The 576,716-nt window shown below is 35.5% G+C and overlaps 1 protein-coding gene across 2 annotated transcripts; it reads left to right on the top strand.

Moving 5' to 3' along the window:
• The first annotated feature begins 105,472 nt into the window (after positions 1-105,472).
• On the top strand, positions 105,473-555,347 carry LOC150104812 (uncharacterized). 2 transcript variants are annotated; one of them, XM_090395369.1, is made up of 21 exons: positions 105,473-105,828; positions 209,167-209,257; positions 247,111-247,734; positions 275,987-276,028; positions 290,194-290,232; positions 297,448-297,531; positions 305,429-305,456; positions 313,803-313,851; positions 356,897-356,942; positions 382,878-382,921; positions 386,353-386,500; positions 403,834-404,057; positions 420,407-422,239; positions 443,307-443,709; positions 471,611-471,777; positions 486,450-486,513; positions 498,407-498,543; positions 509,481-509,552; positions 531,703-531,796; positions 546,908-547,343; positions 552,353-555,347. In XM_090395369.1, the coding sequence occupies exons 1-21, from the start codon at positions 105,806-105,808 to the stop codon at positions 552,463-552,465; spliced, it is 4,761 nt and encodes a 1,586-aa protein (XP_090251495.1). In that variant the 5' UTR covers positions 105,473-105,805; the 3' UTR covers positions 552,466-555,347. The 2 variants fall into 2 exon arrangements, with proteins under 2 accessions (XP_090251495.1, XP_090251496.1); XM_090395370.1 differs by lacking the exon at positions 275,987-276,028.
• The last annotated feature ends 21,369 nt before the right edge of the window (positions 555,348-576,716 follow it).

Genomic DNA, 576,716 nt, shown 5'->3' with positions numbered 1-576,716 from the left:
CAAGAAGGCTACAGATCTCTTTCTCCAATATTAGTATTCGTATATAGTAGGCGAAGTCGGCTTAAAATAAGATAATCCCGAAAACCCCCTGCTCTACAAACCAAAATGGCACTTTTTCAAGCCACTTTAGGCCTCTTCTTCGAATAAACAGGATACACAGTTTTAATATAAAATGGATGCATTTTGTAATAATCATTTTGCAATATATGCAATTATCATTGTAATATACTCAGATGATATCAATGAAATAACAACAAAAAATCCTTTGTACTTAAAAGCTGTTCTGCTTTGAAATGTGCTGTCTCTCCGCAAATGTTTTTACAGCCAATAGGTATAAAAATGTTAGTAACCAGTAAAAGTAAGTTTCATTTGCTTTCTTCTCATTCTTCTGGACATCGTCTTTTCCGGTTTTCTTTAACTATCAGCACACAGAGAGTGTAAAGCTGATAAAAGCAGTTACATACTCATTACCAACCTTGCATTTCCGAAACACATATCTACTAAAACTGTAGATAAACATAGCCTTCAGTTTTTCGGTAGAACTGTGTAGGAAACAGAATGGACTAAATGAGGCAGGTGTCGAGTAACATGCAGAAGTGGGAAGTACAACGACAGTGAAGGATATCAAAACCCCTCGAGGTATTTAACGATATGGTGAAAAGTGTTGCTGAAAAGAGGCAGTTCCAAAGTTAAAAAAAAAAAAGTAAAATAAAAACAAATATTGTGATTCACTTTCTATCACAATGAGCTCTATAGAAGAAGATAAGTAGCAAACTAAAATCGACTTCGGAGTTAGAAAGTTTTTATAGTGAATGTATTTCAGTATTACATCTCCATTAAGCAAACGGAGATGCACCACTGAAAAGTTTCACCTGAAAGAATAAGAATAAAGGTTTCGAATTGAAGTTAGAGAGAGGGAGAGAGAGAGAGAGAGAGAAAATGAGCATTATTCACACAAATATGTTAGCTAAGAAATTAAATTTCTACGCAAATTTATGGCATTTATCGCAAATTCTGAAAGTGCAACAAGGAAAGTAAGCAGGTAGGTGTCCAAAACAATTCACAGGAAAAAAAGTGAAAGACAATTTCACGGAAGCTTAGCAGGTCCGAAACATAACCCAATCAAGTGTGAAGCAACTTATTAAAAACGATTCGTGATAAAGTCATTTCACAGGCAAACGCCAATTTTGAGGTCTATTTAATTGAGTAATGTCAAATACAAAATTACAGGAAGAGCACTTTCAATGCATTTTTTTTTTTTTTTTTTTGCGGTTTGCATTAAATTCAAATATTTCCATATATATACAGTATATATATATATATATATATATATATATATATTGAGCTACTTGTATATATATACTGTATATATATATTTCCATATATATACAGTGTATATATATATATATATATATATATATATATATATATATATATATATATATATATATATATATATATATATATATATATATTGAGCTACTTGTATATATATACTGTATATATATATTATTGAAATTAGCATTTACTCGGGATTTAGTTAAATTTATTTTTATAAATGTATATATATATATATATACTGAGCTACTTGTATATATATACTGTATATATATATTATTGAAATTAGGATTTACTCGGGATGTAGTTAAATTTATTTTTATAAATGTGTATATATATATATACTGAGCTACTTTATATATATATATATATATATATATATATACTGAGCTACAAGTAGCTCGGATATGAATATAGTTCACGCGCAAACTTTGTTTTGATTACTTGGGAAAAGAATTAAAAACAAGTATAAAATTTCCTGCTATCTTTAATGTATTTTAAAAAACCCAAGGTAAAAAACTTTCTAAATCTTTCTCTCATCCAGAGATTTTTATTAAGAAGGTCACCTTTCGTCTACTTGTATATGAGATATATATATATGACTTCTGCATTACTTCAACCTTGGTATCTCTCCCGGGTCTGGCTCCTACTGAAGAGACCTCAATAAAGGTCGAAATCGGTCTGGGTAGTGGCCCTTCCCATTATACATTGCATTATATACATGCCTGAAAGAGAGGGGGGTTGCTTTGCATTATGGGATACATTTAAGGCAAGTGATATAAAGTCATTAGCCTCTATATACAAGTAGCTCAGACGTGAATATATTTCAAGCGCAAAACTTTGCTTTGCTACTTGGGAAAAAGGATTAAAACCAAGTATAAAATATCTTGCTATCTTTAACATATATATATATATATATATATATATATATATATATATATATATATATACATTTCAAAAAATAGATTTAATGACTCCAAGACCGAGATAACATATAAAGATTTTAATGATAAATACTACTAGTTTCGGCATATAGCAGCCTTCTTCAGGTATTTATAAAGGAAAGGAATACTAATAAACATTGAATTATTTAAATAAACAAACTGGAAATTACAGGTACAAATTGCCTCACATAATCGATACATAAAAACGTTGTATTTTTCAAGTTGTTCCAACTGGCGTGCCATTGTTTGTTGCAATTGTGCGTGCAAGTTCACGTGAACGCCAATATTGAATAACTGCAGCATGGCTATCTGGGATGTTATAACTTAAATTATTATTTAAGTGGACCGGGTTCAGTAGGATTTCCCGTGATTCTACGATTTTTCTTTCAAACTCATCTTCACAGCGTGAAGATGAGTTTGAAAGAAATACAATAATTTCGTAATACAATTCTATCCATTATGTTGAGTGCGATGCAGTATACATTTCATTGTTTTTTCATTGTATTCATTCATTGTGTTCTTTATTCATTGTATTCGATACTGGTTTAAATTTCGAATTTTATTGTTAATTATGTAGGAATCTTGGCATCTCTTGATCGCATAAAATTCATTTCGGCCAAGCTTTTATAGAGACTAGATATATTTTTTCTTTTAATGTTGATGCAGATAATGCAGAGCCATAATTCTGCAGTGGAATAATCTTTTTTTGACATAATGCTGGTGCATTATGTCAATTGCGTTTGTTCTTCTGGTTGGTTTTCCTGTTTTAAAGAATGAATAACCGCTACGTTGAGTGAATAGCTGAAAAGATTCAGGTGGACTATGAATTGGGCAAAGTTCTCACGAAGCTTTCCATGGGACTTTTAATTTCCTACTGGAAATAAGGGTTATTATTATTATTATTATTATGTGACACCTTCAGGGAGTCCAAAGAATCATCGAGGGAGAGTGTGCCAACAGCATCGAACGATTGCACCCCTTCCAACTACTAACCTCGCTCAAACTTGCTTAACTTTTTGCTGAGCCATTAGTAGAAGAGCAGTAGTATAGCTAGAGCTTTTGCCGCCCGGGACGATCCCTGAGTTTGCCGCCCCTCTCAATACACACCAAAAATACTACAAAAAGTCAAAACGACGTATAGGGAAATAAATTAAAACACTTTAAATTGAAGGAAAACTTTGGTTTCAATATTATAAAATGTTATTTCTCTTGCTTTTCTGTTAGCCAAATCGTCGACATTGGCGATGTCTATTTCATAGTAATAGTAATGTAGGTAATTTTTAATTTTATTTAGAAAAACTCCTCTTACAACTAGCAACACTTATAGCAATTGTGAGGAAAACTCGCAGTGTTACAATATTTGGAAATGAGTTCTCGAGACTATATTTTAGAATTAACTGCAAAAGTTCAAAAAGGCTCAAAGTGCCGCCCGGGGAGGACCGCCTCCCCCCCCCCTCTAGCTACGCCTCTGTAGCAGAGGCTCTGCCAAGCTTATTATTATATTTCTATATGCTTTCGGAAATTCATGTTATTTTTCACACAAATATTCTATTAAAATTTTTATTTTTGTTTCCAGCGAACATGCCATTACCACGTACCATTACCAAACTATAAAAGCCAAAGAATAAAAACATATCTGAACCTATTTATGCAGAATTACATAAAACTAGACTGTAAAGACACCTTGTTTTCTTTTAGAGTACGCTGGCTTTGATTCTGGAAAAATTAATGCATTCAAGATATATTATGTATTTAAGATACCAAGTGATTTTATATGAACTTGGGTTTTAATCCTGTTTCCCAAGAAAGCAAACAAGAAAGTCAAGTTTACGCCTGCAAGTCTAAGGCAACTAATCCCTAGGGTAGTGCCAGTCGAGGCAACTCGTGGTAAAGGTGGATAAAGATCTGATCACTATTCTTAGTATTTTCCCTCTAATGTAAAGCACATCCCCTTCGGAGATGTATGATGCGAAACATTAAAGGCAATGGTCACTACCCATACCGGTTTCGACCTTCGTTGAGGTCTCGTCAGTGGGAGCCAGACCTGAAATTACTTCACTCTTAGCATTTCACGAGACCTCAACAAAGGTCGAAACCGGTATGGGTAGTGACCATTGCCTTTAATGTTTAGCATCATACATCTCCGCAAGGAGATGTGCTTTACATTAGAGGAAAAATACTAAGAATGGTGATCAGAGCTTTATCCACCTTTACCACGAGTTGCCTCGACTGGCACTACCTTAGGGATCAGTTGCCTTAGACTTGCAGTACTTGCAGGCGCAAACTTGACTTTCTTGTTTGCTTTCTTGGGAAACAGGATTAAAAACCAAGTTCATATAAAATCACTTGGTATCTTGAATACATACATACATATATATATATACACACCCACGACTAAATGTGTACGATAAGTTTACATTTCGTGGATAGGTTTCACATAAAAAAATAGAATAACTCATAGCAAACATAAATCAAATAATGTACGATTTCACAGCAAAAAAAATGTTCCATAGTCGTTAAGAGAAATCACAGAAGTGAGAGTAACACTAAACACCAGTGTACCTTCCATCCCGCTATTGACCCAACTTGATGATTATGATAATGTGACAGGATTAAAAATCAAGTGGAGTAATACATAGGTCTCCCAATGTCTGGATGCCTATTAGTATATTTTATTTTCTCTAAGCATGGATCTTAAAACAAATTTACAGTTCTGTAAGTTTGTTCTAAAAATTTTGATAATTTTTATATTATTTTATATTTTGAATCTCTAGCCGAAATTGAGATTTCTTTTCTTGGGATTACTCTGACCTGAAATGTCTCTTGACATAAAATTAGGTTCTTTATTTATTTATTTCACAAATCAGACAACTTAGTGAATACTGTTCTCACATTTGGATCAGTGCTCTAAGAACTCTCTGAAAATACTTGATTTGGTAGAGAAGAGAGCAATTAAGTTTATTAATGACCCATCTCTTATTAATCCACACTCTCATACACTCACACGTATGTGCATTTTGCGGATTAATTTTCTACAAATATTTCCATAGATACTGTTCATCAGAATTGGAATTAATAATTTCACCGTTAAATAATTTCTATTTATCAGTGCAGCAACTATTTGCCATCTCTTTCACAATTCAACTCCAAACTCACAGAACAAATTTTTCTTCCTTTTCATTTTCCTTCTAATGTTCTCTTTTGGAACAGTCCTCCTCTTAAGTATTTCCGAAAGATCCTATGCAAACATTTTTTTTTATTCGCCTTTCAGTCCATCCATTTTACGAATATACTATACAAGATGAACATCCTGTCAACTATAGAATTATCTTAAAACACACACACACACACACACACACACACACACACACACACACACACACACACACACACACACACACACACACACACACACACACACACACACACACACACACACACCATGATCGAATTCCTGGCTAATATTAGGTTTGTCCAAAAAAGTTTGTCCTCGGACTCTAATTGATTCTCGACGGGTCTGAATTTTTAGTGGAAGAAAAGAAAAGTTGTGAGAAGAGAAGAATGATGAATTGAATTTTTGAGACCTAAATAAGAGGAGGCGATTGTAATAAGGAATGAGATGAGATCGAAGAATATTGTTTCCAATAAAAGCGGTACGTAGCTCTTTTGCAGTGTGCACATGGTAAGCAATATTAAACGATATTTACACTCATGGGAGTCCTATAATAGATTTTTTGTTTTAAAACCCGCATAGTGCATGTAAATAACCTTGGCTAAAAACTTCGATATTCTTACTAAATTCTAGTCAGGATTCTCTAATAGAGTGAATCAAGAATTTTACCAAACAAACGAAAGACACCTCAGTGAAATATAAAACAAACGTAAATACAAACCCAGTAAATCGTTCTCTGGAGTTAGACAAATTAATGAGGTCTGGAAATGTCATTTATAGAAACAGGATGCATTCTTTTTTTACATATGTTAAAAACTTAATTTATGAATTCGGAATTCCAGGCAAAATGTAAACGAAACGCTTATTGAACAAATGACAGATACAGCGGCAGATGCAATCTTTGCATTTCCCCTCTTCAAGGGTTTTCCAAAAATACGAAACTCAAGAGTCACGAGCTTTGTCAGGGAAGACGGGGACAGATGCACCGCCAGCTTTCTCACCGCAATGGACTGTTAGATAAATGCAAAGAAAGAAAGAAAGAATGTTCAAGCTGCGCTGAGTAAAAGGACATGGGATCAGAAATATAAAGTGAAAAACCACTTTACCCGACGGTACGGTATGTTTAGTGATATAAATAGTATAAAATATTATGAAATAAACAGCATAATATCTAAAAGTACATGCCTAAATATTTCTGACTAGGATATCCTAACATCTGTAACATTTACTTCATTACTAGTTTCAGATTCTTATTATTAATTATTCTAATTATTCTTATTGATTTCAGTAACTTCTTCCAAAGTGGTCTTTAGGTGAAAGGGGTGTAATTGAACGACGCTTTTGAACTACATGTACTACTTTTCTTCTTATAAAAACAGTCCTAACTGCATCGCGATATTCCTTCTGTATATATAAATTGCCACTTTTGTTTCAAACACTTGTTTTGCTAAGCTTTCAATTTCAAGATTATCACTTGATAGTAACACTGCTTACACACCTTACACATTCTAAAATTGCAATACTATAAAATTAGTTACTTTCTATTTATCTTCATTGAAATATAGTTTTACCATGGATACAATTTTTTCTCTTCTAGTTGTTGTAAGACCTGCAAATATTTGATCCGCGATTTCATTTCCATCTCAATTCTGACATCTATATTTTAAAATTTATTTGAACACTATTCGGTACACCCCTTGTTGGTCTTTTTAGCTAATTTCACACTGATTCCGCATACATTTATTGAAGGAGATTCCTTACTCGCATCCGGGAGTTACTTATTCTATTATCTGGTTGGAAAGACCTTAGTTTCGAAGCACATCTAGGACGCGAAGAACCGTTTTCAGGACTTTTCAACTGAAGTCAGCCAATCTCGTATGGAGGTGACAAAATGTTCTGTGGTTTTACTCCATTTCCCAAGTAAGCAAACAGACAAACAAGTCAAGTTTGTGCCTGCACGTATTGGAAGTCTTTTATACCAAAGGTAGGTAAAATACTTACTACACACGCACACACACACACACACACACACACACACACACACACACACACACACACACACACACACACACACACACACACATACATATATATATATATATATAGAAAGTATTTTACCTTGGGTATAATAAATGTTAAGAATACCAAGCAATTTTTTAAACCTGGTTTTACTCCATTTCCCAAGTAAGCAAACAGACAAATAAGTCAAGTTTGCGCCTGGAAGTGATGCAAGTCTAGCTGATCCTACAGGTAGTGCAAGACCAAGGCAACTCGTGGTAAAGGTGGTATGAGCTCTGATCACTAACCTTTATATTTACCTTTAATGCCAAAACACATCTCCAAGAAGGAGATGCATGATGTTTTGTATTAAAGGCAAGAGGCCACTACCCAGACCGGTTTCGACCTTTATTGAGGTCTCATCAGTGGGAGCTAGGCTAGAAATACCAAGATTTAGTAATACAGAGCTCATGCACTACCTGTAGGATCAGCTAGACTTGCATCACTTGCAGGCGCAAACTTGACTTATTTGTCTGTTTGCTTACTTGGGAAATGGAGTAAAACCAGGTTTAAAAAATTGCTTGGTATTCTTAACATTTATTATACCCAAGGTAAAATACTTTCTACATTTATATCTCCTCCAGATATTTTTATTTAATAAGGTTAAAACACCTTATGGCAACTTGTTCTGATAAAATACTTATGAGCTCTGTATTACTAAATCTTGGTATTTCTAGCCTAGCTCCCACTGATGAGAGCTCAATAAAGGTCGAAACCGGTCTGGGTAGTGGCCCCTTGCCTTTAATACAAAACATCATGCATCTCCTTCTTGGAGATGTGTTTTGGCATTAAGGGTAAATATAAAGATTAGTGATCAGAGCTCATGCCACCTTTACCACGAGTTGCCTGTCTTGCACTACCTGTAGGATCAGCTAGACTTGCATCACTTGCAGGCGCAAACTTGACTTATATTTGTCTGTTTGCTTACTTGGGAAATGGAGTAAAACCAGGTTTAAAAAATTGCTTGGTATTCTTAACATATATTGATATATAATATATAATATATAATAAGGAAGTTCAAAAGGTACAATTTAAAGAACTTTCAGTATGCTTTCTTCTTTTCCATGATTTCCTCTAACTTCTTGAATTTACCATGAAGTTCTGGTAAATTCAAGACTGGTTTTTTCCATCCTTACAAACAACTTCACCACATGCCTCTGTAGCTGAATTAATCAATGTTTTCTTCATAGCCCACTAATGGCAAATACTTGTTGGATTTCTGCTCAGGACATGGACTGGTTATTGCTAATACAACGTTCCAGCATAAAAATGTGCACAAATTCACATGGAGAGAAGAGGCAAGGAATAAGAAAAATCTCATTGACTATGTCTTAACATATATATATATAAATTTATATATATATATATATATTTGTCTGTTTGCTTACTTGGGAAATGGAGTAAAACCAGGTTTAAAAAATTGCTTATATTTAAAAATTTTATAAATTAAAGCATAAGACTAATCACCTTCTCCTAACATTGTGCTTACGAAAGTCAGTCTGGACGGTTCGTTGATTGGATCTCACTGACCATAAGTACAGTGGGTTATTATTATTATTTTTTCTATATTTAATTTATCGTCTTTACCAAAATGCATCTAAATCTGTAACCTATTCTTATAGGTTTTCCCTACTGAGAATGCATTTAATGATATTCTCTGTTTCCCTGCTTTTTCCCCCCCAGCAGTCTTCATCGTTTTATTTTCTGGTTTTGTACCCCAATTATTAGCAAGTCATTAGTCATCCCATTCAATTTAAATAATGTTAAACATCTATTTGGATTTTCTTAAAGAGAATGACATTATCTTTATAGATAAACAATATTCATTATTTTGACCTAAGGTTTAGGTCACGATTGCGTAAAATCTAAACTTTCTTTAATGTGGTCTAAATATTTGAAAAAAAATCGATTAGTTGTTTGTTTAGATTGCACCAAAAATAAATTACGCTATGATGTTTCTGTATCTCTTAACTGCCTCAGTTCTCTCTGGACAACCTTCCTGTTTTTTGGGGATAAAACCCAAGTTACAATGAGAAAAAATTCACTTTCTACCCCCCCCCCCTTGAGACCGGTTAACTCGTCTTCGATTGAAAAGTCCCTTATAAAGGGCTCCTTGTGTGCTAAACAGGAGGTCTTTCCAAATGAACGGCAGATGTCGCGTTGCCCTAGCGACTACCCTACCGACGCAACTTGAGAATGGTATAAAAGTCCTTGTGTTCTTTTTCTTTTTAATGTAAATCCCATTAAGAAAAAAACCTCTAGCACATTAATACAATAGATAAGCTAAGCGTTAGATAATATGGAAACTTTAATCTAGTGATAAACCATGGCACCTTATCGAACCACTTCAAACCTCCCATAAGCCAAGTGGTGGGCTCATAACAGAAGGTGAAAATCATATGTTACTGCTCGAATTAGGAATTATTAGATAATTTTTACGTAATTTTAAATCCCACATATTTATTCAAGTAGATACTGCTATTTTTCAATGATTAGCACGATTGATTATTAAGTAGTACTTTTTATATTATTAATAGTGTTGTAAGATAATGATTTTTTATTTCTAAAATGATGGATATTTTTAATCTACATGCTAAGTTTTGATAATTAACGTACAGACTTCATCATCAAAAAAAGATTTAAAATTTAAAATATTAAACTATTCAAAACTATTTTCAAAAATATTTAAACCATTTTTGCACGTTGCACTAGATGCAACCACATGCAAAATAACAATTTTTCCAAATTAATTCCCTAAGCAACGGCAGCTAAAACACGTCTAATATTGAAAGAAATATTCAGTATTATAAGAACCATCAGATACGATATCAAGAACAAGTGACCTTTTTGTTTTCTCTTAATTCATAAGGAGTTGTTTTCTCAAAGAGCGACAAGTTATCCCTAGAAGTTACATATGAGAATTTTATAAAAATAATAATAAATAAAGAGATTTTAATCTAGTCTTTAATCTTTACACAAGAACATACAAAGTGCAATGCGGTATTTGGTAGAGCACAATCCAAAATATTAAGAAAGTTCTGGTGACATGTCTCAGTTTTCAATTTGAAACAAAACAACAGCAAAAATAAATAACAATGTGATTTCTTAATATTTTTTTCAAAATCCGGTTATTAGGTAACGGTTAGATGAATGGGTGTGGCGAATTTGCTTAAGGCATTATCCTCCTGTCAGCTCCTTTAATCAAATCTCACAGCAGCAGAAATGTCTTGTTGTTTGCTAATCTTGTCTAAGTTTTCTTTTTGCAATGTTTCTCTTGTACATATGCTGTGTGTTTGCGTAACATAAAGAAAGAGACAGAGAAAGACCAGCAAAAATTAAATATTTATGGCATATGCTGTGAATCAGTGCTAGTTAACCATAGACACACACACACACGGTTCTAACGTACTCGTTCAGATCTAATAGAATGACTACTAACCTTTATAAATGACGTATTAGCACAGTGTATAAAGTGTATATGTATATAGTTGAGGGATAAAAAGAACCTGCAAACATGGAGCACGACTGTGCAAAAAAAAAAAAAAAAAAAAAACCTTGGCAGGCGTGGATTCTTAAAAGTTGTCTGAATTCTACTGTTATATGTAAACCTGTTATTAAGCCTTAAAGCAAATAATTATTTCACTATATATCATTGTCTAATAAACTTTATTTTAAAATAAATTTTTAAATAAAGTTTATAATATAAAGTGAAATAATTATTCTTCTTAAGGCTTGATAACAGATCCTGAGATATCAGCAGCTGGAGTTCAGACAGCTTTTAAAAAATAACACTCAGCAATCGGATGTTATCCTAACATAACAAGCCTACAGATAGATAACACTCAGCCATCGGATGTTATCCTAAGTAACATAACAAGCCTACATCAACCGCATGCAAAAAGAAGAAAAAAAAAAAAGAAAAGATAAAAGAAGAAATAACAATTCCGATATATATATATATATATATATATATATAAATGAAACTTTTTCGAGAAGAAAAATCTCTCGGGCGCTTTTATCGCCAGCGTATTCATTTGTTAATAAAAGCATGCCATGTATGAATGAATAGTCTAGTAGTAATTATCCTACTTGAGCGATTAATTTAAAAAGCAGATAATTAATTAATGATCTATAAATCAAATAGTTACAGAGCTTATGTGAAAGAGGATAAAGCGAAGGAGATACTACAATTTACTATAGGTAATAATAATGGTCTCTAAATGTCATTTCAAAGGTAATGTGTGAAAGTTTTATCTTGGGAGAGAAGAAAAGTTTGTACAGATACTCTATGTGAATGTTTAAGTAAAACCCCCAAAATAATCGTATATAATTATGGCTCTTAACTTTACTAATACATAAACTGTTCCAAATTATTTGTGCGTGCTTCGTACTCAAAGACCATTAGTGACATAGCGTTGTTTACCATTTAGTTGCAAGCAGCATATTAAAGGAGGATTTGGTTCGATTGTGAAATACCGCAATACGTCATTAGAGATAGATCGGAAATCATGCGTCTGTAATTTCTGAAAAAGACACGGAATCAGTCAATATAATGACATATTGGGTCAAGGACTAATGACATCACATTTGATGTGTATAATCCTCCATTCACTGCACTATATTCATTCAAGTGTTTTGTAAGTCTGGAATGGAGAGTGTAATGATTGCCTCGTGTTTCAGTTCCCGTCCAATTTACATCATTATCATCCTGGCATCAAAATATGTCACGATAAGATGAACGCGATGTGTAACGAACATTATCGTAAAAACATTATTTAAAATGTTTGAAAAGATTTCTTGACTGATAAAATACATATTTGCAACAACAAATATCTCGTGACGTGTTTCGAAAATTCTTACTTTTATTCTTCCTTTCTTACTTAAATAATAAGCGCAATAACAGTTACATATTATGTAACATAACGGCAAATACTAAAATAATAAATTAGTTAATAGAGTCTTCGTTTTTTTGACTCTTAAAATTGTGACCTAGTTTAGTGCTCGCTCACTATCACTGGACTGTATACAGATATGGCTTTATATTATCATCTCTTTAATATCGTTTGGTCACAGTAAATTGACCAGCTAGGACGTTTATTCATTTCTCATATATATTAAGTTGCTTCACTGTATGATTTCTTAGACGTTCACTAATTGAAATCCAGCGACTTAAACAAGAATATTAAGAATAATAACTTAAGAATATATTCTTTAGTGAATCAGTAATGAGACAACTTAGACGACCGTGAAGCGTCAATATCTTATGATATTAGATGGGGTTTTCTTGACTGGATTGTCTCGGTCTAAAAAAGAAAGGGAAAAAAAGGTACACGTGTCCTTCAATATATTGGAATCCAGGCCTTTCGCAACAAGTGGTGTGTTTCTCCGACTTCGCTATGGAGGTGTCTACAATTCATTGAAATTTCAAATAACTATTTTAAATCGACGATTTTTCATTCTACAACCATCAGAATGTTAAAATTTAAAAATAAAGTAATTTAATTTGTTTTTTTGTCTTTGTAAGATAAAATTCGCAGTCAATTTCTTAGTAATGTGATGGATTTAGATAGTGAAGGAAGGGGGAAAGGTTAGTTTTATATGTGAAAGTCAAAATTCCCCTTCACGGCATATATCTTAGATTCCACACAGATTCAGTAGTTTAGCTGCACATTTCTTCAGATCAAAGTTCCTGCATCTTTAGATTTTATTGTCAAACTTAATGACAGGCTTTCTAAATAGAATATAAATAAAAATAATCCGATGCCGCTTTATTCTCCAAAGCGAAGGCACTTTTATCAACAAGGGTGTGTATTCTCACGACTAGCTAGATGCGATGTTCCTAACCTTGGCTAGCATTAATTAGACATACTCGTGCGAGTTCTGCCATCAATGCTGCTGGGTTATAAACGGGAGTTGCTTCTAGGAGACAAGAACGCCATTTGCCTGTTGGTTAAGAAACCTAGAAAAGGTGTTTCTCTAGTCGGTGATTGGAATATAACCCATGACGGTCTTTCTTTTGTAGAACTAGCTCCATGAAAATTACCCCAATTACGCATACTGGTAACTTCCTTTTCTCTCTCATCTCTGATGAATTTTTCAATTGCATTAATAAGCAACTGAAGGTGATTTTTTCATGACCAATCTAAGATATAATGGGATCAAAACCCGTTTCAGTACACTAACTGAAAAAGATATATCTATATCTATCTATCTATCTATCTATCTATCTATCTATCTATCTATCTATCTATCTATCTATCTATCTATCTCAGAACCTCTAAAATCTATATCGAAACTCTCATCAGAGATATACCTACTTCACAATCAATTTCCGAGTGGTGGTCACTTTTTAAATCCAAAGTTAAGGTATTCACCCAAAAATATAGTCACCGAAGAAATTTGAACAAGCATTCAGCCCTTAAAAATTTGCAACAACAACAGCAATTGCATCATCCAGAATCTGAGGAATACCAGTCCCTAGAAGCCACCATACGCTCACACCTAGAGCACTCTGCAAGAGGAGCACTAATAAGAGCACGACGCAAACATATTAACTTCGCAGATGCCCCTACAAAGTATTTCTTTTCACTAGAAAAACGCCAACAAGAGTGCACCACTATATCTGCTATTAAAACAGATAATGGAAACATCATAGAAAATCATGACGAAATCCTCTTATATACCTTGCAGTACTACAAAAATTTGTACCAAGCCAACCCAACATCTATGGAGGCCACGAATAAAATTCTCTCCGATGTGAAAAGACTCTCACCAACAACAAGGAGTAACACAGAACTCCCTATCACGTTACACGATCTGAAAACTGCCTGCACCTCCTTACCTAAAGATAAATCTCCTGGCATAGACGGGCTCACCACTGAATTTTATCAGTCCTTCTGGGAACAGCTTGGACCTATCCTCTACAGAGTATTTGTCGAAGCGAATACCAATGGCTTTCCACTCAATATGACAACATCAGTTATCAAACTCATTCCAAAGAAAGGAGACGCGACGAAACTAGGAAACTGGAGACCCATCTCTATCACAAACACCGACTGCAAAATTATATCCAAAGCCATTGCCAACAAACTTAAACCCGCTCTGAGCGAAATAATAAATAGGCATCAGAGCTATTCCATCCCTGGAAGATCTATCCACGAAAACTTACATCTCATAAGGGATCTCATAAGCATAGCGAACAACAACAGTGAAACAATGGGTCTTGTAACACTAGACCAAGAAAAAGCTTTCGACCGCGTTGAACACCTTTACCTCTTCAACTGCTTGAAAGCATTTGGCTTTGGCTCAGGCATCATTCACTCTATTAAAATGTTGTATGCCAAGGCACAGTTTTGCATGAAAATAAACAACAGGCTTACCATAACTGCACCATACAGCAGAGGTATTAAACAAGGCTGTCCACTCTCCGGTCCTCTTTACACAATTGCCATCGAACCCTTTCTGTGTAGACTCAGCATGCTGCTCAAAGCATGCCGCCCTAAACTTCCCTACCAAACCATAACCCTGACAGCATATGCTGATGATGTTACAATCATAGCCCGCAAAGAAGAGGACTTTCATAACATACAAATGGCATACCAACAATATCAGGCAGCCTCAGGAGCCAAACTAAACACACATAAAACCATAGGACTGTGGTGTGGCAAATGGAAAAACCGAACCGATTCCCCAATGTCTGGTACCTGGTCCACAGAGGGAAACAAATACCTGGGGATTTACCTAGGAAACACACCCTCTTATGTGGATAAGAACTGGGAAACACTAAACAAGCGTTTCAAGCAAGTTCTAGGAAAGTGGGCAGCAATACGAGCCTCTGCCTCCACAAGAGGGAGAACAATAATCGTTAACCAAATAGCCACCAGTGTCCTTTGGCATACACTAAAGATCCTTACGCCACCAGTTCCATTCATCAAACAAATAAAGTCAACCATATATCGATTCATATGGAATAAAACAAACTGGCTTTCCTACTCCCAGCTATGTACTTCTCTCAAAGATGGAGGACAAAAGTTGGTCTCCATTGACAACAGGATAACAACGTTCCGCGCTCGATTTCTCATAAATGCCCTACAACAGGAAATATCACACAAGTGCACCACTGAGTATATTTTCACTTCTGCCACTAGAGGTCTCTCTCTCTCCACCACCTTAAGAATGACAACAGCTCAAGTGCCTGTAAGTTTAACAAACTTCTACAAAGACGCCCTTCGACGATGGAAGAAGCTAAACCTCCAGCACACAGTGAAGACAGCATCCCTACCTGAAATCCTCATGGAACCCATCTTTCACAACACGATGGTAAGAAGCCCGATCACTCAGAAAGAATTTTTCTTTCCTCCATGGAGCTGGCGAAACGTGAGGATCTTGGGTGACATTCTTTCTCCAAGCCTCACCTGGCGCTTTCCAAATTCGCTCGAAAACCTGGAATATGGGAATGAGTCTGAGCAGATAGACACCGTAAAGGCCGCTTTTCAAGCCGTTATGCCTGATAGCATAACAGAAGTGGGGCTTACTCCTCCAAACTCAGAAGTTTTGGCGCCTATCTTTCTGATAAAAACCAATAACTCATGGGAGAAACTTACACCCAGCAACACCAACAAGATCTACAGCACCCTAACACAACAGTCAAACCAAAGCACTTTGATGGAAAATCCTGCATCATCTGATCAAACACTATTTCAATGGGATCTACCATATCGCACAAGAGCCATCAAACCTGACGCAGATATTCAGTGGAGAATGTGGCATAATATATTACCTACTCCTACTATATTACGAAAATTTAACTCAAACGTCTCAGATAACTGCCTCTTCTGCTACCAATTAGGAACGGTCCGGCATGTCTACTTGGAATGCCCAGTCAACACTAAATTAATCAGTTTGACTCGGGAAATGGCAGCTCTTACCTGTGGTAATCTTCATACAGAAGAGGAATATTTCAATCTCGTCCATGTGGAGCCAAATAACCATTCATTCTGCAATTACCTTTTCATCACCGCAAAAGCGGTAATATACAACTTCTACCTCAGACATACAAGACCAGACAGCACAGCAACTTCACAGAGAGAGGCAACTGACCAACTCACTGCAGCCTTCCAACAAAAGGTGAGATGTCGGATCCTACACGAACATCACTACCATAGGCAAAACAACACCTTAGATCTTTTCCACCAAGAATGGAATCCACGGAATCAACTCCTGGCTGAGCAGGGCGACTGCATTATAATCCAATTTCCAGCATAGAAGTGACACCTTTACCCCCCCCCCCCCAAAAAAAAAGAAAGGGGGAAGAAAGAAGGATTGTTGTGCTTAACAGTGCGAAAGTTAATCAGCTGGCACTCTCATGTTAATAGATAATATTGTGCAATAGTAACTTCTATGTTCTTCCACATTTATGTTCTTATGTTAAAACAAGATCTTATGTTATCATGTTAAAATAACTCTTAATGGCTTTAATTTATTTAAAAAAAAAAAATGTAATTAGCCTTATAAGTGACTTCGATGTAACATACCTCAACAAGAGTATGTAACCTCTCTGTCTGACTGCAGAGAACCAAAAACCGGTTAATCCTGTAAATAAGATTATGTTTACAATAAAAAAAAAAAAAAAAAAAAAAATATCTCAGAACCTCTAAAATCTATATCGAAACTCTCATCAGAGATATACCTACTTCACAATCAATTTCCGAGTGGTGGTCACTTTTTAAATCCAAAGTTAAGGTATTCACCCAAAAATATAGTCACCGAAGAAATTTGAACAAGCATTCAGCCCTTAAAAATTTGCAACAACAACAGCAATTGCATCATCCAGAATCTGAGGAATACCAGTCCCTAGAAGCCACCATACGCTCACACCTAGAGCACTCTGCAAGAGGAGCACTAATAAGAGCACGACGCAAACATATTAACTTCGCAGATGCCCCTACAAAGTATTTCTTTTCACTAGAAAAACGCCAACAAGAGTGCACCACTATATCTGCTATTAAAACAGATAATGGAAACATCATAGAAAATCATGACGAAATCCTCTTATATACCTTGCAGTACTACAAAAATTTGTACCAAGCCAACCCAACATCTATGGAGGCCACGAATAAAATTCTCTCCGATGTGAAAAGACTCTCACCAACAACAAGGAGTAACACAGAACTCCCTATCACGTTACACGATCTGAAAACTGCCTGCACCTCCTTACCTAAAGATAAATCTCCTGGCATAGACGGGCTCACCACTGAATTTTATCAGTCCTTCTGGGAACAGCTTGGACCTATCCTCTACAGAGTATTTGTCGAAGCGAATACCAATGGCTTTCCACTCAATATGACAACATCAGTTATCAAACTCATTCCAAAGAAAGGAGACGCGACGAAACTAGGAAACTGGAGACCCATCTCTATCACAAACACCGACTGCAAAATTATATCCAAAGCCATTGCCAACAAACTTAAACCCGCTCTGAGCGAAATAATAAATAGGCATCAGAGCTATTCCATCCCTGGAAGATCTATCCACGAAAACTTACATCTCATAAGGGATCTCATAAGCATAGCGAACAACAACAGTGAAACAATGGGTCTTGTAACACTAGACCAAGAAAAAGCTTTCGACCGCGTTGAACACCTTTACCTCTTCAACTGCTTGAAAGCATTTGGCTTTGGCTCAGGCATCATTCACTCTATTAAAATGTTGTATGCCAAGGCACAGTTCTGCATGAAAATAAACAACAGGCTTACCATAACTGCACCATACAGCAGAGGTATTAAACAAGGCTGTACACTCTCCGGTCCTCTTTACACAATTGCCATCGAACCCTTTCTGTGTAGACTCAGCATGCTGCTCAAAGCATGCCGCCCTAAACTTCCCTACCAACCCATAACCCTGACAGCATATGCTGATGATGTTACAATCATAGCCCGCAAAGAAGAGGACTTTCATAACATACAAATGGCATACCAACAATATCAGGCAGCCTCAGGAGCCAAACTAAACACACATAAAACCATAGGACTGTGGTGTGGCAAATGGAAAAACCGAACCGATTCCCCAATGTCTGGTACCTGGTCCACAGAGGGAAACAAATACCTGGGGATTTACCTAGGAAACACACCCTCTTATGTGGATAAGAACTGGGAAACACTAAACAAGCGTTTCAAGCAAGTTCTAGGAAAGTGGGCAGCAATACGAGCCTCTGCCTCCACAAGAGGGAGAACAATAATCGTTAACCAAATAGCCACCAGTGTCCTTTGGCATACACTAAAGATCCTTACGCCACCAGTTCCATTCATCAAACAAATAAAGTCAACCATATATCGATTCATATGGAATAAAACAAACTGGCTTTCCTACTCCCAGCTATGTACTTCTCTCAAAGATGGAGGACAAAAGTTGGTCTCCATTGACAACAGGATAACAACGTTCCGCGCTCGATTTCTCATAAATGCCCTACAACAGGAAATATCACACAAGTGCACCACTGAGTATATTTTCACTTCTGCCACTAGAGGTCTCTCTCTCTCCACCACCTTAAGAATGACAACAGCTCAAGTGCCTGTAAATTTAACAAACTTCTACAAAGACGCCCTTCGACGATGGAAGAAGCTAAACCTCCAGCACACAGTGAAGACAGCATCCCTACCTGAAATCCTCATGGAACCCATCTTTCACAACACGATGGTAAGAAGCCCGATCACTCAGAAAGAATTTTTCTTTCCTCCATGGAGCTGGCGAAACGTGAGGATCTTGGGTGACATTCTTTCTCCAAGCCTCACCTGGCGCTTTCCAAATTCGCTCGAAAACCTGGAATATGGGAATGAGTCTGAGCAGATAGACACCGTAAAGGCCGCTTTTCAAGCCGCTATGCCTGATAGCATAACAGAAGTGGGGCTTATTCCTCCAAACTCAGAAGTTTTGGCGCCTATCTTTCTGATAAAAACCAATAACTCATGGGAGAAACTTACACCCAGCAACACCAACAAGATCTACAGCACCCTAACACAACAGTCAAACCAAAGCACTTTGATGGAAAATCCTGCATCATCTGATCAAACACTATTTCAATGGGATCTACCATATCGCACAAGAGCCATCAAACCTGACGCAGATATTCAGTGGAGAATGTGGCATAATATATTACCTACTCCTACTATATTACGAAAATTTAACTCAAACGTCTCAGATAACTGCCTCTTCTGCTACCAATTAGGAACGGTCCGGCATGTCTACTTGGAATGCCCAGTCAACACTAAATTAATCAGTTTGACTCGGGAAACGGCAGCTCTTACCTGTGGTAATCTTCATACAGAAGAGGAATATTTCAATCTCGTCCATGTGGAGCCAAATAACCATTCATTCTGCAATTACCTTTTCATCACCGCAAAAGCGGTAATATACAACTTCTACCTCAGACATACAAGACCAGACAGCACAGCAACTTCACAGAGAGGCAACTGACCAACTCACTGCAGCCTTCCAACAAAAGGTGAGATGTCGGATCCTACACGAACATCACCACCATAGGCAAAACAACACCTTAGATCTTTTCCACCAAGAATGGAATCCACGGAATCAACTCCTGGCTGAGCAGGGCGACTGCATTATAATCCACTTTCCAGCATAGAAGTGACACCTTTACCCCCCCAAAAAAAAAGAAAGGGGGAAGAAAGAAGGATTGTTGTGCTTAACAGTGCAAAAGTTAATCAGCTGGCACTCTCATGTTAATAGATAGTATTGTGCAATAGTAATTTCTATGTTCTTCCACATTTATGTTCTTATGTTAAAACAAGATCTTATGTTATCATGTTAAAATAACTCTTAATGGCTTTAATTTATTTAAAAAAAAAAAAAAAAATGTAATTAGCCTTATAAGTGACTTCGATGTAACATACCTCAACAAGAGTATGAGCATGTAACCTCTCTGTCTGACTGCAGAGAAAACCAAAAACCGGTTAATCCTGTATATAAGATTGTTATGTTTACAATAAAAAAAAAAAAAAAAAAATCTATCTATCTATCTATCTATCTATCTCTCTCTCTCTCTCTATATATATATATATATATATATTGATAAACTGTTTTAGTTAATAAATGGGGGGTTAATATAAAAAACACATTAAAAAATGAAATTTTTCATTTTATTTCACCTTTTTATTTTATTATAATTTAAAACAGAGGAAGAGTGTAAATTAGTCGGAGGTGGAGATCCTGAGATATTTCCTGATCGAAGATCATTGGTCTTGAGATCACGAAAGGGTCGAAAAGAATACTAATTGGTTTTTCCCGGAAAGAGAGGAGCCTCACATTGAGTGAATGAAGGGAAGGAATGAATAAAGAAATAGATGCTAGAATGAACTGAAAAAAGAAAGCCATGGGATAATTGTTCGTTTTCCGCATATTAGAATGAGAAATTGTAACCACAGTGAATGTCTTACAGTAATGGAGGCTGACCTTTGTGAATTCCGCTTGAAGAGCACAGCTTTCTTTAAATCCACGTTTGGAATGCTATTATATTATATTATCCTTCAATATACTATCAACTAATACGAAAAATCAATAAAACAAACGAGATTGTTAAGATGGTGCAGGATAGACGCTCGTACCTTATCGTCGAGTACATCGTGTAGCTTATATACGTTTTTATAGTAGTAAATAATGTTCTATCTACATTAATTTATAGTTAACAATGAAGCGTACATTCAGTCATTTATAATAAAAGCTATAAATTTTTATCCTTAAATGAGAATATCTGAGATATCGGTGAAAACGAAATATTTAGATATTCTACCCAATATTTCATGAAGAATTAATCCCCCCCCCCACTTTCTCTTCATCTTCTATGAAAGCTTCAAGTGTAGCATCATACACATACCGGTCACTGAATTATAAACCTTTATGCAGATATACGTAAATCACTTACGCAGCATGTATGCAAAATAATTGGTCATGTGCGTCACCACATGTTCAAGGCAACTATTTAAGAATGCTACTGGTCAATAATCGTCAATAGTGTTGATCACAATATTCCCCATCACAATGGGGAAAAACAAAACATCGTTCGAAGCGATAGAGAGCTTATCGTGGGTACCCGTCTGGCTGGAGCTACGATTTTGGAAACAGCAAAGTTAGCTGTTTTCTCAAAAGGTGAGATATCTCGGGTGTAATCAGTAGGAAAATAATTCACATTGTTTGTTAAGAGGCATAAGTGTGGTTCTAAATCAGTCTGTCAGGAACGAGATCGCTGTCGTCTGAGAAAGCTTGTACGGACAAACTTCCTATGTGCAGCAATTGCCCGAAGCATTTAATAAAGGCTGTTCCTGATCCATATCTCATCGAACGGATTGATCGTTGTTGTTGTCGCCGCAGTCGCTAGTTTGACCATTGGCTAATGGAGACTGATTTTGATGTGAACGGACGTATCATTTTAAACTGAGCCTGATTAGTTTGTTTACAAGGTTTTTCACGAAACGCGCAATGCACTGGCGCAGACACAGTTTGTTTCCTACTGTCTTCCCACCCCCTTGCGTGAAACTTTCAAGAGGTCTAATAGCCGGCAGGCCCCACCCGCAATGAGGACCAGTGGTGGATTTATGGTTTTATTTAGGGAGGTAGGATTTCAATCTGTGGCCAAGTGATTTCGTGACACTCCTTTTCCCTATCATATGACAGCTAGTTGTATTTTATTGCTGGTGGAACCTAAGAGTGTCTACGAGATTTGCTAGTGGACCCTCAAAAGTCCACAGGATTATCTTTAACCTGCTCGGGACACCTGAGCAATCTCTACTCTTTCTCCATCTGTGCTTTAACACATTTCTAAATTATTGTCATGGCAAAACTTCTTATGAAGCCAAATTCGAGGAAGTATACATGGAATTCCTCAGACTAGGAAAGCTGCTGAGTGATAATTGGCCAGGAAAAGTCAAGCTCTTTCACACATCCCCCCCCACACACACACACAGCAGTCACAGAGGACAATATGGATGACATAAGTGAAGAGCCCATAACTCTGACGCAATCAGATTTTGCACACTCCCCAAGTATGGAAGATGCTACATCCCAAGACAGCAATTATCATACCTTGGAAACAGATACAGAGTTCCAAATGGTCAAAAAGAAGAGGCAAATCTCCACCAATGTGGAAGAACCCAAAACAACAGGGATAGACACACTCAATGGTCCTAAAGAAAAGGTACCACCAGTCATATTAAGAGATAAAGAAAAATGGATCCCTGTCTCATCAGCCCTCAGAGAACAAAACATCTCATTCTCATAGGCCAAAAACTCAGGTGAGGGAGTTAAAACACAACCCACTACTGTCATGGATTACAGATAGATGACCAGATTTATGGACAATGCTAACGTCCCATATCACACCTTCACTTTACCCAGCGAAAAGAACCTGAAGGTTCTTTTCGCTGGGTAAAGAATCTACGTGGGATAGCTGAAGGTATCACTCCTGAAGATGTGAGCACTGATCTCTCCAGACAGGGCCTGTCCCCAGTAAAAGTGAGCAGGATGCTCAGATCTGATAAAAGTCCAATGCCTTTGGTGCTGGTGGAAATAAGCAACACACAAAAGCAGATCTATGAACTGACAGTAGTATGCGGACTCAAGATTTCAAATGAGCCTCTTAGGAAAAGAGCATCTGCAAATCGGTGTCATAGATGCCAAATGTTTGGACATCCCCAAAAATTATGTAAGGCAGCCTTCAGGTGCTTGAAGTGCGGCGAGGGACACCAGACCATCACATGCACCAAGCCACGCACAACTCCAGCATGCTGTGCAAACTGCAGAGGACCTCACCCCGGCCAACTACAAGGGAAGACTTTCCAATCCAAAAAATCGAGGATCAACAAAAGTCAACCTTGCTCCTTCAAATAACAACGTTTTAAGCAACCAAACAGATCGTCCTCCAGTCCGAAACACCTCGCCTTCAACCTCACAGGAAGGAACAACCATGACCAAAACATATGCTGAGGCTGCAAGAACTAAGCCTCCTACATCTCTCGAGCTAGAAAGCTCCAACATAACATCTGTTTTAACAGCCTCACTTGCCACCATGCTGCAGGAATTCAGCAAGACATGCCCCTCAGCATCTTCCAGAGATTTCAGCAAGGCACTCGAAACATTATAACAGCCACCTGTCATGAGTAATAAATTCAAACCAAAAGCTCCTAAGATAATCACATGGAATGCAAATGGATTGATGAACAAGGTTTTGGAACTTCAAGAATCTGCAACTCGTCTCAGTGCTGATATCATCTTGATTGGTGAAACACACCTAAGACCAGCTAATAACCCAAAAATCCGTGGATACATTATGTACAGAAACGACAGAATTGGCACAAGAGGTGGAGGCACAGCCATATATATTAAGAGTTATTTGAATTATAATACAATAGACAAGCCCCAAACAGTAAACCTGGAGGTGACCGGTGTGGATGTACATATCTGCAATGCTGGGAGTCTCAAGATCTATGCTGCTTATAACCCTCCGAGCATTCCTCTGCTGTCAACAGATCTGGACTCCATACTTGGTCCAAATGACTCCATAATAATAGCAGGAGATCTCAACTCAAAACACGCAGCTTGGTACAGCTCATCAACTAACACCAAAGGTCACACACTTTTCAACTTTGCAATACTCAACTCTGTTGTTGTGGCCGTCCCTACTGAGCCCACCCACTTCAGCCCTTCAGGTAGCTCGGATGTACTAGACATTGTTATCTTTAAAAATTTAAGATACCAATTCAAATTGGAATCAGTCAACGAATTATCTTCTGACCACAGTCCCATAGTGCTTAATCTAGGTTCATCAGATCAATTCTCTCCTCTGTACACATTCATGCCATGGGACAAGTTAGCCAAGGTTCTTCCCGATCATATTGGTCCGGTGCACGATATCAGTAAAAAGGAAGAGATTGACACAACTTAACCATACAAATTCAGAAAGCAATAGAATCAGTAAGACAATCCACTGTCTTCCACCCAACCAACCGTATCCCTGAAGAAATCATGGAGCTAATCAGAGCAAAAAATAGAGCCAGAAAGAGATACCACAATACCAGAGCCCCACAAGATAAAACAGTAGTGAACAATCTAAACAGGCAGGTCCGGGAAGCTCTTCAAAAACACAGAAACCATTAATGGGAAACCAAATTGGCTAACATCAATACTGAAGATCATTCTGTATGGAAATTCTTAAGAGCAATCCGCACCAAAAAGCAACTCTTACCCCCTATACAAACCAAGAAAGGGACAGCTCACAAAGATGAAGAGAAAGCCGAAGCACTAGTAGATAACCTAGAATCTCAGTGCAATCCATCTTATACAAATCTAAATATCAACCTTATGTACAAGATTCATTGTCATGTTAGGACAACCTTAAGACAGAACACTGTTAACTCTGAACATATCACTCCTACAAATCCGGCAGAAATGATAAATATCATCTCCCATCTAAACAGTAAAAAAGCTCCAGGACCGGACGTCATAACTAGCAGAACAGTAAAACTACTTCCAAGAAAGGCCATAGTCCATCTCGTCAACATTACAAATGCCATCTTTAGATTCCAGCATTTCCCTACTACATGGAAAACAGCCACCATCATACCATTGAAGAAGCCAGGAAAAAATCCTCACCTTACAGACCCATTAGCCTATTGTCCAGCCTCGGAAAGATGACAGAGAAAGTGATCCTCTCAAGATTCCAAGCAGAAATAGATAAGTTAGGAATTTTGACTAATGAACAGTTCGGCTTACGTAAGGCCTATAGTACAGCTCAACAAGTGCACCGGCTGGTAGAATTCCTTACTAAAAGTTTTAACTGGAAACTCAATACAGCTGCCATCTTCATCGACGCAGAGAAGGCGTTTGACAAAGTATGGCATCAAAGGCCTTCTCTACAAACTAATAAAATTTAACTTGCCACTCAAGTTAATAAAAATAATACATTCTTACCTGAAAGACAGATATATGCAGGTCAGGGTCGGCGAAACGGTTTCGACCAGACGCAGGATCTCGGCAGGCGTACCTCAGGGATCTCTTCTGGCACCGCTCTTGTTCTCAATCTATGTAGCGGACATCCCTCTGAACCCAAGAACAACATTCACTGCATTATATGTAGATGATACTGCACTGATGGCAAGATCACTGTGCCCAAAACTGGCAACTAAAAGACTCCAAACCAGCATACACATTTTAGAAAAGTGGATGGCAGACTGGAGAATCCAAGTTAACCCCCAGAAAATCTCAGCTATATTGTTTACTAGAAAGAAAATCCATACCATGGAGGATATTTATTTATTGGGAGTAAAGATTCCATGGCAGACTGAAGTTAAATATCTTGGAGTGATTCGTGATAGTAAACTCCTATTCAGCAAACATATTAGTTACATTACCTCAAAGATATCCAAAGTCTTAGCACAGCTCTACCCTATGATCAACAGACAAAGTAAACTGGACACGCAAACAAAATTAACAATTTACAAGATGGTAATTCGACCGGTCATCACTTACGCATCCCCAGCGTGGAGCCACACCGCGAATTCAAACATTCTAAAACTTCAAAGATTACAGAATAAATGCCTGAGGATGATTCTAGATGCCCCTTGGTTTATAAGAAACACCCAGATCCATAGAGAAGTCAATATTCCTTATATCTCTTCCCTTCTCCTAAATCTAGCTGAGAAATTCTTTACCAAGACAAATAACCATCCAAACCCGTTAATCAAGGAAGCCTCGGAATATAATGAAGCAGAAAATTACAAATATAAAAGACCAAAATCTATCTTAAGTTCAGCCGACCACAGCAAATTCACTGCCCTCAATGGCGAGCATATAGCTCACAAACACTCCATTCAAAGTTCTTTCATTACAAGACAAAGGGGGAATATGAAAAGCAATTTTGCTTCACCCATCTAGTCAGAAATGTTAATGTTAAAGTTATCTCACCGAACTATTCGCAGGTAACTGAAGAGGATCAGTATTGGCAGTTGCTAACTTGGTATTAAATAAAAGTTTCTAATTCAGTGGCTGGTGTGTGTGTACAAACGTATTCAATATATAAGAGTGTAATAAGCACCTGTGTAAACAAGGGCAGAGTCTTTCGCAGGCAGATCATAGCACAGCCGTCTAGAAGACAACTTGGGATCCTACTGATAACGGCTTTCCAAATTGGTAAAGCTTTTTCCCTACCCAACATACACACCTATGCAGGGCATGCATACCCAAGAAAAAATTCAGTTTAACCTTGTACAGCCCTTTATCTTCATTAATCACTCCAAGGAACAGGGACCACACACAAAATCTTAAACATTTCCACGCCAGCATTAATCAAGGATGTAAATCTAATTCTGCAAAAAGCATGAAATTTTACACCTACAGTTGTGTGCATTTTTCCACGAACGACGAATGAACTCTCCATGGTATTAAACATGCGAAAGAACAGGCTGTCCAGTCCATTTTCTCTTCAGGCATTTGATCTACAATTTGCAATAAGAAGTAGAAAGAGAGAAATCCTGACAATAAATAACATTTTGTAAGACGATCTGCATCTGGTTGATGTGAATTTCATCACAAATAAAAACCACGTTTTTTTTTCTCACTAAACAAGGATGTTATCTCTTCGACTTTATACAATTATGATGATGCCTTCAAAACAACTAAATCTGTATAGCTAAGAATAAAATCCACTCCTGATTAAGTATGCGAAATTAGTAATTAATTACATCCGCAATTAACTACGAATCTAGGTTATTAGCTACAAAGCTTTCAGAGAGTAAGATCACATGTTTTTCTTATACTAACTGAATTATCTTGACAGAACCAAACATTGTCCTCAGTTTATGTAGCGAGTAATATGTACTTCAATTTCAGAAAACGACATTACAATTAAAGGTACATTGAATTTTAAAATAGTTACTGCGATTAATTCTGCAAAATGCAATAACAGAAACGCTAAACAGTCGCGTAGCAGAAATTATTCTTGAGGACAAGTAAGCACACACACATACATTTTTGCCCGGGGGGGGGGAGAAGGAGTTCAGGTGCAGTCAGCCTTTCAGTGCGTGCGCCTATGACACTAACATTACACTTAATTTGTAATGTTTTCATTTTTATGATCTTAGTTTCACTTCATTACTTGAGATGCTGAAAGAACTATCCTAGAATTCAAAAACTAAGTACTAAATGAACTACATGGTTATCTAACTAACGTCATTTATGATAGGGGGGGAACTGTTAAGAAACTTCTTTCTACGAACTTCCGGTTTTCTCTCTCTCTCTGTATGTCGTCCCCTGACTGTGAAGCTTTTTATACTGTTACGCTCTTGTTTATCCAGCAGCTGTCCTACTAACGCAGTGGCATACTTTCAGACGGATAGCTAGATGACGTAGATGGGCTAGCAAGTAACGGATTACACTACAAAGCACGCTTCGCTTCTTAGCTGTACAGGTAGAGTGGGTTACTGGGTTGGATAGGCCAGGCCAGGTTCCGGGAGACAGCTTTGTTACTGACGCAGCTTGCTAGCGTCTGCACAAGGGATATTGCACGTGTGTGCCGGTTTAAAAATAAAAATAAAAAAAAAAAACTGAGGTTCAGAACAATTTTTCCACTAAGTTTAACGGAAGTTGCATGGCTAGAGAGCATCCCTTTCCTAACCCCTTTCTTATTTCACTGATTTTGATAGCGAACACTAATTTATTTTAAAGATAAAATTTTTTCTCTATTCAGGAAGCTGTAATTGACAAAATATACTACATTCTAATATATCATAACTCATCTGTTTTCTTGCCACTCAAAGTAATGCTGTAATCACCTTTTGAAGATCTAAAAAAAATCTTGTAGCACCAAAAAAAAAAAAAAAACATATGATCCAGAAATCATCCATTCTGAGTGCTGAAGGTTTTCGTTGCTCCCGAAAGTCGCAGGGACCTTCGTATGACCTTTCGTGTCTAGTCTCACTTGCAATGCATGAGAGAACCCAGTTGACCTTAATCTGCTCGTAGCACAGTCTAAAACTTTCTGGGGCAACCTTTGCTCAGGCCACACTTGTTTATGTCCTGAGGTGCATACGTTGTTTGAATCAAACGTGAAAATTCAAGCAGTTCTCTGTAACTGATAGTGTGAGTGAATGAGAAATAAAATATAGGACTTTGAACATGCCAATGGGTATAGTTTGAAATAACTGGGAAAATAACAAATAGTCCAGGAGATTTGCATTAATTTATGTTATAAAACAAGAAAAACATCATCTGTGCAAATAACAATTTGCATATTACATAAATGTTTAATGTAACTGCAAAATGTAAGCATTTTCATTTAAGGGCTTATTGAAGCGGTTATTGAGTGAGTCTTTCACTTGGAGTAAAAAAAAAAAAATCAAGTTAGCTGTTTTTTTCAGTTATAGGGAAATAATTAGAGAATCAAAGTTATCTGAAAAAATAAAAATAAAATAATAAAAATAAATTACTGCGATTCTATGGTTCTTTTTGTCAACCATACGTTCATCGTCTTCAAATTCACAAAGCCTTGAAGAAGAGCAATATTCGTTTTGAAATCAAAGGGGATTGATTTTTTAAAAATCAAATTGGCCCAGTCAGGTGCTCATATAAGTTTATTAGTGTCCGAAGCAATACTAAATTAGATAACATAATTAGCAAACCAGACACGATTATATTACTTCACATCCATCCATAAAAAAATATATTCTTCAACCACGTGACAATTATAAGTTCTTGTTAATAGTAATCATTGAGACTATTAAGATTATATGATTTCACAGATTTCATTTATGCCATAAAATTCCTTCCCCAATTCAAAATGCACCACACACATGCTGCAAATGGAAATCGTTCTTGTACCAGGCATTCTTGTTATGAACTTGAAACACAAACTACCAAGTAACAGACAGGTGAAAAATTTGTCACCAATTCATTTGTTTTCACAAATGTAGCCGGCGCTAGGCTTTGGAATCTTTCTTTCTTTCTTTTTCTCTCTCTCTCTCTCTCTCTTTTTTTTTTTTTAAATGTGGCTCCAGCCCACGAAAGGTTTATTTGTAAACCTACAGTAAATGCGTACGATTGGTCTGCTAAGAATACTTTTCCCTTTTTATTGATTTTATGTATTTATTATTATTATTTTTTTGTATATTTAATTTTCTTTTTTACATAGTCCAGAAACCTGCTCTAGAAACCAATCATGGAACTTTTCCAAGTTACTTCAGGCCTCCGATAAGGGGTCCTCTCCTCTAATATTTTGACATATTTGTATTCTGTTGGTGCAATATTTTTCAGTATCAGTATAACTTAATAAGTAATTTAATTAGTACTGTACGCCCACAGATGCGAGACCCTTCGACAATTCTGTCAGAAGGAGAATCCATTTCGATATTAGGGCGCATATTTACAAAAAAAAAAAAAAGAAAGAAAGAAAGAAAAGGGAAAAAAATAGCATGAATTTGCGTTATGCAAAACTTAAACTTACGGCTCAAACTAAATATCGGTGGTCCATTTATTAATTTCAAATGCGTAATGATTGTTTCGAAGATCATGACGCATCGTCCACCGTTATAAAGCTTATACAATCTAAGAGCATTGAATACAAAAATTGAAAAAAAAAAAATCGAAACAGATAGACACTTTACCCTTAAAAGATGGTGGACAATCCTCTGAGCCTAATGTAAGACATCGAACCTGGCAAAGTGTATATAAGCAATGCATATTAAAGTATTAAAGTAAATTTACTGCATCCTCCATTCCACAGGGGCCAAATGCAGTGGTGGACTTTGACTATCACCTAAATTCACCAATGTAATGACAGATTTAAGATTTTGGAAAGTACACTGTTTTTTTTTTTGTTATTGCTCAATTTCAAATATAGTATGCTATTGTTATTATTATATGTCACCTTCACGGAGTCCGAATTCGTCGAGAGAGGCCAGTCTACGCTACAAAACAATACACGATATCCATTGTCCACATTACATAATTCACCGTCTTCAATTTTTACAACCGTCCACTACATAATATTTTCTAGTATTTGCTTGTTTTGAGGACCAAAAAATCAAGTTTTCAGAAGTGGAAATAAAGCCAACTCATGTCTTTTCCAATCGAACAGCCGATGCCCTCTTCTTTTTGAAATTACACCTCTTTATTATATATTATAATAATTTAAAATTATCATATTAGATGAAGCTAATAAAGTTTTTAGATATAATTTTTTAAAGTAAACATATGAAGTTTTTCATAACATGGCTTTTTTAGCATTACCTACGTAGGAATTACCCTTTCACGGTCCGACCACAAATTCACAAAGTGGTATATATATATTCATCAAAGCTTGATTTGCTTCCTCAGTCTTAAGAAAAGGCTAGTTATATTCCACTAATTCGAGCCCTACCCAAGGGCCTATGAATTGTGGAAATACTTTCTGAAAATGAAAGCTGTGTCGAACAAAGCGGCCTTTTGCAGCTGCCCAATTTTTAATCTATCTAACGCGAGTGCTTCTAGATGTTTTTTCAATGTTTTAGGGATGGCGCCTAAAGCACCTATTATTATAGGAACAACTTTCGTTTTCCTTTGCCAGATTCGTTCAACTTCGATTTGCAAATCGCAATATTTTGTAATTTTTTCATTTCCTTTGTCGTCAATCCGACTATCTCCTGGTACTGATATTTCGATAAACTTAACACCCTTGTTTTCACTTTTTTCAACCATGTGATATCAGGTGTATTACATTCCAAGCTTTTGGCAGTCTGGATTTTGAAATCCCAGAGTATTTTAGCTTTTTCATTTTCAACCACTTTCTGGTGAACTTTAAAGTGCTTTTTGTTGCAAAGCAAGAAGGAAAACTTACAAATATGTAAAAAAAAAGTTTTATATAGCAAATATCTTAACAATAGACATAGTAAAAAAATGCAATATATATGACACCCACACCCACACCCACACACACACACACACACGCGCGCGCGCGAGACTGCAGAATCTATAGCAAATAAATGGCATGTGTAGGCAAAGAGAAAAGCAATCTGTTGATTTTCTTTTTGAAGAGTCAGAGGTTTTAGTGTTTGTGGATTACTTCATGGGAAAGCCGTTCCAGACAATAGAGTTCGATGTAACGAAAGCAAGTAGCACGTTTAATGAGATAACAATTCAACTGTAAATGGACGTAGGGTAATTGCTGTTCATGTTAATGTAGGTTTAGCAGAAATGAGAGAATAAAGAATGTCGGTTCTGTTGAACAGCGTCCATGGAAATATCTACAGAAAAGATAATGCGGAAAGTGACCGGCTGTGAAACAGTGGCAGAAAAGAGAGAATCTCTGAACTGCTCTCTGAATAACGTGAATAATTTTTAAAGAGAATTTTGACGCTTCCCCCATCCCATATGAGAACAGTATTATTCCTAGGTTGAGCGAATTTGGAATTTACAGAGTTAGTACTCATATTTGTAAATTTAGGCACACAAAAACACACGTGTTAAACAGATTATTTTATTAATTACTAATAAAATAAAACTTGACGTTTCGACCCCTGTATCGAGGTCATCATCGGAAGAATACAAGTGTATAAGGAACCAAGCTACATGCTCATGCCCTGTATACCGGTAAACTAAATCTACGTAGTTAATTAATCCTTTTCCCTAGCCTGACCTCTAGTGATTAAAAAAATAAATAAATAATAAAAAATAATAAATAAATAAAATATTTTAAAAAAAACAAAAAATAAAAAAATAAATACAACTACAATAAACTGCTAAAGTCCTCATGTATTAATATTCTTCTGGATAGTTCTGATTGTTATAATATGATTTCTTTCAATTGCTGTTGAATGTTACAAACACTTCACCAGGTTGTCTTCTTGTAGTGGGAGTTTTCTATGGCTAGTTTAGGTTGCTATACAGGTTGTAGATGGGTCCTCCACATTCTTGAAATGGTTAGGCCATCATTTTTGTTGAGATTTGGGTTGTGTTTGAGCATTTCACATGGCACTTTAAATTTTCTCTCAAACCAGGTTTTGGTGCGGTGTAGGGACTTGGTATTTTTCCAATCAATTCCATGGTATGTTTGGAGTGCGTGGTCAGAAAGGCCGTGTTTTCCAATATGGAGGTATTTATTTGTGTCGTTTGTGTTCGTCTTGTCTGACTGGGATTAGTTCGCCCTGTTTCCCCTATGTATGGTATGTTACATGTGCACTGTATTTTGTATACCCCTGGGTGGGCTAGGTGTGGAAGAGGATCTTTAGAAGAACTGAGTAGGTGTCTTAACTTATTTGGGGGTTTAAAGGTGGTTTTAAACCGGCCTTTCTGACCACGCACTCCAAACATACCACAGAATTGAGTGGAAAAATACCAAGTCCCTACACCGCACCAAAACCTGGTTTGAGAGAAAATTTAAAGAGTCATGTGAAATGACTCTTTAAATTTTCACAACACAACCCAAATCTCAACAAAAATGATGGCCTAACCATTTCAAGAATGTGGAGGACCCATCTACAACCTGTATAGCAACCTAAACTAGCCATAGAAAAATCCCACTACAAGAAGACAACCCGGTGAAGTGTTTGTAACATTCAACAGCAATTGAAAGAAATCATATTATAACAATCAGAACTATTCAGAAGAATATTAATACATGAGGACTTTAGCAGTTTATTGTAGTTGTATTTATTTATTTATTTATTTTATTATTTTTTTTTTAATCACTAGAGGTCAGGTTACAAGGGAAAAGGTTTAATTAACTACGTAGATTTAGTTTACCGGTATACAGGGCATGAGCATGTAGCTTGGTTCCTTATACACTTGTATTCTTCCGATGATGACCTCGATACAGGGGTCGAAACGTCAAGTTTTATTTTATTAGTTATTAATAAAATAATCTGTTCAACACGTGGTTTTTGTGTCCCTAAATTTACAAATATGAGTGCTCATCCGTGTAACCTTAAAAGAAAGAGTTAGTAGTTAGATAGATGCGAAGAATGCTAAAATTTTTGAAAGCCAAGGATGCTATAAAAAAGTGATTTGTTTATGTCAAGATAGGTTGAAGATAAGTCTCAGAAGGTTGTCTCAGAAGAGGGATATGGTCCTGACTGTTGAGTTGAGCGTTATCAAAAGTAACAGGAAAAAAACCAAGACTGTTTTTATTGGGGGGGGGATGTGTTTTGAAAGTACTGTTGGCGGGAGTAGATATCAATGCTTAGCGCTCTGGTTGCAGAAGACCTTGAAGCTTGAAATATTTGAGCACTGTTCACATGACAAGGTTTGTCATGTGAACAGCAAAACTATGGATAAGGTTTGAGGTCAGCGAGGGATATGAGGTGAAATAATAGATTTCTAGGCAACACCTGTATTAGCAGGAAAATCTGAAGACAGCGAAGGGAACACCCTGCACCATATGCAAGACAATCTCGTGAAAAGTTACTCACTATTAATAATAATGGTAACAAATTCTTGTAGATTAAACAACATTTTGTGTAGATGATAAAGTACTGTAGATTAAAAGCGAATGGTTTGTTCGGACGATTAGATAGCATATTCGTTTCGCCAACCAATAAGCTGTGGGTTCGAACTGCACTACAAGCAAGGATGTCTGTGAATATCTTTAGGTGGGATAATACGAATTTCATCGCCTCTATCTACTATACAGCTTACTGGATACCTGAAATGGCATGTTTAGGCTCTAAAGCAAGGTTTCGGATTATGTGAAATAAATAAATAAATACACAAAAGAACAACAACAACAAAAACCGCGGTCCACTCATCCAAGTCAAACAGGATGTGACATTTGATTCTTTAATACTAATATTCAGATTCATACAAATAGTGATCGTTATTTACATAACATTTAAATAAAACTCCAAAAGTCACAAATTCAATACAGTATTCAGTTTTAAGCAGAACAGAAAGATTTACTCATAGTTATTACTAATGAAACTTTTAGTTCATACTTCGAGCCTTGAATTAATGTGAAAACGTAAATTCAGGTTTAGAACTGTAATTGGGAATCAAAATCCAACAGCTAAACCAGAGCAGGATTTAAGGTTGTTGTGACCCCTAAGCTATAACTTTTAAGATGCCCCTCTCTCTCTCTCTCTCTCTGCTGAGTAAATTTTAGTTTTTATAGCTTCTCGGCATGATGTGAGGTCCTAAGCAGTAACTTGTTGAGCTTATGCGTAAATCCGACCACGAACTGTTAAATTTTAATGGAATTTCCGACAGAAAACATATCATAAGGAACTGCTGCAATTAGCTATTTTTTTTTTATGCAAATTTTGTTAGTTTTTAAGAAATATAGCTGGCGTAATATATAAGCTCGTATCTAAATCAACTTTATATTTTTCTGTAGTTTCCCTTCTTAGCTTTGTAAATTTTACACAAGAATATATCTAAATTATTATTGTGTATTTATTTATTTTATTTTACTTTATTTTATTTTTTGAGATTCCTAGCTGAGCATGCATAAAATTTAGATATAAATTAAGCGGACTATTCATAAAAAATAACATATTCGTACAGATTGACATAAATGTGAGAGTCATATCGATCAAAGATTAGAGGTCTCTGAACCGGAAGGTGTCAACCTTCTAGTTGAGTGACTTTTAAATTCTGCTTATGCCTGCTGGAATTCAGCCAAAATCAGCATTTTAAAGAACTACATTTTTTTGGTAAAAGGTTATTCTGAAGTAATTTGCCATTTCAAGCTTGCTACAATACGGCTTAACCACACCAAAACTGACTCTCTCTCTCTCTCTCTCTCTCTCTCTCTCACACACACACACACACACACACACACACACACACACACACACACACACACACACACACACACACACACACACACACACACACACACACACACACCAGATCTCGTAAGATGAGATGAAACAAAGTTTTTTTATTTTCTTAACTTTAGAACTAAACTGTTATTTTTCTTTATTCATGCTCACCATGCAAAGGTTGTTGAAAGTATATTAATTCTATCGGACCAAAGACAGACTCTTAATCTGAAGAATAAAAAGTTTTATGCTCCCCCCTTTCAAGATCTTCATTAAGCCAGATGATAATATTTTACGCCTTAATAAATTTCCAAAGTTGGAAAGTTTTACAAAGGCATTGGCATAGCCTTTGTTTTATTCGCAGGTTCAAATCCTTGCGATATGGCCACAGAAGTTAACATATCTTATTTTAAAAAAAAATATGTCATACATATTAATACTGCACATTTCTTTTTCTATTATCAACGAAGTTCTCTGGTTTATGCTCATTATAATTTACAGTACATTCTTTCTCTTATTTATGCATAAGAGAGGGATGATTATTGTTTTAAATATCGATTTATTCATAAGCTGAAGTAGTCATGTTACTGCAAGCCTTGTGAATTCAAGTTGTTGTTGTTGTTGTTATTATTATTATTATTATTATACAAACACCTCCTGGAGTCAAGACTCGTCGAGGGAGACAATAGTAAGATGCATTCGAACGGAGATAATGTTTATCATACATCATCTTAAATTGGTTCAATGTTTGCGCACTAATTATCTCATTTGGCAATAAATTCCACTCACCAACCATTCTCCATGTAAAAAAGTCATACCGCCTCTCTTAGGCACCACACCTTTATACAACTTCTAAGAATGACCTTTGTCTCTATCTCTTCCCTCCTTCAACCCTTTGAAAAATATCCTGGGTATCTATTTGATAAGCACCCTTTCACAATTTATATGTCTTAATCAAATCGTCCCTCTTCCACCTATTGACTAGCGGCTGTAATTTACATTCTCTCTCAACCTGTCTTCATAGTATTCCACAATCCCGATATTGCTTTTATTATTCGCCTCTGAACTTTCTCCAGGGCTTACCTCTCACCTAGGAACGCAGGTGACCAAATTGACGCCCACTGGACATCTGGACTACTTGTCAGTGTTCTTCTTAGTATATTGGCATTTCTTTGTGCTGTTTTTATCATTTTTGCAATATGTCCCTTGAACTTCAATTCTCTATCCACCAATATCCCAAGTTTCCTCCACCTCCTGTAATACGTCTCCAATATGAAACGCAGCTGTACTTTTTTGAGATCCAAACAAAAAAACAAAACCTCACATTTACTGGTGTTAAATTGACATCCCCACTTGTCTTCCCACATAGCCACTTTATTCAAATCGCTCTGAAGCACCAGTATATTTGCATCATTCCTAAGTTCCTAAAACAACAACAAAATATTTTGGTACATCAGTCGTGAAAATATTTCATGGAAAATTCTTAGAAACTTTACGGACACATTCAGTTTCGGCTAATTTTTACTGAGGTCTCGCAACCATGGTCGATGATGTATTTCTTTGCAATTTACAGGAAAATAAAAAGTTTTGGGCTAATTTAAATGCAAAAATACTGTCCCTTATATTCGTAATATAAATTTATGCAATTAGCGATGAATTAGCATATAATATGTACATCATAGTTTAATCCTTACCTAAGATATAATCAACCGAGTAATGGCAGTGTTTGCTTGTCAAGAGTTTTAAAGAAATTTCAAGAGTTTTGTCATAAAACAGGTATCCCGGGAATACGCATTTAGGCATATTACGCCCCCCCCCGGGGGAGAAGGCGTAATCTATTGAGAAATAACATTTCAGTTGTATTGAAAACCCAAGGTTGTAATGTTGTTTTGTTGACCAAACCCTGTGTTGTTAAGAGAAACCTAAGTTCACTATTTAACGAGCAACCTTGAGAGCCCCACTGTTCATTAATTGGCAGAACAAAAAATTTCAAGAGTTTTGTCATAAAACAGGTATCCCGGGAATACGCATTTAGGCATATTACGCCCCCCCCCCAGGGGAGAAGGAGTAATCTATTGAGAAATAACATTTCAGTTGTATTGAAAATCCAAGGTTGTAATGTTGTTTTGTTCACCAAACCCTGTGTTGTTAAGAGAAACCAAAGTTCGCTATTTACGAGCAACCTTGAGAGCCCCACTGTTCATTAATTGGCAGAACAAATCAGCTTATCCGTTACTTCGCAAGAATGACGCCCTGCCTGCACTTGTTCAAAGGACAATGCTGTTGGGACATAATTACCAGCTCACTCATTAACGTATTAGCTATTGATTTCATGTAGTCACTTGTTTTTATTTCTAAACCTTGGCTGCAATATAATAAACAGTGATCGACAAACTGGAAAAATGAGAATCATTTCAGTGTTTCAAAGTGCGTTGTAATATGACTACAACAACAAAATGAATGCATCATTAACAACCGAATAAAGAAATTCCGTTACCAGATTTCGCGGAAACTTTTTTTTTTCATTTTTTTTGCCCATCTACTTCCCTTCGGCTAAACATCTTTCACTTAAGCTGTATCATTGTTGCACATTCCATGGATGACTGTATCAAACTTATCTAGAATTACCTAGAATTTGCCAATGGCATAACCGCTGCTGTTTCTCATTATGTTTCTCATATTGAAACAAACCCACTAAGTTTCGGTTATTCATATCACTATGTGAGAAATAGTACAGATCCATCCAAGTTCATCAAATCCATCGAAAAGAACAGAAAATAGAAAATGGAAATCCATCGAAAAGATGCCCCATAACAGGGGCATCTTTGTATGCCCCTGTCATGGGGCATACAAAAATGAACTGATGCAAAATAATACTGATTACGTAAATAGTAGATCCAAACCCTCGATAAAAGTATTACCAAGACTAGTTTTGTTTAAAGCTTCGCATTAATGCACTAACAGTTTCATTTAAATGAAGCCAACGTGCCTACATTGATACAATTCATCCTCCCTCACTGCCTTTTGTCAGATTCACACACACTGGAATTGCAGGGAGTGTTTCTGCAACGAATACATTACTTTTTTTTCTTCTTATTTTCCGCTACTCATTTACAAAATGTTTTGCCTTTGCATTTAGCAAATTACGTATTAGTAGTGGTTTCAGCGGCATTTTCTCTTTCTCGATGAATTTTTATTTCCCCTGTTTTCATCGGCCTTTCATTCTTTTTTAAATTCTAGTATTTCACCTACCCTTTTCAATTTATGATACTCCTTCCGCCTTTTCCTTAAATTTTGAAACTTCTAACTGCTCTGAGGTCTGGATGAGATCTGAGGTATATTTTCAGTTTCAAATCATCATCTCATCATCATCAGCACGCCATACAGGAATTTCGAAGTCTTCGAAATAATATACAAGACCAAAGTTTCTGGAAAGTAACTCAAAACTATCCAAATTTATTACATTTTCCTCCAAAATGTAATCAATTTGGTTTCGAAATATTCCAAAGAGATAACAGAGAAGAAAAAAAAACTGACGAAACCAAACTAATTTGAACTAACCGAAGTAAGTCACGGTAGTAACCCAAACCAAATACAGAGCACTGTATCTAAACTACTCTTATGACAGGAATCATTTGGACTGAAACCTAGTGTAAGTCCAGTTCTAAATCGAATTTTTATCGATCTGCCACTTTTAGATATTGAAAATGACAGACTGTCAAATTTGATTATTACTGAAAGAGCAAGAGTGCTTAGAAAATCTCAAAAGTGTTTCTCTTCTTCTTCTCCTCCTCCTTTACAGACACTTTTACACGTTTCACCGTTCAAATGATTTCGACAGAATTTAGATTTTTTTTTTTTTTTTTTTACATTTCTAACGTCTGAAAAATTCAGCTTAATTAGACAAAAATGAAGGCAGGAGACTGCGAAAAGAAGTTGTCTCGGTCTGTGGAACAAGACACTCTCCTTCACAACTCACATCATTCAACCGATTTCGATAATTTATTCGGCGACTGTTGTTACTCATCTAAAAAATATGTGATAGCCCATAAAAAACATCTGATATATTTAAAAAAAAAACGTGAGCCAATCGGTACTGAAAAAGCAGGAGAGCGGACTGCAATTTAGAAGTAGCTACTTAGCTGACATCACTGTTTTAATAGAGCCTCCGTAGGTCAGTCAGTATAGACGAAGCCCTCTGGTCCGAAAAACCTCGGTTCGATTCCCATCCGTGACGTGAGGAACCTTTGTCTGGTTTCTTTCGAAAGGTGAGTTATCCGGTCTCATACGGAGGTAGGGTTTTTTTCACCCGGAAACTCGGGTTTTTCGGCCCCCAGAACAGGCAAACTGGTCCCGTGAACACATACAGATTACAGTCATGCTTAAGATCCAGCCATAGGCCTGATTCGTCAGCTGCCGATTCCGAGCCCGGATAAAATTAAGGAGATTGAGATGGTCCCATACCTCCCCGCAAAAGGGGCTCACGGCAGTTGTATCATCATACGAAATAATAAAAATAAAAATTGTTTTAATTGTTGAGAATGTAAATCCTCCTCCGAAACTGAAGTAATACTATAACTCGAGCAATAAAGCCACTGATGAAAATATCAGTAAAATAGCTGCGTACAAATTGCAGTCATTAACCAGCCCGTTTTTCCCACAACAGACTCTGAGGGGTTTTCTTGACTCTTCCACACATGAACTGTTGCAAACCCATAACACCACAGTGCCATGTGTGGACAAGTGGTCAAGGAGAAAGAGGTAGTCTATTGATATGTTTCTTAAAGAGCTGGGAAAATCAGTATGGGAAAAACTTTTCCAACAAAGAATAGAAGTACACAATACCGGTAAATGAATTAGAAACTTTTATTTTACATGTAGGCAGGCATGCGACCAGGGGCGACTCGTGCATAGGCACTGCGGACCTGCGGCACCCCAAATTTTTCTCGATATATAAATATATTAATTAATTTATTTATATTTGCTTGTAATATTTAATTTTATCATCAGCAATCCTATACAATTCTCTTATTTTGTATAAAAAATAATAAAAATCCATCTTGTAGCACTTAGGAGAGCGAAGGAAGCTAGCAGCATTTTACCACAGTGTCATATTGCTACGCGCGCAAGCATATGCACGTCATAGTGAAATACGAGCTAGCGTAATGCGGTATTGTCCGTCGCGCAGTTCCATTGTTGTTTATATGCAGTTTGCGCCAGTAGTAGTGTTTGTAGTGCTTATCGTGTTTACTTCATCTCTTTAAATATTTGGACATTACAATTAAAGACATAACATTTGCTATAGTTTTTATTTTAGAACATTATTGGGGTTATTGACAATTATGACCTCAGCATTTTTAAGAAATTTTGAATTAGTTTGCGCCAGTAGTAGTGTTTGTAGTGCTTATCGTGTTTACTTCATCTCTTTAAATATTTGGACATTACAATTAAAGACATAACATTTGCTATAGTTTTTATTTTAGAACATTATTGGGGTTATTGACAATTATGACCTCAGAATTTTTAAGAAATTTTGAATTATACCAAACTGTATAATTTTATCGATAATAAACAATATTTTTTCGTGTTTAATTTTTTTAAAAATTTTTACCATAATTTTGATATTTTATCCAAACACGTATACACTGTACTTACAGTGTGCTTGTATATTTCGAAAGTTGTAGCACCCACACGATTTCAAGCCACGAGCCGCCACTGCATGCGACTGCCAATACCGATCCTCTTTAATTCTCTGCGTAGAGTTCGGTGTGATATGGGGTCGGAAACAGCCTTCATTAAATGCTTCGGTTAGTTACTGCAGAAGGGAAGTTTTGTTCCTAAGACTGTCTTAGGACCACAATTACGCCTTGTAGACAAGCAATGTGTGTTATTTTTATTTTCAAAATCGTTCTTACTCAATTTCAAAATCGTGGTTCCAGCCACGATTTTGAAAACATGGGCACCCACAATAAGCCCTTTATCGAACTCCGAAAGATTCTTTGTTTTACCCTTTGTGATCAACACTGTTGACGATCACTGACCAGCAGCATTCTTAATAGTACATACGATGCGTAAGTGACGTTTACGTACATTTGCATATAGGTTTCTAATTCAGTGGCCGGTACTCGTATGTATAGATGGAAGAAAGATGACGAGATGTCATCATCTCTAGTTCTAAGTGGAAGAAAGTATAGGGATGGCAGTGGCCAATTTGGCAGAGCAGTGCTCATGAAAGTAACTATAAAAAAGACAGGAAAAACTATGATTACTAGAAGAGTAAGATGACTGTTAGGGATAAATTTATAACATATCTTTACTTATATTTATTCGACATGCAGAAAGAGAGATCCTATGGATAAAGTGACTGAAGGGAGTCTTTTAGAGAAGGGTTATCTATTAAGCGGATTACCCTTTTCTGAATATCATCAAGAATTTAATTTAATTTAATAAGATATAGTACATGTGTTTATGTAAAATTCTTCTTCTTCTTCTCTCCCATCCTCAAGACGGGTTGAGTCTCACATAGATGCCTTACACAAGAGGTCTTCAACGCATGACCCGCCGAGCTCTTTGCCGCGCCCGCCGGCATTTTGAAAAAATAACTACTTAACATTAAAACGATTAAATAAAAAATAATTTCAATGAAGCCCGCGGCCACTAGGCTATACTGCGGTATTTAGAATTGTAAGATGCTTTCCAGATTCACAGGGAAAGCTGTGCATTTTATACTTTACATAAAATCCTATAAAAATAAATATTAAATAGACATGCTTTTCAGCCATCTACCAGCGCCAAGCGGTACTTTAAGTACTAGTACTATAACGTCGCAGGTAGATGGCTGAAGCAGTAGTTCGTTCGAGTGCTGCGCTGTCTAGTGCCTTCCAGATACATCTCGAAGGTTCTCGATACTTCTTATTTTCATATAAATGCAAGAGGATCTCATCCACAGTCAGTCAGTCAGTCGTGAACAGTGTGATATTCGTGTATAAGCGCATGCAGGGTCGTGGTGCCAGCCATAGCCTATTGTGGTTTTATATTGCCAGACTTTTTTTCATTAGTGTGAGATATATTCAGTGGATGATAACCGTTACACGGCCATTTTGGATCATTTTTTGGGTTCACCTTCCATTACTATGGCGTCTACGAGTAAAAAGCATAAATCAAGTGATTCTTGTCTAGTTTTTAATGAACAGTGGACCAATTTGCACTTTTTTGTGCCGATCGACGATAAGCCAGTGTGTTTAATTTGTCGTGAGTCAGTATCAGTACCAAAAGAATACAATATAAAATGACACTATGAGACAAAGCATGCGTCCAATTTCGATCACCTTCAAGGGCGGCTTCGTGTGGACAAAGTGAACCGTCTCCAAATTGATTTAAAATGTCAGCAGAGTACGTTTAAAAGGCAGAGGGAAGAGAGCGAAGCGTGCGTCAAAGTAAGTATGTAATAGCTGAAAAAATTGCTAAAACAATCAAAAGCCTTCTTGGAAGGCGAGTTCGCGAAAGAGTATCTCATCGCTGTTGGGAAAATTCGGTGCCCAAATAATAAGGAAGTGTTTAAAAAACCCACCGAGTTTGTCTGGGGTAACTGTAGTAGTACAACGTGTCGAAAAATTGCCAATGACATTGAAGGAACTTTAAAAAAACGTTCGTCCGAATTTACGTCTTATTCACTTGCTTTAGATGAGAGTACAGATGTGAAGGATACAGCACAACTGGCTATCTCTGTCCGTGACATTGATCACTAATTCACTGTGACAGAAGAACTGCTAGCGCTCGTAGATATGAAGGGAACTACGAAATTCACTGATATTCTTGAAGTCTCCAAGAAAACGCTCCAGCATTTCTACCTTAGCTTAACCAACCTCGAGAATGTGGTAACTGATGGTGCCCCTTCTTCTTCTTTCCGTGTGATGGTACAATGTCCGTGAGTCTCCTTTACGGGGAGGCATGGCACCATCACAGTCCCCCTCCCCCAAATTTTATCCGGGCTCCAGAACCGGTAAAGGCTGACGAATCAGGCCTATGGCTGGGTCAGTATTCATGACTGTAATCCGTGTGTGTTCACGGGACTGGTTTGCCTGCTTGTGGGATGAAAAAACCCCAGATAAACTGGCGGAAAAAACCCTGCTGTCCACGTCCAAGACAGGGTTAACTTGACTATGGCTGAGGATGATCCTTTAAGCTCCTCGAGTCGTCTACGGGAATCGAACCTAGCACATTCCATTCCGAGGCATATGGTTGCGAAGTGCAAAGCCACTAGGCTAACCGCGCGGACATGGTGCCCCTGCTATGGTGGGTAAGAACGAAGGATTTGTTGCGCTGCTAGAAAGAACAGGAACTAGAAGGAAAAGATTTCGTCCATTACCACTGTTTAATCCTCCAGGAGAATTTGTGCGCGAAAACTATTGGTTTTGAGAATGTCATGAACGTTGTTGTGACTGTCGTCAACATTATTATGGCAAGAGGATTGAATCATCGTCAATTCGAAGAGTTTTTGATCCAAGAGTGCGAAGCGGATCACGGCGATGTGGTTTATTATAGCGATGTGCGTTGGTTGAACAGAGGGAAGGTTCTTAAAAGAGTCTTTGACTTAAGGAGCGAAATACAGCAGTTCATGCAAACCAAAGGGAGGCCGATTGCGGAATTTAACGATCCGAAGTGGATGACAGACTTCGCCTTTGTGACCGACATCTCGTTGCATATGAATGACTTAAATACGTGGCTACAATCCAAAGATCAACTGATGCACACAATCTGTTTGATCACATCAAAGCTTTTGTGGCCAAGCTCAAATTTGGGAGGCACAACTCGCAAAAAAAGACTTAACTCATTTTCAGCTTCTCGCTGAGTCCAACTGTTCGTCTCTTGATGAATACGTTACAAAATTAGCCGTGTTGCGAAGTGAGCTCGAAGAGAGATTTAATGATTTTCGTAACCAACAGTCTTCTTTAGATTTATTTTCAATGCCATTCAGTGTCAATGCTGCCGAAATGCAGGCTAAGTACAAATGGAGCTGCTAAGTACAAATGGAGCCAAAACAACTCTTCCTTGAGAGAAAAATTATTCAATGTGCCCTTGCTTACATTTTACAAAGACTATATTTCTGAGGACGCATTCCCTAATCTTCGCCGGCATGCTTTGAAGATGTGCACTTTTTTTTAGGAAGCACTTACTTATGTGAGCAGTTCTCTGCAGAATGAAGCATGTGATGTCCAAGACAAGAACTCAGATTACGGACCAACATCTCGAGAATACTCCGCGTATAGCGACTTCGAATTGATGCCAACATCGACAAGCTGGTCAAGGAAAAACATTACCAAGTTGCCCATTGACCTTGTAAAAAATGAATATTTTCTTCATTAAATTATCTTTTTTCAAGTATTGGTTGTATTTACTTACCATGAACTCGACTCCTACCTACGCTCTTAAAGCTGAGTTTGTTTATTTTGATAGGATTTTATGTAAAGTATTAAATGCACAGCATTCCTTGTGAATCTGGAAAGCATCTTACAATTCTAAATACCGCAGTATAGCTTAGTGGTCCGCGGGCTCCATTGAAATTTTTAATGCTGCCCGCACTGTCTGAAAGGTTGAAGACCCCTGCCTTACACCGTTTTCCGTCCAAAGCAAGCTCTTACATATACCAAAAGATTTGAAAGTCCAGTTCAGTTCTAAGGCCTAAAGCTTAATTTAAGGTTAAAGCTTAAATTAAGCTTTAAGACCATGTTAATCTTGGTCTTTTCCTCTTGTATCCTCCAGAGTGCGCTCAAATGTGACCAAACAAACGAAGTTGATGTTTTTTAACTATGTTAAGAATTGTTGAGTTAGAGATATCTTGCAGCACTTGTGCGTTAATTTTATGTTCTGTCCAATGAGTTCTGTTGATTTTCCTGAAGCATTTTTTTTTTCAAAATGCCAACAGTTCTCTGCTTCTTTTTTTCTAAATAAAATAGCGATATTTTGCGGAAATACTCCCGTTCCATTTTATTTCTCGCCAAATATTAAGTAACGAGGTTATATTTTTTATTAAATGTTTACTTCAAACATGATATGCAGCAAAATCTATATAAAAACAGTACCATATGTGAACAAGTAGTTAAGGAAAAAAAGAAGGAAACTATTGATGTGTTTCTAGAATAACTAGAGCTCCGTCCTTAGAGACAACAATATGAGGATGTTCCAGAGAACAGCGGAAGAAAGCATTAAAGATGATGGGGGTGTGGTCTACTGTTGAACTGTTGTATTCTACTGTTGTATTCAGGTGACCTGAATACCCTATTTCAGATAATTACGCTAAAATTACGCTGGTGCACCAAAATTCTCGCTAAAATTAAGCATTTTAGCGAGATTTTTGGTGCACCAGCTCGAATATGAAAGAAGTATTCTATAGTATTAAATATTGTAGGAATTGTATAGGTGAGAAGAAGCGCTGTCTTAAACAGAAGAGGACATCAAGGGTTTATTATTATTAGTTATTATTTTTGGAGAATGAATAGAATATGCATGTAATGGTTTGTTCCACGAAATTCTACAGGTGAAAGTCAGCCTGAGAAGAGCAATCTGATCTTCTTAGATGATGTGGGTATTATGAAAAGTAAGGGGGGGGGAGATAAAAAGTGAAGTAAGATATGAATTTTCTTACGTGAAATAAGACAGCACTACGTTTGGATAATATTAAAGTTACTCTTCTTCTTCTTCGCGTTATTCCCGCTTCCTATGCAGGGTCCGCGTGTTACTTAAATGCGACTACTTGTTAGTACTACTCCCAACCGACCCGTCGCCTGGTCTGCGGCTGGGAGGGATATATATTTTTGACTGCAAAGGTGTATGTTCACGGGGCCGGTTTGCGGGATGAAAAACGCCAGATAAACTGGCGGAAAAAACCCTACTGACCGCGCCCAAGACCGGCTAACTTGGTTATGCCTGAGGAAGATCCTCAAATTCCTCACGTCTACAACGGGAATCGAACCTAGGCCATTCCTTCCCCAGGCATATGGTTGCGAAGCGCAAAGCCACTAGGCTAACCGCGCGGTGGATAATATTAAAGTCACTAGTTGTCTTTAATCCCCTTGAAGAATGGCAAGGCGATCAGTGTTTAAAACGCTGATGGCAAATTATTAAATATAATCCATATTGTGATCCTAATGAACTAGCTTCCCACCGGGTAGCGAAGAATTTGACCACCGATGACATTCTTCTTAATTTTTGGACAAAGAGAAGAGGGGGAAAGGGATGAAGTGATTTCTATCTCCCCTTTTTTTGGGGGGGGGGATGTGGATTCTGATAGAAGCTTACTTTCATGCTGATGGGTAATTGCCAAACTCTTACTACAAAACTTACACAGACGATACATAATGGGCTTTAATAATGCCATCTGGATCAAGAAACTTGAAAGAACAGAGGAGGCGGTCACGGAGCTGTTCTTGGTAAAGTGGGAGGTGTTTTGCCTTGGTCGTCTATACAAGTTTGACATCAGGAGACAGTCTTATCTTTGGGTGATGGTAATACCACATGGATATGAAAGAGGTGAGCGCCTGAAAGAACAGACTTGGGTTCCTCATTGTTTTCAAACTGCAACAAAAGGAACTATGGTTATGAGGCGTGAGCACAGTTTCGCCGACTGTTTAGGCTGTTTTGCAGAGGCGGGGAGGAACTTCTGGGAGAAATATAATGGTAAAAATTGCATCCAATAGACTTGGTGAGGGAGAGGGATACCAGTTTGAGTGAAAAAATTGAAGCTGCCAAGGAAGATGAGGCGCTGTTTGGCCAGTTAGGTTACAGAAAATCAAGCTTCAGAGATTATCAATTAATAGGTTAGAGTGATAATCAGAAGTTGGAAAGTGATAACAATAACAAATGAATGCAACTATGCGGCAAGGAAATTTTGAGCAAGATTAAAAAGAAAGGATTCAATATTTGGCATTCTCTGACACGGAATGTCGCATTCGACGAATACACATATACAGCCTTTTATGAAAAGAATCATGGAAAGTATAGTTTGAGATGAACTGTAGCGGCGGGGCTGTCGAGTTGAGGTTCTGTGAGAAAAAATAACAGGTCTGGTTTATATGCGTATCTATGGTGATACACATCGTCTATATTTTTGTGTTAAGACCACCGATGTTGTTGAAATAGATGTAGAATTATTCTTTTCTAATGGATTTTTTTTTATGACTTGATGTAATATTCCCATAAGAATTTTGATATATATATTTTTTAATATTTTTATACTGATTTTTTTCAGCTATTATTTTGTTGGAGATTCTATTAATCTTCACTGTTACCAGACTTTTTTATGGTGTCTTTCATAATTAGTGAATTACTGAGCAGGAGAATATAGTGTGCGTGGAGGATGAATGAAAGTATGAATGTAAACATGCATACCCAGTCTTTTGTCCATGTATGTCCTCGACAGTACTCCCCCCCCCCCCCCCAATATCTAGCGGCCTACTTGTGAATCTGCCTTCCTGCTGAACCTTGAAAGAGGTGCGGCTCCCTACAGGCATACCCTTGAAGGTTGTCACCCACAATGCATGTAAAAAGAAGAGGAGGAGGAGGACTTGAACTATGCTCTGCAGATCAAACATGGAAACCACAACTTCGGGCATTCAATAAGCAAAGTGGTACACCAAGGAGTAAATGGCAACTATACTGGATATAAGGTACAGGCGGCATTATCGCAAAATTGAAAGGTATGTTTTTAAGGGGATAATACTTGACTGAATGCAGAAATATTGCAAGATTATTTGGTTTCTCTTAGCTTTAAAACTTAACTCTAGTTAATTAATGAAGTGTGATCCCTTCAATATCATCTCCGTACTAACAAATGCTTAGACTGAAGGAACGGTGGCCGTCTGCTCTGAAATAAGATAAATTCCAGGAGGAAGATAGAAAAGGTTCTCTTAAAATCATTCATTCGCAGTAGGTAGTCTTTTTGCTTCAAATATCATTATAGCTAAATGATGGAGCCATAATAATAAATGTAGAAACTTCCCAATAGTATTCGAATATGACTTAAAGGTTATTGCTGGATAATTAGCTACCTTGGCAACTGTTTTCTCCAGTAATGTATTTAAAAATTCAGTTATTTAGCATATAAATTGGCTAGGATAACGAATTATTGGTAAACAAGTTTGGCTTAAAGTTATTCATTCTCCACAAAAAAACATGAAAAATAATGTCATTTATTTCCTTAATAAAGGTTTACTTTAAAATATTTTCTCTGGAGCGAAGTCGGAAGAACACAAGTCCTATGATCGGTACGATTGGGTTTAAATCCCAATCGTTTCAATTATAGTGTTTCCAATCACACGAATACCCGTTGATATGTTAGACGCGAGGAACACTCGACGGATATTGCGGTTAAAGGAGAGTAGGCTGGTTTCGTGTGGAACTGGCAAGTTTTCTCCCTCCTGAGAAACTAGTGTTCCACTCCCTCCCCATCCGTAAAATGGATAAATCGGGCTAAGACTACACGCAACTGAAAGAAATCAGCCGAAGCATAGGCAGTTTTATTCCTGTAGTAAGCTCTCAGACTTAATATTATTGAGCACTTATTCTTAAATATATTAAGTTAATATATTTAAAAGATATGCATTGTCATTTAATTTTAACTAGACATACTAATCTGCATCTTAATAAACTCGTGCTATATTTAAAAGACATTTATTTATTTTTGTCTTTCTTTTGTTACAGTTTATAGGAAACTGACTTATTTCTTCAAAAATTAAACACAGAGGGATATTATTAAATGACTTATTATCGGATCATTTACCATAAGCTAAATCTCGAATATAAAATATTACAATTACAGCGTTGGAATATTTTCATGTTTAAAGATAAATCTCAGCCTTTCTATATAAACAGACCAAGAACTGGAACAGCTAAGTTGTACTGAATGAAACAAAACTAAACAAAAAAATGATTATGTACATTAATGTATTGTTCTAGCTAAAAACGGCAAATTCCACAGGAATTAGCCATTTTTTTTTTTTTGCTTTAAGAGTAATTAGGGTGTCCTTATAACTAATTTTCTTTCTGAGAATGTGGTGCAATCTCCATTCATTGGGCTTGACACAGTAAAAAATAAACAAACAAATAAATAAAAATAAAATATTTCTCATTTCGCAAACCAAATGAAGCAGTATTTAGAGCTTCTTTTTTATATAACATGACAAAACAGTCTGTCTTGTCATCCTCACTACATTTATTTAACTTGCAGGTGCATGGCGTATATAACATGTATTCAAGGTATCGGCAAACAATTTCAGATAGATTCTAGAAATCATTCTATAAATAGTAAGAAAAAAAATTTCACCTTTTCAATAATAAGTACATATATGCTTGAGAAGAGGATAAAATAAGAGTTGTGAACTGTAGTAATTGTGGCATATGAGCAAAAAAAAAAACATAAGCAAGGATGTGAAGCTACTGTATCTAGATCACATTTGTTACCTGCACTAGGTACGTCAAATGCTACTACCACTTAAATTACATTCACCCAACTTTTTTTTTTTTTTCTGGGCCGCGAGTCACCCATTATTATGTATCAAATCAAACTGCAGCAACACAAACCAAATTTTTTTCTATTAAATAATTAAATACTAAAAATAGCTGTATTACTTTACATTCATAGTTTGTTTACACTGTAAACAAACTATGCATTTTTTTTAATTCATAGTTTGTATTTCTTCATAATGCGATAAACTGACGCCCAGTGAAGTAGGGCGATTTTATTATTTTCCGTGAAATACGGAATATTTTCCTTCCTTAACATCAGCACAGATTTTGTACAGATTTAGTCAAGATATAAAGATGTCACTAGTGTTGAATCGTGTTTTTTTTTTTTTTTCGTCTGCGTAGAAAGGATTTGCTTTGCGTCATCTGCTGTGTAAATGGAAATGTTTCAAGGAGACTTCGCTGCTTAATTAGCAGAAATATTAATGAAAATTGTTTGCACTGCATGTTTAAGTGTTTACAAATATATTATTAGAGAAAAATAAGAACCTATCAAATAAAAAATATGGTTTCTAGACTCCAGCTCGACTGTCGTTAACCAAACTTTTTTTTATTTTTTTTAATCTACTTATCTACCGATAAGCAATATCACAAAATAAAATCCGCTTTTATTATTTTATATTTGTACATGGAAAATTTAATAAATAGCATAGCCCATACACTGAAAGACTCCACAGGAATTATAAGAATACAAAAGAAATAAATTACAATATTATATTATTCTATTTCCAAACATTAAAACAATTTACAATGCTTCGATATTTCGCTAACTGCTTTTATATTTTAATATTTTACTTACCTCAAGACTATTAAGCATTAGAATGCATTTCAAAGAAATTCAAATGAGCCACAATTCATGAGTTTGTTCAGGAAAAACTGTACTAATTAGAATTTAAAGCAATTACTAACATAGATATACACGGCATTTAGGCAATTTGGAACCGTTTCTTTTCATTCGGTTAATTCTGCCTGGTTTACATTGTACTGTATTTGTAGTCTTCCGCTCTTATCGCGTTTTTTTTTTTTTTGTTTGTTTGTTTAGTTGCGACTGATGTTTTGTTTGTATTACAACTCACTTATATGAAATAATAAAAAGAGAATAAAATCACGTAGTATCGACTTCAAAGCACCCGACAATATCATCCCCTATTATGAAAACAGCCCATGGCGGACTGCTATTTAAAACCAGTCGAAATTGGTCGATTGAGTGCAGGCCATTCACGTATTAAAAAAACAGTATGGGATTTCGAAATAACGCAAATATTTTGCACTTCTCAGGGATAAGCAAAAGCTTTTTAATAATCTAAATCACATCTTCATACTGTTTTATAAATGCGTTTATTTTAAATAGCGTTAATTAACCTCACTCTTTTAAGAGTGCATGTACTATTTTTCTCTAACAAACTTGTACTATTTATTTTTTATTTTATTTTCATTTTTCTGGAAATATACTTTTTTTTACACTGAAAATATTTAGAATAGAAAAATGTAAATAAAAGTCTAAAATTTACAAATCTTCCCGCTAGAGAATTTAACCATTTCTAACATAATTATTATTTCTAATGAGAGTATATATGAACGTGCTTAAATCTATTATAAATTTAAGAATATACTTCTAAAATTAATCTAGGAAAATAAATTCATTGTGCTTATCATCTAACAATTTGGTTTATTTGGGTGGGGAAGTCCCAGCTTAACTGAGCTAGCTTGGTAGCTCTCTATGCTTCATAGTAAAAAAGTGATTTACTTTAATTAATGGAATTTTAATTAAAAATTTAGTTTTAGCCTCCTAAAAACTCAATGGACTGATGGCACTAATTTATTTTTACTTCCTTTCTATGATTTTCTTTTCCCTCACACACACACACACACACAGGGACGCTGCGTAAATAAATAGCATTATTCAATTTTATATTTTGAAATTTGTCCATATCATTCCTCTTGAAACTATTACTTATTCAAGAAGATTCTTTTTTATTATTAAATATTAAATATGCTTAAATAAATCATCTTATATTATCATTTAGAATAATACAAGACTGTTCTTCTCAATACCAACCTCACCTCTTTCCCGTTGATGTTTCATATATTGATGGTGGTTACTTTCAATTCTTTTGTGGTTGTTCCAGCAGTTGACTTGACGTTATTTGCCCTGGTTGGCTGGAAAACAACGTGAGCTTTGTTTTAACCAGGAGGCGCTCCAGTTCTACCGTCAAAGTGCATATAGATAAAACTTATTATGTTGTATCATTGTAAGTTTTTATCAGTACACAGTATAATTTGGTTGGAGAAGTTCCAAATGGCTAGTCTATCCTCATTTACTTATTATTCAAATATACACTTACTAATGAGACGCACTCACGGAAAATGAAGACTCAACATTAAATTAGAAGGTCTTAATTAAATAGGATATGACCATATGGTGGTTATTTTATTTATTTTATTTTTTGTTTTTATTTTTGCATCCCTAGTCAACAAAAACAGTGGGCAGAAAAGACCTGGGCTCGAATCTCGTTAAGGACGCAAAGAACGTTTATAATGGCTTTTCTCTGAAGATGGATTAACCGACCTCGTATGCAGCGGCGGAGTTTTCCACGAAAAACTCGGATTTTTTCATTCCTTTAAACAGGTAAATAGGCCAGAAGAGCACACGCTTAACAAACAATACACAAGCCTGAGTAGTAGTAGTAATAGTAGTCACTTCGTCCTTAATTTCAAACAAAACCACAACACGCACACACACACACACATGGGAGCAATTTAAAATTATAGGTGATATGTCCGGATTCCTTTTTTAACTTAAAAAGTGAAATTCTTATTCTATTCAGCATTTGTTTTCTACTCACCCTGCCATGTTCACCCATTTGCTATTTTATGTCATTCTTTTAAACCTCTGATTTTTCAAAGAAATTTTATGATATGAATGAATTTTATAGAGCCTTAGTAGCTCAGTCGGTATAGACGAAGCCCTTTGGCCGGAAAGGCCTGGGTTCGATTCCTGTCTATCTACGACCTGAGGAACCTTTATCTGGTCTCTTTCGACTAAATGTGAGTTACAGATCTCATAAGGAGGTAAAGGGTTTTTTCTCCCGGAAACTCGAGTTTTTCGTCCCCCAGAAAAGACACACCGGCCCCGTGAACACACGCATCTACAGACATCACTTTATCTTCGAGTACGGTTGCAGTTACAAGAACACATACCTCGATACCGTAATAGGTAAAAGAGGGGAGGATTAAGAAAGAAAGAAATGAATTTTATTCTTTCTTTTAGATTATCAAGAATCACTCTTAAGCAAAATACTATAATAAGGCGCTGTCGCTGACTATTCTTCTTACAAGCAAACTGAGGGGAATGCTATAATTAACAAAACATGATGTACTTGCCCCATTAGCGTTACTTACTTCGAATGTAATTCCAAACACTTATTCATTAGCGTTACAGTTCTCCATGCCTTAATTCCGATTCTAAGTTGAATATTATCAGTTTGCCAACGATATTCGAGGAAGGTGCCCAACAGGATACAACTGTCAAGTTTGAGATGTTAACTTCAATAGGGAAAACCCACAATGCGTCTTTTTTGTTGTTGCTCTCTCTCTCTCTCTCTCTCTCTCTTACTTCGCAGACACCTCTACAGGTTTATTTTATTACCAACGAATTTTACCATATTTAGAATACAGTTGTTTCTTAGGTTGTTTATATTTTCCTGAAAATTTTAACAAAATTGGATAAAAATGGAGGGTAGAATTGAATCGAGTGCATCGTTCAACCAATTTCAACAATCTATTCCTTAAATGCTTTACCTAGTTCATCTAAAAAATAAATCACATCTCAAAAAAACACATCTCATATGAAAAAAAAAAAAAGCAAGCCGAGTTCTGAAAAAGCATTGTAATTTAGAGCAGCTTCTTGGCTGACATTGTTATTTTAATTTTTGGAAATGTGAATCCCCCCCCCCCCCTCTGAAATCCAAACAGTGCTGTTAATATATGTTTATATTAATACACATTAACAACACAACTATAATAAACCCTCTTCTGGAAATTCGACAGCAAGCGATCGTGTTAAACCGGTAGAATGGAAGGATATAGAACCTAAGAGCAATCTAGAATCAAAATCAAAATATAAATAAACATTTTATTTTCATTTTAGTTATTTATAGGCATTTAAAAAATGCACACCTGCAAATGATTAAGCAATACCAGTTTCATTTATTCAAGTTTCAAGGATTCAAACCTTGAATTAATAAAAACCGTCTATATTCAATATTAATATTTATTTCTACTTATCTACTGTAACACTTTTTAAAAGTGAGTGTTTTTGACCTTATTCATATAATTAGCGATGCTATCTTGATTTCATTAATGAAATTATCATTTTAAGATAATTTATTATCTGTTGGTGTATGCTACATCGCAAACTATACAGTAACACAGCACATAGGAGACAAGTTCTAGAAAATTTTATGGCCTTAGGATTTATACCATTTTTATTTTTAATGTGGATTCTACTTGTTGATTCGAACCTTCAGGCTGTTGCAGCTAAGTATGAACGCCATCCACTTGATTACCTAAAAAAAAAAAAAAAGTCGAAGTAATGAATTTAGGTATAGTGCATACACAACTCCACCAAATTTCAGAAGTGTGAATTTGCAAGTTAAAACATTACGATACGAGAAAGCAATTCGTCCTAAAAATTATTTCACACATATTTACTAAATATCTACAAACTTTGTATGCTAAATGAATGTCTTACAAAACTTTTTTAAGGCCAGTTTGGATTTGTTTACTGAAGAAGGTTTTCTAAGTCTAACGTAAAATTTTCAAATAGCTAACTGCTATATATATGTGTGTGTGTGTGTGTGTGTGTGTGTGTGTGTGTGTGTGTGTGTGTGTGATTAATTTTTTAACTTGGGGATACTGTATATTAGGGTTACCAAGTAATTTTATAAGCTTGGTTATTTAACTCCTAATCCCAAGTATGCAAACAATTAAGTTTGCGCCTGAAACATAGTTCAAGTCTAAAGATGGTAAACCAAAGCAACTCATTGTAAAGGTGGGTAAAGTTCCGATCACTATTCTTAGTATTTAATGAGATGTGCTCTACATTATGGGAAAATACTAAGAATAGTGATCGGAGCTTTACCCATCTTTACAATGAGTTGCTCTGGTGTTGTACCATCTTTAGACTTGAACTTTGTTTCAGGCGCAAACTTAATTGTTTGCATACTTGGGGTTAGGAGTTAAATAACCAAGCTTATAAAATTACTTGGTAACCCTAATATATATATATATATCACTCCCCCCACCTCTCTCAGTTCTTCGAGGGAGAAAAGAAATTTATCCCTGTGAACATCAATATAAGATTCTTTTATGACTGACGAACCGCTATATTTGAATAACACGACTACTAAAATTTCAGGTATTCTCCTTCACTGTTTCCTCATACCATGTGGAAACTTCTGTTAAGAGAGCGAAGGTGAACACTAAATCTTTAAATGAAAGTGTTACGAGGATCAAAACTGCAATAAACCTTAAATGTACACATTTAAATGTGAACCTTCTCTCCCAATAACGAAACAGACCTAACAGGTCCTTTTTGTTGAAATACACTTTCAAAATCAAAATAAAGGTAAATATTCAAAACAAAAATAAGGAAATGGTGGAGATGCCAAATGTTTTTATATCAATAAGCCACCGAGTAATGTTCTAGTTTTTTTGGTTTTTAAAGATCAACATTGGAATTTTAGATCTTAAATTCTTAAAATTAACTTTTACAGCTCATGATAATAGAGTAGACTTACACGTTATAATATAATTGTGCAACGTATTAGTTTTATAGCCTTTTTAATTATATATATATATATATATATATATATTGAGTGATCACCCAACAGTGAGCGACCTGAGTGATAATTTAACTCAGCGGTGGCTCTGCTCAGTGACAGACTCCCTTACCACTCCCTTGCAGGCTCCCTTGTATATAATATATATACAAGTAGAACCACTCATATTCCAGGAAAAGCATCAGCCAAAGAAGCCCTAATACAGGCCAACTCAACGGATCCAAATCCCTGGATGCTCGAAAGCTCCCTAAGGCAAACCTTAAGGGAGCAAAAACTCTGCTCCCCTGGAATCAAACCACCAACCGGTTTCGACCTTTATTGAGGTCTCATCAGTGAGAGCCAGACCCGGGAGAAAGATACCAAGCTTGAAGTAATGTAGAAGTTATATATATATATATATATATATATATATATATATATACAAATTGACCTTATAATAAAAATCTCTAGATGATGCAGCAGAAAGTTTTTACCCTGGGTGTATTGTACGTTAAAGATACAAAGAAATTTTATACTTGGTTTTAATGGATTAAAACCAAGTATAAAATTTCTTGGTATCTTGGATAAAAATCCTTATCATCTAGCCAAAATATACTCCCTTTTCAGATTTCGATTATCCAAGAAGTAATTCTGAGACTACCCATTTAATGATGAATACTACTGTTGTCCGTTATTGTTATTTCAATCATTTACTTGGACTGTGTTGAGAAGCAAGCACCGTATAATGAAAACAATGTAATATTCCCATGCACCAACTCTTGTTCTCCAGGCCAAATGTTTCTGCAAGAAATTATATGCTTTTCATTTTTGAATGTAGATAGTGATGATTACATGTCCATTATTTTCTCCTACAATTTTTTTGAAATTTTATAAAAAATAAAAATAAATAAATCCTCTAAATAAATAAAGCAGCTTTTTTAATGTGCAATGATCCGTTATTTTCTTCTATAATTTTATTTTATTTTATTTTTGAAAATTTATAAAAAATAAAAATAAATAAATAAATCCTCTAAAACTCATACTGTAAAGCTCATAACGTCTTAACTTTCGAAAATCGCAAGAAACAATGAACTCATCTACCGGTGATGACTAAAGGTGGAAATCGGCTTGATAACTTCCTGAAGAAAGCATAGACAGTTGCTATCAACTCATATTCCATAACGTTTTAACTACAACTCTGAATCATGAGATTAAAAACCCGAGTTTCCATGAAGGGGAAAAACCCTAGGTGTCTGCATTTTTAAAAACTATTAAAATCATACCTGAAGAATAAATATATAAATCAGTAGTGATTTTTTAATGTGCAAAGACAATTAATATAGTTATTTTTTACCCAAGGAATGTCACATTTAATAAATTTACTTGCCAAAAATTTGTTTCTCATATTACATATCGGTTTGCGTCAAAGGATAGCAGTAATAGTCACATTATGGCTGACATACTGCTGATTTTTTACAATGCTGTGGTAGTTCCTGTCGAACTGTGGTCTTGGAATTAATTTTCCTCCAGTTATTCTAGTTTTCTTCTTCCAAATATAAAGCTTCCCTGTGTGCCTCGTTGGTTAGGGTATCTGCTCGCCAACAAACAGGCTGCCGGTTGCAATCCCACACATGTTTGCGACTGTCTTTATATGGGAGATGAATTTCATCACTGGTATGAGACCATTTCTTCATTCTCCTCCCCCTTATTGGCGACCTAAAGTAATTTAAAAAAGTTCCATGTTTCGTTGCTAGAACAATTTCCGGAATGTATAAAAATAAAACACACACACACAGGTGTGTGTGTGTGTGTGTGTGTGTGTGTGTGTGTGTGTGTGTGTGTGTGTGTGTGTGTGTGTGTGTGTGTGTGTGTGTGTGTGTGTGTGTGTGTGTGTGTGTGATGAAAAAAACATTTATGGAGCTTCACGCTTACTTTATTACACGAGGAGTTCAGAACATTGCTATCGATGACCTGAATCTTACGCTGGAAAATAATGATAACAAAGTTATATTTTTTCATCTTATTTTATGATTTCCTAATAATAAAACATAACAGCTAATCTGTTTGTGTAGAGACCGCAATTTCCCCATATTTGCAACCGAAGGCGATTTAGCCGGAAGTGACAGCAATTTTTTTTTCACAGATAACTCGAAAACTTCGGTTTTTCATCCAGCTAGAGATAACCTGAATCTGAAAGAGAAGACTTTAATTTATCCTCAGGTGGGGAGAGAGAGGAATGTTTAAGTAGGACCTGAATTCGGACTATGAGTTTCGGAAACCTGGAGTAGAAGAAAAATTGGGGGTGGGAGTTCCCAATTGTCCCATCTCTGACTCAAGTGATGTTTCAGCTATTGAACAATTTCAATTTTGCAAACTTTTCTTTGTCATATTAGTTGTAAGGAGAAAAAAAATAACGATGTTTAAAATTTTTTCTTCTGTAAATATTTGTTGATATTTGCCAAGAGTTCATGCAGGAATATGAAATGTACATATTGGCAGAAGACACACATGGAGAAAAGCAAGTTTGTGCATTTGTAATTTTTGACACCAGAGTCCAGGAGCGAAAACCTGTGGTCTTTTTACATATTTTCTTAACAAGCACGCTGAGATGCAATTTTTATAAAAAATAAAAATAAAATAATTTTATTTTATTGTAGTTTTATATGTATTTATTTTATGTATTTATTATATTTATTTCATGTTTATTTTAAATACCAAAACATTTGCTTATGTTACTTATGATAAGAATGCAATCGCATTTTTAAAATTGCGCATTTCTTTTGATTTCCGATTCGAAAAAAAAAAAAACTGGATTCGAATGTTCTTCGCGTACTTCTTACAGGATATTCGAACCAGTTTTTTGATAAGAAGATGACGTCATTGTGTGTGACGTCATGAGATTGAAATGTTTTGAATTTCCATGGGGACATATGTGTCAGTGACGTCACCTTCTTTGTTTTGTTCGCGTATGGAATTATGGGTAATGGCAGAGATAAGGATTCGTGTTGTGATTGGTGGTGCAATTCTGACAAGATCACGATCAAGATAAGATAAGGAATCGTGACGTGGGTGTGTGTTGTTATGAGATGTAGATAAGTGACGTCATTTGTTAGTTGTAAATAAGGGACGTTATTGTTTTGAATGGAAAGGAAGATATATTAGTGTATAAGGAATCGTGTCTTGATTGGTGGGACACTTCTGACAAGATCAAGATCAAGATAAGATAAGGAATCATGCCATGAATGTTTGTTGTTATAGAGTTTGGAATGTTTGGAATTTCGCTGGGGCCCTCGTCTGTCAGGGACATCATGTGGTGTGTTTGGTTTACTTATTGTATTGTGGGTGTTATTTAGAGATCAGAATCGTGACGTTATGTGTTTGGAAATTTCTGGGGAACATATGTTTCTCTCTCTCTCTCTCTCTCTGTGATATCACATGGTGTTTTGGTTTGGCTATGGAATTTTGGGTGATGTTTTTGAGATAAGATATCTTGGAATTTTTCCCAGGGCGACACACAACCGACATTGTGGTCATGTTTTGTGCTTGGTTGTCTATAGATGGGTGTACTAATTTTCCAATACATTTTGGGGTATTTCTTTCCTGTTAAAGGGTGGGAATTCTTAGAGAAAGTAGCCATGGCGGCACTGGTTGGAGCTTTTCTGAATAATGTTATTATATGCTATATGTAGAGCCTGTGTAGCTCGGTGGATGTGGCGTTTGCACACCACCGCACTTGGCCGCACGAAGGAAGTCTTGGTTTCGAGTCTAGTCGGCGACTAGAGGAAATTTTTCTAAGCCTTTTTTCGACCGGTTCCCGAGTTAGTCGATCTCTGGCACGGGCAAGCAGGTTTTTCCTCCCGGAAACTCGGGTTTTTCGTCCTGTAAACTCAAGAAAATCGACCGTAGAACCCACATTATTTCAGACATTAAATATATTGTGTTAGGGTTAGGCACCACGAGATGGCGGCACATTTGAGCCGTCTCTCTTCACTGCGTACAGCTTAATTAGTGATAGCCTTGGGCCATCTGTCTCTGATTGGGTACCAGTGGAGATTGAACTGCCCACTCAGTCTCCAAAAGTTAGATAGGGCTAAATGGCCTCGCCTACTCCCGTATATACGGGAATAAAAAGGCGTTAGCTGATTTTTTTTTTTTTTTTTTATGCTATATGTCACTCAAACAGACATTTTTTTCTTCTATAGATGGTTGTACTAATTTTCCAATAAATTTGGGGTATTTCTTTCCTGATAGAGTGTGGGAATTCTTAGAGTAAGTCGTGAAGTTTCGAGAGAAACAACGGGAGCTACATCTGGCATTTATTGATCTGGAGAAAGCATAATAGAGTGCCAAGGCAAGAAGTCTGGAGGTGTCTGAGGGAGAAGAAGGTTCTGTAGAAATATGTCAGGTTGGTGCAGGAGATATACAGAAAGACAAGTGTTTGGACCTGTCTTTTGGGACAGACAGAAAGTTTTCAAGTAACAGTTGGCTTGCATCACGGGTCAGCATTAAGTCCATTTCTGTTTAACATTGTGATGGAGGTGGTAACGGAGGAGGTGAGAGAAGATGCGCCTTGTACAATGTTGTATGCAGATGACATCTTGCTGTGTGCAGATTCAAGAGAAGAAGCGGGAACTAAACTGGAAAGATGGAGAAAAGTACTGGAAGAGAGAGGTATGAGACTGAGCAGAAGTAAGACAGAGTATATGTGTTGCACAGTGGGCGGCAGCCAGGAGACAGACCTGGAGCTTGAAGGAAATGTCATCAGGAAGGTGAGAGGCTTTAGACACTTAGGTTCAACAGTGGAAGAAGAAGATGGAGGAGCTGAAAAGGAAGTGGATGCAGCATACAAGTGGGTTGGAGGAACTGGAGGGAGATGGCTGGAGTGTTATGCAATAAGAGGGTGCCGATCAATCTGAAAAGCAAAATCTATAGGACAGTAGTGAGGCCAGCTATGACGTATGCTATAGAAACTGTGGCCCTGAGGAAAAATAACATCAGCAGGATGGAAATAGCAAAGATGAGAATGCTTAGGTGGATATGCAGTGTGACCAGAAAGAATCGACTGAGAAATGACTGTGTGAGGGGGAACAGTGAAAGTTACGAACTTAGGAGCGAAGATACAGGAGGCAAGGTTGAGATGGTTTGGTCATGTGATGAGGAGGGAGGACGAATATGTGGGAATAAGGGTCATGCAGATGGATGTGCAAGGAAGGAGGAAGTGTGGGTGGCTAAAGAAGAGATGGAGGGAGCTAGTAGAAGAGGACTTGAGGATGAAGAACTTGGATGTGGTGACAGCCCAAGACAGGAGGATGTGGAGGAGACTCATCATCAACAGTGATCCCACTTAAGTGTGAGAAGCTGCAGAAGAAGAAGAAGATTCAGAAAATACAATTTGTTAATAATATTACAGTTAAATAAAAGGTAACATAGAAATTAACAAACTATATATTACAGAGCTAACATTCATTTGAAATAATAAGAAATAACTATTTATTTGTTGTGCTGGCAAAAGAAATTTCTAAAAGAAAATGCTATGGCGAGTTCAAAACCTTGTTTGTCACATATCTGTTACTTAAAATTAGTAATGCTAAAGAAAAAAATTAAATAAATAAATTTCAGTTGCAGAAATAGGTTAAGAGCACAAGGAATCGCAGGTAAAATTAATAGTCAATATTGGTTTTAAAAAAAATAAATGTAAGCATTAATTTACTACAGCAATAATTTCCCACAGGAATGAAGAATGAATAATTTTAGGATATGTGTCATCACAATCATGTGAATGCTAATCACTTAGTCATATGTAAGTATTTGAGAAACATCCAAACTTGGGAAAATGATACCTTTTGAACAATACTGCAATTTATGGATATGACTCATGTCATCTTCATGAAAAGACCCCTTTGAAGAAAACCGCGATTTTTAGTAACCACTCGCTGGGATATTATTCATGACGATAACATAGCATGATCCTATGGGCTGAAATCTAAAGGAAGAAGTACTCAACTATTGCAGGTTACAGTATTTACAGAAATTTCGTTCTTTCTGGTTTTTGTGTTTGTGTTGTGGTGTGGATATAAAATTCAACTATTTTGGAATATTCGCATTTAGAAGAGCCATTCTGGAAAGATAGTAAGTAATTTAAATTATCATTAGAATTTCTAGAATACATACAAAAGGTTTTGTAATCCATTTAACTGTGCGTTTATTTTAATTTATTTTAAAATGCTGTAGAAACACCAGCATATGATTAAATTATTCAGAAAATCTCGAAACACAGCCGCCACTAGACTCTACTCTACTCTAAGAATTCCCCCTTTAACAGGAAAGAAATACCCCAATTGTATTTGTCGAATTGTAATAATCGAAACACAGCTGCCATCACGACTTACTCTAAGAATTTCCACACTTTAACAGGAAAGAAATACCCAAATGTATTGGAAAATTAGTACGGCCATCTATAGAAGAAAAAATTGTATGTTTGAGTAATATTAGCATATAATTACATTATTCAGAAAAGCTCGAAACAGTGTCGCCATCATGACTTTTCTCTAAGAATTCCACCCGTTAACAGGAAAGAAATACCCCAAAATGTATTGGAAAATTAGTACACCCATCTATAGACAACCAAATACAAAACATGATGACAATGTTGGATGTGTGTCACCCTGGGAAAATTCCAATCTTATCTCAAAAACATCGCCCACAATTCCATTGCCAAACCAAAACACCATGTGATATCACAGAGAGACATATGTTCCCCAGAAATTTCCAAACACATAACATTACGATTCTGATCTCTAAAAATCACCCACATAGCAATAAGTAAACCAAACACACCACGTGATGTCCCTGACAGACGTGGGCCCCCAGCGAAATTCCAAACATTCCAAACTCTATAACAACAAACATTCACGGCACGATTCCTTATCTTATCTTAATCTTGATCTTGTCAGAAGTGTCCCACCAATCAAGACACGATTCCTTATACACTAATATATCTTCCTTTCCATTCAAAACAATAACGTCCCTTATTTACAACTAACAAATGACGTCACTTATCTACATCTCATAACAACACACACCCACGTCACGATTCCTTATCTTATCTTGATCGTGATCTTGTCAGAATTGCACCAATCACAACACGAATCCTTATCTCTACCATCACCCATAATTCCATACGCGAACAAAACAAAGAAGGTGACGTCACTGACACATATGCCCCCAGGGAAATTCAAAACATTCCAATCTCATGACGTCATGCCCACAAAAACGTCATCTTATTATCTACCAAACACGTCACGATTCCTTATTTTATCTTGATCTTGATCTTGTTCAAAGTGCCTCCCCTACTACTGGTCTCACACGGGAATGACAAGATTTTTCGTCCGGCAAAAAAAAAAAAAAATTTTTTTAATTAAAAAAAAATAGACAAATTGGCCATATAAACACACACAATTTCCCATAGCAGACAAAGCAAGTTGGATTTTCATAAGTAGTATTGGATTTCTAAGATGCCAAGTTAAGTGGACGTGATAGGCCATTGAGCCACGAAAAGGAAAGATGAGACAGGATAGACATTCTTAAAGTCCAGTAGAATACAAAAAAAAAAAAGAATGAACTATTATCATCCAAAGGCAGCATTGTATTGTTTCGTTTTCGTAATGCAAAGTTTTATTAAATTTACTGCTGAAATTATTTGTGTGTGTGTGTGTGTGTGTGTGTGTGTGTGTGTGTGTGTGTGTGTGTGTGTGTGTGTGTGTGTGTGTGTGTGTGTGTGTGTGTGTGTGTGTGTGTGTGTGTGTGTGTAAATTCCTGAGTCATTAGTCTTGTTTAATTTATGAGCTGTCTGTAACTATAAAAGTTCTCACTTTCTCATCTTTCCGTGCTCCCTCAAAGAAATAGAAACGGAATCATCATCCCTATTCCTCTCTATAGAGTCTCCTTAGCTAAGTTGGTTTCGATGGAGTCCTGTAGTTGAAAAGATTTGGGTTTGAATCATGTCTATGACACGACCTTTATTAGGGTTTTTCAATCAAAAGATGAGTTAGCGCTTCGGTCTTGTTCTATAATCACCATTTCCTAGTAAAGCAGCGTTACTCTACCAACCAATCTTTAGAATGACGCACCCGAAAAGAAGATTTGGGTGCGGGAAATCCGCTACAGATATTCAAGTTTCACATCTAAGTAACAACTGAGCGAATTATAGATTTATATATTCATATCTGATTTTTTCAAAACCTTGCTTCTTCTTCTTCCTTTACGTATTAGGCCTAGTGGCCCGTTACGATTCGAAACCGGAAATCCCACGTAATAGGCCGGTCAATCTTTATTCCCTGAGTGTCCTATGTCTGTAGATGCGTGTGTTCACGGAGCCGGTTTTCCCCAAACCCTTCCTTGTCCAGTTTTATTATAGCATGGTTTTTCTAACTTAACTAATGGTGTCTATCTTCTTAGTTCTTCTTTCGTTTTTTATCAAAAAATATAGTCCTCATCCATTCTACTAATAAGACACATGCTTTCAAGTTTTTGAATTTGATTACACGTTATTGCAGGTTCTTTAGATAGTTGATATGACTCATGGTTGTATCTGATCCTCCAGCAATTATTCGCTTGACCAAATATTTTTCTAAGGCTTTTACTTTCAAAAATTGAAATCAGCTACAGATATCTAGGTTTCACATCTAGGTAACAACTGAGCGAATTATAGATTTATATATTCGTATTTGATTTTTTTTCAGCGAATATCTTGTGACCTGAACACAAAACAACACAGAGTAAAAGCCTGATTCTCCATCTTTATTCGATTCTACACTTTTATTATTATTCTAATTTCGATTCTAACTTCTATTATCTCGCCTGGATAGCTTTTTTTTTTATTTTATAGCTCCCAATTTTCAATTTTATACCACGTGAATGATTCGATTTTGTGGTAATCATTATTTGATATTTTATGAACTCGAATTGCTATCTCGTGGGAAAAATTATCAAATTCTAAGCATGCTTCTTCTTCCGATTTCGGCTCAGTTCTTGACATGTTGTTAATGTCAAGTAGTTTCCATGTGTATATAAACGCAATCTGGCCAATTATTGACTAGAGTACCTTAAATATTTCTTGTTAAACTTCGGATAATTCATTCCAGATCTAAATTAAAAAGACACTGGCGATGGAACCTTTTCCTATTTTAATTCTTGAGTTTTCCTGGAAATATGATACATCACTAATCTATAGATTAGCGATGTATTATATTCTGCAATTTCTCTATAGAATATATTCTGCAAATCTGTCTGCTTTACAGATTCTACAGTGGAGAACTATCGGTTCTATACAACCGGTCATGGTTTACCAATTCATTTTAGTTGCAGAAGTTAAATACATTGATTTCAGTTAAAAGCTAGCATCCCCCACCAGTAGCGCACTCAGGATTTAATCTTGGGGGGGGAGGAGAAGTTGAGTAGACGATTTGAGAATACACACTACGCATTGCATATGCGTAGTATATGACTGAGCATCTGCAGTGATCGCCAATACATGATACCCGTGATATCCTCTGTCCCGGCTCGGGCAAATGAAGTAGCGCCCGAGCACTACTTCATTCGCTTTGTATTCACGGCGGGCAGGATTTCCGAGTGCTGTAGGGTATTCCCACCTTTTGTGATCGCTAATTCATAAGTAGCATAGAAATAGAAGACACAACATAAATAAAAAAAATAAAAAAATTTTAATTAGGAAAATATTTTTGGAAATTTTTCTAGTGTTTTTTCCTTTTTCTTTCTTTTTTTTTTTTTTGGGAGGGGGAGGAGGAAGAGGGCTCCTTGGCCCCTTCTCTGGGTGCGCCAATGTCGCCCCACTCCCAAGATAGCTTTTATTCGCGTCCCATTTCAATTAGTCTCTAGGCAAATATATTGTATGCATTGTTTCTTTCTCTTTTTTTTTTTTTTGTTATTGTTATTGCTAGAACCAGGACCATTAACGCCCCTAGGCAAGCACTATTTTGTCACTAAATTCAAGAAAATATGTAATAATATAAAAACACGTTTTTTTTTAATAGTTGAGATACAATTTTGCCGGTTTTTGCATTCAAACTTGCCGCTCTTAGGCATTGCTTTAGCTGCTTAGTGGGTTACGACAGCCCTGATTTTGAAACACATTATTCATCAAACCAATATTTTATCTTTCATTTATTTTCATATCCATACAAAATCTCTTACCAAAGATAATTTTTGTTTAATAATCAAAATTCTACTATAAGATAAAAATATCTCATGTTTTTGATACGTCATTTTTGATTACTTTTACCTATTTTGTATTGGTATTCATGTTTGTTATAGATTTCCTTTTATGGTTTTCGTTTCGTATCGCAAATAATACGATTTGAACACATAACAATGTTAGATCGCCAACACACTGAAGACAGAAACTAAGCAAAAAATCAGCAAGAAATTCATTGTTCTAAAGACTAGAAATAAAATGAATGAATGAACAAAAGAAAAAAAAATTCGACGAGTTTGAAGTTGAAATACAAATACGTGGTATTCGAAAAGCTTAAAGCAGTTGACAGTCAGATGATAAAATAATAATGATAAATAAATAAATTTATGCTAGGAAACGAACAAATATACCTCTATTCTATACAGCTATCCGTAGACCTACTTAATTTTTATTTTATTTATTTCGCATGGTGATTCAACGGCCGTGAGCCCCTATTACGGGGAGGTACGGCACCACCTCAATCCCCCTATTTTTATCCTGACATGGGAGACCAGCATAGCTGACAATTCAGACCTATGGCTGGAGGGATCGTCCTAGGTATTCCTGACTGTATCCGTGTGTGTTCACGGGGCCAGTTTGCCTGTTTGCGGGATGAAAAACCCTACATGAACTGAGGGAAAAACCCTGCTGTTCGCGCCCAAGACCGGCTAACTTGGCTATGGCTGAGAAGATCCTTAAGCTCCTCGCGTCGTCGACGGGAATCGAACCTAGGGCACTCCTTCCCAAGGCATATAGTTGCGAAGCGCAAAGCCACTAGGCTAACCGCGCAGACACCCACTTAACGACAATAAAGGAATTGACCGAACTCACACTGGCATTCCCATAAAACTTTACACGGCTTACAAATAAAGAAACAAAAAACCTAGTTAAAGAACGTCAATTATCAACACCGACAGTTCACAGAAAATTGAATTTTCCATACAAGTTTTACTTAAAACGAGGTTACAATATGAGATTTGATGGATAGACTGTTCATTTTAGTTTTCCATAGTTAGTTTGTTATGAAACTGTTTTTAGTATGAAGGTTTACGCGGTGAGAGTAACAAGGGGACCACATTAACTCAAACATGCAATTTTGAGAAAACAAAACATACAGTTTTTTTTTTTTTCCTTTTTTCCCCAGCGATATTTGTGTAAGATTCTATAACGTCGGTCAAATTGCTATCCCACGATATTAGTTATTTTTTATGACAGGTTCATCTATGAAAGTTAGTAAACCTGTAGCAGATTAGTACCGTAGGTAAGGTGAGGAAATAGACATTTGAGAATCCTACTCTAATGAGGGAATAATTTTTCACACGTTATGGTGGGATTCGAAACCACACCCTTGTTAAGGTTAAAAGGCTGGGAGAAACTCATGTTAGAGGTTTAATGGAGAGAAACAACACTAGGAAAGGATTAAAAATGACAGTTAGAAAAATCTCTTGCCCCCTTACTGGTCATACCACATCATACATTTAAAAAACTCTTCTCATTTGAAACGTTCTATTGAAAATGAAATTGTTAATGATACTGATATCCTACTGAGATTTGACATAACCTCATTGTCCACCAACATTCCCTTAAATGACACCTTATTGCATTTTTTAAAAAAGTGTTTCTCCTTGATATCATTGACCTCTTTTTCTTTGCTATCTATTTCGGTGATTTCTCTTGGAAGAATAATATTTATAAACAGATAAAGGGTATGAGGTCTCCCCCTCTCGGTCCCCCCTGCCAATTTTTTTATGGAAGAATTTGAAAAACATGCTCTTGACTCAACCCCTTTTAAACCTTCTATCTGGTTGCGATATGTAGATGATGTGTTTCTATTTGGTCTCATGGCCGACATACATTGCTCTTTCCTCTGTCACCTTAATAGTCTTTGCCCTAGAATTCAATTTACAATTGAAAAGGAAAAGTAATAATAGTCTAGCTTTTCTAGACACCTTGGTCATCTGCCTACCTAATGGTAACCTGTCCGTTTCAGTATACAGGAAATCCATTCACACAGGAAGATGCATTCACAAACTTTTCCATCATCCCCCCCCCTTCAACAATATGGCGTCATTAAAACACTGACCCATAGAGTCTGTAACATTTGTTCCAATGAGACCTCTCTTGCAGCAGAAACTCAATCATATAAACCACACTTTTTTTTCCTAATGGCTACATTTCCCACAGTATCAAAAAATAATCAATCCTAATCCACGATCTTCTCTTCAGAAAGATTTAGTAATGCTGACACCATCCTCTATGTTCGAGAGACATCAGAAAAAATATCCAGAATCTTAAAGAAATAAATCTTTGTACTACTTTCATACGTTAGTTTTTTGTTACTTTCAAACTCCACGTCCAACTAGCTACTCTTATTCGCTCCATTAAAGTGTATATAGTGTTTCTTGTTCCTGCAAGTCAGCCTAAGTAGTAGGGGTGGCACTAGTGACAAGATTAAGATCAAGATAAGATAAGGAATCGTGACGTGATTGGTTGATGACGTCATGGGTATGGAATGTTTGGAATTTCCCTGTGAGCATATCAATGGCTTCAGTTCTTATGTTTTGGTTCGCGTATGGAATTGTGGGTGATGGTAGAGATAAGGATTCGTGTTGTGATTGGTGGTGCACTAGTGACAAGATCAAGATCAAGATAAGATAAGGAATCGTGACGTGAATGTTTGTTGTTATAGAGTTTGGAATGTTTGGAATTTCGCTGGGGCCCTCGTCTGTCGGGAACATCACGTGGTGTGTTTGGTGATATTTAGAGATAAGAATCGTAACAATGCTTTGATCTCTCTAATCTCAGAAATTCCTTCTTCTCCCATTTCACTTAATGACGTCACTGAATGACGAAGCTACCGAATAAAAAAGATTGTCCACACCTTTGCTCTCTTCCAAACACACGATCACCTATCCTACCTATAAATTTTATTCTTAATATATTTAATATTCTCTCTCTCTCTCTCTCTCTCTCTCTCTCTCTCTCTCTCTCTCTCTGTATTTCATTATTCTCTTCTTTCCCTTCTCCACAATCTCAATTTCGCCACACTCACTTTCAATATTCCTAATAGCTTCACAACAACTACTGAATCCAAAATGAGATAGTTCTTTAAATATCCGTAGCAGACTTTGGACTCCTCAGTTTGATTTAGAAGTCACATTCTGTCACGATGACTACTGCTAAGGACAGAAAAGGTTTTTCTCTTCGTTCTCTTCTTTGTTTAGTGCACCAACACGTCTAAAGTAATGATTCATGTTCTTAATGCACTCTGTTATCAAAGAAGACTGATCAGTCAAGATAACTAACAGAAATCCCAGGTCACCTAAGGCTCAAAATCGATTTCTGAGTCAAACTCAATATACAGTCGATTCGTTTTCAAGTGATGGTGAGGTCAGAAAAGTCTTTCTTACATCTTACACTTGAGTCATTGATGTTTTTCACATCAAAAACCCTGTCTATTGTTCAGAAAAGTTTATCAAGTGACAGTTGTTATGTACATTTGGCATTTTTTCATTGTCTCTAAAGTCATTTCGTTTTTGAACATCAAAAATATCTTCATGGCCACAAGAGCATCATCATCATCATCAACAACAACAACAACAACAACAACAACAACAATAATAATAATAATAATAATAATAATAATAATAAATGCGTTTAAATTATCACTTAATCTAAAAGTGGCTGAATATTTATACTTAAGCATGTACAGTATATATATATATATATATATATATATATATATATATATATATATATATACTGTACATGCTTAAGTATAAATATATATATATATATATATATATATATATATATATATATACACATTCTCCATTAACTTTATTAGAACAACTTTTTATCGAACTGAGCATTGACGACACAGTTCCTTAAGCTGCCCCTCCCCTATCTTAAAAAATCCGGATCTTCTAACATTATATCTGAGCGGATATATACTCACTTGCGGTTATAATTCCACCTTGAGCATTTTGAAAATGTTTAAAAGTTTATTTTGATATCGAAAAATTGTGAACAATAAATTATATTAGTGTTGACACAATATCGTGTTGTACATGTTACTTATCACTTTTGTATTGTGTTACTATCACTGTACAGCTGACAGTCCTGTCAACGAAATAGATAAATCCATGTATGTTTAATCTGCATCGTTTTGCGTTAGTTAGAATAAAATATTATACTGAAAAAAAAAAAAATAAAAAAAAAATAAAATAATAAAATGCAGAAATTTATGCATAAAAATACATCTTTTAACTGGCATATTATTTTTATTATCTATATTGGAAACTATGATTTCTTTCGCGTTATTTGGCATCATCCGGGACCTAATCTACGCAATAATTCTCGTAAAGAGGGAGAAGGAAGGGGGGGGGAAGCGAAAAACTAAAGTCCAGCTTAGCTCTAATCTTAGGCATATCTCTTAAGGGATTTTCTTTTAAAGCAGTGATAGGAAATAAATAAAGCTAAACCAGCCATGCTTATTGCGGAAATTGCTATTTCCGCAATAAGCACTTGAAATTGGTGGAAGGCTTGCCATGTTTAATTATAGATCAAACATAGTCCCCAACCGTAATACAGATATGAGTAATCGTTTGTTTAAATTTCTCGTTCTAGTTCAATATTTTTGTAAGTACACTGTGTAAATCTGCTTTGAGAACGTTCCAGCCTGACAAAAATCATATGTTCCCTCCCCCACCCCCACCCCCCGAAAAAAATAAAAGTACGTAGCCCTGTAAGTTAACTTTTTCTGATTCTTAGGAACAATGCCGAATCTCTGGGCACTAGATTCCCAGTACCTTAATAGGCGTCAAAATGTAAAAGTTCACCAAATTACTTACTGATCATCGATTGTTGACTTGGGAAACATTTCGATCAACAATCGATAAAAAAGAAGTAGAGAAGAAGAATAAAGCAATCTTGAACCAAAAGGTAGAGGGTCAATATATCTCTTGTTTTATGGACGTCATTTAGACAGATGGACAGGTATAAATTCCAAGCAGATCATAAAAGTTTCGCTTAATAGCCTTAATCACTAAAGTTAATAATCAGTCACTGAATGTTTTAAACAGATATCTAATGTTCTACTAAACTTTTAAAGTGGTCTAAAGTTCTGTGATATAGTACGCCCACAGATTCGAGACCCTTCGACACTTCTGCGCATGTCACAAAAAGGAGAATCCATTCCGATAATAGGATAATCAATCCGTCTTCTGGGATGAGTTGTTTATTATTACACGTCGGAAAATTAACTTCTCTTTTATAATCATTGTAGTTAACTATGTTGCTTGTATAACAGTTGGAAAATTTCATCTATAAAGCACGTGATTTCGCGTGTTGGCGACCAATTCATACGTCCTTCATTTCTTTCTTTCTTCCTTTCAGCATGAATCGACTATTCTTGGCACCAAGCCAAGCGAAGCTCTACAAAGTGTGGGCATACTATAATAGGAACTATTGTCCCTCTCTCGGTAAATCAAAGAAAAATAATATTCAAATTTGCAATTAAATAACAAAATAAAATTTTATTTATATGTATCTAGCTATATCTATATGTATCTATCTCTTTGGATTATAATACGAATTGAAAATTCGAAAAAATAAATCACTATTAACAATTGGAGTAAAAAAAAACAAGAAATGTTAAAATTTGTGGCGAATGTAAAGTGTGAATTTCCCCATTGTCATAGCAGATCCCTGAAGTCTCACCATTTGGGGTTTCAGCTAAAATGACTTATCCAGTCTCGTAAAGCGGTGGCAATTTTTTTCTTTTTATTCATGGCCGCAAAGACTATGATGCCAAAACAACCAAACTCACCCGTCTTCAATAAACAGGTCACTAAATTATTATTATTATTATTATTTATTATTATCGATCTGGTCACTAAGTTGTAATAAATTATCCATCTAAAGTTTCACCTACCAGTTGTTTTAAACATGGTCGCTAAGATACTATACACTTGTTCATAAATAAAAATAAGCCATTAAGTTGCTTATAACCGAAATGTTGTAAGATAGAAAAGTTTCTATAGAATATAATAAAGAATACAAAGTAATAACTACATTAAGGGGGATTGGTATTTAATGACATTTGGTCTTTAGAATATTCATTAAAATTTCTGCAGGCATAAAAACCAAGTAAAGAAATGATTGTATTTAATCATAAAAAGCCACATTTTTAATTGCATCCTTTTATAGTGACATCGCCTTTTACGACAATAACTGACCCCGAAAGCTTTTTTTTTTTTTTTAAATAGAAGTGTTGGCGATAATAACCATCTTTTTAATTGTGTGATTTTCTTTTCTTGACTACTTGTATAATAAACTATAACACTTTTTATGAATGTTAATCAAGTGAGTTTTAATTTTTCGTCCTACTAATTTCACCGATTTTTGCTATCGGCATCTTCAGGGATACAATTGGTAAGCGATATGAAGGTAACAGACTAGGTTTTAACTGACAGTTCTAATTCATACAAAATTAGTATTGTGCAAGACAATGCGCGTGTCTCGGGAACATGATTTATTTGTTACCAGGCATAATGTAATTGGCGTGAAAGTTCATTTCTTTGATGTTTAGTGATCTAATTAAAGTTTTCCAAATTTCCGGTAGGATTAGACCTTGATTCTTATTTAGGTTCCCTGTTGAACGGGCGACTATAGCAGCTTCCTTGAAGGTTCTGGAATGGTAGTTCTCTTCTATATAGGGCATATGACTCTTATCCCACTCAATAAGATGGTTGGTAGAGGCAAAGTGGGAAGAAAGGCCTAAAATATCTTGTCTGTTGTTTCTAACATTTGGAAAATTTGGAAAACTTTAATTAGATCACTAAACATCAAAGCAATGAACTTTCACGCCAATTACATTATGCCTGGTAACAAATAAATCATGTGCCCGAGACATGCGCATTGTCTCGCACAATACTAATTTTGTATGAATTAGAACTGTCAGTTAAAACCTAGTCTGCTACCTTCATATCGCTTACCAATTGTATCCCTGAAGATGCCGATAGCAAAAATCGGTGAACCTAGTAGGACGAAAAATTAAAACTCACTTGACTAACATTCATAATAAGTGTTATAGTTTATCATCTTTTTAATTGTTCAACAACAAATAAACAGATAAAGAAATTTAGATTGTCGTGAAGTACTGAGCTGTAGTTTAGCATCAGAATGAAAAAAAAAAAAAAAAAGAAAGGAAAGAAAGTAAGAAAAATTGAATTTAGAAATCCAGTACCAGAACACATTTTAAAAACCATAAAATATTTTAAAATTATTTATTTATTATTATTTGTTAAAATATTGCTGAATTCAAAGAGTCATTATACACTACTAAGTATAATAGCGTGGATATTATTGTTATTAAAGGAACAAATTGGTTTCATTTGTTTAAGGACGGATGTGACGTCATCGCCCATGTTTCCAAGAAAACAACAGGTTCTCCTTGTATATTATTATTATTATTAATCCTATTATGGGACATCTTCAAGGAGTTCAAGCACACGCTATAATCATATAGAATAAAATATTATGTGTATCTTCAATAAATGATGATACAGCAGAATAGGTGATATATGATATTTTCAAACTAAATGTTAGCAAAATTAATAACATTGAAAAAATACATTTTCGTGTGTTAAACTGATTTGAAATGAAGGGGAAAAAATTGAAAGACAATTTCTTCAGAAGTCATCAAGGTCATGTAATACGTTTTTATATATATTAAATGATATATAACGAACTGCTTAATATAAGTATGAATGTAGAGCAAAACTGCGCTAATAAACTCTTTTAAATTATATAACTAAAAGGTGCTCAAGAATTTTTGGAAGATCGCTTATTCTAGTAGTTTTCAAAGTTTATATAGGGCAGCGCTACATAAACATTATATTCATAAATGAACATTTTAAGACTAAAATTTTAGACAGATACAGAAAGAAGGCTAATGCATAAAAATTAATACCTCACGTATTTCTAATAATACAACTGTAGTGCCATAAATGTAACCAAATTACATTTGTGATAATAATAATAAACACGAATATTTGATATGATGTGTAGGCTTGCTTTTAGTGCAAAGTTTCTCAAATGTAATGGAATTGAAAATGTTATTTCTTCTAGTCCTCTAGACAGAAATTTACGCTCTACTAGTGGGGGAAATAAGTGCTTCAGCGATCTCATATGCTCTATTCTTTGGTCATTACGAATAAAACAGCAGTTTCCAAACTGTGAAGCAATCCTGTCTTTGTAATTCAGTGTTTCCTTTTTCACGAAAGTCTGCTCATTGCCAAGAGGAAATCAACTGACGTGTATCTAAATTTATTCGTTATAAATAGAGATAGTATAAGAAATCGATGAAATTTATCCACTTCTAAGAATTTGCTAAATATTATCAAACAATCGTGTTTTTTTTTTTTTTTTTTTTTTTTTGTGACCAGCATTGTTTTGAGTTTTCCTCTTTGCTCTTACTCAACACTTAACGAGCATGGAAACTTCAAATACGTGTTTACTACAATCCTTGACGTATTGTCTTTTGGGGTAAGTTGGAAGAGACAGATTTTTTTTTTTTTGATACTTTCTAAAATATTAAAATGTTATTATCTTCAAACATTCTACAAATTCGTATATAAATTAATTATATATTTTTTTGTGAAAACAAAATTAAGATTAGTGGGATGCTGCGCTATAATGGTTATACAGGTCCTAAATATTACGAGACCTGATTCAAAACATCTGGAACAGAATGAAGGGAGAAACTGCTAACAGTATCGAAGTAGCAATGCAGGATATTTGGCTCTATATCCCTGCGTCACCTATTGGGAAAAAGGTGGCAATTTAACTCCGTTGTAAGTGATCTCAAATGTAAGAATATTTTCCCTTGGGGGGGGGGGGGGGGCATTGTAAAATGGATGTATTGAAGAAGCAACATATTTGCATCGAGTTGAAAGTTATAAAGTGAGCATGAAAACTTACAATAAGCATTCCGACAAACAACATTAACAGATCGCTGACATCGAAGCGATGTTCCAGTCAGAATAAGTCGGATAAAATGTAAAGACAATGTCGATTTCTTTGTTTCGCATAGGGATTTCGATGCATCACAAATTTCTTCCCCAAGGCCAACTATGAATTACACTGTCTATAGAACCAGTCTCGACCTCCTTGGAGAAACAGTTCCTTGCAAACAATCCCAGAAATTATTTTCCTCAACTCTACATCGAGTATTACAGAACGAGACGAAGAAAGTTCAATTTTATTAATTAATAAATTTGATTAGAATATAAATTTAAAATAAGTACGCAGAGCTAGCAAGAAAATGGATCCAATCCTTGTTCTATAGAATTTATATGAGATTGACGAAAGGAATTTATTTTATGACCTGAAGAGCAACTAGGGGTGAATTTTCTTTCTTACAGGTCAGTCAATAACGATTCAGAATATATTTTAAAATATTTCTGAGTGGTAATATAAACTGGATAGTAGACTTTTCAAGTGAAAGTGGTCGGTAGAATTTATATATACATTTAGGACCACTGGTAAGTTAAGCTGAGTTGATAGAAATCATGTACAAACACTAGCAAATCACCAATTTTTTTTTTTTTTTGTCCCCTCAAAAAAAAAAAAAAAAAAAAAAAATATATATATATATATATATATATATATATTCATCCCGAAATATGAGACTGAAAGTAAGACTGAACCCCCCCCCATCAGATTTTTAAGTTATTCTCTCATAACTTTGCTACAATTGTTTTTGAATAACTGAAAAAAAAAAAAAATCTTTTTTTTTTCCAAGTCGTACTAATTTAAAATTCTACTTGTAGTGTAAATTTTTGAATTTTTTGGACGTTTTGCAAATCATAAGTTCATTTCAGTCATTTTTTTTAAAAAATATTTTAACTTGAAGGAATTTTTTAGGAGTTTATCTGCCCATGAGAGGTGTCATGTAATAATAATAATTATTATTGTTATAATTATATGTTTACACATCCACACTATATTAAGCTAATGTGTTCATTATGCTATTATATATACCATTTCTGTTTGTTAGTTGCGTGTGTTTTCTGGCAGATTGGCTTGCAATACAAAACTGTAATTCTTGTTCGGAAAAGAATTGATGAACAGTAAGCATGACCTAAGTGAGATGCAACGTTTTTAAAGGGTTCAAATAACTGAACAATATCAGCATGACCCACATTGTTCTGCTACAGAAGACGTAAACAGTCAAGTACAACTAAAACTGTATAAAAACACCGAAATTTCAATAGTGGATGACAGCAACTCTTCCTTAACTGGAATGTTTGCGTTAACCTGAGGGGGGGGGGGGAACTGTACATTCCGGACAATCTTTCATGCTTATCGGTATAATGATTTTGCGCACAAATCGGTGCAGTAGTATATCTATCTCACCAACTTTTTAAATTTCGTGGCATGTCTCCTGAGGTGGTAAATTCTCCTAAGGAATAAAACAAGCAGTGAAAAAAGAAAAAAAAAACATCATTTCAATACCTAATAACTGGTAGTAATTTTGTATCGCTTGATTTGATTAGCGACATGCTTAATTATATAAAAATGTAATGCATTCATTATTATTATCATTATTATTATTATCGTTGTTGTTGTTTTATGTTAAATAGTAATAAATAAATAATAAATAAATATCGTTAAATTAAATCAGTAATAAATATTATTGTGCATGTAATTCTTCTAAAGTCTTTTTAAACTGTCCTTCTCTGCTTAAACATATTTCACTCATTATTTATGAATTTATTGTTTACTTGTTAGTAATGGAGTTTTGGCCATATATGCCATCAAGGAATCACTTATTACCCATAACGAGTGATCCCATAAATGCATTTTTTCTTTTCATTATTACATTTACGGAATGCAGACGACACAGTTAAAACGTTTAGTGTTAAGCATACTTTTCAGGTGACCGTATTTTAGTGCTTGTTTTTCCACGACACAAATAGCAGTTGCTTTGTTGCTTAAATAGTGAAGTGCTTTTATTCTTGATTTTTTTTTTTTTTAAAGGTCAGTGAGTTTAACTGTTTACTTGACACAATCAAGTGCAATGTTGCAGAGTTTCAAGGTCTCAATTGCTTTTAATTAATTAGTTATTTGTGCGTTTAAATTAAATAAGATAAAAAAATACACTTCACAATCGCCTTCATACACCATGAATATTAATCAAATAGTACACAAGTACACGGACTAGTAAAAATAAAAAAAAAACTATTTAATTTTTTTTTTTGGAAGAAGGATTTTTTTAAAATTAATTAACTGAATGAACTGAAGTTTTTAAGCCTTTTTTTACCTTAATAACTAATATACAATGGCAAGACAATAAAACTAGAATTTCTCTATCCTGCAGACCCATACTAGATTTATTTAGGAAATCAAAACCGGCAAAAAGCATATTTATAAAAAAGAAATAAATAAGACAAAAGCCGCAGCTATTATAAATAATAGACATCTTGTCGAAACGTTGAATTGTGCAAGCGTACAGAAGATAAAAAATTGTAATGTAACAATAAACTGAAGTTTCCGTATATTAGCTTATTTTATTTTATATATTTTCCCCTCCATAATTATATGCTTATAAATTAGCATCTGGATACGAATGACAGTTTTCTATGCCTAGTCACTTGCCTCATAACTCGGTGGGATTTTAAACATATTTTTAACTTATATTAATTATAAATAGAAAAAAAAAAGAATGAGAAATATGTATGTGCAGTGGTTAGTTTCTCTGTTCGAGAGAGGGAAAAACAATCAATTGGTAACTCCAAAATTCGTCACCATTGTGAACAACCAACTTGATATTAGGTGAAAATTCCAACGGGAAAGCTTCTGTGTCGAACAGTGATCTAATTTCAAAATCTTTGCAAACTAAATGCCAAGGGGGGGGGAATTATAGCTTGTTATTAATGAAAACGAAGAGGTATGTTGCAATTAATATTTTTCCATTTTATAATTCAATCATCTCTTATTTCTTTTGTAATCAGCAAAAAAATTCACAAATCCACATTGGTTCTAACATGCTTTATTAGCTATGTTAGCCTACTGGAAGTATATCCAGTGTTTTCCGAGGGGGGGGGGGGGCACCGACTGGGTGGTGAGACATGGGTTTTACCCACTAAGTTATTAATAAATTTGGGACAACATGCCTTCAAGCAATACTAGGATATTCTTGAAGAAAACAACAAAAACCCCTCAGAAACAATTTTAAAAAAATCAGCTGTAATGGTCAGGACACCTGCTTAGACATATACCTTCACCTACGTTCAGCACTCTTGCTCTCTGTCTACAAGCAAAATCATGGACACAGAGGAAGAGGAAGACCAAGAAAACAGTTTTGGCGATACATAAGTAAACTTCTTTTTGTTAGATGAGACTCATGAACTATCTATTTGACATTTATCATTTAGCACAAAACAGAGCAACTTGACTCAATTTTATTTAATAGGCTTTATGAGTTTCATGACTTTATAAGCTAATAGACTCCATGAATTTTTTGTTATGTGAATATTTCTGAATATACACTGTTTAGAAAGAAGTCAACGGACACCATAGTGTGAGGAACAAACAGTCATGGCGCTCACCTTAATAAGATGTAGGACCTCCTTTGGATGCAATGACTGTAGCCAGGGCCGCGCCATTCCGAGGGTGCAAACATTGATATTTTATTTATTGTAGTAAATGCTACATGCAATTTCTTTTAGTTATTTTTTTAAGGGGCGGCCGATAAAGGTTTGCACCCGAGCGGCAAATACCCTTGGCGAGCTCCTGACTGCAGCAATTCTATGGGACATACTTTCCTCAGTTTAATGTAACATATAATGAAGTCCTGGACTGTTGTGGGGGCGACGTCCCTTGACCACACCCTACGCTCCAATTCATCCCACAGATGTTCAGCAGGATTGAGATCAGCACTCCGTGGAGGCCAGTCAAGTGTGGTAACGTTCACGTCAACAAACCACGTAGCTACAGCAGCTGCCTTATGACACGGTGCATTGTCTTGCTGAACGAGACAATGGTCAGTTCCGTAGAAAAACCACAAAATAGGACGCATTGTATTCTTCCAGATGTTGGAGTTCAATGTTCGTGACACCACAAACAGAGGTCCTAGGCCAAAAACTAGGAAAAATAGGACCATACCATAACACTGCCACCTCCGAATTTCATAGTTGGAGTTACGCACACTGGTAAGAGACGTTCACCCAGCATCTGCCACACTTACACCTGCTCATCATTCGTCACTCCATAACACAGCTTTCCAAGCTTCCACATTCCACCATACATGCTCTTTGCGCCACTGAAGACAACGCTGCATGTTGGTTCGGGTAATGTCGGACTTGCATATTGCAGTCGTACCATGGAAACTCATGTTATGAGCCTCACAATGAGTATAATGCGTATAATTTATCAAATTCAAATGTGAGAAATTATACGCATTCATAACATTTAAGAAATATGCGCTCACAAAAGTATATGCAGTAGATTTACCGTGGATTATTATTATTATTAAACCCAGTAGGTATTTTGAGAAATATTAATAAGCAAATTACAATAAATTATTATTCCTTATTTTGATTGTAAAAGATGTTCAGACATGTCAAATTAACATAATTTGGAGTGGAAAGGATATAGGAAATATGGTAGCCAAAATCACAACCAAACGTTCTTAAATTAACAATAATGAAAACATTTTAAAAATGATTAATTGTCCACATCCGAATTTCTCAAAAGGAGGAAGAATACTTCTGAAAGCACTTGCGAGAGATAAATAGTAAAAATCTGCTGCATTTACAGGCCTTGAGGCCCAATCTGGTTAGTCTTATACCTAAATGAAAAATCTAAGTTTCCGGGAAAGAAACCCTACTATCTCTGTATGTGACCAGATAACTCATATTCAATGAGAAGTCTTGCTTGATTAAGGTCCTTTCCATCCTAAAACGGGATTCGATCGAAGCCAAATTTGGTAAAATTTCCCGAAACAGACTGAGCTACGGAGGCTCCTGTTTCTGAAGCGATTCTTGAGAAAATATAAGTAATGATAACGAATGTTACTTTTTTTCTTCTGTTATTAAATCTACACAATAAAATATAGTTTTTTTTTGTTCGATTTTGTAGATGAATGTAATGTTTTGCTTACATGTTGCTATGGCAACAGTGCGAGTAGATTCTGATTGCGTATATCAATCAGGCAGGTGAGAGGTATATTATGTATCTGAAAAAAAAAAAAATCATGAAGTAGGCGATAATTAAACGAGGTATACAGGAGCCGAAATTCTGTTTTGTATATATATAAAAAAAATTCTTTATTATGAGTATACACAAACCACGCAGTATGTGGTTTTCTCTAAAACATTTTGCTTGTTTACTGAATGCACACAGTAAAATTTTGTTTATTGTATGCATCCGATAAATTTATTGGCTGCGGAAATTTCAGCTTAATTTCTTTTGCATAAATTGGTTCAAGGATATAATATTACAGATGAATTAATCATTCACTGAATTAGTCAATGAGATGAACATTTCATTCACTTGATTGTTTAATTTCAAAAGAGTACGTCATCGATGTGACTAATAATAGTCACGTATTGTAGCATTCACGAGAAGCATATTTATATATGCTTCCAGTGAATGGTGATGAAATAGAAGGCGTAATAATTTTAGAAAATACACATACAGAATTTGTACTTTGTTATAACACAATTTTAGAGAAATAACATGACAATGTTTGCGATCGACCTTGGTTATAGCCAAGATACCTTTCCATATTTTACCCGAAAAACTCCTGGTCTTGAGCTTTAATCTCCGGTTTTCGTGATTCCTGCTAATATCTCATGCCGAGATCTTTTCATTCTTCAAACTTTCTGCAGCAAAACTTAATTTTTTGCTCTTTTTGCGAGTGAGATCTATGAATTATATTAATTACTTTCTATAACTAATTTTATGCGTATTTAAATAAATGAAGGATTTCCGAAAAAATAACACATATTTGTTAAGTTATGAACGAACAATGGCCTGTACTCTATGATAGTAACAATTTGCAGTCAATTAACAATCAAGCTTCATACGTGGAACTCTTTTTGATTTTAGTAAAATATAAGATTAATTTGTATACATGAATTTCTGTGATGTAATATATCATTTCTACTTTTTTTTAGACTGGAAAATGTGAAATTTCATGCAACATATTAGATTATTTTGAAATTATTAATCACTATTTTATTTCTTGTTTTTTTGCCGTTTTTTTATTATTTAAATAATGCATATTGATAAAAAAATTACTTCTTATAACATTTTTACCGAAATTTATGGTCAAAACAATCCTAATGATATCGGATCGTCTGTGGTGTCCATTAGAATCAGTTATAAGTGAAGTTTGTTTTTCTTAGGCATTTAAATTTTAAAATAAAATTAATATAAACAGTTAAAATAACATTCATTTCACCGGCTTATGCTGTCGGCTTCATCAGGGTACAATCAGGAAAGCAAAGAAAACGAAAATGACAAGCTAAACGTTAACTGGCAAATATTTTGCCAGTTAAGCCGGCGAAAACTAGTTGGTAATTAAAATAGTTATTCACCTACACTTGACCAATATGTAAATAATAGTTTATTAACATTCATTTCACTTTTAGTATGTATATTCTTCTTGTGTGCATTTGTTCAATGCATTCAAATAAATAAATATATATGAATAATATGGTTAAAATAAATCAATCAATAAAATAAAATAAAAGTATCAATATGCGAAAACACCACTCCTGAAAAGTAACAGAAGTGACTACGCCGTGAGATGCCTGCAATAAGGCCTTCTTAATTGAAGATGAGTTATTCAGTCTCATCATACAAGTGCTGTAGATGAATCAAATCGATCCCTTCCTCAAAAAAAAAAAAAAAAAAACTTTCTTACTAATCGCACACGAAGTTGTCAAACAGCAGATTATGTTACTTACAACAACAACAAAAAAAAAGGATCAAGGTTTGTGAGTGTTAATATCAATTAGTTTATATAATTTTATAGAAATTAAATTTTTATAAAAGTTTACTCATTTTTAGAAAATGAATAACAAGAAAAGAAAAATCCTCTAAAGTATTTTATTCTCTAAAGGGAATAAGAGAAAATCTTTTAGCCCTAACTTTTTTTAGAAATTGGTAGGTAGCTTGTCTCAACTCTTACTCGTGACCGATAGTTGAGTTCGTGGCAACCAATGATTTTGAAGACTTCAGAGAAAGATTGAGCCAGACAAGTGTTGCCATGTCGTGATCCTAAACACTAATTGGTATATTATGGTCTGAATGTGTAGGTTCTACCGTTGATTTTCCTGAGCTGTGTGTAGGGGGAGGGGGTTAAAACCAGGAGAAAACCTTATGTGTCTACCAAAAGATCTACCAATTTGGAAACTAGCTGAAAACAGACATACAAAAAGGTTCTCTATGACAACTGGAACTGAAATTGTAATAAGCTTTAGTTTGACGGTCTGCAACCATTAACATTGCAAATGTAATATATATATTACATTTGCATAGAATATAAATTATATTTGACAACACCAGATTGCACAGCAAACATTTGTGAAGTATTTAACACGCGTGGTGTCGGAGTGTAAAGATTTTAACCGGAGTGCCAAACTCCACAACTGTGTTCCTATTCTGCAAGTATGTCTGATTTTTTCTCTTCCATCGTTTCAATTTAGAGTGCAGTGGAATGTCGGGAAAAATTATATAACTTTAATCACTCGCCAGTTATCATTTGAATTTTAATGGAATATCAATGTACTTGAAATAACAAATATGATTTAATTTGATACATGTGTGCCTATGTAACTTGTGATTCATCAATATAAAGCAGTACTGAGATCATGACACTACAATGATATGGCATATTTTCAAAAAAAAAAAAAAAAAGATTTTCTAGCTGAATGAGAAAGATAGCATATCTTACTGATATCATAAACTAATATAAATGCCATTAATTCATTGTGTTTTTCATTACGTTTTAATCTCTGTGTAAATTATTGTTATATTATAGTGCACATTGTTGCATTCTAGCAATTAACTATGATAGAGACGCCAATCAGTGGAAAGTGAAAGTAATAAATGCTTTCTTTGGCCGAAAAACAAAGGACAAACGAGAATGAGTGGCCATTGAAATTTTTAGTTTTGCAGAAATTCTTAGATCCCTTGACGAGCTTATCCATATTCCCCTTTTCGCTTCTGTCACAAGATGTCACAAAGAAACCCTCCTGACTTTACAGATTATGCTATATATAAAAAAATTAATAAATAAACGATATTTTAATGTAACTGCACATTTTTTTTTACTTTCAAATATTTTGATGAATTTATTTTTATAACCCTTACAATTACATATAATTAATTAATGCTATTTGCGCGCGCACGCACACACACACACACACACACACACACACACACACACACACACACACACACACACACACACACACACACAAAAGATATTTCGAAATTATAAATCAATTAGTTGAAATTTAGTCATATTCATATTTTTATAAAAGTGTTTTTATTAATTGCTTTTTAATAGACTTTATTTTTAATTAAGTATTTATAAACTGTTTTTATTAAAGAGTTTTTAAACTGATTTTCATTAAACATCTTAAATGTTTAAAAGCGCTCCTTTTTTAAACTGAAAATTCGTACAAGTGTTGAATCGTGTTGTGATTAAGCCTAATTTGCTATCTAGATGTAATCATTAACAGCTGAATATAAATCATTACTATCTACAGTATCTTTGAATGTAATTATTAACAGTTACAAATAGGCTTAATGAATGTATTTGTTTCACGTTGTTAGTTATGATAACAAGCTATGGAAATGTGAACACAGTTGTATTTAAAATGGAGCAATCATCAGCCTAATATGACAGCTTATACGATCGGCTGTTTTCCAGTGAAGCGCTTATCGATGGCTTTTGCATGGGAAGGATTAAGTTAAAAAAATCATAAAATCAGTGCTGTTAGCATATAATCCATTTTTTCCAAGTTTATTTCTAGAAAATCCGTGTAATTATCCTAGTATAATTATGAACGGTATAGGATATGTGGATTTAAAAGTGGTTAAAGATTTTATGCATCGTGGTGAAGTCAGTGCATCCCATAATCAGTTGTCAGAATTTTTGAAAATTGCTAAAACTCTAAAGGCGAAAGCCTTGCAAAACTGTTTAATGGAAACTGGCAGGATGGCAACGATGATCAAATTTCGTCACATGTAAAGCAACCCGATTCACCAGATGTTAACGAAGTCGTTAGCAATTGGCTGAAGATACTAGTGAAGTAAGACAAATGGTTTCCTTATCTTCGTAACTTCAAAATGCTGATATTCCGCCTTTGCATGAATCATCGGTATATGATGCACTTGCTACTTCATTGGATGCTGGAAATTTTCAGGTGAAGTCCTCAAAGTCGAGATGTGTTATGCAAACATTGTTGCCCGGGGGAACTTCTTAGGGGGGGGGTAGTTGGAAGAAAAAGAAAAGTTATCAGGCCATTCACATATTCTAATATCACTTCCTTTAGCCATTCTGGAAAGAGAAAGATTGCACCAGTCATCTGTTAGACCAATTTTGATAGTGCTGATTTGGAGAATTCATAAGCTTTTGTCAAAGATTTGGAGTCGTGTGCTTCTCTCCTCACTACCTGACTTTCTCTTGGTATTTTGTGCTGGAAACTTGCATGACAACAATTGTAGTTTCACCAGGAAGGGAGGAAAGGTAACAGAAAAAAGAAAATTTAATAAAAAGCAACAGCACCCCTCTAAATCCAGTGATTCAGCTTTGTATTATGGTAAGAAGAGAACAAGTAATTTCAGGAAATAACTTGAAGGAAAGAAACATCAGAGAGACTGAACCCACTGTCTTAAATATGGAAAAACCAAGAGTGTTGACAATAACTAATAAGGAAAGCAACGAGTTTGGTCAGACAAATGTTTTGCATGGTAGCAGGAGGTAACATTAGGGGTTCAAAGGATTTCAGTGGGCGTGAACAAATTTATTTAATGGACTGAATGATACTACATTTCTGTTTTTTTCCTTCACCAGTACTCAGAGATAGTATTCAAAAGCAGGGTCAGTTATAAGTGAAGGGAGAAGTGAAGTGAAGCTATAAATGTTGTATTTGTTTGATGAATGCCTCTGGATTTAAAAAAAAATGAACGAATGAATTTAAAAGAATGAACGTGAGAACTGTGCTGTATCGAGATGGTGTAAGACTGACCAAGGAAAAAGTTATAGCGGAACTTTTCAATGATCATTTTGTTAAGGTTTGAAAATAATATTGTTCTAAGAAATTGATAAAGAAATTGATGTAGTTCTAAGAAATCGGGCGGTAAGGAATTAATACCTGAATCCGATGAGGAGAAATGAGGTGGAAGTCTAAGTTTTTAAGTAATCTTGATGAGAATAAAGAGGTTAGACTGGGCCGTTTTTGCATTTCTGGAGTGGTTGTTAAGGTTTAGGAGAGATTGGTTATGAAAAGGATACAAGACTATGATAAGGAAAATGTTCTGTCTGGAAATCAACATGGGTTTATTAAGGGGAGGTATTATTTACTCACATTTTATAATTAGGTGATTACAGTTGTGCATAGGGATGATTCATATACTGTGATATTTCTGGGTTTTTCAGAGGCATTTGATATCATAATCAATTGGTGTATAAGTTAGCAGAGAATTTTGAATAATCGGTTAGTAAACTGGCTCTCTGGGGACTAGTGGTGTTCAATCTATTTGTTAGCGATATTGTGAGTAATCTTTGCAAGCCGATATTCAACTATTAGCAAATAATGCAAAGTTGGGCAAAACTATTAGGCATGTTGAATAGATTGACTATGTAGGCAGACAAGTGACAGTTGACAATTTAACACTAGTAAATGCAAGATTGTGCGCCTTGGGACTCGAAATTGTAACTCTGCGTATCACAATGGAGGTGTTGTATGACATGAAGTGGAGGAAGAGGGGAATGTTGCAAGACAAATGGGGAACCTTAGTTTCTTTGGTATTGATTGGGATGGATGTTCGATTCGTAGTAGACTTTTTTTAGCACACGAATACTAATATTAAGGGATCTTATAGAATGTAGAATACTTGAAGAATTGAAAAAAAAGGCAAACCCACCAACAGAAGAACACATGAAGGTTAACATAATAAACTGGCCTCGTTGCCTTAGCTGTTTCTTCTTCTTCTTCTTCTTCTTCTCTTCAAGGATTAGGCATTTGCCTATTCCGGCTTCACTGGTCTTTCCATCTTGTTGCCTGTCTTCATCTCTCTCTTTCCTTTTGAAGCTGTTTCTTCCATAATTCAAAACAACCAACTACTGGCAGAGAAGAAAGTGGAAGAATTATGGAAGCCAATTCAGCAGAATAGTGCCTATGAAAAGACCCATAATAAAGACACAAAACAGCAACTCCTCTTTGAGAAAGTGAATGAAGTGAGTCTGTAAGAGAGGAATCAAGTGTTAATCGTACCTCTCTTTTCTGAATAGTATCAAGCATTTTTAAGGAGATTTTTTGCACCTTAAATACGAGAACAGTGTGCTAAAGTTGGGCGGATTGGGGATTTCTATAATATTATCAGTTGTATAGGAGAGAAGCTGCATCTAGAACTGAAAAATACGATATTTTTGTAGGAAGCTGATGTGATGGTGCCAGGAAAGAGAACATGTGTAAGTCAGCACGGAAAGATAAATCCGATGTTATCTAGAGATTTAGGTAGTAGCATACGTAAGTGACATGGAAAGAGATTCTTGCTAGAAATAATACAATATTGTGTTAAGGCACACAGAGGCAACCTCGTGAACGACATAGGATAATCATGTGTCGTTCACAAGGTTGTCCTCCCTCACCTTACTGGAAAACGTAAGTTCAGTGACAAAGACAAGATTTTCCATTTTATGGAAAATCTTGAAGATCAAAATGTTTGACTTCTAGAAGATTTGCCAAACAAACAAGTGAAATGGGGTGCACTGCCATCAGCAAATATGAATAGGATTTGAGGTTAGAGAGAGAGAGAGAGAGAAAGTAATTTATTTACAGAAAGAAGGGTATACGTGATAGTGCGTAGCCCTTGGGTGCTCTGGCTTTGCTTAAGAACGCCCAATGAGAGAAAGTCATTTCTTATGATATGCAGCGAATGACCACAGAGGAAACTGGTGATCGGCAAAGGGTGACAGGAAACAATGAGTTGGTAATTTGATGTTTCAGATGCTGCAGAAATGTTAAGAGTGACCACACGAATCTCTCCAAAGTTGGATAATTACAAAACAGCCATAAGGCAGAAACAAATCGTTTGTGAAATATCAGTTAGAAGGAGTCTGTTCAAAGGGGAAGCCACTTACAAAAATTATCCTCTCCTGGAAAGCAAGAATATTTAGCGAGGTTTTTGTTACGTCTTTCCCAAATGTGAGAAGAGTTTTAAGTTTGGATGTATTCGAGAGTTATAGAGATAATCGGTGTACCCCAAAAAATAATTTACCGTAGATTGCGGAAGCTATGCGTATGGTGTGTTATATGCCAGAGAGGTTAGAAATAAATGCCATCCCAAGAAGAGCGATATGTTCTTGCGGATTTAGGCATTATTGAAAGTAACGAAGGAGATGGTATGATCTTTTCATGGAAGAAAGACATAAAGATCAATGTTCAAGGTATTTTGTGGAAGATCTTAAAGCTTGTCATGATTGAACTCTACAAGTTTTACCACAGTGTTTCTCAACGTTTTTTGGATCATGCCCCATCTCAAAGTCTCAAAGATTTTGATGCCCCCTCTAGCATAATGGTCAGCCAAGTTCTGAAAAAGTATAATATTAATATGTGCATGTACATTTTTAATTGCCCCCCTCCCCTGTGGGGCGTACGCTCCACGTTGAGAAACACTGTTTTACCACAAGAGGAGGAGGGCTTGAGTGCACTCTCATCATAAAAATTACTGATAGAATTTGAGGTTAATGAAAGAAGTTCATTTGAGGCAAGTACGCGAAAGAACAAGCGCTAGGACCTACTACCTTGCTAAGGAGATCTGAAGAGATGAAACCATCGTCTACTATGATATTTAAGAGACAGTCAGAGCGGAACTGACAACAAAATTGCAGAGGATGATAGTTTGCTGAGTAGGGCTACATGTGCGACCAGATCAAATGTCCCAGAGATACACTCATATTATTAAGGAGTCTGGACATTTTGTCCATTTACTCTCTAATTTTTTTTTTTTTTTTTTTTTGTCAGGAGTTTGCATATGAATCTTGTTGAAAGATGCTTAATTGATGAGTCAGAAGGCAATTAAATGACATGATTATGGCTCGTTGGATTAACACCAAGGCAAACTAGTCCATAATGCATTCGTGTTTTCTCAAAAAAAAAAAAAAAACAGTTTTACCAGAGAAAAGTTTTACTAACTGCAGCTCAGCTGAGATGATTTGAATCAGTTTTGGATGATAAAGTCTAGAAACATCTTCTTAAGTTCTTTATGAAATTCGATACAATCAAGAATTATGTCTTTCAGTTTGTGTAATGTAGACTAAGACGAATGAAAAGTTTCTTCTTTTCAAGTATGATAACAGAATGGACGGTGACTGGAGGCAGCCAGTGTTCTAAGAATTTTAGAAGAAAGTGGTAGAATTAGCGATTTCAAACTGTTTGATAGCAATCTGTATAAGAAGGAATGTCCCCAGTTGCTTTTTTTTTTTCCCCTGAAAAGAATCGGCGATTTTTAAGGAGGTTTTGAAAGATTATGCTAGATGTGGGATTTCGGCAGAATTGATTTGGGAATTGTACGTGGTGAACAGTAAGTCGGAATCAAAATAATCTTGGAAACGAAAGAAGAGATCTGAGTTTTTTTATTCTTCTTTTTCTAAATGATTGGCTATTGATGTGATAGGTCCGTGAAAATAAAGGTTAACTTTTATTCCATAAGAAAAGTCCGTTGTTATCCAGAAATTTGTGCATCATAAACTGAAGGAAAAAAATAATCGAAAGGAATTACTTTGACAAAAAATTAGATAGATTAAACTTAACAGGATATACAGATCAACATACTCTTTAGTGTATTTGTTAATCATCGATGCTCTTTAATAGCATAAAGCCTAATAGATATCCCAAACGTACTATTTGTTTATAGAGTACTTCATCAAATAAGAAAATGTGTATTCTACTGTCATCAGCAAAAGTGTGAATGGGAATTGCACGCCATTCTAATACGAAAGGAGAGAACTCAGATATTCTGGCATTAGCAAAGATTTGAGTTGTTTAATCTACAATAGTGTCCACAATTGTAGATTGAATAACAAGATAGGCAGCTGCTACGATTTGCAAAAGGAGTACGAGGCAGATGTTTACTTGTACAGCATGGTGTCAAATCCACTCAAATGGCTTTGAATCACCAAGAGAGGAACTGTTTATTATTATTATTTTTGTGAATGACATAAAACAAGCCTTTGTAGTCGTTAGCAATCGTTATTGACGATCATTAATTAAAAGGGAGGTTTCACCGTTTTTGTAAAAAAAAAAAAAGTAACTATTGTTAGGTCAGTTATAACTTTACGGTCAGATTACCTTAAGTACACTTTATTATTATTATCATGCATCGCCTTTAGAATATCTGTTGATAAACTATTTCATTTCTAAAACAAACATTTCAGTAATGTGACAAGAGACAGAATCAAAAAAAAAGTCCAAACACGGAGTGAAAATTAAGAACACATTTATCTCTCACAAAAGATTATAGAATTGCGCCATCTTAATGGGATGGAAGCTGTTCTCCAATTTTTGCGAGGTTTTGTATATCAACCATGTGGCTAAAAACGGTTATGAGGATATCAAAAAATAATGTGAACAGAAATGAAAAAAGTAGGTCATGTTAGCAATAACGCCTGACCTCCTTCCTGTTTTCATGGTTTATTGCAGAACTTCACCAGTAACTATGTGACTCTTACATACCGTTAACTAGAATCGAGGAACTGCGATTTGCAGCAAATCATTCTCTGTTTATTCCTTCTTTTAACTATTCAAAGATTCTTCCAGCACAGTAGCGTTGTCTCTGTTCACTTTTATGGTTGTACTGAAGCTGTACCAGTGCCACCATAAGTTGTAGTGTCAGTGCTTTTAGTTTTAGTTTTAATTTAACTTTTCTATTTCTTGAGGCTTCTGGTTACTTCATTTTACTCTTCTCTTGGTTTTCGCAGGGCTGTTACTGATTATTTAAGCGGGGAGTATTGAATATTGTCATTCAGTTTTCAAAGGAATTTATTATTTTTTAATGTCGATTATATCGAAAGATTAAGCCTGTATCACCATTTATTACCGTGGAAGTGGTTAAGGGTTAAATAATCCTTCATTTTTTAAAAATTATAACTTTTAAGAAATCTTATATCGATATTTTTAAAATAAATAACTGTAAACAGTCAACATTAAGTACATGAATCGAAGTGTGTTCAAAATGAAAATTGCCAATAAATATTGAAGTAACTGTCAATAAGTATAATAACTTATATTCAAGCTATGATGAAAGTTAGCTGAACGTGAATCAGTCCAAAACTGCCTAACTGCTGGTTAGAAAACAGAATAAATCTTCCAATAATATTTCTTCTAACTCTCAGGTGTCTCTGAGAGATGAAATATAGTTACTTGTCTCTTCATTGGGAAGCTTTTTTCTTCTTCTTCTGAATCAGTTGTGAAAGAAGTTGAAAATATATATCACACTTAGAACCATAAAGATATATCCATTATTATAAAAACAAACAAGAACAAGCATGTTTAACAAATGTTACGCAAGTGAAATATATGCAGTTAATGAACAGGCAGATATTTGAAAAAGGTCATATGCTTAAAATTGAGTTTACTGCAGAGATTGTCTCATATTTTGAGAAAGTGTTACAAAAAAGGATGATTCCAAAAAATCAAACCTAAAAACGAACGTTACAAACATTGCTACAAATGTTTTCAAAAAGTATAGCTAAACAATATGTTAAAAAACTGTATAATTAAAGATTCCGAAGTATGCATTATAAATGAGCTGGAAGAACTGCTCTTCTGATAGTTTACTTGTGTTGTAAAGACTTGCTGAAGATGTTACCCTATGCACGCGTTTATTGATTTAATGCATCTGCAGCAATTTAAACACCAACACCTTTACAAAACAAATTATTAATGCATTTTTGTAATCAGGATATACATACGTATTAGCTGTCTGACGAGGTGTTTGTTGGAAAATATTCTGATTTGCTGACAGACATTGTGATTAATACCCTTTCAGAAGTCAGTTACTTCGAATAATTTTTTGGAGAAATCCGAACGAGCAACATAGGATTTTCATAACACATGCGCAACATGGAAAGACCGCGAAGTAGCTTTTGAACTGCAGATAAGTTAGACATCTCATACGGCGGATGGAGGGGGTTAGATTAGTTTTTCCCTCCAACAAAACAAACAAACCAGTAAGAAGAATATACGCAAATGATTGATATAATACACCACCATCATAGCCTTGTTTCAGCCGTATTTCCAAGCAACCACGAGCAATGCATTTCGCAAAAGATTGGTTTCGTGTTACGTTTCTTTGCAATTCAGCTTTAAGTGGAACTTCAGGTAGCTAATATTCACATAATAATAATTTTTCTATTGTTCCAAACCTACTAGAATAATCATGAAGGTGATGTAGCATTCTACTAGTGTGATGACATATCTAAACTTGGTTTCTTAAACACTTTTCAAATACTGAGGACATTGTAAGTTGGTGACCTAGTAACAAGATCTAAATGTTTGATGGATTCATGACAGCATAAACGATAAGTTTATAGACGTAATAACTATCACGCAGTAATGTAGGAAAAACAGCTAATCGAAAACAATTAATGGAAACGAAGTTCGCCGAATGACAATCTATCGAAAAACCAATCATGAAATAAATATTTAATAATAATTGAAAATACAATTCAATGAAAAGCAATCATTCCAAATACTTCACAGAAAAAGAAATTCATGAAAATACTTTTAGAAAAAATGCAATTCATCAAAATATCTCATAGAAAAAAAAGAAGAAAAAAAGTTGTGCAGGCAAAAATTCATCAATTTAAATATCTATAAATAAATAAAATACATCTACTGATACCTTTTATTCTCCAAAAGCAGTAGACAAGGCCATTTTAACCCAGTCTAACTTTTGAAGACTGAGGGGTAGTCAATCTCCACCCTTAGCTAATTAGAGATAGCTGGACCAAACTATCAATGATTTTAAGTGGCATTCAGTAAACAGAGTATATGGCATAACTGCCGCCATTTATAAATTCGAATATAAAAATATTAAATTAATAAATTTAATTTAATTTATTAATTTATCTCATCTGCTAACGCCTTTTATCTGACTATAGGGAGTAGGCGAGACCGTTTTATCCAGGTCTAACTTCAACACCGACCATGAAAAGGTTTGGAGAACCAAACCTTTCCAGGGCATTTGATAGGATCTGGCATAGAGGACTTCTTAGCAAAATGCCACCCTATGATCTTATTAACTGGGTGTCGTATTCTCTCAGGTTGGATTTCACTATTAATGCAAGTGTTCGTCAGAGCGCTGTTATTGCACCCATTCCTCATATACGAGTCAGTGAGAAAAGCTCGTACATACGAACTTTTCCTATCGACCTCAAACCTTGTCTATAGTTTTGCTGATAATAGCACTCTTCATTCCTCCTATTCATCACATAAATTTTGCAGTGCTCAAGCGTCAAGATCTATAACCAGGGCACTAAACTCTGATTTCCATGTAGTAGCATAGCTAAGTTTTTGGGCCCTTGGAAAACGCACTTTCTTTAGTGTGGCAATTTCGATGAGTAGAGCAGTAAACTATCCTGTCACTAGCGCCTTTCTGACACTGGCACCTTTGGCAACTGCCGGAATGCCATAATGTACTTACGCGGCTGTCGCCATGCCATCTTTGAATGAGGTGATGACAACAATCACCTTCAATGCTTTTTTATTAACACAAATTTTCTTTCTTTTTTCTTCTCGCAAAAAAGAGCTTCGCTCTTCTCTGCTTATCTCTGTTAATGGTCATCTCAAAATGCAAGACCAGATTTCTTTCTCTGTTTTCAAAGGCTGATGCTTCTTACTCCTAGCCCTGACACAAACACATTACCTTATAGCATCGCCATCTTCCGAAAAACTTGGCATGCTTTTATCGCTCAAGAAGTTACTGGCTCTAACTGTATACAAACACCAAATACTCTGAACCTTGGAATCCTGCTCTCACATTTGTGTATGTTTATCAAAAGCCTCTGTAAAAGTTCGTTATCGTGTCCAGAAGAGGGTAGTTCAAATAACTGACGACTCATCTCCTTTCTTGCAGACTCTCTCTCCAGCCACTATCTCACAGACGGTTAATAGCTGCATTATGTCTTTCCTATAGATACACTGGTTTCCAAAACATTAGAACCAACGATATTTCTGAATATTACAACCGTAAATTCAGACGATCAGCTTGTGGCAATTTGTATAACTGAGATTTCAAGTAGAAAGCGGGTACACATTTGAAATTTCAAATCGTGCTCAAAGGGTTACATGGTAGCACTCAACAGGATAAAAGGCAAAAGGTTGAGCTAAGCGAACTGTGTTTGAAGCAAGCTCTTTTCGTGAAGGAATAAGTTGCAAACTTGGATATCTTGTAAGGTCCCAAAGGCATTATCTAGATGATTTCTCTCGGAAAAGAATTTTTGTAGAGCTTGAAGAAGACCACAGAATTACTGATATTGCTAGAGAGTTTGGAATCTAAAATCTCACGTAGCATTGTATCCAGGCTCTGCATACAACATCTGGAATGTGTTTCATATGTTGTAATCTGTCTTCAAGGAGTATGAAGACAGATTTTTGATTATAACGCAAAACGTAATCGACAACGCACCACGGCAGGTTAGCTTGCAAGCAGGGCCGACGCTACCATTTAGGCAAACTAGGCAACCGCCTGGGGTGCAAAACTTCAAGCTATGCTTTATTCATACTTTACTAAAATATCAAAATTAAATAGTGATATATGATTTAGGTATCAATTCTTTTTACTTATCCCTCACATATCACACTATTTTGCTATTTAACTCTTGGTTCTTTTTTGTTCCTTACCTAAATAATTTGAACTTACCGCTATTTAAAATTCAGTTAAGATAAATATTTTAAAACGTTAACATTTTAAAATATTAAATTTCGGTATTTTATAACTTTTTTTTTTGTAAATGAATTATAACAGAGAATTTTCAAATTAATTAAGAAAGAAAATAAAAAAGCCCTATTAATTTACCTATTAATTTAACCTGAAAGACAATTTTATTTTGTTTAATGTCAATTAGAAACATTTTAGTTTATGAAATAAGGGACGCACTTGTGAAATAAGGGGAGCACCTGTAAACTTTGCCTAGGGCGCAAAATAACCTGGCACCGACAGTGCTTGCAAGTCGGCTCCACTCAAGCACAGGTACACGGATATCTCGACAAACTGTGGCAAGACATCTGCGACAAGTTGGCCTATACGTCCGAAGGCATCCCCTTTATCCCACAGTTCATCGTAGAGCACGTTTTCAGTGATACTGTAAAAATTGGGCAAGACACCATTGGCTTAATGCAGTCTTTAAAGATGATAGTCGTTTTAGTCTTTTTTCCGATTCTAGATGACACTTGATTTAACGTGAAAGTGGTACTGCTAACCATCACGAGATTGTTTTGGAAAGGGATAGATACGACGGTACTAAGGTCATGGTGTGGAGAAGCATTATGCTTAATGGACGCACATAACTACAAGTGCTGGAAAAAGGGACTATGACTGATGAGCGATATTGCAACAAGTTCTTCAATGTCATGTTCGATTGTTCCGGACATGGCGTCGAAGAATATGACGGCGAAGAATTTATTTTTATGGATAACAATGCCACACCACATTGTACACGAAGCAGTGGAGATACTTCTGGAGACCGAGGATATTAATCGAATCGAGCGGACTGCACACTCCCCAAATCTCAACCCCACACAACACGTTCGGGACGCAATAGGGTCCCGATGCTCGAAATTATCCTCCAGAAAAGAAACAAAGACTTATCCTTGCTCTGAAGGAGGAGTGGGCCACTTTGCCTGACTCACTTGGTGTTAAGCATGGTACGACTTTGTGAGAGCTTCATTGCAGTTCAAGGTGGACATATGCCATACTGAAATGTCTATCCGATAGTTTCCTCTAAGCACTGTACTTTAATTCCTTAACTACGTCCTTAGGATATTTGTGGCTTTTGTCAAAAATGTTACAAATAACCCTTTTTTTTTGCGTGTGTAATATAAATATTACAGGGAATGGAAGAAATCAGTTTATATACCTTCATTGAAGAAAGGCCATGCAAGAGAGTGCGAAAATTGCAGAACTATAGTATTGATTTCTCATGCAAGTAAAGCCTTACTTAAGATCATTCAGAAAAGACTGGAACCATTCATGAAGAGAGAAATGTCAGATGAACAGGCAGGATTTCGAAAAGGCAGAGGAACAAGAGATCAGATCACCAATGTGAGATGGATAATAGAAAGAGCGCAAGAATATCAAAAGAATGTCTACATTTGTTTCCTTGACTATAGTAAGACCATGTGAAACTGTGGAATCTGTTAAGAACAATGGGAGTACCAGAGCATTTCATTATCCTTCTGAGGAATCTTTATTATGAATAAGAAGCTGCTGTCCGAACAGATCTTGAAGAAACTGAATCTTTTGCAATAGGTAAAGAGGTGCGACAAGGATGTCTTTTATCTCCATACCTGTTTAACTTGTACAGCGAATACATTTTAAGAATGGCAGGGCTGGAGGAGTCTTCAGTTGGAATTAAAATTGTATGGAAGAAATATTAATAATTTGAGGTATGTAGATGATACCACCTTGCTAGCAGAATACAAAGAAGATTTGGAAGAACTTATTATAAAAGTTAAAGAAGAAAGTGCTAAATATGGCCTTAAACTTAACCTAAAAAGATAAAAGTTATGGCAACATGTGAACTTAATGATTTTGAAGTATATGGGGAAAAAATGGAAGTAGTTAACAATTTTGTGCTCCTAGGATCCCGAATTGATAAAGATGGGTATTATACTGAAGAAGTTAGAAGAAGATTACTAGGAAAGGAAGCAATGACTTAAGCAAGATCTTTAAGGATAAAGATATTAGCCTCGCAACAAAAATCAGAATAGTGAAAGCAACGGTGTTCCCTATGGTACTGTATGGACGTGAAAGTTGGACCCTGAGAAAGAGTGAAAGAAGGAAGCTAGATGCATTTGAATTATGAGTTTGGAGATGCTTACTAAGAATACCATTGACTGCAAAGTAAACCAATAAATCAGTGATAGATAGAATAAAGCCGGATTGCTCCCTTGAAGCTATGATCATCAAGCAATTCTTGGTTGATGAAAACCAAGAATTAGATGGATGGATGAAGTTAAAGAAACAACTGGAATGCGACTAGAAATTCTGAAAGATATGGCCAGGGACAATTCTGAATGGAGAGCGTATGTTCATAGAATCACCAGGAGTCGAAAACGACTCGATGGAACATAACAACAAAAATATAAATATTATTTATTAGTATTCTGGCAATGAATTTATGTCCACATTTGGTCGTAGTCAGGAAAATTTTTTCATATACAGGTAAAATATAGTTTGTCCTTAACTTCTGAACACCAGTGTATTTCCCATGGGTCTGTTCAGGCTGGCATTCACTACCGTTTCTATTAGATTAACAATACAAAGAGTATGTTAAAGATACCAAGCAATTTTTAAAGCTAGGTTTATAATCCTTTTTCCCAAGTAAGCAAACAGACAAGTAAGTCAAGTTTGCGGCTGCACTTAGTGCAACACTAGGCAACTCGTTGTAAAGGTGGAGTAAGATCGGATCACTTTTCTTAGAATTTTCCCCTAATGCAAAGCACATTTCCTTGCAGAGATGTATGATGCTATGCATTAAGGTAATGGTCACTACCCAGTTATAAACCTAGCTTAAAAAATTGCTTGGAATCTTTAACATAATATATACCCAAGGTAAAAAACTTTCTAAATATAAAGAGTAATTGCTGCCAAGCATCTGTTTACAGTTGAATTGCTTGCCTACCGAATCAATAATACAGAAAGAGCAAATGCCAAAAGAATGCTGAAAGAGTCTAATCTATCCAATATACAAAAAGAATAACAGAAGAGGAAATGCTATTAATGACATACATACAGTTAAACAATTGTTAGTACAGTGCCATCAATGTGATACACGACTTGTAATCTGTTTATTCCAAAATGCATAACTTTACATTTCTCGACATTAAACTGATACCCATTAAGTCTTATGACGCACGAAACTTGTATTTTTTAATTGTTTATTTTTAATAAACTCTTTATATTAATATGTGGTCTCAATACCGAAAACTACCTACAGAACTGCTTAACCACAGAAACCTACGTTTACAAATTATTAGAGAAATTTTGGAAATTTGATATAAATATTCATCTGACTTTGTTAATTTTTAACAAGCACATGACAGCAAAATTATGATATTGTGATAGACTTTGGAATATACTAGAAATTTAGTAAGACTTACAAGATCAACAGTGTAACATTCAGAAGCACAGGTTAAAATACAAAATAATTTAACAGATTATTCCAGTAATTCAAAGATTAAAACAAAGAGACAGTCTAGCACCAATACTTTTTAACTTAGTTCTGGAATATTATACGTGCACTGCAAGTAGATAATAAACTTTGGAGGATCAGGTATACAACCATTAATTATATCAACGCTATAAAACCTACAATATTTAATATAATCAAATTCAAAAAGTTGCATCGGGCAGGACATGCTTTCGGATGGAAAATGGCGCTCTTCCTAAGATTATTAAATAATAATTTTTTTGGTAAAAGATCCAAGGAAAACCAAGAACAGATGGATAAATGCCATTAGTTAAAATAACAACATCATATTGCAATGTCCAAATTGGAGAAGTAAAGTTTTGGACAAACAAGGTTGTAGGCGACAAATCCAGGAGGTGAGGGCTCGATTTGGATGTAGAGCCATAGCAAGAAGAAGAAATCAGAAATCAGACGCATCAGTGATACCGGCTATGAATGAAAATCACTTCATCAGAATACTATGATTCAGTGTCATACTTTTGGGTGTGCAACTGCCGAAAAAAAATCCCAAAACCTGACTATTTTGTGTGTGTGTGTGTGTGTGTGTGCGCGCGCGTTGCAGATCCGAAAGAAAAGTCTATTACACAAAACAGAGGGAGTTGGGAAGGAAAGGGGAAATAGAAGAATGTTCGGGATATTTAATGTTAGACTGTATACATTTAGGATATTGAAATCTACTCATGTTTTAAGAGGCTCAGTGGAAATTGGAGGAATAATAATAATAATCATAATAATAATAATTATTATTAACATTTGACCTCCATGGAGTCAGGGACTCATCACGGAGGTACTCACTGTTGCATACAATGCTCATCCAACCGCGTCTTAAACTGATTCAATGTGTCCACATCCACAACACACTCAGGCAATGCATTCCACTCATCAACCACCCTACATGCAAAGAACCTGCTTCTCGCTCCTTTGCTCATACCCTCCTTATACAGTTTCCAGCAATGACCTCTTGTTCTACTCCCCTCTCCCATTCTATGAAAAATCTCTTACATGTCTACCTGATAACAATAATGGATGTCGGTTTTGGTGAAACGTCGTCTATAGAAGTCAAATGAGTAGGAGTAATGGTGTATAGTGTTCATCAAGAAAGCTATCCATAAAGTTACATGTCAGTGACAGAAGGTCATTAAGGAAGTGAATAGGATGATAGATAGACGAAGAGGGTAAGTGACTTTATCACCAATGTAGGACTGCCCTGAAGCACTTCTACATTGATATCACCTACTTCCTTTGAGAATTGAAAATTGGATTAGGTGCTTTGTAGTTTTTTTTTAAAATAACGATAATATATAATAACAAATTCTGCTTATAGCTCTAAGATCCCTAATAAATCTCCATATGAGCGAACTTTTCGACAAAACTGTGGTTATTTTTATTTGAGTTCTTGTAAAAGAAAAAGTCTGATGGTGGAAGATCGAAATCACAGGTAATTAAACAGTTAGGACTAGAATCATGCTGCCTACTCAGGGGAATAAAAATGCGTTAATTCATCCTTACTTATAATAAAGCTGAGCAGATATGTATGTATCCCTCCAAATGCTACCTTAATTAAACTTTGATTTAAACCTTGACAGAAGGTCATTGAGAAAGAGGATAGAGTGACAGATTTTACAAAGTGATCAAATGGCGTGTCGAAAATGTTTCTTTCAGCTGAACGGTTTAATATCTTTTCCATCTCTCATATTGCGAGGGAAAAGGTCCAAGAGCTGACACCTGTAAAAAACCAATCAGGCTTAAAATGTTATTAGTTTTTTTGAGTTGTATTCAGACTCCCGAAGTAGTGGGTGAGTTTAATACCGTTTATCGGATTTTTGTATGAAACGAATTCTAAAATACTGAGAAGATAATTTTATAGGATGACCAAGATGTAACTGCAGAGCAAATCTTTGATTTGACGTTCTCCTCTGTAAGTGTGCATTAGTTATCAAAGGACCTTGCATCAGTAGATCAGTCAAATTCGTAGGGCCCGGCAATTCAATCGACCATACATTTCCACCTTTCATTGGTATATAAATTCATCAAACAGAAGCAAGATCAGTTGAGATCGAATTATTTTATTTGTGCATGAATGAGAATGTATAAGTATCAAACATATTATATCTGAAAATAAGATTGTATACTAGTGTAACTCCACGGATTTACACATTTGTCATGATAGGGTATAAAGAACGATTGCATGCTAAATGATTACAGTTCTGTACTATACAGTTTAGAGTTAACTGACTGCCAGCGACATTTATCATAGGATGACGCGCAGTTAGATTCATTTGAAATCAACTATAGCCGACGAAAAGTTGTTATACATTCATTCATTCCTATCGTCGTGCATCAGTGGATTCTCTCAAGAAGGAGATCATGATGTCCAAAGCTATAGAGTGTGTGTGTGTGTACCAGGACATTATATATCGAACTCCACAGCTTCGATTTCCATGAAAAGGTCATTGTAAACGAGCCAAACATCGTCCTAAACAATACCCGTGTTCGATGGTAGTGTTAAGCTCGTCTTTATTAGACAATAGATGGTGGAAAAGCTGTAGTATAAAGGAGTGCATCACGATACACTTTTCTAATCAGAAGGCTTTTTTAATATCGTGAATGCTTGAAGAATGTTTTTTTATCACATTGCATAATTCTATCTATTAAATGTAGTGGCAGTAGTGTCATGGTATTGCGATAATTCGTTTGGTTTGAACTCTTATCATAGTTCCTGGAAATGCATTTATATTCTAGCTGTTTATGTGTTACTTGGTTGTAGCTGTTCTATAAAAACGATCCAGTTGATTATCAACGTAATAATTCACTGTCGTACTGCATGACGACATGGCGTAAAGAGAAATGGTGCGATGAAGGGGAGTAAAGGAGCCATCGACCGACACTCTTTGGGAAGAGTTAAAATGCCGATTGAGAGCGAGAAACACACTCAGCTTTACTACAGGAACCTATTGCCATTTTGCCAAAGGAATAAGTCAACGTATGTCTATTTATTAATATTTGAGGAAAAATCTACTCAGGAAAGTGTCGTCTAATAAGCGCGACCAAAGATGGAATCGATGTATTGAGATTTCTAAAAAGAAAGGTTTGTGAAACACTTAACTATTCGTATAAGTTTTGCCACACTGTAGAGATGAACATACATCAAAAGTTGTGTGTCCTGGACGCGACTCAACTATGAAATGAAGAATCAGTGGGCGAAAGATTAAGTCAATGAGAACTGACATTTGTTGCCCCACCCATGAAATATCTGGAAAGACAATTATTTTGTTATACGCTAGGTATTTTAACAAAATACTCAATGACAATCAAGCACTTCGACATTTCTACACACTAGTCCAACTCATGGTTCAGTTTTTGCATTCGCAACTGAGTGTCTCTGTAGCCTTGTAGTATGATTTCCATAAATGCTAGACCACCAGAAGAATGATCATTATAGATTCCATTCTAGTGAGAGACTAGACGAACTTCTTTTAGCTCTTTATTCGGCTAGTTTTTTCGAGTTATTCGATCTTAGGTGGAGGGAGGTGGGATTTTTTCTCCAAGAAACTCAAGGTTTTCAGGCTGGTAAATCAGAAAGTTTGACCATAGGACTCATGCATTTACAGACAGTTATACTATTTAAGGTTAGGAACACTAGATTTGAGTACATTTGTGCGTACTCAAATCGTACACACAAATCGTCGACAGCTATGAAATCAACTATCAGTGAAAACGAAGGGTGGCACCCACTACCTACTGATTTTCAACGGGCCTAAAAACGTACTGGCATAAACAGCGTATTAACTTTGTAGGGATCATAGAATTTAGGGCCAGAGATGCTTTTTAACTGGCTAGGCTCATATTTAAAACGCATATTTTAATAATTATTTTACAGCATGATTTAAAAGTCTTGTAAAACTTCTTTAGTGAAGCAAGCGACACATACAGAAATATGCAATTGAGGGAGGATTGAGATTTTTATGTACCTTGAAGTAAAAAATAAACTCAATTATGGCTACCATAAGAAATATGTCTATAATGAACGAGAAAAGAACTACAAACCCGATATATTAATTAGGCTGCTGCGTTTCGAATTTACTAATTGAGCTATTTATATCGATTTCAGCATGCAGATCTCCTAGAAAAAATGAAGATAAAGGAAAAAGTTTCATACCTACCAATGATTTATAGACTTACAGCCGAAGAGAGTATATAGCATACTGCTGGTATCTCGTGATACTAAGCCTAATTACGATATTATTGTTTGAAATAGCGTGAGTTCTGTGGTCGATTTTCCTGGGTTGCTGAATCAAAACTCGATACCCTGGAGGAAGAGAAATATTACTATTTATCTGCCCTAAAGATTGACTTAATGCGAAAATAAGAAGTTTCTCTCTGCTATGAATTGGACCCTATGTTACTTTCTTCTAGAGGTCTAATGTTATAGAAGCATTGCCAAAGGCAACTTGAAACAAATCAATACCATTCATTATCTATCTATTTTTCTTACTTCATTACCACTAAAACCAATGAAGAAATTCGCTATTTCAGCTTCTCTGAAAGAAAAAAAAGAAAAAAAAAACTATCACTGTCTCTTCATCTGAAGAACTGGATGTGCACACACACACACACACACACACACACACACACACACACACACACACACACACACACACACACACACACACACACACACACACACACACACACACACACACACACACACACACACACACACACACACACACACACACACACACACACACACACACACACACAAATTTTGTCAGTCTAATACTCTATACAAGGAGGCAAAGTTTTTTAGGTGTTTCATTCCGCACAAGCCCTAATATTTAGCTTGCTTCGGAGGTAATTCCAAACAACCAAACCGACGAAAAAAGTATGAACTCTCAATGATATATAATTTCATCATTTTGAATTTAGTTTGACTTCGGTGAATAATTATTTAATTCGAAATAAATAAGCATAAATAAGCTTCTCAGCAATTTGCTTCTCGTGTCATTTGTGATGTCTGGCAATATAATTTGAATTATTTTTATGTATAGTTTTCTTCATGTGCTAGTTATTTATATCTGAATATCAGTTTAGGGATGCTGTTCAAAGGTAATAAGATTTCCACAGTACAGGTTTTGTTTTAGTTCTAAATTTAAAACTACTGACTGGAAGGAGCTGGTAAACCTAATCCGTCTATTAATTTATTATATTGTTTGAATTCAAGGACTGCTGTTTATCCAATTCAGTGACTGCTACAAGTATTCAGAGTCGTCTTGTTAGTCTGTTTAAATTATCGCTAATGATTGGTGGTGATAGACTCAATCCTATATACCAACCAGGATCCTCTCTTGTAGTGCAGCTAATTATTTTAGTTGATCGCGATTGTAGCTCTCTTTTGAACATCCAACTGATGTTTAAAAGAAGTCATAGGAAGGCTGTGCACATGCAAATTTTGTAGCCTACAGAGGATTCAGTAATTCACTGTAAAATACTTTTGATCTTGTATTTCAAATGAGTACGTGGAAATACTTAACAGCATTTTGTGGGGGAGGGGAGGAAATTTAATTGGATGTCATCTGAGGAAAATATCTGTATGTTCTCCTGCTCAGCTAATGAGCAATCTCTGGTCTACAGCTAATGAGATGTTAAAAAAATGGAGGAGAAAATTCACAGGTGAACTGAGCTCCATATACATCAATCAAAAGCCGAGATTCCTTAAGAAGAATGATTATTCTTCTTAAGGATAATCATTCGCTGTCATACTCTGAAAAATTTCGTCCTTGGATTTGCGAGTACTCACTAGCAGTCTCATAAGTGTTTCCCTGACACGTAGTAAGGTTACAAGCTTTTGTTACATTAATGAATGCACATTGCTGATTATGGACCAAGATGTACGGAACGTGAGTAATGTCTAGGCGCAACAAGTCAAGTTATGCGCTCTTCCATTCTAATGGACGTGATTGGATATGATGGATGCCTGTAGCATTTTTTTTTTTTTAGCTGGATATATTGTCCCAAAGGTGAAGTCTGAGGTATAAGAATGTAGAAGAGATTAGGTCTACTGATTGTATAGTACTTCTAGTCATGATTGCAAATTTTTGACAGTCATATGTATCTTACAGTGTGGCAATTTTATGATACATTTTATAATTTTCTACTTTTTTTTTAAACTATTACTCTTTCCGTACGATGGCCATTCATGTTGCAAAACAATGATTGCAAAAATGTGACGTGGAGAATAATAAAGTATTGCAGTAGCTAGCACAAAGCCTACACCAGAATTCAACAAAACATTTGCGGAATAAACTCTGAAATGTTAATTTACAGCACGATCAAGATAGCTCTCTTCATTAGTGGAACTTACTAATCACAATGTTGACAACCTTCTATTAGAACTTAGAAGTTTTCAACGACACCTTTTTTGGTGTCGTTATATAACGCTATAACGCCAGAGGAGAAAATGTTATCAATTCCTATCTCACTGATAGAAATTAATAACTATTCTGTTAAAAGTTATCAGGCTTCTTATAGGACAGTTTAATTAGTATATAAGTAGACATTGTGTGCTGGATGTTTGATTTTGAAAATGCATGATTAATGATCTTTCCATCAATGACGTGATATTTAGATAGCGTAACATAAGCTATAAAATGGTATTTTTGGGATTTTTCTAGTTTTGTTGCGAGTTCCCTTTCATAGAACAAAATTTGGTATGCCAAAGTCCTGGTTTAAAGTTCTGTTATGAATAAAAATGAAGTTACAGAAACCAATTATTATATGCTGTGTTCTAAATTAGAACATAACGTAATGCAAACGTCATATTTTATTGTTACGCTTATTTTATAATGTGCAAAAACCTTGTCTTCAGAAATGATTTCATAAATGTTTTTTACAGAATTTTCGAGGGAAAAGAATTTCCTCTCAAATCATTCTTCACGTTGCTAGAGCTAAACTAGTCACTACTGTTATCATATGTAATTCCATACTGCATAAGCGAAATAGGCAGTTGTTTACAGCGCCAAATCTCGTTTCTTATGAAAAACTGGGGCATGTAACCTGTTTTCTATGAAAAAGCGTATATTTTTAAATAGTTTAATCTAATATAATAATTCTGAATTATTATAGATGTATAATGAAATTAATTAATATATTTTATTTAATATTGTGTAAATAATGTATAATTCTTTATTTGTACATGAAAAAAAAAACCAAACTTCAAATTGAACTTTTTGATTTTAACAGTCATTCCCATTACCAACTTTTAAGTTTCTCAAAAAAAAGTTCATGAATAACTGCAGGATTCTTACTTTTGATAAAGGAAGACAGATTACTTGTGCAATAAAAAAAAAAGTATTCGGATCCTTTTTTTCTCGCATTTAATTTAAAAAAACAAGTTCTAAATCCGCATGAATAATAAATTAAGCAGTTGAAACATCGTTTGAATTTTCCTTCTGTTTTGCCTTATTACATAAAAAGCAGAAAAATGATACGATGTACTCATTTCACTTTAATCGCGCTTGTTCCAGAACTGATTGTTTCTGCAGCAGAACGAAAAGTGCCAGTAATAATCCTATAACGTTATGTTATGTTATACCGCTCGCGTGGGAAACATATTCTTTTCCCCAGTTTGCCAAATATGAATAGTTGATAACTTCGCCCAAATTTGCGAAGAAAAAGTTTTAGAGTTGTACCTACTGTTTCAGCTTCGTCTCTGCACACTTTGACCTGCACTCAGGTGGCATATCATTGCGGATTGATACAACGGCTTCGAGGCTACGTAATTGTAAACAGAAGTTTCGTATCCAATGAAAAGCAGTTCCATATCTTGCTCTTGAAGAACCGTGTATTTTGGAAAAAAAAAGTTTCTGAGGAATTTTGACTGGATTACCCAAATTTCTTCCAAGTTCTGTGTGTGTGTTACTAAAGAATTTATTGTGTTTTAGTGTTTATGATCACGATGTGAAATTATGTGAAATGTGTTTGTTAACGCAAGAAAAGTAGCGTTGATTTAACACCAACAAGCTGATACCCTCGATAGCCATAACATCGTCTTTTCTAGTTTGTACTGCTGTGGATTTTAGGCTTAACTGCGCTGTGAAACAGGGGTTTAGTTATGGTAATGCTGCTTATAGGAGAGATTTTAAATTGGCAGATGGCTTGATGGCCACTAGATGAGTGTGGCAATATGTCTTCTTACACTACGGGCAGGTGAGTAAAATTATAACTATGAGATTCAGAAAGCTTGAATGAGAGCTGTTCTTTGGTATATCAGAATTGCTTTCGACTTCAGTTTCATATAGCCTTCACCTGAATACCGAGCCATTTAATATGCTGATATAACTATACTAATTGAACACACCACATAAAAACTAATTTTATTTCATATTTCACTGAATTTACTTAATCATCAGAAAATTGCTATATTAATTGGAAAATGAGAAAGCTATAAACACTGATTTGCATACGAATACCGAAGTTTATGTCAAGTTTTTTCACTTTTCTTCGATGATAGTTAAGTCTGAGCAACTTAGTGAATATGTGTGTTTAAGTAATTTTTTTAATCCAACAAAACTTCGAAAGCATATGGATAACTAAAAATGCTATGTGTAATTTTATTGACCTACTGATTTACATAACACATAATTAAAATACTGATCTTCATTACTGTAGCTAATTGTTGTATAGAAATCTCCAATCTGGTTGATACACACTCATGGCTGCTATTTATTGTGGAAATACTGAAAACTTCATTCTTGATAAATAAGTAAAAACGAAGCCTTCGTAGTATACCACTGCAGTTTTCATGAAGTTAAGTATACAGTTCACATGAAAATCATCAGTTATGATGATTTTATAAATGTGTCTGAAGTTTCAACATATCACTTCTCTTATGTCAATCATCCACTCCATTCTGCCTGAATTTTAGGTACCATAATAAGTTCATCAAAACAAAACAAGAACAAAAAAACATACTTCATAAATATATTCAGACTGCTTGTTATGGAATTTTTACAACTTACCCTGTGTGATTTTTCCATTGTCTTTTAACTTCTGTAGAAATTAAAAATTATTATCTTGCATCATCATGTATACTTATTGCTGTCATAGTATGTAGAGAAAGTAGAAATTAATTCTTAATGCTTTAATTGCTGTATATATATATATATATGTATATATATATATATATATATATATATATATATATATGTTAAAAATACCAAGCAATTTTACACCTGGTTTTACTCCATTTCTCAAGTAAGCAAACAGACAAACAAGTCAAGTATTTTTAACATTTATTATACCCAAGGTAAAATACTTTCTATATATATATATGTGTGTATATATATATATATATATCTCCAGTAAGCTAATCCTTCATGTTTAATAAAGCACACCCTTTCAATCTGTATGGCAAATCAGTTTAAACACCAACATTGTAATTATTTATAAACTTGAATATAGGTAATTAGATTTCTTCCTTAATTGCTTATAATCATAGTTACTTAAAAATCAATCCTGTGGAGATAAAATAGTGTTTAGGATTTTTTTTGTTGTTGTTTGTTTCTTTAAATAGCTAAATAAATTAATAGAAAACAGGCCAAATCTTTAAAAGAAGATATTTTTATTATTATTATGTGACACCTCCAAGAAGTCCAAAGATTCATCCAGGGAGGGTACCTACTCTACAGCTCTTTGTCTCCACCACTCAAATCCACTAATTACAGCAAACTGCATCATCTATGGGTAAATTTTTCATACTGTAATGTTATATCTGAACCTGCACAACATGATGTCGACATTATTTAATATTTTATTTTATTTTTTATTATTTATAGCTCCTAATAGGTCATTTCTTGTAGAAATCTAAAAGCAATGTCATTGAGCTGAAAATATTGAAGGAAGTGGTGTTGGGAGAGCAGAGGTAGGGTCTGAAATGCATCCTGTAACACATTACTCAAACATACTCAGTTTAGTTCAAAATATGGTAAATTAACATATAATTTATACAAAAAAAACTGTAATCTTTTCATTATTAATTTGTATTCATTTTGGCTCTTTTGTCTCCAACTTCTATCGAATTGGAGATACGGTACATTGAATACCCAGGATTAGATGGCAGATCCACTGCTTCTAAACCTGTGAGCCCTTGCTCTTGCCATAGACATTTAACATCCATTTTTGTTAAATAAATACAGTAATTTCTCAATTATTTGACCTTCACTGAACCAACCCCTCCTGCATGGATGAGTGTGTCACCTGATTTCTGATATGATATAGCACCATTCATGTACATTCAGTTAGCTGACCCTTCAATTTTCTGACAGCAAATTGATTTCCTGCTTTATTTAGATAATTAAGGTATTATGGTATACGTTGAGAGCAATCAAGTACCTACAATTCTGAAATTTAAGTAATTTTCAGTATTTTTGGATGATCAGTTGCAGTCAGTAATTGGGAAGAATTTAATTCCATTATTCAGCATTATTATTACACTGACACTTCTGTGGAGTTCATGACTCCACAGAACATGGGAAGTCCGGTTTACACACATCAGCATTTTACATGTATGCATAATATCTAAAATAACAGTAACAACTTTCCAGGAGGATATATGCCTAATCCATACAATCCCTTTCATTACTCATTCACTGATGTTGCATTTGCTGCTCTTCCCACTAACGTATTCCATTTGCTGACCACCCTCCATTAACAAAATATTCTCCTTCTCACTCTGATATTGACCAAACTTTTATTCATGTTCCATGATCTTTAATTCCCCTTTCTCACTTTGTATTGAAAAATCTGCCATATAAAACCTGCTCACCAACTTATTCATCTCTGTTATATCCCTATGCTTATCTTTTAGCTGGTTTCATATGGAGGTGGTAGAGTTTTCCTTTCCAGAAACTTAAGTGTGTGTCATTCCATAAAATAGGCAAACGGGCTAGATGAACATTCACAATTTACAGATGTACTAGTATCTTTTTGGTTTGGCTGTTAATTCCAAACATCTGCCTGTCTGCACATTCTGCAACTTATACTCCCTTAATTTCTATTCATAGTTGACATTTTAGTCTTGACTTCTTAGCTGCTTATCTTGGAATCCATTCCACTGTTCTTTCATCCCCCTTAAACTGTAGACCAAATATATTTAGAATGATAGAATTAAGATTTTGGCATGATTTACATGACATGAGGAAGATTTTATTTAGAATAGCAATCTTAACAGTAACTGTTATTTTATTTATTTGTTTATATAGATCTCATTCCAAAAAACTTGAATGGAGATCCTTTTTATATTCCCATGATTTTTCAACTGTTTTGTCTTAAAGTGAAGATATGAATCCTGACAACCCCTGTTTGGCCTGCACCCAGCTTGTTGTTCTTCTGATTTTCCTTCTGCAATTTTTCTTAACCTCTTCTCAAGTATACTTGCATACATCTTACCAGGAACATTCAGTAGAGAAATTCTTCTGTAATTCTCATATTTAGTTTTATTTCCTTTTTTTTTTTTTTTGCATGGATAGTATGAGAAATCTACTCTAGTCGTATGACACAAGCCTTCTAAAATATATGAGAAATCTACTCTAGTCCTATGACCCAAGCCTTCTAAATTATATAGTGTAGCCACTGTAAGACTTTTATACCTCCATATTTGAGCATTTTTAATTTTTTTTTTTTTTGGTCAAATATCATCTACCTCAGCTGCCTTTCCACATTTCAGGCTTTTAATAGTTTTTTCTTCTTCAAGTATTTATACCTATTCCTGTTGAGTGTTTTCTATCACTGTTGTCATCACAGCATGTTTCATTTAGCACTCTTTCAAATTAATCCTTTCAGACATCTATAACATCTTTATCTTTAATTTTCATGTCACATTTAGTATCTTTGATTTCTTTTATAGTATTTTTCTTCATTTCTTAGCTTTTTCAGTAGCTACCAGAACATTTTACCACCTTCCTGATTTATTTTCTGTGTGTTCATGGGTGTCTTCCCATGACTTCTGTTAAGCAAGTTTTACACAATGTCTCACTTTCTTACATTTTTCTCTGTATTCTCTCAGAGCTCAAGATGACTTGCCAGAACTTGCAATACACTTTCTTCTTTTTCTTCACTGCCCCTTTAACTTTCTGAGTCTATCATGGAGTTATGAGTTTTCTGTCCTTGCAGACAACCTCACCACATACTTTCATCTGAATCATTTAATGTTTTCTTCAAGGTTTGCCACTCCAAAGTTTGGTTATTGTTTTCAAATGCTGTCATTTTTTCTTGAATAATGTTTGTGTACTTGAGTCTACAGTTCATCTCTGAAAGCTGTAAAACTTTGATTCATTTTAAAACTTTCTTACACCCTCTTCTTTTCTATATGATATTCATTTTTATCCTGCTCAAAAGTAATTGTTGATCACTTCCAATTTTAAATCCTGTATATATTCTTGTTTATTGAACCAGTAGGGAAACATTGCTATCAACAATAACATATTCAGTGAGACTTTTCTTATATTTTCTCTCAATGTGAATTTTTGCACATTATTATGTTGGAACATGGTGTTAGTAGTAACTAGTCTATGCCCTGAACAGAAATCTGGGAAATGAGGCACTTACCATTGTTATTAGTTTTGTCTTTTTCTCCAATTTTCCTAAAATATTTCTACATCATAATTTTCCTACTCTGCTGTTCAGATTTCCAATGGCTACCTTTTCTTTTTCATTGTGTCATTTGGTTTCTGTAATGCCTTGAAAAATTCCTGAGCTATTTCTTTCTTAAGTAGAACCTTCTGTGGGACTATAGGCACAAATAAGTCTCATTGTCCAGTTCCCTATTCTGGTGGATGAGACCACTAAAGGACATGGGTGGTCTCACATTGACCAATGATATTCACTACCACCTAAAGATATTTATTCACAAAGCATTCATATCCATGTGGGATTTGAGCCTGCAGTTTTTGGAGAGCAGATACGTTAGGCACTTGGCTGGCCAGGTTGGCATAGAAGGTATGTTCCAGTCGAGTTAATTAAATACTAATTTTTATAGTAGTAATTTCCATTAACGAATGACAGCTGTAGCTATTGATGTAAATCAAAAATATGGCCAGTAGTAAAGAATGATTCATCAACCTTTCTGTTAAGTAGTACATTTTCAGGGTTACCAGAAGTAATAGTTCATTCAGAGAATCCACATTTAAGCAGAAAAATTTTATCAGCAAAGCATGATATATATGCTGTGTGGCTTTGTTTAGACACACAACAAAACAGAGGAGTTAATGTGAATGGACAGCAAAAAAGAATCAGCTAACGCCTTTTTATTCCCGTATAGGGAGTAGGCGAGGCTGTTTTAGCCCCATGTAACTTTTGGAGAATGAGTGGGCAGTTCAATCTCCACTGGTACCCAATCAGAGATAACTGGCCCAGGGCTATCACTAATTAAGTGGCATGTAGTGAAGAGATGTTGAAAGTTTATTTTTCACTTGGTTAGAGTATAATAAATTTAGTTTAATCTTTTATCCAAGTGTGAGCAAACAAAGTTTGTGCCTGAAAGTATCTTCAGGACTGGGGTAAGGTGGTACAACACCAGGCAACTTGTTGCAAAGGTGGAGCAACCTAACATCACTCCTATCTCAGTATCTCCCATAATGCAAAACACATCTCCTTGCAGATATGTATAATGATTTTCACATTACAACAAATAATTAAGAAAGAACGGGAATGTGACAAGGATCTGTATTTAAGTTTTGTAGATCTGGAAAAGACATATAACATGGTGTCCAGGGAAAAGCTTTTCAAAACATTACAATTATATGGGATAAATGAATATTAAGCAGAACAATACATAGGCTATATTTAAGTTGTAAGTTTATAGCAAAAACGGTTTGATGTAAATTCACTTGTAAGACAATAATGCACATTAAAATATCAAGTCTAATGCCACATTATTAAAGAAAGTGGCATTAGACTTGATCTTAGAATTGGAGATGTCAAGCTTAGGTCTTTGCTTTATGCAGATGATGTTGTACTTCTAAATAACTAGTGCAAATCTCCAGAATTCTCTAATTAAACTGAATAACAACTGTAACAAATTTGGCATCAAATTCAGCAATAAAAAGACCAAAACTATAAAAATAGGCAGAAACATAAAAAACTTCAGCTGCATTCTAAATGGAGAACCTGTAAAAGAAGTAAAATATTTCAGCTATTTAGGCCCAGTTTTTAGTGAAGATGGTATAGTAAGGGAGCCAGTGGAATAAATATGGAATAAGAGAGAAATTAGCCAAAAGACTAAACTAGCTGTGTGTGTGTGTGTGTGTACACACACAGAAGACGGTGTTCAAACCAGTTTTAAGTTATGGATCTGAAAGGTGGATTAGAAATAAAGTACTCGATCAAAGACTAAAGATCATAGATATGAGAGTTTTTGAGAAAAATTAGGGAAGTGAACAGATGTCATCAATTGCAGGATCACATTAAAAATGAAGATATCAGAAGAGAACTTTACATTGTTAGCATTTTTGATTCAGTTTTGTTAGGTTTTGATTCAGTCAGAATCAAAATTATATTAAAAATGAAGATATCAGAAGAGAACTTTACGTTGTTAGCATTCAAGAATGTGTAAGCAGGGCTAATCCTAGCTGGTATGGTCAGTTAAACAAAGTGGGAGAAGAAAATTGCCAAAATAGGTGTTTGATGGCAGGAAAAAGAACTAGAGGAAGACCAAGGTCTAGGTTTTGATTCAGTCAGAAGTGCCTTAGAAGCACAAAATGTTAGATATGACAATATTGCAGTGCTGACAAGTAATAGACTGATTTGGAGGAAAATTGTAGATAGGAGATTATTAATAATGTAAACTTAATCATATAGTGCTGTCATAGTAGCCTGAATAACCCTATCCCCTCAAGGAGTAGGGGTATTCAGGCTACTGAATAATCCCCTCGAGGATACATATAGGGAAGTTGATGATGATTTGTTTAACTTAATAATCAATCATTTTAAAATTCAATTTTTCAAATAACTCTGGCATTTCTTTTGTGCATCTCTCTCTCTCTCTCTCTCTCTCTATATATATATATATATATATACATACACATACATACATACACACCAGGGACAAATGTTGGTCTTGAAATTCACGCTTGCTCTTATTATCATTCAGGGAGTGAGAGGTGTGATTGAAGTCTGATTAGCGAAATAATGAATTACTGACCATTTAAAACTATAGATTTAGAAATTTGTGTACATTTAATCATACAAATACAACATTTATTTTACAAATGATATTCTATCTTTTTCAATTTAGCTACTTGAATACAAATTCTACCGTACTGTTTTTCTTTATGAACTGGTCAATAATATCGTCATAAAAAGTTTGTGTGACTTAAATTTCCCAAGCAGCACTCACACTTGTAAAGGCTGGCTGAAGCTCACTGGCTAGAGCTACTTTGACTGCGTATGGCCTATGTTTAAGATGACGTGAAGGGAGCGGAAATGGTTATGCGTGTGCATGAAATCACAGTGCTGCAGTGAGGACCTGTAAGCTCCCGCAACCGAGCAAGCCAAGGTAGCTTTGACTAGACGAGCAAGCATCGGCCTTCGATACACAATGCAAACCTCAATTATTGCCGCGCAAGCTTAAGACATCTTCTGCCTAAAAATAAAAGCCTAAATGGAATGCTTATAAATGCATGCATTTATTAACAAATAAATATTACTTCTTTCTCAAGTAATGAGCTTGCACAGCAAGCATGGAGAATTTGCCTCTGATATACACAGTAGAATCTGTTTATTGTGATTGCAGATAATATTATCAATTGGCTATTGTTATCAAAATCAGTTGGTTCCAAAACACACCATTTAAAATTAATTAAAAATAATCTAAGTTCTGGTTATTGTTATCAAAATTCTCGAATGTTTAGCCTTTTGCATTTCAGAATTCTAAGAAATAAGGATTAATTAGGAGACAATTTGACAAAGAACATATGTCAAAATCTGATTTTTTTTTGTTAATCTTCCGTAAATCTTAAATCTTCCAGGCAAATGCAGGTATGTAATCTTAAAATCTTCCAGGGTATAAATAGTCTAATCGTGATTTTTCGAGTTTATTTTTGTGCTCTCTTTAAAAGTAAATTTGACTTTAAGTGCTCGTTAAAACAGCCCTTAGCATTATGACAGAAGGAAGAAAAAACCTAAAGATTTATCTTTTCAAGATAAGCAAAGAATTTTGGAATGCTTTGATAAGTTGTCCAAAATGAGTCGGCATAGTGCAGCTGTACATTTAAAAATTTCACGACCACTCTTGTGTAAGATCTTAAAAAACAGATTGAACATTGAAACTTCAGCTCTTACTAATGAGAACATGGATTGGAAGAGAGCCCAATCTGGTAAGGATACTAAAGTTGAATCAGCATTAAAAATTTGGTTTAGTAATGTTCGTGAAAAGAATGGGTCTTTGACACATCAAAAAGCAGAATTGCAAGAACAATGAGCAAAAAAAATTTCACTGCAACTGATGGATGGTTAAACAGGTGGAAAAAGCAAGAGAATATTGTGTACATGCGTATTCATAGTGAAGAAAAAAGTGGTGCTTTTTTATCAGCTGATGTGTGGATTATGACCAAGCAGCCAAAAATTATTGCTGAATATTCCCCCGAGGATATTTACAATGCAGACGAAACAGGATTCTATTTTTGTGCAATGTATGAGCATACTTGTTTAAAAATGAAATTATTAAAGGATTTAAATCTTCAAAGAGCGAGTGACAGTTCTTTGTTGTGCTAATATGAAAGGTGAGAAACGAGAGCTCCTAGTGATTGGAAAAGTAAAAATCCTCGCTGTTTTAAAGGTGTCAAATGTTTGCCTGTTGACTACTGTTCTAATCCAAATGCTTGGATGACTAATGACATTTTCAACAATTGGTTAGTTAAGTGGGATCTTAAATTAAAGCAAAAAATTGTCTTGTTAGTAGACAACTGCACTGCACACACACAAACAATTTATCGTTAAAGAACATCAAAGTAATCTTCTTTCCTTTGAACACTACATTGTTAATTCAAACCATGTGACCAAGGTATCATATGAGCTTTTAAAGCTTATTATTGCGGGGAAGTTTGTGCAAGAATTGTAGCTGAACTTGATTATATAAAAGACCAATCTGATGCAAGTGCAATTGCAAAGATTTCCCTTCTTGATGCATTTGGTAGCAATACCATGGAAGCAAGTCTCAGAGAAGACTATTAAAAACTGCTTCCAAAAAGGTGGACTTTTTAAGACAAACTCTGCAGCTCCTAAAGAATTTGAATTCTTACAAATGAAATTTTTGATAAAACTCCAGATGGTATGTCAAAAGAAGAATTTGACAATTGGTTGGATATTGATAACGTTGAAGTGGTGGCTACAATGGTCGTGTTGGAAATATGTCAAGCTGCTTCCGATGAGAACTTTAAACTAATAGAAGAAAGTGAACCTAAGCATAGAAGAACAAATTTTAGAAGCTCCTCCAACCAATGCCCAGATGCAAGAAGCTCTACAAATACTTTGTCGTGGTGTGCAACATAGAGCGATAAACTTTGAAAGGCATTATGAGTATGAGCAGTTTATTCATGAACTACTATATTCAAAGACATGACAGACAACACTAGATGAGTTTTTAAAATTAATTTTGTTTTTGCTTGTTAAAAAGTTGTTTTTATAACAGTAAATTAAATTAAATAATGTTCATAACAATAAATTGAAATAAATGATGTAATTTTTTATATCCTTTGCTTAATCAGCTGGTTATTGTTATCAAAAAGCGAATGCACCAAAGTGATCACAATAAGTGGCATCTACTGTGGTGTGTGTGTGTGTATACACACACACACACACACACACAACAGCTTTGTTTCTTAACATGATATTGATTAGAAATCCTCAGATAGAAAATAGGTTACTTTCAATATTTTGTGCAAGTGTCATTTAAATTATATGAATCAACTACATTGTTTGTATTTCAACATACTTTTAAATAGATAATACCATAAAGAATAGTTTTATTTGGAAAGAAAAAAAAATAAAATAAAGGAAGGTTTTGGCATAGCAGGGCTCAGCGCCGTTCAACCTTTATATCAGTGATATTGTATTGGATTACAGAGAGATATTGTTTGCAGATGATGTGAAGCTAGGGAGGATTATTAGTAATAGTACCAACAATGTAACTCTTAATGAGGATTTGAATAAGCCTGAAGGGTTGGGAGATATATCAGTTTAATGCAACAAAATGTAAGGTTTTAAAATTTTGATTCCACGCAGCAGGCTACGCACTTTACTGGAGAAGGAGGAGGAACCAAGGGATGATGGTTGATCAAAATTTGAAGTTCAGGAGACATATTAAATGAAGACAACCCAGAGGAGTGATAGATTACTGAGATGTAACTAATAGAGTAAAGAGGATGGTGGGTCTATTGTATTTAAACTCCCGATCAGGTTACATCTGAATTACTGTATTCAGAATTTGAGATGGATGCAGTGTGAAGAGGATACAAAGGCAGATAACAAATGATATCAAGATTTCAGAATGTTGATAATGAGTACAGACTGATAGCATGTAATTTATAGAGTTTAGTGGATAAAAGATGAAGGGATGATATGACAGAGATTTAAGCTGATGAGAGGTATTTACTTGGATTGACTCTGGGGCAGATTTTTCAGGGGAAGGCTTCCTTAGAAGATTTGGAAGGAATTGGTTAGCAAGAAGTTGAGAAATAGCTTTTATGGGCAATTACCACCCTTTCTGAGAAAGCATTCCCAGAGATGGTGGTAATAGTGCAAACAGTGAATGAGTTTAAGGAATGGTGCGACAGGCTTTTGTTGTCTTAGGTGAACTTTCCAGAACGAGTCTATTATTATTATTATCATGGCACCTCCATGAAGTCAGAAGACTTGGTGTGAGAGATCCACACTATATTCACACAATACATATTATACCTCTCTGTGAACAAACTCATTCACTGTCAGACCACTCACAACTGCCTTTGGCGATCCATTCCAGTCATTCACCACTCTCCAAGCAAAAATTCTAGTCCTCACACCCTTATTAAATACTTTTACACAACTTCCAGAGAATGACCCCGATTCCTTCCCTACTTATCATGTATTGAAAATTTCTTTTATATCAATTTTGTAGAACCTCTTTAGTAACTTATAAATTTCGATCACGTTTCCTCTTTTTTGTCTGTCAGTTAAAACTTTGCAACCCCCCCTCCCCCACACACATTAAATCTATCCTTATGGGAAGCATTTCACACACTTGTCGCCATCTTGGTCATTCATCTCTGGGTTTTCTCTCTCTACACCGCCTCCTCATCCTTAAGAAAGCCAGGTGACCAAATCTATGTACAGTAGTCAAGATGCTACCATATCATAGCCTTATATGTTTGCCCAGATAATCTACTTGAAACTGCCTTCCCATCAATATTTATCTTCATGGTTGGTATTGAATACTATCGCTACTCCTTCCTTTCCTTGATCATTATTGCTTGAAAATAACATGCTGTGCTTATTATTTAGTAAGATCCCACCTGTTTTTTTCACAGTCCCTGACCATTTCCCATGTTTTATTAACATTCCTCCCTTGTAGCTTCTTATGGCATATAGTAATGCCAATTATGTCCACGTGGTCCTTTTCCAATTCTTCTGCAAGTTAGATTTCCTTTCCATTAATACTCCTTATATCGATGGTTTCTAATTTCAGTTCTTCTGACGTTGAGTTTATTTTTCTTCTAGATATTGAATTGGAGCTTGCTCCAGTAGCTGACTTTTCACTGTTCACCCTGGTTCCTTGACGAAAACAGCGGGGACCTTGTTTAACCATGCGACGTTCTAGCAGGCATGAAATCTCATCATGTTGTACCATCATATGCATTTGTGGTTTAAGCAAATAGAGAGTACAATTTGGTCGGCTAAGTCCCAAATTGCCAGCCCATCCCAGCAGATACCTACTAACAGGATGCACCATGTGAAGGTGAGGATTGGACATTAGGTCAGAACTCCAGTCAATTCTCTGCATTCTTGAAAGGTGATGTGAAGGTCTCCTCCCAGTTATTTGGCTTTGACCCTTAAGCTGTTCACTATCATATTCCTGTTCACCCTTTCCTGAATTTTACCTTTAACCAACTATTCCAATACCTTAAACAAATTACTTGGTCTGTAATTTGCTACTTTTGCCTTGGAAACTTCTTTATGTAATGGAACTGTTTATCTCCTTTCCACTTTTTCAGAAATTGCAATAGCTGAGACTTAAATAGCTTAGTCAGAGGCAACTGCTAGTTCTGTTGCACATTCTTGCTATGCATGGGCCAACATGCTGTCCATTCCAACTGTTATATTCACATTGATATTTCTCAATATACTGAGCACCTTCAGTTTGTCTATCTCAATTCTCACATTAGAAACTGCACTATCCTTGCATAATAAACATTTACAAAACGATTGGCTAATATTTCAGCTATATGTTTTTCTGTCACTTTTTTACCATCAGTGCTTATTAAAGTTATCCTTCCATAATCATTCTTCCTCTTACTTAAATTAAGGGGATATTAAATCCCACATAGTTTTAAAACCGAATAAGAAACTCAAAGATTAGAATCAGAGAGTTTCTTGCCGAATATAGTAAACTATAAAGTATCGGCGACACTAGCGTTAGCCAATGCAAGTGATCCTAGTACGTAGTACAATATCGGACGACTCGTTGCAAAGGTGGGGGAAGTTCAGATCGCTATTCTTAGGTATTTTCCATAATGTAAAAACACATTTCCTAGGAAATACATTTTCCTAGGAAATGTACTCGTTGCAAAGGTGGGGGAAGTTCAGATCGCTATTCTTAGGTATTTTCCATAATGTAAAAACACATTTCCTAGGAAATGTATGCTGTTATTACATTATGGAGGGAGGTCACTACCCAGACCGGTTTCAGCCTTTTTTGAGGCTTCATCAGTGTGAGTAGCTAGACCTAATACCAAAGTGTATAGCGAAAAGAACTTATGTACTCTGCGAACGAGTTTTCCAAACAGGTGCAACCATTAAGTTACTTAAGTATAAAGAGCTAATAAGCTTCATTTCGGCAATGAAAACATTACTTAAATTAAGGGGATATTAAATCCCACATAGTTTTAAAACCGAATAAGAAACTCAAAGATTAGAATCAGAGTTTCTTACCGAATATAGTAATCTATATAGTATCGGCGACACCTTAAAAAAGGCTGAAACCGTTCTGGGTAGTGACCTCCCTCCATAATGTAATAACAGCATACATTTCCTAGGAAATGTGTTTTTACAGTATGGAAAATACCTAAGAATAGCGATCTGAACTTCCCCCACCTTTGCAACGAGTCGTCCGATATTGTACTACGTACTAGGATCACTTGCATTGGCTAACGCTAGTGTCGCCGATACTTTATAGTTTACTATATTCGGCAAGAAACTCTCTGATTCTAATCTTTGAGTTTCTTATTCAGTTTTAAAACTATGTGGGATTTAATATCCCCTTAATTTAAGTAATGTTTTCATTGCCGAAATGAAGCTTATTAGCTCTTTATACTTAAGTAACTTAATGGTTGCACCTGTTTGGAAAACTTGTTCGCAGAGTACAAAGTATATAAGTTCTTTTTGCTATACACTTTGGTATTAGGTCTAGCTACTCACTGATGAAGCCTCAAAAAAGGCTGAAACCGGTCTGGGTAGTGACCTCCCTTCCATAATGTAATAACAGCATACATTTCCTAGGAAATGTGTTTTTACATTATGGAAAAAACCTAAGAATAGCGATCTGAACTTTCCCACCTTTGCAACGAGTCGTCCGATATTGTACTACGTACTAGGATCACTTGCATTGGCTAACGCTAGTGTCGCCGATACTTTATAGTTTACTATATTCGGCAAGAAACCCTCTGATTCTAATCTTTGAGTTTCTTATTCGGTTTTAAAATTATGTGGGATTTAATATCCCCTTAATTTAAGTAATGTTTTCATTGCCGAAATGAAGCTTATTAGCTCTTTATTCTTCCTCTTGTTTGCTACAGAAAAAAAAACTTTAGGGATGGCTCCTATTTTCATTTCTTCTGATGTTGGGTTTATTTTTCTTCTAATGCCTTTCATAATCTTATTTAGCCCTCCTTACCCTACTAGTCACACTTCATGCCTACATTTTATATTGCTCATGAGATATGCCAATCACTTTTTCCCTTTAGTGTTTTCTTTTGTTGCAATTCTTGCTTATGATGCTATGTATCCATTTAACTTTAACTTGGTTAATTCTCCTGACTCCAGGTATGCAGTCTGATACTGCTTCCCTCAAACAATCCCTGACCATTTCCCATGTTTTATTGACATTCCTCCCTTGTAGCTTCTTATGGCATGGCACAGCTCCAAGCTAACTCCTAAGTTTGTCATATCACCAGCTTTGTAGTTCCAATGTATTCACACTTAAGTGAGAATTCCACATATTTAGCAACCTTGGTTATGGATATATCTTCTGATGCTATTTATCAGATCCAGTATTCTCAAACCCTGGGTCTCCTCCATCCCAAACTTTTTTGTATTATATTTTTATAATATAGATATGGCAGCACAGTTATAAAATCTGAGGGGGGATGGCTATATGCTTTGTGTTTGGACTTTGTAAGTGTGTAGATGGGAAAGAAAAAAGTGCCCATCTGAGCCAAACACACTGCAGATGTAAGTATACAAAAAAAGACAGGAGGTAACTTGTTACATCTTTACAATAATGCCAAGAGTATCCAGAACAAAAGGGATTGGGTTGCTTGGTGAATATGCTGCGCTAAGATTTTGTTGGCATCATTGAAAATTGAAACTTGTTTCTGCATCTCACTCTGGAATCGAGTGTGAAGGGTATAATAGTCTGGTTAGGCAGAAATTTATGTAAGCAATAATAGTAATAATGTTCCATGTAGAAGCAAGTTTGAGGCTGTCTGGTGCAGATACTAATAGTTGAAATATATGTGCTGCTACAGGCTTGGTGGTTCAGTTACTGGGGATGATGAAATCCATTGCTAAACTGGTACTAAACAAGTAATCATTATGAGTGATTTAAATTATATGAACATTGATTGGGTAGCAGAGAAACTCATATAAGAATAAAGGAGAAGTTATTGGACTGTTGCAAGACAACTTGCTCAAGCAACATGTTAAAAAAGTGAAAGAGTGTTAGATTTGATCATAACTGAGACCCTCTTCTGCTGCTAAGGATGTGCTGTTTTGTCACCAGTTGGTGACAGTGATTATGTCTTGCTGACCTGGGAAGTAGCAGAGTATGTTTATGTTCCAATTGGGAAAGGTAGTTCAGTTTTGATGATATCAAAATTGAACTACCAGAATGGAAATTATGACAAACTCAGGAAAATGCTGTATTCAATCTCATGGTATCAGTTACTGAATGAGAAGAATATCAGCATTGCATGGGGAAAGCACTGAAAAAATGCTTAAGTGATGCAGTATCTAAATATATCCCTAGAGTTTGAAGAATAAATAGAGTAGGAGTGAAATGGATGTTCAGTTCATCCTTATTAGGCAAGAAGACATTTCTTGCTTGATAAGGCTTCAATCTTTTTCTGAAGAGGTTCTTCAGAAAAAGATATGGAAGGAATACCGTGTGTGTAAGGATAACAGCAGTTAAAAATTGTAAGATGCAGGTCAGAAGTGTTACAAGTATTAATAGAGTATGAAAAGAAATTGGCTCTGCAGGCTACCCAAAAGAATTTTATCATTAAGCTGCAATGGTGATCAGGCTTTTTTTTTATTTATTTTATTTGTGTGGGATTCCCCCATTCCTCGACTGCCCCTTATGTTATTTTTGATTGTAGCAGCGTGTGTTCACGCTGGTTTACCTGTTCTGAGGGACAAAAAACCCGAGTATCCGGGAGAAAAAAACCCTTTCCTTCATACGAGACTGGCTAACTCACCTTTAATCGAAAGAGACCAGATAATGGATCCTCACGTCATGGACGGGAATCGAACCCAGGTCTTTCCGACCAAAGTGCTTTGTCTATACTAACTGAGCTATGGAGGTTCTGCATCAATCAGGCTTCTGATAATACTTTTGTATCATAAACCTATGTGATTGTTTAGATATTATTATTATTGCACAGGTATCTACATGTAGACCCAAACTATCAACACAATATCTATCATGCCTTTCCTTGACACCATTAACAGACAAAGCACTTACAACTGAGTAAAACCTGGGAACCCATTCCATTCATTTACTACTATAAATGAAAAATCTAGTCCTCACGTCCTTGCTAACCATACTCTTATCCTATTTCCAGGGATGATGTTCTGCTCTCTCTCTCTCTAGCAAAAGTGCTGTAACATATCCCTTGTATCGATCCTATAAAATCCTTTAAATAACTTGAGTGTTTTTATCATACTCCCCCAACCCTCCCTTTTATTTTTGCCTATCAACCAAATTTTGCAATCCACAACCCCTCAATCTGTTCTCATAGGGAGCATTCCATAGGCCACTCACCATATTTTTTACTTGCCTCTGGATCTTCTCCACCACTTCCTCATTCTCAAGAAACCCAGGTGGCCAGACCTGAGCACAGTAATTCAGATGTGGGTGTATTAAGACTTTATACAAAGGAATGATAACCCCCTTATCTCTGCTTGTTGGTGTGCTCTTCAATAACCAAGTAATCCTGTGAGCTACTTTAGCAATATGCCTTCTGAACTTCAACTCTCTATCTACTACTACTACCCCCAAATCTCTAGCTTTATTTTCCTGGAGCATAGTTCCCTCAATGTGATACACAGCTTGTAATCTTTGTATTCCAAAACGCATGACTTTACACTTTTCTGCATATTGCAGCCTGTATAATAGAGTTCCATGTGGACTGCTGGATTTTGCAAAGGCATTTGACAGGATAATAGGATGACAGCTGAGTTGGATAAAGGGAGTAGCTACAACAATGATAGCTCAAGTTAGATTACTAATGCATGACCTACCCTTCACAAAGCTCGCCACCCCTCATAGAGTATCATATTCTTATCCACCCATTCTTGAATTCTTTTTTTTTTTTTTGACCAACTTTTATCACCATTCCTGAGACTGATTGGTCTTAATTTGCTACCACAGACTTAGATCCTCCTTTATGCAAAGGAATTATTTTGCCCTTCCACTCTCTTGGGACATTGCCAGAGCTGAGACTTAAACAGCTCAGTCAAAGGCATCGCTAGTTACCCAGCACATTCTCTTAAAATGAGCCAATATCCCATCCTATCCTATAGCTGTATTTGCATTCAGATTCCGCAATATCCTAAGTATCTCCAGTTCATCGACCTCTGTTCTCACATCAGTTCCTGTTGCCTCTGTCATAACATCTTTACTTGGATGATATACCTTTGCAAAATGATCACTCAGTAGCTCAACAATTTCATTTGTGTGTGTTACCTCTCTACCATCTGCACACATTAAAGTTATCTTTCCATAATCAATCTTCCTCTTACTTACCACATAACAAAAAAAAAAAAAAAGGATTTCCTTTTACCTGTTTCGCTAATTTCTTCTTATGATCTGATTTTGTCTTTCTCACCATTTTGGTCACCTTTTTTGCCTGATCCTTGTACTGTTCATGAATTAGCTGGTCCCTTTCTCCTTATATACTCTCCACAACATTTGTTTTGTTTTTTTTCTTGCTCATGCTTAATGATACTGCTCATCCATGTAATGTCTCACTGATTTACCCTCCTGATCTTAGGTATAGTGTGATATTGCTTCCTCCAGATATCCTTTGACTATCACTCATGCACTGTGAACATCCTTTCCTTGTAGAACCTTATGCCATCTCACACAGCTTCAAGCTACCTCCTAAGTATCATAATCACCTGCCTTATAGGTCCACATATACCCTTTGTTAATTGGAATTTACACATTTTGCTACCTCCCAGGTCAAGACCACATGATAATATGTGCTCACTTTAAGATCTGTCAGCCTAGTATATGTAGCAAGGCACAGTACCACTACATTGAATGAGATAGAGGTGCATGAGAAGTAGGTTCATTAGATGTATAATTTGGATAAGAATTGAGTAACAGGGACAGATGGGATATTAGCATGTATGCTAAGGGAATGTTCAGCTGAACTGGTTAAGCCCTTGACCTGATTGTATAATTTGGGTCTAAGCTCAGGAAAGATTCCACACGAATGCAAAGAATGGAATGTCCGATAATTCTTGTACAGGACTATCATACATAAGTTTTTTCATTATCCTTGTACAAAGGTGGTGCAACAGCTGGTGTCTCGAACTACAAACCTGTCAGCACTATTGGAGTGGTGGTGTTAGTTTTAGAAAAGTAGGTATGAACTCATATACAGAAATAGATTGACAAGTTATACTTTGCTAGGAACAACATGGGTCTACTAAAAGGAGGTCATATCTGACCAATTTGCTCATATGCTTTATAATAATGTTACAGCTGAGTTAGATGAAGGGAATGGATACATTATAATACTGTTAGACTATGCCAAGGCATTTAATAGGATACCACACGAAAGACTGTTGAATAAATTGGAGGATATGAGATTGGAATATAAACTGTTGACTTGGATAAGTGGGTGGGTGAAGGATAGGTATCTGAAAGTGGTATATGGAGATGCAGATCTGCCAGATTTAAAGTGACCAGTGAGGTACTGTTAGGATCAGCCATTGAAGCATTGATTGTCCAATTCTTTGCCAACATGCAAAGACAGATAAGACAATTAGGGATGCTACTGATATGCAGCACCTACAGAATGATTTGAATAGGCTGAAACTATGGGCAAGTGTTAATGGATATCAGTTCACTGTTAAGTAAATGAAATATGATTTGGCATGGTGAGATTTTCAGCAGCATATTATATTGTTGGAATCATGCTTGGAAAAAAACTGATAAGGAAGTTGAAGCTGATAGTAGAGGATAATTGTGATGTTGAAACTAACATAGATATGCGAGGAGGAGGAAGTAATTTTGCCTCTTTACAAGGCCTTGATATGACCACATCTACATCTGGATTACTATGCACAAAAAAAAAGATTTGGTCTCCTTTTTCCAAGGGGATAAAGTAGCTGTGGAAAGAGTGAAAAGAAGAGTTACCCTTCTTTCTTCTCTGTTATGAGGACAGATTGAGAGTATGTGGACTACAGTCACTGATGAACAGGAAAAAAAGCAGTGATAAAACAGAGGCCTAACAGACTGAAAGTGTGTTATGGGATATCAGCTGATGAAATTTTTTGGTATGTGGAAGGTGTGGAGAGGATAAGGGATATATGTGGAAATTGTGTATATGAAGGGATGAGAGTGAGATTTTTCTCTCACAGAGCAAATGAGTATGTGGAATAGTTGTTCTTGATAGTGGCAAGTGCAAATGAGTTTACAGTATGACATCCCTCGATGAGTACTTGAATTCCTGGATGTCTCTAATAATAATCATGACTGACACATGTACAGAAAAATAGAATTTATTTAATTCCAGTATTTTGATCATTTATTAGACATATATTCATAAGAATACAGTAATTTTATTACTGCAAATATTTCGCCCAGAAACTAACTAATCATCCTTAGTGCATCAGCATAATCGCAAGATGAAATTACAACAAAGAATGTTAATCTAATTTATTACTATCATGTTACTATCTTGGTTACCATCCATGGAAGATAAACAGTCCCCCCCCCCATGTTTACCTAGTGTGAATGCCTTCACTCGCATTTTGGACAAACAGGCCATTCTGTTGAAAAACGACTACAAGAACACCAAGCTTATATTAACAACAATAAATCTGGACCTTGCTCAACATGGAATGGACGCTGAACACGATATCCTATGGTCTAGTACCTGCCTTTTACATCAGTCCAGGTTTAGGTTTGAGCATTTATTTAAAGAGAGTGCTGAAGCACTTCTAAACCTCTCCAAAATTGTGGTGACTGTGTGTCTCTATTGCCAAGATTTGGGAGTCTCATTCTCATAAATGGCAAGCAATAATGTCCCGCCTCCATATTAATTATTATTATTTTTTTTAAATTTATTTAAATTAAGGGGATATTAAATCCCACATTGTTTTAAAACCGAATAAGAAAATCAAAGAGTTTCATGCCGAATATAGTAACTATAAAAGTATCAGCGACTACTAGTGTAAGCTAAAGTACATAGTACAAACTAGGGCAACTCGTAGCAAAGGTGTGGAAAGTTCTGATCGCTATTCTTAGTATTTCTCATGATGTAAAACCCATCTCCTAGGAGATGTACGATGTTATACATTATGGTGGGAGGTCGCTACCCAGATCGGTTTAGATTTTTATTGAGATCTCATCAGTGAGTAGCTAGACCAAGTATAATACTAAGGGTATAGCGAAAAGAATTTATATACTCTGCTATAGGAGTTGTCAAAAAGGTGCACCCATAAATTATTTAATGGGAGGTCACTACCTGTCTGGGTAGTGACCTCCCACCATAATGTATAACATCATACATCTCCTAGAAGATGGGTTTTACATTATGAGAAATACTAAGAATAGCGATCAGAACTTTTCCCAGCTTTGCTACGAGTTGCCCTAGTTTGTACTACGTACTTGAACTACGTGCTTTAGCTTATGGTAGTAGTCGCCGATACTTTTATAGTTAGTATATTCTGCATGAAACTCTTTGATTCCGATCTTTGAGTTTCTTATTCGGTTTTAAAACAACATGGGATTTAATATCCCCTTAATTTAAATAATGTTTACATCACCGAAATGAAGCCTACTGGCTCTTTATTTTAAATAAAATTATTTTTTAATTTAATATAATGCTGTGTCATTTCATTATGTAATTAAATTTTATTTTACTTAAACCACTTTATTTTAAATTTGCACCTTAAGCGTAATCTTGTTGTAACCATCCAGGTGATGCACTTTAAGCGTAATCTTGTTGTAACCATCCAGGTGACATCTGGAACGTGGCTCGGCTCTGAATATGTCTAATAAATGTTCTAATGGCACAAGTTCAATTAAAAATTTGTTTAATTTCAATATATTTCATACTATGTTACAAGGGCATCATTGGGAAGAGAACAGAAGATTAGTTAACAATGTTTAAAACATGAATTACAAGACATGAGTCATGTAGCATGCACTTGCTTTTGACAGAGCGACAGCTGAGTTAACAGGAAAAGCACAGAGTTATGAGGATGGTCTGAAAAGTTCTCGGCCTCGACCTTAGATGGCAACACTGTCGGCAAGATCTTTTTTTTCCTAAGTTAGTACATATGTGATAAGCATCCATGTGAAATTGCAAGTCATTCTATCAAGTACTTTGTTTTATACAGCTGTCTGAAGCAAAAGGGTTGTCTGTATCTTTTGAAATGGATAAAATTGAGTATCGTGCAATCATAAAATTCTTTAACGTCAAAAGAAATTCATTCCAAGTTCATAAAAGTTTATGGGCACTCTTCTCCTTCATTTTCAACAATTAAGAAATGGGCTGCTGAGTTTAAACATGGCTGTACCAGCCTTGAAGATGATCCATGTGAAGGACGTCCAAAAAGTGTAACAACACCAGAAATCATTGGTCAAGTGCACGATATAGTATTGGATGACTGGCGAGTCAAAGTGCATGAAATCGCTGAGACTATAGGCATTTCAAAAGAATGTGTAGGATATATTTTGCATCAAGAATTGCATATGAAAAGACTTTGTGCAAGATGGGTGCCGCGCTTGCTCACAGCAGATCGAAAATACACTCTCATGAAAATCTCTGACCAGTGCTTGGAACATTCAGCGCCAAAGAAGACAAAGTTGGTTCCATCAGCAGGAAAAGTCATGGCATTGGTGTTTTGGGATCTAAAGGCATTTTGTTTATTAATTATCTTGAAAAGGGTAAAACAATAACCAGGGAATATTATTCCGATCTTTTAACCAGACTAGATGAAAAAATTCGTGAGAAAACACCCAGTTTGCAGAAGAAAAAAATCATCTTTCATCAGGACAATGCACCTGCTCACAAAGGTGTTTTGGCAATGGAAAAATTATAGGATCTGCACTATGAATTGTTGGAACATCCACCCTATTCCCCAGATTTGGCTCTCTCTGATTTCTATCTCTTCCCAAAATAAAATTCTTCCTCACTGGTCAGTTTTTTTTTTTTTTTTTTTTTTTTTTTTTTTTTTTTTTTTTCAAATCAAGAGGTGATTGCAGCTGTAGAGGGATATTTTTCAGATCTTACTGAGAACCACTACAGAGATGGTATAATGGCAATTAATGTATATGTATGAATAAATGTATTAGTCTTAAGGGAGATTATGTTGAAAAATACAAATGATTTTGAAATTATTAATTCGTTTTTTCATTGTTAGGCCGAGAACTTTTCAGACCTTTCTCTCATATGAGGGTGGTTAGTTTAGCTTTTTTAATTCATGTACAAGATTTTATATACATATATATCTGTGTGTGTGTGTGTACACTAGCCCTCCCCCGAGTTTTGGGCTGGTAAGGTGGTAAGACAATAAGCGTGATATAAATACATTTGAAATTTCGGCTTATCTTTTTATATATCGAGAGTGTGTATATATATATAGCCAGCAAAGGTTGGTTGATTGGTGGAGCCTCTGCTACTAACGGATCACAAAAAGTTAAGCAAGTTTGAGCATAATTAGTAGTTGGAAGGGGTAAATCGTTCGATGCTGTTGGCACACTCTCCCTGGATGAGTCTTTGGACTCCCTGGAGGTGTCACATAATAATAATAATAACACACACATATATATATATTTTTTTTTTTTTTGTCTAAAATTATAAGCAGTTAATTGCACTTCCTAAGATTCCATAGAACTCTTTGTTAAGCATCTATGGCATAGTAAATAAGGCCAAATGTATTGCATACCATGCAAAGTACTTACAAGGGATGCATGATGTGTTTACATTACTAATTTCCAATGGATAATTTTTTCTTCCCAATTAGTTTCAGAATTCCAGTATTGTCAGATGTTTTGGTCTTCTAAAGGTACTTCAAATTGCATCAGTTTGCCTGGATCGTTTTCCTGCTGTCCTCTCATCAAACACTTTTTGCTAGCCTTGCTTTTCATGTTCTGTTTAAGTGACCATACCACTTTAGATTATCTCTGCTCACATTATTCTTGGATGCTAACAATATCAAATTCCTTTCTGATATCTTCATTTTTAACATGATTCTGTCATTCATGCCATCTGTTCACTCTCCTAATTTTTCTCAGCACTGTCATATTTATGGTTTCAATTCATAACAATGTGTCATGGTATAAACAACACCAGAGGAAAATAATTAGTTTATTGAACTTGGAAGGCATATAAAGAGAGGTGAACAACAGAACACTTGCATGAGAAATAGACAGCTCAGCCTAGGAAGATGACTAGTATAGTTAGGAGAAGAATAATTAGAAAATAAGAGACCCTGTGCTACAATCCAATCTTTTTGCTGTGTGCCCAGTAGTAGGAAAAATGATTATGGGTGGATGACCTGGCTGGATGGCGACAGTAGTTGGGTGAACAAGGCAGATGACATATTAGAAGCCCCCCCCCCTCTCTTTCTTCCTCCTCCTTATCCCTCTAGGAATGAAGCAGGCTCTATTCTTAGAAGAATAAGGAGAAGCAAAAGATATTGAGCACTCAAGATGTAACTAAGGTAATAGGACTAGTTGGGATTTTCACCATCTGCTTTAAAGAAATATGCTAAGGAACTGGCTGTTTAATTCAAGTTTTGCAATGGGCTAGTTCCTGTGGAGCAGGAGGAGGGTAAGTTAGTGCCATCTCATAAGGGCATGGTAGAATGGAGGTATTAAACTATAGACCAGTTTGTATATACTTCTGTGATTAAGAATTTGGAAAAATTGTTCATAATTCATAAGAATTTGATTTGTCGGATTGATTGATAATGGATTTCTTAGGAACACACTTATTTTATTAATTTGACTGCATTTTATAATAGAGTAAAAAGAGCAGTAAATGAGGGTAAGGCACACACTACCATTTTTTTGGATTTTGCAGAGGCATTTGATATGTAGCCACATGACAAATTGGTATTTAAGTTGCAACACATGGGTTGGGATAACAAGTTTATTCAGCAGTGGGCAGAAAATGGCTGATTATTCTTTCAGGGTGTTTGCTGACTTACCTTCCAAGAATTTTGGATATGCAGTCTTCTTTTCCAGGACTGCTGTTTAAATTTTTGAAGCTATCATGAAATGCTGATTTTTGTGCAAATACCCAACATGTCTCTCTGGCTGAATCAGAATTTTTTTTTTTAAATACCTCTGAGTCTCTAATGTTTGGGGCTTCTTTTCAGACTAATTTTTTTCTTGAAAAATATTTGTATATTTGAATTTCTAGAGTTTTTTCCAATTATATAAATTTATTGTTTCAGCTTTCTTAGAATTTTGAATTGCTGTCATTCTCAGAAGTCCCTTCAGTTTTCTTAGTCGTTCTTGGTTGTTGTTTAGCACTCGCATTTTAAAGAGCTATTGTACTCAATGGCATCATCTTCTCTCTCCCTTATTTTTAGATATGTATTGGCCAAGGGTTTTTTGTGTATTACATTATTATATTCATAAATATGTGTGTGTGTGATGTGGGAAAAACACTAGTTTCTATTGAAGGGGAAGGTTGCTCGTTGGGGGATAACTTAGCCTGCAGAGTTAGGTCTCTAAAATCCTCTTCTCATAGACAGTTTAAACTTAAATCTTTTCCAGAAAGTGATGTATAGCAAAACTGCTTGTCTACTAAAGTATTACACTGTAGCATATGTTTAGCAAAAGAATATAGATTTGGAATTGAAATATATTACATTTAATTTTGATTGCACCTAGATCATACATTTCATTTTACTGTTTTTCTTCCTTAAAATTTTAAGGCAGAAAAAACAGTAATCTCAAGGTGCAACTGAGACCATACACTAAGACCGAAACTTTTCTCTTTCAATTAAAAAAAAAAAAAGATTTTCGTGCCATTTAACTGCTCATCAGAAGTTTTCATGGAAGTGAATACACAATTCAGGTGCCTGAAAGCACTTTCAGCAAGTGGGAGTTCTTTCAGTTTAAGAACAATTGCCATATAACATACCAATACACAGAAAAAGCTTTAGAATTCTGTTTAATTTTGTGATCTTGAAAGATGTAGCTAAAAGTAGTTGTTCTAAAAAATTACACTATTATATCACTTTCAAGTTTCATATTATACACTAATTCCATAGCTCATGTCTTTAAAACATGAATTATTGCATACTCATACTTATTAATATCAGTTATTTAAATACTTTCAAATACTACTCAGCTCAAAACAAAAATTGTTTTATAGCTGAAATACCTTGGCTTAAAGTGTTCATTGAATAAATAGTTCTGTTGTCTTTTACAGCAATCGCCATGTATTATTCTTGCATAACTTTGTTTTTTGCTGGATGTATGATGAAAGAACTTTTTAAGATTTATTCTGGCTTGTGTAGCCTATCTCTTAATTTTTTTTTTTTTTTTTTTTTTTTTTCCTCATATAGCTGTTCACCACCCTTCTTGTACTTGTCCCATAACTTATTTTAAATTGCATAATTTACTTCAAACTTTTCTACCTATTTTTGCATCTCTTATCTGCTTAACTTCTATCCTGTTTAACTTTCTGATATGTAATGCAGTCACATTGCTATTTTCAGGTGTTAATTGCATAAAGTATCATTAAAAAGAAGGATATTAGGAGTTTACATTTTTAGCCTTCAGGAATATGCTAATCTTAGGTGTTATGATCACTTATAAAGAGTAGCAGAAGAAAGGTTAGCAAAATAGATGCTTTGCCATGATGATAAGAAACAAGTTCCAAAGGAGGACCAAAGTGCCTTAGGGGAGAGAAATATAAGATCTAATAATACTGGAGTATTGACAGATAACAGATTAATTTGTAGGAAAATTGTTGATGGGATCTTAGTAATGGCATAACTTTTTTTCATGTATTATCATAATATCTTGTATACCCCCCCTAAGGATACATGTCAGGAATTTGATGATGACAAACTTTAATTTACCAATAGCTAGTCAGTCCATGTGAAAGTTCAACATACTGAAAGTGGCTTAACACAAGAACTTCAACCTCGTTCTCCTCCTGTAGGATGAGAACACTTACTGAAGTACCAAACAAATGCAAACAAATAACAAAATCTAAAATTGACCTTCAAAGGACTAAATGAAGAAAATTTGTTTTCTCGTCCTATGCAAAGTCAATAAGCATAACCATTGCTCATCTGTACTTCCACCTCTTTTGCCCAGATGGCACTGCTTCAAAACATCCAAAGATAAAGCTGACCTTCTGGCATTATTCATAAATTATCAAGGGAAATCATCTCCTGCTATACCAAAAATGCATCACATGCCTTCATCTTCTACAGATATCAGATGAATCTTAAATAACCTAGATACCAAAAAAAAAAAATACTCTGGTATTGATGGTATCTCTCCAATTATACTCATATTGTTGCACTCCAGAACACTTGAACCCAACACCTCTTCCTCTTATATCATCCCTATGCTTTTTTGACTTGGCATCTATTTGAGTGTTTTTTGTGACTCCTGCTCATGAAAGATTGTAATCCTGTGAGTGGGCTGAGAATTTGTTCTATTTTTTTTATTTTTTATTAAATTAAAGTTTTTGTTTTTTATAATTTTATTGATTTTTTACATAGTCTAGAAATCCCACTCTAGGGTCCCAACATTGAACTTTTTTTTCCCAAGCCACTTGAAGCCTCTAGTAAGCAGTGTGGTCTCACACCATATGATAAAATTCATCTCTCACCTAAAGAAAATCAGAAACATTCATGCCTACAGTGAGATTCAAACCCAGAGCCTGTCGATTGGAGGGGAGATAAGATACTGACTACTCGGCCATCCAGCCTGGCTAAATGAGCTGAATTCAAGCAAGCTTATATTCAGCCCATTCCACAAAAGAGAGAGAGAGTGTGTAACTACTAATCCATTGCACTCACCTCTCTCCTTTCCGAAGTAATGAGAACGTCATCAACAATTAACTTTTTCAGTGTCTTGAGATCCACCAGTTATTCATTGATTGTTAGTATGGATTCTGACACCCTAGAACAGTAGAACAGATCAGGTCTGTCACCTACTTCTGGATACATGTTAAAGAATAGTTTAGAGAAACCTGTACACTTGCTCTTGACATTTCCATAGAATTTGATCAAGTAGCATCGAGGCTTGAACAAATTACCATCTTTTGATTTGCTTTCTCTCTAATTGGATACCAATTTTCTCTGTGGTTAATCACTGCTCATTATGGTCAATAGTTATCTTTGAACTTTCCCATCCAGTATTTGTTTAGCATTGTAATGTTCAGGCACAGCAAATCTTGCTGTAGGATTGGAAACTCAACCGTCTGATCCATAACTTAGAATCGGTTTGAACAATGTCTTGTATATGCTAGTTTGGTGTTTTGGCTAATTTCTCTTATTCCATATAAATGTATTCAGCTGGCTCCCCACCATACCAACTTTGCTTATTCTGTTCTGTTTCCAAAGTTAATTTGCCATCTTCACTAACAACTGTGCTGCCTAAATACCTAAATATTTCACTTGTTCTCTAGGTTCTCCATTGAGAATGCACCTAAAGTTTTCTATGGTCTTGCCTATTTCAGTAATTTTGGTCTTTTTATTGCCAATTTTCATGCCAGATTTGTAACAGCTGGCATGAAAATTGGTGGGCTGGAAAATTCTGATAAACACCTAGAACAAAAATGATATTAAAGCAACTGATATAACCACAAGAAAGAACATACTATTAGTAGAGTTGTGAAGATAACTTATGTTCTTATATTCTTATATCATCATATGTTCTTTCTTGTGGTTATATCAATTGCTTTAATATCATTTTTGTTCTGGGTGTTTATCAGAACTTTCCAACTCCCCTCGTGTGTGTGAGAGAGAGAGAGAGTTTAAAAATTACTGCTGTAACTCTTCCACTATCATTTTTTTAAAATTCATCAATAATTTTGTCACTAAGACAAGTGACAAATACATATTAGTTTTTAAAATATATACGAGGGTGGACTGGAAAATTCTGATCAATGCCTATAACAAAAAATTATATTAAAGCAATTGATATAACCACAAGAAAGAACATATGAGAATATAAGAAGAACATAAGTTACCCTCACAACTCTACTACTACTAGTATGTTCTTTCTTTAATATTGCTTTAATATCATTTTTGTTCTAGGTCTTGATCAGAAATTTTCAGCCCACCCTCATATATATTTTAAAAACTAATATGTATTTGTCACTTGTCTTAGTGACAAAATTATAGATGAATTTAAAAAAAGTGATAGTGAAAGAGTTACAACAGTAATTTTTAAACTTTTTAGCATGAATGCATTCTGAACCAGAGTAAAAAATCCTGTGCAGTTTTTTTCATAAAAAAAAAAAAAGTATAAAGGATTTTTCAACAGAAGTGAAGATAACCACTGATGTGGATGCCGAGTTTTTCAAAGTGCAAAACAGGCAAATTAGCCAGAAAACCTAATTAGACACAAGGTGCTAGTCTTGTAGCTTTAGTTGCTTTAGCATAATTCCAAACATCATCCTGAGCTATAATCTTCGGTGACCATTTAATAATTTTCAGCATGTAATTCCTAAACTTCAATTCACTGTCCATTTAATATATTTGTTTCAGCCATTTCCAATTTATAAGCTCCTGTGTTTACTTTTTATTAGTGCTTTTGATTAAGTTTTCACTAGCTTGTCAGCAGTTTTGAATGGTTCTCATCAGAGACCAGGCCAGAATTTTTTCAATATTGTAGTAATTAATCCTATATTGGTAAGTCATATTTTGCATAAATGGATTCTCAGATGGTGTGGGTCTACTTACGCAATCCCAATTCCATCAGATTTCCTAAGATATTTAATTATCCTGTGCTGGTTTTCTCTTCACCAGTAATTCCTTTAAACAGGTTCAATGCATCAACTGAATAAGTTCCTGTATAGAAATAGATCCCTTGGATAACAAATGTTATTACTAACATGGCATATATTTGTCAAGCTTCCATTGTCAGTTAATATTCACTTTCTTAATTCAACTTTATCGTATCTTAAGAGGTAATTAAATTCACATTCATAACAATTTCACCAACTTAATCAGATTTCTGAATCACATCTAATCTAGTCTGTAGTCTACAACTAGATCTTTCATACTCATACTAGCATTCTTCTGGAAATAAAATTAGTTCACTACTAATTTTAGCACCAACAAATTTTCATAATCATAATACTATCAGATCTCCAATAGAAATATCTGTTACAACCTATTCTTCCCATGAACAACCATACTGCACCTTGTTGGACTGCCAGTTCATAAGGAACATCAACTCACTTGGTTGTTGAAAAATACTTTGACGAGCAGAGACAAGCAAGTTATTGTACCTCTGTACCGAGCCTTGATAAGGCCTCATCTCGACTACTGTGCCCAGATTTGGTCACCTAGGTTTCTTCTTGATGGGGAGGAGGTGGTGAGGGACCAAGATGATAGCAGGTCTATGGAATGAACCTTATGAGAGCAGGTAGAAGATTTGTGGGTTTCAGAAATTAGTTGATAGGCAGAAAAGGGGAGATTTGATTGAGACATTCAAATTGCTAAAGGGTTTCTATAGGATTAATTCAGAGAATATTTTTGAGATCAGGACTGGTGGTGGGAGAACTAGGGGACACCTATGGAAGCTGGGCAAGAGTATGGTTAGCAAGGGTGTTGGAGCTGGGTTCTTTGCTTTTAGAGTGGTAAATGAGTGGAATAAGCTGCCAGAGTCTGTTGTGGGTGCTATGACGGTGAGTGAGTTCAAGGCAAGGTATGATAGATACTATGAGAATGTCGTATAGTTGTGTGGACATGATGTTTAGGGCCCCCCTCGAGGAGTCTAAGGACTTTGGAGTCGCCCGTAATAATAATAATATGTTTTGCTAGTGAGTATGCAACAGCCTTTACTTTGTAATCTATGTGCTTCTTTTAAATCTTCATTGTCTTTAATGTAAATTCATGCATCATACAAATCATTCAATTGATATATAGTTGACCTTATTGCTAATTCCTTTTCATCTGAAATCTTTTAGTATTAAATTTGGTCAATATGTTTGTAATATGCCATCATTCAGAAATTTGGGGATGCTCTTAGTTCAAAAAAGGAAGAAATACCGTTGTTGTCTGACTTTGTGTATTACTTCAGTTTATAAGGTATTTATTATTATTTTTTTTTAAGTGCCTCCGTAGTGCAATTGGAAGAACAGTGGAACATTGCGCTCTTTGATTGGAAAAGACCTGGGTTCGATTTTCGTCATGACGAGGGGAATCCTTATATGGGCTTTTCAATTGAAGGTAAGTTAGCCGATCATATGCAGGTACTGTCCGACAACAAATGCGAAACCCTTGGCTGGCAATGTGCCAAGAAGAGTCGCAATTCATGTCAAGAGGAGAAAGGAATGAGGTGATGTACAAATTCGTAACCAACACTCGAAATCACATGCTTTATACGTAAAAATTTCCAACTGTTGTACAAGCAGAATAGTTACCACTTTAAAAACTAGAATTAAAAACATAGAAGAAAAGCTAATTATCCGACGTATAATAATAAACACTCATTCCACGAAACTCATTGATTACCCTATTATCGGAATGGATTCGCCTTCTTCTGCCATGCACAGAAGTCGAGGGATTTCGCATCTGTGATTGCAGAGTAGCAGGATTTTTTCTCCCAAAACTCGGTTTTTTCATTCTGCGTACAGACAAATCGGCCTACATAACACATGCAATTTATAGACAAAAATACTGTTGTTGGTGATGGTTGGTAGTGTCATAGTAGGAGAATTAAGTCTAGCGAAGTAGAGTAGATTGCCCACTCACAATGAGTCCTTAGACCCCCCCCCCTGGAGGTGTCACTTAATAATAATAATCTATTTGTTGGTACAATAAAAATTATGTAACTGCTGGTTGGCCAAGTGGTTAGCGTATCCACCAAATTCGAACCTGCAGGTTTGAATCCCGCCGTGGGCATGGATGTTTGTGATTGTCTTTAAAATACTAGTGGTGGTGGACAGTAGATAGTGCGTTGGTGTAGATGATGATGATAGTTGTGGATGGAGAGCTGTAGAGTAGGTGCCCTCCCTCGATGAACTCTTGGACTCCCTGGAGATGTCATGTAATAATAATATATACTAGAAAAGAGTACATAATCCAGCAGCAGAACTGATTCTAAATTACTTTTACCTTCATCATTTATGACTAAATTTAAAGAATATGATGTGCATGGAACATAAAATACTTATGAATATTTAGTTTAAAAGTAATATCTATGATCATCTCCCCCACAATGCATTTGGTTTTGTCTAACTCTGAGCATGCATAATCATCTAGCCGTAATGGAGGTCAGTCGATACATCTCATTCTCGATTTACTACATGCATTGAAACCAAATCGACGAATAGGGTGGTTAATCCTTATTTTCACAGTGTCCTACGGCTGTATATTGCGTGTGTTCGTTTGGCCTGGACGAAAAGCCCGATTTTTAGAGAGCAAATCCAACACCATTACCACCGTATAAAACCGGCTAACTCACCATTTGATGAAAAGACCTGATAAAGGTTCCTCACGTCATAGATGGGATTGTTTAAAGCTTTAGTAGATTTTTAAATAACTGTAGAATAGATCCACAGTCTATTCAAGAATCTAAAGGAAGTTTTAAATAAGATATGTCTCTTTACATGTATCGGAGCCTCCGTAATTCAGTTGCTCTAGACAAGCCCTCTGGTTGGAAAGATCTGGGTTCAAATCCCATCTATGATGTGAGGAACCTTTATCATGTCTTTTCATCAAATGGTGAGAGCTGATTTTGTACGGTGGGGGGGGGGTGCTCTCCGAAAATCGGTTTTTTGTCCCGGCTGCTGAACACAGGCAATATTCAATAGAATAGACCTACAGATAACTGTTGGTAACATTTTGCAACAAAAACAGCATATGCTATCACTTTTTACAAAATAAACCAGCCAATTCAGATCAACTAACTCTTCGTTTTCTTAACGCATTTGTGTGGGAGCACCAGACAATTGTCGCTAATATTTGTCATTGGAAAAAATAATGTCTAAACTGGCATTAGACTGGAACAAGCCACTTGTCCTAACATCTATCATAGACAAAGGACTTGAAGTGACTCTTAACTAATTGATCATAATATAATATATATATATCCATTCTTCTTCTGCAGCTTCTCCCACTTAAGTGGGGTCACTGTTAATGATGAGTCTCCTTCCTGTCTTGGGCTGTCACCACATCCAAGTTCTTCATCCTCAAGTCCTCTTCTACCAGCTCCCTCCATCTCTCCTTTGGCCGCCCACACTTCCGTCTTCCTTGCACATCCATCTGCATGACCCTTCTTCCCACATGTTCGTCCTTCCTACTCATCACATGACCAAACCATCTCAACCTTGCCTCCTGTATTTTCGCTCCTAAGTTCGTAACTTTCACTGTTCCCCTCACATAGTCATTTCTCAGACGATCCTTTCTGGTCACACCGCACATCCACCTAAGCATTCTCATCTCCGCTACTTCCATCCTGCTGATGTTATTTTTCCTCAGGGCCACAGTTTCTATAGCATATGTCATAGCTGGCCTCACTACTGTCCTATAGATTTTGCCCTTCAGATTGATCGGCACCCTCTTATCGCATAACACTCCAGCCATCTCCCTCCAACCCGCTTGTATCCTGCATCCCACTTCCTTCTCAGCTCCTCCATCTTCCACTATTGAACCTATCTAAAGTCTCTCACCTTCCTGATGACATTTCCTTCCAGCTCCAGATCTGTCTCCTGTCTGCCGCCCACTGTGCAACAAATATACTCTGTCTTACTTATGCTCAGTCTCATACCTCTCTCTTCCAGTACTTTTCTCCATCTTTCCAGTTTAGTTCCCGCTTCTTCTCTTGAATCTGCACACAGCAAGATGTCATCTGCATACAACATTGTACAAGGCGCATCTTCTCTCACCTCCTCTGTTACCACCTCCACAATATTAAACAGAAACGGACTTAATGCTGACCCTTGATGCAAGCCAACTGTTACTTGAAAACTTTGTCTCTCCCAGACACTTCCGAACACTTGTCTTCACATTTCTGTACACTTCCCGCAACAACCTGACATATTGCTCCGGCACCTTCTCCCTCAGACACCTCCAGACTTCTTGCCTTGGCACTCTATCGTATGCTTTCTCCAGCTCAATAAATGCCAGATGTAGCTCCCTTTGTTTCTCTCGATACTTTTCCATCATCTGCCGTAACCCAAAGATAGCATCTGTTGTTGATCTACCAGGCATGAAGCCAAATTGTTCCTTTGCAATCTCCATCTCCTTCCTCAATCTACCATCAAGAACCCTTTCTAGGATTTTCATTGTGTGGGACATCAACTTTATTCCTGTGTAATTTTTACAGTCTTGTGCATTCCCTTTACCCTTGTAGATGGGGACAAGAGAGTACTCTCCCTCCATTCCTCCGGTATATTTTCCTGTTGGCAAACTTTCATGAACAGGTCCCACAGCAGGTCAATTCCCTCTCCCACCAGTGCCTTCCATGCCTCCACTGGAATTCTGTCGGGGCCCACCGATTTTCCATTCCTCATCCTCTTCATGGCCTCCGTCACTTCCACTCTACTGATGTTCTGCACCATCTCTGTGAGTCCTTGCATTTTCCTCATTCAAAAGTCCCTCAAAGTATATTTTCCATCTGTTTCTTATGTCCACATCTCTCCATAATACTCTTCCTTCAGCGTCTTTGATCTGCCTCACATGTAAGATGTCCTTTGTTGCTTTATTTCTACATTTTTCTAGTTGGTAAATTTTTCTCTGTCCTTCCTTTGTTTCTAATTGATCATACAGATCTTGATATGCCATGGGCTTCGCCTGTGCCACAACTCTCTTGGCTTCTTGCTTTCTCTCTGTACGCCTCTCTGTCCTCTTCCACTCTTGACTCATCCCGCTTCTGCTTTGCCTTCCTCTTAGCTGTCACTGCCACTTGTACATTATTATTCCATCACCAACCCTCCTTCTGCTCTCTAATCTTTCCGGATGTCTCACCAAGCACCTCGATTGCACAGCTCAGGATTACTTTTGAATTATGTTTCCACCAATCTTCTACACTTTTCAGTCCATCTGAAAACCTCTCTAACACCCTCTCCCTAAAACGATTCCTCACATTCTCCTCTTTTAAGCAAAACCACTTAATTGTCTTCATCCCATGGCATCCAGAGGTTCTTATCTTCAATCTTATTTTAAAGTGTGCGCACAGCAGTCGGTGTTGCTGTGCTACTTGATCTGTTGGAATTACGTTACAATTTGTCACAACCTTAAGATGTTTTCTTCTACTCAAAATGTAGTCAATTTGTGAACTGTTGTTACCACTCCTAAATGTTATCAAATGTTCTTCCCTCTTGTAGAAAAACGAGTTCACAATCGCCAGATCAAACGCTACTGCAAAGTCCACAACCCTCTCTCCTTCCTGTTCATCATTCCCACTCCGTGGCCACCATGCACCCTTTCACATTCTCTATTCTGTCTTCCTATGTGTCCGTTCAAGTCTCCTCTGACAATCACCATCTAATTTTCTTCCAATTTCCTCATTTCTTCATCTAACATGTTACAGAACTCATCTTTCGCCTCTGCTGTAGAACCGACTTGCGGGGTACATACACATAATACGACCACCCGCTCTTCTCCAAGACCCAATTTCATTCGCATGATTCTGTCGTTCTTTCTACCCACTTCCAGTACTTCACCCTTCATTCTGCCACACACCACAATTCCTACACCATTTCTTCCCTTGTTATTCACTCCAGAGTAGAATAATTTATATCCATCTCCCAGTTCCTCTGCCTTCCACCTTGTCTCCTGCACACATAAAATGTCCAACTTCCTCTTCCTCATCATGTCTGCCACCTCTCTTCCCCTTTCAGTCATGCTTCCAACATTCAGTGTTCCCACTTGCAACATCCACTCCACCTGTTGGGCTCTCTTCTTTAACCGCACCTGCCCTTGATGTGGCAGCCACGCCCTAGCCCTTATATCATTTTCTCTTTGACTCATATCATAGTTTGAGCTGGCATTGAAGTTTTCTGACCGGATGCCCTTCCTGACATCAACCCTCGCATTTATCCGGGCTTGGGACCAGCACCTATTGAGGCTAGCGTGCCTCCTTCCGTGGCTGCATAAGACGAAATTATATATATATATCCATTCATAGGCAGAAATATGAGTCTGAAATATTTTCATCTTCTAATAATTCTGAATGTTCATGTTGAGCAGAAGTTTCCACTCCCTTTGCAGTGCGTGAGATTTCTTTTCGCATCTATTTTCTGCAGGTGTAGCGATTCAGTATTTCCATCACACACACACACACGCACATATATACACACCTACAGGGTGTCCCTGAATTCATGGTCCAAACGTGAGGGGATGGTAGTACACACCGAAACCAATATTTTTTATAGAATATGCAGTTGCAAACGCAATGAGAAGTCGGAAATGAAGGACGGACAGACACGGTTTCCAGAGTGATATTTATTGGACATCATTACAACAAATGCTCAAACATCCGCCCACCAACACTGATACACATGGCACAATGGTGGAGTAGTGATTGCCGTACCTGCTCATAAACACCAGCCTTGGCATGCACATCACCGGCTGCGACGGACAGTCAGGCTACCAGATCCTCCGCAGACTGCACGGGCATCTCGTACACGACACTCTTCAAATGTCCCCATAGAAAGAAATCGAGACAAGAAAGATTGGGCAATCTGGGGGAACATGGGATGGGACCACTGCGCCCAATCCATTGGTTCCCAAATGTGGCATTAAGATGCTGACGCACTTCCATGCTGAAATGGGCGGGTGCCCCATCGTGCTGGAACCACATACGGGTGCGGATGGCGACTTGAACTTCCTGAAGCAATTCCGACAAAACCTGTTGCAGAAAAGTACGGTACGTTCGCCCATCGAGGCGGTCCGGCAGTAGGTGGGGTCCATTTAAGTAGCCATGCATGATTCCCCCACAGACAACGACGGTTGTTAGTTCGACTCTGGACGTGTACCATGGGGGTTCTGGGCCGCCCACAAATGTGCATTATGGACATTGACTATGCCTTCACGTGAGGAAGTTGATTCATCCGTAAAGAACACATGAGCGGGGGAAATCGGGCTGTATGACACTTTGCTGCAGGAACCACTGGGCAAAATCCATGTGCAAGGGATAATCAACAGCTGTCAATGTCAGCACTCTCTCTGCAAGTGATAGGGCCGTTCTTCATGCAGTACTCGCCAGACACTGTTCCGATGCACACCCAGGTTCCGGGCAATAGATCGCGTGCTTGTACCTAGGTTATCTGTCCACATGCACAAGATGTCCTCGCTCATAGCTGGCGTTCTGACCATCCGTGATCATCCGGCATTATGTAGACTGACGTGGAAGGTACCTACCTCACACAGCTGATGGTGCAGTCGCGCAAACATTTTATGATCGGGCACATGGCGCATAGGATATCGCTCACGGTAAAGTCGTTGCATCTCTACAATTGCCCTCGGCTACGCCATACATCAGGTGCATATCAGCTTTCTTTTTCGGCCAAACCCCAGCATGAGAATGCTGGGGTTTGGCCGATCCAGCACTTTTAATCCGTGCCGCCTCTTCTGCACTCCCTACCGGCACCGGGCTGTGTTTGCTGCCGCATATTCTATGGTGAATATTGGTGGTTTCGGTGTGTACTACCATCCCCTCACGTTTGGGCCATGAATTCAGGGACACCCTGTATATATAATAAAAAAAATAAAAACTGGCTAATCACGCTGTTTTAGCTTCACGTAATTTTTATATGCTGCACCAAATAGTCGTTTACGTGGATTCATTTCTTTATTTTCCGTATTTTTTTTTAATTGATACTGTAATAAAATTCATATTAATATTTTAATGCTAGTAATAAAACGATTAAACTTTCATTTCTATTGCCAGCAATGTAAAACGCACAGAAATATTACACTCATGAGATAGGTATTCAGCAAAGGAATATCTTGAACGTCATTTGTATTGTTGATTATAGTGCATTTATTATTGTTTTGTTTGTGGATTTTTGTCTTTTAGTTGCAAATGGATCTCGGCAGATAATAAATGCCATATTAAATTATATTGTATCCTCATTGTTTGCATGTGTTTGTTATCGTGCAAAAACTGAGTATTTGGCATTAGCGAACAAATAAAACAGCTATCCGAATTTACCAGTGTCTGTGTTATAGTGATTGTTTTATTAATCAGTCTAAATGTTTAAAATAAGAAATAAAACATAATAAAAGAAAATATATCCAGTTAGAAAATTTTCAATATATCCGATTAAATTTTTAAGGGTGTCAGTTTTTGGCTCCCTCCAAATTTGCTGCCCTTAGGTATTGCCTTAGTTTGGGTTACGTAACCCATCGGCTAAATGGGTTACGACGATTTTTTCCTGTCGACGACTTATAAATATGTTAAGAAATTGCCAAATGAAATGCCTTTTATAGAGGAAAAAATCTAATTTTTACCAAATTTATACACCTTAGTAAAAATGTAGGAATTCACCGTATACTTGCGCCATAAGATGCTCATTTTGGAAATTCTTCCCTATTACTGATAATATTCAAAACTCCGCCAAGGCATGCAGCCTTTTCAGTATATTAGTGCACATTGCGCTGCTTATGTCGAATGCATGAAGATTGATATACAAATATCGAAACTTTTGGTTGCTTTAGCTTAGTAATAAAATATTAATCTTGTATGCAATGTGTCTTCTAAATATATATATAAAGAAACAAGCAATTTGAATATCTTTATAGGCTAAAAATGCTTGTTTTTCTGTGCTTCCTTAACGTTTATTTAATATTTTAATTTGTATTAAAATTCAAGAATCGTTTTGATAGGGTTGTTATTTAGCTGAAAATTCACGATATTGTTTTACTCTGATTGAAGGGATGAATAATCTCCCTCCTTACCATTAAAAAGTAATGGGGCACATAGCTAATTTAGCTTTCATTCGGTAGATCGCTATCAAGTAAATAAATAAAAGTATAGGATGTGTTCTTACAGAACTGCTATTATTTTTAAGCGCCGAGTTTCTATTTCACAAATTTTGGTCATCTTAACTATTAATTGCCAGGTTCAATTTTTCAGGAATAGCCATGTACCATTAGATTGGTTAATCGCTTGAATATCTGTGATGCATTCTTGTATAGTGACATTCATTATCACAAGTTGTACCGTAGACATATTTTTGTTTTACTTAATGTCATAAAAATGGAAATGCTGAAACTTAAAAATAAAGTGATTCGATAACTTCTGAATATGTTAAGAAATCACCGAGCTAAATACTTTTATAGGCAAAAACAAAAGTCTAATTTACTTGTATACTTTAGTTATCATAAAGATGAAATCTCATTATATTCTATCCAGCTAGAGGGGCTATTATTATTGCCCATTTAGAATTGTTTTGTCAATAAAAATATTCCACTTGTGATGTAGGGAGGATAAAGTCCATCATCGAATCCTTATATTCTTTAATACAGTGTTTCTCAGAGTGTGGTACGCGTACCCCCCCCCCCGGAGGTACTCGAAAGGTCGTTAGGGGGTACGTGGCAATTTTCGGCCATGCATAATTAAAGGAGTCATTATATTTTTCAACAAACAGTGCAATTAGAGACAACCGGGATAAAAATGGCACTAAAACTAATGAATCACATCCCCTCTCCAACAGAAACTGCTGTATAGACCAAGCAAAACCATATGTTGCCGGTGGAACATATGGTTTTGCTTGACACCACCTCCGTCGTTAACGTGTTAACGACGGGGGTGGTGTCAAGCAAAAAAAAATATATCTGAAACACGTTCACTAAGAAATATATAGTGAATGTGTTTCAGATATTATGGAATTCGGTTGAAGGGAATTAGCATTTCAACTCAACTGTTGAAATACTAATTTGTCTTTGGTTCGCGCGATCTTTTGTTAATACCGCACCAATCACATGCAGTTCTTCGCTGCTCTGACGTATCTCAAGTCTTGTAAATTACTGGTAATTTTTGCTTGAAATAATGGGAAAGAAGATGATGCTATTTGGGTAGATGACTTTGACGATGCACACAAAGAAACTGTTCTCGATACCAAAAGTAGTGATAGCAGCGAGTAGGAGCTTATTCGTAAGTCGCACCATTTTCAGTTTTTTTCTGAAAACTTTAGTTTCCGAAAATTCCGCACGTATCTCGCAACACGATTTTTTAGCTTTAATTTTGGGAAAAAAGTTATATTCCAGTAAATACAGTATTTTTTTTAGCTTTCAAATTCTTACGTATGGATCATTGGTTAAAGATTGGATTTATAAAACCCCCAAAAGAGAGCAATATAGGAAATACAAGTAGCTGTAAGCAACAAGAAAACGTTGGTATTGCATTTGGATCAAATGAAATTGATGAGTGTGTCGTCTGACATCTCTAGAAAACCAAAATTTAAAAATAAATCATATTTTTTGTTTACATGAACATATAAATTCAAATAAAATAGATATTTAATTTTAATTAATATTTTTAATTAATTAATGAATTTATTTTTAATTAATTAGGGGTACTTTGTAATAATGAAAATTTAAGAAGGGGGGATACGTTATATCTGAAGTTTGAGAAACACTGCTTTAATACAACAGTTTGATATTGTTCAGAGTTGAATTTCAATTGCCAATATGTCCGTCGTTTTGCTAGAATTGTTCTGCGTGTACATCCTAAATACTAAATTTTATTAAATTCTATCCAGTCAAAGAAATATTGGCTGGATATATAATTTCGGAACGTTTTGCGCCTCCCTCATATTGGCCTAGGTGGGGAAGTGAACCATGTAGACATATTTTAGTGTGCATTCTAAATATTAAATTTTGTCTAGCCAGAATGAAGTTATTGCAGTGTATAATTTCGACTCGTTTGATTTCAGTTAAAACGAAAATTGACACAGTTCAAAAAAATTTTTTTGTAAAGATTGCAGATACCTAATTCAATAAAATCCGCCCACAGGAGTAACTTGTTTTTCGCTGACGGACGCATCTGTAATGATGTGTTTACATTTCTAGGACCCAAAAAAAATTCAGTAATAATGAATGCTATGTTTGCGATCTTAAACCAAAACAGCTGGTTAGCATTTGGTTTATTAATATATATGAATATGTGTTTGGATTGCTAATTCGAAGCACGTATTCATATTCTTTTTATTCATAAAAGGAAGCTTCGAATGTTACCATTCCGATGGCCCCATATGAATCTGTGCCCTATAGATAATAAGCAGTTTAATTCAAACCGCCAAGGGATGCTAGTATTGCATTTATGACTGCTCAAATAAATCTAAACTTGCCTTTATTTAGAATCAAAGGTGCTTCAAGGCAAAACGTTGTCTGGAGGTGCAGAAACGTTTATTCACGGCTTTCTCGAATTCATATATTTTCTCCGTTATGGAAGCTACAATTGGATGCACGCTTCTGTTGGATTCTAAGCCACTTTGAGATTAAGAGAACAAGGTTGCAGCTAAGTCAGCCCTCAAGCTTCCACTATTTGCCTGTCCCATACACGGATTACCAGCAGATCATCAGACAAACTTTTATCCCAGTAGAAGTCGTCATGGAATAGAAAGAGACCAATAATAAGCTCCATCAAATCAAGCCTGAAATCAAATTGTGACAGTCTAGTCTACGCAGGGACCGTAAAGAGGAAGTTGTTCTTCGGCTCCACATAGGTCATAGTCATCTTACACACTTCTTCCTACTGTGAGGGGTGATGACATTCTTATGTGTGAATTGTCTGACACCGGACTAACCATCATTCATCTTTTAATTGACTGGCCTCGTTTCGTCACCGAGCACATTTACTATTTTAAGTCACATCCATAATCTGTCGGAGCACTATACACTCAGGCAGATTTTTTTTTTTTTTCAAGCGTCACCTCCGTTTTTAAATTTTTATAGAGTATCATGAGTGTATATCATCTTATCGGTTACGTACATATTAGTTTTAGTGTATACTGCATATGCTTTTAATACCTTTTTTATGAATTTTTCTACTTTTTACATTTGTTTCCACACACTTTTTACGGATTTTTATATCTATTTATTATTATTACATAACACCTCCAGGGAGTCCAAGACTCATCGAGGGAGGGTACTCTACAACTCTCCGGCTCAACCACAAATACCTTCATCATCTACCACTCCACTAGTATTTTCACAGACAATCACAAACATTCATGCCTAGACGGGATTCGAACCCGCAGCCTTCTGCCTGGAGAGCGGATACGCTAACCATTCGGCCAACCAGGCCGGCATATGTCGTTTATTTATTGTGTACTGCCATAGCATGACCATAGGCTGTCCTTGCGCCATCAAGCCTAAAACAAACAAAATTAAATCAATAACCAACGTTATTGATTTAATGTAATAATTAATTGATGATTCTTGTCCACAATTACTCATCATTGGCGGTCTCTTGCGAACGAAGTTGATTACGCCGACGTGATTTATACGTCCTTCCATTGTGGTATGTCGTGTTTATTCATCTCTTCTCAGTCTCTGTGGTGCGCCATATTTCAAAATGCTCAGATCCAGCCATAATCTTTCTTTATTTTGACCGTTCAACAGGAGCTGGAGCATCCTAGTTGTTTTGCAGAAAGGGATCATTTATCACATCTTAAGTTAGCTATTCCCTGATTTTAGGAATTAACTTTCATACTTGAAGCTAGAAAACACCAAAAGTAAAAATAAAAAAAAATAAAAAAAATATAACAAAAACCCTGATCTCCACCGATTGTTCCGTTTCCGAACAAACAGTAGAGTGAATGGGAGATGAGGTATCCTGTTTGTATTTTATTTTATTTTTTTTTCCACTTGTCTTCTCACGTAACTAAATGACATAGTCGTCCACTCTGATTTAATCCAAAAACAAATAATTCGTAACTTAGAAAATTCGCAATCCTTGTTTGTTTTCCTCATTAGTGTACTCGGGGGGGGGGGTCCTGAAATATCTCAGCTGAGCTCTGTTCTCGTTTTGGAAAATGATGGCTAATAAAATAGTTTCTCGTAAATAACTTTCTTCTGTCTATTCTCCGGTAAAACATTCATAATGCCTTTGGATGCTTTCAGGAACATCTTAATCATTTTCTATCTCCATAAATTGCATTTAAAAGCTGTGTATTTAAGTTATCATCATAGTTTATGCTTCCAACGGCTGGGCGTAGGCAAACGCGAATACCCAGTTATATGGACATACAAATCCAACAGAATAAGATGCCCATGATTAATATCAGAGTCTACCAAGTCTATTAATATCTGCCAACCTTGTTGGGCAAGTGGACAGCACTTCCAATGTCTGACCAAATAAGTTGTGGATTCGAACCCCATTGCATTCATGGATGTTTGTGAATATCTTAGCTGGAAGATGAATCACATCACACAAGGTACTAATGTACGATGGGTTTTTACCATCTTTCGTGGGTGCTGTTCACATTAAAAAGGTGCGTGTTTTTAGCCGAATTGTATGTTAGCTATGAAAAACCATGATAGGTTTTTATGAGATTGCTAACTCACCATCAGTTGAAAAGTTTAAAAACTAGCCATAGGAACAGTCTTTGTAGACCTAATTGCAGCATATGATGCCATAAACCATCTCACACTCAGAAATAAAATATACAGAATAACTAGAACCTATCGCCTTGTCCTCCTGATCCAGTCACTCTTGGAAAAACAGACTTTTTTGTGGAGACCTGGGGGGGGGGGGTAAGAAGAGCCGCTGACATCCCCCCCAGGGAAGTATATTATCACCATTACTTTTCAACATCTAAGTCAATGATCTCCCCATCTTTCCAGGAACTAGAAATTTTATCTATGCTGATGACCTTACCATAGCTACTCAATCAAAAAATTTCAAGTCCATTGAAACTACTCTGACTTGCTTTAAATAGTCTGACTACATATTATAGCAGTAATCAATTAAAACCAAATCCCTTGAAAACCCAGACTGGCCTTTTCCACCTTAACAATAAGAAAGCTACAGATTTCTTGGGTAGGCTCTAGTATAGAATATTCCTGGAACCCAGTCTACCTCGATGTGACTCTCGATCCCACTCTTTCATATAAAACACACACATAGAAAAAACAAAGGCAAAGTGAATGCAAGAAACAATGTACTAAGAAAGCTTACCTCCTCCAAATGGGGTGCAGACCCTAGCACACTGAGATCTTCTGCCTTGACCTTTTGCTATTCTTCTGCTGAATATGCCTGCCTGCTATGGTCCAGATCCTGCCATACTGAAAAACTTGACCCAGCACTGAATGAAAGCCCGCTTATTTACAGGATGCCTGAAACCAACACCACTAAGAGACCTGTATACTTTGGCTGGTATTGCGCCCCCCCCCCCCCTTTCAATTCGAAGATCTGCATTCTCAGCTGACGAAAGAAGCAGACAAGGTAATGATGAACGCCAACCACTGTTCAAGACCACAGTGCCCCAAAAACTAAGATCCCGATATAGCTTCCTACCAACTGTTGAACTACCTAAAAATCTCCCGGAATAAGACTTCAACAATGGCTTGCACTATACCTTGAGAATAATACCGGTATTCCAACAGCCGAACATCTTCCACATGGTGCCCACTTGGACTGGAATACTTGGAAAAGCCTCAACATACTTTGAATGACAGGATGCTGCAAACAAAACCTCATCAAATGGGGCTACCTTACTGAACCAAATAATTGTGAGTGTGGAACAACCTACTCCATGAACACCTCTTTCTTGTTCCCTTCTTCAATCACCTTGCACAAGAGGACCTTATATCCTGCACAGAAATAGCAGTTGACTTATTTTACTTATTATTTCCTGTATAATTCACCTACCAAATTTAAGCTGTTTTCATTTGTGATGTATCCTAATTTGTTGTAAATAATGTTGTACCACTTGTGTTTGGATACGAAATAAAAAGTTGGAAAGTTATTTTCCTCGCGTTATCAACGGAATTCCAACGCCGGTTTTTCAGTCCAAGGGCGAATGAGCTAGGGTACCCTGGAATTTTAAAATGCATATTACTGTTTACTTCTTTCTCTTAGTTATAATGTATGGTACGATTTTGATTTAAATTCTTAATGACTCCAAATATTACAGAGGAACAAAGTGCAGTAACTGTTTAACACTTTAAACTGCTAGTGCTGAATTGTTGGGTGCAGCATGTTCACTCATCCATGGTACTAATGTTCTGTAGGGTGAAAAATCCTTTGTGAAGCTGATATAAAAAAAAAAAAAAATGCTACCATGTTTATTTTTTCTGAACCTTACAAGAAAGTTGCAGAACGTATAGCACATTAGCGTCTAGCTTAGGAACACTATAAAAAACATAAAAAAGTAATAAAATTTCCAAATACCCTAAGTCCGCACCCCCTTTTCTGGTGTGTAGTCCGAATTTTAAGATCATGTTACGCCACTGTCATTAACTTAACTAGGATTCTTTTTTCCCTATTCCACAACTGTTTTCTTCGCCTTCGCCTTGTTTTACCTTTGATTGGAAAGACTGGGGGTGGGTTCGAATTCCTCGATGAGAATGACTTTTGTAATTTCATCTGAAGGGTGAGGTAGCCGGTTTGAATCTTAGGCTTTTCTTTCCGCCTGGCCAGAAGAACGGACGTAGAACAGACAGTACTGGTCTCGTGGTCTTAGTTGCTTTGGCGTTATTCCAAGCTGCTACCTTCCCAGAGAATTTGGTAACGCTTTCATTTGGTGTGATAAGCTCTTGTTGGCCTTCCGATTTCTCCGCATGGTGATTATCCCACCACTATGTAGATTTTGTTGCTTGAGCCACACAAGATGCCTTGTTACATCACCCGTCTCTCAACACTCGTCATAGAAAAAAGTCAATACTCCAGCTATTGCTGTTAATCGTTACCAAATTGTTTAGGTATATAAGTATTTTACTTATAACGGTTTTCGTTTTAATTGATATATAAAGGTAACCAAATTTCCACCATGTGGTCTTTTTTTTTTTTTTAAACTACTGTACCTATTTCGTTTCCCTTCGCAATGATAGTTTTACTGACAGTTGTCTTATATGACAAATCCCTACAGAATCCACATGTCTGATTTTTTAATACTTTTCGATATTATTTTCAAACAGTACGCTATTAACAGTAGTATTCAGCACAGCTGTAGAATATTCTGAAATGACATTCTGTGCTCCTTTCCTCATTTTGGTGTACTAATCTTCCAGTTAAAAGGTTCATTATCAATTTTGTAGATCTTTCTTACACATACTGCTGGCTGCCATTATGCCCACATATGTTCATCTGATTTGAAGAGTATATATATCATAAATTGCCACTTGTACACCACAGCAGTGGCGCACCCATAGGGCGGAAGTGCACCCCCCCGAAAGATGTCATGTCTTCTATTTCTATACTACTTATGAATTAGCGATTATTGCAGATGCTCAGTCATAGGCCGTATGCGATGAGTAGTGTGTATTCTCAAATTGTCTACTGAACTCGCCCCCCCTCCTCCCCCAAGATTAAATCCGGAGTGAGCTACGGCACCACAGATTTCCGGTGATCCAGATATGGTGAACTCTCCTCTACCCAAGTTGTGAAACTAAGGAAATATTATTTGGAGTATGTTTGACGTGTAAGCAGTAGCCGCCCTCCAGTCGAATCCATTCGGTATTCAATGGAATAGTGAATGTTGTGGCGAAAACCTGTATACTGTTGGTTGTGACAACCCACTGGAACATGATGGGAGGAATATGTAATTCACTACAATACTCTGTCCGTTTCTAGAGAATAAACGTGTGTGAACTTCAGGCCTCCGCTAATTATGCAACGTGTTTTCTTACATCGGGCATGAAAATCATCTGTCATCAACAAAAGTCCATGCAGCAATTTTCCTGTTTCTTGGAGAGCTTCCGTAGCTCAGTCGGTTTCAGAGATGCTTTTTGACTGGAAAGTACTAAGGTTTTTCCTCCCTGAAATTCGGGTTTTTGATCCCGCAAAGCAGACAAACCGGCTAATTAGAACACACGTAATTAACATACACAGTGGGCCTCATAGCTTGAGTTGCTTTAGCCGTAAATCCAAATAAACCAACCAAGCCTGTTTCTTGGATTGTGGCAGCTTATGAAATACCTCGCTTTTAGTTATTTCTAATATTGAGTATAGTAGGGCTTGTGAAGTAGAGATTTTTTGATTCCGGTGAGGTAAATGAGTGGATATTTCCACTGCTTTTTTTGTAAAACTCTCTGTAAAATTGGAAATTAAAACGATAATAATAAAACTGAAAAAATTATTTGGCGATATTTTTACTTCAGAGTAAGATAATATTTTTGGAATAAGAATAGCAAATAAAGAGTATATAACGCAGTCTATTAAGCATAAGTTTATTGTACGAGGGGGATCTGGAAAGTTCTGATAAACACCGTGAACAAAAAATGATATTAAAGCAAGTGATATAACCACAAGAAAGAACATATCTTAAAACCCTTCAACCATGTTTCATCAAATTGTAATAATTTGTTCCTTTTCTTTTAGGATATATAAGAAGACATAAAATGAATTGTTGTTCTAGGTGTTTATCAGAACCCCCCCCCCCCCTTCGTACAAGTATATAAAAATAAAACGATAATTTTTTAATAAAAGTTTTATATACATGTAGCAATTATATTAACAATAGACGTAGTGAAAATGTAAACTTCATTAAATAACTAAGCTTATTTGCATCGTAGGTAAAGGTGCAAAAAATTACTGAACTTAACAATGGTGCCAATACGCAGTGCCATTGGTATCTCAAAAAAAAGCACAGGTTATTTCCTAGAAATTGTTATAAATTCCGAGAATCTCAAATGAACTGCATGTATCCTCTTTTACATTGTGACTTTATTTTTTAGAGTTCATTTAATAGGAGTATGTTGGGATAAGTATTGCGAAATACTGTTTTTTTTATATTATTAATATGCAGTATTAGGGTGCCCCAGGAGCAATCTGCCACTTTTCGGGATTGATTCTTTGAGTGATTTTAACAAAAAGAAATAACTTAATTAAACCAACACAGATTCAATTCCACCACCATAATGCCGTATGCAATACAGTTAATTTAAAATCAATCTCTTCTTATTTTATTTGAAACTATGGATACGGTTATATTCGTATCCGGTTAGGGTAGTATGTAAGGCTTTTCGTTACCTTGAACTGTGGACTGACTGAATATCAGCCATCATTTTACATCGGTTATTGTTAGGTTTCCTCACCTATGACTTTTATCGAGATACCCTTTTGTTGGAAAGACTGGTTCAAATCCCGCATAGGATGCAAAGAATCTTTATAAGAGCTTTTTAATTGAAGGTAAGTTCTCATACGGAGGTAGGTTTTCATCCCGCAGAACACCGGTAATTAAGGCATAATACGCTGGCCTCGTAGCCTTAGTAGTTTAGGCCGTAATTCCCAAATAATAACAATCGGCAACTTTAAATCGTGATGAAAAATTATTTCTAGTATTATTCTTGAATCAAGGCTGTTATATTATTAAGCTTGGTATGCAAAATATATACTTAAGTTATTTTTACGTGCTAGTGACCCACTAAGTGAGCTGTTTTCTCTCTTCTCATATGATATGATATTCTGTTTGATATCCAGTGTTTATTGGCAATGACTCCAAGCCGAATATTGTAACCAATTCACTGAACTATTATTATAAGAATCATAACTGCTAAAATGTTACTTGCTTGCTCTAATTCCATTCCAAATTTAATATTGTTTCATCACTTTCATTCGACAGAGCTATTCAACAGTTTATCGATTTCAAATGTGGCATTTAGCCACATTTGAAATAGTTAAATTCATTTAATAATAATAAAATAGTATTGAAAATAGCAGAATAAAAACGACGACCAAAAGAGCGTCCTTTTTCTTGTCCTCGCACACTTTACAAATCTCTCATTTCAACAGATTTATGCCATAGCTGTCGAAAAGCCCAAAACAAGCAAGTGGCATTATAGAAGAGTGTTCAAACCAGTTTACTTTATGGTTCTGAAAGTGGTTAGAAATGAAACAGTCGATCAAACATTGGAGACCACCACAAATGACAAGACTGAGATATAGGTGGGTGGATGCAGGTAGGAGCACTTTGAAGATTGACATGTATGAGCTGATCAGATGATAACAATTTGACAAATAATAGGCCATTATGTTAATTCGAAACTACTTAGATATTGCGTTGGATTATCATGTCTAGTATATCCCTTGGGATACACCAAATAATGATGATATTGGGAAGCTATCCCCCCTGTTTGCTCAGAATCAAAAAGTAAAGATTTCCTTAACAGATTGTATGCATCTAGCTGAGTTTTAAACATAATTTTTAACATTTTTCTGTTATTGGTTCGAAAAAAGATTAAAGATAATATCACAGGAAAAAAATGAAGACTAAGAAATCTGCCTACCCATTATTTCAGTAAAGCCTTTTCATTTTTTCGAGTCTCGATTAGGAGACATACCAGACTAGGAATAAGTGCTACCATTCCGTTCTGTCAGATTCGGTGGAATTTAAACGTCAAGTTTAAAAAAAAATAATAATAATAATAATCTCGTTAGTCCCTTTTGAATGAAACAACAAGCTATTGACTTTTAAAAGCGCAAAGTAGAAAGTTCAAAGGCGATAGGTAGAACTATCCGAATTTCATATGAGACACATATAGATTAAATAAATCAGCGATAATATAAAAAAACAAAGCTGACATTTGACACAAGCACACACACATGTTTGTCACCAATAACAAGATTGTCTTTTCGAATGTTTGCACAAGATTCTCGCCCTTCAAATGTGAATGTGCGATGTTCCCGTGTAGAAAATTCGCATTGTGTGATGAACGTATTAGGGAAATAGGTACTTAGGCGACACTTGCAGAGAATAGTCATGCCTAAGGTTACTTTCAGAGCAGTTTGGCCAACCATAATAGTCTCGACCACTAAAGATTTATATATACTGAGTTTACTTCGTTTACGCGCCCCACGCTAGAGAAATAAGCATAATAAATTTTGGGATCAACAGATCTATGGATATGTCCAGCTTTTACTTCTAATAATTTTGACTCATTCAGCCTTATATAAAAACATTGAAAAAAGGAATTGCAGTGATTGTAAATATATAAATAAAAAATAAAATAAAGTTTTTATTTTGTAGAATTCATAAATTTTTTTTAAAATGTTTTCTTTGCTCCTGAAACTCATCTTAGAAATTATTGCACTTGATTTTTGAATCACTGTCGTTCTCGATTTTGTAATTTAAATGGTAAAACTTCCATTTGAAACGTAAAATTAAATATCAAAATTCATCTCAAATTTGCTTTTAAGAAAATTAGGATTACATATAACCAAACTTTTTTTTTTTTTTTTTTTTACGGAATCTTAAAAACGATTGTTTACATTTTCTCATTTGAATAGCATCTTTAGGATTTTATAAAGTTGCGATCCGGATTTTCACATCTTTCGCCCCCCCCCCCCGTTAAGACTGCCTGATTTTGCCATTCCATCTGATTACTTATGTGTCCTTTTTATATAACTTTTAGGAATTTAAAACTGTTTAAAAAAATATAATGGTTTTATGTGCAGACTCCATCTCAGAGAATGCTTAACCTGAATTTCTTCCTTTTTGATTTCTCTTTTCCCATTTCGACTATTTCATAAAACGTTGCTATTTAAGTTTACATTGAAACAATAAGACCATGAAACAACCGGTTAGTTTCCTCTTTTTTGGAGGGGGAATGAAGAATCAAATCAAGCATACATTAGCTAATGCTTGATTCGATTTCATTCCCCTCTTTGAGCAGTTATTACAAAATAGATTTTATTTTTGTAGGTAATAAAATTGTAGTGAATTTATGAATTCTACAAAATAAAAACTTATTTTTTATTTACTTTTGCCCGCATTTATCATCACCACAATTTCATTTTTCTGTTTTTATGCAAGACTGAATGAGTCAAACTTATAAGTAAAAGATATAGATTTTATTTTTATAATATAAGGATTTCTCTCTCAGAGACTGATTTACAATAATAGTCTACTGTATACACGAGTATTCAGTGGTGAGGCAAAGTATTCAGAAAATTCATATGAATTCACTTCTCAACTGTTACTGATATATAGGTATTTGAATCACAGTTTGACCTGACTGAAACAAACATAATTATGTATTGAGAAAAGACTACATGCTTCAGTTGAGTTTAATAAATGTTCAAAATTGCCGCCCTTAGTCAGAATTGATATAACGACTTTTTTTTGAAGGGTAAGTTAGCTGCTGTTATACGGATATGGCACGAGTTTTTCTCCTGGAAAAACGGTTTTGTAAATGAAAAGCACACCCTGTTTCTTATCACAAAACAGGCAAAAATGGCGCAAGAATTTAACAGACATAATATACTGGTTCCATAAGCTCTTAGTTGCTTGGACCGTAATTTCAGTCGCCCTCAGCTTGAGTATACATTTTGACTCATTCAACCCTGGCGCTTGTTTCACTGTAAACTTAAATAACAACGTTTTATGAAATAGTCGAAATGGGAAAAGAGAAATCAAAAAGGAAGAAATTCAGGTTAAGCATTCTCTGAGAACTGCGGCATCATTAACGAATATAGAAACGAAAAAATTTGCTGAGTTAACTTCTTGAGTTTGTTACAATTTAAAATATCATCTCACTAAATAGAAATTGGAAATTTAGCCAGCTGAGATTTGCTTGCCCATCCACCAGCCAGAAAAAAAAAAAAAAAAAGAAACTGGTCAAGATAGTGAGAGATGTTTCAAATGAAATGTAGGGAAACCTGTTATGCTACTACATCATGTTTGCAGGGGAAAATTTTCCAAGAATGTGGGCACTTGATAGTGCAAAATTCCAGTATAAGTGTTAATGTCGCAGGAATGTGGATCATCCATATGATCCATGTTCCTACGATAGTGTGTTATCAACGGTGTGTACTATACACGTTTACAGAAAGAATTTTGAAAATTACTTTGTATCATATGGATTTTCCTTAAATGGGAACTTCTAATATGGACTACCACCATACCAAATGTAGTGGTATGCATGTATGTTTTGGGAGACGAGACGAAAATGTATCAATCCAGTGCAGAATTTCAAAGGCCTACCCAGGTTGAAAGTATTGAATTTGCTAAATATGCGGATGTAATCCTTGATTGTATAATGTATTCCTTTCTATCATGCTTGGAACAGTAAAGCGAGTCAAATAACACGAATTTTTTTTTCCATTCACATGGAATGTGAACATTTATTAGCGTAATAAGTTTATTACGAACTGTTATAACGCTATATATCAGAAATCATACAGATTTGGTCGCCGGGTTTTTATGGCGACGAGGATATGTTGGAAAGGGTACAGAGAAGATTCACAAAGGTAGTCAGTGGTCTCTGGAATGTGGAGTACAAGGACAGATTGAGGGAATGTAAGTTGCAGAGCCTCGTGAATAGGCGGAAGAGGGGGGGGGGTATGATTGAGACATAATAACTGGTCAAGGGTTGCTATCAGGTAGATATGGAAAAGATTTTTCATAGAATTGGAGAGGGAAGTAGAACCAAGAGGCCATTGTTGGAAACTGTATAGGGAGGGTATGAGTAGAGGAGTGAGAAGCAAGTTCTTTGCATGGAGGGTTGTTGGTGAGTGGAATGCATTGCGTGAATTTGTTGTGGATGTGGACACATTGAATCAGTTTAAGACGAGGTTGGATGAGCATTGTACAATAGTGAGTACCTTCCACGATGAGTCTCTGACTCCATGGAGTTCAGGTGTTGATAATAATAATAGTAGCTGGCAGTAGCTGGAACAATAGTCACTACAATTTCATTATTATTTTATAATTTATTATTATTTATATATACCTCAATTGTGCAGTAGAACAAGAGTACGTATTAATAATTGTAGTGAAACATAATTGAAGAAACTGATTTAACTTTCCGATAACTTTTGCTTACTTCAAGAGGTGAAGTGAGCAAAATATATGATTACGCTTTCAACTGCAAGATTGTTATTTCGAATTACGATCGAAACAACTAAAGCGTCGAAGGGCAGTGTATTATGTCTGTAAATTTCGGCACTTATGGCATGTTTTGCAGGATCAATAACTATGAGAGGAAATAACTGGTTGGAAAACTATGCTACCAGTACGAGACCGGCTAACTCCCTTTCAAAAGACGTTGGTTCTTCGCGGTCTGGATGGGATTCGAAACGCGAAGAAAAAGTGCATTGTTTATGTACAGGCACTGTTGTAACATAAATGCTGTATCTTAAGAAAAATTGGTACCTTTTTTAAGTGTCATCCCACCTACATACGGGACCTGAGTACTCACTCATGGAGTGTCGAAAACGGACACACACTTAATTCATCTTCCCTTTAAGGTGGCCAACTTTAGAAATTCACAAGCTGAAACATTTTATTTTGTTCTCCAATATACTGTATGTATATAGCTTATACCTTTTCATCTTATACACTTTTTTACGATAGTCGTGACGAGAATCTTTCGTGAGTAACAAGGATACAAGGTTAACAATCTGAAAAAAAAAAAATAATAATGCCGCTTAATATATGATAGTATATTTTCCACTTTCAAAATCTTATTCAGTTTTTCCTTAAAATTAGAAAATATGAAATATATGAAAATAAGAAAAAAAAAAGATGACAATGAGAAACATTTTCTTCTTAAAATGAGAAATTATTAGAAAATTATAATAAAAATACTAAACGTGGGTGGTGGTGGTGGTTGTCTCTTCAGCTTGATTTCATTGGAATTGTCATTCAGTTATTCTAAAAGTCCCACCCACAGTTATTTCCTTTATCGTTTCTTTTAGCATGTGTAGTATTTAACTAATAAAATGCTTGTCTATATATAGTTCACCTTTTTGCTGATAAACAATACTATAAATATAATTACAGTTCTGTTACATTCTAATAAAGAACGATTTAAGTATAACTAAGAACGTGTGATCGTCACTCACTCGTACCTTCACGAGGACCATCTATCTATTACTGATATATAACAACCAAAATCAGTTACAACAAGAGCTCAAACCAGAAATTAATTCTTTAATCACAACTTATTACACGTTCTACTTGACAAACATTTTCCTTAAATGTTTTAAATTCTAATGCCTTGTTCTTGTAATCCGGAAATTTAACAGATGTTCTGGGATGCTGAGGCAAAGCATAAGAATTCTGGGTAAGCTGGGACAGTTGACTGCGCACCTGCCTTCACTTTATGTAAACTTGAAAACAGACATGGCGACATCTCTGGAATCCATCACTTCAACAGAAGTGATGGATTCCACGAATAATAAGCTTAACTCCTGTATGTTTCATCATTCGTAACACTATTGTACTACCAAAGTAACACACACAAGTTTCCATAAATTAAGCAACAAAGAGAAAAATCAACGGTGTTCAAAAACTGTATGATGAATTTTTATGTAATTCGGTGAAAAGCAGTATATATGAAATGTGAAAGAAACATCCACAAAAATTATAAATATTTTAATTCGGTAACAGAGTACATGGAGACGATGGTCAAAAATAAGAGGTCAAAATGAGATTGTCAAAGCGCCTCATTAGGGAATGTAGTCATCCTCACAGCAATATACACAGCGGTGTTTCATATCGTTTATAATGGTGTCCAGTAGCTCAGTTGGTAATACAACCATTGCTCCTGCAAGGCTCTCCTAATTCCTTCAGATTTTTTTTTTGGGGGGGGGGGAGGAAGGAATTGAAAGTAGCAACACGTCTATCTCGAGCATTGCAGACATGCTGAATACGATTAAGTATGCAAAAAAAAAAAAAAAAAACCAGCCCATACTTGCGATAGTCTCTTCTTGAAAATATTGGTCCACGATGAGGATGAGTATTATCGTCTTGTAAGATGTCTCCCATATCGCACCCGCATACAGACGAACATGGTGGTTCAGGACCTCGTCTCTATAAGTTGCAGCATTCATGGTACTTCTAGGAAGCACTTGCAGGTCGGTGCGTCCACCCAACGAAATGCCTTCCCAAACCATCACCCTACCTCCACCGTAAGTGTCCCTTTTGCGGATATTACAGGGATGATAACATGTCCCTGGTTCTCTGCACATAAGATTACGCTTAGTATCGCTTTGTAGAGCACATCAGGGTCTATAAAAACGTACCGACTCCCATTGGTCTTGGATCCAGTTGACGTGGAGCGTGGTCCGTTCCAAGTGTTCTCTTCTTTGGGGATGGGGAGGCCTCCTAGCATACAGGTCTTCCAGAAGCCTTCTGCATAGAGTGGAAGGAGATACCAATGTTCCTGTAACCGACGCGAGGTCGGATCGTAGCTAATTTAGGATAGCACTCCTGTTTCGGCGTGCGGATAATCGGTCACCCACTGCAGTTGTAGCCTCTGATCTTACTTCACTCTATCTCCAGGATCTGTTTGTGACTGTTGGAATAGTTCCACAGGTGAACCAAGGAGTGGCTCACATACAACCATCTGGCTACACTTTTCTACCCATAAACATTACATCACATTCGCGTTAATAACACAGGAGCGCAGTCACAAATACACCTTTGAGCCGTTTAAACAGACGGGCAAAGGCGCAGCGTGTCAAATTCTTAGAGTTCCAGTGGTTTTAAAAGGCCCAGAAAGCGATGCAGGGTGTGCGCCGAGACAGTAGCACCCAGAACTTGTGACTGTGATTAGTTATTGTATGAAGCAATCCAGTTGAACATTGTCATTTGTCATGAGTTGCTGTTTTTGTTTTCTGAGTTTCATCTGTTTTAGGTGAGTGAAGTATGAACTGACGTGTTTATGGCACCTATATAGACAAGTTTATTAATATATATTTATAATTTCTATAAATAATTTATAACTTTTTTTGCCCATATTTATAATGGGAAACAGTATTGACGATGTACTGAATATCCCGTTTTCTGCCAGTGCTTTCGCGGATTGTATGATCATAGTCGAATGCCGTGGGAACCTGTGTATAATACGTAAGTAAAACGAGTTATTTCAGCCTTTCTTTGGTTCAATCTGGAAAAATAATAATTTCCCAAGTGATTACTTTTTCCCCCGATTTTTGTGCGTATTATATGGCTATATTTAAAAATCATATCAAAATTAAAATTATCCGTGCCTCACTTTAGTATTTGCCAATAATAATCTAATCTCACCACGAAACGTAAACATTTTGTGCTTCTCGCATAAACGGCGCGTATGAAGCATAGCTATTGTTCATTTGACCTTTATGCTTTCTATATTTAAAATTATATTAATTGATAAATTAAAGTATTCAAAGTTATCCTACAATTAATTGCATTGGACTAATTAAGATGAGCGATCATGCGTTATGCACTCTTAAAACTTTCATACATTAATAAAAATGCAATCATACGGTCGAATTGACGTGAATTTTGTAGCGCGGTATATATATTTAATCTAGCCACAAATACTGTTACAACTTGAACATCGCATAAACTTTTAATCTATCAGTAAATCATTTACAGCTTTCAGCATATACACTCCACATGTATAACGTGCGCATAGCAGCACCCACTGTTCGAAATGCGCCTTTTGCCTTCACGCACGCCTGAAGTTTCTGAAGCCGCACAGTATCCACTACTCACTCCAAATCTTCCTTCAAGCTGGCTATGCTGGGATGGCGTTTCTTGCAGGCTACTTAAACTCCGACCACAATTTGAAGTCCAACGGATTCAGATCGAGACTTCCAGGCGGCCAATCAGATGATGATGATGTGGTTCGGCACATTCGCCTCCAACCACTGTTGTGTGTTCCTCGCCTTGTGTACAGGGACTGAGTCCTGTTGGAAGGCCCACTGCCTACTGTGAAACAGGGGCCGTACTGCAGGTTCCAGCACGGTGTCTTGATACACTTTGGCGGAGGTTTTGACTCCTTTCTCGTAGAAATGCAACTTGGATATCCCCGATACGTTTCTCTCCCCCCCCCCACACACACTAAACCATCACTGAAGCGGAGTGATTACCTCTGAATCTTGGGTTCTATGGCAGTGCTTCCCAAACTTCTGGATGTCAGGCCCCCCTTTGCAAAAATGAAAATATTTCACGCCCCCCCCCCCTCGAAAAAAATCGTAATAGAGAGATATATTATTATAATATTTATTGTATTTATATGTATTTATATTCAATACAAAACATACACAGCGAATATTGCAAAAATCAAATGCATATATTACATTTTTTGCCTCTTACCGTTTGGTTCTGAAGACGATGCGGGCTGTTCTGGTAAAATATGAAATACTGTCCTTTTTTTGAGTCTGTTTCTGCTTCTGATTATTCGCGGGAATTCTTTTTATTTTTTTATCAGCCACTTATCCATCTCAGGATTAAATATTTTAACGTAGAATAGATCAAATAATATCACCACTTACCGATACTCGCACACCACAGACTGATAACATGAAATTAGTGAATATTACCTGAATAAGGGAATCCCCGGACCAGGAACATTTTTCTCTTTTGTGACTTTTCTCCTTTTAAGGTAATTAAGCCTAACGCGAAACAGACAGCAAAGGCAGGTTATTAAGACGTGCATATGATTGGTGCGGTATTAACAAAAGATTGCGCAACCGAAAGATAAAAGCATAGCTGACAATCGAGTTGAAATGCTAACTCTTTTCAACCGAATTCCATATGTGAAACTGCCATAACATTCATTATATATATATATATATATATATATATATCACACACATCTAATTAATAACAATAGTTTTTAGTTAGATACTGTGTTTGCCCATGCAATATATGGTTTTGTTTCAGTCCATACTTTCTGTATAAGGGGACATGTGATTCATTAATTAGTGTGTTTTTATCCCAGTTGTTTCTAATTGCACTATTTGTTGAGAAATATATTACAGACTCCTGTACCTTATTCACTGGCATAATAAAAGTACTTGTTTTTATTGCCTATGCAGTATAGTGGCTGTTAGGGAGGGGTGTTGTTTACCACTGCAAGCGAGTTACTATCTCCCCACATGAACTTTTTTAAGCTTTTTTTCATGTGTGAAGTATATGCGAAACTTTTATTGGTAACAGAAAACTAGCTCGGATGACAGTGATAATATAAAACGAGTTTTGATATGTATAACGAACGCACGCGTGATGAAAGGGAGAGGAAGATTTGGAGCTTCCCTGGAGAGCATTCGAAGTAAATACAATTAACCACTGCTTTGAAATGAGACATATGAATAAGCAATATTTACTAATATTCATTAAGCGCCGAAATACGCAGGAAGCAAAGTTTGTGAACCAACACCAATGTGTGAATTTTTCCTTTAAAATATAAAATATAACAAAAAATAATAATAAAAATTAAATACGTTTCTTTTAAAATAAAAAAATCTACTTAGTCTTAAAACATTTAAAATTTGTTTTCATTATTTCACGGCCCCCCCTCAACAAAACCCACGGCCCACAGTTTGGGAAGCGCTGTTCTATGGCACGTGCTGTGCGACCATCCAGGGCATATACCCGATCGTTTTTGGCGATTCAGTGATGAAAATCTTCTCATCTGTGAAGAGGACATCTGTGTCTGTTTACTTACCACCGAAGAAGTGCCTTTGATTTTATCACCCGCATAAGTTGTGGTGTTAGGAAGTGTCCAGTAGAACGACGATAGGCTCTCATCCCCAGGTCATCAGTTAGTACACGTGACATCGTTCTATGCGAAAGTTCATCTCTCGCGACATCCCTTTCTGCTTTCTCACAGAGGCGTGCTTTCACAGACTTCACAAACTGTTGCGTCCTAACGCAGCGTGGTCAAACTGTTCTTTGGCTGTCAGATACGTCTTCTGTATCGTTATAACGGTTAATAGTCTGATACACAAACATCCTACTGATCCGGAGTGTTTGTAGTGTATCGAAAATAACGTGGCCACATTCCAACCTTTTGAAGTGCTATTGCAGCTACAGGGTTCTCACAATCTCTCCACTACATGCTAACCCGTACAGACAGACAACTTTCTCTACTGATAAATATGCGAATGTTGGCTGTGCACAGCGCCACTAACCGAACTGGACTCGCGTTGGGGATGTACGGAAGTTGTAACAGTATTTATTGGAAGACTGTGTGTCTTTTGACTCCATGGAGGGTTGATAATAATCACACGAAAAGAGGAATACAAAAAAAATATACTTGCAAGAGAACAACTGCTATAAATTAAGTTGCAAACGGATTGCTGATAATCATTTGAAGGCGTTCTTGATGCCATAGTATTGTTGAGCAAGTTCACGCGGGCATATCTCGCGTACGCCAAAGTTGGATAGCTGAGGTTAGTATTAAGGTGGACTGCATTGAGGACAATTTCTGTTGATTCAGTAATTCTTCTCTCCAGCTCATCATAGCATCTAAAAATGTTTTCTGATTTGTTCTAGATCACTGGATGAATGACAATCATCCTCGTTAGGGCGAGCAGAATTAAGAACGTGATTAGATAGTGCGCTGGCTCTAGTTCTGCCGTATGTAATGTCTCTCACATGTTCCTCCATACACAACTCAATGGATTTCTCCATCTGACCAAAGTAAGGCACATTCCAATTACACCAGAGACGATAAGCTCCTGGATTCTTTAGGCTTTATGTTTCAGTTTAGGTGTACTGAGTAAGGAAAGGAGTTTGGTTCGAGGAGCAAAAAACGCGCGGATTTTAAAATTCTTGAGAATTTTAGCTAATTTTGGTGAAACGGAACTGATATATACGGTAGAAATCTAAAACCTTTTGCATCATCTATCTTAAATACGGTAAGCAGGTGGATTAAATCGCAACTTATTAATAATCTCTTTGCCAAATAACCATTCTTTTGAAAGGTTGTAAGAAGAAACTTTTGGTGATCTCTCCCTTTTCATTGAGGAAGAAGCAAGCAAGCATGTTTACCCATGTAGAAATGATGCCAAGATTTTGCGATGGATAATAATGAGATTGTTCATGAAGTTATCTATTGGTATGTGTGAGTTTTCTGTAAATAGAGATCTTCAGTTTTTCTGACAGACAAATAAGTTTGACATCCAGCAACAGGAGAGAACCGTCTCCAATCTATTGTAAAAGATGTTTGGATTCTGCTCGATAGTTATCAAAAGTAAAGCATTAGTTCTTAATGAAGAAAATAACAATTTTACAGTGCCTTCTCCATTTCAGTGTTCCACAAGGCCTGCAACCTTTTACTATCCAGGGAGAGAACATCAAAACATTTCCCTCCCCCTAGCCTCTACCTCATTGATCTGTAACCTTTTGTTTGTGGGATTGATATAGACGCCACGTTTGTGTGGACATAGTGGCAGATGACCATCATGTACGTAAAAGCAATTTATTATGCCTAAATTTAATAATAGACCTGCTATATTTAAGCAGAACGCCTTGGAGAATTGTATATTTTGCACGTCTCCGACGAATTTTCCGCATACAGGAAACGGTTTCCGCTATATGATATGCACTTACCATTGTTTTTATTTTATTTATTTTTTAAAAGATACTTTTCTTTTTGTAATTAATATTTTCATATATTCCATTTGCTATGTATGTTTTTTTCCTCTATACGCAGCGTTTTTCAGGTCACCTGTTTGAAGGCTTTTATTCCTTTTTATTCATTGCTTTTTTTTTTTTTTTTTTTGTTAGGATCTCGACTTCCGTGTAATATTTACTATGCACATCTATAGCTAGTATAACCTGTTTAGCGACTCACATGCTTGTTTTCTAAATTCCATGTATATCAACATGTAGAGCACGCGATCTATGTAAGTGAAAGTTGGTTTTCTTGCAAGACTGCATGAAAGTGTCACTGAAGGCATCTCATGCTGTTCTTGGTCAGTGCTAAATCTATTCTTGGAAACTATAGGTTTCGTTATGAACTGGAATTTGCCATGCAATTTGGGAAAACTCATAATTTTTAATATTCGAATATTTTATAATGAAGTTTAAGGGTACTCAAATTTCATTATAAAATTATTTACCTGTTATTGCTTTGTAATTTTATTTACACTGTTTAATAATACTTCAAATTTTATTTGTGTTAACTCTTCCATGTGTATGGACTTTGCAACTTAATCCTTATTCCGTTCTCATTCAGAGGACAGGCATTGAAGTCCCTTTTTGAGCATTTTATTTTTCTCTTCGGAAAAGTTAGTCTACAGACCAATTATATTTCAAGATTAAGTCATTTCTTTTCTTTTCTTTTCTTTTTTTTTTTTTGTGAAAATTTAAAACAGAAACGTGAAATAAATGATAAGGATCAGAAACGTTATTCTAATCTCAGCCTGGAAAAGATGTTATCTAAAATATGTGAGTAGTATGATAATTTGAAAGAATAAACCTATCAGAGTAGAAAAAATAATACGAGGAGTAAGTTTTAAGAAATGCAAGATAATTTAGTTAGTCATTGATTCCACAGTAATAATTAGCCAAACAAGTGAGTATTGATGAAATCAGTATAAATAGAAACAAACTTCTAATTCGCTAATTGTATATAAATTAGTTGTTAGATGATAATCGCTGCAAAAAGTCAGACGTACGTTTTGCAGAAAGTCGTCTTCAGTTACGATGTCATAAATAAAATAACTGCAAGATTCAGTGCGAGCAGTTTGGTAGGGTAATGAAACAGTTATCGAAAATAGTTTATTGTATGACAAAAACTGTTTTTTGCTTAGTATAATATGCAAACTTCAACGTGCACTCGAGGATGAGGCGATATTTGCTAGTCAGTCAGTAAGACCTAGATTGGAATCGTCTAGATCGCCAGAAAGAATTTTTCAGTTGAAGAACGGGTTAGCCTTTTTCTCAAACGAACGTGGAAGAGTAACCCCCCCCCCTCCTTTTTTTTAGGAAAAACCGCCAGAGAACATGACAGGTATGCTGCTGGCCTTAGTTGTTTCATAATTCCAACCAACCAAACTAAATTTACTAAATTAGACTTCGATAACAGACTTGTAACATCACTATCAGCAAAAAATCTTCCTATTCATTATTTTAGATCGCTTCGTGACATTAGTACTTACCCTACATAGCGCATTCGGGAGAATGATACATGTCTTTTATAGAGGTTCAATCTCATCATGGACGTCTAGAAAGTCTATTCTCTTTAAATATATATTAAAGAAATGCTATTTGATATTTAATAGGCCTCAATATGCGTTGAATTAGTTTTCTGTTTTTCGGAAAGTACTTTCATCCCTTCTTCCCCTACTTAATCAAACGACTGTAGGACTAATTATGAACAACACAACTCAGCTTTTTCCATACCTTTACCTAGTTTTTAGGTGCGTTATCATTAACTTTCAACGGATGATGTATAAAATTAAACAAAAACTTTTAATAAAGCTAATATTTCTTAGTGTAATATTGGTATCAACTTCGGAACAGTGTTGAAAATGTCAAGAAACAGCATTTCTAGGCACACATATATAAATTAGGCTGAAATATGTGAAGCGTTCTTACAAATACTGTATGTGCGTGTTCATGCGAAAGAGTGCGCCATGGTCCGCTAATGCCGATATTCCATGAGGACGGTACATCAGGTATATAACTGACGAGCCCTTAAAATCAAATGCAATAAAATCACAAAGAATTCAGAACTGTTTTCTCATATTTGTTTAAGACGAGTATTGCCAGATGACTATGAGGGTGGTCTGAAATGTTCTCGGCCTAACGAATTTATAATTTCAAAATTATTTTTATTTTTCAACATAATCTCCCTTAAGACTAATACATTTATTTCAGTGATGCTCAGCGCCATTATCCCATTCCTATAGTGGTTCTCAGTAAGATCTGAAAAATACCCCTCTACAACTGCAATCACCTCTTGATTCGAAGAAAAATGCTGACCAGCGAGGAAGAGTTTTAGTTTTGGGAAGAGATAGAAGTCAGAGGGAGCCAAATTTGGGGAATAGGGTGGATGTTCCAACAATTCATAGTGCAGATCCCTTAATTCTCCCATTGCCAAAACACATTTGTGGGCATTGTCCTGATGAAAGATGATTTTTTTCTTCTGAAACCGGGTATTTTTTCACCAATTTTTTCGTCTAGTCTGGTTAAAAGATCGGAATAATATTCCCCGGTTATTGTTTTACCCCTTTCAAGATAATTAATAAACAAAATGCTTTTCGCATCTCAAAACACCGATGCTATGACCTTTCCTGCTGATTGAACCGACTTTGTCTTCTTTGGCGCTGAACAACCCGCTTCTGTCCACTGTTTTGACTGTTGTTTGGATTCTGGCGTGTAATGGTGAATACAAGTCTCATCGTAGTAATAAATCGACGCACAAAATCAGTTTTATTCTTGTTAAAACGCTCCAAGCATTGTTCAGAGATTTTCATGAGAGTGCGTTTTCGATCTGCTGTGAGCAAGCGCGGCACCCATCTTGCGCGAAGCTTTTTCATTTGCAATTCTTCGTGCAAAATATATCCTACACGTTCTTTTGAAATGCTTATAGTCTGAGCAATTTCACGCACTTTGACTCGCTGCTCATCCAATACCATATCCTGCACTTGATCAATGATTTCTGGTGTTACACTTTTTGGACGTCCTTCACGTGGATCATCTTCAAGGCTGGTACGGCCACGTTTGAACTCGGCAGCCCATTTCTTAATTGTCGAAAACGAAGGTGAAGAGTGCTCATAAACTTTTATGAACTTCGAATGAATTTCTTTTGGCGTTAAACCCTCTTTTAGAAAGAATTTTATAACCGCACGATACCCAATTTTATCCATTTTCAAGGCATACAGATAACACTTTTACTTCAGACAGCTGTATGAAACAAACTACTTGATAGAAAGACTTGCAATTTCACATGGATGCTTATGACAACTTAGGGGAAAAAAAATCTTGCCGATAGTATTTCCATCTATGGCCGAGAACTTTTCAGACCACTCGTAATTTTTTTTTTTTTTTTTTTTGTTACATTGCTGTCTCTTGTGGACTCGATGTTCACTCTCGTATCTCATAGTTTTGTGAGTGAAGTCTGTGCTAGAAGAAGTGATGCTGACGCAAATTCTTTCCACACAGAAGTAGTCAGACAAATGACAAACATCCATGTCAATTATGGATTCTAACCAACAGTACACTACCCACTCGGCTAACTAGGCCAGCAGAAAGTTAGTCAAAGAGTCGTTAAGTCTTTTCTCACGAAAAGTGAATAGTAAATATTTTTTATTTATTTATTTACTTATTTTTTTTAACATAGTCGCCTTCCTGCGATTAGTATATTAAAACATAAAATTACAAAATTTTATGTTTTTATCTGATTTCGGGATTGCAGCTTTAGATTTTTACAGTAGCATTTTTTTGTTTTTTGTTTTTGTTCATCTCATATATGAAAGGTTGAACAATCGATGAAAAATAAATATCCATGACAGCGGGAATTTAATGCCCATAGTCTGGAAAGCAGGGACTTCATTCAACCAGCTAAGTGGCCCACCCGTTTGCTCTGTGGTTAGAGAGGTCGAATCCCGTACGGAATGGATTGTATCTTTATAAGGGCTTTTTCTCTTAAGTGAGGAGCCGGCAGTTCTCTTATGGAAGTAGTTTTTCTACCTCCATAAGAAAACATATGCATTTGACAGACACACACAATATGCTGGCCGTAGTTATTACTTCGTAATTCCAGCTATTTAATATATATATACAGAAGGAAAGGAAGAATGGTATAAAGAGGAGATAGACAAAGGAACGTTATCAGGTTCCTATACTGGAAAATCATGACGAGAAAAGCACTGGATTTTCAGTACTATCTCGGTCCAACTATTGTGCAAACTCTCCAACCCACTTTCCTTAAAAAGAATATGCGCCCCATCCTCTCCAGCCGAAACATCATCGAAACTGCGATCATTACTGTCATTTTGACAAATTGCGACATTGTATTAAATTTTTCTAACTAGTGATAACGTGTTAATAGAAATAATGTTAGCCCCCTTCTTATAGGAAATAGAATTACCTGAAAAGTTAAAATATGGCTGCTTTCCATAGAATGTTAAGAAATTCACATATCAGTTTAATGAAAGTATTATTACTTTCAAATCGCTTATTACAGATTGTAATGATGCGCTTATATTAGAATTAGCCGGCCCACGAGCCATAAAAATGGATGTCTAATTTCAGAGGAAATTCCAAATCGTCCAGGATTTATATATTTAGTATTATTTTATCATTCCCACAATATGCCAAGATTAGTCATTTCGAGAAGAGAGATCCGATCTTGATGTTCAATCGTTAAGTAAAGACTTTTTTTTTTGCGAAAAGTAAGACGAAACTGTTTTAGAAACATTGAAGGTGACTAGGTTGTTATCTGTTGGTTGTAAACTGACATATGACTTGGACTGTAAAAAAGAAAAAGATCAGGATTGCAAAGGGAAGAACAAATCTGAAGGCCATGGATAACATCTGGAAAAGTAAAGTGATCAGCCTGCAAACAAAACTAAGAGTATTGGAAACATGCATCTTCAGCGGTGTACTGTACGGATCTGAAACGTGGGTAATAAATAAGGAATCAAGAAAAAGAATTTTTTCATTTGAAAGAACTTGTTACAGGAAGATTCTAAGAATAGGATGGGTACAGAAAATCACCAATGAAGAGCTCTATCAGAAGATACAACCAAAACAGAATCTAATGCAGAAGATTATAAAACGGAAGCTGCAATTATTTGGACACATCTGTAGAATGAGTGAGGACCGGAAGATAAACACATTTATGTTTGGTATTTTGGATGGTTTAAACAGAAGAGGTAGACCATACAGAGAATGGATAGACGATATAAAAGACTGGCGTGGAATGGGTGTACAAAAACTGCGACACTGTGCACTGGACAAAGAAAGGTGGAAGAAGATAGTGAAACAGGCATCAGACATCAACGGGCAGTGAGCCCATGATGATGAGGTTGTTATCACCTCCATTGAAGGATAGTGTGGAGATCAGTGTTTAGGACGCTTATAGTAGATCTTGAAGCTTGAGCATTGCAAGGTTTGTCGTATTAGTAGGATGACTGTAGAGTTTTCTTTCATCAACAAAACTGTGAATACGGCTTGAAGTCAGTGAGAGTGGTTCTGTTGTTTTGTAATAACACAGACCTTAGCACCACTTCCATTGATAGGAAAATTTGAAGGGAGAATTCCTTCCACCATTACACGTAAATAAACGACACGAGAAAATTATAACTACAATAGACCTCTACGGACATATCTAGGGGAAGTCACATATCACTCACATCACCTATCATAGCCTCTCTTGAATTCATTTACTCTCTCTGCACTTGCCTACTCCAAAAGCAAGCCATTCCAATCACAAACCTCTGAGAGAAAAATCTAGCCCCCCCCCCATCATCCTCTCCTCGCCCTCCAGAAAATGAAATAATTTCATCTTATATTATATGATGACTCCAGAAGTTTGTAAGTCTCTAATCAACTCATCCCTCTTTCTCCTCTTTGCTAGTTTCTGCAGTTCACAAATTCTCAGATATTGGGATTGTGAAATTTAGATATTATCTACATTCCACAGTCCAAATATCATTTTTAACACTCCTTTGAAACCTATCAGCTTTATATCTGATCTGCGCAAAATAGTCCAGAGATGAGATCGTATCTAGGCCTTATAAAGAGAAAATGATCTCCTTATCCTTATATGTCAATGTTCGGTGGCAATTATTCGTAACCTTTGCTGTATTGCCCCGGAACTTCAACTTCCTATATACTAAAACTCAAAGATTTCCAGCCTAATCTCCCAGTGTAATATGCCATTTAATATCTCATCATTTCCGTGCATAACTTATTACCATTGAACTGATAGCCATTTTCACATAGTCACAGCTCCAGCCTATTCAAATTATTTTTCAAGTGCTGCATGTCAGTACATTCCTGACTACTCTTGCTATATTTGCATCATCCTCAAATAGCTGTATATCTCTTGTCAAATGGTTCCGTTGGGATGCTTCGTTGGTCTTACAGCTTTATATCTCCATACACCACTTTTTGATAATCTGTCAGTCAGCCATCCTGTTATGCAACCTAATTGTTCATCATTCAGTCTCATATCCTCCACTTTATTTAACAGCCTTACCTGCTCTATGCTATCCAATCTCCTTATCTAACTCAACCGTAACGTTATTATAAAATGTTAGCTACTTAGACTTGACCTCTTGGTAAATGCATGCTGTTTATTGCAAGGCATAGATTCTTTGTCAGCCCATTTCTGTATGTGAGCTCTTACCAACTTTTTCAATATCTTCACCACCACTCTACAGATTGGCCAGTTTAGTTTGACATCACCCTCATGCAATGGGATTATCATACATACTTTCTACTCCTGTGGAATTCTTTCTGTTATGAGTTGAAATTATGCGCCAAGGTCAAAGGCATAGACAGTTCAGCTGAATAGTCTTTTAGTATCTGTGCTGATATCCAATCGGTACTTATTTTCGAATCCAGTAGCTCTTGTACCTCCTCTTCACATACCGGAGTTTTTTTTTTTTTTTTTTCATCCATTGTACAGGTAGAATTAACTTTTAGCATAATGGGCACTCATTATTTAAGCAATCTTTTCCGCGATCGACCATTTGTATTCAATAGTTATTCGTTCACATTTTTATTGTTATTATTATTATTATTTTTTTTTTTTTAACTTGCAGCATGATGATAGAATTCTTTTGGGTTGTGTTTAGCTTGCTGATCCATCTTTTTTTTTTTCCCTTTCCATACAATTTGTAATTCTTTTGCCATGCGCCTTATAATTTTCATGATTGACATTATCCTTGCCTACACGGTAATCCTTCTGCATTCTCTTCTTAAGAATTTCTTACTTAATAAGATCGCACAACCATTTTACTCCTACTATATTTGCTCTCAACTCTAGGAACACGTTCAACTTTCAGATATACTGCATCATTGATGCTTTTTTTTTACTACTTCCTATGTACTGCCAATTTCCCATCTAGCAACCGATACCGTGGAATCGAACATGGATTCTCCTCAGCTGGTCATCATTTCCACTTTGTAGATCAGCATGTAGGAACTTCCTCGGTCAGTATGACAATCAATATCACCAACTCGACTAAGAACGGTCGCATCTTTACAAGTAACTGAACCCCCCCCCCTCTCTCCCTTCAGAATCCATAATGTTTTTTTTTTTGAACTCGAGCTCTTCTTTCACATACTACTTAAGCAAGTCATCTTGCAAAAGCTCAATACATTCGCCTTCATTCTTCTAATGAGATTTCATCATCATTGGCTCAACAGCCCTGTATGGGCCCTGGCCTTCTTCAGAAACTTCTGCCAGCCTTCCTTATTTAATGTCAAACTCCTCCAATTTTTGACTCCTAAAAGCTTAATATCTTGTATCACTCCATCTTCCCATCTTAATTTAGGTCTTCTAATTTTTCTTTTTCCTTCCGGCTTAGCATTAAACATCTTCTTAACTATTCTATTGCTATCTATGCGTGTAATGTGTCCAGACCAACTTAATCTATTTATTTTTATGTACTTAATAATGTCTGGCTCATTAAATAATCTGTATAGTTCATGTTTATATCTTTTCCTTCACACACCATTCTCTTGTACTGCTCCAAAAATATATCTGAGAACTTCTTTCAAACAGACCTAGAAATCTTTCATCTGCCCTAATGAGATTCCACTACTATATAATAATTGTTCGCAAAATTAAACCATCAATGGTTAGTATCTGTTAGGTTTATTTGGTGATTCATTTCATCGTCACCAGTAACTGATCCACTAGGTTCTCAACATTCCACCATATATTTGATCGTATTAGACTCGCATCAAATATCTTCAAACGCACTATTACATGAGAAAATTGTTACTAATATTACAATCATACTCTCTACCCTAACTAGACTCAAGTCATATCATTAGCATCACTCCCCTCCATCCCTATTTTGCCTGTCCTTCCTAAAAATACTGTACCCTTTACTCGATTTTTTTTTTTTTTTAAATCATAAAATTACCATGTTACATTTGTATTAAAATACACTTTCCATTATGGAGTAATGCACGGTGTGGAGTTATCTTTGGTGCATATTATTTTATTTCCTTTCGCAGTGTTTTAATCGCACCCTATGAACGTAACTTTGAACTGGTCATCTTGCTTTTTGTTTATTAAGCAGCAGTTGTTAAGTAACACCTCAATATGCCGAACGTTTCGTAACGTGTCGGTTTATATTATGAGAACTCGTTTACCGTTGAGGTAAGTTGACGTTCATAGTTGCGTTTCGTAATAGCAAATCTTGTAATACTGACACTATTTATTATTACAACAATTGAACCCGATGGCTTTTTATTTGTTATGCATTATAGTTATATATTATTATTATTAATCCAAATTGTTTTTGACAATAAAAGCGGGGGTGGGGGGGGAATCGCTGATCATGCTACCTTAAACCTAAGACTGGTTTGACAACAAAAATCAGTCTTAAACAAACCCACACAAGCTGCCGTGTTTGTAGTTAGGCTTTTTACCATTTTTATGTGATTCCCACCCACGAAAAGATGAAAAAACCGTTGTACGTTTTAGTACCTTCATTAGTTAAAAGTTACATAATCAATAAAGATCTAGATGAACATCCTTGCCACAGTCCTGTTGTGATAGGAATGTTCGTAAATGTCATTACCTGGCAGATAAATTTCATAGTTACGAGGCCACCACCATCCTACTTATTATAAGTTTGAAATGGTTTGAAAAGTCTGGTCTTTAAAACAGAATAACTGGATTATCTAAACCTTACCCACTGTAGCAACTTATGCACTCTGACATTTACAACCTTTGAGTAGGAGTCACATGAAAAAAAAAAAAATCGTTTTTTATATACACATGCAAACATGATGTATACTTTTGTCGCGGAGCCATCCCATTGAAACCAAAATTACTTAAATATTATTAGAGATATTAAACACCAAATTTCGTTAAACTACATCTGTCCAATGAAGAATTATATATATCATATCTGAAGTCATTTTGCCAATAAAATTGATTTGACTAAAATCCAGATTTGAACCACTCTGATATATTGTACATCGTAAATCCAAAATATTCGGTTTAATCCCGCCAGAGTGGAAATATTGTAATATAATCCGATGCCTTCTTCCCTTTGTGTGCCTGCATATCCAATTGAAACTAAGAAATTGTGAATTTTTTGTAAGTATTCCAAATACCACATTTTAATAAGAATTCGTTTCAGCCAGAGTGCTGCGATAATACTCACTATCAGTAAGGACAAGGGACCTAATGGGTTCTTAGGTATTTTACTAAACATATTTAAAAAAAAAAAAAAAAAAGTCGTCGTCAGGTCGGTATCGTATGGATAGCTTGCAGTTAGTCCCAGAAGTACTGCACAAATGTATTACTTTTATGATTAGTATTTTCATAATACTAATGATAATTATTATGCAATATTATAGATTTGTTTCCATTTACTATATTTTCACATCTTCATTATCTACGAAATACAAATAAAGGGATGACAGAAAATGCATAAAGCCTCCTTAGAAAAGTTCATTATTATATCATGACATCCTCGTAGGCCCCAGGATTTATCGCAGGCATTTTCTAAGTAAATATTTTCCTTTAACTTTAACTGTTTTCTGAAACTATTCGAAGACTTCTTCCGAAATCAAAGTTAAGAATTAATATTAGCAGACGAATCCATTTTGAAATATGATTGGTTTAGAAATTAACGTTTTTCATCACATATCATTCAAGTATAATTATTTGGTTTACTAATTTGTACGACTGTGCTAATATTTTCCAAATATAAACAAAAAAACTTTATTAATTAATAAAACAATTAAGGAAATAAGCATAGATAGACGGTCATAAAAATGCGTTTCATAATCGCAATTCTTGTATAGGGATTTCATTCATTCTTCACCACGATTTATTTTGCCTTATTTGATATTAAAATGAACCAATTCTAGCAAGGAAAAAAAAAAAAAAAAAAAAAAAAGGCAAATCGTTTTGGTTTCTCCGTATCGCAGTTGGAGTAACAACGAGACATTGCGCCCTTCGATTGGACAAGCCGGACATAATTTCAAACAACAAAATCTTGATCTGTTAAAACACGGTGCAGCAACTATTCCATACTCCTTCACAATTTTGACTTCAAATTCAGGACTAGTTTTCATCTTCATTCATTCCTTGTGCAGCTGTCTTTGGAACAGTCTCTTCTCTTATGTATTACAATCTATAGTTATTCAGATTTCCCGTGTTAAGTTTCTTCTTAATTCGGGCATTCATAACTCATTCGGTAATGATGGTCTTTGACCGGAAAGACCTAGATTCGAATCCCATCTAAGACACGAAGAACGTTTATAAGGGCTGTTGAACTAAAGGTGACTTCGACGAAAAGAACACACAATTAACAGACAGAACATTGGTCTCGTGTATGGCCTTAGCTGTTTCCTCAAGTAATTGAAAACAACCAAATTTTTTCGAATTTCTGTCTGTTCATGGTATTAATGCACTGCAAGTTGATCACCCTCTTGTTGTATGTGATTACATTAAAAAAAAATCATTCATTTCTAGAATGAACCAACCACGAACTTGTAGGCTCTTCACTCGTGATCATCACTTCTTGCCTACTTGCAGTGAGAATAAGCTTCAGTTTATTTCTGTACAGCATGCATACAAGGCTTGTTAAAAAAAAAAAAAAAAGACCGAACTTTTGCTATGAAGACTTTATTGTTCATTTTAAGCACTGTCCCCTTCAAAGTGCCCCCCCCCCCCTCTACTGGCGATACACCGTCCCCAACGTTTCTTCCATTGTTGGAATGCTTCCTGGAACGCACTTTTGTGATGGCGCGCGCAGTTCCTTATCGTATTTTCAACATCATAGCCATAAACCCACGTCTCATCTCCTATTATGATGTTAAGAAAGTTTTCATTACCATTCATTGGCAAGCAGTTCCTGACTGATTTCAACACGGTTCTCTTTCTGATCGTCAGTAAACAAACGCGGCTCGAAATTTTGCACTGACGCGACCCATCTGAAGTTTTTCAGTCAAAATTTGACGGCAGGATCCTATGCAGATGCCCACTTCGTCAGCAACTTCTCGGACAGTTTAAACGACGATTTTCACGAATCACAGCACGAACTCTCTCGACATGGTCGTCGTCTGTTGATTTGGAAGGTCGCCCAGGCCTGGGATCTTCACCGACTGACATCCTACCCTTTTTAAAACGCTTAAACCACTCATTGCACTGCGTTCGGCTCATACAGTCGTCCCCGTATGCTTGATTAGGCAATTGAAATGTCTCTAAAATTTTTACCAAGTTTCCAGCAAAATTTCACACACACACACGTTGTTCTTCAAGCGCTTTCATTGTCACTTTGTCACTAATCCTACAGCTTTGTGTACGTGCTCACTTCAGCGGATATAACCCGACGACTAATGCTCATAGCAGAACGAGGAAAATGGCAGTTTGTTGTCAAAACCTGCCACTAAGTGTCTCAGTAGCCGCGGCGCGTTCTCTGTGCCGGTTGGCGCGCTATTAAAAAAGTTCAGTCTTTTACATCATCTCTGTAAAACATCTGTTGCCGGAAGTGTTGTTATCCTCATAGTATACCAGCATCTCCATAACGCTGTGGATAGGATGATAGTCACCATTTGTTTTTGTTTTTTATATAAGTTTATGATATAATATGATAGTAGTGGTTTATGATATAAGAAACATGTATCTTCTTTTCTCTTCCATCATCTATGTGGATGATGATGAGGCCGAATGATCTTTCCACTTCTGTCTGTCTGTCCCTGGAGAGTCCGAACAATTCTGTCCAGTTTGGTGTCGCTTGTTGTGATTTGGTTTTCAGGTCTCCTGTTATTTTGTCTATCCATCTAAATCTGGGCCGTCCTTTGGATCTTTTACCTTCCATCGTTGTATTCAGGGCTTTAGATGGTAGTCTATCTGTTCCCATTCTGGTCACATGGCCAAACCATCGCAGTCTTCTTTCTTGGATTTTGTCTATTGTTATTTTTGTTTTTAGTCGTTTCCTTATGTCTTCGTTTCTTAGTCGATCCAGCAGAGATACTCCAAGTAATCTTCTTAGCCAACCCATTTCAGTAACTAATAATTTTTTCTCTTCAGCCTTTTTGAGATTCCAGCATTCACTTCCATAGAGGAGTATTGGGAGGACCATTGTTTCATAGATTCTTACTTTTGTTACTTGTTTGATGTCTCTTGACTTCCATATTTTATTAAGTCGTCCAAAAGTTTGGGATGCTTGACTGATTCATCTGTTTATATCTTTTATAATTTCACCATTGTACTCAATAACTCCTCCAAAGTAGTTGAAGTTTTCTACCTGCTCTAGATTCTTACTATCAATTTCAATTTTCAGATCGATGCTTCTTTTTCCTATTTGCATAATTTTTGTTTTGTCTATATTTATGTTTAATCCAGATTTTATGCACTCCTCCTTTATTTTATCTCTGTAGATTTTCTTCTATGTTTGCAAGTAATGCATTGTCGTCTGCAAATTTTAAATTTGTCACATTTCCCCCGTATATTTTGATTCCAGAGTCTTCATTGTTTAAGGCCTTATTGGTTGCTTCTTCCAGTGTAAGATTGAGCAGGTCTGGTGACAGATTGCATCCCTGTCTTACTCAGCTCTCTGTGTGTGGAACCAGTTGGTTAAGGTATCCTCCATTCGTACTACACTTTCAGATTTCTCATAGATTCTTTATTATTCTTATGGTTTTGTTGGGAATTTCAAATTCTTCCATAGTTTTCCATAGTTCTCTTCTACGGATCGAATCAAATGCCTGACGAAAGTCTATGAAATTTATGTAGCAACTTTGGTTGTACTCTAGTGTCTTTTCTATTAGCTGTCTTAAGGTGAATAGTTGATCAATTGTGCTTCGTCTAGCCGGCTTGTTCTTCTCCTAGTGCCGGTTCTATATATGGCTTAATTTGTTTTTGGAGTACTTTCGTAAAAACCTTACTTGGAATACTGAGGAGGCTAATGCCTCTAATTATTGCATTCTGTTTTATCTCCTTTTTTGTATATAGGAGTTATGACTGATTTGGTCCAATCAGTAGGCACTGCTTCGATTTTGTAGATCCTTTCAAATAATGTTTTTAATGGTTCCAAAAGTTGTTCCTTTCCTACTTTTAAGAATTCTGCATGTATTTGATCAATGCCAGGTGCTTTCCTAGTTTTGAGTTTTTCTATGCTGTGTGCTATTATTTCTTTGGTAAAGATATTTGTTTGCTCTTCCATTTCAGTGGCCGGAATCGTAATATCCTGGGAGCTGTTTTTATTATATAAATCTTTTAAGTATTCTTCCCATCTGGCCATTCTTTTTGTTTTACTTTCAATTAGTTGTCCTTTGTTTTTGATCATTATAATTTTTGTTGTCCAGAAACATGTATAAGGTCTCTTATCATAAGACTTTTTTTTTTTTTTTCAACCAAAGCACGTTATCCCACCAACACTATGGAGATAATGATAATCAACGAGGATAAGAACACACTGTGATGTTTATAGACGCTGTTTAGAAATAAACTGAGGATCAAGCTGTAGCAGACGAGACGTGATGATCCGCTTGAAGAAGCCTTCAAGTTTGTAGGTGCATATTCTAGCACTGAGTAATTTTTTTTATCGTAGGTGAATATAGACGTCCTTATAGGAAGACTTTTTTCTCCCTCCAATTTTTCTTCGCAAATGCTGAAGACTGGTATGCGAATGCTTGCAAATAAACTGCAGGAAAGCATTTATTGGTTATAATGGAATTTAGTGGATTGTTGCAGTGACTTTTGCTATGAGTCCTGGAACTTTGTGGTAGGGTCAAGCAACAATAATGATATATAAGTATCTGTTTCTCCACTATTTTCTACAATAACAGATAAATATTGCACATATGTACAGATGAAACTAAGAACTATAAACAGTGCTAAATATTACAGATCGTGCACAAGAATGAGATTATTAGTTACCTCTTAGATCCGAGCCATAATCGATGACCATTGTATGATTATTATTCTTTTGACTTTATCCCTCTCACATCCTTCCGTAACTAGTGAACATTACCATGTGACCACTAATTGAAGTTGTGCTGATCATTAGTTTATCAGCAGGCCATATGTTTGCCGTTTTTCTTGTGTTAATGTAGTATTTGAATCGTCAGCTTGTCACCGAAAAATTTATTTATTTTTTGTAATATCCCAACTTTCTTCTTCCTGTATTAATTCTAAATGAAACTAATCTTTGTCTGAATTAACTTAGACAAATTCTCACTGAAAATAATTAATACTGGAGTAATGAATAAAACAGGATATTGAATTCAGTCTTCCTCACTAAACCGTTTTTATCCAGTTTTTTTTTTTTTTTTCCCAAGAAAAGATGAATTAAAGAACGATAAATTCGATTTAAACTGGTAAAATATCTAATACTTCATTATGAAATACACAGTATTTTTCCCCACTCTTAATTTATTATTTTTTTGTTTATTTATTAAAAAAGCATGTCTATAAGACTATGCATTTCAAGGTGAGTCCTAGGACTCATTGTACTAGGCCAGTTCTATCTCATACAATATCTTATTTAGACGAACAAGACAAATCTTCTACTATTCCACAAACCACTTTCAGTATTCCTCCTCCGATCTTTCGACAGCAGGACATTAGAAAAATACCCAGTGGTGGTTATACTAATTAGTACTCTGGTCCAGATGATATTTTCCTTTCAGTGTTGTACTGAGAGCTTATGCCCTGAATTAAAACCCATCCTGTATCACCTTTACAAACTGTTTTGACTCATCCGGCATCTGTCCAACAGTATTGAAGCAAGGTTTTATCCAGCTTCTTCCCAGAAACGGAGATAAGTCAGCCATCAAACTTGTCGTCCCGTTGCCCTCACCTCAGTATTTTCAAAAGTGATGGTCATCAACACCAGCATCTTCACTACCTGGAGACCTGTTGATTATTTGGTAAGTTTTCTAGCCTTCTCACTAACCCACTTTGGCCACAGGCAATGGAAAGATCTGGAGAATCTCGCGGTCGTTCTTGATATTTCCAAGACATTTGATCGGGTATGGCACTGTTGCCTTTTTCTAAGCTGCTATCTTATGGTCCCCCTCCCACCATTTATGAGTGGATTGCCAGCTTCCTCTCTTGTCGTTCACTGAGTGTTATTGCAGTTTCTTCCCATTTATCTGATTTTTATGGCAGTGCTGGAGCGCCCAAGGCTCTCTGCTTTCACATACACTTGTAGTGCCATCCATTGCCTTTAAAGACTAATCCTCTAGCCATTCTCAAGTGGAGTGAGAATGGCTAGGAGCATGCTATCGACACTAAAATAGTTTATTGGAACAAGATAAGAGTCATTCATGGAAGAGTTGTCCTAACTTAGCAGATCCCATGGTCTACGTTTATCCCCTTTGTGGGAGATAGTACTTTTTAAATCTGCTAATCTGTCCTTGGAGGCGATGATCACTAAACAGAAGTTGATGTACTTTGGTCATATGCAAGCTGGTGAATCATTGGACAAAGCAGTTATGTTGGGGAAGATTGAGGGAATGAGAAGAAGAGGAAGACCACAAAGGAGTTGGGTGGACAACATAAAAGAACTTACCAACTTGAAATCACGATTACTGAAAGAAGGACAAGAGGCTGAGCGAAATGGAGAGCCTTTGTTCACAGGATTACCAAGAGTCGAAAACGACTGGATAGCACATAACAACAACAATCTGTCCTAACTTTATTTTGTATATATCTTATTTATTTATTATTTTTTTTAAGTTAGGAAATTATTGACCTTGTTTGATTATCTTATACATTAACTACTCAGGAGGCACTTTTTAGAATGTCTGTTATTATTTCATTGCCGGTGTGTGATCCTGTATTGACAATGCCTATGATATTTAGGTAAAAATTTTACATTAACGAAGTTTTTTACGTTTGTTTTCCTCCATTTTTATATTTCTTATGATTATGCCAACTCACAGTATTTCATTATTGAAACAAATGAGAATATATCTCATCAGAGATTAGTTAGGCTACTAGTGTAGTTAGAGGTTTCCTATATCTGTAAGCTATGTCTTTTTTGTAAGTGAACTCTCGATCGGTGAGTTTCCGAAGAGAAGTAGCATTTCTAAACAGTTGTCAGGTCAGTAACCCTTAATCAAGATTAATGACAAATATATACTTGCTCTTGAGTAGAGTTCATGCCTTTTTAAGTAATCCTCCGCCGAATGCGGCTCATTCCGATGGTTTGTATTTTTGTATGCTCTCGATCACTTTCGAAACTTGAAAATTTCAAAAATCAGACATCGTTTGCGTACTTCGCTATAAAATAGCAATATGCATCTATCATCCTTTCGTGTAATCGTTCCTGATGTGAAGATGTCGGGATTCGATGACTCATCGCGGTCTATCCACAAAATCTATCATTAATCTATCTGTTAATGGATTCAAGGAAATTGAACCCATTAGCAGACAAAGCACTCACAACTGACTCTGGCAACCCATTCCACAACTTTCTAAGCAAAAAATCTAGTCTTCACACCCCTACTAACCACTCCTTTATTCAACTTCTAGTGATGACCTCTTGTTCTTGATCCCCCTAGCGAAGTGCTGAAACATTTCCCCTACATCCATCGTATAAACGCTTTAAGCAACTTAAATGTTTCTATCATATACCCTCTTTTTTTTCCCCTATCATCAAACTTCTACAATGCACACACTTTCAATCTATTCTCATAGGGAACATTCCACAGGTCACTCACCGTCATGGTCACCCCCCCCCTCTGAATCCTCTCCACTGCTTCCTCATCCTGAAGAAATTCAGGGGACTAGACTTGAGCAGAGTAATCCAGGTGTAGGCGTATCAAGGCCTTATAAAGAGGAATAACAACTTCCGTATTTTTACTTGTTAATGTGTTCTTCAATACCCAAGTAATCTTATGGGCTACCTTAGCAATATGTTCTCTAAACTTCAACTCTGTCTACTACCATCCCCAAATCTTTGGCTTCATCGATTTCCTGGAGTACAGTTCCCTCAATATGATACACAGCTTTCAGTCTATTTATCCAAAATGCATAACTTTTAAGGGGATAATAAATCCCTCATTATTTTACAGCCGGATACATTAGCCGGCGGGATTTATTATCCCGTTAACTTAATTTATGCCACCCAAAAAAAATAGCCTCTTGACTCTTTATCGTATGCATAACTTTACTTTTAATTTTACGGAAATTTGGCCTGCTTTCGTTTAGGAGTGCCCCTTTTTTTTAATGTCACTGGCTTTTTACTGAAGAATTTTTAGGGCAGAGACAAATATATGCAGAATAATAGAGGAAGAAAATTCGCACATGCTCTTTTTTTTTTTGGATGTTGTTGGGTCTTCTTTCTGCAATGTGCATACTTCTGTTGTTAGGGTGTTAAAAGGAAGGGGGCTTTGGAAAAAGTGGGGGCGGGTTTGAGGTAATGTGGGAGAATTAATTTGAAAGAACCCGGGTTTTTTATATAATATATATACATATATTATTTTTTAAGGGCGCTTTTTTTGGAGGGGGGAAGAGACGAAAGAAGGGACTGAAAATAGAAATTGTTTATTTTGAGGAAGGTTTATGAGAAAAGAGGCTGGGGAGAGGGTTAACGGGGTACGAGCCGTTTCGACCGTGTGTCGTCCTCGGAACTCATGGGGGAAGACTTCGAAGAGTTCCGAGGGCGACACAGGGTCGAAACGGCTCGTACCCCGTTAACCCCTCCCCACACACACTTTTCCCAAACTCCCTTCCTTTTAACACCCTAACAACAGAAGTATACACATCGCAGAAAGAAGACCCAACAGCATCCAAAAAAAAAAAAGAAAAGAAAAAAAGCATGTGCGAATCTTCTTCCTCTATTATTCTGCATATATTTGTCTCTAAAATACACCTATAATACCCTAAAAATTCTTGAGTAAAAAGCCAATGACATTAAAAAAAAAAGGGCACTCCTAAACGAAAGCAGGAAAAATAGCCGTTAAAATAATAGTTTTTAAGAGGGGATAACATGGGAATTTTCCCAGAAATAACACCTATAGCATAACTTTACATTTCTCGAGATTAAACTGATACCCATCAGCTTTTGCGCATACTGATAGCCTATTTAAATGGTAATGCATCGCCTTGATTTACTATTACTCTACCTAATTTCGCATCATCAGCAAACAGTTGAATTATTTCCTTTCAAGTTATTTCCTATATCATTTATGTACAAATTAAACAGTATTGGTCCCTGCACTGAACCTTGTGGCACACCACTAGTCGCCTGTTTTCGCCTCGATTCTTCCCCCTCCATATAACATTTTTTTGACATCTCTCCAGTAGCTACTTTCTCTCTTTCTCTCTCTTATCCATTTAACAGGTGTCATATCCATCCCCATTTGTTCTGATTTGCGTAACAGAGTTCCGTGTGGTATTCTGTCAAATGCCTTTGTCAAAAAATCCAGCAAAATCATTGTATAGCCATTTCCTTTATCCAAGTCAGCTGTTACTCTTATAAAAAGTTAGTAAATTACTAAGGCATGACCAACCCTTCACAAAGCCATGTTGATCCTCATACAGTATCATATTTTTATCTACCCATTCTTGAATTCTCTTTTTTACCACCACGTCTGAAATACTGATTGGTCTATAATTTTCTACTGCAGTCTTAGAACCTCCTTTATGCATGGGGATTATTTTTCTCACTTTCCACTCCCTTGAGGAATTCTACCAGAGCTGAGACTTAAATTAAAGGGCCTAGTCAGAGGCATTGCCAGTTCTCTTGCGCATTCTCGCAAAACCCTAGCTGATATCCCACGGCTGTATTTACATTGAGATTTTGCAATATCCTAAGAACTTCCAATTCATCCACCTCTGTTCTGACATTAGTGTCTGTCACATATAAAGCGGTAACCTCACTAGGAATATATATGCTTAAAGTGGTCACTCGGTAACTCAACTATTTTATCCGCTTCCGTCTCCTCGTGACCGTCATCACTCATTAAGGTTAATCTTCCATAGTCATTCTTCCTGTTACTTGCCACATAACGAAAGAACTCTTTGGGATTTCTTTTGGCTTGCTTGGCTAGATTCTTCTCATAATCTGATTTGCTATGCTGGTCACTTTCTTGCCTGAGCCTTGTACTTTCATAATGAAAGTTATGGTTGAAGGAAGAGAAGCAATCAGAAATAGTTTTAAATAATAAACCAAGAAAACAAGCTAATAATAAGTATCGCTGCAATATTAGATAATATATTGAAGAAATTGATCCAGAACACACAATACATTTACCAAAATTATTGGAAATATTTTTAAACCTAATATAATTCTTAGAGTCCATCCATCAGTGGCTTTTACAGGCACTAATAATAATTATAATTCTTAGACTAAGAATATTTAATGTTTTAATTATAACTATATTATATGGAAGTGACAAGTTCAATGTTTACAGCGGAAAGAATTGACTAACAAAGAAATAAATTATAACATCAGCCGAAATGGGTGGGCGGAATTCTCTAATTATTTTCTTATTATTATTTCTTATTCTGTGTTTTGAATTAATACCATCAAATAAATTGACTTGAACTCCCAATACATAAGCCTTTCTACTCGTTCGAGCAGAGTGCATTAAACTAGACAAGAAATAAAATAGAAAAGATTTATTTCTTGTTATTGAAGCAAAGAGCTTCAATAACAAATAAATTTACGAACTAAAGTGTGATTGGATAATATAAAATGTGAATGAAATGTCTCCCAAAAATTGAAGTATAAATGAAAAGAAATAGAGGACGATTCTGAAAAGGGAGGTGTTAGAGAGACTTGACCAGGCCACAAGGTTAATGAAAAAGAAACGATGACAACTTAATTGTTGCAAGTTGGCATAAGATGAACGCGTCGGGTGGAACAGAAACCGCGAGAAAGCGCTTTTAGTACATCAGTAAACAGTAAAATAAAGAACTATTCATTCTACCAATTTTACTAATATTCATTTATCTTAAATTATATTTACAATTAATTTTAAAACCTCAATAAAAATGACTTTAAAGAGCCGTTAAGTAATTATGACAAATTAAGCTTCTAACAATGTATTGGCATAAGAAAATCCCTTGTAATAATATTCCCGGAAACTTTGTTTTTCCGCATACAGGCAAATTCCTCATGAGGACATAACATGATTTACAGACAATTGGTAGTGGGTGGTGGAATGCGTTGTGTGTGTGTGTGTGTGTGTTGATGGTTGTGGTAGTAGTGGTGTGTGTGTGTGTGTGTGTGTGTGTGTGTGTGTGTGTGTGTGTGTGTGTGTGTGTATGTATTTGGAGAATCAGTAGGGGAGACAGAGTTATCACGATGAGTTCTTGGGCACCCTGGAGGTATCACGTAGTAATATGTCATATCATATTGTAAGGCTGTTAATAATACATGTGAAATAGTTAAGTTTGAGGAAAGCAGTTATCAGACTGCATATGCCAGGAGGATAAATGGATTAATAGCATCATTAAGTAGGAGCTTCAAAAGAAGAAATGTTGTGTAGGGAATATAAGGTGAAATGCGTCAAAGGAGTACAAACTCCATTACGCATTTCGTATATTAGCATACAGTATTATGAATCTCATTGCGAATACAAGCATGGGATTAGAAGAGATATCGGTCTGTGTGTTACGATATTGTACAGGATAATTGGTGTACTGTCTTTGACCAGGCTGTTTAAGTCCCAACAATGGCGAGATCCCAAGAAAGTGAAATAGGGTAAAATAGTCCCATTACATATCAGAGGTTCCAAACAGAGGTAGCAAATTGTAGACTTGTTACTATTTCAGGAATGGCGGTGAAGGCCAGAATTCAGGAATGTTTACCCATTCCTACACTTTTTTTTAAACTTCAAAAGCTTTTGACATCGTAGTGCACGGTAATCTGTTAAGTAAATTAGAGCACATGGAAAAAGAGAAGACAAGCCACCAGTAATGAACCACAAGGTTCTGTACTTGGTTTATTGCTGTTTCATTGTACATTATATTGGAGATGATTTGAAGGGTAATGTCCGTTTGACTGTTGATGATGCTTAGTTGGTAAGGGTAACAGTAAATAAAAGTGATATAGAGAGCCTGCAGATGACTTGAATAAACTGATATTTTGGACAAAGGACGAAGATTTACAGTTAGTGTGAAAAGCACAAAACTATGCGCTTCGGAGATTGAAAATAATTGCAAGTTATATAATATATTGATAGAAGTTCATGAGACCGTTGATTTAGGAGTCATAATGGACAAGAATGTACAGTTCAGATGCCATATTGCAAACGTGGGCAGAATAACAAGTTCGTCACTTGGATATTGAGAACCACTGACTAGTAGGGTTGTTTGGAAGTGTTTTTGTTTTTCCCAAATTTAAAACCAAATTTGAAAAGCCCCATAACTCTTCTCGAGTGAGATGTGATTCAACCCCCAGGTCTTTCCAACCAAAGGACGAAGTAGCTCAGTGGTTTGTATGAAGTCCGTTGATTCCTACTGAGCTGTCTAGGCTTCGATACAGGCACGCTATTATCTTGCTTTATAAGCTTTGACACATCCATTCTGGATTGCCGTGCTCGGATTTGGTCGCTTGGGTTTCTTGGGAAATTAGGGTTGGAGAGGATTCAGAGTTTTGTAATCGAAATGGTATCATGCCTATAGAGTGCTTCATATAATGATAAGTTAAGGTGTGTGAGTTACAAAAATTGATTGATAAACGGGGGATAGGGAATATGAGCTAAACGTGTAAGTTGTTTAAGGGATTTTATAGAATTGATGAGGCGAAATGTTTCATACATGACGAGAGGGGGAGGGGAAAATAAGATATCACCATTTAAATGTGTAGTTAGCAGGAAAACTAGAACTATTCCAGATTTTTTGTCTGTGAATGATGGTAAACGAATGGAATCAATTTACTGGGGACGCCAGTGGCGCACCCAGAAGGGACGGGGGGGGACAAGCTCTCCCCAAAGAAAAAGAAAAAAAAAAAACACTAGAAAATTTTCCAAAAATATTTTCCTAATTAAAATTAATTTTTTTATTTATTTATGTTATGTCGTGTCTTCTATTTCTATACTACTTATGAATTAGATCATTGCAGATGCTCAGTCATAGGCTGCATGCGATGCGTAATGTGTATTCTCAAATCGTCTACTCAACCCCCCCCCCCCTCCCCAAAATTAAATCTTGAGTGCGCTACTGGGGGACGCTGTAAGTGCTTTGTTAGTGAATACGTTTAAAAAGGTATTAGGTGAATAATCGTTAGGTGGGCTTTTCGCGACGTCTCTGTACCATGGAAACCCCGTTCATTGCGCATGGTCACCGAACATAAGTCACCGAAAAACGAAATGTTCACGTTCCATAAAAGTACGGATAATGTGGTCGCCCTTCACACACGTATATAGTACTGTAGTTTGGACCGCGCTGAACTTCGGTGATGATAATATATACTGTTTGCTGACAGAATTTTCTTTCGCCTGTGGTATATAATGATTTTTTTGCAAAAGTATTATTTAACTATGCGATGACATATTCCAAGAACACTTGATACTAACTTATCAATAAATCTGCCTTTTTGGTAAGGGTAATAGTACCCCCCCCCCCCACACACACTTTCCTCCAAGGGTGTAAAACAACATAAAAATTCACCAATGAGACGTAGTCTAACTGCGGAAGAGCCTCCATCTCCCACGTTACTATGAAAACTGTGCATTTACTGGCCCTGACTGTAAGGACAATGACCTAGGCCTAGATCGGCGAGCTTGTTTCTCAGGCATGATATCGTCGCCACGAGTGATGATGACATACTTAGAGTGAAATTGCTTGCAGAGGAGGTCACCGAACCAGGAAAAATGTTTAAGCTTTCTGTACCTCTATCTCCACATTTGTTTTCTGTTGTCTCTTGAAATACCTCAAGGTGAAAGCACATTAATTCTGACACAGAGTTGTATGTTCAAAAAAAAAAAAAAAGTGTTACTTATTACACTCCAATTCCAGAATCGGAACATTTGGCGTTTATTTCATTTGTTATATGCGTTGAAAGGTTTGCTCATATTAGTCTCTAATTTGAATGATATTCCATATAATTACCACATTATTAACAAGCAGAAAGAAATACTTTTCTAGAAGTACATTACTTTATACTTTTAGTAAATGCAAAAATACCGTAAGCATTAGATTAATGAACTACTACTGCAACCATGTCTCTCTTGTTGTTGTTGTTGGGCTTTAGACCCCATCCATTTTCAGATAAGTATCTTTGTAACGTCAATAATTACATATAATAGTTTTTTGAACAAAAATATTTTTATGATTTTAAAAATGCGATTTCTATGTGAAAAATTTATTATTTTAATTGCCTGATTTTTAATTTCTTTGTGATATACCATATATAAATTCTCCCCCTTCCTCAACGCAAGAGTGTGACATTACAATGATTCCTAATTACTTTTAGTTTGCTTATACTGACTATACCTCCGTAATTTTCTTTTTTTTTGGGGGGGGGGGGTCCACTTTAGATTTTGAAGATTTTCTCTCTCTCCTACTACTACTATCAAAGTGATGCAACAATTCCAGTATTTCAACAAAAATTGTAACTGAATGAATGGATGGATGGAACTGGTAGCAATTTATAATGATGATCACACACACCTGTCATTAAGAATTGGAAATTAAAAATGTGAGATAACATGCCAAAGCAAAATTGCGATTGTACATGTAAACAAGTACATATTAGTCTATCTCAGTGGTGGCGAACCTTTTTATGTCCGCGTGCCAAAAGTTTACAAATCGAGTTGTTGATGTGCCGGGCACGTCAGCAACTAATTAATACAACAATAATTAATTAATTAACATTAATTAATACAAAATTAATTGCAGAATTTTATTGAGACAAGTTTAAAAATCAATAGAATTTCATAATAATGAACACATAATTTGAAATGCACATTGTCGTATACAAATCATTATCAACCTATTTTCAATTTATTAATTTATCAATATCAATTTATTAATGAGATTTTTGCAGTTGTACATTAGATGCCAAATGCTTTATATCAGGTTCATATTTTATCACTGTTAGTAATACACACGCCGAATGAGATTCATCAGTCATTCTATTTCTTAAACTGTCTTGTATAAAATTCATTTCGAAAAATAATGACTCACAAGCATATGCAGAGGAGAAAATTGATAATATAGCCATTGCTAGTTTTTTTAAACAACAAAAGGTTTCAGGAATGGCATTTCAGGTTTTCAATATTTCCTCTTCTGTATTCTTTTTAATTGCGCACAATAATCGATCATTTTCCATTATTTCCAAGTCATTTCTCAAATCGACAAACTTTTGTTTCCATATAAAACTAGATTGAAAATCGATTAATTGCGTTTCTATATCTTCCAAATTCAGCCACTCGAAAATCTCTTGAAGAAAATTCGTTGATTATCGACTGAATAACTGTAGAAAACACTATTTAAATTAAGGGGATGTTAAATTCCACATTGTTTTAAAGCGGAATAAGAAACTCAAAGATAGGAATCAAAACAGTTTCACGCCGAATATATCAAACTATAAAAGTTTCGGCGGATTATAGCGTACGCTAAAGCACGTAGTTCAACACCAGGAGGATAAAGTTCTGATAATAGTGATCAGAAATATACCCTCCTCTGCTACGAGTTGCCCTAGTGTTGAGCTACGTGCTTTAGCGTACGCTATAATCCGCCGAAACTTGCAGCGCCGAATTGAAGCCTATTGGCTCTTTATATTTATGTAGAAAACTCTTTTGTGAATTTAACTTGATCTGTTTTTCATGGGATTCTAGATCTGCAAAGAATTTTTTTGTATTTGGAAAATATCGGAAGGTATTGGAAATAACATCACGATTAAAAATTGGTAATTTAGCTTCGAATGCGTTGATTAAATCAAACATGACAATAATTGTCTTGTTAACACCTTGCAGTTTAGCATTTAATTCATTTAAATGTAAACACAAATCAGTAAAAAACATTAATTTCGAAAGCCATTCGACGTTCATTAACTGATTGTATTTTTCAATGATTTTCTCAATATGTAAAAAAAAAAAAAAAGTCTGATTTCATCTAAACACTCAACAAATCTTTGAAGAACTTTCCCCCGACTTAACCATCGGACGTTGTTGTACATAAGTAAACCATTGTACACTGACTTTACCTCACTTAATAATTCTATAAATTTTCGTTTATTTAAAGCGTGTGCCGATATAAAATTGACCAATTTTGTTACATTACTCATAATATCTTCCAGTGGCTTGAAACTAGCCTTTGCACATAAAACCTGCCGATGTATAATACAATGAAAACCCAGAACTGAATGTCCAATATATTTGGTAAATAAATTGACGAATCCATTTTTCTCTCCAGTCATACTGCGAGCACCATCAGTAGTTACTGATACAATTTTGGAAGGATCTATATCTCTTTCAGCAAGTGCATTTACAACTGCGTTGCAAATATCTATTCCTTTTGTTGTTGTTGCTAATGATGTTAAACTTGTCACTACTTCTTTGATGTTATTCCCAACATAATAACGAATAAAAATTGCTAAACGAGCTGATCCAGTTATGTCAGTACTCTCATCAAGACAAAGAGAATTTAAACCAGAAGATTTTATATCTGTTTTTTGCTGATGAGTTATATTTTTAGCCATTTCTATGATTCTATCTTTCACTGTGTTTTTAGCCAAAGGCATATCTTTTATTCTTTGAATAATTTTTTCCTTGTTTTCAAAATCTTCAAAGAGAACTGGTGCACATTTTAACCATGCTTCTTTTATATATACCTCATCACTAAAAGGTTTCCTGTGTTTAGCAATTACATTTGAGGCAAAAAAAAAAAAAAAATAGCAGCAGTTATATTTGAATGACTGCCGATAAATTTCATTAGAGTTATTGACTGGATATTCCTATTTTTAATTGCCCGAACAATAAATTCTTTCTATTCGTCCTTGCTTTTCTCAAGGAGCGATTTATGGTTTGTCTCATAATGCCGCTTTACTGACGACGTTCTGCACACAACTGTCCCGGAATATAAAATGCATATTGCTTTATTGTCTTTATTAATCATGACATACTCTTCAGTCCACCAGCTTTGGAACTCTCTGCTGCTTGACTGTGATAATTTTGGTTTTTTATTTTCGCCAGCCATGTTCGGTAGAACTGTAACAAAAGAATTCACAACTTAAATCAAATGCATTTTTTATAGTTTCAAAAAAATCAACATTTTATTATATGCCTAAATTAAATTAGGCATATAGTAGCAAAAACAAAACAGTGCACATACGCAACAATAATGCAACTGCCGCTGCTTATTTCTGCCTACTGGTGGATGCGCGGTGCGAAATGTATAATGAATGCACGTGCGATTAGAAAATGGAAAAGTCAGGGAATCCTAAGGATCAGTCGTTCTCAATTCTTTTTCTATCGACTGTATTTTTATTTATTCTTACTGTATTAGAGGGCTCAGTCCCAACAAACTTGCTTGTAAATACCGTTCCCATTTTTTTTAAAGTTCATACATTAAACTAACATAAGTATTAATATTATATAAATTAAGTGGATATTAAATCCAACATTATTTCAAAGCCGACTACAGTAACTATAGAATTTTCGTGGGAAATTTGGCGAGGTTATCAATCACAGAACTAATGCTACAATGTTGTAGTTTCCTCAGGCCAGCATCATTAAATTAACTTCTGGTAAGTTTCATTGACATATCCCATTGTGATCACCAAAAATTTATAATATTATTCAGTATTAAAATTGATTATTGTATTATTGAATTGATTTTAATGATGTAATGATGTTGGTTTGAAAAAAAAAAAAAAAAAACGGTAGTCAGAAAAATATTTATGCATTGTAACTCACCATAGAAGTCAGTAGAGCAAGGCAAGCAGCAGAAGAATGTCCACTTGTTGGTGTGCGCTTACCGTCGAATATAACTTGCCCTCGCATATAACTACCACCCCTGATTTCGCTTTACAAAAAAAGACATTAAAAGGTTTTGCATATATACCTCCCACACAAAACACAACACACCCTCCCCAACAGCCATTATATACTGTAGATGCAAGAAAAAAAAATAGTTTTATTGTATCCCTGAATAAGGTACAGAGGCTTTTGCAGTCTGTGTAATATATTTCTCAACAAATAGTGCAATTAGAGACAGCTGGAATAAAAACGGTGCCTAACTAATGAATCACATGTCCCCTCTCACAGAAACTACGCTGTATAGGCAAGCAAAACCATATGTTGCACCTGAAACACAGTATCTAACTAAAACTATTGTCAAATTTTTCAATTGCATGAAATAAGTGTTTGTTTGATTGCATTTGAAATTCTCGATGTCATTATGACAGATCACAGAGGCTAACTTCAAACAAAATTCTACCACGAATTGAAACATGCCACATAATGCTGTGTGAGTTCCCCTTCCAGCTCAAACGCAAACAAGGCAATAAAAACCAATCATGGGTTGAAACTTTGTGTGAGTTGAGCCCGCCAGTAATGAGAAGTTCTGTCTCTGTCGGAATGATAAACGACACCCCGTCGTGAATGTCTTAAAACTAAGAAATATATACTGAATGTTGTTATGACAGTTGCAGATGTTATTGAATTCGGTTGAAGAGAATTAGCATTTCAACTCAAAAATTGTCGGTTCTATTTGTCTTTGGGTCGCGTGATCTTTTGTTAATACCACACCAATCAAATTCATGTCTACATAGCTGCTCTCTCCTGTAAATCAAACTTTAACTTGTATGTATTGTAACAATTAAAAAAAAAGGCTGAATAATTTATAAGTGAAAAGGATATCACATGTAAATCGTTGACGTGCCAGCAAAATTCTCGGGCATGCCACCTCCGGCCATAGGTTCGCCACCACTGGTCTATCTTATATATGCCCCACATGTATGCATGCTATATATGTAGGTGTGTTTGCATGGGGGTATGCAGTGGCAGTAATTCATGGCATTTTTGTTATTCTCTAATAAACCACCTCATGCATCTGGTTTCATGAGGTGGTTTATCAGAGAATAACAAAAATCCAGAAATTAATTGCAAGACCACTATTTCTTTACCTTACATAGATGACCATCACTACAGATAACACATCTTTTAAGAACAGTTAACATCTGAACAACCTTTAAACTAGCCCACATCTTGCAAAACTTCCTACATTCACCTATTTACATTTCATTTATAAAAGTATTCTGAGGTATATAGGATCCCATATTCTTGTGGCAAGCTTTACAGATGGGAAGAAGTTTCAAATTCCATAAGAAAGAGCACATGGAACATAAAAGGAAAGAAAACGTGGATTGGCAGTCTGTTTCCATGCCATACTTACAAGACAACCGCTTTGGTAGAATATTTAAGACATCTTTGGAAGTGATTCGTTCACATGGCACTTTGAACAGAAACCAGGGCTGTTTACTTAATGACACCTAGAAATCTCTTATTCGTTTGTGTAACATACAAAACATCTTTGTTTTGCCAATAACTACCTATGGATTATGCAACAGCATACTCACATGTGTGTGTGCATGCACACACACACAGTTCATGTTGTATCCAATGACATGCATGATTAACTAGTATGTCATCAGTTGCTTTCATTAAAAAAAAAAAAAAAAAGACAGTTAAGTGATTGGACCTTTTTTGTATAATAAATTTAATTTAATCCTTTATTCAAGTGTAAGCAAACAAAGTTTGTGCCTGAATTATCTTCAGGACTGAGCCAACTCATGGTAAAGGTAGACCAAGCTCTCATCACTCCTTGTCTCAGTATCTCCCATAATTCAAAGCACCGCTCCTTGCGGACATATGTAATGCCATGCATTAACCAAAGGGCCACTACCCAGACCAGTTTCGACCTTTATTGAGGTCTCATCAGTGGGAGCCAGACCCAGAAGAGGTAATACTAAGGCAGAAGCAATGGAGAAATCATATTTACCTATATGAGTTGCCAAAAGGTGTACCACCTTATTATTAAATTACTCTGGATTTAGAGAAAGATGTTGGAAGTTTTTTCCACTTGATTAGACTATAATAAATTTAGTTTAATCCTTTATCCAAGTGTAAGCAAACAAAGTTTGCACCTGAAGTATCTTCAGGACCGAGGCAACTTGTGGTAAAGGTGGACCAAGCTGTCATCACTCCTTGTCTCAGTATCTCCCATAATGCAAAGTACATCTCCTTGCAGCATGTATAATGCTATTCATTAAGGGAAGGACCACTACCCAGGCCGATTTCAACCTTTATTGAGGTCTGATCAGTGGGAGCCAGACCCAGAAGTGGTGATACTAAGGCAGAAGCAATGGAGAAGTCATATTTACCTATACGAGTTGCCTTTTTTGTATGTTCTCTGTTGCCTCTCCTGAAGATGCTGTCAGCTAATTGGACAGCAAATACATGTTGAAGTTCATCTACTTTCTGTAACAGATCTATGAGCCTTGCCCCCCCCACCATGACATTTCTAATTGCAGTACTGTAAACATCCTGTCACATATCTTAATAGAGCTACCTGCAGTCTGCCAAACTATTTTGTCTAAGCATTTTTATATTTTTAAGATCATATTAGGCTACTTAGGAACAAATACTACACTGTTCTTATTCAAGAGATTAGATGAGAACAATACTATAAAAGTCATTAATAAAATTTTAAATTTTGCCATATCATTAAAATTATTTGTTACTCAATGAAATTTTCAAGATATAATTCATTCTATAACTTTTTTTTTGTATTCCACAGAAAATATCTAATTTAGTTTTTGTATACAGTCCTTTTCTAAATGGATTATGACACCAAAGTTTTGATTTTGGAAATATGGTCACTAAATATGCCATATTAATATATTCTGATGGATCGTTTTCTTCACTTCCAGATTTTGAGTTTTATGCAGGGACATTTTAACCTATTTGAGATCTATTTGGATCTTCTTCATTGGTCATGTAGAAAGCTTCATTATCAAAATAAAATACTTTAGTTTAGTGTGGTAAAAAAAAAAAAAAAATAGGAAATATGTATTTCATTTCTTCTAAATATATAAAGTAATCACCAAGTGAAAAGCCTTCATAGACTAAAAATATTTCTAATTTACTATCATACACCTTGATAGTAAATATTGAGGTTTGCCATATACTTTGAACACAAGAATGCTGAAAAATGTATCTTTTAGTTTTTGCTAAAAGTTTTTATTAGAGTTCTGCCTACTCAGTAATGAGTATCCAGATCAACCTGAAATGGTCATGTGATTAGTGTAAGCATCCAATACATGCGCACACACAGACACACGCACACCAAAAGGAGAGGTAATATGCAGATCATGTTTAGTTTTCATGCAGTATGCACTACCTTCAGTTTGAGAATGACAATACTTCTCATTCATTAAAATAAAGCAATTGTTTGGTATAATAACTTATATTTTACTTCTGAATTTATAGAGAAATCACTAATAAAAAGAAATCAATAATGTATACTCATGTTTATAGAAACAACATCACCTTACATAAATACCATTTTTAGTAGTTAAACAGTAATTTTCATTGGTTTACATAGATATTTCATTGTATTGTATCATCTATCATTCCCACTGGTTTCTGTATAATGTACTAGTTACTGCTATTGTGTCAAAGTTGTTTATGCTATAAACAGACAGCAAGAGCTAGTTTTTATATTTTAATGCTGAGATCGTTATGACTAGTTACATGCAGTTAACATCTTGAAGAAAAAGTGTGATTCAAGCTTTGAATAGAGAAGGCTATTCTCTCATGAAATAGCTAAAAGGGTGTCCTGTAGTCAATCTAGTGTGATATGGCTGCTGTCAAAAGTAAAGGAAACCGCATCTGCTGAAAGGAAGGAGACAGGAAGAAAGCCACTGTCTGCACCATGCCAAGATCAAGTTCTAAAGCGACTCTGCCTAAAAAAATCACCATGCATCATCCAGAGAAATAAAACAGGACTGGGAAGAAGAAGAACAACAACAACAACAAAACAGGAGTTGTAGCAAGCTCTGTAACTATCAGGAGAAGACTCATTTGACAGGGACTGATAGCCAGGTGCTCTAAATTTTTCTGATGAGAAAAAGTTTAAACTGCATGGCAGAGAGTTTGAAAATGATCAGGGGAAAAATTCATCTTTGTCTGTCAACAGTCCAATTCTCATCCATTCAGATGATCTGGGGCTGTATGTCATATCATGGTGTTGGTTACTTGCATTTCACAAAAGGTTCAGTGAATGCACAGGTGTACCAGAAAATTTTAGAACAATTGCTGCCTGCTATCAGAGACCACTTTACCTTAATGACAAACCACATTTTTCAGGATGACTGCACCTTGAACAAAAAGTGTAATGCTGTTATAACCCTGAAATGTACCATATGAATTGAGTTCAGTACTTAAAAAAAGCTTTAGTTTTTGTTGAAGTTTAATAAATGGCTCAATGAACACTGAATTCAGCAACTACCATGGCTAGGAAACAGCCCAGATCTCATTCCCATTGAGAATTTGTGGTACCATTATGGAGACTGAAATACACATGAAGCCAAAAACACACTTCGGGAGCTCTAAGAAGCCACTATAAAGGTATGGAACCATGAATTGACAGTTGCATCCATCAGGAAATTGATTTTGTCAATGCCCTGCTGATGCCAAGTTGTAATGAAGGCAAGAGGACCCACAAAGTACTAAACAGCAAAAAGTGAATTTTTAGCTTTGAATGTTAGTAAAATTGTGTAGTTGAACTAAATTTTGATACCATATTTGTTTTTCTAATGAAAATATCACTGTCTACTCCATTTTCGAAATATTTGCAAATTTGTTGTCATTTCCTAATGATGTCACATCTTGTACTAAAAAGAGTCAAATGTTAATCAAAAATAAAAAATTTATATTACCTTCTTCGTTATTTGTGACAGTTGTTGTGTTATTATCCCATTTCAAATAGGCATTCAAATTTAATTATCAAAAAAAAAAAACATGGTTTCTATAAACATGAGTGTATTTTCCTTTTCCATACTGTTTCAAGTTCAGTTTGATATGTGCTTCCTTTCTGGCATGAATTCAAACTGTTCTGTTGGAAATGAATTTTCCAGTTGCTATATTGTTAGAGCCTGTTGTGCTCCTGCCTTTTGTAAGTTCCTTTAGAAAATGGCAATGAGACATTGCCGAAATATCGGAAATATCTATTAAAGTATTATTTAATTTATATTCGGATCTATGTTGTTTCAATTCCCTAAGTTATTTAGAAATAATACTCTGTCCAGCTACACATTATCTGTTCAGCCATCAACTGTCACCTATTATAATGTCAGCCTGGTTGAATAATGCTTCCACTCTTCAAACCTACTGTTTGAAGAGTGGAAGCAGTTCGAAGAACAACCCCCACTGCAGGTATCATCTGTGCCCATAGTTGGATTTGAAGCCTGTGTGGGATCACCACCTATTTATTGATGGTACGAAGCAACTTGAAACAGTTGCATGTTTAGTCTCTAGAACAGGGTTTTCAGATTATATAACCTATAGCTCACACACACAATACTGATGTATGATAGGTTTATAGCTTTTCATGGATGATATTCATTTTAAATTAAACTTGCCAAAAAAATTATATTCTTGTTTAATCCAAGTATAAGCAAAGTTTTCACATGAAATATCTTCACAACTAGGCTACTGGTATATAGAGACTAACAACTTCACAAACTATAACCAAGTGAAACAAGCTTCTACCCCAGTCGCTAATCTAGATAATTTTAATAATAAGGTGATACACCTTTTCACTACTAGTATATGGGAAATATATGATTTCTGCATTATTTCAGCCTTGGTATCTCTTCTGGATAGTGGCCTTTCCCACAATGCATAGCATTATACATATCCAAAAGGCTGTGTGCTTTGCATTATGGGATACTAAGGCAGTTAATGTCATGTCATTAGCCTCTATATACAAGTAGCTTAATCATGAACATTCAGACAAACTTTGTTTGCTTACACTTGGATAATGGATTTAATCAAGAATATAATTGCATGAACTGTAAAGTGATGTTTGCAAATCATAGCAAAGGTAGCTAAAGTCACTAGTATGATTAATTTTTTTTGACTTACTTAAAAATTTGCAAATCATAGCAAAGGTAGCTAAAGTCACTAGTATAATTAATTTTTTTTTTACTTAAAAATTATTTCTGTGTATTACATTTTTCTCACATTGTATGCTATTGCCATGTGAAATTTCTCCCATGGCGACTGTTTAAACATTTCCTCCTCAGTCTTATGCTCCTTCTGCCTGCTTTTTCACAATGATGAAATCACAGCAGCCATAATGCCTCTTCTATATTATTCTATACGTGGAGAAAATGTAAAATTAATGCTACAAATCTTAATTATGTTAGTAGCCATTTCTAAACAAATAAGATATATCTGTGACTAAAATCCTCTTTTCTTCTGTTACAGAGATATGGAATAGATACAACAAAAAACTTGATATTATACAGCTATTTTATTATTTAGTCCCAAACAGTCCAAGATACCATGTGACTAATTATATTGCAAGCATGCATATCTCTTTTTACTTTGTCTCACACAGTGGTGGCTTGGTTTTTTTCATACCACAAAACAAGCAATCTTGCTAGAAGAACAGATCTAATTAATAGATATAGCATGCTGTCCTTGTAGCCTTAGCTGTTTTGGCATAATTCATAACAATGATCCTGTTTTATAAAATGGATATCGACATACTGCTTCTCCAATTCATCCAGTGCTGTTTTTTTTTAAAAAAAAGAAAGAAAGGAATTGCATTTCACATTTTGCATGTCCATGACCTCCTCACCTACTGTCTTCCACTTGGATAGGAGGTTATTGATTTGGATTTCTACAGGGGTATATTATCTGGTCCAAAAATCCTTCCATTTAATCCTTTTTAAGAGATTCAATACTTCTTAAAATGTGGCATTCTTCTATCCTAGTGGCATTTCTTCATTTGATTTTTTGTTTTCTTATTCATCTTTTGTTTCTCATCACTCCATATTCTTGCAAAGTAAACCTTTCCACATCCTGTCATTTGTTATAGCATGTTTAATGATCATCTCTGTTTAATATGGATGATTGCCCAGATTTGGTCACCTCGGTTCCTTCTTGATGGGGAGGAGGTGGAGAGGATCCAGAGGCGAGTGACTAAGATGATAGCAGGTCTATGGAATGAACCATATGAGAACAGGTTGAAGATTTGTGGGTTGCAGAAACTAGTTGATAGGCGGAAAAGGGGAGATATGATTGAGACATTCAAATTGCTAAAAGGATTCTATAGGATTAATTCAGATGATATTTTTGAGATCAGGACTGGTGGTGGGAGAACTAGGGGACACCCATGGAAGCTGGGCAAGAGCGTGGTTAGCAGGGGTGTTAGAGCTGGGTTCTTTACTTTTAGAGTGGTAAATGAGTGGAATAAGCTGCCAGAGTCTGTTGTGGGTGCTATGACAGTGAGCGAGTTCAAGGCAAGGTATGATAGATACTGTGAGAATGTTGAACAGTTGTGTGAACATGATGTTTAGGGCCTCCCTCGATGAGTCTAAGGACTCCTGGAGTAGCCCGTAGTAGTAGTAGTAGTAATAATAATTTTTCATTGCCTTTCTGCTTTTTTGTAGTTTTTGAATAACTCTGACTTGTGTTCAATTCTTCAAAATCTTGTTTTACATCTTATCTATTATCATTCCCTTCCCCCCCCCCCCCCTCTGGTTATTTTGCACTACTTATACACCAATTTTTACTTGCATCATAACATTAAAAAATGGATTATGTCACTGGCATACATCCATTATTTTACAAATTATTGCAGTATTGTAAAAGTAGAGCCTCAAGTATCTGTTACATTGTTTTATAAGATGAACTTTTCAGTGTGATCCAATCACTTCAGCAGACTGTTTAAAATACTTTTTCATGGTAATTATTCACTATGAAAAATAGAGATGCTGTTCCAATTTGTTCATGATCTTCACTGGTTGCATGAGATATAGTGAGACATGTTTGCCTCTTCAGATTTCTGATTATCAGCCAGTTTGTTCTGTAAATACCAGAATGTGTTTTAAGCAGATGGAGATCTTTTCGAGATTATAATGATAACTGAAGTTTTAAAATTGGTTTTGAAGGTTACTTTTATGTTTTTTTGAAGTATTTTTGTAACGTGGTGAGAAGCAGCTCCAGTTAATGGAATTGCAGCAGTACCCATTTGTGTTAGAGGAATGTGTGCGTGTGTGTGTGTGTGTGTGTGTGGTGGTGGTGGGGAATCATTCCCAGTATATTCTGCAAAGAGTATTTTTTGTAAGTGTTTTGTTATTGCAAAATGTTGTGTTAAAGCTGTTATATGAGGAGATTGAGCTCTGATTTTTCTTTGATATCTTCTAATAACATAAGCACTCTTATAATTAGTATAAGGAAACATATAAACAACAGTAAAATCTCATCAGTGTGAAGAACAACAACATTAGAAATTTGAATATGACAGACTATAAAAAATTGCACTAGCTGTGGAATCATTTGCAGTCACATGTATGCTAGGTTTAAAACACCGTCGAGATCTTTTAGGAATGGTTAAACCATCATCATGCTGATTGAGTTTTGGGCAATGTAATAGGACCTCAGTGCTTTCTTTGAATGAATATTTATATCAATGGTGTTGCATGCCCATTTTGGTTGGGTGTGTGCTGTTGTGGCTTATGCAACCTGCACTACAAAATGCACGTCATTTGCACCATATGATTGCATTTTTATTGATATATGAAAGTTTTTAGAGTGTACAGCATATTGGTACTCATCTTAATTGGTCTAATGAAATTAATTGTAGGATAACTTTGAATACTTTAATTTATCAATTAATTGTAACCAAGGCTGTGCAGAGTGGGGACAATGTGTTTGCTTTAAGATACTGTATATTAGAAAAACAATAATGAAGGAAAATGCTATATTTAGTTGGTATATTTGAATTACTCAAAGGTGTGTAAAATTTGGAAGAGGAGAACATGGCTTATCTTCTTCGGCCACAATATTGTTTCCTTCTTGTAGAGAGGTTTATACGCTGGTTAAACATGATAACCAATAATTAAGGAATTGACAGCGTACACTAGAAATATAAATTAAATAAAACTTGAATACATACTTTCTGATATTTCGGCAAACGTCACGTTGCCATCTTCTTGGGAACTTAATACAAAGACACGTGCACGCAAGTACTACATAACAACAAATGAGAACCGAAGCTAGGAAGCTAACGTTTTCCTAAAGTCCTGATGGTGCCCCCTGGCAGGCTATATTGGTAGTTCTTGGCCTTTGGGCTGAAATTCTTCTGATAAATGTTTCCCAAATTTGGGGCAGTCTCATGCATCCAAATTTGTTGAGGTTTGGCATGTTCCTAAGGGCCGAGGCTGATTCCATGAATAGTCTTTCATATTTGAACTTGCTGCGGTGTATTACTGTGGCTTTCTTCCATCTTATTCTGTGGCGAGTATCCATAGCATGGTCTGCAAGCCCAGAGTGGCTGTACTGGTGAAATCAGATGTAATCCTTGTGTTCTGAGATTCTGATATTTGCTGTCCTGCCTGTTTGGCCAAAGTAGGACAATTTACAGCTGCAAGGGACTTGATACACACCAGGTAGGTCTAGGGGGAAGTGGTTGGTCTTTAGTGGAGCGGATAAGGGATGCCAATTTTCTATATGGTCTGTAACAAGCAGTCAAGTCATGTTTTTTTTAAGATTTTGTTGAGTTTTTCCAAGGTGCCTCGGATGTAGAGAATGGTGATGGGATGGATTTAGAGTAATCTTTTTTGTGAAAGGGAGGGGAGAGGTGGATTGTGGATAACTGGTTTAAGTATTTTTTTGGATTCTTTTGGAGGGATAGCCATTGGCTGAGAAAGTGTCACGGATGTGATTTAGTTCAGTGGTTAGGGCTTGATCATTTGAACAGATTATTTTTGCTCTGTTGAATAGTGTCTTAATAACTCCATATTGTTGTGGGGGGGGTGATGGGATTGTTGGTGAATGTATCTACCTGTATGGGTGGGTTTTCTATAAACTGAGAAAACCAAGGCTCCATCAGGTTGGCGGGTGACTAGTGTGTCTAGGAAGGGGAGGTTATTGTTTTCCTCTTTTTCCGGGGTGAACTTGATTCTAGGGTGTTGGTTGTTTGTGTGTTAGGAAGGAGAGGAGTGAATCCGGGCCATGTGGCCAAATAGCAAACACATCATCAACGTAACGAAGCCATATGGTAGGTTTTTGTGGGGGCTGAGTTTAAGGCTTTCTCTTCAAAAGTCTCCATAAAGAAGTTGGCCAAGGGTGGGGAAAGTGGTGAACCCATGGCTGTCCCCTCTATCTGTTTGTAGAATTTTTCCTGCCAAACGAATAGCCTGAGTTTATTGTAAACTGAAATAGGGCTGAGATATCAGGAGGAAATTTAGCTTGGATTAGCGCTAAGGTTTCTCTGGGGGGGCATTCATGAATAAGGAGGAGACGTCAAAACTGACCATTATGTCATTATGTTGGAGTGTAAGGTTTTCTATACTGGCTTTTGAAGTGGGCTGAGTTTTTTATGTGTGATGTTGTGTTGCCCGTATAGTGTGAGAGCACTTTGGCTAAATGCTTGGCTAGTTTGTAAGTGGGGGAATCAATGCCATCCACTATGGGACATAATGGCACATTTTCTTTATGCATTCTTGGGAGCCCATATATGCGGGGGGGGGGGGTCTAGAGTTATATGGTTTTAGTCTGTTGGTAATCTCCACAGGCCAAGAAGTGACCTTCTTAAGGAGCCTATGGAATTTTCTAATTTGAGAGTTGGTGTGATTGTATTCAATAGGGAGGTAAGTGGCTCAATCTAATAGTAAAGCCTTAAGCTTACCTGTGTAGTCATTAAGATTGAGTACCACAGTGGCGTTCCCCTTATCCGCTTTGGTGATAACTATTTCTTTGTTTTTCTTCAATTCTTGTAATACTGTAAATATGGGCAAAAAAGTTATAAATTTATCAAAAATTATATATTAAAAACTTGTCTATATTATATATAAAAACTTACTACCACGTCAGTTCACATTTCATGCATGCAAAACAGATTAAACTCGGAAAATGAAAACAGCAGCTCATGACAAATGACAACATTCAATTGGATTGGTTTACACAATAACTAATCACAGTCTCTAGGTGCTGTTGTCTCAGAACTCACCCTGCTTGCCTTCTGCAGTTTAAAACTACTAGAACGCTAAGAGTTTGACTTGCTGTGGCATCTATACATCTTTTCAAAGGGCTCAAAGGTATATGTATAACCATTGCATCACATTTGCGTTAATAGCACACCTGGGCTATTAACGCAAATGTGATGCAATGTTTATGCATCGAAAAGTGTCCTCTTCATGAAGCATTAGTATATTGTGTTTACTTTTAGGAATCACATGAAGTCTGGAAACAATTGGGGAGTCTTTAATGGAAATAAATTCAAAAATATAATATCGATGATATTGCTATTTGGCGGATGAGCACCACACACCTAGCAACACCCAGAATATTAGCCCCTGATATATAATTGGTGGTATATATGAATACATACTACCATGCAACTTTGTTTCCTTCAGGCTACCCAAATATTCTACTCCTTCTGTTGTCTACCAACAGTTCTTTCATTCTAGTGGGATCTTCTCAGATCCTGCTAGAATGTGTATAATGTCACTGCTGAGCTGCATTCTATGGAGCTTGCCTTAAAATACATAAAATTGCAACACTATTGGATGCCAAGCCACATTGGGATTAAGGGAAATGAGGCTGCAGACATTGCAACTATGTCAGCTTGTTTCTCAAGCTTTCACCATCTGCCTATCCACTACACTAATTACAGGCAGATAATTAGATGAACTTATTTCAGTGAGAGTCATCATGGAATGGAGACCATCAACATAAATCAAGCCTGAAATTAAATTGCGGCAGTCTTTTCTATGAGGAAGTTGTTCTTGCTTGGCTTTGCATAGATTATAGTAATCTTATGCATCCCTTCCTGTTGAGGATTGATGACATGCCTATGTGTGAGTTCTGTGGTCCCAGACTACTCATCATTCACGTTTTAATCTACTGCCTTCATATGACTATTTTAGTCATAACTATAAACTGTTTGAGGCTCTATATGCTCAGAAATATCTTATTAGATTCATCAGCTGTTATTTTCATTTTTAAATTGTTACAGAATATTAATACTTATCACCTTATATAGACTATGTACATATTGTACATTAGTTTTATTAATTGAAATTTGTATATTCATAAGTTATAGCACCTGTTTTTTTATTCATGTTTATATATTTCTTTACACTTGATTTTGTACACCTTTTTACATTTGCTTTTTTATATACATGTTTTTATACTGTTTATGCCATTGTTTTTTGTTTACTATGTATTTATTACCTTGTGTACTGCTGTGACATATATTGAACTAAACTATTAAACCAAAATAAATCAAACTACCTAATTTTGGTGTCTATTTCCATATTTCATTTGTCATCTTCACTAAATGTTGTGCCTAAATAATAGCTGAAATGTTTCACTTATTCTATATCATTAAAAACATCAACTAAACTGAATTCTCATTCAGTTTAGTTGATGTTTTTAATGTTCTCCTATTTTCATAGTTCTTTGTCTTTTTATTGCTATTTTCATAACAAATTTAGTACCACAGTTATTCAATTTAGTTAGGGAATTCTGAGGACTTGTATTGGATTTATTTAGGAGTATAACATCATCTACATAAAGAGCTTGGTTGAATATCTCCAATTCTGATATCAGGCCCAATGTCAATGTCTTGCATAATATGATTCATATAGATTATGAATAACAGTGTGTGTGGGGGTAATCTGCATCCATGTCGTAAACCTGATTTAGCATCAAACTATCTTCCAATATCTCTTTCAATTTTAACTGCTGACTTATTATTCAAATATAGGTCATGTATTACTTAATAGAATGTACCATTTAAACTACATAATTTTGTAGTGTTTTGAACAGCTCCCCCCCCATTGAGTCAAGTATTTTTTAGGAAATTTCTAGGGGAACCTTAAAAAATAAATAAACAAAGAAGATTCTCCATTGATTGATAGGCTGAATCGACACTGACAATTATTTATCATTTGAGAGGCTTCTGGGTAGTGTAGAAGATGAGTGTTAATGTTTTTTTTTTTTTTAATTACTTTAGGAAGAACTGAAGTGTGTGAAACTGGTTGTAGATTGCAAAGATTTGATTCCCTACCTAGAAATGGGTTGAACATGGACTAATTTTTTGAGGATAGATCTCAGTGGTATAGGAGAGAATAAAAAGGCAACAGCAGAACAGTAATGAATACTGAAGTACAAACTCAGTACAGTCAGAGAAATGTCATCAGGAATAGGAGACTTTTGGTATCCAGTTTTTGACAAGATTTTTTAAACATTTTTTTGACAATATTTTTCTTTAATTCTATGCACTTTCCTGTATTCTTACTTTTTCTTTAAAGAAAAAGTAAGAATACAGGAAATTTCTTCTCTGGGTAATGCTGCAATGGAATCTTCCATGTGCAAAAGAGGTGCAGATTGGACAAAAGTTAACATCAATAGCTTTGACAAAGATCTGATAGCATGATTGCCATTTGAACTTGATGCACGTTTCTTTCTTTTAACCACTTCAAAATTTGTTTTGAATTTGTCAGTAGTGGCTTGGGTAAAATCAGAAAAAGAAAATGGAGATTTCGATTAAAGCCAGTTATGATATGCTCGATTCTTCACTTGTATGGCCTTGGCATCTTTCTCGGAGAACCAAGACTTTAAGGGACAAAATCGAAAGTAGGATATGTTTCCATACCAATAAGACTTCCTTTAATGATATGCTTATTGCATATATTTGGATCAGAAAACCGAAAACAGTAATCTAACCAAGGAAATAAAGCATAGAAATCACACACATATCATCTACTTGGCATTCTTATAATGCCAAGTAGATGATGAAAGTTATTTAAATATGATATTGTCTTAGTTACTCATCTCTGGTCCTTCTCCACTGTTTCCACATCACAATGAAAACTAGGTGACGACAACAGTCCAACTGTGGTCTGACCAGTGCTTTATACAATGGCACAACCATGTCCTTATCTCTACATGTCAGCGTACACCTTATCATAGTGGCAACACAATGTGCAGCCTTGCAGTATATCCTCTAAACTTCGGCCTATCAACTATCACCTCCAGATCTTAAACTCATTCACTTCCTGCAGTACAGCCCCATCAATATAGATATACAGCCTTATATCTCTGCACTCCAAAATGCAACACCTTGCACTTATTAATATTAAAACTACAATCCCACTCATTTTGTCTAAGCTAAAATTGGATTCAAATCTTCCTGAAGGAAATTAACATCAGCAGTGCTCCTTATAATTCTCCCCAACTTATTACATTTTTTTATATCTGATACTCATATGGGCTTTTTGAATCGAAATGGCAAACAGGTTTAAAAATTATAACAAGTCATGTGACTCACATTTTTCTGTAATTTAAGTTTTTTTTTTTAACTACTAATATCCGCAGTCACATTTCTTAAAATATCTTGCCAGTATTTGTTAAAAACATTGCAGTTCTTAAATTTTTGAGTGATTGCCGTCATGTAAATTCTCCATTTTTATCTTGTTATCACTAATAAATACTAAGTATACAGTACCATATCCAAATGGCTGATCAGAAACAGTATGCTAACCCAATACTTCCCATCATGTGGTGGTGGTGTTGCCATTCTACGTAAGAGCATAAGATGTATTTATGTGTGGATGGGGGGGGTGTACTCAATTTAGGATCATAAACATATATTTGACATGAAAATAAATAATTTTTATAAAATGTACTATACTTTTCTATAAGAATTTTGAGTGTTTGTTATTAACATTCTGCATATAGGAATTTTGATGTGTGTTTGTTATTAACATTTTGCATATACCAGTTTACTAACCCAAGATTTGATCTATGATTGGAGAAATTTTAAAAAATCCGCCAGGAAACAAAATGCAACATCTTTAATGTCAGTCTATTCTTGAAAATGAAAATATATTCTGTATGTCTCAAAAAAGATGAACGATAACTGTAGATGACAGTACTGTATCAAAACATGTAGAATGATTGGAATTAATAATAATTCTGTTTTTAAACTTCCCAAGAAATTATATTCTTGTTTATTCCTTTATCCAGGTGTAAGCAAATAAAGTTTGAACAGGAAATAAAGTATCTTCATGACTAGGCTACATGATATAGAGGCTGTTGACTTCACATGAATATCTAGGTCTGGATCCTAGCAACAAGACCTCAAAGGTCAACACTGGGCTTTAAAAATGCATATACACATCCCAAAGGAAATTTGCTTTGCATTACAGATCCTAAGGCGATTGATGTGAAGTCAATAATTGCCTTAGTATCCTTAATGCAAAGGCAGTTGATATGAAGTCAACAGCCTCTATATATAAGTAGCATAGTTGGAAGTTTATTTTGCACTTGGTTAGACTATAATAAATTTAGTTTAATCCTTTATCCAAGTGTGAGCAAACAAAGTTTGCACCTGAAAATATCTTCAGGACTGTAGCAAGGTGGTGCAACTGTTGGCAACTCGGAACAAAAGTGGATCAAGATCTCGCCACTCCTTGTCTCAGTATCTCGGTTGGCACCGGTTGGCAACTCATATAGGTAAATATGACCTCTCTATTGCTTCTGCCTTAGTGTCACCACCTCTGGGTCTGCCTCCCACTGATGAGACCTTAATAAAGGTTGAAACCGGTCTGGGTAGTGGTCCTTCCCTCAATGCATAGCATTATACATGTCTACAAGGACATGTGCTTTGCATGGTTGGAGATACTGAGACAAGGAGTGATGAGAGCTTGGTCCACCTTTGCTCTGAGTTGCCAACAGTTGCACCACCTTGCTACAGTCCTCAAGAAATTTTCAGGTGCAAACTTTGTTTGCTCACACTTGGATAGAGGATTAAACTAAATTTATTAAAGTAGCATAGTTGTTAAAATACGTCATGTGTGACTTTTGTTTGCTTACACTTGGGTAAAGGATAAACAAGGATGTTATTTTTTGGCAAGTATAATTTACTTTGTAACCAAGTAAAAAAAGTTATACATTTTAAAAATGCATTTTGAATAAAAATAATAAACTCAAGAATTTTGTGGTAAATTTTGCTGACTACACTGATGGTGTTTTGCTGTATGATATTAGTGCTCTCGTGTTAAATAAAGCTGATATAGTTCTTATATATTATTAATCATATGCATTTTGCTTTGCATTTATTTTCAGTTTACATAGCTAATTTACAGAAGATAACTAAAATTAATGGTGGTTCAATTTTATTATTATTTTTTAGTGTTGATGTTCTTCGGGAGCGGGAAAGACAAGCACGTGCGCGTGCACCACGAGAGCCATCTCCTCAGCCTATTTTTGGTGAACCTAAAAAGGTTAGTAAAACTAGATTTAAAAATATTACCTTTTAAAAAGAAAGTGTACATGGAGTAAATAACTATTTCTTATTCTTATTTATTTAGTTCATTTCCCTATTTACAAATTGTAAATTGTAAATAAACTATGATGATTATTATTTTTAACTGCTAACTCTGAAATTTGTTATTGAATAACTCAGTGTCACTGCTTTCATCTCTCCTCCATTGTTCTGCCTTAGTTATAGGTTTTTGTGATGAAGTTATCTAAAAGCAGCTTTATAAATTTTTTCAGCATTTTCTTATAAATTTATATTTGAAAAATTAAAACAAAAATAGAAAAATATAATCAGTTGCAAATGTGAAACTTCTGATTTCTTCATTTTTACAGAATAGTTTTCAATTAACAAACATAGCCAAACTTCAGCTTTACCACAAAAATGGTCTTTTCACAAAAAAGTATCTCAACTCATCTATCCTTATCTTCGGTAACATACAAATCACCAGACAAGATCAGATCTTTCCTTGAACTGATATTTATCTCCAGTCTCTTCTAGTATAAACACATCATATCAATAGCACCCTCTGCATGGATCAAGTGCAGAGGAAGCTATTCTGTAGAAATCCCAAATCTGTGCATTCTTAGAATACTGTTCTCATGTTTGGAGTGATGCACCTAAAACCTCCTTAAAAATTCTTAATACTTTCCAGAGGAGAGGATCAAGTTGATAAAGGATCCATTCCTCACTGACTCACTTCAACCACTATTTCATAAACACACTTCAGCTGTGTATTTTTTTCTATAGGCACTTCCACGAGTACTGCTCCACTGAACTGGCCTCCATCTGTGTGTTAAGGCTTAAGTACTGGGAAGACATCATGTTGGAGGTTTAATGGAGTATTGACAGCACTAGGAAACACTAAGAAATTTTTCCTAGTTCTGTTAACACTACCCCATTAAACCTCCAACATGATGTGCACTCCCCACACTTTCTGCTAAATCTTTTAAAACACAAGCAGCAGCTGCCCAACACCCCCTTTCATTTCAGCTAACTATATATGCACTGAAGTTGCATATATAGTTAGCTGAAATGAAAGCTTCTTCTGTTATTTCATCTACCACTGTTCTCTGGGTATTCATCTTTTCCCTTATCAAGCATTCTGAAAAATATAATTTCTTCTTTCTTGCAAACTTCTTTCTTTCCTAACCCTGCTTGCACTTTATGTAAGTAGGGCTGGGAAAGAAGACTATTTAAGCATAGTCTGCCAGTTCCAACTTGATGTTATGATGGTATTGAATGTATTTCTTATGTTTTCTTTGAGGTGGGTGTCATATGTTATGAATTAAGCCATAAAAGTAACTGCCAAATATATAAGTTTATCTACATGTTAACATTATATGTCTTTGGACTGACTGCAAAGTTGTGATGCTCAAAACTCAATGTATACACTGCTCAAAACAGTTAGGGGATATTTTAGTTTCTTTCAGATAATTATAAATTTTTGCAAGTAATTATAACTATTGGGTACTTTATACATAAATATTTCTTATTTATCAATAGGATGTAATTGATGAGACATTGTTTAAATAATCGATATTTATTACAAATTTAACAAATTGAACACTTTAGCATGAAATATTTTAACAAGAATATCCCCTAATTGTTTTGAGTAGTGTGTGTGTGTGTGTGTGTGTGTGTGTGTGTGTGTGTGTGTGTTTATAAGCCCCCCCCCCTCCAATTTGATTTATTAATTCATTCTTGAGCATTCTAAATTCTCTCTCTTTTTTTTTTTTTTTTTTTTAAATATTAGCCACCAATTATTTTTTTTAGTGAATGGAAGTATGGAAGTTAAATTTCTGATATTCCCAAATGAAACTTTGAATAGTCTTGAACAGTGGTTTTCAACCTTTTTTGAATCCCAGAACTCTTGTGACTCATGACCTTCTTAAAAAATTTACAGCACCCACCTCTTATCGAATTGTTATAGCTTACTTATTAAAATTTGTTAGTGCTGCTGTAATGCACAGAGGTGAATAGTGAAAAATTGCAGCAGTATCATATTGGGGAAATTGTTTGACAGTGTATGCCCAAAAATAGTTTAATGATAAGCCATATATTTTGTTTGTAAACTTCATTCATTTCTTAAATTATTAAACTCTTCATCTTGCAGATTGAAATTATCTTTACAAATCAATGTCTTTACATATAATATATTTAAGGGGTACTGATAGCTGTATAACTGAGAGGAGACCTCCACATAGCCTTTAAAGAATGCAGAGAACCGACCAGGGCTTCTGACCTAATGTCCAATCCTCAACTTCTTGTGGTGCACCCTGTTTGGTATCTACCTGGATATTGAACAAAAGAGGATGGGCTGGCAATTTGGGATTTAGCCAATCAAATTGTATTCTTATTGGCTTAAACTGCAATATAAAATGATGGCACAACATGACAGAATTTCATGTCGGCTGAGGTGTTGCCTAGTTAAACAAGACCTCTCGTTGTTTTCATCAGGGAACCAGGGCGAACAGCAAAAAGTCAGCTGCTGGGACAAATCCTAAAACACACCCAACTCAACATCACCAGAGTTCAAGATCGGTACTCTCAACATAAGAAGCCTGAATGGCAAAGAAATGGAGCTAGCTGAGGAATTGGATAAGTACCAGATCGACATAATACGGGTGACTGAAACAAAAAAGACAAACTGGTGAGATCTTTCTGAGAAATAAATACAAAATGTTATATTCAGGCAATGACAATCAAGGAAAAGAAGGAGTAGCGATAGTATTCAACATTAAATATGAGACTAATCTTGAATGGTAGGCAATTTCAAGTAGAGTGATTTGGACAAATATCAGAATGGGGAACTGGACAATGAGACTTATTGTCCAGTTCCCCTATTCTGTTTTCTTAGCAGAACCTTCTGTCCCATAGAAGGTTCTGCTAAGGTAGAAGTGGAGGAATTTTTTGAAGTTTTTAGAGAAATCAACTGACACAATGAAAACTATAAGTTTCAGTAAGGAAATACCATTAGTAGACATATTACTTACTATTATAATAATGGAATTAACTCACGTAAAATACTCTTTATTGGTAGAATTTTTGCCTGAGTATCACAGGCATCATCAGTACAAGTACAAAAGCTAATTAAACAATAACTGATATATTCACAAAGTGCCACCTAAGTAGCTAAAGTAAGATAACTAAAAATGTCCTTAAATTTCCTAAATTTATTTTTTGGAAAAAAAAAAAAAAAAAAAAAACATTTTATATATATGTGTGTATACAATTACAAAAGTTAGGAAACATTTCCTGATTTATAGAGTATTATCTTCCACAACAGGGAAAGATGTAGATCATCGGATCTGTTTAGTTAGGGGAATGAAGTAACGCTTCACATCTTTCTTTGTAAAGCTGTTCCACGAGGAACTGACTTTTGTCTTTTTCCAATGAACTCTATGTCTAGTGTTGATGGCTTGCTCTGCAAGTCCAGACTGTTCAGGTTCAAAGTACTGAATGTATGACTTGTGTTCTTCTACCTGGATAAGAGCAGATCTCCCTCTTGTTGTTGTCTTGTCCTTTAAAGAGTTTTAGATATTTCTATGTGCTCCTTGAACTGCTTTGGCTATGTCCAAAGCAGTTCAAGGAGCACATATATATGCCCCTTATAGCTCACTTTGGTGGTGAGCTATAAGGGGTGGTGGGCTTGCGAAGAGCCCTTTGTTAAATTTTTGTCAAATTTGCGAGCCTCTTGTTCTTCTTGTTTACTTTTTTTTTTTTTTCAAAAAAAAATTTTTTTTTTTTTTTGAAAAATCTCAAATAAAAAAAATAAACTCAAAAGAAATGGTACTTTTGAACCATTTCTTTTGATTCTTTTTTTGTCCAGAGTTTGGTAAGGTTTAGATTTTATGGAAGTATTTGGAGGTAAAGGACTCGAAAATAGAGGTTCTTTGTTTATGTGAGCGTTTAGTTGATCAAGACCTATTTCCTTCCTGATAGTGTCATCATCATCATCAAATTCCTGCCATGTACCCTCAAGGGGTGTACAGGATATGACAGTACTACATGAAAAAATTACATCATTACTAACTTCCTATCTACAATTTTCCTCCAAATCAGTCTGTTACTTGTCAAAACTCCAGCATTATCAGATCTTATATTTCTATCATCTAAGGCACTTTGTACCGTATCAATCCACCTATATCTTTGTCTTCCTCTGGGTCGTTTCTCTGCCAACCTGGCAGAGAACACTTGTTTTGCTAATCTTTCCTCGCCCATTCAGTTTAAGTGACCATACCACCTGAGATTAGCTCTGCTAATGCATTCCTGGATGCTGACAATGTCAAGTTCTTTCCTAATATCCTTGTTTTTAATATGTATTACCATTGATGACATCTGTTCACGCCTCTTATCTTTCTCAGGACTCTCATATCTGCGGTCTCTAGTCTTTGGTCAAGTGTTTTACTTCTGACTCAGATCCATAAGTTAAAACTGGTTTGAACACTGTCTTGTATACAGCTAATTTAGTGTTCTGACTAATTTCTTTCTTATTCCATATGAATTTATTCAATTGACTTCCCACGATACCAGCTTTGCTGATTCTGTTGTCTATTTCTATATTTAGTTTACCATCTTCAGTAAAAATTCTGCCTAAGTAGCTGAAATGTTTTACTTGTTCCACAGGTTCTCCATTCACAACACAGTTGACATTTTCAATGATTCTGCCTATTTTCATTGTCTTTGTCTTTTTATTGCTGACCTTCATACCATATCTATTACAACAGCTATTCAATTTAGTCAGAGAATCTTGCAGACTTGTAGCAGATTTATTTAGAAGTATAACATCATCCGCATAAAGCAAAGAGCTGACATTAACATCTCCAATTTTGATATCAGGCTTAATACCACATTCCTTCATAATGTGATCCATATAGATAATGAATAACAGAGGGGATAATGTACATCCTTGTCTCACACCAGATTTAACATTAAACCATCTTCCTGTACTTCCTTCAATTCTAACTGCTGACTCACAACTCAAATAAAGACTAAGTATTGCTTGATATAATGCCCCATTGACACCATATAACTGCAGTGTATTGAATAGCTTCTCTCTTGGCACCTTGTCATATGCCTTTTCCAAATCGACAAAACTTAAATACAGATCTTTGTTATATTCCCATGCTTTCTCGACTATTTGTCGTAACGTGAAGATCTGAACTTGACAGCCTCTATGTGGCCTGAATCCAGCTTGTTCTTCACCAAGCTTTTCTTCCACAATTCTTCTCAACCGTTTCTCAAGTATACTTGCATAGATCTTGCCAGGAACACTCAGTAGGGAAATACCTCTGTAATTCTCACATTCAGTTTTATTTCCCTTTTTATATATGGGTACTATGAGCTCTACTCCAATCATCGGGAATTCGTCCCTCTGTCCAGGCTTTCTGAACTATGCAGTGCAGCCACTGTAAGACTCTTATACCACCATACTTCAGCATTTCTGGTCGAATATCATCTACTCCTGCTGCCTTTCCACATTTCAAGCCTTTGATGGCTTTTTCTACTTCAAGTATGGATATGTATTCCTGACTGCATGCCTGGTCAGTGTTTTTTATCACTGTGCTGTCATCACTGCTTGTTTCATTTAGCAGTTTTTCAAAGTAATTACTCCATACTTCAAGAATATCTTTTTCTCCTATTTTCATTTCACCTTTATCATCTCTAATTCCTTTTACAGCACTCTTTCCTCCATTCCTAAGCTTCTTCAACAACCTCCAGAATATTTTGCCACCTTCTTGATATTTATTTTCTATATTCTTGCCAAAGTCCTCCCATGACTTTTGTTTAGCTAGTTTTACACACTGTTTAGCTTTCTTACATTTGTCTCTGTATTCTGTAAGAGTAAAAGCTAACTTATTTGGCAGGAACTTTTGATATGCTTTCTTCCTTTCCTTCACTGCCTCTTTAACTTCCTGTGTCCACCAGGGAGTTCTGATTTTTTTATCCTTGCACACAACCTCACCACATGCCTCTCTGGCAGAATCAATCAATGTTTCCTTCAGAGTTTGCCACTGAATCTCCAAGGTTTGATTCCTGTTCTCAAACTCTTTCATTTTCTTTTCAATAATATTTCTGTATTTTAGTCTACGGTTCACATCTGAGAGCTGCTCAACTTTTATTCGCTTTAAAACTTTCTTACATGTTATTCTTTTCAATATGAAATTCAATTTTATCCTGCTCAAGACTAAATAGTGATCACTTCCAATTTCAAATCCTCTGTACACTCTGGTGTCCTGCACCAGGGAGAAAACATCACTATCAACAATAACATAGTCAACGAGACTTTTCTTATTCCTAGCCTCTTCTCTCCATGTGAATTTGTGCACATTTTTCTGTTGGAACATGGTGTTAGTAATAACCAGTCCATGTCCTGAGCAGAAATCCAACAGATATTTGCCATTATTATTAGCTTTGCTCTTTTCTCCAAATTTTCCCAAAATATTTTTGTATGTCTCACAATCATTTCCTACTCTGCTATTTAGATCCCCAACAAGAACCAACTTTTCCTTTTTCATTGTGTCAGTTGCTTTTTCTAAAGCGTCAAAAAATTCCTCCGCTTCTACCTTAGTAGAACCTTCTGTGGGACCATAGGCACAAATAAGTCTCATTGTCCAGTTCCCCATTCTCATATTTGCCCACATTACTCTACTTCTGTGAAGTATGCATTTTTGATTCTAATGTTCATAAGTTTTTAGGGAAATATGATCACTTTGGTAGCTTCTAATATTATTTATGAATTTTATGGTGGCAAATTTTCATCTGTCCTTCAGCAGGACGAGCCCACATTCCTGTAGGGCTCTGACGTTGTTAGTGGATGAGACTGCACCAATGATAATCTTGGATGCTTTTGCTTGTATTTTGTCTAATTTTTCCTTTACCGATGAGGCCGAAGGTAACCAGATAGGTGCTGCATATTCCATTATTGGCCTTATTAGTGTAATGTAATTTTTTTGATGGGTCGAAAGGCAACACAAATATTTAATGGTTTTAACACTTTAGCTAATGCTTGCACATAGGGGATAGGCATATGCATTATTTCTTCTGTATTTGAAGAGGATGCTGAAACACGACTACTCATGCTTTTTTTATGAAGGAATTCTTATAATCATTGGATAGGAAGGAGGAATTAATATATTGTAATTTTTTCTGTAATAGTTCTTCTGAATAACAAAAGGAGTGGGCTCTATGAACCAGTGTTTTTATAGTACCTGCCTTTTGAGTGGGATTCAGCATGGATGTAATGGCCTGTATGAGTCTCGTTCCTATAGACTATGAATTGTAGGTTACTGTCTGGTTGGCAAAGAATTAAGAGATCTAGAAAGACTAACTGCTTATTTACTTCTACTTCTTGGGCGAACTGGATCCATAATATCCGATTTGGATATTATGATTAGTTTAGATGTTGTTTCTCTATTTACGAATGTTCCGTTAGCAGACAGCATTGAATTACTTCACCAAGAATTTTCTCCAGGCATAGTCAAATTATTTGAATTTGTAATAAAGTCCAGTTATTTTTTCTTCAAAAACCTGTTATACCAACAAATCAAAGGAACAGCAGTGGATAATTCTATATCTCCTGCTATTGCCAACTACTTCATGGAGCACTTCGAACAACGTATTTTTGACAACATTTCACCCAGACCTAACCTTTGGTTCAGATATGTGGATGACATTTTTGCCATATGGAAGAGTACTTCGGAAGAATTACAACAGTTTCTCTCAAAAATAAATGCACTTCATCCAAGGATCCAGTTCACCCTAAAAGTAGAAGTAAATAAGCAGTTAGCCTCTCTAGATCTCTTAATTCTTCGCCAACCAGATGTTAACCTACAATTCACAATCTATAGGAACGAGACTCATAACAGCCATTACATCCATGCTAAATCACATCACCATCCCAGTCAAAAGGCAGGTACTATAAAAAACACTGGTTCATAGAGCACACTCCTTTTGTTCTTCAGAAGAACTATTACAGAAAGAATTATAATATATTAATTCCTCCTTCCTATCCAATGGTTATAAGAATTCCTTCATAAAAAGAGCATGAGTAGTCGTGTTTCAGCATCCTCTTCAAATACAGAAGAAATGACACGTATACCTATCCCTTATGTGCAAGGCATTTGGGAACACATAGCTAAAGTGTTAAAACCTCTAAATATTTGCGTTGCCTTTCAACCCATCAAAAAAATCTCTATATTTCTCACGTCTCCAAAGGACAAGCTCCCACATCTCAGCTATCCAGGTGTCTACCAAATTCCTTGCTCTTGTGGGTTATCATATTTCGGACAAACAGGAAGATCTGCTCTTATCTGGTTAGAAGAACACAAGTCGTATATTCAGTACCTTGAACCTGAACAGTCTGGACTTGCAGAGCATGCCATCAACACTAGATATACAGTTTATTGAAAAAAGACAAAAGTCATTCACAAAAGCCAGTTCCTCATAGAACAGCTTTACAAAGAAAGATGTGAGGCGTTACTTCACTCCCCCTTACCTAAACAGATCCGATGGTCTACGTCTTTCCCCTTTGTGGGAGATAGTACTCTATAAATCAGCAAATCTTTCCTAACTTTTGTGATTGTATGCAGATATATATATATATATATAATGTTTTTTATTTCAAAATAAATTTAGAAAATTTAATGACCATATTTAGTTATCTTTCTCTCTTTCTTTTTTACTTAGATGGTGCTTTTGTGAATATATCAGTTATTGTTTAATTAGCCTTTATACTTGTACTGATGATGCCTGTGATCTCAGACAAAAATTCTACTAATAAAGAATATTTTACAAGTTAATTCCGTTATTATTAATAGTAAGTAACAATGAAAAATGAAAAATTAGTCCTTTTTGGGGATCTAAATAGCAGAGTAGGTATAGTTCGCCCACCGATTAGAGATCCTTCGACACTTCTGCGCACCTCAGAAAAAGAAGAATCCATTCCGATAATGGGGTAATCAGTCCGTATTGTGGGATGAGTTGTTTATTATTACCGGTCGGAAAATTAACTTCTCTTTTATGATTATTGTAGTTAACTATGTTGTTTGTATAACAGTTGGAAAATTTTACCTATAAAGCACGTGATTTCACGTGTTGGCGACCAATTCGGACATCCTTCATTTCTTTCTCCCCTTCAGCATGACTCAACTATTCTTGGAAAGATGCGATGCAGGGACCTACGAACGGTGGGCGAACTATAATGATTGTCAGATGTACAAAAATATTTTGGGAAAATTTGGAAAGAGCAAAGCTAATAATAATAATGGCAAATACCTTTTGGATTTCTGCTCAGGACATGGACAGGTTATTACTAACATCATAATCCAACATAAAAATGTGCACAAATTCACATGGAGAGAAGAGGCAAGGAATAAGAAAAGTCTCATTGACTATGTTATTGTTGATAGTGATGTTTTCTCCCTGGTGCAGGACACTAGAGTGTACAGAGGATTTGAAATTGGAAGTGATCACCATTTAGTCTCGAGCAGGATAAAATTAAATTTCATATTGAAAAGAAGAACATGTAAGAAAATTTTAAAGCGAATAAAAGTTGAGCAGCTCTCAGATGTGAACTGTAGACTAAAATACACAAACATTATTAAAGTAAAAATGAAAGAGTTTGAGAACAGGAACCAAACCTTGGAGATTCTGTGACAAGCCTTTGAAGAAAATTGATTGATTCAGCCAGAGAGGCATGCAGTGAAGTTGTCTTCAAGGGTAGAAAAATCAGACCTTCATGGTAGACACAGGAAGTTAAAGAGGCAGTAAACGAAAAGAAGAAAGCATATCAAAAGTTCCTGGAAAATAAGTCAGCTTGTGCTCTCAGAGAATACAGAGACAATTGTAAGAAAGCTAAACAAAAGTCATGGGAAGAATTTGGTAAGAACATAGAAAATAAATATCAATAAGGTGGCACGGTATGCTGACAGTTGTTGAAGAAGTTCAGAAATGCATGAAAGAATGCTGTAAAAGGAATTAGAGGTGATAAAGGTGATATGAAAACTGGAGAAAAAAGATATCCTTGAAGTATGGAGTAATTACTTTGAAAAATTGCTAAATGGAACCTAGCAGCGATGACAGCACAATGGTAAAAAACACTGACAAGGCATGCAGTCAGGAATACATATCCATTCTTGAAGTAGAAAAAGCCATCAAAAGCCTGAAATGTGGAAAGGCAGCTGGAGTAGATGATATTCGACCAGAAATAGTCAAGTATGGAGGTATAAAAGTTTTACAGTGGCTGCACATCATAGTTCAGAAGGCCTGGACAGAGGGACAAATTCCAGATGATTGGAGTAGAGCTCTCATAGTACCCATATATATATAAAAAAAGGGAAATAAAACTGAATGTGAGAATTACAGAGGTATTTCTCTACTGATTGTTCCTGGTAAGATATATGCAAGTATACTTGAGAAACGGTTTGGGAAGAATTGTGGAAGAAAAGCTTGGTGAAGAACAAGCTGGATTCAGGCCAAATAGAGGTCAGGATCAGATTTTCACTTTACAACAAATAGTTGAGAAATCATGGGAATATAACAAAGATCTGTATTTAAGTTTTGTAGATCTGGAAAAGGCATATGACAAGGTGCCAAGAGAGAAACTATTCAAAATGCTACAGTAGTACGGTGTCAGTGGGGCATTATATCAATCAATATTTAGTCTTTATTTGAGTTATAAGTCAGCAGTTAGAACTGAAGGAAGTACATGAAGATGGTTTAATGCTAAATCTGGTATCAGACGAGGATGTACATTATCCCCTCTTTTATTCATTATCTATTTGGATCACATTGTGAAGGAAAGTGGTATTAAACCTGATATCAAAATTGGAGATGTTTATGTCAGCTCTTTGCTTTATGCTTCTGAATAAATCCAGTACAAGTCTGCAAGATTGAATTGAATTGAACTAAATTAAATAACTGTTGTAATAGATATGGTATGAAGGTCAGGAATAACAAGACAATGAAAATAGGCAGAAGCATAAAACCAGTTAACCACGCAATCCCTTTCATAACAAAGATTACACTAAATCCATCACCATTCCCTATATCCGGGGCACCTGTGAAAATCTTAAAAATATGACCTGATTTCTTGTTACAATCCGTATAAGAAATTGGCATCCCTTATTCACTCCACCAAAGACCAGCCACTTCCCCTAGACCTACTTGGAATATACCAGGTCCCTTGCAACTGTAAACTGTCATACTATGGCCAAACAGGCAGGACAGCAAATATCAGGATATCGGAATCCAAAGACTACATCCGTTTCACCAATACGGCCACTGTGAGCTGTTAGACCATGCTCTGGATACCTGCCACAGAATACACTGGAAGAAAGCCACATTACTACAACCCAACAAATTTAAATACGAAAGATTGTTCATGGAGTCAGCCTCAGCTCTAAAAAAACTTTCCCAACCTCAACAAATTTGGGTGCATGAGACTGTCCCAAATTTGGGAAGGTTGCATCATGAGAATCCAATATAGCCCCATAAGGGACACCTTGAGGACTCTAGGAACAATGTTAGTTTTTCTCTCTTCTGCCTCATTTGTTCTTTGTAGTGCCTGCATGCATGTGTCATAGTTTTATGTTCCCATGAAGATGGCGATGTGGCATTGCCGAAATACAGGAAGTATTTATTAAAGTTGCTTTTAATTAATATTCCAGTATATGTTGTAATTTCCTGAAATAATTTAATTAGTTTTATGATTTGTGTTTTGAATGTAGTTACTGATCTTCTGTTTTCTCCCTGATGATGTTCATATTACATGGTTGAAATATATTGGAGATTTTTCATAAATTCTATATTTTTTCTACATGTAGTAGCTATTTAAATTTTTAAAAATATATGTCTGGTACCCAAAGTTCCTTTAAAACATTTGACTTCTACTTATGGTTATAGTGAATGTGTTGAACTAGCCTAATCTGCATTTATTTCTAAATGTATTAGGTGAAAACATTAAAATATTATATTATTATTACATTATAAATCTTACAGTGCTTAGTGAGTGCATTCTTTCCACATGTCTAAGGCTAAAATAAATTGATTTTATACCAAAGCTTTTTAACAGGAATTCCAAGAGATGTTGCTAGGGGGTTCTGCAAGAGATTGTGGTTGAGAGAAAAAATCAAACCTCATATAAATAATATATAAATAAAAATATAATATTTTCTATGTAGGTGTTCCTGAGACCTGAAAATTATATCAAGGGTTCCTACATGGTAAAAAGATTGTGAAAGGCCGCTTTAAATAGTTATAAATCATTATTACCTATTAATAAGGGAGTTTCTAAGACTGCAATAGCAAATTTATAGACTAATCAGTATCTCAGGCATGGTAGTAAAAGTACTGGAATAATTGTTCACAAAGAGAATTCAAGAATGGGTGGATAAAAACATAATACTGTATGAGGAGCAATATGGCTTTGTGAAGGGGTAGTTCACTTTTTATAATAGAATGACAACTGAGTTAAATAAAGGGGATGGTTACACAATGATTCTGCTTGATTGTGCAATGGCATTTGACAGAATGCTACATGGAACTCTATTATGCAAATTAAAACAAATGAGGATGGATATGACACTTGTTATAATGATACGAGATTGACTGATGATTAGATGCCAAAAAGTGGTATATGGAAGAGCAGAATCTAGGAGAATGCAAGAGACTAGTTGTGTGTTGCAAGGTTCAATGCTAGAGCCATTACTGTTTCATTTGTACACAAATGATATAGGAAATAACCTGTAAGGAAATATTCAGTTTTTTGGTGATGATGTGAAATTAGGTAGAGTATTAGTTAATCAGGGTGATGTTGGAGAGCTTGTAGGATGATTTAAATAGGCTGTCAGTATGGGAAAAAGATAATGGGTGTCAGTTTAATCTGGAGAAATGTAAAGTTATGCATTTTGAGATAAATAGATTGCAAGCTGTGTATCACATTGAGGGAAACTGTACTCCAGGAAATTGATGAGGCTAGAGATTTGGGGATGGTAGTAGTAGACATAGTTGAAGTTTAGAGGACATATTGCTCAGATAGCTCATAAGATTACTTATCTATTGAAAAACACAGTAACAAGTAGAGATAAGGAAGTTCTCTTGGGGATTATGAAACATTGGAGAAGATTCAGAGGTGTGACCAAGATAGTGAGTGGTCTGTGTAATGTTCCCTGTGAAGTAGATTGAGGGTGTGTGTGGATTGCAGAAGTTGGTTGACAAGAGAAAAAGAGGGGGTATGATATAATCATTTAATTTGCTTAAAGGGGTTTTGTAGGATTGATGTAGTGGAAATGTTTCAGTACTTGGGTAGAGAAGCCAGAACAAGAGTTCATCCCTGGAAGTTGAATAAAGGTGTGGTTAGTAGGGGTGTGAGGACTAGATTTTTTGCTTGGAGAGTGTGAATAAGTGAAACGGGTTGTTAGAGTTGGTTGTGAGTGCTTTGTCTGTTAATGGGTTCAAGGAAAGGTATGATAAATTGCGTGAATAGTTTGGGTCTCCCTCGATGAGTTTTTGAAATTCCATGAAGGTGCCCATACAATAATAATAATAGTCTTTATGGAGTCCTGATTTATTGCAGGAGATAAACCTAATTTTTCATCTTAATTTTTTAGAGGTAGGTTTTGCACAGAAAGAAGTTTAGCCTTTCTTCCAATGCCTTTTTGGCATAGTTGGAATAAGAACAATGACTGTGATTGAATACTGTTAATGATATGAAGGCCTTTTTTTGACATTTTCAATTTCTTGTAGCTGAGTGATCCACTCTCAGATGGCATTGGAAGGACACCCCCCCCCCTCCTCCCTTCAGTCTACTCTTGTGCAGACATTATGATTTCCCTATGGCTTTAATACTAAGTAACCCTACTACTGCTACTACCCATTCCATCATATATATGCTGTTGAGAAGCAGCAATTTCTTATTTATTATTGTATGGGCAACTCCAAAGACTCATCATGGGGAAACTGAAACTATTCACACCATCTGTCATACCTCTTCTTGAACTCATTAACAGACAAGCACTAATAATCGACTTTGGCAATCCATTCCATTCATTCACAATTCTCGAAGCAAAAAATTGAGTCTTCACACCCCCCTCTAACCACACTTTTACTCAACTTTCATGGATGAACCTCTTGTTTTTCCCCTCTAGCCAAGTGCTGAAACATTTTCTCTGTATTAATCCTATAAAACCCTTTAAATAACTTAAATGTTTTTATCATATCCCCTCTTTTTCACCTGTCAACCAACTGCTGCCCAGAAACTCTCAATCTATCATCATAGGGAGCATTCCTTGATCCACTCACCTCTAGATATACTCTTCTACTGCCTTATCCACCCCAAGAAACTCAGGTGACCAGACCTGAGTACAGTAATCCAAATTGTGAATGTATCAAGGCCTTACAAGGAGGAATAATAACTTCCTTATTTCTACTTCTTCAGTAGCCAAGTAATCCTATGAGCTAACTTGACCACCCTAGCAATATGTCTTCTAAACTTCAACTATCTACTACCACTCCCTAATCCCTAGTTTTATCTATTTCTTAGAGTGCAGTTATAGCAATGTGATATACAGCTTGTAATCTATTTATCCCAAAATGCATAATTACAATTCTCCATATTAAACTGATACCCATTATCTTTTGCCCATACCGACAGCTTCTTTAAATCATCCTGCAAGCTCTCCACATTGCTTTAACTGTTGCTCTTCCCAATTTTGCATCATCAGCATACAACTGAATATTTCCCTTCAGATTACTTCCTTTATCATTTATGTACAAATTAAACAATAATTGGCATGGCACTAAACCTTGCACCACACGACTAGTCACCTGCATTCTCCTGGATTATGCTCCTCCATGTACCACTTTTCGGTATCTATCTATCAGCCACCCTTTTATCCATATTATCAGTGTCATATCTATTCCTGTTTTTTCTGTAATTTGCATAACAGAGTTGCACATGGTATTGTGGAACCGGATTTTGCAAAAGCAAAATCCAGCATAATCATCGTGTAATCATTCCCTTTATCCAACTCAGTTGTCACTCTATTACTAAGGTACGACTGATCCTTCACAAAGCCATGTTTCCTCTCATTGACCGGCTTTTCCAGTACTTTACTACCACTCCTGAGATACTGATTGGTCTATAATTTGCTACTGTGGTCTTAGATCTCCCTTAATGTAAAGATTTATTTTGTCCTCTTTCCACTTACTTGGAACTCAGCCAGATCTGAGACTTAAAGAGTTTAGTCAGGGACATTGTTAGTTCCCTTTTTCCTTCTCATAAAATGCAAGTGGCAGTATTTACATTGAAATTCTATATTATACTAAGCATCTTTAATTCATCCACCTCTGTTCCCACACCTGTCCCTGTCACATATGTCACTGCAGTAATCTCCCTCGGATGATATATCCTTGCAAAGTGGTCACTCAGTAGTTTAGATATTTTGTCTGCTTCTGTCACTTCACTGCTATCAGCACTTATTATGATTATTCTTCCATGTACCGAAGGAACTCATTGGGATTTCCTTTAGCTTGCTCGGCTAGTTTCTTCTCATAATCTGATTTTGTCTTCCTTACCATACTGGTAACTTTTCTTGCCTGACTGTTGTACTGTTCGTGAGCTTGCTGGTCACCTTTCTTACTGACTCTTGTACTGTTCATGTGCTTGCTGGTCATCTTTTTTTAAATTTTTTTGTCATAATCACTTCTCTTGTAATTCCACATATAGCTCTTCTTGACAGAATATTCCTCATGCTTTACAGCATTCCAAGTCAAGACTGTATGATGACTCTCCCCGATCAGAGACAGCATAACCATCTTGGTTATGGATAGCTCTTCTCCTATAACCAGATCTAATACTCTTCTACCGCAAGTTCTCCCCCCCCCATCACATGCTGCCTCAGGTAATTATCTCTTAGTAGGTGTATTAATTATATTTCCTTCCTGTCATGTGATCTTTCTTCCTTCCAATCTCCATAATTAAAGTCTCCTATAATAATTTATCGACCTGCACTTGTACTAATTTGTTGATGCATGTCTTCCTGATCATCCCTGGAACCCCTTGGCCTCTAGCAATATTAAGATTTTGTGAATTTTTAGGGGACTTTCTATGATTTTCCCTTTAGGTTTATGTTTTAATATTCTGTTTGGTAGCTTATTTGGTGATATTCTATTCATATGTTGAATCTGTTTGTTTCTATAATTATCTATTGTTTGTAAAGTTGATTCTTGTTGTAATTCTTGTAAAATTTCTGCTTTTTTTTTTTTTTACCTAGTTAAAACATTGTATCTTGCTGTTTTAAAGATTTCATTTCTGCTGATTTCTGCTTTTATTCTTTGTTCATCTATTTTTTTCAAGATCCATGTTTGACTTCCATATAATATAACAGACTAAAATATTGAATATTCTTAATATGTAAATCTTTGTACTATATTTGGTTTAAAGTTATCATTAATCATGCCAATAATTTTGGTGAATTTGTTAATTTTATGTTTTAGATCTTTGTCTTCAGTGTACATTATATTATAGACAAGATAATTGAAATGAGTCCACGCGGTTAGCCTAGTGGCTATGCGCTTCGCACCCATATGCCTGGGGAAGGAGTGTCCTAGGTTCGATTCCCGTCGGTGACGTGAGGAGCTGAAGGATCTTCCTCAGCCATAGCCAAGTTAGCCAGTCTTGGGCTTGGACAGCAGGGTTTTTTCCCCAGTTTATTCTGGGGTTTTTCATCCCGCAAAGCAGGCAAACTGGCCTTGAGAACTCAACACTACAGCCCATAGGATACACCGGGGCATAAGGCTGACCACCTTATCCTGTAAACGGAGTGAGGGCCGATGATCAATGGACCCTCGACACCGCAAGGTAAAAGAGGGTATAAGGAAGATGAGATGATGAGATAATTGAAATGATTAACTTGTTCAACTGGTTTGTTATTCAGAACACTTTTACTTCTTATTGTTCCCTTCCTTTAAATGGCATAACTTTTGTTTTTTCAGAAATTATTTTTATTCCATAAGAGAGTATCTTTTCTCACTGCATGTCCTCATTATATCCTTCCATGATCATGATTAAACTTATGAAGACTCTTACAAATGATGAGAGCAACACTGCAACAAAAATTAATCCCATCAAAAAAGTCACATCACATCACAATATACATGCCAGAATCTCTTCACTAAAAACTGACTTTAATATCCACTTTACTAACATCCATGGCATTAACACAAACCTAAATGATGTTCACCATCCACTTGCAGTTTTCCAGACAGGCATCTTATTCCAGGTAGAATCCAGATTGCAACTACATCTCTTAATGTCTACATCCCATGCCCAAACTACACACTTCATGATTCTTTTTGCCACAAATTGGTACTTGTGCCTTTGTGAAATTTGACATAGTTTTCCAGGGAATGGCTAATTTAGAATCCATGGCATTTGACCTTCCAGAGCTCAAGGTTTCCTTTAACCATTTAGTAACATTCATTTGTTGCATTTATCAGTCTCTAAACATTGATAACCATTTAGACCTCTTCACATTCCTTTCCATGAAACTTGACTATTTGCAACTCAGCTATTGAAATAGTGAGGTCATCTTCTTGGGTGACTTCGACATCCACATTTCCAACTGGCTTTTCTATTCCAACACCAATGACTAAACTGGACAAGAAGCAAAAGTCCTTGCTATTAGTGACAACCTAACACAAATCATACATCTGCTCACTCAAATTCCTAACCCACTTTCACTTTCTAAATACTCTGGGTTTCTTTTTGTCTGGTTTTCCTTTCAGATACACTGTAAAGGTCACCTCTCCTCTCCAGCTTGAACCACAATTTGTATGTCTCCTCTCTTACAGAATGCCCCTCCTGCAACCACTCCAAACATCACATCCTCTGGCACTACAAAGAAGTCAATTGGGATGACTTCAAGAATTTCTTTTCCTCCATTCCTTGGTCTAACTGTTGTTTCTGCTCATCTGATCCTAACACCTGCTGCAAATGAGTTATAGAAATTATTTTCTCTGACATGAAGCTCTTCATCCCCAATTCATCCCATGATCCTCATCCGCTTTCCATTTTTTGATATACTTTCAGCTGAAAGTATATCAAAGCAATTGAAGAAAAAAAGCTTTCTGCATGTTGTTCGCTTCAAGAACTTCAGCATCATACTCTACCTATACCAAAGCATGCAATATATGCAAGTCAGTCATTAGCAGATCCAAATCTGATTTCATGAAGGCCAACAGCAAAAAAAGTAGCTTCCACTCCAAATGGAAGCTGTGCCTTCTGGTCTCCCTCGCTAAAGCCATTGGATGCAACTTCTACTCTCCTGCACTTCCACCTCTCTCTCATCCTGATGGCACCAATGTCACTTCACCCAAAGATAAAACTGACATCAATCTTTTCCTCAAAATCTACTATACTGGAATCCAAGCATTATATTCTCCTGTAATTTTTTGAATAAAAGACATCATGAACTACTAAACTTGCATAAATAAGTGTTCTGGTCCTGATGGCATTTCTTCAGTTGTTCTCAAACATTATGCTCCAGAGTTAACACCCATTCTGCATAGTCTCTACAATCTGTTATACATATCTGGTAGTCATCCCAATGCATGAAAGCAATTTCATATCCATCCTATTCCAAAAAAAGGTTGATAAAGTCTACAGTCAAACTGCCAACCAATTGCCATCACTTCAATCCTCTCCAAAATAACGGAGAAAGTCATCAATGCTCAACTCCTCCACTACTTAGAGGCCCATCAATTAACCAGGCGATTACCAGTATGGATTTCTCATTTTAGATCCACAGTTGACCTTGTGGCTTACATCACCAACAACTGGACATGTACCATGGAATGGTTCGAAGAAACCTTTGCTATTGTCCTTGTCATATTTCCAAAGCTTTTGACTGTGTGTGTGTGTTGGGGGGGGGGGGGGGCATTGTGGCTTGCATTCTGTGGTCTTCCTGCCACTGTCTGTAATTGGGTATTCAGCTTTCTCTTTGGGCATTCTCCTTGAGTTATAGTAGATGGCTTCCTCTCTTCAAGTTTCACCATCAATGCTGGAGGGGCTTGACGGCTCTGTCCTTTCATCTACTCTTTCTCCTGTTCATAAATGACCTACTTACAATCGCCACTAATCTTATCCACAGTTTTGCAGATGATATTATTCTCCATTCATCCTACTTACTTGACAAGCTGTGCATTATTCTTACATTCCAGGCTGCAAGATAATCTTCAACCAGTGCCTTAAACATTGATCTCATACTATTCCTCAGTGGGGTGAAGACAACCTTGTAATGTTCAATGCCACCAAAGCACTCTCTTGCCTTTTCTTTTGCAAAAGAGATCTCAGCTCACCTACTCTTACACTTAGTAATACACAAATCACCACAGAAGATCAGATATCTCTTCTTGGATTAACGCTTACCTTAAGTCTCTCCTGGCATTACACATCACATCAATAGCCTTCTCAGCATTCAAAAAAATAGATAGGCATTCAAGAGTTTGCATCCAGTTTTTCACATTTTCTCCTTGCAATAATTTTATTTTAAATACACTTTCTGGTGGTTTTTTTTTTATTTTCATCTTCAGCCTTCTTGTGAAGGTATTGATAAGTGCCTCTCTAGCGCAATTGAAAGAACAACAGTACACTGCGCCCTTCGATTAGAAAAGGCCTGAGTTCGATTCTCGCTATGACGAGGAATCTTTGTATGGGCTTTTTGTTGAAGGTGAGGTAGCAGGATTTTTTTCTCCTGGGAACTTTGGTTTTTCATCCTGCATACAGACAAATTGTCATTAAGAATACTATAGAGGAAAAAAATACTAGTGGTGGTAGTGGGAAGTAGATGCTATTGGTGTAGATGATGATGATGTAGTGGCAGTTCAGTGTGGTTGGTGGAGATGGAGAGTTGTAGAAGTAGGTGCCCTCCCTCAATGAGTCTTTGGACTCCTTGGAGGTATGTAATAATAATAATATGTTTTCAATAACTGCATAATGATCTGTATCTAAATATAAGGCTCTGTAACTTTGGCTTCTGTTATTTGGTTTGTTATTATTATTTTTTAAATTTCTTATTATGTAATGAATTATAGATTTAAGTCCCCATGCTTGCAATGCATATTTGTCCTTCTTTATGACTAAAAGGAATGTTATTTAAAAAAAAAAAAAAAAAAAAAAAAACAGGGAATAGGGTTGAGTCAATTAATCTTAGCCCATTCTTATTTTGATGTGGTTTCCCATTATTTTCCATACAGCTTTTTATTAGTTTATTACCTATTCTTGCATTTAGTTTGTCTAATATAAATATGTAGTTGTTTTTGTTTGTGCTATTAATTATTTGCTAAAGTTGTGAAATTCCTCTGATTCTTCTTTATTTTCTTCAGGGACATAAACAAATATTGTCCTGTTTCCTCTGTATTTTTAATCATGCTTCTATTCCTTCATTCCAGTATTTGATAGCTAATTATTTTACAATCTTTAAATCATTAATATGGTTTATGCTTTTGTTCTTTCAGATTTCTTTACTCCACTGTTGAGAATTGCAAAATTTCATAATGAACATCGTTAAGTAGTCAAAGTTAAACAGAGAGAAATAAAATCTGTCTATAATAGCTAAGCATGTGATCTAATTTGGTAGATGTTACATTTGGGGAGCTAGGCCTCACATGCAATTAAAGCTTAGGTCATCAATAGTTAGGTGTGTGTGTGTGTGTGTGTGTGTGTGTGTGTGTGTGTGTGTGTGTGTGTGTGTGTGTGTGTGTGTGTGTCGATTAATATAGTTAGGTATTCCTATTTAAACTTCTTTGTGGAGCAGAGCTCCATAGCTCTCTTGATAAATCCCTACATATAACAGTGCATCCAAATTGTCTTCAAGAGCATGCAGTAAGGAAGATGATGCAAAAGATTCTCAGTGCACAGAAGTCTTGCTCTTTCCTCTGAAGCACTTTGAATCTAAGAAATACAAACTCTAACCTTCATCTAGAGAAGTAGTTGGTGGGGGGTAGACATTTCTAATTATTATTTTTGAGTCATTGTCATAAACGTAATGGTGAATGGCTTGCTTCAGTTAGTTGTGAGCGTTTTTTTGTATGAGTTCAAGACAACTTATAATAGCTATTGTGTAAATAATGATTAGTGGGCACCACCAATGACAAGCCTTTGATTCCATGGAGATGCCTAAGAAAATAATAACTATCAGAGAAAATATGAAGTTAATGAAATTTGGTATGTTGTAAAAAGAGCTTCTGTGGAACATACTCAGTAGTGCAGCAGATTAAGATTTTGAGGTACTAACAGTGAGATATTTGACATTTGGATCTTTTCAGTTATTCTTTTTGTAGACCGAGAACCTAGCCATCCAGTTGTCCAAGCATGAGAAAGTGAACTGAACATAGCTGTTAGCTTCCATTTTTGATGTAAGGATCTCCACCAGTGGAATTGATCTTATCTACAGATTGCATTTCTGATTTGAAAAAATTCCAAATAGCAAAAATATAGTGTCAATGTGATACATCCATACTAAAGACCATAGCCATTCTTTACCTGTTTGCATTTATATAATCCAGCTTTGATAAAAATTTCAAATAGTTTTAATGTGCGGAGGAAAATCTTTTCTGGTAATTGGAATGGAATATTTGTAAAGAGATAGAATGTCAAAACCAATAAGGATATTGGAAGAAAAGTAAAGATTAGCTGTCAGCATAATTTTCTTGTGTATATCCTCATGGAGTGTACCAAATATTAGCTACATTTAATATTCATTAACTATATTCTAAGTAATACTTTTTTTTCTTCAAATTGGTATATTGTTTGTAGGTTCTCTAGTTTCTTCATTTCTTAAATTTCAATCTTTTAATATAATCCAAGTATCTTTGTTTTCCATTGGATTTTTTTCTTGGTATTTTTGCATCAAACACTTGTAACATTTTGATTAAGTGATCATATTGTAGCAGATTAGCTCTGCCTACACATTTTTGAATATTTAAGTTCTTTTCTGATATCTTTATTTTTAATATGAGCTTGCTTTTGATGCTATCTGTTTACTCCTCTGTTTTCCTGAAAAGAGAGGAAACTGTTGCATGTTCTCACCAATCCTTGATGAACTATTTTCTTTTTAACTCATTTTTGTGATTTATGTACTAAAATTGTTAGAATACTGTTTTGTATAATGCTAGCTTGGCTTAATTTATTGATTTATTGCTTGATTTCATCCCTATTCCAAATAAATTTATTTACTGACTTTCCACTTAGCCTTGCTCATTTTAATTTCTTTTCATATGTAATTTACTATCTTTATTCTCAGTAGTCAAGCTTCGAGATAGGTTAGCCTCAGTGTTTAATGAAGATGGTAAATTACATATGGAAACAGAAGGGCAGTGTTTTCTAGTTTACTGCCTGGTATTAGCCTTTTTATCACTGATTTTCAACTAAATTGGTTGCAGCAATTATTTAATTAGATTAAAAACTTCTAAAGACTTGCAGCAGATTTATTTAAGAGGATCACATAATTCATGTAGAGGAAAGAACATCTCTTATTTTAATGTTAGGTTTAATACCACTTTCCTTAAGGTCATTGTGATTCAGCATACCATATTTACTCAAATATAATTTGCCATCACATATATCTTGCACCCCTGATTTTACTTTATGAAAAAAAAAGAAATTAAAAAGTTTTTTTGCATTTACCTTGCACACATTCATGAAGAGGAAAAGTGTTTTCCTTTGCCCAGTGACATCCCTTTGCCAAAAAAATGCCAAAAGATTTTGAGGATAAAGTAATGGATTTTCATTGCTATATGATTCAACTTAGAAAAAAGAAAACTATATGTTATCACAAATAGCCAATGCTGATCAAACACTTCTCAATTCTGACATGCTGCACCAAACAACAATAACAGAAAAAGGTGGAAAAAGTGGAAGTGAAAAACAGCGATGCACCATCATGCTCCCAATTACTGCAGATGGCAGAAAGTTGCCTCTTTATGTAATATTCAAAAGAGAAACAATGCTGAAGGGGAAATTCTCCCTGGAATTCATGTAAGAGTTCAAGAAAAAGGGTGGATGGGCACTACAGTAGTTCAAGATTTGATTAGAGCAGTTCGGGACAAACGGCCAGGGACCTCCTCCTTGGATAGTTCCTGCAGACATTTAGGACCTGAAATAGTAAAACAACTTTCAGATGTGAAGACCAATGTGGCCATTATTCCTGGTGGTCTTACACCTTGTCTACGGGCCCTTTTGATGTATTGGCGAACAAACCATTCAAGACCTATGTACGAGAATTCTACATGCAGTGGATGTCACCCGGTGGCTGACCTTACTCTGGCGTGGAAGAGGCCATCGTTAGAACTGTTATGCAGCTGGATTTTGAGAGCTTAGGACATGATTTTGCCAAGAGTTTTTCAAAAACCTCAATCTCAAATGCCCTGGATGAGAGCGATGGATGATGACTCACTCTATTTAGATAGATGACCTTGACAATACAATCACTCATATAATGGAAGTAGCTATACTGATAGTAAATAGGAGATTCTTGGTAAGTTATACCCATTTTCATTTTTTTTTTTTTAAATCATGGTGATCTTATGATTCCAAAATGATAAAAGAATCAGCAATAATGAAACTGTTTGTCTTAATTTTTAAGTACAGAAGCATTGTCACTAAAGATTGAAATATATTATGTGATGGTTAGCGGCTGGGCTGATCTCATAAATAACATTGATAATTAAAATTTAAAGGCATTAATTTTATAAATAATGTGAGCAGTTATAAATTATGATGAATGCTAAGAATTTAATTATAAATGCCAATTTAATTTTTTCCTGAAAAACTTTTCCGAAAATCTCCACATATATTTTGCATCTTGATTTTTTAACTTTAAATTTAGGGGGGAAAAGTCTGAGTTATATTAAAGTAAATACAGTATAATCCTGCCTGATTTAAACCCCCCCCCCCCGTTCCCTTGTCACTTTATCACGTACATTTTTGGAGATGGCGTTAACAACCAAGCATAAATGCTGTGATGTTTTGGATGTTTATCATAATGTTTATATTTGATATTAGCAATCCCTGCTTGGTCTGAATTTAGCACTTCTGTAAATCTTTTCTGTAACACAACACTAAGCTTAAAAAGGAAATTCCTAAATAATTCTCACATTCTGTTTTATTTCCATTTTTATTCATTGGTACGATGAGAGTTCTACTTCAATCTTCTTACTTTCGGCTTTTTAGCTAAGACTTTTGGATCATGCATGTAGTCACTGCAAAACTTCTTTTCAGATCAAATATCATCTGTTTCAGCTACCTTTTCACATTTCATGTTATGGCATTTTCTACCTAAAAATTATGCTTAGAATATAGCAGTACTCTAAGCTGTAAGTAAATCTAAACTAAATGTACAGTCCAGCACTGATGTATGTAGATTTTGCAACCTTACTCCCATGCACACTCGTTACGAATTTTTATATCATTTGTTACTTCATCTAATAATTTTTTCAAAGTAACTACTCCAGACATCAAGAATATATTGTTATCCAATTATCTTTAGGTTTCATATCTCTTTTTATGACCTTTGATTCCTTTTTGTATGCTTTCCTCCATTTTTTAAGGTTTTGTAATAGCTTCTAAAACATTTTTGCTATCTTTATATTTTTTTTGCTTTATATTTGAAAAATCTTCCCACTTTGTTTATAGCTATTATATACTGTAATATTTCAGTATAGTTTGTAGTATTCTTCTTCATCATCATCAAATTCCTGATATGTATCCTCAGGGGGATGTACAAGTTAATTAGGATAGTACTACATGAAAATTTACACTGTTACTGACTTTGGATAAACAGTTTTCCTCCTATTATCTGTCAGGACTCCAATTTTATCAGTCCATCTTGGTCTTTTTTCCTGCCAACATGGCAAAGAACACTTGTTTTAGGAAGTTTATTTTGCACTTGGTTAGACAACCGCGCGGTTAGCCTAGTGGCTTTGCGCTTCGCAACCATATGCTTGGGGAAGGAGTGTCCCAGGTTCGATTCCCGTTGTAGACGTGAGGAATTTGAGGATCTTCCTCAGGCATAGCCAAGTTAGCCGGTCTTGGGCGCGGTCAGTAGGGTTTTTTCCGCCAGTTTATCTGGTGTTTTTCATCCCGCAAACAGGCAAACCGGCCCCATGAACATACGCCTCTACAGTCAAAAATATATCCCCCAGCGGCAGACCAGGCGACGGGTCGGTTGGGAGTAGTACTAACAAGAAGTCGCATCTAAAGTAACACGCGGACCCTGCATGGGAAGCGGGAATAACGCGTAGTAGAAGAAGAAAGAAGATTTTGCACTTGGTTAGACTATAATAAATTTAGTTTAATCCTTTATCCAAGTGTAAGCAAACAAAGTTTGCACCTGAACATATCTCCAGGACTGAGGTATGGTGGTACATCCTTTGGCAAACTTGTAGCAAAGGTGGATCAAACTATCATCACTCCTTGTCTTAGTATCTCCTACAATGCAAAGCACATCTCCTTACAGACATGTCTACTGCTATGCATTAAGGGAAGGGCCACTACCCAGACCGGTTTCGACCTTTATTGAGGTCTCATCAGTGGGAGGCAGACCCAGAGTGGTGAAACTAAGGCAGAAGCAATGGAGAGATCATATTGCCTATGCCAGTTGCCTACCTATGTACCACCTTACAGCAATCTCTCGATTAGTGCGCTTAATGCGTTCTTTAAAACAGGTGCATTAATCGAATACAATAACCTATGGGAAAATGTATAATTCGTTCCTCAAATTTCTTTTTTGAACCTTAATTTTTTTAATAAAAGAATTAAGATATGTCTCGGAGCTTCGTTAAAGGAAAACCATGAAACTGAAAGACAATAAAACATTCAGAATATAAATTTAATGATTCTGCTTCTTAACAAAGAATTGAGCTAACGTAGTTTGGCAGGCATTCTGTTTCTTTTTTCCATACAACCAATGGTATGGCCCTATTGCCTCTTCTACTCTTCTGCGAATTTTACTGCTTCTCTCTTCATCTGGGTCAGCCTCTAAGCATTGCTGCTTAAAAACTTTGATTGTACAAAAAATATTTTCAAATTATTTCTGTGAAATCTCTTTTGGCTGACTATCAGTGGTTAAATTTTCTTCATATTCTTTGGGATCTTCCAGCTATGCATCTAAATTTAGCAGGTCGGAATCATTCAATTCTTCAGAATGAGATTTAATTAACTCTTGGATGTTATCATTGAAGGATGTACGAATTGGTCGCCAACATGCAAAATCACATGCTTTATAGATAAAATTTCCCAACTGTTATACGAGCAAAATAGTTACCACTTTAAAAACTACAATGATCATAAAAGAGAAGTTAATTTTCAAACGTGTAATAATAAACAACTCATCCCAGAAGACAGATTGATTACCCTATTATCGGAATGGATTATCCTTTTTGTGACATGTACAGAAGTGTCAAAAGGTCTTGAATCTGTGGGCATACTATAGCAGATGACATAAATTTTTGCAGTAAAAATTTGGAACATAGTGTACATGGAAGTAATGTAGTATGCTATTAAAAATAACTTTGTAAAATGTTTTAAATCAGTAACAAAATTATTTCATTCTGGTGAGCGATTTTTTAAAATAGTTAGCCATAAAAATGTATAGATAGAAAATTTTTAAAATCTGTAACAATTATTTTTAAGATGTATGTAGGCATACTAATCAAATTTTCGGTATCGAAAAAAAATGACGCACTAATCGAGGATTACTGTATTATTAAATTACTCTGGATTTAGAGAAAGATGTTGGAAGTTTATTTTGCACTTGGTTAGACTATAATAAATTTAGTTTAATCCTTTATCCAAGTGTAAACAAACAAAGTTTGCGCCTGAAAACCCTCGAGGACTGAGGTAAGGTGGTACATCCCTTGGCAAACACATAGCAAAGGTGGATCAAACTCTCATCACTCCTTGTCTCAGTATCTCCCACAATCCAAAGCACATCTCCTTGCAGACATTTATTCTGCTATGCATTAAGGGAAGGGCCACTACCCAGACCGGTTTCAACCTCTATATATACACAGGTTGGCAACTCATATAGGTAAATATGACCTCTCCAGTGCTTCTGCCTTAGTATCACCACTATGGGTCTGCCTCCCACTGACAAGACATCAATAAAGGTCGAAACCGGTTTGGGTAGTGGCCCTTCCTTAATGCATAGCTGTATACATGTCTGCAAGGAGATGTGCTTTGCATTGTGGGAGATACTGAGACATGGAGTGAAGAGAACTTGATCCACCTTTGCTACGAGTTTGCCAAGGGATGTACCACTTTACCTCAGTCCTGGAGATATTTTCTGGTGCAAACTTGGTGCTTACACTTGGATAAAGAATTAAACTAAATTTATTAAACACTTGTTTTACTAATCTTTCCTTTCTCATTCTATTTAAGTGACCATACCACCTGAGATTAGCTCCACCAACACATTCCTAAATGCTGACTATGGCAAGTTCTTCCCCAATATCTTAATTTTTAATTTGACACTGCCATTGATGCCATCTGTTAATTCCACTAATCTTCCTCAGCACTCTGGTATAAGCGGTCTCCGGTGTTTGATCAAGTGTTTTATTTCTAATTCACCTCTCGGATCCATAAGTTCAGATTGGTTTGAACACTGTCTTGCATATAACTAATTTAATGTTTTGACTCATTTCTTTCTTATTCCATATAAATTTATTCAGCTGACTTCCTACCATAGCAACTTTGCTAAATCTGTTAGCTATTTCCATATTAAATTTGCCATCTTCACTAAAAATTGCACTTAAATAGCTGAAATGTTTTATTTGTTCTACAGATTCACCATTCAGGATACAGTTGAGTTCAATGTTTTTGCCTATTTTCATTGTCTTTTTATTGCTGATTTTCATACCAAATTTGAATTGAATTGAATAACAACAGTTATTCAGTTTAGTCAGGGAATTGCAGACTTCAGCTGGATTTATTCAGAAATATAACATCATCTTCATAAAGTAAAGAGCTAAGATTATTTTGATATCAGATTTAATACAACTTTCCTTCATAATGTGATCCATATAGATGATGAATAAGAGTGGAGATCATGTGCACCCTTGTTGCACACCTGATTTAACATCAAACCATCTTCCTGTACATCCTTCAATTCTAACTGCTGACTTACAGCTTAATTAGAGATTGTGTATTGCTCGATATAATGTTCCATTTACATCATATAATTATAGCATTTATTTTGAAGAACTTTTTCCAGATTTAAAAAAAAAAAAACCTTAGATACAAATTCTTATATTCCCAAAATTACTCAATGATTTGTCTTAAAGTGGAAATCTGATCCTGACAGCCTCTATTTGGCCTGAATCCAGCGTGTTCTTTACCAAGCTTCCTTTTCCATAACTGTTCTTAACTTTAATCAAGTATATTTGTATATATTTTATAGGAACACTTAGTAGGGAAATACCTCTATAATTCTCGCATTGTTTTATTTCCCCTTTTCATAGATGGACATTATGAGAGCTCTGCTCCAATCATCCAGAATTCGACTCTCTGGTCAGGCCTTCTGAATTATGCAATTCAGCCTCTGTACAACTTTTATATCTCCATATTTGGCCTGGTTGGTCGAGTGGATAGTGTATACGCTCTCCAGCCAAAAGACTGTGGGTTCAAATCCTGCCTTGGGCATGGATGTTTGTGATTGTCTGTGGAAATACCAGTGGTGGCCGGCGGTAGATGCCGTTGGTGTAGTCGAGGTTAGTTGGTGATTGAATGGTGGAGACGGAGTTGTAGAGCAGGTGCCCTACAGGTGCCTCCCTCAATGAGTCCTTGGACTCCTTGGAGGTGTCAAATAATAATAATATTTGAACATTTTTGGTCGAATTTCATCAAATATTCTTTCAGTAGTGTTTAAATAATGGTGGCAGTCACAGCTCAGTTTGTCAATGATTTATCACCAAGTCCACCTCCATTTAAGGACTACATTTTACACAGCATACTATGGGATTTTGTGTTATGAAGTACTTGTGGCATGTATGCATCCTTGTAGTTAAAAATGTGGCAAGTGAGAAATTGGGAAGTGCATGTATGTGGAAAATGTAGAAAATTGGAAGAAATTTGTGATTTAGAAATTAGCATAATGAACCTTAACAGCATTACATCAAAAACAGGTGAATACTGACCGAGAGAATTGAGTAGCATGATCGAGGGTGAGGAAAACAAGTGGGATGTAGATAAAAAAAATAAAAGTAGGAAGTGTAGTAGGTTTGATACATTGTGAAATTTTAGAAAATGGTGTTAATGGGGAGGATGAATGTCAAGCAAGAGTAGGTAGCGTGCAGAGAGAGAGAGATGCAATGAGAGAAGTGGAATGTATCTGTAACGAGTTGAGAAGCTTGAAAGATGAGATTAGGCAACTGGAAACGATGAATGCGAAGTGAACCAGAATAGAAGTGAAGGAGAGTTATTAGAATGATAGAAGGAGAGAGAATAGGAGAACCAGTAAATGAGAGGGAATGGGAGAAAAGTGAGACAGTGCTGGAATTAGGGATGGAGAGATGACAGGTAAGTGAGGGGGACAAGGAAAGAAGGTTTTGGAGGGGGAGGGAGGGATGCAGGTGAGGAAGGAAGAAACAGAGTGGTAAGAGGTGTGATGTATTGAGACTCAATGATCCGGGTGTACAAGACAGAATGCCAGAGGAATGTTTGTCTGAAAGAACAAACTATAGAAATTAAGTGAGGTGAAGGGTCAATGAGATGATTGTGATGATGGGCACAAATAACTTCAGAGGCAGTGTGAATAGAGTGGCAAGAGATGTGATGTTCATGCTTGAGGTTGCACAGAAGGACTGAGAGAGGGAAGATAGTGTATGTGTTGCCAGGTATGATAATGCAGAGCTGCAGAGAAGAGCATCAATAATGAATAGTATAATAGCCAGAAAGTGTTGAAAAAGTGGCTTGGATTATGTAGATGCTATTTGAGGACATAAAGGAATTGTATGTGAGAGAAGGCTTGCATTTGAATGAGGAAGGATGTAGACAGCTGGAAAGAATGCTCCCTGAATAAGTCAAGATGTCAATGCAAGGAAACTAGAATTATCAGGGTGGATGGATGGTGGCAGTGATTCTTTTGGGAATAGTCACTTGGAAAACATAAGGTAATGCTGAATCCAGCAGAGTCTGGAAATGCTATAATTATATGATGTAAATGGAACATTATATCGAACAATACACAGTCTCTATTTAAGCTGTAAGTCAGCAGTTAGAATTGAAGGATGTACAGGAAGATGGTTTGATGTTAAATCAGGTGTGCAACAAGGGTGCACATGATTTCCACTCTTATTTGTCATCTATATGGATCACATTATGAAGGAAAGTTGTATTAAATCTGATATCAAAATTGGCAATGTTAATCTTAGCTTGATGATTCTTTATACTAATGCTAGAAGTTTCCGGAATAAAGGAGATGAATTGATGGTGCTAATAGCATCATTCTGTTCAAAGATTATTGGGATCTCCGAGACATGATTGATGGAAGATGATATACTGACAGGAATAGAAGTAGCAGGATATAGCATTTTTTGACAGGATAAAAAGGGAAAACTTCCTATTCTATCAAAAGGATAAGAAGTTTGTACTGCTTATGATAAATAATGACTTGTATATCCTCTCAGAGAGGAGGATTTGGAACACGATGGCACTAATGGTGTTGAAAGCTTATGGTGTGAGGCAGAGGTGTGTAGGACAAGATATTTTTTAGTGGGTTATTTTATAAGCCTGGGAGCATAGATGTTGAAGAGCAGGAGATGTTTCAGCTGTTGAGCTTGGTGAGTGCAAAAAAAGTGATTGTTATGGGAGATTTTAACTATAGCAGTATAAACTGGGAAGAGTAAACTGCATGTAGTAATAAAGGAATGGAATTTCTGGTATTCTTGTGGGACAAATGTCTTAGACAACATGTAGTAGAAGGAACACAAGGTTCGAGAGTTTTAGGTTTGGTCATAGCATCAGAAGATCTAATTATAACAGATGACATCCCCCCCCCCCATTGGAGAGAGTGACCACATAGTTTTGGCTTGGAAGATGAATAGACATGCAGGAGTATCAAAGAAAAGGGAACATATGTGGAATTATAAGGCAGGTGATTATAATAGTCTTAGATATCAACTTGGGGTAGTTCCATGGATGGCAGAATTGGAAGGCCAGGATATCATTAGTGCTTGAGAAATTGTGAAGGAATATTTGTTAGCAGCAATAGTATGCTGTATTTCATGAGTGAAGAAGAGGATACAATTTGGTGCAAAATGGATGACATACAATATCAAAAGGAAACTGCAGGTACAAAGGAAGTTATGGAAGAAATATAAGGAGAGGGGTGTAGAGCATATGCTTAAAGAATATAAGGCATATAATGCAATAATAAGAATATAATGCAAGAAGAAGAATATGACTGAGGCCAGGAGAGTGACCAGTATGGTAAGGAAATATGAGAAGAGATTGACCCTGATGAGATCCAAAGAAAATCCTAAGGAATTCTTTAGTTATGTGGCCATTAGGAGGACAAATGATTGTGGAAGAATGATATTGTTTGATAAAAATGGGAGTAGAGATTGATGCAAAGGACATAGTGAGTGGAGTTCAATGAACACTTTATCGAAGTATTTCATCCTGGTAAGTTAGTTTAAAAACTAGGGGGATGGGGTAGGTTTGAGGTTTAGAAGTGCAATAAGAGAGTGTGTGTTTCAAATATTGAGTACTCTGGATGCCAGTTACAATGGATGTCAATCTGGATTTCACCACGGGTTTTGAGAAAATATGCTAAAGAACTGACAGTTCCATTGACCTGGCTTTTCAGTGAAAGTCTAGCCATGGGAAAAATGCCCAAGAAGTGGAATGGTAAGATAGGGTGGTAGCAGACTGGAAGGGTCAAACTATAGACTGGTTTGTATTTCATCAGTAGTTGTTAAGATTTTGGAGAAATTAGTGAGGGATCATTTAAAGCTTGGGTAGGAAAAAGAGAACGCAATTTGGTGGAATGTGGACGACAAACAATATCAAATGGGAACTGCAGGTAAAAAAGAGATTATGGAAGAGATATAAGGAGAGGGGTGAAGAACAGATACATGAAGAATATAAGACTCAGGCCAGGAAAGTGACTAGTATGGTAAGGAAGGCAAAACTGGAATATGAGAAGAGTTTGGCCCTGAGATCCAAAGAAAATTCTAAGGAATTCTTTCATTATGTGGTCAGTGGGAAATGATTGTGGAAGAATGACATTGGATAAAAATGGGAATAGAGTGACTGATGCGAAGGACATAGTGGATGTACAATGAATACTTTATTGGGGTATTTCATCCTGGAGAAGTAAGTTTTAATACTACAGGGTATTAATGCAAGCCTGGCTGGCCAAGTGTTTATCTTATCCACTCTCCAGCCAAAAGGCTGCGGGTTCAAATCCCACCGTGGGCATGGATGTTTGTGATTGTCTGTGGAAATACTAGTGGTGGTCGGCAGTAGATGGCATTGGTGTAATTGCAGTCATTTGGTGGATTGAGTGGCAGAGACAGAGTTGTGTAGTGGATGCTCTCGATGAGTCTTTGGACTCCCTGGAGGTGTCTAATAATATAATAATAATAAGTTTTAATACTGAATTTGAGGTTTAGAAGTGCAAGAAGTGAGTATGTTTTAATTACTGAGTGCTCTGGATAACAATAAAGCTGGATGAGATTCACTTTGGATTTTGAGACTAAAGAACTGACAGATTTGTTGACCTGGCTTTTCAATTTCCTGGTGTTCCATATGTACTGGCTTTATGCTGATGTATTTATAATATATTATTTTGTTTTGTCTTTTTTTATATTTAATCTGAAACCTTCTGCATTCACTTCATTGATCACTTGAACTTCAACAAATAAAGAACGTCATTTGTTGCAGTTCTTCCACAGAGTTTCCTAAAAGAACAGTAGCATCAGCAAATCATAGATGATTTAGTTCTTTCCCATTTACTATAATTTGTCAATTTTTCCAATTGAGATTTTTAAAAATTTCTTCTAGAGTTGCTGTAATTAAGATAAAATGGCATCTCCATGTCTAATTCCCTGTTTTATAAGAAATTTTATATTTGTACCTGCTTATAATTTATAGATGTGGTTGAATTTATATATATATATATATAAATCAGCTAACCCCTTTTTATTCCCGTATACAGGGAGTAGGCGAGGCCATTTAGCCCTATCTAACTTTTGGAGACTGAGTGGGCAGTTCAGTCTCCACTGGTACCAATCAGAGATAGATGGCCCAAGGCTATCACTAATTAAGCGGTACTCAGTGAAGAGAGACGGCTCAAATGTGCCGCCATCTCGTGGTCCTTAACCCTAACACAATATATTTAATGTCTGAAATAATGTGGGTTCTACGGTCGATTTTCTTGAGTTTCCGGGAGGAAAAACCTGCTTGCCCGTGCCAGAGATCGACTAACTCGGGAACCGGTCGAAAAAAGGCTTAGAAAAATTTCCTCTAGTCGCCGACTAGACTCGAAACCAAGTCTTCCTTCGTGCGACCAAGCGACGTGGTTGGCAAATGCCACATCCACTGAGCTACACAGGCTCCGTATATATATATTACTAAGTATATCGATTAGTTTTTTTTTTTTCAGTTATTTGATTTTTTAGGTCTTCTAAAATAGCTAATGTTGAGATTGAATCAATTGCCCTTTCAAAATCAATAAATGCCAGACCTAATGGTTTTTGGTATTCATTTTTTTCCCCGATGATTTATCTTATTACATACGTGTATATGATCAACAGTGCTGTAGTTTTTTTTTTTTCTGAATCCTTTTCATTCTGGAGATTGGCAAAAATCTGTTGCTAATGATTTTTGTAAAAATTTTACAATTTTTTTTTTAAATAATTTACACAATATTTTTTGAAAGGTGACTGACACTGCAGTAATTTTTAATATCTTCTCTGTCTCCTTTTTTTAAAAACTATAATAAGATACCATTATTCCAACTCTTTGGTATTCTCTTCTATCTTAGGCAAGATGTATAAATTTAATTTAACATGGTCATGAGCCATGTTAAATTTAACATGGCTCACCACCTGCTTTCAGAACTTTTGTCAGTAACTCTTCCTTCACCTTGTATCTTTCCACTGCTCGTGCTACTCATTACATACTGAACTTCTTTGCTTAAAACATCAGCATATTTTTTTCTCTTCTATTCTAGAGTATTACATTTTTGTTTTCATATTGGGTTAAGTCTTGGGAATCATCATATTAGACACAGAAGGATTCTGTTCTTATGATGTCTTCTTTATCTTTAATTAGTACCCTGTTTTCAACTTTAAGGACTTAATTTATTATTATTGTTTTTTTTGTAGATAACTTTTCTCCTTTTAGACTCATATGCTTTTCTATTATAATTCAGATTTTTTTGGGGTTTGAAGTTTCAAATTTCTTGTGTCATCCTTTTCCTATTGTTTTACACAGCTCCATGAATTATATTATACTTCTCTCATCTAGATTTCTTCATTCTTTTCTTTGTGAGAAGGTTTAGGGATTTTTCAGATAATTATATTTTCTTTCATCCTTCTTTTGGTTAATTCCACCAATATCTGTGGCACTATTTAATGGGGTATCAGTTATTATTTGCTAGTTTTTATCCAAGTCTTCATTCATATCAATATTATAAAACTTTTCTTCTTCTTCTGTTTCTTTCTGGAAGAACTCTGTTTTTCTCCAAATTTGGTAAATTAATACTCTTTTACTTTCAATCAGTTACCATCTTTTGTTGATAACAGTTTTTGATTTCGGTGGCATGTTATCTGTGTATATTTTAGTTGCTTACTGATCTTTCCTTCTCTGAACATACTAATTCTATTTTTTTCCCCCTTTATTTTGTTGATTTTATAATATTTTGGGTTGCTCATCATTCTCAGTCACTTAACATCATATCGTATTTACTTCAATATAACTCTCCCTCGCGTATAACTCGCATCCCTGATTTTACTTTATGGAAAAAGGAATTAAAAGTTTTGCATATACATCGCACACGAAAAAAGTTTAAACACATTCACGTCAGGGCAATAGTAACTCGCTTGCCATGGTAAACAACGTCTTCCCCAACAGCCACTAATTGCAGACACAAGAAAAACAAGTAGTTTTATTGTATCACTGAATAAGGTACAGAGGCATTTGCAGTCTGTGTAATATATTTGTCAACAAATAGTGCAATTAGAGACATCTGGGATAAAAATGGTACTAACTAATGAATCACATGTCCCCCTCCCACAGAAACTATGCTTCATAGACTCAAGCAAAACCGTTTGTTGTACCGCCAAGCACAGTATCTAATAAAAACTATTGTCCAAATTGGAAAATGTTGGAACATTTTTCCAAATTTTCAGTTACATGAAATAAGTGTTTGTTCAGTTGCATTTGAAATTTTCGATGTCATTAAGACAGATCACAAAAGCAAACTTCAAATAAAATTCTACCAGATAATTGAAACTAATGTGCCATGTAATGTGTGTGAGTCTGCCTGCCAGAAGCAGCATGCAAACAAGCAACAATAAAATTAAACCAAATGATTGAAACTTTGTGTCAGTTGAGCCTGCCCACGCGATGCAGAAGTAGTACACAAACAGTAATGAGAAGTCCTGTCAGAACGATAAATGGATAAAACACCATCCCAACGTGAAGGTGTTAAAACTAAGAAATATATAGCAAATATTGTTGTGGCATTTTCAGATATTTTGGAATTCGGTTGAAGAGAATCAGCATTTCAACTCAGCAATTGTCAGCTTTCCTTTGTTATTGAGTCACACGATCTTTTGTTAATACTGCACCAATCATATGCACGTCTTCATAGCTGTTCTATCTTTACCAGCCTACTATTGCTGTCTGTTTTGCACTCCTGCTTTAACTTTTCATTAGTCATTTGTGAAGGATTGTTCGTTATGTATCTCAAGTCTTGTAAATTACTAGTAATTTTTGCTTGAAATAATTGGAAAGAAAATGGCACTATTTGGGTAGATGACTTTCACAATGCACACAAGGAAACCGCTCTCAAGGCCGGAAGTAGCGATAGTGAATAGGAGATTCTTGGTAAGTCATACTCATTTTCAGTTTTTTTCCTGAAAACTTTAGTTTCCAAAAATCTCCACATATATCTCTCATCTCTCACCATGATTTTTTAACTTTAATTTTTTTGGGGGAAAAAGTGCATAAATATGGTATGATAAATATTTCTTCATCATTAGTGTTCTGTCTCTTGAGAGGCCTAATGGTATATCTCAGCAAATTCTCTTCCTTCTATTTCCTCTGTCTTTTGCTTCCTCTTTCATTTCTTGATATCCTCTTGTGCCCATTATATCATCAAACATCATTAGTCGTCTCCTTCCTCTTGGTCGCTTTCCTTCAATTTTCCATCTATCATTCTTTTCAGTAGGCTGTCTCCTCTTAATACATGTCCTATCCAGTTATGCTTTGTCTTATGGTCTTTAGTAAATTCCTTTCTTCTTCACCTTTTTGCAATACTTCTTCATTGGTAATTTTTTTTCATTCCACTTTATGTTCTCCATAACCACATTTTAAATGCCTCCAATTTTAGCTTCTTTCTTCCCAATTGTCCATGTTTCTGACTGATATAAGGTCATACTCCAAATGTAACAGTTCATATGTAACATTTTTTTCATGATGACTGGAGGGAGGGAGAAAGAGCTCCCGAAAAGTTACAAATGCTTTTAGCTTGATTAGAGAGTCATAAATATAAAGATACTTTCCTATCCATATTAAGAAATATTCCTCACAGAACTCTTCCACTTAGTCCTTGATTGTCATTTTTTTTCTTCACCTGTCCAATTTTTTTATATTGTCTGTCCATTTTATTCTGGGTCTGCATCTTTTACAAGTTCCTGGAATAAATCCTTCAAGAACTTGCATTGGTAGACCATTTGATCTACTGATATGACCAAGCCACATAAGTTGTTTCCTTCAAATCTTAGTTATGATGTTATCTCTTGGACCGACAGAAAAACTGATTCTGGATCTTACTTCAAAATGTGTGATGCGATTAGTGTATGCTATCTTTAGGAGTCATCTATAGCATCGCTTTTCATCTTCTTTTAGGTGGGTCCAGGTTTCACTTTTGTATAGAAGTACTGAATGAACTAGTGTGTCAATAAGGCATAATCTGTTTGTAATTGTAAGCTTGTCATCTGTCCATAGTGGCTTTAGTTTTTGGATCGCTGTTGTTTTTGCAATTTTTGTTCTAACATCCTATCTTGATCTTCCATTTTTATTAAAGATATTGCCTAGTTATTTAAACTGATCAATTTCTTTTATGGATCAATTAGTATTTTTTCAGTTTCTTCTACAGCACTTGCTTCTTGGTCAGAAGCACAGATATTTGTCATTGTTTTGATTTTTGGATACTTGTATGGTTAAGCTTTGTTTTTTAAGAGTATAAGCTAATTTTGTGGTGATTTCTCTGAAGATGTGATTTGTTTTCTGCTAGAAGATTAATATCATCAGCAAACTTGAGATAGTTTATTCTTCTTCCTCCTAGCATCACTCTAATATCACAGTTCCCCAGGGTTTCATTTACAACATATTCAAGGAAGCAATTAAATAACATTGTTGATTGCCTTTTTGCTTACAGTTAATTCAACATATGTATTTCAAGTTGGATGTGGATAGCTGTCTCAAGATTTAAACTAAATATTTTCTAATTAAAATGCAAAATCTCAATTAAAACTCTCTCTCTCTCACACACTTTTTTAATTAATTATTATTTTTTTTTTCAGGTTTACCCTCCTTTGGAAGATGAGACCACCCGTCGTATAAAGAGTGCACTTGGAGACTTCACTGAAGTCCAGCAGTATCTAATCAATGATCCCAAACACTTAATAGGGATATCATCACGCTCAGTACCCGGTGCTGTTGTGTCTAGTCGGCCTACCACAGGAAATAGTGATCATGCAAGGCATTCTACCCAGCGATCATCAATGGGCACCCATCCGTTGTCTTGTGATAGCATTAAGAAACCAGTTATTCTCAATGGCCAACACAAAAGTGCCACAGGAGGCCATACAGTTGGCAGTCGAACGTTATCCTCCACAAAACCCAGTGACAGCAAATCCATTAGGCAAAGGGTTGAACATCCACCCAAGTCAAATTGTAGAACTCGTCCACCACCTCATCAAGATGGTTCATCTCAGCCAGAAAAAGAACACATCTCTTCCACATCTAGTTCAGATAGTCTGCCTCATCATGTCAGCAATCATAATTCCTCATTTCTTTCTAGTGGTGTGTCATCTAATAAGAGTTCTCCATTAACTCAACGAAATGGAATGTTACTTAATGGAGCTGTTCGTCAAAACAGGAAGAGTGGAAAACAGAATATACAGAAGCTTGATATTCCTGAGCCGGTTAGTGCCTTTCATTGTATGAATTTAATTTTGAACATAATGATTGTTACTTTAGTTCTTACCATTACATTTTATATGTATTATATTTTTATATTCTTGAATTTTACAGATTGTAACTTGTGCATTCATAAAAATAATGATTGTGAACAAAAAAAAAAAAAAAAAAAAAGCAACAATTCATTATAAATATCTTTACAGACAGAAATACCTTTATAGACATGATTTTTTACGACAAAATTTCCAGTATTGCTTATCTGTACACATAAGCTAGACCCTCAATTTCCTGTTAGATACTTTCAAGGAATTGGGATATTGTGATGGTACTACATTATTAAGAAGCTAGCAAAAGTTTTTGTGCGTGTTACATCCAGTCTCCTAATACCCAATGTTCTTGACCACTAGTAACAGCCATACTTGAGGTGCAGTAGATCATGACTGCTGTTTTTTTTTATGGCTGTTTATAAAATTATTAATCACATATATCTATTTTTTATTTTTAATAGGTATTTCACAAAAACCATCCTAGTATGAGTTTTAAAAAAAGGGAAAGGTCAAGGTTTACATTCCAGTAACCAGAACATATCATATATTACTAATAAATACTGTATATTTCTCACTCTGAATAAGTTAACTTGTTCACTCATTCACAGTAATCCTTTTTTTTTAAAAAAATTATGATACAACTTTATTGCAGTGTGTGTGCTGTTTCAGAATGAAATAGTGATATCTATAGCTCTGTCATTACACATGGTCTATATTGTTATGTAGGGCAAAAAGATACAGCTTTAGAGTAATCTGTACACCATCAATAGCATGTGAGGAACTCATTGGCTTGAAAAAGGTTTTATTGTAGGATGCTATATTAGTATTCTGCCTGCTCATGACATTGGTGAAAGTCTGCATCATCCAGAATTCATTGTAGGTGATGCTATTAATAATTAAAAATGTGAGGATGCTATATCAGCTGAGAAATGCACAGGAAGACTCGTGACACTAACATCAAGAGGACAAAGATGCTAGGATAAACTGTACAGAATTTCTATAATGTGGAAATGATCGACTAGCAGTTTGATAAAGAGTCTTAAGTATTCAGGTTAGTAGGGACCACCTTATTTCAGAGTGCATTATCCCATGTATAAAGTCTGTAGTAGAGGTGTGATGGTCTTGAACTTTTTTCCTGGTATGGACTTGGTTTTCGGTGTTGTGATCGGAATGATGAAAGCCAACAGGTATGCAATACCACTGGGAATTGTAGTGTGCTATGTCATATTACAGGTACTATTTGTGACATAGTTTGAGAAAAATGACATGTAAAAAAGTTGACTAGCCTAATCAGAGTCAGGATTTTAACCCTTTTGCAATCTGGTGGCATGCTGAAGAAAGATAACTAACTCAAAATACCTAATCTATGTTATCACAATCTGATGGAGAATATGCTTAGAAGAGGTGAAAAGTGTGAACGTGGTAAATGGAGGATTCAGAGTTACTAAAGTTTGTATAGTTTGGGTTGCTCTTAAACATGTTGCTGTCCCAATATTTATGTACACTGCACGGAAAGAAGTCAACAGACCCCCCCCCCCCCCATGGGCAAGGTGTATCGTGCCATCTGTTTGACAAATTGAGCCATCCCAGGTCAACACTGTGATACCCTACTGAGATGGAAGTGCAGGAAGTTAGCTACAAGTACTACTCACAGTGGATGACTCACCACTCATAACCATAAGGTGCTACAAAGGATAATATGTAAAAACCACTATTCATTGATTAATATAGAATTCAGAGTTCTGGGTCGACTGGAATATGAATCCGCACCAAACATTCAGAACTGAGGCTCACAAAAGGTTTCCATGATAGGACCTCAATATGCAAGCCCCACACTACCCATGATTTGTGGAATGACAAATCATGCTAATGCCCTCTATAGAGCAGATGAATGGGTGTGGCAGATGCCAGTGAACGTTTCTTACCAGAGTGCATAACCCCAACTATGAAATTTTAGAAGTGGCAATGTGATGATATGGTCCTTTTTTTTTTCTTTTTTTTTTTGGTGTGGCTTTGGACCTATGTTTGTGGCCACGAACATTGAACTCTGAGAGGTATCTGAACATTCTGAACAATGTGATGCTTCCTACTTTGTGGTATTTCTATGGAACTGACCATTGTCTCTTTAAGCAAGACAATGCACCGTGTAATAAGGCTGCTGCTGTAACTGTGTGGTTTGTTGGACTTGAACATCACCACACTTGAGATTGGTCTTCACAGAGCACTGATTTCAGCCCTATTGAACATCTGTGGGATGAACTGGAGCATCAGGTGAGGTCAAGGGTGTCTAACCCCCCCCCCCCCCCCCACAACAGTCCAGGGCCTCATTACATGCCTGCAGTAAGAATGATCCAAAATTCCCATTGATTGCTATTGTATGCTTGTGGAAAGTGTGCCATGTAGAATTGCTACGGTCATCGCAGCGAAAGGACCCCTTTCGCTGCGATGTTTTTCCACTATGGTGTCTGTTGGCTTCTTTCCAAGCAGTGTATATTGTAGTATACTGATAATTGCCTGTGGTGAAATTCATTCACCACAGGCAATTATCAGAGACACCTGACAAGTGAATTTTTATCGTAGTTCTAAATGCATTCAGAATATATTATCTTTGCATAATTTACACACACATGTATGTTTTTTTTTGTTGTTGTTTTTTTTTTACATCTCATTCACTGAAGTTATCTGATCACGGGCATTTGCCAATGAATTCATTAAATGATTAAAGAAATTTTATTTCTGACCAGGAGATATCATCTTATGCAATTATTATTATTGCTACTCAACACCTCCAATGAGTCAAGGACTCATCACAGGAGGGCACTCTACTCTACTCTGCTACACACATCTCACTGTGTATACTATTACTCAATTCTCCAAATACACACAATGGCAATACTGTCATCAATGCTATCTACTGCTCACCACCACCACCATGTCTATAAATTGCATGTGCTATCATGGCCAATTTACTTGTACATGGGATGAAAAACCTGAGTTTCTGTGACAAAAAACCATGCTACCACCATATGACATCAGTTAACTCACCTTCAATTGAAAAAGCCCATATAAATATTCCTCTCCTCGCAACAAGAATTGAGCCCAGGTCTTTTCCGATCGAAGGGCATCATGTTCCTCTGTTCTAGCAGTTGTGCTGTTGAGGCACTTATGAAGGAATTAACTTCTTATGAGTTATTCATTTAACCAATACCAAAGTGATACATCAGTTCTCTAATGTTATTAAGCAAGAAAAAAAATTAACAAGTTAAACAAATCGAAGAGTTCAGTAGAATTAAATTTCTAGATGCCTCTACAGATATTTCAAATGAGGGTGAACTTGTTCATTATTTGAGATACGTAGATAAAAATTGGAAATTGAAAAGGCATTTATTACTGTAATTCCTCTGCAAGCTGGAGGATATTTTGGTACATTAGAGAGTGAAATAAGTTATTCTTGCATTAGCCCATAATGCATAATACACTCCCTTTCAGGCCAGGAAACAAAATCTACACATGAAGTACAGTGTTTCCTTGCTATTCACAGGGAATATGTTCCAAGTCTTATCACAAATTATTGATGCCCCTCCCTGGTTACTTCCCTTCTTAGAAAAACATTTTTTTACAGTAAATATACAACTAGTAAATATCCAACTGTCAGTGTTCAGTTGAAGTTCAGTGGCTCATTTCTTCCACACCTTTTCTTAAAGGATATCTTCCTTCTTAAAAATGCTAATAAAATAAAAATAAGATATTTAAAATAAAGAGCCAATAGGCTTCATTTCAGCGATGTAAACATTATTTAAATTAAGGGGATATTAAATCCCACGTTGTTTTAAAACCGAATAAGAAACTCAAAGATCGGAATCAAAGAGTTTCATACCGAATATAGTAACTATAAAAGTATCGGCGACTACTAGCGTAAGCTAAAGCACGTAGTACAAACTAGGGCAACTCGTAGCAAAGGTGGAGAAAGTTCTGATCGCTATTCTTAGTATTTTCCATAATGTAAAACCCATCTCCTAGGAGATGTATGATGTTATACATTATGGTGGGAGGTCACTACCTAGACTGGTTTCGATCTTTATTGAGATTTCATCAGTGAGTAGCTAGACCAAAATAATACTAAGGGTATAGTGAAACGAACTTATATACTCTGCTATACGAGTTGTCAAAAAGGTGCACCCATAAATTATTTAAAATAAAGAGCCAATAGGCTTCATCTCGACGATGTAAACATTATTTAAATTAAGGGGATGTTAAATCCCACATTGTTTTAAAACCAAATAAGAAACTCAAAGATCGGAATCTTGGACTACGTGCTTTAGCTTATGCTAGTAGTCGCCGATAGTTTTACAGTTACTATATTCGGCATGAAATTCGTTGATTCCGATCTTTGAGTTTCTTATTCGGTTTTAAAAAACAATGTGGGATTTAATATCCCCTTAATTTAAATAAAAATAAGAGAAACCGATAAAATGATTTATTATTAAAAATGAAATTGAAACAGTATTAAAAACTTGTATATCTTTATTAGAATTCACCAAATAGATAGAAAGAATTGGAAAAAAAAGTAGCAGCCTTCTTACAAACAAAAATCCCAAAGCTATTGGCATTCAGTAAGGTGGGTGTCTAATTGAGTGGGGCATTGACTGCACTTGTTAACAAGTACTCTGCAGTGGTAATGCATCTTTCTTTCTCAGCTTAATCCATTAATTTTTGTAGAAATAAACATGGTAATGAAAGCTGATTGTCAAAATTCTTTTTACTCATTCTCATTATTTTATACATTTTATAGAAAGAAAATTAATTTAGAATATAAAGAATTTTATAGAATATTTTCAGTGTTCAGTGTAGAAAATATTAGTCATTGACACTCATCATTTTAATATTCATTTATTCAGAAAATGTGACCTGATAATGATACTCAAAACTTCTTAAAATGTGTGTATTAACTGATATAAAGCACTTTATTTTCAGACAAAATAGGAGACTGATTAAAATTAATCATTTTTTGCAGAGAGATTTTTACCAATCATTTACAAATAACATGAAGCTGGTATTTGGATTAAATTCAAAAAAATCATAATTTGAAGTACATGGGGGGAAAAAAGTTATAGTTTTTTTCATGGACACTGCATTTGACACCTGTGAGTCTTAGAAATTCATTCCATTTTTGAACAAGCATATCATCACACTGTCACTTCCAAATTTCATAGTTTTAGAAAACCAGATTTTGAACGTAGTTCATGTATTAAATATTACACCTGTTTAATATTTAATACATGCCATGGCATATATTATCCATGACATCCACCTTAATAAGATGTAGGACCTACTTTAGCTGCAATAACTGCAGCAATCCTATGGGGCATTTTGAACTCAATGGGAATTTTGAACCATTCTTCCTGTAGGCATATAATGATCTTGGACTCTTGTGGGGGCAGATGTCCCTTGACACCTTACCTGATGCATCAGTTCATCCCACAGATGTTCAGTAGGATTGAGATCAGGACTCTGGAGACCAGCCAAGTGTGGTGACATCCATATCCACGAACCATGCAGTTACAGCAGTGGCAGCAGCCTTAGACACAGTGCATTTTCTTGCTGAAAGAGACAGTGGTCATTTCCATAAAAATACTACAAATTAGGAAGCATTGCATTGTCTAGAATGTTCAGATACCTCTCGGAGTTCAGTGATTGTGGCACCACAAACAGAGGACTGAATTTACACTAACAAAAATAGGACCATATCATCACACTTCCAAATTTCATAGTTTGGGTTATGCACTTTGGTAAGAGACATTCATTGGGCATTTGCCGCACTACACCCATTCATCTGCTCAATAGAGGATGTAGCATGATTCACCACTTCATAATACATCTTTTCAAGCTTTTATGAACCACTGTACACGCCCTTTGCACAACTGAAGACGATGCTGTATATTGATTCGGGTAATGTGGGGCTTGCATATTGAGGTCTTTTGGTAACTCATGTTGTAAGCCTCATTTCTGAATGTTTTTGTGTAGATTCATATTCCAGTCAATGCTTGCATTCAACATGTCGGCCAACGAATGGAGGATTTTACACATTATCATTCATAGCACTCTATAGTCATGTTCAGTGAGTGTGGTGGGTCATCTACTGCAGGTAGCACTTGCAATTCCCTGCACTTCCATCTCAGTATGGTATCACTGATTGCTGATCTGGGATCACCCAATTTGTCAAGAATTTACTGAACAGATAGGTTTGCTGAAAGTTTATTTTTCACTTGGTTAGATTATAATAAATTTAGTTTAATCCTTTATCCAAGTGTGAGCAAACAAAGTTTGCGCCTGAAAGGATCTTCAGGACTGGGGTAAGGTAGTACAACGCTGGGCAACTCATTGCAAAGGTGGAGCAAGGTTACATCACTCCTATCTCAGTATCTCCCATAATGCAAAACACATCTCCTTGCAGATATGTATAATAAAGTTCGAAACTAGTCTGGGTAGTGGCCCTTCTCTTAATGCATAATATTATACATATCCGCAAGGAGATGTGTTTTGCATTATGGGAGGTACTGAGATAGGAGTGATGTAAGCTTGCTCCACCTTTGCAACGAGTTGCCTTATGTTGTTACTACCTTACCCCAGTCCTGAAGATACTTTCAGGCGCAAACTTTGTTTGCTCACACTAGGATAAAGGATTAAACTAAATTTATTATAAATAGGTTTGCAACATGGCATCCTATCACAGTGCCTCTTTTAAACTCCTTCAATTCCCTTCACTCAGCCATTCTACCCAGACAAAGTTGCATTGACTTGGAATCATCATCATATTCCTCCAATTTATATTTGCTATGAACACCTACCTTGTTACACGGCATGATGCACCTTGGTCATGGTATTGTCTATTGACTTCTTTACAAGCAGTGTATATGTAAACTTAAAAACTTTCACATTATAAACTTTCTTTCTTGTTTCATTCCCCCCCCCCCCCATACCCATGAAAGGTTGTATACCTATAGTACTGAAATGAAATACAAAAGGTTGTATACCATTAGTACTGAAATGAGCTAAGGGCTTTTTTTATTTTTTTTTATATTTTTATTCATTTATTACATAATGTGGAAATGCTGCTCTATAGACTATACATGGACTTTTTCAAGCCCCTTCAGGCATCCAGTAAGTAGGGTGGTTTTACACCAGGCAGTGAAATTTGTCTTTTGTCTGAAAGCATTCAGAAACATCCATGCATATAGCAGGATTTGAATCCATGACTTGTTTCTTGGAGAGCAGAGATGCTATCACTTCATCCAACCAGGCCAATTAAAAATATAAATATAAATTTTCTGTCGCGTTGTACCATTATTTTATGTTGTAACACATCCAGGAATCTCAGGTGGTATGGTCACTTAAACAGAATGGGAGAGGAAAGATTAGCAAAACACGTGTTCTCTGGCAGGTTGGCAGGAAAAAGACCCAGAGGAAGACCAAGATATATAGGTAGATTGATATATTGATATGGTAAAAAGTGCCTTAGAAGATAGAAATATAAGATTTGATAATTTTAAAGTTCTTGACAGGTAACAGATTAATTTGGAGGAAAATTGTAGATAGGAAGATAGTAATGATGCGAGTTTTTCATGTAGTACTATCATATCCTGTACAACCCTTGAGGATACATGTCAGGAATTTGATGATGATATAAATTTTCTTTCTTTCTTTATAAATGTATTCACTTTACTGGCCAGCTGATTAAATTGCTTATTCCATTTCCTATTTCCATATTATTTGCACTCTTCATTAAATAGATTGTTACTTATTGTGTTGAGAATGCAGTTGATGTTTCAGCTTGTTTTCGTAGTTTTTTTTTTTTTTTTTTGTATTTTATTTTGATTTCTAATGATCTCTATATAGTGATTGCTAATAGATTAAGTGACCCACTTTATATATTTGGTCCATTAAATAACTACATTTCCATATAAAAATGTCAATTTAAACTGAGAATCTAGAATAAGTATTTAATTCATAATATTGAGTTGAGTACAGCTGCCTCATAAGCATATCTTCCTTAATTCAAAAAAGGAAATATCACCTAAATCACTAGGTAACAGATAAATTTTCATCTCTTATTGTAGTTACCATAGTCGGTCTGATTGGCCAGGTGGTTAGCGTATTCGCTCTCCAGCTAAAAGGCTGCGCATTCATATCCTGCCATGGGCATGGATGTTTGTGATTGTATATGAAAATACTAGTGGTTGTGGTCAGTGGTAGATGCCGTTGGTATAGATGACGAAAGTAGTTGTAGTTGGTGGTAGAGATGGAGAATTGTGGAGTAGGTGTTCTCCCTCGATGAGTCTTTGGACTCCCTGGAGGTGTCATGTAATAATAATAATAATAATAATAATAATAATAATAATAATAATAATAATCTCCAGTGTTGGCTTCTAGTTCTTATCCCCCCCTTCCTCCCCACAAACACAAAGTGGAGGTGTATTTGTGAGCCCAATATTTAAGTAAGGGGCCAGTATCATTTCTGTATGAAGGCACAGCAGTGAAGTGTTTCTGCAAGCCAGCTCTTTTAGATAATATGGAATGTTATCTGATAGTAATGTAGTAGCAAGTCTAGTGAATATCCTGCTGCACTTGCTTTGCCAGATTATGCTTAGAGGGAGTCTCAGTTTAGCAACATGTAGGTACACTGTTGAGGGCTATGCATTTATAGGAGATACTCTAATATTGCTTATCTGTTGTGTAATTAACTCAGCAATATCAACAACCATGAAAGAGTCCATTAAAGAAATGCTGTACACTACCAATCCAAAAATGCTGTGTGTAAAATGCAAAATACCACAAAAAGCCAAAGAAAATACTTTCACATCCACTTCACCAACATTCATTGCCTCAACATAAACATTAATGATATGCACCACCAGTTACGTGCATCAAATTCTGTTATTCTCACAGAACCTCCAATGGTACCTCAACATATACTTCTCCACCTCAGCCATCCAAAATACATTCTGTTTGAGTCCTTCCATAATGAAGGAGATTGCATGTGCATTAGCCAGATCCCACGTTCAGTGGCAGATTACGAATCCCCCAGAATCTCCTCATGATCTGCTTTTCTTGCTCATAAAAAATCATAATTTCTTTGCTATACTTTGTGGCTTTCATTTGCTTGAAGCAACTGAAAGCAATAAAGCTACAGTTTTTCTGATGAAAAATCCTCATTAGTCTGGATAGCAATATATAACTTTTTTAAATAACGAAACCTGTGGTGCGATCATAATTAAAAGAAACACGTATTAACCACAGTGAAATTTATTTAATTGTAAATATTTCATCCTAAGTATCTTTAGACATCAGTACAGTAGTTTAAAACAATAATAGGAATAACATACAATTAGGGCGCATGATTACAATAGAATCTCATTAAACGTGTGTAACGTGTTACAGAAGTTTAAAAAAAAAAAAAAATTATTTAACACAATCTTCGCTGCGGTTTAAGTTTGGTCTGTGTAGTAGGGCTTCAGAACTTTCTTTGTATAAACGTTTAAAGATCTATGTAAAAGTTTAGACTTTTTCCAATGGATCCTATGGTTTAGATTTTCAATTCCGTGTTGAGAGAGGCCATATTTCTGCAGTTTAAGAAGACGAATGTGGTCTTGATGTTCCAAGATGCATTTCTGAACAGACCTACCTGTTTGTCCAAAGTAAGACAATTTGCATGAGCATGGAATCTCATAAACGCCAGGCAACATCAAAGGTGAGAGTTTGTCCTTAGGAGAAGGTAACAAGTTGTAAATTTGGTTGATAGGTTTGTAATTAGTGGCAAAATTGTATTTCTTCATAATTTTAGAAAGACGTTTGGAGATGCCTTTGACGTAAGGTATGGGAATCCTATGGACTTCTTCCTGTCTGGTTTGATGTGTGGAGAAGTGACTGATACAATTTTGCCACTAATTACAAACCTATCAACCAAATTTACAACTTGTTACCTTCTTGTAAGGACAAACTCTCACCTTTGATGTTGCCTGGTGTTTATGAGATTCCATGCTCATGCAAACTGTCTTACTTTGGACAGACAGGTAGGTCTGTTCAGAAACGCATCTTGGAACATCAAGACCACATTTGTCTTTTTAAATCGCAGAAATCTGGCCTCTCTCAACACAGAATTGAAAATCCAAACCATAGGATCCATTGGGAAAAGTCTAAACTTTTACATGGATCTTTATATAAACATGAACATTTATACAAAGAAAGTTCTGAAGCCCTACTACACAGACCAAACTTAAACCGCAACGACATTCTTACTATTCCTAAAGTATGGGAAATTGTCATACAAAATTGTGTTAAATAATTTTTATTTATTTATTTATTTTTTAACTTCTGTAACACATTATGCACGTTTAATGATTCTATTGTAATCATGTGCCCTAACTGTATGTTATTCCTATTATTGTTTTAAACGATTGTACTGATGATGCCCTAAGATACTTAGGATGAAATATTTACAATTAAGTAATTTTCACTATTGTTAATACGTGTGTTTCTTTTAATTTTAAGCATTATATAAGTCCAGGTGCTATTTTTCTATTTGTGCTCAAAATTTGGTCTCCAGAATTAACACTTGTTCTACATCAAGATAAAACTCAAACTCTTATCCCATTGCCATCAAACCATTATCCTGTTGTGTATATTTCAATTCTCTTGAAAATAATGGAGGAAGTTATCAACAGCAAATCTCTTTGCTACTTTGAGGCCACTAATTAATCAGTGATCAATCACCAGTATGGATTCTACATTCTCATCGACTGCAGATTTTGTAGCTGGTCTGTTATGTTTGAGAGTTTTGGATGTGGTAATAGCATCAAAAGATCTACCTATAACTATGCTAGCAACTCTACCTCCAATCGGGGAAAATGACTATGGAGTCTTGTCCTGGGAGTTTGCTCAACCTATAGAATTTTTAGTCAGGAAAGAGTTTATGTGAAACTACAAAGCTGTCAATTATGACAAATTGAGAAGGTAACTTGGAGAAGTGCCATGGCATAAGAAGCTACATGGAATGAATGTCATTAGTGCATGGGAAGTGGTCAGGGATTGTTTGAGTGAGGTGGTATTAGACTGCACACCCAGGGTCAGGAGAATAAGCCAAGTAGGAATAAAGTGGATGAGTGGCAGTATAAAGCAGAGCTGCAAAAAAAAGAAAGCATTGTGGAAGGAATATAAACAAAATGGTGATCAGCATGCTCATGAGCAATATAAAGAACAAGCAAGAAGGGTAACACGTATGGTAAGGAAGACTTAATCAGATTTTGAGAGAAAATTAGCTAAGCAGGACAAACTAAATCCAAAAGAGTTTTTTCACTATATAGCAAGTAAGAGAAAAAATGATTATGGAAAGATAACTTTACTCATTGCTGATGGTAGGAAAGTGACAGAAGCAGAAGAAATAGTTCCGTTACTAAGTGTCATATTGCAAGTGTATATCATCTGTTTTTGCTGATGAGTGGTGACTTTGCAGTTATTGATGTGGCAGAGACTGATTTGAGAATTGAGATGGATAAACTTGAGGTACTCAGTATATTGAAAAATATCAATGTGAATATAGCATTGAACCCGGATATGTCAGCTTGTGTGCTACAAGAATGTGCAAGGGAACTTGCAGTGCCTCTGATGAAGTTTAATTTAAGTCTCAGCTTTGGCAACATTCCAAGAGAGTGAAAATAGGGTAAGATAGTTCCATTACATAAAGAAAGGTGGCTCCAAGACAGAAGTAGCAAATTACAGATCAATTAGTATATCTGGAGTGCTCGTTCAAGTATTGGAAAAGTTGGTTAAAAGTAAAATTCAGGAGTGGATGGTTAGGAATATGATATTCTGTATGGGACAGCATGGCTTTGTAAAAGAGTGGTCCTGCCTCAATAATTTATATGCATTTTATAATAGGATGACAGCTGGGGTGGATAAAGGAAATAGTTACATTATGATACTGCTGCTAGACTTTGCAAAGGCATTTGACAGAATGCCACATGGAAAATTATTACGTAAGTTGGAGCAAATCAGAAGGGATATGAGACTTGGCATAGATTGGGACATGGCTGATAGACAGACATCAGAGGGTGGTGGTCTGGAATCAAGGCAAATGAGGGTGAATAGTGAAGTGCCGTAGGGCTCTGTACTAGGATCACTATTCTTTAATTTGTATGTTAATGATATAGCAGATGATTTGAGGGTGGATATTCAGTTGTTTGCTGATGATGCAAAACTGAGCAGGGCAATAGTTGATAAAAGTGATATATGCTGAGTCAGCTTTGCATTAGGACACCCCCCCCTCCAATTTACATATTCGGCACAATAATGAAACAATATGCGATATCTGCGTCATGTGCGGCTACCATAAATGGACACACCTATCCTCTTTACATAATCAGTAAACATTTGCCAATAATTGGGAAACATGGTGATGTAAGCCAATTTGACTGTGTGCGGATAGTTGGGGCCTGTACAGGTGCTAGTATTTCGGAAACAGCCGCACTTGTTGGTTGCTCCCATACCACTATATCAAGGGTGTACCAGGACTAGATTAACCATGAACAGACATCCAGCAGAAGGATTCACATTGGTCAGCCACACGTGGTTGATCCTAGAGGTGAGTGTTGGATGTCACAACTGGTATCTCAGCAACAACATGCAACATTCACACAACTCACCCACCAGTACAACAGCAGGGCAGTTTAACCCATTTCCACATGCACCATACGTTGCTTCGCCTGGGTTTCCACAGCCAGAGACCAAGGCTACAAATGATAATGGGCCAGGCATCAAACACCTCGCATGGGCCAAGTAACATCAGCAATAGATCCTCGACAGATGGAAGAAGGTTATCTGGAGTGATGAGTCCCATTTCTTGCTGCACTATGCTGATATCTGGGTTTGCATTTGGCATAAACATCATGAAGCCCTATCCCCTCGTTGCACAGTTGGGGTTCAACAGACCAATGGAAGTGGGAGCTTTTTTGGTGAGTGCTACAGGGACCTGTTAGCCGACCATCTCCATCCATATATGCAGGAGGTCTACCTTGACCACAGTGCTATCTTTCAACAGGACAGCACACTTTGTCATCAGGTTTGTACAACACTGAGTGGTTGGAGGAACACAACAACAAATTCGCTACATTGCCTTGGCCACCAAATTTCCCTGACTGTAATCCCATTGAACATGTGTGTGGAATATGCTAGAACAGGGTGATAACTGCTGATCCTCCTCCTCCATGGAACGAGTGCGAACTGACGGAGTTGATGCAGTGGACATGAGTCGAGTTATGCATGGAGGATATTCGACACCTTGTGGAATCTCATCCTAGGCATCTACGAGCTGTGATTGCGCACACACACACACACACACAGAGAGAGAGAGAGAGAGAGAGAGAGAGGTGGACCCATGCATTATTAGGTGGGTGTGTTCCTAATGCAAAGCTAACTGAGTTTAGATAACTTGCAGGATGAATGAAATAAATTGGCAGTGTGGGCAAAGGACAAAGGTTGTCAATTTAATGTTGTAAAATATAAAGTAATGCAATTCGGGATGAAAAGATTACATGCTCTTTATCATATTGATGGTACTAATTTACATGAAATATGAGGATAAGGATTTGAAATTCAGAAGTCATATTGGTAGAATTTGCAAAATTGCTCAAAAGGTTATTTTGATGTTGAAGAACACATTGACAAGTAAAGATAAAGAGGTTATTACCCCTCTTCTATGATTCGGCCACATGTTGACTACCGTGCATAGATTGGCCAGCTGTGTTTCTTGAGGATCAAGAGGTAGTGGAGACAAGTGACCAAACTCATGACAGGTCTGGAATGTTCCCTATGAGGATAGATTGAAAGTGTGGGTTGCAGAGTGTAGCTGATAGGTAGAGGAGATATAATAGAAATATAATAGAATAGGATTCTATAAGATTTCCAAAAATAAAAAATAAAAATATATAAAAAAAATCAACTAACGCCTTTTAATTCCTGTATATGGGGAGTAGGCGAGGCTATTTAGCCCTATCTAACTATCTAAAAAAAAAATATATATATATATATATATATATATATCCAATACATGGGGAGTAGGGGAGGAAAACAAGGGATCATGCTTGGAAATTGTCAAAAAGTATAGTTAGTAATGGTGTATGGACTAGGTTCTTTACTTAGAGTAGTGAATGAGTGGAACTTACACTCATTCACTACTCTCTAAGTGAATTTGTGATTGCCCAAACAATTAATAAGTTATGGAGATTATGTTAGATATTTTATTAATGGATAATGTGCATCTTTTGTGATTAGTCTTTTGACTCCATGGATCACCTGTATAAATAATAATAATATATACCATGGAAAGGTTTGGTGAAACTCATTTGGCCACTCTTGACATTTCCCAGATGATTTGATCAGGTCCCGCAAAATGGTCTCCTTACCAAGCTCCTGTCTTATAGTCTGCCTTTCACCCTTTACAGTTGGATCACTAGTTTCCTACCTGATCATTTATAGTTTTTCATGGTGGATGAAAAAGACCCTTTGCCTTAGACAGATCATAGAAAAATATAAAGAATTCAGACTCCCTCTGGTAATGTGTTTCTTAGACTACTCTAAAGCTTTTGACTGTGTTGAGCATGTGAAACTGTGGGAAGTAATGAAAAGAATGGGTTTTCCTCAACACACTATCAGGTTGATAGCCAACTTGTATAAGGAGCAAGAAGCCACAGTAAGAACAGGTGTTGGATTGACTGACTTCAAGTTGGAAAAGGAGTTAGGCAAGGATGTTTACTTTCTCCTCACTTGTTTAGTATATATGCAGAGGACATCATGCGTAAAGCATTGGATGAGCTCAAGACAGGAATTACGATAGGAGGTAGATTGATCAGTAATCGGAGGTACGCTGACGATACAGTACTCCTTTGTAATGACATGGAAGAACTAGGACTAATTCTTGACAAAGTTAACAAGATCAGTAATAACAGAGGACTTCAACTCAATTCTAGCAAGACAAAGATCATGGTTCTCAAAGGAAAAACAAACAGAGAAGCTCTTGAGAAACAAATGTATCTTAATGGAGAAAGAATTGAGGAAGTCAGCAAGTTTGAGTACCTGGGATCCATTATTAATGTGAAGAATTGCTGTTCAGAAGATGTCAGAAAAAGGTTAGGAATGGCTAAAACAATAGTCAGAGACCTGTCTAAAATCTGGAAGGATGGATCTATCTCCATGGGAACAAAGTTGAGGATTTTGGATGCAGTTGTTTTTCCAACAGCAACTTATGGATGCGAGACTTGGAACCTAAAAAAGTCAGATAAGAAACGGATATCTGCTTTTGAGATGTGGTGTTACAGAAGGCTGTTGAGGATATCATACACTGAAAGGCGTACAAATGAATGGGTGTTAGAAAAGATTAGTAGAACTTTAAGGCTCCTTCAGGATATTGACAGAAGAAAATTAAAATATTTTGGACACATAGAAAGGATGGAAGGAGGACTTCTCAGAACAGTAATAGAAGGTAAAGTTCCTGGAAAAAGAGGCAGGGGTAGGCCATCAATGAGATGGATGGCGTGTGTGGAGTGACTGATCTTCAGAGAGTTGAGGCTGCCAGAAGGGCAAACAACAGGACTACATGGCGAGGCCTAGTGTGGAACATCATCGAGCATCGGAGTGACCATACGGCATCTGTAGATGCCCAGTGAACACAGACAGACAAACATGGTGGATGAGTCCGTCATATTTCTTGTACATTGCCAAAGTATTCCAGAATTCTGTACTTTCTCCCATTCTTCAATATTATTATTATTAGTATTATTAGACACCTCCAGGGAGTCCAAAGACTCATCGAGGGAGGGCACCTACTCTACAACGCTCCGTCTCCATCAACCTCAACTACCTTCAACTACACCAACACCATCTACCGCTGATCACACCACTGTTTTCACAGACAATCACAAACATCCATGAACATGACGGATTCGAACCCACAGCCTTTTGGAGAGAGAGAGCGAGTACGCTAGCCACTCGGCCAACCAGGCCAGCAATATATAATCAATATATAATCAATTTCTTCAATATACAAGCAACCATTTCTCAGCCTAAAATTCTATTCATAACTCAGTTGACATGCCTCTTCTTCATTGAAGTGATCTTGTAATGCTGAAATATTTATCTTTGCGTTCTGCCATAACCAGTGCCTTAAACTCTTAATTCCTTTCCATTCTCTATTGCGACGAGGACAGTATAGTGAAATTTTATGCTGTGCTGCTGATACACTGTCCTGTTATTTCTCATAATAATGGTCTCGCTTTACTTTTGATATACTACTCAGATCTTCAGGAAAGATTACTCTTTTGGGTTGACTTGTATCTCTGACCTTTCCTTTCACAAACACATCCTCTTCAATCTTCAAAAAAAAAAAAAAAAAAAAAAAAGGTAGTATCCTTTTTCCATTTAAAGCACTATTTATAACATATACTACTCCTAATACTATATAAATCCCATATCTGCTTAACCTTAGAATACTGTTCTCACATTTGACGTAGTGCAAAAAACAAACAAAGAAAAAATATCTCTGTGGGATATCCAGAAAGATGCAGTCTGCATCTTAATAATGATCCCTCTCATATAGTTCTTGCAATCAGTTTCTCATAATCACTCTGCATTATTTATTTTTCCTGTAGGTATTTGTTGCTACTCCACTGACCACTCACACCCAGGGATGTGCAATATACAGCCTCTCCTTGTCAAGTCAACCCTACCTTCCAACTGTGTGGCCTGTTTCCATAAAAGGGATTCTGGCATTCGAAGTGAGCATCCCCCCCACCCACCCTGCAAAAGGATACCTTTGTAGTGAAGAATTTATGGAGACACAACACATGTTAGTAATAATTATTTTACTTAACATTATGCAAGTAACAATTGCATCAGGAGACTTCCTGATCAACTGGTGCATAATCCTGCTGCACTTAGTCTTCCAGGTTGTGTCTGGAGAGGGAGTCCGAGTAGTAATATGTGGGGGACACTGGTGAGGAAATGTTGGAGGAAATGCCAACTAGACACTGTGTGTTCTTCATTGCCTGGTGAAATACCACTGCCCAGCTTATTGGAGGTCTGAACAAACGGCATGTTTATTCTCCAGAACAGATCCCAGTTTTGACCCTCCCTTCTCTGTACTGTTTAAACGATACCATTCAATGCCACGACAAACATATTTAAAGACCCATAACCTCCTCCATTTTGAGGGTACATTAGTGCACTGACTTGCAGGCCAGCTGCAAGTTAGTGCACGGGCCCAAACCTGTGCACTAACTTGCAGCTGTACTTAGTGTTCTAGGTTGTGCCTGGAGAGGGTGTCCGATTAGTAGTATGTGGGGAGCACTGTCAAGGCCAGGTCATGTTACAGAGACTGGTTTCTCTCTGTATGAAAGTCATGTCCGAGATTCTGTCTCTCATTTCATGTCCCCACTATATTTTTACAGCCTAATTAAACTTATGAAGGCTCCTGGAAACAATGACAGTAACACTCCCTCATAAACCAATCTCAAAAAACTTGCATCACAGACACAACCCACAAACCAAGACAGAATCTCTTCACTAAAAACAAACTTTCACATCCATTTTACTAACATCCATGGCATTAAAACAAACTTAAATAACATTCACCCACTTGCCGTCTTCAAGACCAGACATTCTATTCCTGACAGAAATCCTAATCCTAATTGCAACTACATCTGCTGTCCACATTCCATGCCCAAACTACACACTTCATGATTCTTTTCACCAGAAGTGTGGCACCTGTGCTCTTATGAAATCTAACATTGCCTGTCAGAGAATAGCTAATTTAGAATCCTCTGCCTTTGACATTCTCTGGCTCAAGGTTTCCTTGCCCCATTTAGTAAAATTCATTTTTTGCATTTACCGGTCTCCAAATACTGATAACCGTTCTAACATCTTCACATTCCTTTCCATGAAACTCGACCATACAATCTAGCTATCCAAATAGTGAAGTCAGCTTTCTGGGCAACCTTAACATTCACAGTTTCAACTGGCTCTCTTATTCCAATACCACTGACCAAACTAGACAAGAAGCAGAAGTCTTTGTCATAAGTAATGACCTAACACAAATTGTACATCTACGTACTCGAATTCCTGATAACCCGCTTCACTCTCCAAATATTCTGGATCTCTTTTTCATCAGTTCTCCTTCCAAATATACTGTATAGGTCACCTCTCCTCTGGGAAACTGACCACAATCTTGTACAAGTCTCCTCCTTCATAGAACACCCTCCCTGCCTCCCTCAACCACTCCCAATTTCTTGTCCTCTGGTACCAAAGGAGCCAACTGGGATGACCCCGGGAATTTTTTCCACTCCTTTTGTCTGATTATTGTTTCCACTCATCTGACCCTAACCCCTATTGTGAACGAGTTACAGAAATTATTCTCGCTGGCATGTGAAGACCTTCACCCCCCACTTCAAGGAATAATCGTCATCTTCTTTCGAAACCCTGGTTCAAGCAAAAGTCTACCAAAGTATTCACAGAAAAAAAAATTAGCTTACTGCAAGTGGCTCACTTCAAGAACTCCAGCTTCATACTCTGCCTCCACCAAAGCATGCAACATAAATTGTTTCCTACCATACAGGAATCCAGGCACCGCATGCCTCCTTTAGTTTTTAGGCAAAAAGAAATCAGGAAACTACTTAAGAAACTTGGATACTAAAAAGTGTCCTGGTCCTGATGGCATCTCTCCAATCATTCTCAAATATTGTGCTCCTGAATTAACACCCATCGTGTATTGTCTCTACAATCTGCTATACATATCTGGTACTTATCTCAATGCATGGAAGCAATTTCATATCTATTCTATTCCTAAAAGGGGTGATAGAAGTCAACCATCAAACTATCAACCAAAATTGCCATTACCTCAATCATCTTCAAAATAATGGAGAAAATCATTAATAGCCAACTCCTCCACTACTTAGAGGCCCACCAATTAATCAGTAACCACTAGTATGGATTCTGCCATTTGAGATCCACATCTTACCAGATAGTTTACATCACCCACCACTGGACACATGCCACGGAAAGATTCTGAGAAACTTGTGCTGTTGCCATTGATATTTCCAAAGCTTTCTACTGTGTGTGTGACATTGTATACTGCTTAACAAATTGCCATCTTTTGGTCTCCTTGCCACCCTCTGTAATTGAGTAGCCATCTTTCTCCTCAGTCATTCTGTGTGAGCCATGGTAGATGGCTCTCTCTCTCTTCGAGGTTCACCATCAAAGCTGGAGTGTCTCAAGGCCTTGTCTTATCATCTACTCTCTTTCTCTTGTTCATAAATGACATGCTTGTAATCACTGTTAACCCTGTTCACAGTTTTGCTGACGATAGTACTCTCTCTCCTCATTCAACAAACCATGCAGTACTCTGCTATTCCAGGCTACAAAATTTTCTACAACTAGTGCCTTAAACATTAATCTTCAGGCTATCCTTTGAAAGGGCGAGAACAACCTTGTCATGTTCAATGCCACCAAAACACAGTATTGCCTTTTCCCTCGTAACAGAGATCTCAGCTCATGTACCCTTACTCTCAGTAAGACACAAATCACCAGATAAGATCAGAGGTCTCTGCTTGGACTAACATTTACCTCCATTCTCTCCTGGCATAAACACATCACATCAGTAGCCTCCTCACCATCCAAGAAACTAGGCATTCTCTTTCATTCAAAAGGCTATTTTACACCCAACCAACTCCTAACTATATACAAATCCCAAATCTGCCCATGCTTAGAATACTGCTCACATTTGTTGGGGGGGGGGTGCACCTAAAAATGTTAAAATCCTTGATAAAGTCCAGAGGCAAGCAATTAGGCTCATTGATGATCCCTCTCTTACAGATTTACTTCAATCTGTATCTCACTGACACTGTTTCAGCACTGTGTCTGTTCTACAAGTACTTTCATGGTCATTGCTCCAGTGAATTGGCAACTATCATTCCTTCATTTTTCTGTTGCACCTGTTAATCCAAGAGCAAAAGCTGCCCAGCATCCCTTTACTGTGCAATTGCAAACATACCAAACCTGCTTCTCCTCTTCCTCTTTTATTCCTTCCACCTCTGTTTTCTGGAACAGCCTTCCTCATGAAGTATTCCCAAACAATTATAACTTACAACTTTTCATAAAAACCATCAATAAACCTTACTTAAATTAAGGGGGTATTAAATCCCACATTGTTTTAAAACCGAATAAGAAACTCAAAGATTGGAATCAGAGAGTTTCATGCTGAATATAGTATAATAAAAGTTTCGGCAATTACTAGCGTGGGCTAATGCAAGTAGTCATAGTACAATGAATGAAACTCTCTGATTCCAATCTTTGAGTTTCTTATTTGGTTTTAAAACAATGTGGGATTTAATATCCCCTTAATTTAAATAATGTTTATATCGCCGAAATGAAGCTTATTGGCTCTTTATATTTAAGCATCAATAAACCTCTGTCTTAGTCCTCATCTGTACCACACACAGCACTGATGTTGCTTATAGGTCTCATGACCTCTCATTCATGGGATCAATATATATATATATAAAAAATAAAAACATAAAACACAGCAGCTGCTGGCTAACATTATATATATACTAACCAGCCTCTCATCCTACTCTTTTATTCCATCTGCTTCAGTTCCTCTGGAACAGCCTTTGTTTGTAATTGTCCCTATTGCTTTCCCCAATGTCATGATGTTTTTGAACTTTTTGATTTCCCTTTATTACATCTTCATTTCTACAGTAACACTTTTCTCAATAGCTAAATCTTCTTCCTATTAAATTTGTTTATTATCTCTGAATGCCTGCCAGCCATTCTTTAACTTTATTTCATCAAATATTTGGTTTCCAGTCTACCCATCCTAATAGTTAAGTCCTTGAAGATTTTAACGTTCATGATTCCAACTTACCAACCCTTTTCAACTGAACAGATCCAGCAGGTAAAGATGCCCAAGTGTCACCAGTGATCTCACAATCTTCAGAACTCTTAATATCATTCTCATTCCTTCTATTCATCAGTAATGCTGTTTGTCCTCTGGGCAATTCAGACAACAGCTTAATGTTGATTTCCTCTCTCATAGAGTAGCACTTATACATCTACTCTCTCATCCTCATGTTGCCTGACATTTATGAATGCTAAGTGGGAATGATCTTTGTGATTTATGCCTCATTTTTTGGTTGGATTGTTGTTTCTTGTCTTCCAATCCAAACATGCAGAATGTATCACAAAAGTAATTCTTATAGGTATGAAAACATTCATTACCCATTTCATTTAAATCTCTGATTACTTATCTATACCTTGATTCTCCAGGAAGGGTGCCAGATGTTTGAGAGAATAATCAAGCATATTGTAACTAGCTTTATGTATTTTGTTTATATATATATAACGAAAATATTAGGAGTTAACATTTTTCAGTAACCTGAAAGTGCCAGAAAGGGGAATATTGGTAAATAAAGAGATGACATCAAAGAAACTCACTGTGATATCATTATCATCACAGAAAACTAAATTTTGAATTAAATATTTGAAATGAATGGAATTTTTTTATATAAGATGAAGTATGGCCAGTAAGTGAGGTTAAAGATTTAACTAACTGTTTGGATAGTTTAAAGGAGAGAGGGGTGGGGGATCAGTGACATCTATTATAGGATGGAGAGGGTTATCGAATTTATGAATTTTAGGTAAACCATATATGGGGGAGGGAATAAAAGGCTTGAGTTTTTTTAACTACTTTAGGAAGCCAAGATGTGACATTTTCCAGAAGTCTTTGTAATGTTTTTTTCTTGGAATTTGTGGGGTCATAATCTAGCAGTTTATAAGTGGTGCAGTTTCAGGGTGATATTTTCATTTTCTGATTATAATCATGGGTGTTGAGGAATAGTAGCATTATCCTTGTCAGCTGTAGTAAATATTATGTTTTTATCTTTATGTAATTTATGGAGAAAATAGAGCTGGCTGCTGGAGAGATTTCTTTTAGGTGGTAATGCTTGCAAAAGGTTGTTAACTGCGTTGAGCCTGATGTTGGCAATATATTTGGAGGCAAGTTCTAAATGTCGCACTCTAAATGCAAGATGAGATCTAAAGTAGGAACTGGATGAGTTACTGCTGCAAAGTTGTGGATGAGGCTAAAGATACTAATTGACTGTTTTGTGAAGTCTTTTTGGCAAAAGGTTCTCAACTTGAAGAGGCTGCATCTGAGAAAAAAAAAGGTCTCCAAAGGTTGTTATATTTTACAATATGTTTATCCCTTATTTTTTGCAATTCTTTACTAGCAGATTTATCTGAGTTGTCTCTGAGAGTGCTATACAGTAGCAAACAGATTAATCCAAATAAGCCGAATTTTCATCAAGGTTTTGCTTCTTTTTTTTTTTTTTTTTTCACTTCACAATAATTTTGCTTTCGGTTTATTATTTTGGTTAAGTGCTGTGTGTTTTAACTGTCTCTATGATTTTATTAATAGTGTTGTGCATTTTTATAGTGTAAACAAGTTAATATTTGTAGTATTTTATTCATTTTGTGTAGCTATAAAATGGATACAGCTCCAAGAAAGTGTTCATCAATATGTACTCTTTCTCAGCACACATCCATGACTCAAAGACAAATTTCCAATGAGTGTAGTGTTGGTTTGGGTACTGTTAATGCAATTTTAAAGAGGTTTAGGAAGACAGTTACCTTTTCTCCTGACAGATAAGGAAAATGTGGGTGAAAAAGGAAAATTACACTTAAGATCATTTACTAGTTAGGAGAAGCAAAATGAATCCAAGATTATCTGCTGTAGACTTGGAGACTTGGCAGCTAGTGGGATTAATATTTCTGACATGACAGTCATTTGAAGATCATTGGAAGCAGGGAGGGGTCTGTACACAGACCAAAAAAAAGAAACAACTGTTGACGAAGGCTATGCAGAAAAAGAGGCTCTAGTAGGTAATAGTGTACAAAGATTGGACTGTTGAGAAGTGGAAGGTCATATTCTGAGATGAGCCATTTCTTTGTGCAAGGAGAGCGAGTACCCTATGTTTTCAAATCAGCAGTTGAGAAGACTTTCCCTGTCCACCTTCAAGTTCCTAAACATCCAGCTAAAAAGTTGTTTTGGGGTTGTTTTACAGATGACGTTCAAGGATCACTTGTGCCTGTTGATAGTATGATTGACCAATACATAAAAATATTGGAGAAAAGCGTGGTCCCACAGATCCAGAAAGACAAAGAATTCATCTTCCAGCAGGATCTCGCTCCATGCCACACTTCAAAAAAAGTGAAAGGGTTCCTCAAAAATCACAACATCCAATTGCTTCAGTGGCCAGGTAAACTCTCCTGACATTAATCCAATAGAAAATTTGTGGTCATAGTGAAAAAGAGACTTGGGAAATTAAATTGATATAACAGTATGGTTTCGTGATGGGAAAAATAAGAAAAATGTGTTCTATGTTGGTAGAGTCAATGCGAATTAATGAACTTATTAGGAACAATGGAGCATATATAAATTATTAGGTAAAGTTGGAGTTTAAGTTTTGTATTAATTTCTTGCAAAATTAAAATTTTTCTTAAAAATGTTAGTGTTCGGATTAATTTGTTCGTTACTGTACACACACACACGCACGTATGTGTAGAGCTGTGCATATTTGCTGACCTGGTTGACCAGGTGGATAGAACTGCACCCTCTGATAAGTAAGCTTGGGTCTAAATCTCAGTATGGAACAGATGCTTGTGAAATTCTTTAAGTGGTAGATTGCTTCTTCACCTGATATGATACTACCACTAACTCATTTATTAATACAATGCTTGGTTTGGCTTCTAAATTTCAATGTTTAATGCAGGATTCCTGGATTATTTAGCCATTAGCCTTTCCACAGTAGTAAATGTGTTGTTAGGTATCAACTATTTGCCAGTGGGATTGAGATTTAAAAATGTAAACTTATTAAAAAAAAGTGACTTATTTTCTGCTGGCATGAGGGTTAACCTGCTTGGTCAAGTTGTTACATACATGCTCTCCAACTAACATGCTGTGAATTTGAGTCCTGCTATGGACATGGATAGTTATTGTCTTTAAGTGGGAAATGGATTTCATTATCTGGTATGAGACCAGCTTTATCTCAAGAAGCATAACTTTTACAGATGCACAGCATTCCTTACAGGCGGTGTCTAGATCTATAGAAGCATTCAGTGCTCTCTCTAATCCAACATGTCCTCTCTTTGTTATAGACGCTACAAATTGTATGCTTTTGTTGGATTCCAAACCACTTTGAGATTAAAGGAAACGAGGCTGCAGATACAGTAGATAGTTCAGCTTGTTTCTGAAGTTTCCTCCATCTGCCTATACTGTTCACTGATTATAAGCAGATCATAAGACAGAAACTTTTATCCCAGCGACAGTCATCATGGAATAGAGAGACTACTCATAAGCCACATGGAATAGGAACAAAGCCTGAAATTAAATTGTGGCAATCCAGTCTTCAGGGTTCTTAAAGAGGAAGTTCTTGTTTGGCTCTGCATTGGTCATAGTAATTTCTCTCACTCACTCTCTTACACACACACACACACACACACACACACACACACACACACACACACACACACACACACACACACACACACACACACACACACACACACACACCTGCCTTTCTATTCAGAGGTGGTGACATGACTGTCAGTGAATTCTGTGGTACACTGAAGTAGCCATCAGTAATATTTTAATTAATTACCCTCATTTCATCAATGAGCTTAGTCACTATTTTGGTGATGTAGTCACCATATTGATAATCATTCTGAGCCCTATACACTCAAGCAGATTTTATCAGACTTATGAAGTGTCTGATTTGTTTTTAAACTTTTACAGAGAATCAGTATTTTTCACTGTATATAGACCATTTATATTATTTTTATTTATACAATGTTTTTGTATGTAGACTTTTAATACCTGGTTATTTCTATGCATTGTTTTAAAAACTTTCTTGCACTTGTTTTCCATGTAACTTTTTACACCTACTTTTTATACATCTTTTTTTTCCACTTGTGTCTGTATACAGAAACAAGTGAAAATTTTTTTATACATTTTTATCTATACATGTTAATGCTTTTTGTTTATCAGGTTATTTTTACTTTTTAACTGCTTTGATCTTTACTATCACAGTATGATCACAGTTGCATTTGATAAGCCTTCCCCTACACAACTCACGTCAACCTACAAAACATCAACCACCACCACCCTCAACTCAGATCTCCAAACCATGATACAGTGAGGTTCGGATAACCTCATAAATTTCAGTGCCAATAAAACTCAGTTCTGTACTATTTCCCATAAAAAAGAACCATTTTTTTCCCAGTATCCTTTTTGACGATACCCAAATTTCCAGACAGTTTGAGATCTCGCTTCTTGGAATCACCCTCACATCAAACCTCTCCTGGCATAAACATATCACAACCATTGCATCCTCAGCCTCAAAAAAACTAGGATTCCCGGCTATTGAATACTGCTCCCACATATGGGGTGGGACCCCCAAAAAGCTCTCTCAAAATGCTCGATTCAATACAGAGGAGAGCAATTAGACTTATCAATGATCCATCCCTTACCAACTCTCTCTCTCCCCACTTTAACACAGACATATGGTCTCTGCAGTATGTATATTCTACAAATATTTCCATGGCAAATGCTTATCTGAAATAACATCAATAATCCCTCTGCCCAGTACTAAGCTCATTGAAACACATGCAGCTACTGCACAACATCCCTTCACAGTACACCCAGAAACAAACAGAACAAGTTTCTTTTCTTCTTCCTTCATCCCTGCAACTACCGCACTGTGGAACAGTTTCCTAAGGAATACAATTTAAAGTCATTCAAATCAAATATAAACAAATTCCTCCTTTCCCAACCCACTTCCCATACACAGTACTAATGTGCTATAGGTTGAACAACCAACCTCCTGTGTATGGGCTCAACATTAAAAAAAAAAAAAGTTCAAAAGATATATTTCGGTGATTACACCATATTTTTTATTATTCAGTTATACAAAATACTGAAATGATAGTTCCGACAAGTTTCGTAAATCATAGGATTTACATCTTCAGGGGGTAAATAGCATAACTTAAAGTTTAAACAAAGAGAATTAATAAATACAAATCATAACTGTCTGGCTATTCATAAACTCAAATAACAGAATGCAGATATAAAACGTTATTGACGTTGAACAATACTGGACGATGTCACGTGTTTTTTGTTCTCGTTCATACAGTCCGAGCTCAGATTGAGGGAGATTTTTTATTAGGGCTGACCACACTTGATAGAGAATTAAACCTTGATTTTTATTGCGTTGGGTTGGGTTTTTTAGCATATTAGCAGCTTCTTTAAATTTTCTTATATAACTGTTGTTTTCTGTGTATGGCATCGTCGTTTTTTGCCAGAGTACACATGTCCAGTGGAAGTGGTATGGAAAGCAAGACCCGTTTTTTGTTTTCTTTTGTATTGTATGTCTTTTTGGTGTTCAGCCATGCGTATTTCCAAAAAAAAAAAAGTTGTTCTTGCACCATATAACCCTAAGCAAACAATTTAGGGTTTGTTTGTTTAGGGTTATATCGTGGTTATATTCAAACCAGATAGTTTGAAACATCTGTCATGGCAGTGAAACCATATGTGAAACTCTAATGGAAGATGATTGTATGGGCTTCTGGCCAAACTCCATCATTTAAGCAATACAATACCTAGGCATTGCTGATGCCAAAGGTTGTACTCGCATAGCTTGCTTTCACTTTTTGAAACTTTCAGCATATTTGGTCGGAGGGGGGGGGATTTAATATTCTTAATTGAAATACTACATTCTGCTGATATTTCAGCAGAGTGCTAAAACTGTTTCAACTACACAGTGAAGTTGATACAGTTGTGAAACACCAGTAAAATTTACTCTTGAATGAACTGGTTATGGTTGCTTTGCAATATTTGATATAAGACTTCTGCTCTGGTCTTGCACTGGACACTGAAATTAGGTTAGAGCTTTGAATTGGTATAAAGAAATATACCATGGTTTAATTTTTCATTACTCTTCTGATTTTAACATCATTTAACTGTTAAGTTAAGGGGATAATAAATCCCTCATTATTTCAAAGCCGAATAAGAAACTCGAAGATCAAAATCTAAGCGTTTCATGCTGAAGAATGTTCGGCGAGCCCAAGCGTAAGTCAACACCTGGTAGTACAACACTAGGGCAACTCGGAGGGGATTTATTATCCCCTTAACTTAATTTACGTTGCCAAAAAGAATAGCCTCTTGACTCTATTGTAGTAATAATATATGGGTACACCTTTCTGGCAATTCGTAAAGTATGTAAGTTCTGTTCACTCAAACCTTGGTATTATCTAGGTCTACCTACTCATTGATGAGACTTCAATAAAGGTCGAAACAGGTCTGGGAGTGACCTCTCATAATGTAAAACAGTAATACATCTCCTAGGAGCTGCGTTTTACGTTATGAGAAAATATTAAGGACAGTGATCGAAACTTGCTCCACCTTTGCTCCAAGTTGCCCTAGTGTTGTACTGTCAGGTGTTGACTTACGCTTGGACTAGCCGAACGTTCTTCAGAATGAAACTCTTAGATTTCGATCTTTGCGTTTCTTATTCGGCTTTGAATAATGAGGGATTTATTATCCCCTTAACTTAATTTACGTTGCCGAAAAAAATAGCCTCTTGGCTCTTTATCATTTAACTGTATATTACAATCTCCTGTACATTGTGATCAGTTTCTATGTAATTTATTTACTTCTGTATTGGTTCATACATGGGGACCACCTACCTCTGTAATGCACCTATGAAGACTAATCAGCACTAATATTTTAGGTTGGAAAGACCCAAAAAGCTGAAGATCAGTTATATGGAGATGGCAGGACTCAGAAACTCATGTTTTTCTCTCAGCAAAACAGTCAAAAAGCAAGAAAATGCATGCAACCAATGGACTGTTGGCTTTATAGCTGGTGTATTCAGTCTATAAGTCCATTAGTTACAAAATTGCTTTAATTCCAAACATTAGCAATACCTTTAACATATGTTTTGACAGAGACTAATGGATATTTCATTGTATTCAGATTTAGAACCATTTGGCATTTTATCAGAAACAACAGAGGGCTGTTAATAATTATTTTTCTGATATCATATCTTTTGTCTAGGTGGATTCGGAAGCCAGCTCGGCCATGGGGCACACATTGCAGGTAATTTCTTAAGAACTTAATATTATGAATCTTGAAAATATCAGAATTTGAAAATTTTTCATGGCTGAGTTATTACTTCTGTATTGGTTTATACATTGGTTCGTACAAGAATTAAATGCCATTATTCTCATGTTGAGTATGCTGCTGCAAGATGTCTACTATAATTTTTGGTGATTATCATCAGAGCATTTGAGTTTCAATAATATGTAGGGTTGATGTAATTGAACTTTTAGCATATTATTCAACATCAGCTAACTAGTTTAATGACTAAAAGAATTACTTTGATATCCAGAAGAAAGGCCATTATAGGTTTTTCATTGATTCGAATCGAACTATATGAACTGCTCCATCTTCTTTTAGCTGGTTTCTGAGTTAGTCGGTCTTTGGAGCAGGCAAGTAAGGTCTACTCCTGAAAACTGTGGTTTTTAACCCCCATTCAGAAAAATCAACTTAGAATTCACTATTTCCCAGTTATATACCATTTAGGGTTTGGAATATGGGATGGCTGCTACACTTTCACACCTAAAATCTTCAATTAGTATGAACTTAACTACCAGTGATGAATAAGAGTAATGTGTGATGAATTTCCAAAAATGAGTTAGGACTAAAGAATTTCCTGTATTCCCTTTGAAGAATAAATGGCATTATTTATTTTATTTATTTTTTCTAAATTTCATATGTATCCAGTGGACTTAGGTTTGAAACAGGTTTGTTTCCAAAAATAGTTTATTTGATTTGAAAACAAAGAGAAGAAACACTGAAACTTGTATTATTTGGTTAGTAGTTCCTAATGTGGTTCTAAGCACTGAATATAGGAACCGTTAGGATTTTGATGGCAAAAAGTCCCTTATATACTTGTGCGCATGCGCGTGCACGCACACACACACACACACACACACACACACACACACACACACACACACACACACGCATGCACAGGTTGTAATTATTACACTTCAAGACGTGATCAGTAACAAAAATGATTATTGCATTTGAAACAGCCATTTTTGCTACTCACACCTTCATTTTATATAGAGTTTTGTTTTCAAGGTTTGTTAGCTTATTGTAACACAATAGGTTAAAGAAGTAAACACTTTATTATAAATATTTTGCCTCTATTTACTAAGACATTGTTAAGAATAATGTAATCTCATATGCACACAAAGCAGAAATGAGTTAAAGCAGGAAATATTCACATTCATATATATGCATGTCTTCTACCTTCACTGCACCTAGAGGATGCCTTCAGACTGATATTAGGGCATCAGCTTGAATATTTTGTGCTCTTAGTCATTTGTCAATTTTGTTTGCATTTGATATCACATTATCAGCACCATTGTAACTGACTCATTTTAACTAAGGCAGTACATAGGAACAACATTTGGAGGGCAGCAAAATTGTATTTCACCCATAATATGAACACACATTATGAACACATGTTACACATTTTCTTGAATTTAGGGACAGCAAAATAATTCTTTCCAGTTGAAGTGTCTGAGATGTAGAAATGTTTTACTAGGCAAGGTAACCAGCTTTATGCAAAACCCCCAACCTGGAGGACCAGGGTATCTTGTTTAGTGTGGCCTGTGCCTCTCGACCTATCCAACTAGGGAGGCCCTACCAGTAGCTTAGCTACTACTGGCATAGCTCTTGAAGTCACTTATGCAGCAAGCTTCCTTCCCACATCAAGGTGGAGATACCATTAAGGAGGCTAAGGTTATATTTATATTTAAGAATGCAGACAGAGATGATTGTGGAAATTACAGAGGAATAAGTTTATTAAATACAGGTTACAAAATTTATAGTAAAATCTTGAATAAAAGACTTCAAAATATTGCAAACAATCTGTTCTCAGAAGAACAAAATGGTTTCAGACATGGAAGATCATGTACAGACAGTATTTATGTGTTAAAACAAATTATTGAAAAAAGACGAGAATTGAATTTAGAGACTCATATGACCTTATAGATTACAAGAAAGCTTTTGGTAAAATACACAGAGAAAAAGTATTTAATATAATGCAAAATTATTGAAAGGATATCCATTACATTTAATACAAGCTATATACAAAATTTATATAAAAATACAAAAATACAGTTAGTAATAAATTAACAGAAGAGATTGAAATAAATCAGGGTGTCAGATAGGGATGTAGCTTATCTCCAATACTATTCAATATATATATTGATCAGATTATTAAAAAATGGAAAATAACAATAAAACAAGGTATCCAGTTAACCAGAAAAACTGTTATTAATACAATGCTGTATGCAGATAATCAGATTAGGAGATAAGATAAGATAACCAGGAGATAAGTGTGTTAGGTGCCTCCATAGTGCTGGAAGAACAGCAGAACATTGCACCCTTTGATTGGAAATGACCTGGGTTCAATTCTCGTTATGACCAGAAGAATCCTTATATGGGCTTTTTCAGTTGAAGGTGAGTTAGCCAATCTCATATGGAGATATCAGGGTTTTTCTCCCAGAAACTTGGGTTTTTTGTCCTGCATACAGTCAAATCAGCCTTGAGCCACACACTTTATACACAAAAAATACTTTTGTTGGTGATGATGGGGAGTAGATAGTATTGATGGTAGTAGTAGTAGTGTCACAGTAGGAGAATTTAGTAGAGGAGAGGATGAGATGTATTTAGCTAAGTAGAGTAGAGTGGACTCCCTGGAGGTGTCATGTAATAATAATAATAATAGATTATATTACAAGACAATGAAGATTCAGGCACTAACAATCAAGGAAAAGGAGTAGCAGCCATAGTATTCAACACTGAATACGAGGCTAATCTTCTTAAATGGCAGGCAGTCTCAAGTAGAGGGATGTGACAAATATGAGAATGGGGATCTGGACAATGAGACTTATTTGTGTCTATGGTCTCACAGAAGGTTCTACTAAGGTAGAAGTGGAGGAATTTTTTAATGCTTTAGAGAAAGCAACTGACACAATGAAAAATGAAAAGTTGGTCCTTGTTGGGGATCTAAATAGCAGAGTAGGAAATGATTGTGAGACATACAAAAATATTTTGGGAAAATTTGGAGAAAAGAGCAAAGCTAATAATAATAATGGCAAATACCTGTTGGATTTCTGCTCAGGACATGGACTGGTTATTACTAACACCATGTTCCAACATAAAAATGTGCAAAAATTCACATGGAGAGAAGAGGCAAGGAATAAGAAAAGTCTCATTAACTATATTATTTTTGATAGTGATGTTTTCTCCCTGGTGCAGGACACCAGAGTGTACAGAGGATTTGAAATTGAAGCAATCACTATTTAGTATTGAGCAGGATAAAATTGAATTTCATATTGAAAAGAATAACATGTAAGAAAGATTTAAAGCGAATAAAAGTTGAGCAGCTCTCAGATGTGAACTGTAGACTAAAATACAGAAAGATTATTGAAGAAAAAATGAAAGAGTTTTTGAGAACAGGACCAAAACTTGGAGATTCTGTGGAAAGCCATGAAGAAAACACTGACTGACTCAGCCAGAGAGGCATGTGGTGAGGTTGTCTGCAAGGATAGAAAAATCAACTCTCCATGGTGGACACAGGAAGTTAAAGAGGCAGTGAACAAAAAGAAGAAAGCATTTCAAAAGTTCCTGGCAAATAAGTCAGCTTGTGCTCTTAGAGAATACAGACCTCCAGACAATCTTCCTGAGATTGTCTGGAGGTTGTCGAAGAAGCTTACAAATGAAGAATGAGTGCTGTAAAAGGAGTTAGAGATGATAAAGGTGACATGAAAACGGGAGTAAAAGATATCCTTCAAGTATGGAGTAATTACTTCGAAAAATTGCTAAATGAAACAAGCAGTGATAGCACAGTGGTAAAAAAAACACACAACAGGCATACAGTGAGGAATACATATCCATACTTGAAGTTGAAAATGCCATCAAAGGCTTGAAATGTGGAAAGGCAGTAGGACTAGATAATATTCAACCAGAAATGCTTACGTATGGTGGTATAAAAGTTTTACAGTTGCTGCACTGCATAGTTCAGAAAACCTGGACAGAGGGACGAATTTCCGATGATTAGAGTAGAGCTCTCATAGTACCCATATATAAAAAGGGAAATAAAACTGAATGCCAGAATTACAGAGGTATTTCCTTACTGAGTGTTCCTGACAAGATTTATGTAAATATATTTGAGAAACGGTTGGGAAGAATTGTGGAAGAAAAGCTTGGTGAAGAACAAGTGCTGGATTCAGACCAAATAAGAGGCTGTCAGGATTAGATCTTCACTTTACGACAAATAGTTGAGAAAGCATGGGAATATAACAAAGATCTGTATTTAAGTTTTGTCGATCTGGAAAAGGCATATGACAAGGTGCCAAGAGAGAAGCCATTCAATACACTACAGTTATATGGTGTCAATGGGGTATTATATCAAGCAATACTTAGTCTTTATTTGAGTTGTAAGTGAGCATTTAGAATTGAAGGAAGTACAGGAAGGTGGTTTAATGTTAAATCTGGTGTGAGACAAGGATGTACATTATCCCTTTATTCAGGAGATGTTAATCTTAGTTCTTTGCTTTATGCGGACGATGCTATACTTCTAAATAAATCTGCTACAAGTCTGCAAGATTCTCTGACTAAATCGAATAACTGTTGTAATAGATATGGTATGAAGGTCAGGAATAAAAAGACAAAGACAATGAAAATAGGTAGAATTTTTGAAAATGTCAACTGTGTTGTGAACGGAGAACCTGTGGAACAAGTAAAACATTTCAGCTACTTAGGTATGATTTTTACTGAAGATGGTAAATTAAATATGGAAATAGACACCAGAATCAACAAAGCTTGAATGGTAGGAAGTCAATTGAATAAATTCATATGGAATAAGAGAGAAATTAGTCAGAACACTAAATTAGCTGTATACAAGACAGTGTTCAAACCAGTTTTAACTTATATCTGAGAGCTGGGTCAGAAGTAAAACACTTGACTAAAGACTAGAGACCGCAGATATGAGAGTCCTGAGAAAGATTATAGGTGTGAACAGATGGCATCAATGGCAGTATCATATTAAAAATGAGGATATTAGGAAAGAACTTGACATCGTCAGTATCTAGGAAGGCGTTAGCAAAGCTAATCTGAGGTGGTATGGTCACTTAAATAGAATGGGCGAGGAAAGATTAGCAAAACAAGTGATCTCTGCCAGGTTGGCAGGAAAACGACTGCCCAGATATAGGTGTATTGATACTGTACAAAGTGCCTTGGACGATAGAAATATAAGATCTGATAATGTTGGAGTCTTGACGAGTAACAGACTGTTTTGGAGGAAAATTGTAGATAGGAAGTTAGTAATGATGTAAATTTTTCATGTAGTACTATCATATCCTGTACACCCCTTGAGGGTGCATGGCAGGAATTTGATGATGATGACCTTCAAAAATCAATTTATGAATTAAGCAAAATAAGCCAACAATACAATTAAAAATTTCACAAAAGAAAAAAGTCACGGCATTTGGAGGTCGAGATCATATTAGATCAAAAATAGTTATAGAAAATAAAATAATAGCGCAGATGGCACAGCTTAATTATTTAGGCTGCATAATAACGTATCTAAAAGATAAAAATATAGATTAAAAAATTTCAGAAAATCTGTGGAAGAATTAAAAGGACACTGACTAAAAAAAAAAAGAAACTCAACTAAAACTTTACAAAGTAATGGCCATCCCACTCTATTATATGGTTCAGAAACATGGAATGTTAAAAAGAAAGATGAAAACAAAATACGAACTGCTAAGATGAGATTTTTAACAGCAGTTAAAGAATGCACAAAATTGGACCATATAAGAAATGAAGACATCAGAGAAGAACTAGATATTTGTGACGTAAATGAAAAGATCAAGGAATATAGAGAGAAATGGAAAGAACGTCTATTTAGGGTGGAAAGATATCGGCTACCAATATCAAAAAGGTGGATAGATATAGATCAAAGGGAGAGGGGGAGAGAGAGAGAGGAAGGGCAGCTGCAATATGGGAAGACCAGTGAATAAAAAAAATAATTTTTTTTTATTTCTCATTACAGTTGGGCTATTTTAATGGCAGAATTAGGTCAAATAAAATGATGTCCCTATTCAGAAATTCAAGTACATTCTGAAAGAGATGGTAGTCCCATTAAGCTTTTTTTTAATTTTTTTTTTATAATAGTGTTATATGTGGAATTCAGAGGTCATTATAATTATAATTAATCCACCATTAAAGTAGTTTTATTTTTAGATTATTATTGTTTCCTTTATATTAATTTTCTTTGAACACTAAATTACTTTTAAATTACGACCAGTGAGTTTTGTTTAGTTTTCTAAAACAATTCATTTTGAATTCTTAAATATTGTTCCTATTGGTGGTCCATTTTCTTCATTATATACATAAATAACAATTAGCTAATCCTATCCATAATTTTGTCAATGATAGATATGAGTTTGAGGAATTTCCATTCCTTGAGTTAACAGGAAAAGCACTGAGTTACAAGGATGGTCTGAAAAGTTCTCAGCCTTGACCTTAGATGGCAACACTATCGGCAAGATTTTTTTTTTTTTCCTAAGTTAGTACATCTGTCATAAGCATTCGTGTGAAATTGCAAGTCATTCTATCAAGTAGTTTGTTTTATACAGCTGTTTGAAGCAAAAGTGTTGTCTGTATCCCTTGAAATGGATAAAATTGAGTATGGTGTGGTTATAAAGTTCTTTGTAAAAGAAGGTTTAACAGCAAAAGAAATTCATTCAAAGTTCATAAAAGTTTATGGGCACTCTTCTCCTTTGTTTTTGATAATTAAGAAATGGGCTACCGAGTTTAAACGTGGCCGTACCAGTCTTGAAGATGATCCACGTGAAGGACGTCCACTGGATGACTGGCGAGTCAAAGTGCGTGAAATTGCTGAGACTATTGGCATTTCAAAACAATGGGTCGGATATATTTTGCATGAAGAATTGCAAATGAAAAAAAAAGCTTTGTACAAGATGGTTGCTGTGCTTGCTCACAACAGATCAAAAAGTTACTAGCATGAAAATCTCTAACCAGTGCTTGGAGCATTTTAACAAGAATAAAACTGATTTTGTGCATTGATTTATTACTATGGATGAGACGTGGATTCAACATTATACTCCAGAATCCAAACTGCAGTCAAAACAGTAGACAGAAGCCGGTTGTTCAGTGCCAACCCAACCTCATACTTGGATTAATGTGGTGTGCACCAAATATCTCTTAAATTTTTTGATGCTGTCCAAAAAGAGGGAAAATCAGTTAATGAATTATACCTCTTTCATACAGACAACCCAGCCACTGTCTTAGTTTCCTTATTTAAAAATATTAGAAGAGATTCTTGATTGGTGATAGGAGCAAACTCTCATTTGTCAAAATGAAGTTCTGAAACTTTTGACTGTCTGAGAAATATATCAGTATTGACAGTATTTTCATTTACATATACATGAAAATCATTATTTTCTTTGCAAAATTTATTGAGTCTAATTATAGCAGTAAACTAAATAATGAAGCTAGTACTGCAGGCATAATTCTCAAAACAAAACCAAGTGCACCCCTCATATGAAATATCTTTAGTCCAACAGCAAAAGTCTCACTAATAATAAAACATGTTTATAACATTTCATTAATGATGATGATTAACAATAATCATCATCAAAGATTTTGGCCTATTATGACTAACTGTTGGAAGTTTTTTCCACTTGGTTAGACTATAATAAATTTAGTTTAATCCTTTATCCAAGTGTAAGCAAACAAAGTGTGCTCCTGAAGATATTTCAGGTGCAAATGCTTGAATAAAGGATTAAACTAAATTTATTATGACTAACTGTATTTATATTTCTTTCTTTATGCTCTCTATGATTGTTATATGGAAATAGACAACAGAATCAACAAAGCTGGTATGGTAGGAAGTCAATTGAATAAATTCATATGGAATAAGAGAGAAATTAGTGGGAACACTAAATTAGCTGTATACAAGACAGTGTTCAAACCAGTTTTAACTTATGGATCAGATGGCATGAATAGCAATATCATATTAAAAACGAGAATATTAGGAAAGAACTTGACATCGTCAGCATCTAGGAATGTGTTAGCAGAGCTAATCTCATGTGGTATGGTCACTTAAACAGAATGGGCAAAGAAAGATTAGCAAAACAAGTGTTCTCTGCCAGGTTGGCAGAAAAATGACCCAGAGGAAGACCCAGATATAGGTGGATTGATACTGTACAATGTGCTTTAGACGATAGAAATATAGGATCTGATAATGTTGGAGTCTTGACAAGTAACAGACTGATTTGGAGGAAAATTGTAGATAGGAAGTTAGTAATGATGTAAATTTTTCATATAGTACTATCATATCCTGTGCAACCCTTGAGGGTACATGGCAGGAATTTGACGATGATGATTGTTTCCTGTTTAATTCTTTCATTATATCTTCATTTATTTTATGATCAAATAGAATATATTTTAATAAATTTAGTTTAATCCTTTATCCAAAAAATGAGCCTGTGTAGCTCAGTGGATGTGGCGTTTGCATACCACAGCGATTGGCCGCACGAAGGAAGACTTGGTTTCGAGTCTAGTCGGTCACTAGAGGAAATTTTTCTAAGCCTTTTTTTCGACCGGTTCCCGAGTTAGTCGATCTCTGGCACGGGCAAGCGGGTTTTTCGTCCCATAAACCAAGAAAATTGACCGTAGAACCCACATTATTTCAGACATTAAATATATTGTGTTAGGGTTAGGGACCACGAGATGGCGGCACATTTGAGCCGTCTCTCTTCACTGTGTACTGCTTAATTAGTGATAGCCTTGGGCCATCTATCTCTGATTGGTACTAGTGGAGATTGAACTGCCCACTCTCAGTCTCCAAAAGTTAGAAAGGGTTAAATGGCCTCGCCTACTCCCCGTATATGGGAATAAAAAGGTGTTAGCTGATTTTTTTTTTTTTTTTCCCTTTATCCAAGTGTAAGCAAACAAAGTTTGTGCCTGAAGTAAAGGTTGAAGCCGGTCTGGGTAGTGGTCCTTCCCTTAATGCATAGCAATATGCATGTCTACAAGGAGATGTGGTTTGCATTATGGAAGATACTAAGACAAGGATTGATGAGAGCTTGGTCCACTTTTACTACGAGTTGCCTCAGTCCTGAAGATACTTCAGGCGCAAACTTTGTTTGCTTACACTTGGATAAAGGATTAAACTAAATTTATTATACTCTAACCAAGTGGGAAAAAACTTCCAACATCTTTCTCTAAATCCAGAGTATATTTTGCTGTTTTCCTCATATTTTTCATTTCAGCTCTATTAATCTTTGCTTTTGTTGTTGTTTTGTTTTATTATTCAGATTTCAGCTTTGGTTAGGCTAGTGTATTATAAACTTATGGTCGAGTTTGCTTTTGCACCAGGTTAAGTTTGAGCACAGAATTTATTATGCATGTTATTTGTAGGTATTTTGTAATTTTCATATTTATCCTTTTTATTTTCATGTGAAATGATGCCTTCTAAATATGTGAAAGAATTAACTTGCTCTAAAATTTTTTATTTATTACTATTTTACTTCTAATTGGATCTCGACCTTTAAAAGCCATTGTTTTTAATTTGCTGTGGAGATTGCAATCCTGAGACTCTTCAGATATTTCATTTAGATTGAGAATATTTTCTGAAGATTATCTTCAGAATCCGTAATTACCATCTGATCATCAGCTAACAGGAGAGTGTTTAAATTCATATCAGAGGTTGCCGGCCTGGTTGACCAAGTGGTTAGCATATCCACTCTCCAGTCAAAAGGCTGCGGGTTCGAATCCTGCAATGGGCATGGATGTTTGTGATTGTCTGTGAAAATACTAGTGGTGGTAGTGGGTAGTAGATGGCATTGGTGCAGATGAGGTGGTTCATTGGTGGATTTGAGTGGTGGAGACAGAGTTGTAGAGTAGGTTCCTCTGATGAGTCCTTGGACTCCTTGGAGGTGTCACGTAATAATAATAATAATATATAATTTAATAATTTGGTGGGTTTTTTATTCCATTTTATTATTTCATTTAAAATGAGCATTAACCTTGTCTTACTCCTTGGTTTATTTCTCCCCAGGATGATGTAGTTCAGAGTTTAATTTAATAATAATATGAATCAAAGCTTTACTGTGTCCATTTGTGATACGAACAATTTTCTTTCTCTCACTCTCACACACATTTTGTATATTTCTCTGTGCATTGATATTATTCAGTTATGCCATTAAAGATTTTATGATTGATGTTATTAATTTTTTGAGCGTTTTGTAAAATTGTTGCATCAATTTCATTTTATATTAGAAGTTAAAATATAAATAAGGCTGAAATGGAACTTTCAGATATTTTATTCTCTCTCTCTTCTCCCCCTAATAATTTTGTATTCTGCAATTTATAATCTGATACTGTATAAATTATTAGGGTAAATATTAATCATTAAAAAGTAATCAAAAATCTGTTTAAATGAGTTTTTTTGGAAACCTCACTTCTATTTTATTTTAATAAACAAAAATCTTTTTATTATTATTATTACCTGACACTTCCAGGGAGTCCAAAGACTCATCAAGGGAGGGCTCCTACTCTACAACTCTGTCTCCACCACTCAACCACCAATGACCAGCAACTACACCACCGCCATCTACTGCTCACCACCACCGCTACTAGCATTTTCACAGACAATCATAAACATCCATGCTCACGGTGTGATTCGTGGGAATGCAGTACCAAAGGCTCGTGCTCTTTGGTACTGCATGCTTTTTAAATATATCCTACATATTAACTTGCTGCCCAGTTGATGTGAATTACATTTGATGGACAGGATATTAGGAGCTTTGGTCAGTTATTTTTTATAGAAATGAAAACTAGGTAGAATTCTTTTTTATTAAACAGTTGGATTGATTATTGACAGAATTGTTTGATGAGAACATGAGGAAATGACGCAATTTTTTCAGTGTTTGGGTGGAGACTGGATTTAAGAGCATTAGAAAGAATTTTGAGTTTTTATAAGGTGTCTGAATCTCCAGAATACCCTCTTTAAAGGACTTTTTCAGTCAGTAGACCTAATTCCTTTGAGATCATTAGTGTTCTTAATAGACTACTAAGTGACAGGCTCCTCCAGTTTGAAAAATGGAGATGTAAGATGATTTTTTAGTATCATAGTGAGGTTGAGGCCTGTATTAAGTGCACTGATTGTTTCTTCGACAATGATTTTGAGTAGGTATTACATCAGTCTGCAGCTGTAGTTGGGCATTGTAGTTGCCTCATTTGCTTTCTTGGTCAGTAATTTGATTTAAACCATTAAATATATGTATTAAGTGGTTTAATGAACAGAGTGGATAAATGAAACATATGAATGAGGTGTCTGTTTACAAAATTAGAAAAATTTTGTCATTTTATATAGAGCTAAATTGAGAGATAAAACAATGGTTCATGGATTTTGCAAATAGTGTATTAATAATTAAATCTTAATTGCCAAGCTTATGTTTGTTTAAAGAGTGATCATTTGCAGTGCAAATTCTGGAGAGTTAGTCACTATTATCAGCAAGAACATTCTAGTATACATCCTTTGACTGCATAAAGCTAGTATGCCTAGATTAATGCACACTACTTTAGCGCATTAATGTTTCTGTATACAGCAGTAGTCTCACTCCTTTGATAATATCATGTGTAAATTAACAAAATGCAGATTTTCAAGAATGGATATTACTTGTTTGTTATACCCATATCTAGTTCGATCACAGATGAGAGAATATATGTATTTTCTTGTTTCAGTAAGAAAATACCGTAATTAGGCATATTACTTAAAATTGAAATTAAAATTCCATGAAAAGTCTTTCAAATTTGAACTTGCTATGGTGTATTATTGTGGCTTTCTTCCACTGTATTCAGTGGGATGTATCCAGAGCATGGTCTGCAAGGCCAGAGTGGCTATGCTGGTGAAAACGGCTGTAGTCCTTGTTTTCTGAAATTCTGATATTTGCTATCCTGCCTGTTTGGCCAAAGTAGGACAGCTTACAGCTGCAAGAGACCTGGTATACACCAGGCAGGTCCAGGGGAAGTGGTTGGTCTTTAGTGGAGCGGATAGGGGATGCCAATTTTCTATATGGTCTGTAACAAGAGGTCAAGTCATGTTTTTTTAAGATTTTGGTAATTTTTTCCAAGATGCCTTGGATGTACGGAATGGTGATGGATTTGGAATAATCCTTGTTGTGAAGGGCTCCCTCCCCTTACTGGTTTCAATATTTTTTGAATTTTTTTTGGAGGGGGGGGAGCCATTGGCTGAGAAAGTGTTGAGGATGTGATTTAGTTCATTAGTTAGGGCATTGTCATTTGAACAGATTAGTTTTAGCCCTGTTGTGTAGTGTCTTAATAACTCCATATTGTTGTGAGGGGGGGGGGGGGAGTTATTGTTGGTGAATGTACCTGCCTGTATGGGTGGGTTTTCTATAAACAGATAAAACGAAGGTTCCATCAGGTTGGCAGGTGACTAGTGTGTCTAGGAAAGGGAGGCTGTTGTTGTTTTCCTCTTTTTCCAGGGTGAACTTGATTCTGGGGGGGGTGTTGGTTGTTTAAGTGTGTTAAGAGAGAGAGGAGTGTATCAGAGCCATGTGGCCAAATAGTGAACACATCATCAATGTAGCAAAGCCATATGGTTGGTTTTTGTGGGGCAGAGTTTAAGGCTTTCTCTTCAAAAGTCTCCATAAAGAAGTTGGCCAAGGGTGGGGAGAGTGGTGAACCCATGGCTGTCCCCTCTATTTGTTTCTAGAATTTTCCCTGCCAAATGAAATAGTCTGAGTTCATTGTGAACTGAAATAGGGCTGAGATATCGGGAGGAAATTTAGCTTGGATTAGCTCTATGGTTTCCTTGAGTCGTACATTTGTGAATAAGGAGGGGATGTCAGAACTGACCATTATGTCAGTATGTTGGAGTGTAAGGTTTTTCTGTGCTGGCTTTGAAGTGGGCTGAGTTTTTTATGTGTGATGGTGTGTTGCCAGTATAGTGTGTGAGCGCTTTGACCAAATGTTTGCCTAATTTGTATGTGGGAGAAATCAATGTCATCCACTATAGGACGTAATGGCATATTATCTTTATGTATTTTTGGGAGTCCATGTAAATGGGGGAGGGGGGGATAGAGTTAAATGGTTTTAATTTGTTAATAACTTCTGCAGGCCAAGAAGTGACCTTCTTAAGGAGCCTATGGAGTTTTCTAATTTGTGTGTTGGTGGGATTGTATTCAATGGGCAGGTAAGTAGCCCGATCTAATAATAGAGCATTAAGCTTACCTGTGTAGTCCGTATGGTTGAGTACTATGGTGGCGTTTCCCTTATCTGCTTTGGTGATTACTATTTCTTTGTTTTTCTTCATTTCCTGCAGAGCTTTATATTTCTTATTAGATATGTTGGTTTTTGGTAGTCTTGCTTTGGTGAGAACATAAGCTACATCCAGTCTAATATTGTTAGTGATGTGGTTCGGAAGGTGGCAGATCCCGCGTTCAATCTGGATCATTATATCCTCGACCGTTATTTTTCTGGGAGCCATGGTGAAGTTGTGGCCACATTAAAGAGTGATGAGTGCTGCAGGCTTCAAAGTAACTGAAGACAGGTTGACTAATTTAATTTATATTCTAGTGTACGTTGTGAATTCCTTAAGTTAATTAATAATCATGTATAATCAACGTATAAGCCTTTCTATGAGAATTAAAATTATAATAACAATTAACTCACATAAAATATTATTTATTAATAGAATTTTTGCCTGAGTATCACAGGCATCTTCAGTACAGCTGTACTGAAGATGCCTGTGAAGATTAAGTTTCTTGACTTATTTAAAAATAAAAAATAAAAATAAAAATTTTTAGATATAGATACAATTAATTATTATATATGTATATGTTTTTTTTTTTTAAAATAAGTTAGGAAACTTTAATGACACCTGTTTAGTTATCTTACATGAGCTACTTAGGTTGTGCCCTTTGGAATTGTCAGTTATTGTTTTAGTTAGGCTTTTTACATGTACTGAAGATGCCTGTGATACTCAGGCGAAAATTCTAGTAATAAATAATATTTTACATGAGTTAATTCCGTTATTATAATTTTAAATAATATATATTCTTTGTGTGTGTGTGTATGTATGTATGTATATATATATATATATATAGTTTTATTTTTTTATATAGATGTCAGAAGTCAACTCAATATTAGAAAATATATTAAGGGTAAGTTCTTTGCATTTATAAGAATAAAAGTATTGCTTTAATTTTTTTAAATTATAACTATGTTTATTTTTAATAATGTCTTTTTTATATATTTATTAAAATGTTACTGAAAAAAAAATTGTTTTCCCCCACATTCGCTTTACTAGCATTTATAGTATAGACACTAACCTAACTGATGTGCATTATCACCGACAGGCGTCCACACCTGATTCTCTTTCTTTGATCAAACCCTAAATCCTTGCCACACAACCACGCAGTCTATCTCAACTATTCCAACTAGACCTTATATGATTCCTTCTGCCACAAGGATGGTAGAAGGAATCATACATGCTTTTATGCAATCCAGTATTCCTTACCAGAGGATGCCTAATCTTAAATCTTTCCTTTTTGACCTCCATGGCTTAAGATTGTCGTGCTTTATTATGTATCATTAATCTGTCTCATTACCATTTCCTCCCAATCTGAAAATCTTTTTAACCTACTTTTCTTATCCTTGAAGCTTGATATCCTACAATCCAAGTTCTCTAACAGTGCAGTCATCTTCTTTTCTTTTTTTTTCTTTTTTCATTTATTTTTCTGGCTTCCATTTTTCCAGTTTCATTGACCTAGCTGGAAGAGAAGCATGGATATTTGCTGATAGCAGTTATTGTTCATCTACCAGACAATCCTTCTCCACTCACTCAATACTGTGGATCTCTTCTTAACCAGTGCTCCTTCCAGGTACACTGAAGTGACTGCTCCTCTTGGTAATTTGGATCACATTTGCAACCAAATGTTTTGTAGCGCCCAAGTATACTATAACTTGGCATCATTGTAATGTACTTTGGCACTACAGGAAAACCTTGCTTAATGCGAATATGATATGCACTAAAATCAGTTAGCTTGATTGAGTGAAATGATACTATTTCCCACTTTAAGTGAGTGATTAATCAGTTAGCACAATTTTTTAATGTTAATATAAATTTTACGTTACGTGGAATTTTTGTTACCAATCTGCAGCATGCGGAAAAGCTGGAAGTCATTAAGAGACATGAAAGTGGCACTAGTAATACAATGATTGTGTGAGACCTAGGATTCACCAAGTCTACTGTTTGAACTATATTAAATAAGAACAAGGAAAAGTTGCTACTGCTTCTTTAAGCATATAGAACACCCGAAATAGAAGCCATTTAATGATCGAGATGGAGCATCTTCTATCACTCTGGATGGAGGATTATAACCAAAACAGAATACCCCTTAGTATAAGCAATATTCAGGCAAAACTCTCAATATTGTTACCACGTTGAAAGAGACCAAATTTCAAGAGGAATGTGAAAGCTTTACGCCGAGTTTAGGATGATTTGATCGTTTTAAATATCGAACTGGACTGTGTAACGTAAGAATAACTGGGGAATCTGCTAGTGTTGATAAAGATTCTGCAGCCAAGTTTACTGAAGAATTGCAAAGCATAATTCAGAAGGGTGAGTATGATGATCGGCAAATATTCAACGTCCACGAAATTGGTCTCTTTTGGAAGCGTATGCCAACAAAAACTTTAGCTAAAACTGAAGCATCTCAACCAGGATTCAGAATATTCTAAAGATCATCTTACGCTTTCATTAGGAGGCAATGCAGAAGGGAACTTTAAACTCAAGCCTATGTTAGTTTATCATGTGCACAATTGGAAAAGAACTTGGATCTAATGAACTGGATAATGAAGATGTGAGAAACTTGCTCGATTCCCATTCAGAACAGTTAAGCAAGAATGATCTCCTTCAACTAGAAGAACAGCGTGCATATGAAGAAGAAGATAAGGAGTGCAAACAAGAAGAGAATGTTACGACTAAGAAGCTAACTGCAAAAGAACTTGAGCTAGATTTCAATCACATTGAGTATGCTAAGGAAATTTTGTTTGATGCCGATCCTGATATGGAACGAAGCTCGTAGTCCACTGAATTCTTGCTAAAGTGGTTGCTAGCTATTGCAAATTGCAATAAGATCAAAAAGTCAAGTACGATTCAAACATCTTTATTTAATTTTTTTGTAAAAAAAGTAGCTCAATCAAATGTTTGGACATTAAATAAAAATTTAAGCAATTGATTTTTATTAACTTTGATGATTTTAATCCTCTAATATAGCTTATACTGTACCCTAACTGATGGATGATTTATAATTATTCCTATTGTTTATTATATTCACTTAACATGCATTAATTGATAGATTGATTAATCGCATTAAGCAAGATTTTCCTGTACAACAGTGCAAAGTGAGAGGATCTCGGAGAGTTTTTTTTTTTACTCCTCCTCCTTTCCATGGTCTGCCTGTTTCATTCTCCAGATACAAATACTTTCTGTGATTTTACAAAGTTATCCATGTTTGAATGAAGGCCTTCATTCCCCACTCTGTTCAATATTCCCATTTTATATCAAAGCCATGATTTTCCAAAAATGTGCCTGGATGGTCCAAGAAAAGAAAATAGCTTATTGTAAGTGGCTTAAGGCCAAAATTCTAACTTCATTTACAGTCTACTAAAGCATGCAACATTTAGATATAGCAGATCTTCTGGTATCATTTTTCTCAGCCAACTCCAGAATAGCTGACCAAGTCAAATCACTTTCTTCTTTACCGGGAATACTGCATCATATGCCTCCTGTGACTTTCTGTCAGGGAGACATCAGAAGAGTCCTGAAGAACCTGGATACCGGAAAATGCTTCTGGTCCTGATGGAATCATCATTGTATTCAAGAGATGTGCTCCTGAATGCCCACCTGAACTAAAATGCTATTTATCATCTGTACAACATATTATACTCAGCAGTCTTCCACTCTACAGCATTAAAGCAAGTTCATATGCAACCAATTCCATAAAAAGGCAATAAGTATCACCTTCAAACTGTTAACCTGTTGTTCTCATCCAACCTTGGAATACTTTCTCACATTATGTGGTGGTGCATCTAAAATCGTACTATACTGTTCAGAACATAGTGGTTTGGTTGATTGCTATTGTCTCACAGATTGTTGGCTTCCACTTTGGTTTCATCTTCAGATATTTCTGTGGGCATTGCTCAGCAGTACTAGCATCCAGTATGTGTCCTTTCCCCTTCCTCCATTTCTGCAAAGCCAAGAGCAATACGAGGAGCAGCTGCCTGATATCCTTTACAATTGAACTGCTGACTCACCACACTGTTTCAGTTCTGTGAAAGCTTTCTCTGTGAAACATTCCCATCCCTCCTACACACTACAACCTACAGTTCTATGAAAGGTATATCAACCATTATTGGAATAATTTTTATTGCCCCCACTCATGGGACTACCCGGGGTAATTTTCATGATATCATGAATGAATGTGAATTAAAAGAAGGTCTTTGGAGGCATGTATGTGTTTATGGTGATAATTAAATATTAGAAATTGAGGATTGTGATTTAAGCAATTAATTTTTTTCTGTTATGATAGTAAGAAAAAAAAACAGGATTTGTTCTTCTGTTTCATTATGCAAAATACTGAAAAAAAAAAAAATTTTTTTTTTAAACATGAAAATTGTCAAAAGCAGTGAATTATCTAATTTTTAAATTAATTTGATAATCCATTAAAAATAACCATAGTTATTAAAAGTTGATAATTTTATGTATAAAATTTATCAAATGTACATATCAGCAATAAGTCAATAAATTATTATTTACTTATAATTTTGTGTTCTGATATATGCCATCAAAAATAAAACCACAAATATCAAATATACAGTTTGCAATTTGGAATATGCTGTGCATGTGTACAATGATCATTTAATACTTGTTTCTGAACTATTTTTATGCAATAAACTTTTATTAGAGATCCATGTCTTCAGTAATGGATCTCTAATACAAGTTTATTGCATAAAAATAGTTCAGAAACAGGTCATTCATTGATCATTACCACATTATAAAATATTCCTGTTAGCATTAGGATTGTTGATATGTCCTAACTTGTTAACTAAACTAATAATTGTTCGCAAATAATATTCAGGAAATTTTGGTCACCATTAATTTTTTTCCTCTCTCTATGCAGCAAATTATATAACTTGCAGCCATCAGATAACTTGTCACTTTTATTTACTTTCCAACTGACTTGCCTATTGGGCTCTGCCAGTAGCAGCCCAATAGGCAAGTCACATAGCCAGGGTTGTTTGTTCAAATGACAGAGCCCTTGAAAACTCGCACCTTCGCGAGACTTCTTTTAGCCAATGGCTACAACCTCTACAAAATAGATGTGTATATCTTCTGGGTCTGGCTCCCACTGATGAGACCTCAATAAAGGTCAAAACTCTGGGTAGTGGCCCTTCCTATAATGCATAGCATTATACACACCCAAAAGGATATGTGGTTTGCATTATGTGATACTAAGACTATTAATGTGAAGTCATTAGTCTTTATATACTAGTCATGAAGATACTTCGTGTGCAAACTTTGTTTGCTTATACTTGGATAAAGGATTGAATAAGAATATAATTTCTTGGCATCTTTAATTTAATTTATAATCAAGAGAAACAATTATCAACAAGAAGACAGTATGTTGTGTATTATGGGGACACTAGAGCAACTTCATGTCAACTCAGCTGCATCTGTATTTCAGTGGACTAGTGAAGATATTTCATCTGCAAAGTTTTATTTGCTCACACTCTTGTTCTTTTTTCTTGACCACTTTTTCACACATGAAACTGACGTGCTGTAGGTTGTAATCATATGGAAGATTGATACATTTAAAAATAAAAATAAAATAAAAATAAAAAAAAAGTAAAAAATAAGGATGAACAAGAATATAATTTCTTGCTAAGTACAGTTTTTACTAAATTAATAAAGGTGGTATTAGCGTAACTGCATATAGGAGTAACTCTTTACTGTTGTGGATATGATGTGGGTATTTACATGTTCTAACTAGGTGGTGGGGGGGAGGTATACTCTGCATGATTACATCAAAGCATTGGGGGGGAAAAAAGAAGAAGAAACCTAAGCAAATGATTTCGTGGTTTCAACATATCACAGAAATATATCGACAAAAGTAATATCTTTTGCTCCTTGAAATAGCCAGTTCAACACAATACATTTAATGTTTTTTGTGGTGGTGGTGGTGGTGGGGACATTGGCTGAATTAACATTAATATTTTAAATTAACCACACAAAGAGAAACCTCTGTTCAATATATGTAATGGTGACTAAAATTATTAATAGTACCGGGTGGCCATAAAATAACTTTCCCTCTTTGGAGGCATCTGTAGCTAAAACCAATAAAGGGAATGAGACCAAATTTTATATTGAGACTTTCGAAGGCATGGGGAGATGATTTCCGCAAAAAAAGAAATAAAGGATTTAGTACCAAAAGTTGCCAATAGGGGAAATTTTGGTGCTGGCAGAGCTGAAAACAAGCATATAATTACATTAAAGGTAGATAAAATGGAATAATAACATTTCGACAATATAAGTGACAGCCACATCACTCATTCCAACTGGATATGTAACGCATTACAATGATAATAAGAATAATTAAACTAAAACAACTTGTGAGAGACACAGAAGTTAATGTAGTGATTGAACTCACAGAAAATAATGTTTTATTCATCAGAATCAGTGTCCCCTGGACCACATACACGATTTTCACTGTGCTGACCTTTCTTGTGTACGACAAATTGCATCCAGTGTGCGACATGCTCTACAGCTGAGCATAAGGAGTCGGATTGGATGTTCATAACAGCCTGTTTTATGTTCTCTTTCAAGACATGCAGGTTGGGAATGCCACCAACATACACAATGGATTTCAAATACCCCTACAGCCAAAAGTCACATGGAGTGATGTCCGGGGATTGAGGCGGCCATGCCATCGGAAAGAACTGACTGATAACCCTCTCATTACTGAAATGCTGGCGTAAAAGGCGCTGTACTGAACACTCAATGTGTGGCCGTGCTTCATCCTGCATAAAAATTATGGAGTCCAAACATTGTCTTTGCTGCAATGCAGGAATGACAAAATTTTCCAGCATTCGTCGATAAATCTCTCCATTAATGGAGCAGGTTACAGGACCTGTAGGGGTAATATACTCAAAAATGTATGGTCCTATTATGAAATTGACTTCACAGCCGATTTCATAATAGGACCATACATTTTTGAGCATATACACACGGTTACTTTTGGAGAATGCAGTGGTACTTGCTGGATCACTTGGGGATGTTCAGATGCCCAAATTCTGCAGTTGTGAATGTTGACCAACCCATTTAGATAAAAATGAGCCTCATCACCCCACAATATTTTCCAAGGCCAGTCATTGTCAAACTCCATTTGGGCAAGAAGCGTTAGTGCGAAGGTCATGCGCTTATCATAATCTGCGGTAGTTGGTGCTTGCACATGACTGAACTTATATGGATAGAAGTGAAGCATTTTCCATAAGATTTTCCAGACTGTACCATAAGCCATATCAAGTTGGCTCGAGCTGTGGCACGAGCGCTTGGACCAGTACTGGTCCCTGTGTCATCGAACACCGCAGTAGCAACGTCTGTTACTGTCTCTTCTTGCACTGCTTTCCATCCTCTGCTGGGTCTTAACTCCTAATGATCCAGTTTCTTCAAACTTCTTAATCATAGCTCTCAGTGCTACAGCTGACATAGGACCTGTACGCAGGTTATGAAGCTTTCTAAATTCTCTAAAGGGTGCTGCAGCATTGCACTGTTTAAGGTAAAATAACTTAACAAGTAAAGCATGCTGAGGCAAGGTAGGACACATATTGAGCACAATTCATCAGTCATTCGAATAACTGCCTGAACATTCCCAATCCCTTTTTAAGTGGAATTGGTGGCGCTGCTGTCATGTATGCACAGTAAAATTTGCATAATCCTTTTTACCTGCATTTACTGCAGATATCTGACTGCTTTCGGCTCCTCCAGCACCAAAATTTCCCCTATCGGATACTTTTGGTACTATATCTTTTTTTTGCGGAATTCATCTCCCCATGCCTTCGAAAGTCTCAATATAAAATGTGGTCTCATTCTGTGTTAGTTTTAGCTACAGATACCTCCAAAGAGGGAAAGTTAATTTATGGCCACCCTGAAGTAATAATAACTATCAGCTCTGGCAGAAAGCATCTCTTGAAATTAGTTTTTTGGATTTATCAAATACAAGGTAACAAAAAACTATTTTCAGAGAGTTTTCAATTAATAAATTATGATATTCATGAATGCATATACATTTTGGCAAATTTTTTACTTGTTCTAGGAGATGAAACAGTCAGTTCCACCTCGTCTCACTGCCATTGAGACGCCAAAATCTGAGGAAACAGAACACCCGTTTTCTTTTATGGTGAGTTTATATTCAGTATCTTCTGATTGTTTTCTCTTTTGATGAGCATTACATGGATTTTTTTCTCAACAAAAGTTTGCATTAAAATAACAATAATAACAGATGTGCAGCATTAATTGAAAAAAATGTGAAATGGGCAATTATATTTGGAATTCTAATTCTTTGAAACAGATGTTTCTAAATACTTTTGTTAGGTTAACCAGATGTTTAACTCCCCTTCCCATGGATCCAGTGTTGATTAGAATGTGATCAGGTTGTTAGTATATAAAAACTAGGTTAAAAAAATGAGTAAGTGTACTGTACAGTGCATTTTTATTTTAAATTTACATTGAAAATACTTATTTTGAAGAGAGGGAGAGAAAGAGAGAGAACCTTAGTCTTCATCTTGATAGCAAAACCAAACATCAGTTTGTCTAACTTGGTTGATGAGAAGTAGGGATACAATGATCTTTCAGTTATCATAGGATAATTGATGGTCATAAGATAGACCTTGGGAAATTAGTCAGCAATTCTAAATTTCACATGATATTGTAAAATTTGAAAATCCTGTGTAATCAAAGAGCAACAGCTTGTCCATTTTATAAAATGCATAATGTTTCAGATAGGCTATATACATAATTATCATATACACATAAGAAGGTTAAAATGTTGTGTACAGAAAAAAGAAGTGCAGTATACAAAGTAAACATAAGCAAGAACATGATCCTCTGCTGATAGGCAGTGCATAATATGTATTGTCATTTTTAGTTTCAATTTTTAAGTAGCATAGATTTTTAAGTTTCTGTAGAAATTCTAAATTGCTACATAGCATAAAAATTTATTGTCAGAATAAGAGGCCAGGGGATTGGCTTGTGTGTGTAATGACAATAAAACTGTACAATTGAAAAAGAGGTGAAAACAGACGAGGAATCTATTTGTGTTGTTGAATATTTAGGATTGTATATTTTGGAGAAAAATGATATACGGGGAGGACTGTTCCAAAGAACAGAGGTAGATGGAATGAATGAAGAGGATGAAAGTTGGTTTGATATATTTGAAGCTGTACTCTCTATGATGTTGACCAGCAGCTGTTCTTACATGTTTAGAGGAAAACAAAGAAATTTTATCAGTTAAGAAAATATCTATAAAAAAGACAATGCAGAAAAGAGCATCTAAAAAAATAAAGAGGCAGTCTCTGTGAGGAGAGATCATCAAGCAAATTGTCCTCTTCTGCATATAATCACACATTCTTAGAGAGGTTTTGAATGTATAACCTAAATGGGAGAATGTATTCTAAGGTCAGGTTGACTTGGGATTTATAAAATATTAGGAGAGAATTAGTGTTCTGAATAAAAAAGAATATAGTGTTTTGGAGGCTGAGGAGTCTATCAGTATCTTTAAAGGTACCTGTGGCATGACTATAAACAACAAATTACACAATAACCAGTAATTAACTTTAATGAAATGAAAGTACAGATATTTTGTACTGAAAATAACAGTACATGCAGCAGTCAGTGGTTTACCAATTAAAAATTATTGCTGCATGCTAGAAATTAATATTACTAAATAATATTATTAAAAATAAGTCGGCAATGTAAAAAGGGCCTTGCAACTTTTTTGAAAAGACATTCATATTTAAACCAACTTCTATGGAGAAGACGAGCTTCATCACAATGGATACTGTGTTTAGTATCAATACCATGTTGTGTCAAACCAGACTTTTGAGGTTTCATGTATTCAATATAATATTGATGTTCATTAATTTTTTTTTCACAGAACAGCCTATCTGCCCAAAGTATGTTAGATTACATTCACAAGGTATCTGATAAATGTTAGCTAATGATAGAGGAGAAAGTTTGTCTTTTTATGTACCAGTCGGTTCAAAGATACCAGAAATAAGGGATTGTAACCCTTTGAAGAATCTTGAGGTGTTGGAACATACGTCAAATATCTGCAGGATTTGATTAAAGTTGTAACCATTAAATTCCATTAAAGTTTTGATAGTGAGAAGTTCTTGATGGGGAGGAGCACACCTATGTGCTCTGTTAATTAACGACTTGATAACACCAATTTTTTGAGAGGTATGTTGAGCAGACTTTTGATGGATGTATCTGCTAGTAAAGGTAGGTTTTCGATAAACACCGGTTGATAAATTACCGGAAGCTGTGCACGTAAGAAGGACGTCCAAGAATGGTAAATTACTGGTCTTTTTTTCACATGGTGAATTGATTGGATGAAGGCTATCGATCTGTTGTAGGAAAGTGGTAAGTTCATTTCCAGAATGAGGCCAAACGGCAAAGACATCATCAACATAACGAAACCAGCGAGAAGGTTGGGGATGAATAGATGAGAACAAGCAATCTCATAAATCGCCCCTTCCCAAACTGTTGGCTGCGGCCCCCTTGGAAGGGGGCATGAAATAATGGAAACAAATTGAAAATGTTTTAAGACTAAGTAGTTTTTTTGTCTTAAAAGAAACGTATTTAATTTTTATTATTTATTTTTTGTTATTTTTTATATTTTAATGGGAAAAAAAATCACATTGGTGCAGGTTCACAAATTTTGCTTCCTGCATATTTCAGCGCTTAATGAATATTAGTAAATATATGCCTATTCATATAAGTTTCATTTCAAAGCAGAAATCTAAGAATTGCAGTTTCAAATATTTCACCTGATATTGATTTTTGGTTAGCAGTAGTGAAACACATCCATCACATTAAATTGTTATTAAACTTCTTTTATGTTTTTAATTCTTTCTTTATTACTAATCGTTTTACATTTCATGTGCTTGTACTGCAAATGTACAATAGCAATATATCTATCTATATAAAAATATGAGAGAATGTGCCATGTCAAATGTGTATCTAAGATGCTAAAAATGTAATATTTGCATTTGATTTTTGCAGTATTCGCTGTGTTTGTATTGAATATAAATACAATCAATATTATAATAATATATGTCTATATTACGATTTTTTTTCGAGAGAAGCCATGAAATATTTTAGTTTTTCCAAAGAGGGCCCTGACATCCAGAAGTTTGGGAAGCACTGTTCTATATGGTTCAAAAAATAGTTTGCCAAAGGTGGAGACAGAGGGCTACCCATGGCAGTGCTTTAAACTTGTCTATAGATCTTGTTTTTCCAGCTGAAATATTCAATTCTATAACAAATTCAAAAATCCTCACAATATCAGGAGGGTAATTATCATATAGTAAATTAGCAGTGTCAGATAACGGAATGTTGGTAAAGAGAGAAACAATATCAAAGCTGACTAATAATTCATCCGACTCTTGTATTTGAATATCCTTGATTTTCTCAAGAAAATGTGTGGAATTCTTGATGAATGATCTGGATTGTCTAGTATGGGCAGTTAATAAACTTGACCAAAATTTAGCAATTCTATAGGTGGGAGAGTCAATACAATTCACAATTAGTCTTACTGGATAATCTTCTTTATGAATTTTTGGGAAACCATATAAACGAGTTCTAAAATGAGTGTGCAACTTGTCCAAAGTATTTTGATCCTAACTAACAACTTCATCAAGCAGCTTATTTAATTGTTTAATTTGTTTTTGTAGCATTATAACTAATTTCTTGATAGGTGGAGGTATCCTGTAGAAGGCAGTCTATCTTCCTCTCATAGTCTGCCTTATCCATTACCACTACAGCTTTCCCTTTATCTGCTTTTGGAATAGATATATTGTTCTTTTGTCTTAATGAAAACAGTGCACGGGTTTCAGCACTAGATAAATTATATGGAGGTAATTTGCTTTGAAAGAGTAAAGCAACAACTCCAAAGCCTAGTTTATTAACATCTTCCCTTGAAAGTCCCAACACATTGTGTTCGATGTTATGCAAAAAATTAAGATACAGGATGCATTTACAAACCAAAGCAAAATCATAGCCTTTAGCCAATACGCTAGTTTCAGCATCAGACAGTAGGCATCCAGAAATATTCACAATCCATTTATTAGAGTTTGAGCCTGTCAATATGTGTTTTTTCTTTGTGTTTGTGTACCATAGTAGACCAGAGGTAAAAAGTCAAAAGGAGAAAATTGATCTTTATCGGTGATCAGAATTATCAAAAGTAAGAGAGAATGTGAAACAAGATCTTACTTGTTTCTAGATGAAATAAGCTTGTGTTTAGTTAGTATTTCAAATTCACTAGAGTTTCAGTTTCAGAGGCATTGATTAATGTTGAATCATTTGAGCATTACAAGTGGAATGGAACGCACTGTCATCAGCAAAACCCATAGTTTGAGGTTAGTGAGAGAATGTCATTAATGTGTAGAAGGAAGAATGTGGATTTTCACCCTTATAGACCCATTAGATACCCCAGCTTTGATATAGAAATATGCTGAGAGAAAATCATCCACTATGGCATGCAGTAAACAACTAGAGATGATGCTGGACAATCCATTCAAATAGCAGGAAAGAGACCATAAATGGTAGCTTGTTGTTGCCAGACTTGGTCAAATACCTTCAGAAATATCAAGAGCAGCCATGTGAATTTCTCTAAACTTTTTTGCCATGGCTTGTTTAGAATTGAATAAAATTTGGTTTTTATGTGAATCCTGCCCACCAATGGTTGTAAACCTATAGCATGTTTGTATAATTTAGTGATTTTGGTTGGCTGAGGATTAGATAATCTGGAAAATAGGCTCTAGAGACCAAGCATGTAACTTTTTCAAGCTACTTCATGTTTCCACTAAGTGGGTTGGTAGTTTACAGTTTGCTATGAAATTTCTTCTATCACTTAAAGAAATCCAGTGATTCTAAAGATGCCAAGGATTACTATTCAAAAGATATGTTGTTTCAGTTAGATTATTTGAAAGGCAACATTATGTAAAACGGAATTATGTCATGATTTTGTTGTGAAAATGAATGTCATATGAGAATGGTATAAAATTCAATTTTTTTTCCCACTAGGTCAGATAGTAAATAATACTTAATTTTTTTTTTATCCATATTTTGTCCTGTATGAAAATAAAAGTTTGTGAGTGAAGTATCTTCTAACTTCTGTCTAACTACTTGCATAATGAGACAGCTTCACTACTCTTACACCCACAGGATAATAAAATAATAGCCCACATTTTGCTACTGAAATTTTAGTCATATTTCTCATATTTTGCATATGAGAAATTAGACTTCCTTTATTGAGTTTGCACCAACATCTCCATGGATCTCACTTCCCACTGATGTGACTTCAGTGAGCAAAATTGAAACTGATTGGCGAAGTGACTCTTTTCATAATAATGCAGTATACACATTCTAGGATGTATGCTTTTCCTTATTGGATATATAATATAATTTAGTGAAGGTTGTTGCTCTTGTTATGCAAATAGCCAGTTGTGATAATACTTCTGGTGTAAACTTTTAGTTTGCTTATGTTAGGGATAAAATATGGATTTAAACAGAATGTAATTTCTCATCATATATTATAAGTCTGTTTGTTTACTTGGGTCATACCACAGCAGGAGAGTAATTTGCCACTTGGATAACTGAAAATACAGTTACATAGTACTGCACTAGTCATTTGACAAACTAACCTATTCAAACTGAATATAATCAGTAGTACAGTGATCTCACATAATTGTGAGATCACTGTACTACTGATTATATTCTGATATACAAATGACTGCCTGGTTGGCCAAGTGGCTGATGTATCCATTCTCTAACTAATAGGCTGTGGGTTCTAATCCTGCTCTGGGCGTGGATATATGTGTTTGTCTTTAGATGATAGATAAATTTCATCGCCTCCTCCTCCCTGCTTACTGGACCAGAAGAGGCTAAAAACGTTCTGTGCTTGGTCTCTAGAGCAGGACTTCTGAGCTATGTTAGAATGATAAAATAAAAATAAAAATGATAAATAAATAAAAATAAATTATAAAAAAAAATAAAATTCTTAGCCTGCCCATGGTGCAGGTATACTAGATATTTACAACCGTTTGTGGACAGGAAATGCATTTTTAACTGAAATCACAAAGTGAGTGCATAAAATTAATTTAATACACTCAGCCCTCGACTTATGACCACTTGTATTTACAACAGTCATTCCATTAACACAATCACTGAATACTACCTCACTCCCTCAACCCACTGACCAAGATGTTATTGCTGTCTTAAAGACATTATTTAAGAAATACTTTTGCTCAGAGACTGTTGCTTTTAATGAGTGGAATAAAGTCCACAGAGATTTTTGGATGGAATATAATATTTTGCAGATTCCACTTAAAGTGACGTAGAGTGTATGATTGGTGTTTGGAAGAAGAAGAATGCTGAAAATGTATGCTCATACATTCATAGGATTCAACAAAGGCGTTGAAGATTGGTGACAAGATAGTGATACTACCTAAGAGTTGTGGTTGAAATAAAGATGCAGAGCATATGTTGGAAGATGTGAAAGAAGAGAACTCTCAAATGAAAACCTCATAGAGCTAGAATCACAAAATAAAAAGAAGAAAGAAAAAGCAGAAGAACAAGAAAATTAAGTTGAAGTTGCAAAAAAGTTTGTGATTAAAAAAACTGACTGAGGCATTTGAATCTATTAATAAGGCAATTTGGTTGTTTGAGGAATTGGATCCTGACATGGAGAGATTTAGCAAAGTAGCAGAATGATGCAAGCTGCACTTGCTTGCACAGAAAAAATTATCCAGAATTGAAAAGGAAACATGTACAGACTAAGTTGGATGTAATGTACGAATTTTCTAATGGCTATTCCTGCTGCCACCTTACCCTTGAAAAAAATCTGATGTACCCATTCTCCAACTAACAGGCTGTGGGTTCTAATTCTGCTCTGGACATATATATATATAAACACACAGCTTATACCTTCCACAAGTTATGCAACTGGTGAATCATCCTCAGAATGCTTTGTTGCTGTTCCTGAATTTAAAGAATTTGCTGTTAATGACCTAGCCTACTTATCTCTTCTGATGTATTGCCCAATTAATAAATCAACAGCTTTGAAGAATTACTTTTGTCCATGTGTTTTGAGCTAATTATATTTTTCTTTTAAGTGCACAGAAGCACTGGGCACTCATGTTTCATTATTTATTACAATACAGTGCTATATGCAGAAATTTTATGTTATAATTTGTGCATTGTATTATTTCACTATTAACAAAAAAAGTAAAATTAGTTAAATATAACAAAACAGATCTATTTTAGCATTCAGACATGTTAATTGTTAACATATCTATGGTTCCTGTAGTGATTTCCAACTTACAGCCTTTTCATCTTATGACGAAATCATCCAAGTGAAATCCTGTCATAAGTTGAGGACTGACTGTATTTGTTTAAATCACAGGATACAAAACTGGATGTTAAACTAGATTTTTATGACTAGCATTATCAACACCAGAAATACACTGACACACTAACAGCCAAAACTGTGGAGCATGATCAGCTTCTTTGGAAGGGTGACTTTGCTTTTTGTCTTAAAGTAAGATGAAGAAGTATTAATATTAGACTTAGTTTTTACATTTCTCTAAGCACAAATATAATTGGCCAGGCATGAAATTATTTGCAGTGCTTTTCATGTAAAAATTGACGTTTCTGCTTTTGACATTTTTTTGAAATTTTATCAGTTCAAGATGTCCTAGTGCAAACTGTCACTCCTATGTGTTTGGTATTAGTCCTCAGATATGAATATGCACTCAACTATATCATGAGTAAATTAATGATTTATAGAGAAGTTATGGTATATATACTGATTATAGAAGGGTTCAATGCTAAAACTTCTCTCTCAAATCCTTTATTTTTTTGTTATAGGTTATCATAGAAATAATGATGAAACTTAGTTTGCATTTATGAACAGCTAAACGGAATTTTTCTTTTATGTTTTAATCTTGAGAAATCATATTAAGTTTATCATGAACATTTAGATTGTAATAAATGCTTTATTCCTCCTTTAATAGGATCCATCTACCTGTCAAGATAATGAAAGTAAGTAATTATTTGTCTCAACTAATTATCATTTCAACGAATTTACTTTTATGAAGATTGTTTAACACGATAATGCGTCTTCATTTTCTTGGATAATTGTTTAATCTGCAGCAAATGAGTGTGATATTTCACATTATCATCATAGGCACTAAACTAGCAAACGAGTAAGACTCTCTTCCGAAATGGATTTACTGGTGAGTTCAGAAATGGTTGATTAAAATATCATGTGAGAGTAATTGATATTTCTTATTTGGAAGACATCTGTGACTTCTCTTAATGTGGCAATGCCTGCCCTACAACAAACACACAGCTTGACTAGAGAATTCTCATTTTGCTATAGTTTTTTTTCTACAATTCCTGCCATTGAAATGGCTAACAAAAAAGATAAATATTCTTAGTCATTAAAGTATTCTTGGATTATGCTTAGTTTGATACCTTTCTGTTGACCCTCACCTATGGCAAGCAAGCCTAATGCAGTTTTCTCTCCTCAACCTATTGATTGATGGGTAGCATACATTGTTGGTAATGGTCTTCTGTTTTGTTTGACTGTTTGATAACTTCATCCATTTTTGATGAAGTTACCAAACTCATGTATTGGATTCTTGGTCTCCCTTTACCAAGTCTTCATTATTCATTCAAATTTATAGCCCAATCTGAGTGTCTTAATCCTATAGTAGGTATCCTATTGTGTTATTTCTCCTTTTTTCTAATGTATGTAGTATTTCTCTTTTTTCTTCTGCCTTTCTTAATACCTCGCTATTTGTCCTTTCTGTCCATGCAATGTTTAGCATTCTGCACCAACATCACTCTCAAATGCCATAAGTCTTGATTTGTCTCTTTTTTTGAAGAGCCCATGTCCCTGATCTGTAGTGGGCCACACTCAAGACAAAGCTGTGCTCCTCTGTTCTCGGTGAATACTCTTTGATGTTAATAGTGTTCTTTTCTTGTTAAATGTCTTTTTGCATGTACTATTATTATTATTATTATTAAGAGGAAGAATAAAAAGCATCTCAGGTAGGTAATTTCTTTTACTTGCATTAATCTTTTCCATTCTAGTTGGATATTTATAATTTGCACTCCATTCCTGGAACATTTCATTACTTTTATATTTTTTTTTCATTGATTTTCTTTCATCTTTAATTTGAAGTTCATTCATCTCTGTAAGTGATTCTCAGTTCTCTTTCATTTTCTGCTTTTAATAGTATGTCATCTGCAAATCTTATTGTACTATGAAACCTATCATTGATCTTTATTCCACTGTTGATTTTTTTCCTGGAATTCATTCCTAGTCTCTTAAATATAAATATTAAAAAGTAGTGGTGAGAGCCCACATCCTTGTCTGACACCCTTTTGTATTTTATCTTCTTTTCCTTGTTTTCGTGTGATTTGATTTTTATATAATTGATAAATTAGTCTTCTGTCATTGTAATATATCTTCAGATATTTGAGGGCTTTGAATATTATATTCCAGTCAATGTTGTCAAAAGCCATTTCTATATAAGGAGATGCTTCGAGATTTTATAACAGTGAACTAACAATTGATGACAAATCTTAACAGAGCATTTGCTTTGAATGTTTGGCCATACAAAATGCACTCATAGTCTTAAGATTCTAATTAGAATTATCTACTGCCATATTGAAAGAAAAATAGAAGAAAATCTACCTGGGGGAACAAGAGAAGCTGTATTAACTCTCCAAATAATCATATAAAAAGCACTTAGAAAGTAAACACCACCATACTCATAGCATTCATTGATGTATCAATGAATGCTATGAGTATTTCAGCATACGCTTCCCAGCTGTCATACTTGTTCTTGAATTCATTTACACTACTTGCACACACACGCACCACTCTGTGAGAGAAAAATCTAGCTGTCACACCCTTCTTGATGGCATTCATTACTCAACTTCCAAGGAAGCCCTCACATCCTTTCCCAACTCTCCATAAAATTAAAAATTCCTTCTACTGATATCCTGTATGATCCTTTCAGAAGGTTTGTAAGTCATATCACTCCTCTTTCTCCTGTTTGGTAGTGTCTGCAGTCAACAAATTCTCAGCCTGTCTTCATAATCAGTATTCCACATACTGATATCATTTTTAACATACTCCTTTGTGCTCTCTTCACTGAATCAGAATCACCATGGAAACCAGGAGACCAGACCTGCATACATTAATCCAAATGAGGTCTTATCAAGGCCTTCTAAAGTGGCAAAATGACTTCCTTAGCTTTACATTTCAAGGTTCATTTCAGCATTGCAATTATCCTCAGTTATATTTGCAATCTTTGCTACGTGACCCCTGAACTTCAACTTCCTATTTACTAAAACTCCAAGATCTCTAGCCTGTCTAACTTCTTGTATAATCCCACTAATATAATATGACATTGGATATGTAATCACACTGCAGTGCATGACTTTACATTTACTAACATTAAACTGATAGCCATTTTCACATGCCCACAATTCCAGCCTATTCATATCATTCTGCAAGTACTGCAGATCCTGATTCCCCTACCAATCATCGTCATCATCAGCAAATAGTGTATATTGCCTGTGATATCCTTTCCAATGTCATTAATGTACAGATTGAATAACAGTGGACCAAAGACTGATCCTCGTGGTATCCCCCCCTTGAGGGTATATATCAGGAATTTGATGATGATGATCCCATATTCTCTAATTTCTGCAGCAAAATTTAAAAATGTAATGGTGCATCCATTAAATTGTCTAACTCAATGGTAACATTGTTATAAAATGTGAGCAAGTTGCTCAAACATGACTTTCTCTTAGTAAACCCATGCTGTTCATTGCAAAGTAGATCTTCTGTCAACCCATTTCTGAATGCAAGCCCTAACCAACTTTTCCAAAATCTTGATATCTTTCACAAAATCAATATAATATGCCATTGGAAATCTCATCGCGTCAAAGTGTGTAACTTTACACTTACTAACATTGAATTGACAGCCATTATCGAGCCTATCCAAATCATTCTGGATATGCTGGATATCCATAACACCCCTGATTGCCCTGCCTCCCTTTGTATTACTTAAACAATCAGCAAACAATCGAACATCAGTGATCTAAGGTACACCAATGGTCACCTAAAATCTGACAGATTCACACTAACCATATGCCTCTTTTTGGTATCTATTTGTCAACCATCCACTTATCCAAGTCAATTTATATTCCAATCTCATATTCTCCAGTTTATGTAATTACCTTTCATGTGGTATCCTAACAAATGCGTTGTCAAAATCTAATAGTATTATAGTGTATCCATCCATTCTCTTTATTCAACTCATCATAACATAGTTATAAAATATGAGCAAATTACTAAAATATGATTTCCCTTTAGTAAATACATGCTATTCCTTGCAGAGTATAGCTTGTCTGTCAACTTATTTCTGTATGCTAGTGCTTACCAACTTATTTAAAATCGTTCACCAACCCTTCAGATATACTGATATATGGGTAGTTAGACAAATCAGCTTATTCACCTTTGTACAGTGGTGGTGAAAAAAAACTGATGGATTCTCCCTTATGTAGTAGCACTACTTTATCTTCTTTCCACTCTTCTAGGGCAGTTCCTGTTGCAGAATTTGTTGGGTGGTCACTTGTTTATTTCAAATGTGGCTTGAATTATTGTGAAGTAATACCTTTTAAATTATAATTGTTTGTTGTGCCTTTTATCGAAAAAATAAACAAATTTTAGTTTTATTCATTTCTTCCTTCCTTTCTCTGAAAGCAAGTTTATAAGTACATTGAAGCTGTACATTGAAGAACTTTGTCTGTTGAGTTGGCAACTGTTGTCTGTTTCATGACATTTACAAAAAAAGTATGCAGCAAAAGCAATCTGAAAAGCAGAATACTGCAGATGAGCTTCTCCGATCCCACAATATCCCACTCAGTGTGTGTGGGTCTGTGGAGTAATTACTGTCTAAAAAGATCATGGTTATCATTATTTTCTCTCGATTATTTTCTTCATTTCACAAATGTCTTGGGCTATCTATACTTCCATACTGTTTTCAGTGGCCTGAACACTTAGATTACTGCATCAAGTAAAAAGGGAACTACTTCAAAGATGGTGTGGGGGTGGAATTTCAGGTCAATGCTGTTATCTTAGAGGAGAGAACACAATTCAGATTTGTTCTGAATTAGGTATATAATTTACGAGATGGCATCAAAAAGTTTCAAGACTAGTTTTGTAATATATGGCAGCATAAGGCTTCACGCGCAGTCACAGGGAGCACCGACCTTCATAAGTCAATGTGCCAAAAGACATCATCCTATGTACATCGGGAGCTGTGCAACTGGTGCTATTCTGACCACGTGCGTTACCATGTTTGCGATTTCATCGTGGACAGCAAGTTAGAACAAAGAGTGAACGTGAAATTCTGCATGAAACTGGGCAAATCTGCCACAGAGGCAAGTTTATGGCGATACTGCAATGAGTTATTCGAGTGGCATGTGCACTTCAAGAGCGGAAAACCATCACTGGAAGACAACGAGAGATCAGGAAGACCTTCAACGAGCTCAACCTTCAAAAATGTCGAAACCATTCGGCAACTTGTGCATGAGGATCATCGGAGAACACTCCACAACATTGCTGCCATTGTCGGTGTGTCATACAGAACAGGCCAGGCAATCCTCACGTCTGATTTGAACATGTGCTGTATTGCTGCCAAGTTTGTCCACAGGCTGCTGACTCAGGAGCAGAAGAAACACTGTGTCGAAGTCTGCCAAGAACTCCCTCAGCGTGCTGTGGATGACCTGTTCTTCATGTCAAGTATCATTACTGGCGACAAAACTTAGGTGTATGGGTACGACCCCGAGACGAAGCAGCAGTCTTCATAGTGGAAGAGCCAATCATCTCCACAACCAGAAAAGGCGAGGCAGGTCCACAGCTCGACAAGTACATGCTCATCATCTTTTTCGACATTCGCGGCATTGTGCTTCGAGAATTCGTCCCCAGGGGCCAGACCGTCAATAGCGAGTTCTACTGCCAGGTTTTAAGGAGTCTGAGGGAGAACATTCGGCAAAAGCGACCGGATCTGTGGTGCACAAAAAACTGGATGCTCCACGACAACAATGCACCCTATTGCCGGAAACAACATGATCTCACTTCTGCACCCACCTTACTCACCAGATTTGGCTCCTGCAGACTTCGCCCTCTTCCCGAAGATGAAGATCCAGCTCAAAGGTTGCAATTTTGACACCGTTGCGGAGATCCAGCACGAATCGCAGAAGGTGCTTGAAATGCTTCGAAAAGAAGACTTCCAGGACACATTCCAGAAGTGGCAGGAATGCTGGGAGCGCTGTATTGCTATGCAAGGGGACTATTTGAAGGTGATAGTGTGTAAACGTAGATAAATAAAGTAATTTCTCGTAAACAGAGCTAGTCTCGAAACCTTTTGATACCACCTCGTAGTCCGCTCTAATCCTCCTGCTGCATCACCTGTACTGTCCATTTGCTGCATTTTTCATAATACTTCTAATTTTCAGGCTTAGTTGTATTTTATCCAAAAGCACAACTTTTATAAAAATTTGGAATTCGAAGTGCACACATTCTTTGTAATAAAGTTGCCATTGAGAAAGTTATTCTATGAATGACTAAAAACAAAATTTTGTGTCTTAGATTGTTTTTTTGCCCTTACGTAGGTCATACAGGTAGATAATGTCATTGTTTTTTAAACTTTTGTAAAGCAGACCATAGGCACAAACATAGACAGATGGAGATGGATAAATGTAAATCTTTGGGGGTCTGGAAAGTTCTGATAAACATCTAGAACAAAGATTAATTAATTTTGTCTTTTTTTTATCCTAAAGAAAAAGAACAAATGATTGCAATTTGATGAAACATGGGGTTTAAGAGTTTTGTTCTTTCTTCTGGTTATATCAGTTGCTTTAATATCATTTTTGTTCTAGGTGTTTCTCAGAACTTTCCAGACCCCATGTACGTGAGATGTCTTTTTAGTTTTTGTATTTATCTATCATTGCCTTACAAGATTGTGTCACTCAGAAATATTTGAACTACAAACATATAGACCTCAACTAATTTCAGATAACATATGATATTATCTGAAAGAGCACTAGAGGTCTGGAAACGTCACCAATGTCTGAACTTAATAGGTTAATAACCACTGAGATATGCGGGAAGGTTTGTTGGGACTAGGTAAAACTTGCTTACAAATTGATATGAAGCCACTTCTAATGTTGTTTTAAAGCAAGACTGGAACCAAAAAAAAAAAAAAAAAATCTGCACAACACATTCTCTATTTAAAAATGGGAAAAAAAACTATTAAAATTTTTTTATTAAAAAAATACATTTGAATGACTGATGTGAGTTTGCAAGAAATATTAATTTTTAAAGAATTATATTTAAAAAAATAAAAATAAACTAATCAGGATTTTTTTTTTTTTTTTTTTTTTTTTTTTTTTTTTCATATTATTATTATTATCTGAGATCAGGGAGTCAAAGACTTATGAAGGGAAGCTATACATCACCCAAACCAGCTATCATACCTTCCCTTAAACTCACTCACACTAGATGCATTCACAATTTCAACAAGTAAACTATTACACTCGCCCACTACTCTGAGAAAAAAAAAAAAAAAAAAAAAAATCTGGCTCTTATCCCTTTCTTAACTGTGAACAAATTTATCTTCCATGAATGTCCCAGTGTTCTCTCCCCACCTTTCATATAATGAAAAACTTCATCAGAAATTTATAGACCTCTCTTATCATCCCTCTTTCTCCTTTTAAAAAGAGCCTGTAGTCCACATACTCACAATCTGCCCTCATAACCTTAAATCCATAATCCTGATATAATCTTTTTAGCTCTTCTTTGCACTTTTCCACAGCTTCTTTATCCCCTTGGAACCCAAATCTGTGCACAGTAGTCCAGGAGTTCTCTTATCATGTCCTTGTAAATAGGCAAAATGACTCTTTATCCTTACATGCCAAGGTTTTCTTCAACATTGCAATTATCCTCTTAGTTGTATTTGCAATTTTTGCTATGTGACCTTTCAACTTCAAATTTCTATCCACCATTATGAGATCCCTATCATCTTGTAGCATAACCCACTAATATAATATTCTGTTTGAAATCTCATCATGCCAAAATACATAACTTTACATTTACTAACATTGAAGTTATAGCTATTTTCAATTGCCCAAATTTTCAGCCTACCCAAATCATTCTGTAAGTGCTGGACATCAGTAGCATCTTTGATTGCCCTGCCTAACTTTGCATCAACAACAACAACAATTGAACATTTCCTCTTAGATCCCTCCGGTTAACAGAAAGGACCACAAAAATAATGAAAAGAGGCATGGGTTATTCAGTCCTTTAAAACTAAGAAAAGCATGAGATACTATTCTATAGAAAGTATATTGTTTATTATTATTATTATGTGGCGCCTCCAAGAACTAATCAAGGGAGGGCACCTACTCTACAACGCTCTGTCTCCACCAACTGCAATGAACCACAACTACCACCACCACCATCATCTACACTAATGCCATCTACTACCCACCACTAGTACTTTCACAATCACAAACATCCATGCCCACGGTGGGATTCGAACCTGCAGCCTTTTGGCTTGAGAGTAGATACGCTAACCACTCAGCCAACCAGGCTGGCAAAACCAGCACCTTAGCCCACCTGTCCACACTACCACAATGTTTTACACTATGTTTTGTTATATCTCTTTAAATTTTCTAAAAAATCTTTTAAAAAATTGTTCATTGTGTGAGCCTCCAAGCTCAGTTGGTTTTAATGATGCTCTTTGGGTTGAAAAGACCTTGGTTTGAATCCCATCTAGAATTCAAACAACCTTTATCACAATTTTTCAGCTGAAGGTGAGTTAGATGGTCTCGTATGGAGGTGGCAGGGTTTTTTCCCTCCCAGAAACTCAAGTTTTTCATTCCACATAAGCAAACCAGTCAGGAAAACATAATTTAATTTAATTTAACCTAATTTACATACAAAGTATACTGAGAGGCATAGGGCTAACCATCTTATCCTAGAATCATGGTTATGAAATTCCAGATTACCTTGGATGGTTATGGGCATTTAAGGGCCCATTAAGAACTATAGAAGTTCTTAATGCATCAGAGAATTCTGATGCATTAAGTACTGTGTAAACTTAGATATTCATTCTGCTTAAATGAATACAAATGTGTTCCTTTGTGTTGTTTCCATAACAGAATATGCTTAAACCAAAATATAAAATGATGGTACATCTTCTGTTTTCTTATTATTATTTGCAAAAAGGCTTATTCCCTATTCTCTCCTCCAATTTTAAGTAGACATTTTGCTTGAGTATATTTTTGCATTCTTTTCAGATACAGCTACTGTGGCTGTTTCAGAGTCTTGCAAACAGTCTTCCTCACCGTAAGTAAAACTTCAGTTCTTTTCTAAATTTCTAAACAGTTGTACTTCATAATTTCTTATAAATGAGAAGAGCAGTTATTATACTTAAAGCAGGCACTTATGTTGTATGTTTTTATCTGTTCAGTTAAACGTTATATTTTAGAAATACAAATAAATAGTGTTTATGAATTGTTTAGCCTTTTTTTACTAAGGGCATTGAAAATGCATTTGTAACTTTATTATTAACCAGCATACCAACCTGGACATGTATATATGTCTATAATTACATGGATGCGAAGTGTCCAGAATATTATAGAAAAAAATTATATGGATATTATGTACCTATTTTTTTGATATATTTGATCCAGATGGCCAGTTGGGTGGTTAACAATAGTTTTTTGTTATTAGTAATTCAAAATAGTATCTCTTGTGCTTGCAGTTGGTAATGATGACCTCCTTATAAATATTCTTACATCCTGAATGGAAGGTTTTTCCTTATTCAAATCTCATGTAGGATGTGTGTAAGATTTATTTTGGGCTTACATATAAATTGTAACATTTAATCTTGTAATGCTAATTCACATAATGTTTATTTGCATAGAAAGTGAAAATTGAAAATGGTTTGTTTTTAATACAAATATCTCCAGTTAATTTGCATATAAACCTGTTTAGCATATCCAAGCTGCATTGAATTTCACATTTTCTACAACTTTTTTTTTTTTAAACAGTTAATCAAATAGTTGTTTTCCTAAAAATAATTTGTTTTTTTCAAAAATTTTTCAGTTTGCTGGTTCTTGAAGATGCTTCCCACCCAATCATAAATACTGCACATGCAATGTAATATAGTACAATGTGTATGTATGTATCTGTTTCCACATTATGTAGGTGGATGTGGTAACAAGGTTTTATTGCATTGGGGGGGGGGGGATCAGAGAATTCTGATGAAACTTACTTCAAACTCATAATCTATTAGTAATAAATTCCAGGGGGGAAACCCCCCCTCCAGAATACTCTAGCTTCCAGCATAATTTGGAAGTCCTGATATACTATAGATCTACAACCTTTCATGGATGGACAGACAAAAAATATAACCTTCATTTCACCCATCCACAGCACTGATGTTCTGTAGGTTTAATTTCATTTTTGCAAATTAAACTTGTCCAGAAAATTAAGGTTTGAGATTGCATGCCGATCGGGGTGCCGGGGTTTCTTGGTAATAACGAAGAGGTGGAGAGGCTCCAGAAGTGAGTAGCCAAGATGGTAGAGTCTATGGAATGAACCTTACGAGAACAGGTTGAAGATTTGGGTTACAGAAACTGGTTGATAGGCTGAAAAGAGGTGATATGATTGAGACATGCAAATTACTGAAGGTTTTTTTTTACAAGATTAATTCAGAGGAAATTTTTTAGAACAGGTCTTGTGGTGGTGGGAGAACTAGGGGGTCATCCATAGAAACTGAGTAAGAGATTCATGTAGTTAGCAAGGGTGTCAGAACCAGGTTTTTAGCTTGGAGAGTAGTGAATAAATAGGTTGCCAGTGTTGTGGGTGCTATGACTGGGATTGAATTCAAAGCAAAGTATGATAGATACTGTGCAAATGTTGGATAATTCTTGACATGATGTTTAGGGCCTCCCTCGAGATAATATAATGCTAAATATCTAATGTATAATGATAAAATAACTAAAGAATAATTTCTTCATTTTTCATATTTTAAATCAATATTCCTTGTTTTCTAGTCTTCAAGGTTGAAAAATCATTTTTAGTTTATTTTATTTTAGCATTAATGGAACTTATAACATAGGAATTAAGCATAAAACATGTTAGACATAGTTTGAAACACATTAACTTTCTTGAAAATTGGAAATAAGGAACAAACAGTGAACACTTAAAATATGGAACAAACAAGAATTCAGCTAGACAGAGAATACCAGGCAAATACAATAATCAATTAACATATAAGAGCAAATGCTGCATGCTAGATGGATCATATAAAATAGATAATCCTTTTGATATTTACACAGGTGTTCTCCTAAACTTTTGGGATAGAGAAGCACTCTTGATTTAAATTCAGATAGTGCAACAAGGTTTCTGATTTTTTTTTTTTTTTTTGAAAAGATGTTCAAGTTTAAATCTGTTGCTTCTGGGAAGAAGACAGGCATTGTTCCTGAGGGTACTGTGTTTTGTAAGACACAATGTAGTATTGATATTGAGTAATCATATTTTCCACAGAATGGCCTGTCTGTCCACAGTGTAACCACAAGGAATCTGGTTAATACCAGCTAGAGATAAAGGCAAAGTTTGTCTTTTGTAGCTGATAAGAGGCTACATACCTCATGATTGATTTTGCCAGTGAATTCTCTGCTTTTGATTTCCTCTGACTCAAGCTTTCCTTGTCCTGTTTGGTTACATTCATCTCCTGTTTACTGCTCTCCAAATTTCAAAACAACTCTGACTCCTTCTCTTTCCTGTTTATGAAACCCGAAATGAAATTTTCAGAAATTTCATTCTGGAAACTGGAATGTGGCATATAAATATACATGTTATTATGGAAATTCTGGTTCAGCCTGTGAGTTTTTAAATTTTGAAAGACCCCTAATAGATTTTTTGGCAGGGTGGTGTAGGCTACCCATATTATGCAGTATTTTTATCGGTGGGGAGATAAAATTATATCTGTTTGTGTTATGAAAGGTTTCTCACACTGTTCCATCCTCATTGTTTACTGTAGTCTTATCAGTCAACTGCAGGGATAACCGGAGAGCAGTCCCAGGCAACAAAGACCAACTTAGGGTAGTTATTTTAGTAAAGCCTAACCAACTAGGTATCAGTCACTCCTTGGTTTAGGTTCTAGGTTTTTCTTCTGATTGTCCAGTTGCATGATCCTAGTGCAAAAGAGAAAAAATACTTTTGGTTGAATAATGATATAAAGGAACTGAAACCTCTTTTTCTCTACCTCTCTCACTATCCATTTATTATTTCTCTCCAACTTTCTTGCTCCCATTCTATTTTAGGGCTTATGATGAATATCCTGTTCATTTTTTTTCTTATCAATAAAAGTCAAAACCAATCTGGATAATAACCTTTTCCATAATGTATTGCAATGCATATATCCAAAAGGAAGTCTGCTGTGATTCATACTGATGCAAACTGATATGAAGGTAGTTGCCTCTGTATACATGTATTCTAGTTACCTTCATGACTAGACCACACACACACATACATGCATACAGATTGTAATTAAAGATACATCACAACACACTTTCGTTTGCACATGCTTGGGTAAAGAATGAAAAGTAATTTCTTGGCAAGAATAAATTTACTTTCTGATCTTGCAGAAAAACAATAAGTTTTTCTGAATGAAAGCCCTAACCTGAACCATTAGATGATCTATTGGTCTAGGTCACTGCTCTGGGCAGTCTGGAATGTTTCGGGAGCATTATTTTTAAAGTAGGTGTTTATAACATTGCTTTGTGACATGCAGTGTTATTTTGCTGGAAGGTGTAAGAACTGGTGCCATAAAATAGTTAAAATATAAGATATCCATAATCATCTCGAATATTAATGTGGAAACTAGAAACAGTCTTTCTAGTTTCTTATTCTTTGTAATATATGGATTAGATGAGCAGATATAATCCACAACATAAAAAGTAGCCCTATCTCCAAACTTTAATCTATTGCAATGCATATATATCCTGGGGAATATATTGCTGAGATAATGGAATCCACTTGGTGTCGCACTGATTAGATCGTTGGCTTGTCGAGAGCTCCTGAAAAGATTAGTAGTATTTTGTGTTAACATTGGAAAATTTACTAGAATTTTAAGTAGTATTGTTTGCTTTTTGTTTCTTGGTGTGTCTGCGCAATTTTTGCGTGTTTTCTGTTATTTTAATTATTATTTTTAAGATAAGATAGTGTACATATGGCACCGATAAAGAAAAAAATGGTGGCCAGGTCGCCATGTTTGTTTAAGAGTTTTGATGTAAACGAATTTATGCAATGTGCTGTCTGTGAGATGTATGCTTTGCGAAGAGTGGTGGGAGTCTGGTTAGAGGGTGATAGTGGAGTTAATGTGTGCAGAAAGTGTAAAGAGAATGAGGATCTCAAGCGTGTTTCGTGTGGCGAGAGTGATATCTTTAACGATAGTCAGAATGTAGAAAATGTCGGTGTGCTAGAGAATTGCGTAGTAGTGCCAGATAGGTGTGAGAGCGTCGTTGAAAGTGTAAATGAAGATAGAAATACAGAACGAATGGATGGTTTGATTGATAATGAAAATGGTGAGATAAATGTGAGTAGTGAAATTGCCCGTTTGAATGGTGCGATACACAGAGCTAAAAGGCAACTGGAGCGTATGGAAAAATGTGTGTTGAACGTACCGACAAATAACCGGCGAAAGTCTGTGACGGCAAATAATAGAATGTTCGTAAACATCAATAAAATGAAGGAGCGAGTGCTGTATGGGGATTCGCTATTAAAAGGCGTAATAGTTGAGAGTTTAACGAAGTCGTACCAGCCGGGTACAACTTCGTTAAACTCTATACATGTCATGAATGCACAGTAAGATTGCTTGAGGCTGCTCATATCACCAAATATAAGATTCTCTAGGGATCGACGGTGATGATGTAAGGTAACTGGCATTCTTAAAGAACATTAACTTCTGTCAGTATTTTGTTCCTGCTTTGTCATGTCTTGAGCCCAGGATGTCCATTTCTTCATCATGTTCAGCTGGACTTGGCATTGCTTTACAGTAGTATGAATAGACATCTTCCAAATAACATGCAGTTCTCATTCCCTTCTGAAATATTATTATTTCTTGAATGCTGATTAACATACTCGTTTTTTGGTATTCAAGATCCAATGACTTTCAGTTTAACTGCTAACCACAAAGTATGCAGGCATATAATGTATATATCATCTTCTCCTTAAATGTGTTAGACTTATTGTCCTGTTACAGTCAAGTTGCTGGCTTGTTTGGCTGAGTGATAGTGTCTCCATTTTCCAGCTTATCAAAATCCCACTGTTGGATTTTGGTAGTAGATGATCACCATCTTGCTTACTAGACTTTGAAAAAGCATTAGTAATCAGGATTTAGTCATCTTTAATCTCTAGAGCAGGGTGTCAGAATAATCTAATCCTTATCCCATCTACAGTAATGATGACAATAGGACTATAACCTTTTATGGGCAGGATTCACATAAAAAGTGCAGATCATATAGACCTAATTAATGATACTGTGATAGAGTGGTTAATCTTATTTCCATAATCTGCTATATTACTCAATGAATCAGTTAACACTTATCGTTAAAAAAGTCCTTGTAAAAGATTTTTTTATATTTTATTGGGATACAAACCCAGATTTTACCAATCAAGAATCTTCATTACTACTATATATATATATATATATTGTTGAAATTAGGATTTACTCGGGATGTATACATTTATAAAAATAAATTTAACTGACTAGAACCCGAGAAAGTATAACAAAAACCTTTAAAGGTTTTTGTTATACTTTCTCGGGTTCTAGTCAGTTAAATTTATTTTTATAAATATATATATATATATATATAGGTAGGTAGATAGTCTAGCCATAAATACTGTTACAACTTTAATAGCACATAAACCTTTAATTTCTCAGTAAATCATTTACAGCCTTCAGCATGTATAAACCACATGTATGATGTACATATAATCACACTCAAAGTTTGAAATATCCCCCTTTTGCCTTCACTCACACCTGAAGTCTGTGAGGCCACATATCGATGGCAACACACACAATATCCAACAGAAACTCTGCCACTGCTTGCTCCAAATCTTCCTTCCGGCTGGCAATGCCGAGTGTCGTTTCTTGCAGGCTACTCTCTCAAGCTCCAACCACAAATTGAAGTCCAACAGATTCAGATCGAGACTTCCAGGTGGCCATTCAGATGGTGATGTGGTTGAGCATGTTTGCCTTCATCCACTGTTGTGTGGTCTTCGTTTTTTGTGCAGGGCCTGAATCCTATTGGAAGATCTACTGCCTACCATGAAACAAGGTTTCGCTTTTATATATTTATATATATGTATATTTATATTTATGAAACAAGGTGTTGTTCAGGGACTGTACCACAGGTTCTAATACAGTGTCTTGGTACACTTTGGCAGAGGTTTTTCACCCCTTTCTCACAGAATGCAACTTGGACCCCCCCGATATGTCATCTCGTAAACCATCACCGACACAGGTGATGACCTTTCTGAATCCTGGATGCTATGTGCGATGCAACCATCCGAGCATATATCCAATCATTTTGGTGATTAAATGACTCTTCAGTGATGAAAATCTTTTCATCTGTGAAGAGGATATCTCTGTGTCTGTTGTTCATGTACTGCCAGAGAAGTGCCTTTTGATTTTATCAACAAATGACAAAATCAAATTAGGAAGTGTTCAGTAGAACGGTGATAGGCTCTCACCCCCAGATCATCGATTAGTACACATGACATCACTTTCTGTGTTCTCACAGGATTACAATGGAGGTGTGCCTTCACAAGCTGTTGCATCCTAATGCAGCATGGTTGACCTGTTATTTGGTGGTCAGATATGTCATGTGTATCATTATAATGATACAGAAGACACCTGACCACCAAATGGTGTTGTTACTAAATAGTATTGATACTATTAACCGTTATAATGATACAGATATGTCTTCTGTATTGTGATAACGGTTAATTGTCCGACACATAAATGTCTAATTATCCAGTGTTTTTAGCATGTTGAAAATAAGAGACAGCTGCATTCCAACCTTGTGAAATGCTCTTACAGCTACATGGTTCTCATAATCTCCCCACTCATGTTAATCCATACAACTAGACAACTCTGTCTCTCTCTCTCTCTAGTGATAGACATACAGATGTTGGCTGCACACTGTGCCACTAACTGAATTGGGCTCACACAATTCTGTGGGGCAGCGTGGGTGTGGGTGCAGAAGTTGTAACAGTATTTATGCCAAGACTGACTGTGTGTGTGTGTGTGTGTGTGCATGCATGCGTGCACCAAAATAGAAAATAATTCAATGATTATACTACATCTGATCAAATCAAATTAATAAATGTCAGAAATGATCATTAGTTAAAAATCAAAGTTAATAATTGAATGGTTAAAAATAGGTCATGTTATCAATCAACGTTAGAAATAATTGGCTATTTTCGTTCCATTATGTCTTCTTGGTTTTGGGAGGGTCAATTGCTTGAAGTAATGGATTTTAGGGTATGCATCAGTAGTACTATGAAATAAGACAGAAATAAAACTATTCCATCATTAAATGCAGAACAGCCTATTTAGTTCAAAGAGGAGGATAACGGGGAACTCTAGTAGGTGTAGAGAATTAATTGGTCATGACTGGTTGTTGGGAGGTTTAATGTCATATAACTCATACATAGCTAAATGCTGAGGTTAAAAGAATCAACAAAATAACGCAGCAATTTTTTTAAGAAAAAAAAAATGAGAAATAACCATGTGACTTAATAATTATCTTTATTAAGATTTGATATTTATTGCATAATAAATGATATATTCATAAAGAAAAATAGTCATCATCATCAAATTCCTGCCATGTACCCTCAAGGGGTGTACAGGATATGACAGTACTACATGAAAAATTTACATCATTACTAACTTCCTATCTACAATTTTCCTCCAAATCAGTCTGTTACTTGTCAAGACTCCAACATTATCAGATCTTATATTTCTATCGTCTAAGGCACTTTGTACCATATCAATCCACCTATATCTTGGTCTTCCTCTGGGTCGTTTTCCTGCCAACCTGGCAGAGAACACTTGTTTTGCTAATCTTTCCTCTCCCATTCTATTTAAGTGACCATACCACCTCAGATTAGCTCTGCTAATGCATTCCTGGATGCCAACAATGTCGAGTTCTTTCCTAATATCCTCATTTTTAATATGTATTACCATTGATGCCATCTGTTCACGCCTCTTATCTTTCTCAGGACTCTCATATCTGCGGTCTCTAGTCTTTGGTCAAGTGTTTTACTTCTGACTCAGATCCATAAGTTAAAACTGGTTTGAACACTGTCTTGTATACAGCTAATTTAGTGTTCTGACTAATTTCTCTCTTCTTCCATATGAATTTATTCAATTGACTTCTCACCATACCAGCTTTGCTGATTCTGTTGTCTATTTCTATATTTAATTTACCATCTTCAGTAAAAATTGTGCCTAAGTAGCTGAAATGTTTCACTTGTTCCACAGGTTCTCCATTCACAACACAGTTGACATTTTCAGTGATTCTACCTATTTTCATTGTCTTTGTCTTTTTATTGCTGACCTTCATACCATATCTATTACAAGAGCTATTCAATTTAGTCAGAGAATCTTGCAGACTTGTAGCAGATTTATTTAGAAGTATAACATCATCCGCATAAAGCAAAAAGCTGACATTAACATCTCCAATTTTGATATCAGGTTGAATACCACTTTCCTTCATAATGTGATCCATATAGATAATGAATAACAGAGGGGATAAGGTACATCCTTGTCTCACACCAGATTTAACATTAAACCATCTTCCTGTACTTCCTTCAATTCTAACTGCTGATTTACAACTCAAATAAAGACTAAGTATTGCTTGATATAATGCCCCATCGACACCATATAACTGCAGCGTATTGAATAGCTTCTCTCTTGGCACCTTGTCATATGCCTTTTCCAAATCGACAAAACTTAAATACAGATCTTTGTTATATTCCCATGCTTTCTCGACTATTTGTTGTAAAGTGAAGATCTGATCCTGACAGCCTCTATTTGGCCTGAATCCAGCTTGTTCTTCGTCAAGCTTTTCTTCCACAATTCTTCTCAACCGTTTCTCAAGTATACTTGCATAGATCTTGCCAGGAACACTCAGTAGGGAAATACCTCTGTAATTCTCACATTCAGTTTTATTTCCCTTTTTATATATGGGTACTATGAGAGCTCTACTCCAATCAACGGGAATTCGTCCCTCTGTCCAGGCTTTCTGAACTATGCAGTGCAGCCACTGTAAGACTTTTATACAACCTTACTTCAGCATTTCTGGTCAAATATCAAAAGTAGAAGAAGCCATCAAATATTTGATGGCTTCTTCTACTTCAAATATGGATATGTATTCCTGACTGCATGCCTGGTCAATGTTTTTTATCACTGTGCTGTCATCACTGCATGTTTCATTTAGCAGTTTTTCAAAGTAATTACTCCATACTTCAAGGATATCTTTTTCTCCTGTTTTCATGTCACCTTTATCATCTCTAACTCCTTTTACAGCACTCTTTTCTCCATTCCTAAGCTTCTTCAACAACCTCCAGAATATTTTGCCACCTTCTTGATATTTATTTTCTATATTCTTGCCAGAGTCCTCCCATGACTTTTGTTTAGCTAGTTTTACACACTGTTTAGCTTTCTTACATTTGTCTCTGTATTCTGTAAGAGTAAAAGCTGACTTATTTGACAAGAACTTTTGATATGCTTTCTTCTTTTCCTTCACTGCCTCTTTATCTCTTTATCTACAATCATTTCCTACTCTGCTATTTAGATCCCCAACAAGGACCAACTTTTCCTTTTTCATTGTGTCAGTTGCTTTTTCTAAAGCGTCAAAAAATTCCTCCACTTCTACCTTAGTAGAACCTTCTGTGGGACCATAGGCACAAATAAGTCTCATTGTCCAGTTCCCCATTCTCATATTTGTCCACATTACTCTATTTGAGACTGTCTGCCATTCAAGAAGATTAGCCTCGTATTTTGTGTTGAATACTATGGCTACTCCTTCTTTTCCTTGATTGTCATTGCCTGAATATAACATTTTGTATTTATTGCTCAGAAAGATCTCACCAGTTTTGGTCTTTTTTGTTTCAGTCACCCCTATTATGTCGATCTGGTACTTATCTAATTCCTCAGCTAGCTCCATTTCTTTGCCATTCAGGCTTCTTATGTTGATAGTACCGATCTTTAACTCTGATGATGTTGAGTTGGGGTTTGTTTTCAGATTTGTTCCAGTAGCTGACTTTTCGCTGTTCACCCTGGTTCCCTGGCGAAAACAACGGGGGCCTTGTTTAACCGGGCGATGCCCCAGCCGGCATGAAATTTTGTCATGTTGTACCATCATTTTTTATTTTGGTTTAACCATTAAGAATACAATTTGGTCGGCTAAATCCCAAATTGCCAGCCCATCCTCGTTCGTTCAGTATCAAAGTAGATACCAAACAGGGTGCTCCACGAGAAGGTGAGGATTGGACATTAGGTAAGAAGCCCTGGTCAGTTCTCCACATTCCTTTAACGGCTATGTGGAGGTCTCCTCTCAGTTATGCAGCTTTGACCCTTAAGCACCCCAAGGGAAAAAAAAAAAATAGCAACATAACTAAAGTATCTTTAATCACTTTAATGAAATAAAAGTAGTTATTAGAAGAAGGGAATCCTCACACAGAGTTAAGTGTTCTTTATGGTCACTGCTCTTTTTGCTGCATATGTTACTTGTTTTCAGGTGATTAGTTCATGTTGATTTAATTATTATGGTACTGATTAATTTATTAATGGGATTGGTGCTAGGAGTTCAGTCAGTTGTTTGCAATTATGACGGAATCAACTAAGTGTGAGACTATATTTATGTGTGTTAATTAAATGTGAAAAAAAGATGAGATGAAAAAAAACCTGAGTTTCCATGAGCAAAAATTATGTCACCTCTTTATACTGGCTGACTCGCCTTCAGGTGAAAAGTGCCTAGACAGGAATTTAATCTTGGTATTTCCACCCAAGGACATCATCAATGATGATGGCTTTGTGTTGGAAACATTTTCACCAGAACATGAAGTTTAAAAAAAAACACATTAATTTTATAAAAGTCAGTTGGAGCATACTGATTTATAAAGATGTAATGTATTTCAAACTTTTATTTAATTATAATGTAATTAAAAAGGACAGTGGACTATTTTGAGTTGAGTTGAGCTATCTGGGGGGTAAATGAACTTATAGAAAATCACTAAGTATTATTATTTTTTTCTGTGTAATATTGTGCAAATCAAGCTTTCTTTAAGTTTGTTTTATTTTACTTATTTTATTTTGTGATGTGGAAACATTGGAGAAGGTCTAGAGACAAGTACAATAGGACTCTAGAATGTTTATTATGGGGAGAGGTTAAAGGAATGTAAATTACTGCTTCAGTATAGATACATAAGCTGGCATACTTTGAAAAATTAAAGACAGAAACTTACATGAAATAAATTTAACCATAAATATTTTTGCTTAAGTATCATAGTATAATAACAACAATGGAACATAAAATAAATTACAATAAAATAATCAATTTCAAAAACAACTACTACAGCATCAGTAGGACAACTGGCAGTCAGTAAATTTCCAATTATTAAAAACTAACTAAATAAATAAATAAGAGATAATAATTAGGAATTTGCATAAAATTGATATAATAATATTACCCATAAGGGGAGATAACTAAAAGCCATCAGATCTGTTTAAGTTTGGTCATTGTAGAAAGGCCTCACAACTTTCCTTATATATAACCACTGTAAGGAATCTACTTGTATGTAAAATTTTAGTTTTCTTTCAGAGAACTCTGTTTAGATGAGATGGCATGTAAGCCAGACTGTTCAGGTTCAAGATACTAGATTAAGATTATGTTCTTCATGATGGATGGCTGCAGAACTTGCCAGATTATCCAAAGTAAAACAAACCATATTGACCCTGCAAATGTGAGGTCACAAGACCTATAACACAACAGTGCCATGTTGTGGGCAAGTGATTAAGGAGATCAATTTATTAACATGTTTCTTGAAAAGGTGGGGGGGGGGGTATGGGAAAAGTATGGAGAAGGCTTGTTTAAGCTAAGGGATATTACATCCCATATCGTTTCTTAGCCGAATTAGAAATTCAAAGAGTTTCATGCCGAATATAGTAGAAACTATATAAAGTTCGGCGATTCCAAGCGTAAGCAAATACCTGGATACTGTAGCAACTGACCCTTAAGGTAGTGCAAGCTGAGGCAACTCATGTCTAAGGTGGAGCAAGCTCCGATCACTATTCTTGATATTTACCCATAATGTGAACTTAGCTCCTAGGAGCTGTATTACTGTTCAACATTATGAGAGAAGGTCACTACCCAGACCGGTTTCAACCTTTATTGAGGTCTCATCAGTGAGGAGGTAGACCTAGTTAATATCAAGTTTGTAGCGAACAGAACTTAAAACCCTTATATGAGTATTGCCGAGAGGTGTCCTAATAAATTATTAGATATATGAAGAGCCAAAGGCTTCAATTCGGCGACATATGACTTGTTTAAGTTAAGGGATATTACATCCCATATCGTTTCTTAGCCAAATAAGAAACTCAAAGAGTTTCATGCCGAATATAGTAGAAACTATATAAAGTTCAGTGATTCCAAGCATAAGCAAATACCTGGATACTGCAACATAATCTATGGAGAAGGCTTTTCCAAAGAAACAAGGTAGATGAAATGAGGAAGATGATGAGAACTTGTTTTGATGCATTTGGATTGTCCATCATTAGAGGAATGGCAGTGAGAAGTTCAGCAGAGCAACTGAATGTACCTTTAAAAAAAAAAAAAAAAAAAGAAAGAAAAGAAAAGCATAATGCAGAAACAGAGCACCTATGAGAAAGTAATTTTTTTTGGGGAGGGATCTCTGAGAGAGAGAGAGAGATGGGGAGGGGGAATCACCTATTAGGTGTTTTCTGTATATAATCAAGAATTCTTAGAGAGGTTTTGGTTGCACCACCCTAAATGTGAAAGTAATATTCTTGGGTCAGTCAAATATGAGATTTATAAAATGTTAGGAGTTACGCAGGAGAGAAGTAGTGTTTTGAATAAATAAAATAAAATAAAAAAAAATATATATATATATATATTTATATTTATTTAGAGGCTGAGGAGGATATTGATATATGAGGGTGGTCTGAAAAGTTCTTGGCCTAACAATGAAAAAACAAATTTATAATTTCAAAATTATCTTTATTTTTCAACATTATCTCCATTAAGACTAATACATTTATTCCAGCAAAGCTCCAGCGCCATTATCCCATCCCTGTGGTCATTCTCAGTAATATCTGCAAAATACCCCTGCAATCACTTCTAGATTCAAAGAAAAACGCTGAATAGCAAGGAAGAGTTTTAGTTTTGGGAAGAGATAGAAGTCAGAGGGAGCCAATTTTGGGGAATAGGGTGGATGTTTCAACAATTCATAGTGCAGATCCCTTAATTTTCCACATTGCCAAAACATCTTTGTGGGCAGGTGCATTGTCCTGATGAAAGATGATTTTTTTTTCTTCTGCAAACTGGGTCTTTTCTCACGAATTTTTTTGCCTAGTCTGGTTAAAAGATCAAAATAATATTATCCTTTTCATAATTAATAAAAAAAAATGCCTTTAGCATCCCAAAACACCGATGCCATGATCTTTCCTGCTGATGGAACCGACTTTGTCATCTTTGGCACTGAACAACAACAACAACCAGCTTCTGTCCACTGTTTTGACTGCTGTTTGGATTCTGGCATGTAATGGTGAATGCAAGTCTCATCCATAGTAATAAATCTACACACAAAATCAGTTTTATTCTTGTTAAAACGCTCCAAGCACTGTTCAGATATTTCATGCAAGTGCATTTTTGATCTGCTGTGAGCAAGCTCGGCACCCATCTTGTGCAAAACATTTTCATTTGCAATTCTTCATAAAATATATCCTACACGTTTGTTGTTTTAAGGATACTTGCGACATAAGACTGAATGATATAATCACGTAATCACAAGAAAGATATTTATTTAACCAAATATTTCGGTCTGGAAATAGCAGACCATCGTCGGTGGTATTACAAGAACAGTTTAAAAAATATACAAGCTAGAATACTAACAATAGATCGTTGAAATTAGAACATGCCGCGTGATGTTATATCACTAGTATGAAACGAAATATTTTGAAGTAGAAACATGATTGAATTTGCTATTAAAAAAAAAAAAAAAAAAAAAAAAAAAAAATTAATGAGTAATCTTGATTAGGCTTTCCCAGATTTTTGATATAGATATGCAGTCATTACGATTCAGGTTGGGATGATGGAGCAAGGCCTCCACGCTTTCCTTGAACAAACGTTCGAACCTGTAACGGGATCTATGTAAGAGGCGCGTCTTGGACCAAAGGATGCTGTGGTCAGTTTCAATCCCGTGTTGAGCCAAACCAGACTTTTCAGGTTTATTGTGAAGAATGGATGATTGATGTTCTTGGATTCTTTTTTCAAGAGAACGTCCAGTCTGTCCAAAGTAAGAGAGATCACAGTTGCAAGGAATTTGATAAACTCCAGGAAGAGATAAAGTTGAGCGTTTGTCTTTAGGAGAAGGAAAATGAGAAGACAATTTGTTAATAGGAGAATACGTAGCTGTTAAATCATATTTCTTCAAAATTCTTGCGATAGGTTCTGAAATACCGGAGATATAAGGAATAGGTACTCGACGTATTGAATCTTTGTTGTTTTGTGGAGGATTATAAGATGTAAGAAGACGTTGAATACTTTTTTCAGAAAAGCCATTGAGTTTCATGTGTTGCTGGATAGTAGAAAGTTCTTTCTGTAGATAATCAAAAGTAGAACAATTAGTTTTGGCTCTTTTGATGAGACATTTTATAATTCCTGTTTTATGACATGGATGATGGGATGATTCTTTCAGAATATAACGACCTGTGAATGTTGGTTTCCTGTATACTGTAGTTGTAAGACATATTTGCTATTTGGCCTCACAGTAAAAACACTTTATCTTCCTTTTTAAACAGTATTAATTCCTTACATCATCGCATAAAGTTTACTATGGAATTAGAAGAAAACAACCAGTTATCTTTTTTAGACGTTCTCCTCATCCGATCATCTTCAAATATTCTTACAACTACAGTATACAGGAAACCAACATTCACAGGTCGTTATATTCTGAAAGAATCAGCCCATCATCCATGTCATAAAACAGGAATTATAAAATGTCTCATCAAAAGAGCCAAAACTAATTGTTCTACTTTTGATTATCTACAGAAAGAACTTTCTACTATCCAGCAACACATGAAACTCAATGGCTTTTCTGAAAAAAGTATTCAACGTCTTCTTACATCTTATAATCCTCCACAAAACAACAAAGATTCAATACGTCGAGTACCTATTCCTTATATCTCCGGTATTTCAGAACCTATCGCAAGAATTTTGAAGAAATATGATTTAACAGCTACGTATTCTCCTATTAACAAATTGTCTTCTCATTTTCCTTCTCCTAAAGACAAACGCTCAACTTTATCTCTTCCTGGAGTTTATCAAATTCCTTGCAACTGTGATCTCTCTTACTTTGGACAGACTGGACGTTCTCTTGAAAAAAGAATCCAAGAACATCAATCATCCATTCTTCACAATAAACCTGAAAAGTCTGGTTTGGCTCAACACGGGATTGAAACTGACCACAGCATCCTTTGGTCCAAGACGCGCCTCTTACATAGATCCCGTTACAGGTTCGAACGTTTGTTCAAGGAAAGCGTGGAGGCCTTGCTCCATCATCCCAACCTGAATCGTAATGACTGCATATCTATATCAAAAATCTGGGAAAGCCTAATCAAGATTACTCATTAATTTTTTTTTTTTTTTTTTTTTTTTTTTAATAGCAAATTCAATCATGTTTCTACTTCAAAATATTTCGTTTCATACTTAGTGATATAACATCACGCGGCATGTTCTAATTTCAACGATCTATTGTTAGTATTCTAGCTTGTATATTTTTTAAACTGTTCTTGTAATACCACCGACGATGGTCTGCTATTTCCAGACCGAAATATTTGGTTAAATAAATATCTTTCTTGTGATTACGTGATTATATCATTCATATCCTACACGTTCTTTTGAAATGCCTATAGTTTCAGCAATTTCACGCACTTTGACTCGCTGGTGCTTTGCACTTTGAGTCATCCAATATCATATCATGCACTTGATCAGTGATTTCTGGTGTTGTTACACTTTTTGGACGTGCTTCACATGGATTATCTTCAAAGCTAGTACGGCTGCGTTTAAATTCGGCAGCCATTTCTTAATTGTCGAAAACAAAGGAGAAGAGCGCCCATAAACTTTTATGAACTTCAAATGAATTTCTTTTGGCTTTAATCCTTCTTTTACAAAGAATTTTATAACCACACGATACTCAATTTTATCCATTTCAAGGGATACTGACAACACTTTTGCTTCAAACAGCTGTATAAAACAAACTACCTGATAGAATGACTTGCAATTTCACATAGATGCTTATGAGAGATGTACCAACTTAGAGAAAAAAAAAATCTTGCTGATAGTGTTGCCATCTATGGTCGAGGCTGAGAACTTTTCAGACCACCCTCGTAGTATGTTTATGACAGGATAAGCTGGATGTGAAAGTCAGACTAAGAAGAGGAAAACAGACTTGAAAATATATCAGAACATTATCAAAAGTAACAGGTGAAGCAGGATCTTTCTTGTGGGTAAAAAGATAGGACTATGTTTTAATAGCAGTGAAATTCCTTGGTTACAAAGAGAGAAAGAGAGAGGGAGAAGATGTTGTTGAAGCTTCAATCATTTGAATAAATACTGCAGGATTTCTCAAACGAAGATCAATGGCAGAGTATTATCATCAACAAAATCATTTACAGTTAGAAAGAGAAATCACTGATGTAAAGAAGAGAAGGAAGTGTGTGGATGAGACTGTGGAATCCTGGAATCCTCTATTGATAAAGAAATAGATGAAAAGAAGACATCCATTATGACACACAATGTGAAGAAGCTGGTAATACACAAAGAGCAGGAGAAAGATCATAATATGGGAACTAGCTGACATGATTAAATGCCTTGGGAGTATTAAGAGGACTACATGAGTTTCTCTAGATCATTCTGTGGCCTGTGTTGAAAGGTGGGTAATGTTATTGAGTCAGTTTGCCGTAGAATAGAATAGTGGAATCTATACTGGTGTTTCCTAATTAACTGATGGATCTTCAGGTAGTTAAGAAGCCAGTTATTGATGACCTTCTCCATCACTTTTACGAGTACCTGAGATGAGAGCAATGTAATGATAGTTCAAAGGTGACTTTTGTTTCCCTTTTTAGGTACAAACTGGATAAAGGCTTACTTCCATGCTGTTGGATAAAATGCCCGATTAATATGACAATTTACCTATATGTTATAGGTGATATAGGATGAGTGTTAATTCTGAGGTGAAAATTTGTTAGCAGAACTGGAGAAATACTGTCTAGACCAGGAGATTCATTAGTATATCAAGACCAATGAGGATTTTTCTGATGTCCTTCTGGTAAAAAATAAGAGAAAGCATAAGCACTGCAGGATTTCTCAGGTGGTGATTTGTCTTGGTTGTCCAAATAAGAATTGGAGGAAAAGACTGATGCCAGGAAGTCTGGTTTATCTTTGGGTGATGTTACCATGGTACTATTAGAATTAGGATATAAGAATCTTAAGAAAGAATAGCAAAAGTTATGCCAAACATCATTATCAAGGGATTAGAAGGCTCATCTGCCACTTGAGCAGCTTATTGCATTTGCTCCTTATGAAGTTTGGTTTGGATTTGTTGATACTTTTTTTTTACACTTGTTTCAGGCTGTAATGTAAGCTCAATGAGAAGATGGATTTCTGACTTGTGCCATTGAACATATCCTGTATTTCTGTCATAGGCTGTAGAAGCACATTTTTAGAGAACCAGAGCTTGGATAGAGGTTAGGGTTTGCAGTGGAATGGGGAATAAAGCTCTCATTTTAGTAAGGATTATTTGAGTTATTAGTTCAGAGCATGTGTTTGAATCTGGAGAGCTGAAACAGTAATCTTACCAAGATAAAGCAGATAATATGTAGAGGTAGCCTCCTATGATGAGTCCTGGACTTCATGGAAGTGTCATGTAATAATACCAACTTGGAAGACATTTAAAGTTGTGTCAACAGTGATTTGGAGGCCTTATACACAACAGCCAATATCCAAACTGCTTATAGCATTACACAGAATCTTGAGCATTAAAAATTTGAAACACTACATAATGTTATTGAGGAATTGTAAATATCTTTTGTCTTATATCTTGCCAGCCTAAATTGTCTAAGTGTTACGACTTTCCATCTAGCAGGCTGTGTATTCAAATTCTGCTGTGGCATGGTTGTGTGTCAATATCTTTGGGTGGGAAATATTTTCAGTGTCTATTTTTGGGACCATCACTTGCTTATTGGAAGCCTGAAGCAGCTTGAAAAAGTATCATGTTGGTGTTTCATGCAGGGGAAACTGGATTATTTAACCCACAGTGTTAAATATGACATAGCCAGCAACCTTTTTTTAGTGTGAATGAAATGTAATGAACATTGGTCTTCAATATATCCGCATTAACATTGGAGTTATTTGTTTACTTTTGTGATGAAATAAACTAGTTTGCAGTTTTGTTCTCTGCTTCTGTATATAGAAATTAGATAATTATTCATTATGAAAGATTTTCTTGCATCTTGAATAAATACTAATTTTATCTTACAGTTTTTTATTGTTATTGTTGCATGATATATCTGAGTACCATGTACATTACTGAATCCTCCATCTCTACTGCATCACTATCTGCATACTGTCATTAGACACCATGTATGTTGTACTTCATCTACTGCTTTCTACTAATAGTATTTTTTGTCTGATTTCATGTGTTTTCAGTTTGTCTGTGTCCAAGATGAAAAACCCAAGTTTCTGGGAGTAAAAAAAAAAGCCCTGTTACATCCATATGAGATTGCGAGATTGCTAACTTGTCAACTCGCTTTCATTGGAAAATGCCCACATAAAGATTCCTTTCATCACAACAAGAATCAGACTAATTTTTATTATTTTTTTTTTTTAAAAGTCAGAGTGCAATGTCCCATTTTTCTTCAAACTTTGTTTATAAATTTTATAGCATCTCTGTGCAAGTTTTAGTTTAGAAATTCTTCTACCACCATATTGGTGCATACGGTCTAATTTTCTGTTATTGTCAGCAATATAAATATCCTAAGTCTGTTTCTATAAGAACAAAATTCTAATCATAATACTTCAGCATATTTAAAAAATTTTACCTACTAGAAACTTTAATGTTATTGCCAAAATGTTATAGCCTTTGGTATTAATCATGGTCAGCTTGATACTGTAACTATAGAGTAACACGTAATGCCACAGTAAAAATAAATTTATTATGTAAATATTTCGTCTTACATATTGTAAGACATCATCACTGCAAACAACAATAAGGAATTGAATAAAGAAACAGTAGAGCACATGCATTAAATTGGAATCCCTCTTTGCATATAGTTGCATGTTCATGGATTATGGATGAAAATAATTAAAATTAGTTAAAAATGCCAGGTCATATAAGCTGTATATGGTCTTGATGTTCTGAGATATGTTTATCTACATATCTTCCTGTTTGTCCATAGTAAAACAAATTGCACGAACATGGCACTTGGTATACACCAGGTAGCATCATTGGTGATAGTTTGTCTTTCGGAGAAGATTGAATTTGGTTGAATGGGTGTATAGGTTACAGTGAGATGATATTTTTTCATAATTTTTGCCACACATTCAAAGATGCCTTTAATATATGGTATCCAAGATGAGTCTTTGACTTCATAAAGTCTTGGAATAATAATAATAATATGGTATAGGGTTTGTCTGGGTTGCTATATAGGAGAGTGGTTAATTATTTTTTGGGTTATTCTTGGATTATATCTATTTAGTAAGGCTTTGACAATTTCCAGTTCTTGTTTTAGAGATCCTTCAGAAGAACAAATCTTGTGTGCTCTTCATACTAGGGATTTTATGATGCTGTTTTTTTTTAAATGGGTGGCAGGCTGATGTATTGTGGATATAATGACCTGAAAAGTTGGTTTTTGGTAGACAGAAGGAAATTGATCATGATGCCTTACAATATATAAGATGAAATATTTACATAATAAATTTATTTTTACTGTGGTAGTATGTATTATTCTGCAGTTATGGATACTCCACAGGTGTCATTATTTAAAAAAGCTTGATACTGTGTTAATATTCCTCTTTGAAAATGGCCACCACAGTCTTTCTTTAAGGCTTACTTCAGACTTGCAAACAGAATTTGGCTAGATTTAGGTTCTTTTGATGCAGGCAATGGAAGCAACTATCAATTATTGTGCAAGAACAGTTGCTCAAAAACTGCATGCTGAAATTGGAATTGCAAGTGAAAAAGCCTTATAGACTTTTTGGCAATTTATGAAGAAAGAATATTTTAACTGAAAGGCTTTGACGCATGCCTTCCCTTTATCTTTGTTGAAGCTGTTTGATTTCAGTTAGCCATTTTTTTTTTGGGGGGGGGGCAGAGTTCTTTCATATTCTGATATGGAATGAGAATACAGAGCAGAAGTCTTTCGTAGAATGGATTTCCCTGCTTTTGGATCTTAGGTTCATCCTCCCATTTAAAAGTATGTAAAGCTAAGGATAAGATAATCCATTAACATTAAATTCTAGGCATTAGACATGGAATTATTATTTTTTCATGCATCAGACCTTTAGCAAGCAGGATATGGCTCATACTAGATGATAATTATCTATTAATTAAAGATGTTCAGAAAACATCTGCCCACAGTTGGATTAAGACCCACAGCCTAACCAAGTTTACTTCCTCTTTCTTATAGTTATCCTAGATCATTTTATAGCATTACATATTATTACTGCATGACACTGCCAAGAAGTCCAAGGACTCGTTGAGGGAGGACATTCTTCTCTACACCTCTCCATCTACACATGACATCATCTACTGACTACCACCACTAGTATTTTTTGTCTGTAAATTGCATATGTTCACTTGGCCGATTTGTCTATATGCAAAATTAAAAACCTGAGTTTCATTATCTTTGTTGTAGATTTTAGATTATTACAAGAATTTTTTTTCTTTCTTTCCCTTATCTCAAGGATATTTATATTGTTTCTGTTGCGGTGGAGGATGTTTTACAACGAAGAAAATAATTTTCTTTATAGATTCTTGTTAGTTATCCTTTGCTTATTTGAATCTTAGAAGAAAGTGCTCTTCTACCCCCCCCCCAACACACAAAAATGGATAAATAATATTTTTGGATGATATCACACTATTGTGATATCTGTTTTTTTGGAACAGCATGCACTTATGAATCAAGCATACCTTGCTTTCCTTATTTTCCTTACATCTTTGTGAAATGCACCATTTTTTCATATTCTTGTGTATGAATATCTTAATTCTACATGTATTTTTCAACTTTTTTGCATTTTTTTTTTGGTTCTAAAATTGATATCAGTAGAGTAATTGGTCTCATAAACTGTTGATTCCCCCCACCTCCCGAAATATGTTCCGTTTCAATAAGTTCGCAAATACAACAGTGGTGTAGCTAGAGCTTTTGCCGCCCCTCTCAATACACATCAAAAATACTACAAAAAGTCAAAACGACGTATAGGGAAATAAATCAAAACACTATGTTTATTTTTGAAATAAAACTTTAATTGCAACATTCTAAAATGTTATTTTTCTTGCGTTTTCGTTATCGAAATCGCCGATGACATTGTCGAAGTGTATCACTCAATTGCGGTTCTATAGATAGCATGGCAAGATTTCTTAAACGCGAAGTGCCCCCCCCCCCCCCCATAGCTACGCCACTGCTCAATTATTAGAGAGAAATATCATTTTCCGCCTTACTAGACTAGGGGGATGCGGAATCAAAAATAACTTAATCGAGTTGCAAACCCTGTTGGAATTGTAATAATTTTAAAATGTAATTTTAATTTAAATTACCATTACTGATTACTTAAAGTTGCACTTTTGATAATGTATTATTGCTGAAATGAGACACTTTTTTTTTTAAATAATCTACTTCCAGATGGTTTTATCGTCTAGTATTGAAGACCGAGTTTCTTTTCTTTTCGTAACTTTTCTGTATATATACGCTCGCCGCGGCGCAGAGCTGAGCCAAATTCATGTACGAAAGATCAGAGAAACTGCACCTTAACCGTACAAAGTTATTTGAAAAATGTGTGTCATCCGTCTAAAGCATCGGTACGTGTATAGATTAAATCATTGAAATGATAGGGTATTATTAGGCGATATATATAAATTATTGGGCCCACTAAAATTAGCTTCCTTATTTGTCATATACATAAGCCTTCGCAAATATTAATTTGCCCTTACAGGATTTATAGCTAGTTCAATTATAGGCATTTGCTAATTTTTTAAACATTTCATGGATGATAAGTTAAAAAAAAAACTCGTGCACGCCAATATATATCTCAGGAAAAATGTTTGTAGTGTGGTTATTTATTTTCCCTTTATAGCTCCTTTTCTAAGAAGTTACCGTTTTAATTTATTCTTTTTAGTTGTGCTGAAATCGAGAGTTCATTCTATGACGTATCTTCCGTCAGCCGAGTAGGTTGCAATGGTGGGTGTGCCTTCTCACTGTTGGAATAACGTACTCTGTAGCGTGTTCAAATAGTACTTAACAAGTTCTTCTAATTCGTTCATCAGCAATGAACGTAATGATGTTATATTCTGGTTAAAATGTTTTGTGAACATGTTTTCATCGTATCATATTTTAGTTACTTACTAATTCGAACCTTCTAATTTGAACTTCGTCTTAACACGAAAGACAGCAGACTTTCTCCCCTGATAATGAACAAATTGGTAGCGCCCAACCATGTTGCTATGTTACCACGATGCTCTAACTAGGCTTGCTAGCGTTGGCGACGGTTTAGTTGCTGGATGCATGTGACGTAGAAAGAAGGAAAAGTGCATTTATCATTCAATGCCGTATCTCGGGATATCCGATGTATCGGAAGGCCTGCGCGCGTCTTCATCATGTTCTAACGTCAGAAAACAGAAGACTTTGCGTATTAGAATTAGTATCTCATGGTTGTACTACCACGTGGAAGACAGTGAATGTGGTCTTCTGTGTTTATGCAACAGTTTGCCATTGATGTGCGAGCTCTGCCATCAAGGGTGGCAGTTGCGTGACATCCCCGCGGGGGAGTGTGTCAGCTACTTGCTCACGAATTGCTTGTTGTTGCTTCTCTACGGTCAAGTGTGCTTGTGTTATTGAGTATCCCAGTTTAGTCACCATGTGAATCTTTGATATTAAGCACCATTTGGTGCTGATTCTCATAAAAAAAATGCCTCATTATTACAGTTATGTAAGTAGCTTGTATTTGCCTATTGATCCTTTCTTAAGTAATAATATACAGTTTTCGCCAAGATTCCGTGGTACTGTTTATTTCTCGAAGAGTGAAGTCCACTGTGCATCAGGTGGAAATGTAAATCCATTTGGATTAGCATGCACTTTTCTTTTCTTAGTGGGGATTATAGTTTATTTTCCATTATCGGGATAATGCATTAATTACTAGTTTCGCATATCAAAAATTTAATGAATAATTTATATATGAAATATACACATTTGTTTATATTAAAGACAAGGTAGAAAAATAACTTAATTGATAATAATTACCAGAATTTTGAATACTTTGGACTTTAACTCTATGTATTTTTTGCATATAATATAACATATCCTTCTCCAACTTACATTTATGCAGAAAGTTAGTGGAAAACACAAGAGGCCTCTTGGGAGTTGAGCAGCAGTCAACATTGTACATCAAGATTACTGTTATATTACAAATAGTAATATTTTTCATTTTTTTTCTGACTTACCTATGGCACTTGACCCCACATGCTGTGCAGTTTGTATGGATCACTAGTACATGGTTGTCTGTGTGTAAGGTATGGAATTGTAAATTATAGAAATACTCTTCTTCTTCTTCCTAACATGGAATTTAGGCCAAGTGGCCTGTTCCAGTCTCATGCCATCTCTTTCTTGGTCTTCTGATTCTTCTTTTTCCACTTATTTTGCATCTGTATAATATTTTTAGTAGTCTGCTGTTGTCCATTTGATTTAAATGTTCTAGCCATTTTTGTTTATACTGTCTTATGTAGTAATTAATTGGTAATTGATTGTAAGATTTCTTCATTTGTTTTGTGGGCCCACATGGTATATCCAGCTGTTTTTCTGAGGAATTTCATTTCTGCTGTTTGAATTCGTTTTTTATCTTTCCTTTTTATGATCCATGTTTCGCTTCTGTATAGTAGAGTTGGTTTTGACAAGACATTATATAGTCTGATTCTAGTGTGGTTTTGTACTAGGGATGGCTTAAATATATTATTTATGTCATTTACTTTGAGAAAGTTTGATATGTTAGTGTCTATGTCTTTTTCTTCTTCATATGACACATCACATCCCAAGTATCTGAAAGTGTTTACTTGTTCTAGTATTTTATTATCTATCACTATTTTACTTCTTATTGGGTTTTCTCCTTTGAATACCATTATTTTTGTTTTTTCTTTAGATATTTTCATAATATATTGTTTTGAGATATCATTTAATGATTTTAATGATCTTTGTAAATCATCTTCTGATGTAGCTAATACTATTTGATCATCTGCAAATAGCAGTGTATCTATCTTCATTTGCTGGGTTATTTGTATACCAAATGGGTTATACTGTTTCCAGATTGTTATAATTTTATATATATATATATTGAAAGCAGAGGTGAGAGGGTACATCCTAGTCGTACTCCTCTTGATATATCTTTCCATTCTGAGATGTGTTCTAATTTAACTGCTATTTTATTTCCTGTATATATTTCTTGAATGGATTGTAAAAGTTGGTTTGGTACATTTAAATCGGTTAATATTTTAAACAATTTTTGTCAAAGACTTTTTCATAATCAATAAAGTCCACCTGTGTTTCTTTTTGAAATTCTCTTCTCTTTTCTATTAATAATTTTAAAGTAAAAATTGGATCTATGCAGGATCAGCCTTTTCGGAAACAACTTTGTTCTTCTAGTAGTTTGTCCTCTATACAAAACACATTATTAATATGTTTACTATATATAAACATATATAGAATAGGTTTTAATAGATAAAATTTATGACCTTAATAAGCTTCGTGCTGTGTAAGATTAGACAACTTATTGTTCTGCATTGTAACATATTTAACTTTAGCTGTTTGTATAAAGACAGAAATTTCATTTACTATTCAAAGTCTTCTTTTGGTATATATATAAAAAATAAAGCACTAAAGTTTTGAAACATGCCTAAGACATGGATTTGAGATTCCCCCCCCCCCCCCCTGGTTCATTAGTATAACATTCTATGAAAGAAATTATATTTGTTAGTGTTAGTACTTTTTTTTTTTATATTGAGCACTGTGGCTGATCTGGGGATGAGAGGCAGGGGGAGGAGGGTATGGGTAGTAGAGATATTTGGCCCATCTATAAGAAATCAGAACAACAACAAAAAAAAAAAAAAAATGCAATTTTTAACTAAGTAACAAAAACGAAACGTGTATATTTTTGAGTTATAATACAAATAATGAAAAACCACAGTGAATTATCAATAAAACAGGTGTTAAAAGCCCAGAAAAATATTTGTTGTTCAATCTCCTAAAACTTCACTGTGGATCTTCTCCTGATTGAGAGTGCTCCCAGCACTGTTAATTTATTTATTTATGCTTATGGCTACATGAAACTGGTAAGTAAAAAGTACAATCACAATTTCCAGCAACAAATGATGAAAATCTTAACATACAAAAGTTCATTACATAAAAGGCACAACCAGCTTTTTTTTTTTTTTTTTTTTTTTTTTTTTTAATAAAGTAAAAGTAACTTGTCATAATCAAGCCAGGGACAATTATCGTCCTGCTCTAACAAGTATGACAAGGCTGCATGTTCTCACAACACTTCACAACATAAATGTAGATGTATCCTAGGTTTAATTAGAGAGCAGTTGAGTCTTGTATGAGAAAACTTGATCCATTAGAGGAGGCCCATTTCACATTACATCATCATCTTCTAACATGAGGAGGAGTTCTGTTGATACCATGACAAGGACTATGAGAGTGACTACGAGAATAACATCTTCGTGGTGAGACGGGACTGTGATCTGTTTCCTCCATAACCACTGCCACCACCACCATACCAACTACAGATCAAGGTCCAGGCTGGAAAACACAATTCAAGGCCTCATCCATCACTTTGTGGATGTCCTGTAGGCCACCACCATGAAATTGGCGCCTTGGGCAGTTGTACACAATACGAGTAATTGTCTGAACCACTGGAGAACAATCATAATAAGGGTGATCTGACAGCCGCCATTTATGTAGAAGGTAGCCACATCTGCCCTGACTAGTTCTGATCCTGTTTATTGATGACCAAATCTTCCTAGGAAGATCAAAACCAGGCTGCAGAGCACAGGGATCTACCAGGAAGCCATTGTTGGTAGATTGTTGGACCAGTATTCTCCCCATATGTCAGATATTGATGGCAGCGCAGCTGAAGAGAGTTCGTCCATGGACCAGAGAGGTTTTCTAGATTTGAGGTGAAGACTAGGTGGGTTTATGAGAGTCTGATGTAGGGACAGGAGTGGGTTGCTCATTGCTTTATTAAATTCCTTAATCAAGGCTTGTCTTCTCCTTATGTGTGGTGGAGCAATGTTAGATAGAACAGGCAGCCAGGAGAGAGGGGGTGCTTCTCACTGTCCCACTAATTGTGCACATGGTAGAGTTTAACTGGGTGTCTATAATGTTAGTGTGTGAGTGTGCGTGCACGCTTCTTTCCCAGACAGGGGCACAATATTCTGCTACAGAGAATGTGAGGGCTAGTGCAGACAACCTTAGGACTTCTGCACCACAACCCCAGGTTGTTCCAGCAAGCCTTAAAATGATATTATTTCTGGTTTTAATTTTATTGGAGAGGTTGATGATGTGCCTTTTATAGGTTAGGCTTCTGTCCAGGCTCAACCCAAGGTATTTTTGGGTGAGGCTGTTAATAAAAAGTGCTGGTAGAAATATAATTTTAAGCTTGAACTTCTTGAATTAGTTTAGGTATAATTTACATTTTTATTCAAATGACTAGAGCTGTACATCAGATTACAGGATTTCAGATTAAAAAATGTAGACGGAAATTAAAAGTTTTAAAGTACATCAGTTTCCTTTTTATAAGAAAAATGATGATTTATCGAACAAATTTTATTCCTGTAACACACATCAATTAATAATTAATTGATTAATTCGCCAGTAATAATTTTTGAGTATGAATTATATAGGGAAATCTTTCAGGAAAAAAACATTATACAAGATATATTACTTTTTTGCATACCTCTTCTTTTTCTTTTTCAGTTGATGACATTTGGAATGGTTGGGTGACATAGAATGGATCTAGAGAGAGAGAGAGAGAGAGAGAGACCAATGCATCAGATCCTGGATGGATCTGATGCGCTAGATTGGGGGGGGGGGGATCAACCTGTTGATCGCTGAGCGATTTTTGGTCTATCTCTTGTGTATTCCTCCTTACAAATTTAATTAAAACTGAAAGCATAATATTTTATTGATCATTATTTTGTATTATTTTTAATTCGCTTTAAGCGTATGCTATTGTTTATTTATTTTTCATTAAAATTGTCAAATCAGTAATTTTCTTATAAGTCCAGGTAAATGAATTAATTTGGATCAGTGGAAGTCAAACAGCGAGCCGAGTGAATACAATTATAAGCAAAGTGTAAAAACTCGATTGTAGCTTAAATATTAAATATTCCAAAGCACATTACATCTATTTTTTACTTAGGTTAAGTCCCATGTGAATATTGTAAAAAAATAAACTTTGTTTGTCTCGGTATAGTTTGTATTAGATGTTTTTTAAATAACTCTTTTGAAGCTAACTGTATATAATGCTTTAATAAGAATATGTTAGTGTTAAAAACAAAGGCAATATTTTTGTCGCAGAAGCTGTACATGGCGACATTAGAAAGACTGTTATCGAAAGTTGTATGTATGAGAAAGGCTTGCAGGCTCTAAGCGTAAACATCTCCGAAGTCAGTCAGAAAGAGTTCAAACAACTTTTCGATGGCCGGCAACTTACAATCAAAAGAAAGCGGAGGAGAACAAAAGGCGTGCCGAACTTGAAACTTAAGATGAAAGACTCATACTGATTCTTTAGGGGTTGCGAAACTTCATGCGAGGTCTCAGAGGAGGCCTAATAAAAAAAGGGACTAAAAAAGCAGAAGGGGTTCCCTGTTCCAGAATTGCTGTCGGAGAGAAGGCCGCCTGGTCTAGAGTTGCCATTAGAGAGACTGCCCTGATCCACGTTGCTTGAGAGAGGAGTTTTCTGCTTCCAGAAAGGAGCTTCTCGGTTCAAGACGTCACTAGAGAGAGACTACTTTTAGGCTGCAGACAAGGTTTCGAATTGCCGAAAGGAAGAGTTCTAATTGCTGGAGAAAAGTTTCCAGACCAGATTAATGTCAAACATTCACCAGTGTGTTGCGTTTTCATTACAATTTGATGAATTAAGTGACTTCACTGATATTGCTCAGTTAATGTTATTTATTCGCATGGTATTTCAAGATTAGTCAAGTAAAGAAGAACTTTTGAAAATTATACCATTATTGGGAAGGACTAGGGGAGAAGACATTTTTTCGGCATTTGATGAATTTGTGAAACAACACAAACTTCCGCTTTTTAAACTTGTGTCTATTACTACTGATGGTGCTCCTGCAATGATAGGTAATAAATCAGGCTTCATTTCATTGTGTAAAAACGGTGACAAATATCCAGATTTTTTAACATAACACTGTATTATTCATCAACAAGTACTGTGTAGTAAAAGATTAAACACAAAAGATGTTTTGGATATTACATTTAAAATTGTAAATTCTGTTCGAGGAAAAGCCCTACAACAGCGGTTATTTAAATTACAGGCAGATGATGATAGGGAACTTCTGTTGTAGAATAATGTTCAGTGGCTCAGCAGAAGTCAATTTTTAGGAAGTTTTCTTGTATTAATTAATGATATAAAAATTTTTCTTGATAAAAAAGGAGATATTTATCCACAATTGAGTGATAAAAGTTGGTTGTTACACATAGTTTTTTGTAGATTTCTGTAAAATTAAGCAATTTAAATTTCGAGTCACAAGGTAGAGATAAAAACTTAATTTACATGTTAAGTTCAATAAAAACTTTCTAACAATACTTACTTTTATTAAAGAAAAATCTAAATGACTGTCAATTTAGACATCTCCCATATTTATTAAAATTTTTTGAACAAAATCAAGAAATGCTTCGCTATGATTTAAAAGAATTTATTCGTGAAATAGAATTAGTTGAGGAAGAAATAAATTCAAGATTTAAAGATTTTAATAAAACTGAAATGATTGCATCTCTTATCAATAATCCATTTCAAGAAAACTTGAACATCACAGAAATTTCAAATAAAATTAGTGGGCTTTGATATAAACCAAGCTTAAGTAGAACTTGAGATAATAAACATTCAGAATAGTTTACATTTAAAATCAATAAACAATGAAGTCATTTTGAAGTATGGACATGAAAAATTCCCAATATTAACTGATATTGCGCAAAAAATTCTGTTGTGTTTCGGATCAACATACTTGTCAGAATCCGCTTTTTCAAATACGACTGTCATAAAAAATCAATTAAGAAACAAATTACAAATGATCATTTGGATGATTGTCTGCGTTGGCCACCTCTTCATATCAACTTGACTATGAAAATATTGCGAGGTCCAAACACTATCAATTATTATTATTGTTATTATTGTTCCGGGAAACTCCAAGGAGTCGACAGACTCATTGAGGGAGGCCCTAACATCATCTCTGGCACAACTATTCAACATTCACACAGTATCTATCATATCTTGCCTTGAACTCATTCACAGTCGTAGCACCCACAACAGACTCTGGAAGCTTATTCCACTCATTCACCACTCTCCAAGTAAAAAACCTAGCTCTAAAACCCTTGTCAACCACACTCTTGCCCAGCTTCCATGCATGGACCCTCGTCCTCCCACCACCAGTCATATTTTCAAAAATATCTTCTGGATCAATCTTATAAAAACCCTTGAGTAATTTGAATGTCTCAATCATATCACCCCTCCTTCGCCTATTGTCCAATTTCTGCAACCCACAGATCTTCAACCTATTCTCATAAGGTTCATTCCACAGACCTGCTATCATCTTGGTCATTCGTCTCTGGACCCTCTCCACTTCCTCCCCATCACAAAAAAACCCTGGTGCCCATAACTGGGCACAGAAGTCCAGATGGGGTCTTATCAAGGCTCGATACAGAGGAACAACAACTTGTTTGTCTCTGCATGTTAAAGTATTTTTCAGAAGCCAAGTGATTTGGTGAGCTGTTTTAGTCACTTTTGCAATGTGCCCCCTAAACTTCAACTCCCTATCTACCAACACTCCCAAATCTCTGGCCTCATCAATCTCCTGGAATACAGTTCCACCAATGCGATATACTGCTGCTATTCTTTTCACCCCAAAGTGCATAACCTTGCCACATTAAACTGACATCCATTTTTCCTAGCCCAGTCCTCCAAACTATCCAAATCATCCTGTAAAATTTTGACATCCTGTGCACTCACAATTGCTCTACCCAACTTTGCATCATCAACAAACAAGTGAACACTTCCTCTCAAATCCTTTCCAATATCATTGATGAACAAATTGAAAAGCAGTGACAAGACGTCTTTTTGACTCCACTCCTGAATAAATCACTCTCTGGAATCTCTCCTTCAACCACCCTCCTATCCATCTCACCAAACCTATATCCATCCCCATCTGCTCCAGTTTACTGATTAGCGTTCCATGTGGTATCCTATCAAAGGCCTTGGCAAGGTCCAGTAGTATCACTGTAAATCCACTACCCCTATCCTGTTCAGCCGTCACTGTGTTATAAAACGTGAGCAAGTTACTGGGGCATGATCTACCCTTCACAAAACCATGTTGTTCCCCATACAATATCCCATTTTCATCTATCCAATCCTGTATTCTTTTCTTGACTAATGGATTCCTGATATGCTAATCGGTCGGTAATTTACAACAGCAGTCTTGGAACCACCTTTATGCAGTGGAACTATTTTCCCCTCCTTCCACCCGCTCGGGACTAACCCAGACCCGAGACTCAAATTAAACAAAATGGTCAAGGGTACTGACAATTCTTTAGCTGCTTGTCGTACTACACGAGCTGGTATACCATCCAATCCCACAGATGTATTGACATTGAAGTTATGCAATAGACTACTCACCTCCACTTCATTCACCACAATTCCCGTATAATCTACTGGTTTATTCGTTTCGGCAATGTCACCACCTGGATGATATATTCTTGCGAAGTGCTCACTCATTAACTCAACTATCTCAACTGATTCAGTTACCTCCCTACCATCGGCATTCTTTAAAATCATTCTGTCCTGTACATATTTCCTTTTACTTGCTACATATCTAAAAAACTGGTTAGGATTCTCTTTAGCCTGCATGGGCAGTGTTCTTTCGTAATCCTTTTTTGCTTTTCTTACCACACTCGTCACCATTCTGGCCTGTGCTTTATACCGTTCATGTGCCTGCCGGTCACCTTTCTCCTTAAATTCCTTCCATAGTTGTTTCTTTTTTTGCAGCTCAAGCTTAATGGTGTTATTCATCCATTTAACCCCTACTTGATTTATTATTCGGACTCTAGGTATACAGTCAGCCATTGCTTCATGCAAGCACTTCTTAACTACCTCCCATGCGCTATCAACTTCTAGTCCTTGCAGTTGTACATGCCATGACACTGAGCCAATCAAATTCCTAAGCTTGTCATACTTTCCAGCCCGATAATTCCACATGTACCCTGTCTTAATTGAAAATTCTACACCTTTAGCCACCTCCCAAGTCAAGACCCTATGATCACTCTCAACGATTGTTGGCAATGTGGTCATATTTGTTAAATATGGCCAAATCCTCAGATGTAATTACTAGGTCAAGCACTCTCTGACCCCTAGTATTTTCCATTACATGCTGTTGCAGATAGTTATCCCTTAATAACCGCATAAAATCTAATTCCTTCCTTACGTGTGTACTCTCCTCACTCCAATCAATGCGACCATAGTTGAAATCTCCCATAATAATCACCCTCCTTCCACTCATTTCTTCTATTTGCTTGTGCATACTGTCACCACCATCTTTTCCATCACCTGATCTATAGCAGCACCCAATTGTATGTTTAGTTCTGCTAGCCACAATCTCACACCGAATGGCCTCAAATGTGCTCTTTTCTCTATCCTGCAATTCAACTTCTATTCTCCTTGGCTGTAGCTCATCAGCTATCATCAACAATACTCCTCCATTTCCCCCCATTTTATTCTCTCTGTCATTCCTGAACACACTATACCCATCACATTCAATCCCACTAGCTATATCATCTACAGTCAGGCATGTTTCACTAATACCAATAACCTGTGGTCTGGAAGTGCCAACCATGGCCAAAAACTCTTCCTTCTTGTTCCTAATACTCCTAGTATTAGTGTACATGAATTTAAGACCCCCATTAGCCCCAACTCTACCTTGATGCCTTATATTAGCTATCCCACTCTGGTTTGTTGTCCTTATTTGCTCTAGCATATTATATTCATTCTTACATTCAACTGCCTCCCTAAGGACTGTATATCTACTCCCCCCCCCCCTTAACAAATCTAGTTTCCCTGAATTTGCACATCTTCTACATTCAGCAACACTTTCTCAAGTCTTCTTACACCGTAACCATTCAAATGCAAGCCATCCATCTTATATAGATCCTTTCGCCCATCAAACTCGCTCCACACGTCCACAAATTCCACACCACTCGTCATACATAACCCATGCATAAAGTCATTCGCAATTACGGCCCTCCTTTTAAACATTTCACTGTCATACCGTGGCAAAAGACTAATCAATCTGACTCTCTCACTCTTTTCTTTTGCTACCTCAAACAATTCATTCAGGTCTTCTATCATTTCCATTTTATATCCTTTCAAATCATTCGTACCTGCCACAGCAATCATTTCTTTCACCCTTTCCTTTTGCTCTCTAATAGACTCAGTTAGATCCTTTATGGTCGCACCAGGTTGGTACGATTTTGACAAATTTCACATTAACTTTTTTTTTTTTTTTTAATCAACCGGATTTCCTATAATTTGTGAGTTTGTAATCAATCTGTTGTTTTTTCTAACTTTGGTTTTCCAAAATAGAGAAATAAATATTTTATTCCAATATATATATATATATATATATTTTTTTTTTTTTTTGTTGTATTAAAATAAAAGTATAAATAAAGTTTTTAGTCTTGTATTTTTTTTTAGTTGTTCATTTTTAGTTGTTTATTTGTGCGTAATCAGATATCGGTTTGGGAGAACGTGATCTATATAAGAGAGTAGATCGCCGAATAACTTTTTATAGAAAAGTAGCTTGCGTAGTAAAAAAGGTTGAACACCACTGCACTAGATCATAATGAAAGGATCATAATTGATACAAAGGAGATTATACTTAACATGGTTATAGACATCACAAAGAAACGGAAATTTCCTAAGCCGGAAGTTGATGAGAAATCTTGAATAGGATAGGAGAAAATGGTGAATTACCATGTAGAATTTGCGAAACTAAGGTTTCATGTTATTCCAGTATCAGATAATAGGGAAAAAATAGCAAAACTTAGGTAATGGAGCTGCCCTCTATCTCCAACTAGAGGTTAAGTTAAACTTAACCTGTGGCTGGATGGTGAATTCATCCATTAAAGCAGGGTTTCTCAAACTGTGTTCCACGAGAAGTTCTGGAATTTGTCATTTTAGTTTTCTAAGCATTTTTCATGAATAAATATTTTATAGTAGAAATATGCTGAGGAGAATAATATTCGTGAGTATGTCGAAAAGCTCAGACCCAGAACGCCTAATAACATTTGTGTATCATTAATTTTCCCACATTGAAACTTTTCAGCATTTGGGAAAGGGAATACCGCTGATTATGACGGGTCATAAAAATTGCCTGCAAGCGAATTATAACAATGGTGGCATATCTTCTGTTCTCAAAACTGAAGGAAATGACATCTGTGTAGCAAATGTCAGTGACCAAGCAGCATATTTTTAAACATGGAAATATTCACGAATTATCATTAATTTTCACACATTGAAATCTTTCAACAATCGGGAAAGAGAATACCACCATTTATGACCGATCATAAAAATTGTCTGCAAGCCGATTCCAACAATGGATGCCGTAAACTGAATGAAATACCATCTGTGTTGCAAATGTTGGTTTATGCAAGGAAGTATAAAGAAAATTTTTCCACTTAAATTGAAAAATAAGGAAGTCTGTATCTGGTTCTCAGATCTAGTAATACTGAATACTTTCTTCGCAAGTTCATATTGCAGTGTGTAAGTGCTTGTTCTGAAACCGAAGTGTCATGATTTTTTTTAAAGTAATAGGAATACAGATTTAAATTCTAATGTGAATAAGAGACAAGGCACTTTGTTTAATTTTGGTATTAAGAAATCTCTTATTCAAGGTGTTTGTGACGGAAAAGATAGCGAGTTATCCACCTCAAGCCTACAAAGATCTCCAGGATGTACAAAAGGAGGGGGAAAACTAGCACACAGGAGAAAAAGTCTGCATTCACTCGTAAGTACTTATAATATTATAAATATATTTGGTGATCAGAATAGGATTGTCAATGAAAAGCAGCACAAATTAATTTATTGATGGTTTATTGATGCTTTAATTAAATTAATTAAAACATCAGTTAAATCTAACTTTAATTGACGTTTAATTAATTAATTAATACATTACAAAATAACCAAGGTGTTCCGTGAAAATTTCAGGATTTGTGAAGTGTTCCTTCATAGAAAAAGTTTGAGAAACCCTGCATTAGAGGATCAGCCAGCCCTTAGAATAGAAGACAGCCTAGCTACTGCTTACCATTATGTATTACTGTTAGTTTCATTTGCAGAACTATTTTGTATAATACCTTATGTACAACTTCTTAAATTTATCAGTGCATTCACCACCATTCAACTTCAATGGATGATGTATTTCTATCTACCAAGTATTGAAAAATCCCCTTCATATTTATCTCTCAACCCAGCTTGTGTGTCTCATTTTCCTCTTTGCCAAACCATACTTTGAAGGCCAAGAAGTCTCTGTATGACAACATATTATTGTCCCTTTTTCATATTGTCCCTTATGAAAAAGGGACAATTGCCTCTATTCCTCCATATCAGTATTCTTTATTGTATTTACAATTTTTAACCTCAAATTTCAATGATATGTTACTATATTTTTGTATTGTCCTAACATTCTCCTATATTCATTGTCTGCTCAATCTTCTGGAGCATCTCCCACGCACCCCAAAAATATAATATATGGCCTACAATCATTCTTAGGCCAAAATTTGCAAAACTTTACACTTGACAACATTGAACTGATGTCCATTCTCTTCTGCTTGAAATGCTTAAAAAAGGGACTATTGATATCTTATTGAGATAGACAAGATAAAATACATGATTTATGTCAAATGAAGCTGCTAATGGAACTGATGTTAAGGACACTATCTGAATATTGGTTGGTCTGTAGCAATCATATCCTGTGTACATAACTTCAAGTTGGTGAGATTTAATACTCTTCTGGAGATGTACTCTTAACCAACAGGGTTAGAGGGGGGACAGAACCCCATCCCCCAGTGTGTGTGTAATTACTATATATAGTGGAGACAATGATTTGAGTAGAGGAGTAGACCCCCCCTTCTCTCTCTCACCACACACACACACACACACACACACAGGAGTCCTAGAGATGTCATGTAATAATAGTAAAGAAATAAAAAAAAATTATTCTGCAGGAATACTGTTAAGATAGTAATTTTCATATCAACATTCTTAACTTTGCATCATCAGCAAAAAAAACTATATACTCCTTTGTATCATTCATGTTATTGTTAATATACAGATTAAATAGACAGTTTCCCACAGAGAAGTGGCCCAAAAACTGATCATTGCAGCACTCTATATTATATTACTCTTATTATATTAAACTCTACTGTTCCATGAGAAATCTCATCGTCATCATCAAATTCCTAATATATACCCTCAAGAGGTGTACAGGATATGATAGTACTACATGAAAAATTACATCATTACTAACTTCCTATCTACAATTTTCCTCCAAATCAGTCTGTTACTTGTCAAGACTCCAACATTATCAGATCTTATATTTCTATCGTCTAAAGCACTTTGTACCGTATCAATCCACCTATATCTTGGTCTTTTCCTGAGTCGTTTTCCTGCCAACCTGGCAGAGAACACTTGTTTTACTAATCTTTTCTCTCCCATTCTGTTTAAGTGACCATACCACCTGAGATTCATTCTGCTAACACGTTCCTGGATGCTAACAATGTCAAGTTCTTCTCTAATATCCTCATTTTTAATATAATATTGCTATTGATGCCACCTGGTCATGTCCCTAATCTTTCTCAGGACTCTCATATCTGCGGGCTCTAGTCGTTGGTCAAGTGTTTTACTTCTGACCCAGCTCTGAGATCCACAAGTTAAAATTGGTTTGAACACTGTGTTGTATACAGCGAATTTATTGTATTTACTAATTTCACTCTTATTCCATATAAATTTATTCAGTTGACTTCCTACCCTACTAGCTTCATTGATTCTGTTGTTTATATCGGTATTTAATTTACCATCTTCACTAAAAATCATGCAGGTAGCTGAAATGTTTTACTTGTTCTATAGGTTTCCATTCACAATGCATTTGATATTTTCAGTGTTTCTGCCTATTTTCATTGTCTTTGTCTTGTTATTGCTTAACTTCATACCATCTCTAGACTTGTAGTGGATTTATTTAGAAGTTTAACATCATCCCCATAAAGCAAAGAGCTGACATTGACATCTTCAAATTTTATATCAGGTTTAATATCAATTTCCTTCATAATGTGATCCATATAGATAATGAATAACAGAGGGGATAATGTACATCCTTGTCTGACACCAGATTTAACATTTAATGTACTTCCTTCAATTCTAACTGCTGACTTACAACTCAAATAAAGACTAAGTATTGCTTGATATAATGCCCCATTGACACCATATAAATGTAGCATTTGGAATAGTTTCTCTCTTGGCACCTTGTCATATGCCTTTTCCAAATCTACAAAACTTAAATACAGATCTTTGTTATATTCCCATGATTTCTCAACTATCTGTTGTAAAGTGAAAATCTAATCCTGACGGCCTGAATCCAGCTTGTTCTTCGCCAAGCTTCTCTTCCACAATCCTTCTCAACTGTTTCTCAAGTATACTTGCATATATCTTACCAGGAACACTCAGTACAGAAATACCACTGTAATTCTCACATTCAGTTTTATTTCCCTTTTTATATATGGGTACTATGAAAGCTCTACTCCAATCATCTGAAATTTGTCCCTATGTCAAGACTTTCTGAACTATGCAGTGTAGCCACTGTAAGACCTTTATACCCCCCATACTTGAGCATTTCTGGACTAATATTATCCACACCAGCTGCCTTTCCACATTTCAGGCTTTTTCTACTTCAAGTATGGATATGTATTCCCAACTATGCCAGTTGAGTGTTTTTTACCACTGTACTGTCACTTCTTGTTTCATTTAGCAATTTTTCGAAATAATTACTCCATACTTCAAGGATATCTTTTTCTCCAATTTCATGTCAACTTTATCATCTCTAATTCCTTCTACAGCACTCTTTCCTCCATTTCTGAGAGTCTCTTCAACAACTTCCAGAATATCTTGCAACCTTCTGACACCAGATGGCATACCAAAGTCTTCCCATGACTTTTGTTTAGGTAGTTTAAACACTGTTTAGCTTTCTTACATTTGTCTCTGTATTCTCTAAGAGCACAAGCTGACTTATTTGCCAGGAACTTTTGATACGCTTTCTTTTTTTCCTTCACTGCCTCTTTAACTTCCTGTGTCCACCATGGAGAGTTGATTTTTCTATCCTTGCAGACAACCTCACCACATGCCTCTTTGGCTGAGTCAGTCAGTGTTTTCTTCAGGGCTTTCCACAGAATCTCCAAGGTTTGGTCCTGTTCTCAAACTTTTTCATTTTTTTTTTAATAATGTTTGTGTTTTAGTCTACAGTTCACATCCGAGCGCTGCTCAACTTTTATTCGCTTTAAAACTTTCTTACATGTTATTCTTTTCAATATGAAATTCAATTTTATCCTGCTCAAGCCTAAATGGTGATCACTTCCAATTTCAAATACTTTGCATACACTCTAGTGTCCTGCATTAGTGAGAAAACATCTCTATCAACAATAACATAGTCAATGAGACTTTTCTTATTCCTTGCCTCTTCTCTCCATGTGAATTTGTGCACATTTTTATGTTGTAACATGGTGTTAGTAATAACCAGTCCATGTCCTGAGCAGAAAGCCAACAGGTATTTTCCATTATTATTAGCCTTGCTCATTTCTCCAAATTTTCCCAAAACAGTTTTGTATTTCTGACAATCATTTTCTACTCTGTTATTTAGACCAACTAGGACCAATTTTTCATTGTGCCAGTTGCTTTCTGTAAAGCCTGAAGAAATTCTCCCCGCTTCTGCCTTAGTAGAACCTATAGGCACAGATGTCTCATTTTCCACTTTCCCATTCTCATATTTGCCCACATCACTCTACTTGAGACTGCCTGCCATTCAAGAAGATTAGCCTCGTATTTAGTGTTGAATACTATGGCTACTCCTTCTCTTAGATAACAATTCTCTTGGTTCCTGAAGCAACCTTACCATGCAGTATTTGCAAAATCTAATAATATTGTGGTATGGCAACTGCTTTTATCCAAGTTACTTGTCACGTTTTTTGTAAAATGTGGGTGATTATTAACTCAGGATCTCTTAATAAAAAAAATTGTTCTTTATTGAGTTTCATATTCCTGTTAAGTCTTGAATTCATTTCTATAGATTAGTTATGTTCAGATTACAGATCCTAATCCTTCAAGCAACAATATTGAATGGGGTAGTTAATACATAATGTAAAAGTGATGGATGCTGTAGTTTATATATACTAATGCCAAAAGCATGAGGAATATGACATTTTTGGCATTGGTCAGGGCAACTTTGACAAAAGTTATAGGCATTAGTGAGACTTGGCAAACAGCATATGATGGGTTACAGGGATAAAATGTGATAAGATTTTCAGGCAGGATAGAGAAGATAGGATGGGGGGGAGTGATGTTTGATGATAGCAGATGAATTGCAAATTCATCTGATGTCATCAAATATATAATCATATTTGAGGAAATATGGTAAGAGATTTGAGGCCTATAGGACCAAATGTAAATTTGGTTACTGCTATAGAGACAAGAGGATAATATGAATGACATCATGCACCAGCAAATTAGCATGAGTACAGGTCAATATAGAGTTCTTTTGTTATGTGGCAAGTAAGAGGAGGAATGACTATGGAAGGATAATTTTAATGAGTTCTAATGGTAGTGAGGTGACTGGAACCTATGAAATAGTTGAGTTTCTGAATTAGAACTGTGCAAAAGTATATTATCCAAGTGAGGATATTGCTGTGACTTTTAAGTACTTAGGACATTTCATAATCTCAGTGCAAATATGGCCATGGGATTAGATGGCATATCAGCCCGTGTTTTATGAGAATGCGCAAAGGAACTGGGTGCCTCTGACTAGGCTGTGTGTTGGATAACGGGAATGGCTACCCACTAATACTGCTGAATTTGCAAAGGTTTTTGACAGGATACCACGAACTCTTACACAGATTGGGACAAACAGGAATCGATATGAAACTGGTGATATGGATAAGAGGATGACTGATTATACAGATATAAAAAATAAAATAAAAAAATACTTTGAAAGGGACAAATGCTGCAAACTTGCCTCCTTCCCAAATGACAGTCACTCCTTCTGTCCTTTGGTAAGGCCATTGGACACAACTTTTGCCCACCCAGGTTTCTACCACTTTCGCATTCAGTTAATACTGGAATCACCTCACTTAAAGATTTGGCTGACTTACTGGCATCACTCTTCACTTCTAATTCCTGCATTGCTGACCTGCAAAGTTTCCACCACTCCTCTCCATGTCATCCATAGTCTTCTGTCAGAAAAAATCCAAAGAATCCTCGATAACCTGAACACAGACAAGGCATCTGGTCTTGATGGTATTCCACCTTTTGTGTTCAAAACATATGCCCCAGAGCTAACACACATCCTGTATTGTCTCTTCAATCTATCTTGTTCAAATAGCACCTGCCCTACAACTTGGAAACAGGCTCACATCTAGCCTATCCCAAAGAAGGTGATAAAAGTCAACCAATAAGCTACTGTCCAATTACTCTCACTTCTGTTCTGTCTAAAATTATGGAGAAGGTCATCAACAACCAACTCTTGAACCACCTAGAGACTTACCAACTAATAAGTGACCAGCAATATGTATTCTGCCACTCACAATCTATAGCTGATCTAGCTTACACCATCCACCTCTGGATTCAGGGCATGGAAAATTCTGAGAAACTCGCATGGTAGCTCTCGACATTTCAAAGGCATTCGATCAGGTTTGGTACATGGGCCTACTTAGCAAACTGCCATCCTATGGTCTTCCTTCTACACTCTGCAACTGCATCACCAACTTTCTCACTGTGTCATGTGGACTGTTTCCTCTCCTCAGATTTCTCTACCAGTGCAGCACTCAGTGTTCCATTCTCTCACTGAGTCTTTTCCTCCTGTATATATATTAGTGACCTGCTCTCCAGATTTTCAATCCTATCCGTAGCTCTGCTGATGACAGTACACTCTATTCCTCCTTTTCATTTGACAAAGTTTGTACTGCTCAAGCATTAGAATCCTCAAGATCCACTATGAACAGTGGCATGAACTCCAACCTCCTAGCTATAACCTAATGGGGTAAGGACATCCTTGACTTCAATGCCACCAAAACTCAATCCTGTCTGATCTCTCCAAAGAGCTTGCATCCCTACCTCTTGCCTTCAGTAATACCCAGATATCCAAACATGATTAAATTTCTCTTCTTGGACTAACCTATATCTCCAACCTTTCCTGGCACAAATACATTTCAACTATAACTTCTGATAAAACACTACTTCACAACTGTTAACTCTATACAAACTCCTCCTCCTCCTCCACCACCACCACCAATCAAAACCATGGAATGTTGCTCCTATATTTGGTGTGGCACACCAAAATTCATTAAGATGGCTTGATTCTATCCAGAAGAGGGCAATCCAGCACTCTTCTACAGGTACTTTCATGGACAGTGCTGTTGAATATTCCTCCACTCTCCTCCAGAATTGTTAATACAAGAGCCACTGCTAACCAAAATCCTTTTATAGTCCATTTTAAAACTCATCGAACCAACTTCATTGCCTCCTCTTGTATTCCACTTCTGTTCTTTGGAACAATTTCTCCCACTCTCGTTCCCCCAAAAAATGCAACCTTCAGCTATTCAGACAAAACGTGAAAAGATTCCTCATTTCGTCTTATCCTCTTGCCCACACAAGACATTGATCTGCTATAGGTCTTGTGACCTTTCATGTGTGAGTCATATTAAGAAGAAGAAAAAAGTAAATGGAGGAGCAGAATCCAGGAGAAAGCTGGTGACTAGCAATGTGCCACAAGGCTCTGTGGCTGGACCACTACTGTTTAATTTCTGCATAAATTATATAAGAAATAATTTCAAAGGAAGTATTCAGTTTGCTGGTGTTGCAAAATTGAATAGGGTAATAGTTAATCAAGGTGAAGTAGAGCTTGCAGGATGATTTAAACAGGCTATACATTAAAAATTATATACTCTGTTTTAATTCTTGATCCAACGAAGTAAAACATTGTTTTGCACGTGAAATACATTCACATCTAAGCTACTTGCATATGGAGGCTAATGACTTCATATCACTTGCCTTAGTATGTATCACATAATGCAAAGCACACACCCTTTTGGACATGTAAAATGCTATGCATAATAGGAAGGATCACTACCCAGACTGGTTTTGACCTTTATTAAGATCTCATCAGTGGGAACAGACCTGAGAGAGATACTGAGGTTGAAGTAATACAGAAGTCATATATATCTCATATACAAGTAGCCAAAAGGTACTAGACCTTATTCATAAAAAATCTCTGGATGAGAGAAAGATGTTGAAAGTTTTTTTTTTTTTTTTATCTTGATTCTATTATACATTAAAGATACCAAGAAATTATATCCTTTATATAAATATAATCCTTTACCCAAGGAAACTTTCAACATCTTTCCCTATATCTTCTCATCTTTAATTATCTTAGTAAAAACTATATCAACAATTATTTGTTTCTTAAAGTCCTATAACTTTTAATTTCTCTTTCTGCCTGAGAGTTATTACTAAGTTATTATCCAATTAAATTTCTTTTAACACACAATAATACCATTATTGTGTGTTAATACCCTTTGTGAGTATGATTCATTTAAACAAAAAAAAAAAAAAAATGTACTGTAGATAGTCTAGGATTAAATATTCCTGAAGCCTGCTGTATAGGTCAAACATGGAATTCTTTCAATGCATTTTTGACTTAAGTAGAAGGGTGGTCTCATACTAAGCTGTTTGGAGTTATGGCTGAAGCGACTAAAGCTATGAGGCCATTGTATTATGTTTGTTAATTGTGTGTGTTCTAGCTGATTTTTTGCAGAATGAAAAACTCAAGTTTTCAGGATTCACATCACAACAAAAAATGTATTTAAATAAATATATTTAAAAGTAAAAACTGAGAGCATATATCTCAACTCTGCTGCACTTCATTTACCAGATATATCTCTGATCCTATCAATATTATTAATTGAAAAGTTATGCATTATAGAAGATTTAAAGACATGCTCCTTAAAAAAAAAAAAGACTAATATGATAATAACAAAAATAAGTTCCTCAAATCCTAATTGGATTATTGAGAGCTTATTGTTTTTTATAATTATGACTTGTAATTTTTAAAAATTTCAAATTTGATCTAAATTATTATGTTCAAAAACAGTTCTCACTGATAATTATAGAATTCTAAAGTAAGTTATGTAGATATGTCACAAACTAAGAAGTTTTTAGTAATAATTTCATTTTGTATATGTTTAATTGTAAAGTTTTTTATGTTTATCATTATCTAGATATAATTTGCAAGAGGACCTTGAAATGAGTGATAGTGATGAAGAAGTAAGTGTGATCTATAATATACTAAAAATGTAATTTTGCATAAAGCTTATTGAAAGAATAAATTACTATTCACTTTTTAAAATTTTATTTTATTTAAATCTCATTCATTCAATACAATGTTAGCTTATACTACAGTATTGGTACTGTGGGTGTGCTAAAAATGAGAGATAATCCAGAAACTCTGATCTTGAGCTCAAACAACAACAACGGAGCTTTTTCAGGCCACTTCAGGTTTCCATTAAGCAGGGTAGTGATCTCATGAAATTTATATTAAAAGATATTCACAAAACATTCATGCTGATGGTGGATTTTGAGGCACAACTTGTTGGTTGGAGAGCAGATAGTTTAACCACTTGCCAGTCATGTTGGGCAACATGTAGAAATTTATGGAGATCACTGGAATCTTCAAACCTGATATTTTTCACAAGCATGCCTGCTATCTCTTCTGATCTAGGTAGGAGAGTCTTGATTTTTGACCTTTTTTTCCCTGCTTTCCCAGTCATATAGTTTCTTCTTCAAGACTTGTCTAGCATCTTATTGTGTTTGAAATCTCTTCTTTGAATAAGATTTCAAATATATGATGAAAATATTTCTTTTCCTGTCCAGATGCAATCTATCCATTAATTAGAAGAATTTTAATATAATATTGTTATCCACTCTACTTCATTTTTGGGAAACTACTTCCTCTGTCCAAAAAGAAACCGAACTTTTGATAGAAAATAAAACACAGGCCAATTATAATTATTCAAATCATTTATTTCAATCAATATACTCTCCCTCAACTTTGATGCAGCGTTTGGCATGGTCAATTAATTCGTTAAACGAGTTTTTTATATTGGTTTTTGGGATACTGTTGAGGTTACTGCCGCTTGAACGTTTTCATTGGTGTCGTATCGCTTTCCTTTCATCGACAAATGAAGTTGGGGGGAGAGAAAGAAGTCACAGGGTGCTAAATCAGGTGAATACGGTGAGTGATCCAACATGCAAACTTGGTTTTTGCTCAAAAACTGTCTCACTATGTTCAAACGATGAGATGGTGCATTATCGTGCAAAAGTGAATAGATGCCTGCATCACGATATTCATGCTATACGCAATGAATTCTTGCTATCAATCGCTTCGAGATAAAACTCACCATTGACCGTTTATCCAGGCGGAACGAATTCTTTGTGGATAATGCCCTTGGAATTGTAGAAGGAAATCAGCATTGTCTTTACTTTTGACTTCTCCAAGCGACTTTTTTTCGGATGCCCCTCTTCTGGTGATCTCCACTCAGCACTCTGGCGCTTTGTTTCAGGCTCATACTCAAAACACCATGTTTTGTCACCAGTAATGATCTTTTCAAGGAAGTTTGAGTCCTTACAAGCAGTTTTAATGAGGTCCTTGCAGTGTTTCAATTAGATACATTTTTTGGTCGTCAGTTAACGTGTGGGGAACAAATTGCGAATTCAATTTACGAAGGACCAAACTCTTGGTCAAAATGTTGTGCACAGTTGATTTTGGAATCCCAATTCATCTTCAATCAATCTCACAGAGGATTTCGGGTTTTCTTTGATGAAATCATGCACTTTTTGGATGCTAACTTCGTTCAGTCCATTTTTTGGACGGCCCGGCTTTTCGTCATCCTCAAGCGTCTCACGACCACTTTGAAATCACTTAAACCACTCGTAAACTTGAGTACGGGATAAGCATTCATCACCGTATGCTTTTTGAAGCAGTTGATGCGTTCAGTAAAACTTTTACCAAGTTTAACACAAAAGTTAATCGCAGCTTTCTGTTTGAAACTCATTTTCCGACCGTTCGTCAAAACACACTGTCACTCTTGGCTATAACTCAGCTTCTAATGAAACAAATGTCATAAACAGTTAACACAACACCAATGAAGGTTGCTGCTTTCGACAACAAAAAGATACAACAGGTGGCACCACTAGTTTCTTCTGTTTTTGGAAAGTTCGGTTTCTTTTTTAACAGATGGTGTACAATGAACTCTTCTCTGATTTCCATAGGACTCTAGGGCTTCAATTCTATGAATGAATTTAATATGTCCTAGGTTTACATATGTGCTTGTGAAACACAGTGGATATCACTATTCAAAAACTCGAAAGGGTTTGGGTAGTAAATAATTGAATAATCCAAAACTACTATATGGATGAAATATATGAAATAATTTATACACCTTTAAAAAAAAAAAAAATTCATTGGATGCTTTACAGCTATGTAATTACTAATGTGTAAACACATCAACTAATTAAACAAACTATAAATTCTTCAGAACATTGTCTCATTCTGGAAACATTTCAGATATACCACTGAATTCTTGTCTGGTGAGTGAAAAATGGTTCACGTTATCTCTAAGCAGTTGTCAAAACAAAGAATACATCAAACAAATAGCATGTTTTTCAGAATAATGTTAAATATAATTAATAAAATTTTATTCAATAAAATTTAATAAAAAGTAAGAATAAAAATTCAAAGAAGAGAAAAATGCAGTGTGGTGAGAAAATACCCAAGTAGCTTAAGAATAATTCTTAAACAGATTAGCACTTCTACCAATTAATAATGTGGAAATGCTGCTGAAAAACTCCTTATAGAGTTGGCAGAAGTAGTCTGCTGTCTCTTCACAGTTCCATAACTTATTTTTCTGTCATTTTTTTTCTTTTGTTGCTTTTACGAATGCACTACATTTCATGACACATGTCCCTTTTATCATGCTGTGTAATTCTCTCTTTTAGTGCATTTGTGAAGGATTACCTTAAAAATTATTATATTTGTTTCTGACATGTTTTTGACATTTTAAAAAGTAGAATATATCAAATGAATAAGAAAAGTAAGTTTATGCTTAATTAGTTTAGTAGTAGGCAAACTCTTTTGAAAAAATTAGTATTGCTATTTCTAGCTTTGCATCATCAGCAACAACTGAATATTTTCCTTAAAAATTATTTCCTATGTCACTGTTGTACCAATTAAACAGTGGAGGATCAACTACTGAACCCTTCATTCACCTGCCTTCTCTTTCTCTGACTGAACTGTCCTATATACCACTATGTGATATCTTCCCCTCAACCACACTCTTATCCATATCACCAGTTTTTGAATGTCTTTGTGAAGTCCAGAAGTTTTGCTGAGTAGCCATTTTCTTTATCCCATCAGTTATTACTTATTATTTATTTATTTATTTTGAAGTAATTCACTACAAGTAGATTTATATCAACTTTAATATTTAACCAGGTTTTACTCTTAGAATTTTTTATTCATTAACACTGAATGTTTCTGTGACATGTTTTGCTGACACTGATTAAAACTATTAATCCAGTATTTTTCAGTTTATAAAATTAACAGCTGTATCTATACATTTGAGTTTTTTTTGTTGTGTTTTGTTTGTGTTAAATATCTTCATGATATCTTCATGAAGATTTTGTCAGCCATGTAGACAGCGAAACATTCAGTTTCAATGAATAAATTAAAAAAAAAGGTTTTAATTTACAATTTTCAATTGTTCTTTGAAAGTTGGCAAGTGTTATCTGTTAGTGATTATCTATTATACTTTAGTTTATATTGGGTATTGTCAGTATTGACAATCAGTGCCCTTTGGTTGGATGAATACTCTCTTGGATACAAAGAACCTTATAAATGCTTTTTAACTGAAGGATGAGTTAGCCAATCTCTTATGGAAATAGCAAGGTTCTTCATTCCTTATAACAGACAAACTGGACAGAAGAACATACACAATTTAACAGTCATAATGTTAGCCTGCTTCATTGTAATTCGAAACAGTCCAATCCAGCAGACATTTTTCATACTTCATTTGTTTATAATAAAACATTAGAAATGCTTATGGGAGAAGGGAAGTCATATTTTGCTGTCTTTATGGTTAATTGCATGAGCTTTCCTCACCGGTTTAGTGAACAGTGAGAATAAAAGAAAAGCTACAGAGAATATGCTTTGTCTTTAATACAGAGTTGGCTCATAAGTAACAAACGGGTTTGAACTCCTTCTTCTTCTTCTGCAGCTTTTCCCACTTAAGTAGGGTTACTGTTCTTAGTGAGTCTCCTCCATAACCTCCTGTCTTGGCTGTAGCCACATCTAAGTTCTTCATCCTCAAGTCCTCCTCCACCATCTCTTCTTTGACCACCCATGCTTCCTCCTCCCCTGCACATCCATCTGCATGACCTTTCTTCCCACATACTCTTCCTCCCTCCTCATCACATGACCAAACCATCTCAACCTTGCCTCCTGTATCTTTGCTCCTAAGTTCGACTTTCACCGTTCCCCTTACATAGTCATTTCTCAGACAATCCTTTCTGGTCACACTGCACATCCACCTAAGCATTCACATCTCTGCTACCTCCATCCTGCTGTTATATCCTGATAAGTTAAGAATGTTAAATTTCCACCTATCATGGTATAACGAACAAAGAAGTAAAAACTCTGGAAAATAATTAAGTAAACATGCTTGTTTCTAAGTAGGTATCGTTGTGAAATTTAGAAAATATTGAATACATTAATTTAAGAAGAAAGAGATAATTAATCAGCTCAAGGAATATTTTATAATTAAAAAAAAAAAGAGAATTTAGATAAATATGTATAAAGCATAGTTGCCAGAGATAAAGTGTAAATTAAGAGAGTTATGGTTTTGTGTTGATATTAAATTCAATGTAAGAATAACTTGTAAAATAAAAATGAGCTTGAAGTTCGGGGGGGGGGGGGGGAAGAGCAGTCACGTGCTTGGCACATGGGATAAACAAGCAGGAGAGAACGGACATCGTGAGGTCATGTGACAAGAAATCGAGGTGCCAGATGAACAGCAGAGTTTTGTTTGTTTTTTTTTTCCCGATAGGGTGAACATATAAAGGGGTTAGGAATCCCTGACGCGCTCTCTTGGTTTTTTTTTCGTCGTGTGGAGTTTTCGGATTTTCTCGAGTAGTGAAGGTTTAGCCTGGTGCTGGTTTGGGGATGGCTGAACGATACCTCTAGACTAGGATGATGTTACCGCAGGTAACCCTGTCCTAGATTCCTGGAAAGTAACGGCAGACCATGCCGTTAAGAAGTCAGCAGAAGCATGCGCCCGATATCTAGGCTGGTAATTACTATGAAGAAGTTAATCCGGGGTAGATTGAGGGAAACAAAGAATTGTCCTAATGAAACAGATGCAGAAAATTAGCGATACCACCGAGTGGAGATAAGTAAAGTTTGTTATTTATATAAATGTAATCTGAGTGTGTGATGATATGGGTCCTTTGTTAGTGAAGGATTTAGATACAATTATAGGTCAGGACTATAGCACATGTGTTTTATAGGAAGTCATGAGTGAATAGTAACTAAGTGAATCTGAATATTTGAATGTTGAAGAATGCTTAAAGTTACCAGTTGTTAGTGTGGAAATTAATTAATGGAATTTAGTAGCAATTTAGATGTTAAAGAATTATTAACTTGTGTATGAATTATCTGAAGAAAATGGTGTTTTATAGGAAGTCATGAGTGAATAGTAATTAAGTGAATCTGAATATTTGTATGTTGAAGAATGCTTAAAGTTACCAGTTGTTAGTATAGAAATTAATTAATGGAATTTAGTAGTGATCTAGATGTTAAAGAATTAATAACTTGTGTGGGAATTACTTGAGGAAAATTATGTTCAGAGATCATACCTGATGAAGTTTAGCTATTTAATTGATTTAGATTAGAATGTGTCTATTTAGAGTGATGATTGTTGATGTATGTAAACTGTAATTGCTGAAGCTAATAAACCTTGCTTGAAATTAACTAAATATGAGTCTGTGTATAGAATTCGATGCACCACTTGTGAAACTTATTACGGATCTGAGCAGGAATTTAATTGAGTAAGGTTAAGGCTACAATCGCAACCCTAGTATATCTTCTAACTTACTTCTTGATTAAGTTATTATCTCTAATCTAATAATTCCAAGTGGCGCAGTCTAAAAATACAAATTTCTTGGGATTTTAAGAGAGGTAACATTTGAGGACCCTGTCACATTGAATTTTGGCTCCACCCTGAGGCTATTTCTTTGTGTGATAGAGACACCACGTGACCCACATAGAAGAGACATAAATTTTACCGGCTTATATAGAGATATAAGAAAGGGAGCACAACACTGCTGATGTTATTTAATAATTTATTTATTAATTATTTTTTTATAATGAAATATAGAACCTGCAGATCTGTTTATTAGTTATGAAAAACCACATAATGTAAATGACTTCCCTATTTAGCTTCACAAAGACAGCCTTTCTGTGGAATGTTCCATGACAGCTATTAATATTTCTGGCTGTAGCACCCTAATTTCTGCACGAATCTGAGGGCTCCTAACTTCTTCTGTAGGAAGAAGTTAGGAGCCCTCACATCTGGAGAACATGATGGCTAAATAAGTGTAGATCTTTGCAAAATTACATAATTGAATAATCAAATGCTGAAACAAAATAAAATTGCACGATTTTAGTTTGTTCTTGGGTTGTGAATTTTTCCCGATGTTCATTTATTGTTATTGAAAACAATAACATTTAAAAATTAATGATATAAAAATAACTATTCACATTTTAAACCTCTTTGCAATTTATGGGCCATCCTGTATAAGTTACACAAGAATATTTTAAAGAATTTTTCTGTTCTTCCACTGTGTCTGATCATAATAGGAACTTCCATCATCCTTTAAAGTGTTACTGTTCTGTTTACAGTTATAACACATTTCCTTCTTTTTATCTGCTTGCCAGAACAACAACAAAGAAAAGACTTAAACCAAGTTGTCTTGGAAGTTAGGATCCCTTACCATCTTCAGGGTGGCAAATGATTTTCATTGCCTGTGTAGGAAAAAGCACATCTCATTTAGTCTCTAGAGCAGAATATTTAATATGGCCTATTTTTCAGCCTGTTTTTATTTTTAGGTGAAATATCACAAAAAAAAGAGTAATAATTAAGATTGGTAACATTATGGAAGTCTCTCAGGCAGGATCTAGCTTGAGAGCTCATATTATTCAGTTTATCTTTGCTGCTTTTCTGTAATATTCGAATGTAGTTATCTTTGCACATATTCTGCTAATCTAAACTTAAGGATGATGATGATCAACCTATTTTTCACCCAATACAGGGTGAAGGCCTCTCCCATTGCTGGTAGGAGGGTCAACTTCTCCCATGGTGACCCAATCCATCTCGGGGGCGAGTTTATTCACTTATATGAATGACTGAAGGTAGAAGACAATCACAAAGATCCATGTTAAAGCAGTATTCGAACCTGCAGCCTCTTGGCTGGAGGTTCATGGTAGTAGTGAAGTGAATTTCATAGCAAATGACATCATAATAAGTAGACAAAAGAAAATAGAAAATCATACATTGACAACATAACATTGTTTATATGTCGCAGGAAAATTCACATAAAAGGAAATTGTACATTGATGATAGAATACAAAGTATTGGCAGCAACCAAATGTGTAAAGACCACAAAACTGTACTCTTTTTGTGGTCATTATTTAAATTTTAATTTAAACAATGACCACAAAGTTCTTTAAACATTAAAGAATTTTGATGTTTAAAATATGAAATTTTATTTAGCTTAAATTAATATCACTTATCTCAAATCTTCATAAGTGTACTATTAAAATCAAAACTTCTAAATCAGAATAATTTTTTTTATCTTTCTTTCAAACACAAAATTAGCTGGTACTCACACAATTTTTTTTTATTATCATTAATCTTTGAATTAAAGAAGTACTGTATATTGTGCCATGTTTCTTTAATTTATTTTAAGAGAATGGAATAAATTTATGTGATTTGTCCAACATTGGTCTCTGTCCAATTAGAAAGCTGACTTACGCTAACTGTGTTAACCACTTTTCCCCTCCTATTAAGTTGACTAATTTTCATCTTTCCCTCTTTGTAATTGTAAGTCACCAATTAGAAAGTGTTGACTGCTGAAGTTTTCAGGTTATTTTTGATTTTAGTAGTACAGACTACACATTGTTTATTATAAAGATTTCAGGTAAGACATCAATTTAAACTAACATAACATGTTGAAATTTAAATATTCTGCATTTTAATTTTTATTATTTCACATGCTTATAGTTCAGATGATTAGATGGCATATTAGCCCATTACAGGGTTATAGTATTACAGAATTGTGTGAAGGAATTAGCACTTCCTATAACTGGGCTGTTTAATTTTAACTTCAATTCTGGGAAGGTGAGAAGGGTGTTGAAAGAAGGGAGGGGGAAAAGTAGTGGTTAAAGTATAGAAGTTAAAAGACAAGATACAGAATTGGGTGAACAGGAATGTGATATGTTATAGGGGACAACATAGTTTTGCGACACGTAAGTCTTGCCTTGGTAAATTGCTTACTGTTTATAATTAAAGTCAATTAAGTCAGATAAAAAAATGACTACTTCTGGACTTTGTAAAAATCACTCGACAGGATTCCACATGGAATTAGAGCAAATTGGGATGGATGTGAAGTCAGTGATTTGAATAAGAGGAAAAGCTGATAAATATATCAAAGAGTGGTGTATGGGTGAGTTAAGTCAGGGAGAAGGCAAGCAACTAGTGGTATACTGCATGGTTCAGTACTTGGTCATCTGCTCTATAATTTTTACATCAGTAATATAGTAGACTATGTTTAAGGGGAAAAATTCAGTTGTTTGCTGATTATACAAAGCTAAGAAGAGTCATCGAAAATTATATGGGGGGGGGGAATCTTACAGGATGACTTAAATGAACTTGCAGCATAGGCACTTTAGGATAAAGAGATCACAAGCTGTGTACTGTGTTGATGGAACTGAACTGCAGGAAATTGATGAGTTCAAGAATTTGGAGGTTATTGTGTGTGTTTATGTGGGAGGAGAATTGAAGTTATAACCTAATGTTCCCAAAGTGGCACATTAGGTTATATGAGTGTTGAAGAAAACACTGACAAGCAGAGATAAGGGGATTATTATTCCTCTTTAATAAGGCCACATCTAAACTACTCCGTGTGAATCTGGTCACCTGGATTCTTTGAGGGATGAAGCAGTGGAGAGGATCCAGAGGTGAGTATCCAAACTTGTTGCAAACCTTTTAAATGCTGCCTGCAAGAATAGATTGGAAGCTGTGGGCTTCAAAACTAGCTGATAGGTGAATAAGAAGAGACATGATAGAAGCACACATTATTAAAAGGGATTTTATAAGATTTGACATCGAAGACTACTTTTAGCACATGGCAACAAGGAGAAAACAGTGGGTCACCCCTGGAAATTGTATAAGTGTGTGGTAAACAAGGTTGTTAGGATTAGAATTTTTGCTTAGAGGGTGGTGAATGGGTGGAATGCATTGTCAGAGATGTTTGTGAGTGCTTTGCCAGTGAATAAAGAAGGGTACGAAAGGTATTATTGAACAATAGTTAGGTGAGTTTCTCACAACGAAGATGTAGAATGTTTGTTGGGACCTGTGGAAGAACTATCAAAGATCTTATAGAGCTTTAAGCAGAGAGAGTTGAAGAAGAAAGAAAAAAAGCAGAACGAGAAGAGGAATCATAGTCCACAAAAAAGTTTACAGTGATAAAATGGCAGAGGCATTTGCCTCTGTTATTAAGGAGTAGTTGTTTGAGGAAATGGATCGTACAAGGGAGAGACTTAGTAAAGTAGAAGAATGATGCAAGCTGCAGTTACTTGCTACAAAGATATTTATGCAAAAAAGAAAGGAAACCTGTGCAGACTAATCTGGATGTAATGTACAAATTTTTATAGAATCTCACTTATGCTGTCACTTAACTCCCTAAAAATTAGTCTAGACATTCTGCAAGTTATACCTCTCCTGAACCATGCTCAGAATACTTTGTTGCTGTTTCTAAATTTGAAGACTTTGTTGTTGATTACATAGGCTTCCCTGCCTCTTCTGATGAATTATCCAATTAACAAAGCAACAGCTTTGAAAAATTACTATGTATTTGCATCTGATTATTTTATTGGTTAGGTGCACAGAAGCATACACATTTTATTATTTATTACAGTGCAGTACAGTATACAGAAATTTAGGCTATAATTTGTGCATTGTATTATTTTACTGTAAAGCAAAATTAGTTTAAAAAAAAAGAGCAAAACAGGCATGCAATTTGGCATTCAGGCATGTTAAATATGCTTATAGGTCACATAGTGATTTCCACCTTATGATTATTTCGACTTAATTTTTTTTTTTTTTTTTACTTTATTTATTTTATTTTATTAATAAGTTTTCATTTTGCTGGTTCTTGACCCCCCCCCCCTCCTACCCACCCTTTCAAATTTTGAAATGTTGATTTTTTTTTTTTTTTTTTTTTTTTTTTTTATAAAGTGCTAACATAGTATAAGTGGGAATTTTCAAAGAAAACATCTGAAATGAAACATTACCATTACCAGAATCTATTGGTAATATAGCATTATAATAAATTTTATAATCAGGATTCCATAAATTCACTTGCAACAGTCAAGTTATCACAGATAGGTGGCGAGTGAATTTTCAGCCTCATCCTGTATTAATTCAGAATGCATTTCCTTATTTTCTTTGCATAATATATATTTTCATTTTTAAACATCTCATTCACTATCAAGTTATATGATCATGTGCAACCTCCAGTTGATATAATAAAGAAGTTTTATGTAATTAATTTAATAATTAATTCTTTCATAGACTGTTTGTCCCTGCCAAAAGTTAGTTTGTACAGAGATACTCTCAAAGATACCTTGCTGCTTTTTTGAAACAAGAAGTAATTCTTGTTTCAAAAAAGGTTGGACTATTTATCTCTCACCCTCTTTTATAAACTCTGTTACAACTTCTGTTATAAAAGAGTTCTCTTGCTTCATCAACTAAAAACAATCAACATGTGCTTCAAGACACATGGCTCAAGGAATTCAAGCAGATGTGCTATGAAGATGAAGTGACATTCTATTATGTATAAAAAATATCCTGAGACTGTCAATGGAAATTAGATTTATTATAATGTTTTCAAGTCCTTTTTATATTGGGGACATTTGGGGTTCATGAGACATTACTTTTTTACAAAAAATGCTGTGACATAGACTTGGCCAGAAATCTTCTCGGAAACCCCTAGCTGCTTTCCAAAGAAAGATAGATTTTAAAATGTTTTAATACCTGACATGCCTTTTTCATGCAGCCTATTATAAAGCTAAATTCAATAAACCATTTACTGTCTTCAAAAATTTACAGGTTCAGTAGTAAAGCAGTATCAAAAGGGTATGAAATATAAAGAATTTCAGTTGGTTATTGCTGCTGTTGTTAAACAAGCTTAGTTTAGGAAATCAGATTCCAGTGGTGTCTGATTTCCTAAACTTCTTCTAGATACTTCTTGAGATATTTTAAATAAAGAGAAACTTATTCATTATATGAGATATATACATAAAAATTGGAAGAAGCATTTGATTACATAGTTCCTCCTCAAAACTCAGCTGCACTGTGCTTTGATAGAAGAGAGTGAAATGAACAAGTACTTCTTATGGATGACTGGTAATTGGTTAGTAGGTAAAAGAACAAGACTAGCATGTAACATTTTTGGAGGGGGGGGAAGACTGGTGACCAAAGTTAAAGAGAGAGAGAGAGACCGGTGTGTGTGTGTGTATTTATATACACACAAACCTTTTAATATAATCCATACTGCCGAGTAACAATTTTTATCTGATCAGTAGATTTATGTAGTATTTCTAGAGCCCTGCTTATTATTACTGAGAATAGTACACATAAAGAAAAACTTTTGTACATTGATCTCATCTGAATTGCAGTAGCCTTTATAAAAAACTAAAAACATGGTATTTTTAGTTTTTTTTGTGTATTTACAGGCATTAACAAATTCTTTACCATTTCATTTCTTGATATAGCCATGATACATGCAGGATTCCAAAGTGATACATCCATTGTGATGTTGCCCCATTCGAAATAGATGTCACTGAAGGGGAGGGGGGGGGGAATCTCTATTTTATTTTCATACATTGTTTCTCAACATAATCTTTCTCCCTTTTAATACATTTTCTCTACCATGTAGAGAAAATGAAAAATTCAGATGGAACCATGTAAGGAGGATATCTTGCAACTTCAAATCTGATTTCTTCGATAGCTGTTGAAGTGAATTCAGTCTTGTACAGTTTTCCTGATGTTGCAAATGTAATGGCTGATCCTCAGTGTGTACTTACTTGATTAATTCATTGAGTAACTTTCTCAAAATCTTCACTTAGCTTTGCAAATTTATTGTCATCCTTTTCACTATACATATCCTGGTGAATAACAAATTTGCTGTCCTTAAAGGATAGTCAGCATGCATTTTCCAACAGAAGCTTCAGTTTTGAATGGGCAATTAGTCTTTTAAATTGGAATGGCATATAAGATAGTATTAATGGAAATCTTGGTATCTCGTATTTTCTCCCTCGCTGGTGCCATTAAAAATAGTTTATTCAATTATCATTGGCAATAATTGTTTAATATATATACTTTTATCCTCTGCAGTATTTTGGTACATCTAGATGTCTTAATAATATAATGGAGAGCTAGCTTTTAAAATCAAATTGTGAGCAGGCATTCCACCAGGACTGAGTTCAAAAATTCAGTTGGATATAACCAGTGGTGAGTTATGAAAATTTTAACAAAGGGCTCGCATCATCGAGCAAAAAAAAGCCGTATTTCACACAAAAACGTTTATTTATAGAGCTTGTGTACAATTGCCAATCAAAAAGTATGAGGGGACAATCAACCTGTAAAGGCTATCATTTTTAAACAAATATTTCATGATCTAAACATGAAATATTTGCACAGAATCATCTGTGTTAATTTATCTTAAATAAGAAAAACATTTTTTTAACTATCAAAATATAATAAGAATAAAATCTTTTATAATCGCACATATGCAATAGTCCATATTTTTTATAAACAAAATAAATTTCTTTTGTTTGCAATAGAAGTTTTTATGACAAAAACTTCTATAAATCTATAAATAATAAATAATATTATCTAAATACAATAATATTGAAGTACGTTATATTTCTCTTTGTTTTATACTTCAAGTGATAATCAATGGTACCAATCAAGGGGCATTAATTTATAGCCCTATTTATTTATATGTGATTACCAAAAGTGAATTCTTATTTGTAAAATGGTAGTAACAGTAACTATAATATTTTATTTAATAAAATCACTTTGTTAGGTTACCGTATGAGTTTTTCGTTTAATATATTTCAAAAAAATGTTTTTTGAAAAAATAAAAAAGTAAACAAGAAGAACAAGGGGCTCGCAAATTTGAGAAAAATTGTTGTTAATAATGGCAGATAAAATTCAAAATAAGGGTGCTGTTGCTCCAGTGAAAAGAAGATGTGTGAACCTATTACATTAAATACTAAGATTAAAATTATTAAATTTAATGATTATAGGAGCCTCCGTAGCTCAGTCAGTATAGACTAATCCCTTTGGTTGGAAATACCTGGGTTTGATTCCCAGTGATGTGAGGAATCTTTATCTGGTTTCTTTCAACTAAAAGTGAGTTAGCCAGTCTCATATGGCGGTAGGGGGTTTTCCCACCCAGAAACTCTGGTTTTTCGTCCCCCCCCCCCAGAACAGGCAAACCAACCCCGTGAACACACTTGGATTACAGGCATGAATACATCCCAGCCATATGCCAGTCCTGAGCCCCGATAAAATTGGGGGGGGGGGGGTTGAGGAAAGCAATGGTGAACTACCCTGTAAAAATCTCACTAGGAATACTTTGTGGGAAATGCCTACAAAACTCACCTACAGTCAGAAATGATTGAAAGGGAAAACCAGGTAATGATGATAGTATACGGAATCTTGATAGATTCTACATGCTAGGCTTACCTCACACTACTGTTATTGTAGTTGTTAAAATCAAAGTTCTAAATGAAGTAAAAGGTGTTACACTAGCTATAAGTGTGACAGTCTTATTATCAAAATGGAAAAACTTTCAGTTGTGATGATTGATGATGAAACTGGTTAGTATGTTTCCTTAAGCCAAGCTGTTCCAGAATAACTTTTTTCATATGCAAAAAATTATTCTAAATTTCTAAGTTTGGTCATCAGTCAATCCCCTTATCCATTGCTGTTAACTTTATATTCATTCCCATTTACTCCAACTTTTGTAATAGTTTTCCATCTGGTATTCTGTTAAATGCTTTTGCAAAGTCCAGCAGTATCATGGTGTAGCCATTTCCTTTATCCAGTTCCACAGTTACTTTATTATAAAATGCGAATAAATTACTAAGCTGTGCTGCCCACTATAGAATATCACATCCCTATCCACTCGCCATTGGATTTTACCTTTAACCAACTTTTCTAATACTTCAACAACCACTCCTCATATGTTAATTGGTCTGTAGTTTGCTACCTTTGTCTTGGAGCCACTTTTAGGCTCCAAGACAAAGGTAGGTGCTCAGTGAAAAGGTGCGCTGGTCTCTAACCTAACAAATAAGTAGGGGGGAACCTGCAGCAGTGGGAATGAATGGCATGTCAGCCCATGTACTACGTGAATGTGGAAGAGAATTGCCACTGCCTCCGATGAAGTTGTTCAATCTAAGTCTCAGCTCTGGCAGGGTTCCATTCACCCTGGAACTCTGCCAGAGCTGAGACTTACATTGAACAACTTCATCGGAGGCAGTGTCAATTCTCTTCCACATTCACGTAGTACATGGGCTGACATGCCATTCGTTCCCACTGCTACAGGTGCCCCCTACTTATTTGCTAGATTAGAGACCAGCACAAATGCATTTTGGCCACTGAAAACTGGAAATAATGCACTATATATATATATATTGGGGGGGGGGGGGCTCTCTCCCAAGTTCTGGACTGGTAGGCCAGTTCTCCTTGAATTTTGAAGACTCGACACTCAAGGTAGCCCCTGAGTTTCAAAACGTTTCAAATAACTTGACAAAAAACGGGACATAAAAAGGCTTATCATTTTATATATATAGGGTAGATATATCACCTGCGAATGCATGCAAAAATTAAAATACACTAGGATATACAAAAGTAGAGTAAAATGAACACACTGAACATGAGTCAATTGAGAGAAGCACATGAATGGTCAACGAAACATGTTGAAAGAGTGAACCACGTGGCATGTATAAGAATGATGATTATATTTGAAAGAGACAAAAAGCGACAGACTACTGCATTTACATTAATATTTTTCCATATGCAGAACATCTCCTTTTCATCTGCCTCAATTTTGTTATGCATCTCTGTCACCTCATCAACCAAAATCTCCACCTGGATGATACATCTTTGTAAAATGATTACTCAGCAATGCAACTGTTTCTTTTATCTCCGTCACCTTCTTACCATGAGCATGGTTTAAAGTCATCCTACTAGCCATTTTTACTTTTACATGCTGCTTAAGGAAAAAACTTTTGGATTTACTTTGGCCTGCTTAGCTAATTTTCTCTCATAATCTGATTTAGCCTTTCTTTCCAAACTAGTCACCCTTTTTGCTTGCATTTAGTATTGCTCATGCGTATGCTGATCACCTTTTCCCTTATATTCCTTCCACAGTGTACAGTTTTTTCCAGCTCTTGCTTTATATCTCATCGACTTAACTCCCACTTGGTTTGTCCTCATGACCTTGGCTCTGCAATCTGATACTGCTTCTCTCAATCAATCCCTGAGAACTTTCCATGCACTACTGACATTCTTCCCTTGTAGCTTCTTAACCATGGCACTGCTCCAAGATGCCTCCTAAGTCTGCTATAATTACCAACTTTATAGTTCAACATAAACCCTTTCTTGACAGAGAATTCCACACATCTGGCAACTTCACAGAACAAGACTGCATGGTCGCTCTTCCCAGTTGGAGGCAGAATGCCTTTGTTATGGATATATATATTCTGATGCTGTTACTAGATCTAACATTTTCAAACCAATTGTCTCCTGTATAACCTGTTGTTTCAGGTAATTATCCTTTAGCAACTGCATAAATTACACTTCTATCTTACCATACTCTCTCCAATCTATGTCCCCATAGTTGAAGTCTCCCATAGTAATTGTTTGGCCTGCACTCATTATGCTAATCTGATGGCATCCACATCTTCATGTAGACCTGGTCTATAGCAACAACCAGCAATATACATTGTTCTATTGGTCTCTATATCACACCAGACAACCTCAAATAAACCCATCTCCCTCAGACCTAAAATCCTCTAACTTCTAATTTTGTTAGTTGTAGTTCTTCAGCTATCATCAGTGATATCCCATCTCCTATTTCCTCTATCCCTCCTGAAAATACAACACCCTTTACATTTTATCTCCATAACCATATCATTTTCTGTCAATCAGGTCTCACCGTTGCCTATAATTTTTGACCTAATCAAGCTGACCAATGCTAAAAACTTCTCTCCGTTATTCGTGATATTTCAACATCCCATTGTACCCACAATTACTGGTGTGTGTGTAATCTCATTACCAACCCATTGGAAGCAGAAACCTGTGAAATTGCATTCAGCATTTCATAATTATTTCTGTATACACACACTCTTTTATCCCAGGAGTGGCCAGACACATACTTGATTGCATCCTCCTTCCCCTAATATCTCTAGTTTCTCTGATTTTATGATCTTTGTGTGGTTAAAGAATCTTTGGAAACAAAAACCTAGGAGTGTAATACCCATTTTCAGATCTTCTCTGCAGTTTTTTCCTCAGTTAAATTTCTTTTATTGCTAACCACGTAATTGTACCATGGTCTTTCTCTGAGTGGTTCTCCTTCCGATACTTGCTTTATTTTATTTTCCTTTCTGTTTAATTGCTCACCCTACCTAATAGGTTAGCTATACTTACATATTCTTGAAGATTAATAATGCTGCATTCTTTTTATAATATCTTCATTATATGGTATTTTTTTTTATATCTTCATTATAATATCTCCATATTATGGTTCTGCCACTGATGGCATCTGTCAGCTCTTCATTCACTGTTATATTTGTAACTAGACTTTTCAATTCAGAGGTTAAAAATGGTTTGAGTCCTGTTTCGTTTGGCATCGACAATGGTTTCTCTCATATTTGATATACAGTATATCAACTTATTCAGCTGACTCAGATACTACTAGTTTGTTGTTGTTTTTCCCTTCCATATTTAATTTTTGCTCTTTGCTGGACATTGTATATCTGTTACTGAAATGTGTTATTAGTTTGGCTTGCAATCATTGAGAATGCAATGATTGATGTTTTCTGCAATCTTACCAAATTTGTTGCTGTAGTTATTCAGTCTATTTAATGGCTTTCAGAGGATTTTGTGAGAAATAGTATTAAAGACAGCATGTGCATATAGTAAAGAAGAGTTTATCACCCTGGTATTTGATATCTAATGTAATATTGCTTTACTTAATATTGTAGTCTGTAGATCATAAACAAAACAGGAAATAACCTTGCACCTGATTTACCATTAAACTGCACTTCATTCTCCTTCATTTCTAATTGCTGATGTGAGCATTCTCAAGGGATGCTTAAATAAACTCTACCTAGGAGCTACCTGTATAATTATCACATTCAATGTTGCTTCGGTATTTATTGATTGATATGGCAAGCTCTGCTCTAGTTATCCAGGATTTGACCACTGATTCAGGTCATGTGTCTTCTGTTCCAACTCTTCATTTTTATAGTTCTGGTTTTAAAGGTGTTTTTTATATCCATTATGACTTCATTCCTTGTGAATGTTTTCTATTACAGTTTTATTGCTAGTTACCTCCTTCAATTATTCTTTTTTTCAAATTGATTACTCCAATTTCTCATATATTCTTTGACATTTTTTACATGACCTCAGTTGCAAGTATCATTACAAAATAATCATTGTTTCTAATCCATTTTTTTTTCTTTAGAATGTTTCGTTTCCTTTGAGATATTTATAATGTAGTCCGCATTCTTCCCATGACTCTTTAACTTGTTATGCTTTCCTATATTCTTTAAGAATATAGTTTGATTGCCAAGCTCTTTCTGTGTGTTTTCTTTTATGCATGAAGGAAGAAATCATGCATGTTTAAGTCCATCAGCCAGTTCTTTTTTCTGCCTGTGTAACAAAAAAAGAACTGACTGATGAACTTCAACAGGCTTTATGGACACAGCTTGTTAACATTTTCTGCAGATTTTCCATTAACACTCTTCAAAGATTTGAATCTGTTTTCAGACTCATATTTTTTTTCCCCAACAAAGTACATTTATTCACACCTGAATTAAACTTTCTTATGTATGATTCCTTTTTTAACCTGCTCTAAACTTAATTGATCACTTGCTATTTCAAATTTTCTGTGCATTCATTTGTAAATGTCACTGTAAACAGTAATCAATAAGGTTTTTCCTGTTTATCAAATCTTTTCATAGAGTAAATTTATCTCCATCTTTATTCTGGAATGATATTAGAAATTCCTGGTTCATATGCAGAATCCAGATGTTTATTATTATTAAGTCTTTTTTTTCCTGAATCCCATAAATTTCCTTTATCGAGATTGAAGTTTCTTATTTATTATTGAAGTTTCTTATTTATTATTGTTGTTTTTATTTTTCATGCCAATTTCACATTCATTTGATGACTGATAATCTAGGTAGACAGAAAGGTGTGTGAATAAACCATGTTTACTAATTATTAAATTTATTCTTATCACTTTAGGATGCCATCCATTCACAAAAGCTATCTCCATGCTTGACATTAAATACTGTTGTCACTGCCTACTTACCAACCTACCACCTGATGCTTCTTCCTGAATTTTTCTGATCTTTATTTCCTGTATCTTTCTCACTCAGTTTAATATTCTTGGTCTGAATGCTGTCAACAGAATTTTTGTAGCTGTTCTGTTGACTTCAGTGTTGTCATATAAATCTGTTCTTGTATTAATCTTTAAAAGAAATCAATCTCATAACAGCAGAAACATTCAAAATGCATAAGCAATGACTGCAAGAAATCAAATTTCTTATTTTAAAATATATTCCTTCTATATACCATTTTCCTTCTAACCATCATATTTGATTTTATTAGTTACATTATCTAATAAATAATGTAACTATTTAGGTCAGGCTAAACAACTTACAGAGAAACTTCCATATACATGCTCTATGAGGAATACAAAGAACAATTATGATTTATTTTTCTTAGTTCTCTGTATGGTCAAAGTGTTAAAACCTTTCCATAGTGTACATTCTTAGTACCATGATAATGAATGTGCAAGGATAGGGTAAAAATTGACTTGGACCATTCAAATTGTATAAACATTTAGTCTGATGGCACAAAATAATTAAAAATCATGCCAGCTGAGTCATCACTTAACTAAATAAGGCTCTACTACAATTTTTGGTGAAATGAAAGAACATATAGTGTTATGTTTAGTTTTAGATTTGTAATTCCTATCTTTGTTCTTAATTATTCACTTGGAAAGAGTTGCCTGAAAATTTTTTTTAATACAAAGGGTATTGAAGTTTATGCTTTTAAATAGCAGTTTGTATAGGAAATGAGGTATAGAGTAAATTACCTTATTACAACTGAATCTGAGGTGCAAGATAAGTAAAATACATTTAATATATTTATTTGAGTGACTTATTTAATTTTAATCCTTTTATTCTTAACACAAAATATCATTGAGCAGGTACTGGCATATGTAAAAAAACAAACAAAAACTGATTAATCAGTCTCTTTAAGGTCTCTTTGTTTATATTTTGGACTGTTGATAAGGGCATGTAATAATATGCTGTGATCCAAAGTTGTATGTGATAAATACTCTTCATGATTAATATGTATCAATATCATGGTTGATTATTACTTATACTTTTACATTTAATAACTTCTGCATTAGACATCCATCATTTTATAGCCACATGCAATAAACTTAAGCATTTCAAAATTTATCAGAGAGTTTATGAGAATAAACCTTTGGCATAGGAGAGTTGCCTTTCACTGGCTTGACAGCTCTTTTGAATTGTTGAGCATACCGTTGAACTAGGAGGGAAAAACCTTTATATTAATACCAGAGTAGTCCCTGTGTGAGAGAGTTATATTCTTTATACATGAACTTTTAAATTGCCTTGGCTTGCAATGCTTAAAAGTAGTGCAAGCCAAGGCAACTCCTATACAGAAGGTTTATTCTCATAAACTCTCTGGTAAAATTAAGACATGTTTCTTTCATTTGGCTATAAAATAACGATGAATGTCCTAATATCTTCATTGAATGTTATCATTCTTGCCAAATTGAGGACTTTTGGCTCTATATTTTAGTATTGAACTTTTACATGTTATATATATATATATATATATATTTATATATATATCCATACTTTTATATACTGATTGAGATCCTAGAATTAGAACAAACAATTAAATTTATTAAATACGCAACATCTTTCATCGGAGTGGCCGACTTCTTCAGGCGTGAAAGAACATAGAAAGCCAATAACAACACTATAAAGAAACATTGGGTCATTATAAAACTATAAATTCGACTATAAACCACAGAACATATAGTGTTATGTGGTTTATAGTCGAACTTTGAACTGGAGCTACAGTCCATGTTAAAATTCTATTGTTAGACACCTGTGCGCATGTGGCTTCATGAGTGCACCAATATCTGACAGCAGAGCTGAATGAGTAAATTGTAGCTGAGGTTACTGTTTATATGAAGAGGGTCCATGACAATTTCTTTAGACTCGACTATGCAGCGTTCTGTCTCATCGTGGCATATGTGAAGGTTTGAAGTTGTTGTCCAGTTTATCTCATGTTAGTGGCCTTCATTATTTGTATTTACTGAAAACAGGACATGGCTTGAGAGGGCACTAGCTCTGGTTCTTTTGTAAGCAGTCTCTTCGGTGCTCTTCGAGACGTAGGAGGATGGATTTTTCCATTTGGCCATAGTATGGTTTTCCGCAGTCACATGTGATTTTGTACACACCTGGGAATTGTAGATGGTCGTGAGCTTGTTTGTATTTGCAAACTTGATCTTAGTTTGGGAAGAGTAGAGAAGCATGTTTTCATGTTAAACTTTCCCAAAATTCTTCTTAGTTTCTTGGAGAGCATGCTGATGTATGGCAAGGAGATATAACCTTTGGAGTTGTCCTGTGTTTCTACGTTGTTTTGTTGACGGCGGTATAGTTGTTTATTGATAATTTTTGAAGAGTAGCCATTGTTTTTTGAAGGTCCTTTTAAGATGTTGTAGTTCATTTTTTAGTTCTTCTTCATCTGACAGTACAGATCTGGCACGATGCGCTAGAGTTGAGATGATACCCATCTTCTGTGCCAGTTAGTGATGTGAGGATGCATGTAGGTATAGTTCGCCCACCGATTTGAGGTCCCTCGACACTTCTGCGCATGTCAGAAAAAGGAGAATCCATTCCGATAATAGGGTAATCAGTCTGTCTTCTGGGATATAATAATAAACAAACTGAGTTTGTTTATTATTACAGGTCGGAAAATTTAGCTTTTCTTTTACGAACATTGCTGTTTTTTTAAAGTGTAACTATTTCGCTTGTATAACAGTTGGAAAAATGTACGTAGAGTGTTAATTACGTGCAAATGCTGCGTTCTACATAAAACAATGTCACTTCGCCCCATGATAAGTTTCCTTTTATTCTGTGACTTTTTAAAAGAAAATCCGATTTCATGAAGTATTTTCCTTAAATTTTCTCTTTTCCAAGGAAAATTATTTTTTTCTTTAAGCACAGGAATCAATTTCGGAACAGTTGGCACTCTTTTCTCGACCACGTAAAATTCGTGAATAGTTCTTCATATAACGTCTACATCAAAATCATTCAAAGCTACGGTTTCGATGGTTTTCTTTCTCTGGCGCTTTTTTTAGGTGATTTAAATTTTGGCTTACCTTCACCTTTTGATTCCCTACGAATTCTTTTAACAGTCGACCCCGATACGCCCGCACTTGCACGTTTTATAACTTGAGAAATGGGAACAAGAAGACGGCCTTCTGATGATTCTTTTTCACAGAATGTCAGCACATTATTCAATATTCTCTTGCAAGAGCTACTGAAACGTGTAACAATAGAACTTGTGGACTGTACTGGATCCATCAGACAAATTAATAATAAAAAAATAATGCAAAAAGAGAACAACAAAAATCAAGCTAGTACTAGTACAGCGACAGACAAAGCACGTGATTTCGCATGTTGGCGAAATCACGTGCTTTCTTGTCTGTCGCTGTACTAGTACTAGCTTGACCAATTCGTACATCCTTCATTTCTTTATCCCCTTCAGCATGAATCGACTATTCTTGGCACCAAGCCAAGAAGGGATCTAGAAATGGTGGGCGAACTATATCTATCTGTGTGCATAGGTTTTCTAAAGATGGAGATTTTTATAGAGTCAGATGTCTAAGTAAGTTTTACGTCCAGAAAAGGTAGAGATCCATTTTCTTCAGTCTCCATGGTTAATTTGATGTCTTGGTGGAAGTTGTTTAAGTGATTCAAAAAAGTGTGAAGATTGTCAATACAGTGTTCTCAGATAAGGAATATGTCATCAACATATCTAAGCCAAATTTTCGGCTTAAATGTAGAAGAGGAGATTGCCTTTTGTTTCAAGTCCTCGAAAAAGATGTTGGCTAGTATTGGGGAGAGGGGGCTGTCCATTGCTAATACTTTATTCTGTTTGTAATTTTTCTTTCAAATTCAAAGTAGCCAGAGTTAACACAATGAGATAGTAGAGAGAACATCTTCTTTGAAATCTTGTTGCTTAAAATATGGAGAACTTCTTGCGTCGGAATGTTTGTGAAGAGAGCTACCATGTCAAGCTCACCATGATGTCAGAAACCTTGAGTTTTATATTCTTAATTTTAGAGACAAAATCTGTTGAGTTTTTTATATAAGAAAGAGATTTTCCTGCCAAACCTTTTAAGGATGATGCCAGATATTTTGATAACCGGTAGGTGGGTGAGTCAATACCATCTACTATAGATCTCAGTGGGCAGTTTTCTTTGCGTGCTTTCGGGAGACCATATAACCTTGGAATGAGTGGATGTAAAGAACGAATGGAAAGGCATATGTTTTGTGCAATATATATATATATATATATATATATATATATATATATATATATATATTGTAACTGGTATTTACTTGGATTGTAGACATTTTAAATCATAATTTTACAGAGGAACACCGAGATAAGGTAAGATAAAAACTTTAAAACACAACTAGTTTTGTCGGAATGCTGACTTCTTCAGGTGTACAAATTATCACAAACTGGAAAAATAGCAAGATAAAACATGGACTTCTCATATAAACAAGTTAGGAATAACAGTCAAATTTGAATTGGCATCCGCATGGCAGGTCTAGCATGCAGCGTTAGTGAGTGGGAACTATGTCGAGAGTGCCAGAACTGAATTACTGCACTGTGAGTCAGGTAAGCTATAAATTAAATTGCTGTTCATGTGTGAGGGGTCCAGAACTATTTCTTTTTAGTTCGTCAGCGCATTTATGGATATTAGTAGTAAGATTCCTGGCTATCTGGTGTTGATGCTCTTCTAAATTAGAGTTGGCAGAGGAGGTCATGACTGGAAAGGGCGCTTATACAGGTTCTGTTGCAAGAGATATCACGTTGATGCTCTTCGAGACGTAGTGAGACCAACTTATCGGTTTGCCCATAATATGGTTTTCTGCAACTGCAGATGATTTTATAAACTCCTGGGAACTGAAGTTGGTTATGTTTTGGCTTGGGTTGACTCAGGAAAGAACAAGTTTTGGTAGGGTAGTGAAGTAAGGTCTAATGTTAAATTTCTTCATAATTTTAGACAATTTTGATGATAGAGGACTTGCGTACGGTAATTGAATGTGTGTAATAGGATTGGAATTATCTTCTTGCTAAGTTGGCCTATGTGGGTCTAGACGGTTTGCAATGCTTTGAGGTGGATATCCGTTCTTTAGGAAGGTGCTTTTGAGGTGGTTAAGTTCTATTTGAAGATCTTCTTTCTGAAATTAGAGATCTCACTCAATGGGCCAGAGTGGAAATAATACCGAGTTTCTGCAGAGGGAAATGATAAGAGGAGGCATGTAAGTATATCTGTGCGAGTTGTTTTTCGAAAAATCGAAAATTTGAGACAATCAGGCATCCTAGTGATCTTTAAATCTAAAAAGGCGAGAACACCATTCACCTCAAGTTCCAATGTGAATTTGATGTTTTGGTGGCGATTGTTCAAATGATCTAAGAAAGGTTAGTAAATTCTCTTGACCTATATTCCCAGATGAGGAAGATATCATCCATGTACTGCAGCCACGGGTTGGGTTTTAATGTAGCGCTTGAAATAGCTCTTTCTTCAAAGTCTTCGAGAAATATGTTGGCTAACTAACACTGGAGATAATGGGCTGCCCATAGCTAAGCCGCTGGTTTGTTTATAGATTTTTCCTTCATGAGAAATAGCCAGAGTTTACGCAATGCATTAATAGGGCGAAAAAAATTTTGGAGACTTTGTTTTATAGTAGATTGAAGACTTCTTCTGTGGGAACATTTGTAAAGAGAGAGATAATATCAAAACTAACCATTCTGTCAGATTCCTTGAGTTGTAAATTTTTTATCTTAGATATAAAATCATCAGAGTTTTTGATATATGAGGAGGAATTACCAGTGAGATGTTTTAAGGAAGAGCGGTTTAAATAGCGTGCCATTAGTTACCTGAGCTATTACCTGGCAGCAGGTTTTGACAACAAAATGCCATTTGTCCCATTCTGCTATGAGCATTAGTCATAGAGTTACATCTGCTGAAGTAAGCATGTGCACAAGCTCTTCATCGGATTAGTGACAGTGATAAATGAAAGAGTTGGAGAACAACTTGTGTGTGTGAAATTTTGTTGCAAACTTGGTAAAAGGTTTGCAAAGACATTTCAATTGCTTAACCAAGGATATGGAGAGGACTATGAACTGAACGCAGTGCAATAGTGGTTTAAGCGTCAATGGATGAGTCGGTCAAAGATCAAGGTGATGTTGGTTGTGCTTTTTGATTGGAAAAGCATTGTCCATTATGAATTTGTACCATTGGTCAGATGGTAAAAAAAAAAGAGTTGTACTAGGACATTTTATCATGTTTCAGGGATGCTGTGTGCAGGAAGAGGCCTGAACTGTGGGAAAACCAGACTTGGATGGTGCACCAGCTCACACGTTGCTTCTCATCTGCAGTTATATGCAGATGAGGAGCCCCATCCACCCTATTCTCTGGACTTAGCCCCAGAAGTTTTCCCTGTTTCCTAAACTTGAAACCACTTTGAAAGGATGTTGTTTTCAAACCATAGAGGAGATTCAGGAAAATGCAATAAGAAAACTGTGCACCATCACAGAAAGTGTGTGTTCCAAGAAACATTCCAACAATTTAAGAAATGTTGGGAATGAGGTATTGCCGGTAGAAGGGACTACTTTGAAGGGGATAGTGTTTAAAATGTTGTAAAATGAGTAGCAAAAGTTTCGTCTTTTTTTTTTTGAACATGCCTTGTACACATATGAGGTTGATTTCAAAAGTTCTACACACAGAATTCCTGTTGTTAAACCAAACATTTATATAACAAAATACAGTTCTTCACTATAATCCATTCTACCTTATCACTGCTGTCCAACATTCAGATAAGTCAAGTGTCACTCTAGCAGAAGCCTTGTCAAAGTCAGTGAACCATTTCCTAGCTACTTGAACCAATCAAAATCTGGAGCACTTACCATCCATACTATTCACATGATCAGATACTGCAGATGAAACATGTGGCCTCACATTGTACATTATCCAGTCTGAACTAGATGCTTCCTCCATTTTAAAGAAACATAAAATAAAAAATTTAAAGAAACAAAAATAAAAAAACTAGTGCATAATGTTTTTACTCAAGAGTAGCTTACAACTGACATGAAATTAGAAACTATTATATTATTCCACTGACTATGTTCAGTGTGCAGAACTTTGAAAAGATTCGTGTGTGTGTATGTGTGTTACCCAAATAGTTAATTTTCTTTTCTCTTCCAATTTAAGGTGACTGATGTGAAGAAGGCTCCCAATTTCCCTTCTGTCATGTGGTGAGTTTATTTATATGTTATGGCATATCTCTTCCTAATTCTAGTCTAAAATATACTGAGACTGAACAGCCCTTTCAGTAAAAGAAAGTACAGAAAATTGCAAGGGCTGTTCCAAGTGAATGTATATGTTTAATTCTTAACCAAATACAGATAAAATTAGTGAATTGAAGGTGTGAACCATAGTTCCTTATTTACATATACAGTATCTGTTTATGTGAATAATGTTTGCACTTTTAAAATGTGGGTTCAACTCTTGAACAAATACCTATCTTTAAATTTTGTTATTGTTCAAAGAAAATCTTTATAGAAAGATTTAAATTCTATTTGTTAATGTGGATTAAAAAATGGTGTGGGCATCATGACAATGACTTGACCATTTTCTCTGTGTTAATTTGTTTTTAAATTTGTATTCCCTCAATGAAAATTGTAAATGTATTTTATAATAGTATCTGCCGATTGAAAGTTAGCTAATCTAGGAACTGTATCCTAGAGACCAAACAGAAGAACTTTTTTAAGCCACTTCCTATCCCTAGTAAGGGTAGTGACCTTACAAAAACTGTTTATCACTTAAAAACTTTTATGAGCATCAATGCCACAGTGGGATGACCTTTTGCGTGAAAAGTAAGGTGCTGCTATAAGCAACTCATGGTTGGTTATTTTTTTTTGTTTGTGCAAATGCATGTATGTGCACACGCAGATAAAAAAACGAAGAAAAAATACACAAATATTCTCCTTTCCTTGCTATTTACATTCATCTTTTCCAAATGCTGAAATTTGGAAATTTCAAATGTTACTGAATTTGCAAGATTTGAAAAAGGTATACTGTTTGGAAATATTTCATGATACAGTTGACTCTCACTATAATGAGCTTGTTTACTATAGTTTCCTTGAACCAATGATTTACTTGAACCAACACTTATCAATAGCAAACAATTGAAAAGTGTTGACCAAGGCTTTTATAACCATGCAAAAAGAAATTCTCTACAGCATGCTGTGCACTATAACTATCTGTTCCGTGGTCCTTACGAGTTTCTGTAGTGAGAATCAACTGTGCCTAATAGTATGACTTTAATTAACAACAGTAAGCTCAGTAAAACAGGTTAAAAATATGAAATCTGCACTGTTTTTAATCAAAAGCATAATCTTCAAATTGAGGGCTTAGATTACCAGAGATTCTTAGATACCAGAATCATGATTTTCAGCATGATTCTGTATTCTGTAATTACTCAATCTAGTGCATGTCTGTATTCTTATTTTAATCATAACTATTGATATAAATATATACATTTGTAGAATGATAGTTTTAATGGATTGTTTTAATTCTTGCGCTATTTGTATGAATAAATGAATAGTTAGAAATGTGCAATGCGTGTACACACGTGACTGTGTGAATTGTTAGTGCACCTCATATACAAGTCCTACATCGTTAGTATCATCTGCTACAAGTATATATTATATATTCAACATTCCTGTTCATATTTTCTTGCTGTTATCTTTTAAATGACTGGATTTCTGGAAAACAAAAATGTTGGAATTTATGCTGTGAATAAATTAGCATAAGTCTGCTTGACTGAAATTCTCTCGGTGATGGTATTTAATGTTTCTCCACTTGCGTGATGAGATTATTTTATCCTTTTAATAATGGTAAGTAGTGTTGTTCATGCCCTGCTGGTAATCCAGTGATTCTTATTCTGCTGACTTCAAGTGTTTGTAGTGCAGTCAAAAAATGCTAAAAAGAAATCAAGAATGACCAGTATATTGTTGAAAATAAACATTTTACACACCTTGGAACATTTGCATGGTACTGACAAGGATATAACACTACAGATTTGCAAAAGCAAATACAGCTGTCATAAGAATAGATGGAAATTATTGAAATATCATAATAAAACTGGAATAAGGATCTTCAAAAGCATTGTGTGGATCAGAGATGTAGAGATCTACAAACATGCAGAAAAAGCAGATTAAATTATTTTCCAAAACCAAGTTCTGTAAAATATTTTCACCACAACAATATAACAAAGGTTGGGGGGGGACATTGTTCTTTGAAAAAGATCTAGAAGAAATGGATTGATCACTTACTGAGAATGGACTGAAAAAGAAATTCCAAGGATAAATTTGATATGAATCCTTGAAATTGATAAGAAAAGAGACGTTCCATTGAAATAAACTTGGCAAAGAATTAGGGAAAGAGCTTTGCTGGCTAGATGAGAAAAGGTGGAGAAAGGACAAAGTTAATTGCAAGAGATAGGGATGACTAGAAGAAGTATGTCTTGAACCTGTGTGTGTGTGCGTGCTACCAGATACATTGACAGCTTCTGTTAAGCTTTCTCCTATAGATTGTATAGGAGACACCTTAACAGATGATAAGTAACTAATACATGGGTGAGACAGCAAATGCTGTTTTGTAATTTGATTTTTTTTTTTTTTAATTTTTTTTTATTCCCATCCACAAAATGTTATTTGCAAACCTATAGTACATTTTGTACTGTGGATGGATTAGGAATATTTTCCACCATTTTTATCAGTTTTACATATTTCTTTGTATTTTTTTAAAAATTTATTTTAAAAAAAAAAATTAAATTATTTTCAGAAACCCTGTTCTAGAGACCGAATATGGAACTTTTTCAAGCACCTCACTTTCAGTAAGCAGGGTCTTGCATCAGGCAGTGAAATTCATCTTCCACCTAAAGACAATTGGAAATATTCATGCCCACAGAGAGATTCAAACCCACATCCTGGCGAGCTGTGGGTTTGTCGGTTGGAGAGCGAGTATGCTAACCAATCAGCCAACCAGGACATTTGTGTTAGTTATCTAAATGGATAAGAAAATAATAATGGTTTGAAATAAGAGGTCACATTACAAAAACATTAGTGTACATATCAGTTCTTGTCAAGGAGGAGAAATTCAGAGCAATTTGCTTTTAGGAATTCATATAAAAGTTAGCAGTGGAGGATGGGAGTACTGATCCCATGGGTTTCTCCTCCTTCTGAAAGTTATGCCAAAAAATTATCTTAAAAACAGCAGGATGTGAGAAATGATAGGTATGAAGTGGGGTTGAAATTTATTTTAATGAATAGAGTAATGTCACTTCTAAATAAAATAAAATGTCTTCATTATTGAGGGTCTTCTCTATTTTTTTTTTTTTTTTTTTTATTTTTTTAATAAAATTATGGGTGTTCTGTATGTAGAAGAGAAAAGACTTGCCAACTTCTTGAAAGTTGGTCATAAGTTTTTCAGTAAGGTAGCAGTCGTGCTGTCTGCTTCATGATGTAGGCAAATAGGCTTAGGGATAGAAAGTAAATTTATCTTACTATAAATTGCATCTTACTATTATATTTTTGTTTATTTTAATAATTGTCATTGAAAATGTAAAGAGCTCTCCAAAAATATATTTATATCTCTAAATAATACTAATTTATTTCAACAGTTCATCTACTAGAATTTCAGAGCCTCCTTCACCAGTGAGATCTATACCTACAAGTACAGATAGCAGTGGTAGTGGATCTGATGAGAGCAGTTCAGGAAGTAATTCTAGTTTTTCAAGTGATGTTTCTGTTCATGAATCTTCGTCAAAAGTAAGATTTTTGCCCTTATTCACTTTCATTCAAGTTGTACTGGTAATCATAATTATCTAACTTTAGTTACTGAATTTGGTAAGCTGTGTTTTCTTAACCATTTCCTCTAATTCAAGAGTTGAAGTTAGATAATTATTCAATTTATGGGATTAAGGTATGAGAAAGTTAATTAAAGAAAATTGAAAACACTAAACATAACAAGTACAGTACACTGAAAGTCAACAAGCAAAATACTCTGTGTATATGGTCTCCAAATAACTGAAACACCAGATCACTAAACTTTTGAAGATTTCATTTTCTTCACAGTTTGCCACCAGAATGTAGCAGCCATTGTCAGCCTTTCCTTATCTGTGCAGCTGCTTGAAAGTAATAATTTCTTGTTTTCACTGTTTAACATGTTTTTAGAGAAACTTGTGGCATAGTTCTATACATTATACAGTAAAACCCCTTTTTTACACTTTTCAGGGGACTGATGAAAAAAATTGTAAATAGCAGGAAATGTAAAAAAACATTAAAAAAGGCTGAAAGATGACTTACTGCTAGTATGTGAGTCTACATACTAGATTACAAAATTTAATAACTGAAAATAAATGAATTTACATTTATCTATTTAAAAAATCTTTATTTTTTTATTTGTTTATTTATTTATTTATTTTTTGACATAGCGTCACATTGTGCTTTGCTTGACCTGTTTTTGTTCTTAATCTTGCTCAAAGTGGATACGGAGAGTCCAAGATCTTTTGCTAAATGCACACGTGTTCCAGCATGCCAATCTACACGTCGTAGAATTGCCATCTTTACTTCTACCGATATACATTTTCTGTCTTTTTTCTCCTTGTTACTAACATGGATAATCCACCATCGCAACTTGAAAGCAACTTTCATACACTAAGTTGGATAGCAGAAATTCTGCAATATCAATTCGTACTGTGATTGAAAAATCATGGTATCGCTTATCACTACATTACTGCTGCAAGCGTGCAAGTCACCATGATGGTCGAAATGAAATTACAGCCGAAAGCAACGCCATCTGGGAACAGAAATGCGCAGATTTCCGCAGAAATCGATTCGAAAATCAGTATTACTACCTGAGAAAAAAACTCAAATCACAGGAAATAACTTCCACATCAAGTTGTTAATGGCGGGAAAACAATATATCATAAGAATAGGCCTTAAGATGGGATCAAAGGAAAATGACGTAAATGGCAGGAAAACGTAAATTGCGGGAACATAAATATGGGGTTTTACTGTATATGCAAAAACACAAGGTAAAAGTATTATTTATTAAATATACTGCCATATATTTCAGTCTGAAATTGACAGACCATTGCAAGTGACTTAAAAAAAAAAATAGTTGTTACAAGGTAGAATGCAAACAATTGATTTATTCAAAATAGAATGAGCCACATGATGTTAAATCACCAATAGCACTATGCTCTAACTGCAGAAAAAAGTTAATCATAACAGTGTAAAAATAAATTATATATGTATATATAACTTGTAGTATCTAGTTGGTTTCTTAAGATCTTATGTCTTAAGACCCTACAACTGATCTTGTAGATACATGGTTTTTTTAAGTGGTGGATGTGGAGGTTTCAGGCAATTAAAGATCTTATTGATTGGGTAGAAGGTGCTCTTTAAATTTTGTTGGCAAAGGAATTTTGCTATTTTGTCTCTGACTGATTGTATATATGGGAGAATCACTGCTCCTCTCAAGTCTTGGTTTTCTTGTTTATCTGATTGTTTTGGAGGTTAAAGTAGATTTTGTTAATATTTTGTGTCGCCATTTTTTGATAGGATTGAACTCTGGTATTGCAGTACTTGGGTTTTTTTTATGTTAGTGAAAATTGGCCCTATTGCATAAGGAATTAATGTGATAGAGCAGATATTCATATTTAGGACAAATATTATGACAGTATACTTATTCATATTATGCTGATTGGAAGGGGTAACTTGTAGATGTGCTTAAGAAAATGTAGGGGATTATTAATACATGGGAAATAATCAAAGGAGTATTTAAGGAAAATAATATCTGATTGCTTACCTGATTCTAAATCTAAATTAGGATATTAGGATAAAGACAGTCTATCTATGGTGATTCCAAGTCTATCAAGCACTGTTCAGAGAACAGTGCTTGATAGACTTGGAATCACCATTACACGCCAGAATCCAAACAGTAGTCAGAACAGTGGGCAGAAAGTCGGTTCCATCAGCAGGAAAAGTCATGGCATCTGTGTTTTGGTATGCTAAAGGCATTTTGTTTATTAATTATCATGGAAAGGGTAAAACAATAACCAGGGAATATTATTCCGATCTTTTAACCAGACTAGACAAAAAAAAATTTGTGAGAAAAGACCTGGTTTGCAGAAGAAAAAAAATCATCTTTCATCAGGACAATGCACTTGTTCACAAAAGTGTTTTGGCAATGGTAAAATTAAGCGATCTGCACTATGAATTGTTGAAACATCCACCCTATTCCCCAGATTTGGCTCCCTCTGACTTCTATCTCTTCCCAAAACTAAACTCTTCCTTGCTGGTCAGCGTTTTTCTTCGAATCAAGAGGTGATTGCAGCTGTGGAGGGGTATTTTGCAGATCTTACTGAGAACGACCACAGAGACAGGATAATGGTGCTGGAGCATTGCTTTCAAAAATAAAAAAATTTGAAATTATAAATTTGATTTTTTTATTGTTAGGCCAGGAACTTTTCAGACCACCCTCATAGATGAATTTTAAGTTTTTAGGATATTAAATATCATGGTTAATACAATCCAGAATATTATGTTATTATACTGGCACCTCCATGGAGTCCAGACTAATCACGGGATACCCATTTTATCCACACAATTTATCATTCCTCTCCTTGAACCCATTACAGACAAAGCACAACTGATTCTGGCAATTCATTCCACTCATTCACAATTCTCCAAGCAAAAAATCTAGTCCTCACACCCCTAGATGAAATGAGATATTGTTACACCTGATATCTTAAGAATGTAGAATTCTCAGCTATCATGGTGTGTAACATGAAGAATAAAAAAATTAAAAACCCTGCATAAAAGATAATAGATGAATTATTTAAAAGAAAAAGAAATATTCTTGCATCCAATAAAATATATAAAATATAAAGGTATTTGTTGAACTAACTAACAAAAAGAAAGAATATATTAATGTTATAATATGATATAAAAGAGAAAATTTAACTAAATAAGACAGAAAAGGATTAGTCATAAGAGATGGTATGTGAGAGGCTAGAGATTAAAATATTAAGTAAGTTCATAGAGAAATTTTGGAAAGGGAATTAAGTTAGAGGCTAGCAAAAGAAAAACAACAGACTATCGCTCAGGGTCGATTCCCGGATCGAGACATCGTTACGGGCTTGCTGACCAAAGGACATTTGGCAGAAAAACGCCACCCTAATTGGTCGGTGAAGTAAAATCAAGTAGGGGCGGAGAAAAGAAGTTATAGAAGGTGCTGTTAGGAGAGCAAGTATAAAAGGGTTGGGGAACCCCCCCCCCCCCCCATGAGACTTTTGAGGCTTTTAGACCTTTTTGGTTTTTGATTCTGTTCCAGGAGAATTCTTCGCGAGCTCCTTCGTATGGATTTCACGGTGTTTTCCTGAGTGGCGAGATTGGAGATATATCTCCGTCGTCACAACACGGAAACAAAAGTGAGCGGAATTTCGGTTCCGTATTTCCTATGTAAGAAGCGAAGAATGCCATATAGTCAAGGAAAAGAAAGCACATTCTTTGTGTTTCAACTTCAGTGACAACCACGAAAAAGGGAAAGCTGTAAAGAAATCGATATCCATGTCACGAGTTGCACAGCCATTATTTAGACAATACAAAGTGTGTCCTGAATAACGAAAGGTAAAGACTGCGTAGGCATAGTTCAATTCAAAAGGGGAACATAGGAGAAGCAGATTATTGGAGAGGTTATACCAGGATACTTCAATCAGATAAAGATAGAGGCCCATATGGAAAACTCAGGAAAGAAAGGTACTGTAAATTATATCTGGTGTTAACTAAGATTCGTCTGTATTAGTTATCATTATTCTAATACTGAACTGTTGAAGTGACCAAGAAAACTAATACTAGGACTTTAGTATCTGACAGAATATATTGAAAGTAAGCTGGCTAGTGTTAATGTTATATGAGTAATTAAGTGTCCTGAGAATTTTGCATGTCTATTATATTGTATAAGAAAATTTAAATGTCATAGTTATGTTAGTGCAGTAAATGGTTTAGTTAAGCTACTTAAGTTTGGATAGTTAGATAGTGTGAATTGGATAGTTAGATAGTGTGAATTAATCTTATATGTCCATGTCATATGAAGTTATGTGTTGAATGTGTATGGCAGCATGATCGTAATACCCGTTATACGCTCATAGCTTAACTATTTATGATAAGCTAATGTCAGTTTGTAAATATTTAGTATAGCATTGAATTGAGTAATAACTAAAATTTGAATTGTACCATGTTGAGGAATTTAATAAACCTTTTGTCCAATGATAAAACAGTTGTCTGAAATTGCTGTCCAATGCACCACTTGAAAATTTACGAACCTAATCACGCAGGAAATTAATGTGTTAAGAAACGAGATAAAGTGTCATGACTGCAACATAGTTACACTTTCTGACATATTTTAGTTCTTTCTCCTTGTTTTTGTATATAATATCTCAAACTAAATATCCCAAAAGGCGCAGTATAATACAGATATTAGGGGTACTAAGGGGAGAAATAACTTAAGTATTAGTAAATTTTTTGGTGATATCTCGAGCATAGATAATAGTAGAACATAGATAAGTGGAAATTATTAGATAGAATAAAAATCATAAATTGGGACGCGACAATATCATTATAGGAAAGTGCAAAAGAAATACCAATGTCCTCAACCTGACTGCTTAAGTCCTAATACTGGCAGAGTGCTGAGGCATTGGTAAAAAGGGCAAAATAGTTTCATTATTTAAAGATAGAGGAGTGTTTAATATATTGGAAAGTTAGTTAAGGGCAAATTCAGATAGAGGAGCAAAATAAAGATAGAGGAGTGTTTAATATATTGGAAAGTTAGTTAAGGGCAAATTCAGGAATAGGTGGATATGAATGATGCTACATATGGGGGGGGGGACATGTTTTGCGAAGGGTAAGGTCTTGTGTTCATAATTTATTAACCTTTTACAATGAAGTGATAAATGATTTGGATGAGGGAAAGGAAATAGCCACACCATGATATCACCAAACTTGGTCAAATGATTTGACCAAGTTTGGTGATACCTAACAGAATCCTGTAAGCTGTGGAAAATGGGGGTGGATATGAAGCTGTTTGCCAATTATGCTAAACTGGAAACAGCATTAGTTAATAAAGATGTATTGAAATGCTGCAGAATGATCTGAGTAGACTGATAGTTTGTGCAAAGGAAAATGTTTCATCAGTGTCAAAGAATAAAATTATGCACTCTTGAATAAGAAAACTACAAGCTGTGTATTACAGGGACCAGGATTTAGGGATAATGGAAAATTGAAGCTCAGAGGACATTGCAAAAGGGGACAAAATATAGTGAACATTATGAAATACACTAAGTTATTATCCCTCTTTATAAGAATTTGATATGACCATCTGGACTATTGTGCACACATTTAGTCACATTCATCAGATCTGTGTTTCTTGAAAGTGTGGAAGTGTTGGAGAGGATTAGCTGTAAGTAACCAAAATGTTGTTTGGTTGGTGGAGTGTGCCTTATAAAAATAGGCTGAGGGTTTTGTGGTTACAAAATTGGGCTAATAGGCAGTGAAGAAAGGGGGGGTGTGATATGATAGATACATATTAAGTTGCTAAAGGGGTTAAATGCTGAAGAAATTTTCCAGTACATGACCAGACAGGTTGAGAACAAGAGTTCACTCCTGTATGAAGGTGTAATTAGCAAGGACTAGATTTTTTTTTCTGTGGAGAGTAGTGAGTTAGTTAATGGAATAATTTACCAGATGTGATTATTATTATTACATGACACCTTCAAGGAGTCCAAAGACTCATCGGGGGAGAGCACCTACTCTATAACTCTCCATGTTGTCAGTAAATTACGTGTTCCAGTTATGAGCTTTATCAGTGAACAAGTTGAAGGAGAAATATGGCAGGCATTGTGTCAATAATGATTAATGTGGATCTTCCCTAATAAGTCTTTGGACTATGTGGAGATGATGATAATACTTCCAATGTGTCAGCTTAACAATGAAACAATTTGAACATCTACATATTATGCAACAGTTTATTTACGATAGGTATACTATGCATATTACACTCTGTATCATTCAGATGAGTTTCACACACACACACACACACACACACACACACAAAGCGTATAAAGTGTTTTTCAAAGCACAGTACATTCGAAAGCACGGAAAAATTGATGGTTTTTTTTTTTTTTTTTTTATGGTCAAACATGGGTGTCAAACATTAATTTCATTTTTAAATTTCTGTAGCTATTATTCATGTCAAAATTTCTGGCTATAATACTTCATAGATGCAATTAGTTGTCCATTCTGAATGTATTTATGCCTTAGAAAAAGACCACTTCATAAGATGGAAGAAAACCAGGCTACTTCACAAATCCCAGTTTAAATCAGAGAGACTGTTCTTTGAAGCAGCACAAGTTCTATGGAACCTGATTAACTGTAACAGAATGGACAGTATGATTGTTACATATGGTGCACCACCCTATCTACCCATCAGCATTAACAACAGGAATCACCACAAAGAGCACCACTGTTGCTCTCCATGCACGCAACTGTCCTTGTTATCCATGTCACCTTGTTTGTCTTTAATAAGTGGTTAAATTGCCTTTGATAATGCTAATGAAATATCGACTTGTAAATAATTAATTTGAGGTAGTAAATTATTTAATTGCATTTCATATCTGCGTTGTATTATCATCCACTAACTTTGGGATGAACAGACATTAATTTGTTTCATACAAGATAAAGAAATGCAAAGATTAAAATGAATGTCACAATAAATATCTTGTAATTTAATAAAAACAGTTTATAGTGAATTTAAGGATCGGTAGAATGATATAGCATGTTATTTAATATTATCTTTAATTGTGAGTCACCCTGTGTTACAATTCAAAATGATAATACTTTGTTGGAAGGAAGACGAACTGGATAGGAATAAAATGGCCCTCATTCCCCCTGGAGGACAGATTGTTACTACCTACAACAGCAGTCAGTTAAACATGAATGCATAGAGTGCTAAGAATTCCCAGGTAACTGGATCACACTGCCATTGGAAATTAGATCTTGGAACTTTAAACTATAGAACTCTGAACAGTTAAGCATGACTAGCTGAATTAACTGAAGGTCTAAAGTGAATAAAATGAGGTATCCTTGGATTGTGCAAAGTTAGACATAATGGTGAAGAAATTCTTCAATTAAAAAATTGAATAGCTTCAATTAATTGAAGATATTCAGTTCATGGTCAACAGAAAATTGAAGAACATCATAATAGAATTTGACATTATTTCTGATGGAATAGCAAGTTTGTTGTTCCGATCTCAAAAAGGTATACTCTCAAGGTCATCCAAGTCTATGCACCAACAGTAAGTCATATTGATAAAAAAAATAAATAACACTTCTATCATGTTGTATCACAACTTTACAACAAAAGAAAACATCATTTCAAAGTTGTTCTGAGAGATTTTAATGCCAGAATTGCTACTCAAGAATCAGATGAAAGCTCAATGGGAAAGTTTAGATATCGCGAGAGATAGGAACAAGGCTAATTAGATTTGCATAAAAAGAAACTCATACAACATGAATTCTTTTTTTACAAGGAGAAAAAAAAAAGAAGAAAGAAAATGGGCATGGAAAAACTAGTGAAATTTACTTTATTCTCAGCAACAGGAAAAACATCTTTCAGGGCTGTTCTTTATCAGTATCTTCAATATTGGAAGTGGCCATCATATGGTATGCACTAAAATTCAAATAAATTGCCAAAATGAAAGAAGGAAAATGTTTTGAGGACTAAATCAAAACACAGGGGTACACAAACTCAATAATAAAAGAGAAACATTCTAACATGAAGTAAACAACAGATTTAAAAATCTTAGTATAGATGACAGTGCTGATCCATTGAAAAATAATGACATTATTACCCAAAAACCTTTTGCAATGCTCACTTCTGATATCAAATAGCTGATATCAAAGAACAGTAACAAACAAAATTTCTGAAGAAACAAGGCAGCTTATGAAGAAATAAAGAGAAATGACACAATCTCATAATCTAAGAAATAAAATTGAGTAAAACAATTATGCAACAAACAATTGAAGACAACTGCAGCCTCAAAAGAAAAAGAAGAAAAAAAAAACCAAACAACAATTGATGAACAGCAATAAACAAATAGTTTCAGTCAAACTGGGAGATGGGTACAACATAACCAGAGATAGATATGCTATAGCAAAAAAGAATTGAAAATTGAATTTTTTTCAATATTATATCAAGATGACAAAGCAAATGAAGAAAACAACTATGAAATAACTGAAATGCCTTAAATTCAATGAGAAGAAGATAAGTGGAGCATCCAAGGCATGCAAAATGGAAAAGCTGTAGGTGAGGATGGAGTCATAGCTGAACTTCTAAAAACACGAGGAAGTGATTTACAAAATCTTAGCCAAACGTTTTACCCTATTTCTGATGAAAAATGATGTACCAAGAGCATGGAAAAAGGCTACCTTTATTTTGATAAACAAGAAAGGTGAAGTGGAAGACTTGAATTATTGACCCATCAATCTACTATTGACAGTTTACAAAAGGCTTGGCTCATAGGCTTTATGCAACTGTACAAGCAGATTGCACAACCAAAAGAACAGGCAGGCTTTCGAAGTGGCTTTAATGCAATTGACCATGTTCAAGTGGTGCAGCAGATGTAATAAATGGTGTAATGAATAACCCCTGTCATTATGTCTTGATTTTATTAATTATGAGAAAAACCTCTGATTCAGTAAAAACTTGTGCAATAGTTTAAGCATTCACGTTGGAGGTTTAATGGAGTATATTAACAGCACTGGAGAAAGGATTAAAAACTATTTTAATTTTTCCAGTATTTCATATCAGTTCCAAAGACATTTTCAGCGACTAACACACACACAAAGGTAATACAAAACTAAATGAACCATATGCACTAGAATCCTAATTATGTGGGGCATCCTCTGTGGACATATATAGGAAGCTTAGGTAGTAAAATGAAACCTCAAAGGATTAATTTTTTCCATGCATCCATAATTATTTAAATTGGGCTAGTTTCTGAGAGTAGCTGCAGATTTCAAAATTGTTGGAATACCATGAGTTGGCAGAATAATAAAAACGGAGGTAAGCTCATGTAAAAAATTTATTTATTGTGAAATATATGCCTAAATATCATAGGCATATTTAGTACATTATTATAGAATGACAATTAAACAATAACAGGCAGTTCTTGAAAAAGAAAAAAGTGTCACCGCAGTAGCTGTTGTAAGTTAACTAAAACAGTGAATAATTAAAAAAAAAAATAAAAAATACAAACACACATATATACATAAATAAATAAAGTTAAAACCTTTTAAATCTGTTAATCTTTTACAATAGATTTTACATAGACTAACGAATCTGTTTAAATTAGGACAAAGAAGTAAAGTTTCGTGTTTTTTTTTTTAGCTAGTAGTTTACAGTAAAGTAGCTTTTTACATTAGCTACTAAGATGGCACTTTTTAGAATTGTCTGTTATTGTTTAATTGTGTTCTATAATGCTGTATTGAAGTCTAATCTACATACAATGCCTATGTCACTTAGACAAAAATTTTATAAAATAAGTTTTTACATGAGATTTTCTCTGTTTTTATAGTTCAAAAAACAGTCTTTTCTACATTTGCTGTGATGGACATAGCGGTTTTTTTCAGTTAATCTTATGGGTAGTATCAATGCATAGTCTGCAAGACCAGACTGACCATAGTCATGACTGTAGGTGTATTTTTTGTGCTCTTCTCTGTAGATGTTGATTGATTTACCTGACTATCCATGGTATGCTGACTTGCAGGAACAGGACATTTTATATACACAGAAGATGAGAGAGGAAGGAGCAGATAAGGGTGGCTAGTTTCAGGTGGGGCTTAAAGACTGTGCAGATGTTGTATTTCTTTAAGGACCCGGCTATTTTTTTATATATATATTTCTGAATATAGGGAATGGTGATGGTATTCCTAAAATATTTTTGAAGAGATTGTCGTGGATTGAGGAAGGATTGATTATTTTCTTAATTCTGTAGAGCTCTAACCATTAGATAGGAAGGTGTGGTATATATGGTTGAGCTCTGTTGAAAGAGAGGCTTCACTAGCACAAATATTGTAGGCTCTGTTGTTTTAAAGTTTTAATGATACCGTATTGTTGAGGGGAGTGAATGGAAAAGTCTATGAATGGATCTGCCTGTGTACACAGGTTTCTTATACACTAGTGGCCAAAATTATTATTATTATTATTACCACCCCAAGACCTCTTGGAGTCAAAGACTCATCTGGGAGGTCCTTTTATCACACACACAGCTCATCATACCGTGTTTTAAACACTTTGCAGACACCACATTCACAACTCTGCACGAAAAAAACCTGCCTCTCACTCCCCTACTCACACCCTCTTTATACAGTTTCCAGGAATGACCTCTGGTTCTCCCCCTGATCTCCCACTATTCTCTGTAAAACTTCTCCAGCATTGATCCTATAACAACCACTTACCAACTTGTAGGTCTCTATCATATCTCCCCTCTTCCTCCTGTCCACCAGACTCTGCAAATTACATCTTCTCAATCTTTCCTCATACTCAACATTCCAGAGGTCAGAAACTACCTTAGTCAGTCTCCTTTGGACCCTTTCCAACATCTCTTCATCCTTCTGAAAACCCGGTGACCAAATCTGGGCACAATAGTCCATGTGTGGCCTAATCAAAGCGTTATACAACAGAACAAGAATCTCCCTACTTCTACAAATTGTGGAAACCTTTTTGAAAAAGTGTATTTCTGAGGTTTGATGGCTCATAACACCAATTTATTTGGAGTAATACCATAAAATTATATATCAATGGGAAGATAATTTAATCAAGAATGTAATGCAATAACTTTTATGAAGGAATTTTTATTAGAACAGCAGTTATAAAGAAGAAAAGTGAAACACATAGAAAAAATGAAATATACAAAAATTCTCACAATGTGAGTTAATACTTAGTTGGGTAACCTTTAGCATTAATTACGGCCTTACAATGCCTTCCCTTCCCATGGAGTGAATCAAGTTTTTTAGTTCTGCAGCTGTTACAATGTGAAAACAAGATTGATTATTGCTTCTATGAATTGGGTTTTATAGCTGGGTTGCTTCTGACTAACAAGTTTCTTTAGTCGGCTCCATAGATTTTTGATTGGGTTAAGGTCTTGGCTATTCCCAGGCCATTCCAGCAGTGGAATGTGATTATCTTGAAACCACTTTTTGCACACAGCAGCAGCAAAATGACTTGGAACTGAATCCTGTTGAAATATAAATGCTTCATTATCTTGGAAAAGATCACGTGCGGAAGGCTTCAGTTTGGGCTCAAGTATTTCATTTATATATTTTTAGGCATTTATATTCCCATTAATCAAACAAATTCTGTCCACACCTTTTCATGTCATACAACCCCAGATCATAACACTAAGTGGGTGTTTCATGGTAGGTGTAATGTAATCAGGTTGTAAATCTTCTCTGATTCTTCTTCTTAGTATTTTATGCCATCACTACCAAACAGGGAGATTTTGGTCTCATCACTACAAATATCACTGTCCCATTGTTCTGCTGTCCAGTTAACATGGGTTTTAGCCCAGTTTAATCTTTTCAACCTTTGTTTGAGAGATAAAAATGGCTTTTTTCGTGGAATTCTAGCATTTAGACCAAATTCCTGCAGTCTGTGTCGAACAGTCCTTGCACTCAACTTCACATTGTATTGTGCCATTTCATCTTGTATACACCCAGATGATTTTCTTCTATCACGTAGGCACAGTCTCTCAATTCTTCTATCATCACTTGCTGTTGTGCACCTTTTCTTGCCTTTACCAGTCTGGTTTGTAGTGATTGAGTCTCCTTATACCACTTAAAAAATTTAGAAATGCCACCTTTGGTTAAGTTTCCACCAATTTTTCTTCATAACTGTAGCCTTGCTCACTTAATAGTACTATTTTACATCGCATTCTGGATAGTGACCAGTCAACTGTTTGCACCATTTCTTTAATTTTATTACGTTTTACAAACTCGCTAAATGAAAGAACACAAAAAAAACCCCAACTTACTTGATGGCAATCACATAACACACACTGACAGATGTCCTCCTCTCAGCTCCAATACATGACATCAATGGCTGAATCCTACTGTGACCTTATTGGCTCATTGCCAAAACAAGATGACACCTGATTGGCTCTTTAAACACTCATGCTCATTGGCTACATTCAAATGAAGGAAAGCTACTTCATATCAACCTAAGGAAATTGTGCTTTTTTCTGGTTATTTGGCTATAACTTTTCATAGAATACAGATAATTGAACAACCTTTGTTGCATTACATTCTTGATTAAATTATTTTTCCATTGATATATGATTTTATGGTATCACACACACAAAAAAAAGTGGTATTATGAGCCATCAAACCTCAAAAATACACTTTTTCCAAAAGGTTTTTTCCACAATTTTGGCCACGTGTACAGTGTGTTTAAGAAGAAAATAGGAAAGTTCATATGAACATGTGTCTAATTGTCAATGGTGCAGAGATGGAGCTGTTTGAAACTGGCATGTACAGTTCTTGTTCATCTCGCTCTCTATAGATCTTGTGACCAGCAACACAGGTCTCTGAATCAGATGCAACCAAGAAGCAGTTATAACCTGATGCAATTGATTATTGCATTAATCAATTGCAATGGAAGGATTGATTATTTTACTAATTAAGATCTCTGAATCAGATGTGACTAAGAAGCATTTATAACCTGATGCAATTTCATTTTAGAATTGTTAAGAATGCTGGATATCTTTACACATGCTGAATATGCCGAATTGATGTTCATTTATGATTTTTGTAATGAAAGTGCAGTTGCTGCTTGTAGAGAAACCGTTGACAGTTTACTAACCACAGAGTACCAGATCCAAGAGTGTTTACTAGTGTTGACAACAAACTGCAAGAGACTGGTAATGTTCTCAGCAGTCAAATTTCTTCTGATCATGGAAATTAACAAAATATGGATGAAGTAGAACACATTCTTCAGTCAGTAGAACATAGTCCTACTACAAGCACATAGAGAATTTCTGCATATGTCTTTGTTCCACATACAAGAGTGTGTGTGGCGAACATTAAGTGAGCAAGGATTATATCCATTTCACATACAGCAGGTGCAACACCTCCTCCCAGGAGATGAAGGCAGTAGATTGGAATTTTATCAGTCGGTAAATGCTAATTGTTGATTAATTCCATTAATACTGTTCACTGATGAAGCTACTTTCATCTGTGACAGTATCAACAACACCCATAACTGGCATTAGTGATCTGATGAAAATCCACATGCCACCATATAAACAAATTTCCAACATCACTTCTCTGTAAACGTGTAGTGCGGTATGATTGACAATCACTTGGCAATTGGGCCTGTTGCGTTACCAAATCATCTTACAGGGCTCATTTATCTACATTTTCTGCAAAACAAACTTCCACTACTATTGGAGGATGTCCCTTTGGCTACAAGGATTGGTATGTTCTGAAAGAACATACCAATCCTTGCTTCTGCACATTATAGCCTTCAGGTGACACAGTATCTAAATTGAACTTTCCTTGAATGATGGATCAACCATGGTGATCCAGTTCATTGGCCACCAAGGTCTCCAAACTCCACTCCCTTAGATTTTAGTTTGCGAGGATGGATGAAAAGCGAAATATACAAAGAAAAGGTAAATACAAGAGACGAATTGATCGATTGCATTATGGATAATGCTACCATCATAAAAGAACATCAAGATGACTCAGAAGAACAAACGTACTATTATTACAAGAGTTGCAAAGTGCATTGAAGTTGCCTGTGGAATTTTCGAACATTCATTATAAACTGTAAATTACGGTATTTGTCAATTATTTGTGTTTTGTAGCATTCAAACAGTCAATAAATACAAACAATAAGTCATTTATCGTTCTTTAATAACTCTCATAATAACTTTTTACGTGTCAGTTTCAAACATCTATATCTCCGCATCTGTTGGCAGTTGGACACATGTTTATATGTACTTTTTTTACTCAGAATAATCAATACTACCACCTACCAAAATATTTACTATTCTGCCTGAAACACCCTGTATAATGTGAAGGAGAGGTGACCATTAGGAAGATGTGTTACTGAAGTGGCTAGAAAAGATAGAGAGTTGTTAGTTTCCTTTTCCATCGTAAACTGGATTCTTGGATGTGTAGACTCTTAGTCTTGCATTCAAATTGTTCATTTAGTTTTGTATTGCTTTTGTGTGTGTGTGTGTGTGTGTGTGTGTGTGTGTGTGTGTGTGTGTGTGTGTGTGTGTGTGTGTGTGTGTGTGTGTGTGTGTGTGTGTTACAAGTGTTAGTTGGTACTCCCTGTGACTGAGATGAAATATTTTAAGAATTAAAATAGTTTTTAATCCCTTCCCAGTGCTGTTAGTACTCGATTAAGCCTCCAACATGATTTCCTCCCAGCTCTTAAGCCTTAACACATGGATACTTATAGCATTATGAAACCAGCAGGTGAAGGAGCCATGTGTCAGGACCCATCAAATCAGCATACACCAGTGCAATAGCAACAACAACTGTGCTGTAGAAATGCAGATAGGCATAAGACAAGGTGACACAATATTTCCAAAACCTATTCACAGCATGCCTAGAAGAAATGCTCAAACTTCTTGATCGGGAAGAAAAGGTCTGAATATAAATGGAAGATACTTAAGCCATTTATGCTTTGTGGGTGATATTACCTTCAAGTCCACAGAAATTGCAGACTTGTACCTGTGAACTCCAGATTGCTAGCAAAACAACTAACTTAAAGATAAACCTAAAGAAGACCCCAATTTATGTTCAATTGCTGCGTACAAAACGAAATAATAAAAATCAGTTACGATAAAATTGAATCGTTGAATTGAACTATGATCAAGTGGATCATGGCATAAGCTTAGGACAGTGGATATCAACCATGGAAGAAGTCAGAAGACAAACAATGCTTGGGTTGAAAATTATGGAAAATTACAGTCAATATTTAAAAGCCAGTTATCACTATGCCTGAAAAGAAAAGTTTTTAACCATTATGTTCTTCCTATATTGACATATGGCTGTGAAACATGGACATTAAATGCAAAGGAAAGGAGGAGTGAAACATCCGAAGTGATAATGGGCATATTGCTCAAAACCAAGACTGATAATGGACAAAAGATTTGCATTAGTGACATGAAGTAGAGCCATTGATGGACAGTCTTGGAGTCATGTTGGAAAGGCCTTCATCCATCAAAAATGACTGACGATGATGATGAATACTATGTAGGAAAATGTATTATTCATGTAATTGTAGAAAATGACTAAAAACTTGCATTACGACAACAGTGACAAGAATCTTACATTTAACATTATTGTGTACAAAATGCAGTCATTAAAATGGTCTTTGCACTATAATGCAATTTATTGAGAATCAGTATTATAACGCAGTTACAATATACTGATTAGTGGTTTCACTCAAAATGGAGTATATAGTTATATATTCCATTTTGTTCAGAAGTTTGGAAATCATTTTAAAACACAGTTCTGAAAATTATAAGATATATCACTGTTATTTTTCAGAATTTTATAAAAATCAATGAATACATTTATATTTAATCAATTTATAAATTTTGAATAAAGCTAATGAATATTTGATAGTATAACATAACTGAAAGCATAGGCTTTTTTCTCTCTCTCTCTCTCTCTTTATATATATATATACAGGTGACCCTCATATAACGCGGATGTTTGGTTCCATAGAAATGCCGCGTTATATAAATCGCGTTTATGCGAGAATCATATAGAAAAAGTAGGATTATGTTCTGAAATCGTTTTTTTTTTTTTTAATTATATAAATATCAGTGACATACCCAACAAAGATATATTTTTATTTAATTCAGATAATTCATGTAAGTTAAGAAAACATATAAACTATGAAACAAAATACATAGTATAAACTTATAAAATTACAAATTTTACGTAAACTTCATTGCACATAATGCATAAATGTTTTAGGCAAAATAAAATAAAGTGCATATTTTAATCATCATTACTGTCTTCAAAAATAACATTTCGTAGAGGTTCTTTATTTACGAGTGGCCGGACATCATCATCACTTGAAATCTCTTGGACATCATTTGTATAATTCTCATTGCATACTTTGGCTGGTTTAGTTATCAAGAAGTCAGTAATAAGACCTTGCTTACTACTGTGCTGCAGTTTTTTTATTAAGTTCATAATACGGAGCTAAACAAATATCCAATTGTCTCATGAATTTTCCTGAGCACTCCATTGAGAGATCATTATATGTAAAATAACTTTTTTGCCAAGTCCAATCCTTCTGCTAATTCCTTTAAACTGAATTCTTTAACGAATTCATCACAATCAGAATCTTTGGCAGAACTTTCCCCACCATTTGGTTCGACATCATGTATTAATTGTACCAGTTCCTCCTCATTTAAATGTTTTCCCATCAATTAATTCACTAATTTCGTTTTCAACCATGTTGCAAAAGCCCTCTAAGTGGCCATTATTATAAAAATAAATTTTTTACATAAATTTTTTACATTAATGCCCTTTCCTGGCAGAAAACGAAGTTAATTTTCAATAATAGACACTTTATATGTAAACAATTGATGTACATGTGTGCTAAAGGGTATTTCCCCTAATATAAATTCGCTACTTATAACTGCATGACAATACAGGCAGATGCAAATTTAATGAAGATGAAATTTGATTTTTAAGTCTCACGGTGAAAAATATATGAAAAGATAAAGGGTTACAATTTGTAAACTGTTATATCGAAACCGCGTTGTATAAGTACAGCCTTCAACAAGGGTTACTACAATTTGTAGACCATGTTATATTGAAACCACGTTGTATAAGTACCATGTTATACGAGGGTTACCTGTGTATATATATATAAAGAGAAAGAGAGAATGTATATTCATTTATTTATACCTATGACAATCTGTGAAGTTGCTTAAAAATAACTTTTCCTTAATTCCATAAAATTCTTTTCTTTTAAAAATTCTATTTCTCACTGTCTTTTAAAGCCTGAGAAACAGAAATGGGGATTGTTGAATTTTATGGAAAGAAATACCACGTCTCCAGCATTCATACCGCTCGATGTCGGGAATAGCAAAGATGATCACCAATCTCAACAACATCAATCTCTACCAACTGAAAAAGACAGCACGTTTTCTTTGGTTGATGAAGACTCAGTGAATTGTATCCTAGGCAAATACTCTAACCAAGATATTAAGAAATATTTACAAGGGTAAATGTGTATATATATTGTGTGTGTGTTTTTTTAATAAGATTCATTTATTGTAAAATTTAACTGTTTATATTTGTGACAAGATTGCAGCTTCTGCCTTTTATTGATATTCATGTGATGGTTTATGTATTTATATTAATTTACCTAATTTATATTTGCTCATTTTATTTTTTTATTTGAATAAGATATCATGTTTATTCTGTGATATTTTATTTTGGCAATTATTGAATAAATAAAAATTCTGAAATTTATATTATGATATTCCTGCACACACTAAAGGTGGTCAAATCTGTGGTAAGCACAGTGGATGGATAGAGGTTAGATTATGGTTAGGAGGGAAGGCACATGCTTCCATATTGAAACTTCTAAAATTTTGAAGGTAATTTAAGCTTTTTGAAACTACTGATACAAAACTAATTATCGCAGACTTTTCACTTTTCTATTTTTTTATCTATTTATGTTTGAATCCTAGATACTAAAAATAATTTTTTTAACTGTCTAATGATCAGAATCCTTTCTGGAATACAGTGACTGTTTCAGCCAGTGGATTTTAAGTCATTAGAAGAGAAAGTATGAAAATCAGTGATTAATATTTGACACTTTTTTTTTTTTTTTTAATATTAGTTTAAATCTTGATTAGTTTAATGTTATCAGGTGATCAAAATTAAAGTATCCAAATTTGTAAGGTCTTATGGAGCACCAGCCAAATGCTGCAAAATTTTTTGCAGCATTGGGTGGTGCACAAAATTTCATTTTGCATCATGCAAAAGTGATATCTTTGAGGGGGGGGGGGATAAATAAATAAATAAAAAGGGGTAGTTCCAGAATTCATCACCAGGGGGTGCTGTATGATGTACCGAATGTTGATGTAGTAATTTATCTGTGTGTGTAAGAAGGAGAAAAGCAGCATAAGCATTAATAACACATTTTTATTGACTTCCTTATGCATTCACGGGCTGTACTGTTCAATGTGCTGCTCTCTTTCTGGTATGTGACAAACTGCATCCTTTGCTCAGTGTGTTCAGTAGTAGAATGCAGCTGGTTAGGACTAATGTTGCGCATGTACTGCATTATGCTATCTTTCAGTGCTGGCAAGTTATCAGGATGATCCCAATTAACCCTGTGTTTGAAAAATCCCCAGAGTATGAAGTCACAGGGGTCAGATCAGGTGAACGAGGCAGCCATGCATTGGGAAATGCATGACTGATCACTCTGACTTCCGTAAAATGCTCTCAAAGAATCTCCTGTATGATAGACCGATGTGTGAAGTGGCTCCATCCTTCATGAAAATGACTGAATCCATGCACAGGTGCTGCTGTAGCCGTGGCGCAACAAAATTTTTTATCATATCATGATATCTCTTGGCAGCAACTGTGAGTAGGTCACAACACCTGACTGGCAAATGTTTTCAAAGAAGAATGGTCCAATGATAAATGAAACAGTAAACCTGCACCAGACAGTAACTTTGGGTGAATGCAAAGGAATTTGTTGGATTGCATGTGGGTTTTTGCATAGCCCATACCCAGCAGTTGTTGGTATTCACATCTCTGTTCAGGTGAAAGTGAGCCTCATCTCCCCATAAACTCATCCACAGCCACGCCTGTCCAACTTCACTCAAGCAAGGAATGTTAAACTGAATGTTAGTCGACTTTGAAAGTCCTGTGGGTGCAACTCCTGTGTTAATCTTGAATGGGTAGGCAGAATCTTCTGTAAAATTTTTCAGACAGTTGTGTAAGGCACATCCATGTGTCTTGATACATCACATGCACTGCAGGAACCAATGCTGTTATTCATGGCCTGCTCCACAATGGCAGTAGGAACTTCATTCACTTGTGAATGAAGTTCCTACTGCCAGGTTTAACTCCCAGTGATTCTATTTCTATAAAGCAACTAATCATTCATTGCAGAGCATACGGAAATAGTGGACCTCGTCGACATTTGTTCAGGCAAAATTTGCAGCAATAGCATTGCAATTGTTTATATAGTACAGCTTCACAAGCAAAGCATGTTATGGCAGGGTTTGGTGCCATCACTACGGACACTATCAACCAGAATGAAGGGGAAAAAATCCTGTGTCCATCTTTTTTAAAACCTCCTGGCACCTGCTGAGGTGTGTGATATGCAAATTCCATGCATTTGGTGTTTAAACATACCCCTTGGTGATGAATTCTGGAACTAGTTTTTTTCTTTTTTTCTCAGATATCCCTTCTGCTTGACACACAACATCTTCCTGCAAAGTTTTGCAGCATTTGGATCATTGGATGATGCTCCACAATGCCTTAAACAGGAATAGTGTAATTTTGATCACCCTGTGTGTGTTAACATTGAATTGACAGCCATTATCACATGCCCACAATTCCAGCCTATTCAAATCATTCTGCAAGTGCTGCCTATCAGCACACTCCTGATTACACTACCTATCTTTTCATCATCAGCAGATAGTATATGTCGCCTGTCAGATCCTTCCCAATGTCATTAACGTACAGATTAAATAATAATGGACCAAGGACTGATCCTTGAGGCACATCGCTGGTTACTTTGAATCTTGCAGATTCACTCCCCCCATATATGACTTTTTGATATCTGTCAGGCAGCTATCCTCTTATCGATGCCAATAGTTTATAATACAATCCCATATTCTCCAATTAATGCAACAGTCTTTCATGCTGTATTCTGTCAAAAGCCTTAGAAAAATCCAAAAGTAGCGTTGTGTATCCATTCTCCCTTGTTTAACTCAGTGGTAACATTATTATAGAATGTGAACAAGTTGCTAAAACATGACCTTCCTTTAGTAAACCCATTCTGTTCGTTACAAAGTAGAGATTCTCTGTCAACCCATTTCTGAATGCAAGTCCTAACCAACTTTTCCAAAATCTTCACTGCCGCTCCTGAGATACTCATTGGTCAATAGTTGGATACATCAGTCATTGCACAACCTTTGTACAATGGGATTACTCTATATTCTTTCCACTCCTGTGGAATCTTCCCTGTTCTAAGACTCAAATTATATAGCTTGTTGAAAGGAATAGCCAGTTCAGCTGAGCACTTTTAGAATCTGTATTTATATCTCATCAGTTCCTCTTGCAGAATTCTTATTCAGTTTGAGCAATAACCCAAGTACTTCCTCATACAGTGGAGGTAGCTGTGAGTTAAATGTTGCATAAACCAGGTGGATAGCTTTTAGCAAAATGCCTGCTCATTAGTTGAACAATTGCTTCTGCATTATTCACCTGCATACCGCTATATTCAGTAGAGTTATTCTTTCAGATTCATTCTTTCTTTGTGTCCTTTCGTGTTCATAAACAGCATGACTATCATTTGGAGGTGCTAAGAAGAGTACTGCTTATAATGTAAACAGGAAGGTTGAGGCAACATAGAAAAAAAAATTTTTTTTTATTGCTCTCACAAATGTGAGGTACCATGCATTGTTCTCTAGAGCTTGGAAACCAGATTATTAAATAATTTGTTCAAAATATAATAAAAAGGTTTGAAACCTGAGAATCTCTTATTAAAAGGATTATAATAAATATTCATTATTATTTTATACCAAGCATGATAACTAAGTTTTAAAGGTGATTGAGAGTGTGTGATATTATATCATCCAGCATCTTGTACTATTCAAAAATATGTATTTTAAGTAGTGCAAATACATATCCTTTATAAGAATCCACATAAAGGGTGTCCCAAAATGCACGCAAGAAGTAATTTTGATAGAAAACACAGGTTTTTAATTAAAAATTGTAATTTCTTATTGATTCATAAAGTATACAGTATAGGGTTATACATTTTCATGTAATTTTCCATGACCGTTTTGCATAAATGTGGCTGAATTTCGTTGATACAGCACTCAATTTCCTCCTTCAAGGCGTGGTGGTCGTGGGCTTGTTGGCATAAACCTTAGACTTCAAAAAACCCCAAAGAAAAAAGTCCAACGCCGTTAAGTCACATGATCTGGGCAGCCAATTCTGATCACCAAAACAGGAAATTACACGACCAGGAAATGACTCGTGCAGTAATTGAATTGTTTCTTGGGCTGTATGGCATGTGGCACTTTCTTGTTAAAACCACATGTCATCCACATCCATATCTTGCAATTTAGGCACAAAAAACTGGATTATCATGCCGCTATAGCGAGCATTAACTGTTATTGCCTTACCAGCTGCATTTTCGAAGAAGAGTGGACCGATGATGCCTCCAGCCCAAAATCTGCACCAAACAGTGACACGTTGTGGATGCATTTGTTTCTCAACAATCACTCGTGGATTTTCTGAACCCCCAAATGCAACAATTTTGTCGATTAACGAAGCCATCAAGATGAAAATGAGCCTCATTGCTGAAGATGATTTTGCTCGAAAAATAAGCATCCACTGTTGTTGTTCCATAATCCAGTCAACGAACTCTCTTCGCTGTGTGTGTGGTCAGTAGGCTTCAGTTCTTGAGTCAATTGAACTTTGTAAGCATAAAGATGCAAATCTTTCGTGAGAATACGCTGTAGAGAGCTTCTCGAAATGCCCAATTCAAGACCACGGTGCCGAATTGATGTTCCTGGACTTTCAGCAACACTCTCACAAACTGCTTCGATGTTTTCTGTTGAACGATGGCTAGAGTGTATAAGATCACTAATTGATCCAGTTTCCTTGAATTTTTTAATTATCTTTAATTATTTTTTAATTAATTGATGAAGTTAAATCACTATTCCGATCATATTTTGTAAGAAAATTGCAAACTGTAGCTACCAAACCTTCATTATTTTTAAAACATTGCTCAACAATGAAAATGCGTTGTTCTTTCGTGTAGCGCTCCATTTTTAATAACCCTGAACTGTCACTGTCATGCTGTCTTTTTTTTCTCATTGGCAACACTTTACCGCACAAATGGCGCTAAATTTAAATCTTGCATGAATTTTGGGACACCCTGTACAAAAGTTATAAAACTTCACAACACAGTGGATGTGGTGGTCTGTAAAGAATTCAGCGAATCTGTATAAAATATACACTTTTGGTAACGTTTCCTGAATAACGTTTGTCATTCAGCATGTGCAGAAGCGCATGCTGAATGACATGCAACTCTGCTGTGTAATTACTGCAATCATGTGGGATATGTCAGGAAATGGCAGCACAACCAACAGAGATCTCAGATCTTGAAACATCAGTAAAGATGGGAAGGAAATCAGAGTGTACTGCACTGTGCTTTAAATAACTGCATGTAGATTGCTGGTGGAGTAAGAGACTTACTTAATATGCACAGTGAGAGGTTGCCAGATAGAGTGCAGACCTGCCATAGAGGAATGTTGCTATGTTTGGTGCAGGTAATATCGTAAACATTCATGCTAAAGGTATGAATGGCAGTGTAATATATGTGATATTGAGCTTCCCAACAAATAGGAAAGATACCAGTCCATATGGGATGCTCTGGAATAGACTAGTTTTAGGGCATAGCTAAGAGACAACTATTTTCGTCTAAGTGACGAAAATATAATATGATCCATATATATAATGACCAACAGAGGGGATAATGAACATCATTGTCTCACACCAGATTTAACATTAAACCATCTTCCTGTACTTCCTTCAATCCTAACTGCTGATGTACAACTCAAATACAGACTAAGTATTGCTTGATATAATGCCTCATTGACACCATATAACTGTATTGAATAGCTTCTCTCTGGGCACCTTGTCATATGCCTATTCCAGATCGACAAAACTTAAATACTGATCTTTGTTATGATTTCTCGACTATTTGTTGTAAAGTGGAGACCTGATCCTGACAGCCTCAAGTTGGCCTGAATCCAGCGCTTGTTCTTCACCAAGCTTCTCTTCCACAATTGTTCTCAACCATTTCTCAAGTATACTAGCATAAATCTTACCAGGAACATTCAATAGGGAAATACCTCTGTAATTCTCACATTCAGTTTTATTTCCCTTTTTTATATATGGGTACAATTAGAGCTCTACTCCAATCATCAGAAATTTGTCCCTCTGTCCAAGCTTTCTGAACTATGCAGTGCAGCCACTGTAAGACTTTTATACCACCATACTTCAGCATTTCTGGTCGAATATCATCTACTCCCACTTCCTTTCCATATTTCAAGCCTTTGATGGCTTTTTCTACTTCAAGTATGGATATGTATTCCTGTTGAGTGTTTTTTATCACCGTGCTATCACTGCTTGTTTCGTTTAGCAATTTTTAAAGTAATTACTCCATACTCCAAAGATATCTTTTTCTCCTGTTTTCATGTCACCTTTATCATCTCTGACTGCTTTTACAGTACTCTTTCTTCCATTTCTAAGCTTCTTCAACAACCTCCAGAATATCTTACCACTTTCTTGTTATTTATTTTCTATGTTCTTGCCAGAGTCCTCCCATGACTTTTGTTTAGCTAGTTTTACACAGTGTTTAGCTTTCTTACATTTGTCTCTGTATTCTCTAAGAGCACAAGCTGACTTATTTGCCAGGAACTTTTCACGTGCTTTCTTTTTTTCCTTCACTGCCTCTTTTACTTTCTTTGTCCAGCATGAAGTTCTGATTTTTCTATCCTTTCAGACAACCACACCCCATGTCTCTCTGGCTGAATCAATCAGGGTTTTCCTCAAGGTTTGCCACTGAATCTCCAAGATTTGGTTCCTGTTCTCAAATTCTTTCATTTTCTCTTCAATAATCTTTGTGTATTTTAGTCTACAGTTCACATCTGAGAGCTGCTCAACTTTTATTCCCTTTAAAACTTTCTTACATGTTATTCTTTTGAATATGAAATTCAATTTTATCCTGCTCAAGACTAGATAGTGATCATTTCCAATTTCAAATCCTCTGTACACTCTGGTGTCCTGCACCAGGAATAAAACATCACTATCAACAATAACATAGTCAATGAGACTTTTCTTATTCCTGGCCTCTTCTCTCCATGTGAATTTGTGCACATTTTTATGTTGGAACATGGTGTTAGTAATAACGAGTCCATGTCCTGAGGAGAAATCCAACAGGTATTTGCCATTATTATTAGCTTTGCTCTTTTCTCCAAATTTTCCCAAAATAGTTTTGTATGCCTCACAATCACTTCCTACTCTGCTGTTTAGATTCCCAACAAGACTTTTCCTTTTTCATTGTGTCAGTAGCTTTCTCTAGAGCCTCAAAAAATTCTTCCACTTCTACCTTAGTAGAGCCTTCGGTGGGACCATAGGCTCAAATAAGTCTCATTGTCCAGTTCCCCATTCTGGTATTTGCCCATATCACTCTACTTGAGACCGCCTGCCATTCGAGATGATTAGCCTCGTATTTAGTGTTGAATACTATGGCTACTCTTTCTTTTCCTTGATTGTCATTTCCTGAATATAACATTTTGTATTTATTGCTCAGAAAGATCTCACCAGTTTTTGTCTTTTTTGTTTCAGTCACCACCATTATATCGATCTGGTACTTATCTAATTCCTCAGCTAGCTCCATTTCTTTGCCATTCGGGCTTCTTATGTTGATAGTACCGATCTTCAACTCTGGTGATATTGAGTTGGGGTGTGTTTTAGGGTTTGTTCCAGTAGCTGACTTTTTGCTGTTTTTCCCTGGTTCTCTAGCCAAAACATTGGGGGGGGGGGCCTTGTTTAACCTGAAGACGTTTCAGCCGGTATGAAATTTTGTCATGTTGTACCATAATTTTGTATTTTGGTTTAAGCCAATAAGAATACAGTTTTGTCTGCTAAATCTCAAATTGCCAGCCCATCGTCATTCGTTCAGTATTCAGGTAGATATCCAACAGGGTGCACCACGAGAAGGTGGGGACTGGATGTTAGGTAGAAGTGCTGGTCAGTTCTCCACATTTCTTTAAAGGCTATGTGGAGGTCTTCTCTCAGTTATACAGCTTTGACCCTTTTTGCATGGGAGAAGGTGGAATATATTAATTTTAATTAAGGTATATTTTACTGAATGTATATCTAAATTCAAGAAGAAAAATTATAATATTATAACAATATGTTAGCCTAAAATGTGAAACTTAGAAAGCATATTCATCAAGAGCAATAATGTTCAGATTAAATAGACCAGAATAGCAATCGCTAAAAAGAGAAGAACCATCATAGAAACGAATATGATTAGAAATTGTAATCAAGCTATTCGAGTGGTATCTTTAGAAAGTTACAATGACTATCCATCCACGTGTATAAACTGTACCACTGTGTCACATGAAACTTTGTTTCATATTTATATAATGCTGTTTTAAAAATAATAAAACTTGATAACTAAAAAGATTCTAAGATTCTAAAATAAAAAGGACAAGTGCTATAGAATAAATCCTTTGAAATATGGGAGATCTGCAAGAGTGGAATGTATGGGAGAAAAGACAAAAGTGTTAGAGAAGCAGGAGAAACAAAGTTTTAGATTTTGTGGTTGTAAAGATATTCTGTAGAATTGCAGTATAATTACAACATCACGAGAACTTCTATAAAATAAAATTGAAAAAAAATTAACATACAAATGCTAGACTAATTTCATATGCTGACAGGTTCTTCATCAGGATCATGCTTATAAGAGTAAATAGCTAAATATGTAAACCATATTACAGTAAAGAATTAAAAAAACACAATGGATGAAAAATTAAAATAAACAATGAGCACATAAAGCATATGTAATAGTTTTGATTAATGAAGGGAAAAAAAGATGAGATGATAAAGGTGACATAGCAACTGAAGAAATGGATATTTGGATATCTGGAATAATTATTTAGAAAGAGTTAAAGGAGATAAGCAATGAAAAGAAACGGTGGGTAATTTTCCTCCCCAACAGTTTGTCAATAAAACAAGAGAAATGCATTGATGATGAATACTTTTGGTTTCAAAAGAGAAAATAAAAAACTAAATTTCCACATATCAGAAACTTCAAAATGTGGAAATTCAGCTGGAATAGATGATCTTTGACCACAAATGCTCAAATATGGAGATATAAACTTTTATATTAAATACACTGCATAATTTAGAAGGTATTGTGAGAGGATTGAAATCTGAATGATTGGAGTTCAGCTCTCATAGTTCATCCATAAAAAAGAAAAGAATGCTGCATGTATGATTTAAAGAAGAATGCACCTACCACATATCACAAGTAAGATTTATGCAAGTGTACTTGAGAAGAGGCTAAGAGAAACTTGGGAAAGAATAAACTTGGTTCAGGCCAATCATTATAAGGAAAACATTTTTATTTTTAAGACAGATTTTTGAGAAATCATCAGAACACATCTGTATTTAAGTTTGTAGTTTGGAAATGGCATATTAGGTGCAAAAAGAAAAAAACTGTTCAGAATGCTTCTGATGAGACATTATACAGAGTACATGGTCTATACTCAAATTTTAAGTCAGCTGTCAGAGCTGAAAATGGTTTGATGTGAAATGAGAAGAGGGCAAGGGTATATGCTATCTCCATTATTTTTGTCTGTATAGATCACATTATGAAGGGGAATCGAAATCAGAAATATTCATTTCATCTCCTTAGATGAACTGAATATTAAATTAAATAACTGCTGTAATAGGAAATATCTCTTATATCTTATCTCCTATTTACATCAAGCATTTCTCAAGAATTTGTCACATAATACCCATGATTCTACTCCTGAATTTAAATGGTCCCTATATGAACAGTAAGTTGCATTGGAATTTCTATGGAAATTACATCAGTCAGGATTGATGATTATTGAAAAGTTTATTTCCTTACAATCTTGCTTGCTGTTCATATATAGACCATTTGAATTTAGGAGTAGGATCATGGATATTATGTGCAAAACGTTTGACTGCTGTAACAAATTTGAAATGAAAATCAACAATAAAAAATATGAACTATGAAAATAGTCTGGAACATGGAAAACCTATAGAACTAGTAAAATATTTCGGCTGTTTAGGCATAATTTTAGTGAAGATGGCAAATTAAATTTGAAAATAGATAATAAAATAAACAGAGTTGGTATGGTGGGCAGCCATTTGAATTAATTCATATGTATTAAGAGAGAAATTAGCTAAATACTCACAGTGTAAAAGACAGTCTTCAATCAGCTTTAGTTTTATGTATCTGAAAGTATTAATGTTAAAAATTAGTGTTACTTCCAATCATCCATGGAGTCTGAAGACTCATTGTGAGAATAAAACAGTTCATTAGAGATGGTAGATATCACAATTCTGAGAAAAGAATCATATGAAAAATGAAGATATGAGGAAGAACCTTTACATTCTTAGCATTCAAGAATGTCTGAATAGAGCTAATCTAAGGGGTATGACCACTTAAACAGAATGGGAGCTGAACAGGTATTTGAGGCAAATATTGACAGGAAAAGACCATAGAAGACCAAGATATAGGTGGATTACAGTTAGTATTGCCTTAGAAGACTAAATTGTAATATATGACAATATTGGAGTAACATTATAAATAAAATGTTAATTTCAAAGAATGCGCTCCTTGAGGATACTATAATATCAAGAATTGGATGAAGATTTACAACGTAAGTATTGGTCCCATATTGCTGTATATAATGCTCTATTTATTCCATATAATTATGGTATTTAACAGTGTTTTCCTTTGCCATCCTGTCACATGCTATCTGCAAAACCTGTGGGGGGGGGCTTGCTGTATATCCATTAGTTCTCAACTGTTTTTCCTAAAGTAAATATTTGTTGCTGATCGCTACTTGGCCTACTTATTTTTCACCAAATTTCTCTTGAACAGTTCATAGTTACTTTTCTTTTTATGTGATTATCATTTCAGGTTTGTTTTGTTGGTACTTCTTTTGCCTAGTTTCAAGTGAGGATATTTTTCAAGGAAGTGTTTCCTTGACCTATGTTTAAATACACATAATTTAGATTTCTAATATTTTTCCCTGTATTTTTAGACTTCAGATTCTAGATGATAGGTGCTGTCTCTAATCATTAAGAATCTTTGTGGTGATTTCTTCTTTTCCAGAACTGCTGCAGCTTTAACTTCTTTAATCTGCCATGAAGTTCTGATTTTTCTCTCTCTGCAGTCATCTTCATCACAGGTATCCCCAACTTATAGTTAGTTGCTGTTTTCTTCTGATTTTGCCACTGGTTTCTAAAGGTTTTTATTTTCAATTTCTTCCTTCCATAATATTTGTATGTTTATCTAACCTTTCTCATTCAAAGAATTCCTCACTTTATGCTTACAGGTTGTGTGACCATAAGTGCATATTAGTGCATTTTTGAACTTTCTTTTGAAATTTGTCTACATCATGCACCTGAAATTGACTTGCATTCAGGAAGTTTTTTTTTTGTAAACACACACACACACACACACACACACACACACCATTGTTGAATACTGTTGTTGTTGAATAATCAGTGTCAGTTACATTAGCTAATCCATCTAGCCCATTCCTTGATATCCTAATCATATTAGCTTGACATCGAGCAAGTAAAGGTGTGTGGATATTCCTATTTAGTTTGAGAATAAATTAATATTAGAAAACTAAATTTACAGGACTAAGAAACAACTGAGATGTGATCTTATACAGAATAAAGTAGCAAGTTGTCCTGAGGTTCTGGAAGTGACACTAGATGCAGAACACTATTAGGAATTCTTTAAAGGCCTGGAATCCTCGACTTTTTATTATTATTATTACGTGACACCTCCAGGGAGTCCAGAGACTCATCGAGGGAGGACACCTGCTCTACAGCTCTCTGTCACCACCACCACCACTCAATCCACCCACTATAGCACACCGCATCATCTACACTAATGCCATCTACTGAACCACCGCCACTAGTATTTTCACAAACAATCACAAACATCCATACCCATAGTAGGATTCGAACCTGCAGCCATTTGGCTGAGGAGCAAATACAATTACCACTCGGCCAACCAGGCAGACTTGCATAAGAAAAAAAAAATTAGCTAGTTTTTCTTCCAAGTAAAGAGAAATATAAACTTTTTTTTTTTTTTTTTTCAATGTCATAGAAGGTAAATGTGTTCCTTGAGCCTTTGCCTTTATTTTAGTAGCTTGAGTAATCACTTAAGAAAATTGTAGGTTCATATCATGAGATGCTTCCCCAAGATCATAGAAAAAAGGAAGGAAAGGACATCATCATCATCAACATCAAATTCCTGACATATACCCTCAAGGGGTGTACAGGATATGATAGTACTAAATGAAAAATTTACATCATTACCAACTTCCTACCTACAATTTTTCTCCAAATCAGTCTGTTACTTGTCAAGACTCCAATATTATCATTATCAGATCTTATATTTCTATCATCTAAGGCACATTGTACCGTATCAATCCACCTATATCTTGGTCTTCCTCTTGGTCGTTTTCCTGCCAACCTGCAGAGAACACTTGTTTTGCTAATCTTTCCTCACCTATTCTGTTTTAGTGACCATACCACCTGAGATTAGCTCTGCTAACGCATTCCTGGATGCCAACAATGTCAAGTTCTTTCCTGATATCCTCATATTTACTATGATATTGCCATTGATGCCATCTGTTCACGCCTCTAATCTTTCTCAGGACTCTCATATCTGCGGACTCTGGTCTTTGGTCAAGTGTTTTACTTCTGGCCCAGCTCTCAGATCCATAAGTTAAAACTGGTTTGAACACTGTCTTGTATACAGCTAATTTAGTGTTCTGACTAATTTCTCTCTTATTCCATATGAATTTATTCAATTGACTTCCCACCATACCAGCTTTGTTGATTCTGTTGTCTATTTCCATATTTAATTTATCATCTTCACTAAAAATTGTGCCTAAGTAGCTGAATGATTTACTTGTTCCACAGGTTCTCCATTCACAACACAGTTGACATTTTCAATTATTCTGCCTGTTTTCATTGTCTTTCTCTTTTTATGCTGACCTTCATACCATATCTATTATAACAGCTATTCAATTTAGTCAGGGAATCTTGCAGACTTGTAGCACATTTATTTAGAAGTATAACATCATCTGCATAAAGCAAAGAGCTGACATTAACATCTCCAATTTTGATATCATGTTTAATACCACTTTCCTTCATAATGTGATCCATATAGATAATGAATAACAGAGGGGATAATGTAATGTCAACTCTTTGCTTTATGCGGATAATGTTATACTTCTAAATAAATCTGCTACAAGTCTGCAAGATTCTCTGACTAAATTGAAAAGCTGTTGTAATAGATATGGTATGAAGGTCAGCAATAAAAAGACAAAGACAATGAAAATAGGCAGAATCATTGAAAATGTCAACTGTGTTGTGAAGGGAGAACCTGTGGAACAAGTAAAACATTTCAGCTACTTAGGCACAATTTTTACTGAAGATGGTAAACTAAATATAGAAATAGACAACAGAATCAGCAAAGCTGGTATCGTGGGAAGTCAATTGAATAAATTCATATGGAATAAGAAAGAAATTAGTTGGAACACTAAATTAGCTGTATACAAGACTGTGTTCAAACCAATTTTAACTTATGGATCTGAGAGCTGGGGCAGAAGTAAAACACTTGACCAAAGACTAGAGACCGCAGATATGAGAGTCCTGAGAAAGATTAGAGGCGCGAACAGATGGCATCAATGGCAATATCATATTAAAAATGAGGATATTAGGAAAGAACTTGACATTGTCAGCATCCAGGAATGCGTTAGCAGAGCTAATCTCAGATGGTATGGTCACTTAAATAGAACGGGAGAGGAAAGATTAGCAAAACAAGTGTTCTCTGCCAGGTTGGCAGGAAAACGATCCAGAGGAAGACCAAGATATAGGTGGATTGATACGGTACAAAAAGTGCCTTAGACGATAGAAATATAAGATCTGATAATGTTGGAGTCTTGACAAGTAACAGACTGATTTGGAGGAAAATTGTAGATAGGAAGTTAGTAATGATGTAATTTTTTCATGTAGTACTGTCATATCCTGTACACCCCTTGAGATTACATGGCAGGAATTTGATGATGATGATGATGATGATAATGTACATCCTTGTCTCACACCAGATTTAACATTAAACCATTTTCCTGTACTTCCTTCAATTCTAACTGCTGACTTACAACTAAAATAAAGACTAAATATTGCTTGATATAATGCCCCATTGACACCATATAACTGCAGCGTATTGAATAGCTTCTCTCTTCGCACCTTGTCATATGCCTTTTCCAGATCGACAAAACTTAAATACAGATCTTTGTTATATTCCCATGATTTCTCGACTATTTGTTGTAAAGTGGAGATCTGATCCTGACAGCCTCTAGTTGGCCTGAATCCAGCGCTTGTTCTTCACCAAGCTTTTCTTCCACAATTCTTCTCAACTGTTTCTCAAGTATACTAGCATAAATCTTACCAGGAACATTCAGTAGGGAAATACCTCTGTAATTCTCACATTCAGTTTTATTTCCCTTTTTTATATATGGGTACAATTAGAGCTCTACTCCAATCATCAGAAATTTGTCCCTCTGTCCAAGCTTTCTGAACTATGCAGTGCAGCCACTGTAAGACTTTTATACCACCATACTTCAGCATTTCTGGTCGAATATCATCTACTCCCACTTCCTTTCCATATTTCAAGCCTTTGATGGCTTTTTCTAATTCAAGTATGGATATGTATTCCTGTTGAGTGTTTTTTATCACCGTGCTATCACTGCTTGTTTCGTTTAGCAATTTTTCGAAGTAATTACTCCATACTCCAAAGATGTCTTTTTCTCCTGTTTTCATGTCACTTTTATCATCTCTGACTGCTTTTACATTATTCTTTCTTCCATTTCTAAGCTTCTTCAACAACCTCCAGAATATCTTACCACTTTCTTGATATTTATTTTCTATGTTCTTGCCAGAGTCCTCCCATGACTTTTGTTTAGCTAGTTTTACACAGTGTTTAGCTTTCTTACATTTGTCTCTGTTTTCTCTAAGAGCACAAGCTGACTTATTTGCTAGGAACTTTTCACATGCTTTCCTTTTTTCCTTCACTGCCTCTTTTACTTCCTGTGTCCAGCATTGAGTTCTGAGTTTTCTATCCTTGCAGACAACCTCGCCACATGCCTCTCTGGCTGAATCAATCAGGGTTTCCTTCAAGGCTTGCCACTGAATCTCCAAGGTTTGGTTCCTGTTCTCAAACTCTTTTATTTTTTTTATTTTTTTTTTTTCAATAATCTTTGTGTATTTTAGTCTACAATTCACATCTGGGAGCTGCTCAACTTTTATTCGCTTTTAAACTTTCTTACATGTTATTCTTTTGAATATGAAATTGAATTTTATCCTGCTCAAGACTAAATAGTGATCGCTTCCAATTTCAAATCCTCTGCACACGCTGGTGTCCTGCACCAGGGATAAAACATCACTATCAACAATAACATAGTCAATGAGACTTTTCTTATTCCTAGCCTCTTCTCTCCATGTGAATTTGTGCACATTTTTATGTTGGAACATGGTGTTAGTAATAACCAGTCCATGTCTGAGCAGAAATCCAACAAGTATTTGCCATTATTATTAGCTTTGCTCTTTTCTCCAAATGTTTGCAAAATATTTTTGTATGTCTGACAATCATTTCCTACTCTGCTATTTAGATCCCCAACAAGGACCATCTTTTCCTTTTTCATTGTGTCAGTTGCTTTTTCGAAGGCATCAAAAAATTCCTCCACTTCTACCTTATTAGAACCTTCTGTGGGACCATAGGCACAAATAAGTCTCATTGTCCAATTCCCCATTCTGATATTTGCCCACATCCCTCTACTTGAGACTGCCTGCCATTCAAGAAGATTAGCCTCATATTTTGTGTTGAATACTATGGCTACTCCTTCTTTTCCTTGATTGTCATTTCCTGAATATAACATTTTGTATTTATTGTTCAGAAAGATCTCACCAGTTTTTGTCTTTTTTGTTTCAGTCACCCCTATTATGTCGATTTGGCACTTATCTAATTCCTCAGCTAGCTCCATTTCTTTGCCATTCAGGCTTCTTATGTTGATAGTACCGATCTTTAACTTTGGTGATGTTGAGTTGGGGTGTGCTTTCAGATTAGTTCACTTCCTGGCAATAGTAACTCGCTCCCTGCGGTAAACAACACGCCTCCCCAACAGTGTCACTATACTGAAGACGCCAGAAAAACAAGTAGTTTTATTGTATCGCTGAATAAGGTACAGAGACATTTGCAGTCTGTGTAATATATTTCTCAACAAATAGTGCAATTAGAGACAACTGGCTTAAAAATAGCACTAACTAATGAATCACATCTCCCCTCCAACAGAAACTGCTGTATAGGCTCAAACAAAACCATATGTTGCACCAGCAACATATGGTTTTGTTTAATTATTTTAAGCAACATAATTATTTTTATGTTATATTTTATATTGACTTTTAATTAATATTGAAATTTTTTTCTGATTGCGGTATTTTTTTTTTCAGTCCTATACCTGAACTGATGGATTTAGGATCCGAATCCATAGAATGTAGAGCTACCCAGCAATTTTCTCCTCATCCTGTTTCTTCTCTTTTTCAACCACCTCCTGCATCTTCACCAAGTTCTGTGTCTCCAAAAGGACCTAGAACACCCCCTTTACCATTACAGAATACAGAGGATGAAAACAGAAAGGACCAACATTCCAAATGGTCAAACACAGAAGTGACAGAGTTACAGAATGGTAAAATCAAGATTCGTTTAAAAATTAGTAATAATAATAAAAGAACGGCTCCTGTAACCAAAGAAACCAGTGCCTCTAAGGACTCCAGTAAAAGTGGTGCAGAGGTTAGTAGCTCCACACCTCGAGTCGCTTTAACCACCACATCCACTGTGCCTTCCAATAACTTGTGTGAAAAATCTACAAAGGCCCAAATTAATTCTTCATTAGCTAAAAAAGACAGAAATCATAATAGTGATACAAAAAGCAAAGACAAAAAAAGGTCAGAAAACTCTTGTAAATTTGATAATTCATTAAAAGAGATCATCGATACAACCAATAAAGAAAGGAAAAAGTTGGAAACTTCATCTAAAAATCATCGTTTGCCTAAAGAAACTAGGGATGCAGTTACCAAAGAAGTTAAAAAGACAGATAATGCATGTAAATTGGATAGCTCAGTAAAGGAACATGTTGAATCTAACACAGAAATAAAGGTGGAAAATTCTTGTAAAAACGACCATTCACCTAAAATAAGTAATGATTCTATCGGCAAGGACATTATTAAGTTAGAGAACCTATGTAAATCTGATAGCTCTTCAAGAGAAAGCCTTGCGATCTCCAGGAAAAAAGAACATTCATTACACTCCACACATCATGAAGGAAAAAACACAACTGTTAAAAAGGCCATAAAAATGAAAACAAAAGCTGAAAAACCTTCCAACTCCCAAGAGAAAAGGCCTGACAAAGAAAGAAAACCAAAAGAAAGGAGATCTAAAAAAATTTGCTCAGAAGAATTTGTTTCATTGTCTAGTGACTCTGATTCTGAAGCTAATGCTTGTGCAATAGATTCACGTTCTCTTATAAAAAAGACTGTTAAAGAACTAAAAGAAGAAGTGAAAAAAGAAGCAAAAGATAGTTTTAAAAATAAGTTAGATAGTACATCCTCAGTTACTTCAAAAACTTTAGGCAAACCTGACTCTAAATTAAAAGATAAAATCAAGAATTCCAATAAGTCTTGTTCTTCTACAGTGACGGAAATAATAAATAGTGTTGCTAGAGGTGATATATTTGCTCATCAGCAGTTAAAAGAAAATGACAGGACTTCCAGTGAAATTCAGAGTAGTTTTGCAGTATCAAAATTAAAAGATCTGGAGAGAGTTAGTGAAGACTCACCAGTGCACATGGTGCCTCAACTTTTATCACCCATTCCACATGATAGTTTGTTATTACAAGACAATAAAAGCAAAGCAAGTGCCATTCCCAGTGTTTTAGTCAGCATTGATTTATCACTTTTACAACGAGTGCCTACTTACCCTCATACAGAAAAAGTGCTTGAACAAGATAAAGTAACTCAACAGGAGGCTCATTCTGTGAAAAAGATACCTCATAAAGAAATATCTCATAGAAAACATTCAAAAGAGCCAAGGCAGAATTGTGTTTTATCAGATAAAAAACCAATTATCAACCAGGATTCATCTCCACTGCCAAAGTTGAGTAAAGATCTGGTGCCATCTTCAAAAAAAAGGAAGTTGGAGGATAATACAAAATTAGGTATCAAGAAAAAGCAAAAAGTGTCTTCAGTTCTTTTAGATGATCCAGATAAAGAAAAAGAAACAAAAGAGTAAGTACTTCTGTTTAATATTATTTGTTGTACTCTTACACAACTTATTTGCAATTCTAAAAATGGAAAAAAGTCGTTAAGTAACATTTCAAGTGGGTCTTAACCTTGTCAGTGATCGGCATCCTCTTGAATCTAAAAATAAGTTCTTGCACTCCCTTGAAAAATGTGTTTCTATTTCTTTATTTAGGAAATTACATCTATTGCAAGATTATTTATTTATTGAAAAATAAACACATACAGTTACATATACATACAAAACAATATCTCAGTTTTTAATGGCTATGTTGTTGTTTATTAAATTAAAGAAAATTAGTATTCTTTTCTGCGTCAAACCACCTTGTTAATGATCGTACTCAGAGTATGCGAACATGTGTGCATATCAACCAGTTTCTTATTGTACTGCATGTGCTGGTAAGTGCGATTCGCTGAGGCAAAGGTAGAGAGGGTAGGAGTGGGGGTCCCAAAAGTCAACGTAGCGTTTGCTAGTTTCTCACAGGCGGTAGTTTCCATCAAAAATTTAGAAACTTCTCTCACATCCCAGATTAAGAACCACTGGTCTATGCTGATGAACATTTCATAATAACTGATGATAAATATCAGAAGAATGGATTCACTTTTACTGAGTTCTTTATGTAACTAAGAAACTTGTTTTTCTTGAGCTTCAATTTTGTTAATGTGGCACCTTCTTGAGTTTTAATTTTGTTAATGTGGCACACTACTCCACACTAAGAGTTGATGGATTATGAAATCTGCACTGTAGTATTTTGGAATATGTACAATAGGAATATTATATATATCTAAACTACAAAAAAAAATTAGCTTAGTTTTGTAGTAGTACTAATAGTAATAGAGTAAGTTCTTTAAAACACTTCTGTATCATCATAGTTAAGGTGTATCCACAATATCACTTTCTGCAGCTGTTTATTTGTTGCAATAATATTCAATCTTCCCCCTGCCTCATTGGTGTCTGTTTTGATTCTTTTTTCCAACAATTTGTCCTTGATGGTCTAGTGTATAGATGGTGAACCTATGGCATGCGTGCCAGAGGTGGCACGTCAACAATTTACAGGTGATACCCTTTTATATGCTTATAAATTATTCAACTTTTTTTTTTAATTATTACAATACGTACAAGTTAAATTTTGTTTTACACGAGAGAGCAGCTACGAAGACATGGATATGATTGGTGCAGTATTAACAATAGATCACGCGACCCAAATACAAAGGCAACCGACAAGTGTTGAGTTGAAATACTAATTCTCTTCAACCGAATTCCATAACATTCTGAAACTGTCATAACAACATTCACTATATATATATATATTTCTTAGTTTTAACACATTCACAACGGGGTGTCATTTATCGTTCCGACGGAACATCTCAGCTCACACAAAGTTTCAACCCTTGGTTGAATTTTATTCCTGCTTGTTTTACGTTTGAGCTGGCAGGCGAACTCACACACGCATTATATGTACAGTGACCACATTTTTTTGGAGAAAATAAAGAACAAATCAGAAATTGTTTCATAATAAATAAATAAAAAAACAGGTTGTGTTTATTTGTTTCACTAAAACTAAAAAAGCTTTATAGCGTTTACTGAAAAATATAAGCATATACATAGCATTTTAAATGTGATTTTATGATATTATTACTTTAAAAAATTAATTTTGATACTTTTCACAAGAATGAACTTTTTTTGATAACTCAGGTTTGTGTTTTAAAAATTCATAAAACTGTATACAATTCATGTTCAGAGTTGCATTTGGTATAAACGAATGCTTTCAATGTTTCGATTTTTAATTGGATTTTCTCACAGGTTCACATATTGTTCATTAATGAAAATACTTCTTCAGTAGGGGGCATTGGAGTGAGACAAGCAAAATTCACCAATTTTTAAAATGTTTTTAAAAGATACATGTTTATCTGCAAAATATTTTAAAATTTCAACCCATCTACGTCGGCAAGACTCGTCATTTTGTCGCCATTCTTTGATCTTTTCACTGGTGACATGAATTTTAATACACGAAACTTCATCAAATAGTTCGCCGTCATTTATATTTAAGAACAAAATGAACGAAACACTTTGCTCGATCTTCGCCTGCAGAGGGATTTCTCGTAGTAGGACCCATTCAAATACTTCAGTTTCCATGAAACAGCTGTTCCAGTTACAATGGTACCTCGACTTACGAACTGCTCGACATACGAACTTGTTTTCATTTCCTATTTTGACCTCTAGATACGAACCTAGACTCGAGATACGAACCGCGATGCTTTTCAAATGAACTAAAGCCTATTTTACATATACCTTTTTTTAACTTTTTTATGCAATTAACTGAGTGCGTGCTGAACTGTCCCTAGTTTAACGATTGTTACTATGTCGGATTTATCTGAAATACGACGAACGCTGCATGTATTTGCTTTTTTGTGTATCTATTTCAGTATTTGTGTAAGCAAACACTTCGTGAAGATTTTTTTTAGGTTTGTATTTATGATGTATACTGTATGTATTTGTTTTTATAAGTGATATATTGTATTGTAGCTTCACGTTTATTTTCTGAATAATCTACCAAATAAGCGTCATTTCACTGATCAGCGTATTATTTTCAACATGGGACCAAAGAAAATTAAGAAAGAAGAGAAGAGAAGAGAAGAAGAAAATCACAATAGAAATTAAGAAAGAGATTGTGGAAAAATATGAGAAAGGAGTCAGCAAAGTGATCTGTGCAAGCAGTATGAGTTGTCCAAATCCACCATAGCTACAATTGTGAAAAAGCAGATTTTTATAAGGAACTGGATGTGGCCAAAGGAGTATCTATTGTATCATCTCGAAGAAACAAAGTTATGGAAGAAATGGAAACTTTGCTACTCGCTTGGATTAATGACATGCAACTGAAAGGAGATAGTGTCAAAAATGATCTATTTACAAGCTCAAACTATTTATAAAAATCTTTTGCAGAACTTACCATCCACTAGCAGTAGCAAAGACATCAGTGAAGAGTTTAAAGCTAGCAAAGGATGGTTTGAGAAATTCAAGAATAAAACCAGTATTCATAGTGTTCTTAGACATGGAGAAGGTGCTAGTGTTAACAAAGAAGCCGCTGAAACGTTCGTGAAGGAATTTCAGAAACTGATGGAGTCAGAAGGTTACAGACCAGAACATGTTTTCAACTGTGATGAAACTGGGCTTTTCTGGAAGAAAATGCCTAGGAGAACGGTCATCACTAAAGAGGAAATGGCATTGCCAGGACACAAGCCAATGAAAGACAGATTAACTTTGCTTTTTTTTTGTGCCAATACTAGTGGTGACCTGAATATAAAACCTCTGTTAGGTTTACCACTCTGAAAATCCTAGAGTCTTTAAAAAGCAGAAAGTTAACGGGCACAAACTCAGCATTATGTGGAGAGGTAACAGCGGAGCCTGGGCAACCAGACAGTTCTTCTGTGAGTGGATGACAAAGGTCTTTGCTCCCACAACGAAACGGTATCTACAAGAAAAGGTTCTGCTGAGAAAGTTCTTATAATGGACAATGCTCCAGCACATCCACCACATTTGGAAGAAGATTTGGATTAAGAGTTTAATTTCATCAAACTTAAGTTCTTGCCTCCCAATACCACACCACACCACTCCTTCAACCAATGGATCAGTATGTTATTTCCAACTTCAAAAAAGCTTTATACCATAGCTCTTTACCAAAGATGTTTCACCGACACACCCTCGGGGAATTCTGGAAGAATCACCTCAATATTCTTCATTGTTTACATCTTATTAGTCAGTCATGGGAAGATGATGTTTCTGTGAGAACTCTGAAATCAGCCTGGAAAAAGTTATGGCCCGACTGTGTCCGGGAACTCTATTGGAAGGACCTGAAAGCGAAATTGACATTGTAGATACAGTTGTCTTCCTGGATAAGACCATGCATTTGGAAGTTAATGAAGCAGACGTAGAGGAGCACAACATTGAGCTGACCACTGAAGAGCTACAGGAGTTAAGAAGAGAGCAGGATGAAGAAGACAGCAGCAAAAAGGGAGCAATTCCAACAAGTGACGTAAAAAAATCTTGCAGCACTAGGGTGAATTGCAAGAATTGGGTGACAAGTGGCATCCAAATCAAGGTGTTGTTTCTGAAGCCACCAATATCTTCAATGACAATGCCATTAATCACTTTAGAAAGGTATTATGGAAACGACAGATTCAGTCAACGTTGGATAGGTTTTTTAATCCTCCCTCACCTAAGAGACAAAAAGAAGCAACTGATGACAACAAATTGAAAACTCCTGAACCACAAAACCAGCCATAAGAAAATCGATTTTTTTTTTTTTTTTTTTTTTTAATCTGGGAACGGATTAATTTATTTATTTCCCATAAGATATAATGGAAAATTGGGTTTTGAGATACGAACTGCAGTCAGGAACGAATTCAGTTCCTAAGTCGAGGTACCACTGTATTTAAATAATCAATGCAGGTTTGGTAAAATTTATGAATTGCATCTTTAAATATGTTGCCATCAATATTCAATTTACTATTTCAATTCACAAAATAAAGGATAAAAATGACCATTTTATAAAAAAAAATAAATTTAAAGGACAGAGCAGTGAAATAAAGGACGTGAATAATTTTATTCAGGACTTTTCACACAACATTACTCCTGACAACCATATTTCGTGATTATGGATTGTGGCGTTATTTATAAGCAAATTTAGGTGTTTTTTAAAAATAAAAATTATGTGATTGCACCTATGAAATGTTGACGTAGTTTTAGGATTAGGTAAAAAATACAAAAAATTATAAAAGTAATAAGAATGGAAAAATTATCCATTAGTACCATGGGTGTGCTGAGAATTTTTTTTCCTGTTTTTATTACTTTTTATAATTTTTTTTCTTTTATACCTGAGCTGCAAACTCGACTGCAGAGACCAAATACACACACACGTGGAAGATTTACAAGTCACTTCATGCCTCAATTAAGCAGGACAGTGGTCTTGCATCATCATCAAATTCCTGCCATGTACCCTCAAGGGGTGTACAGGATATGATAGTACTACATGAAAAAAATTACATCATTAATTTCCTATCTACAATTTTCCTCCGAATCAGTCTGTTACTTGTCAAGGCTCCAACCTTATCAGATCTTATATTTCTATCATTAAGGCACTTTGTACCATATCAATCCACCTATATCTTGGTCTTCCTCTGGGTCGTTTTGCTGCCAACCTGGCATAGAACACTTGTTTTGCTAATCTTTCCTCGCCCATTCAGTTTAAGTGACCATACCACCTGAGATTAGCTTTGCTAATGCATTCCTGGATGCTGACAATGTCAAGTTCTTTCCTAATATCCTTGTTTTTAATATGATATTGCCATTGATGCCATCTGTTCGCGCCTCTAATCTTTCTCAGGACTCTCATATCTGTGGTCTCTAGTCTTTGGTCAAGTGTGTTACTTCTGACCCAGCTCTCAGATCCATAAGTTAAAACTGGTTTGAACACTGTCTTGTATACAGCTAATTTAGTGTTCCGACTAATTTCTCTCTTATTCCATATGAATTTATTCAATTGACTTCCCACCATACCAGTTTTGCTGATTCTGTTGTCTATTTCTATATTTAATTTACCATCTTCAGTAAAAATTGTGCCTAAATAGCTGAAATGTTTTACTTGTTCAACAGGTTCTCCATTCACAACACAGTTGACATTTTCAATGATTCTGCCTATTTTCATTGTCTTTGTCTTTTTATTGCTGACCTTCATACCATATCTATTACAACAGCTATTCAATTTAGTCAGAGAATCTAGCAGACTTGTAGCACATGTATTTAGAAGTATAACATCATCCGCATAAAGCAAAGAGCTGACATTAACATCTCCAATTTTGATATCATGTTTAATACCACTTTCCTTCATAATGTGATCCATATAGATAATGAATAACAGAGGGGATAATGTACAACCTTTTCTCACACCAGATTTAACATTAAACCATTTTCCTGTACTTCCTTCAATTCTAACTGCTGACTTACAACTCAAATAAAGACTAAATATTGCTTGATATAATGCCCCATTGACACCATATAACTGCAGCTTATTGAATAGCTTCTCTATTGGCACCTTGTCATATGCCTTTTCCAGATCGACAAAACTTAAATACAGACCTTTGTTATATTCCCATGATTTCTCGACTATTTGTCGTAAAGTGAAGATCTGATCCTGACAGCCTCTATTTGGCCTGAATCCAGCTTGTTCTTCACCAAGCTTTTCTTCCACAATTTTTCTCAACCGTTTCTCAAGTATACTAGCATAGATCTTGCCAGGAACACTCAGTAGGGAAATACCTCTGTAATTCTCACATGCAGTTTTATTTCCCTTTTAATATATGGGTACTATGAGAGCTCTACTCCAATCATCGGGAATTCGTCCCTCTGTCCAGGCTTTCTGAACTATGCAGTGCATCCACTGTAAGACTCTTATACCACCATACTTCAGCATTTCTGGTCGAATATCATCTACTCCTGCTGCCTTTCCACATTTCAGGCCTTTGATGGCTTTTTCTACTTCAAGTATGGATATGTATTCCTGACTGCATGCCTGGTCAGTGTTTTTTACCACTGTGCTGTCATCACTGCTTGTTTCATTTAGCGATTTTTCAAAGTAATTACTCCATACTTCAAGGATATCTTTTTCTCCCGTTTTCATGTCACTTTTATCATCTCTAATTCCTTTTATAGCACTCTTTCCTCCATTCTTAAGCTTCTTCAACAACCTCCAGAATATTTTGCCACCTTATTGATATTTATTTTCTATATTCTTGCCAAAGTCCTCCCATGAGTTTTGTTTAGCTAGTTTTACACAGTGTTTAGCATTCTTGCATTTGTCTCTATATTCTCTAAGAGCACAAGCTGACTTATTTGACAGGAACTTTTGGTATGCTTTCTTCTTTTCCTTCACTGCCTCTTTAACTTCCTGTGTCCACCAGGGAGTTCTAATTTTTTTATCCTTCCAGACAACCTCACCACATGCCTCTCTGGCAGAATCAATGTTTTCTTCAGAGTTTGCCACTGAATCTCCAAGGTTTGATTCCTGTTCTCAAACTCTTTCAATTTTTCTTCAATAATCTTTGTGTATTTTAGTCTACAGTTCACATCTGAGAGCTGCTCAACTTTTATTCGCTTTAAAACTTTATTATATGTTATTCTTTTCAATGTGAAATTCAATTTTATCCTGCTCAAGACTAAATAGTGATCACTTCCAATTTCAAATCCTCTGTACACTCTGGTGTCCTGCACCAGGGAGAAAACATCACTATCAACAATAACATAGTCAATGAAACTTTTCTTATTCCTAGCCTCTTCTCTCCATGTGAATTTGTGCACATTTTTATGTTGGAACATGGTGTTAGTAATAACCAGTCCATGTACTGAGCAGAAATCCAACAGATATTTGCCATTATTATTAGCTTTGCTCTTTTCTCCAAATTTTCCCAAAATATTTTTGTATGTCTCACAATCATTTTCTACTCTGCTATTTAGATCACCAACAAGGACCATCTTTTCCTTTTTCATTGTGTCAGTTGCTTTTTCGAAAGCATCAAAAAATTCCTCCACTTCTACCTTAGTAGAACCTTCTGTGGGACCATAGGCACAAATAAGTCTCATTGTCCAATTCCCCATTCTCATATTTGCCCACATTACTCTACTTGAGACTGACTGCCATTCAAGAAGATTAGCCTCGTATTTTGTGTTGAATACTATGGCTACTCCTTCTTTTCCTTGATTGTCATTGCCTGAATATAACATTTTGTATTTATTGCTCAGAACGATGTCACCAGTTTTGGTCTTTTTTGTTTCAGTCACCCCTATTATGTCGATGTGGTACTTATCTAATTCCTCAGCTAGCTCCATTTCTTTGCCATTCAGGCTTCTTACGTTGATAGTACTGATCTTTAACTCTGGTGATGTTGAGTTTGGGTTTATTTTCAGATTTGTTCCAGTAGCTGACTTTTCACTGTTCGCCCTGGTTCCCTGGCGAAAACAACGGGGGCCTTGTTTAACCGGGTGATGCCCCAGCCGGCATGAAATTTTGTCATGTTGTACCATCATTCTATATTTTGCTTTTAGCCAATAAGAATACAATTTGGTCGGCTAAATCCCAAATTGCCAGCCCATCCTCGTCCGTTCAGTATCCAAGTAGATACCCAACAGGGTGCACCACTAGAAGGTGAGGATTGGATATTAGGTCAGAAGCCCTGGTCGGTTCTCCGCATTCCTTTAAAGGCCATGTGGAGGTCTCCTCTCAGTTATACAGCTTTGACCCTTTGGGCAATGAAATTCATCTAACAGAGATTCAGACCTGCAGCATGTTGATTGGAAAGTAGATACAGTAACCACTTGTCCAACTAGACTGGTTTGGGGCATATACTGTTTGCAACACTGAACTTAATGTCTTAATGAAAATTGTAGATGGGAGGTTAGTAATGATGTAAATTTTTTATGTAGTACTATTATATCCTGTAACCCCTTGAGGGTACATGTCAAGAATTTGATGATGATGATGGAGAAAATTTCAAAAGTAATGTCTTATTTCATGCCATAAAAAAAAAATAATAATAATAAAAATAATAAAAACATACTTCTCAAAATACCGTGATTACATAAAATATGCTTGTTTCTAACTCTAGTGATGTGTGTATTTATCAATGCCTAGCAACAATTTGATTTTATGATTACATCATCCTGCATGATCCATAAACAGCAAAGAAAACAAAGTAACCATTATCAGCATCTCCACTCCTAACTCCAGTAATATTGATGTAGAAATGTATTAATTATGAAATGCTACGAACTCTTATATTTTCTATGATTGGAGATTAATGGATCCATAATAGAAATAAAAAAAAATTGCAATGCAACGTGTCTTCTAAATGGCAAATAATTCACTGTGTTTGTGACGATTTTATATAAGGTTATCAAAAATATAAAAAACCAGTGTGTGTTTCGCCCAGTGTAGGTAGATTTTCTGTAGACAGAAAAGTGCAAGAATCATTTGGGTAGTTGGGTGACTAAAGTGTCAAGGAAGGGCAGACAATCATTGTTTTTCTTTTCAGTGGCGATTTGGATCCTTACGTATTGTATTGGCTGTTGAGCTTTGCTAGAAACGTTTCTACATATTTCTGCCATGTGCCAAATAGAGAACACATTGCCTACATAGTGTAGTCATATTGTGGGTTGGAGAGGAAATTGAGTTCAGGAAGAGGGAAGGGTATAGCTGTGCTTTCAGTCTGCTTGGTAAAAGCAGATTGGAAGAAAATTGTGAAAAACAGAACAGACAGGACACAAAAGATTTGCAGAAACCTTTCATAATGCACACAGAATGACATGAAAAAGTAAATGCAAACAGTAATGGAGACATAAGAAACAAGAGAAATACAAGAAAACTCCATACAACCTACCATGCTCTTATTTTGCATTATCCTCAATAACCTCCAGATATCTATCCTACTAGATCATCCCCCCCCAAAAAAAATTATCTCTTTTGTTTGTTTCTTTCTTTCTTTACTTTTGATATCAAGGGATCATTCATTCCAGCGTTCTTCTGGAAAAAAAATCTTTTGCACAAACTCATTCACCACACCTTTAATAATGGAATCTCCATGGATTGTCTTAAGTCATTCATCCTCTTTTTCTCTGTATACATTTTATCTTCTTGCACCCTCTCATTCCTTTTCATTAAATGCCTACTTTCACAGAACACATTCCTTCTGTATAATAAATTTAGTTTAATCCTTTATCCAAGTGTAAGTAAACAAAGTTTGCACCTGAAGTATCTTCAGGACTGAGGCAACTCGTGCTAAAGGTGGACCAAACTCTCATCACTCCTTGTCTCAGTATCTCCCATAATGCAAAGCATATCTCCTTGCAGACATGTATAATGCTATGCATTAAGGGAAGGGCCACTACCCAGACTGGTTTTGACCTTTATTGAATGTTCAAGTACAGGTCAAACTCCAAAAACTCAGCATTGCCCCCCCCCCCCCCTCAGTAACATGCTCCCTCTGCCACTGAGAAGAACTCTCAGAACTGGTCGACTCTACACCATGGCAGGCTCATAGCCCCCACACCACCACCACCACCACCACAGAGCCTCTCAATTGCTCATATCTCATCTGAGGGATAAAAGCAACAGCTGTGCCTCAGTTAACTTCACAGGCTACATCATTGCCATTCATTACCCCCCCCCCCCACACACACACACCCCACCCCCCCACACACACACCCCACCCCCCACACACATACCCACCCAGGACTTGGGTGACAGCAACAGCCGAGCCTCAGTTAAAACTTCATGGGCCACAGCATTACCATTCATCACTCAAGCATCCAACCAGTTTTGACCTTTATTGCGGTCTCGTCAGTGGGAGCCAGATCCAGAAGTGGTGATACAAAGCATCTCCTTGCAGACATGTATACAGTTGTGGATCACCTATCAATCCTTCCCGATTTCATTAATGTAAATATTGTTATAAATATATATATTAACTGTATATAAAACTGAATTATATATATATATATATATATATATACAGGTATCCCTTGATATATGCGGCTTTGATTAGTGCACAAAAATTATTGTGACCATAAACTTGATATATGCGGTATCAAATTTGATTAGTGCGGTCCAAAAAGTTTGAAAATGAGCAAAGCGTTAGACTTGGTCAATGAAACCGATCAGATCACGTGGTACGAGTCGTGCTCCAACGTTAGTAACTCACTCTCGGCCTCAGTCTCAGTGCTTCAATTTATCAGCAGAGTGTGGCACGTACAGACATGTGTATGTATTACAGTGGACGCTTACGGCCTATCTGCATATCACGTAATTTTCAAATTATGTAAAGCATCACGCTTCGTAACCATGGCCTCAAAACAGAGTAATAAATGAAAACTTATTACTTTGGATACTAAAATTGACATTATTAAAAGGTTTGATAACAGAGAAAGCAAAGCAAACATTGGAAGAGCTCTAGGCTTTGGTGAATCAATTGATTGTTATCACAAAATCATGGAGGAGGAAAAAAGCTACCACTGTTCAATTTACGTTAGATAAGTTTTTTTATAAAAAAAAAAATATTTAGATAAGTTTTTATGTAACAAATATGTATAAATAAAATATATAAATACATTTCACCTTAAAACATAAATGTTTAAATTTTTATATTTTGCAGGATTCATTATAATTATTCCCATTAATTCTTAACATTGAATAATGTGATTTTGATATATGCAGTGTCCATCGAGGATTAATTAACCGCATATATCAAGGGATACCTGTATATGGTAATTTTATTTATTTTTTTACACAGTCCAGAAACTCTGCTCTAGAAAACAAAAAGAACCTTTTAAACCTTTTTGCATCACCAACACACGCACACACACACACACACATATGCGTGCATGCATACATGTCACAGCATTTTAAGCATTTCGTGAAGAAATGCAACTTGTATAGGTAAATATGACTTCTCCATTGCTTCTGCCTTAGTATCACCACTTCTGGGTCTGACTCCCACTGATGAGACCTCAATAAAGGTCGAAATCAGTCTGGGTAGTGGCCCTTCCCTTAATGCATAGCATTATACATGTCCGCAAGGAGATGTGCTCGGTGGTGGGGTGAGCCTGCCATGGTGTAGAGCCAACCAGTTCTGAGAGTTCTTCTCATTGGCAAGGTGAGCCTGTTACTGAGGGGAACAGTGCTGAGTTTTTGGAGTTTGACCTGTACTTGAACATTCAATAAAGGTCAAAACCGGTCTGGGTAGTGGCCCTTCACTTAATGCATAGCATTATACATGTCTGCAAGGAGATGTGCTTTGCATTATGGAAGATACTGAAACAAGGAGTGATGAGAGCTTGGTCCACCTTTACCATGAGTTGCCTCAGTCCTGAAGATACTTCAGGTGCAAACTTTGTTTGCTTACACTTGGATAAAGGATTAAACTAAATTTATTATAGTGTAACCAAGTGGGGAAAAAACTTCCAACATTCCCTCTCATTTCTCATTGTGATCAACTCATTCTTCAAATCTGCATCCTAGCAATTGCATTCTTTTTTGATCCTTCATTTTCACTCTCTTTTGTTCAATCAGTTGTACTTTATTTCTCTCTCTCTCTCTTAAAATGACCCTTACTTTTGTTCCAGTATTTATACTTGTCTTTTGCACTTGCTGTCATGCTTGCTTTTATTCTGTCATTTGTCATTCATATCCTTTAAATTTACTGATACCTTACAGTCCAACAAAACATATCACTTTATACTTCCTCATATTTCTCCTTATGTGCATGTTGCACTCAGGAGAACAAACCATTTTTGAGAAATCTGTGCCATTAATCACATATGATCTTTACACAGTATACTGATATTGTTAATATTGTTATTTTGTTGTTCATTGCAAGTTATAAATTTCAGGTTAAATGCCACTAATAACTGACAATGTTCCACAGTCATTATGCATTTAGGCTAAGCTATCAAAAATAAATCAAATTTTACTAAAAGGCAAACAGTATTGTGTTATGAACTCTTATTTTTGTTCTTTATTATAATTTAGGTTATATAGAGATCTATGTGTACTTCTGCTGCTTAGGTTGTCACATGCGCAAATTTAATTAACAAAGGGATTGTCTCTGAATAGAGCCAATTCCTTAGTTGCAAAAATCTGGAGAAAAATTTATTTGTTCCGTTGCGCCACCCAGAGCCCTTAGATTGGAAAACTTCTCAGTCAAGGAGTGAACTCTCAGACAAGCACTTCATCAATCGTTCTACATATATACTTAGTTTCCAAATATCAATACCTTCTGTATTTAACCTTCTTTGCAGTCGTGGTCTTAACTAAACAATTAACTTCCACTTAGGTCCGAATTTTATTGAGTGGTACATTGGATTCATTAAATCAGGCAACTAATTAGGTAAAAGCACAAGGGTTTAATAAGAAAATTCATATTATACATTTCAGCAAACTATTTACACTTAATTAAGCTAACGTATTCCGAGATTAGAGAAATTACATGTAATAAACTCTAATCTATATAGTAAGACCTTATCAAGAAACATTTCTATCAAACTTTAGTTGGTTGCCCTTTCAATTCATTTATCTACAATTTCCTTCAGGCATTAGTTTAATTATCAGTGCTTATGGTTATGCTATAACACATCAAACTTAATTAACATTCACAACATACACTGAAACACATTACTAGATCTGAAGCATTCATTTATTTGAATATATACTACAGTCCTGCCTATAAATTAACTAGAATTCTATTAATGAATGTCCTTGTTCTCTAACACACAACGATTCTTCTTTCCATACAAAAATAACTAAAGGTTTGTACTTTACCAGATCCATGATTTCATCAAGCTTTTCTCTCAACTTTTAATTTCTTGTCTTCAGTATATCAACTCTTTGTCCAGACTGTTGATTCTCCTGGGCCTGGCTTGGATCTCGGCATAACGATCTTTCCTCTCTGGTGTAGATGGGAATAGTTCAGCTTTGATCGGTCCACATGGTACTGCACATCGATCAGCTTATGCAGGCTTTCTTGTCACGCTGACAAAACTGCACTCATTTAGCTTACTACCTGCCCGCTATGTTGAACCCTTCATCTGCTCGGCATCGTGAATGACTCAGGTGGCAAACCTTGAATAACGGGCGCCTATGTCGAACCCAAGAGCAAGAACAAGAGTAAGAGAGCTTTGCTGGGTGCTCCCAGCTCTTATATATCTACCCCTAATGGCACCCTTTTTTGCGTCACGTATTTCCACACGGTACTGAATTCTTCTGTGCACGGGTCTTGCCTTCTCCCGTATCATCTTTCAAGAACCTCGTGCACACTCCATGCATATGTGACTGCTTTAGGCTATTTCACTAATCCCAGTGTCTGGCTCGCGAGCTTTGAACTTGTATTACTACTTGGCTACACGTAATTTCAAAACTTTCATATATATATATATATATATATATATATATATATATATATATATATACTTATCAAAATTTGTCAAAATACATTACTTTACAGAATTTTAAGTTATTCAAATTTTTATCTAGATACAAGCATATTCCCTTTGTGTTTTAAACTTGTTAAATCCCGAATGAGATAGTTCTTATTGAAATATCTTCATTCAAGATTTAGCAATTGCCACTTATCACACAGAATAACACTTGCTTTCCTGAGTTTTTCCCCAATGGCTTGGCACCTTGCTAAGATGCCAATAGTTAACACATGTAGAAAATAATGGAATTTATTTAATCCTTTATATTTCTTCCTTGTTATAAGGAAATTATCAAGGAAAGAAAATCGGTTTCCAATGTTCAAAACATGTCACAAGACAAAAGAAGCCACCATTTATGTGGCGAAACTAGTAGGCTAACATTTCTGTATCAGAATCTCCACCCTATTAAACCCAGTTTATATCATCTTGTAATATACAGTGTCGAAAAAAAAACATTCATTAGATGTTCATTTTTGCTGGATCCCCCAATCTGATGCTTTGGTTCACTGAAATTTGCCTGTGATATTCCAGAAAAGTATGAAACATGTTGGAGTTGTCTATTCTTCTGTTTCTGTTTATATTAAATCTAAAATGGTTGCAACAAACTATCAACACATCCAAAACAGATTTTGAAAGTGTCAAAGAGTAAATTCAACTTGCTCAGGTGGTAATCATTTATTCTGGTTTCTTGTCACCACTATTTTGTCATAACTTTTATCCAGTCCTACTTCTATCTCTTTTGTACTCAGATTGTTCTTCTGCATTAGTGCCTGTAAGAAAAGCCACTCTGACTTCTTACTTTCCTTTCAGTTCATTCATCGACAATCTTGGTAAATGTCCTTATGCTATTCCATACACACAACATTCTTGCACCTGCATCTCTTTGATTTTTGATAGAAAGAGAGTAGAAGAATCATGTCCAGCAAGGACACGATTCTTCTACTCTTGTCCCTGATAACACAAATTTCTTTGTAGAAAAAGAGTGAGAGATTAGTGTTCTATGTCACCTTTTTATTCTCTCCCATTTCACTAGTCTCTTGCCTACATCTTGTTTACTATCCTACATCTTAAAAATTAGCCCATATTCAACCCATTTTTAAAAGGGCAATAAATCTTTGCTGTCAGATTACTATTCAATCTCTCACTTATTTAATTTTAAAATAATGGAAAAATGTGTGCAAAATGTATGCACTTCATAGAATGAGATTTATGGAAAGAGAACAAAACAGAAGTGTTTTTCGAGTAAATGTGAGAAGTGTGAAAAGTATAAGAAGAATGATAGCTGTGAGTTGAAAGATGAAATGCATGAAAATGTGATGATTGGGGAGGTTGATGTTACAAACAGTATGAGTGACTCTAAGAATTAAACAGTGATAAATGAAGAGAATGACCAGGTGGTAATGGAAAAGATAGCACACTTGAGTAGAGTTCTCCATAGAACAAAATGTAAGATTAAATTGATTGGAGAACCACATGGCGGGTGGCATGACACAGAAGCGAAAGAAGAGGGAGATGCAAGAGAAGAGAACAGAAAACAGAGTATGAAAGAGTGAAACCATTATAAATGGTGTTTTTCTGGTTAGTAATGCTTTACTAACCAGGAAAACCAAGTGAAAAAGTTTTTTTTTTTTTTTTTTGGCTGGTACAAATGATTTAGCAGGCAATAAGTGTGGTACATGAGAAGATATGGAAGAGTTACTAGTACATGCAAAAAAGAAGTGTGAAGAGAAAGTAAAAGTTGAGTCTATTACCACAGTATGATAGAAATCAGCTGAGATGGAGAGTTGTGACTGCAGATTGTTCAGGAGGAATGGTGTGCAGTGAGTTAGATGGAAGGAAAGATTTATATAAGGTGGAGCTTGCATTTGAATGGATTTGGGGTCAGGAGTCCTGGGAAAGTGTTGTTCAGTGTAAGTTCAGAAATGCAGAGTTAGAGAAATTAGTGTTTGGGGGTGGGGGGGGTCCAGGCAACCTTAGTAAGTGGGCAAGCGATCACATGATACCAGATGTAGCATTCCAAGTTCTTAACTTTAATGGGCTAAGCAACACAAGATGTAAGAAAGTCATGTGATATAGAGGAGATTGCAGCATTATGTATAGTAATGCCAGAAGTATTTGAAATAAGGGTGAGGACTTTGTAGTATGGATTAGCTGAACTTGGCCCAGAAGTTATAGGCATAACTGAGACTTGGTTGACTGAGGATTATATAGTCATAGGAATAGAATACAAAAGTTATAGTATCTTCAGAGAGGAAAAGGAATGGTGATTAGGAGAGATAAAAGCCTATACAATGAAGTATATAATTGGTTGCTGCTATAATCTAGGGAATATAAGAAGAATGTAGATGACATGCATTGGCAAATTAGCATGAGTGTGGGCCAAGTAATTATTATGCGGGATTTCAGCTATGGGGGGACATAGATTGGGAGGAGGATGGTCACAGGAAGGGAAAGAAATGGAATTTATACAGCTGCTGAGAGATAATTACCACGTCTCCTCCATTGTAATGGAGGAGACGTCGTTCGAGAGTGCCAGATCTCATCATAGCATCAGTGAATTTAACAGTAATCAATCTAGATATGCTGACTCTGTTTGGGGAAGGAGATTGTGTAGTCTTGACTTGGGTTATATAGCAATATACTTAATATACTTGGAATATGCAGAATTGTCTGTTAAGAAGGGTTAAATGTGGAATTAAAAAACAGGTAATTATGACAAGCTCAGGAGGCAGCTTTCAGCAGTGCCATGGTATATATATTTGGAGGGGAGAGATGATGATGAAGCATGGGAGGTGGTCAAGAGTATTTGAAGAAAGCAATATCAGAATGTTTATATATATATATATATATATATATATATATATATATATATATATATATATATATATGGTCCACACACAAAAGGCCACAAGACCTATAGCACACTAGTGCCATGTGTGTGTGTGTGTTCACATTTTGCTTGAACAGCTGAGGGCTGTAATCTCGGGAAAGTACAGTGGGAAAGACTTCCAAAGGACAGAAGTAGATGGAATAAAAGAGGAGGCAGTGAAGTATGTTCAGTGAGTTTTAAGATGGACTGTAAAAGGTTGTTGGTTAGCAGTGGCTCTTGTTTTAATGATTTTGGAGGAGAGTGGAGGAATAATAGTGGTCAATTCAGCAGAGCACTGGTCATGAAAGTATATGTAGAAGAGGCACAAGGCAGAAACTGAACGTCTTTGAGAGAGGGATCATTAATTAACCTTTTCTTGAGAGAGAATCGGGCAATCTTAAAGAGGATTTTGGTGCAATCCCTCCCCCCCCCCCCCAATATGGGAGCAATATTCCATGGCTGGGCGAATTTGTTCTTTGTATAGAGATAGCAGCTGTGAAGTAGTATCTTGTGCTAAAAAGTACAGCAAGTTTTTTTTGGTGGCTGTAGAAGCTATAGTTGAAATATGATTGTGCCAGGAAAGATGGAAGGTGCAAGTCAGTCCAAGAAGAGAAATCTGATTGTGTTTGGATATCTCCGTATTACAGAAGATAAGGGGGAGATGCTAGCTCTTTCTCGCGATAAATCAGACAGAACTGAATTTCGGTAGCATTCAAGTTTACAAGATTGTCCTTGCTAGGGTTTCCTGCCGTGAAGGAATCCCCGCCCGTTCTCGGGAATTTTTTTTGTTTTCCCATTCCCGAATCCTGAGAAAATTTGGTCGGGAAATTGGGAAAATTTTTAATAAATTATTTTTTTATTAAATCATAAATAATATTTTTTATAGATTGCTGTCACAATGAGTAAAGAGTATAAAGAATGTTGGGAATATTTTAGAAAAGATAAAGATAACGAATCAGCTCGTTGCTAGATATGCTCCAAAACTTTGCAAAGCATCATCAACCAGGAGTCTACATAGGCACCTAGTATACATTCATGGAATGAAAAGGAAAAAACAGTCTGAATTGAATAATCCTCTAAGAGACAAGACAAATGACAATTTTACATTATGTCAAGGGATTTAGAAGAAACCGTAAGCAAATTAAGCAGCCTTGGATGGGATATCAGTCAACACCATCACAAAAAGTGAGTTTTTATTACGGAAAGTTTCACAAGCAAAGGAATGCAGTTGCCAAGAAGTCCATCTTCAGTTATGACACATATACATAATTATTATAGTAAAGTGAAACAACTGTACATGCAGAAATTGGAAGTATTCAAATGTGATAATAAAAAACTGAGTATTTCAATAGACGAGTGGACCAGTTGCAAGAATCGCAGATACATGAATGTTCACGTATACTACAATGAGACCTCTATGAACCTTGGTTTAATAAGAATACATGGGAACTGTCCTGCGGAAAAAGTGTTATCCTTGCTTCAGGAAAGATTAGAAAACTTTCAGTTAAAACTTGAAAATGATGCAGTTGCAATTACAAGTGATGGTGCAGCTGTTATGGAAAAATTCGGAAAATTACCACCGACTATTTAACAGTACTGCTACAGCCATGCGCTACATCTAGCTGTAACAAAACTATTTTATGTTAAAAAGTTCAAAGGTGAAGCATCAGTGACTTGTAGCAGTGATAGTGAATTCAATACAGATCCTGAATACGATAAAGATGATGACAGTGATTCTGAGTTAGATGGTGTAGCCCAGGCTGATCAGTATGATTTGCGGGATGATCTATCTTTGGCAGTTAGCAGCGTACGAAGAATTATGAAAATATTTAAATATTCTCCAGTAAAAAATTCTCTTTTGCAGCAAGAAATAACCAAGAGTGAAAAGAGGGAACTATAAATCATTTTGGACTGTAAAACACACTGGAGAGAATGATAGAGAGATTTTTAAAGATCGTAAATCCGATTGACTGTTTTATGAGAGCTGAAACTCGATCACTTATGGAAAGAAGTGTATTATGAAATATTGAGAGGTATGTTGAATTTCTTACAACCTGTAAGATTAGCAATTGAAGCCTTAAGCAATAGAGAAGCTAATATTCTCACAAGTGAAGGAATTTTTAAGTTTCTGTTCAGTAATTTAGAAAAACAGAATTCTTCAATGAACCAAATGCTTTTAAAGGAAATAAAATTTGAATTGGTTAAACGTAGAAATAGAGACCTTGTGTCTCTCACAAAGTACTTGAGCAATGTTAGTTGTTTATGTGAGATGGAAGAGGATGAATTTTTTACCTTGTCAAGTAAGAATGAAATTGCACGATTGGCAAAGTCATTAATGGAAAGACTTTTTAAAGAAACACTTACAGCAGCAGAAGTTCTAATAAAAGAAATAAAGGATGAATTCACTCTTCAGATTCACCCTTCGGAATCTAATCTGAAGAGTGAATTGACTAAAGCAATATCAATTTCGATATCAAAGCCTAGCCCTATGCATGCAGACAAAATATTTGCTTCTCTAAGGAAGGAAATGAACTTATATGAAGCAATGCATTCTCTCACTCCCAACTTGAAGATGCTTTTAGACGCACTCTTAACAATTCAACCAACGTCTGCAGAAAATGGAAGAAATTTTTCCACATCAAGTATATTTGTTACAAAGAAGATCACGATTGTCTGATCAGGCAATTAATGCTCTATGTTTCTTAAAGTTTCATTTTAAAAATGACAAATAAAAACTATCTGAAGTATTTTTTAATTTTCAAACGAATAATATTTGCATTTGTTTTCTATTAATGTTTAATTTAATAAATAAAATATTTAAATGAGATTTGGAATGTTAATACATTGTGTGATATATGTAAAAACTCACTGTATACTATAAGGTTTGGTTAAATAAAGTTTGCATTAATTACATTGTTTATATTTTGAGAAAACCTGAAATATAACAGAAACCTAGCCAAAATGATACCGTAGTGACCCCTATTTAGCGCTCAGGACAAGAGATACACTAGTCATGAAATTCCAGTCGACCTCCATTTAGGAAATTTCATTTGCTCATTAATTTTTGTTTTGACCTTTTACATATAGGAGTGTCTCGAAACCTCTGAAAGACTGTGTTGGGGTTATGATCCCTGGTTGCCCCCCACCTTCTCCATGGCTTTTCTGTTTATTAACATTCACTGTTATAGCCATTATTACAGATGATCAACGAAATTTAAATGAAAAAGATTATTTCGGGAAATACGATTTCCCGTTCTCGATTCCCAAAGGTTCCAAAATGTTGGGACTTTTGGAAACACTAGTCCTTGCCCCACTGGGATATAGCTAGGAGATCTGAGTTCAGTTCTCTGGTCATGGTAGATCTTGAGGATTCTAATACTTAGCACTAAGAGGCTTATCAAATGATAAGGAAGAATGGAGTGTACTGTTGTCACAAAGACGTGCATAAGATTGGAAGTCTGTGAGAGCAGGTCATTTATATACAAGAGGAAGAGAGTGGGTGAAATAACAGAACCCTGGGATACCCCTGCATTAGTGGAGAAATCTGAGGAGAGTAACATAAATACATGTGTGACATTGTTACCGTTCAAGAATATGTGAGCAGGGGGTAATCTATGTTCATTTAAACAGAATGAGAGAGGAAAGATTAAGTTAGGAAAAAAGACAGACCAAGATTTTAGATAGATGAACACAAATGATGTTAACAGTTGTGTTCACTATTCTTGACATCATTCTGTGTTTGTTCCTATTTAGGAATTTTTAAATGGCTGGTAAAGCGATAATTTAATGGAGAGCAATATATAAAGTCTAAAAGAACCATTCAAATGCTACCCTGCCCATAAAGTCTAGCTACTTGTGTTTTTAGTACTTCTTATATAGCATTTATTTATAAGGCATTAAAATTCTCTCAACTATTTTCTTGAAATAATGTTGATATTATATTAATTTCTCTTCCAGATATTACTGTTACATTTATTTTGAAATCAAATATTAAGAATACCTCTTTTTAGACATTTTAATGTACTAGTTTAGGTTCTGCAAAATAATTTGTCATATACATAGCAAATAAGGTAATGTGTGCAGTTACAAGATTTGTTCAAAATGGAACTGAAAAAATAAAATGTTAATTTTTTTTTCTCTTTCTTTTTTTTTTTTTTTCTTTTAAGGAAATTGGTTCTAAATGAGATAAATGAAATGAAATCAGAAATAAAAATAGAAAAATGTGATAGTGCCAGTAGTTTGGCTTCCCTTTCTAGTCATCATAGCCAGAAAAGTATAAAACAGTCAAAGAAACATAGTTTAGGAAAAGAGCAGAATAAAGAGCGACAAGACTATAAAAAACTTAAAAATACAAATCAGAATTGTTGTAAAGAAATTAAGAAGGAAGATAGAAGAGATGAAAAGGTTAAGACTAAAGAAAAAAGGGATTTTAATAGCAACATGAGTAGCTCAAAAGAAAAAGAAAGACCAAAAATTAAAGAAAAAACTATTAATAAAAATATGAAAGAAAAGGAAAGTAAAAAGAACACAGATTCTGGGTGGGAAGATGGACATGCTCCATTTAGTCAGGTGGGTATTCCATTATTTTTATCTCCTCTCCTTATCTCTTTCTTTATCAGAAAATTTAAAATGTTTTTCTATATGACATATCTGCACTAATGCATTCACTGCTACTTCAAAATTTCTGTATTGTCAAGTCAACAATATAACAGTGCTTATTATATTGTTGATCATATTATTTGAGAATCAACATTACAATCACATCTTTCATTATATAATTTCTGTTAATGTGAGTGCACCCCAAGTGCAACTGATAACTGTGGTATTGTATGTACAGTGATCAAAATGAAAGTATCTATGTTTAAGGCCTTGTGGAGCACCACCTAGCAATTGAAATGCTGCAAAACGTTGCAGGAATAAATTGTGCATTATGTGGAAGCGATATCTGAGAGAGAAAAAAATGTAGTTCCAAAATTTATCCCCCAGGGGTGCTGTATGATGTACTTGAATGTATAGTAATTTTTCTGTATCTGTAAGAAGGAGAAAAGTAACATAAGCATAAATATTACATTTTTATTCCCTGCCATTATGCATTCATAGGCTGTACTCTTCAATGTGCTGCCCTTCTGGTATGCCACAAACTGCATCCTTTGCATAATTTGTTCAACAGCAGAATGCAGCTCGGGACTGATATTGCACACACACACACACACACACACACACACACACACACACACACACACACACACACACACACATATGCTGTGTTATGCTATCTTTCAGCACTGGCAAGTTATCAGGATGATCCTGATAAACCCTGTCTTTGAGAAATCCCCACAGCCAGAGTTGGGGGGGGGGATCAGATCAGGTGAACGAAGCATCCATGCATTGGGAAATGCACGGCTGATTTTGCTGTCTTCAGTGAAATGTTCTCGAAGAATCTCCTATACATATCAACCGATGTGTGGAGGGGCTCCATCCTGCATAAAAACTATGATACAGCTACAGCAGCACCATGTATAGGTGCTGCTGTAGCTGTATTGTCAAGACCTCTTGACAGTAACTGTCAGCAGGTCACAGGACCCGACTGGCAAATATCCTCGAAGAAGAATGATCCAATGATAAATGAAGCAGTAAATCTGCACCGGACAGTAACTTTGGGTGAATGCAAAGAAATTTGTTGGATTGCATGTGGGTTTTGCATAGTCCATACCCAGTGATTGTGGGTATTCACAGCTGTTCGGGTAAAAGTGAGCCTCATCTCCCCCACAGTGTCCAACTCCACTCGTGCAAGGAATGTTAAAACGAAAATCAGTCTACTTTCAAATTCTTGCAGGGTCAACTCCTGTGGCAGAGTTATCTTCAATGGGAAGAAATGCAGAATCTTCCATAGAATTTTCCAGACAGTTGTGTGAGCACATCTATGTCTTGATAAAGCATGTTCACTATAAGAACCAACACTTGTTCATGGCCTTCTCACAACAGTATTAGCAACTTCATTCACTTTTTGTGACCTGATTGATTTGCGACCTCTGCCAGGTCTTTGAAACAATTAATCATTCATTGTAGAGCACATGGAAATAGTGGACCTTGTCTACTGTTGGAAGTTTTTCCCCACTTGGTTAGACTATAATAAATTTAGTTTAATCCTTTATCCAAGTGTAAGCAAACAAAGTTTGCACCTGAAATATCTTCAGGACTGAGGCAACTCGTGATAAAGGGGGACCAAGCTCTCATCACTCCTTGTCTTAATATCTCCCATAATGCAAAGCACATCTCTTTGCTGACATGTATAATGCTATGCATTAAGAGAAGGGCACCTACCCAGACCAGTTTCGACCTTTATTGATGTCTCGTCAGGGGAAGCCAGACCCAGAAGTGGTGATACCAAGGCAGAAGCGATGGAGAAGTCATATTTACTTATACGAGTTGACAAAAGTTGTACCACCTTATTATTAAATTACGCTAGATTTAGAGAAAGATGTTAGAAGTTTTTCCCCACTTGGTTAGACTATAATAAATTTAGTTTAATCCTTTATCCAAGTGTAAGCAAACAAAGTTTGCACCTGAAGTATCTTCTCGTATAGGTAAATATGACTTCTCCATCGCTTATGCTTTAGTATCACCACTTCTAGGACTGGCTTCCACTGATGAGACCTCATAAAGGTCGAAACCGGTCTGGGTAGTGGCCCTTCCTTTAATGCATAGCATTATACATTTCTGCAAGGAGATGTGCTTTGCATTATGGGAGTTATTAAGACAAGAAGTGATGAGAGCTTGGTCCACCTTTACCATGAGTTGCCTCAGTCCTGAAGATACTTCAGGTGCAAACTTTGTTTGCTTACACTTGGATAAAGGATTAAACTAAATTTATTGTAGTCTAACCAAGTAGAAAAAAAACTTCCAACATCTTTATCTAAATCCAGGGTAATTTAATAATATTGGACACCTTTTGGTAACTCGTATAGGTAAATATGACTTCTCCATCACTTCTGGCTCTGGTTCCCAATGACGAAGGACCTCAATAAAGGTCGAAACCAGTCTGGGTAGTGGCCCTTCCCTTAATGCATAGCATTATACATGTCTGCAAGGAGATATGCTTTGCATTATGGGAGATACTGAGACAAGGAGTGATGAGAGTTTGGTCCACCTTTACCACGAGTTGCCTCATTCCTGAAGATACTTCAGGCACAAACTTTGTTTGCTTACACTTGGATAAAGGATTAAACTAAATTTATTATGGACCTTGTCTGCATTTGTTAATGCAATGAAATTCGTGGAGTGTAGTAACAGCATTACAATTATTTAGCTAGTACTGCTTCATGAGGAAAATACATTGGGGCAAAGTTAGTTCTATCACTGTGGACAGTATTATGAACCAGAATGAAGGGAAAAAAATCCAGTGTTCATCTTTATAAACCCTCCTGGCACCTGCTGAGTTGCATGATATGCAAATTCCATGCATTTGGTGTTAATAATTCCTCTACTGTCAAATTTTGGAACTTTTTTTTTCTGAGATATCTCTTCTGCATGACACACAATGTATTCCTGCAAAGTTTTGCAGCATTCGTATCACTGGGTGACACCCCACAAACACTGTTGCCAAAGGAAAATTACTAAATACAGCTAAATCTTAAAAAAGCTAGAAAAGAGCTAAAAAGGAGTTGAAAATAAAAATTTGAAGCTAAAATTTCAGAAGTAGTAGCAGATACTTTTCAGTTACTTACTTTACTCAAGATGAAGTGGTACTTGCATTTAAGTGGCTAAAGACATCTTCCAAATGGTCATCTGCACTTAATTCACCCACGTTTTCACTTAGATTTTCAGCTTTATTATATATGGCCATTGTTCCAATATTACTCAGTGTAGATGCTGATAAATGATAGTCTTTACAGCACTTGTTGTTATGCCTGAGATCATACTTGACTGACAAAATAGCTGTCAGCATTGACAATTCCATCTTGTTTCTTAATTTAGTTTTAACTGCATTCGTGGAAGTAAAAATTTGTTCAATTTCTGCATTAGAATTTGGCAGTATTAATTCTCATACTTCAGTCCCGAATAGCTCAGTGTTTTCTATATTTTTCCATTTATTTAAGTGGATAGTATTGTACTGGTATTCAGCAGCAGCAGCAGCAGCAGCATCTTTTTCTGGTTTTAGCATTATTTCTAAGATGGGAGTAACAGGTTCTTTTATATGTTTTAGGGTATTGTCAACAGAAAAAGAAGAGATCTTTCTTAAAATATTCAATTTTTCAGGCAACCTTTGCTTAAGCTGTTTGAAGAGACCAAGAAGAAACTGTTTTGCAATATTTCTCAGATTGTGCTCATCGTTTTGTGTTATTTTCTTTTGTATCATCAACTCTAAAATTTTTCTTTCAAATCTGTAACCGAGATTTGGTTTTTGAATCCAAAGTCATCAATCTCTGACCCTAGAGGGTCAACTCTGGATGATGGTAGCACTAACATATTAGCAATAGAGCGAATCAAACGAGAAAGGTATTCAAATAATCTTGTCTTGTCTTATCTGCACTGTTAGATTCGAAAATTTTGTTAACCTTCTGAACTTGAACTAGAACAGAATGCAAAAATAAAAGGTACAATAGATTCCTTTCATCTTTGTACATCTCCCACAAGATTTGAGCTTTGTAACATTTCTCACTCGTTCTCACAACTTCAAAGTGAGTTTTTAATTCCAGCCACTGGCTGAGAATTCTGCCTACTGCAGGTTCAATGGAGAGCCACCTTGTTGCACAGTTGCTTAAGATTTTCAGAGGAGCATCATTTTCATCAATAGTTTGATACAGCTCATTGTATGCTGCTTGTCTTGAAGAAGAATGTAAAAACCACTTGTATGTCTCAGCAAGTAAAAATTCTAATTTTCTTGGGAGAGATTCTGCACAAGTGTGAGACATTGCCAGTTCCAATGAATGGCATGCACATCTAATTAAGATTAACGAGGTAATATATGCCTTCAGTTGTTCATAAACACCATTATTAACACCAACCATAACACTCATTGTCTGTAACAATTGCAATGAGATTTTTAATGTCCAGTTTCTTGGTCAAGAGCTTTTTTATTCCCAGTACAGCCACAATACCACTAGCATCACACTTTTCTAGAATCACCATGCTCAGAAATGTATTCATAATTTTGTTGCATTTCTTGATATAATAAATGATGGCAATTCCTGAAATCTTATTCACTGTAATATCATTTGATTCATCTATTAACGAGCTGAAATTTCCATCTCCATGCCAATTATGCCAAAGGTAAAAATTTCATTTTTACTTTGGCATAATTTGACTGTCTGGGATGATATTTTTGCAAAGATCTACTAGATGATTGCAACTGTTCAATGATTAGTGACAACAAAAAAATAATGTTAAGCTGCCTTCAAAGTTCACTGTTTCATCAGACTTCTTCACAAGCATATTTTTAATAGGAACAGCCTTATATGGAACTGCAGCAAGATGTTTCTTAGTTTCACTATGATTTACAAGCTGACAATATTTAGCAGCTATATCACATCTGCAAAACTTACAGTGGCCTTTTGTATGGACCAGGAACTTCTCTTGGCAATAAACATTCACATTTGCAACTACTCACTTCTAAATTTTTGCTTGTAAGCTTTATTTGTCTCTTTGCTCATTTTTGATGAAGAGTGTGCAACTCTTCACTGCAACGAATTACGATCAGTCTCTGAAAATTTCCCACTCAGTATCAACTACCAACCAGAACACTGTGCTGACTAACTTGTAGCGGTGCTATCGACTTCAAGGCTGCAAAATGGCAGACTGTTGCGCCATGTGACTGACTGACATCATTGCACATTTGAAACGTGTGTGATACTCGCACCAAATGCACGGTACAATTTTTTATCAAATGCGAACATCTGGAAAACTTTTAAAACAATTTCTTTAAGAGTAGATTATAAAAACAAATCTGAAAACAGCTGAAACAAGTTCTGAGAGTGTCACCCACGTGGTTGGGCCTAGTATTGTTTGTTATTTGTGTATATGTTACATTAATTGTTTTTGTAATCCCCGTAGATGTCTTGTGACTAGGACGAAATATAGGAAGTATTAAATTCTATTTTAATTCTTCTTGAGTGTTGTAAAAAATCCATTAAGCCTCCAACATGAAGTTCTGAAGGAGCTAGATTAAAATGTTTGGAGCTAGAGAAGAAAAAAAGGAGCTAGATCTAGCTCCAAAAAACTAAATTCGCAACATTTTCCATAAGGCACCTAGAAATACTTTAATTTTGATCATCCTATGCTTGGCTAAAAAGTGAAAAATTGCAAAGGAAGATAATTGTTATACAAGGGATGTCCAGAAAGTAAGTTCCGATGGGCTGTAAGAGAAACAGAAATATAAATCCTCGTATAACATGGTACTTACACAATGTGGTTTCGCTATAACACAGTCTACAAATTGTAGCAACCCTTGTTGAACTCGGTACTTATACAATGTGGTTTCAATAAAAACACAGTCTACAAATTGCAGTAATTCTTTATCTTTTCATATATTTTTCACTGTGCTACTTAAAAGGCAAATTTTATTTTCGTTAAATTTGTGTCTGCCCGTATCATGCATGTAGTTATAAGTAGTGAATTTATATTAGGGGAAATACCCTTCAGCACACATGTATGTCAATTGTTTACTGTATGAAGTGTTTATTGTTGAAAATTGTCTTCGTTTCTGCCAGGAAAGCGCATTAAAAAATCATAAGCGTTAATATCAAGCTGAGCACTTTATTTTCTGGTGAGTTACATACATAATTAATATGTAATGCTTTTTTTATGTAAAAAAATTATTTTTATAGTAATGGCCATAAAACTGCAACGAATGAAAAAAATCAATATTGAAAAGAAAATTCATAAAAATTAAAATCTTGGATCGGTTGAAAGATTGAGAAAAACCAGGAGTTGTTGCAAGGACTTTGAATTTAAATGAATCAACAATTGAACAATCAAACAACATGAACATAAAATCCGAATTGCTGGATCAACAATAAGTGCAAAGCGCATTGCTCATGTACGTGATATTCTAATGGAAAAAATATAGAAATCTCTAATGATTTGGATAGAAGATTGCACTCAAAAGAAAATTCCTTTGAATGGAAATCTTATTAAAACAAAAAGCTCTAAGTTTATAAACATCTAAAAGAACTTGATCAAGATTCTTCAGAAGAAAGCTCTCAGCATGGATTTTTGAACCAGTAAGGGTGGTTCGAAAACTTTAAAAAGCGGTTTTCTTTGCAAAATATTAAAATCAGCAGACATAGAAGCTGCCCAGAAATACATATTAATCAATTCTCCAGTTGTTTAAAAATCATTGAAGAAGGTGATTATAGTGAAGAATTCAGTTTAAAGAAATTAGCAAGGTTGGACTTGGCAAAAAAGTTAGGAAGTTATTTTATGGATAATGATCCCTTTGTAGCACTCCAGAAAATTCACGAGACAATTGGATATTTGTTTAGCTCCATATTATGAACTTAATAAAAAAATTGCAGCATAGTGGCAAGCAAGGTCTTATTACTGAATTTTTGATAACTAAACCAGCTGAAGTATGCAATGAGAATTATACAAATGATGTACAAGAGATTGCAAGTGATGACTATGTCTGGCCACTCGTAAATAAAGAACATCTACGAAATATTCGTTTTAAAAGAGGTATACCGTGAGTAAACATATCGATAAAAAATTAATAACGGAAAAAACTCGCTTACAAAGATTATTTAATAGTATAATTTTCGCCTGTGTGTCACAGTCATCTTCAGTACATTAAGCTCTTTTTAGTTATCTTACACCAGCTACTTAGGTGGCGCTTTTTGGAATTGTCAGTTATTGTTTAATTTGAGCCTAATGTACTGAAGATGCCTGTGACACACAGGCGAAAATTATACTATTAAATAATCTTTGTACGTGAGTTTTTTCCGTTATTAAATTTGTATCGATATGAAATATTCGTTTTGAAGACAGTGATGACGATTAAAATATGCACTTTATTTTATTTTGCCTAAAATATTGCATTATGAGCAATGAAGTTTACGTACAATTTGTAATTTTTATAAGTTTATACTATGCATTTGTTTCATAGTTTATATGTTTTCTTAACTTACATGAATTACCTGAATTAAATAAAAATATATTTTTGTTGGATGTGTCATTGTTGTTTATATAATTAAAAAAAAAACGATTTAGGAACATAACCCTGCTTTTTCTATATGATCTAAGTCTCACATAATGCAATTTATATAACACAGCATTTCTATGGAACCTAACATCCTCGTTATACGAGGGTTACCTGTACTTACAAAAAAAAAATTTATTGGAAATTAAAGTAGACATCTTTCACTACTTTTCTACATAATTTCCTCCATTGTTCAGCCACTTATCATAACGGGGCACCAAGAGTTGTATACCTTCGTTGTAGAAGGTTGCGGTCAAACCATGTATTGACTGCTTCTTTGACCTTGTCTTCATCATCTTGTAACTGCTGGCCACCAAGGAAAGATTTCAGATGTTTGAACAGGTGAAAGTCGGTTGGCGCTAGGTCAGGACTATATAGGGGATGATGGAATTGTTCCGAGCTGAAGGTGGCGAGTTGTTGTGTTACGCCGGCTATGTGTGGGTGGACGTTATCATGAATCAAAACAATGCCCCAAGTAAGCATGCCACGTCGTTTATTCTGGATTGCACTAAGCAGTTTCTTAAGTGTTTGGCAGTACATACGTTGATTGTGGAACTTCACCCAAAAAAGTCTACCAGCAAAATTCCTTGTCTGTCCCAAAACACAGTGCACATGATTTTCCAAGTGGAAACCGTTGTCTTCAATTGCGTCTTGACTGATGATGAGATGTGCCTTCACTCCATGGACTGTTGTTTGGATTCAGGGGTTGCGTGGGACACCCAAGTCTCATCCCTGGTGACAAGTCTGCTCAGGAAAGCATCGCCATCCTCATGGTAGCATGTCAGGAATTCCAACTCACTGCCCAGCCGATTCACTTTGTGTTGTTCTGTAAACAACTTCACCACCCAGCATGCACACAATTTCCAATAATTCAGTTTCTCCGACACAATTTCATGAAGACATGAACGTGAAACTTCGGGGAATTGCAGTGAGAATGACGTCATAGTGAATCCCCTATTCTGTTGAATCTTCCCTTCAACTGAACGCACCAAATAGTCACTAAAGATGGTCGCCCACTCCGTTCATCATTGTGCACACCTGTCTTCCCTTCATTAAAAAGTCTTACCTGTCTTCATACCATTGAATCACTCATTGCATATTCTCCATAAACTTCAATAATTTGCCAATGAATTTCAGCTGCTTTAATGTTCCTCGCATTCGAAAAACGGATAATTGACCTAATTTCACATGCAGCAGACGATTCGATTTTCTTAGACATTATAAACACACACTAAGAAGTGTACACACTGCGAGAATGTCTGAAAATTGCACTACCTTGCTAAGGAATCAACAAATTCAGTGCACACGTGCACCGTGATCGCAGTGCTGCAGTGAAAATATTTAAAACTGAACTTACTTTCTGGACACCCTCGTACGAATGTTGCTTTTTTTTGTAGATCAGTATTACTATTATTATTACGGGCAACTCCAGGGAGTCATTAGACTCATCGAAGGAGGCCCCAAATCATATTCATCACAACTATCTGACATTCATACAGTATCTATCATACCTCGCCTTAAACTCATTCACTGTCACAGCATCCACTACAGACTCAGGGAGCGCATTCCACTCATTCACTACTCTAAAAGTAAAGAACCCAGCTCTAACACCTTTACTAACCACACTTTTGCCCAGTTTCCATGGATGTCCCCTAGTCCTCCCACAACCAGCCCTGTTCTCAAAAATATCTTCTGAATTAATTTTATAGAAACCCTTCAGTAATTTGAATGTCTCAATCATATCTCCCCTCCTCCGCCTATCAACCAATTTTTGCAACCCACAAATCCTCAACCTGTTCTCATACGGTTCATTCCACAGACCTGCTATCATCTTGGTCACTCGCCTCTGGATCCTCTCCACATCCTCCCCATCAAGAAGAAACCTAGGTGACCAAATCTGAGCACAGTAGTCTAGATGGGGTCTTATCAAGGCTCGATAGAGTGGAACAATAACCTGCTTGTCTCTGCTTGTCAACGCATTCTTCAGCAACCAAGTGATTTGATGAGCTGTTTTGGTCACTTTTGCAATGTGTCCCCTAAATTTCAATTCCTTATCCACCAACACTCCTAAATCTCATGCCTCATCAATTTCCTGGAGCAGGGTTCCACCAATGTAGTAAACTGCCGCCAATCTTTTCACCCCAAAATGCATAACCTTACATTTTGCCACATTAAACTGACATCCATTCTCCTTAGCCCAGACCTCCAATCTATCCAAATCATCCTGCAAAATTTTGACGTCATCTGCATTCACTATTGCCCTACCCAACTTCGCATCATCCGCAAACAAATGAACTGTTCCTCTCAGATCATTTCCTATATCATTTATGAACAAATTAAACAGCAGTGGTCCAAGAACAGATCCTTGTGGCACACCACTAGTCACAGGCCGTCTTGTGGACTCTACTCCCGAGTAAACCACTCTCTGATATCTCTCAGTCAACCACCCTCCTATCCATCTCACCAACCCTATGTCCATTCCCATATGCTGCAATTTACTGATTAGAATTCCATGTGGAATCCTGTCAAAGGCCTTGGCAAGGTCCAGTAGAATCACCGTAAACCCATTACCCTTATCCAGTTCAGCCGTCACTGTGTTATAATACGTGAGCAAGTTACTGAGGCATGACCTACCCTTCACAAAACCATGCTGTCCCCGATACAGTATCCCATTTTCTTCAATCCAGTCTTGTATTTTCCTTTTGACTATTTTCTCTAAGACCTTGACAATGATTCCTGATATGCTAATCGGTCGGTAATTTACAACAGCAGTCTTGGAACCACCTTTATGCAGTGGAACTATTTTCCCCTCTTTCCACCCGCTCGGGACTAACCCAGACCCGAGACTCAAATTAAACAAAATGGTCAAGGGTACTGACAATTCTTTAGCTGCTTCTCGTACAACACGAGCTGGTATACCATCCAATCCCACAGATGTATTGACATTGAGGTTATGCAATAGACTACTCACCTCCACTTCATTAACCACAATTCCCGTATAATCTACAGGTTTATTCGTTTCTGCAATGTCACCACCTGGATGATATACTTTTGCAAAGTGCTCACTCAGTAACTCAACTATCTCAACTGATTCAGTTACCTCCCTACCATCGGCATTCTTTAAAATCAATCTGCCATGTACATTTTTCCTTTTACTTGCTACATATCTAAAAAATCGTTTAGGATTCTCTTTAGCCTGCTTGGCCAATGTTCTTTCGTAATCCTTTTTTGCTTTTCTTACCACACTCGTCACCCTTCTGGCCTGCGCTTTATACCGTTCATGTGCCTGCCGGTCACCCTTCTCCTTAAATTCCCTCCATAGTTGTTTCTTTTTTTGCAACTCAAGCTTAATGGTGTTATTCATCCATTTAACCCCTACTTGATTTATTATTCGGACTCTAGGTATACAGTCAGCCATTGCTTCATGCAAGCACTTCTTAACTACCTCTCATGCACTATCAACTTCTAGTCCTTGCAGTTGTACATGCCATGGCACTGAACCAATCAAACTCCTAAGCTTGTCATACTTTCCAGCCCGATAATTCCACATGTACCCTGTCTTAATTGAAAATTCTACACCTTTAGCCACCTCCCAAGTTAAGACCCTATGATCACTCTCACCGATTGGTGGCAATGTGGTCATATTTGTTAGCCAAATCCTCAGATGTAATTACTAGGTCAAGCACTCTCTGACCCCTAGTATTTTCCATTACATGCTGTCGCAGATAGTTATCCCTTAATAACCGCATAAAATCCAGTTCCTTCCTCCCGTGTGTCCTCTCCTCACTCCAATCAATGCGACCATAGTTGAAATCTCCCATAATAATAATCCTCCTTCCACCCATTTCTTCTATTTGCTTGTGCATACTATCACCACCATCTTTTCCATCACCTGGTCTATAGCAGCACCCAATTTTATATTTAGTTCTGCTAGCCACAATCTCACACCAAATGGCCTCAAATGTGCTCTTTTCTCTATCCTGCAATTCAACTTCTATTCTCCTTGGCTGGAGCTCATCAGCTGTCATCAACAATACTCCTCCCCTCATTTTATTCTCTCTGTCATTCCTGAACACACTATACCCATCACATTCAATCCCACTAGTTATATCATCTACAGTCAGCCATGTTTCACTAATACCTATAACCTGTGGTCTGGAAGTGCCAACCATGGCCAAAAACTCTTCCTTCTTGTTCCTAATACTCCTAGTATTAGTGTACATGAATTTAAGACCCCCATTAGCCCCAACCCTACCTTGATGCCTTATATTAACTATCCCACTCTGATTTGTTATCCTTATTTGGAGTAAGAAGTTCAAAACCTAAATGAAAGGTTTGTTTATTGCTTGACCACTCCCTTCAGCATGGTCATAATATAATTTTGTAACATATCACATGGAATGTTTAAAGTAGATGCTGTTTTGCTGATAATTTTCAAAAATATATCAAAAATTTAAATAGATGAAATTTTGTTTTTAAATTTCAGTCTATTTAAAATGTTGAATTATAGGGCTTTTTTTCCCCTATAGTACGCTAGTACTGTGGATGGGCAGGTTAGAAGTAAGTTACATTATTATTTCTGAGATAATTGGCATGCATAATAACCTACCCATATCACACTAGCAAGGAAAACAATTATTAGTTTTCTATTGGGACTTGTGGGAATAATTCAATCTAGAACAGCAGTGTGTGTAAACTTATGAATTATTCAAATTCATACTTTATAATTTCGTGTGTGCTACTGGACATTAGATTTGGGGGTGGGGTGGGGGATTACTCTCGGAGAAAGTAGTGTGCCAACAGGTTAAAGCAGTTGTTACTCCCTATATCAAACTTACAGATGCCTGAAGAAGTATGATGTGAAAAGTTTGCAATAGTGAGTTTTTCCTTTAGAATAGTGTCTCTGTGGTATTTTAGTCAGGACTTGATAGTATTTTGTTATAGGAAGGAAGGAAGGGAATGTAATTTTATTTTTTTATAAGGGTGTTGGTTATAGTAAGAGTATCTATTGTATATTCTTTCCATGTATAGCCACCATGTGCTAAAAGAGTTAGGGATATATAATTTATTTCTTTTGATACTGCTTATGAATTTTGCTTGAGTGATAGATGATTTTTATTGCCTGATGAAACACTATTAGAAGTCTGGATTGGCTGTTTTCAAGTTTGGCATCCAGAGAAAAAGTGTGATTTCCACACTCCTGTACACACATAACATAGGTTATGCTCATTAAAGGCATGTCAGACAAACTCTAGACCCACAACTTTTCCCATTAATGGTTACAGCTGTAAAGTGGTTTCACAGGATCAGGTTCAGTTCAATGTATTATCTAGTTACAAGCCAACTAAGGAATAATTCTGCTCCTACTACAAATAATACACTGAGAGTGCCTTGAGGACTAAGTACATCAGTATGCAGAAGAATACTTTTGAGCCACACTTGAACAGGAGTGGGTATTTCTTTTGTGTGGGAGAAGAAAACACTGCATGTCCCATTCTTTTGTTTAACTCTCCTTCCTAATTAACCTTAAAAAACAATAAAAAGAAACGTGTGTGTGTGTATTATGTATAATAGAGAAAAAACTAAAATTTTTTCTGTAGATCAGAAAGAAGCTACAAAAAAAAATCCAACAAAAATATAATATACCTCAGAATCATAACATGTACTCCACTTACAATCATCCACAAGTACTGTCCATCTCAAATATTCAAAGTTCACTTTATATGATTACTTTTATCACAAGGGCAGTACATATGCATTCACCACATTTGGTCTCCCATGACTGAGAATACCAAACCTAATCCCTTCTTTTTGTTCTTCTCTGGTACTGGATTTCCTAACCACATTTTTGTAGCATATTTGCTGTCTATTATTGTTATTATTACACAGACACCTGTCCAGATTGGTGTCTGGACAGTGTAGGCAATATCTATCAGTCCAGTCAATGTCTCTCATGTACCGCTCCTTGAATTCATTAACAGGCAAAGCACTTACAACTGACTCAGTCAGTTCATTCCGTTCATTCACCACTCTACAAGCAAAAAAATCTAGTCCTGACACACTTCCTAACTATACTCTTATCCATTTTCCAGCAATGACCATTTGTCCTGTCCCCTCCAGGCAAGTGCTGAAATATTTCCTCTGTATTAATCTTATAAAATCCTTTAAGTAACTTAAATGTTTCTTTCATATCCCCTCTTATTAAGAGGGGATATGGAATGTACAAGATTACAAGGCAGCTTAATAAGATTACAATCTTAAGTTGTCATGCCAGTTTTAGTTTCCACATACTTGAAATAAATAGCACTTAAATAGCAGCTTAAAAAAAACACAACTTATATGACAAAAATATTGATATAACTAAAGCAGATTAAGGGTAATGCTGCTATCATAATGGATCAAACAGAATATAAGAAAATGAGCAGTCTTCTAAAAAGACTCCCCTACTTAGAAAGTCTTATCAAGTTATTGCCCAAGATTCCACTAAATCTCAAAGGAAAAGTCTGTATAAATGATTAAAAGTTGCATCTTGGCATAAAGAAATGACCAAAAATGCAAACCTTATGTTAAACCATCCCAAAATATATGGCATCCACCAAAATTCACAAATCTAATATGCCCATTCTGACTTGAAATCTAGTAAAATATTCTTAAAAAAAAAAAAAATTAAAAAAACTTTCTCTTAGTTAAATATTCTTAGATATCTCCTGTTCCAACATTCCATCTCTAGAAAGTACACTTCCCAAATATATGAAAATTTTACTACTCTTCAAGACCTTGTCTGTTAAGTGTAACACCATTGACTTCTACATTTTTTCTACAATTTAATACTATGTTCTCTATTTTTGCTGTTAAATATGTAACTCATAGTGCTATATCATCTTGTTCCATTTGTTTCATAGTTCTATATCACATTGTTCCATAGGACATTAATTATCACCACAATTGAATAGCTATTATGTGAAGTGTTATCTCCATTGCTATGCAATTGTGATGATAAATGATATCCTACATGTATTTAGTCTTCACACAGCTCTTGCATTTAACATGTATGTTCTCAATCATAACCCTTACTTCTTTTTCTATGCTTGTCTTTTCCAACTTTCCCAGACTTTTTTCTAGATCTAGAAATGTCATAAATGGGCTTTTCCCAAATTCCTAGTGTCTTTCAATCAATGCCCTTAACGACAAAAATCAAATCAATAATTGATTCTTCTTTTTTAAACCAAATTGCTCTTCTCTTATAAATTCTTCTATTTTATCCCTTATTCTTGTTGCCATTATCCTTTCATAATTCTTTGCACAGTGACATAATAATGTTGTTCCTCTATAGTTACTACTCTTCCTTTTTGAGCCTCCTTTATATATTGGATCATTAATCCCCTTGGTTCAATCATCAGGTATCACCTTTCTCCAGTCTAAAGAAGTTACACAACCATTTCAGTTCTGAACTACCAGGAGTTGATCAGTTCAACAGACAAATCCTCTATTGCAGGGGGAATTTTCTATTCTTCCTTGATGCACCTTTAATATTTGCTGGACTTATTTTTCTGTTATCTCTGTTCATTCCAGTTAATTTCGCTATGGCTTTCATATTTCTGTAACAGATCTCTAAAATGTTGCTGTAAAGCAATGAACATCCTTTGTATCCTATCTTCCACCTCTTGAGGTGCTGAATGATGTTCTTTACTTTGATTATAGAGGTCCCTGATCAGATAAAAACTTTATTATTTCCTTGAAGTCTGTGCATGTACCATTGCAGAGTACTGTCAGTAGTTCCTGTTCACCATTAAGCCATTGCAACTGGAACATTTCATACTTGACTGATCCCTAGTCTGTACACGAAATCAAACAAACCTTTGTTGCTTCAACATCAACACCTGTCTCTGTTAATACACTATGAAAATAAAAGCCCTGTAGATCATTCCACTTTGCCAACTGTATTTTGCTTATGATGGGAGAATCTGTACAGCACCCACAGACTGCCATATGATCCTGTGGTGTTTGCAAATAAAATCTCTCCTACAAGCTCTGGAGTTTGGTAGACAACATATCACAGATGCCTCTAAATACACTTGCACTGTGGCATTCATACATACTACCATGCAGCTTTACCTTCTGCAGACTACCCAAATATTCCACACCTCCTGTTGTCTACCACACCTCTTTCAAGCTCATAGAATCGAATACTCTGATTTTGTGCCTGTTTATTTACACTGACTGTTCAGAATCAGAAGCTGTAGTGGGATCTTCTGTTTTCCTCTCAAGACCAAAGTGTATAAAGTTTTTCAGAATATAAAAACATCCAAAACATATGTTTGTCATATGCTTTCTCTGTGTCAAAGAAAATCGATGCTAGATGAGGTTTTAGGAAAGCATTTCTACATCAGATAATGGAAAAGCAGTATTATTCCATTATCTGATGGTATGAGTGATGCTTTCTGTAGTGCATTTGAATGCAATTTAGTTTTGTGTGGTGGAGCATATGCAGAAGATATTCTAAGATTTCCCTAACCATTGTGAATTTCACCGTGGTTAGGGAAAGATGGAAAGCAACTAATATTTTGGATACTGTAGTTGTGGTGGCTAGCATAATACACCATGTAACATATTACCAGCCATTTAATAGGAACAGCATGGTAAGCATAATACTATTTTTTAAATAACAGTTTTGCACATGCAAAGGAAACTATAATTTATTAAGTACTCCTATATATTTCATTCAATGCAGCATGAACATCATTCAGGAAGAAAGCAGAAAAATTGACTATAAAATTTAAAATATGAACATAAGAACAAGTTGTACAGCATGTGCATACATGTGTCTCAGTCACAGCTGTGTGAGTAGGTAGAAGCACTATTAAAGTGCCAGGAAAACAGGTATAGTTATGTGATTAAAAAAAAAAAAATTATAAACAATTTTAATTGCAATTACTTCCCAAAAATTAGAGATAGGCATAGAGTCTGTTCAATTAGGATGGTGGTGTAGGGCTTTGCATGATTCAAGAAATATGCAATCAAATTTAAACCTATACTAGTGCAACATCTTTGTTTGATTCCAGTGAACTCTGTGTCTAATGTCGATGGATGAGAAGAAAGGCCTGAACCTTTCTGATTCCAGAAATCTTATATAATCTTAAGTTCTTGGATTCTGATCTCAGTAGAATGGCTGGTCTCTCCAAAGTAGCAAATTTAACTCACTATCACTTAATGGATATAATGAAAGCACAATACAGAAAATAATTATCATCCTTCTGCCAGACTGCAATCTAATGTTAAAAGGATCCACATACCTTACTTTAAAGGGATGTCTGAACAAATAGCAAGGATTCTCTGCAAATATAATCTGTATATCACCTTCAAACCAGCCCAGAGGTTATCTTCTTTCTTACCACCTATTAAGGATAAATTATCACCTCTGTCCTTGCCTGGTATTTATCAAATACCCTGTGCTTGTCATCTTTGGTCTGATGTTGGTTTTTGTGCTGCACCAGTACTGTGACCATCTAATTTCTCATTGTGAGTGCAGAGATGGCAGATGCAGCATGAACTCATCCTGGAATATATCCTAGTAATGGATAGATGCAGTATGATTAATGGTTTTACTGAAGATAAATAGCAACTACCTCTATAATAGTACTCAGTGGGACTTGTTGAAGGGGAATGAGATTGCAGGTGTAGCTGTGGTTAGCTCATATTTTCTCCATATACTGTTTATCAGTCTCTTATACAGACTGCAGACATTTAATAAAAGCAAAGTTAATTAATCAGTGACACTCATCCTGAAAGGAAGCATTAACAAAAAATGGCTTTAGATTAAGCTTGAAATCAAGCATTGGCAGTACTGTCTATGTGGAAACAGAAGAAAGGAATTTTGGTTAGGCTTTGTGTGGTCGTGTTCATTTAACACATTCTTAGTGTGAAAGCTCTACTTGACTTGTCTTTTATATCATACCAGTGGTGTGTCAGAGGAATTGCATTTGTTACTAAAATGGTTGAACCATTTGCACTCTAGCAAATCTTGAGTATATATGTATATCAGTGGCTTCGCATGACCATTTCAGTTGGGTATGCTGTCATGGCTTATGCAACCCGCACTACAAAATTCACGTCAGTTTGACCCTATGATTGCTTTTTTTATCGATGTATGAAAGTTTTAAGAGTCTATAGCACATTAGCGCTCATCTTAATTGGTTTAATGCAATTAATTGTCAGCCTGGTTGGCTGAGTGGTTGGCATATCTGCTCTCCAGCCAAAAGGTTGCGGGTTTGAATCCTACCATGGGCATGGATGTTTGTGATTGTCGGTGAAAATATTAGTGGGGGTGGTGGGCAGTAGATGGCGATGGTGAATGGTGGAGACTAAGAGTTGTAGAGTGGGTGCCCTCCCTCGATGAGTCTTGGACTCCCTGGAAGTGTCGTGTAATAATAACTTTAAATACTTTAATTTATCAATTATAACCAAATCTGTTCTGTGCAGATTGGGGACAATGTGTTTCTTTTAAGATACTGTATATTAGAAACCAATAATGAAGGAGAATTTTGGTTGGTATATTTGAATTACTCATAGATGTAAAATTTAGAAGAGGACGAGGAGACTTACTTCCTTCAACTACAATACTGTTTCCCATTGTAAATATGGACAAAAAAAAAGTTATAAATTTATTGAAAATTATATATTAAAAACTTGTCTATATTATATATAAAAACTTGCCTGCCATGCAAACTACTAAAATGCTAAGAATTTGACTCGCTGCACCATCTATACATCTTTTCAAAGGGCTCAAAGGTGTATGTATTTTGAATGCACACCCAGGCTGTTAACGCGAATGTGATGCAGTGTTTATGCATTGAAAAGTGTATTCTTCATGAAGCATTAGTATATTCTGTTTACTTTTAGGAATCACATGAAGTCTGGAATTTAGGAATAAATGCAAAAATATAATATTGGTGATATTGCTATCGGTGGATGATCACCGCACACCTAACACATCTGGAATATTCGCCCCTAGTGTGTATGTGTAATTATCATCCTTATGATTCAAATCTGATTATAGATGACTGTTACATGCATATACAGTATTCTTTAACCTTTTTTGAAATTTTTATTTTTCTGCATAAGACTTTATTTACTTATTCATCTACACAGTGTGCCTGTTAAGTAATGAGACGACAATTATTATATCAAAACACAGAACTATATTTGGAATTGGTCGTTTACACAGATTCAAAATAATCTTATTCCAACTTCACACAATGTTTACATCTGCCGTATAGGTGTTCAGAGGCACAGTGGAAGTCCTAAATGGGAATCTCCTTCAGTGTTTGGGTCACATTGTGTTGGATGTCCTAAATGCTGCTGAAGTGCTCCTCTTTCAAGGTACACCTCATCTTTGGGAATAGGGAAAGGTCTGCTGGAGCCAAATCTGATGAATGGGGGGAAGGTTTAATCACAGATTGACTTTAAAGCCAGAAATTGCTTCACAGGGAGTGCACAGTGTGCAAGTGCATTGTCATGCAACAGAAACCAGTTGTGGAACAGTTCTTTCCTGACATGTCGCATGCACACATACACACATTGCCTTAATAATAAACAATACTGACTGTTCACTGAGGTGCCCTCAGGAACAAATTTGCAGTCAATAATTCAAGCAGCATTGAAAAAAAACAATGACTAGTGTTTTCACACATGATTTTTGCAACCTGATTTTCTTCTGCTGGGGAGAAGACATTTCATACCATTTCATGCTCTGACGTTTTGTTTCTAGATCAAACTGAAAACACCAACTTTCATCACCGGTGACAATTCTTTGCAATACATCACGATCTTGATCAACTGCATGGATGAAATTTTGACAACATGCAACCTGGTGGGTGCTCTCTGTTTGTGTTCTGTTCACTTTCACCATATTTTCATTTGTCCATGCAGAAACTGGCTGTCCATAGTGTGATTCATCCTCCAGGGACTCCCTCCCCTCTTTAAACGTTGGAAACCAGTGGAACACCTGTATTTATTTTTTATTACCTTGTCTACTGCTGTAATCTTGATACTTATTATTATTACATGAGTAGGTACTTCCATAGAGTTCTGAGACTCATCAGGGGAGACCCAAACTATCAACAGTATCTATCATACCTCCCCCTTGAAACCATTAAAAGACAAAACACTTAACAACTGACTCAGGCAAGCCATTCCATTCATTCAACACTCTCTCCAAATCTAATCCTCATACCCTTGCCACACTCTTACCCAATTTCCAGAAATGACCTCTTGTCCTGACCTCCCCTCACCCCTCCAGGCAAGTGCTGAAATATTTCCTCTGTATTAATCTTATAAAATCCTTTAGGAAAAATGTTTCTTTCATACCCTCTATTTTTTTCAACCAATAAACCTTAAATCTTTACTCATAGGAGCATTCTACAGACCACTGATCTTGGTCACTTGCCTCTGAATCTTCTTCACCACTTCCTCATCCCCAAGAAACCAAGGTGACCATACCCCAGGTACAGTAATCCAGATGTGGTCATATCAAGACTTTATAAAGAGGAATGATAACAGCCTTATCTCTGCTTGTCAAGTGTTTTCTTCAATAACCAAGTAATCCTGTGGCTACTTTGGCTCCCTTAGCAATATGTCCTCTAAACTTCAACTCTCTATTTACTGCTATCCCCAAATCCTTGGCTTCATTAGTTTCTTAGAGTACAGTTCCCTTAATGTAGTACACAGCTCGAAATCTCTGTATTCCAAAATGCATAACTTTACACTTTTCCACATTAAATTGACATCCATTATGTTAACGATACCAAGCAATTTTATAAGCTAGGTTTTTTAATCCTTTTTCCCAAGTAAACAAACAGATAAGTAAGTCAAGTTTGCAGTTGCACGTAGTGCAACTCATGGTAAAGGTCTGATCGCTTTCCTTAGAATTTTCCCCTAATGCAAAGCACATTTCCTTGTGGAAATGTATGATGCTATGCATTAAGGTAATGGTCACTACCCATACCGGTTTCAACCTTTATTGAGATCTCGTCAGTGGGAGCCAGACCTAAAAAAATGCCAAGTAATACAGAGGTGAAGTAATACAGAGCTTATATAAATATTTTACCTAAACAAGTTGCCAAAAAAAACCTAGCTTATAAAATTGCTTGGTATCTTTAACATAATATGTACCTAAGGTAAAAAACCTTTCTGACATCCATTATGTTTTGTCCATACTGTCAACCTATTGAAATCATCTTGCAAGCTTGCCCATATTGTCTTGATTAACTATTAGCTGGTCACCTTTCTCCTTATATACCCTCCACAACATTTTCTTGTTTTGCAGCTCATACTTAATGGTACTATTCATCCATAACAAGATCCAATACTCTTTTCTCCTTCCAGTCTTTGTCTCCAAAGATGAAGTCCCACCATAATAATTACTTGACCCAGTTGTACAATTCTGCTGATGCATATCTCCCCCATCATTCCTGCCACTCCCTGGTGTATAGCAGCAACCAATTTTATATTTTGCCCTATTGGCCTCGATCTTGCGATAAATTGACTCAAAAGAACTGATATCTGCCTGACTGACTCCTAATCTTGTTGGCTGCAGTTCATCTGCTATCGAATTCCACCCACCCCTCATCCTGTCATTTATAGACTAATGGTGCAGTATATGTCTTATATATATATAAATATATAATTATATAAATTCAAAAATATAATAACAGAATTAACTCATGTAAAATATTATTTAATGGTATAATTTTCGCCTGTGTATCGCAGGCATCTTCAGTACATTTATAAAACTAATTGAACAATAACTGACAATTCCAAAGGATGCCAGGTAAGTAGCTAATGTAAGATAACTAAAAAGGTCAATAAATTTCCTAACTTAAAAAATAAAAATAAAAATGAATGAATATATATATATATTAAAAAGTTAGGAAAGATTAGCTGATTTATAAAGTACTATCTCCCATAAAGGGGATAGATAAACCATCGGATCTATTTAAATTAGGAGACTGAAGTAAAGTTTCACATGTTTCTTTATAAAGCCGTTCCATGAGGAACTGACTTTTGTGAAGGACTCTTGTCTTGTTCCAATGAACTCTATGTCTAGTGATGATGGCATGTTCTGCAAGTCCAGACTGTTCAGGTTCGAGGTATTGAATATAAGACTGGTATTCTTCTAGCTGAATAGAGGCAGATCTTCCTGTTTGTCTGAAATAAGATAATCCACAAGAGCAAGGAATCTGGTAGACACCTGGATAACTAAGATGTGGAAGCTTGTCCTTTGGAGAAGTGAGAAAGGTGGAGGTATTTCTGAAAGGTCGAAAGGCAACAAAAATAATCAGTGGTTTTAAAACTTTTGCTATACGTTCACTAATGCCTTGCACATAAGGGATAGGAATGCACGTTATTTCTTCTGTATTTGAAGAGGAAGACATATTAGATAAAAAGGAGGAAATAATATATTGCAGTTCTTTTTGTAACAGATCATCTGAAGAACAAAAGGAGTGGGCCCGATAAACCAGTGTTTTAATAGTTCCTGCCTTTTGACTGGGATGGTGATGAGATTCAGCATGGAGATAATGGCCTGTATGAGTCTTCTTTCTATAAACTGAGAAATATAGGTAACATCTGGTTGACGAAGAATTAAAAGATCTAAAAAGGCTAACTGCTTATATGATTCTACTTCTATGATGAACTGGATCCTTGGATCAAGTGCATTTAACTTAAAGAGATAAACTGTTGAAGTTCGTCAGAAGAGCCATTCCAGATAGAAAAAATGTCATCGACATATCTGAACCAATGTAACCTTTGACCTTGTGTATTTGTGTAACCTTGTTGTAATTTTGTTTATATGTAGAGATTGTATTGCTAAACTTAAAACTATATATGTACTACTGTAATAACATTTGCTGTAAATTTTATTTACATAAATACTACATTCCTTGGTTTAGTTTTGTAGTGTAGATGTTGCTCTGTGGAACTTAATTTTTGTGTATGCATGTTGTTTTCTATTTATATTTTTCTATTTCTATTTAACTATATAAATACTTCTGTAACCTTTGTTGTAATTTTATTTATATGTATATACTGCATTGCTTGACTTGGTTTTTGTACATGCATGTTGTTTACAATTTTTCTTTGACTGTTTATGTACTACTGTAACTTTTACTATGGCACAATATGACCTTTGCTGTTTTTGTGCCAATAAATTATAAAGCAACCAACCAAATTTCTAACAGATTTAGTGCATAACCAAAACTGCAGAATTGCTTATTCATTTGTACAGTGAATGCCTAGGGCTGTCTTGAGGTAGAAAATAAAATTCTTAGCATTATTGTTAGTGTCCCTTACCTAATGATATTAATAATAATAATAAATCATTTTTACTTATGTCATTGTTTTACTTAATTTCAAATATGGTAATTAATAAAAATATTTTATATTAATAAAATGTTTAACTATATAATTGTAAAATTATATTAATAAAATAGAAATCAGTAAAGGTATCTTTGAATGCATACTTCTGTTAGAAGGTTATGTTAGTTTATTTTAAATATTGAATAGCATGATTTCAAAATTGTTCTGGTACTCTAATGAAAAGCAGTATGGAAGATAATCAGAAATGGGTGTCACTGATGACAGTGTAGAACTCTTGAAGTTATTTCAGATATTTTTATTAGTTCACATAATTAACATTTATGGGAGACTTTATTTGATAATTGGATGCAGATGGTTTTTTCTTTCTCTCCTCTCTTTCCTTAAGCAAATTCAATCCATGTACAGGGAGGGAGAAAAAACTTATAAAGCGAAATACACTCTGGTCTCTTTTTATGTGGATTTGAAGTTATGCAGTGCATGCCACAAATACGAGACCTTTCGACACTTCTGTGCATGTCAACAGAAGGAGAATCCATTCCGATGATAGGGTAATCCTGCGTTTCCCCAAACTTTTCCTACAATGGAAACACTTTGCAAATCCTGAAATTTTTATGGAACACCTTGGTTATTTTGTAATGTATTCATTAATAATTAATTGTTAATTTAGCTGATTTTTTATCAATTAATAATTGATTGTTAATTAATAATTAATTAAATTTGGCCCAATGGTGGGAAAAAAGCACCAAAGAAAAGAAATTTCTTTGGAAATGAAAATTGCAATTTTAGATCGCTTAGCAAAAGGAGAGGGGGTCTACAGTGATTGGTAAACATTTTAATTTAGGCAAATCTACAATAAGAGCAATTAAAAAGAATGAAGTTGCAATAATAAAATCTGTTATTTCTGGCACAAAACTAAGTGCCAAATTATCATCGTACTCCAGAGATGCTTTATTAGAAAACACGGAACGAGCGCTCGTAATTTGAATTGAAGAATTAACTCAAAGAAGAATTCCTATAAGTGGTTATTTAATTAAACAAAAAGCTCTTCTGTTTTTATGAACAGATGAAGCAATTGGAGCTGTCTATTTCCGCTTCCCAGGCTGATAAAGAATTTTGGGCTAGCAAGGGATGGTAAACCGGGTTTTTAAAAAGGAATGAACTTCATAACGTGAAGATTACAGGCTAGGTTGCAGCAGCAGATGAAGAAGCAGCCAAAAATTTTCGAGAGAAGTTAGCCAAAATTATTGAAGATGGTGGATATTATCCGGATCAAGTGTTTAACACTGACTAAACAGGATTGTTTTGGAAAAAATGCCTAGTCGAACATCGCAAAGTCTGAGGAAAAAGCAAGTGGATTTAAAGAAGCAAAGATCGAGTAACATTGTTACTTTGTAGCAATACATCAGGAGATTGAATGTTGAAACCCCTCCTAGTAAATCGATTTCTAAGACCACATGCTCTAAAAGGCAAAGATCTAAAACAGCTGCCTGTACATTGGATGGCTAATACAAAGTCCTGGTTTACAACTGCTGTGTTTACTGAATGGTTCAATAATGGCTTAGTACTAGAAGTGGAAACATACATGAAGCAAAAAGCTCTCGATTTTAAAATTTTATTAAATATTGACAATGCACCAAGTCATCTGCATTTAGAACAGCCAAATGTACAGGTAGTGTTTTTTTCCACCCAATACAACAAGCATTATTCAGCCATTAGATCAAGGCATAATTGCTACTTTTAAAAAATATTACATTAAGCACACTTTTAAATTTATATTGGATAAACTAGAAAATGAATCATTAACAGTAACTGACTTTTGGAAAAAATTTTCTATTTTGGACTGCTTAAATCATGTTGCATCTGTTATCACTAAAATAAGACCACAAATTTTAAATGCTTGCTGGAAAGCAGCTTGGCCTGCAAACAGTGCAACCATGCAAACATCTACATTATACAATGAAATTATTACATTGGCACATGAAATTGGTGGAGAAAGTTTTGGTACATTTAGCCATAATGATGTAGACGAATTGCTTGTGGATAATGCCTTAAGTGACTATGATATTATTGGATATCGATTAACTTCAGATATCGTCGAAGATCCAGAAAACGATAGTGAAGCAGAAGAAAAACCTGTCCCCCATTACTATAAATATAAATCAAGAAAGTCTTGAACTGTGCAATAAATTGGAAAATCATTTTCTTGTTAATGACACAAATTCTGAACGAGTCTTTAAATTCCAACGTGAGTTGAAGAACTGTATGTCTGGATATTGTGAGCTGTATGAAAAATTAGTGAAATCATCATCGCAAAGTTTAATCGCTGATTACATTGTCAGAAGAAAAAAAATCAGCACAGAACAATGGTGAAACCAATTCTCTTTGTGAAGAACCATTGCCTTTACCATACAGATCTGATGCGCTGACTATCTCTTCTGGTGATGAAAGTGATTTTGCACCAGTTCACAAACGTTGCCGAATATTGTCTAATAGCGATGATAATTCTGATGACAAAATGTTTAAAAAAAATAAAAATAATAAAAAAAAGTTACTTTTCAATAAAATTAAATGAATAAAGCTTTTAAAAAAAAAACCTTAGATGCTTATTTTCATAAACTTTTTTCCATGCAACTTTAAGTTTATTTTAATTCATTGCTTTGATTTTATGCGGTTTTCGAAAATTATGGAATGTATCCCTGATTTTTCAACGTAAGTTTAGGCCTTTTTTGTGTGATTTTTTATATGCAGTTTTCTGTGGAACATATCTGCTGCATAAAAAGAGACCCGACTGTACATTGAGTTTAAATGGCTGTGACAATATAAAATCAAAAACTGACTTATTTCACCACAAATACTTGTGGCTCCTTCTGCGTTAGGACAAACTAAAATACAGAACATGTAGGAACCATTACAATACGAGTTTAAATAGAAAACACGAGCCGTGGGAGTTGGCACAGGTTAGCTATTGTTCACCTGTAACGTGTGCAAGATAGTTGGCTGAAAAGTTACATGCGTAACTTTTTCAATCCAATGAGTGATTTCCAAATGTCCCACAGGATCAATCCTTGATTCCTATTGTGTGTGTGTGCACGCGCGCACCTTATAAACTGATGACCATAGTAGATTCTTTTATGTTGTGAGCAGTGAAGTGTCCTCTATGTAAGACATAGAGCTCTTATCCAATTCAATATTATGTGTGGGGGGGGGAGAGAAATGAAAAGCTAGGCCTGAGCTGTCTTCTCTGTTGTTATTAGCATCGCTGATATTTTACAATAAATTTAGTTTAATCCTTTATCCAAGTGTAAGCAAACAAAGTTTGCACATGAAAATATCTTCAGGACTGAGGTACGGTGGTGCAACTCGTAGCAAAGGTGGATCAAGCTCTCATTACTCCTTGTCTCAGTATCTCCCATAATGCAAAGCACATCTCCTTGCAGACATGTATACTGCTATGCATTAAGGGAAGGGCCACTACCCAGACCGGTTTAGTCCTTTATTGAGGTCTCGTCAGTGGGAGACAGACCCAGAGTGGTGATACCCATTGCATTATGGGAGATACTGAGACATGGGGTGATGAGAACTTGATCCACCTTTGCTACGAGTTGCTAAGGGATGTACTACCTTACCTCAGTCCTGAAGTTATTTTCAGGTGCAAACTTTGTTTGCTTGCACTTGGATAAAGGATTAAACTAAATTTATTATAGTCTAACCAAGTGCAAAATAAATTTTCAACATCTTTCTCTAAATCCGGAGTAATTTAATAATAAGTTGGTACACAGATTAACTTGTATAGATAAATATGACTTCTCTATTGCTTCTGGCTTAGTATCATCACTCTGGGTCTGCCTCCCACTAGCAAGACCTCAATAAAGGTCGAAACCGGGTTGTGGTCCTCCCCTTAATGCATAGCAGTATACAGGTCTGCAAGGAGATGTGCTTTGCATTATAGGAGATACTGAGACAAGGAGTAATGAGAGCTTGATCCACCTTTGCTACGATTTGCCAAGGGATGTACCACCTTACCTCAGTCCTGAAGATATTTTCAGGCGCAGACTTTGTTTGCTTACACTTGGATAAAGGATTAAACTAAATTTATCGTAGTCTAACCAAGTGCAAAATAAACTTCCATCATCTCTGATATTCTCTTTCCACCTAATTTCCAAACTTTTAGATGTCTGCTCTATGTAAGAAAGGCCACACAAACATCGAATATTATAAACCACAGGAGGTTGGTCATAAAGGTTGTGGTCTTTTGGCATATGAAGTAAACATCATGTAGTCAATGGGCTAAAGGCCACTTTTATGTCATGAGATTTGAGGAGACTAGGAATCTTGAACGAAAGTCTACCAGTGTAATGGGTAGAAACACATTCTATAGAGAATGTTAGGATTTTGTGTACACAAATAAATGGAGTAGAGACTGTAATTCTTCCTTAATTTTTCTTCATCTCTTGCGATAAAGATTACTTCTCCCCCCCCCCCTTTTTTTAAGCAAGCATATGTATAATACATAGTTTTTTTGTTATATATGGTATAATTAGAATGAGTGTTAATGACCTGTATCAGTAGGCTTGTAGTATACAATAAGAGAGAAGCCCCTTCAGCATTTTTGGAAATTAAAACATCTGGGAAAGGTAGTTTTCTACCTTTTTAAAAGTTTTAAAATGAATGTTATTTTTTGGTGGAAGGAGTTGATAGATAAAAGAAAATTGTGTAACTCAGCAAAAAAACTTTTGCTTCTCTCCCTCGAAAGCAGGGACAAGTTAAAAGGTGTGTTTAGAAAAGATAAGACTTTAATTCCAGTATTTAAAAATATTTAATCTTTTCATTTAGAGTTTTAATTTTGTTTACTCTTTTACATGATGAAAATTTTATTTTTTTCCTCCCATAAAACTGCAGGGTAGTAATTGGGAAGACACTTCCAAATGTGAAGTAAATAAATCAGTAAGTCATACAATTAAACAGGAAGTAATCTTAGAAGATAGCCATATAGAAGAAGACTGGGAGCATGTTGCACCATTCCACCATCAAGAAAATAAAGTCATTTCCAACCAATATAGCAATAAGTATGACAGAACAGTATCATTTTTATTAGTGTCAATTTTTTTAATGAAAAAAATTCATTACTTTCATTAATCAGCTTCAAGAAAATGTTTACTTTTACCTGTGTTTAGAATATGATTCTAAAGACATTTAAGTTACATTTTATTATTATAGTTTTGTTATTTTAAAACCATAGTTTTATATATTTGTTAAGATTTCTTTTAACTATTAAAACGACCATTTGTATGAAATATATCAATTTATGCTTCTTACCTGTGTTATTTCAATAGATACTTGCATTCATCTGTTCACTGACATTTAAACATGGCTGGTACTGTGGTTAATACTGTTTAAAAATAATATCTATAAAGCTTCATTTGCCTTCTGTCTACTTAATAATTTTCATCTCTTAAAGAAATCAACAGTTATCTCATTAGATATACATTCAGATCTCAATAATTATTACACTTCCAGTAGGAACAGATTCTAACTATGTGGAAATCTAATAAGCATCTTAGATACCTTACTATAAACATAGATTTTCTCAACATAAATTATTTTGTGCTTCACACCTGTGCAAATTATTTCTTTCTCTCTCCCTCCCCTCCACATGAGGCACCTGTTCGTGGTGGAGGGTACCTCTCAGTAATGGTACTTGCCCTTTTCATTCTTCTTCTTTTTCTTCACATTCTTTACTCCACTTGTTGTGAGTCTTTTTTACTATCCTATCTTCCAGACTACCGTCACTCAGATTCAATGCTGTGTTTGCCATGTGGTGCACCTGTGGACACCCGGAAGGGGGGGAAAGAACTTCCCGGCAGTCTTAACTATTTTGGCCTCTGCTTCAGCAAGATGGGTGGTCCTTGATGGCCCAGATAGGATCAACATTTAGTGGGCTTCAAGTGTCAAGTATGCAGTAAGACTCCTCCATGGTCCAGGGACAGGCCCAAGGCTTACTGTGGTGCTTGTATAGCATCTGGGGTAGCCCTGGTGTTTCACTCCTGAAAGCAGTCATTGCTTGCCAGAGAGTCGGTGTCCATGTGTGGCTCCATTGTGGGTAGGGAACTCTGGCACTGAACCACTCGAGCTTGAAGTTTTTCTGATCATCCATGCAATAAGTGAAAGGCCAATAGGGAAAATGGCACCCTTCTTTATTCAAAAGGATTTAGAAGAACTAGCAAGTTCTCCCAAAACAGTTAAGAAACTACATTCTGGTAGAAGCACATCCTTGTAAAAAAAACATCATGTCAACAACATTCCAAAAAACTGCTCAGAACAACCTCAGTGAGTGTAAATATTATTGGAACAACATTCCGCTAACAGTTACACTAACAATTATACTTCATAAAACACTCAATTCCTGTAGAGGAGTGATATCAGAATAGGATCTCCTTGATATTCATAATGCAGAGATATGTTCAGAGCTTAAAGATCAGTGAGTGACAGTTATGAGGTGCATCCTAATCTGTAGGGATGGTCACCAGGCTCCACCAGCATTCTTAGTTTTGATACACTTAAGCCTTCTACATCTGTAAAAGCAGGGTATATCAGCTCTTCTGTTAGACTACCCATCCTAATCCACTGGAGATGTGTTGAATGTCAGAAATATGGACATTCTCAAACTGCCTGTCATTACTCTACCACCAGTACCTGATGTGGTAGTAAAGAGCATGATATAACAAATCTTGTTTTGCAAAGAAAGCTAAATCTATTAGCTGTCGGTGAGATCATCCAATTTATTCCTTGCATGTCAGAAGTGGAATGATGAAAAAAAAATAGAAAAGATTAAATCAGAACAAAATAAATTATATCAGGATGCAAAAAGAAATTAGCCGCCCTGAGATCCTCTTATGCCGAGAAGTTAGCAGTTCAGAAAATGTCAACAGCAACAACTCAAACTCATATGGCTATCCCTCCATCTGACATTGAAAATTTTTCCACTTGGTTATACTATAAATTAAAGATGTCAAGAAATTATATTCGTTGTTTAATCCTTTATCCAAGTATAACAAAGTTTGCGTGTGAAGTAACTTCATGATTGGGCAACTCATATATAAAGGCTAATGACTTCACATCAATTGCTTTAGTATCTCATTATGGGAAGGGTCACTACCCAGACCGGTTTCGATCTTTATTGAGGTCTCATCAGTGGGAGCCAAACCCAGAAGTGATACTAAGGTTGAAGTAATGCAGAAGTCATATTTCCATATACAAGTAGCGTCCCATAATGCATAGCATTATACATGTCTATAAGGATATGTGTTTTGCATTATGGGATACTAAAGCAAGTGATGTGAAGTCAGTAGCCTCTATATGTATGAGTTGCCTAGTTGTAAAGTTGCTTCATACACAAACTTGGTTTGCTTACACTTGGATAAAGGATTAAACCAAGAATATAATTTCTTGGCATCTTTAATTTATAGTATAACCAAGTGGAAAAACTACCAACATCCATTTCTAATGCAGAATATTTTAGTAATAAGGTGTGACACCTTTTGGCTATTTGTATATGGAAATATGACTTCTGCATTACTTCAACCTTGATATCACTTCTGGCTCCCACTGTTGAGACCTCAATAAAGGTAGAAACTGGTCTGGGTAGTGACCCTTCCCATAATGCACAGCATTATACATGTCCGTAAGAATATGTGTTTTGCATTATGGGATACTAAGGCAAGTGATGTGAAGTCATTAGCCGCTATATATGAGTTGCTCAATCATGAAGTTACTTCATGCACAAACTTTGTTTGCTTACACTTGGTTGAAGGATTAAACCAGGAATATATTTTTTGACATCTTTAATTTACTGCCATCTGATAATTTTGCCATACCTGAACTTTATGATCATGAGTGCTTCTCTCTGGAGTGCATTAATTACATGAGCTACTATCTGACTTCTGAAAAAACTCCAAAAATGGTTCCATTTCATGAGAACTCACTTATCAGAAAAATTAATTTAAGGATATCATTAAAGATAAACCACCAGATGCTCCCCACTGAAAATATTGATACTTCAGCATCCACAGAAAGTAAATTAAACTTATCAACTGATCCTAACACATCAGATGATGTATTGAATTTATTTTCAGAGGAAGAAATGGACACTGGCTATCCATACTTCCCAAAATGAATTGATAATATAAACTTGAAAAAGGTAAGTTCTCAACTTCCTGGAAATTGGACATCTGAAGCCAAAACAATAGGAAAATTTCCACAATGGAACTGTTGTGAGTTTCACTAGAATGTCAATAATATTAAGTGAAGATCCAACTGTAAATCAATTTGCTGTTGTACATAAGGACAGGACTGGAGATGGCATAGTTCATGGTGGAATAGCTATCCTAGTGGGCAGCCATACATCTTTCCACCATGTCCAGCTTAATACTGCTCTGGAGCAGTAGCAATTCACATATCTATGGGATTTCTTATTATAGTATGTTCCATTTATTTATCACCAGGGTTGTTAGTTACATGAGATTGAATTTGATAGTCTTATATTGCAAGTTCCTGAGTCCATACTTTTATGGGTGACTTGAATGAGCACAACACTCTTTAGGGTAGTGCCAACACAAACGGACATGGTCATATCATTGAGCAAATACTCAACAATCATGAGCTCTCCCTTATTAATAATAGTCAATACCTTCTTTCATATGCTTACTTGCTCATATTCTGCAATAGATATTATGATCTGCTCCTGTTGGATGTCAAAGAGAACATTTATGGAACAATCATTATACTATTATTTGCACTATGTCTTCACAAGAACCATGTTCCTCCTACACCAATGTCCATGTGGAAAATGGACCAGGCTGACTAGAATACTTTTTCCCATCTTGAAAAAGTTAATGCTGAAGCAGTCAACTAACCACCTATCAATGAAGCAGTGAAGTATGTATAGATTGTATTGTCTATGCAGCAACAGCTGCAATTTCAAAAATATCATCTCCATTTCTGCTCTTTCCAAAAACATGTGGGAACCCACTTTATGTGAGACATCAGCATCAAAAACAATCATGGATCCAGTTTATATCATCAATTAATCAAACAACCAATGCAAAAATTATGTCATATAAAATCCAGAAAATGAAAAATAGATACAGAATATACCGTTTGTCCAGTTTAGAACATAACAAATGTATTGTTGCTAATCACAAAACCATTGCAGACACTCTGGAAGAAAAATTTGCCAGAACTTGAACAACAGCTAAGCTTTTCTGTCAGTGGGTTAGACTCTTACAATCAGTCATTTAAACAATTATAATTCTATTGCTCTGACCAGTTGTCTTTGCAAGATCTTGAAAAAAATGGTAAATACAAAACTTCTCTAGTACTTATAAAGCAGCAGACTTCTTTCCAATACACAATGTGACTTTTGTAGACACTGATCAACATTGGACCATTTTGTCCTTTTAGAAACATGTATAAGAGATGCTTTTCTGAGATGAAAACATCTGCTTTCAGTCTTCTTTGACATTGAAGAAGCTTATGACACATCTTGGAGATGTGGCATATTAAAATACCTATTTAATCTTGGTCTGAACAGACACTATCCTGTTTTTTTATTAAGAATTTTCTATCCAGTTGAATCTTCCAAGTCCAGGTGGGAAGCAAGTCATCTCAGCCATATCATCAAGAAGAGGGTGTTTCTCCAGGCTCTGTCTTAAGTGGAGTCCTCTTTGCTATCCAAGTTAATTCAATCACTGAATAGCTTCCTCCCACAGTAGGCATGTTTTTTGTATATGACTTCACAATTTACTCTCACTCCTGTAATACAAGGGTAATTGCAAGACAACTTCAACAAGCAATTGATTGTGTCTCTTCATGAACTCTTGGTGATAGGTTCAGGTTTTCAGCTGAAAAAACTGTCTGTGTGCACTTCTGCCAAAATCATCCTGCAACCAGAATCCTGATTTAAGAATCAAAGTATTATTCCAGAAACCAACATCTAGGGACACATCTTTGACAGAAAGCTTATATTTCTCTCACTCACACACACACACACACACACCAACTTAAGGAAAAGTGCAAAAAAGTATCGAATATACTTCGAACTGTGTCGTCTACAGAATGAGGTGCTGATCGATTTCATTGCTTCATCTTTATTGTGCAACTGTATATTAAAATCTTGATTATGGGTCCCAGGTTTACAGTTCTGCAAGGAAGACCATTTCCACTCTGATGGTTGGACCCTATTTATCATCAAGATATATGAGTAGCTACTGGTGTACATTGCCCATTCAGGGTCTTTATGTTGAAATACATGAACCTGCTCTGTCACTTAGACGAAAATAGTTGTCTCTTAGCTATGCCCTAAAACTAGTCTATTCCAGAGCATCCCATATGCACTGGTATCTTTTCTATTTGTTGGGAAGCTCAATATCACATATATTACACTGCCATTCATACATTTAGCATGAATGTTTACTACATTACCTGCACCAAACATAGCAACATTCCTCTATGGCAGGTCTGCACTCTATCTGGCAACCTCTCACTGTTCATATTAAGTAAGTCTCTTACTCCACCAGCAATCTACATGCAGTTATTTAAAGCACAGTGCAGTACACTCTGATTTCCTTCCCATCTTTACTGATGTTTCAAGATCTGAGATCTCTGTTGGTTGTGCTGCCATTTCCTGACATATCCCACATAATTGCAGTAATTACACAGCAGAGTTGCATGTCATTCAGCATGTGCTTCTGCACATGCTGAATGACAAACGTTATTCAGGAAACATTACCAAAAGTGTATATTTTATACAGATTCGCTGAATTCTTTACAGACCACCACATCCACTGTGTTGTGAAGTTTTATAACTTTTGTACAGGGTGTCCCAAAATTCACGCAAGATTTAAATTTAGCGCCATTTGTGCGGTAAAGTGTTGCCAACAAGAAAAAAAAGACAGTGTGACAGCTGACAGTTCAGTGTTATTAAAAATGGAGCGCTACACGAAAGAAAAAGGAATTCCATTGTTTAGCAATGTTTTAAAAATAATGAAGGTTTGGCAGCTACAGTTTGCAATTTTCTTACAAAATATGGTCGGAATAGTGATTTAACTTCATCAACTGTGAAAAGATTAATTAAAACATTCAAGGAAACTGGATCAATTAGTGATCTTATACACTCTAGCCATCGTTCAACAGAAAACATCGAAGCAGTTTGTGAGAGTGTTGCTGAAAGTCCAGGAACATCAATTCGGCACCGTGGTCTTGAATTGGGCATTTCGAGAAGCTCTCTACAGCGTATTCTCACAAAAGATTTGCATCTTTATGCTTACAAAGTTCATTTGACTCAAGAACCGAAGCCTACTGACCACACATAGCGAAGAGAGTTTGTTGAATGGATTATGGAACAACAACAAGTGGATGCTTATTTTTCGAACAAAATCATCTTCAGCAATGAGGCTCATTTTCATCTTGATGGCTTCATTAATTGACAAAATTGTCGCATTTGCGGTTCAGAAAATCCACGAGTGATTGTTGAGAAACAAATGCATCCACAACGTGTCACTGTTTGGTGCGGATTTTGGGCTGGAGGCATCATCGGTTCATTCTTCTTCGAAAATGCGACTGGTAAGGCAATAACAGTTAATGGTGCTCGCTATCGTAACATGATAATCCAGTTTTTTGTGCCTAAATTGCAAGATATGGATGTGGACGACATGTGGTTTCAACAAGACGGTGTCACATGCCATACAGCTCGAGAAACAATTTAATTACTGCATGAGTCATTTCCTTGTCGTGTAATTTCCTGTTTTGGTGATTGGAATTTACCGCCCAGATCATGTGACTTAACGCCGTTGGACTTTTTTCTTTGGGGTTTTTTGAAGTCTAAGATTTATGCCAACAAGCCCATGACCACTCACGGCTTGAAGGAGGAAATTGAGCGCTGTGTCAACAAAATTCGCCACATTTATGCAAAACAGTCATGGAAAATTTTGACAAAAGAGTGCATATGTGCCACCAAAGCTGTGGAGGCCATTTACCCGATATGCTAGTCCATGCATAACCCTATACTGTATACTTTATGAATCAATAAGAAATTACAATTTTTAATTAAAAACCTGTGTTTTCTATCAAAATTACTTCTTGTGTGAATTTTGGGACACCCTCTACAAAATTGAGTACCCTTAGTTTTGACTTTCAGTTGTGTTAGATCATAGCTAATTATCCGATGACAGTGTTCCTGGCAGGAAGCACTGGCAAACAAATTGCATGAAATTAAACATTGGCAGTCTAGTCGACGTAGAAACAGAAGAGAGGAAGTTGTTTATTTTTCTATACTCCGTATAGGTCACTGTCATCTTACACATCCATATTTACTGAGGACTGATGACCTACCTATGTGCAAAAAATGCAACGCTCATTTCACAATTTGTCATATTTTGGTGGAGTGTCCACACTTCATGTGAGACAAAAATAAAATTTTTACTTATATCACTGAACCGTATATACGCAGGAAGATGTTATCAGACTCTGACAAATTGCATGACATTTTTAACTTTTTACAAAGAATTAATTTATTCAAACACAGTTGATTATAAATCCTATTTATATGTAGATACTGCATTGCTTAACTTAATTTTTTTAGTACATATTTTCTAATTTATCTATTTATGACTATTTATTAATACTTTATGTTCTGCTATACCTTTGATATGGTGCAGTATGACCTTTGCTGTCAATAAACCAGAAATCAATCAATCAGTTAACTGATCCAGATTGAGGAAGAAGAAATGTCTAGAAAGAGGATCTGCATGATTCTGTTCTGTAGTAAAAGAAATAAATTAAATGGAACAGTTTTTTTTAATCCCCTGTTTGTCTTTTAAGGCATAAAATATCATGCTCATCAAAACATAGTAATTTAGATATACAGGCAAATATTTGGAAGATTTATATTCAGAACTCATCCCTAGAAAGGATCTGTTTTCTATGTAGTCCTGCAACTTTCTGAATCCCATTATGTAAGATGATCCCTTAAATGTGTTTAGCCTGACTAATTGGAACTATATCAACATGAGGCTTGACTTGATCTAGATTCGTTTTGACAGTCGCAGATGATTGCCCTAGGTAAACAGCCACAATATTCTTAATTCCTGGAAGATAAGTAAAGGATAGATTCTGGTGGTAAGGCTTATACGTTGGTTATCCATAAAGGTATTACTTAAGGAAATTAATAACATATAATATATATTAATTAGAAAAAACTTTTAATATTTCCAGTATTTTGGCAAAGTTAAAGTGCGATCATTAGGGAACAGTGAACAAATTGATAAGTGCATGGAGGCACTACATAGGATAAGTATGACTGAGCAGAAAGAACAAAGGCAAGGCTGAAGTCCTAAATAGTATCCCTTAGTGGACTGGGATGTGTGTTCTTGGCTCTTGGGCTGAAGGTCTCAAGATGAGTGCTTCCCAGATTTGAGGCAGTTTGACACAACCAAATTTTTTGAGGTTTGGGTAGTTCCTTCCAGAAAAAGTCTTTTGTATGATATTTGAAGGCTCCTGTGGCAGGAGGTGGCCTTTTCCATTGTATCTTGTGGTGGGTGTTCAAGGCATGATTAACAAGGCCCGAGTTTTTTGTGTTGAGCTGGTAAACAAGAGGTTGGTTGGTCAACCTGTAGTACTTTAATACTGTGTATGGGAAGAAAATTGGGATAAGAGGAACTTGTTCACATTGGATTTGAAGGCTTGTGCATTATTTTCCTTGGGAAACACAAGGAGTGAGGGAAACTTGTTATATGAGTATAGAGTTGGGCTGTGAAGGGATGTTGGGTGATATCTGCAGATGTTTCATTGGATTTGGTAGAAAGAGGGGGAAATTATTGATGATCTTTCTAATGAACATTTACCATTTCTGTAGATGTAGTCTTGGTTTTCAGCAATTATAATGGTGGTCATAAAGAACAGCTTAACTGCATGGAACCTGGTAGACACCTGGGAGTTCTAGGAGTATGATATCATCTATACAAAGTAAAGAGCTGAGATTAAATATCTAATTTTAATATTGAGACTAATGTCACTTTCTCTCAGACACACACACACACACACATCATCTATATGTGATCCATATAGATGATGAATGACAGTGGAGATAGTGTGCACCCTTGTCTCGTACCTTAATCTTACATCAAAGCATCTTCCTGTACTTCCTTCAATTCTAAGTGTACCATATTTTTTTTAGCCTCTTCTCAAGTATGCTTGCATGAATCTTATCTGGAACACTCAGTACGGAAATTCCACTGTATTCTCACATTTAGTTTTATTTCTCTTGTAGATGTTTACTATGAGAGCTCTACTTTAGTCTCTGGAATACAACTTGACCAGGCCTTTCGAATAATCAGTGCTGACACTAAAACTTTTATACCTTCATATTTGACATTTCTGGGTTGAATGTCATTTACTCCAGCTACCTTCGCACATTTCAGTTTATACACACACACACACACACACACACACACACACAGTCAGGTCTCTTTTTATGCGGTAGATATGTTCCACAAAAAATCGCACAGAAAAGACCCAAATTACGTTGAAAAATTAGGAATACGTTCCATAATTTTCTAAATCCGCATAAAACCGAAGCAATGAATTAAAATAAATCTAAAATTACATAAAAAAGTTTAAAAATTGAGGAAAATAAAAATGCCTAAGTTTGTTTTAAAGCTTTGTTCATTTAATTTTATTGAAAAGTAACAATTTTTTTACATTTTTTCATCAGAATTATCGTCGCTATTAGACAATATTTGGCAACATTTGCAAACTGGTGCAGAATCACTTTCATCACCAGAAGAGATAGTCAGTGCATCAGATCTGTATGGTAAAGGCAATGGTTCTTCACAAAGAGAATCGACTTCACCCTCGTTCTGTGCTGATTTGTTTCTTCTGACAATGTAATCAGTGATTAAACTTTGCGATGATGATTTTACTAATTTTTTATACAGCTCGCAATATCCAGACATACGGTTCTTCAGCTCACGTTGGAATTTAAAGGCTCGTTCAGAATTTGTGTCATTAACAAGAAAATTATTTTCCAATTTATTGCACAGTTCAAGAACACAAATTATCTTTATCAGCCTGGGAAGCAGAAGTAGATAGCTCCAATTCCTTTATCTGTTCATAAAACTGAAGAGCTTTTTGTTTAATTAAATAACCACTTATAGGAATTCTTCTTGGAGTTAATTCTTCAATCCAAATTATGAGTGTGCGTTCCGTTTTTTCTAATAAAGCATCTCTTGAGTTCAACGATAATTTGGCACTTAGTTTTGTGTCAGAAATGACAGATTTTCTAATTGTTACTTCATTCTTTTCAAATCCTCTTATAGTAGATTCGCCTAAATTAAAACGTTTACCAATTGCCGTAGATCCCTCTCCTTTTGCTAAGTGATCTAAAATTGCAATTTTCGTTTCCAAAGAAATTGCTTTTCTTTGGTGTTTTTTTTTCCATTGGGCCAAATTAAATCTTTAAAATAAAAATTAGCAAAATTTAGACTTACAATAATGAAAAGACAAACACTTACTCACACGCAAAATTAAATTTCACAGATACTCACTGCTTGCACATTACTCAATTTATCCCAGAACGTGCTGCAACATGCTGTTCATTATGTACAATGGTACATAAGTTTTTAAGTTATGTACTGCATAAAAAGAGACCGGTGTGTGTGCGTGCAATAAAACCCCTTTTTTACACTTTTCAGGGGACTGATGGAAAAAAAAATAAAGTGTAAATAGCAGGAAATGTAAAAAACATTAAAAAAGGCTAAAAGATGACTACTGTTACTATGTGACTCTGCATACTAGATTACAAAATTTAATAACTGAAAATAAATGAATACAATTACATTTATCTATTTAAAAAAAATCTTTGATTGTTTTTGCTTTTTCTGCACTCTTATAAGTTCCACCTGCCTCTCCACAGCGTACAAGGCATTAAATGTCCCATCGTCTCCTGATGCACTTGCAATATACCACCTCAAAACAGAGATTGCTTCTTTACTAGTAAGGATGGTAGGTTTTTGATCACAGTCGTCTTCACCAAGGTGGTTGGAAAGGATGTCTTCTACACTTGGTACCATTGATGTAATCACACCGTCAACATAGTCTTGAAATGAGGAAGACTCATCCATCACATACCAGTTGTTGGACTCTGACATATCTTCTTCTTCCTCCTGTAGTTGTTCCTCCTCTTCCACAAACGTAACTTCTGCCTGATCTTGGACTCTCTGTGTTCAAGGAGAGTCCAAGATCTTTTGCTAATTGCACACATGTTCCAGCATGCCAATCTACACTTCGCAGAATTGCCATCTTTTCTTCTACCGAAATACATTTTCTTTTTTCTCCATGTTACTAACATGGATCATCTACCACCGCAACTTGAAAGTGTTGTGTCCCTATTTACGATTATTAAACTTTCCTTTTCTCCTTTCAAGTGAATCTCTATATTTTCTTTAATCAAAACTTATCTATGCACAAGATATTACAAAGTTCTAATATTTAAGCTTTTTCTCCCCTTAGTGTCCCTAATATTTATATTAAACTGTGCCTTTCAGGATAATTAGTTTAAGATATATAATTCGAAAACAAGGAGCAAAATACAAAAATATGTCTGAGCATGAAACTATTAAGCAGTCGTGACCCTCTATCTTGTAACTTAGGGCAAAAACCCTCTATCTTGTAAATTAGGGCAAAATCCTATATGGGAATTGGTGATCATGCCGTCATAACAGACTTTATACATATAAATATACACATACAATCCTGGAATAAATTAACACTTTACTTAACCTTATACTAGTCAGAATGCTCTATATTGCTATAATACCATGGACATTAATGTTTATTTTCAGTTTGCCTTATCCAACTTACAAAACAATATAGGTTAAACTTCCTTTCGCTATACCCATACATACATTTGACCTTTAAGACACTCTCATATGAGATACCATGCCCATACATAAATCTCTAGCAGATGAATGCTTATCGAATAATATAAACTAGTTTACTCTCATTCTACTCAAGTCCTAGTATATATCTTCGACTGTCCAGTAATTAACAATGATTGCAACCATATGCGATTTCAATTGATACAAGATTTTACAGTACCTTTCTAGGATGAACCCTGGTTTTCACGATCTATACATTTTGTGCTTGAATTAAAGACACACACACACACACACGGGATCTTCTTTCTATCACTATGGAACTCATCACGTGGGCAGGGACTTCTGTATGGATTTTCTTTCCCTCGATACGAGTACTGGATGATGAGAGACAATTCCTTCCTTCTTGTAACTATAGTATTCCTTGTCTCTTGCAATAGGTATACGGGATCGAAAAATCCCGCACACTTTGTTTCCTTGTTGCGTCAGATGGAGATAACTCCTACGCAGCCACTCGTAGGAGTTATCTCCATCTCCAGGAAAACCCGTGTTACCTATACAAAAAATTTGTGAAGAAACTCTGAGGAAAAAAGCCCTGTGTGTGTGGGGGGGGGGTTTCCTAACCCTTTTATCTGCCTGGCCCCTATCGGCACCTTCTTCAATTTCTTCCCCCCCTCCCCACTGGAGAGTCAATCTCACTCACTAATTAAAGTCGTGTTTTTCTGCCCAAAACATGCTACGGTTCGCTTGCACACGACTCTCACGTGACAACGTCTCACTTCGGGAATTATTGACCTTGAGCGATCGTCATTTGTTTTAAGCTAGCCCTATACTAAATTAATCCCCTTTTTAGAGAATTTACTTCAATATTTTAATCTCCTCTTTTCGACTCGCATACAAATTCTTATCTCTAATCTTCTTTGTCTTACTTAACCTATTTTTTCCATATCTTTTTTTTTTTTTTTTTTGTAATAAGAATCCCTTTTTTATTATTTAGTTAAACAATTTCTGCAATAATTAATTTTCTTGGATGCAAACATATTTTCTGTCTTTAAATATCTTGTATTAGCTACTTACATAGGATTTTATATTTTTATTTTCTTGTTATACCATGATAACTGAAATTTTTACATTCTTGGTTATCAGGGTGTAACAAAAGCAACTATCACACGTTAAATTATGTAGCAGAAATTCTGCAGTAAACTGTGCTTCTGAATTGCGACTACGAACACCAACACTGCAAGTTAGTGAAACAGTATTTCATGAACTGTGGTTTATTCACTGATATCTAATATCCACGAATAACAACTGTTACTTGGTAGAAGTGTGAATGTGATTTCACAGTTTGTGTATGATCCTTGTTCATGATTTCAATACAGCACTGTGAATGTGAAATCGTATCACAACATGTTACGGGTGCCACGAGATACTGACAGTTTAAAATTACTTTTATGAAACTTCACGGTATTGCTCATCACTACATCACTGCTGCAAGTCACCGTGATGGTGGAAACAAAACTATAGCCGAAAGCAACCATCTGGAACAGAAATGCGCAGATTTCTGCAGAAATCGATTTGATAATCAGTGTTGCCACCCGCGAAAAAATCGCAAATCACGGGAAATAACGTCCACATCAAGTTGTTAATGGTGGGAAAACAATATATCCTAAGACGTGACCAATGGAAAATGACATAAATTGTGGGAACGTAAAAATGGGATTTTACTGTAACTATTTCTCAAATTGTGATATCTACTCCTGATTGTGTTTCTTGTCTATATTTTCTGCTACCATTCTGTCACTTAATTTTCAAAGTAATTATTTTAGGCATCTCTGATTCCTATTATAGTAATCCTTCCTCTATTTCTAAGCTTTTTCAATAGACTTCAGAATATTTTGCCAGCTTCTTGATATTCATTTTCTGAAATCAGAGCTAATTAACCTTAGCAGGAAGCTCTGGCCAGTTATACAAGGTTAAGTTGGAAATTAAGCATTGTCAACATAGAAAACAAAAGTCATTCTTGCTAGTCTTTGCATAGATCACAGTCATCTTACGCATTCTTATGTATTGAGGATCCACCTATGTGAACAATATGACACTAATCTTACCATTTGCCATATTCTGGTGGAGTGCCAGCCCTTCACTCGAGAGGAATGAAATTTTTACTACTTTATACAGAGGATTATTTTATATGAACACATTTGATCATAAATGCTATTTTGGTGTAAATATGGTGCTGATTAATTATTTTTATTTTATTTATTTTTTATTTTTTTTGTACATGTAATTTACTAATTTACCTATTATTATTTTATGATTATCTTGGGTATTGCTGTAGCCTTTAAAATTGTGCAGACCTTTGCTGCCCTTGTGCCAATAAATCATGAACCAACCAACAAGTCCTAGTTGCAAATAGGGCTAGGTGGTTGGTTGGTAAATATAACATCTTCTTTTATAGTATATTAATGCTATAAAAGATCTTTGCTATTAAGTAAAATAATGAATTAAGAAATTTTTCATATGCTTCTTAGAGATGATCATTGTTTAAAGTGGAGGAGTTAAATTTATATTTAACATATAAATGTTCCAGCCAAAAGAAGTTTGAATGCACTCTCTTTTCTGTTTTTTAATCGAAGCCAAGATGTTGCAGTGTGTTGTTAATTGTTGGCTGGTAGTTTTCATTCGTTAAAATCATGGCATTTATGTTTTTCATTGTTTTTAATTGGCCCCAGGTGTTGCTGAAATGTTTCATACAAGTTTGTTTGTAAATATGTATAACACTAACTTAAGCTTTTACTCTCTCTTTCTAGGCAAAGTTCCTCTGATTACTACTTTAGTGAAGGAAAAAGACTGAAGCATGAGGCTGACAAAGAGGTGCGTATAAAAAAAAATGTGGATATAGAAATTTAGCATTAACCCTTCATATTTATAGTATTATTAATTTTTCATAGTTTATATAAAATAATATATTTCTGATGTTATTATAATGGAAAATGCAACTTAAGTTATATCTCATCTCATTTTCCTTTTCATGTTAGGCTTGGCAGCCTGTCACAGTGAACTAACTCAGCTTCATAAAAACCTGATTACTGCTTACGATAGAGTGGTTTATCCTATCTGCATTGTCTGTATGTGTTCTGTTTGATTTGTCTGTTTCCTGTCTAGAACAGGACTGGAACCCTGGTCTTTCAAATCCAAAGGCATCATTGATAATCACTGTTGATTTATATTTGCAAATATATAGAATTGATTTCAGCAATGTGCGCCTTTCTTCTTATTCTCAGCTGATGCCTTTTATTCCCTTACCTGGCAGGAGGAGAGGCCTTTTAACCCTATCTAGCTTATTCTCCTATTAGTAATTGTTAGTATATTTTCAGATATCATTTGCCATCTACCAATTAATGGGACCCTGGACTCCAAATAAAATTAATAAAATTGAAGTTATTTCAAAAGAAAGAAATTAAATATTGAGTAATTGATTGTAGTAGCTATGTAATGTTAAATTATCATTGTCTTTACTTGAACTGAGAACTCTGGTAACACACTGAGGAATCTCTCTCTCTCTCTCTCTCACACACACACACACACACACACACACAGAGAGAGAGAGAGTACTTGGGGATTTGAAATTTAATACAGAAGAGATAATTGTTTTGTTTTTCTCTATATATTTTTACATCAGCTCCACACAAAACAGAACCCAAGACCTATGACACAACAGTGCTGTAAAATGCTTTCTTATACTTTTTGTTAACATTTTGTATACTTTTATTATGGTTGTTTTTACATTGTTTTTCTCATGCACTCTCACACCCTTTTATTTATATTTACGTATTGAGTGCACCATTTATGTTAATGAGTATAAGTCTGTGAGGTTTGTTTACTATATAATAAATGTATGTTATATTAGCCCTTACGTCTAACCAGTATTCTCATGTCAGTCATGGCTTAAATTAACAGTAATTTAATTCTTTGCTCTTCGTTGTTTAGATAATTCCAGGTTTGTATGTTTTTTGGGATTAGTGCATTGACGTATACAAATTAATGAAGCTCATAAAAAAATTGACAACATTTAATTTAACTATATACATATGTACAAGAGTAATTAATATCCTATTCATTGTTCAGGAATAAACACAAATTAATTCTACCAATTAAATCCAGCATTAAGCTCAACATGCATAAGTTCACTTAACATTAATTATAGTTCTCTTTAACGTAACTGTCTTCTTGACTTTCAACATAGACACTTAATTGAAGATGTCATAAACAATATAAAATTATTACTACTAAATAAAGAACAGAAACATATTACTTGAATAGTCCACATGCATTCTTCTGGAATATAATTATCACTTCAGTATACATTTCCTGCACAGTTTCTTTTCATTTAAACAACAACATTGGTTACCTTCCTGCCATCTTTGCATTGTTTTTCCCACCATTTCTCTTTTTTTTTTCCTTTTTTTTTTTTACACCGACTTCTTTTATTGATGAACTCTTCTTTATGGCAATGAGGACATTGTTTTTTTTTAAATCCTGAAGGATGCAATCATTTGGGAAGACTTCCAAAGAACAAAGGATGAGAAGTTGGTTCAATAAGTTTGGAATTGAACTGTATATGGCTGTTGACTGAACTTTCAATTATGGTAATCAAGAGATCCATGAAGTTATCAGTTTGGAGAATGATAGAGGTAGCAAATGAAGACAGTAAAGTGAGGTAAGGAAATCTTGAACCAGAGCAGATCATATAAAGAGGATTCCAAGTCCACTGGCATGGGATATCAGAACTGATTAAAGTACAAGTCATGCTCTTCTTGCAAAAGGCATGAAGGAACGTGTATTGAGGAAAGTTGAGGTGTGCTGTTGTTGCAAAGGATGCTAGTTATGGTCTTTTGGTGATGAATAGTACATTAGGTTTGGATGATTGTATGTGGTGGTGCACATCATTGATAATTACAGTAACAAGATATTTGGTGTAGTTAGAATAGCAGATGTAGTATAATTAAGTAATGCTATGGATCAATTAATTTTACATTATTACAGTATAATCAGGAACTTTAGAAAGTTTTTAAAAAAAAGTGGGGAAAAAAAATTTTTTTTTTTTTTTAGTATGTATAGTTTATGTTGATGTCATCAGTGAAAAGTTGTTCATCCCTTCACCCTATGCAGTGCATCAGTGCTATGTAGAGACCAAAAGAATGATTTTTCTTTTTTAAATAACGAAACCTGTGGTGCGTTCATAATTAGAAGAAACACATGTATAAACCACAGTGAAAATTATTTAATTGTAAATATTTCATCCTAAGTATCTTAGGACATCATCAGTACAGTATTTAAACAAAATTAGGAATAACATACAGTTAACATACCATGAACAAGAACACGTTGATAGTGGAGGTCCTTCCATAAACAGCAGTACTGGCCTTCTTCATTCTTCCTTTGTTTTTATTCTTCACTGCTCATATTCTTTGCTCTATTTCTCCCGAGTCTTTTTATTTTCACTACCATCATCACTGAAATTCATTGCCATGCATTGAGATGTGAATACATCCTGAAAGACTGATCATGGTGACATGCAACCACTGCTTCAGCCAGATGAATGGTCCTTGATAGCCTTTCCAAGATCAAGCTGGTGGGCTTGGCTTCAGAAAACCATTGGTATTGCATTAAGTCTTTTCCTCTCATGATCACAGATGGGGGACTGAGACATGCTTTGGTACTAATATGCTTGGAATAACTGACATTCCACTTCAGAACACAGTTATTGCTTGCCTGAGTAGCTATCCATGTGTGTGGCTCGATGGTAGATGGGGATTTTTGGTGCTGAATCTCTGTCTTCTTTAAATACAAGTCTGTCTGTCTGAAATTAAGAGGTATCTTCTACAAGTTTCCAACCTAGTTTAGAAACCATTAACATATTGAATAAAGCAATGGATGGAGAGAAAAAAATTCCTAAAAACTGACACATACGCTGCATGAAAAGAAGTCAACAGACACCTTAGTGTGAGGAACAAACAGCCATGGCACCCATATTAATAAGATGTAGGACCACCTTTTGCAGCAATCCTACAGGGTATATTTTCCACGAGCGTATGATAGCGATCAATGGGAATTTTGGACCATTCTTCCTGTAGGCATATAATGATTTCCTGAATGGTTGTGGGACGAGTCTTTTGACCTCACCCAATGCTTCAGTTCATCCCACAGATGTTCAATAGAGTTAAGATCAGGACTTTGTGGGGAACAGTCAACTGTGGTGACATTCATGTCCACAAACCATGTAGTTACAGCAGCAGCAACCTTATGACACTGTGCATGGTCTTGCTGAAAGAGACAATAGTCAGTTCCATAGAAATGCCACAAAGTAGGAAGCATTGCATTGTCCACAATGTTCAGATACCTCTAAGAGTTCAATGTTTGTGGCACCACAAACAGAGGTCTAAGGTGAAACCAGGCAGTTACAGCACTTCCATTGCTGAATTTCATAGTTGGGGTTATGCACTCTGCTAAGAGGCATTCATTGGGCATCTGCCACACCCACACCTCTTTATCTGCTCGGTAGAGGATGTGGTGTGATTTATTTCTCCATAACATAAATTTCCAAGCTTCCGTGTCCCACTGTACGTGCTCTTTCCACCGCTAAAAATGACGCTGGATGTTGGTAGTATTGTGGGAGTTGTATATTGCACTCCTACCATGGAAACCCATGTATGAGCCTCGGTTCTGAATGTTTTTTGTGCAGATTCGTGTTTTATTCAGTGCCCAGAACCCTACATTCAATATGTTATCAGTCAATGAATGGCGGTTTTTACATATTATCCTTTGTAGTACCTTATGGCCGCGTTCATTGAGTGTGGTGAGTTGTGTACTGCGGGTAGCACTTGCAGTTAACTCCCCTCACTTCCATCTCAGTATGGTATCACTGATTGTTGAACTGGGATGGCCCCATTTGTCAGCAATTTGCTGAACAGATAGGCCTGTAACATGGCATCCTATTGCAAACTCTGTCATTGCCTCTTTCAAACTCAGTTCACTTTCCATTTCACCTGACACAGTTTCACTGACTTGGGAGCATCATATTCCTCCAACTTATACCACCTACACATGACTTGTTACATAGCACAATGCACCTTGTCCATGAAGGTGCCCATTGACTTCTTTCCAAGCAGTGTATGTGCAGCAGGTGAACATCCAATACGAATGTTCACCTGTTTTCATCTTTCTTCTCTGAAATATTTAGAGTAACTCCTTTTGAGCAACATCTATTGCAGAATTCAATACATTAATTCAAATGAAACAAGCATTTTGAGGTATAATATCAAAGTGAGTCCTCTAGATGTTCCAGACAAGGAGATTTACTCTGTACTAAAGGATAGTAACAGCTATAAGAAAAATTCTCATATGTAGAGATGGTAATTTTGTACCAACCAGGAATATTATCCTTAAATTTAAAATCTCCAAACCTCCAGCATTAGTGAAAGCATTCTATTTTAACTATCCATCAGGCTCTACATCTCAAATTACTCTTGTGTGATTTTGCCAGATGTACCAGTAAAGAGCATGAAAACAAAAATTGCAAGTGCAAAATACCCAAATGCACTAAAACATTTAAGGTGGAAGGACACGTCTATGGTCAAATTTTATTATTGGAATAATTATTAATTTGTAAAATATCAAATATGTTATAAGTTAATAATTATTATTCCAGTCATCTATTTGAAGTATTATGAAGTAAATATCTTAAGTAAAAAAGTGCCTAAGAGGACATTAACATTTTGAAGGTGCCACCTTCTTAGAATTAGATCATCCCTGAACACTATGATTTAGTCTGCTTCTCATTCAGTTCAAAGAAATGAATGTGCCCTAACTCCCAAAAACATGCAAATGATCCCAGTTGTGTGAGAAATTAGAATAATAATAATAATGGAATAAGCATTGTAAAAATTCAAGGAAATTCCTGTATTTGTTTTCTGAGGAGAAGTGATGAATACTAAGCTGAATCATAGATTATCATGGAATTGTTATCAATTCCACCAAACACATTGATGCTATCGAAGGCCTTCTTATAGAAGTCTATGCCACCATGCTTTCTCTTGTAAGAGGCATATTTGAAACTTGGTGAGGATGTTGTGTTGTGGTTCATAAGGATAGCATTTTCTCATTCCAGTATGTCCACTCAATGATCATGATGATCCTCAATGCCTGTTAATGTCAGATACTCTTTTCACCAATATCTGCTATTCTTCTCTGTCCTTTGCCAGGTAATGCAACTCCTGCAATCTCTTTCCACACCACTCCTTAACATCATCTATCCACTCTCATCTTGCCCATCTGCTTCTGTTTACATCATCCATTTTATCAAACATCAAGGTTTGATTTTTTTTTTCTACTATTATCCATCCTGTAAATATGTTCAAAATGCTTAACTTTTGTTTGGCTTATTTTCTGTATTAGATTCTCTTTGCAGTTTTCCTTTTTATACAGTTCTTAATTTGTAACCTTTTGCACCCATCTATTTCATAGAATCTTTTTATAACATGTTCTTTCCAAAACCAGTATTCATCTCACAGTCTTTGATCATTACCCATGTCTCACAGCCATATGTGCAGTTGAGAATATGAATGCTTCCAGTAGTCTCAGCTGTATGCAAGGCTCACAGATATACTTTTCCACATCTTGTTCATTGCTTGTAGGTTTACTTGTCTTATCTCTTTTTTAGTCTAATTGTGCGTGTCATGTTGCACCCTAGTTACATGAAGCTCCTAACCTCTTCCAGTTCATGTCCTTTGATCTTTATTTGCTTTTTCATCCTCTTCTCTCCAAATATTATTGTCTTAGTTTTTTCACTGTTCATTATATATTAACATATAAGAAATTACTAGTTTCCTCTTAATAATACTTCTTATTATATTATACTGCATGTATCAACCTGGGAGTAGATTCCCAGGATGATTATGATCATCTCATTTTGAATTTGTCATTCTTTCGTCTCATAATCTGGAATTTAGGTGGCTAGTCTGTGGGATGCACACACTAACATCAGAGAAAGAGTTATTTAGTGTATGCTCAGTGACAGTAATTTTGCCCTCTAAACAGGAATAAAACCTTCCATATTCACAAAGTCCACTCCCTTACATAGGCATCCATCTATGTGATCCATCACAGATATCACAGTGAAAATAGATGAAACTATTAGAATGTTTTCTCATTCTTTACAGAATTCAGTTCTGCAGTAGTTGGCTTCTCTCCTATCAACAGTCATAGAATCATATTACAAACTCATTAATACTAGTCACCATAACTTTTCCAAAAAAAAAAAATCCATCCTTTTCTCAAACAATGACGGAATTCAAAATGTACAGCAGCCAAGAGAGCCTAAAACTAAGTTTGTAGTATTTTCTTCAGATATTTCATCACACAAAACTTAATTACTTTCAGATGTTGCTTCCACCCAAGCATCTGCCATCAGAGCCGAATGAATTTGTGGATTTACTTCATATCTTCTATCACCAGATCATCCAACAATAGGTCTGGGACGTAATCTGGAAAATGAAGGGTAGATAAAGTGCACACTCATCTTCCATCCTGGAACAGAATAAATGCACTCATCAAAAAAACAATTACAGATACTCCTTGGGAAAGCTGTGCTGAAATACTGGCAATATCCTCTTCCTTCTCACTCATCCCTCACCATCCCCTATGGATCAATTGTTCTACCTTTTCAACAGAATTTTTTCTGGGTATTTCTTGATTCCTGCCAGTGGACAATTATTATTGCTTTTCTAAAATGGGGTAAGATCCAAAAATTCCAACAAATTGTTGTCCAGTAACTCTGATCAGCTGCCTATGCAAGATCATGGGAAAAAGTGATCTTTTATAGTTTCTGAAAGCAGCAACTTTTTTTTCCCAAAGGCACAATTTGATTTCCAAAACCATGACTCAACATTAGAACAAATAATAAGACTTGAAACATCTGTTAGAGATACTTAACTAAAACCATGAGTCTTTGATATGGAGAAAGCATATGACATATTTTAGAGGTTTTATATTGAAAGACCTATACAACTTTATTCTTAAAGGAAATCTCTTTTTATCAAAAATTTTTTCTCTAACCAAATTTCCAATTGTGAGAACTAGTTTCTTTCAACTCCTCCAAAAGGAGAGAGTTCCACAGGCTATTTGCACTCAGCTTGATAATAGAACACCTTCCTCCAGCTGTAAATAACGTCCTGTAAGTCATTGAATTTGCCATCTTATTCTTGCAATATGAAAGTCATAGACAGTTACAGCAAGCCACTAATCATCTTTCCTGGGTAGTTGCCACTGAGTTTAATCTCTTAGGTCTGAAAAGTGTTCACACTTTTTGCTTCTAATGTAATCTTTACCTCCAACTCAGAATTATACTAGGACAAATGATAATCCCAGTTGCAACAAAGTTCATGGGACTCATATAAAAACTATCTTTCACAGTTCCAAAGTTTTGGAGAGCATGAACATCCTGTACACTTCAGTTTTCAACTCTTCATTTGCAGACCAGTATATCTATCAAACACTTGTCTTATCGAGACTCATTTGTGGTTCCCAAGCCTGCGCTTCTGCCTGAGGCAGTGTTAGAACACTATCCATGACCAGGTAATTAGAACCATAACTAGAACTAATACCAACACATAAAGACATGCCTAGTTTTTGTGTTGAAGCAAATGAACATTCGTCATTTTTACACCAACAGTTGCCTTTGCAGTATATAATCAACACATTTATGGCAGGCACTGTACAAATTGTATTGTTGCATAATAACCCATGAGATGCAACAAATCATTATGCGTGCTTTGTAGAAAAAAGGGATATTTATTGCTTTAGGATACATAAGTAACCAATATTATGGGTGGTGCAGAAATTACTATAGGGAATGAATTACACATCTCCAACTCAGAATTAAGACTAGGACAAATGATAATCCCAGTTGCAACAAAGTTCTTGGGACTCATATAAAAAAATAACTTTTATTAATGCACATGTCAGTTGCAGTTTCTAGTTGTTAATGTGTGTATTTATGAAGTGCTTTGGTTAAGGGCGTGTGTGTGTGGGGGGGGGGGGGGGAATTTATGAATAAATAGTACAGTGAATAAGTTCCTCCACACCACCACTGCACAGCATGTGCGCCAAACAAATTGAAACTTTTTACTATTGCAGGAAATACTCTAAAATACCCTAAAGACCTATTTCAGAATAATGGATAAGGGAAATTTTTTTAAAAAAATTTTCAGTGATCTCACATCTATTCTTTATGTTGTTTAATCCCAAGAAAGAAATGGCTAGTTTTTTGGAGTTTATTTCCAAGAAAACCTGGCTAATCTTAAACGGTTAGCAAACTTATTTTTTTTTTTTTGGAAATCACCTGAGGTAATATGAAAATATAAAATAAAGAATTTGAAGCTTTATGCAAAATCTGCATTTTCAAGCCTAAAGATATCTAGACTTTATTTGAGAACTGAAATATGTGAGAAATTTTGTATTACAGAATTTTGAATTTTCTTATGTAAATGATATTAAAAGTATCTAATTTTTTATGAAAGGAACCACTGTGGTTTATCCTATAATGTCTGATGTATTTTTGATTACTGAACTGGAGAAAATTAAGAATGAAAACTGTCCATTGCTTAAACAGTAATATTTAGCACCAGCATATAAAATAATTGCAAGTTATATTGATTGATAATGCAAATCCACATTCTCAAAACAATGTGTTAAATTTTACAAAAAAATAGTTGTAGAAAATATAGCTCACAGCAGTTTATTGTACCTACTATACAGAAGTGCATTTCTGTTCCTAGAGATGGGGGGGGGGGTTAGGAACTACCTGATTGCATTGATTGCCTTGTTTTCTTTTGATATTTTTGTAGTTAATGCACCATGGTACAATCCCAAAACAGAAATATCGCGAGATATTCATAATATTTAAAAAAACGAAACCTTATCAACTTGAAAAAATAAGAAAACACAACTTTTGAGATATTTTCTATACTGAAATTTAAGTAAGTTTTAAATGAATATTTCTTTCAAACGAGTTTTCTTACCAAAAAAAAAAAAAATTAAAGTGGCGTGCCACATATGTTAATGAACATGCAAAAATACCCGACTGATGCAAGAAGGACATGACCTAGTCAAGCGAGCTCCTACCAGAAGCAGTATATGTTCAAAACACAGTCTGGCCTGGATGTGTTAAAATGTGAAGTCCTTGCCATAACATGGCCAAATGCTATATGCCATGTTATGGCCAATCGCACAAAACAAAGAAGAATATTCAGATTTTCTATCACTCTATAGATAGTTCAAGATGCTAGTTTCTAGCAAGATCTGCCGTTGCTGTATTCGAAGAATATTTAATCACTTCCTGCTTGAAATGTATCGTTTCTACTGCTAAGCTATGCACCATCGAACTTGCTTTACAAGCAATGGTGGGATTAACAGAAGTGATGCCACGGTGAGGTCAGCCCATTCCTTAGGATATCATTGTTTGCCTGTCTTCACACTACAGGCTGATCAACACAGGAGGATCATAAGACAAAAGTAAATATCCCAGTGGCAAATATCATGGAATTTGATATTATCCAGAAGAGGGCTAGTCTAAACTTACTAGATGACTGCTCTCACAGACTCCTTCCAGTTAATCTCTCTCTTAGGCACTCTGTGTATTATGTCTTTTCTATAATTATTTTTATGAGCATTGCTCCACCAAACTGGTCACAATCATTCTTTCAACACTTTCCTCTAAATTTGTACAAATAGGAGTATCTTCTATTCATCATCCATACACACCACTGTAAGGGTTATGGATCTAGATATTGTAGCAATGTTCTTTCTGAAGCCAGAAAGAACATTGCTACAATATCTAGACAGCATATATTTAGTACATTTTTGTGAGCATTAGTTGCTGCTCATACTCTTCTCACCTTCCATCCCATCCCATCAGGTACAATTCACTGTCTCTTTGGCTGAATGGATGCATCTTCACTCTCCAACCAACATGCCATGAATCCCACTCTGGGACTAAATGTTTAGAAGATAACAAATTACATAGTCTGATATAACACTACCATTTTGCTTATTGGTGTGAAGTGGCTTGAAAAATGTAACAGTAGTACATTTTTCAAGAAGGCTTCACTTCAAGAAGTGAAGCCTTCTATGTGAAGTGGAAGTATGATTACCTAATCCTTATGTCATTCCCAGTATTAATATACTATAGGTGTACAAGTTTCTATAGATGAGATTTACATAAAATTTACAATAAAATCCTAATTTTGTGAATCGTTTGATAGCTTCTTGTTAAGGGAAACATATTGTCAGAAGCAATCTAAACATTTCATTTTACACACACACACACACGTTCATAATATGTTATCACAAGCAATGCTATTTTCCTTAATGCCATTTTATGTGATGCTATGAAAAAGAAGGCAAGCTAATGGAAATAACTCCATTTTGTAACAATTTCAGAAGTATTATTAGTTTTTACTACTCTTAAAAATGGCACCAAAAACTCGTTAACAAGGCCCTGAATAAAAGCACTGCTGCAGTGAGGATAATAATTTATCTGAGGATACGTTGACATTAGAAATAAGCTTGGTTAAAAGAAATTATTAGGAAATCAACTAGGCAATTGGAAAAGGTGGAAAAATATTTGTCTAAACTTCAACAGGATAAGAAAAAGGATGAGAACAAGAACAGGCAGGAAAATACTGAACATGAAAATCAAAATATTAATAACAACATGGTAAGTCAGTTAATATCTAAGAAAAAAGGTAATATGGTATGGTGGCTCAATTTTAAAATTTGCACTTGCCGAAGGAGTCACCACTTCTGGTTTCCTGGGAACGGCGATTAAAAATACGACAAACGTAATTGAAAACCAAAATGGTGACAAACATAGTATGAGAGAAGATATGAAAGCTCTGTTGGAAAAAGCGAAAAAGAAATGTGAAAGAGTAAAAATTGTAGGATTACTACCTAGATATGATAGTACTGAGTTAAGAAGGAGGGCGATGATAGCAAATGATTTCATGCCAGGCTATGTAGAAGATATGGATGAGAGTTTTTAGACGTGTGGGGTGTGTTTGATGGCAGAAAAGGTTTGTATAAGAATGCTTGCCTGCACTTGAATTCATTTGGCATCAGAAGTCTGGAGAAATTACTTCTTGGTATGAGACTTAATGCAGAGAGTAAGGGAAAAATGTGTGTGAAAGTTCAGCTATGGTATACAAACGTGATAAAGATATAAATGCCCTTAAACATAGTTATGTATGTGGCGAAGGAGTGGAAAAATATGCTTTGGGTTAAGGTTGTTTTCAGTCAAGAAAGGGGTAAGAGCGAGGTTTTTCTCTCAGAGAGAAGTGAGTGAGTGGAATAATTTGCCCTTAGGGGGTAGTGAGTGCATCTAATGTAAATAAATTTAAAGGAAGGTATGATAGCTGGGTTGGGTAATTTACAGCCTCCCTCGGTGAGTCCTTGACTCCCTGGAGGTCTCAGATAATAATAATAATAATAATAATAATAATTATGATGCTCATTAGTGAAGACACAAACAATTGAGAAGAGCATATCTAATGCTCTTCCCAATTGTTTGTGTGTAACATTAAGCACACATAACAGTTATTTATTATAACTACAGGAATAAGTTGATTTGTAAAATAGTCAAGTGTCAATTAATATTAGTAATCCTTGCAAATAATGATTATTTCTTTTATTTTTCTTCCTTCCATTTTAGAAAGATAACATAATACAAGGAACAAAATATTTGGAGTCTCTTTCAAAATTCATCCTTACAGGAAACTGCCTGGAACATTCAAGTACTGATATAGACAAAGCTCATAAGATGTACAAAGACACATTAAATTTCAGCAAGTAAGTTAAACTACTTAGCATGAGAAATTTCATTTTATACTGAAATGATAATTCAGTTGCTGCTGATATTACCCACTCTAAAGACATCTCAAATTCTGCAGATGACAATTAAATGGTATGTTTTGTGTGTGTGTGTGTGCACGTGCATGAGTACTGTTAAACTTCTTTTTACAGTAATATCAGTATCCTTGTTATAGGAATTCTGAACCAAAGTTGTAAACACTTAGGCAGGCAGGTACAAATGAATATATGAAGTCATTTAAGATGCATTTCCAATGTCAGCCTGTTGGGCTAAATAAGTAGTATCTCACCCTCCACAGTCAACATGTTTGTTGAGATTTGTGAATATTGTTAGCTAAATTTCATTTCCTGGTGGTAGACCACTCCACTGAACTTACTGGAAATCTGAAGTGGTGAGATAAAATTCCTTATTTTTGGATTATTTAACCCTTAGCTTACCCATACTGCTGTACTATAAGTTTGCAACCTTTTATGAGTGGATTTACTAAAAAAAAAAAAAAAAACATTCCACTTACTAGTGTTTTTGCTTTCTTTTCATTTGAGCACATATCTAAATAAACAGTGACAAATTGTCACATTTTGATTTTGGTTTAACTTGGCTTTTAGTATATAAATATGAATTCCATTCTACAAAATTTGATGAAAAAATATATATCTGGTAATTTGATTTTTTTTTAATCCATCCTCCTGAGTCCTTTGGTAGAACAGTTGGAAGTTCCATCATGAACAAAAGGTGTATTTATAATAACTTTTCAACTAAAGATAGTGTTTTGCAATTTGGAAACTGAAATAAAGTATTCTTCTTTGTATGATCACTATAGTGAGAATTAACTATATTACACTAATCTTATCTGTTGGATGTAATTCCAGCCATTTCGCCCCTCCCCTCCTCAAATTAATGTCACATTTTCCACTTTTTTTTTGAGACAGTAGTAGTCTCAATGTTTTTTGCTGTCCAAACCAAATAGAACTAAACACAAACATAATTATAATACTAATTCCACTACCACTCGATGTTTGCAAAATAAATTTAATTAAACAGAAAATGATATGTCAAGCTCATGATTATATTGTTGACTCACATTTTGCTGCAGCCAAAGAAATCTTTAAAGTGAAGTCATGAAAAAGATGACTAAAATTCTTTTGAAATATTTTATATATGAAATTGTGTGTATATAACAATAATAATGTAATAGTTTGACTAATTTTTAGTGAAGCATTTTTTTTAATACTACTCATTTCTCTTTCTATGCGCATGGCAATAGCTTAGCGAGGGTAAGACACCAATATTCATTGTTTAACTGCTTCCTCATTTCTCTCTCCAATGTGAGCATTCTAGAAATTAGTTTCTTTATCAGTACTTTATTACTGGTGAGAAATGAAGAAAATGTGCTTAAAAGTTAGCATAGGATAGGGACAACAGTTTCCCATGGTTGTTATTGCAGATCCTAACCAACAAAACTCCATTAACAAATACTAATGTGCTTTCATCCTTTTGTTCTTGTATTCTAAGATAGCACTGTGATGATTTTATTTCTTTGTCCCACCAGAAAGCAACAATACTAATTCTGAAAAATACCTTAAAATTAAATATATTTTATTGTTTTCTAACATTTTTTTATATTTAAAAAAAAAGTGGTACTTCTGCACTTAATTAAGACATTAGTAGTCTGAAAATAAAATTACTAAGAAAATTTAAAAAAAAAAAAAATCATCTAACGCCTTTTTATTCCCGTATATGGGGAGTAGGCGAGGCCATTTAGCCCTATCTAACTTTTGGAGGACTGAGTGGGCAGTTCAATTTCCACTGGTACCAATCAGAGATAGATGGCCCAAGGCTATCACTAATTAAGCGGTACGCAGCGAAGAGAGATGGCTCAAGTGTGCCGCCATCTCATGGTCCCTAACCCTAACACAATATATTTAATGTCTGAAATAATGTGGGTTCTACGGTTGATTTTCTTGAGTTTACGGGACGAAAAACCCGCTTTCCCGTGCCAGAGATCGACTAACTTGGGAACCGGTCGAAAAAAGGCTTAGAAAAATTTCCTCTAGTCGCCGACTAGACTCGAAACCAAGTCTTCCTTTGTGCGGCCAAGCGCCGTGGTGTGTAAACGCCTCATCCACTGAGCTACACAGGCACACAGGCTCTTACTAAGAAAATGATTAAATGTAAGAAGGAGGGGACTCCCATGTATCAACAAAATTTTTCATTTTGAAATTGGTCACCCTTGAAAATTTGACAATTAGAACCATCACCATAATATATTCCATGGAATGGTAGGATTATAAACTTATTAAGCATTTCCTGACAACAAAGAAATGAAATATTTCTTCAATCTCATTGTCATAATCTCTGAACTTATTAAAGACTGTTGATGCAGTAGCACATTTGCAAATCTTCTTTCATGTAAGTACTGCATAGTGGCTTGTGGAATACTCAGCTTAGCCATTCTTTTTTTTGGTGGATGGTAAGCTCCGCAAAGTGATTTTACGAGGGTGGTCTGAAAAGTTCTCGGCCTCGACCATAGATGGTAACACTATCGGCAAGATTTTTTTATTTTTTTTCTTTCTAAATTGGTACATCTGTCATAAGCATCCATGCGAAATTGAGTCATTCTATCAAGTAGTTTGTTTTATACAGCTTCTGAAGCAGAAATGTTGTCTGTATCCCTTGAAATGGATAAAATTGAGTATCGTGCGATTATAAAATTCTTTTAAAAGAAGGTTTAACGGCGAAAGAAATTCATTTGAAGTTCATAAAAGTTTATGGGCAATCTTCTCCTTCATTTTCGACAACTAAGAAACGGGCTGCCGAGTTTAAATGTGGCCGTACCAGTCTTGAAAATGATCCACGTGAAGGACGTCCAAAAAGTGTAACAACAACAACAACAGAAATCTTTGATTAAGTGCACGATATGGCATTGGATGCAAGTAACTCAAATGCATGAAATTGCTGAGACTATAGGCATTTGAAAAGAACATGTAGGATGTATTTTGCATGAAGAATTGCCTATGAAAAAGCTTTGTGCAACATAGGTGCTGCACTTGCTCACAGCTGATCAAAAACGCACTCACATGAAAATCTATGAACAGTGCTTGGAGCGTTTTAACAAGAATGAAACTGATTTTGTGCGTCGATTTATTACTATAGATGAGACTTGGATTCACCACTACACACCAGAATCCAAATAGCAGTCAAAACAGTGGGCAGAAGCCAGTTGCCCAGTGCCAAAGAAGACAAATGTTGAAAGTTTATTTTTCACTTGGTTAGAGTATAATAAATTTAGTTTAATCCTTTATCCAAGTGTGAGCAAACAAAGTTTGCACCTGCAAGTATCTTCAGGACTGGGGTAAGGTGGTACAACACCAGGGCACTCCTTGCAAAGGTGGAGCAAGCTACCAATATTCCTATCTCAGTATCTCCCATAATGCAAAACACATCTCCTTGCGAATATGTCTGATGTTATGCATTAAGGGAAGGGCCACAACCCAGGCTAGTTTCGACCTTCATTGAGGTCTCTTCAGTGGGAGCCAGGCCCAAGTGGAGATACCAGGCAGAAGCATTAGCAGGTCATCTCTATCTATAGGAGTTGCCAAATGGTGTGCCACCCTTTTTTTTAATAAGTTACTCTGGATTTAGAGAAAGATGTTGAAAGTTTATTTTTCACTTGGTTAGAGTATAATAAATTTAGTTTAATCCTTTATCCAAGTGTGAGCAAACAAAGTTTGCGCCTGAAAGTATCTTCAGGACTGGGGTAAGGTGGTACAACACCAGGGCGCTCCTCAATAAAGGTCGAAACTAGTCTGGTTGTGGCCCTTCCCTTAATGCATAACATCAGACACATCCGCAAGGAGATGTGTTTTGCATTATGGGAGATACTGAGATAGGAGTGTTGGTAGCTTGCTCCACCTTTGCAAGGAGTGTCCTGGTGTTGTACCACCTTACCCCAGTCCTGAAGATACTTTCAGGTGCAAACTTTGTTTGCTCACACTTGGATAAAGGATTAAACTAAATTTATTATACAAAGAAGACAAAGTCAGTTCCATCAGCAGGAAAGGTCATGGCATCAGCGTTTTGGGATGCTAAAGGCATTTTGTTTATTAATTATCTTGAAAAGGGTAAAACAATAACCGAGGAATATTATTCTGATCTTTTAACTAGACTAGATGAAAAAATTCGCGAGAAAAGACCCGGTTTGCAGAAGAAAAAAATCATCTTTTATCAGGACAATGCATCTGCCCACAAAGGTGTTTTGGCAATGGGAAAATTAAGAGATCTGCACTATGAATTGTTGGAACATCCACCCTATTCCCCAGATTTGGCTCCCTCTGACTTCTCTCTCTTCCTAAAACTCTTCCTCACTGGTCAGCATTTTTCTTTGAATCAAGAGGTGATTGTAGCTAGAGGGTATTTTGCAGATCTTACTGAGAACCACTAGCACTGTAGCATCACTGGAATAAATGTATTAGTCTTAGAGGAGATTATGTTGAAAAATAAAAATACTTTTGAAATTATAAATTTGTTTTTTCATTGTTAGGCCAAGAGACCTACCAACAGACCACCCTCATGCTGTTGTGGTGCATGTCATGTTGTGTTCATCTTCTATTGGAACATGATGCACTGTAGATGCTCCTACTAGTGAACAACTTCCTCTTCCAGCTCAGTGTTGTTACTTTTGCTGATGACTCCCTCTGAAAGTAATATCTGAATTTGTTCCATATTGTTCTTGTGGTTTCACCATAATAGACCATAGACGAATCCTTGTGATTGTTACTGTTCATCAACTGTAGATTTACATATAGCAGCCCATCATGCCTCATTTGGGGAAGGGAGGCAGAAAACATTAGCATTTGGTTTTGATTCATGCACTTGTATGCTGTTATAGATGCTTCTGACATACTCTATACATTAAAATATCATTCAGACACAATGATATATATGCTGCCAATGTGGCAGTAAGTTTATTTGATTAAGTTTTTAATGTTTTTTGTGTGGGGGAGATCACTGTGGCATTTTGGTGTAACTAGTCAATTTCATTGTTGTTGCAGATCACAGCTTTCTGTATGTTGTGATCTGCAACATACAGAAAGGATAAAGCCCTTTGTTTGGAAAGACCTGGGTTCAAACCTGATCTAGGATGCAAAGAACCTTTATAATGGCTTTTCAGCTGAAAGCAAGTTAGCTGGTCTCATATGGAGGTGGCAAGGTTTTTCATCCCTCAAAACAGACAAGCCAAAAGAAAGTACAGTATAGCAATATCAGGTTTCTAGAAGCTAGGTTACTTGGCTGTGACAGGTCATTAAGCCTAACATGAAAGGCAAAGTGAATGGATGAGATTTCATAAGTCATAGAAAAATCATGGCACTTACTATGTGTTTAGAGGAAAAAGCACATACTAAACTGCAATTCACCATAGTATGCTTTGCAAAGAACAGCATGGATTTACCAAAGAATGGTCATGTTTAGTGGTTTGCTCACATTTTATTATAATGTTACAGTAATGAGGAATGGATACACCGTGATACTGTTGGACTTTCATGTGGTATCCTAACAAATGCTAAGGCATTTGTTAGGATACCACATGAAAGGCTGTTGCATAAACTGGAGAATATGGGACTAAGAATATAAACTACTGACTTGGATAAGGAATCAAAGATGATAAAGGGGTCATGAAAATTGAAAGGCTACTTTGAAACTATTAAATGACACTAGCAGTGACAGAACACCAGTAGAAAATATTCAAGAGTAATGCAAACAAGAATACATATCAATACTTGCTAGCAAGTTGCTGAAATGTGAAAAGGCAGTGAAGTAGATATTTAATCAGAAATGCTCAAACATAGAGATATAAAAGTTTTGCAGTGGCCCAACTGCATAATTTATCAAGTCTGATCAGAAGGCCAAATTCCAGATGATTGAAATAGCTCTCATAGTTACCATCTATAAAGATAGGAATAAAACTGAATGTGAAAACTGCAGACAAATTTTTCTATTAAGTGTTCCAGGTAGGATTTATGCATGCATACTTGAGAAGAGGCTAAGAAAAATGGCAGAAGAGGCTGGGCTCAAGACAAATAGTTGAGAAACCATGGGAATATAACATTAAGTGTTCCAGGTAGGATTTATGCATGCATACTTGAGAAGAGGCTAAAAAAAATGGCAGAAGAGGCTGGGCTCAAGACAGATAGTGAGAAACCATGGGAATATAACAAAGAACTATGCTTATGCATTTTCCAGATCTGCTAAACATGACAAGGTACAAGAAAGAAAGAAAAGCTTATCAAAACTCTACAGTTATATGCTGTAAATGGGACATTATATCAAGCGATACTTAGGCTATATTCAAATTGTTTAAGTCAGCAGTTCAAACTGAAGGAAACACAGGAGGATGGTTTAATGTAATCATGTGAAAGACAAGAGTGTACACTATATCCGCTCTTATTTATTATCTATGTGGATATCATTATGAAAAAAAAAAAAAAAAAAAGTGGCATTAAAAGTACAAAAAACTGATGATTAGAATCATTGATATCAAATTTAGCTCTTTACTTTATGCAGATGATGTACTCCTCAGTATATTCAGTGCAAGTCTCCAGATTCTCTAACCAAATTGAATAACAACATGACAAATATGGCTTTAAAATCAGCAATAAAATGGCCAATATTATGAAAATAGGCAGGAACATAGAAAACTTCAGCTGCATTCTCAATGTAAATGTATAGAACAAGTGAAATATTTTAGCTATTTAGGCAGATTTTAGTGAAGATGGTAAATTAAATATAGACATAGACCACAGAATAAGTAAAGCTATCATTATGAGGGGGGAGGGTGCAGTTAAATAAGTTTATATGTAATAAGAGAGAAATTAGTCAAAACACTAAACTAGGACTATGGCAGTCTTCAAACCGGTTTTACGGTGGATGGAGCACATGAACAATGATTAGAGACCACAGATAGGAAAGTTCTGAGAAAAATTAGGAGTCTGAATAGATGGTATTAATGTCAGTGATAGAATGAGGCAGCCTCTTAGCAAATATCTGGAAAACACACACACTCCATTGGTTAGAAATGCTGCCTAGAGCTTGGATACAACATTATGTGAGATTGTGTAATCTCTGGTAATATCAGTAATTCTGCAGCCTGCTTCAAACTTTCCAATAATTCTTCCCCGTGTGAAATCATCTAGTGATGTCGTTGAGACATTGTGAGATATCCAAGTTTGCAACTTTATTCCTTCACAAAAATAGCTTCCTTCAAACACAATTTGCCTAGTGCAGCCTTTTGACTTTTATCCTGTGAAGTGCTACCATGTGCAACCCCTTTGTGCACGATTCAAAAATTCGAATGTGTAACTGCTTTCTACTTGAAATAATCAGTTATATAAATTGCCACAAGCTGATTTGTGTCAATTTGCAGTTGTCCTTAGATTTTGGACACTAGTGTATGCACGAGCATCATGTCAACATGCTGAAAAATTACCTCAGAGCAACATTAACACAAGAAATAACAATTATATCAACACCTCATAAAACACTCAACTTTTCTAGAGGAATAATCTCAGAATGGAATCTCCTTGATGCTCCTGATAAAGAGAGAGATATTCTGAGCTTAAAGATCAGGAAGTGACAGGTATAAGGCACAGTCTATAGGAAAGATCATTTGGTTCCAACTAGGAACATCATCCCTACTTTTGGTACACCTTAGCCTCATCATCTGTAAAAGCAGATATCTCAAATGTCAGAAATATGGACATTATTTGACTTTGCACCGTTTGGTCCATTTAGAAACTTGTATAAGAGACACGAAAAAGCTTATGACAGCCTGGAGATTGGCATATTAAAAGACCTCAGAGGAAACCTTATATTTATTAAAAACTTTGTCTAGCTGAGTTCTGCAAGTCACAGTGTAAAGCATGCTATCTCGACCATATCATCAAGATCTGAGTGTTCCTGAAGGCTGTGTCTTAGTTACGACCCTTTTTTTTTGCTATCAAAGTTAACTCAGTTCAAGTAGCAACAGAAGTCAAGTTCTTGTGACTCATCTTTGATAGAAAACTTGCACACATTTGTCAACTAAGTGAAAAGTGCAAGAGTGTGTGTTGAATTTTCTTTGTACTTGATCCTCTACTGATTGGGATGCTGATCAATCTTCGTTGCTTCATCTTTATTGTGTGCTTATATGTTTAAAGCTGGATTGTGAGTCTCAAGTCTGTGGTGCAGCAAAGCAGAGTAACCTGCAATGGTTGAATTCCATCATCATCCGAGTATATGGATGGCTACTGGAGCTCTTTGCCCACTGAAAGCCTTTATGTTGAAGCAAATGAACCAGATATATCACTTAGATGGAAACAGTTGTCTCTTAACTATGCCTTAAAAATAAAGTATCTCTCCCTCTCTCCTAGAGCATCTTACATGGGCTAATCTCTTTTCTCTATGTTGGAAGGCTCGGTATCACATGACAGACTGCCATATAATCTTTCTGGTATCCGTGTTATAGAGATTATGAAAGCTGTTGCCATGAATGTTGACAATATTATTTGTACCAAACATAACAGCATTCCTCTCCTCCATGGCAGGCTTGCATTCCATCCTGCAACCTCTCACTTTGTCAACTACAAAAGTTTCATATGCCATCATATGTCTGCCTTCAATTGTTTAATGCACACAGAGCAACCCACTCTGATTTCTTGTCCATCTATACTGATGGTTTAAAATCAGATATCTCTGTTGGCTGTACTGCTGTGTTTCCTGATTTTACTATCTCCAACCACATCCCATTTGATTGCAGTAATTATACAGCAGAGTTGCATGCCATGCAGCTTGCACTTGTGCATTTGAAAGAGAAAAGTGCGTAATTTATACAGACTCTGTGAGTTCTTTACAGGCTATCTCCTCTATATATAATCCACATCTAGTGCTTTGTGAGGTGTTACAACTTGTACAAAATGAAGTCCCTTAATTTTGATGTTCAGTTGTGCTGGATTCCCAGACATTGGAATTAAGGGAAATGAGGCTGCAGGTGCAGCTGCTAGACCAGCTTGTACTTTTTTTCATATACAATTTGATAGTTCCCTATACAGGCTACAGACATTTTATAAGATCAAAGCTAATTGCCCAGTGGCAGTCATCATGGCAGGAAGCACTGACAACAAATTTCATGAAATTAAGCATTGGCAGTCTAGTGAATGCAAAAATAGAAGAGAGGGAGTTGCTAGGCTCCACATAGGTCACACTCATCTTACACATTCTTATTTACTGAGGGATGATGGTGTGAAAAATGCAACACACATCTTACTATTTGTCATATTCTGGTGGAGTATCAGCACTTCACATGAGTGAGAAATGAAATTATTTATCTGGCCGAGCCATATACAATCTGAGAAATGTTATCAGACTCAGACAATTTTTTATGACATTTTTAACTTCTTACAAAGAATTGATTTGTACAATCACATTTGATTATTAATTCTATTTGTATGTAGATATTGCATTGTTTAACTTGTTTTTTGTACATATAAATTATTGACTAATTTATTCCTTTATGGCATAGTATGATCTTAGCTGTCCTTGCACCAATAAACCTTAAATCAACCAGCCAACCTCTTCAGCCTCCAAAATCTTGGCATTCTTTTTAGTATTCTTGGAAATCTTAAAATACAGTTCCCATCCTTAGAATACTGATCCCATATTTGAGGTCATGCACCCTGGGACTTTCCTCAGAATGCTTGAATGAAAAATTGATGACAACTCTCTCACTGATTCTCTTGAATTGCTTTTCCATAGATGCATTGTTACTGTATTATATCTCTTCTAAAGGTATTTCTATGGGCACTACTCCACTAAATTGGCCTATTTAGTGGAGTAGTGCCCATTTACATATGAACACACATATACATTTCATTTCCAAACTCATCAAATAACTTCTCATCCTCTGTCTTCATTTCTTGTATCTCTGCTCTCTGGTACATTCTTTTCCATACTGTTCTGCCCAGTGATTATATCCTTCAGGTCTTCAGAAAGATAAAATAAAATAATTAATAAATAAAATCCTTTATTCTTTCCAACCACTTGCCCATGCACTGCACTGTACTGTCATTTTATAGATCTTGGAACCTCTCGTGTGTGGGCCTTATATAAAAAATGAATTTCATCACTCATCTTCTTGAAAAGTTGCATTTCGTCTCAAGTCAAGATTTCTGGTTGTCTTTCAGCCTATCCCATGGTACTAATATACCATAGGTTTGTAATCTCTTCTGGATGGGGCTTAAAATGGTGTGAGTTGGGGGGGGGGGTAGAATTTTTATCCTATAATAATGTGTTATATCCTCATTTCATACATTTGCATAGCCTCATTATTTGTGTTAAATGGAGTGATTTATGAAGTAATAGGAGTAATCCTGTTACTTCATAATCCTGTTTTCCTTGGGGGAAGTAGTCTGAAAGGCATATTATGACATTATCACAAAAATTATAAGATGAAAACTTCATATCATTGTCATGTTATCATCTTATAATTTTTGTGATTATAAGATGATTAGATGTTTTTGAAAATTGAGCATTGTTCATAGTATACATTTTGTTGGGGGAGTGGTATTTGATATGAAAAATAATGTGGTGATAAATTCATAAATAAAGAAAAAATTAATTTTAAGTTGACTTGCTGGTTAAACCTCGTTAAGTTAATGCTAACTGATTTTTCTCTCTCTCTCTCTCTTGATTTTTTTTTTTTTTTTAATTATTTGGAGTGTCTAAAATAAATTGATTTATTTTTGTTTCATTTTCTAACAGTATAAGAAAAATAAGATAAAAGAAACTTTATTAAATAAAATTGAAAATAAAATAAAATACTGTCAGGACATTGAAGAAAAAAATGTTTTTAGTAAATTAATGAACTGAAAATATGTATTTTCAGCCATATTACAAATGTCCTCCAGAGAGCACAGATTACTTCTGGAAGTATAGAAAGCAAATTAACAGTTCTAAGGTAATTTTTTTTTGTTCATAATTTCTGAAGTGAAACATTTTTATATGCTTTATATACTTCAGTTTGGTTTTTTTCAGGCTGATCACAACTTAAAATTTTTGAAAGTGTGTATAACTTGCAATTAATCATTAATTGTTTTAATAGGAAGAAAATTAAACTGAAAGTTATTCATAATCAGTATCACTCATAAAAAATTTTTTAAGTGGAAGAGCTAATACTACAGATGATTATTCATTTAGCTACAGATGTTAATCTTGTGGTTTGATTACATAATTTTCTTCTTCCTCTTACGGATTTTAGGGCAAGTGGCATGATCCAGTCTCATTTGATTATTTTCTTTGTTTTCCAGTTCTTCTTTTTCCATTTATATCTATATAGTGTTTTTTGCAATCTGCTGTTGTCCATTTGATTTAGAAGTTCTATATATTTTTTATAATTATTTATATAATAATTAACTAATATCTAACTTATATTTACTTATATAATAGTTAATTGGTTTTATATTCAGGGATTATAAAACTCCTTTTTGTTTTATGATCCCACTTGGTATATCCAAGCAATTTAAACAGCAGAAATAAAATTTCTGCTGTTTAAATGTGTTTCTCCCCTTTTTTTTATGGAAAAAAGAAATAACATTTCATCTTTTATGGTCCATGTTTCACTTCCATATAATAAAGTTGGTTTAGACTAGAATTATAGTCTGATTCGGATGTGTTTTCATACCAGTTAGTTAGTTATTCACATGTGATGTTGCATAGTCACTCTCGTACCTCATTGGGTTTTGGGAGTGAAGCTGTCTACTAGAAGTGGTAAGGTTGCGATGCCCTTTCCACAAAGAGTAAGTAGGACAATCATAAACATAGATGTGTCTGGTGGGATCTAAACCTGCAGCCTCTTGGCTGGAGAGTAGATACACTAACGACTCAGCCAACCAGGCCAGCTTTTGTTATCAGGAATGGCTTAAATGTATGATTTATTATGCTATTTACTTTAACAAAATTTGATATTTTAATGTGTATATCTTTTCATATTCATATGATAAATCACATTCTAGGTATTTGAAAGTATTGACTTGTTCTAATATTTAATTATCTATCACTATTTTACTTATTTGGGTTTCTCTTTTGAAAGCCATTATTTTAATTTTTACTTGAGTTATTCTCATATATATTGTATTATCCTGAAATTTCATTTAATGATATTACTGATGTTTGTAAATCATCTTTTGATGTAGGTTGATCGTCTCCAAATAATAATAATGTCTATTTGTAAGTTTATTTGTATATCAAATGTTTTATGTTTTCCAGATTGTTATATATATATATATATATATATATTAAAGTGGTGATGGGTGCATCTCTGCTGTAATCTTTCCATTCTGATATTTGTTCTAATTTGACTATTATTTTATATTCTGTATATATTTATATTTATTAAATAGACTGTTAGAACTCGTTTGGTATATTTAAATCAACTAATATTTAAAAAAAAAAAATTTTTTTTTGTTTATTGATTTTATCAGAAGCTTTTTTTGTAATCAATAAAGGCCACGTGTTTCCTTTTTGAACTTGTCTTCTCTTTTCAATTATTAATTTTAGATAAAAAAATTAGTCTATGCTTATTATAATAGTTCATAATTAAGATTGGCCTTTTCAGAATCCAATTTGTTCTCTACAATACTATTTAGCTTCTCCTTTAATATTCTTGCATATATTTTGTACCGTGCATTTAATCGACTAACTCTGCTATAGGTATTGCAGCCATCTTTATTTTCCTTTTGTATCAATTGAAATAATCAGTGTTTTTCCAAAAGTTAGAAGAATCCAGACCTTAAAGAATTTTGGAAGTCTCATTGCATTTTTCATCTGCATTTTTGCACTAACTCCATATTTATATTGTCATCTCCTGGTTGGTTTAATTTTTTTTTTCATCTTATTTATTGTATTTTGTAGTTCTAATGTATTTTCTGTTAGGTCATTATTTGTTTTATCAATTTTACTTCTTTATTATCATTAGTCCAGATATTATGAAAATAAGTTACCTATTTTTCTAAATCTATTGTTTATATTCTTACCTTTTCTTTTATTTTTTTGCTCATATATTTTATTATTTTATAGATTTTTGATTGTGGTTTAACTTCTTTTTTTTTGCCATTTTTTAGCTATTTTTCTAGTTCTGTTACAGAATTGTTCTCTCTCTCTCTGTTTTTTTCTTACTTCTCATTTTGTATTGTTTCAGCACTATTTCTTTTGTATTCTATTTTTGTTTCTGTTGTCTTGGAATTTAGTCATTTCTGGTAACTGTCTTTTTTTTCCCAGTTTTGTAGTCACCTTTTTTTTCTGATCTATTTACTCTTTATTTCTAAGCTTCCTGTTGCTGCTTTTGTCAGGATTTGTTTCAAATTTTCTCATTAAATGAGAAAATCTGACAATAATTAAATGACATAAAATTGTCTAATATGGGAATCTTGTAATGAAAAAATCTCAGTTGATAGGCATTTTTCATTGTATTTATTTTTAGCCATTTATGCCAATATTATATAATGAACAGAGTTTAATTCAAAAGAAACCCTTCGATATACTCCTAGATATAAAATTTAGCTATCTACCTTAAAACTTGTGATATTATAATTGATATCTGATTTATATCCTTTACCTGGCCATGTATATTTATGGATTTCTTTATGTTCAAATACCAATTTCATTATTTTTCTATTATTATAAATGACAAAAATCTTGCAGTTTGCATCCATTTTGATTACAGATTTCTTTGCCAAATTTCCTGCTAGTAGTAAATAGCCAGTTTTATTTGCTTTATTTGTGACATTTTGTAATTCTTTATAAAAGGTTTTCTTTCTCCGCTTCTGGTACATAAGCATCGATTTGTGTGACCTCATAATGTTTTGAGTGTAATTTCTATTAATCTTTCATTTCATTAGTTATATACAGGGTGTTCGGGATAAATTTGACATATTTATAATTAATTATATTTTTCCGTAAGTTACATGTATTAACACACACTTCTCTTCATTTAAAAGTTTGGACCCTTCTTCATTCATATACAAGATGTCAGAAAGGATGGATAGCTGGAACCCACCTGAATCATGGAAGAGAATAACTTGTATCATGATGATTCGTGCCCGCCATCAAAATAAGGATATTACGACTGCTGCCCAATGCTCCCTGAATACAGTAAAAACAATCAGGCATGAACTAGAGACTTGCAATGGTGACTACGAGGATGTAGCAAGAAGAAAGATCCCTAGCAGACGATCTGATTGCGTTCGTACAGCAGAATTCCTCGCAAATCTGCAGGAACAGGTGTTGAAGAACCCTGGCATTGGAATTCGGGCTTTGTTCGTGGAGTTGCTAACTGTAGTCAAGCCCTGGATAACAAGGGTAGCCAATGGTAGGCCGTATGTATGGCAGCAGGATTCGGCCCCTTGCCACACCTCTGGGAAAAGTCAAAAATGGTTGTCTGAAAATTTCTACGACTTCACCAGTCCAAATGTTTGGCCTCCAAACTCCCCAGACCTTAACCCCATGGATTATTTTGTATGGGGCGCAGTTGAAAAAGACACCAATCGCACTTCCAGTAATACAAAAGCCCAGTTAATGGATAAAATTAAAACAGTTTTTGCGGCCCTTCCCAGGGAGACTGTAGCATCAGCTTGTTCGAGGTTCCGAAGCAGAATTGAAGCTGTGATCGATGCTAATGGTGGTTATTTTGAGTAAATCTTGTTGATAGTATTGTAATTAACTCTGCCTGTAATGTTTTTTTGTCAATTCATTAAATTTAATAGATACAAAGAAGATTTTCTTTTTCCTTACGAAACTGTCAAATTTATCCCGAACACCCTGTATAAATGATATTTTTTCCATACATTTATGTATCATAATCACTACACCTGCCTTTACTCATTCTTCTTTTTTTACTCCACTATAGATCTATATTTATTGGTTTCGTTGGTACTTTTTTGCTTTTTCTTTGTTTCTGTTACTACACATCTTTATGCTGGCCTGGTTTATTCTGACTTTTCTTTGGTTGAGGTTCCATAATAAATAATTTCTTTGATTATATAATAATCATTCTAAAAACATAATGTATATTTAATGGAGGATAATACAATAGAATTATCACAAACTAGATTTAATTAAAATCAGTATTTCGTCCAGGTTACAAGGATGTAAATAGTAGCTTTAAGATAAAGCACTATATATAATATAGCGGTAAATCCTAAAAAAACATAAAAGCATAAAACAGGATTTGATTTGTTGAATAGCTACTAACTCTTTAATTCTTATAAGGTGGATTATTTTACTTTGTCTGTAAATGGGTCTCCAAAGGGAGAAGTGAAAGAGATGATTGTTATGACAGGAATAAATGGTTCCAAATTGGAGAAATATGCAATAAAAGAAAATATGAAAGAGTTATTGAAAGAAGCAAAAATGAAGAGTAAGGAAGTAAAAATTGTGAGGCTTCTGCTTCAGTATGACCGGACAGAGTTGAGGGCCATGATTGTTAATGAGTCAAAAGATTGTGCAGGTGGGGTGTGCAGTTTATTGATGTACGAAGTGAATTTGATGGACAAAAGTACTTGTATATGCTTGACAGATTACATTTAAATGTTTTTGGAGTTAGATGTTTGGAGGACGTGTTGTTTAGTGAGAGTTTGGAAGTGCCAAACTAGGGAAACTAGAGATATTGGGGGGGAGATGCAATCAAGCATAATTGTGATAATAAGTGTGTGTGTACAGAAATTATTATACAATGCTGAATGCGATTTCACAGGTTTCTGATTCAAATGGGTTGTTAATGACATTACACAAAGGTAATTTTAGGTACAATGGGATGCTGAGATGCATGTACATCTATGCAAGAAGTATCAGGAATAAGGAAGAGGAGTTTTCGTATTGGTCAAGCTCAACTTGGCCAATAAATCAATTTAAAAATTATTGGGGGGGAGATGCAATCAAGCATAATTGTGATAATAAGTGTGTGTGTACAGAAATTATTATACAATGCTGAATGCGATTTCACAGGTTTCTGATTCAAATGGGTTGTTAATGACATTACACAAAGGTAATTTTAGGTACAATGGGATGCTGAGATGCATGTACATCTATGCAAGAAGTATCAGGAATAAGGAAGAGGAGTTTTCGTATTGGTCAAGCTCAACTTGGCCAAAAATTATAAGTATCAGTGAGCCCTGGTTGATAGAAAATGATATAGTTATAGGAAATGAATATAAATGGTATTGTATTTTCCAGGAGGATAGAGGGAATAGAACAGGAGGTGGAGTATATTGCTGATGATAGCTGAAGAACTACAACCAACAAAATTTGAAATTAAAGAGGAGCTTAGGTTTGGGGAAATTGTTCATTTGAGTCTGTATAATGTGAGATAGAGGCCAATAAGGCAAAATATATTGTTGGGTTCTGCTATAGACCACGGGGTCTACAAGGAAGATGTTGGAAGTTTTTTCACCTGGTTATACTATTAATTAAAGATACTAAGAAATTATATCCTTCGTTTAATCCTTTATCCAAGTGCAAAGTTTACACCTGAACTATTTTCAGGCAACTCGTATATTGAAGCTGTGACTTCACATCACTTGCCTTGGTATCCCATAATGTAAAGCACATATCCTTATGGGTGTGTATAATGCTATGCATTATGGGGTCACTACCCAGACCAGTTTCTACCTTTATTGAGATATCATCAGTGGGAGTCAGACCCAGAGGTGATAATACAGTTGAAGTAATGCAGAAGTCATATTTTCATGTATGAGTAGCCAAAAGGTGTCACACCTTATTATTAAAATACTCTGGATTACAGATAGTTGTTAGAAGTTTTTCACTTGGTTATACTATAAATTAAAGATACCAAAAAATTATATCCTTGGTTTAATCCTTTATCCAAGTGTAAGCAAACAAAGTTTGTACCTGAATAACCATTCATGAGAAACCTCATTTGATGAAGGTCAGTGGAAGGTGGATGCCTCAACTTCTCTCTTCAATTCAGGAGCATCATGTGTCATGTTCCTGCACGTTTTTAGAGCTTTGCCGAGGGAATCAGAGAGACGTTCTGGAATCCATTGTCACCGGAGATGAAATCATGGTCCTTTATTATGATCCTCTTTCCAAAAGGGAATCCATTGAGTGAACCAGGCAAAGCACTGCTGAGAAAAGCCAAATTCACCTAGTCCACTAAGAAGATCATGGCAACTAATTGACTTCAAGGAAATGAATACCACCATGAATGCAGAATATTATGCTTCACTCCTGCATGAACTCCTGCATAACATGTGCTATGCTATAAAGGAGAAGAGGCATGGAATGCTAAGTCATTGTGTTCATCTACTTCATGACAATGCTCCAGTCCATACAGCTATTGTTACGAAGGCTACACTGAAGGACTGTGGCTTCCAGAAGATTGAACACTCGCCCTACAGCCCAAATCTAGAACCTAGTGACTACTACCTCTTCTTGAAACTGAAGAAAGACCTTTGAGGAAGAAAATTTGCAGATGACAATAAAGTGAAAGATGATTCCTGATTTCTTATAGCTTCTAAAATGATGTAATTTTCATGTTAGTGGAATGGATTGCCAGAATTAGTTGAGAGTTACTTAACAGTGAAAGAGTTTAATGAGTGGTATATGATAGGTTTTGTGTGTAATGGTTAGTTTGAGTCTCCCATAACAAGTTTCCAAACTCCATGGAGATATCATATAATAATAAAAAGCATGGCCCATGACTCCTGATTTCTTATAGCTTCTAAAATGATGTGTTTTTCATGTTTGTTTCTTCATCTGGTAATGTTGCCTTATTATATTTTGTGTGAGAGTTTTAGATTCTGTAGATTAGTCTTTATTTGGTGCATTAATAGTATTATCATTTATTAGAGGAGGGGATAGCTTATATACAGTATGTGTGTTTGCGCACATGCATTATTGTCACACATGCATCACATCAGTGCTGTATATGGTGAGAAAGTAGTTGCCCATGGTTATTTTATTAATTTATTTTCATAGTCATGGGCCAGCTATCTCTGATTGGATACCGGTTGAGATTGAACTTTCCACTCAGTCTCCAAAAGCTAGATAAGGTTAAAAGGCTTCATCTACTCCCTATAAGCGAATAAAAGGTATTAGCTGATTATTTATTTTTATTTATTTATTTTGAACAGCAGCATGAAGGGAGAAAAGACTAGCCTATCATCGAAACTGGTAATTCAAAAAGTCCATGTTTAGTGTTGAATTCTATGGCTTCCTTCATTTCCCTAATTATATCATTTTATAGTTATTATATAAAAGTATCTCATCTGTTTATGGCTATCCAAGGCAAGATATAAAGCAGTAAATGGTTTGTGCTAATACAGTTCAGAATTAATATAGGCAAAGTGTTCCATTTGTTCATTATGCTACTTGTTACTTTTTTTTTTTTTTTTTAACTTCAAGCTGAAAATTATGAACCTAGAAGTTCAGTATCTTTTTTAATTAATCTTAATTGTAATAGTAAAAGTAAACTAACAGCCATGCAGCCATGGAGAATCAGCCAAATGACATGTCAACCTTTTGACAGCTGTGTTATCTGTTTGACAGTACAATCACTTTATAATTCCTATGCCAAAGAAAAGTGAAGTTTAAACATTTGGCATTAAACGTATTGTTAACACTTTTTGTGTTAACAATAAAAAATAATGGGATGTTTCTAAATAAAACGGAAAACAAATACAGTTATTGAAATTTAAAAAAAAAAAATCAGAATAAAGTATATTTTTTGAAATATTTGCATATTTTACATAAATAAGTCATTTATTTATACAACTTATGAAAAATAAATTAATAAGCATGAGAAGAAATTTTATTTGAAGATACAAAAGAAAGTTATAAAATTTATTAATGTCTTTCCAGCTTTACATTAAAATACAATTCTAGAAAAAAAAACTGTGTGGCCTAAAACATATTTTTCCCCTCTTTGTAAAACAAGTTTTTGGTTTTGAATATGCACTGTTGGTATAAAATAGAGACTTAGTGTTGGCGGGAAGAGAGAAAAACTTGAGCAGCACTTCGTGGTGTTTTTTATTTATTTATTTATTTTTTTTAAGTGAAAATGAATTTGTCTTAATCAAATTCCTCATATACTATGTATCATGAAGAGAAGTATAGTAATTATTGAAAGAAATTAAGAAAACATCTTCAGCAGCAGTTTCCCAATATGTACCCTCTAGGAGTGTACAGGATATTTTGATAGTAATACGCAATTAAGTTTATATTGTTACTAATCTTCTATCACCAACTTTCCTTCAAATTAGTCTGTCACTTATCAGCATTCCAGTATCATCAAAATCAATTAATGAATCAATACACCTAGATCTTGCTCTTCCTGTGGATCTTTTTCATGACATACCTGCTTTGCTTAACTTTCCTCTCTCTCTCTCACTCTAAGTGACCATACAACCTTAGATTAGCTCTGCTCACACATCCCTAAATATATTCATTTTAATATGATTCTGCCATTGATGCCATATGTTCAATCTCATAATTTTTCTTAGAACTCATATCTGTGTTCTCTATCTTTTGATCAACTCCTTTATTGCTAACCCAAGTCTCAGATCCATAAGCTAAAATTGGTTGGAACACTGTCTTGCACACTGCTTGGATAATGTTTTGGCTAATTTCTGTCTTATCCATATAAATTTATTCAACTGGTTCCCTACTGAGTGTTCCTAGTAACAGTTAGTAGGGAAAAATACCCTCTGTAGTTCTTGCATCATTTTATTTCCTATTTTATAGATGGGTACTTTTTATATGTTGTGCCCATACACAAGAGGTAGGTCGATCAACCTATAATACATTAATAACGTGTATGGGTAGTGGGTTGGGAAAGGAGGGATTTGATTTAAATGATTGTAAATTGTATTCCTTGGGAAAATACAGCAGGAGGGGAGAGGCTGTTCCACAGTGCAGCAGTTGCAGAGATGAAAGAGGAGGAAAAGAAACTTGTTCTGTTTGTTTCTTGGTGTACTGTGAAGGGATATTAAGCAACAGCTGCACGTGTTCCAACGAACTGAGTGGAGGATTTATTGATGTTATTTCAGATGAGTATTTCCCATGGAAATATTTGCAGAATATACATATTGCAGAAACCAAACGTCTGTGTGAAAGTGGGGAGTGAGTTGGTAAGAGATGGGTCATTAATAAGTCTAATTGCTCTCCTTTGTATTGAGTCAAGCATTTTGAGGGAGCTTTTAGGGGCCCACCCCATATGTGGGAGCAGTATTCAATAGCTAGGTGGATTTGTCATTTGTATAATGTTAACAGCTGTTCAGGGGGTGAAGTAACGGTTTGAGCGAAAGAGAAATCCTAGGTTTTTTTTTTGAAGAGATGCAGATGCAATGGTTGTGATGTGTTTATGCCAGGAGAGGTTTGGTTTGATGTGAGGGTAATTCCAAGAAGAAAACTCAAACTGTCTGGAAATTTGCATATCATCAAAAAGAATACTGGAAAAAAAAAAGGTTCTTTTTTTATGGGAAATAGGACAGAACTGGGTTTTATTAGCATTGAAATTGATGAGGTTATCAGAGCCACATTGGAGGAAGGCTTGAAGATTGGAATTGAGGGTGGTGGTGGTGGTTGGTGCTCTGTAGGTTAAGGTGAGTTATGTAGGGTAGGGTTTATCAAATGAAAGCGAGGAGTGTAACGTGCTGTCGTCTGCAAAACTGTGTATTGGATTGGAGGTCAACTGAAGCAGGTCATTGATATATAGCAAGAAGAGGGTTGGTGAGAGGACAGAACCTTGTGGAACCCCAGCATTAGTTGAACAGTGAGAGGATAGGAAACCATCCATCATCACACTCAGTGTGTGTGTGTGTGTCCAGACAAAAAGCTGGGAATCCAACTACAGAAGTCCTGTGACAGACCAAATAATGGTAGTTTGCTTAGTAAGCCTTTGTGACAGACCCAGTCAAAGGCTTTGGATATATCAAGTGCAACCACTTGAAATTTGCCAAACTTCTTCATGACATTTGTCCAGAGATGGGTGACATATGTGAGCAGATCTCCTATTGATCGACAGCGATGGAATTTATATTGGCATGGCAGTCGTTTATTAGGTGGATGTCTTCAAGGTAGTGTAGGAGTTGGGAATTGATGATTTTTTCCATTACTTTAGACAGGACTGAGATAAGCGAGATAGGGCAGTAGTTGGACTGCATGGACTTGTCACCCTTCTTGGGAATGGGTTGAATATAGTCAAATTTCCAGTTTGTTGGATAGATTCCAGTGGAGTAAGAGAATATATATATATTGCCGACATAGGGTAGGAGTTAGTTCTGGTGCACAAACTTTCAAGACAATTGGGGGAATGCCATCAGGGCCAGGAGACTTTTTTGTCTCTAATTTGGACAGTATTTTTCTGATCTCATCCTGGCAAAAGGATATAGGGGCATTGTATGTTGGATATCTGGAATGGTTGGAGGACATTTAGCATCATCAGTTATGCATGCATCAGAAGCAAAGTGTGAAGCCAGAAGATTGGCTTTTTCTGTGGGTGATGATGCAATAGAGCCATCTGGGTATGAAAAGGGTGGGAATAGTGTTGGGCAGAAGTTACAGCCAATTGCTTTGATGAGAGACCAAAAGGCTTGGCTACTGTTTGGACAGGCTGCTAGTTTCCTGCTTTTTGCTCTTTTGAACTCTGTTTTGGAACATTGATTATTATTATTTTTTTTTTTTGCATCTATTCTGGGCTTTGATATGAGCTCTAAAGGAGGATGGGGGTTCTCGATTTCAGCCAGTTATGGTATGTCTGGTGTTTCATCTGTACAGCTTTGGCACATCTTTTGGAGAACCAGAGTTTAGTTAGGAATGGTAGTCAGAGTAATGTGTGGAATGTATGTTTCCATGCCAATGAGGATTACTTTGGTAATAAATTCGATGCATATGTTTGGATTGGAAGACTGGAAGCAATAGTCCAACCATGGGAATGTGGGATAGGAGTTGTGGGGGCTGTCCCACTTGGCACTTGTATGGGAATGCCTGTGTAAGCATTGTTGCATGGGGGGGGGGGAGATGAGCACTAGATTGTGATCAGAATTACGGGGAGCTCACTACTTTCAGTGTGTATTTGGGGGGGGGGGGCATTGGTAAGGAGGGGATCGAGGATGTTTGGGGGAGTGGTTTGGTTGAATATGAGAAGATGATATTCTGGTTGAATATCATCTCCTCCAGATGCCTTTCCACATTTCTGGTTTTTGATGGCTTTTTTTTTTTAATTTTTTTTTTATGGGTATGTATTTCTGATTGCATTCTTGTTGAGTGTTTGCTACTACTGTGCTGACATTGTTTGTTTCATTTAGCAGTCTTTCAAATTAATTACTCCACACACATAGAATATCTTTTATCTTCAGTTTTCATCAGAAAAGAACAGGAGATGATTCCTTTTATAATATTCTTTCCTCCATTTCTAAGCTTTTTCAATAGCCTCCAGAATATTTTGTCACATTTCTGATATTTATTTTCTGTGTTCTTATCAGTTTTCCTATGACTTTTGTTTAGCTAGTTTTACATAGTGCTTTGCTTTCTTATAGTTTTCTCTGTATTCTCTAAGAGCACAAGCTGATTTACATGCCAGGAACTTTTGATATGATTTCTTCTTTTCTACTTCTTGACTATTTCTTTAATTTCCTGAGTCCACCATGAAGTTCTGATTTTTCTATCCTTGCAGATTACTTTCCCACAAGCTCCTCTGGCTGAATCAGTCAATTTTTTCTTTGGGGTTTGCCACTGAATCTCCAAAGTTTGGTTCTTGTTTTCAATCTCTTTCATTTTTTTTCATGAATAATGGTTGTGTATTTAAGTCTACAGTTCACCTCTAATAGCTAGTTAACTTCGATTTGTTTCAAAACTTTCTTAAATCCCCTTCCTTTCAATATGAAATTCAATTTTATCCTGCTCAATACTAAATAGTGGTCCCTTCGATTTCAAATCCTGTGTATACTCTTGTGTCCTGAACCAGTGGAAAACATTGCTGTCAACAATAACATAGTGAATGATACCTTTTTTATTTCTTGCATCTTCTCTTCATGTGAATTTGTACACTTTTTTATGTTGAAACATTGTTTAGTAATAACTAGTCCATGTGCTTAGCAAAAATCTAGCAGGTACTTACCATTATTATTAGCTTTGCTGCTCTTTTTTCCAAATTTTTGCAAAACATTTCTGTATGTCTGGTAATCATTTCCTACTCTACTGTTTATATCTCTAATGCTTCAAATTCTATATGCTTATGGTCCCACTAAATAAGTTTCATTGTCCAGCTCCCCATTCTGATATTTGCCACATCATACTTAAATATTGCCTGTCATTCAAGAAGATTATCTTCATATTGAGTGTTGAATACTATAGCTACTCCCTCTTTTCCCTGATTGTTTTGCCTGAATATGACATTTTGTATTTGTCACTTAGAAAGATCTCACCTGTTTTTTGTCTTCTTTATTTCAGTTACTGTTCAGTTCTTCTGTGAGTTGCATTTCTTTTACATTGATGCTTCTGATGTTGAGTTGGGATGTTTCTGGGAGTGGTTCCAATAGTAGACTTTGTGCCGTTCACCTTAGTTCCTAGCAAAAACAACAGGGCCTTTTTTAACTGTGCGATGCCCAGCTGGCATAAAATTCTGTCATGTTGTACCATCATTATGCATCATGGTTTAAGCCAGTAAGAATATTATTTTGTCAGCTGAATCCCAAATTGCCAGTCCATCCTCATTTGTTCACTATCCAGGTAGATAACTAACAGAATGTACTACAAGAAGGTGAGGATTAGACATTAGATCAGAAGCTCCAGTCTGTTCTCCACATTTCTTACAAGGTTACATGGAGGTCTCCTCCCAGTTATACAGCTTTGACTCTTAAGCATTCCTTGTGGGACGATTAATTTTTCAATAATGATTATATATGAAGTCAAGTTAAATTGTAAGGCTGAAAGATTCTCTCACTAGAATTGAAAGTGAAACTTTATCTTTTGTTTATTGAGGTATCAAATTATGATGTGAGCTTTATGTTAGCCATGTTGTACCATCATTCTATATTTTGGTTTAACCAATAAGAATACAATTTGGTCGGCTAAATCCCAAATTGCCATCCCATCTTAGTCCATTCAGAATCAGCAAAGCTGGTATGGTGGGAAGTCAATTGAAGAAATTCATATGGAATAAGCGAGAAATTAGTCAGAACACTAAATTAGCTGTATACAAGACAGTGTTCAAACCAGTTTTAACTTATGGATCTGAGAGCTGGGTCAGAAGTAACACACTTGACCAAAGACTAGAGACCACAGATATGAGAGTCCTGAGAAAGATTATAGGTGTGAACAGATGGCATCAATGGCAATATCATATTAAAAACGAGGATATTAGGAAAGAACTTGACATTGTCAGCATCCAGGAATGCGTTAGCAGAGCTAATCTCAGGTTGTATGGTCACTTAAACAGTGGGCGAGGAAAGATTAACAAAACAAGTGTTCTCTGCCAGGTTGGCAGCAAAACGACCCAGAGGAAGACCAAGATATAGGTGGATTGATACGGTACAAAGTGCCTTAGACGAATAGAAATATAAGATCTGATAATGTTGGAGTCTTGATAAGTAACAGACTGATTTGGAAGAAAATTGTAGATAGGAAATTAATAATGATGTAATTTTTTTCATGTAGTACTATCATATCCTGTACACCCCTTGAAAGTATATGGCAGGAATTTGATGATGATGATGATGATGATGATGATGATGTTGCTTTATGTTAAGAGGAGATGGTTGATTTCTACTGCAGCTGAAGTAACTAGGACCTATAAGTCCTAAACTTTAAACTCTGCTACACCTCTATATGATACTGACTAACTCGCCTTCATTAGATAAACCCTCATTAACACGTTCGTTGCCACGATCCTCAGGCACGGTTTGTTCCCGCACGCTAAGCCCTTTTTGCGTCTTCAAGGTCACTACGAGTAATCTCGCATTGATGAGTCAATGGTGGTGTGGCACGATAGACTGGCGTTTCGGCAATACATAAATATGTCGTGAAATTCTATGAACTATGCGAATCAAATGGGTTGGTGATAAAAATAAAAATTTATACAGGAAAATCAGAATCCTCTTTAGCGAAAATGGGTCATGCATATGATATTGTATTCCACTTGATGGAAGAATATTTAGACAGGGGTTATCTATTGCATATGGACAATTTTTATAATTCTGTAGCTCTGAAGGAATCGCTTACTGACAGAAAATCGTACGTGTGTGGAACGCTGATAAATAATAGGAAAGACAATCCACCAGATGTTATTCAGAAGAAACTAAAGAAAGGGGAATTTGTCTGGCAAAGAAGAGGTCCTGTTGTAGTCAGCAAATGGAAGGATAAGAGGGAAGTTCTTTCCATTTCAAGTATGCACAAATTTGAAATGGTAAATCAGAATGGTAAATTTCATTTAAAACCAAACATCGTTAGGGATTATAATTTGGGGATGTCAGGCACTGATCTTTCTGATCAAATGCTTTCTTACTATTCCACCTTACGAAAGACAATTAGATGGCTAAAGAAATTGGCAATACGCATTTTTGAGGTATACATTCAAAATGCACATAAATTTTATAACATGATTACTGGAAATTCGATGCCTGCATTAAAATTTAGAGATCAATTTATCTCAGTTTTTGTTGGAATGGATGAGCTTACAGCATCAGAGAATTTCAGGAGGAATCGGGATTTTCATTATTTGGAAATTTTACCACCAAGAGAAAAAAAAAGAATCGCATGACAAAGCCATGCCGTGTGTGTACACGAAACAAACGAACATGCGAAACACGTTATTATTGTCCTGTTTGCCAGGAAAAACCACCATTGTGCGTGGAAAATTGTTTTAAAATGTACCATTCTTAATTTAAATAAATTGTTTTTTTATTTTATTGATTTTATTAGTTTTAAATTGATTTACAAATTACATGTTATACTACGGATTAACTCGTGCTTGGCATAGGAGGTTGGTAATCGACATACGAGTATATTCGTAGTTGGCTTCTGAGGCACATATATAATATGCAGTATTTTAGTTGAAATTATTTCCCTTCTACCAAGCCCCGAGACATGTTCTCCGCTTTATTCAGAATCCAAGGGTCCAAATTAAAGTAAATATATTAAGGGGTAACTCGTGTTTGATATAGGAGGTCGGTAAATCGACATACAAGTATACGAGCATACTTGTAGTCGGCTTGTGAAGCTCATATATACAAACTACGAGTATACTCGTAGTTGGTAGCGAACATGTTAATGTTCTTCATGTCCTACAGTGGATTTGAATGCATATCTTTCCATCTGAAATGCAAATATCTGCAACCTCATTAAGAAGGGAAACATTTTGACAATAATACAGTGAGAACCTAATCCAATAAGTACAGTTTGTAATGTGGTCTTATTATGAGTGTTTTGGTTTATGATCATTGTAATGTTAAATAGAGAAAATACTACTACAGTGGCAATGAGAATATTTTTTTTTTTTGATAACAGATGCTTTGGTCATTTTCTGCTCTTGTGTAAATATATATATATATGTTTACACAAGAGTTGGTGTTGTGTTCTAGCCTTCTTTAAAACATTAAGTTCCTAATTAAAAGGACCATCTTAGCTGTGCACAAGTCTGAATTCTCACTTTGCACAGCAGCCACAGTACAGAGCACCAAAATTGAACACCATTCTGGTTTTAGTCTTTTCAGATTGTCCATGCGGTATGACCAGTGACTCTGATCTGTGTCATAAGACAGAAGCAATATTACATCACACTGAAGTAAAAAGCTTTTTTCTAGGAATTATCTCTATACCCAAACATGCTCATGAGATGGAAGAGAATATAACTCATTACTTCACAGTCCATGCTAATGAACATGTGAACTGCATCCTGGGCTCTTGTGTAACTTGTGGCCTTGAGATTATTATTATTGTATGGGCACCTCCATGGAGTCCTAAGACTTATCATGGGAGACCCTAACTATCCACACAATCTATCGTATCTCTCCTCGATTCCATTAACAGACAAAGCTTCACAAATGACTCTGGCAACCCATTCCACTCATTTGCAACTCTCCAAGCAAAAAACTAATCCTTACACCCCTACTAACTGCACCTTTATTCACCTTCCAAGGTGACCCCTTGTTCTGGCCCCCACCAGCCAAATGCCAAAACATTTCCCATGCATCAATCCTATAAAACTCTTTAAGTAACTTAAATGTTTTTATCATATCCACTCTTTTTCTCCAATCAACCAACTTATGCAATCCACACATCCTCAATCTATCATCACAGGGAACAGCCTACTCACTAGCCTTATGAAGAGGAATAACAACTTCCTTATCTCTACTTGTTAATGTGTTCTTCAATAGCCAGGTAATTTTATGGGCAACCTTAGCAATATGTCCTCTAAACTTTAACTCTCTATCTACCACCACCACCCCTAAATCTCCAGCTTCCTGGAGATTTAGGGATGGTGGTGGTAGATAGAGAGTTATTTCATGGATTACAGTGCCATCAATGTGATACACAGCTTCTAATCTGTTTATCTCCCAAAATGCATAACTTTACATGTTATGCATTTTGTAATTGCTGCATTCAACTGATACCCATTATCTTTTGCTCATACTGACAGCATGTTTAAATTGGCCTACAAGTTCTTCACATCACCTTGATTAACTATTACTCGACCTAATTTTGCATTATCAGCCAAAAACAGAATATTTCCTTTCAGGTTATTTCCTATATCATTTATGTAAACATTAAACATTGGTAGTCCCAGCACTGAACCTGCAGCACACCACTAGTCATTGTTTTCACCTGGATTCTGCCCGTTCATATACCACTTTTTTGATATCTGTCTAGCAGCCAAACTCTTATCTACATAACCAGAGTCATATTCATCCCCATTTGTTCCAGTTTGTGCAACAGAGTTCCATGTGGTATTCTGTCAAAATGCCTTTGCAGAATCACCATATTGCCATTTCCTTTATCCAACTCTGCTGTTACTCTGTTATAAAAAGATAGTAAATTACTAGGCATGACTGACCCTTCACAAAGCCATCATACAGTATCATATTTTTATCCACCCATTCTTGAATTCTCTTTTTGACCAATTTTTCCAGTACCTTTACTACACACCTGAGATACTGATTGGTCTATAATTCTTTACCACAACCTTAGAACCTCCCTTATGCAAGGGAATTATTTTGCCCTCTTTCCACTCCCTTGGGATTCTACCAGAGCTGAGACTTAAATTAAACAGTCTAGTCAAAGGCATTGCCGATTCTCCTTGCACATTTTCACAAAACCCAAGCTGATATCCCATCTAATCCCACCAATTGTATTTATAATGAGATTCTGCAATATCCTAAAAACTTTCAATTCATCCACCTCTGTTCCCACATTAGTGTCTGTTACATAGGTTAAAGCAGTAACTTCACTAGGATGATATACACTTACAAAGTGGTCACTCAGTAACTCAAATATTTTATCTGCTTCTGTCTCCTTGTGACCATCACCAATCATTAATCTTCCATAGTCATTCTTCCTCTTACTTGCCACATAACAAAAAAACTCTTTGGGAATTTCCTTTGGCCTGCTTGGCTAGATTCTTCTCATAATCTGATTTTTTTGCCTTCCTTGCCATGCTGGTCACCTTTCTTGTCTGAGCCTTGTACTGTTCATGAGTTTTCTGATCACCTTTCTCTTTATATACCCTCCACATAATTTTCTTCTTCTGCAGCTCATGCTTAATGATATTACTCATCCATCTAATCCTACCTTCCTTACCTTAGGTATACAATTTAATATTGCTTTCTCTAGATGACCCTTAACTATCTCCCGTGCACTACTAACATCCTTACCCTGCAGTGATTTATGCCATGGCACAGATTTAAGCTTCTTCCTGAGCTTGTCATAATCACCTGCCTTCTAGTTCCATGTATACCCGTTCTTGACAGAATATCCTCATGTTGTACAATCCCCCAAGTCAAGATCGCATGGTCACTTTCACCAATTGGAGGCAATATGGTCAGATTGGTTATGGATAGCTCTTCTGATCCTATGACTAGGTCCACTACTCGCACATGCTGCCTCAAGTAATTATCTCTCAGTAGGTGTATAAATTCTATTTCCTTCCTGCCATGTGATCTTTCTTCCTTTCAGTTTATATCTCTATAGTTGAAGTTCCTCATAATAATCACTCGATCTATACTCATTGTACTATATTTTCCAGATCATCCATGGAATTCCCTGGCCTATAGCAACAACCAACTGCATATTTTGTCTTACTGGCCTTAATCTCACACCAGACCTTCAAATGAACAGCCACCCTCCTGTGGATCTCCTAATTTTTTTGGCTGTAATTCATCAGTTATCATCAGCAGTACCCCTCCCTCCCACCCTATCTTCTCTATCTTCCCTGAAAATACTAAACCCTTCATATTCTATCCCTGTAACTATATCATCTGCTGTTAGCCAAGTCTCCTAATGTCTATAACTTTTAGCAAGATTGCACTAACCAATGTCAAAAACTCCTCCCTCCTTTTCTTGATACTTTTGGCATTAGTATCTAGAAACTGCAACATCCCTTTATGCCCCCACCCATCTTTACTTCCTGAATTGACTACCCTATTCAATATTTTTGCTTGAGAGACGAAATTCTGCACTTGGTCATTCTCATACTCACTTGACTCATCGATGTCTTCACACAAACTCACGTGATTGCTTTATACTGTACACTAACATTGCATAGCAATGACCCTTTGAAATATTAACTTTTTCTGTATAGTCATTGTTCAGGATTATGACTTTTCAGGTGAACTGCTGATCTCAATTTTTATGCCACTAAATTTGCATATTAAACTGCCACATCCATTTACTTGCAATTGGAGAGATATCCCATTATGCATGGTAGGACACTAAGTTAATTAACATGTATTGTAGGTGGAATGATCCTTTCTGTAGGTTCTAGACTTTTTTTTCTTTTTTCTTTTTTTAACATTAACACCAGTACAAAACAGTACTGGTGTTAATGTTCTCTGTAAGTGAGATTTTGAGATTTATCAATTTCAAAATTTTTTTGAAAGTGAGAAATTTACTTTATTTGCATTAAGACTTTCTTCAAAATAACTTTAATCTCTGTTTGATAGTGAACACATGAGGTTTATAATGTTTAACATGCTGGGATCTGAAAGGAAAACTAGGAACTATGAATCACTTTAATAAACTTTGATTATTTTCCAAATATCAACTCGCTTTCTTGGTGAAATATTTAGTCCAAATAGCTTTTAATTTCTTTGAATTTTTGTGAAGTAATAGTTGCAGTGCTTAATCTTGTATAGAATTTGAACTAATCTTCCTAGAGTCTTTCAAGAGCCAAATAAATAAAAGTTTACTCTTTATGCAGGGGCCAGAAAGTGATATATGGGGCAGTGAATGCCAGATTTAGGTGACCACCAGTGGTGTACCCCAGGGATCAATTCTTGGACTATTGTAGTCAATCTGAGTATTAATAATATTAGGAAGGCCCTGACAGGAGATGTACAATTGTTTGTTGAAAATACAAAGATATGTAGGACAATCAGGGATGCTACGTATATCCAGTGCTTACAGAATGATTTGAATAGGTGGAACTGTGGGCAAATGATAATGGCTCATTTCAGTGCTAGTAAGTATAAAGTTATGCAAATTGGCATAATAAGGTATCCAACGGCATATATTATATTGGTTGGATGGTTGTGCTTGGAGAAACTGATGAAGATAGAGATATTAGAAATATGGTAATTAAGAAGTTGAATTTCAAAAGCTTACATGACAAAAATTGCATATTAACTTTGAACTGATGATGAGGCAAAATGATTTCCTTCCCAAATTTAAATTAAAATAATTATTTCTAACATGGTTCTAGTCTCCATAATTCTCTAATGTTGTCATAAATAGAATATAGCTTTGATGTAGTTATTTTATTTTATTTATTTAATTTTTTTTTTCCCACTAGAACCATATTCACATAAGAAAGCATGACCAGAAACGCCACCTGAAAGTGATAGGCGGTGCTGTTCGACAGCACTCCAGGTGAGGAATTGGGGCTTTCTTGTTCAAGTTTTGGACATCATACAAAAAAGATGCATCATTTTACGAATGCTTAGATGGCAGACATGCACCTTGTTTACAGGTTAGCTGGCAGTAATGGATAAGCCGCTGTACGAATGTATCGCGAAAGGTACCCAGACAGACATGTACCGCATCACCAAATGTTTGCACATTTGATCAGAATTGTGTGACTATGGATCGTTCAGGGATTGCAGGCATGATAGTGGGCAGCCATGATCGACACGAAATTTTGCCATAGGTGTTGCATGCGATGGACAATAATCCAGAGACAAGCACACGTGCCTCTGCTATAGGAGTGTCTCGATCCAGTGTATTGTGCGTTTTGCACTCTGAGTCCTTACATCCATTTCATCTGCAACGGGTCCAGTTACTGATGGCTGAAGATTATCCTCGACGTGTGGAATTTGCACAGTGGTTTCTGCAGAAAAGTGCCATAGACCGGGATTTTTCAACTTGTGTTTTGTTCACAGATGAAGCTTCATTTACCTGTGAAGAGATCTTCAATCACCCCAGTGCTCATGTGTGGGCCCATGATCCCACACACTGTGTGATCACATGCTGCACAACAACAATGCTTCGCCATTAATGTATGGGCAGGTATTGTTGCTGACTGTTTAGTCGGCCCATACCTATTACCACCCCGATTGGACTCCCAGAAGTATCGGACCTTTCTGGAAGACGTTCTGCCAGGTTTATTGAACAATGTTCCAATGACTATGCGTCGGCAGATGTGGTTCCAACACGACGGGGCTCCAGCTCATTTTGGCATTTCTGTGCATCAGTATTTGGACAGGTCCTTTGGGGCTCGATGGATTGGGTGTGGTGGACCCGTCGCATGGCCCCCCACACTCACCTGATTTATCAAGCATTGGTTTCTTTCTGTGGGGGAACCCTTAAAGCCATGGTGTATGAAATACCTGTTGCCTCTGACATGGACCTCGTGGCAAGAATTGGCATCACCGCTGCTAATATCCAGGAAACTCCAGGTATTTTCAAGAATGTACGGCAATCAATGCATCATCAGTGTCAGGCATGCATCACTGCTAATGGTTGTAACTTTGAACACCTGATGTGAAACCATATTATGTATCCAACTACTATTGAACTATTAATTTAAGCCTAATAAAGTTTTTTACACTGCTTACTGCCTTGTGTTATTTCTTAAATAACACAAGGCAGTGTTATTTATCTTTGTGTCCCTGTTAGTACCGTCTGGTGGTGTTTTCGGCCATGCTTTCCTATGTGAATATGGTTGATTTTGATGTTCTCTACCTCCTCTCAAAGTTTGTACGTGAAATTTTGAACCACCCTGTATATATATATACTCCAGATGATGACCTTAATATGAAAGTCAAAACGTCAGGAAATTAAAATAATTATTTCTAACACAGTTATAGTCTCCATAATTTGTCTGAAATGAATGCCAATCACCATGAAAATGATTTCCTTATTCTTACATTGACATGTAAGAATAAGGAAATAATTTTGCCTCCTTACAATGCCTTAGATTTGACTTCCTGAGTTTCAAGGGATGAAGAAGCTCTCAAGAGTTTAAAGAAGAGTTACAGAGATGATTTGGATTATGAAATGTAGATTATAAAGATAGAGTGAGCATATGTGGACTGTAGACTGATAAACAGGAGAAAAAAGAGTGATATGAGATAGGCATAGAGATTATAAACTTCTGAAAGAGTATTATAGAATATGATTGATGGAAGACAAAGGGCATCTATGGAAGTTGAGTTTGTGTGCATTTAAGAAAGTGGTAAAAGCTACATTTTTCTCTCACAGAGCAGTGAAGAATAGTCTCTTGAAAGTAGTGTGCATCTAGTGTGAATGAGTTTAACAGAAGATATGATAGCTGGAGTGGTTAATGGTTGATATATGGCTGCCTTAATGAGTCCTTGACTCCCTTGAGGTCTGATTATAATAATAATATACTGATTACACAAAATCATAATTTGTTTTACTTTCAGCTTCAAGTGCCAGTCTCTTCTTCATCTTAAACTTTATCATCTGCATAAAACAGAAGTGAGGGATCTCCATCGTGGCGTTTCTGATTTTATGAAGGTAAGTGCTATTTTATTCATTTGTTTTGAAAACTATATATTATAAAATTATATATTTATTTTTTTATTTGACAGGTGTTATAATTTGGCAGCTAGTTGATGGAACAGTGGCATGGGTTTTTATTTACTTTTTGACATAGTATAAGGGATGGGATTTCTAACTTATTTTACTTAAAATTATATTGGTTTTAAACTTGTCAGTCAGTTCATTAAAAGAAAGTTTCATGATATCGGTGTATAAGGCATTGCATACTAAAATTTCAATACTTACTCCCCAGTGATTGGGCAGTAAGTATTGAAGTATTGTACTATTATAGAAGTATTAGCAGAAAGGAAGTGGAACTGTCTTAAGAATCGGAGAAGCATCATGTTAACATAACTGGTGTTGTTACTGAGATGAGGAAGATTAAAACATATGAGATTCTTCTAATGGTAACTATAAGGTGTTTGAGCAGTAGTTAGGGAAAGAAATAACTATAACATTCAACACTACACATGAAAATAAACTCTTCTTGAATTGCAGGCAGTTTCAAGAGTGGAGTAATGAAGACAGATTTTAAAATGTGAATTAGACAATGAAATTTATTTGTACATATGGTCTCAGAAAGTTCTTCCAAGGAAAAAGTGGAGGAATTTTTTTTGTCATAAATGAAAGTAGCTGATTTAAAGGACCAGAAAAAGCTGGTCCTTGTTGAAGATCAAAATAGGAAAGGAATATCAGATATATAGAAATGCTTTGGAGTGAGTGCCAGCTGTGCAGGGGTGGGGTGGGGGAGCATGATAGAAGAATGGAGAATGTCGACATAGAGATGAATAAGGGTATATAAGGAGAAAAGTGATCCTCAAGGTAAGGAAAGCTGAATAAGATCATGAGAAGAAATTAACTAAGCAGATCAAAGAAAATCCCAAAGAGTTCTTTTGCCATCTGACAAATAAAAGTAAGAATTCTGGCCATAGAGGGATAACTTTACTATGTTAAAACTATAGTTATCTCATTTAAACCTTTCTTCTTAACCTTTACATCTGACCTATGACTGCAAATAATAAAGCTCACATGTGCAAAACTTACAGAACAAAGAAATCATCTCTGGCTGGAGCCAATCTCTTTGTCTGACCTGCTGGAGTTTATTCTCAACTGAATTTGGAAAATTTATTTAGTTTCTAGCTGCACCACCAAATTCGTGGATGTGGGGGGGGGGGTGAATCTCCCTCCAAAGAATAACACACAGTAAACCACACGGAACTTTTCTCTCTTAATTAAGTAAATCTATGAACTTAAATTTTCGGTTATGCATTCGTGACAATATCTATTTTTGAGGCTCACACAGATTCGAATTAATGAGTAGTGCATTGGAAATAGAAATCAGGCAAGTTATTTAAATAAGAAAACAACTTATTTAGCATCTATGAAATGTACAATGGGTCAATTTTAAGTTCTAAGTAAATTAGCTTCTGTGCTTCAAATTACAACTAATGACTATGTTTACAATTTAGTTCCTCATCATATTCAATTCCAGTAAGACCACGTGTCTATAATTTTCTCTCATTAATCATGATTATACTCAGATCAAACTTACATAACATTCAGCAGGCTTAAGCAATAGCTATAATATAAAATACACGTCTCACTTTAAATTTTAGCCAGACCTTCTCTCACATATAACAAAATATTTTAACTATCAGCATAAGGCTAAAGTCCTCAAGTATCACTATAAAACAAGTCCCTTAATTAAATCACTGTCACAATCTTCTTATTTCTAGCTAAACAAAGGAAAAATCTTACTTTGAACAGATGTCTGACCTTTTATGAATGATCCCTGAAATTACTTCCTTCTATTACTGTCTGATTTTAGTACTGCACTTAGATATCATCTCCGGGATTTCGTAAGATCTCCTCTTAATATTGGTGAATATTTGGATCTTGGTGGCATCAAAACTCGGCATCTAATTTCTTCTAAAACCATTTATTTTTGTCACGTCGCTTTTTCGGCATTTACTATCTAGAACGCAGGTCTCCGATGGCGATTACAAATTATTTCCCATGATGTTAGCAAAACTCCGCTGCTGGGGCATACATCGTAACTTCAGGTCGGGAACCCTACGTGACCTCAAAACTCCTCGCTGACCCGGGACCAGATCAACTCAAACTTGTACTCCAAGCAAAAGGCAAGACAAGACCCCGTTTCTGTTAACTTTAATGGTGAGATGGACGTCAATCCCTTGGATTTTTATCCCTTCATCACTAGATTGTGATTATTAATAATGAGAAATTTTTGAGCACCTGGTTCGCCCGAATTAGGGCTGTGTAGAATCTTTTGAAGCGATGATCAGAGCTGCCTTTGGGCGTTTGTGTCTCCATCTGTCGTTTTCATCATAATTTGATGAATCGCGAATGAGTTGGTTGGGATGGAGTGATGCCTCGGCAAAGTACTTGGCAGCAGTCTGGTTGAGATACGAAGGTATGTCTGGCATGTTTCCGTCTTGGTGGAGGAGAGCATTCCTAACAAACCACGGGGCGTCGAAGATCATTCAGAGGCATTTATTTTGTAGTGCCTGTAGTCTTTTGATGTTGCTGGGGGGGAGTGTGGCTCCATGCCGGTAATCCGTACGTTAGTATGGGCCTGATGATTGTTTTGTATATTGTTAGTTTGTTTTCTGTACTGACTTTGCTTCTTCGGTTGAGTAGAGTGTAGAGTTCAGCTATTGCTGAGTTGGCTTTGTTGCAGGCATGTGAGATGTGGGGGTTGAAGCTGAGTCGGTTATCCAGTTTGATTCCCAGGTATTTACTTCTTTTTCCCATGGGATATCAGTGTCAAACATCGTGACTGCCCCGTGGTGGGTTGTTTTCCTTCTTGTAAAGAGTATGGCCATATTGTTGTCGGCATTGACATCTATCCTCCATTTCTGAAACCATTCTTCAAGATTTGTTGCTGCATCTTGTAGTCATTGTGTGGCCTGAGTGATCCGGTCAGTATTGCCATGTCATCTGCATAGAAAGCTATGGTGGTTGATGCTGTGCTTGGTACGTCTGAGATGAAAATGTTGAAGAGTAGTGGCGATAGGAGAGAGCCTTGCAGGACACCTGCTGTGATGCTTCGCATGGAGGATCTGAGGCCACATAGTTTAACTTGAAATTTTCGGTCTTTCAGATAGGATTCTATGATTTTGGCGAGGTTTAGTGGTTATTTTGCAGCTATTAGTTTGTGGGTGAGGGACAACGGATGCGATATTTGCGCTAAGGCGATTGATGGAAAAATATAGAGAGATGCAAGTGGAGCTGCACATGGTGTTTATAGACCTGGAAAAGGCATACGACAGAATGGCCAGGCAGGAGGTATGGAGGTGTATGAGGAAGAAGGGGGGGGGGGGTGTCAGAGAAATACATGAGGTTGGTGAAGGAGATGTATGAGGGAACAGAAACTCAGGTCTGGTCTAGTGTCGGCATGACAGAAGGGTTCCCCCCATTGTCATAGGGCTACACCAAGGGTCAGCTCTGAGTCCCCTACCTCTTTGACCTGGTCATGGATGTACTAGCGGAGGATGTCAAGAAGGAGGCACCATGGAGCATGCTGTTTGCCGATGACATTGTTCTATACAAATCATCCCGAGAGAAGACTGAATATATGTCAACGGGGAGTCACGAGGATATGATCATACGACTTCAGGGTGAAAGGCTAATTTCAGGGAAGAAATTCAAGTACCTTGGTCGGTCGTCAAGAGGAATGGTGACCTGGATGAGGAAATACAGCACCGAATAACATGCGGCTGGATGAACTGGAGGAAGATGAGCGGGGTCCTGTGCGACAAGAGAGCGAGTTGTAAGAGGAAAGGAAAGCTGTATAAGATGGTGGTTAGGCCGGCGATGCATCATAGTGTGGAGACGTGGTCTATAACAAAGGCACAGGAGAGGAAGATGGAAGTAGCAGAGATGCAGATGTTGAAATGGATGAGTGATGTGACAAAGAATGACAGTATAAGGAATGACTACATCAGAGGGATGGTTAAGGTGGGACCAATTGGCAAGAAGATACAAGAAAGTAGGCTGAGGTGGTTCGGACATGTAGAGAGGAAGGGTGAGGAGTATGTTGGTAAACGAGTGGAGTATATGGAGTTGGAGGTAAGGAGGAAAAGAGGCAGGCCCAAGCTCATGGAGGGATAAGGTGACAGAGGATCTTAGGGAGAAAGGATGGAGTGCAAAGGACGTCCTGGACTGGAGAACTTGGAAGAGAAAGGTTAAAGATCAGTGCACTGGCCCCGTTTAACATGGGATAAGGCATAGTAAAAGAAGAGTTTGTGGATGAGGCCTTTGTGCAAAGGCTTTCACCACATCCAGGAAGATTGCACCTGTGTGTTGTTTCCGGTTGTATTCAGTAGTTATGAATTCTATAAGTCTGTGGACCTGTTGGGTTGTGCAGTGGCCTTTGCGAAATCCGAATTATTCTTTTGTGATTGGGTCGATCTTCTCCATTTTGTTTTGTAGGTGGTTCAGAATTATCTTTTCCATGATTTTTCCCAGATTTGATAGGAGGCTGATAGGTCTGTAATTCTGGGGAAATTGAGGTGCTTTTCATGGTTTGTGGATGAGGATTAAATCTGCCTGCTTCCAGCGAGTAGGGAAGTAGTTGAGTCTTAGCATCGCGTTGATGATCGCCACTAGATACATAACTGTTTTATGGGGGGCGTGCTTTTATGGTTTGGTTTGAAATCTCGTCAGGACCTGGGCCCTTTCTGTTGTTGAGGCTCTTGATGATTTGGTGTACTTTCTTTGGTGTAGCATAGCTTGTGTTTTCTTAGCTGCTGGTTTGATGGAGTGTACAGCAGACATGCCTGTGTATTTTTTCATAAGTGCAAGTCCGCATGCACATAGTTTGGGCTGAATTGCAGTTCCAGGGCGTCTGCAAAGGCTTCTGCTTTCTCGTCTCGGTAGGCTATGCCCCTTTCTCCGTGGATTGGTTGAATGTTGGGGTGGTCGCTGCAAAGGGCTTTAGTCATTTTCCACAATGAGTTGTCTTCGGTGTTTAAGGAGCTTAGCTTCTTCTCCCACAGCTGGTTCTTGTGATCTTTGATCGCATATCGGACTAGGTTTGTTGCCCTGTTTAGCTCTTGTCTATCCTGGGGAGGATAGTGTTGTATGGTAATGGTGTCTGATCCTGTTTTTGCTGCAGATGAGCTTTAGAATCTCTTCTGGGAGCAGGTTGACTTGAGCTGGAGCGGTTTGTGCTTTCCAGTTTTCTGATCGCTGGATCTATTTCTTATTTCTGTATCTATTTCTTTAGGCGAGGAGATGGTTAGAACGGGTCCTGTGAGGTTGCGGAGAGTAGCGTTCAGCTTTTTGAAATTTGTGGAGGACTGCCTGGGGATGATTTCTGTTTCCCCGCCTACGCTTAGTAGTACCGGATTGTGGTTGGTGCGAGGTGTTCCTGAAAATGGCTATATCCAGCACATCAGGTCTTCCCAGCGGTCCGTAGTGTGTTGGTTCGGCGAGACCTGCTATGATGATGATGTTTCTTGTCATAGCGAATGTTTGTAGGCTCTTCTCGTTGTTGTTGGAGTTCCTACTGTTCCATGCGGGATGTTTTGCATTTAACTCACCACAATTGTTGCTTCATTTGTGTCGAGGAGCTGGGAAAGATCCGAGGCTAGTAGTGGTTTGCCTGGAGGGTTGTAGACTGAATATAGCTTTAGGTTACCTGCGTTGTTGGTGTGTATCTCAATTCCAGTTTCTTCCAGGTTTGTAGTCGTTGTCTTCTTGATCTCGTTGTATCTTATGTCTTTTTTGACAAAGATAGCCATTCCACCTCCTCTGGCATCGAGTCTGTCATTCCTAAGTAGTGCGTAGTTCCTTAGTTTGGGGTTGTCGCAGGGCCGAAGGTGCGTTGCCATTGGAAAATGCGATCTGTATGAAGTTGTTCGAACCAGTCGTATTACTTATTGCTTATCATTGTGAAGATGACTTGTGTGTTTTTTAAGAACTTGTTTGTATCACTCTGATCGGGGGTTGGTCTTGCTGAAAGCCGTTAGTATCTCTCCCTAGGGTGGGCTAGGATAGCAGCTGTGTTTTGATTGTTGGGCATAGGTTCTGCTGATTTAGTCTTTGAGGTGACTGCTGCAGCATATGAGCTGTGTGATGTTCACTGATGGATTCCTTCTTCAAGGGGTGCTGCACATTTCTGAGCTGATGAAGTGCCTGCTTTTCTGTTTCTTGCCAGGTTATCTGGGTGGAGAGTGCAGCCTCTATAGTTGGCTGGGTGTGGGCTGCCGCAGTTTGCACATGTGGTTGGTGTTGTGCATGGTTCGGAGCATGTGTGAGTAGGGTGACTGTCCCCGCACTTCACACATTTGTACTCTGCTCTGCACAGTTTCTGTGCGTGCCCATATCTCTGGCAGTGATGGCATTGTCCTTTGTTGCTTTCTTTCTGAGTTGTTCTGTTTTAATCCTGAGATTGCAAACTGTTTTGAGATCGTAAATCTCTCTTTGCTCCTTACTAATTTCCACGAGAACCAGCGGCATGGGACGTTTGTCTGCCCGGTACATTCTTGATATTTTTCTGGGCTCCAGTCCTTGAGATCTAATGTCGATGGCTATTTCTTCTACCAGTACTTTGATGACAACTTTTAGGGCTTTTTTCACTTTTCAGTTCGAAAGTGTGGTATGGGGTCTTTAGCTCGTCCATTAACTTTGTTAGCCGACAGTAGTCTGATGTCCTTTCAGGCTGGATACGGGCTTTTTGGCTGTTTTGAATTTAATCTCGGAGTTTCTCATGGTCTTCGAGATTGTCGACCATTGTTTTTTGGCTCTTAAGTTCTTTGGTTCTTTGATTTGTGCCGCTGTGTCCATTTGGTGTTCCAGTTCTTCGGGTGGTGTCTCTTTTCGTCGCTTTTTTCTGCTCACCATTTGGTAGTCGTCCGGTTCTTCCAGGGGTATCTGTGTCTGGATTGTTGTTTCTTGTGTCATCTTGAGAAGTGCTGCTAGGGAGAGGTTCTGAAGGTTGATAGTCCTCAGATTCGACTTCCGTGATCTGATGGATCTCTACTTTGCCCAGCCATTTTGTATGTAGCAGGTTTCCTACATGTCTGTCAGAAAATTGCAAGCAGCTGCTTAAAGTCTAGTTCATCGTACGGACTGTTCATGATGATTAAGCCTAGTCTGTAGTTTGCTGTACAATCTTCAGAATCACTATACTCTGTGATCACCTGTCTCAATTTTTACCTTTACATTACCTTACTTTACTTTACCTTACCTTATCTTACCTTCGAGATCAATTATCTTATCTATGCTATGAGAATTCCTCCGACCCCATTTCGACATAGCGAACTCCTCCCAATGACCTCCATTTTTACTTACGTCATCGTCCCCCGGGTACTTTGGTGGTTTGCACCCATCACCCTTGTTGATCGGTGCAATTAGATAGGGAGAAACCTGTGCACTATTGACCCCTCAAGGTTTGCAGTTGCCCCAGGTCATTATTTAATACCTTAATCCATCTGGAATTACTGGTGACTAAGAGGTTTCTTAAGACACAATTAATCTTACACTTATTTTTCTGTTCTTTTACAAAACCCTTTGAGGTGACAATATTCGACAAAATATGAAAATATTAACCCACAAGTAATAACTTTTTAGTAAATTTTGTTTACCAGTAAAATCGGTATACAAGGTTTTTGAACAAAGTTCCTCGTATACACGATTTTACAACTAAGTGCTGACGTTAGGAAGTGACCGGTTGAATTACTGAGTGGAGGTTTGTGAAGGTTGATCATCCGAATGAAGATACTGCTGTGAAAAATGTGACACGAACTGATGCGAAAATAGAGGTTGGTGAATTGGAAGTACTAAGGATACTGTAAAATCTCAATTCAAATACAGCCTCAGGTTAGATGGGATATCAGCTGATATATTATAAAAAGTAATACATGAGCTGATAAAGTAGTTAGCATTGCCTCCAACTAGACTATTTTAAAGCCGAGAGAAAGTTTAAAGGGAGACTCCTAGGCAGGTAGCAAATTATAGACTATTCAGTATCTCAGGAGTGGTGGTTGAGCTATTGGAAAAATTCATCAGTGACAGAATTCAGGAATGGATGGATAACATTATGACAATGTGAGGATAGCGTGACTTTGTGAAGAATTGGTCGTACCTTGGTGAGTTGCTCCTTTCTTATAATAGAGTGATATTCGAGTTGGATAATGGGAATGGCTACAATGATGATACTGTGTGATTTTTCAAGGGCATCGATCAGGATACCACATGGAACTTTGTTACATCAGTTGGAAAGGCTGAGGGATGGGTATGAAGCTGGCTGTGTTGTTATGAAGGAAGCTGGTAGATAGATAATAAACAAAGTTTAAGGAGGAATGGAATCTAGGAGAAAGCATGTGACTAGTGGTCTACCAAAATGAGCTTGGACTGCTACTGTTTAATTTGTATATAAATGATAATAGGAAATATTTAGTCCTTATGATTATGCAAAATTGGGAAGTGTATTAATTAATGAAGGTGATGTGTAGAGAGCTTGTAGGATGATTTAAATAGGCTGTGATAATTAGAGCAAAAGATAATGCATACCAATTTAATGTGGAAAAGGGTAAAGATGTGCATTTTGGAAGGAAAGGATTATGAGCTATGCACTACACTGATGGAAATGGCCTATATAACAAGTTAATGAAGCTGATGATCTTGGGGGTGTTTGAGTTGAAGTTCAGAGGATATATTGCAGATGTGGCCAAGGTAGTTCATGGAATTACTTGGTTATTTAAGAAACCACTAACAAGCAGAGATGAAGTTCATTCCTCTTTATAAGGCTTTGATTTACTGTACACAAGTCTGGTCACCTTGAGTTTCTTGGGAATAAGGAAGTGGTAGAGAAGATCCAGAAGTCAGTGACCAAGATTGTGAGCAGTCTATATAATGCTACCTATAATGATTGATTGGAGATTTGTAAGTTTGCAGAAGTTGGTTGATAGATGGATATGAAGGGATATGGGTAAACCTGATATCAGAATTTTGCAATATTCAACTCAGTTTTTTACTTTATGCAGATGATGTTATATCCTTACATAAATCAAGTATAAGTCTTCAGGACACTAATTAAATAACCATCTATCAAATTTGGCATTAAGATCTATGATAAACTCACATATACACATTAAAAAAAAAAAAATGCAAACAGGCAGGAATATAGAAAACATCACGTATTGTCTTTAGAAATCTATAGAACAAGTAAAATCTTTAAACTATTTAGGCCCATCTTTTTTTTTTCTAGTGAAGATAACAAATAACAATATTGAAATAGAGGATATAAATAATAGAGAAAGCTGGTATGGTGGAGGATCCAGGTAAATAAATTTCAGATCTATTTATCTGGATCCCCTAGAGTTCAGATGAACAGATGGGATCAGTGGCAGAATTACATGAGAAATGAAGATATTAGGAATGAACTTGACATTGTTAGCATTCAGGAATGTTTGAGCAGATCTAATATATAAGGCAGTATAGTGATTTGAACAGAATGGAAGAGATAAGAATAATAACACAGGTGTTTGATGGTAGAAAAAAAGATCCAGAGAAGACCAAAAACTCATTTAGGGTGAGTTGATGTGATTAGAATTGCTTTGAAGATGAAATATAAGATCTAAAAATATTTGAGTCCTGACAAATAATAGATCAATTTGGAAAATTGCTGATAAGTAGCTAAATCTGTCCCCAGAATGTCAGTGAGCTTTCTGCAACATTTTTTTAGTTCTGTCATTTGTAAGTTTAGCTTGTATGTTTTTCTTCTCTGGCTGCTGCTATTTCAGCATTCCTAAACTAGGATAATACCACATGATTAAGGGTATTATCCTGTACACCCCTTGATGGTACATAACAGGATTATATATATATTCTATTCCCTTCTGCCATACCGCTGATGGGGATAGCTATATATGTTACCATACTGGGGAGGTGATTATGAGCAAGGTGGTTGCCTTCTTTGCCGTACTATATCCTATGGCTGTATCCTGTGTGTGTGTTCACGGGGCCGGTTTGCCTGCTTGCGGGATGAAAAACCCCAGATAAACTGGTGGAAAAAACCCTGCTGTCCACGCCCAGGACCGGCTAACTTGGCTATGGCTGAGGAAGATCCTTAAGCTCCTCACGTCATTGACAGGAATCGAACCTAGGACACTCCTTCCCCAGGCATATGGTTGCGAAGCACATATCCACTAGGCTAACCATGCAGACATATATGTATATATGTATATATATAAATATACAATTCCAGAAAATTTTGATCAATAATAAAAAATCAGAAATTAATCATAACTCATGGAGGTTATATAATTGTTAACACAAAAGTTTTCTTCATGGGTATGAGATATAAGTTTATTGAGGTAGTCATGAGTTTGGACCATGCTTTGTTAATCTGAAAACGTCAATACAGTTAAAGTAAAAACACAAGAATGTAGTAAAAAGAAAATAGAAGCTGCGAAATCTGTCCACTTCTAGAAGATAATATGGGATATAGTACTATATCCCAAATTCCTCATTTCTTCTGACATAAATGAGTCATGGAGGAATATAGCATATTAACAAAACAAACAGAGCATAATCTTGAAGCAGGGACAAAGAATAAAAGAAAACAGGAGACTGAAAATTTGGAATGCTGAAATAGTAGCAGTCAGAGAAGAAAAACATACAAGCTAAACTTACAAATAACAGAACTAAAAAAAAAAAAAAAAATGTTGCAGAAAGCTCGCTGATATTCTGGGGACAGATTCATTAGTGATATTGAAAATATCTATATGGACATCAAAACATAGCTTATAAATTAATAAAACATTTGAATAAAACACAGAAAGATATAGTAGAAATGTCAAGAATTTCAAAAGAAGAATGGTATATCATTAAAAACAAGTTTAGTCTTCCCATATTTAGGAAAGAAGAAATACACTGAAAATGGAATTAACATAAGTCTAGATTTATTGTGACCACGAGATGGCAACACTTGTCAACTGCCTTTCTTTGTTGGATGCCGTTTATAATTAGTGATAGTCTTGGGCCAGCTTATCTCTGATTGGCTCCAGTGGAGATTGTGAACTGTCCTCATATTAGAACGAGCTAAAACAGCCATTCCTACTCCCTATAGGGGAATAAAAGGTGTTAGTGGATTTATTGCAGGCGAAGATAAAATAGAAAATCACCAGATACCAACAGAATTACAGGTAATCCTATAACACAGATGTTAGGTTCCACAGAAATGCCACATTATGCGAGACTCGGATCACATAAAAAAAGTTCGGTTATGTTCCGAATTTTTTTTTTTAATTATATAAATAACAATGACATATCCAACAAAAAAATATTTTTATTTAATTCAGGTAATTCATGTAAGTTAAGAAAACATAAACTATGAAACAAATACGTAGTATAAAATTATAAAAATTACAGATTGTACGTAAACTTCATTGCACATAATGCATAAATGTTTTAGGCAAAATAAAATATATGTTGACATATCCAACAAAAATATATTTTTATTTAATTCAATAATAACATATCCAACAAAAATATATTTTTATTTAATTCAGGTAATTCATGTAAGTTAAGAAAACATAAACTATGAAACAAATACGTAGTATAAAACTATAAAAATTACAGATTGTATGTAAACTTCATTGCACATAATGCATAAATGTTTTAGGCAAAATAAAATAAAGTGCATATTTTAATTGTCATCATTGTCTTCAAAACTAACATTTCATACATGTTCTTTATTTACGAGTGACTGGACGTCATCATCACTTGAAATCTCTTGGACATCATTTGTATAATTCTCATTGCATACTTCGGCTGGTTTGGTATAGTTTTAGTTTTCGTTTAGTTATCAAAAATTCAGTAATAAGACCTTGCTTACTACTATGCTGCAATTTTTTTATTAAGTTCATAATATGGAGCTAAACAAATATCCAATTGTCTCGTGAATTTTCTGGAGCTCTCCATTGAGGGATCATTATCTGTAAAATAATTCCTAACTTTCTTGCCAAGTCCAATCCTTCTGCTAATTTCTTTAAACTTAATTCTTTAGTGGTGCTATAAGTTGTTTTCTTTATATTTATTTTATTTTAATACTCATTTGTTTATTTACTATCTTATTCACTTGTACTTATTTATCTTCTTGCTTACTCAAACCTTACTCGTCTAAAATCCTACTCACTGCGCTATTGTTATATCTTCTTTTTACTTTATACTTTCGTTAATGATATATGATATACTAATATACTTCCCTAAGAATGCCTTACTTTAACTCCACCTAAGAATGCTTCCTTTTCAGATACTGGCAAATTTATTTTTTATTGCTGCGCCAGCCAGAATCCTATAATATGAGCTTATTCAAAATTCAGGGAATATTCCTAGGTTAATTGGCATTCATTCCAATGTACGCTAAATAGATACTGGTTCTAATTTCAGTCGTGGCCAATAATCTATTCTACTCTAACACTCTCATTAAATTCCTTCCCGCTTTAGTTCTTAGTTTTTGCAAGTGGTAATTTGAATTCTCGAATCAAGTACATATAACAAAACATGTTTATTGGAACAAATTACACTTTACAGCTATAATTGGAATATGATACTAAGCTTTTCGAAATCTCTTGCAAAGTTAGTTACTCAATACTAATTTTACAGAACACTCATAGATTAACTGGGTAATCTCACACAATCTACGAAACATTAAAACTAGCTAATTATGTTACCCTAAATCAAACTCTTATTTCATGCTACATTAAAATACATTTCACAACCCGTTACTATTCTGGTAAAAATCATCTACAAAATTCTAAGTTCACACATATTCTCAGTCACATTCAGCAAAGTTTCACTCTTGACATTTCTTTGTTTATCAGAATTACTCTATCTCAAATTACAAATCTTTATTATAGTCCACTATGAATTGTCCACTTAATATGCTCTAACACTAAATTCTGTCTCATTCAAACATACAGTAAAGGTCTTTACGTTACCCAATCTTTTTCTTCCGAAGGTCTGTTAACGGCCACATGTTTTCGGGTCCTCCTTTGATCGGTTGCTTCCGCAATAGGCTTAGGACTACGCCATCCGTTTTACATTCTTCCCGGACTCGAACTTCTCACTGCCTCGATGCAGCGTATTCTCTGCTCCTACTTGAGTGGGACATCCCTCTCGCTCGTCCCTACTCTGTCCGCTAGTCAGAAATCCTCAACGTGAAACCGGGAACAATCAGAAAAAAGCCCTGCATTATTGCACGCATTCGCTTATATTTCGTCCCTTCTTTCCCATACGACCCTTCGTCTTCATGCCCCTAAGGTGATCCTCCAAGTCCTAGCTGCCGTTAGGTGCTGTATTCCAGGAATCCCACTTGCATCATATTCCTCGTACGTTGTAGCTGGCGGCATTAAGGCCAATACATGTGTATGTAACTCGACCTTTGCACTCGTTCTCTTAACTTCTTTGGCGACTTATTAAGTTTAAGACAGCTTAATGGGACAAGATTATACTACAATTTTCCTTATTAAAATTCATTAATCCTATAATCCTTCAGTTTAACTTTCAACTACAAGATTTTTCTAGTGTGATTTACATGTTATTACATAAAGTTCCTTTACAACAAAATTCAGAACCGTGTGCTGTCAACCAGGTATTATCTGAATTAGCCAAATTCTTATGTTAGATTCTGAATGAATAATTTCTCAAAAATCTTCCATTCAGGATCTAACAGTGGATTCATCACAATCAGAATCTTCGGCAGAACTTTCCCTGCCATTTGGTTTGACGTCATCTATTAACTGTACCAGTTCCTCCTCATTTAAATCTATTTCCCCATCAATTAATTCACTAATTTCGTTTTCAACCATATGCAAAAGCCCTCTAAGTGGCCATTACTATAAAAAGTAATTTACATAAAAAAAGCATTACATATTAATTATGTATATAACTCACCAGAAAATAAAGTGCTCAGCTTGAGATTAACAGACTTATGATTTTTAATGCGCTTCCCCAGCCAAAAAACGCAGACAATGTTCAACCATAAATACTTTATACAGGCAGGCGCAAATTTAACGAAGATAAAATTTGATTTTTAAGTCGTGCGGTGAAAAATATATGAAAAGATAAAGGGTTAATTATTACAATTTGTAGACCGCATTGTATAAGTACCTCGTTGAACAAATGATATCAACTGTAAGAAACAAGACAGTTTTAGGAGGTTTATGTGAAAATTACAGGAGTCAATATTAGCTTATTGAATGGAATAATTAAAAAAACTTACCATGGGCAGACGCAAATTTAACGAAGATGAAATTTGATTTTTAAGTCGCGTGGTGAAAAATATATGAGAACATTGGATTAGAAGCATGTTAGTTCTCCAAATATTTTATATAAGTCTTATGAAATTTCCTTTTATTCATCTTCTTTGACCCTTAAGTAACCATGCTTTGAAACAGCTATATAAATCTTAAATATTCAATAAATATGTGCAAATCATGTACAAGGTGATCAAAATTGAAGTATCCCTGTTTTAAGGCCTTGTAGATTGCCACCCAGTAATCCAAATGCTGCAAAACTTTGCAGGTATACATTGTGTGTCATGTAGAAGCAATATCTGAGGAGGGGAAAAAAGCACATGGAGATAGTGGACCTTGTCTACATATTATCCTGTACACCCATGTAAATTTGTTAAGGTGATGAAATTTGCAGAGTGCAGCAACAGCATTGCAGTTGTTTAAGTGAGCTTCACAAGCAAATCACATTGGGGAAAAGTTAGTTCCATTGCAGTGGATGGTATTATCAACCAGAATGAAGGGAAAAATCCCATGTTCATCTTTATAAACCCTCCTGGCATGCTGAGTTGCATGATATGTAAATTCCATGCATTTGGTGTTAATAACTGCCTCTGGTGGTGAATTTTGAAACTATTTTTTTTGTCTTTTTTTTTTTTTTCCTCAGATATCACTTCCGATGATGCACAATATATTCCTGCAAAGTTTCGCATAATTTGGATCTGGATGGCACTCCATAAGGCCTTAAACAATGATATTTTAATTTTTATCACCCTGCGCATGTGTGTGTGTATTATATATCATACATTTTTCTTTCCAGTCTCTTCATTCAAATACCCGTTTGACATCTCACTCCTCACCACTTCCTGGCAGTCATTCTCGTTTATCTCAGCCTTCACCCTATCAGCCCAGGATAGGTGGAGCAGGTGGTGTACCCTCTCCCCATTCACCTACCCCATCACCTGCTGGAAGTGTAGCATCTGTAGGTTCTCAGAGTAGTGGATACAGTAGCTGTGACCTAAATGGTAATCATCGACCAGCTAGCACTCCAACACCTTCAGTGTGTCATACTCCTTCCTTTCATACTTCAGGACAGCTTCAGGTACCTCATGTGCAGCAGCAACCAGGCATAATAAGTGTATCTCAGCAAATGATGGACATGATACATCAACATCATATGCATTTGCGTAATTTGCATATGTGTCATGATCTGTGGGAGCAATCAGAAATTCTAATATCACGTTTTCAAATTAAAGGTAAGTATACCCCAGTTTCTTAAATTATTATATTTTACAAGAATTTAGCTTACTCTATATATTATAATATAAAAATTATGATATAAAAATTTCCTTTGAGTGATTATTAGAAACTAATAATATTTCTATAATTATATCACTAAATACAGTAAATCTACTAAAAAACCACAGTAATATACTAAAGATATACCAGTTAATCTAAGAAAACACTTAATACATTTTTAATTTAAAAAAAAAAAAAAAAAATCAGTCTTACAGCAGCTTTTAAATAACACTTCTACACTAAAGGATAGCCTTGAATCCAGCAAGTTCTTCGAGTTTTTGCTGATGGCAGGTGAATCTGCCTAGATGGCATTGACTATGCTTGTGCTGTTAATACCTCTCAGTGACAGACAGTTCCAGCTGTCCAGAATCCCTCAAATACACATATGCCTTAGTTCATCTCATCTATATTAAAAAAAAATAATAAAAAAAAATCCTTAGCATGTTCATGGTTTCTGCGATAACTGCTTTATTTTATGAATGCTTATGGGACAGGATACAGCTGTTTTGGGCATGCTTTTGGTTAAAGCTACAATGTCAAGGGAAAATAAAAAAAGTTATTATTTCTGTTGTGCATGGTACAATAAATTAGTATGAGAATTCTGTTCTACTTAATCAATATTTGGATAATTTAAGTCACCCACCCATAATGATCACTCATTTAGTACCCATCACTCTAATTTGGCAATACATTTCATCATCCCAAGAAACTGAACCAACCAGTCTCTAATAACATCCCACCATATATTCCATCCTAATAGCTTCCACTTCCCACCAGATAGCACAATCTCCCTGCTACATAAGAAAATTATTACTGTTATTGCTTTCATGCATTTCTATCCTAACTGGACTCAAAAATCAGATATCATTAGTAATACCCTCTCCTCTCTGTTTGTCCTTCCTAAAAATACTATACCCTTTGTACTCAATCCCAGTAACAACCTGACTCTGACTAGGTCTCACTAATGCTAACAATCTTGGGCTACAGTGTATTTACAAAAGAAACAAACTCAATCCCTTTGTTCCTGATGCTTTTAGCATTTGTGTATAGACATAACAAATTACCACCTGGCTTTTTCTTATACTTACATCTACCAGCATAGTTGGGGAAGTTTCTCTTTTCACTCCCCAGATATATACTCAAAAAGTCTAAACTCAAAGCATACATTTCCACCCCTCTGCGAGATACATAACCATGCTTAATAACATTCATATTATTAACATTACATACCATAGCTGAATTTAAATTTTCACCATTCCTCCCATGATTATTTAATTTCAGTGACTCTGCATCAGGTCTCACCTCAGTAAATAATTTCCACATGCTTCTGATGCCAAATTAATTCAAATGCAGGCTGTCCCTCTTATACAAGTCTTTTCTATCATCAGATTCACTCCACACATCTAGAAACTTGCACCCATTTCTTCTACACAGCCTGCACATTGAACATTTGCTATCGCAGCCCTCCTTCTTAATGCACTACTGTTGTATGTATGCCAGTAATAAACCAACACTCTGTTAAAAACTCTCTTGCTTTTCTTTCTTGCTTCTTCCAAGATTCCTTTCATATCCTTTCTCATACTGTATTTGTTGCTGCTTAAATCATAGGTCCAACCAGCACTACCATCTCTTTTCTCTCTATAACATTTGTCACATTTTTAATTTTTTCACATGGGAAGCTGAAGGCTTATATTCTAATTAAGTTACTTTGTTATTGTTATTCTTACTAACTTTAATGCTTTTCTGCCTCTCATTCTGATTATTTTCTTATCCTGTCTAAATTGCTTTAAACATTTCTCATCTTTTTTAATTCTCTGGTCAAATGTCTAATAATTTTAATAATTAGATGTTTCAGATGTCAGGTTATCCTCGCTTATATCACTAACACCAATACTCTAATTCTTTTGTTCAGAAGAACAAAGTTTCTCTTCACTGGCACCTACATTAGCTTGTGTTTTTGACATTGCTTTTTTCTGATGAGTTTTTTGGCACCATTTTTAAGACGTATCAGAAACTAATATGTCTACAATTATATTACTAAATACAGTAAATCTATTAATAAAACTACAATAATATACTAAAGATACACCAGTTAATCTAAGAAAACACTTGATAAATCAAAAAAAAAAAAAAAAAACTCAGTCTTACAGCAGATTTGCAATAACACGTTTACACGTGCGATAACTTTGAATCCAACAAGTTTTTGAAGTTTTTGGTTGATGATAGGTGAATCAGCGTATGATGACACTTACTATGCTTGTGCTGTTACTACTTAAGTGACAGAATCTCTCAAACACACATATGCCTTAGTTCACTCACACATATATTTTTTTTTAAAAAAAAACTTAACCTGTTCACTGCATGGTAATAAACCAACAGTTATTTTGATAACTGCCTTATAAATGTTTTAATTTTATAAATTTATGGGACATGTCTTGGACATAGTTTTGGTTAAAATAACTTCGGGGGGGGGGGGGGGGGGGGAATTCAGTTATTTCTGTTGTGCATGGTACAGTAAATTACTACCAAGTGGAATGATGAATTACACTCAGAAGAGTATAAATGTGAATAAAATTTGCATCTTTACCACATGCCTAAGGTAGTCAAGACATAGCACTGTATCTATTTGCTTGTGGAAAACCACATCTCTTTTATCACTGTAGGAATATTTTTTTAATCAGTCTATACTTGTATCGTTACTCTTCCATTTTGTCTTTGTTGTAGCATGTGAAAACAGTATTTTATGGAGATAAAATACTGTTTTGTACTTGAGTGAGAGAGAAAGGAGTCTAAGTGCAACTGATGCTTGAAAGAAAAAGTTTAATTTCAAAAAGTTCCAAAAAAATTGCAGTTCATGTTATCCTTGATATGCAATTCATGTAACATGAATTGCATGCATTTTAGTGCATAAAATAATAATAAACTGATGAGAAACTTTATTTTTAGCAATTGAATGGTGAGCAGCACCTGTTATACTAGATTTATGGACACAACTATTTTTCTGAGTTAAATAACTTTTAATAAAATTAAACTATGTTTTGATCTTTATATAAAGATTATCTTCAGGAGTGTTTACATATATAATACACTACACAAAAGCAATTTTACTACTATAGGCTACAGTATGTCTAGTAACAATTAACCCACTTAGCTTGATCTCTTGTGGTGAAAAACAAACCCAATTCAGAAATTAAAATTTGTTTTAAATTTTCTTGGAATCCTGTTCTTGTAATTAGCTCTTTCACTTTCAGTATTATTGTAATCATTGAAGATAGCCTAGAGTCCTATTCCACAAGGTAAGTCCTTCAATGTTACTGTTTTTGCCTGAAGTCTGATTTATATAACCTAGAGTAGTTTTGATGTGGAAATAGGAATTTGTAAGACTTCAGGAAAGAAAGAACTCAAAAGGACCTTATGAAACAGGACTGTAGCCTGTCTTGAATGGTTAAAATAAAATTAGCCATTCAGTAAGAAAGGGAAAGAACTAATAATTAACTTTTAATTAGTGGAGCATATTTAGTCTGATGTAATTTTTTATCACTACAGGTTAGGCTAGACATACAGTAATCCAGTATTAAAGTGTATGTGTAGTGTATATATTCCTAATGATGACCTTGATATAAAGATCAAAACACAGAGTTATCTAACTCTAAACAGTACTTGTGACCATAAATATATTATTATGAAAGACTGTTAGAGGATCAAACAAAAATGAATCTCCTGATACTTAATTGTAAGATTTTCAGAAAGATTAAAAATGAAGAATTTGAACTAGACTCTTAGAAGTCATTCAGCAATTGTTGAAGGATTTTGGGAAAACACAAAAGCTCAAAACTATGAGCTAGTTGATCAACTTATAACACAGTACAACAAGATAGGAGCCAAGATGTCACTGAAGATTCACCTCATTCTCAACTTGACTTCTTTCATGAAAACTTGGGTGTTATGAGCAAGTTAAACCGTTCTGCTGGCACATCATCACATAGAGCACAGATACCAGGACACAGTAGAATGCTAGTGTAATGACAGACTACTGTTTGATTTTCTTCAAAAGAGAGAGACGTGAAAAAGGTGCTTTGAAGAGGAGGTGAAGTAATTATTAGTACGTTTAAACTTTTTTTTTTTTTTTTTTTTTTTTTTTTTTTTTTTTTTTTTTTTGCTGTAAATATACTGGAATTTTGACTACTGTATTTATTTATTTTTGTAACACACTAGTTTTTTTCTGAGTTCCATTTTTTGTTTTAACATTTAGCCAAACTTTTGTATTTGTATACTTATAACAAAGAATCCTGAAGAAAAATAAGTTCCATTTTCAAGTTTCTTTCTTGAAATACATAAAACACTTATTAACCAGTACTAACATTAATTCAGTAGCATAGGTTGAACAAATGCAAAGAGTAAATGAACACTTAAAAGTAAACTTTATTAAATGTAATTGATCTTGAGCATAATTAAGGAATGGTTTCAGAAAGATAAAATATGTTATTTTGCATTCTCTTTTCATTTTTATAATCAGCGATTTGGAAACTGTAATGTGTTATATATAAAAGCAAACTTCTTGTTTATGTACAGCATTCATTGTATGAACTTTAACTGCAGTTATTTTCCTTGATTACACAAAATGGCAATATGGATGAAATGTATTGGATAATTTATGCTTTATATCCATATTATTTCAAACGTTATTTCAATTTCAGTGGACACTGGTTAAATCTGTTAACAGATCATTCTTATAGTTTTTTTTTAATGTAAAAATAACATTGTGAGTATATAAAACATCAGTTATTAAATCTCAAAAATAAGCTTTCACAAAGTTGAAAATATTTCATAGTAGAAGAGCTGTGAATTAGTGATAAATATTATTGCAGCATATGTCATCAATATTAAAATTACTTTTGTTTCTCATGATTTAAAAAAATATAATAAAATTCTATTTATTAAAAACGTTTTTTTTTTTTATTTATAGATTATTTTAAGAAGCTGAATGAACAGTGTGGTCAGTTGACACTACATTCTTCAATTTCAGACTTAGTTTCTTATGTAACCAAAGGACTGTCTTTTGTGAGAGACAACCTTTAGCAAGAGGTTTCATATCCCTCCAGTTTGTGTGTACTCCTTAACAAGAACCTACAGAAAAACCGCACATGGCGAGAAACAAAAAACGTTCTCTGCAGGTCTGTATTATAAGGCACTACTGTTATTTCAACCATGTGCACCGACTATCTTAGGGAAAATGGGGGGATCTGTCGTTTGAACATATACATATTATATAAATATATATATAAATATATATATACCATGTATATATTTTTGTACATAGTTCTCGGATACTTACTACATTGTGATCATGCTTTTTCCATGTAAATGACCATATGAGACAGGCCATTGCCCTATTGTTTTCAATAAGAATTGTCAATCCATGGTTGACCATCATAGGTATATTTTGGTGTGTATTTTACACAGTTCTGTATTGTAATTTGGCAGTTGTTACAGTATGTGAGAAGCCTGTTGTTGTAGTTAGAGGAAACACAAAGCTTATTAGTCCTGTCTTCTTCTCTGAAATAATTTTTGTGGCTTTGTTCAAGCAAATTTTTTTTTTTCTATTATGGACATCTTCCCTGTACAGTTAAATATCCTTCATTACATTTAAATCAAAACCTTCCCCCCATCCCAAATGCTTGAACTTGGCCACTACAGCATATTTCATTCCTTATGGGAAATGCTTTTGTTTGAAAAACTACAATTTCTGTTTTTCTGCAGCAGAATGTGTGTGTGTGTATATATATATATATAATTTTCTTTTTTTTTTCTTTTTTTAATGGAATGAATTACTCATATGTACACTCAGTTTATTCTTCTCTCTCCCCCTCCTTTTCTTATAGCTATTTTCTGTCGTTCCATATAAATTTATTCCATTTAACCTCTCCCCTTTTAAATTGCCTATCATAAATAAAATGATGTGGAAATGCTGTTTTTTAGCTGTATTTTTGTTTAGAAGGCAGGTGGTTAAGTATAAAGTTATGTTTGATGTTGATCACAGTTATGGTTGTAAAGGCAAAGGCAGCTTTTTTTTTTTATGTGCATATACAGAAATTCTTAAATTTGTTTCTGTAATTACAGATGTAAATATAAACTTGTAAAAGTGCAAATATTGAACAGCTGCTTTTTGTTAATCATCTATTGCAAGAAGTTATTTTTGTTAAAAAAAAATAATAAATAAATAAACATCCCCCTCCCCCCAAGAAATTTTGTGATTTCTAAGCTTGCTTACAATTGTACTTACTGTTGGAATTAGAACTTTCATTAGCTAGGAAGCTATTTCCTTAGTTTCTCCCCCCCCTCTCTCTCTCTCTCTCTCTTTTTCTCTGTTAATGTAGAAAAATTGCTACCATATTTAAGTATACTCTTTCATCTCAGAAGGGATCCTTTACAAATCTTGCCTAGGATTTGTGAAGGTAGATGGCATAGATAGCATTTTAAGAACCATGCTTAATAAATAGAAGCTTAAAGAAAGAAAGGGAAAAAAATTACTATAAAATATATATAGATATGGTAGCAATATATTCTAAAAAAAATGCAATTTGTTGAGTAGTCAACTTTTGTTTTCATATCAGAGTTGTATGAATTAGCCTTTGAAAATGCAATACAGTAATGCAATGAATAGTAAGTTTACTATAACTGTATTTATAACTAAGAGTTTACATATGTTTCAGTGTCATAAGATTGGGAATTAATTCCCAGAACATTTGTTGGATGTTGAAAAGTTTTTTGAACTTTATATTGAGGAATGGGTGTTATTAAAATTTTTTGGCTTCCATTTAATATATTCTACAAAAATGAGAGGATTTGTACAGATTTTAAGTTTTTCACATTTGTGTAGCAATTATAGTGTGGTTAATTCTGTTCTAAATTTTTAAGAGTTTAATAACAAATTACATTTCTATTGAGATTACATATGCACATCTGAGCAATTTTATTGTATTATTTAATGGGTGGAGGTCTTAAACCCATTTCTTTCTCTTTCCTAGAACAGTCTCTAGTACAAACTTTTTTTTCCCTCCCCACAGTGGCCTTGTGACATATTCATTTTTGTATCATTCAAATGTTAAGTCTGGTATGCATATAAATAGTTTGAACTTTGTTGGCGAATTTTTAATATGTATGCAAAGAAAAGTGATATGAGGAAGCAATCCTAAAATTTTGCAATTTGTACAGTTTTGAAGTATCATGAATAATATACATCCTATTTATGAAGAAACAAGACATTTTTCAGTTTAGTTTTCATTTTTGTGAATATATTTTAAAAATATATTTGTATTCTATGCACATATTTTTTGCAGACATGTACAATCAGAATTGTTATACATGTGTAAAAAGATCAGTCACATAGAAAATAGTTATTTATCATTTATATGACAATCTTGAATCACAAAGATTGAGTACCAAAATGTATAGACTGGAATATCAAAATTTGATGAGATTCTTAATGAAACATATCATATTTGTGTTATTTTTAACAATATGCAAAATGTTATGTAAGTCATTACTTTAAATGAATTCTTCCTTAATCTTACTTCCTGTCCTTACAGAAATTTGTACAGAAAGCTGTTAACAGAACCTGTTGGTCACATATTTGAAACAAACACACACACACACTAAAACATATACATTTACTTGTTATAGTCCTGTTACCCTCAGGCTAAAGGTGGTATATCTGAACTTCTTGCAGGCAAAGTGAACAGTTAAGACTCATGTAAAAAGATTTGGCATTGTTCCAACACCTTTTCTCCTATAGTGATTCTAATATAAAATTCTTTCTGGAGGGGAAGAGGGGAAAATCCTGTTACAATATTATGCCCTCCACTACACATTAGCAAACTTTTTTTGGTTGTGTTTTCCCCCCCTCTTTTTTGACATATGTATCAATAATTTATTTGTAAATAAAATCTATAGCATTTGAATGATTCTTGTGGAAATTTCTTATGTCAATTGAAATGCTTCAAAAATAATTGAATTTTATCTATATCTATATCTCTTTCACAAGTAATTAAATTAAGTTACTTTATTATAAAGTGTGTAAAATTATGTATTGAATAAGACTTGCAAGACATTCATTGTTATCATTGTAACAACGAGGTTCAAATATGACAATTTTCTAGACTTTAGTATTGTTAAAGATATCAATTTGATATCTTTAACAATACTAAAGATTCAAAAGATATCGATTTGATATCTTAGGAAAGAAAAATGTGCATAATCCTATCTTTCAGAAATTCCATATGTGGAAATGAGGATACACAATCACTTGGTTCTGACTTCAGCTCAGTTTGAAATTTTTGTAGTAATTTAAACATGTCTTTGCACAGAATAAGTCAAATCCATTATTGGTATAATTAATTTTTCAGAGAAAACAGGCAGATATCTGTCATTTGGATTTTATATGATACTAAATTAACAACAAAAGTTATTGCATATTTCAAGTACTCTTAATGCAATGTTCTTAGTATATTTTATAGGTTTGTGGGTCAAAATCAAGTGCAACAAATTTGATTTAACCTGCATCCTTTCAACTTAGGTATCGATAAAATCAGTATATCTCCAAATAAAATAAATTAAAAGCATTAATTCATTAAAAACATATCCAGTTAGTTATAATGAAAGGTTCAGTATAGAATGAAAGCATATATATATATATATATATATATATAATTATTTTTTTAACTTGGGGATATTGTATATTAGGGTTACCAAGTAATTTTATAAGCTTGGTTATTTAACTCCTAATCCCAAGTATGCAAACAATTAAGTTTGCACCTGAAACATAGTTCAAGTCTAAAGATGGCACAACACCAGAGCAACTCATTGTAAAGGTGGGTAAAGCTCTGATCACTATTCTTAGTATTTTCCCATAATGTAAAGCACATCTCACTAAAAGATGTATACTGCAATACATTATGGGTGAGGTCACTGCCCAGACCAGTTCCAAGCTTATAAAATTACTTGGTAACCCTAATATATAATATCCCCCAAGTTAAAAAAATAATTATATCTATATCTTCTCCAGAGATTCTTATTAAAAATAAAAACACCTTGCAGCAACTTCTATAGGTAAAGTTGATAAGGCTCTGTATTACTAAAACCTTGGTATTTAGGGTCTAGCTACTCACTGAGGAGACCTCAAAAAAGGTTGAAACTGGTCTGGGTAGTGACCCCACCTATAATGTATTGCAGTATACATCTTTTAGTGAGATGTGCTTTACATTATGTGAAAATACTAAGAATAGTGATCAGAGCTTTACCCACCTTTACAATGAGTTGCTCTGGTGTTGTACTATCTTTAGACTTGAACTATGTTTCAGGCACAAACTCAATTGTTTGCATACTTGGGATTAGGAGTTAAATAACCAAGCTTATAAAATTACTTGGTAACCCTGATATATATATATATATATGTGTGTGTGTGTGTGTGTGTGATTTATCACTAAACGGTTTTCATTTTCACCTGCAAAATTATGATTTTGCATAAAAACTGGCATGAACAAGATCATATATATTGAATATCCTACTTCATTAACAAAGTGGACTAGAAATTTTACAGTTAAAAAAGGGAAAGGGGGTGGTCACTCCAGGGTTGAACCCGGATATCTAGAAAGAGACCTCCATGTAGCCTTTTAAAGAATTCCGAGAACTAACTTGGACTTGTGACTTTGTCAAATCCTCACCTTTTCATGGTGCAACTCATAAGTAGGTATCTACCAGATACTGAATGAATGTAAGATGGGCTGGCAATTTGGAACAAATGAGAATTTGTTTTCTTATTGACTTAAACCAAAATACAAAACGATGTTACAACGTGGCAGAATTTCGTGCCTGCTAGGACATTGTCCCGTTAAACAAGGCCCCTAATGTTTTCACCAGAGCGAACAGTGAAAAGTTAGATATTGAAACAAGCTCCAACATTTGCAAAGTTCAAGATTGCCACCATCAAGATAGGAAGCATCTATAGAAAATAAATTGACTAACAGAAGAATTGGATGAGTACTAGATTGACAATAATAAGCATTACTGAAACAAAGAAGACAAAAACAGGTGAAATTCTTCTAAGCAACAAATACAAGATGTTGTATTCAGGTAATAATACTCAGCGAAAAGAAGTAGCTGTAGTATTCATCAGTACAAGGATAATCTTTTTGGATGGCAGTCATTATCAAATAGAGTGATGTGGACAAATATCAGAATGGGGAATTAGACAACAAGAGTTATTTGTGCCTATGGTCATACAGAAGGTTTCTACTAAGGAAGAAGTGGAGGAATTTTTCAAAGCATTAGAGAAGATTAAAAAAAAAAAGTCCTTTTGGAAATCTAAACAGCAGAGTAAGAAATGATTACCAGACATAGAAATGTTTGGGGAAAATTTGGAGGAAAAAAGCAAAGCTAATAACATGCTGGATTTCTGTTAAGGACATGTACAAATTCACATGGAGAGAGAGGACACAAGAAATAAAAAACATTCAATGACATCTTCAGACTGGTTTATACATGAGTATATAGAGGATGTGAAATAGGATGTTCACCATTGAGTTTAAAGCAGGATAAAAATATATTAAAATGAAACATACATAAGGAAATTTTAAAAAGAATCAAACTTGAGTGACTTTCAGAGATGAATTATGGACTTGGATGCACATATATTATTCAAGAAAAAAATGTTTATATGAAAACAAACAAACAAACCTTAGAGATTTGGTGGCAGAACCTGAAGAAAGCATTGAACAATTCAGCCAGAGTTGTGTGGGCAAACTTCAAAATGGGAAAATGGACAACGAAATTTATTTGTGCCACAGAAACTTCTAAAGAAGAAGTGGAGGAATTTTTCAAGTCGTTAGAGCAAGCAGCTGACATAAAGAAAATGGAAAAAGTGGTCCTTGTTGGAGATGTAAACAGCCAAGCAGAAAATGAATTCTACCAGCATATAGGTACATTTTGTGGTGAAAAGAGCAAAGCTAATAATAGCAGTAAGTATCTGCTTGATGTTGGCTCAGGATACAAACTAGTTGTTGCTAACTAAATGTTCCAACATAAGGATGTGCATAAGTTTACGTGGAGAGAAGATGCAAGAAATAGGAATCATTGACTGTGTTATTGATAGTTATCTCTTCATGGTGGTTTAGGATACAAGAGTGTAGTACAGAGGATTTGAAATTGGTAGTAACCATCACTTAGTGCTAAGTAAGATAAAATTGAATGAATGTTCAACTTTAAAAACTTTAAGAAAGTTTTGAAGTTGAACAGCTTTTAAAGGTAAACTGTACTCAACTATACAAACATTACTGAAGAAAAAATTAAAACAAGAACTAAGTCTCAGTGCCAAACTGAAGAAAAGATTGATCAATTCAGGTAGGGAGAGAGGTGTGTAGTGAAGTTGTCTGCAAGGATTAAAAATAAGAATATATTTAAAATTCTTAACAAATAAGCCGGCAGATTCTCTAAAAGAATACAGAGAAAAATATCAAAAAGATATTTTTCTTCTGTAAAATTTTCTATAAAAAGTTCCTAGCAAATAAATCTGCTGACTTATTTGCTAGGAACTTTTGTCCCATATCTTTTGTGTGTAAAAGTAGCTAAACAAAAGACATGGGAAAACTTTGGTAAGAATATAGAAAATAAATATCAGGAAGGTGGCAAAATGTTCTAGAGGCTATTGAAGAAGCTTAGAAATGGAGGAAAGAGCATTGTAAAAGGAATCAAAGATGATAAAGGTGACATGAAAACTGGAAATAAGGATGTCCTAGATGTCTGGAGTAATTATTTTAAAAGACAGTTAAACAAACCAAGCAGTGACAGAACCATACTAGAAAATTTTCAAGAAGAATGCAAACAGAAAAAGTAATCAAAAACTTGAAATGTGGAAAAGCAGCTGGAGCAGATGATATTCAACCAGAAATGCTTAAATATGGAGGCATAAAAGCATTGCATTGTCTCAGAGATCAGCAGGTCGAATTATAGAGGAATTTATCTGCAAAGTGTTCCAGGTAAGATTTATGCAAAGAAGTTGAGAAAATGGTGAAAGAGGAACTTAAGAGAAGAACAAGCTATATTCAGGCTAAATAGAAGTTCTCAAGGTCAGATTTTCGACAAATAGTTGAGATATCATGGGAATATGACAAGGTTCTGTACTTAAGTTTTGTAGGTCTGGAAAAGCATGCACAAGGTGCCCAGAGAAAAGCTTTACAAAACATTACAATTATATGTGGTAAATGGAACATTATACTGAGCAATGCATAGTTTATACAGTTGACCTTGAACTGCATGGGTCCACTTATATGTGGATGTTTTTTCAATAAATATATCGGAAAAATTTTTGGAGATTTGTGACAATTTTTAGAAAAACTCGGACAAACCATGTAGCCTAGAAATATCGAAAAAATTATCTCTCGACTGCCATTCACAGTCGAGAGAAATGTAAACAAACGTAAAGATGTAGTATTAAATCCTAACTGCATACAACGAACTGTTATTAATTAGTTAAATTTAACTAATTAATTAACATAAAATAAAAATTTTATAATGATTCATTCATTAGTGTATAGGCTAGGGTACTATAATGCAATCATGTTGCTGCTTCTTTGTTATCAGTGCATGAATTGTTATTACTTGTAAATAAATATGAATTTTTTTTTCACATTATCTTTTCAGTTTTGATGTCTAGTGTTAGTAATACATATAACATGTACAGTATTTTGTATAAGACAAAGTACTGACAGACAATTCATCTCGTAAACGTATGGTATCGATAAATACAGTACAGTACTGTAAATGTATTTTCTCTTCCTTATGATTTTCTTAATAATATTTTCATTTTAGAAATTATGGACTTTACAACTGTGTTATAAAAAACTCTTAATTTCCTGACGTTTCGATCTTCATATTAAGATCATCATCTGGAGCATATACAAATATACAGGACAAGCCGAGTTACATTTCATGCAGTAAGCTAGAGAAACAATGATTAGATCACAGGTTATTCTAATGGCATGATCTCTAGTGAAAAAAAAAAAAATAATAATTATATAGAAACTGTCGAGCTAAATTCTATTTATGATAATATGAATAAACATTCTTTCTTATAGATAGCTTTCTTTCAGTAACAATGATGTCCTATTTTTAGCATTACAATTGTTATTTTTGATTTATGGTCCTGTTTATAGTTTACTCTTAGAGAAGAAGGTTCCGTGGGTCGATTATGTGCCTTCCATATGTTTGGAATTTTTAGACCATCATTATTGTTCAGATTGGGTGGTTGGTAATAATCTCACAGACTTCCTTAAATTTGCGTTCATACTATGTTCTGGTGTGATGTAGACAACTAATGCTTTTCCAGTCAATTTTATGTAAGGTGTTCAGGGCATGATCAGAAAGGCCATTTCACCATAATTATTATATTTAATGTGTCTTTTATGTTCTTTTTGTCTGATAGGAATTGTGTGTCCTGTTTCCCCTATATATAGCATGTTACAGGTGCAATAAATACAGTATACTCCAGGGTGGGCCAGCAGAGGGAGTGGGTCTTTGGATGAGTTGAGTAAGCTTTTTAATTTTGCAGGAGATTTAAAGGTGGCTTTGAGGTTGTATTTTTGTAGTATTCTGTTTATTTTATCTGATGTCCCTTTAATGTAAGAAATGGTTATAGTTTTATTGTAGTCTGGTTTGTCTTTGTTTTGTAAAGTCCATAATTTCTAAAAGGAATGCTGATCACTGTGCAACACTAAAAGAAAGGATTAATAATATTTTCTTTTCTCTAGCTTACCTTATTGTAAGAATACAGTATATAACACATGTAACATACAAAATATGTGTTAATCAATTGTTTATGTTATCGGTAAGGCTTTCGGTCAACGGTAGGCTGTTAGTAGTTAAGTTTTTGGGAGTCAAAAGTATTACATGGATTTTCAACTGTGTGTGTGTGTGTGAGAGAGAGAGAGAGAGAAGGGGAGGGGGGGGGGGAGAATCGGCAGCCTGAACTTCTGCATTGTTCAAGGGTCAACTGTGTTTAAGTTGTAAGTCAGCAGTTAGAGTTGAAGGAAATACAGGAAGATGGTATTATGTAAAACCAGAGGTAAGACAAGGATGCATATTATCTTCACTCTTATTCATCATTTATATGGATCTGATTATTATGAAAGAGAATAGCATTAAACCTGATATTAGAATTGGAGGTATCAAACTCAGCTCTTTGCTCGTACTCCCAAACACATTCAGTGCAAGTCTCCAGGGTTCTCTAACTAAACTGAATAGCAGTTATAACAAATTGGTATGAAAATTAGCAATAAAAAGACTAAAACTATGAAAATAAGCAGGAACGTAGAAAATCTATAGAACAAGTAAAATATTTCAGCTATTTAAGCAGAGTTTTTAGTGAAGATGGCAAATGAATAAATTTATATGGGATAAGATAGAAATTAGCCAAAACACTAAATTAGCACTATATAAGATGGTGTTCAAATCAGTTTTAAGTTATTGATCTCAGAGGTGGGTTAGAAATAAAGCGCGTGATCAAAGACTAGACATCACAAACATGAGAGTTCTGAGAAAAATTAGGGGGTGAGCAGATGGCATCAATGGCAGAATCATATCAAATATGAAGACATTTAGAAGGAATTTGACATTGTTTGCATTCAAGAATCTGTGAGCAAGGCTAATCTAAGGTGATATGGTCACTTAAAGAGAATGGAAGAGGAAAGGTTAGCAAAACAAAGGTTAGAAACTGGTGTTTGATGCCAAGATGGTAAAGGCCTAAAGGAAGACCAAGATCTGGTAGATTGATTCTAGAAAAAGTGAAATAGATGCGACAACATTGGAATGCTGACAAGTGATTGACTAATTTGGAGAAAAATTGTTGATAGGAAAGATTAATGATAATGTAAACTTAATCATGTAATGCTGTCATAGTAGCCTGAAATCCCCTTGAGGATCATACCAGGAAATTGATGGGGTGATGATTCAGCCAGAGAGGCATGTGCAAGGATAGAAAAAATCAGAACTCTGTTGTTGACTCAAGAAGTTAAAGAGGCAGTTATGGAGAAGAAGAAAGCATATTGAAAGTTCCTGGCAAGTAAGTCAACACATGCTCTGAGAGAATACAGAGAAAAATATAAGAAAGTGGAGCAGTGTGTAAAACCAGCTAAACTAAACAAAAGGCATGGGAAGACTTTGGTAAGAACACAAGAAATAAATATCAGGAAGGTGACAAAATATTCTGGAGGCTAATCAGAAAGGTTAGACATGGAGAAAAGAGCACCATTAAAGCAATTAGAGATGATAAAAGTGATATGAAAACTGAAGATATAGATATTCTAAATGTGTGGAATAGTTACTTTGAAAGATTGCTAAATGGAATGAACAATGAGAACATGGTGATAGAAAAAAAATTCAAGTGACATGCAGTCAGGAGTATATATCAGTACTTGAGGTAAAAATATAAAAAAAAAAAACCCATCAAAAACTTGAAATATGCTAAGACAGTTGGAAAAAGAGGATGATGATGATATTTAAACAAAAATGCTCAAATATGGAGGTATAAAGTTTTACATTGCACTGTATAATTCAGTAGGCATAAGAAAATCAAACTCTGGATGACTGATGAAAAGAGAAATAAAATTGAATGGAGGAATTTCTCTACTTTGTCCAGTTAAGATTTATGTAGAAATATTTGAGAAGAGGCTAAAAAAATTTTGGAAGAGAAACTTTAAAAACAAGCTGGATTCAGGGCAAACAAAGGATGGTGGGTTCATGTTTTCACTTTCAGGCAATAGTTAAGAAATCATGGGAATATGTAAAAAGGATCTCTAAGTTTTGTAGATTTGGAAATGGTATATGGCAAGGTTACTAAGAGAAAGCATTTTCAAAATGCTACAGTTATATGGAGCATTATATCAAGCAATACATGAAACTTATATATTTGACCTGTAGTCAGCAGTTAGAATTTGAAGGTACAGGTTTGATGTTAAATCAGGTGTGAGATAAGGGTGCATGTTATAAAATATAAGATTAATAAAATTAATAAAATAAGATTAATAAATGATAGTCTGTTAAGACTATCATTTATTTAACAAACCTCATTCTTTAAATGATCTTTGGACTAGGATAACTAATGTGATTTTGGTGTTACTGAAACTTTACTGCAAAACATATTTGTAGAATTCAAAATCATATCTCTGTCTATGTAATGATGGGAGACATCCTAAGAATAAATGTACAGTAATACCCCACTTCATAACAATCTGCTCATACGATGCTTTCATAACCAGTGTCCATTTATATGATGGTTTTAGCGACTACTAATATTAAAATTATTTAGTGTATCGAATACTGAGATAGGTCATATGGTAACTTACCTCACTCTATTGCTGTTAAAAATAAAATGAAAAGTGCTACACTAGTAGTTATTCACAAACATGACAATCTTATTGCTAAAATGGAAAAATCTTTAATTGTGTAGATTGATGGCCAAATTAGTTGGTGTATTCCCTTAAGCCAAGCTATTCAAAATAACTTTTTCATATGCAAAAATTATTCTAAATTTTTCATTTTTAATCCAGTCTATTGCTATGCAGCAATAGACTGGATCCCAATAAATTCTTTCACTTACCCCCCCCCCCCCCCCACCACCACTTTTTTTTTTTCATGTATGGAATGTAAGTTATGAAATAAAGCTGCACAAAGACTTTATCATGACCGTGTGTGTGTGTGTGTGTGTGTGTACACTGCTTGGAAAGAAGTTAATGGACACCCCGTGGATAAGTTGCATTATAGCCATGTAACAACTCGTGTTTGTGGTCAGTATAAATTGGAGGAATATGATGCTCCCAAGTCAGTGCAACTTTTTCTGGGTGAAATGGCTGCAAGAAGAGAACTGGAGTTTGAAAGAAACGTTGTGATAGGATGCCATGTTGCAGATGTATCTGTTCAGCAAATTGTGGACAAATTGGACCATCCCAGGTCAACAATTAGTGCTACCATACTGAGATGGAAGCACAGAGAGTCAACTGCAAGTGCTACCCACAGTGGACAACCTGCCACATCACCAAATGCGATTAGGGTGCTATGAAGGACAATATGTAAAAACTGCCATTTGTTGGCCAACATGTTGAATGCAAAGTTCCAGGCATCGATTGGAACAATAATCTGCAAAAAAACATTCAGAACCAAGGCTCACGACATGGGTTTCCATGTAGTACTACAAGCCCTACATTATCTGAACCAATATGTAGTGCTGTCTTCAGTGGAGCAAAGAGCATGTACAGTGAACTGTGGAAGCTTGGAAATCTGTGTTATGGAGCAACAAATCATGCTGCATCCTCTACCAAGCAGATGGAATGGTGTGGCAACATCTCTTACCAGAGTGAGTAACCCCAACTATGAAATTTTTTCTGGTTTGGCCTCACACCTCTGTTTGTGGTACCACGAACATTGAACTCTAGGAGATATCTGAACATTCTGGACAATACAATGCTTCCTATTTTATGGTGTTTCTACAGAACTGACCATTGTCTCTTTCAGCAAGACAATGCACTCTGTCATGAGGCTGCTGCTGTAACTGTGTGGTTTGTTGACATGAAAGTTGCTCGACTGGCTTCCACAGAGCCCTGATCTCAACCCTATTGAACATCTGTGGGATGAACTGGTGCGTTGGCTGAAGTCAGGGGACGTCAGTTCAGGACCTCATTACATGCCTACAGGAAGAATGGTCTAAAATTCCCATTGATCGCTATCGTACGCTTGTGGAAAGTATGCCCTGTAGGATTGCTGCAGTTATTACAGCAAAAGGAGTCCTACATCTTTTTAAGGTGGGTGCCCTGGTTTTTTGTTTCTCACACTATTGTGTCCATTGACTTCTTTCCAAACAGTGTATATACACACAGGGTGGTCCATAAGTCATGATGGGGTTTAAAATGTGAATAACTTTTTTGATTATTCATTTTTCTTTCCCCAAGTCTAAGGAACATTTGAGAAATTAATGATATTAATTTCTCAAATTAATTCTCTAAGATTAATGAAATCATAGAGAAATCTTAATGTCAGAAATTTCGTGATCTGCAATTAATTGGCCATCACATTCTCCAGATTTGATTCCCGACTTCTTCCTATGGGGTTACCTGAAGGAAAACTTGTACCAGACAATCCAACAGCTGACGGAGAGCATTCATGCATAAATTAGGCTGCTGCTGCTGCCAGAAACATTAACAGTGGGCATGAAAATGCAATAGAAATGCATATCTTTCTGAAGGCAGAAATGAAAAGCATTTACATGATGTGGTTATTTCATAACTAATAAAAACAATCTCCAAGTTCTGTATTTCATAACAAAAAACATATATAATAATAAGCTAATGCCTTTTATTCCTTTATAGGGAGTAGCAAGGCCTTTAATCCCTATCTAGCTTTTGGAGACTGAGTGGGCAGTTCAATCTCCACTGGTAGCCAATCAAACAAGTGCTGCCATTGCTTAGTACCTAACCATAACAGGATATGTTACTGTCTGAAATAATGTGGATTCTACGGTCGATTTTCTTGAGTTTACGGGATGAAAAATCCGAGTTTCCAGGAGAAAAAAAAAAACCACTTGCCCGTGCCAGAGATCGACTAACTCAGGAACTGGTCGAAGAAAGGCTTAGAAAAAGTTCCTCCAGTCAGTGACTAGACTCAAACAGTAAGTCTATCTTCGTGCAGAGGATGCAAGTGCTACTTCCACTGAGCTACACAGGTCTCCAAATATATATATATATATATAATATTCATCAAAGCTTGATTTGCTTCCTCAGTCTTAATTAAAAGGCTGGTTATATTCCACTAATTCAAGCTCTATCCAAGGGCCTATGCGTTGCGGAAATACCTTCTGAAAATGAAAGCTGTGCCGAACAAAGCGGCCTTTTGCAGCTGCCCAGTTTTTAATCCGTCTAACTCGAGTGCTTCTAGATGTTTTTTCATGTTTTAGAGATGGCGCCTAAAGCACCTATTATTATGGGAACAATATATATATATATATATATATAAATACAATAACAATAATAAATAAGTTAGCAAATGTTTAAACCATTTTGTGACTTATGGGCCACCATGTGTGTATATATATATACATATATATAGTGATCTCAAACATAATGTAGCAGCATTGGTAAACTAGTATTGTGAATGGGCAAAAAAGTTGAGAGTAAAGAAACCCTGTTAATGTAATTTTGAAAATCTTGATACTGATATTTTATAAAACACATAAGTGAAGAGCTATTCCAAAGAAATAGTAAAGGGAATGAATGAAGAGGAAGCAGTTGCATTTAACAGATTTGGTGGGGTGGGAAGTTACTGATGACATTTTGATGAATGATGGCTACGAAAATATTTATACAAAACACATCTATCAGAAACTGACCATTTGTATGAAAGAGCATGAATTAAAAGTGCACAAAGTGGGATCTAAGTAATAACTTCAATCATTGCATTTACAGAGCAGAACAGTGTACATTGTCTATGAGCACTTGATCTCTCTGATATTTATTCATGAATAAAAGTTAGTTAACATGGGAGTTCTAGTTGATATACAAAGATAATTTATTTCAGAACAATTGGACATTGCATCCTTCAATTGGAAAAGAACTGAGTTGATTTTGTCATGATGAGAAGAATCTTTATATGGACTCGTTTAAAGGTGAGTTATCCAATCTCATATTGAGATAGTGGGATTTTTTTCTCCCAGAAACTCAAGTTTTTCATCCTGCACATTACAGGTAAATCAACAAAGAACTGACTTGACTGACAAAAGCACCATTAGTGTGCATATGGTGGAGCTGGATTCTGCCATCCCACAATGTGTCTTTTACTACATGACACCTTGATGGTGTCATGTAGTAATAATAATAATAATAATAAATAGACTTAAAAGTTGGTAAAGATTGTATAAATTGATTATAAGCAGATTTTGCTAGTGATGATGAGCATCTTTTGAAGTTCACTATAACTAAAAGCGATGTAGCATAACGTACACAAAAAGACATACAGTAAGTTACAACTTCTTATCCCCTCAGAACCAGAGGTAAGTTTGATGATAAGAGGTTTCAATGTTTAGATAATTAGTAAAAATGCAAACAGTGAATATGGGAATGATTGAATTTTCAGATGCTCAGGTAATCATTAAAACTGCAAGTAATTGATATCAGAATGATTCGTATATTAGGTCAAAGTTTGAGAAGTCGGATATTAGGAGATTGGATGTGATGTATAAACAAAATGTGCATTACAGTTGCATAAACAGGAAGGATATGTTGATGCTGAAAATACTGATCAGCTGTGACTTTACATACAGGGGACACTGTAAAAATAATTCCTCCATTGTGTGACAGCTTCCTAATGCAAAATTAAAAAATATATATATATATATATATATATAAAAACATATAGTTTGAAGTCTTTACTTTTTCTACATAATTTCTCAACATAATCTCCCTCCCTTTCAGTACATTTTCTCTATTGCATAATGTTATTCAAAGCAGTCGGTAAAACTCTGCAGGCTGAACCATTATCTCATCTCTGCTTTGACTTATTCATTATTTTCAAAATCCTTACTCTAGAGGTGTGTCTACATAGGAAATGATAGAACATCGGTGAAGCCAGGTCTGGACTGAGAGTGATGTTCCATACTTCAAATCTGATCTTTTTGATAGCCACTGAAGTAAATGTGTTTGCTTGTAGCCTCACTGCAAAATCAATGCCTGTCACTTTGCACAAACACAGGATTGACTCGTTATCAGTTTTCTTACGGTCTTCACATAGTTTTGAAAATTGTCACCCCTTTTACCATCTTTGCTATCCCAAATAATCCATTATTTAATTTCAGTGATCTCTGACTTATTCATTAATTTATGATGAATAATCGTTCAGCTTTCTGCTTATGAAAAATCATCAGCTGCAGATTTTGGCTACACACCTTGTGATTGGTTTAATGTCATTTTTGCCATTGCTGTTTCTTGTTCTTCGTGCTCACCTGGTATGCAGTACTAAAAATGTAATTTTTATGATGAATTCATGAGAATTTCAGTAGCACCCACATTTTCAAGTGTCAGCAGTTTGATTATCGCGTGCTATTTTATATGCTTCAACGAACTTGCTTGTCCATCATGTATGCAATAACACAAAAATTGTAACTGTGGTCATATATAACCACCATATACTAAGCTTTAGCAGAGGAATGAAAGAACAAAACAGACTAGGCATGTTTTGAGGTGCTGCAAACATTGTGCAGTTCTTACTTTCAGAACTTCTTTGTGCTTAATTGCCTCCATTCTGGTTAGGTCCTCCATGAATTTAGTTTCTCATTTAGGTGATGTTTTACCAAATATGTTAAAACCTATCAGTCATTTATCCATCTGTCCATAAGTTTGTCTGGAAGTCTGGCTGGATGAATTTTTACTCAGATTTGGTTCTAGATCCTTGTATAAATAATTGGAATGGCTGAACAAATTTCTGTTACATCTATTCACATGGATTGTTTGCATGGAAAAAATGTGTCAAAAGTATATATACTGCAATAACTGTTCTTCTCTGGATGAATGAAATTTAATGACATATGGCATTTAGGATACATTAGGGGAATTAAACCCAGGTTTTTTCCCGTTGAAGGACGCAATATTCCACTGTTCTTCCAATTGTCCTACGGCAGCTATAGTAGATGTTTTACGAGCCAGAGATACAAGACTTGTCAGAAGAGAGAAAAGGAAGTGGTAGTTAGTGCTGAAAGCCATGAAAAATAGTATTGGAGTGAATGGAGTTCCAAGTTTAAACAATAGTAAAAGAAATGCAAGAGAAAGAGAGCGAGTATAAATGAGGTGATTGAAAGTAGTAAGATAGCATATGCAAAGTTAAACTGATGGACTCTAAGATAACGAGCAATGATAGGTAGCTAGGATGAAAGTGTAATTGACCTGGTAGAGATAGTGAAGAGCAGAGAAAAAGTAACTTGCAATATGAAAGCAGAATTGGCAAAAATGAGCAAGAGATGTGACAATTCTGAAGTGAAATGAGAAGATTAATAGGTATGTATTGAAAGGAGAAAAGACTGGAATAAAAGATGAAGTGATTCGAGAATGACCATGCATGGGAGATTCAATTATTAGATGTGTAGTAAAATGAGCTGGTGCATAAGGTTTGCTTTCCAGGGGATAGATTGAGCAGAGTGATTGAAGCACTAAATATGAGAAAGAAGCGAGCAAGAGAGTTCGTAGTAGGCACAAATGATCTGGATGGCAACAAGGAGAATGTAAGGATGGATATCAGGAGATTGTTGAGGAGAGTAAAAAAAATAATAGTATGGTACGAAAGGAATTCATGTTGTCAATGTGTAGGAGACAAATTTGTGGGACAGATGTAGCTGTATAAAAGAGATGGGCTACATGTAAATGGATTTGGTGTGAGTCAGCTGGAAAAACTGTTGCTGCAAGAGAGAGAGCGAGATGACTGAAATGAATGGAAGACCTGGGGAAGCAAGAGGTGGTGTGGAACAGCAGGTAAGTAGGGTAGAGTAGAACTTATGAATGCAGTGGAGAGAGAGAGAGGAGAGAACACAAGACGCAATGAAAGTCAGGGTGGACAAGGAGACACTGTGTGAGAAGAGTGGATGATGGATACAGGAGCAGATATATGTGTGTACAGTAAAGGATTGGAATGTGGGAGAAACAAACTGGTCCGAGGACAAGTGTAAGATCAGTGATGATAGATACGAGCGACCGACATAGGTATGGAGGGGTGACATCTGAGGAGTGGAGTAAAGGAGGCTTATTGTAGAAACAGAAATAAGCTAGTGTGTATATTTACAAATGCCAGAAGTATGCAAAATAAAGAAAATGAAATTGTAGCATTAATAGATTATATTCACCCAAAAATTGTTGGGAAAAAGTGAGATGTTTATATAATGATGATTCTGACAGGAATAGAGATGGATACATATGGTGTTTTTTTTGTGAGAATAGGCAAGATAGAAGTGTGAGGGAGGAATGCTGTTGATGGTAGCAGAGGAGTTAACTCCAACTAAGGTGGAGATGAAAGGAGTGAATGGTGGTTTTGAAACAGCATGGTATGAGGTGGATTAAACAGAATGAAATATCTAGTTGGGTGTTACTATAGAACTGGTAATGTGGAGGGCAGTGAGAAGGAAATGTACAGGTAACCCTCGTATAACGCGGGTTACTTATACAATGCGGTCTACAAATTGTAGTAACCCTTGTTGAACACTGTTTCGATATAAGACTGTCTACAAACTGTAGTAACCCTTTATCTTTTCATATATTTTTCACCATGCAACTTAAAAATTAAATTTTATCTTAGTTAAATCTGCGTCTGCCCCGTATTGCACATGTAGTTATAAGTAGCAAATTTATATTAGGGGAAATACCCTTTAGCACACGTACGTCAATTGTTTACTGTATAAAGTATTTATTGTTGAACATCATCTTCGTTTTCTGCCAAGAAAGCGCATTCAAAATCATAAGTGTGTTAATCTCAATCTGAACACTTTATTTTTTGGTGAGTTACATACAATATGTAATGCTTTATGTAAAAAAAAAAAAAATTATAGTAATGGCCACTTAGAGCACTTTTGCGATATGGTTGAAAACGAAATTAGTGAATTATTTGATGGGGAAGTAGATTTAAATTAGAAGGAACTGGTACAATTAATAGATGACATCGAACCAAATGGCGGGGAAAGTTCTGCCAAAGATTCTGATTGCGATGAATCCGTTAAAGAATTCAGTTTAAAGAAATTAGCAGAAGGATTGAACTTCATAAGAAAGTTATTTTATGGATAATGATCTCTCAATGGAGTGCTCCGGAAAATTCACGAGACAATTGGATATTTATTTAGCTCCGTATTATGAACTTAATAAAAAATTGCAGCATAGCAGTAAGCAAGGTCTTATTACTAACTTGTTGATAACAGCCAAAGTATGCAATGAGAATTATACTAATGATATCCAAGAGATTTCAAGTGAAGACGACGTCTGGCCACTCGTAAATAAAGAACATCTACGGAATGTTAGTTTTGAAGAGAGTGATGATGATTAAAATATACACTTTATTTTATTTTGCCTAAAACATTTATGTATTATGGGCAAAGAAGTTTACATACAATTTATAATTTTTTATAATTTTATGCTATGTATTTGTTTCATAGTTTGTTTTCTTAACCTACATAAATTACATGAAAAAAAGAACGATTTCGGAACCTAATCCTATTTTTTCTATGTGATTTGAGTCTCTCATAACGCGATTTATATAATGCGGCATTTCTATGGAACCTATAACATCCACGTTATACGAGGGTTACCTTATAGGCAAATCAGACTAGATACTAAGAAAAGGGTGATCATTATGGTTGATTTTAATTATGGTAATATACACTGTAATGAAGATGAGACAGCATCTGGGAGCAAAGAGAGTGAATTTCTTGAGTTTATGAGTGACAGCTATCTTAGGCAGTACATAACAGAGGATACATGTAGATCAAGGATCTTGGATTTGATCATCTCATCAGATTATATCAATGTAAATGAGGTATTGAATCTCCTCCAGTTGGTGAGAGTGGCTGTGAGATGATTACTTGGGTGGCAGCCAGTCATATGAGGACTTCTGCAAGAAAGGAATATATGTGGAACTATAAGGTTGGTGATTATGACAAGCTCAAGAGACAGATTGCAGCTAAATCATGGAATGAAGAATTGGAAGGAAAGGAGATCAGTGCTGCTTGGAACCTGTTCAGAAAGTGGCTGACAGGTAATGTCTAATTGCATTCCAAAGGTCAAGAAGCTGAATAAAGTGGGTGTGAAATGGATGAATGAAGAGATGAAACATGCAATTTGGAAGAAGAAGCCATTATGGGGGAAGTATAAGATGGGTGGTGGTAATAGTTGGTTATAGGAGGAGTAAAAAGAGCAAGCATGTTCCAGGCAGTTAGCAGTAGCAAAAGTGAAGTATGAGTAGCAGTTAGCTAATGATAGCAAAAGAAATCCTACAGAGTGTTTTCAATATGTGACCAGTACAAGAAAGAATGATAATGAAGGATTATACTATTGGAGAGATGGCTAGAATGATAATTGCTAAAAAGGATATCATAGAAATGCTAAATGAGGGGTTCATAAAAGGTATTTCATCCTTGTGAAAGTAACATCTTGCAGAACTTGAGAGCAGCGGGAAGGGAGGAGGAGTCACTGAGGATGAGTGGTTTGTTTCAAAACAAACCTTGTGCACCTTTTCACTTGCCATATCACTAATCATCAAATCCTCATACATTGCTACTCTCAAATTGTTCGTCCCATTTTTTCCATTTGTCCCATTCTTCCTCGCATTTCCATACAAATCCATAATTCTCCTCAGTTCACTCATACATTCAATATCTTGCCTCATCTTTACCAATTCTTCTTTCATGTCTTCAATTACTTTCTCACTGGCATTTACACCAGTGCAGGAGGCATATGAGGAATTGAGTAAACTTGATGTTAATCATGTTATAGGAATTGATGGTATACGTGTCTTGAGGGAATGTTCTAGGCAGTTAACAGCTTTAACTTGAGTCTTAAATTTGTCCAAGTTCCAAAGGAGTGGAAAGAGGGAAATGTTTTTGCCACTCCATAAAGGGGGTGATAAAACTAAGGCTTTGAATTATTACAGACCAATTTGTTTATCTGGAGTTGTGGTCAAGGTGTTGGAGAAGCTAGTGAGGACAAGTATTTAGAACTGGATTGACAGCAGCAGAATTCTCTTTAATGGACAGCATGGGTTTGTTAAAGGAAGGTCACATTTTAGCAATCTACTTACTATAACAAGGTGACAGGTGCATTGGATAAGGGGGAAGCATACATGGTGGTATATTTAGATTTTGCTAAAGCCTTTGATAGATTTCCACATGACAAGCTGGTAATCAAACTGGAATAGACTGGGTTGAATATTAGATTAGTGCATTGAAGATTGATTGTCTGATAGGTATCAGCAAGTTATGTATGAAGTAATATCATGGATATTACTTCATGGAGGAAGGTCATGAATGATGTACACCAGGGGTCTGTTTTGGGTCCATTGCTGTTTAATTTGTATGTAAATGATATTGGGAAAGGCTTGAATGGTGATATGCAGATGATGCAAAGTTGGGAAGAACTATGAGGTGTGCAGTGGATGTTGTAGCCTTGCAAGGAGATGAATAGACTTTCTTAATGGGCAAATGAAAGTGGCTGCCAGTTCAATGTACCAAAGTGTAAGGTTTTAAAGTTTGGGAAGTACAGACAACATCCTGTCTGTACTTCCCAAAAGCTTTTTGATCAAAGGCTTTGATCAGACTGCATATGGATTACTGCATGCAAATTTGGTTACCAGGTTTTCAAAAGGATGAAGACATGTTGAAGCAGGTTCAGAGACATTTGATTAAGGTGATTTCTGATCTCCGGAATGTAGAATATGAAAGCAGATTTGAGAGAATGCAAACTGCAGTGTCTCTAGTGGATAGAAGGATGAGGGGGGAGGTCATGATCAAGACGTATAAGTTGGTAAGGGATGATTACTGGGTTAATGTGGATCAGATTTTTCAGAGAATGGATGGAGATAGAGGAAGAATAAGAGGCCACTCTTGAAAGCTGTATAAGGAGGGTGTGAGCAAGGAAGTGCAGAATAGGTTTTTTGCGTAGCGAGTTGTGGATGGTTGGAATGCATTGCCTGAAAGTGTAGACAGTGAATAGATTCAAGTCATGGTATGAAGATCTGTGTGATGGAGGATCTCCCATGATGAGTCATTGACTCCATGGAGGTCTACTACTACTAACAATAATAATAATAATTTTACATCATCTTAAAACATTTGAGATCCATTATACAAATATACATGGTCTTAATTCCATCCTCACCCATGTTCATTTTTATCTCTGATGTGTAAAATAGTGATTAACACAAACTCAGATTTTAGTTTCTTCAATCACTACACCTCACTTTGGCTTTTGAGCATATATTTGGTATAATATGTCATATTAAAGAATGTACAACTCAGATCTCCAATTTTTGATCTTTGGTAAAAATCTTATCGAACAAATTAATCTGAACAAGCTGAATTTTTGTCAAGTTTTTGCTTTGGTTCTGGTTTTAGTTCACTATTTTGTTTGAGTGTTGCATGTTTTAACTGTCTCTGTGATATTTATTAATAGTGTTGTACATTTTTAATAGTGTAAACAGTGTAGCTATAAAATGGATACATCTCCAAGACAGCATTCAAAAATATGTACTCTTTCTCAGCACACATCCATGACTCAGACAAATTACCAATGAGTGTGGTGTTGGTTTGGGTACTGTTAATGCGATTTTAAAGAGATATAGGGAGACAGGTACCTTTTCTCCTGACAGAAAGGAAAATGTGGGTGAAAGAGGAAAACTACACTTACTCAAGATTGTTAAGTAGTTAGGAAAAGCAAAATGAATCCAAGATTGTCTGCTGTAGACTTAAATTGAGACTTGGTAACTAGTGGGATTAATGTTTCTGACATGACAATCTGTCATTGGAAGCAGGGAGGACTGCCCACAGATCAAAAACAAAACAGCTATTGATGAAGGCTATGCAAAAAAAGAGGTTCCAATTGGCAAAAGTGTACAAAGACTGGACTGTTGAGAAGTGGAAGGTCATATTCTTAGATGAGAGCCATTTCTTTGTCCAAGGAGACTGAGTACCTTATCTTTGCAAATCAGCGGCTGAGAAGACATCTCCTGCTCACCTTCAACAAGTTCCTAAACACCTGGCTAAAAAGATGTTCTGGGTTGTTTTAACAGTTCCAGGATTATTTGTGCCTGTTGACAGTATGATAACAAAATGACCAATACATAAAATATTGGAGAAAAGAGTGATCACACAGATCCAGAAAGACAAAGAACTCATCTTCCAACAGGATCTTGCTCCATGTCACACATAGAAAATTTGTGAGCCATAGTGAAAAAGAGACTTGGAAAATTAACTTGTGATACAAAGGATAACTTAATACAACTCATTATAAAAGTATGGTTTCGAGATGCAGAACTAAGAAAAATCCGTTCTACGTTGGTAGAGTCCATGCCTAGGTGAATTAATTACTTATTAGGAATAGAGGAGCACATATAAATTATTAGGTAAAGTTAGAATTTAATATTTGTACTTATTTTCTTGCAAAATTATTTTTTTTTTAAATGCGAGTGTTTGGATTAATTTGTTTGCTACTGTAAATTCATTTGTTGTCTTTTGTTGCTCTCCTAATACCACACCATTTTAAACTCTTTGATTTTCTTCAGTAGAATGTTTTTATTAATCAAATCATCTTTCTTAGAGATTTAAACAGATGTTCATAACTCCTGCCTTTCCCTTTCTAATTGCACTGATTCAGCAGGAAGAGATTTCAAGGCATATGCTATTACCAGTAATCTCATATTGCTCTATTTTGTGTGAAATAGGATTATCCAGTGTTCTGTGAATTAACTAACTAATCTATAAAAACCTTTCTTTTAAGCTTACACGGTGATCCGAATGCATTTTTGAAAAGTATCATTTTGAAAATTACAATCTGAATTATCGAACTATATTAATCCAGACATTCTACAAGTACTTGAAAGAATTACTGACAATTCGGCCAATACCCTGGAAAAGAATAAAGAAAAACTCGAGACAAAATTCCACAGTTTGAAACAACGGCAAAATATGGCGGCCAATCACAGGAATCCATCCAATCAGAAGACTTCCTCCCCAATAAGCACCAACAATGAACAACAAACAAGGGAGACAAGGAGCAAGCAAGAACCATGTGATCAACCTATCAAGCCACACCCTGAACAACGGCGAACTTACGCTACTGAATAAAAGACTTAACTACGCAATAGTACCTAAAAAGGTAAACAAATTGGATTTTATTTACCACATTGAAAGAGGCATCAGGTCCCTACCTAACAATATAGCAGATAAAATACGACTAGAAACTAGTAATGTTCTGAACACTAAGAAAACCATACAGAACAATCTCACAAAAACAGAATTAGCAGCAATTAAGTCATTAAAAGCCAAACAAAACATAATAATAACGAAAGCGGATAAAGGCAATGCCACTGTTGTCCTTGACAGGTCAACATACGTACTTACTTCAAATGAACCAACTAGTAGCCGATAACAACACATGTAAAATGGTAAATTATAACCCAACAAAAAGGATAAGGGTTAAAACAGAGAAATTACTCAAGTCCATCACTTCTTGGCCACCAGACACAGTTAAAAAAACTCAAACCCTACTACGCTCTCC

The sequence above is a fragment of the Typopeltis vanoorti genome, chromosome 7 (assembly GCF_054136105.1).
Source record: "Typopeltis vanoorti isolate ZY-2024b chromosome 7, IOZ_Tvanoo_1.0, whole genome shotgun sequence".
In the NCBI taxonomy this organism is placed as follows: Eukaryota; Metazoa; Arthropoda; class Arachnida; order Uropygi; family Thelyphonidae; genus Typopeltis; species Typopeltis vanoorti.
This window is presented reverse-complemented; position numbering and strand designations above follow the sequence as displayed.

Coding starts and splice junctions, on each gene's coding strand:
- LOC150104812 (XM_090395369.1), top strand. CDS start 105,806: ATGTCTTCTTACACTACGGGCAG. Junction 305,457..313,802: donor TACCTGTCAAGATAATGAAA/GTAAGTAATTAT, acceptor CATTCTTTTCAG/ATACAGCTACTGTGGCTGTT. Junction 486,514..498,406: donor AGCATGAGGCTGACAAAGAG/GTGCGTATAAAA, acceptor CTTCCATTTTAG/AAAGATAACATAATACAAGG.